This window comes from Diabrotica virgifera, chromosome 2 (genome assembly GCF_917563875.1).
Source record: "Diabrotica virgifera virgifera chromosome 2, PGI_DIABVI_V3a".
In the NCBI taxonomy this organism is placed as follows: Eukaryota; Metazoa; Arthropoda; class Insecta; order Coleoptera; family Chrysomelidae; genus Diabrotica; species Diabrotica virgifera.
Genome location: NC_065444.1, coordinates 204,520,357 through 205,097,072, shown reverse-complemented (window position 1 = coordinate 205,097,072; position 576,716 = coordinate 204,520,357). Strand labels below are relative to the sequence as shown.

Below are 576,716 nucleotides of genomic sequence, written 5' to 3'. Positions count from 1 at the left end.
TTGATTCGAATGATTAATTGCAAAGGATAAAATGTATTAATTAAAAGGACAACTATACAAATTAATTTAAAAACCACGATTAATAACCAATATACAGGGTGATCAACTTCTGTGACAAAATCCAATATGTATGTTATTATACAATATATGAAAAAAAGTTGTGAATAAAAGTTATAGGCACCTTTAATGTGCGCATTTTAAAATTAGTGAGAAATATACAGGTTCCTCCATAACAGGGTAAGTCAAAATGCAAATAAAAGATTATCTTCATATTTTTAAATGGAACACCCTGTATTTTATATCATCGAAAATTTCTATCAGTATACTTGCATATCTTTTAAATATTTCCTATACCTAAAGTTATTACTTTTCGAGATATTTTAGTTTTATTGTTGATAACAACATGTATTACTTTAGTTATTAATAACAATACTTTAATTTACTAACATTTATTAAGAAAATTAATTAAACAAAAAATTATCAACGTACTTCTTATGTTTCTTATAAAAGGTGTTCAAAGTGTCCTCCCATAACGTCTACACAAGCCTGGAGACGAGTTTCGAAAACCCTACTGACGTTTGTAAGCATTTGTTCTGAGACACTTTGAAAGGCGTTTTGAATCCTTATTTTCATATCGTCAACTATTGTTGGAGGTGTCCAATACACTAGGTCTTTAATATTACCCCAGAAGAAGAAGTCAACTTTGTTTAATTCTGGTGATTTTGGTGGCCAGTGAACTGGACCATCTCTTCCTATCTATCTTTCAAGAAATAGTTCATCGAGTTCACCGTTGACAAGTGCGTTGTGGTAAGCAGGGGCTCCATCATAAAGGTACCACATATGTTGGCGGATGTTTAATGGTACATTTTCAATTAGAATAGGTAAATGATTCACTAGAAAATTTAAATAAACCTCACCATTTAGCGAGTTCTCAAAGAAAAAAGGATCTATAACGTAATTGCCTATGATTCCACCCCAAAAATTTAAGGAATATCTCGTTTGACTATGTGTGTGAGCACAGTACAGATTGGTTATGGAATAATAATGAAAATTGTGTCTGTTTACACTACCATTTTTGTAGAATGTTGCCTGGTCTCCAAAAAAAAAACAAACTCAAAAAAATCCCTCTGTATAACTATTTGCTGTTTTGACCACTGACAAAATTGTACTTTTCGTTCGAAATCATCCCCAACAAGTTCCTGATATATTTGTATATGATACGGGTGCATGTTGTTTTTCTTGAGTATGTTTTGGATAGATCCATAACTTATATATTGCTTTCTTGTAATATTTCGAATACTTGTATGAGGATTTTCTGTAGCAGCCAGTAAAACATTTAATTCATATTCATCCGTAATAATGGTATTTGTTTTTTCCTTTACTTCATATAAAACAGAACCAGTACGAATAAACCTGTCTAATAAGTTGTCAAATGCTCTCTTATTTGGTTTTCGACGTTGTGGATACCGTTCCTTATAAATTTTTGTGGCAAGTAATGAGTTTTTGAAACACTCCTAAAATTCATATCATATCAATCTGTCATTTCCTCACGACTAAAATTCAGTGTTGAAAACAATTATAACAATATGACAAACAAGTATAATCTCAGAATAGCGAAAATAAAAACTTATCTTGTGTCAATTATTTCAAAGCCCCCTTAAACAAGAACTTGCAGCAAATTATAGTTCCCATTTCTTCGCGGAAAATTAATATCATATTGTTAGTACATATAAAATTGTCGTTATTGTATAGAATTTACCAGAAACCAGTCTAATTACAACTTGTTATAAGTATATCATGCCTATATACTTAAATTTAGACCGAAACCTTCATATAGGTATCTACATTATTAACTTCTATACATAATTTTTTAAGTTTTTATCGCAGTTCTTATACACAATAGGAAATTGTCTTTTTTTCAAAAATTCAAGTTCTATAAGCGACAAGAAATTAATTTGTTATCGTATTAATTTTCACAACCAGAGCATTTTCTTCTTAAAGTGCCCTCTTATCAATGAAGGTTGGCTACTACAATTGCAAATTCTTCTCTGTTTTCAGCTGTTTTTATTAACGGTTTAAAATTTAGCTCTGTCCATTGTCGGATGTTTCTTAGCCACGATACTCCTTTCCTTCTTAGTCCTCTCTTTTCCTCGATCTGGTATTAAGACCAACCAGACTAATTTGATATTAAAATGTATTGAGTTTCGATTGTTAATTGAATTAAAATGACTATGAGATGACACGTATTTTCTGTATTTTTATATTGAGTTGAAGCTTGGAAAGTTAAGGACGCAACTGAAAACAGAGGTCTTAAAGGCACACAAAGAAGAAGAAGAAGAAGAGGAAGAAGACGAAGAAGAAGAAGAAGAAGAAGAAGAAGAAGAAGAAGAAGAAGAGGAAGAATAAAATGATATTAACACTAGTGGATGCTGCAAGAGCCGTGGCTTTATTTCAAGATAGCCATATCCAATATCATGTCGGTCAGCTGCTATAAGGAGTAGGTATACAGAGTCGGTATTTTCTTATCGATCGTATGCGAATTTAATAAGAGCAACAAAGAGACATGTATTTATTATACATTTAAAACGGGTTAGAAGATGTGGGACGGTCGAACGTGGCGGAACTGGGAAGGTTCACCAAAAAATTTCGGGTCGTAGGTAATGGCTTTGTCAGACAGTGTTGCCAAAGTTGGAAATTATCAAAAGAAAATATTAAAATAGAAAAAATAATATATTTAACTTTTTGTAAACAGATATAATAAACATATTATTTAAAAGAAAAAGAAACTTAAGTAAAAAAATATTGTTTTCGCCAATTTTAAGAAATGTGAAAACGTTGAATTATATTTCAACGTTTATTTTTTTATTAGTTTTTTCTTTTAAATAATTTGGTTAGTACCTACACTATTTGTTAACAAACATTAATATAATATGTTTTCTACTTTAATTAATTAATTATGCAAGTTTTTCTGTCCCAGAGACTTTGTAAACAACTTTCCGTCATAAGATCAGACAGAAGGACAAAAATGAGGTGTAAGAGTGAAAGCTCTTAACCCAAGGATGTTATTAAAGTAAGAAACTTGATCGCACAAGTACTATTTTAAAGTCTCCGAAATAGTACAAGCGACATATTATTCGACGCGCCGTAGCAAGATGCTTCCGGTATTAGTCAAGTCAGTCCGTCCGACAAAAAAATAGAATGACAAATGATGTGTCGAATGAGAGCTTATAACCCAAAGATGGCATTAGAAGTAAGAAATTTGACCTCGGACTTCCGTTTATAGAGTTACAACCGGGAGTACGGTTTTAATGACGCCGAATTAATACAAGCAATGTATTATTTAACACGTTTTAGCAAGACGAAAACAAATGTATTGTACTATTTCGGTGATTTTAAAACAGTACTTCCGGTTGCAACTGATACCATCTTTGGGTTATAAGATCTAATTTGATACCTTGTCTGCGTATTGCTAAAGCGCATCGAATAATATGTCGCTTGTACTATTTCGGCGGCTTTAAAACACTACTTCCAGTTTCAACTCTGCAACCGGAAGTGTGAAGTCCAATTTCTCAGCTTTAATACCATCCTTAACTCGACACCTACTCACTACGTACTACGTGGCGTTACAACCCTTCGTGGGTTTTAGCCCACTCGACAGCATGCCTTCACTCTTCTCTGTCTTAGACAATCTCTGTCCAGTTCTCCACGCCCGTAGCTTTTAGGTCTCCTGCTATATTATCTTGCTACCGGAGTTGAGTGTTTTAATAAAGTAGGAGTTATATTCGATAGACAGACGGACGGACAGACTTGCACAAAGCCGGAAAAATATAATGGTTTTCGTCTTGCTAAAGCGCGTCCAATAATAAGTCGTTTATAATATTTATTGGGCGACTTTAAAATAGTACTTCAAGTTTCAACTCTAAAACTGGAAGTGCAAGGTCAAATTTCTCACCTTAATAAGATCGTTGGGTAATGAACTTTCATTCGACAGCTCATTTGTCCTGTCTTATCTAATGACGGAAAAGTTGTGTTTACAAAGTCTCTGAGAGAGACAGACATGCGTATCTAATTATCCATCAAAGTAGAAAAAAAATAATACAGTGATGAGCGCGCTAATAACCGGTTAAATAACGCAAAAGATGGAAAACTTAATACGCTGTGAAATAAAAAGAGATGAAACTAGTAGATGTGTAAAATTATCGATAGGAACCTATAAGTTTACATTACATCAGGTACCTACATAGTTTCCCTCCTTTAGACGTCTGTGACAGAAAACATTTAGAATTTTATAAAATTCTGCTGCTCAGATATGTCTAATGGTGCGAAACTATGTAATGTTATGTAAATTTATAGGTTCCTATCGATAATTTTACATCTCTATTAGTTTCATTTCTTTTTATTACACAACGTATTATGCTTTCCATCTTTTGCGTTATTTTGCCGGTTCTTAATAGCGCACTCATTACGGTACCTATATTATTTTTTGTGAACAAATAAGTACATCTACTAAACAAATTATTTAAAAGAAAAATATAAGTAAAAAAATAAACGTTGAATTATAATTCAACGTTTTCACATTTTTTTAAAATGGGTGAAAACAATATTTTGTTATTTTTAAATAATTTGTTTATTATATCTATCTGTTTACAAAAAGTTAACTATATTATTTTTTCTACTTTAATATTTTCTTTTGATAATTTCCAAATTCGGCAACGCTGTCTGACAAAGCCATACCTACAACGCCCAATCTTCGGCTACTTCGGCTGCCCAATATCTTCTAACCCGTTTTAAATGTATAATAAATGCATGTCTCTTTGTTGCTCTTATTAAAGACCCATACCATCGATAAGAAAATACCGACTCTGTATATTATAGGAGTATATATAGGATTAAGTGTCGTTTAAAGAGCCATTCAGCGGTTCAATCAAAATGGAAACTATAAAAGTGCAGTGGACAATATGAACTCTCCATCACTATATAAAAAAACAAGTTCTTAAAACTTAGTAGGCACTACAATGCAAGCGGATCGAAAAACACAAATAAGTACATTTCCATAAGGAACAATATCAAATATAATTCCGAAATAAAAGTTATAGTCAGAAAAGCTCGCGCTTACTTTATAAAAAATATAAATTCCTTGGTATTAGGAGATTTTTGACATAAATGATAAATGACTCTAAAAATGCCGATGTTAATCTGAATTCGCTCTATCGAGATTCACTTTGACACTGACGTTAGTAATTTTTTTTTTTGAAAAGTTCAGTTGTCAGAAGTGATTGGAAATTATTACAAAACCAACGCACCGGCTCATATCCAATATTATTAATAACAAACAGACATAAAAATAACATAAACCTTACGCCAATCAATAATTATTTATTTACACCATTATAATGTATTGATAACAAATGAGAAAATTATTTATTGTACAAAATAAAAATATTTTGTAGAAATAAACTTCACAAAATTGTATGAGATTAGTAGACACTCCCACTATTTCTAATAATTCTTCTTTTTTTAATGAAAGATTAAGTTGATTTGAGTTGATTTTAGCAGTTAATTGTGTGAGGTAGGAATTTTTCTGTTGTATGTTTCCTATTCCGAATGTGTCAAAAAAAATCTCGCGAGAGCGAATGTAGATACCATAGGCTATTATTGATTATGTACTTAAGGCTATGGGTACATAATTCGCAAATATTTTACGGCTATCCCTACTTTTTCTGTCTTTACACGGCAAACTACGTGTAGTAAAATTATCACTGGTATAGAAACTGCAGATGTAAACATTAGGTTGACAGTGACATTGTCATTAGAAAGGTAGAGATGGCTATTTCGGTTTCGTTCAGTTTTTGAATGTTCTTGGATAATCTTTACTTGTATAAATGATAGGATTATTTTTTCACTAATTATGTATTCAGTGGTTACCATTATTTATATACTATACAAATAGTCGAAAAATAAAAAAAGTTGTAAAGTTATTTTAATAATGTACTGTTACCATGGAAAGCTTAGATAAGGTTTGAGCATGTGAAGAACTGCGTTGTATAAATGTAGTATTACTCAATTAATTTATAAAGACTTTATTTATTTCTTTATTTGCGTAAATTAAAATATGGGACGTTGTTACAAGAAATGTGTTACTGAAAAGCGAAGAAATAGGCGAAGAATAGAAAAATGAACAATTGTTATTTGTTAATTTTCTTCACAATTATTAAATTTTATTTAATAAAAGAATGACCCCAAAAATTAAGAATCTTCTTCTTAGTTTGTAAATTTTTTTATGACACACATTCATAAATGATGCCATATTGTAACAAAAAAATACCTACGCCGAAGACGTCCACCCATCAACTTCACTTAAACTGAAGCAAAATACTACTAAACAAGCACATACTTCAAAGCATAGGCGTAACCAGGATAATCCTAAGGGGGGGTTACAACTACTGGAAAGGGCATGGTTACAACTACTGGAAGGTCTCCGAGGGGTATGGTGTTAAGCGTATAGAGCTCAAAGTACATCCCAATGGGGGGTTATAACCCCCAAAACCCCCCTGGTTACGCCTATGCTTCAAAGGCGTAGTACATTCTTCTATGTAGGCTGGTAAATAGTAGCAAATACTACGGAGAAAAGCAAATGCTTTTTAAGTGTAGTGAAATCTTCAAAAATGTAGTACGTACTTGAAGCAGTAGCATTTACTACATTTTATGCCATCATAGGCACTTTACTTTATAGCTAAACTCGTACCTATTTACGGTTATCGGAACAAACTCTTATAAAATAATATTTTTATTTGAACTTTAATGACTTGAAATACTTGGATTTTTCATAAATAATATGTAAACAATAAATAACTTTTTATTAATTGTACGCCTTAAATCAATTATTATTTTTCAAATACACTATCAATACTATTTAACAAACAACTCTTTGATTGATTTTATTATCATCGTAAAAGCGTTAAAAAGCAGTAGCAGAGTGAACTGCTATATCAAAATAGCGTGTCGGTGTCGGACACATCTCTACTTGTCACTGTCTTGAGTCTTGTCATAACATATTCGAATGAGTGCGTTGTATGCAGTGGCGGCTCGTACCACTTTAAGAAGGTAGTGCCACAACTCGGGCAGCCGCCAAAATTTTTAGTGACGGATTCACGATATTGTCAAAAAAAGGTATACTGACAACAAAAACTAAAAAAAATATGCGCGGATACTTTTATCTTATGTACATATCTTAAGTTTATTGATCTGAGGTGCCAAGCAATAGGGCTTTTCATCGATTGTCATTTGTTTCGAGCTACTGTCATGTGTCACATAATATTAATATATCTACGCCATACGTCTTGGGTTTGTATCATTGGTATATACCAATAACGTATGACGCAGATATATTAATATTATGTGACACATGACAGAAGCTCGAAACAAATGACTGTGAATGAAAAGTCCTATTGTCCAACATTGATCAAAACAGTTCCGTAAATTAATTAATAATAAAAACCTCTTAACCTACCACCAGCATTTACTGCTGATAGTGCTTGAAAATTGTTATTACGATTTAGTCTCTATTTACCAATTTATAAAAATAATACTATTTCATTATTCACACACATGCACAAATTTTTGTAATGTCACTTTTAAAGTTTACGATATATGAAGTTCATTCTTCTATTTTTTGGTTGCAAAGTTTTCAATGACTTTATAATTAAAATTATCAATACAATTTACAAAATGCTTTTCTGCAGATAGCATACCTAAAGCACTAGGTTTCGATGTAAACATCGAAAAACAGCGTTCTGCTTCAGATGTTGATATAGGAATGGTAACTAAAATACTTAAAAGTTTAATAGTTTCTTCAAATGTGCTTTTTGAACCTTCCCTCTACAATAAAACCGATAGCGAAACAGCCCCAGAGGTAGTACTTAATTCGTCTTGCTAATACAGTACCTACTTCTAATTCAGTTTTAAACCGAGTTTTGCTTAAAAATTAAAATTGTCTCCAGTCTCCATGGTTCATTAAGAAATGATTCGGAGAACTGATGCTTATAAGCAGAAAACTTCTCCGACATAAATAAATTAGAAGCAACTAAATGTCCGGAGAAGGTAGCCCTTTGAAAGATCTGGTACTTTGAATAATATGAACCTTTAAGTCGTTGTCTAATTCGGCGCTAAAATTGACCAGTTCCTTAAATATGCCTCTATTTTCTGAATTTTCTTTTTCGTCGTGACCTCTTAAAGCTAACTCGAAAGCTCCACAACACCTTATAACATTTGTAGTTTTTTTTCTAGCGAAAAACCACCAAAAAAATTTTTAAAATACTAATATTTATTGTCAATTAATAAATTAAACTTAAGAAATAATCAAAATATTATCAAAATACCCACGATCATGATGCACCAAAAGTTTAATTATAAATACAAAAACTTTTTAACAGAAAATATACATAATAAAAGCGACAAACCAGCACGTAAAGAAACTCAAAATAAATAGACCTGGCTTCATACCCTCGTGCCTGGCACAGAGATTCTAATGTTAAGGTATACTAATAGTCCAATATAGCTCTTTCTCTGTCACTTACATATAATGCTCGTAAAATCTTTCTCTCTTTACTCGTGCCAGTACTGACTTCGGCGCGAGGGAGATTCTCCTGTCGAATACTCTCCGCTGTCGGCAGGGATTGTATTGCGCCCATAGTTGCCATATTTTATATAATTTATGAAGATCAAAAGAAATACACACAAAAAAATTAATAGGTATTAAAAAGTTTTGAAGATAAAAAATATGTTTATGGATAGTTAGCAAGGTAGTGCCATGGCTCTATGGCACTACCTCACGGGCCGCCACTGGTTGTATGACTGTATGACAAAGATAGCGAATGTTCGATTTCCACGGACATGGTGTCCATTTTTTTCGAATCCTGAAAAAACTAATACATATTTTAAAAAAATTTAAACACAAAATGAAAGACTAAATTATTTTCGAGGGCCGAAAGTCCCTAGAATATATAAGAAGTTTCTTTCGAATGAGATATTTGAAGTTAAAAATCACACTAAATTTTCTCTTAGTTTTTCACCCCTGTAACTTATTAAAATAAACATTACAGAAGTTCTCAGGGACTTTCGGCCCTCGCTAATAACGTAATCTTTCATTGTGCGTTTAAATTTTTCAAAAATACTTATTAGTTTTCTCAGGATTCGAAAAAAATTAATCCCCATTTGAATAGCATTGCAGCCGAAAATACGTACCGATCCTCTTAAGAAAGGAACTACAACATTAACGGGGTTTTATTGTTTCATATGGTCAATGGACCTCTAAATATAAAAAAAACCGTGGAATGCTACCCTTTAAAGAGTGCGTTTTTGAGAAAGGGGTGAATTAGTCCCTAGGCACAGGGTGCATTAGGGTGAGTTCTATGCACTTTTGGTACCAACACGTCTAAAGAAAAATTGTTTCAGATTAAATTTACTATCGAAATATAACCTTTGAAAGTCAAAAATATTTTTTTTACAAAAATAAATTCAAAAATAGCATAAAAAGAACACGAAAGAAAGCAATTTTGTTTTTTGCCCCATAACTTTTTTCCACAGAGATTTAGGCATAAGTGATGCTGCATAGAAAAACAAACTTCCATCCTTTGTCTTTCAAATGACGTTTAGTAGAAGTCTCTAGGATTTATTGTTTTCGAAATATCATTTTTCAAATTTCGCCGCTTACAGCATTTTTGGGCTATTTTCCACATTATTTCGCAGACATTGCTGTGTAACTTTTTTCTACGCATTTGTAGGTATATGCAGTGGTACATTTAGTAGGAAGAGATGTCAGTTACCACTATAATGGCATTTTGTATAAGGTTGTAGGATATAGTCGTATTTTTAAGCAAGTAATGGTTTTTCAAAATTTTATACTTTTAAAGATTTTTGATTATTTTTTAAATTTCACATTATTTTTGTCTTGTACATTTAGGTATATATTGATATTGTAGAATAAAAAAGAAAGCTCATTTTCGTTACTTTAAAATATTGTACATATTGTAAAAAATTATTGGAATATTTTTAAACGAGATATTCCTAGGATAACCAAAGGTATCCGTAATTTAAGAAATAGTTTAATTTTTTTTTTCAATTAGAAGAATATAATTGTAACATAATTTTTAATTCAAAATAACTTTTCTTGATAAAACTTTTTCATATTGTGAAATATAAAAGTACTTTACTATGGAGCAAAATTAATATTTTTAACATACCTCGTATATTATGGATATAATTTGATATCTGATGATTGCATGTTAGGTCTTAGGCTATGCAGAGTATTTTATGAACAATAATTTTTTTTCATATAATAATAATAATTTTTTTTTATATTATTCCAACTTAGTGGGACATATTGCATGTGTATATATGTCACACTTTGAAAAAGCATATCTCGTTTAAAAATATTTCTAGAATTATTTATAAATACACCATTTTAAAGTAAAGAAAATAAGCTTTCTTTTGCATTTAGCAATGTATGTACCTAAATGTAGAAGAAAACTAGTTATAATGAGAAATTTATAAATAATCGTAAAACATATTAAAAATCATTAAAAGTTTAATCATTAAAAGTTTAATCATCAAAAATTTAATCATTAAAAATTTTGAAAAACCATATCTTGCTTAAAAATAATCATAAAATCTTCTGTAGTAACGCATTTTAAAGGAAAATGACTTCTCTTCCTACTAAATGTACCATTGCATATACCTAAAGCTGCGTAGAGAAAAGTTACAGAACAATGTTTACGAAATAATAGGGAAAATTACCCAAAAATGTTGTGAGTGGCGAATGTTCGTAAATTATAAATCCTAAGGACTTCTAGCAAACGTAATTTTAAAGAGGAAGGATGGAAGTCTTTCTTCCTGTGAGGCCATGCCTATACCTATATCCCCGTGGAAAAAAAATTGCTTTCTTTCGTGTTGTTTTTTGCTTTTTTTTAATACATTTTTGTAAAAATATATATTTTTGACTTGGAAAGCTGATATTTCGATAGTAAATTTAACCTGGAACAATTTTTCTGTAGACGTGTTTGAACCAAAAGTGCATAGAACTCATTCTAATGAACCGTGTGCCTACAGACTAATTGACCCCTTTTTAAAAACGCACCACTTTAAATGGTAGCACCTCGCGGTGTTTTCATATTTAGAGGTCCATTGACCATATGAAATAATAGAACCCCGTTAACGTTGTAGTTCCTTTTAGATCTCTTATTTTGAACATAATCAATAGGCTACTATATTTTGTTTTTTATTAGATAGTTGATAGTCCAGTGTATTACGGTAATAATATAAAAATACAAAATTTAAAATTAGCCTATCTTACTTTATATTACCTTTAAAATTTGCCCCATGCAGGCAGAAGAGTGCTTTTACGAGACTAAAAAAATGTTCTACTAGGATATTATGAACTAGGAGAGTTACGATACAATAAGATCAATTTCTATTTTTTCGTAGGAAAAAAAACATACTACCCCTGCTATTTCTGTCCTCATTGCACTTAGACGTTCACCTTACAGTTAAGGCAATTTTAAATAAATAATTAAAAAATATGGTTACATGAAAAAATTATTTTTAAATTTTTGAAAATACCACCAATTTTCATATATAATAATGTACAACAGTAGGTATCAAAGATATATGTAAAAAATTGCTATACAACAAAAAGTTAGGATTTGTAGCCTAATTTGATCAAAATTATTTATCTTTAAATTATTGATAGTCCATGTGGTGAGACCGCTCCCGTCTGAAAAAATTTCTGATTCGGTTTCCTTTGTGGATTCCTATTTAAAAATGTCCCCTTTAAAACAAATCTGAAGGGTGCCGGGCGGAATTTTTGGGCAGAAATTGTTTAAACAATATGTTCATCATCTTTTTTTGACCCGAAGAATATTTTTTTAGGTTTTTTGGGTGATTCTAAACAATAAAGGTATCTTGTGATTTTTCTCAAAAGTTAATAGTTTTCGAGATAGAGGCGATTTAAAATCTGAAAAACTTATATTTAAATTAGTATTTTTGAGGTTGCCAACTACTTGCATTGTAACTTAAACATTCATTTTCAAGATTCTGCAGACTGATCGGGTATTACTTCAATTTACACCTTTGATATTTAATTGTTAATTATGCGTGTCCACCCGATTTTTTTGCCGGTGCGGCGCGCACTTTTTCCAAAAATCTCCTATTTTCCTACGAAAAATATATTTTTTAAATTTTTTGGGACAATCTAAAAAAAAGGTTTCTTGTCATTTTTCTCAAAAGTTAATATAGTGCAGTCACTGAAGGTTTTCACCTCCGATTTCGTTGAACCTCCATCGATTTTCATGAAAATTGGTGAGTAATTAGAGGATACCTCAAGGAACAAAGGTGACAAGATTCCAACTTGCGCTTTTACCCTGGGGGTGGATGCCACCCCTTTTCGGTGGTGAAAATTTTTCTATTAAAAATAATCCCACAAATCAATACAGGCACAAATTCTAAGCAAAATTTGTTATATAAAGTTATTAAAATAAATCAACACTTTTTGAGTTATTTAAGACAAAAAATTTTATTTTTTCGTTAAAAAATGCATGTTTTAAATCGGGTTTTCACGTATAAATCAAAAACTATAAGCTTTTACAAAAAAGTTGGTATTACTGAAATTGAAGATAATAAAAAATTGAATGCATTCCTTACATAAAGAACTAAACTAATGTTAGTTCAAAGTGAGTTATTGGCAATTAAATGTGTTTTTTTCTCGACGATCACCCAAATCTAAGTATTCAAGCTTAAATAACGGGAAAACGATGCAATGTATAAAATATTCCTGCTAAAAATTTGTCAAATTACCTCGGAATACCTATCTAATGAGCTTCAGAACAAGGTAATAGCCTCAAAATTAAGCAAGTTATAATGAAAATAAAAGAACCGTTTCGATTTTTTTAAGAAGAAATGAAAAATAAAACATACGCCATTTCCACAAAAGTTAAAATTTATAGTAATCCTTACAACTTCTTTATATTAGCATAAGTAATGTTTTCTATAATTTTGACCGGTTTAGAATGCATATTTTTGAAAAAAAGATATAATTTAAAAAAATCATAATTTTTAAAATTATTGTAATTCTCATATTCTTTTGATAATAACTCCAAAAATACTTAATATACGTAAAAAATTATATAAAACCAAATTTTAGTTTTTCTGTGCCAAATATTTTACCTGTTTTACTATCTCCATAGGGTAAAAACTAACCGAGATAGAAACGTTTCAATCTTAAATTTTGCTGTGGGAACAATGCAACCGGGGTAATTTAACCTTTTATTTTTTAAAAAGTAAGGGGTTTAAAATTTTAGGTTCAACGTGCTTAAATAGTACTTGTAATTAACTTTTAAACAGTTTTTAGATGAACCTCATATTGTAAACAGGAACGGAGTTATTAAAAAAAAAACCATAACATTTTTTGAAAAAATTTTTAAAAGATAAATTTTGAAAAAATTTTGGACCATAAATTTTAACGCTGTCAACATGTTCGGGGGCTCATTTGATAGGTATTTTTAAGTACTTTGACAAATGTTTAATAAGTTTATGTTATAAAATGCATCAATTTCCCGTTATTTCAGCTTGAATACTTAGAGTTTTTTACTCGCCAAAAAAAATATACATTCAATTATCTATAACTCACTTTTAGTTAACATTAAAAGGTTTTTCTAGTAAGGGGTTTATTTCATTTTTATTAGCTTCAATTTTGATAATAATAAGTTTTTTGTAAAAACTTACACCTTTTGAGTTATTGATGAAAAATTGGTTAAAAACATGCACGTTTCTCAAGAAAAATTAAATTTTTTGATCTTTAATAACTCAAAAAGTTTTGATTTATTTTAATAACTTTCTATAACAAATTTTGCTTGAAATTTGTCCCTCTATCGAATTAGGGGGTTATTTTTAATAAAATAATTTTCACCCCCGAGAAGGGGTGGCATCCACCCCCAGGGTAAAAGCGCAAGTTGGCACCATGTCACCTTTGTTGCTTGAGATATCCTCTAACCACTCACCAATTTTCATGCAAATCGATGGAGGTTCAACAAAATCGGAGGCAATAGCTCATATCCATCTTCAGTGACTCCACTAATAGTTTTAAAGTTATAAGCGATTTAAAATCCGAAAATGCGTTTTAAATCGCTTATAACTTTAAAACTATTAAGTTTTGAGAAAAGTGACAAGAAACCTATTTTATTTAGAATGTCCCGAAAAATCTACAAAATATATTTTTCGGAGGAAAATAGGAGACTTTTGGAAATACTGCGCGCCGCACCGGCAAAAAAATTGGGTGGACACGCATAATTAACAATTAAATAACAACGGTGTAAATTTAAGTTAGACCCGATCAGTCTGCAGAATCTTGAAAATGAATGTTTGAACTACAATTCAAGTACTTGGCAACCTCAAGAATACTAATTTAAATATGAGTTTTTAAGCCTTGAAAATGCGTATTTCCGCATTTTTCAGATTTTAAATTGCCTATAACTCAAAAACTATCAATTTTTTAGAAAAATCAAAAGATACCTTTCTTGATTAAAATGACCCAAAAAACCTAAAAAAATATTCTCCTGGTCAAAAAAGGTGATCTTTTGTATTTGTTTAAAAAAAATTTCTAAACAATTTCTGCCCAAAAATTTCGCCCGGCACCCTTCAGATTTGTTTAAAGGAGATATTTTTGAATAGGAATCCACAAAGAAAAGGAATCAGAAATTTTTTTCAGACGGGAGCGGTCTCACCACATGGACTATAAAACGTTCAGACGTTATAGGTCTTATAATCTTCCGAAATGCAACGATATTTCAATTTTTTATGGAGATTTTAAACTATGGTTTCGAAACTACTTAACTTCATTTCATATTTTTGTTTTTTTTTTAAATTTGATGTTAAATCTACTGAACAAAATGGTCTCAAAGGCGCTAAAATTGAATATTTTCAGCGTTTAAAATGTTCTTTTTTTTGCATATTACACTAAGCATTTTACAAAAAACTCACAGGAATAAATTTCGTCTTATCATAATCCAAATTATTAAAAAAAGTGGTTTCGACTATTATCGTACGCAATACTTTTCTTGCACTAAAGAGTATTCTGACAAAATATCCTTACCCTCCAATGCTGGATTTCTGTCAATCTGTTAGCCACAACGCATCCCGCGCTTCCAGCACCAACAACAATAAAGTCGTACTCCTCTTGCTTAGGTTTGGCACTTTCGAAAGGGTTTGTAAAATCCCACGAAGCAAATCCCGAACTAAAGTCATAATCGTATCCGTATTTGTTCTTCGCGTCCGGTGAATACCCGAACAAATTCGCCACTAATTGCAAAAACAAGAATGTCGAAGGTTGACAGGTCGTTAAATTGTTGTGAACAGCACAAGGTTGTGATAGATCGGGTGGTGTCCATGTTTGTACCATTTCTTGACTTTGCACCTACGCTGACTAGATTAGAATAAGAAGTGAATGGGCTTATTTGTCGCGGAATGTCGTGAACTCAAAGGTAATTGTACGGTTTATTTAACAGGGGGGACATGCGACTGTTCAAATAAAAGTATTGGGTGAAATAAAAGTAGTGTATTTAGTTAGATATTTAATAATTCTTGAATAATAATTTTGTGATGAAATACAGTTAATGCACGGTTTTCAAGTATGTTTTCAATAGAAACTGTCGTTCCCTTTATTGTAATTTTTAATCAATATTGTCAATACATCTGTATTTCGAGTATTTCGGTTATATTAGGGTTTATTTAAAATATGACTTAAGATCTTACATACTATGTCTAATATTTGGATTATTTGATGTTTCTAGGGTTCAATCGGATTCTGCTGATTAATTTAGAAGATAATATTGGGGTATTATATGGGATGAAGCTTACAAAATACGATCATGCAGTCGATTTATAGATGCAAATTTAATATAATGTAGTGTATAATGTAAGAGTCAATGGTTTCTATCTCGCTGAAAATATGGACCCAAATATTTCGAATTTCTCTACTGTTGCATTGTATCTTAAACTTGTACAAGCGTCGCAGTGATTCAGCCGCGCGGCGCGTGTATCTTTGGTAAAATTTAAAACTATGTTTTTAGTAAAATAGACACCACTTGTCCTTGTCAAAATATTCTTACTTGTACCAGAAGTTTTAAAAATTATAAAGCTTTTTGTAGAATTGCAATTATTCATTTAGTGGTTTTTTTAGAAACAAAATCCCAAAACTCACTCATTAAGGCATTTTTTCAACACAAAATTGCAAATAACTCGAAAAGGAAGCATTTTTAGAACAACTACCAAGACAGAAAAAGTATCTATTTCGATGATATACACCTAAAAAATTCAGCCATTCAGTGGAACTGCTTTTTTGTATAAGTAATTCGCGGCCCAGTTAGAAAAATAAAAGGAAAATGTTTTTGTTCCGAATGGTTTGGAAACGATTAACTAAAATTAAAATAAATGTTAACACAAAAAGAATGTGTGGGTACTTTGTACGCACGTAAGAAGTTATACTTCTATTATATGATTCCAGCGAAATAAAATACTTTTGACAGTTTATTTTTATTTTATTAAATATTAAACTGATTTTAATAGTAACTTTTCAAGAATTTAACTTTTCAAAAATCCAAAATCCAAAAATTAAAAAAAAAAACGACAGTAATTGTCCGAATTTGAACCCAGGACCTCTCGATTCGTAGTCGAATGCTGTACCAATGAGGCTACGAAGGCATTGTTTTGACGGTTTCTCGGACATTATGACAAACCACGGTAGTAAATAGACGAAGTGAAGTATTAAATAAAAATGTTTTAATTATACGTACTACCTTACTCCCGAGGAAGCCAAATCCAAAGACACAAAAATTATAATAAATATATTTACTAAAAACACTAATATATTTTTACCACACCTTTTTTGGACTGATACATACATAACTTAAAAGATTTAACAACGAACAACATACTGTCTCTGTGCGCATGCGCGCAGAATAATAAAAATTCACTCCCTATTGCGCCTAAAGGAGTATAACTTCAACAAACTTTCAATAATAGATTTATTTTAATCGGTAAAAAGACGTGTTTTGCTTATATCTCGTAAGGGTGTGTTGTTGACCTATCCCGACGCCCGCTGGAGTGTGACTCCCGACGGGAGGTTGTGAATCAACTGCCGTGGCTGAAAAAACCACAAACGCTAATATGTTTGTGTTTCTACCATCTGGCCAGAAAGGGGATTATTCAGATCTGGCGTTTAAAAGTTGAAACATTTCTGCAGTTTTAAGAAACGTCTTCGAATGCATCTCCAAAGTGAGTTATTGACATAAGGTCTGATATGGTAATTAATTTATGGGGAATTCAGTTTGTTAAACTGAACACACCAAAAACATATGGTTAGGGATACATTTCGTTTCGTAAAACCGTGCCCTTCTTAGCATCTGGTTTTATATTAAATGTGAATTTTATATGCCCATATTATTTCGTTCTGAGAAAAGATATTAAAAATTAAAATTAGAAAAAACAGTAATTAAAGCGTGACGCCAAATTTTGACTAAGAAAAATATGTAAAATTGAATAAAAAAGATTTGGTGCATTATAGTAGGGATAGAATTGATCCAAAAGATGGCATAACGCAGACATCCAAAGTGAAAGTTATCCTCCAACACCAAATTGTTCTATATGGTCCACATAATGTTCAGAAAAAAGTCACACCATTTTGAGCGTCGAGTTTGGGGGGGAGAGGGGCGAGAAATCGGTACATTCTTAGTTTTTTTTTAAGTTTTTCGTCAATATTTCTAAATCTGTGCGGTTTAGCATGAACAACCTTCTATACAAAAATGTTCTACATTAAATTTGAAATAAAAAAGATCCCATGCATAATCCTTTTAAAATAAACAATTCCAAAGTTACGGAGGTAGTATAGTATAATTGGTCCAAAAAAGGCCTAACCCAGATATCCAAAATAAAAGTTTTCCTCCTACACCAAATTGTTCTATATGGTCCACATATGGTTCAGTAAAAAGTTACACCATTTTGAGCGTCCGGTTTGGGGGGGGGGGAGATGGGGGAGAAGTCGGTAAATTAGTAGTTTTTTTAAGTTTTTCGTCAATATTTCTAAAACTATACTTTAGCGTAAACAATGTTCTATACAGAAAGGTTCTAGATAAAATTTAAAACAAAAAAAGTCCTATACATAATTGTTATAAAATCAACGGTTCTAGAGTTACGGAGAGTGAAATGTGGAGGTTTTTGATACTTTTTATATTTTTTGGGCAATTGATGATTATTTTGGGTGGTGAGGTTGACGTTTCTTCAAGGGCTTATCACTAACATACCATCCAACCATCGGCCACTGAAATAGCAAATTTGATTTATAAAACACAATCCTGTTAAAGAAAATAGGTGGGAAATTGCCCAAAAAATATAAAAAGTATCGAAAACCTCCACTTTTCACCCTCCGTAACTCAAGAACTGTTGATTTTATAACAATTATATACACGACCATTTTGTTTTTCTTTAATTTTATGTAGAACATTTTTGTATAGAACACTGTTTACGCTAAAGCATAGTTTTAGAAATATTGACGAGAAACGTAAAAAAACTACTAATTTACCGAATTCTCCCCCATCTCCCCCCAAACCGAACGCTCAAAATGGTGTAAATTTTTACTGAACAATATGCAGACCATATAGAACAATTTAGTGTTGGAGGAAAACTTCTACTTTGGATGTTTAGGTAAGGCCTTTTTTGGACCAATTATACTATACTACCTCAGTAACTTTGAAACCGTTTATTTAGAAGGATTATGCATGGGGCCTATTTTATTTCAAATTTAATGTAGAACATTTGTGTATAGAAGGTTGTTTATGCTAAATCGTATAGTTTTAGAAGTATTTAGGAAAAACATAAAAAACTACGAATTTACCGAGTTCTTCCCCTCTCCCCCCCCAAACCCGACGCTCAAAATGGTGTGACTTTTTTCTGAACATTATGTGGACCATATAGAACAATTTGGTGTTGGAGGATAACTTTCACTTTGGATGTGTGGGTTTGGGTCTAGTTATACCATACTATTAGAAATTCAAAAAAAATTATCATGCTCTGCTTATAGGGGTAAACCACTCGCCTATTCTACATTGACAGAATGTAATCGGAGCATATTTCAGGGTTACTAATAAATATGGCTTAATTTGTACTTCCTTGGAAAAGGTTTTGTTTTTCAAAACTGGCAAAACAATTAAAAAAAAATTTAATTTTGTCAAAAATATATTTTATTTTTTTTCAGTTAATTGAATACTTCCAGCAAGGTTCTGAAAGTGTTTTCTTGTGTCATGTTTAATTTAGTCTTAAGTTTGTATGGGATTACCTACGGAAATTATGGATTATTATGGATCTTATTGATATTAATCCCATGTAAACATATTAAGTACATTATTTAAGTACATTATACAATTTTACTTACTTACATAAATTTATCTCTTGTCTTTCGAATAAGAAAATTGTGCTAACCATTATCTGTACCTGTAGAGTAGGGCGGGCGAGTCAAGTCTAGGGATCTAGGACAATTATTGTCCGAAAACAGTTTCTCGAAAGACAAATCCCCGAAAGCAATTCCCCGAATGGATAATTCCCCGAATGTACAATTCCCCGAAACACGAATGGACCGAATGGACAATTGCCCGAATAGACAATTGGCAGAATAACAATTGCCCGAAAAGAGAATTGACCGAAAAATATATTTACATAGTTATTGCTTTACATGTATTTCCTATATACTAATACAGTAACTTACGTGCTATTTAAATAGTTATTACTGCTTAGATTGTGTTCGACTTAGCTATCTCGTTAATTAATTTATTATTATGATTTTAGTATATGATATTATTATATAGGAAATACATACAAAGCAATAAATATTTAAAGATATTTTTCGGACAATTCTCTTTTCGGGCAATTGCTTCTCTGCCAATTGTCTATTTGGACAATTGTCTCCGCACGGCGTGCGTGAAAGTAAATTTTCCCGCACGGCGTACGGGAAAGTAAAATACCTCGTAATATGGCAATATAATATATTATAACACATGCAATACACTAATATTTACATATTATTTACTAATTTATTTCAAATTTATCTTATTGTGTTTATGTTTTAATGAAATTAGCGTGATAATTCGATGAAATAAAATTATTTTGACATAATATTTAAAAGTCAGATCAGTAGACAATTACAATGGTCTTGAATCGTCGTCATGGAAACCAATATCGTCGTCGTGGTAACCCATTATATTGAAAGTTTTGTTTTGACAACCTTGACAAAGAATTAATTTGTGTATTTTCACTTCTAAATAAAAATTGATATAACCCTATTTTTGTGGCGGTTTTCCAAAAGTACGGCCCTAGAAAAAATATTGTTCCTAACTCATGCGGAAAGTGTCTTCCTCGCTCTCGACTGCTTGCCCGAACTCCGCTATCGCGTCGTTCGTGTCAACGGCAGTCTCGTGCGTGAAAGTATCACTTCAATAGTTATTTTCCTAACTAGTGCGGAAAGTGATACTTTCACGCACGAGACTGCCGTTGACCCGAACGCCGCGATAGCGGAGTTCGGGCAAGCAGATAGCGGAGTTCGGGCAAGCAGTCGACTGCGGAAAGACACTTTCCGCATGAAATAGGAACAATATTTTTTCTAGGGCCGTACGTTTGGAAAAAAGCCACAAGAAATAGAGTTATATCAATTTTTATTTAGAAGTGAAAATACATAAATTAATTCTTTGACAAGGTTGTCAAAACCAAACCTTCAATATAATGGGTTACCACGAAGACAATATTGGTTTCCATGACGACGATTCAAAACCATTGTAATTGTCTACTGATCTGACTTTTAAATATTATGTCAAAATAATTTTATTTCATCAAATTACCGCGCTAATTTCATTAAAACATGAACACAATAAGATAAATTTGATATATATTGATAAATAATATCTAAATATTAGTTTATTGCATGTATTATAATATATTATTTTTTTATTTTTTATTTTTTTTTATTTATTTAAAACTTTACAAACACTATAAACTAATAGTAGTTACATGTAAAGTGAAGTATTAACTAAGAATATAAACCTAAAAATAATAAGCTAAGTAAATGAAAAAGGAAGGGAGTATTTGTGTTTATTATAATGCCATATTACAAGGTATTTTATTTTCCCGCACGCCGTGCGGGAAAAGTTACTTTCACGCGCGCCGTGCGGGAAAGAGCAACTTTCGGAAACGAAATGCGTGCGTTAAAGTGGCTATTCTGGCACGGCCGTAGAAAAAAAAAACTTTTTTTCATACTAAGGGACTCTCTGCTTTCGGTAAAAGTGTAATGTTTCATTCTGCGTTTAAATTTTTTAAAAAATATTTTTTAGTTTTATCAGGATTCAAAAAAAAACGAATGCATTTAAAAAGAATTGGTCCGAAGTTTTACGCCTACGCTCTTAAGTTCTAGCAGGCCAATTTTATTTTCAATGGAAAAATTCGAAGCGAAAGGTTTTGACTGTTTTGACTTATAGTAGGGGAGGAAAGTATGCTAAATATGCAGTCACTCGAGCGCTTTGGCGACCTATTGGGTTGTGAAGAGGAGGTCCTAAAACCAAAAAAAGTTAAGTAAAGTTTTCCATTTTATTGGGGACTTTCCATTTTTTAATTAAATTTTCCATTTCCAACAATCATTTTTTCGATTATAGCGTCGCGCCATCTATACCTAATTTAAAAAAAAATGTCTCAAACAAAAGTTACTTATTTTTACGTAAGGAATCCAAATATGTAATAAAAAATGGTGGCTCCCATTTAATATTTTAATATAACCCTCAACCCCACCTCCGTGGGGGTCATATTTAGTGCCATTCGATATATTTTTCAAAAATATTGATTAAGTGTTGTTTCAGTTTTTCGATCTGATGTTCATTTTGCAAAATATCGCGGGATTCGTGTTTAAAATTTTAAATTTACCCCCACCCCTCTCCGTGGAGAGTCGTGTTTGGTATCATTCGATAGAGTTTTGAAAAATAATGAGCACGTATTTTTTAGTTTTTTAATCTGTCGTTCATCTCGCGAAATGTTCGCTTTCTTCTTGTGAAACTTTGTGACTCACCCATTTTCTTACGCCCCGCTCAAATCATCAGATTTTTGAAATATACACTGTTTTGCATGTGCTTAATTTACCTTATCTTAATCTGACGATTTGGAGTTTTTCTAAGGATAGATATTTTTTTTGGGCCCCCTTAACGAACTGTATTGAGAGCCAATTTTATGGTAGAGGTACATTTACAGGGTACAAGGTCGAGTAACTGCAAAAATTCCTGCTTGGGCTCCCCTACTATTAAAAGAGCCGATCAATTAGCGCTAACCAAATTCGTAAATGTACACTCAGTAGTATAGCACCAAAGGCAAGTTTGGATAATGCAGGCCAAAAACATAGCCAAAATAGCTGAAAAACAGCTGAAAAATAGCTAGAAATTAGACCGCCTTTCGTGGGTCTTGCTTGCTAGAGGGTTGTGAATGTAGAGGGCATAGCTAAAAAAACATTTTGATAAGAAAACTAAATTTCTACGGAATTCGAGGTATTTCTTTAAATTGGTTCCAATCTTACTTGGATGATAGGAAACAACTGGTTAGAGCAAATGATACAGACTCCAGTCTCAAAAACATTGTATGTGGGGTACCTCAAGGTTCAGTATTGGGTCCTCTACTTTTCCTTATCTTTATTAATGACATCACTAGTTTAAAAATCGATGGAAAAGTCTTTCTTTTTGCTGATGATATTAGTATCACTTGGAGCAACTCAAATATTGCAACTCTTCAGGCTACTATAACTTCTGATCTACTTACAATAAAAACCTGGTCTGACTCTAATTTACTCTCGTTTAACGTAGATAAAACAGTAGCATTGTCTTATAAAGGAGTCCTTCAACCCTTACCTCTTAATAACAGCCAGATCAGTACCGTTGATTCTGTAAAATTTCTTGGTATTTTTTTAGACAGCAACCTTAAATGGTCCCACCATATCGATTTGTTAAGGAAGAAACTATCTTCAGCTTGCTATGCTATAAGATCTGTTTCGAATGAACTCAATTTAGCATCTTCCAAAATAACAAATTTTTTCTTTGTTCGAGTCACATCTTCGTTATGGTCTTCCTTTTTGGGGTTCTGGTACAGCTGCCCAATTCGATGTTATTTTAAAATTACAAAAAAGAGCAATTAGATATCTGTTTGGCCTCAGAAGAACAACACATTGCAGAAGTTACTTCAAAGATCACAGAATTTTAACCCTTCCCTCTTTGTATATTTTAGAAACCGTTTGCTTAATTCGTAAACATCTACATGTCTTTCCACCAAGACCTAATCATGACTACTTCACGAGAAATTCTACGTTTGACGTCTTTATGCCGACCCCGTCCTCTGAGTTAGTAAAGAAATCTATATTATATTCCGCAAAAAAACTTTACAATCATCTCCCTCTACAACTTAAATCTGCAGCATTTTTCCCCAAATTCCGTAAACTGACAAAAGCCTACCTATCTGAAAGACCATATTATTCAGTAGAAGATTTTCTTAATCAATAACTAAGAAATTACAGTACCCTTTGCACAAGTAGTATTTTTATTATCATTTTTTTGTCTATATTTGGGTGTCATGTGCAGCAGCTTAACTTTTAAACTTATTAATTACTAGGTAGACTATGCATTTGCAATTTACTTAAATTTTGCAATTGATTACTTCTGTTTAACTTCATTATTATTGTTATTATTGTAAATCTATTGACGATTTATGTAATTTTAGTAAATTGAATTGTTATTGTTTTGTTTTCTTGACTTTTTATAAGCTTTGTCGATAAAATTGTACAATTTTTCATGACAATAAAGCATAGTCCTATTCTATTCTAAAACAAGCAAAAAAAATTATAACGGTAAGTTTTTGCATAAAATTAATAAAATCAGTACAATTAATAATCATTAATGTGATACACTATACAGTAGCGATCAAGAGGTAGCAAAAACGCGTTTCAAGATTGCGGCTGTAATTTTGAATATTTTTTCGAGATATTTGGCACACTTATTCGTAATATAATAAAGAATGGCGGTACAGAGCCCAATTTGAAAAATATATTAATATGTGGAAATTACTCTGTAATTAAATACAATATTAAAAAAACGAGCCTGTACCGCCATTATGAAGAACAAAAAAATAAACTTTCCTCAAATAAACTTTTTTATCCGATGCCTAGATTTTGTGTCATTTTGGAACCACTAAAATTTTTTATTGCATTAGTAGTTCCAAAATGACACAAAATCTAGGCATCAGATAAAAAATTTATTTGAAGAAAGTGTATCTTTTTGTTCTTCTTAATGGCGGTACAGGCTCTTTTTTTAATATTGTACTTAATGACAGAGTAATTTCCACATATTAATATATTTTTCAAATTGGCCTCTGTACCGCCATTCTTTATTATATTACGAATAAGTGTGCCAAATATCTCGAAAAAATATTCAAAATTTCAGCCGCAATCGTTGAACGCGTTTTCGCTACCTGTTGATCGCTACTGTTTCCTCTTAACTTGATTTTTAAGTTTTTTTAACCATTGCTTTATTATTTTGCATTTATTTTTTATTATCTGTATACCTAGCAACAAGGTAGCGATACAACTGCTATTTAGACCGTCTGTATATATTTTTGCGGTTTATTATTAATAAATAAAAAGCAATAAGGTTTCTATTTCAAAAAATGTTAAACCGTGAAGTATGTAGGTAATTATTTCAAAATTCGTCCAAACTGTGGTCTCACCTTCGATTGGTAATCTCACTATTTGCGTATGGCTATTGGTTTAAAACACCACTTAATTTAATCGTTTTTCTATGCGTATTGTGTGCAACATGTAAAAAATCAGATAATTAAGAGTTAACTTACCGTGACTCTTATTAGAGGTTAAAATATTTGGATACACAGCATTAAAGAGAAGTTTGTCACTATGTTTTTCAAGCTTAAAAAATTTGAAAAATAAAAAAATGAATTTAAATTTTCAAAATATTGTAACATTATTAAAACATCGCCAAGCATATACCAAATAATCAACAGAAAAAAGTAAATCCACAATATTAAATATTTCATATATTTTTTTAATGATTTTAATTTCCAATCGTGTGGTAAGATTTTTCATCACGTGTTTGATTCTCTCCAATTTTCTTCTTCTTCAAGTGCCATCTCCGCGACGGAGGTCGGCAATCATCATAGCTATTTATATCTAAATATGAATTTATAGATCACCTGACTCTACCGTGCATTTATAGATCACCTGACTCTACCGCGGAAATATTTTTTCAGAACCTGCTAAATTTGTTAGATGACCTGCTTCATAAAAGCAGAAAAATTCATTGCGGTGACTTTAACATTAATTATGCTGCTGCTTGTGCTACCTAAGTGTCCCTGGTGAACATATTTGAATCGTATGGTCTCTCAATGCACGTTAATTCTCCTTCAAGGATTACAAAAACTACATCTACCATAATCGATTATATTATTGTCTCAGATTTCTCACCCCTTAATGTCTGCTCTACAGTTATTAATGCGAAATTATCTGATCATAAACCAGTGTATACGAAGTTTAAAATCTTCAGCAAACCCTCCTCAAAAACCGGACGTTTAGGTAGGATTTTTCCGCCCAGAATTTTCGTAAATTCCAAAATTTATGCTTAACTTCTGAGTGGCAGTTTCCTTCTATAGACGTGGACTATAATTTCAGTGTTTTTCTAGATAAGCTTCTCCGCATCTTCAATAAGGCATTTCCTTTAATTCCTATTAAGCCAAAACATCGGAAACCTTGGGTTACGAAAGGTATCCGCATACCAGCCAAGAATATGCGTTCACTTCTATACATCAAGAAATTTACTACCAATGTTTCTGTCACCGAATATATCACGAAGTACAGGACAACATATCTAAAACTTGTCAAATCAGCTAAAAAAGCATATTATCAAAATCGTCTGGGAAGCTCTAAAAGTGTTGCAAAAGAAACTTGGTATATAATAAACGATCTTCGAAATAAAACTCACACAGTTCAATCATTTTCTCTTCCAAATCCTGAAAGTCTAAACGACTACTTCGTTAATATGAGTAAAAATATAATATCAACAACTATTTTGCCGCAACAAAATCCCATTTCCTATCTCCCTAATTCAAGAAAGGTCTGGAATTCATACTTTTTAAAACCGGTCGATAACTCTGAACTGACCCAAACAATCAATAGTATCAAAAGTAAATCATCCTGTAGTACTGATGGACTATCTATAAAATTTTTCTCTGATCTCACAGAAAATGTGTTAGAAATCCTCGTCCCACTAATTAATGATTACTTCGAAAAAGGTAAATTTCCAGAGTGCCTAAAGACAGCCATTATTACTCCTCTTCATAAGGGTGGTGAAAAATCTAATGCCTGCAACTATAGGCCTATTGCCTTACTACCGGTACTCTCCAACATTATTGAGAGACTCATTAAAACTCGACTTATGTCCTTTATCGTTGATAACAACATTTTATCTCAAAATCAGTTCGGCTTTTTAACTAATAAATGTACAACTGATGCCATGTTTTTTGTACTACATGAGTTTTATCAAGCACTAAACAATAATCTTTATACTGCCACTGTTTTCTGTGACTATGCCAAAGCTTTTGATTGTGTATATCACGACATCTTGATTAAAAAACTAAATTTCTATGGAATAAGAAGTATTTCTTTGAATTGGTTCCAATCCTACTTGAATAATAGGAAACAACTAGTTAGAGCAAATGATACTGACTCTAGTCTCAAAAACATTGCATGTGGAGTACCGCAAGGTTCAGTATTGGGTCCTCTTCTGCTCCTTATCTTTATAAACGACATCACTAATTTAAAAATCGATGGGAAAATTTTTCTTTTTGCTGATGATACCAGTATCACTTGGAGCAACTCAACTATTGCATCTCTTCATGAAACTATAACTTCGGATCTACCGACGATAAAGACCTTGTCTGACTCTAATTTACTTTCTTTTAATATAGATAAAACAGTAGCATTATCCTATAAAGGAGCTCTTCAACCTTTGCCTCTTAATAACAGCTAGATCAGTACCGTTGATTCTGTAAAATTTCTTGGTATTTTTTTAGACAGCAACCTCAAATGGTCCCTTCATATCGATTCGTTAAGTAAGAAACTCGCCTCAGCTTGCTATGCAATAAGATCTGTCTCAAGAGAACTCAATTTAGAATCTTCTAAAATAACATATTTTCGTTGTTCGAGTCTCATCTTCGATGGTTCTAGTACAGCTGCTCAATTTGATGTTATTTTTAAATTGCAAAAAAGAGCAATAAGATATCTGTTTGGCCTCAGAAGATCTACACATTGCAGAAGTTACTTCAGAAATCATGGAATTTTAACACTTCCATCTTTATATATTCTAGAAACGGTTTGTTTAATTCGTAAACACCTTCATGTCTTTCCAGCAAGGCCCAATCATATTTACTCCACCAGAAATTCAATCTTTGATATTTATTTACCGATCCCATCCACTGATATAGTAAAGAAATCTGTATTATATTCCGCAAAAAACTTTACAAACATCTCCCTTTACAACTTAAATCTGCAACATCTCTCGCAAAGTTCCGTAAAATGACAAAAGCCTATCTATCTAAAAGACCATAATATTATTTAATAGAAGAATTTCTTAATGAATAACTAAGAAAATTGGGTTTCATACGCAGTAGCTTAAACTGTCAATTCCTAATGTTGTATTTTATTTGTTGTAAGTATGTTCAATTTGCAATTTATATAAATTTTGCAATTAATTGTTTTTGTCTTTGGTTTTATATCATATTTATAGTGGAGTCAATGAAGGTTTTCACCTCCGATTTCGTTGAACCTTCATCGATTTTCATGAAAATTGGTGAGTAGTTAGAAGATACTTCAAGGAACAAAGGTGACGTGATGCAAACTTGCGCTTTTACCCTGGGGGTAGATGCCACCCCTTCTCGGGAGCGAATTTTTTTTTATTAAAAATAATACCAGAAATCGATAGAGGGGCAACTTATAAGCAAAATTTCTTATATAAAGTTATTAACATAAATCAATACTTTTTGAGTTATTAAATATCAAAGATTTTATTTTTTCTTAAAAAAATGAATGTTTTAAAGCGGTTTTTCACGTATTACTCAAAAATTATAAGCTTTTGTAAAAAAGTTATTATTACCAAAATTAAAGATAATAAAAAAAATTTAATACACTTCGCACTTAAAGAACTAAACTAATGTTATGTCAAAGTAAGTTATGGGTAATTGAATGTATATTTTTTTCGACGAGTACTCAAATCTAAGTATTCAAGCTTACATAAGGGGAAAACGATGCATTTTATAGAATATACTTGTTTAACACTTGTCAAAGTACTTAAGAATACCTATCAAATAAGCTCCAGTATAAGTTAATAGCATCAAAATTAAGCAAGTTATGATGAAAATAAGAGAACCCTTTCGATTTTTTTAGGAAAAAGTGAAAAATTAAACAAACGCCATTTCCACAAAAATTAAAATTTGTAGTAATCCTCACAAGAATTTTTTTACGTAAACATAGTTAATGATTTTCACAATTTTGACCTGGTTTAGAATGCATATTTTTGAAAAAACAGATGTAATTTAAAAAAATCAGAGTTTTTAAAATTATCGTACTTTTCATTTTCTTTTGATAATAACTCCAAAAATACTCAAGATACGTAAAAAATGATATATAACTAAATTTTAGTTTTTTCTGCTCCAAATACTTTATTCATTTTACTATTTCCTTAAAGTAAAAAATAAACGAGATAGAAACGTTTAAAGTTTCAATTTTGCTGCGAGAACCATGTAACTGGGCCATTTAACCTTTTATTTTTAAAAAAGTAAGAGCTTTAAAATACTAAATTTGACTATTTTTAATAGCTCTTGAAATCAGCTTTTAATTAGTTTTAGGTAAACCTGATATTTTAAAAATTAACGGAGTTATTTACAAAAAACCAATTTTTTACCAAAAAACCAATTTACCAAAAAAAATTTTTAAAAGATAAATTTTGAAAAATTTTTGTTGCATAAATTTTAATGCTATCAACTTGTTCGAGAGCTTATTTGATAGATATTTCTAAGAACTTTGACAAATGTTTTATAAGTTTATGTTATAAAATGCTTCATTTTCCCGGTATCTAAGCTTGAATACTTAGATTTGAGTACTCGACGAAAGAAATATACATTCAATTACCTATTACTCACTTTTAGTTAACATTGAAATGTTTTTCTAATAAGGAGTTTATTTGATTTTTTGTTGGCTTCAATTTTGAAAATAATAACTTTTTTGTAAAAACTTATAGTTTTTGAGTTATTTATGAAAAATCGGTTAAAAACATGTATTTTTCTCACGAAAAATTAAAATCTTTGATCTTTAGTGACTCAAAAAGTTTTGATTTATTTTAATAACTTTATAAAACAAATTTTGCTTACGATTTGTCCCTCTATCGAATTGTGGGGTTATTTCTAATAAAATCATTTTCACCACCGAGGAATGGTGGCACCCACCCCCAGGGTAAAAGCGCAGGTGGGCAACATATCACCTTTGTTCCTTGAGATATCCTCTAACCACTCACCAATTTTCATGCAAATCGATGGAGGTTTAACGAAATCGGAGGTAATAGCTCATCACCTTCAGTGACTGCACTATTACTGTATATTGACGATTTATCAAATTTTAGTAAATTGTAGTTGTTATTTATGTTATTTGTTGTTGATATTATTTTTCTTTTGACTGTATGTAAGCTTTGTCCATAAAATTGTAAAAATTTTCAGTGACAATAAAACATATTTCTATTCTATTCTATTCTATTCTATTCTATTCGGACTTTGGAGACGGTTGGTCTGAAAAGTTCATTCTCTCCAGTTGCGCAGTCACGAGATTCTGCCTCTCACTATGCTCCTTTTTCCTTGAACCTTTCCCTGCATAACCAATTTGATCAAGGTGTATCTCTCTCCACGTGTAATATGTCCGAGATATTCCAATTTTCTGGTTTTGATTGTATTTAAGACTTCCATTTCTTTATTCACCTTTCTCAAAACCTCTTTGTTTGTGATGTGTTCTGTCCATGATATTTTCAGAATTCTTCTATACACCCACAACTCGAATGATTCCAGTTTTTTTATTGATGCCGCATTCAAGGTCCATGCTTTCATTTCGTAAAACAAATTCGAGAAAACGTAGCCCTTAGCCAACCTTATTCTTAGCTTTAACTTTAGATCTACAATTGCAATGGAATACAATACAATAGAATGCGATAGAAGTGCAATGCAATATAACAATATGGTACTACATACAAAGATCGCGTGTAGATTTTTTTGCCTTTTTTCTTATGTCATTGTGTAAGCGTAATAAAAAAATAGACGCCATACAGTATTCTACTAATCCTCATCTGGACCAAATCTGTTAATATTCAGTTTTGTTTTTCATATTTTCATCCAAATCAATAAAAATAGTAGGATTGGTAAACTTCACGATAAAATAATTTTCTTTTTTCTCTAATATTAGGTACGTTACGAAAGTAAACGTAATTATTACATAAATCAATTATAAATAAATAGAAAAGGATAATTGCTTGTAATTATTATCTTTTAAAAATGTTCTAAGGACATTTTTACAAAAAATGCGTCCAAGGTTTCTAGAGTTTAAGTTCAAACAGCAATTGTCACGATAAGCGAAAGCAATTATTATGCAAATTCTTCACGTTTTTGTATTTGATGATTTTCGAACCAATGGTTAACAATTGAGTTCTTATAGTCGGAGTCTGCCTATTTTTGATTATTTCCACGTTCGAAACTTATTTAAAAGAGGCATATTTTAATTCGTAGAAACAAATAATTTTGGTATTTATTGTACATATTAAAAGGAAATTGTTTAAACTAAATGACGGAGGAAATGTAAGATTAAATGAAAAAATTACGTGAACCTAAAACAAATATAGATACCTATGTATAAAATATGAATGAACTTATAATAGTAGGGGAGGAAAGTATGCTAAATTTGCAGTTACTCGAGTGTTATGAAGACCTATTGGGTTGTGAAGAGTAAGTCCTAAAACCAAAAAAAGTTAAGTTAAGTTTTTTATAAAGTGGGGAAATTTCCATTTTTTAATTTAATTTTTCATTTCCAACAATAGTTTTTTCCGAATATAGCGCCATCTATCCAGAATTCGAAAAAATGTCTCGAGTAATAATTGCTTATTTTTACATAAAGATTCCAAATATGTAATAAAAATTGGGGGCTCCTATTTAAAATTTTAAAGTAACACCCCAGCCCACTTCCGTGGGAGGTTGTGATTGGTGCCATTCGATAGAATTTTAAAAAATACGTATTAAATATGTGTATTTTGCCGTTTTTCGATCTGATGTTCATTTCGCGAAATATCTCGGGGTACGTATTTAAAATTTAAAATTTACCCCCCACTCCTCTCCGTGAGGCGTCGTGTTTGATATCATTTGATAGATTTTTGAAAAATATTGAAAACCTATTTTTAGTTTTTCCATTTGACGTTCATTTCGCGAAATATTCGCTTTTTGTGAAACTTTCTCACCCATTTCCTTACCCCAGCTCAAATCATCAGATTTTTTAAATATACACTCTTTTGCATGTACTTAGCTTACCTTATCTTAATCTGATGATTTCGAATAAGACTAAGGGTAGATTTTTTTCCTGACCCCCCTTAACGAACTCCCCTGTATTAAGAGCTAATAAATGATATTTACGGGTACATCTGCAGGGTACCAGGTTTCTCCCCATATGCTAATCTGACGCGCTCGAGTAACTGTAAAAATCCCCGCTTGTGCTCCCCTACCATAAAATACTAAATTAAGCAAGCGAACGAAGAATGCCTAAAAGAAAAATGCGCAGAAATAGAAGAATACTATAGAACAGACATGCCAGTTGTAAAACACACAGCAGAATTAAAAAATTAACTCAATTAGAATTAACAATAGAAAAATAAAACGGAGAATACAGAAAAATGGAAATGGGAAACTACTGTTGAATACTAACGAAAAATTAAAGAGATAGACAGGATACATCAATGAGTTGTTCAAAGACAATAGAACAGAACAAGATCGAAATAGGAGTAAAAGATTGTGTAATTTTAAAGATATTAAAAGAGCAAAAATTTCCACTTTTTGTGCTATCTCTAAAAATACAAATGCTAAAGTCTGCAGTGAATGCTGAAGAATTTCATTTATTAAGTCATGTTCTCATATTATTTTTAAATACCTAGGTAATAGGTACGTATGATCCTACCTACACGATCGAATAAATAAAAAACTGGAAGAAGGAATAGATCATTGTTAGTTTGGGTTCAGAAACGGACTAGGAAACAGAGAGTAGTTAATTGCCTTTTATATTATTATGTTAGCTCAAAGATGCATGGATATACATGTGGATGTGCAATAATGTGCATGTTTGTTACGTTGATTTTGAACAAGCATTTGAAGAGTACAGGGGAAAAAACGAGGAATGTCACTTTTTCATGAATTTTGGATTTTCTCGTCATGTGGTAGCAAAAACTGAGTACTATCGACTAGGCTATAGATTTAGAACAATAACCTGAAAAATCAGTTTATAATGTTTTAAGAATTTGTATCCATGCGAAGGACCAGGATTTTCTGCACGCCACTGGACAAAAATAAGGAACGTTAGCAGTTTTTGGTGGATTACTAAATTAATAAGGTAATATAGATTAATATTATATTAAGATTATATACTAATAATTGCTAGAATTCTGCTAAGGATATCCTAAGTAGTTTTTATATATCATAAGTATTAAACCTGTATTGGTGTTTATCTCAATATGTATGTATAAAACATGACATTCCTTGTTTTTCCCCTGTACTCTTCTTGACAAAGTAAGACATGAAAAAGTTTTTCCAAATGCTAAAAAAAGACAAAATCATAGACAAAAGAGACTTAAGAATAATAGACAAGGCGAAAACGGCGGGTTCGTTGGGAAAAATATTCCCATGAGATTTTTTTGCATAATTATATTCGTGAGACATCTCAGAATAAGGTTCAAGAAGTCGCCCACGTGAAAAGTGGGCCAAATTTTTTTTAACAATTTTTTTTTATCAAATTGCAAAAATTGATATGTTTGGCCCGGACAATTTTTTTGTAGGTTTTTTGGACCATTCTGGATAAAAACGTTTCCTATAATTTTTCTCTAAAGTTGATCGTTTTCGAGTTATAAGCAATTTAAAATTGAAAAAAACGAGAAATGGCGATTTTCAAGGCTTAATAACTCGGTTAAAATTATTATTATGAAAGTCAGAAAGCGACTAAATGAAAGTTTAATGCCCCCCCCCCCCCTACAAGAACCCGAAGAAATTTTTGTCATTATTTTATTACTAAGCTGTTATTTTTGAGTAATAATATTGAGCGCCATGCACATGGTAGGCGGCCGTAAATGTGAGTGCAAGTTAGATGCACAATTGGACTGCCGGAGTGGCATCTCTCTCGCACTCAGCATTTACGGTCGGCTATCACGTGCATGGCGCTCAATATTATTACTTAAAAATAACAGCTTAGTAATAAAATAATGACAAAAGTTTCTTCGGGATCTTGTAGGGGGGGCATTAAACTTTGATTTAGTCACTTTCTGACTTTCATAATAATAACTTTTAACCGAGTTATTAATCCTTGAAAATCGCCATTTTTCGTTTTGTTCAATTTTAAATTGCTTATAACTCAAAAACGATCAACTTTAGAGAAAAATTATAAGAGACCTTTTTTTTATCTAGAATGGTCCAAAAATCTTACAAAAAAATTGTCCGGGTCAAAAATATTTATTTTTGGAATTTGATTAAATTTTTTTTTTTTTTAATTTGGCCCACTTTTCACGTGGGCGACTTCTTGAACCTTATTCTGGGATGTCTCACGAATGTAATTAGGCAAAAAAATCTCATGGGAATATTTTTCCCAACGAACCGCCGTTTTCTCCTTGTCTATAATAATTAATAGGTAATATTTGGTTGCCTATACATTAAAATAATTATTAACCGTCCTACTTTTGTTTTTATTACTATAGTACCCAATTATGGTTACTTAAAAAATAGGCAAAACTACATAGATGGTATATACAGCAGCTTTGAATTGTCTGAATTAAAAGGTTTTTATTAGGATAAAAGAAGTTAATGTTATTTGTTTATTTAATGATCCGTTTCCAGAAATGTGGCTAACCCATAACAACAATTTGTATTACATGCTCATATTTAGTTTTTTAAGCAGTTTGTAACATAAAGTGGTAATACACGTATATAGGAAACATTTCAAGGAATAGATTGGATATCTACAAAACAAACCACAAGCGATTGGCCGACCTGAATACTTGCATAGGATCATAAACTAAAGTTTGAAGACCATAAATCGTTAACTTTTATTTTCACTTGTACCATTCGAGTTCATTTTAGTACAGGCACTGAAAATTGTAAAGCAATAAATGTTTTTGTGTAACGTATATAAGCCTTAAAATTATGTGCGTGTGTAACACATAAAAAATAAGAAGTATTAAATAGAAACTTCCAAATAATGATATAAGTAAATTTTAATATTCATAAATATTAATAATAAAAATAGTCAAACATATTCAAACAAAATTTTGTTGAAACTGTTAAATGAAAAAGGATGACTAAAAAAATAAAATTTCAATATTTTGCGATTGACAATGCCTACAATATTTTATAGAACACCATACTTACATTACTTACTCCATATTTTTTTTTTCATTCTAGATTCGATTTGATGACAACTTATAATAATTGGTGTAATGAGGGTGCTGATGTCTTCACGTTTCACAGCCATAGTAGCAATAAAGCTCTTACATTTTTGTTAAAGATTTTTAGTTTCGTTTTAGTTGGAGCTTTCTTAAATCTTTCCTGAACATCACGCTTTGTACCACCGTTACTGTCCATTATGCTGGGCAGGTAAACAATTTCCAGCACTCTCTCAGTTTCTCGGTTGTTGATTACAATAGGTTGGTTGTTTCTGGTACAAAATCGTCGCATTTGTTATGCTGATGTTTTCTCTAGACCACCCTCTTTTCATTATTCTTGCAATGTGTTTTTTCGGAAGTGCATGTCCTCTTTTGTATGTACTAAGAAGCATAGAATATCATCAGAGTAATCTAGATATTCCAGTCTATTAATTTCCACCAAATCCCTCTATTAGCGTTAATTTTTGCTAGTACGGAATCCAGCACAATGTTAAATAATAGGGGGATAAAACACGGCACCTTTTACTTCGTTTAACACAGAATTGAAGAAATTTATTTCATTCACACTCATGTTTCCTGTAGGGAAGAGTGGGTAGTTGAATTTATGCCACTGTTCTAAGATTAAACTAAATATGTTGATTTGGTCTGCGCCTGATCGGTGTGGTCTGAAACTGGCTTGTCCTTTCCAACATTAACATTGGTTTTACACTGCCCAGATAGCACAAGTACGTTTTATGGACATCCAATGGACGTACATCTGTGTACATTGGAACGTCCAATGGACGTCCCGCTGAGGTACAATGGACATCCGATGGACGTCCAACGAACGTCCAGAGTTCACAAAATTGGACGTCCATAGAACGTCCGCTACAAACGTACAGTGTACGTTGTTGAAGCTTTCAGTCTACATTTTATGTACATTCAATGTACATCTGATGTAAATTCAATGTACGTCTTATGGAAATTTTTGTAGGGCACTTCTCAGAAAGCAATCTATTAGTGCCCATAATTTTTTGAATACATACATAGCAAAAAGCCTTTAGGTATGGGAAATAGTTCCTATAATACTAAACTTATACTTTAAAATATTACACAAAATACCTTTTTTATTTCTTTTAATTATAACTTTATTATGTATACTTTATTATAGGAACTTCATTAATGCACGACTGCACTTGCACGATAAACAGCAAACACAAAGATATCACAGGTTGTATTATATTGTATGTAATAACTTAATAAAGACAAAATTCAGATAATGCATGCACATTAAAAGAGGTTTATTTCTGTTCTGTTCCTTCCAAACATTATTTCTTGAGAGTCAGTACGGTTGTAATTGCAAGTGGGTTTGCCATTCTGTGTATTATCATAAATAAATCCTCCTTCAGTATTCCACAACAATTAACAGCGATAATCCCATAAAAGTGCCTGCCTTTTACAACCGATAGCGTGAAGAGCGACAACGTTGTCAAGAAGATTCTCATTTAGTTTGGCGGGAAATTTAAGATTTACAAAATGCACATTTAAGATTTAAATTGGTAGTGTTTAATTATTGTAAGTTCTACAATTACCGATGCGCGATGTAGCTCCGTTATTCTGAAAAAGTTTACCATCGTTTTATCAGCATTTAATATTATATAGGTTTAATTAAAATAATTTTAGTGGTTCAGTGTTTTAATTCGATGATGAAAAAATATGTGACTACATTTATTAGAAGCTTCTTGTGTTCTACTAACTTGCTTTGATTAAAACAAGAAGCTATATATAATTACTATAATAATAGTCGCATTTTTTGTAAAATCTCCATGGACCACAAATGGATGTCTAATGTACGTTGAAATCAAACGTCCAATGGACGTCGCGTAATGGACGTACATAGTACGTCCAGTTTTGGTCCATGGACGTTTGGACTTCAAATTTACGTTATATGGACGTCCATCGGACGTTGTGTGCTATATGGGTGTTTGTCAATGGGTTGTTTGGAATTATTGCTGACAATTGAATTATAACATTCAGAGGTAAGATTTCTGTTAAGCTTTCCAGCTTTACTAATATATTTGTGTTCGGTTTTCCACTTTTTTTGATAACTTTTTCTCTTTCCAGGTTTTTTTTTCATCTTTAAAGAGGGGGGGGGGTCTGGAATCTTCAAAAGACATCTCAGTCCAGAACGCCGCCTGACTGATCTTAGTGCAGGATTCATTCTTCGTAGCCCCAGCGATAGTTCCCGAGGTACTTTAAAAAAAACGCTCTCTCGCCGCCGAGGCTACGCCGAATGCCTACCTGCTAAACCAGACCCTCCTCTGTCATCCAGCGCTCCGAAAGCGGAATGGCCGCGGCAAGGTCGACATCGCTTCCGAAGCACTTTACCTTCATTTATCCACAGACTGTAAGCAAGGATGCCCTTCCTTTTCCTCGTTTCCCCCTTTTTTGGTCCCAAAATTGGGTTTTTGTTTGTATGTTTTTTTTTCATTTTTTTTTATTAGAACTTCTTTACCAGAGTCTGTCTCATACAATCTAACTCATCTATTCGCCTCTCATCAAAACTTATTCCCTCTACCTTCTACTAACAATATATTTCCCTCTCACCCCTATCGTTGGTATAGCTGTTTTTCCTCCTCTTCTTTCTTCTTGATCACTGCACGGATATAGTTGTCTATACTAGTCCAACCAGATTTATTTTCAGTCATTCTCTCAATCATTTCTCGCACTGTCACAAAATTCACACCTGTTTCTATTTCCATTCTGTTCCTTTCTATTATCCATCTGTTGCACTCTAGCATCGTATGTGTAACGGTGTCCGGGTGTCCGCAGTACAGACATTTATCAGTGTCAGCGTTTTCAAACCTAGAGAGATAGGCTCTAAAACACCCGTGTCCTGTAAGCACCTGCGTCAGGAAATAATCCAGTCGTCTGTGACCACAGTCCATCTAATCTTTCAAGTTAGGTAGCAGAATCTTTGTCCACTATGCCACATGCTCCGTGTTATTCCATTCTTCCTGCCATCTTTCAATTGACCTTTCTTTTTCCTGTCTTTTCTCGGCCATAGTGAGCTCAACGTCTCTTCTCTCATATAGTTCTTTTCTTTCTACTACCAACACATGCAGTGGAACACATCCAGTGATAGCCCACAAGGCTGCGGCAGACACAGTCCTGTACGCGCATGCCACTCGCAGCAGACTTGTTATATCCACTCGTGCGATGAGCCCCTTGTAGGCCTGTATCTCTATCGCCTCACTCCAGACTGGTGCCTCGTAGAGGACGATCGACTGCACAACACCGTGCAAGGCCCTCCTTCTTTCGGATTTGGGTCCTCCAATGTTGGGCATCACCCTCCACAACGCAGCCGCACTGTTTTTAGCCCTCCGGGTCACCACCCGCACGTGCTCCCCCCACTTTCCATTCTGGTGCAACGTCACTCCCAGGTATACGTGTTTCTTGGGTATTAGACACGCCCCTGCACATTGTAGTTCCACACTTTGCCTATTCCTTTCCCCCTTCAGAATGATGGCTTCGGTCTTCTCTGCTGGTCATGCTTCCTTTCAGTCTGTGCTGTGTCATCCATTTCTTCACGACGCCGCCTGCGTTCCGTACCCGCTATTTAAGATCTGGCCCGTCCCGCGCCACTACCAGCACAGCGAGATCATCTGCGAACGCGAAAGGAGCTCCATATTCACTGTTCCTAATCCCGTCATATGCCAGGTTCCATAGCGTCGGGCCCAGGACAGATCCCTGGGTAACACCTGCCGTCACATCCACAATCGTGCCTTTCTCCACCATAATTCTTCTCTCAGACAGATATTCCGCTAACACGTTCATCAGGTATCCAGGACATTCTCTCTCCTCCATTGCCTTCATTACCTCGTTCCACTGCAGCGTATTGAATGCATTTCATCAAACATCAAACAAAAACAGGGCCGCCCAACGGTGTTCATCCCCTCTATTGCGCAATGCGTCGAATACACTCACGATTGCGTCAATCGTGCTTCTCCCTTTACAAAAACCAAATTGGCTCGGGGATAAGCCTCCCGACCTCTCAATCATGCCATCGATACGTCCCCGTAGCATTCATTCATACAGCTTACCGACGCACGGAAGAAGGCGGATGGGTCGATATTTTTCCCCAGCTTTGGGAAGCAGTACCAACTTCGATATCCTCCAAGGCTCAGGAAAGGACTGTGCTTCCAGCAGTGCATTCATGTGCTCCAGAAGCCACGCGGGCTCCGCCCGTCCCAGACACCTCACCGCCTCAGGTGATACCTGATCCAGACCGGGGGACCTGCGCGTCTTGAGTGCGCCCAACGGCTCGACGAGTTCATCCATGATAAAGGGTACAGCCTCTTTCCAGGCTAGTGGTTTGATTAGCTCTGTTGTTGTGCTTGTGCTAAATATGCTTTAAACAACTCTGCTGAAATATTGCCAAGGCTGCGCACTTTGTGCGCTTTCAATTTTTCCATGGCAATTTCTATTTCTTGACATTGTAGATTGTAATTTATATTATTTGCGTTTTATTATCGTATTAGCCCTGTAACTAGAGACTCACTGAAAGATTTATACCAGCTTTTGACTTGTTTCTGTGGCGATGTTATATCTTCACATATATTGCGCTTTACAATTATTATATTATTGATTGGTGGGTGGCATACCTTTTGTTTAGGGGTGGTCACAAGCTCGACCTTAGCTCAGCTTAGTTCCAAGCTAGGCTCGTTTGACAAGCCCAGCTTTGTACTCAAGCCGGTTTGTTTCTTGCGAGCCGAGTTTCGAGCCCAATTAACTTTTTTCAAGCCGAGTCGAGCTGAATTCTAACGGGGCCAGCTTTCCTTAACGAAGTTATGAATATTTTAGCTAATAATACTTTTTCTAATTTATTTATTTGATTTTCTATGATTGACAATATACAGTCTTTTCAATATACAGTGTGTCCGAATCAGTGGCGGATCCAGGGCATGATTTCGGGGGGGGGGCAAGGAGGATTATGTGGGGAACCTTCCGGGGGGTCTGGGTCTGGAAAAATGTAACTGAAAACTCGTGTTTTTAGACAATCTAGAGACTAAAACATGATCATATTTTGTAATTTAAATCTATAGTTTTTAATTGGATTTATTCATTAAAGCCTACTTGGTTAGGGAAATAAAAACACAAAACACTTTTTTGAAGATTCAAAGCATTACTTTATTATTTACATACTTTCTCCATAAAACTTAAACAATAAAGTCCAGCCTTCTTTTTCCTCCTTTAGCATAACGCTCAATTACGTTCTCAACATTCACCTCAATATCACGATGTATGTATAAAAGGCACAATCCATTCAACCTCTCTTCAACCATTCTTGTCCGTAGCCAGGATTTAACGAGCTTAAGGCTGCTGAATGACCTTTCAGCACTTGCAACACTTACTGGTAGTGTGATAAGTATTTGTAGAAGTGTTCGTACAGTTGGAAACATATCTCCATCGCAGCATTTGAGTACTTCTATGACACAGTTTGGAATTTTCATTCCTTCTTCTTTCTCCCTTGACCACTTCGCTCTCCAAATGCTTAACTCTCCTTCAAGTACCACTTCAGAATCACTGGGCAAAAGAGTTTTAAAGTTCTGGCAAACTTTCTGCAGCCTCACGTTCAACTCCAAGCATTTTTCGCTGACATTGGTGTTCAACATATTTGCAGGCATTAAAAGGTTGAGGTCAAAGCACAATAGGTTTTCTTCGGAGAACCTGGTTTGTAGATCAGTGATGACATTGTCGAGAAGTGGTATATACATGGACATCCTATAATATTCCATCACTGTCTCTGCTTCGTAGTTTTCTCTATGCCTTTGGCTTTTCACTACTCTGGGCATTTTGAGCTGCACGCCCAGCTTTTCAGAGGTAGTTAGAGCTTCCAAGTATAACTCTGTGAAATGATCATCACAATTTCGTCTCCTATCCTTCAGACATGTCAGTGTGTCTGTCACTGCATTGGAAGCCTTGTTCAAGTCTAAGTTTGGTTTTTGCAATAACTTGCTTAGGGGAAGGGTCCTTTTCAGAATATCTACCAGACAAACGCAAGAAAAAATGAATTCAGTGCTTGTTATTGAGTTGATATACAATACGGCCTTTTTGGCTGACTCGGACTCTTTCCATTCGCTTATCTCTGTAAATGAATCGACAATTTCTGGCAATGCACAAAAAAATAAAATTACTGCATCATGTCTATCTACCCACCTAGTTTCACAGAGGCTCACTAGGTCCTATACATATTTGTTATAAAATCAACGGTTCCAGAGTTACGGAGGGTGAAAAGTGGAAGTTTTCGATACTTTTTATATTTTTTGGGAAATTTATAATATTATTATTGATGAAAGAAATTTTCTTTAACAGGATTGTGTTTTGTAAATAAAATTTGCTATTTTAGTGGCATGTTAGTGATAAGCCCTCGAAGAAACGTCAACCTCACCACCCAAAATCATCATCAATTGCCCAAAAAATATAAAAAATATCGAAAACCTCCACTTTTCACTCTCCGTAACTCTGGAAGCGTTGATTATATTTATAACAATTATATAAAGGACCTTTTTTGTTTTAAATTTTATGTAGAACAATTTTGTATAGAACATTGTTTACGCTAAAGTATAGTTTTAGAAATATTGACGAAAAACGTATAAAAAATACTAACTTACCGATTTCTCCCCAATCTCCCCTCCAACCCGGACGCTCAAAATGGTGTAACTTTTTACTGCACAATATGTGGACCATATAGAACAATTTGGTGTTGGAGGAAGACTCTTTTTTTGGATGTTTGGGTTAGGCCTTTTTTTGACCAGTTATACTATACTACCTCCGTAACTTTGGAACCATTCATTTTAGAAGGATTATGCAATGGGCCTTTTTTTATTTCAAATTGAATGTAGAACATTTTTGTATAAAAGGTTGTTCATGCTAAATCGCATAGTTTTAAAAATATTGACGAAAAACGTAAAAAACTACGAATTTGCAGATTTCTCCCCCCTCTTCCCTTCAAACCCGACGCTCAAAATGGTGTGACTTTTTTCTGAACATTATGTCGACCATATAGAACAATTTGGTGTTGGATGATAACTTTCACTTTGGATGTCTGGTTTATGCCATTATTTGGATCAATTGTATCATATTATAAGACGCTATAAGCTTTCTTAGTAATTATTATCCTGGCGCGCTTATTGGGTTTTATTTGTCTGTCTGCGGTTTAAATATCATATCAGCCAATACATTTCTGTTTATTGAAATTTTTCAAAAAAAATGTTTTGGACCTTGTTGGGATTGGGGGATTTCCCCTACCCCTCCTCCACCCATTACTCCCCCCCCCCGTTGATCCGCCACTGAACAAATAAACACGTTGCGTAATATTCAAACTTTTCAAACTGTTTGAAGATGTTTGAATTCAAGTCAAACCTAAAGATATCGAAATCAAGTCAAATCAAACTTTTTTATACAAAAAGTTTGATTTTCAAGTCAAGTCAAGTTTGTTGAGTAAAATCAAACTAGTTTGACTTGATGCATCTCTAGGTGATTTGTAAGTTTTCAAAAAGTCTTTCCCCATTTCTACACAGGTTTTATGGTATAAACTTCTTTCATGGGTTTGCAAGTCGCCATCTTTTCCTGTTAAGTCTTTAAACCGTGTCAAAGGTTCAATTACAAGTCTCCCCAGCTTCACGCCCTTATTGTGACCTGCCTTTTCTTGGGCGAAAAGTGCACAGTATTTACAGAACAAACCTTTCTTCGACTCTGAAAGTACAAGCCATGTATGATTTTCTAGGTGGGTTTTAGACAAATATCTTTTAACGCCCTTTGAGTTTTCTGAATATGGATACACGTAGTTTGAGGGTGGCTTCCAATGTTCTTCCAAAAGAAGATATTTTGTGTAATCATCAGGCTTGTTATTTACATATAGCCCTATATCTTTGATGATATGATTTGAAGAGAGCTCTTTCACTTTACCTTCAGAGTTAATTGTAGGTCTGGATTCGCTTGAGGAGTTGGTAGGTCCACTGCTTTTTGAGTGTGAATCCAAGGCCAGAGGATCTCCTAAAAAAACACAACCTTGAAATAATTGATCGACTAGACCTATTAAGGCCGCGTCTCACCATCAAATAATTTGATCAAACAGTTTGAGCAAACTCCGCAAGTACGTCAAAGTGACGTCACAATTGCAGTTTTTTTTTTAAATTCTAAAAATCTGTGCCCTCACTAACAGTCTAGTTTAATCAAATGTTTTGTATTGTGTTGTCTAACTTGTTTGTACTTTATTTAAAATTAAAGTTTTTCATTATTATCCACAATGAACACTCAGGATGTGACGTCACTAACTGTCACTTTGTGTCACTAACTGTCAAGTTTGATCAAATTATTTGATGGTGGGACGCGGTCTTAAGACTTGAAATAGTTTGTTTAATTTAAAATGTAACTTGTATTAAAAGTTATCATCCACATTATTAAAACAATTTACTTGATTTTCGTACTCAACAAATCAACCCCTAAATAATTATTTTTCTAGGCAAATTGGGTATCATTTTAAAGCTCTTATCCTCTATATGTGCCTTTTGCAGGATTATATGTTGTTGCTCGCTATTACAAAAAAGGCTTACCGAAAACTTCCACTTCGAAGTTTGGGTTTTGTGACACAGCAAGCGAGCTTTGCTCATATTGTCCCACTTCCACTTCATCTCGAATTATTGTAAGTGATTCGGGTTTATCTTCATCGTCTCGTTTTGCACCCTCAGTCTCACCATTACTGCTATCTGAAATTGTTTTAAAGTGAAAATCAAACAAAATTAACATTTAATCAATTAAATTTGATTTTATCTGATTTCTTACATTAAAAAATGTATTTTACTTTAAAAGGGTAGACTAATTAAACACAAAAAAACGTTAAATATAAATAAAAAATAAAAGTAAAGTTAAACTAATTTTTAGTGAGTCCTAAATAATAGCCTAAACAGTAAACAAAAACGTAGCAAGCGTAAAAAATAACCATTAAACCTACTAACCTACTAGCTTTTATTACTATGGCTTATGAAATAGAGTAACCTTACCTGACGTTGTCTTCAACTTTTTGAAGAACGTTGTAATTTTGGCAGCTCGTTTCATAACATCAGCTCACAACAACAACAAAGCACAAATAAGCACCGACATCAAAATGGCATCTTATTTGTTGTTGTACATGCGCGCGTTCTAGCGTCAGAATAAGGAACTATGTCGAGCGCAATCTAATCTAATCGAAGTTCCGTTTCTAATTTCTAACGCTAGGGCGTGCGCACGGTTATAAGCTTTACAGCAAGCAAATTAAAATCTTTACGGAACTGTTTCAATGAATATTATTCGACGAGAGAGCACGGGAAATTTGCACGCGGAAACAAACTTTGAATAGGACAATCGCTAAATATATAAAGCTCTTTTCTGTGTGGCCAGTGGCACTCGTTATCCTCAATTTAGAAATAAATACACATTTTTTTTTGTCCTCAGATTCTCGGGGGGGGGGCAATTGCCCCCTCTGCCCCCCCCCTGGATCCGCGCCTGGTCCGAATGTTACATTTTACCTTCATTATTATGTTTTTCCGCTCGGTTCAGCTCGAATCAAATAGTTCGAGCCACGAGCTCAACCTGCAGCTCGAAGTTCAAGCTTAGCTTGGCTCGAAAGCTTGTCAAAAGCTCGGTTCGGCTCGGCTCAAGTCCATCTCTACTTTTGTTGGCTAGTTGTTTATATTATTATATTATTATATTATTATATTATTATATTATTATATTATTATATTATTATATTATTATATTATTATATTATTATATTATTATATTATTATATTATTATATTATTATATTATTATATTATTATATTATTATATTATTATTATTAGTGATAGTGTATAATCATCTTATGTTTTGATGTTCTTTAATAAACCGCATATCTTAAAGCAAGATTTTCTGTCCACTTTATTTTGTCTTTCTATGTTGCCTTCTTGACAACTTTATTCACCTCTCTACAACTTTCTTTTACGTCTTGCTTGTCTGCTTCTGTTGTGGAATAGGAGAAAAACAACTTAAAATAATCTGCTATGCTGACGACGCCAAAGTAAAAACTATTTGCAACGTATGATACACCAATTTAGTATATCCGCCAGAAAATTTAAGAAGTTACTTTCTTCCAAAACATAAAATGCATGGCTATAACAGCATATCGTGGGCTTACAACCAAATGGCACTAAGTCGAAATTTTAACTTTTGAGATAAATGGATAATTAAATGATTAATGACCTAATGCTCTTTATCAATAGTTTACCAGTGAAAATAAACAATTCTGACTTAGTTTTACTGTATAAAAGAGCATGAAGAACTGTATGACTTAAGGTAATAAAACCATTTTCTCCGATATTTGACTAGTGCGTTTTGGTTGTAAGCCCACGATATAAGATGTAAATAATTGGAGCTAAACGGTGAGATAATAGATAATAATGATGGAGTTTAAACATCTAGACATCACAAAATCTAGCTACAGAAAGCTGGAAACAAAACAGGAAGCTCATCAATCAATAGAGCCAACACAGCCACAGTATGCCTGGTCGGAACAACTATGGCCAGGTCGTCTACATGTAGGAAGTGTATTCAGTAGGCAAGGATAGGCTAAGCGTTGGTATAAATGTTGAAAAACATTGGTTAAAAAACACTCACGTGGTTTTTGCTTTCTTTAAATTTTTTAAAATTTCTTCATCATCTTTTTCCGTAGTTAGTCAGTTAGTGCATATAATTGTATGAAGTTTACGTTACCAATCATCATCATCAACCCGTATGCGTCCACTGCTGGACATAGGTCTTCCTCAGCTCTTTCCATTTATCTCTATTTTGTGCGGCTTGTATCCAGTTACCGATAACATGCTTCAAATCATCGGCACATCTAGTTTATGGGCGTCCTCTGCTCCGTAGTGCTTCTTCTCGCGGCCTCCACTCGACAATACGTTTTGTCCATCGGTTGTCTGGCAATCTGGCGACGTGTCCTGCCCAATTCTACTTAAGGGACGCGATTTTTTCGACAGCATCTGTTGTTTTTGGTCTACGGCGTATTTCTTCGTTTGGGATTCGGTCTCTCAGGGGGACACCCAATATCTGGCGCTCCATAGCCCTCTGAGTTACGCGAATCTTGTTCACTACTTTTTTTGTTAGTGTTAATGTTTCGGCTCCATAAGTGAGTACAGGCAACACACACTGGTCAAAGATTTTCGTTTTGAGGCATATGGGCAATTCCGATTTAAATACATAGTTCAGTTTACCAAACGCTGCCCAGGCTAATCCTATGCGACGTGGGAGTTCGCACGTCTGGTTATCTCGTCCCAACCGAATTTCATGTCCCAAGTACTTATAAGATGCAGTCTGCTCAATATCCATTCCATCAAACAACAATATTACGATTTAGCACCAGATTAGTCATTGTTTGCGTCTTGTTGATGTTAATCTTTAGTCCGACCTCTAAGGAAGCGTAATATAATTTTCAACATTATTATTGCATCATCCATACGATCGGCTATAAGGAAGATGTCATCTGCGAATATCAAATGACCGAGCTTCTCTCCATTTAAATTGATACCATATTCGTTTAGATCTGCCTTCTTAAATGTGTGTTCTAAATGGGTTGTGAATAGCTTTGGTGAGATGGTGTCTCCCTGCCGTACTCCTCGCTGTATACAGAATGTATTTTTGAAGATATTCTTCTTTAGCGGCGAATCGATTGAGGGTAAAATTGTACATGAACCACGCGCCTGCGCACACTGACAGTATGTAGTTCTGACAGCATATAGTTCATTGCTAATCTTTCAAGATAGGTATGTATGTATCTGTAACCGTGCAAATAAGTCATTAAAGGAATATATTAGTGGTTTTAGGAAATGTATAATTTATTATAATTCTTGTGTTTTTGGATTTGTGTTTCCCTGTAGTAAAATAATAAAATATGTAGGCATAACATTTTTACAGTTTGTCGCCGTGTTGTGTAATTATATCCGAAACTTACGTGTTAATTCAAGTGGCTCGATGGCGTAGTTGGCAGAGCGGTGGGACAGAGAACGGAAGCACACGAAAGGTCGCGGGTTCTAATCCTGGACGATTCATACTTTTTTTATTTTTCGTTATTTTAATAAAAAATTTTTGAAATTGGTAGATAAGAAAGTTAGTTTAATTTTTAAATAAAATACAAATAACCTGTTAAGTATATTTACTTCGTTTAAATTACCTATATAATAGAAGAATATCTTCTTACGTGCGTACAAAGTACACACACATTCTGTTTTTTGTTGTTTCTCCCTTTCTGTTTCTTTTAGTGCTTTCGTTATGACATTATTTGACAGTGCTTTCGTTATGACATCTTCATAGAGGTTGTTGTTTTCTGGGGGATCCATTTCGTCTTTCGTGTTTTGAAGATCATCTTGGTTCTTTCGAAATTGACATTCAATCGTATCTTTGCTCGGATTAATCTGTGGTCCCTTCCTACCGAAAATTTGTTAAGTATTTCAATGTCCTTAATTATTTCTTTTCTGTTTGTTATGATAAAATCTATCTCATTTTTAACACTGCCATCTGGGCTTATCCATGTCCATTTACGTTGAGGCTTTTTATCGAAAAAAGAGTTCATCATGAATAAATTTTCCTGGTGTAAGAAATTAAACAGCTTTTGTCTTCGTTCATTTCTGTCGCCATACCTATACTTGCCCATTGCTACTTCTGCATCGTCTTGTTTAAAGCCAATTTTCGCATTAAAGTCGCCCATAATTATTGTATAATATGCTGGTGTAAACCAGTTACCAATACATAAGTGTTACTAAACTTAATACAAGTTTTTCCTGTTATTAAACTATTTTCCAATTCGTCTTTCCTTTAATACTCTAAATATTAATGGATTCAAGTCATCCCTTATTTTATTCCCTTCTCTTTTATACATTTCCTTGTCGGTTACATAAAATCACTAACAATAATTTTATTTTTACTTTACACTGTACACATTTTTATTTTAGCTTTCTCAAATTTAATATATTTTCTCATTTAAACATGAAATGTATGTAGCACTAAGATGTGTTCATCTATAGTTATTCAAACGATTGATATCATTGCCACGTTAATATTCAAAGAAAGTGTTGTGTCTGTTACATAAATATAAATGGTTGCAGTTTCTTTTGAAACTTATTTTATGTAAGCAATCATAAAACTTCATTTAATAAAAAAAAACTGGTGGTATAGCAAATGCATTGGATCCGTTGTTTTTATGCAAGTACAACAATTGGAGCGACATGTGATACGGATTAGATTTTGTGCAGTTTTATATAACAACGATAGCCATTCAACCGTGAGAACGAAAAGAATAGCAGTGAACTGTAAATGTACAGACTGGTTAAGGTCTCCACAAGTATTTGTGTCGTACTATTAATGTCAATTCAAGTATGAAAACCGACTTGGAATAAACTTGGTATAATAGTAATAGTGTAGGAAACAGAGGTTGAACCTTGCAAAATGGACACAAGTCCGGTTTTATTTTTTTCTGGTATATCAAGAGGTGCTTATTATGAGACTAACTTTTTCTTAAAGAATTTCGCCCCGGAACCCCCCTTTTCACCCCTTTAAAGGGGGTAATTTTTGGTTTTTGCGGAACGTAGCCATTCCTGTACCTTTTGCAAAAAATTTCTTTTATAGAAATATGGAGAGGCCTATATTTTCTACGATTTATTTCTCAACAGCATATGTCTATCACCCACCGTTTAGTGGGGGCGGGGCCCTAAAGTTGACAAGTTTATGAAAAAGATGTTTTAAAAAATTATTTTTCACTAACTGTAATGGAAATTAAGAAGAAATTTTGCGGCAATTATTCACAAATACATAAGTGACTTATTTTTTGGTATAGGTTTCACTTAAGAGTAATTGCCCTTTTTTTAATTACAGGGTGTTACATTTTAAAAAACCCCTTTTTATACCATCTAAACCGTTTATGCTAGAGTAAAAAGACTTTCAGCGATTACCAGTGTTACACTGTTACAGTGTTACAGTGTTACAGTGTTACAGTGTTACCAGACTGGTGCTATTTACAAATTTGCATAATGCACACCCATTTTTCCCTTTATCTATTTTCTTTTTGGCTACAGGGGTTGCACTAGGAAATCGCTTTTGGTGTCCATGCATGGGTAATAATAACGTGCGCAAAATGATATATTATGAAGTATATTAATAAAGGGCATTGTGGTTGAGGGATTCCAAGAAAATCACTTTATTTATTAATTCTTCTTTTTTTTTTTTGGTGGTTTCGGGGAAAAATGGGTGTGTATTATACAAATTTGTAAATAGCACCAGTACATGGGTAATGGCTGAAAGTCTTTTTACTCTAGCGTAAACGGTTCAGATGGTATAAAAAGGGTTTTTTTTTTTAAATGTAACACCCTGCAATTAAAAAAGGGCAATTACCCTTAAGTGAAACCTACATCAAAAAATAAGTCACTTATTTGTGAATAATTTCCGCTGGATTTCTTCTTAATTTCCATTACAGTTAGGAAAAAATAATTTTTTTAAAAACATCTTTTTTTATAAACTTGTCAAATTTGGGGCCCCACCCCCACTAAACGGTGGGTGATAGACATGTGCTGTTGGGAAATAAATCGTAGAAAATATAGTCCTCTTCATATTTCTATACAACAAATTTTTTGCAAAAGGTACAGGAAGGGCTACGTTCCGCAAAAACCACAAATTACTCCCTTTAAAGGGGTGAAAAGGGCGGTTCCGGGGCGAAATTTTTAAGAAAAAGTTAGTCTCATAATAAGCACCCCTTGATATACCAGAAAAAAAATAAAGCCTGACTTGTGTCCATTTTGCAAAGTTCAACCTGTGTTTCCTACACTATAATAATTATTAGAGTTGAGATTTAAAAGCATGAGAAAATGCAAAAAATCTCATAAGAAGCATAAGAAGTAATGAGCAAAAGGCAGAGAGATTTGCCACATATTTAGAAAATACATTTAAACCCCATGATGACCAAAATAATGATCAAATATCGATAGAGCCTAATCAGACAGAGGAGAGAATCAGACCAACATCCCCGAAGGAAGTAGCTGATGAAATAAAAGACAATATAAATCCTAAGAAGGCACCAGGATATGATCTAATTACTGGAGAATTACTAAAAAACCTGCCTCGTAAAGCCATAGTCAAATTGACCAACATCATCAATGCTGCATTTAGATTGAGATATGTTCCAAATTTACGGAAAGTAGCTGAGGTTATAATGATACCAAAACCAGGAAAATCACCAAATGAAGTGTCTGCATATAGACCATTATCACTTTTACCAGTGATATCGAAGCTTTTTGAAAAACCTCTGCTAAAAAGAATAAAACCAATAATAGAAGAGAAAAAAATGATTCCAAACCACCAATTTGGCTTCAGAAATAAACATTCTACGATTGATCAGGTACACAGAATGACTAACATAATTGAGAAATCATTAGAAGAAAAGAAAGTCTGTTCTACAATCTTTTTAGACGTAGCTAAGGCCTTCGACAAAGTTTGTCATGAAGGTTTAGTCTACAAACTCAAAATTCTTATGCCTAAACAATATTCAGAAATTTTACAATCATATAATATATCTGACAGATATTTCAGAATTAAGCAAGAAGACGTGTACACTGATCTAAAAGAAATCAGAGCATGAGTCTCTCAAGGAAGCGTATTAGGTCCTGTTCTCTACCTGTTATACACATACGATATACCTGAAATGGAAAATGATACTATAGCCACATTTGCAGATGACACCGCTATCTTAGCAGTAGGTAATACCAGCGAAGAAGCAGCAGAAAAATTACAGTTGGCAATCAATAAAATACACAACTGGACTAAAAAATGGAAAATCAAATTAAATGAATCTAAATCTATTCATGTCAATCTTACAAATAAAAAAATCGAAAACATTCCAATTAGAATAAATGATGCCCAAATACCATATGCATCTTCTGCAAAATATTTAGGTATCACACTTGATGCAAGGCTTCGCTGGAAAGTCCACATTAAAAAGAAAATGGAAGAATTAGGTATCCGTTACAAAAAAATGTATTGGCTGATGGAAAGAAACTCTGCATTGTCCACATATAACAAAATACTTTTATACAAACAAATACTTAGACCAGTATGGATGTATGGTTGCCAACTCTGGGGCTGTGCCAATTCAAGTAATATTCAGATTATCCAGAGATTCCAGAATAAAGTATTACGGAACATCGTTGATGCTCCTTGGTATATCCGAAATGTCGACCTCCACAAGGATCTTGAGATGGAAGATGTAGACAAAGTTATCAAGAAGATGGCAGGTAGTCACGAACAACGGCTCCATAGTCATGTAAACATCGAGGCCATCCAGCTCCTCGATAATACTGGGCTAGAAAGAAGACTCAAACGAAGAAAACCATTTGAGTTAGTGTAAAGTGTTAGTGTAAAAGCAGAGCATAGTGTTGTATTGTGTGTTAGTTTTAGTTTTAAAATTTCATATTTGTTAAAAAAAATAAGAGGACACCATAGGGTTAAGATCTTAGATTATGTATCATTTAGTAATATAAGTTAAAGAAGAACTGATAAATAATTGGTCAACTGATGACCAGATTTCAGTAGTCTAAACACAGCATGTGTTTAATAAAAAAAAAAAAAATAAGAAGCATAAGAATTTAATACAAAAAATATTACACAAAAAAGGTACGAAAATAAGCACATAAATTTTGACAATCCTTTTTTTACAAAAAATTATAGATCTGGATCCCGCGTAACAAAACAGTTGATTAATAACAAGCTAAAAATTTTTTATTTGCTTAACGGTGTCTAGTAGGATAAACTTTGAGGCACGGGAACACTGAAACAGGTTACAGGTTTCGAACGTCAGACTACGAACACGTGTCATGTGTTTTGTCGGACACAACTTCCAATTGAGTTGTTACCCTTTCGTGAAACTTTCATGCAAAAATCAGACTGCTATTTATCACCAACATAATTTCTGTCATCTGAAATGTTCTATGTGTCGGACTTATTAAAGCGCCCAATATAGTTTGCTATTGAATAAACTTAAAAACAACCTGCTAGTTTTCACAATCATAAACTTGTCAGGATGAGACGTTCCACAATTAAAATCACGTTCCACAATTAAAACTTCCCCTGTTCCAGTGTTCCCATACATTAAAGTTTGTCCTACTAGACGCCGTTAAGCTGTTAACAAATTTTCAGCTTGTTATTAATCAAGTTTTTTTGGTACGCGGGATCCAGGCGTATTAGCCTAAAGGTCGGTAGGTATACGTGAAGCGTGTAAAAATAGCAAGCAAACTGGGCAGGTTGCCACAAGGTACTTGTCTCAAGAGTAAATGAAGCTTTAGATAAAGAAAAATTTATCATTTTCGTTTAGCAGGAAATAACTAAATACAGTGGAACCTCGTTAACTCGGACTCATCGAGACCGCGGCCGATCCGGGTTATCGAAAATCCGAGTTAGCCGGAGAAAATGGTAAAAATTAATAAAATACGGTATACTTACAAGTAAACTCCGTTAAAATTGAAATAACATGAAATATATATGCACAGTACACATCTAAATTACGTATCAATTACGCCTTTATCAATTCTACCTAATGCTTCTAGTTTCTCTTCCATTGTCACTACAACATTTTTACGTTTTGTTGCCATTACGTAAACAAAAAACACGCAAACACAAAATCTGAATAGATTTACGAACGATTACAGAACGAAGCGAACAATACGACTGTACTACACACAATACGGTCTCAATCGCAACGATGTTATGTTATTTATTAACAGTGAAGACTACGACCATTGTTTAAAAAATAATTGTTTAATAGTCTTTTAGTCTTTTTTAAACAATGCTAAGAAAGTTTGAAATAAATAAAGGATACTACAGGTGCCTGTTGTTTCCGATAACATGTCGTGATAAACAATGAACGTCGTGTGCCATGAGTCATTTTTACTATCGTGTATGTAGTTCAAATTACACAAATACGCATTATCTCTCAAATATTATATTACATATTTTTATTGTTGAAATGTTTGTCTGATAAAAATCGGTCCGAGTTAGCCGGACTTACGGGTTATCGGGAGCCGACTTATCGGGGTTCCACTGTACTCATTTATGCTGCATGGTAAAATTTCAGCCTGTTACTCAAAACATTTTTTTAAATCGAACAGCTTCTTTCCAAATCCTTGCTATTTCGTAATACATTTTTGAATTTTACTTGACTTATTACTATCTGACCAATTTTTCCAGGGATACTTTCCATTTTATTTTCAAAACTGTTGGTTTTTTTATCGACTCCACATTTTCTCCTTCTTCAAATATTTTATTGTTTCACTCACAAAGTAAAAGTGCTTTTGATAAAAATGCTTGGTTCAATATTTGGACATGTCCTAACCATCTAAGACTTTCTGCTCTTACTATTGCAATTATTATATTTTGCTCCTTAATATATGTATAATTATTCTATTTATTTTCTCTTAGAGTCTGCTGATTATTTATCATTTTTCCGCTAAATATCGTTGGAGTATTTGTATTTTCTATAAGTTGGAAAGTGTTATTTACACTATTTACAACAAATAAAAGTGAAAAGGAAGATTCATAATACAATAACAAGACCAGTAATAACCAATGCAAGTGAAAATTGAACAACACCGAAGAAACATGAGTCAAAAATGGAAGCCATGGATATGAAGCACTTGAAAGAACGCAGGAAAATCAAAATGGGATAGAATTAGAAATGAAAAAATAAGAAGAAGAACGAAAATAGAGCCAATATTATATCACATCTAAAATAAACAACTAGAATGGTATGTGCATATAAGAATGAAACCACAAAAGATTCCCAGGAAAATTCTGGAAATGGGGAACACTACAAAAAGGAGAAGAGGGCGTCCCCGAAAGAATTGGAGGGGTCAAATAGAGGACATAGGAAATGCACGAGGGAAAACGAAAGAAGAAATGAAACGCCTAGCCAAAAACAGAATAGAGTGGAAAAATGGGTGAAAGAAACAACCGATCATAATCCGACGCCGTAATAGGCATAAGGAAAAAAGACAAAAAGAAGAAGAAGTGTATTTTGTCTGTCAGCTACGCTCCTCTATATTTTAAAATTTCCGCTGTTATAAAATCATGTTCAGGATATTTGTTGTTTTTACATTCTTAACAATGATTTCAACTAGGCGGTGGTCTCCAATACACGCTGTACGCAGCCTACGGTGCGCGTCGTCTATTGGGGACAACCGGCTAAGTAGGTGGTCACTTCAATTCACCCCGTAATCTGATTATTTTAGATATACTCTTTTAGTCTAAGAGCTAGAGCCGAAAAATCATCGTATATAAGTAATATCGAGTTTGGCATGTGAAATGTGGCTTTTGTATACTTATAATTATGACCCCCTTCAGGCTGACACCTCACTGGATACAGGAAGGAGCAATAAGGGATGAAAGGGGAAGTTAGTGTAGTCTTTAAAGGTTTTCACCTCCTATTTTGTTAAACCTCCATCGATTTGCATGAAAATTGGTGACTAGTTAGAACATACCCCAAGAAATAAAAATGATACCATTCCTTCTCGGGGATGAAAACTATTTTTTTTAAAATAACCCCACAAATCGATAGAGGGACAAATTATAAGTAAAATTTGTTATAAATATCATGTTATTAAAACAAATCAATACTTTTTGAGTTATTAAAGATCAAAGATTTGTCTGTTTAAGAGCACATGCGTGAAGTTACGGATGATAAAAAGAACATAATATTAATCAATTGTACATATGTTACTAAAATATTATTTTTATATTATTTCGATATTATAAATTTAGCAAAAGTGTATCCGAAAATGTCAAATGTACCCATTATTGGACACCCCCAGTTTCTGGACATATTCAGTTTACACTGATAGAAAAAATTCAATTAAATACCGAAATAGGGTCTACCCCAAAATCCCGACAGCCAAAATCCCGACAGCCACAATCCCGACGGCCAAAATTCCGACACGCCAGAATCCCGACAGGCCAAAATCCCGACAGGCCAGAATCCCGACAAGTTTCGATTTAGCATATAATTACATTTATTTCTTGTGTTTTGTTTATGGTCATCTGTTTTTTTATTTTTTGTTACTAAACAAAAGTATTTACCATTTAATATGAACTAATTTTCTAAATAAAATTTCTAACATGAGTAAATGAATTGAATTATTTTTTTGCCAATATATAGTCCAATAATATTATGTATAATCCAATCCTAAATTCAAGTTTACTTTCATATATTATGTAGTAGATATTATCATGTCACTTACAACCTTTCATTTCAGTAAGTATAGCTTTTATATTATAAAATTAAGTATTTAATAATTTTTCTTTTAAAATAGATAATAATTGAGGCCATCCTCGGAAAAAGGGCCCATAAGCCTATGGGCCGTTTTTCCGCAGATCGTTTAAATCGATCCGCCATGATGTAAAGTTCATTTCGGCCAAGTTTGGCAACAATGTCTCAAACCTGTGTCATTCGATAAACAAAACATTTAACTACCATTTTAACAAAGTTGTGTCCGCGTCCTTTGTTCGTTTGCTTGTCGTTAAGCGAGCAATTTGATTTAACCCGACCTGTGGGATGTGTCCACCCTATCGAAAAAGTACATTCGGGTGTAACAATTCATTGGAGCGAGGTGTTTTGACCCGAGTATGAACAGGGATCACCCCACCTCGCTCCAATGCCCCAGGCCATCCCTTTCCCCCCCATAGCACGCTGATGCGCGATGGGGGCACAACTATCGTAGCCAAGTGCTCTTCACAATGGAATCCTGGGTAATAAGATTCCATGTGGTACCCTAATCGAATGCAAAAAAACTAGGCCAGCGTGAAGCGCTCTGTGCCTTTATCTTCTTACTTACTTATCCGCGGAAACTAAAATTGCTTGCTTGGGCCCCAAGTCATTGTACCGAGCCCCATTGAGCTCTGTCCAATGACTTGTTGCTCTAGTTTTTTTTGAGTGTTTTTTGGTTTTTTATATTTTTTTGGGGGCTTACGCCTTTTTTGTATTTTATATATTTTTTTGGGGGCTTACGCCCTTCTGTAATTTTCTATTACTGTCTTACCTTGAGGTGATCGTGGTATTGAACCTACGTGTGTTACGTTATCTTCGGCACTTGTTGTTTTCGAGCTACGAACCGTTCACTGTTTTCACTATTTTTCCCATTTCACAATATTTGCTGTTTTGGACGTTTGTGCTTCCATCGGTGGAACGCATCGTACCCTAGCATCTCTCGCAGTATGTGACTTGGGTGGTGCTCCAGTTCCGCGAATTTGACCCTTGCCTTGTCTGTCATCATTTCGGTGACTCTCACCTGTTGAAGTTCTCTGAACAGGAATCTTTCTGCTACGTATCTTGGGACTCTGGCTGCTTCTCTTAAGCTGCTGTTATGGACCGCTTGTATCTTCTTTTTGTGGGTGTTACATACTTGGCCCCATGCGAGAGATGCGTATGTTAATACCGGTAATATTATGCTGTTTATTAATCTTAACCTTGTTTTTAGTCTTAGTTTACTTTTTCTGCCTATGAGTCCTCTTAATGTTGCTCTCGCTATGTTGGCCTTCTGGACTGTGGCTTCTAAATGTTTTTGGAAGGTTAATCCTTTGTCCATGATGACACTTAGGTATTTAGCTTCATTTTTCCACTCGATGGGGGTGTTCTGCACTGTCAGCTGTTCTTCTGGCTGTTGTCTTCCCTTCTTGTCCGCTTGCGTCTTTTCTGAGTTGATGGCTATCTTCCATTTTATACTCCATTCCTCGATGTCTTCTAACGCTGTTTGCAGGTTGGTCACTGCTATTTCTACATTTCTGTGTTTGGCCGCTATCGCTGTATCATCGGCGTAGAGGCTCATTAGGGTCCCTGGTGTTCTAGGTACGTCAGCGGTGTATATTGTGTACAGCAGAGGTGACAGGACCGCTCCCTGTGGCACTCCAGCTTCCGGGCTTCCGAGCTCGGACAGGACTTGTCCTATCCGAATCCTGAAACTCCGGTCGCCCAAGTACGAAGAGATCAGTCTCGTCATCGCCCCGCTGTACCCATATCCTCGCATTTTATAAATGAGCCCCTTATTCCATACTCTGTCGAAAGCTTTGCTTACGTCCAGGAATGCCGCTCCAGTGTACTGCTTATCATTGAAACCAGCTGCTATGTACTCAGTTAGTCTGAGTACTTGTAGCTCACTGGAGTGCTCTGCTCTGAATCCAAATTGAGCTTCAGGGATTATCTCTAATCTATTTGTTTCCGCTTGCAGTCTGCTGAGGATGATTCTTTCCACTATCTTGCTGATAGCTGGGAGTAAGCTGATTGGCCTGTAGTTCTGCGGGAACGTGTGGTTTTTGCCAGGTTTTGGGATCATGATGACATGGGCCTCTTTCCATCTGTTTGGGAATCTTTTATATCTGAGTATAGCGTTCACTATGTTTGTAAAATACACTATAGCTTTTCTGGGAAGGTATTTCAGAGCTCTATTTGATATTTGGTCTAGACCAGGCGCTTTTCTCGGAGAACTGTTTCTTATATGTTCGTTAATTTCTTCCGGTGATGTTGGGGGAATAATGTCTTCCGGATCCTCTGGTACCTCTTCTTGCTCTTCTACTTCTTCCAAGAAGTCATCGTCTTCGTCTACATGGAAGTTTAGCCTGCATTCACTTTCGAGTGTGGACCTCATCGCCTCAGCTTTTTCTTCTATGGAGTATACTATGCCGTTTACTCCGTGTAATGGGGGGATGGGTTTTCTATCGCTTTTTAGCATTTTCTGAAGCTTCCAGACGTTTTTCATGTTTGAGTCTGTTTCTTCCATCTCTTGTACGTAGTTTTCCCATTTTTTGCTGCGGTGTAGTCGAAGAGCCGTCTTCACCTCTCTATTTAGTGTATTTGCCCAGGTTTTGTCTACTCTGTTTCTCGTTCTTCTGGCTATTTGCTTCGCCCTGTTCTTTTCCCTTATAAAATCTTTTATTTCTTGTGTTATGTCTTTGAACCTTCCCGTGTGGATCTCGACTTCTTCTTCCGTTGTGCTGTTTCTGATTGCTTCTTGTATGATGTTTTCTAATTCTAGGACTTTTTCTTCTATTTGTTCTGGGTCGGTTAGAATTGGTACTATATTTATTCTTTCACTAACTAGTCTTTTGTAATTTGTCCACTTTATTTTCTTTTTAGTTCTCTTCGGTTTGTTTGTTTCTTCCCATGTTCCTATTTCTAGTAGAATGGGGTTGTGATCTGTGGTTCCTTCATTTAGTGTGATTAATTCTGTTTGGAGTCCTAGGTTTTTAGCAACAACGATGTCTATGTGGGTGGGAAGTCCATTTCCTGGGAAGTGTGTTGGATCTTCTGGGCCCATTGCCACTGTATCTTCGTTGTTTTCTATGTAACTGTTTAATAATCTTCCGTTTCGGTTCGTAGCTCTATCATTCCAGTTGGGGGATCTTGCATTAAGGTCTCCTATTATTATTGATGGTTCTGGGATGTTTAGGAACGCCTCTAGATCTTCGTCCATTAATGGGTCTTGCGGTCTTACGTAGGCTGATGTTATTCTGACTGCGCCTTGCCTCATTTTCACTTCTACCGTTGTTGCCTCCATGTTTACTAGTGGTGGAGTCGTGAATCTTGTGTGTTTAATTCCCTTCTTGACTAGTATGGCCGTTCCTCCTGATCTTCTTGTGTGGTCGTTCCTGTAAACATCGTACCCAGGAAACTTTAGGTTGAAGTTGTTAGTGAGCTTGGTTTCCTGTATTGCTACGATGTCCATCTCGTATCTATTGACGAGTTCATCTAGGATGTTTTGGTTGGTTGAAATACCGCCTGGATTCCAGGAACCTATCCTCAAGTATCCCCTTTCTGTCACCATTACTTCTGTGCCTCCCTGGTGCCCAATATCACCTCTCTGACTACCCTAGTCACTATTCTGACTATGTAGTCTTCGTCTGGGATCGCTGTGGTGTTTTGCGCGTTTTGTGTGGCCTGGGCGTAGGAAACCCCGGCTGCTTGTGGTCGTCTTTGTTGTTGTGCTTGTTGGTGTTGTGGCCTCCTTGGCGGTGGTCTTCCCCATATTGGGCACCTAGGGCATCCTCTGTAGCTGGCTGGATGGCTGCCTTTGCAGTTTGCGCAAGTTGCTTTGACATCTCTGACACGTTTGCACTCTTTTGTTTGGTGGTCTTCACCGCACTTAACACACTTTGGGTCTTTGTGGCAAGCGTTTTGGGCGTGATGGAAGCCCTGGCAGTTAAAGCACTGCGTTGGTCCGTTTGCCTTTCGTAGGTCCTCTACCACGACCTTCATATGGCACAGGTTGGTTATCCGCTTTGCACCCTCAACGTCTTCGTGGTCCAGAGTCAGGACGAACATCGGAAGCTGTCTCTTGGGACCGGCTCTGGTGGACATGTTTTTCGCCGAATGGCAGACAATGTTATATTGTGCTGCCATTTCGTCTTTTATTGTCTCTTCTGTGGTGTTCGTTGGTAACCCTCTTAAAACCACTCTGGGTTTTCTATCCTCCTCTAACGGGAAGGCTATCCATTGTAGCCTTTTGGTTTTGTCTTTTGCGTCGTATGCTTTTGCATAGTCTTCCACTATCCTGACCATGCTTCTGTAATCTTCGGGGCTTTTTGCTTGAATGAGGGTTTCCCTACCGCTCCTGGAGATTTTGTTTATCGTGATTATTTTTTTCTTTTGGGCGATGCTGAGGATGGCCCCTGTCTCGCTCACGCTCTGTAATTTTATTACAGGCGGTTTTCGGTGATGTGTTACCTGTTGTTCAGGCAACACAGCGGTGTCTTCGTTTGTTTCCATCCGACTTTCTGACTCTGAGACACTGGGACGTCTCGGGGCAGGCGTGTCGCCACCTGCGCTCGTAGCTGGATGGATTGGGGAAACTGATCCTTGGGGCAGGTTGGGGGTGTCTTGCATCTAGGGAGACTTTGCCCTCATAGCGTTGCCTGCTTGGAGTTCCCATGCCGTCGCCTCTTCCTTTGAAATCGGTGATTTCAGCGCTGGGAAATCTTCTTTGTTTTTTGGTTTAGCTTCGTTTCGGATATTTTTTAATCTCTCTTCAGCAGTTGGTTTTTGCTTTTTATCTTCAGGGCTTGGCTGTGGCTTCTTCACTTCAGAGGCTGGCTGTGGCTTCGGTTTAATCTGCTGTAGCTGTTGTTGCATCTGTTCCATGAGTTTTCTTGTTTCTTTCTGTTCTGTCAACAGGTCGTCCAATCGGTTTGTCATCTTCCGGAGTTCAGCTCTTAGTCGCTCGTTTTCTTCTTCTTTCTTTGCCATTTGTTCTTCGGCATTTAGAAACCTGGCCCTCATCGTTTCTATTATTTCTTCTAGGATTGCTACTTTGTCTCTCGGTTCATCTTCGCTCTCGGATTTTGATGTCCGTGCTCTTTTGGTCGTAACTCTGGCTGCCTCATCGGGAACTTCTTCCTCCATGGCCTCTACTTCCGAGCTTTCCTTTTCTTTCTTGTCGCTCTCTTTCTTTTTCTCCTCTTTCTTTTTTTTTGACTTTTCCTTCTTTATCTCGCTCTTGGGGAGTTTAAAACCATCGGTTTTTGCGTTCTCGTCCACGGACGAGTATCCATCATTTTCTTCCGAACTTAATCTATGAAACACGTTGGAACCCACTTTACGTGTGTCCTCATAAGTTGGCGGGGTAGGCGCCATGGAACGGGGGGGGGGGGTGATCGAGATCTAGCTCGATTCATCTGGGGTTTGGGGACGGATTTATCTAATTTTGATGAAGCCTTTTTGTCTGCCGACTGGCCCGACACCACGTCGGCTTCAGGGTTGGCTCCCTGCACAAAGGTGCGGTTGTTCACGTACTCAGACAGAACTGAGTACGGGATCCTCTTGCTGTTCTCGTTCTACTGACCTAGGGGCCGGGGCTGCCCGATGTAGATTCCAAAGAACTACACCTTGCAGTGTCGATACCCTTACGGAGGCACAGTAGAAATCCCGTGACGGGCTCAAGTAGAGCCCGTCTTGCTTTTTCCGCTAACCGTTGTCTAGCTACGGCGTCTCAGAGAATCCAATAAAATCAAATTCCCTAAGTTTCACCTTGCTTGTCGTTAACGTAAGTGTGTTTAATGAGCTTTAAAAATGGATTCTGACGAAGAGGTAGTTAGACAAAAGCTGACAAGATGTAAGAAGATTAACGTGACGCGAGTAAAAATAAAAGTTAAAAACCAATCAGGGCCTGGATTCCGTGCACTGTAGATATCTACAGTCGCCTTCTATCGATGTCACGTGTCATGAAAATATTTGAATTTTTAGCTTTAATTGAATTATTTTCTAGTTTTGCTAGGTTATACTTTAATTGATGCTGAAGTGACACTTAGTAAAACAATAAAATATTTGAATTAAAACTAAAAATTAAAATATTTTCATGACAATTGCCATCGATAGATAGCGACTGTAGATATCTACAGTGCACGGAATCTAGGCCCAGATAAAATATATGTCACCTCGGCAAGTCGCGATGTTGCAGCTAAGTCATTTCAGTTAATCATAAAATGCTGCCTGGACAAATGTTTTACCCGTTTAAGTGTCGATGATCAAAAACATTTATTTCAACACTTTTATTTACAAGCAAAGCCTCAACAGGACTCTTTGTTGGCTCAGTGTATGAAAAAACTTAATGTGGACCGTAAACGACTCTAAGACTCCGAGAATAATCCAAAAGTTTTACGAGCGTATGGGAATACTTCGTGTATGGGAATACGAGGACATGGGAATATTTCGTGTCTCAAAAGGGTGACAGAATAAAAACATGTCGGACCACCAAAAACTTTTTCAAGTATCTGTGAAGCGCGCTCGTGTAGTACAAAACAAGGTAATTGAGGGGGATTCATTTACAGAAAAGCGAGGGACACATGTCAACAGACCCCACAAATTGGCTCCCAACATTCATGACTTGCTTAAAGAGCATTTGGAAACTATTCCGTTTAAGAAAAGTCATTATTCCCAACACAAATCCGAACTAAAATATTTTGAGAATCCCGAATTAAATATTAAAAAGCTGTATGAGCTTTTTGGACAATACTATAAAGAAAAGACATGCACAAATCTAAAGATGAAATACAAGACATACTTTCAGTATTTTAAGTCACTGCGTTCATACAGTTTCAACAATCCCAAAAGAGACGTATGTGATTTCTGCACAGAATGTAAACAAAAACTATCTATTAATCCTAACGATGCCTGTGCAATTTCCTATCGCCTTCACAATGTGAAAGTAAAGTGACATATAGCAATGAGAAGGAATCTGATAGAAAGAAGTAAAACTGACAATAGTTGACTTGTTATTGAATTTGACTATGGAAAAAATCTACCAGTTCCGAAACTCAATCTAACAGTGCAGTTTTATAAACGTCTACTTTGGTGTTATCTCTTTAATGTACATATTCACAATGATGGGTCGTCTTTTATGTATACATTTATGGAAGGACAAGAAAAAAAAAGTCGCCGAATCTGTTATTTCATTCGTCTATGATTATGACTGCTTGTGCAAAAAAATTAATGGCGATGTCCGATGCCAATGAAATCGTATTTTTGTCGGATGCGTGCGGAGGACAAAATAAGAACATTTCAATGGTAAAATTTGGAATGTGGCTTGCACACAAGTTTAACGTCAATATTTGACATATATTTTTGGTTTGTGGCCATTCCTTTAACCAGTGCGATCGCAATTTTGGGCTGGTAAAGTCATCTTTAAAAAAGAAGGAATACATAGGGACGGCAAAGCCATATTTGGAAGCAATAGTGCATTGTCGGAAAAATCCATCTCCTTTTAATGTTGTCATGGACAGAACGCTAATCAAAAATTGGACTGAAAGTTTGGAAGGACTTTTTCTCTAAATAAGCCAAAAACAAAGGGACTTGTTGTCAGCATTCAGGAGTATATACAAATGAAATACAAAAAAGACGGAACATTGGCTTGTTCTCAAACATACACGGAAAATTACATAACATTCACAATTTGGAAAGGAAGAAACATGAACACAAATATTGCTCTTCAAATTGTCCTGGAATAAAGCCGGCGAAGGGAAAAGACGTGAGAGATCTATTTTTGTTTTTGTCCCAAGAAGAGGAACAGTGGATATGCTGGATACTAGAAGAAGTTTCTGTATAACTTTCTTTGTATAATAATAACTTGTTTTAATGTTTATTTTTTACGTCAGTTGCCAAATAAAGATTTTCTTAAACTTATTTCATACTTTCGCAAATGATCTGTGGAAAAAGGGCCCATGACAAGCTAATGTAAAAAAATTATATTTACATAAAAATGTGTCTATATCTTTGAAACATCTTATTGTAACTTTAGTTTAAATACAATACTTTTATTTTAGCTCTCAATAAAGTTCAAAGTTTTAATCTTTGTTTTCAAAATACTTGTTAAATTTTCAATTGCGTTTTTCTCCAAAGCGCCATTTGGCATATGGGCCCTTTTTCCGGGATGGTCTCAATTAGTACCGGTACTTATTAGTAAGTAATTAATTTTTCAATTTCAACACTCTATAATATGATTTGGTATTGCATTTAAAAAGGAAAAAATAAATATTCAAAATGTAGTGGTCGGAATTTTTACTTATGCGAGGATGGTTGCATGTCGGGATTTTGGCCTGTCGGGATTCTGGCTTGTCGGGATTCTGGCGTGTCGGTGGTTTTGGCCGTCGGTATTTTGGCTGTCGGGATTTTGGGCGGCATCGATCGAAATAATATAAAAATAATATTTTACAAACATACAATTAATTAATAGATATGTTCTTTTTATCATCCGTAACTTCACGCACATGCTCTTAAATAGAAAAATCTTTGATCTTTAATAACTCAAAAAGTATTGATTTATTTTAATAATATGGTATAACAAATTTTACTTAAAATTTGTCCCTCTATCGATTTGTGGGGTTATTTTTAATAAAAAATTTTTCACCTGCGGGAAGGGGTTGTATTCACCACCAGGGTAAAAGTGCAAATTGGCACCAAATCAGTTTTATTTCTTGAGGTATGCTTTAACTAGTCACCAATTTTCATGCAAATCGATGGAGGATACAAAATAGGAGGTGAAAACCTTTAATGACTGCATTAACTTTCCCTTTTCATCCCTTATTGGTACTTCCTGTATCCACTGAGGTGTCAGCCTGAAAGGGGTCATAATTGTCATTATACAATGGACACATTTCACAGGAAAAGCTCCATATTACTTATGACGATGATTTTTCGGCTCTAGCCCTCCGTCTATTTTTTAACTATTTTCGGTTGTAAGATGGTTTTGTCCTTCAAACTTTATTAAAAGTAACGAAAATGAACAATTTTTCCACGGCGTGACGCTGTACGTAGCATACAGCAACTATTGGAGACCACAACTGGCTTAAAAATTTGGCGTTAAATCTTCCGTACAGTAGTTTTGGGCATTAATTGTCATGTCAGTGTATTTTTCATTATATCGGCCTACGCCTTCTTTATTTTAATTATCTGTATTTTGCTTATTGTCATTACTTACACCTTACACCTATACCTCCCATTTAACAACTTATCAAAAAGTTTCCATCATTATATTTCTTGGTTATTAAATATCATTATCTTTTTTATCTTTGTACTAAGCGGGGTGCGGTTTATATTCCCTTATTTTAATTTTTAATGCTTTGATATAAATTTCTAATTGGATTATTATTATAGTCCTCTTCTATATCTTTCAATTTATCTACATAAAATTTCCACTTTTTGTTTCGTAATGTGGCACTGGTTTTGTCCTCTGTAACGTGTTTTCGTTTTTTTGGCATTAAAATTCCCAATCGTATTTTACTGCGTTTCTCTATTGTTTATATTCAACCAGGCACGTAGCCAGGAAATGTGCTTGAGCTGGGTCCAAACCATAGATATAAAAAGAATAGGCAAGAAGTTTGTTCCAACACAACGAAAAACCGGCATAAAACGATCACGAAACTGCGCAGTAAACAAAATAACCCATGGAACGTATTATCTTGCTATCTGCGCGCAGTATCGTGATTGTTTCATGACGGTTTTCGTTGTGTTGAAACAAGCCTAAGATAAGCTGTGGGCCGCTCTGTGCATCGATGTGTAATGCCAATATGAAGGACGTCATTGGTCAATATCCATTTTGATTGGTCTAGCCATCATTGTCTGTCACAGGACATGTCTGTCACCATCGAGATCGCGATGTAAAGAAAGATAGATGACCATCTATGACAATCTCACCCTAGTAAGTTGTTTTTAATACCTAATTTCACCATTGTATCTTTAATATCATCTGAGCGTCCCTGATGATGTTAGTGACTTATAACGAAATAGAGGATTCCGTACAAAAGAGTAAGTACATCTGTTCCTCTATTCAGCTGTCTACCCAATAATTTTTGGTTACGTATTTGATATATATCTGGCTTTAATTCAACGTTACAGTGAAGAGGCCAAAGAGCCAATAAACTGAGTCTCTCATTTTTCATCTTGTTTCTAGGTAAAGTTTTTACTCGCTTTATTGTTGAGAACGAACCTTCTACAGTAGCAGTTGTGATAGGGATAGTTGCCAAAATTGTAAGGAATTTGTAAATTTTAGGAAAAAAATCATATTACAATGTTCCATTACGCGGAGAATTTCGGTATTTGGTTCCAAAGATGATCTTGTATTACAGTTACACGACAATCAGCTTTTATTGCTGTAAGGAAAGTGTCGTAGGAGAAATATTCAGACAAATTTTCTTGTCATTTTGCTTTTTCTGTAGAGGCAAATCCAGGTAAAATAATTTGAAATGCTGATAGAATACTTTCGTTTTTGGTAAATTTGTTTCTTAAATTAAATATAAGTTGATCCGTACACTGAGTAAAAACAGAAATAATCCTAGTAAAAAATAATAATAATTTCGTTCACTTTTCCAATAATAATAATAATAACTTCGGGATTAATTTGCTACCTTGGTACAAAAGCCGAGGCAACTTTAGGAGGGGTCCGGACCCCATGGACTCCTCCCTTGGCTACGTGCTTGCATTCAACGTTTATTAAGCGACATATGTAAATTTCGTGGTTAGACAAACGAAAATAATCTTTAACGAAACTAAAACACATAAATTTATTTAATTAAATTAATTAACATTTATTTGGCTTGGTGTCACATTTAATTCAGTACATTTTTAGAGTACAATACAAATATAACATTATAACAATTATTTAGGTACAATGAATATTTTAGGTAGGTACAATTTGCAACAAAAGTTTAAATATTAACATCTGTTTAACGATTTTAATTATAAAGCTAAGGTTAGGCACATATATACATTTATATAAAAAGTGACTGTATGTATTTGCGTTTGCTTAAATTATAAAAAATGCAGTTTATTATTGCCACTTAAAAGAAAAATGGCAATTATTATTTATCCTATTTATAAAAAAAATTTAAAAATCAAAAGTCCAAAATCGTTTTATGCAAAATAAAATATTATAAAATTTTAATTCAATTTAAGGGAGGGGGTATGGTTTGCAATCAACACCTCAAGTACTTTTTTGTAAATATTTTTGAAACTATGGTAGAATTATTCTATTTTTAAATTAAATATACATGTTTAGTACAATTCAAAGTACATTAAAAAAAATCATACAAAATATTGAAAAATAAGCCAACAGCGACAAATTTTTATGGACAGTTAAAAAAATGGAATTTGCGATGCACATCATAACTCGTCGTTAGATGAAATAAAAAATTTAAAAATATCTTATTAGCATATGCATATTATATGAGTTTCCCTAGGCACGCTCTCGAGTTTTTTAGTTCTACCGATTTTGAAGTTTTTGGTATCACTTCGAAATCAAAATAACGAATTTTTTTGTAAAAAAAGCGTGAAAATCAACATCTGCTTCTTCTTTTAATAGGGCTATGTCATGTTTCTTCTTTTACAGTCTCTGCTGCGATCCGGTGCTCCAGCTCTCGTACCATCGTTTTTTGGGTCTTCCTATGGGTGGCTTGGTGTTGGACGTCTGTGTCTTCGCCCATTTCGCCATACGTTCAGGGTCCATCCGATCTACGTGGTCTCTCCACGTGCGTCGTCGTGCTCTTGTCCATCTCACTACGTCTTGAACGCCTAGCTCTCTCAATGTGTATCCTATATCTGTGATACCTCTTATCTTACGGATCTTAGGGTTTTCATCTCTCAAAGAAAATCAATATATTTATTATTATTAACAAAAATAAGCAAAAAACAAAAAAATATCTCGACAACGTTACCTTACGAAATGTGTACAGAAAATATGTATGTGCAAAATTCGAGCTGGATTTACAAAATCTGCTTTTGAAAAAGCATTTAAAGTCTTGACAACTTTTATTTTCAGAATATTGTATTAAATCGTAAAGTGATGCAAACCGGAATATATTTTTGGATCACGGAGTGATTTACAAAAGAGAAGGGAAACAGCTGTTAAACGTTTCTCACTACGCACAAGCGCGCTGGCGCGATTCTACTGTAAAGGGAGTCGAAGTCGAAGGTAGGGATAGGTATATAAGGTAGAGATATGTTATTGTTGGTCTTTCCATATTTTAATTCATTTAAGGTTTTTTTCAATTTAGTGTCAATACAATATAATGTTATATTTTCTTATAATGTCTTCACTCTTATTTGGAGTTCTCAGCGTTTCCAGCAGTTGCCTTGTGGCTGTGTCGGGCCTTCTTTCTGATGCATATGCCATTATTGATCTTACACTGACTTTATAAAAATTATAAGAGTATTAAGGCTTCTGTTTAGTTTCTTTGCTTTCTGTACTTGATATCATAAATTTCGATTTCACATCTCATTCTTTGGTTATTACTATTGGTTTAGTTTTCCAAATTGAGATTGTCGTATTAAATTATTTTGCTTTCATATCAAATTTTTGCGCTAGTCTTTGCAGACTATCTTTATTTTGGGCCATCAGTACTGCGTTAACGGCATACCAGAGCGTGTTTCCCATTATGTATCCTCTTTATGGTTTGTTGATACTTTGGATGATTTCGTTCATGATCAAATTAAAAAGCATAGGGATCAATGAGTCCCCCTGTCGTATTCCCCTACCTATGTCTATAGGTTCTCTAAGTTGTTCATCTATTCTGACTTCCATTTTGCCGCTTTGGTACATTATTGCAATCGTTTTATGATATTTAGAACTTCTAGGATCATTTGTTCTTATACTACGCATAAAAGTTTTTTAGATAGTCAATCCATGTATCCTCTTCTATGTGTTCTAGTTATATTAGTTCCTTTACTTATGTTCTTTTGTCTTTTATGAAGCAACATATTTATTTTTGCAGACCATAAATGCAGGCGTTCTAATGATCATCTTCTATTCTTTTTACAAGTGCATGTATTTCGTTTCTCATCGTCCGGTAACCATTGAATGCCTCTTGTGTCTTGGTTGACATATAGTTCAGGTAAAGTTTTTTTTTTCTTTAAAATTTTCCTTCACTTCTGTACAAAACCAAAGAGTTCTTCGCCTTGGGAACGACTTATTTTTGTTTATATTTCTTTTACCAAGAACTTTCTTGATACAGCCTTGATAAGACTGAGACTTATCAAGACCTATTATGAGATATTAGACTTAATTTTTACCCAGCTTTCTTAGACTTCATCATTTTCTGTGACATTTGATTTATTTAATTTGTAACAAATAAACAATAACCGACATATACGCAGAGTGTCCCGGAAAATAGTGCGTTCCTTCAAGGTATGGGTTAAGTGCACCATTTAGAGCAAAAATGTCTAATACAATTTTTTGTAAAGTCAACCGTTTTCAAAAAAATAATTTATTAATTTTAATGCATTTGATTAATGTCCACAGAAAAACAAACAGAGCCGGCAACGCTGCGTTCCTTCTTCTGTGTTAATATAATTTTACTGTAACTCAACTAGAATGAATCATCGACCATTAGGCATAATACGTATTGATAAAATACTGATAACAGTGATAGAAAAACAGCATAATATTTGGGTTTATTAAGTATCTAATAAATAAGGTTTTTATGGTGTTTTAACTTTAAAACATGAAAAATTTTCATTACAATCAAGCTACGTCTTCAAGAAATCGATAGAACAGATTGCAAAAAATTTGAGTACCCGCACCTCTCCATTCAATCTTCTGGGAAGTTCGAATGGTTCAATCAAATGAATAATCCCAGCCCATAATTTCATACTTTTGGCAATTATGAAAGTTAAACACACCATTTCTGGTAAAACAAGCTTTATCTGCACACAACACTACACAAAAATTTTGTTTGAAATCGTCTACAAATACTTAATCTTCAAGGTAAATCGCCTTGGTGTAAATCTTGCACTAATTGTACACTATACTTAATTAACATGATACCCGCGATCGAAATCACGACAATACCAAATAATAAATAAAACAATACGATGTATTATTGGGTTACAGGTAATTATGATATGACTGTTTGTGTTTACAATTTTAAATATCTTCGCTATGTCAAAATAAATAAAACTGCCGGGTTGCCAAATGAAAATTTTAGTAAAATACATTATTTAATTTTTTTGAGGCAACAGATAACTTTAGAAAAATTTTTTATAATAAAGTTGTCTTTTAATTGGTGCATTCTACCCACACCTTTAAGGAACGCACTATTTTCCGGAACACCCTGTATAGATATACATATTATATGGATATATTTTTAATATAATTATTAGATATACTGCATTTTTAGTAGATATATGTATACATACAATCACTTCAAATGGAATGAATAACATACATGGTGTTTTATTTAGTTTATCCATTCCTGCTAATTTACTAGTTCATTATAAGAACCAAAATATAGAATACTTACTTTATATCACAATCTACACAGGTATCTAAGCTCATTTGGAATGTAGTATTTATTATCACAACATAGAACACCATGTATATTTTATTAAGTTACTAATATCGAGGTGATATTGTATTATTATATAATTTTAAAAAATATGTATCGAATAGTAGGGATACATGTAAGTATAAAATATCTATTAAAATATATTATAAACTAATAATGGGTTAATTTCATATTATCTTTTTATACGTTGATGGAGAAAAGTACTGATAAAATATTAATAATTAAGAAACCAAATGATACTAACTAAATATAAGTGGGTTAAAAATAAAAAATAAATAGAAAAGAGACCATTAGTATTCTAGCCACTTATCGAAAAAGCCACAGTTTTACCTTTAAATAAGTTTATTTTGATTTCCTTAGATTTTCATTTCGAAAATAGTTAAATCATAGTTTTGTGTTTTGAAAACGATTTCCGAAGTGGAAGCCAAACGTAAAAATAAACTGATTTTAAAGTAAAATTTTGGTATAATCCTGATAAAAATAGTAACTTGTATTAAGATGCCATAAAAAATAGTTTGAGGCGAATAAAATAAAAAAATTAAAATGATTATTTCATTCATAGGAGATTCTGACCAATAGAAAGCTACAGAAATAAAAATTAAAGTGATAATTTTTAGAGTTGAGACTTCTGAGCTTCACCGATGAGGCATAAGGATGCTGAAATAGCTATATGGAGATGGTGGTCCAACTCTGAATCAAATATAAACAAAACCTGCCTTGATCTTTTTTATCTTGATAATTTTTAATAATATCCCGTCGTCAAGTATATTACGTCAAATTCACTTCGTTGCTACGAGAAAATACATTCCGTGACATTAATGACAATTAATTTTTTAAAAATTATAAAAGTGATGACTTTCAACCGTCAAATATATATAACAACTGTGTATTTAATTGTACTAATTTGTACTTACTTAAATAAATTACAATAAAATTTTGGTTTTGAACAGATTTTTTCATGAAATAATCGCAGCAAATTGCACTCGATCTCTAAAATTATTATCGAATTTTTGCCCTCGTGACACTTTGACATAATTTCATTCCCCTTCGGGCCGTGAAATTAAAACTGTCAAAGTGTCACTCGGGAAAAATTCGATAATTTTAGAGCTCTTGTGCAATTACTACTGAAAATATTCAAATCAGAAACAAAGGAAAAGAAAAGAAGATGGAAAATATACCTATCAAACAAAACAACTGAAACGTATGAAAAATATAAAGAACAACGAAAAATAGTAAAAAATATGATAAAAGATGCAAAAAAAGAAAGTTGGAAACAATTCGGGGAAAAACTAGAATCACAACTAGAATAAAATACAGTTCAATTGACAATTAGAGACGAAACAGGAAATATGTTGACACAGGAAGAAGAAATAATGGAACGATGGAAAAGGTATTTTCAAGATCTATTATCAACCGAAAACGAAACACCACAGTATACAATTAGCGTGACAAATACCGGAGAAATCATAGAAGAAACTCAAGACACTGCAATAACATGGGAAGAATAATTTACACAAGGACTGGCAAAAATGAAAAATGGAAAGTCACCAGGGCATGATAAAATAACAACGAAGATGCTCAAATATATGGAAGTACAAGGACAACACATATTGTTACAATTAATAAACAAGATATGAAAAGCTGAAAGAATACCAGAAGAATGGAAGATCTCGTTGATACTAATCATATTTAAATCTGGAGATAAAAAGGAATGCAAAAACTATAGAGGCATAATGCTCGCGTGCTCGGCGATGAAACTGTACGAACAAATATTACAAGAAAAGCTGACAAAGATAGTCGATACAACATTAGAAGAATCTCAAAGCGGCTTTAGAAAAGGAAGAAGTATGCCTGATCACATCTTCACTATTAAACAGATCATTGAGGAAACGAAACTGAGAAGAGGAAAAGCATATTTTGCGTTTATCGACTTACAAAAAGCGTTTGATCTTGTTCCTCGGCAAAAAGTATGGTCGCTCCTGGAACAAAGAAGAATAACAACCAAACTAAAGAAGAATATCGAATGTGTACATGAAAATACGACGAATTGTGTTATAACTAGACACCTCAAGTCAGAAAATTTTATAACAAAAGATGGTCTAAGACAGGGAGGAGGACTAAGTCCAACATTGTTTACGTTGTTTATGGACAAAATAATTAAAAAATGTAGTCAGAGAACAAAACACCTATTTGTAGGATACAAAAATTTGCAACGGATCGAAATATCAGAATGTGCTTTTGCAGATGACATCGTTATAATGGCAGCAAAAGAAAAGGACCTACAAGAAAACTTACAGACGTGGAATGAAATATTAGAAGAAAATGGCACGAAACTAAACCTAACAAAAACAAAAGTAATTGTAGTAGCAGAAAATAAAGAAAACGTGAGTATTCAGATCACTGGTATACATATACAACAAGTTTAATGCTTCGAATACCTGGGTGTAAAAATTGAAGATTCAGGTCAACAAAGTTTAGAAATCGATAAACGTATAGAAAAAGCAATAAATTCATATTATGTAATGAGCACAATTTTATAGAAAAAAAGGAAATAGCGTAAAGTACAAAAATGAAAGTATTTAAGGCAATATATAGACCTATACTCACCTTCAGTTGCGAATCGTGGACATTAACAGAGAGGCAGAAGAGCAGAATACGGGCGACGGAAATGAAGTACCTAAGAAGAGCGAGAGGAATCGCAAGACTCGACAGGGTAAGAAATGAGCAGATAAGAGAGGATCTGGAGGTGGAATCAATCTTAGAATTCATAGAAAAAGACAAATCAACTGGTGGGGACATTTACAAAGACTAGACGATAGAAGACCGGTAAAAATGATTTGGGAAGCGAGAGTAAATATCAAGAGGAAAAGAGGAAGACCAAGAGAAACATGGGACCAAGCTATTGGAAAAGTTCTACAAAAGAGAGGCAAATCCTGGAAAGAAGCCAAAGTCTTGGCACAAAATAGAAGTCAGTGGCGTAAGGCTGAGCTGCTTAATTTTGCCGAAAATCGAGACACAAAACAAACGGAACTAAAATAGAGAGAATATAGTAATGAAACACAGACTTACTCACAATCATTTAATTATACTTTGACGACCGGTTTCGATCTCTACAATATACAGATCATCTTCAGGTCGGCGTTACAAGTAGTTAAATGCTACAATAAGAGAAAACTTGTGTTAGACCAGTGTCTGATTGAAGAGATGTTAATAGAAAGCCAAATTTAAAAAATTTTTTTATAAAATTTTTTGAAATAAAGGTTTGCAACTGTTGACATTTCAGAATATTGGTATATACAAAGTCAAACCTATGAGTAAAAATGCTCATAGGCATGTATGTGCAAATGGGTGCATACAGTTTGAATTTGTTGAGATTAAAATTTTTAACCATTAAAAAACAAAATAAACATAAACTGACTTAAATATGCTTCCAAATTCAAAGTAGTAATAATAAAAGAGATAGTAATATTGTTCTAATCTACTTACATGCCGTTACAAGGATTGCGTTGCAACTTAGTTGTTGTCATATTAGTACGTCCAAATTATGCTAATTGGTTTGTTGTTAAAACACAGTAAGATTTCGAATTTGGAATGGATCCTGAATGGATCCTTTCAGGATCCATTCCAAATTCGAAATCTTACTGTGTTTTAACCTACGTAACATGTCTGTTTACCCTATCACTATCCCAACAAACCAATTAGCATAATTTGGACGTACTAATATGACAACAACTAAGTTGCAACGCAATCCTTGTAACGGCATGTAAGTAGATTAGAACAATATTACTATCTCTTTTATTATTACTACTTTGAATTTGGAAGCATATTTAAGTCAGTTTATGTTTATTTTGTTTTTTAATGGTTAAAAATTTTAATCTCAACAAATTCAAACTGTATGCACCCATTTGCACATACATGCCTATGAGCATTTTTACTCATAGGTTTGACTTTGTATATACCAATATTCTGAAATGTCAACAGTTGCAAACCTTTATTTCAAAAAATTTTATAAAAATTTTTTTTAAATTTGGCTTTCTATTAACATCTCTTCAATCAGACACTGGTCTAACACAAGTTTTCTCTTATTGTAGCATTTAACTACTTGTAACGCCGACCTGAAGATGATCTGTATATTGTAGAGATCGAAACCGGTCGTCAAAGTATAATTAAATGATTGTGAGTAAGTCTGTGTTTCATTACTATATTTAATATGGACTCACATATGCAACCCATTCAATATTTAAAATAGAGAGGTTTTATTTTACGTTCGAATTTAGATATGATTTAAATAGGCAGCTAAAAGACAAGTCATATGGTATAGTCGGTTCGCTAAACTCAGACACAACTGGCTAGTGATTTTAGTAAGTAATTTTGCCAATTCGGTAAAATTGGCAAAAAAATAATTACTAAATAGTTAGTAATTTTGCCAATTTGGGCAAAACTGGCCAAAAACAAAAAAATTACCTACTAAAATCACTAGCCAGTTGTGTCTAAGTTTAGCGGACCGACTATAATATATGCATACCATATATTCGTTAAGAAATATCACGTCTTTTAGAATTGGTCAGCCGAAGTAATTTTCTCTATCAACATAAGTTATATTAAAATTTAATTTTTTAGTGCATTTCTAGTTCTAACTTTCTACATAAGTTTTACTTTTTTCTCGTTCCCATGTAATAAATTTTAAATTTTGAACACAGTATTTTAACATTTAAGGAAACATTAACTAAAATCATTTAAGGATATAATCATAAATATGTATACAACATTCAATTATCTAGTAATATACAATTTACAACCTATACATAATTTTATACAAACAAAAAACGGTTTATAAACCAAAATTCTTTACGCAGCAATACCCCGGAATAACAAATTATGGCGCACCAAATTTATAAAATAAAAAATGTATGGAACTCCGATAATGTGCTAGTGAAGTGGAAAAAGGGTCATATAATAAGAATATATAAAAAAGGACACCCAAGGGATACCAGTAACTGTAAAGGAATCATGATACTGAACACCACATACAAAATATTGCAAGAATCTTGAGAAACAGAAGGCTTAAGAAAAGGAAAATCGCCATGCACCTAATAACATGACTGATTGAAAAATGCTGCTGTCAGTACTGCTTTTTTGACTGTTTTGACAGCAGCAGCGTCCACTCTCGTAAACAAGAAAAAAGAGAGAAGAGGAGCATGGTTTGATGACGAGTGCAGACAAGCAATAGAGGAAAGAAATGAAGCACACAAAATGTACATAATAAGAAAAACACGGAAAAGACGAACATTATTTGAATTCGCAAGACGGAAAGCAGGCAAGATATGTAGAAAGAAAAAGAGAGCCTATGAAAATAGACAAATAGAAAAAATGGAAAAAAAATTCAAACACAACGAAATTAGAGGGGCATACGAATACCTAAAAAAGATAAGAAGTGGGTATAAACCTCAAACAAGTATATGTAAAGATGAAAGTGGGCAAATATACAATGACCAACAGAAAGTCACAGAAACCTGGAAGCATTATGTTCAGAGCCTACTTGGAACACAAGTAGACATGGAAGATGAAATGGGTATGAACTACGTGGAAGAGAATAAATTAGATAATGGAGTAGGAGCTCCAACTATAGAGGAAGTTCTCGAAGCTATTAAGGCCCAGAAAAACAATAAAGCTCCTGGAGTTGACGAAATACCAGCAGAACTGTAAAAGGTAGGTGGCGACGAACTAGTAAGTCACATTCACGCGCTCATCAAAGGCATATGACAAGAAGAGGAAATACCCGACGACTGGAAGAAAAGTATAGTATGCCCGATCTATAAAAAAGGAGACAAACTCCAGTGCAAAAACTACCGTGGAATCTCTCTACTATGTACAGTATATAAAGTCCTAACGTATACATATTATAAACCAGCAGCGGCTCCAACCACTAGCAGAAAATATTATTGGAGAGTATCAGACGGGCTTCCGACGGGGAAGATCGACACTGGATCAAATATTTACAGTCAAACAGGTCTTGAGCAAATTATGGGAACACGATATTGATGTTTACAACGTGTTTGTAGACTTCAAACAGGCATACGGCTCAGTCAAAAGGAACAAACTATACTATCTATTGGCTGAATTGGCAATACCATACAAGCTAATAAGACTCATTAAAGTCACAATGGATGAAACTCAGGCATGCGTACGAGTACAAAATCACCGGACAGACTTTTTCAAAATTTCGCAGGGACTAAAGCAGGGAGATGGGCTGGCCCCAACCGTGTTTAACCTGGCACTGGAGTATGCGGTTAGGCAAATGCAAACTGGACAAGGAAACCTACTGACCAACCGAACGGTTCAACTGGTCGCTTATGCCGATGATATTAATATTATAAGTACAACATCAACAGGAGTACAGGAAATATACGCAGGGTTAAAAACAAAAACACAAACGCTAGGTCTGGAAATTAACACAGAAAAAACAAAAATTATGACTCAGACGAGAAGAAATATAGTCCCACAAAACATTATACATGAAGATGACATTGAAACGGTTGGAAAGTTTACATACCTGGGAGTAGAAATATATGCCGACGGATCAGAAGATGGAGAAATACGGAAGAGAATAACGCAGGCAAACAGAGCTTATTTTGCCCTATCCCATATATTTCGGTCTAAAAGTGTCCACCGAAATAAAAAGATGAGAATCTATAAAACTTTAATTCGACCAATAACACGCTATGGCAGTGAAGCCTGGGTCCTGAAAGAAACATCCAAAAACAAACCCGACACATTCGAAAGGAAAGTACTGAGGAGAATACTAGGACCTGTGAGGGAAAACGGAATCTTCAGAAGTCGATACAACAACGCACTTTATCAACTTTATAAGGAAGCACCCCTGTAAGAAAGAGACCAGTTGGAAAGCCAAGAAAGCGCTGGGAAGACACAGTAAACAGCGACGCACAAGCATTTTTGGAGTTTGTGTATGGAGACGAGCAGCCACAGACAGGCAAGGGTGGAGGCAAAAAATAAAGGAGGCCAAGGGGTAATTTGGGCTGTAATGCCGTAGAAGAAGAAGATTGAAAAATGCTACGAACATGAAATAAATTTAAAACTATATATTGACTTCCAGTAAGCCTTTGACTTTGTAAATAAACTCCAATTCTTACTCAAATGCAAATCATAAAATATACCAGCAAAACTGATTATATTAGCGAAAATATCAATGGAAAACGCTGTAGCAGAAGCTATAACAGAAGAGGGAAATACATGTTTATCACATCAATATAGAGGTAAGAGTTCGTCAGCCTGTCTCAAACACTTTTCAACAAAGCACTGGACGAAGCGATTAACAAAACTGGAATCAATAACTCGATGATACAAATTATAGGATTAAAATTAATTTTTATAGGATTAGGTTTAAGAGCTTTTAAAAATATAAAAATATACAGGGTGTTCCATTAAAATAAAGCATATGAACGATGTTGGCCTTGCGTGAATCGCCCTGTACATTTAAATGTATGTTTAAAAAGCGCACATTTATCTATATTATACAAAAATCGACCGGTCTTCGCGATTTTTATAATTTTTTAAAACAAGGACAGAAATAATTTTATTCCATAAGGGCGTTCCAGACTGTCGATTTTATTATTATGTAAAGAATACTGTTGCATGAATCTTCATTTTTATATTAGTGTAGCTTATTTGACCAGTCAGACCATAATTTTGTAATATTGTAAGTGAACTGTTTAGATATATTTTCTATTGACAAAAATTTTATATTTTCATTGAGCAGTGAGGTATTTATAAAATCAAATGTCACTCGATTTTCTCATATACAATGACACCAGGGTATTGCTGTGTTATACCTATTATAGGTTTAAGTTTAAAAACAGATAAAATATCTCCAGAACTTTATATATATTTTAGCCTTTCCAACCTTTCAACAGAGTTTTCATGTTTAAAATATACTGCACGATAAAATCAAAAATACCTACTCTGTTGAGGGAAATTTGGAGAAAAGATATTAAAAGCAACAACAAAAATAGCCACAACTACTGTGTTATATGGATGTGAAATCTGGGCAATATCGCAAATAGGTCTATAGAGCCTAGAGAGTCCAGAATAGCGAAATGAGTTTTTTAAGAAAGTCTAGAGAAATAAACACGTAGGTAAAAGAAAAATTTATTATATTGTAACTCGATCGATGAGAAAATAAAAGAATACCAAACAAAATAAATATATTTGTGGTGAACATGTCATGAGAAGAACAGTGCTGCTAGAAAAACCTTAAATTTTATATTTGCTGCTAACACTACATTTAACGTAGCGAAACACCAAACTGTGAGTGAGACCAAAGTAAGCAAGACATTATTTTCAATTGGAAAACTAATATAGAGGCAAAAGCTATATTCACTGGATGTAACTAGCCGTGGAAATTTCATTTTACTGAATTTTCAAGGGGGTTACACTCCAGAATATAGAAAGCGAAGAAACGAGCGGGCCTTGTGCCCGTCGGGAGATAACTGTGCCTCCGCAGGGATGACACTGCAAGGGGTGGAATTTTAGAATTCACTTCGTGCAGACACGGCAACCTGGGCCAGTTATCTGAGAAATAGCAAGTGGAACCCTACCTATAGCAAATTAGGCAGTGACACATCCGCGTAGGTCCCTGGGACGGCACCCAGAACTTGGTTGGACAGCGGTCTAGCCAAGCGCAAAAAACAGATTCTTATAAATAGATAACTGTAAAATGTCGTCGGACAATCCTATGTCCACCGAGCATCCAGCTCACGATTTCATTGAATTATTCCCAGAGACAGAGTCAGTGTCTGATATGGGCACTACTCCAGTCCCTCCCCCTAGTCCACCCCAATCCTTGACAGATGATATCGTTATGGAAGAGATAAAAGCAGTCTTCTCTCATGATGAAGAAATAAAAGATTCAGAAGGCCCTCAGCCAGATGAATCAAGCATCAAAAATTGCAATAATAACCCCGGGTCCCTTCAGGAAAACCAAGTAGTTATGATTCAACAGATAGTTACCATTCCCCCTCAGGGAACAACAAACTCACTTGAGTTCACAAATGACCCACAACTAGAAGCTGACTACGACAGCCAACGATTCGAAGGCAAGAAGCCCACCAAAAGACCGTGTAATAGCCCAGACACAGAGAGAAATCAAAGTGACCTGGCAAACACGATACAACAACTGATGAAACAACTCGAACAGAGAGATAAAGAAAATAAGCGAGTACAACAAGAATTCAAGGAAATACTCGAAGAAAGAGACAGAGAAAATAAACGAGAACAACAAGAATTCAAAGATCTAATCGCCGAATTAAGATCAATAATTAGAACAAAAGACGACGAAGCAAGAAGGATGATGGATCAAATCATGAAATTGACCAAAACCGTCCAAGAAATGACAAACAAACGGACTGTCACAATAACAAAAATAGACGAAAGTCCAATGACCTGGGAACAGAGAGAAAATGAAAAACATGAAGAATCAGAAACAGAGACAACGGTATACAAAAACAAGTCATACCAAAAGTCAATCCTATCCAAAAGGAAAAAACGAGAGGTAATAGAAATAATAAAGCCTCCCAAAAAAGCAAAACAAAATGAAGACAACATAAGCTCAGCTGAAAAGCAGAGACGCATAGTTGAAAAGAGAAAAGAACAAGAAATGGACGACAACATAAGAGCAAGAGACATAAGGAAAGCTGAACAAGCAAAAGAAAATGAACCACAGACGGGAAAAAACACCCAAATGGACGAGGACGCCGATGAAGAAAAAGAAGGTTTCACGGAAGTAAACCGAAAAAAAGGAAACAAAAGAAAAAATAAAGAGAAAGCTGAAAAAGAAAATCCAGCCAAACAGGTAAAATCCAACTCAGAAAATGAGACAAAAACCAACAAAGACCAAAACAATGAAAAAACACCTGATAAAGCAAAACAAGAAGGAAAAGCGGCCACAGCCTCGACCAGCAAGACTGTGGAAACTACCCAAAACAAAAACAACAGAAAACCGCCACCAATAATACTGAAAACAATAGAGGCTGGCCAGGATATACTGAATACAAGTGCCAAACAAGGCATAATAACAGAAAATAAATTTGCAAAGTCAGGCAGAAGTATTATAATTCAAACTAGAAATAGAGAGGATTATCATGGCATGTTAAAAATACTAGAAAATAAAGGCAACCAAATTGAATACGTCGCATATCCCCTAGATGAGGATATAGATAAAACAAAAAGAACAGTCATACGCGGACTAACGAAATATACTAACGTAGACGAACTAGGAGATGAAATAGTCAACCTGAAAATAGAAATAGTAGACCTACATAGAATGATATCCAAAAAAGATGGCAGAGAATTGCCCCTTTATATGCTGACACATTATGAGAGCGACACAGAAAAAGTTAAAAATATAACAAACTTATGCCATATGAAAGTTGAAGTAGAAGAAGAAATAAAAAATAAAAAAGATGTGTTGCAGTGCTACAACTGCCAAAACTTCTTCCACGGCTCCAGAGCGTGCAGATGCTACTCCAGATGCGTGAAATGTGGTGAAAATCATGCCACTAGAAATTGCAATAAGGAAAGAGACACACCAGCCAAATGCGCAAACTGTGGTGAGGCTCACACAGCCAGCTACAGGGGCTGCAAAAAAGCGCCAAAAAAAAGGGTAAATACACAACTAGTACCCAGAAACATAAGCACACACAACATGCAAATAGCAACACCTAACATAAGTTATGCAGCAGCCACACAAGGCAAAAAAGACGCTCTGGCAGAGAATAATGAGATATTAACAGCAGTGCAACAACAAATGAAAATGTTCACAGGTATGTGTGAACAAATGACACAACTATTACATGCACTGGGGCTACCAAAAACCGTATAATGTCAGAACAGTTTCGGGATCTTCGAGTTGGGTCATGGAACTCTGGCGGTTTACGGCAGAAACTGAACATACTAGATGAGTTTATCAACAGACTCAATATAGATGTCATGGCACTGCAGGAAACAAAACTCACTGAAAAAGTGAAAACCAAATTTCCGGGCTATGACATCTATAGAAAAGACCATAGATCTCGCTCGGGTGGCACGGCCATCATGGTAAAAAAAGGAATAAAACATCAACATATCCCGACACCGGATGGTCTGGTCACCCTAGAAGCAACAATAGTTCGGATCTGTGCTACTGACGAAACGCTGAAAATAGCCTCAGTGTACGTCAGACCGCAGGACCCGATCTTCGAGGAAGATCTAAACCTAATACTGGATTCAGACGAGCCAACAGTCATCATAGGTGACCTAAACGCGAGATCGCCCAACTGGTTTGACAGAAGAACGAACCGAAATGGAAAACAACTTTGTGGCTATCTTGAGAAGAAAGAAAATACATATGCAATCGGACCAGTTGAACCAACACATTTCCAAGCAGAAATACCAACACACTTGGACATAGCAATTCTACATAATATTGGACAACAATATGAAATAACATCAGTAAACGAGGGCAATAGTAGTCACAATCCAATTATCCTGACCCTAGGTGCAATAGAACTTAATCACACACAACCTTACAAGAAAAAAAGGACAAACTGGCCTAACTTTAAAAGAGTCATCAGTGAGAACATCGGCGATATTCCGAACATCAATAATATAACGGATTTAGATGAAAGCGTGATTAAGTTAGAACAGACAATACAGAATGCTATTAAAGTCAGCACTAAAGAAGAAACAACAACAATTAAAAGAGGTAGGTTCAAAGATATATCAGAAGAACTAAAAGAATTAATCAGAGAAAAGAATAAAAGAAGGAGAAGAGCCTACAGAACAAGGGATCAGGAAGACAAAAGAATTGCAAATGAATTGGACAGAGAAGTCAAAAAACAACTGGAAGAACATAGAAATGAAAACTGGGACAAATATATCCAAGAACTAGATCCGAATAAATCCGGGTTCTGGAAAGTATCTAAAATATTAAGAAACGAAAGAAAACCAATACCAGCCCTACACGGAGCAAATGGAATAGTATACACAGAAAAAGAAAAGGCAGAAGTCATGAAAGATACCCTAGAACTAGGAAGCACAAAGAACTTTCATCAGGAAGAAGACCTAGACTTCACAATAGAAGTAGAAAACAACGCTAGAAGGTTAAGAAGAAGAAAGGGAAGAATAGCTCTAGAACACACGTCTCCTGAAGAAATTAAAGAACTACTAAAAATGGCAAACGCAAAAAAAGCGCCAGGGCCTGACAATATAACAAACAGGGCATTAAAAAACCTGCCAACAAAAATAATAGTTTACATCACGAACATTGTAAACAGTATACTAAGACTAAGATACTTCCCGGATAGATGGAAAGAGGCAAATGTTATTATGATAGGAAAACCGGGGAAAAATGGGAGCTTTCCACAAAATTACAGGCCAATAAGCTTACTACCAGCAATAAGCAAAATAGTGGAGAGAATAATTCTTAAAAGACTAAAACAAGAATCAGAAGCTCTAGGAATCATCCCAGAATCGCAGTTTGGTTTTAGATCAAGGCACTCATGTGAGCTACAAGTACTAAGACTAACGGAGTACATAACAAAAGGGTTCAATGAAAAGATGTACACAGCAGCAGCCTTCCTCGACGTAAGTAAGGCCTTTGACAAAGTATGGCACGAAGGTCTGCTGCATAAAATGAATGAGAATGGATACAGCGAAGCGATGACATGCCTCCTTGCGTCATACCTTACAAACCGAAGGTTTAGAGTTCGAATAGGGGCCACCCTGTCCGAAGTAGGAACATTGGAAGCGGGAGTGCCTCAAGGAGCGGTACTATCTCCTTATCTGTACACCATCTTTACGGCAGACACACCTACAGATCCACGAACCCTACTAAGCCTATATGCGGATGATACGGCAATAGTAGCAAGTAGTAGAGACCCTAACCTAGCCAGAAATCACCTACAAAGAGCCCTAAACCAACTGCAGGAATGGTGCATACAATGGAAAATAGCACTAAACCCCGAGAAAACACAGGCTGTAGTGTTCCAACACAGATATGGTAGACCAGAAAGAGAACTAAGAATGGAAAACACAAACATAGAATGGAGTAGACAAGCGAAATACCTAGGGGTTACGCTTGACAAAAGGCTCACGTACACAGAACACGTGAAACAAACGGTCCACAAAGCCAAAGCCTTAAGAAGTCAACTCTCCTCGCTGATAGGGAAGAGAAGCAAATTAAGATTCAAAACAAAAATTAGAATGGCTAATAGTATAATCATACCAACTCTCACATATGCATCTGCGGCATGGGGACAAACATGCAAAACTAACAGAAAGAAAATCCAGGTAATCCAGAATAACATAATAAGAGATGCCCTAAATGTACCCAAATACGTACCAGTCAGATACCTGTATAACAAAGACACGAAGCAGAAAAAGATCCTTAGAATGATGGATGAAAAAGCATATGAAATTTTTAATAACATAAGAGACCATCCAAACAGTAAACTGAGAGAGTTGACAGACTATGATGAAAACATACGTACTACACACAGAAGGCCTAAACATCAAATAACAGGATATAGGGAAGTCCCAGAATAATGACCTCAAGAAATTAAAGACAGTCGCACAGTCGTAGGAACATGTAAAATAGTTGTGAAAAAAAAAAATAATTAAAAAAAAAAAAAAAAACCGAGAAACTGCGTTGCTCTACGGAGTAGCGAAGTTGATCACTAAAAACAAGATACATGAAACCATCAGCTCAATAAATTTAGTACTGGTAAAATCAAGGTGTAAGTATGAAATGCAATAAAGACCCCTCTGGTCCTTTATACACAGCCACTTAGGCTGAAGGCCTTTCAGGCAGGTCAATGAGAGACCATAGCGCGTACCTGAGCATCGAGACCGTGTCCGGCAAGCACGAGCTTGATGGCCAGACCTTGCGGCTGCTCGGCTGACGAGGAGAGCAATACGCAAGTATTGTCAAATCGGCAGCTGAGTGACCGACACACACCAAAGTCCGAGCGGAGGGACACCAATCCAGGTTGGTGTCTCTCCGTTCGGAACACACATTTAGGGACTTCAGTCCAAAATCATGAAAAACATAAATAAACTCAGTAAAGTAATTAGGGAGAAAAGCTAAACAGCTACCCCTACAGATAGGTGGCCTAACCACAACCATGACAAGACGGAGGGTGTTACATTACCCAAATCACCCGAAGTAAAAGTTCAAAGCCTCCCCTTCGTACGTCACACGTTGGGGAGGGGTGGAGGAAAAAACCTGGGGGTCAGATAGGTACCGCTCCGGAATGATATTCTTCGGGAGCGAGACCGGTTTGATCTTCGGACATGTGGGTCCCGCTGACTAGCAGTGGTACACACATGTTCCTAGAGGTTGGGTTGAACGAGTGTGTGTGTGTGTGTGCACTACATTTAAAACAGCAAATAAGCAACAAATGAAAGATCTCTTGTAAAAAGTTGAGTTGGAAATCATTAACGTTAGTCCTAAAATTATTAAAGACAAAACGAAAATATTGGTAGTAAAAAGACTCAACATTATCCAACTGAGCAACGCAGGAATACCAGACATGACCAGAGTACCAAAATATATAGCAGATATACCAGAATGCCAGCTTAATCTATCTGGGATCTAAATATAACTAACAATGACAACTGTGAAGCAGAAATTTTGAGGTGTGTTGCTATAGTAAAAAATGCGATCAGTGGTCTACCTAGAGTTAGGAAAGAAATATCTATTTCTCAAAATATCAAGGTGTTGGATGGTAAATGAACTTGTACTCTCAATGTTTCGTAACTGACAGAAACTTGGACTATTCGCACATAAGACAGCAAAAAAAAAAACGCTAGCCTTAGAGATGTGGTGTTATCACCACAAATCACTGATTACATAAACAACATAAAAACGTATATTTATTTTACGTATGTTACTATTAAAATAATCATTTATTATTATGTATTAATACCTATAGATTCAAGTAAAATAATTTTAGTTAATAAAGTTATGGAAATATTGTATACAAGTCAAATTACATCAAATACCTTTTCTATAAATAAATAAACATTTGCATCTATTGATTCAATCTCCGAATTATTTAATTTTATATAAAAAAGCTACCTAGGTGAGTTGTGTTAAATCATCTTTTGGTTTCATTCAAGATTATTAGTTTCAACATTAGATATCATTGTAATTTATATCGGTAATATACATCGTTGCAAAGCTTATAATACAAATTTGATAAGTTTTTTAATATAGTTGTTTTTTTAGGTTCTTACTTATCCTTAGGATATATATTGATTACTTGGAATGGTATATTGTTTTAATAAAAGTATTACGAAATAAATGTTACAAATGGTGTAAAGAAGTGTTTCTCAACCTTTTTGAGTGATGTACCATAAAATACTTTTTATTTTTGTTTGTACCACTAACTGAAATATCTATCTAGCTAGGTAATCTAATTAACTATAATAGTGCAGATTTTGGCAAGCTGTTGCGTTTTGCGTACCACCGCAAATAATAATATGTACCACCAGTGGTCCATGTACCACAAATTAGAACCGCTGGTGTAAAGAACTTAGGTAAAATATTTTATGTATTAACAAGTATCTGATATAACAGATATAAGGAGTGAAGTAAAAATGTCTAAAAAATGAGATACTGCTATACAACAACCTTAAAAAATACGATGGACCGTGTTGTTTGAACATTAGTATTAAATATTTTCTATAAAATTTTCATCAAGGAAGACTGAAATCCGAAGTCACCTTGGGGGTTTATCTAATATCAAATGGAATAGATACACGAACAACTAAATCCGCAATCCAAAGACATTGAAAGAAACGCTCTGAGTATGACGCTATGCACCAGCTATATAGAGACATTAAAATAGCACATAACATAGTCCACAAAACTTTATCGCTTTTTCTGCTAAAACTGGGTACTTCTGGCGGCAAGACAGGCAAAAATCTGTCAGTGGTATTTTGTCAAATATGTCTTTCAGTGCCCTATCACACGGTCCAATTATTGACTCAACATCTAAATCAGAAAGTTCTGTCTTGGATTCTACTTCCATTGTAAATGAATTCCTTAATCCATGCTTTGTTGCTGTAGATGGGGGAAAATATTCCTTCAGAGTTCCATCTCCAGCCCTAGCAGATGTTCCTTGAAAGCCGCTGAAATCGCATCCGCCAATGAATTCACGTTATTCTCTTTTGTAGTTCTGTTAGCTTTGTCAAAGATTTGTAATTTCCTGCTTCCACGCCACGTGTTCACAAGTTAAGTTTGTTTTGTTGCAGCTTCCACCTTCTCTTGTACTTTAAATACATTGCTACCTTGTAATCTCATATTTAAATTAAAAGTAAAATTTAATAAAGAATTTTTGTCTTGGTAAAAGGTATATTAGTTTAAGAAGCCCCTATAGGGCTAAAAACATAGAAACAAAATGTTTTCGCTCTGTAACAAGAGCATCATCAGTGTTACAAGAACATGGTGAACCAACAAAAAAATGCAAAGGTCAAAGCCTTTCAGAAACAGACTAAAAGTCGTATATAGATGCAAACATGGAAAAATCCAAAGGATGGATATAATTCCTATGGCTGAGATCCTAGGTCAACATATGACTCCCACACGTGGTAAGTTGATTCCCACACGTGGTAAGTGGGTCAATAGGTTACCTATTGGTACAATAGGTTACCTATTGACCCACTTACCACGTGTGGGAGTCATATGTTGCCCTAGGGCCTTAGCCAAAATATGACTCCCACACGTGGTAAGTGGGTCAATAGGTAACCTATTGTACCAAGAGGTAACCTATTGACCCACTTACCACGTATGGTAGTCATATGTTGCCCTAGGGCCTTATCCATAGGAATTATATCCATCCATTGGATTTTTCCATGTTTGCATATATATGAGACTTTTATTCTGTTTTTGAAAGGGTTTGACATTTGTATTTTTTGGTTGGCCCACCATGTTCTTGTAACACTGATGATGCTCTTGTTACAGAGCGAAAACGTTTTGTTTCTATGTTTCTAGCCCTATAGGGGCTTTTTAAACTAATATACCTTTTACCAAGACAAACATTTTTTATTAAATTTTACTTGTAATTTAGGGTATACAGGAAATTCTTCCTTGCGGATATTTAAATTGTTCAAGAAGTTAAAAATATCACAAAGATAGCAGCGGTGTCAGCCAGAGCGCGGCCTTAAAATGCAAGATATGGAACGGCGAGGCGAGGCGACCCGATATTTGGCTTTCGTGGCCCGGTACCGGGTCGCAATTTTACAAATCATACCCGCTCTCAGCACAAGCTCCGCCTACTACGCATACGTCATTCAGAACTGTAAAGTATCCTTAACCGCTATCAACACATTTTACTAAATTTATCCAGAGAGGAAATCTCGGAGGAAATAATAAAATGCAGTTTTATGGTTTGATAAATTTTTTTAAACCTGCATTAAAACGTGCAATAAAACTGACAAATAAAAAATAATTTTAGTGGGTAGGCGTGAAATTTGCTTGTAATGCTCTTTAAATGTACTTACATTATTACCGAGGGTCGAAAGTACCTGAAAACTTCTATAATGTTTATTTTAATAAGTTACAAGGGTAGAAAAATATTGAGTGTACTTTTTAATTTTAAATATGTTATTCAAAAGAACATCTAATTACATTTTTGATATGTATTTACATGAAACGATGACCACCATCAAAATTACGACCATACTTAGGATTACTGCATAATAGTTTGTTAAAAGGTTCAAATGGCACCAAATGTGCTGAAGTGGGGTATATTTAGTAAGATGTGTTGATAGCTGGTAGGATTCTTAAGGCGGCTGCACAATTCACCGGGAACGGGAACGAGAACGGAAACTGAAAGCATCAGCAGATTCACAATTAAATGGTAAACAGCTGTTTTGTGTCACTGTCACTTGTGCTATTAATTATTTTTCTTCTCAAAATAAATTTTGTAGAACGATCTTTTTCTAATTTTATAAAAAGAACATGTCTGTTAACTCTAAAAATATGGATTTATTTGATGACGAGCTTTTATATTTTCGTTTTTTATAATCTTGGAACTAATTTACACAGTGTATGTGTGCAATCGCAAAGGTTTGTCAGCATAAAGATAAAAAGCATATCATTAAAATATTTCTATTATTATTGTATCTAATTACCATATAAGTACGTGTACTATGCTATAATCTACATCAATCATACGGATGAGGACATTTTTCCAATTAATAAATCAATCGTTCGTCATTTATTTTAATGGAAAATGTATAAAAATTGTCACTAAAACTTGATCACACACGATCACACACTTCTAATAACAAATTTTTATTGGGCATTTGACAGTATTTTTACTACTTCCTTCTGATTGGTTCCGGGAATACAACGGGAACGAGAAAGTTAAAACACGGTCAACTTTCCCGTTTCCGTTACCGGACAGCTTCTCGTTCTCGGTTATTGTGCATCTACAACATTAATTTACATAGAGGTTAACTTTTTTCCCGTTCCCGTTTCCGTTCTCGTTCCCGTTCCCGGGCAATTGTGCAGCCGCCTTTACAGTTCTGGATGGAGAATGCGTAGGAGGCGGAGCTTGTGTTGAGAGCGGGTATATTTTGTAAAATCACTACCGGGTCGGGACCCATCAATTGGGAAACGCTGTTGTAGACTATTATTTATAATGATACCTCAAATAAACATATAAACAGTTGTTGTTTGTATTGTAACTGTACATTATTTTCGGGGTCAAAAGACCTGTGTCTGGAAATATTTCTTGCTGACGTTTCTTATATAACTGTGGCAGCCATTATCATGAGCGATGCGGTAAAGTCTGCTTTCGGTAATATTTTGCAGATCAATCCGAGGAAGAAATTTTTTCAGACCAATGCCTAAAAGCCCCAATAGTAAAAAGTCTTCATAATTCCTGTTTACATTTTTGCAACGATGTCTCTTAGAGGTTACTTTTTTACATTATGTTTTTTTAAGTATTTTTAAAATTTGATTTCTAGGTACTTAAGTAATAGTTATGTGCAACTTGTCCTTAATTACAAGTTTTAATCGCAATATTAACAAAAATCATATACTTACAATAAACTTATATAGTATAAGTAGCCAATTTTCGAATGTTTGATAAAAATATTATGAAAAATTAAATTAAATATATAGGTAACTACTAATGTAAAAAATATTACAATGAACACAATTTGGGATTATTTTTATTAGTAAATATAATAAATATTTTAATAGGTTCATTATATATACAAAAAAAAATTTGTGGGTTTTGACTTCTCAACTTTTTATGGGAACTACACAAAATTAAAATTAATTTCTGGTATCATTGTATTTCAGGCCCATGGGGCCCATGTAATAATATCGGGTTGACCTAGTAAGAAAAAAGGTACCTTATTGATCTTAGATAAGTTAAAATATATCTTAGTATGAAAATCTCAGATGAAAAAATGGTGTTGGTGAAGATAAAGGTCGAGCTTTTACTTTAGGGCTGTAGTGCCAGTAACGTTCACAAGAAAGTAATATTAAAAAAACATTTAAATTGTTACGATAGTTGATACCAAATAATTCCATAAGTAATAATAATTAAAAGGATTAAAGAAGAGATATAATTATTAATACCTACAGAAAATGAAGTAAAAGATGTTTTGCTAAGTTTAATTTTAGAGCAATAAAATTAAGGTTCTTCTTCTTTTTCAAGTGCCCTATCCGTTGCGAACGTTGGCTATTATCATGGCAATTCTGATCTTGCTTGCAGCACTTCAAATTAAGTGGTTGCTTAACTTAAGCATAAATTAAGCAACCACGTAACTTCTTGCTTATTACTGCAAGTTAAATTAAGGTTGTTTTAAAAGAATGCAAGACTTTAGGAAACGAGGACAACTTGTTAGAAAAGTATACTTGCAGTAAAAACTTACCATATATGTATACTCAATATAACCTTAGAATTGACAAAATTTATACTGTATAATCTACAATAACTTTAACTTCCCTTTTTTAGTAAATCAAAACGGGAACTGGTGTATGTTTTTAAACACTGATAGTGTGTAAATAAATTTATTAAAATCAGCTAAGTACTTTCAGCATTTTTAATAGCATCATCAGAGCTATCGTCTTATAGTTGTAACTACCTCAAATGAAGAGAAAAATTTATTCAAAATTGTTCAATGCTGAAAGTACTTAGCTGATTTTAAAAAAATTATTTACACACTTACTTTTTTTTTACTTAGTCCTAAGCCTTTCTACCTTTAGGTGTAAGGCTGGTGGAGTTGAGTTTGGCATTGTAGTCTCCATGCTTTCCGATCTTGCGTTAGGTTTCTTGCACTTTCCAATATCAATCCCTTCTTCTCGACTTCTTTCCTGATTTCATCTACCCACATAACTCTTGGTCTTCCTCTTTTGTTTTCCCCCGCACTCTCGTTTAGAACACTCGTTTTGTTAGCCTCTCGTTCGACATTATACACACGTGCCCGAACCATCTAAGTTGTCCATCTACTATTTTTTCATTGATTGGTTCTAGTTTTAGGTTTTGTCTAATTGTTTCGTTTCATATTTTGTCTGTCCTCTTTCTGTTTGCTATTTTTCTAAGGAATCTCATTTCCATAGCATTGACTCTTGATTTTTGTCTCCCCGTCAATGTCCATGTCTCGCTGCCATACATGATTGCTGGTCTAACTACTGATTTAATGACGGCCGTTTTTACTTTCTCCGGTATCTCTTTTTTCCCCAAAAATGTTGTTTTCATAGCGTTAAATAAGCTTCCTGCTCGTCCCATTCTCTCGTTTATTTCCATGTCTTGTTTACAATTTGCTTCGATTATTACTCCTAGGTATTTAAAATATTCCACTTGCTCTAGTTGTTTCCCGTCTAATTCTATTGCGTGTGTCTTCCTCGTATTTGAAATTATCATTGTTTTTGTTTTCTCTGTATTAATTTTCATATTTATGTTTGATAGTTCTTCTTCTAGGATTTCAAGATTGTTCTGTAGGTCTTCTCTTTTTTTTGCTATCAATACCATATCGTCTACGAATAGTAGCTCCGATAGTTGAGTCCGTTTCATTTGCCAGTATCCTAATGTTAGTTTTCTCATTCTTCTCTTGGCTTTCTTTATCGCTTCATCCAGTACCACTGAAAATAGCAGTGGACTCAGCACGCATCTCTGTTTGATGCCTTGACTTGTAGTAAATTCTCTGGATTCCTCGTTATTGGTTCTTATTTTATTTGTATTATTTTTGTACATATCCTTTATTACTTCTATTATGTGTCTGTCGACTCCCCTTTCTTTTAGTGTCTTTCATACGTCCTTTCTTCGGATTCTGTCAAACGCCTTTTCCAGGTCAATGAAATATGTATCCCTCTATTCTTCTTGATTACCTTCTCACTTACTTGTCTTAATGTGAATATTAGGTCTTGCGTGCTTCTGTCCTTCCTGAATCCACACTGTGTGTCTTCCATAGTTGCTTCTATTTGGGTTATTATTCTTGTCTCCATTATTCTTGCGAATACCTTCCCAGGGATACTTGATTTGGTGATACCTCGGTAATTATTCCAGTTTCTCTTGTCTCCTTTTTTGTGTATTGGTAGTATAATGTCTTTCTTCCAGTCCTTTGGTAATTCTGCTCTATTTATGATATCATTCATTAGTTTTTTCATGCTATCCATTCCCTCTGTCCCCATGAATTTTATCATTTCCGGGGTGGTATGATCCTTGCCTGGTGCTTTGCCCAATATTACTCTTTCTATTGCTTTCTCTAATTCCTCTCTTGTTATGGATTCCACTTGTTGTTCTTCATTTCTTTCTTGTATCTCCCCGATGTTGTCCGTGTCTGCATGAGTTAGCTCTTTGAAATGTTCTCTCCATCTTTCCATTATTTGTTTTTCTTCTGTTATTACGTTTCCATTATTGTCTTTTATATTCGGCATCGTGTGATCTTTCTTTTGTCTGAGTTGTTTTAATGCGCCGTAGAAGAGTTTTTGGTTTTCCCTATAATTTTTTGTCATTTTTTGTCCAAATCTCCCCCATGACCTTTCATTTCCTGCTTTCACCGCTATTTTAACCTCTTTGTTTTTTTATTTATATGCTTCGTAATCTTCTGGGTGTTTTGTACTAAGGTATTACACACATTTACACACTATCAGTCTTTAAAAACATACACCAGTTCCCGTTTTGATTTATATAGAAATGTGTACAATTCAAACAGTCTGTGTCTATTTCTATTCTTTTTTTAGTGGTTAAGTAACTTTATTCTGAGATCTGAAAATGGACTGGAAATTGAGCACCAAAGTGGTGAAAACAGTCGTGCAGGATATAATAAAATCAAGAATAAGATTTTCTTCTCTTACATATTTAAAAAACGAATTAACATGTGCCAATAATTCATCATTAAGAGGAGAAAATGGGTTCAAGAATAATTGTGATTTTGGAATAAGCAGTAACCTAAAAAAAATCATTTAAAACTTTTTTCAAAATATTTGTTATATTTAAAAGAATAATACAACCTATTTTTTATCTTTTAAAATTTGTGTAGATTTTCAACATTCCGATAAAACTTAAACTAAAATTCAACATTCAGCAGAGATGTTAGAAAGAAGAAATATATTATTTAATATCACATTTGAATTAAACATTTTTCTTATCTGAATTTCATTTATATCTAATAAATATAATCTATTGTATATAAGTTTTGATAACTGACGTTGGTTAAATACGTTAGTATTGGATAAAAGTAGGTAAATGTAATATATGTTCTATGCTAATAGTTGGTGACTACCATAATAGATAATATATGATTGTTCGAATTTATATCATTTATCATGCACGTTAGGTACATTTTTTTCGTCAATTGTCAATATTGATTCGAATGTACTAAAACTATGCGTATTTTTGACGTTTTTTGAGAGTTTTGAGTTAAATTAATACAATACGATACAATATAATAAAAAATGAGATAAATATTGTGAGTTGGATAGTTTACTGGTTTATGTTTTATAATCTCATCCAAATAAGTATTAAATAAAATCCACTAGGGACGGACTCGTAAGTAAACTTTAAGGAAGATATTATACATAGGCTCTATTTGCTCAATTACATCATAGTCTGAAATTAATACAAGCTATGATTATAAACCGCTAAGCAATATTTGCAATAAAACTTAAAGAGCTGTAATAAAAAATACACACAGATAAATACAATTTACCCCCCTCCTCAAAAGATCGGACAACAAGAAAAATTAGGGAAAGTTTAAAAAAGTATTCATACATTCATGTGAAAAAACTGCATATTTAAGTGAAAAGAAGGAATAAGACAAAAGCACGTGAAACTCATGAATAAAAGTGTTCACAAAAATGGGGAGTAGGCGTTATCACTTTCAAAGGTACTTAAGTCTCTATATACACGAAAATAAAATCAGGAACATGAAAAATAGAGAGATAAGCAGTACCAAAATATTGTAATTTTATTCTTCATAAAGATCAGAAAAATAAGGGGTACGTATAACCCGTTAGACAAATAATAAAACATCCACAATAATTACAGACATAATAAAAAAACTGCTAAAAGCAATAAAAAAAGAAAAAAACAAGCTGACATGCACTAATCAAGGTACAACAGTAAAATTATTAGAAGAGAAAACAGTGGTCTATGTATATACTGTATACAGTACAATATTTACTTCTAAAGTTTCGCTGATAGCCCACGTTCACTGAATTGTCCAATACACCAAATAAAAATAATTCTAAGACGTCGGTTTAGTAAGCCATACCCTAAGTGAGTTATGATTGTTGTTTAAAATGTTTCTAAAAGTAATTATGGTAGGGAAGCCCAAGCGGCGATTTTTGCAGTTACTCGAGCGCGTCAGATTATCACATGGGGAGAAACATTGTACCCTCAAAATGTACCTCTAACATATTATGGCTCTTAATGCAGGGGAGTTCGTTAAGGGAGGGGGCCGAAAGAAAATCTATCCTTAGAAAACCTCGAAATCGTCAGATTAAGATAAGGTAAGTTGAGTACATGCAAAACAGTGTATATTTCAAAAATATGACGATTTGAGCGGGGCGTACGGAGTAAGGAATTGGGTGAGTCAAAAATTTTCACAAGAAAAAAGCGAATGTTTCGCGAAATGAATGACAGATCGAAAAAATAAAAAATACGTTCTCAATATTTTTCAAAAATCTATCGAATGCTACCAAACACTACCCCCCACGAAGAGGGTTGGGGAGTAAATTTAAAATTTTAAATACGAACCCCGTGATATTTCCCGAAATGAACATCAGATCGAAGAACTGAAAAATACACGTATTCAATATTTTTAAAAAATTTATCGAATGGTACCAAACACGACCCCCACGGAAGTGGGGTGGGAGGTTATTTTAAAATCTTAAATAGGAGCCTCCATTTTTTATTGCAGTTTGGATTCCTAGGAATAAGTAACTTTTATTCGAGATATTTTTTCGAATTATAGATAGATGACACTATAATCGGAAAAAACGATTGTTCGAAATGGAAAATTAAATTAAAAAATGGAAATTCCCCACTAAAATGGAAAACTTAACTTATTTTTTTTTTGTTTTAGGACCCAATCTTCACAACCCAATAGATTCCGATAACGCTCGAGTGACTGCATATTTAGCATACTTTACTCCTCTACTATTAGGTTGAGAATAAAAAAAGTTATTAGTTATCAACCTCGGAGATAGGTGAGTAATAAAAAAAATCATAGAAGTCAGGATACAGGAATATTAATACAAAAATCAAATAAATGAAATATAACACTAGGGGTAGATGGTACACTACGAGAATACATTTAACTACATGGAAAAAACAGAAAAGATAAAATTGAAGAACGAAGTTAGCCAAGAAGATTCTGTTTCATATAACTTTTTTTGCTTTGGACCCAGAAGATATGTTTTTAACTTTAAGAGAGAAAAAAAAAAGGAGTGATGACAGACGTCCAAAAACAGATCCTCGTGAGACTCGTAAATGATATTGCTCTTACAATAAAAAAAGGCAGAGAATAACTACAGGAAACAACAGGGTTGTACAACTTTTCGATATCCAGTTTAACACAATAATATACAAGAAACAAATGATAAATTCCCTTTTTAAAAACAACTTAACAACTTAAAGGCATTTGTAGCGCGTCACCAAAATTTTTTATTATATTCATAGGCGCGCTAAATGTTGACAAGACATTCAAGTTCGATTTCTTGTTATGGATAATCGATTTTTAGTACACAGTTCCAATATGATCCAAAATCTAGGCATGGGATACAAAAGTATATTTGAAGAAAGTGTGTTTTTTTGTCCTTCTTAATGGCGGTAGAGGCCCGTTTTTGCAATATTTTATTTAATGTTAGAGTAATTTCCACATAATAATATATTTCTCAAATTGGGCTCTGTACCGCCATTCTTTACTATATTACGAAAGAATATGTGTGCCAAATATCTCTAAGAAGTATTCAAAATTAAAGTTGCAATCTTGTAACGCGTTCTCTGCTCGCTAATGTTGACTCTTAAAATGTTTCCAACAATTAACCCACAGATCAAAATTAGCCAATAATCAGTGTGAATTTAACAGCTTGAAGAAGGCAAGGTAATTAATAAAGTACCCATGCGAAATACACGATTAACAATAATTAGCCATCACACAACTCTTAGAAACAACGTAAAGAATCAGTGAAACCACTGGATAGAAATAGATGAATAAAATAAGCCCTTGGTTGAATATAACAATGAAACGAGTTGAATGAACTATTTTTAACTGCATATTGTGAAACATATCTTTATATTCTCATATCATAAATTCCTATTTTTACCGGAATATTTCTTTGATATTTTGTTTTCTCATTAATGTTTTGACAGAAAGAAAATGGCTAAATTGTAAATTGTATATTGAAACTAAAAATTTAGCCAATCAAATTATTTAACCAACACCAATGTCAACAAATGAATACGAATAAATACTATTTTATATAGACAGTATTGAATATTCTGCTTTCATGAAGCATTACCAAAATTTTTCTTAATCTCGAGATGGTACTAAATGTTTGAAATCTTGTATATGAGCAACTGGTAAACGTTGAATTAAGAATATGAAATAGTAGATTTTATGATATTATTTTGTGGTCCAAAGTTGTCTGAGTTTTGGACTTTAAACAGGTATTACAAAAAAAAGTCCTCTTATGTTCCTTGGACAATTGTTTTTGTTGGCTAACATGTTTTGAAGTTATATAAAAAATGAAGTTTCATCGCTCCATTCTTCGTAGACAGGCCCAAAGGAATCGTTGAAAAATAGGTCAATTTCCTTGTACATGTGAAGTAAAGCTTTTTTACTAAAATTGTGCCCTTCATCCGGATATTCCTAAAAAAATTTAAGAATTAGACATACTTGTTATCAATTTTGTACAGTGATGAGTGCGCTAGTAACCGGCAAAATAACGCAAAAGATGGAAAATATAATACGTTGTGAAATATAAGGAGATGAAACTAGTAGAGGTGTAAAATTATCGATCGCTACCTATAAATTTATATTACATTACATACACCTCCCAAGAAACTAACGCACCGCCTTAAAAATTGGTCAAATGTCTCGAATTTCCTATACCTGTTGTCCGATTTAAGTGATATTTTTAACATGCTATTGCCTAATTCTTTAACAATATCGTTGTAATAATATTTTTGCTAGACAGGTAAAATGTCATTGTCACCCTATGGAATGGTCTACCACTTATAAAATACTGAAATTGAAACCAAGCTATAGCCAGATGTTCTCTTAACATTCTGTTTTTTGATTCCTTCGCTTTTGTTGGATAGTAAAAAAGTTAGGTACTTCAACAACTAGCCTTGTTTTTTGTTTATCTTTAAAGGCGGGTTGACATTACTAGTGAATAACGAACGTGGCTCACGCTTACGTATTTTGCCCGTGCTATTGTTAGATATTTTATTTTCTATTTTCTTCAAACTCGAGCAGTACATTTGTATTTGTATGCAATGCATAAATACAAATGTACTGCTCGAGTTTAAAAATAGATTATAAAATATCTAACAGTAGCACGGGCAAAATACGTGAGTGTGAGCCACGTTCGTTATTCAATAGTAATGTCAACCCGCCTTATCTTTCCGCGTTAAGGTTGCTAAAAGCATAACTTTGGTAAATTATTTTGCTACAATTGCCATATTAGCCCATGCTTTTTAGTATAGTTCAATCTTTTTACAAATCAGTCTGATAATGGGTAGATCCCGAAACGACGTACTGTCAACTGTTTTAGAGTAATTTACTTCTTCTTTCTAGCATGATCGATCATGCTAGTAGGTTACAGCATTGCCATCAAGTCTTCCCCAAACGATGAGGTCTAGCATTCTCGCTATCGTTTTCGTGGTCTACTCTGTGGTCTTTTACCTACTGGGTTATTCGTTTTTGCGCTTTTAACGAGTCTGCCGTCCCCCATTCTCTTTATTTGTTTATTCGAATACATATCTTCGTCTCCGTCTCTGTCTGACCCGCCTTCCTATGTCCTCTATTCCACAGTTTTGTCTGATGGCTTCACTTCTTATTCTGTCACGTAGGGTTTTGCCTTACATACATACTTCTTAGTGTTCTCATTTCAACTTTTCGCATCATGTATAACATTCTATTTGTGTCTGGTCTTGTTTCTGTCGCATATAGGGGAGTGCATATAGATTTTCACTTCGGAAAAAATCAAACAAGATAGAACTTTTTGTAATTTCATTAAGAAATGTTCAGTAAACAACATATCAAAAAGTTCTACTCGAGAAGTGGGTGCTTCATTTTTTATTAAACAAATGAACTGCGAAATTAGATGCTTTTTTTTAAATAATTACGAAAATATAAATTGTAGAAAAAAACTGACCGTTGAAAAATTCAGAAAATTTTACAAAAAAACTTTTCCAAAAAAAATTTACAAAAAAACAAAAAAATTTTTCTAAAATTAAATCTGTATAACTCTAAAGTCACACTTCTCACAAACATTGGCGAATTGTAAACTAGCGTACGGCGAAGTGCACGGTTGAGTTATTTTAATGTAATTCTTTAACTAATGGATCAAATAAAATTTTATAAATTGATCATGAAAGAAGAATAATTTAGGTATCTTATGGTTGTAATAAATTAAAATAAAATGTATGGGCATAAGTACGGTGTGGGCGGAAAGTGAGGCTCACATGAATTTGGTTTAAAAATGATTTTAAAAATGTGCAACTAATACATTTTTTCTTATAAAACTCTCAATTTTGCACAGCTTAACTTTCAGACATCTTAATAAACGATGTTTCTCTCAAAAAAATCTCAAAAATTTAATTCAAATGATACGACGTTTCAAAAATATAATTTTTGAAAATTTCGTAGTTTTACAGAATTACCACCATTTTAAGACGGTATTACTCAAGTTTGAACAGATTTATTACAGTTTTGTGGGTGCTTTTTTATTAAAGCTTAGGATGTAGTCTTTAAGATGCACTAAATTATTTTACTTTAGAAATGAAATAAACTATTTCTTTTTGAGAAAATTAAGAAAGATAACAAAAATGTAATACAAAACCCGAAAATTACCAGTTAAAAAAATGTTTATACAAAATGATCAAAATTTTTCTATAAAACTTACCTAAAATACATTTAATAATAAGCTTCAACAATAATAAATGTTCAACAAAAAAATTTTTTTAGCTCTTAAACAGTATGTCTGCGTAACTTGAGACCTATTGATAACTTTTTTATTATCAGTTTTACGAAAAAAAAAGATATTCTTTATAAAATACTCTGCATCGTATATAATTTAAGATGCAACCATCAAATGTCAAATTTGATTAATTTTATTAATTTTATACGAGGTATGTCAAAAAATATGAATTTCACTCAAGAGTAAAGTACCTTTATATTTCACAATATCGAAAATTGTTATTAAGTAAAGGTGTTTGGAATTAAAAAATATGTTTCAGTAGTCAATTACATTCTTCTAATTAAAATATTGTAAATAATAAAGGCACTTAACTCTTAAGGTGATACAGTAGCGATCAACAGGTAGCCAAAACGCGTTCCAAGATTGCGGCTGTAATTTTGAATATTTTTTCGAGATATTTGGCACACGTATTCGTAATATAATAAAGAATGGCGGTACAGAGCCCAATTTGAAAAATATATTAATATGTGGAAATTACTCTGTAATTAAATACAATATTAAAAAACGAGCCTGTACCGCTATTAAGAAGAACAAAAAAATACACTTTCTTCAAATAAACTTTTTTATCTGATGCCTAGATTTTGTGTCATTTTGGAACTACTAATGAAATAAAAAATTTCAGTTGTTCCAAAATGACACAAAATTTAGACATCGGATAAAAAAGTTTATTTGAAGAAAGTGTATTTTTTTGTTCTTCTTAATGGCGGTACAGGCTCGTTTTTTTAATATTGTATTTAATTACAGAGTAATTTCCACATATTAATATATTTTTCAAATTGGGCTCTGTATCGCCATTCTTTATTATATTACAAACACGTGTGCCAAATATCTCGAAAAAATATTCAAAACTACAGCCGCAATCTTGGAACGCGTTTTGGCTACCTGTTGATCGCTACTGTTTCCTCTTAAGTAAAATTTATATTTTTTACAGACCTCGTAAAATATTGCAAAAGTTTGATATCTGTTAGTTGTATCTTAGATTTTAGACCAGGCAGAGCATTTTATGAAGAATAACTTTTTTTCGTAAAATTGATAATAAACTAGTTCACTCTGTATAAGAGCTTCTGTATAAGAATTTTTAAATTGTAATGCCATATTCGGATTCAGCATAATCAAAAACAAAATAGAAACATATTTGATCAAAGTAAAATGATGAATTCAACGATATTTTTAAAATTATTTATACAAAACAGTTGTTATTGTTTAAACAATTAATAAACAATTAGCGACCAAACCTGCGAGTAGAACTTTTTACTTTAACATGTATATAAAATACCAAAAAAAGTTTTAGAAAAATATAAGCTTGTTTGAATTTTTCCGAAACAATGCATGTTTTCGTTTTAATTGCACTACCCTCATATGTTATATGGTGAAACATAATCCGTTAATAAAACTACTGAGAACAAAGAACATCGACACACGGGATATAAGAATAATAAATAATCTGTATTATGAACAAGAAGCTGTCATAAGAATAAATAATTTTAACACCAATAAAATAAAAATCAAAATAGTCGTTAGACAGGGCTGTGCCTTGTCGCCATCACTGTTTAATGCATACTCAGAAGAAATATTCAAAAAAGCATTAGAAGATGAAGTAGCAGGCATAAAAATAAGTGGTCTACCCATATGTGAAATTAGATACGCCGATGACACAATACTCATAGCAGAAACTATTACAGACCTACAAATAATTTTAAATAAGGTTGTTGCAACAAGTGAAGAATTTGGTCTGTCACTAAACATAAAGAAAACGAAATTCATGGTTATATCAAAGAAAAATATTAGAAACATCAATCTACACGTAAATAATAAGACGATAGAACGAGTTCAGAATTATAACTATTTAGGGACGATCATTGGTAAAACAAACGATTATACCAAAGAAATCCGAATTAGAATAGAAAAGGCTAGAAGTGCATTCACTAATATGAAACAAATATTGTGTAGTAGAGACCTCAGCCTAGATCTTAGAAAGCGAGTACTAAAATGTTATGTATATTCTGTTCTTTTGTATGGTGTGGAGACATGGACTCTCAATAAACACTGCCTCAATAGATTGGAAGCATTTAAGATGTGGACGTATCGAAGAATGCTGAGAATCTCCTGGACAGACAGAATAACCAATGAGGAAGTACTAAGGAGAATACAGAACAGCAGGGAGATACTGGATTCCATCAAAATAACAAAACTTCAATACTTGGGTCATATAACACGTGGTGACAGATATGAACTCCTAAAATTAATTATGCAGGGAAAGATTCAAGGAAGGCGCAGCATAGGTAGGAGAAAAATGTCCTGGCTGAGAAATCTCAGAGAATGGTTTGGATGCAGCTCAGCTGAACTCTTTCGGGCTGTAGTGTCGAAAGTAGGAATAGCAATGATGATTGCCAACCTTCGTCTCGGAGATGGCACGTAAAGAAGAAGAATATGTTAGAATAGTTCTTATTGTTGTGTTAAATATTTTGACTTTGCTTTCAGTATTTAAATATTTGTTCTTCCATACGATTTATTTCAGGAATCCCAAGATTCTAGCTGCTTTCATTGTTTGTTCTCGGACCTCTTTTAAAAGATTTCCGTAGCTTGTTATTTTCGTGCCAAGATATTTGAAGTGATTCACCTGTTCCACAGTTTTGGAGTCAGCTTCCAATTTGCATCTTATCGGTTCTGTGGAAGTTACTAGGGCACTAAGTCTTCTCGGTATTTAGTTCTTTAGCTTTAGTATTAAAATCATGCAGTAGCCCTTGGAGATTCTATTAAGAATCGGCGATAAGGACAGCATCGTCAGCGTAGCAAACGAGTCTAAAGAATGTGCTACCCATCTTAAATCCAGATGTCCTCGGAAGGTATTCTATCATTTTGCCCATTATTAAATCAAGTATAAAAGAGCTCAGTGAATCGCATTGGCGGATTGCTGTGCTTATACCTATGTCTTTGGTTATCAAACATCCTACTCTTATTTTTGTTTTACATTGTTTGTTAATATCGAGTCCTAGTTTAATTAGCCTGTAATTTCGCCCTATTTCTCCCATTATTTCTAATACGTCCTTTAATCGCACTCTGTCAAAAGCCTTGGTCATATCGACAAAACACATATATACAGGTTTATTAAATTCTATGGATTTTTCCGTTATATGTCCAATAACAAATATCGCATCAATAGTAGATATATTTTTCCGGAAACATTGTTGTTCTTCCTGTATGGTTACAGTTTTGGCGATTTCTTCCAGTAGAGTGTTCATGAATGCTTTGAGAGTGCTGTTAAGTAGTGTTATTCCGCTATAGTTTTCTGGAGGTGTTTTCTCTCCCTTCTTAAAAATGGGTATTGTTATGCTGATTTTCCATTCGCTCAGTATTCTCCGTTCTCCTATAATATTCGTAAATAAGGTAAGTGATTCGTTCTGCAATGTTTCCCTATGTGTTTAAATATATCATTGGTGATATCGTCTGGTCCAGGATTTTTTCTATTCTTAAGGGACTTTATGCGGTTATTTATCGTATCATTTTTTATCTCAATATTACTGTCCTCCTCAAATCCATTTTGTATCTGTTCTAGGTCTTCACTTTCCTTATATACAGTGATGTGTGCGCTAATAACCGGCAAAATAACTCAAAAGATGGAAAACGTATTAAGTTGTGAGATAAAAAGAAATGAACCTAGTAGAGAACCTAGTATAGAAAACCTATAAATTTACATTCTGTTCATTGTTTCCCACCTTTAGACGTATCGGACGAGTTAGGCAACTGTCATTGTGACAGTGACAGTTTTAGTTAACATACTCCTCTGATACGTCTGAAGATGGGAAACAATAAATGAAATGTAAATTTGTAGGTTTTTATCGCTAAATTTCACACCTCTACTAGTTTTATTTCTTTTTATCTCACAACTTATTACATTTTTCATCTTTTGCGTTATTTTGCCGGTTATTAGCGCGCTCATCATTGTAGGTATAGATTTTTAAAGTATGTTAACCAATTTTTAAAGTAATATACCAAACCAAAAGGAGTTGAGGCTGTCTATAGTTTTGAAAATTGTCAGAAAAGAAGAAAAAGATAGATAGAAGATTAATGAAGGGGAGAAGAGCGATAAGATCACCAAATTCAATATTGAAGGCAAAAAATATGTTAACAACAGCTAAACCGTAAGTTTACGAGACAGTAATCAGATCTACAGTGATTTATGCAGCGAAACATATGAATTATGAATTATGAACAATCTGAATTATGAATTGTGAATTATGAACAATCAGTGGGAAGAAAACTAATTAGAAATCTGGGAAAGAACCGTACTCAGAAGAATCTAAGGAGGAATACCGACATCACAGAATATTTGGGGAATAGAACAAACAAAAAAATAATATAGATGGAAAATCATAATAGACATGGAAAATCAATCAAAACAATTACGGCAAAAACACGAGCCCAAAGAACTAGATATCTTGGTCACATTATACGAATGCCAGAGACGGAAATGTTAAAACAATACTGAAGGAAAGTAATAAAAATTATTCTGGAATTCTCGAACTAGGTTTTCCAGTGCTCGGTTGAACAGCAGACACGATGACAGCTCATCTCTATGCCTTAGTACATTTTTACAGCGTAAAAGTAGGAAACCCATTATAGTCCTTGGGCCCACATATAAAATAATTATTTATGACCACAACGTCGAAACTGTTTGTACTTGTAATTTGGGTGGAGTCGGACAAATTTGGAGCCTGGCGCATTATGGTAGTGGAGCGTTTGTCTGTCAAGCTGTCACGAAGTTGTCAATTTTATCTTCTTCTAAAAGTGCCTATCTTCTGGAGATGTTGGCGACCACATTGACCCATCGTATTCTATTTACGGCAGCTCGAAATAGATCAGTTGACGTTAGACCAGTCCACTTCCTAAGATTGGCCAGCCAGGATATACGTCTACGTCCAGGGCCTCTCCTGCCCTCAATCTTGCCTTGTAGAATCAACTGCAGCAGTCGGTATTTTTCATTACGCATAATGTGGCCGAAGTAAGCCAATTTTCTGTTCTTTACTGTGTTAATTATTTCTTTGTCTTTTCCTAGCCTCTGGAGAATAGTTATATTAGTTGTGTGGTGTATATATGAGACCCTCAACATACGTCGGTAGCACCACATTTCAAACGCCTCTAACCGTTTTATGGCATCTTCTGTCAGGCTCCAACTTTCAACTCCGTATCTTCTTCTTCATGTGCCATCTCCTCTAAGAAGGTTGGCAACCATCACGGCAATTCGCACTTTCGATACCGCTGCTCTAAAGAGATCAGCAGAAGTGCAATTAAACCAAGCTCTCAAATTGTTTAACCAGGAGATGCGTCTTCTTCCGCGACTCCTTCTACCCTGTATTCTTCCTTGCATTATCAATTGTAACAAGTTATAACGCTCGCCCCTCATAACATGTCCCAGATATTGCAGTTTTCTGACTTTAATTGTATTTAAAACCTCTTTATCTTTTCCCATTCTTCTCAACACCTCGATATTCGTGACTCTATCCACCCAACTTATTCTTAATATTCTTCTGTAGGCCCATAACTCGAAGGCTTCTAATCTGTCCGAAACATCCTTCTTTAATGTCCAAGCCTCCAACCCATAGAATAATACGGAGAACACGTAGCATCTCAGAAGTCTTATCTTTAAAGAAATTGTAATGTCCATGCTACAGAGTACTTTTTTTAGTTGGTTGAAAGCATTTCTTGCCTGTCCTATTCTTGCTTTAATCTCTTCTGTGTACTCATTAGTTTCATTAATTATTGTACCCAAATATTTATATTTTTCAACCTTGTTAATTTGTTCTCCATGTATTGTTATGCTTTCTTGGCGCTGTTGAACTTTTGTCATTACCATAAATTGTGTCTTTTTTGTGTTTAGGGACAGTCCGTTTTCTTGGCTGACTTCTACCACTCTGTCAACCATTTGTTGTAAATCCTCAAGACATTCGGCTAATAAAATAGTGTCGTCGGCAAACCGTATATTATTGATTGGTCGACCATTTACTTTTATTCCCGTGGTTAGGTCTTCTAGTGCTTCCTGGATTATTTCCTCTGAATACAAATTGAACAAAGTAGGAGACAGGACACAGCCCTGTCTGACGCCCCTCTCAATACGTATTTCATTTGAAAAGGCGTTGTTCTCTTTTACCACAGCGATCTGATTATAATAGATAGCACTAATGATCCTGATGTCCCTCATATCTAAGTTTTTCTTTTCAAGTAATTCGATAAGGCGGTTATGTCTGACCTTATCGAAGGCTTTGTTGTAATCCAAGAAACACATATATACTGGCTGATTAACATCCATGCACCTTTGCACAAGTACATTTACAGCGAACAGGGCTTCCCTCGTTCCCATTGCATTTCTAAATCCAAATTGCGTGTCGCTTATGTCCTGCTCAAGTTTGTTATGTATTCTCCGGTGTATAATTTTTAAAAATATTTTGAGTGTGTGACTCATTAAACTTATTATCCGGTGGTCTTGGCATTCTTTTGCATTTGGTTTTTTTGGCAGTGTTATGAACGTTGACAGCAGCCAATCTCTGGGAATGATTCCTGTACTGTATATTGTATTAAATAAGTCGACCAATATTCCAATTTGCTGGTCCTCTATTAACCGTATTATGTCTACAGATATTTGGTCAGGACCTGTTGCCTTGTTGTTCTTTGTTCGCTTTATCGCCTCTAGTACCTCATCTTCTGTTATGTCTGCGCCGTTGTCGAACTTTTCCTGCTCTAGTACTATTTCAGTCCGTTCGTCTTTAAATAGCTCTTGAATATATTCCTGCCATCTTTTAAGCCTTTCACCGACGTCTATAATTATTTTTCCGTTTTTATCCAGCAGTATGTTTGATTTTTTCTTAATATTAGTGCCTGTTATTTCACTAATTTTCTTATGAAGGTTTAAGTTATCATGTTTCTCTACCAACTGTTCAATCTCTGCGCATCTGTCACTATACCATCTTTCCTTTGCCTCTCTGATCTTTCTCCTTATTTCTGTGTGTATAATATTATACATGTTTTTGTCTTTGGTTTTATAAGATCGCCTTGCTTCCATGAGATCTAGAATCTCCTCGGTCATCCATTCATTTTTATTCTTAATTAGTTTAGGTGTAAGTGTTGTCTCACATGTGCGGATAAGAGCATCTTTTAACATGTGCCATTTCCTGTTCGCATCTTCAGTAGGAATAATTTCTATTTTGGTGAGCTCTTCTTTAATTTTTAGTGTGACTTGCTCTTTTGTTGATGGATCTCTCAAACGAGATACTTGTATCGTCTCTACTTAATTTTAACCACAGGCTTCTTTAGATTAATTCTAAACCTTCCTACAACTGGGTTGTGATCTGATCTCACATCAGCTCCAGGGTATGATTTTACTGATTTTATGGAATTTCGGTATCGTTTGCAGATGAGAAGGTAGTCAATTTGGTTTCTGATGACGTTATGTTGGTTGTCTGCTGGTGATTTCCATGTATAGAGTCTCCTGGTCGGCAGATCATAATAAGTATTCGTGACAATAAAATCGGTCTCTTGGCAGAATTGAGCCAATCTTTCTCCTCTCTCGTTACGAGTGCCCAGTCCAAAGTTTCCAATAAAATCACCTTGACTTCCTCTACCGATTTTTGCATTTAGATCTCCCATTACTATTGTAACGTCTCTAGACTTGGTTACTTCTAAAGCTTGTTGCAATTCGTTATAAAACTGTTCGAGCTCTTCATCCGATTTATCTGCTGTGGGAGCATATACTTGAATTATATTGACTCTAGACTGGGCTGTTTTGAGTGTTACCATCATAACTCTATCCGAGATGGGTAAGAAGCCAGTTACAAATTTCTGGGTGGTTTTATCAACTAATATCGCTACCCCGTTCCAGTGATTTGGGTCATTGTCATTACCAGAGTAGTATATCTTTGTTTGGCCTACTAATATGTCACCTGAATTGGGCCATCTGGTCTCACTTAATCCTAATATTTTTATGTTAAGTCTTTCCATTTCCTGAATGACATTATGGACTTTACCTGCTTGGTATATTGACTTAACATTCCACGTGCCTACCTTCATGCACTTTTTGTCGATTTTAGTCTTCTTTTTGGACGATGTGTTACTGATGGGTATTTCACAGGGATTTCGTTTGATATCGACCTGAGAGGCCCTGTGGTCTATCTGTGATTTGCCTCCCCTGCCGGATCTTGGTCTCCGATATCCATGATCAGTAACAGAGTTACTTTTTTGTACAGCCATGACAATTGTACTAGGGATATCCGTATATGATCTTTAATGTAGTGGTTTCCCCTTGCCTTCTACATCCTTATGCCGTTGACCGTTTTTTTTTTTTTTTTTTGTTCATCCGCCTTCGAGGCCGATTTCTCAACCCCAGGACAAAAGAGTGCCCTACCACTTACTAACTCATCCGCCCGAAGCCGTTGGTCGGTAAGTGGGAGATTGCTTATACCGGCAATCACTCGGTGAAATTATCGCCATATCTGGCTACCCTCACTTAGTTTAGCCTGCAGACCAATGCAGTTGCCCGGGGTGTGGCACGTGGAGCCATAAGTGAGAGTTAGTTGTCTTATGAGGACCAGTTATCAAGAACCATCTCCCGTCTATGACGCTTGATGTGGTCGTTCCGATAAAAGGTGCTACCTCTATAACACAACCCTACAACCCCGTATAGGAGGACCCGCAACTCCGTATAGGAGGACACTAAAGACGTAACATCTAAGAATTCTTATGCGTATATATGTCATAATATATGCGTCAATTTTATGCAAGAAAGAAATATATAACCACATTGCTCATGTTATTTTAATCAATGGTTTTATCATATAAACAGCGAAAACAATTTTGTCGGACAAAAATATTGGGCCGTATGACGCATCGAACACGCTAACTATGTCAATTTTTATGAAAATAATGAATTTATTACCACACGGCTAATTTTAACAGAATCTACCATAAAACCTTTTTACAATAATGTGGTAACCTTGTCGGACAATTTTCACGGAGCTTGTGAGCAGTCGGATACGCCGAAGATGTCAATTTTCTGGAATTTTTTTATTTACAACCATTTTCCGACAAAATAGGAGGCTATAAGTAATTATATTCTAACTAAAAAAATCTAAGTGTCCGACAAAAATATTGGGGCAAAACGACAGTCGGACAAAAAATTTAATTTTTATTGGTAAACTATACTTTTAAACTATGCTGGGATCTACCATTTTTCCGACAAACGTAGTAGGTTACGAGTAATTATATTCTTAAACAAAAAATGTAATTGTCTGACAAAAATGTTGGGGCAAACGAACAGAAAATTTAATTGAAATCCTTAAGAGCAGGAATTGCCAAAACAATTTTTAAAACAGTTTTTCTCAGTTACTTTTGAATCGATTTAGCTGAAAATTGGTAGATACACTTAGTACAACATTTAAAAGGGCGTGAGGTAAAGGTGTACCCAAAATTTTCCAAAAAAATTCCGACAAGAGGGAAAAGTTAGAAAAAATTTTGATCTGAAAATTTGTGTACATACTCCCTGAACAATGACAAACATCGTTCTGTAGCTTGTTTTCTCAAATTTTCAAAAAAAAAATTCCGAGAGGAGGGAAAATTTCGGAATATTTTTTGTCCCATTATTTTTGTCCGACAAGTGATCCAATATGCATTACACATGTAAAAAACAGTACAAAATGAAAATGACATATATATCTTCGGCGCATCCAACTGCACATATGCCCCGTGAAAATTGTCCGACAAGGTTACCACATTATTGTAAAAAAGTTTTAAGGTAGATTCTGTTAAAATTAGCAATGTGGTAATAAATTTATTATTTTCATAAATTTGACATATTTAGCGTGTCCGAAGCTTACTTAATATAAAAACCATTGATTAAAATAAAATGACCAATGTAATTATAAATTTTTTTCTTGCATAAAATTGACAACTTCGTGACCGCTTGACAGACAAACGCCCCACTACCATAATGCGCCAAGCTCCAAATTTGTCCGACTCCACCCAAATAACAAGTACAAAAAGTTTCGACGGTGTAGTCATAAATAATAATTTTATATGTGGGTTCAAGGACTATTAAGCAGGAAACCCATTATGAACGCCCAGCTCGGCACAACCCGGCACGGCACAGGACAGGCCGGCACGTCCAAAAACCCATTTGTAACGGCCGGCACGGCACGGCATCGGAAAAATGATCATTTGCCATTGAGAGCTCGTCGGAAGAAGAGGTGATAATAGTAAGTGCAATTTATGCTGAGATTGAAACAGACGAAAATGAAAAATTAACGGAAGCACCGGTTTTGGGTGCACGAAATATTTAAAAAAAGAAGAGAGTATGGCGGGTTTCATCATCTTTTCCCGAATTTGTTAAAAGATTATGCAAATCTTTTCAAATATTTCCGAATTTTACCAACCAAATTTTGTATTTACATATTCCAAAACAAACAACACGCTTTCAATTAAGAAATCAACATACAGTGCGTCCATAAAGTAACGCATAAATTCATTATTTCGTAAACCGGCGATATTAAGGAAAAATCCCGAAACAGGTCGATTTTTATTTTTCAATTCCGATTTTTTGGCATATATATCATACTAGTGACGTCATCCATCTGGGCATGATGACGTAATCGATGATTTTTTTTAAGAGAATAGTGGTCATGTGATAGCTCATTTGAAAGGGTATTCAATTCTCTATTCACTAATATAAACAATAACATATTTTTTACAGGGTGTTCAAAAAAACATTTTTTTAATTAAAATAATTGAGACAAAAAGAAGAATGTATGTAATTTATTTAATTTAAAATACGTTTTACTGTTGTCAGAAAACAGGAGAAAAATGTTTATTTGACAAATAAATATTGTTTTTCGCTTAAATTCAATGTTAAAGCTGCCACCCACCTGTCTCTTGGCAGTTTGAACATTTCGTCTAAACGAAAATCAATGTTTATTTGTCAAATAAATTTTTTTTCTCTTTAGTGACAGTAGTAAAATGCATTTTGATTTAAAATAAATTACATATATTCTTCTTTTTGTCTCACTTATTTTAATTAAAAAAATTATTTTTTGAACAACCTGTATAAATAATTATGTTAATGTTTATATTATTGAATAGAGAATTAAATACCCTTTCAAATGAGCTATCACATGGCCCCTATACTCATTTAAAAAAATCATCGATTACGTCATCACGCCCAGATGGATGACGTCACGAGGATGATATATATGCCAAAAAAAATAATGGGGTTCCTGCTTTATAAACGCCCGGCCCGCACAGCCCGGCACGGCACATGACAGTCCAAATTCATTTGTATAGATTTAAATGCAACGTAACCCATTATGAGCGGTCAGCTCGGTTCGGCACAGTCCAGCACGCAAACGGAACGGCCGAAATTCTCCTAGGAGTATAAAATCCGTTGAAGTCGTTGAGCCAGTGCGTCATAATTGTTGGTAGTAACGTATAATCTGTCATAATTGTTGGTAGTAACGTATAATAAGCATACATATAAATGTTGATTTTTTAATTTTTTAATTGAAAGCTCGTTGTTTGTTTTGAAATACGGAAATATAAAATTTGGTTTGAGACATTCGAAGAAATTTTGGATCATCTTTATGCGGGAAAAGATGATGAAAATCGCCATATTCTCTTCTTTTTTTAATATTTTGTGAACCCAAAACCGATGTTTCCGCCGTAATTTTGCATTTTCGTCTGTTTCAATCTCAGCACAAATTTCACTTACTATTATAACCTCTTCTTTCGACGAGGTCTCCACGGCAAATGATCATTTTTCCGATGCCGTGCCGTGCCGGCCGTTACAAATGGGTTTTTGGACGTGCCGGCCTGTCTTGTGCCGTGCCCAGCTGTGCCGAGCCGGGCGTTCATAATGGGTTTCCTGCTTAAGGACCTGAAAATGTCGTTGTGGATTTTGATCCTGTTATATGTACCTATGAAAGTTAGTTCTATTAGTTGAATAAGCTACAGCGACTTTTTTAAAATCTCTGTTTACTAAATATATAAGCAGCTTTAAAGTTACCCATATAAAACTAAAATTAATCCATGCAGCGCAAGCGAGGAGATTATAGAATGACATTAATATTATCGCTATGATACATATTTTTAAGCTCTTCGTCCTGTAATCAGGGCCGCGTTTAGGTCAATTGACGACTTAGGCAATTCTCTAATAGCCGCCCTTCAAGCATGTACCATTTATGCCAAAAAAAAAATTGCAAGCAGATTTTTTTATTTAAATAAGAATACATAAAAATTGTCATACATCAGATTTCTTTCTTGATCTTTCTTTGGAAAAATCATATATAATATCGTCTTAATTTATCGCCTTTGTTACGTCACTTTCTGTGGACAAAATCGACAAATTGTTAAGAAGTTCTTGCGTCATACTTGATCTGAAATTATTTTCATGACTATTTTCATTTCTTGACATTTTCGAAAATGACCTTTCAGCGGACACGTTGGTTGGCAACTGGGAGTCACAAAAAAATGCGCAAAGCAATATCAAAATTAGGGAAAATATCTTTCAATCCCCTCTTCTTTAAATATTTAGATATGTCAATTATTGGTGATTGGTGATTTTATTGTGGTATCCAAATGACCCTTTAAGGAATGCATTCATGTATGAATGATGTAGGTATCTATTAGTGGAGTCAGTGAGGGTATTCGGATAGGCTCCGAATTCAATCCTACTGCATCAATTTACTTGATATTTTCACTGTAAGTAGGGAATAGCTCAAGAAACAAAGTCTACCCTATTTCCTATGGCGCTTTTAACTTAGGGGTGGTTCCCACCCGTTCTGCGGGGTGGAAATTTTTTTTGTCAAACTAACACCGGAAGTGACCAGAGAACCAAATTCTAAGCAAAAACTGTTTTATACATTTTTTTGAAAACTCGAGACTTTTTGAGTTATTCGTGGTTAAAAATTTGCCATTTTCATTGAAAAATGACACTTTTCGGAGACTGTTTTTTGGGAATACCATAAAAATTGTGCATCTAACGAAAAAAACTATATAAAACAGTTTTGTAGTCGAAAAATTAGAAAGATTCATTTTTTCATAAATCTTCTAGTTTTAATAAAAAAAAGAGATGGTAGGTGAAAAAAGATTTTTTTTGTGCATGCTCAAATCGGTGTATTCAACTTAAAATGACAGAAAAAATGGTCGATTTTAGGGGTATAATGCTACGAATATCTTTTGTAGAGCTTGAAAAGACTTTTAAAACGAGAACTATTAAATGTCGGTCACAAAGGAGATATGGTGCAAAAAAACTTATGACTAATGTATTTTAAGGAAAAATGAGTATAAAATAAGAAATAGTATACGTAAATATAGAAAGAAAAAAAGGTATATTTAACCCCTCATTTACCAGAATTTAAATGCATCGTTTTCCTTCTACAATACCTTCTACTATAGTATTATTTCTATATTCAAAAAGTTGGACGGGTTTAAAATGAATGGTTTTTGAAAAGAATAAGATCAAATTATAGAGCACATTTTTAAATTTCCTTAAAAATCTTCCTTTTTCTTTATGTAATTCGAAACTGATAAGAGATACGTAAAAAAATACCTTACAAAAATGTAGGTTTTCTTTTAGATAACAATTTTATTTTTCGTTCATTACTGTATCTCATTATCATTTTCGAGTCGAATATCAATATCATTTCGAAAAGGAAGATTTTTAAAAAAATTTTAAAATGCTCTCTATAATTTGATCTTATTTTTTTCAAAAACCATACATTTTAAACTTGTTGAACATAGAAATAACACTATAGTAAAAGGTATTGTAGAAGCAAAACGATAAACGATGCATTTAAATCTGGTGGATGAGGGGTTAAAATATACATACTTCGTATTTTATCTTAAAATAAATTAGTCATCCTTTTTTGTTGCACCATATCTCGCTTAGTTTGAATGTAATCGAAATTTAACATTGAGATCGTTTTAAAGGTCTTTTCAGGCAGTACTTACAAAAGATATTGATAACATTATACCCTTAAAATCGACCATTTCTCTGTTATTAAGTTGAACACACCGATTTTAGCATGCACAAAAAAAATGTCTTTTCACCTACCATATCTCTTTTTGTTATCACTAGAAGACTTATGAAGGAACGAATCTCTTTGATTTTTCATAAGCTACAAAAATGTTTTATATAGTTTTTTTCGTTAGATGCATAATTTGTGAGGTATTCGCAAAAAACCGTCCGAAAAGGCGACATTTTTCAATGAAAACGGCAAATTTTCAACCACGAATAACCCAAAAGGATCGAGTTTAAAAAAATTATAAAATAGTGCGCCCGCCGCCTTTGCGGTGCTGCCGACGGCCCAATAATCCCTAAATTTACAACTTCTGTCCTTTTTGAATGAAGAGTGTTAAGAAAATGCAATTTGTTTTCTAGAAATGAATGACCACTTATATTCCATTGATGGATGTACTATGTACTTAAATGTTATTCGATTTAAATTTTTATATACAAATATTTTTTGTACAGTACTTATTTTTGCCGCCCTCTCATAATTTGCCGCCTTCTCATAATTTGCCGCCTTAGGCAACTGCCTATATTGCCTAATGGATAAAGCAGCCCTGCCTGTAATTGTGTTGCGGAAAATACCAATGAATTACAAAATATTTATGTAAAAAAAGTGTATGCTTACCAGCTGTTGAAAGAGTATATTTTGATCTATAAGCGCTTTAGCTAGCATTAACGAATGTTGCAAAGTTATTTCGGTATCGGCAGTACCGTGTATAAGTAGAAAACGGCGTCCATTTAAATTTGCTGCTTTTAAGGTCAAATCGGCGTTGTCATATTCCTGTAAATGTCTCGAAGGGAAGCCCAAGTATTTTTCAGCATAATATGAATCTACAAAAAATACATACTTAATTAGAATACTGTTAAGAATTGAGATGAAAGTTAAAAATTACACAATTATTTTTCACTATATTGAAAAGTGTTATTATAAAAAGTTGTTTGGAGTTGAAAACTATGATCTAATATACCTATGCAATTACTTGTATGTACATCCTTCTAATGAAAAAAAAAATATTTGAAAATTTTTCTCAAATTACGGATACCAATATAATTTTCATTTATAACTCTTTTATTATTAATTTTACGAAGAAAAGTTATTCTTCATAAAAAGATCTGCCTGGTTAAAAATCTAAGATGCAAACATTATATATCAAATTTTATTAATTTTATTCGAGGTATGTAAAAAAATATGAATTTGGCTCGAAGTAGGGTACCTTTGTAGTTCACAATCTAAATACTAAACATAGTTTTTAATACCTAACAACTTTTCATAATAGAAATTTTCCATATTATGAATTTAAATACGTAAATAAACAAAGTTTTCGTTATGATAATGCTCGCATTTTCAGCTTGTTTTCTTATAAGATTACCTTTCGTTTGTAGCATTAGCTTCGATGATGACAAATCTTAATACCTAACAACTTTTCATAATAGAAATTTTCCATATTATGAATTTAAATACGTAAATAAACAAAGTTTTCGTTATGATAATGCTCGCATTTTCAGCTTGTTTTCTTATGAGATTACCTTTCGTTTGTAGCATTAGCTTCGATGATGACAAATTTTGTCGAAAACGCTTAGATAAGGAAATAAAATACTTTTACACACTTTAATATACAATTCTTTCACTTCCTTTATTTCTTCAAGTGTGTACAAAATGTATCAGTGTTTCAACTAGGTAAAATTTGAACATCTCGAACAGTTAATGTACAATTTCAAATGTTTTGTATAAATCTTTAAGAGTAGCTGATTTACAGCTAATTATTTATCAACTTTGAAGTTATGATCGCTTATAGTAATATTTTGCCTTATTAAATTGTTTATAGTTTATTGACTATAGTATAATATATAGTATACAGGGTGTCCCGAAAAGATTGGTCATAAATTATATAACTCATTCTGGGGTCAAAAATAGTTCGATTGAATCTAACTTACCTTAGTACAAATGTGCTCATAAAAAAAGTTACAGCCCATTGAAAATACAAAATGAAAATCGATTTTTTTTAATATATCGAAAACTATTAGAGATTTTTTATTGAAAATTGACATGTATTATTCTTATGGCAGGAACATCTTAAAACAACATTATAGTGAAGTTTGTCCACCCCATAAATATTTTATGGGGGTTTTGTTTCTTTAATCCCACCAAACTTTTGTGTACGTTCCAATTAATTCATTATTGTGGTACCACTAGTTAAACACAACGATTTTAAAACTTTTTGCCTCTTATTATTTTTTCGATAAGCCAGTTTTTATCGAGATGCGGCTTCTTTTTTAATACTTTTACATAAAAATTTTATGAGGATTTCGTTCCTTTAAACCCCTCAAATGTTTGTGTACGTTCCAATTAAACTATTATTGTGGTACCATTTGTTAAACACAGTGTTTTTAAAACTTTTTGCCTCCTAATCTTTTTTTGGCAAGTCACCTTTTATCGAGATGTGGATGTAAATTATAAATAAATTTTCAGATTATTAATAGGTCTCTATAATCGTACTTAACCATATACAAATATGTGGTGGATTCGACAAATATTCAAAATATGTTAAACACTGGATTATAGAATAGAATAGAAATATGCATTATTGTCACTGAAAATTATACAATTTTATGGACAAAACTTAACATAGAGTCACAAATAAAAATATATAACAATAGCAAATACAATTTTCTGAAATGAAGAGTAGTACATGGGAAAAACAAGGAATGTCACTTTTTCATGAATTTTGGCTTTTCTCGCCATGTGGTAGCAAAAACTGAGTACTATCGACTAGACTATCGATTCAGAATAATAACCAGAAATATCAGTCAATATAAATTTTTCAAGAATTTATATCCAGGCGAAGGACCAGGATTGTCCGCACGCCACTGGACAAAAATAAGGAATGTTAGCAGTTTTTTGGTGCATCATTAAATTAATAAGTTAATATAGATTAATATTATATTAGGATTATAGACTAGTATTTGCTAGACTTCTGCTAGAATCTCATAAGTAGTTTTTAGGTATCATAAGAATGAAATCTTTATTGGTGTTTATCTCAATATCTATAAAATGTGACATTCCTTGTTTTTCCCCTGTACTCTTCAAATTAGATAAATCGTCAATAAAAAAACAAGTTAAAAAGTGAAGCAAAAAACAAAACCAATATATTGCAAAATTAACTATAAATTGCAAAATTGAACATACAACATAACGTGTGATCCAAAATTATTGTCACCATAGGTGGCTCTGAACGACAGAGATAGCTATACAGTGCATGTCTATTCTTAATTCAGATATACTTTCCAGTTTACGTCAACTTTGAAGTGTAAGTCAACTTAACAAGAAAAGTAAGGTTATGTAGAGATCTTGTTTGCTTTGATTTATTATTGTTACTTATACTTTTGTTAATTCTTTTTATTTTTGATTAAAGTTCTGGTTTTGACTGATTTTTTATGTTTTATAATGTTAATCAAAATTAATTGATAAACCAATGATATAAATTCAGATTAAAACAAGACATACGTATAGTCCTGTCGCCAGGGGGGGTACAACGGCCTCCTGTATTCAGATGGACTTACCCAAGTTTTTTTTATGTATTTTGACCCGTAGAAGACGAATTTTTTGGGTAACAGTTGATCCGGATGTCGATAAGATTGTTATAAACAAAGAAGTTGAGGAATTACATAACAGCGATTTCTCGCAAAACAAAACATGTTTTTGTATTTTTTGGGCCATTCTAACCAAAAAGTGTTCCTACAAATTTTTTCGTAGGATGCATAGTTTTCGAGATAAACGCGGTGGAACTTTCAAAAAATCGAAAAAATGCAATTCTTGTACCCGAATAACTTTTGATTAAAAAATAAAATAGCAATTCTGCTTACCGCATTTTAAAGTTCAAGTCAAAGTATATCGGTTTTAGTTATTTGCATTGCTAAAAAGTTATTATTTTATTGTTAAACAAAAGTAGAAACACCTAGTGCTGGAGTGATGTTTTCAATGAATTCTCATTTAAAATCGAACGAGTAGGTAGAGTAGGTACAAGTGCAAGCGAGGCTATTTCTACGTAGCATGCATGTAAACGCATGTATTAGGCACGGGAAACACTATGTGTTTATAGCTTTTTTTAGCAATAAACACATAAATTTTTAGCAATGTATATATTCGAAACCGATAGAATTTGACTTGAACTTTCAAATGCGGTAAGCAGAATTGCTATTTTATTTTTTAATCAAAAGTTATTCGGGTTCAAAAATTGCAATTTTTCGATTTTTTGAAAGTTCAACCGCGTTTATCTCGAAAACTATGCATCCTACGAAAAAACTTGTAGGAACATTTTTTGGTTAGAATGGCCCAAAAAATACAAAAACATGTTTTGTTTTGCGAGAAATCGCTGTTATGTAATTCCTCAACTTCTTTGTTTATAACAATCTTATCGACATCCGGATCAACTGTTACCCAAAAAATTCGTGTTCTACGGGCCAAAATACATAATAAAAACTTGGGTAAGTCCATCTGAATACAGGAGGCCGTTGTACCCCCCCTGGCGACAGGACTAGTAATTTTTTGCACGGCTAGCTTTGATCCCAATAATTGTGGATCACTCGTTATAATAAAACACAAACTAAGGAACTAATAAGTTTAAACTACTGTATGTGATACATAATACATGTGTTTATCTAAAAAGTAGTAAGAGGCAAAAAAGTTTTAAAACATTGTGTTTAATTAATGGTGCAACAATAATAATATAATTGGAACGTACACAAAAGTTTGGGGGGTTTTATGGGGTGCACAAATTTCACTTTAGTTTTCTTTAAGATATTACTGCCATAAGAATGCCAAATGTCCATTTTTAATAAAAAAGCTCTAAGAGTTGTCGATATAATATGAAAAAAAATCGATTTTCATTTTGTAATTTCAAAGGGCTGTAACTTTTTTTGTGTGCACTATTGTATATAGGTAAGTGAGGTTCAATCAACCTACTTTTGACCCCAGAACCTGTGGTATAATTTATGACCAATCTTTTCGGGATAATTGTTTATAGTATATAGGGTGAGGCAGATAACTGGCCTATTAGAAATATCTCGAGTCTAAAGGCAACAGAATCATGAAAATTGGAATAAAGGGGTTTTGAGGGATGATCTATTAAATGAAAATATTTTCATCTCTTTGCAACTTCCGGTTATACCGGAAGTGGCTTATAACTTGGTTTTTTTAATGGGACACCCTGTATATTTTTACATTTTTGGATTCTCCTCAATATCTTCTTTCTTAAAATATGAGATTTTGTAATATTATACAGGGTATTTTAAAAGATATTTACGTTTTTTTATTAATTTCGTAGTAACATTCACACCCTGTAGAATTGTAATAGTTTGACATTAAAAACTCGACTTACGTTCAAGTGATTTTTAATATAGTCTATTATTGTTAAGAATCATTAGTATAGCTAATTTTGAAATCTTAGTATACAGGGTTGGTCGAAACTCAAAATGAATATTTTCTGAGTTTTCTTAAATAGAACACCCTGTATTTTAGTATTGTAGTGAAATGATATTTCATAGTACTTTTTTATTTTATTAGTATTCCCTATACCTAATTGCTTTAATTTGTGAGTTATTGGTGATTCAAGCTAAACATTAATTGCAACAAAAAATACGTAAAATTTTATTAGGTTGGCCTTGAAAATATTCAATCACAAATAATTTTTCAGAAATAAATACATATTAATCCAGACTGATCCTTAAAATTACCAATAATGGTTTAGCTATCAAAATACCTACGTAGTTAAAATTGTTGGTGCGACTAACAATTAAGCACAAATTAAAGCAGTTAGGTATAGGGAATGCTTAAGAAATAAAAAAGTACCATAAAATATCATTTCATTACAATACTAAAATACAGGGTGTTCCATTTAGGAAAACTCAGAAAATACTCATTCCGAGTTTCGAACAACCCTGTATACTAAAATTAAAAATTTAGCTATACTAATGATTCTTAACAATAGTAGACTATAATAAAAAATCATTTGAACGTAAGTAGAGTTTTGGTTGTCAAACTACTACAATTCTACAGGGTGTGAATATTGCTACGAAATTAATAAAAAAACGTAATTATCTTTTAAAATACCCTGTATAACATTACAAATCCTCATATTCTAAGAAAGAAGACATCGAAGAGAATCCAAAAATGTCAAAATATACAGGGTGTCCCATTTAAAAAAACGAAGTTATAAGCAACTTCCGGTATAACCGGAAGTTGCAAAGAGATGAAAATATTTTCATTTAATAGATCATCCTTCAAAACCCCTGTATTCCAATTTTCACGGTTCTGTTAACTTTAGTTCTCGAGATATTTCTTATAGGCCAGTTATCTGCCTCACCCTGTATATCCCTAACTTATGCCGCGCAGTATACTAATATCCTGCCTTAGTAGTGCGTACCTCGAACTCCTATTCACAAAATTCATTTGTTTAGTTTTTACCTTTTATCAACAGTCATGGAGTGTTTGCCAGTTCGATCGGAATAAATTAAGCAGTCACTACTTAAAGCCCCTTGAAAATTGCATCGACGGTACGATTCTAAAGTTAAATTAGTTTCCAATATTCCAATCAGGAATTGAGTACATAGTTAGACGGTTGTTTCGATTATCTAGTCTTACAGAATAATTGACATTATCGAAACCAGGATTATAAAACTTTAACAAGTTCTAGAACTTTTTTAAGCACTCGTCAAGTTCTCAATTTTAAACTTACAAGAATAAAATTTTCTAATTCCACCTTAACCTTGGCGAACAAATAATTTCGTCAAAGTTCCACTATAAAATTCAAGGACTTCCTTAGAAACATTGATTAACATAATATTCAAGATGTAGAAAGGTCTGTACTAAATTTACAATCAAGATGCAGTACAAATGAACAAACCAAGACACGTTAGAGTTATTTACAATGAATATAGAATGAGGCAGATAAAGGGCCTATTAGAAATATCTCGAGAACTAAAGGTAACTGAATTATGAAAATTGAAATTATGGGGTTTTAAAGACTGATCTATTTAATGAAAATATTTTCATCTACTTGTTACTTCGGGTTATACCGGAAGTTGCTTATAACTTCGTTTTTTTAAATGGGACACCCTGTATATTTTGACATTTTTGTATTCTCCTCGATTTCTTCTTTCTTAAAATATAATGTTTTGTAACATTATACAGGGTAGTTTAAAAGATAATTACGTTTTCTTATTAATTTTGTATCAATATTCACAACCTGTAGGATTGTAGTAATTTGACATAATAAACTCTATTTATGCTCAAATGATTTTTAATATAGTCTGTTATTGTTACCAATTATTAGTATAGCTAAATTTTTAATTTTAGTATACAGGGTGGGTCTAAACTCGGAATGAGTATTTTCTGAGTTTTCTTAAACGAAACACCCTATATCTTAGTATTGTAATAAAATGATGTTTTATAGTACTTTTTTATTTCTTAAGCATTCCCTATACCTAACTGCTTTAATTTGTGCTTAATTGTTAATCACACCAACAATCTTAACTTCGAGGGTATTTTGACAGTTCAACCATTATTGGCAATTTTAGGTATCAGTTTAGATTAATATGTATTTATTTCCAAAAAATTATTTGTGGTTGAATATTTTCACGGCCAACCTAATACAATTTCATATATTTTGTGTTGCAATTAATGTTTTGCTTGAATCACCAATAACTCACAAATTAATGCAGTTAGGTATAGGGAGTGCTTAAGTAATTAAAATGTACCATAAAACAACATTTCACTACAATACTAAAATACAGGGTGTTCTATTTAATAAAACTCAGAAAATACTCATTCCGAGTTTCGACCAACCATGTATACTAAAAGGAAAAATTTAACTATATCAATAATTCCTGACAATAGTAGACTACATTAAAAATCATTTAAACATAAATAGAGTTTATTATGTCAAACTGCTACAAGCCTACAGGGTGTGAATGTTGCTACGAAATTAATAAGAGAAAGATCTTTTAACCTACCCAGTATAATATTATAAAACCTTATATTTAAAGAAAGAAAAAGTCGATGAAAATCCAAAAATGTAAAAATATACAGGGTGTCCCATTTAAAAAAACGTTACAATCAACTTCCGGTATAACCGGAAGTAGCAAAGAGACCAAAATATTTTCATTAAATAGTTCACACCTCAAAACCCATGTATAACAATTTTCATGATTTTCTTACCTTTAGTTCTCGAGATATTTCTAATAGGCCCTTTATCTGCCTCACCCGTATACATTGTAAATCCTAAATCACGATTTCCAAAGTTAATACATTGTAAATTATGATTCGGGAATGCTCCTAGTAGCATTTAACGTGTCTTGGTTTGTTTATTTCTACTGCATCTTGATTGTAAATTTAGTAGAGTGTTGACATTTTCAAAATCCTCAGAAATATTTAGGATCTTTTTAAACGTTTAAAGAAATCTTTGATTATTTAGTTCTTCAAATATAATTCGTGTTTGCGATAATTTATTTAATGAATGGAAAATCCGATGTCGAGGCACATAGGCAACGATTATAAAAAACACTGTCTTACATACCTTACCGGTTTGGTTATATATAAAAGCAAACTGCTAATATTAAAGTGTATGACTAATTGATAGAGTGAGTCTCCATAGATAAAGGAGTGAGGCAAGGATGCATTCTGTCCCATGTGTTGTTTATTATACAGTGATGAGCGCGCTAATAACTGGCAAAATAATGCAAAAGTTGGAAAATATAATACATTGTGGAGTAAAAAAGATGAAACTATTAGTAGAGGTGGAAATTATCGATATAAACGTATAAATTAACATTAAATTACATAGTTTTCCACCATTAGACGTATCGGAGAACTAGGACAACTGCCACTGGGACAGGAGAATTTTATAAAATACTCCTGTCACAGACGTCTAAAGGTAGGAATTTGCTATTTTTTAAACAAAAAATTTGCACTATCTCGATTTCTAATGGACCGATTATCCTCTTTCAAAATTTTATTTGGCTTGTTTTTCTTTAAGAATCAAAATATGATGTAATAAAGGGTATGTATATCTTTATTAGGTTATTGGTTAAAAGTATTTAAACAACGAAATTATAAAATTGTGGAAATTAATAAATTCCCGCCCAAAAATTAGGCTTATCATGTTAAAGATTCGGATTAAGCGGATCAAAATAGATAAAAATAAGTTATAAAATCGCATAGATCTCAATCGGCCACAAAACACCTATTTTCCCGTAGACTATACCGTGATGAGCGCGCTAATAACCGGCAAAATAACGCAAAATATGGAAATAGTCCATGTGGTGAGACCGCTCCCGTCTGAAAAACATTTCTAATTCGGTTTCTCTGCGGATTCATATTCAAAATATCCCCTTTAAACAAATCTGAAGGCTGCTGGACGGAATTTTTGGGCAGAAATTGTTTAAACAATTTTTTTAAACAAATACATAAGATCACCTTCTATTGATACAAAAGATATATTTTTAGGTTTTTTGGGTCAATCTAAACAAGAAAGGTATCTTGTGATTTTTCTCAACATTGACAGTTTTCGAGTTATAGGCGATTTAAAATCTAAAAAATGCGAAAATATGCATTTTAGAGGCTTAAAAACTCATATTTAAATTAGTACTTTTAAGGGTGCCAAAAACTTGGATTAAAGTTTAAACATTCCTTTTCTAGATTCCGAAGAGTGATCGGGTCTAACTTCAATTTAGACAGTAGTTTTTTAATTGTTAATTATGCGTGTCCATCCGGTTTTTTGTCGGTGCGGCGCGCACTATTTTCAAAAATCTCCTATTTTCCTCCGAAAAATATTTTTTCTAGATTCTTTGGGACATTCTAAATAAAATAAATTTGACATTTTTCTCAAAAGTTACTAGTTTTAAAGGTATAATTGATTTAGAATCCGAAAAATGACAAAAAAAAACACATTCTCGCATTTTAAATCGCTTATAACTTTAAAACTAGTGACAATAGTCAAGTTTCTTGACATTTTTCTCAAAAGTGACTAGTTTTAAAGTTATAGGCGATTTAAAATCTTAAAATGCGAAAATACGCATTTTCGAGGCTTAAAAACTCATAATATTTAAATTATTATTTTTAAGGGTGCCAATAAGTTGGATTAAAGTTTAAACATTCCTTTTTAAGATTCCGAAGATTGATCGGGTCTAACTTCAATTTAGACCATAGTTTTTAATTGTTAATTATGCGTGTTAACTATGCGTGTCCATCCGGTTTTTTGACGGTGCGACGCGCACTATTTTGAAAAATCTCTTATTTTCCTCCGAAAAATATTTTTTCTAGATTCTCTGGGACATTCTAAATAAAATAAGTTTCTTGACATTTTTCTCAAAAGTTACTAGTTTTAAAGTTATAAGTGAACACATTCTCGCATTTTAAATGGCTTATAACTTTAAAACCAATAACTTTTGAGAAAAATGTTAAGAAACTTATTTTATTTAGAATGTCTCAAATAATCTAGAAAAAAATATTTTTCGGGGAAAATGAGAGATTTTTTAAATAGAGCGCGCCGCACCGGATAGAAAATCGGATGGACATGCATAATTAACAATTAAAAAACTACGGTCTAAATTGAAGTTAGACCCGATCACTCTTTGGAATCTTTAAAAGGAATGTTTATGTTTTAATTCAAGTTATTGGTACACTTAAAAATACTAATCTAAATATGAGTTTTTAAGCCTCGAAAATGCGTATTTTCGCATTTTTTAGATTTTAAATCGCCTATAACTCGAAAACTGTAAATTTTTGAGAAAAATTACAAGATACCTTTCTTGTTTAGAATGACCCAAAAAACCTAAAAATATATTTTTTGGAGCAGTGAAAGGTGATCTTATGTATTTGTTTAAAAAAATTGTTTAAACAATTTCTGCCCAAAAATTCCGTCCGGCACCCTTCAGATTTGTTTAAAGGGGACATTTTTGAATATGAATCCGCAGAGAAACCGAATTAAAAATGTTTTTCAGACGGAAGCGGTCTCACCACATGGACTAAAAACATATTGTGAAATAAAAAGAAATGAAACTAGTGGAGGTGGGAGATTTAGCGATAAAAACCTATAAACTTACATTCTATTTATTGTTTCCCACCTTTAGACGTATCAGAGGAGTATGTCTACTAAAACTGTCACTGTCACAGTGGCGGTTGCCAAACTGGTCCGATACGTCTAAAGGTGGGAAAAAATAAGTAGAATGCCAGTTTATTGGTTTTTATAGTTAACTCTCCCACCTCCTTTAGGTTCATTTTTTATCTCACAACTTAATGTGTTTTCGATCTTTTGCGTTATTCTGTCGGTTATTAGCGCGCCCATCACTGTATAGAAAATGAATAGTTAATAATATTTATAATAAATAATAATGTGGAAAAAAATTAAATACTTACTAAAATACCTCCAATTTGTAATAGGAGATATACTAATGGAACAATTTATAACTTGATGAAAATCTTGTAAAAGCATCATTGCAGCTGCGAAACCGCCATAACCTTTACCAATGATACAAATCTTGCTTTTATCAATAAACTTAAAAGTATCTCTTAAGTAAGTGAGCACTGCTAGCTGGTCCTGTACTTCAATGAGGCCTATTCTACGTTGTATTTCTCTTCTCATTTTTATGCCTTGAAAGCCAGAACCCCTGGCATCTATTTGAGCTACTACGTAGTTTCTAGTACTTGCTAAAAACCATGGCCATGATATTTCCCATTTGGAAGATACGGTTTGGGAAGACGGTGCGGCATCGCTGTAAAAATATTTACTTCAATAATCTTGTATTGCTTTACTTTTAATGTTATCTAATCTTAATTAATAATAGGGCATTAAAAAACTAAAATTTAAATTTAAAACTTAGCGACCTGGATCCCGCGTACCAAAAAAATTTGATCAATAACAAGCTGAAAATTTGTTAATAGCTTAACGGTGTCTAGTCGGACAAACTTTGATGTACGGGAACACTGTAACAGGGGAAGTTTTAATTGTGGAACCGTTTAGAAATTTGGAACGTCAGATTACGAAAACGTCCCATGTATTTAGTCGGACAGAACATCCAATTGATTTGCGACCCTTTCATGGAACTCTCATGCAAAAATCAGACTGCTATTACTAACCAACATGATTCCTATCATTTGACATGTTCTTCGTGTTCCACTCAATAAAATGCCCAGTTGGTGATAAACACCAGTCTGATTTTTTGCATGAGAGCTTAATGAAATGGTAACAAATCAAATGGAAGTTCTGTCCGACAAAATACATGGAACGTTTTCGTAGTATGACGTTCCAAACTTTTAACCTGTTCCACAATTAAAACTTCCCCTGTTCCAGTGTTCCCATACATCAAAGTTTGTCCGACTAGACATCGTTAAGCTATTAACAAAGTTTCAGTTTGCTATTAATCAACTTTTTTTTTGATACGCAGGATCCAGGTCTATTATTCAATCAATACTTTTTTTATTCTTTGTAGATTATAATAAGGCACAGATGAAACATGTTTAACTATTTTAGGTAAGAAAGCAAAATTTACTTCAAATTTTCGGTGGTACCATAGACAGTTTTACACTAGAGGCACATTGAAAAACAGACAGAGTCATGTCTATATAAAAAGAAGAAGAAGAAAAGAGAAGAATATACAGTATAATGCCAATTTATCGAATAGGTATATTCATTATTTCAGAAACAGACTACTTTTTAAAAATACTTATTTTGAACAACCGTCGGTTACTATGGATATTACGTTTTCACTATGGTGTAATGACGTAATCGACGATTTTTTTATTACAAACCGAGGTTTCGAGATACCTGATCTTCTAATCGGCTTTGCAATGATGCAATTAATTGAATACTTATTTCTACAGGTTTCACCAAAACGTTGGTTTATCAATACAATTAACTTATAATAAATATTTAATAAACACAACACTAAAATGCATTTACAAGAAATATTGAAATTGACGACCTTCAGCAATGATGAAATGAGAAAGGCTGGCAGTAAATTCCTTCCTAACGGTTTCGATGACTTCAGGAGTTATTTGTGCAATATCCGTTCTGATGATTTCCTTTAACTCTTCTAGATTATTCGGCCAATTTTGATACAACTTTCTCTCCAAATATCCCCTTAGAAAAGTCTATCGGGCTAAAATCTGGAGTCTTTGGTATCCATTCAATAGATCCTCTTCTATTTATCACCTAATTGGAAAAACGTTATTTAGGTAATTTCGTATCTCAACATCGCAGTGTGGGAGAGCCCCAGATTGTTGGAACTACAACCATTTGCATTTGAAAATAGATGATATAGTTGTAGCATCAGGTAATTCTGACGAAATTCTAGATAATAAGGAGCAGTTAACTCTTCCTCTAAAAATGTGTTCCTAACATGCACCTACTCAGCATATTCACCGCCTCAGGGTAATTGTGTTCTATATTCTTCAGCATGAAATTTTCACATGACCAGCATCAATATATCTGACGATTTAGGTGGCTGTGGAGCGGAAAAGCAGCTTCATTTAAAAAAAGTACCTTTTCCATGAAACTATGACCACTGTTACACCGTACCACAAGGGTTTTACAGATTTCGATTCTTCTATCAAAATCATCTTTTAACAGCTCCTGGAACAGATGTACCTACTTTGTACATATGTCATTTCTCCGTGTTTAGCAGTCCAACAACAGTTCATTCATAATCATTATTATCTAGTGCGACATACCTCGAATTAGCATGGGAATTTTCTTGAAACGCCAGTACATTCCAGTTTCATGTCTTAGAGTATTAATTTTGCACCACTTCTTGGGAGATTTTTAACATGGCCCGTGTCCCCAAGTGTTTTTTCAATGGTGCTAATTTTTAATTAGGAAATCAGTTCGAGAGTAGAGTATTTGGCATGAGTAAATTATGTACTTCTACTTGCGTCCTTACTCTATATCCATAACAAATAATGATTAAAATCTAAATTCGTTCTATTTCTCTAAGTTTCATTCTTAGTAATACTGTTAGTAACGTCGACAAAAAACTCGAACAGCAAAACTTTTATGGCTATTAGTTGACAGATTCAGAAATCATTGTGTAACGGTCACGTTACAAAATTAGCTCTTTAATTATTATTATAATTATTTTCCCTCGGTCTCCATTTAAATTCTCTAATTTCTCGTATAGGACTACTGGGGTGACGTCATACCTCGGTGATGGAACGTACTCCACCTATCGAGAATGATTTCGTTTTCTGAGAGAATTTGACGTTCACCTTGGCGGAGAAACGTCTCTCGTTCGTCACTTGGTTTGTGGCTGCTAATTAAGTGGGTTGGTTTGGTACTTGGTACTGGTACCATGAAATGGCGAATGAGTTCCATACACCTTATTTTATAACATCAATCCAGTTTTTTTTAAGTAAAAAGTTACCAGCAAGGGTTGTCTGGAGTTAGGGAGACGTGTGTGACAACTCCTGTTGGAGCCTAATAGGAATCATTCGGTGAGATTTATTTTTTTTGTAATAATTTTTTAATTAGCCATTGTCATGTGTTTTTTGTTGTGGAATATTTAAAATATTAGTCCCATTGTTAAACTTTCTTAGTCAATCTATTAAGGGCAGGGTGTAGATGATTTCGATCTTTATATTATCTTTATATCGATCTTTATATTAATGGGGTTTTTGGTTTTACATAACCAAACATTTTTGAAGTCCTCAAATTAATATTGGAAATAATTACCATTTCTCTGTAGGTTTTAAATTTATTGAACATCCAATATTTTATAAATTCAATATATTTTTACAGATATTTCCTCAAATAAATCATTTCAGTGTCATTTATTCATGTCTTCACACTTAAAATAGTTCAAGGTTACCTGAGATTTGTTTTTTTGTTCCATTTTTAATGGCCGGTTTTTCTATACTATTGCTTCTAAAAAGTATTTCTTCTTCCCTTTACTTTTTGCTCATGTTTAAAATGGGAAATAAAACTGGGAATGTTTTTAGCCATTTGGAAGAAACCCTAACATGAAACCGTAGCCCTTTGACCACCCAGGGAAACCACTGCAGCCACGGCCAAGTCACCATTGGGAGTATGTCGATTTGGGAGCAAGCTATGGGAGCGTTCCAGCTCAATTTTCGTCTTGGCACCTGGGCCTACAGGAGTCATGGGGTCGCACCATCCTGGTGCATCATTTTCTAGGATGTAACCGCAACCTCGTTTGGGAACATTTAGTGAGGTGTTTTAGTAACTATTGGTTTTTTTTATATTTCAGACTATCTGTTAAATACACTATGTTTTTTTTCCAGATTTAGGTTACCTCTGGTTTTTTTTTGACATATTTGTATATTAGATTATTTGGTTCCCAAACTTTGTATCTACGGTAACTTCTTGTGCACAGGAATAAGCCTAGAGAAAATTAGGTTTTTAATACTTTATTATTGGTTTATGTAATTCGGGTAAATTTATTTTTTAATATTACTAGCTTGTTTCCCAAATATTTTACTGTTATTCGCTTTATTCCATTTACTCGGTTAATTTAGGTCATAGTCGGTATTTATCTCAACTTCATTTCTACTTTAGTCAATTGTATATTTAACTTTATTTATTCATTATTGTATTTTCCCTTAGTGAGGCTTGGGCCTATTTATTTGTAGTATTTTCATCTTTGTCAGTTTCCTTTAGTTGTACGTAGCAGGCGTACTATAACCATTTGGTAGAAGACTTATGTAATTTTGTACCCTATATGTTAGTGAAAGGTACTTATACCTGTAATTTTGTAACAGGTAACATTGTTGTTATCTTAGGTTGAACATAACTTTTGCAAACTTTTGTCATGTTAGAGTCACATAATATGAACTTGTTTAACTCAGAGATTGTTAAAAATCTGGTAGTTCATTTTAATAAATGTTTATTTATTTTGTATATCATTTATTTTTATTACTCCTTTATGTTCATTATTACAGGTTTAATATATTTAATATTTGACAGCAGTGTAAGATACCTGGGAGAATGATCGAAGATCATTTTCATGGCGCCCATGATTAGTTAGTTTTATTTATTTTGTTCGTTTTTAGTCATTAGCCATCTCCATTCATTTTCAGTACATTATTCTTATTTTATTATTTCATCTTTTAGTCATCATTACTGTCTATATAGAGCTACTGTTCTTCGACAGGCATGCAAACGAGCCGTATCCATCCTTGAGTGTCAAGTTGCTCTCTTGCATCTATAGCTAGCCAACTCTATTCAGTTTGCCTCTGTCTCTTCCCACTTCTACTTCTATCCCTTCTAATTCCCCTTTCTTCAGTACTACTGCACTTTAGTAGTATTTTTTTTTATTATTTTTCCTATTGCGGCTTCTCAACGTAGAAGCCACTTCACCCTTTTCTTTACACTCACCCACTACATCTTCTTTTCAGCCACAACTATTTAGTTACTTAGTCTTTTTTTTTCTTACTTCTGTTGGAGTATATCTTTTTACTTTCACTCCAACAGAAGTTTTCTTCTTTTTGTTACAATTGACAATACCGAACAGTCGATTACAATAGTGCCTTAATGTTGTGAAAATAATAATATTTGATCATGACTGATACTACAATAATTGAATGCCAGATATACTAGTGATTTTACCCTTTAATTTTAGAATTAATAAACTTTCAAAAGAATTTAGAAAATCCCGCAGCGAAATCAAAAAGCGCTTGTAGTCTGTAAACAGTGACTCTTCTTCTTCGATGGAAACTGTCAAAAATTTGTTTAACAAGTTTCAACGTGATGGCACGTCGATTTTTGATAAGTCACTCCCAATTACCATGGAAACGGCTACCACTGATGATAACGTGAAATAAGTCCATGATCACGTAATGATAGACCGCGGACTGAAGGTGCGTGAGATAGCTGCTGAGGTCCCAGTTTTAGATCCCAGTAGGGCGAGTAAGGATCTAAAAGATCTCGTTGGTTATATCGTGCATGAAATTTTGGGCATAAAAAAGCTGTCGGCGCGATGGCTGCCGCATTTTCTAACTCCGAACAGAAAACGCAACCATGAGACCACTTTAAAGTAGTGTCTGATGCTATTTAAGCGTAATCCATAATATGAGTTTCTACGTTGTTTCATAACTGTCGACGAAACGTGGTTCCATTGGTATACACCAGAGACCAAGGAACAGTCGATACAGTGGACGTCACCCTTGTACAGGATTTATATTAGCATCCAAAAATAAGAGTCATCCATATCGATTAAATTTTTAAAAAGTCAAACAAATATTATTTACATAATGCAATAAAAAATGAAATGGGGGTTTACATTACGTAAATGGGTGACATTGGTTTTGCAATGTAGGTCACTCGTCTTGAAAACAATAAAGTCTTCAGTTATGTTACTATTAGGAATTCGTGGTCACATTCAGGTGAAGTCAATCATAACAGAACAATTACGATTTATTTATACATACGGAGAAAGTAAAGAAGAGATTATTCATTATTCAGACACCGACGTGGTTAGATCAGAGACGTTGTCCACCAACTAGTTACTGTCGTATTTAGTGTTCTAATTAAAAATATTCTGGTAAATAGTGTTTTAACAAATCAACCTCATCACGGGGGTAACAACCACCCCCAGGACCACCATATGGCGATCCTGCCAGGATATATTTAAAAAAAATCAGTTATCTCATTACTTCAAGACCACCATACCCTGCACACGTGCTCCGAGGAGGGCGAAGACTGTCCAATCGGCCGGAAAGGTGATAACCACCATTTTCTGGGATTCGCAAGACATGATCTACATCTAATTCCTGGAAAAGAGCAAAACAATCACAGGGCTTTACTATACCGCATTATTGGCCCGATTAGACGCCATATTTCAGAAAAAAACAGTCCCAATTGGAGAGGGAAAAAATACTCTTCCACCATGACAACGCTCCGGCTCACACCTCCGCCATCGCCATGGCCAAATTGGTCGAATTGGACTACAAACAGCTATTACATCCAACGTATTCTCCAGATTTGGGCCTGTACGACTTCTTTTTGTTTCCAATTGTAAGAAAGACACTCGCTGGCAGAAATTTCCCAAGTAGCAATTTTACGACCTGCAACCAATTTTGTCCTAATGGGACGTTAAATTTAAGGACAAAATTGGTTCACAATAAGACTTAACCAAGGACAACCTCTGTTTTTCCTATGGACCAACGTTGCTGCTAATAAGTAATATAATCTGATGACCAACTGACATCGGGATTAACGACGTCAATTATTAGGATAAGGTTTGACGTTAAGCTGACGTCGGTCTTAACCTATCTGAAGTATAAGTGCAATTAAGTGGCTTACATCAACGACTACCCAACGTCGGGAATTACAACGTATTTTTTAGGATAGATGCCAACGTTCAGAGGACGTTGGTGTTTTATCGAGTATGGTAGACGTATTTTTCGGGAAGACGAAAACGACAATCCAACGTTGAGAATACCAACGTTAATTATTAGGTTAAGGTTTAACGTTAAGCTGACGTCGGGTATAACCTCTATACTACAATGTAATTTACTGGAAGACATTTAACGACTGCTCAACGTCGGGGATTACAGAGTATTTATTAGTATCGAACCCAACGTTCAGGAGACGTCGGGTGTTTTCTCAGTAGGTATATGGTAGATTGCTGCGTGTACTTGCGGGAAGGTGAGAACGACAATACAACGTAGGTAATAACAACGTAGTACTTAAGTAAAGTTGTATATGTTAACCTGACGTCAAAGTTTTTTTTATAAGATACCTGTAATTTACTAAAAAACGTCGACGACTATCCAACGTCGTAAAGTAAATTTTCGACAATTGGTTGTTTAGTTTCCAACTAAAAAACGACGTAAAAATTTGCTGATTAGGGCCTATCTGACTTGACTCATCTTGACTTATATGACTATAATATGACAGATATTACATTGCATAACATAACCTTACTTTTTTTGCACTTGGTTTTTCTATAAACAGTATATTAACAATAACAATTTCTTGAATGAAAAACCTATATAGTTAAAAAAATATATAGTTGTTCTTTGAGAAAAACAGTGTCTCAAAATGAAGGTGAAATCCATAGAGTTATATATTAGCATAGAGAGAGTATCATTCAGAGCAAAAGTGACGACACCATCTTTTTTATTTGGATTAGTGCTGTTTCACTCTTACGCATAGTAAAGCTGCTACAGTTGTCCTCCTCTTCCGTGCCTATATTCACACTGAATGTCATCATAGATTTTCGATACAATGTGTTAGAAAGAGATGCAGCAAACCAGTCCATGAGATCTTGTCGTCAGGAAGCGCAGAAGGTAGGCTCCCTCTATGTTAATATATACCTCTATGGTGAAATCACAAAAGAAAATGCAAGTCACCCGTCAACTGTCAAATGTCAATCTCAAATCGTCCACCAGATTAAGGCGTGTTCACGACGACGACCGGTCGTCGGGAGTCTGTCGTCAAGACCAGGTTGTTTGCGCTTACTTTAGGACGTATTAGGTATACCAATAGGTAAATTCGAGGTGTGCAAGGTAAAAATAGGTTATACTAAAGGTCGGCAGGGGGTGTCCTTGTCCAAATCAGTTAAAATATAGTGCAATTTAGGTCGCGAGTCAAATCCGCCATTAATGAAAGATCGCCATGGTTCAGCCATTTTTTGAAACATAATGTTTGGCAATTTTTTTGCTAGATTTTAATGAATATTTGATTTTAATTAACGAATTTTGTTTATATATAAATCAAGGATAATTTTGTATGGGTCTAGACATAATAATATGTTTTTTTAATTACGATGGTTATTTCTATTTTTACCGTTTTGTTCGATTTAACCTGTAAATTTCTGAGGCGCTTTCAATTTTTAGCAATGTTTATATCTAGTTTAACAGTACACTTCCTTGCGTTTGTAAATTTTCGACCACATTATGCAATGAGGCAGATGATTAATAAAATATTTATACAAGGCACTTAGGTTATATTCTGAATAGAGTAGGAACCTACTTAAATAAGTATCAACAGCCATCTTAGTTTCTGATGATTTAATATCCTCCAAGATTATTAACCTATTTGGTACAAATGAAGTGTGTCGGCCGTACTTCTGTGGTAGAGAATTTTATACTATTACTTTACAAGACCAAAGTCCTAAAAACTAACGTAATTTGACGATAAAATATCTCGAGCTGAGAAGTCGAGAGGGAGACGTCGAGGCAACCCGTATTTCTATTCCCCACTTAGGTGCAAATAGCGGTTTTCTGACCATCGTCGCAACGTCGCGCGTCGCGTATTAACGTTGGGGCATTTAATCCAACGTTAAGACGTCCTAATATTACGTCCAATTGCTTCTTGGGTTATGTCGAATAACGAGTTCATCACCGCCACGGAAGCCTACTTTGCAGACCTCGAGAAAAGGCATTTTTCAGACGGGTGAAGAAGGTGGAGCATCGCTGGGTCAAGTGTAGGAGAGAGTCGGCTAATTGTGCTCGTCGGGTAATTGTGCGCATCAATGTTTCTAATCTCCTATTTAATAAAATTGCAAAAACTATATTGTCGGGCCATCTAATAGCAACTGCCATATCTATCCGACACAAACGAACGTCGGGAGATACTTTACCGGTTGGCAGTTATCGTTAAGATGTTTTCGCTTGGTATGATATTGTTTGTGTGTCTGAATAAATCAGCGATAACTTTTTTTCTTGACAGAAATATAGTTTAAATACTATGTACTTATATCCTTTATTTATTTACCATTTTAAACACTGATATAGATAGTTTTGCTTGATTCTTTTTTGTTTTTATCAAATTTTGTATTATGTGGTGAAGTGTAACGTCGTCTAATGATGCGCATTGCGCACCATTAGCCGGCAAGGTATATAAAGGCATTTTTTACGTTTTGTGACTGCGTCATTAAACGTAAACAAGCGTTAAACAACCGTCAAAGAAGAGAAAGGGGCAAAGAGAAAACCACGAAATTGAAAAAGGTACAAGAAAGAAAATTTTTGAACACGACAGCTCCGAAGTTATTTCAGAAAGTGAACTGTGCCATGATGATGAGTTGGACGATCTCGCGTCAGATCAAAATGACTTCTGTGTATTGCCGTGATGGTAGCAAAAAAGACGAGGTATGGTGCAAGTGTTCGATATATTGTCAATGGTCTCATGCAATGTGTATACGAAAGGATAGTTCAGAAGGATATATTTGTGACTTCTGCGATACTGATGTATGTATATATATTTTTTAAAATATTTGTAACTTTGTTTCTTTTCGTTTTCCGTATATTTGTTTGTCCCTTTAATATTTATGCTTAATAAGCTACATTTTAGAAGGTAATTTTTAAGTTCTATTATTGCGCACAGTTATTCGGCAAATGCGCACCATTAGCCGAATAGGTAGGGTAATTGTTCGCATTACACTCTTTGGAAATTTCGCCTCTCACTCTTCTACTGTTTAACCATTCATTAAATGAGGTCCCTACCAATATACCTAAGCCTTTAAAGTATATGTATCTTCAAAAAATTTGGAAACTGAGAGGTTTGCAGTTGGTGAAATATCCTGAATTAGCATTAGGTGCGCACCAATAGCCAACTCTCCCCTATCGAGCTAAAAGGAAACTACGTTCAGAAATAAATGCCCACTTTTCCAAAATTTTCGTTATTCTGTTGAAGGCTTAATAGCTTAGTACTTATCGGACTGCCCTAGTAACATTGAACTCAAAATTAATTTTGTACGTATCCTGTTAAAAATTACGGATCCAATTAAAATTCAAATGCACAGAAGACAAAGCGATAATAAAATTTTAAGTCTAGTTATTGCGTCTTGTAAATTTACTGCGGTATGCTGATCCAAAACATAATTCAGCACATTTGCTGTTTAATGAAAAATTCTGCTCGTGGATATATTGGATTATTGTTGAAATACAACCGATGAAAAAATTTGATATATTTGCACGAACCCCTGTCAGTCTGATTACCAACCCTTTGAAAAGGTTTATGGTATTTCATAAACTTTTGTTAAAAAAACACGTACATTCTCGTCGTAACAAACATTCTTCAATGTTTTTAATTTTAGACTGTATGCAATTATTGTAGAAAACATTTGTGAAAAGAAAACACTTTGATAAATATGTGTGCCATTTGTATTTAGTTAGAATTTACTACATATCGTTATTTACAAAAAAATAACTCGAAAGTATACAAAAAATGTTTTACCCATTAATCCTAATATATCAATAATTTAACACGTTGACGGACATTGCGTCAAATGTATAAGCAAGTGTTATATCGTGTTGGTACTTAAGGGACGGTAAAAATGGCCGACTCTCGAACTTAGGAAAAACACTGAATCTACAATATACTTCTATTTAAAGATACAACGTCCATAAGCGTAGGGCTTAAGGAGGTGTTGTTTTACGTGGTAGTCGTTGAGACACCCATCTCGAGCAATGCTATAACTATAATAATAATATCTACTTAACCCCCCTAGGACTTTTTATATCTTTCTTTATCTTGGACTTGGCCAACTTTTTGCTTTCTAAAAATTGAATTATTTGTCCTATGGTTGGTCCAAGGAATTCGTAGCATTAGTCTCCAACAGAACATTTGTGTCTATTTTCTTCTTTCCGAATTTCTCAGGTTCCAGGATTCACATCCGTAGGTCAGTATTGGGAATATTAAGCAGTTGATCAACCTCATCTTTAACGCTCTTGAAATTTGACAGGCCTTCCGTATTGTGGTCATTTTTGCTGTGGCAGCTTTTGCTAGATCACATTTACGTTTTATTTTTTCTTATAGTGACCCTGTGTTCGTGATTAATGATCCCAGATATAACTATGAGCTCACAACCTCAAACCGATCAATTGTGGTTATGTGTGGATGATTGTTATGTATAGTCTATCCACTATCATGATCTTTGTCTTTGATATGTTTAGTTGCAAAACAAATATTTGACTTTCAATGCTTTATTTGCAAGAAGGGCTGTGTCATATGCGAAACGAAGGTTGTTTATTTTATGATTATTTATTAACATGGCTTCTTCCCATCCTCTTCTATAAGTGCTCTTCTCATAATATGCTCCCCATTTAGTAATATTGAATAATTGTGAAGATAGTATAAATCCCTCTCTGACACCCCGTTCTGGATGAAATTCGTTTGAAAGTGTGTCACGCACTTTGACTGATCCAGTAATGTGTTCGTATAGTTCAGTTATAAGCGAAATAATGTGTTGTGGTACGCCTACTTCTTCTGAGTCTCTAGTCAAATAATACTAAAGATATAAAAAAAATAATACACTGCAACTAGACAATAAATAAACAAATACAAAAATAACAAGAACGTGGGGTAGCAGATCCTGGACCACACAATGACTTGCTATGACACAATGTAATCAAATACACAGACAATTTATATGTACTTCTTCTTCTAAAAGTGCCTATCTTCTGGAGATGTTGGCGACCACATTGACCCATCTTATTCTATTTACAGCAGCTCGAAATAAATCAGTTGAAGTTAGACCATTCCACTTCCTAAGATTGGCCAGCCAGGATATACGTCTACGTCCAGGGCCTCTTCTGCACTCAATCTTGCCTTGTAGAATCAACTGCAGCAGTCGGTATTTTTCATTACGCATAATGTGGTCGAAGTAAGCCAATTTTCTGTTCTTTACGGTGTTAATTATTTCTTTGTCTTTTCCTAGCCTCTGGAGAATAGTTATATTATATTATATTATATTATATTATATGTACTACTTTCTGAATACTCGTAAATATTAATAGTCCAGGGCGCATCTGTTTTGAGATGGACGTTGAGAGGTGACTCAATTTTTTTTGCAGAAATTTGTTGAAAATAACTTAGATAACAATAATTAAATTATCCTCCCACACAAAAAGGTCCGGAACATTGTTTAAGTAATCCAAATGTCAAAAAATTAAGGAAAAATTCGAATTTTTTCTTCGTTTTTTGATTGTAACTTTAAAAGTATTCATTTTCGAGAAAAATTGCACTGACAAAGTAGCGTAATTGAATTTACTATATTATCGGATTGGTTAAGAATTTTAAAAATTGTCACTCTTATTGCAAAATAGCAATAATTGCAAAAAAAGAATGTGTGTGTACTTTGTACGCACGTAAGAAGTTATACTTCTACTACATATTATGTGATTTTTAAGACAATACCAAAAATTTAAAAAAATAAAAGAATGAAACGCACACAAACACATTGAAAAATGCCACAAAGAAAAAATGATTTCTGAACGATAAAAATTGTTGGCAAAAATTTTAAATACGCATTTTCTGAAAAAAAAAAATTATATAACAAATATACTTACAATCATAAAATGCATAAAAAAAATAAAAACTTGCATCGGGAATCGAACCCGTGAATTTCGAGGCGCTTTGATTCGTAATCGAAGCCTAGACTCACTCGTCCAATTCCACATTATTTGTCATGTGGAAAAATAGGGTAACTGAACGTTTTACTGTTTGACAGTTGTTTTGAATATAATTAAATTATGTAGTTTAAATTTTGTGGAAGAAAATATTAAAATATAACAAAACAGTAAGAAACCAATATATTAGATGAAGATTGGTAGAACTTTTGTTGGTAATCAAATTAAGTATGTAAATCAAAGCATTACATACCTACTGGATAAATAAATCTACGCCAAAAAATCATAATTTAAAAATAAAAATCGGACCTAATTTGGGATTTCTCTCTAAAATCCCCATTCTTGAGAAAATAAATGTACAGTAGAGCGTCGATTATCCGAACGTCGGTCAACCGAACGACCGCTTATTCGAACTATCGACTCCCGCGTCCCGCACTCGAATACCGAGCAAGCGTTAGTAATTGACGCTTAAAATGTCTTCAATTTTCTTCAATATTGTATCCAAAAATAATTATGTTGTTGACTACACTTTTTTGTTTAGTTGCTAGTTGTCATTATCAAGGTATAAATAAATATGTAGGTATATAAATATGGCTTTTATTCACTTGTGGATAAATATTGTAGCGTGATTAGTGTAATTACTTCTAATTACAATAAAACTAGCGGTTCGTAATTTATATACGACTTTATTTATATAAGTTACAGACGAATTTATCTTATACACTAAACTTATTCACAAAATATGCCCGTATTTATACCCAGTTGTTATTCTGGAACAATCGACTCCCATCTCGAGCTATCGGCTTGTTCCGCCTACGTGACGTACCTTCCAGAATTCTCCGGCGAGGCCTAGCACATCCGATTACGTCATTCTCGAGGTGTTTACTGTTATACGGGGATCGGCCAAGATTTCTCTTCCGCTACACTGCTCCCCTCTTAAGATCTGAGCGTCTCGATCAGCAACTCTAAATGAAGGCCCAGGATGGCGGAATCTACACGACTCTCCAGCTCTGCATACACCCTTCAAGAAGAAATAACAGTCTACTGTCTTTGAAGGGTACGACATCTTCGGGTTCATGCAACACACAGTGATTTGTACACCAGTTCCTCTGAAGACCACTTCAAGCATGCTTCTCACAATCTTCCAATCCAGATTTTCTACTGCATGGCCTATTTTTGGTAAAGCCAAATTTTTGATGTCATAATTACACACGATTTTCTTCAAATTAGTTAGAACACGCCATATGTTCTCGTAGCTTGGCGTGTCCGTATAAGACTTTCTGGTCACCATATACAGCAAAGATCGAGGACCATCTTCCAATCGCAGTACTCTTCCAATTTTAGGCTGCTGATTTCTTAACTCGTCCAGGCGGCCGAACTTTCTATTGAATACGGACGATATTCCTTTAGTCATCTCGAGGTCTTGGGCAACACAGTGGGCCAGAGAGACGTTTTCTGGAACACCAAACAGATCTTGCTGAACTTCTGTGGTCACGCCGAATCTAGCACTCTTTCTCGCTGCGTAATTTGACATAAATTGATTAAAACTTGGCTGTGCGACATCTTTCATCTCCTGTTGGAGGACTCGTGCTTCTTCTGTTTCATTTGAGCCAGCATATGGTGCAAGACGATTTATGTGAATAACTTTTGGTTTACCGTTTGGCAACTTCTTAATTCTATATATTACGTCATTTATTTTCTTCTTAACTTCATATGGACCATCCCATTGTCTTTGCAGTTTAGGACATAAGCCTCGACGACGTTGCGGATTATAAAGCCAGACAAGATCACCTACTTCGAAGCTTTCATTCTTGCATCGAGAATCATATTGATCTTTCATTCTGTCACTGGCTATCTGGATGTGTTGTCGGGCAAGTTCATGAATGTTGTTCATTCGTAATTTCAGGCGGTCAACGTAGTCTTCGCCTGCAACATGTTCCTCGGAAGGTCCGCAGCCAAACTCTAGGTCGCAGGGCAACCGAACTTCACGACCCAACATCAGGCAGGTTGGTGTTTGACCTGTAGTTTCATTTACGGCCGAGCGGTAGGCCATCAGGAATAAATGAATGTGTTGGTCCCAATCTCGCTGATGTTCAGATACAACTTTGGACAAGTGTTTACCCATCGTTCGGTTCATCCTCTCGACCATCCCATCTGATTGAGGATGCAGGGGTGTTGTTCTGGTCTTATTGGCACCAATCAATTTACAAACGTTTTGGAAAAGAGCTGACTCAAAGTTTCGCCCTTGGTCGGAGTGGATCTCCAAGGGAACACCAAATCGGCTAAAGAATTCTTTAACAAGTACCTCGGCAACGGTAGCAGCTTCTTGATTTGGTAATGCATAGGCCTCAGTCCATTTTGTAAAATAATCCATGGCTACCAGGATGTATTTATTTCCAGCATCGGTTTCTGGAAATGGACCTGCAATGTCGATAGCTACTCTTTCCATAGGACTTCCAACATTGTACTGTCTCATGGGTGCTCTCTTTTTACCAACCGGACCATTACCGGATGCACACGGTTCACATTTTCGGCACCATCTTCTTACATCATCTTTACAGTTCACCCAATAGAACCGTTCTCGAACCTTTTGCAGAGTCTTCGTAATACCAAAGTGTCCACCTGATGTACCGTCATGCAACTGACGCAATACTTCTGACACTTTACTTTTAGGTACAATTAACTGAAGCTTAGATTCTGTACCATCATCGTTCTCAAAGGTTCTGTACAGAAGATCATCTTTTAGTACCAGGCAATTCCATTGGCTCCAGTAGGCCTTGACTTCTGGACTACATGCACTAATGTTCTGCCAACTAGGTCTCTCACCTTGCCGCATCCAATCCAATACTCTTTTTACACATGGATCATCTTCTTGGGCGTCTTGTAACTGTTGGGGCTGCCATTGCTCATTAATTACGGTGGTTCGTCTCACGGGGCAAAATCGTTCCTCTAATTTGGCACAGTGATTACAATTCGCACTGCATGGTCGTCTCGAAAGGGCATCAGCATTTGAGTGAACTCTTCCGGCCCTGTGTTCTATCTCGTAATCATATTCTTGTAATCGTTCTAACCATCTTGCTATCTGGCCCTCTGGATTACGGAATTGTATGAGCCATTTTAGAGCAGCGTGATCTGTTCGAAGAAGGAACTTTCTGCCGTACAAGTATTTATGGAAATGTTCGCAAGCCTTCACTACACCCAGCAGTTCTCTTCTGGTAACGCAATAGTTTCTTTCTGGTTTCGACAGGACTTTGCTGAAATAAGCGATGACTTTTTCCTGTCCATCCTGGATTTGTGAGAGAACAGCTCCTATGGCACTGTTGCTAGCATCGGTATCCAAAACAAATTTTCCTGCCTGTCCCGGGTAGCTTAATATCGGTGCACTGATCAGAGCCCTTTGTAGTTGTTCGAAAGCTTTTTGACACTCCTCACTCCATGTATTTTCTTTGCCCTCCTCCGTCAACTTTGTTAGGGGCTTGGAGATATTGGCAAATCCTTTGACAAATCGTCGGTAATATGTACATAGGCCAAGGAAACTTCTAATTTCATGTTTATCTTTTGGTACTGGCCAATCTTTAATTGCATCAATCTTTTCAGGATCAGCTGTTACACCATTACTCGATACAATATGTCCTAAGTACTTAACTTCTCGTCGAAACATGTGACATTTCTTCGGACTTAACTTCAAGTTCGCTGCCCTCAATCGTTGAAAGACGTCTATTAGATTCTTGGCATGTTCATCAAAGGACCTTCCAACCACAATTACATCATCCAAGTAAACCAGGCATGTTTTCCATGTTAGACCTCTTAAAACTGCCTCCATTAATCTTTCAAATGTGGCAGGGGCATTACATAAACCAAACGGCATAGCCGTAAACTGCCAAAGCCCTGATCCTATCGAAAATGCGGTTTTCTCCCGATCGGCTGGCTCCATGTCTACTTGCCAATATCCACTTTTTAAATCGAGTGTGGAAAACCAACGAGAACCGGAGAGAGTATCCAATGTATCGTCTATTCTGGGCAAAGGATAACTATCTTTTTTTGTTACCGCATTGAGCTGGCGGTAGTCGATACAAAAACGCGTTGAACCATCTTTCTTCTTTACCAGAACTACTGGTGATGTCCATGGACTGTTCGATGGTTCAATTACCCCTTGTTTGTCCATATCCTTGATAATCTCTTCGGCTTCATCTCTTTTCGCAAATGGAAGTCGTCTAGGCCGTTGTCTGATTGGCTGAGCGTCTCCGGTATTTATTTTATGCGTTACTATGCTTGTTTTGCCCTTATCCTTCTTATCAATAGCAAAAACATCTTGATACTCTATCAGCATAGACCTTACTTTTTCCGTTCGTTCATAGTCAAGGTCTTGGCATCTTTCAATGATCATCTCGACAAGGTCTTTTGGATATTTTGACTTTGATGATTTCTCATTGGTATTCATAGAGCAAATTGAAGCCACGGGAACACACTGTCCGATCAAAGCTCCTCTACTTAACTTAATAGCAGTTTCCCTTAAATTCATAACTCTTACAGGGATGACATCTCGAACTTTTACCAAAGTTTTCGCCGTTAGGAACTCGACATTTTCTACATCTTCGACCATCCTTAAACTTCCCTCTCGGCAGTGTCCATCAAGCATGGTCATCAGAATTTTCTCACTATTACCGGGTATGGTTACGTCGCATGTAGTTAGTAAGCGGATGACATCTTCTTTGTCGTCGTGAAAGGGCAACTCTTCACCGTTGATCCTGAGAACTCCATTTTGAACATCCAATATTGCCCCCACTTTCCTTAGTACGTCCATCCCCAATATGAATTCGTCGGAGATCTCGGCAATTAATACTTGATGTTCAACTGTGGTCTGGCCAATGGATACTGACATATTAGCCTCGCCATATGTATTAATTAGCTCACCAGTCGCTGTTCTAAGCTTTACTGTTGCAGGTGATAATTTATTATGGTCTCGTACTACATCTGGACGTGCGATAGTTCTCGTTGCACCTGTATCCACCAAAAATGATCTACATCTATTACTGATACGACCTTCGATGTATAAGTTGTGGATTCCACCGGAGGACGTAAGGTTGACAGTTACTATGGGGGCTCTAGTTCTCGAGGTCGGCAGTTGCCCCTTGGTGTCGACCCGCTCTAGTTTTCCGACGGCTGTACGATCTTCTTACAATTACGACGAATGTGGCCTACGTCTCCACAATTCCAACATCTAGGCTCGCGTCTCTTTGGCATCTGATTACTTAATACTCTCCGTATCATTTCCTCCAGACGTTCATCGTTGTGTTCGTCACTTTCTTCAATGGTTCTTACTCTATGGCCTCGTGAAGTTTGACTAGCCGTTTCGTGTTCCAATGCAATAGCAAGTGCTTCATCTAAAACTTTCGGTCTTGCTAGTCGTAAAGCTTTCTGTAGTTCATTATCTTTCAGCCCATTGAGGAAGGTATCTACTGCAATTTCTTCTAAAACGCTGTCTGGCACCTCTGGATAAGCCAACCGCACCACACGAGCCACATCTGCTTCAAATTCTTGCAGATTCTCACTTGCTCGTTGACTTCTACTTCGCAGTTGTGCTTTGTATACTTGTTGTAGATGGGCATCTCCATAGCGTTTTTCTAGACGAGTGAACAAGGTCTGGTAACAATTTTCTTGACCCTTGGGAATTGACCTTAATATATCTGCAGCATCACCTCGTAAAGCAGCAGTCAAGGAAACAGCCTTTTCTTGTTCGGTCCAATGATTGGCGGTCGCAATAGCTTCAAACTGTCTAAGATATATGGACCAAGAGGACTTTCCATCAAATGGTGGTAATTTGAATCTCATATTATGCGACGTTTCGTCTCTCGGTAGTTCATCTTTCACTAAAGGATCTAACGTTGCTGCATTAACTGATGGTTGTACTTTTGTATCGGTTATCCTGCTCTCTAGCTGTTTGATCTTTTCTTCTACGGTCTCTACACTTTTCTGCATCTTATCGAATGTTCTAGAAACTTCTTCAAATTTCTCATTGTTCTGTTTACAAACTTCTTCTAGTTTTTCGTTGTTTTGCCTACAGACCTCTTTAATTATTTGAGAAGTCTCATCGAATCTTTTAGCAACATTTTCGAATTTCTCGTCGCTTTTTCTACTAACTTCTTCAAGTTTCTCGTCGCTTCTTCTACTAACTTCTTCAAGTTTCTCGTCGCTTCTTCTAGAAGTTTCATCGATCTTTTGAGAAACACTTTCAAATTTCTCGTTGTTCTGTCTACTAACTTCTTCAAGTTTCTCGTCGCTTCTTCTAGAAGTTTCATCGATCGTTTCAGAAACAGTTTTTAATTTCGATAAGATTACTTGTTCTGCTGACTGGAAGTGGAACGTCTTTGGGTCTTCTCCGTTCTTCGTGAGGACATCCTCGAGTCGTGCTTGTAGGACTATCTTGAGCCCACTGCTGTCCAGATCCCGTTCCTCGAGCTGTTCACGGAGCTGTTTTACTGTAAGTTCTTGTAGCAACATCTTTGGTCGGCACACACGTACTTTCCAAAATGTCTTTTAACAGTCTTTCCGAATACCGAACAATCAACGCACTTTAACTATTCCCGACGAATAAAGTCCAAAAGTATTTTAAAGCCTTTCCGAATACCGAACAATTAACGCACTCCGGTTGTTCCCGACGAATAAAGTTCAAAAGTCTTTTAAAGTCTCTCTGTAATTCACTTATTTATATCGCACTAAGTTAACCGAACACCGACACCAACTGTAGCGTGATTAGTGTAATTACTTCTAATTACAATAAAACTAGCGGTTCGTAATTTATATACGACTTTATTTATATAAGTTACAGACGAATTTATCTTATACACTAAACTTATTCACAAAATATGCCCGTATTTATACCCAGTTGTTATTCTGGAACAATCGACTCCCATCTCGAGCTATCGGCTTGTTCCGCCTACGTGACGTACCTTCCAGAATTCTCCGGCGAGGCCTAGCACATCCGATTACGTCATTCTCGAGGTGTTTACTGTTATACGGGGATCGGCCAAGATTTCTCTTCCGCTACAATATGTATGACTATAAATATGTATCAATATATTGTAGTTCGATTATCCGAACAAATCGGTTTTCCGAACACCTATGTCCCCCAATTAGTTCGGATAATCGACGCTCTACTGTATTTCAACCTAATCCAAATGTATAATTACAATATGATTATAATAAAAACTACTTACCAAATTAGAATGAGTTTTCCTTGTCCAAAAGTCCAAAAATATAGGTATATGAAAACTATTTAAAAAGGCAGTATAACTATTAACTAACTTTTGTTTGTTGTTTCTTTTCACACAAATTTTAAAACGCAACAACCATAAATAATCTAACTACAGCTGTGCCACAGCCGCCATATTGAATAGTTTTTGACATGTCATTTGAACATCCAATCAGAACAAAGTTATAATGCGCATGCGCCGGGATCATAGGTTTTAACATAAAAATTCATCCTCATATCGCCGGTAAAGAAGTATAACTTTAAAAACCATCAAAAAACAAGTATTTGCATTTTACGTTTACCAACTCTTTGTGCTACACTTAGGACCTTCATATTTTACACAGAAAAACTATATGATAAAATAAAACAATGCTGTAAAGTTCATTAAGATCGGTTTAACAGATTTTGCAAAATTAATTTTGCACTCCAGGTTTAGCTAAAAAAATTTTTCAAAATGTTGCAGGACTGAAAATAAAGCAGATATCAAGTTGATTTTTTTTGCATATAGAAGAGTACCGTACCCTCCATTTGCAATTTACAGGATTATAATCGATTAACTACCACGGCGTGAGATTTTTTTTAAATAAGCATTAATTTTTGGTGCTACGCGCAGGACAGTTGTGTTCGATTCACACAAGTTGATTTCCAACAAAATTTCTTCCAATCTTTATCTAATATATTATTTTCTTACTCTACATTTTGTTATTTGTATTTTAATATTTAAATTCTACAAAAATCAAACTAATTTGATTATTGCTTGTGAAATATTGTTTAAACAATTGCATAGGTTTAAAAATAATAAACTTTTATTCTCTAAGTTAAAATATATGAACAAAGAAAAAAAAGCTAAACAATTGCTAAAAAAAGTGTAATTTCAAAGGACAGTGTACGTGTTCTTATCTTGCAATAAACAAATTTATTTATTTATGTTAAAAGGTACTAAAAATTTAAATGTATCAATCATTATCAAAGGTCATTGGAATGCCCAATCAGAGCAAACTATCCGCTGTCCTGTGCCTAGCACCATTTTAAAATTAAAATTAATGTTTATTTAAAAAATTTTTGACGCCGTGATGGTTAACCGATTTTAATTTTGAAAATTGTCAATCAAAGGTACAGTACTGTTCTATATGTAAAAAAATTCAACTTGCTGACTGCTTTATTTTCAGTCTTGTACCATTTTGAAAAAAATGAATTTTTTTTGCGCAAGCTGGATTGCAAAATTTATTTTACAAAATTTGTTGACCCGATCTTAATGGAATTTACAGTATTTTTTTATTATATCATAAAGTTTTTCTGGATAAGATATAAAAGTCCTAAGTGTATCATAAATGGTTGAAAAATGTAAAATGCGAATACTTGTTTTTTTATGTTATTTTCGAAATGATTGCTATTTTGCAACAAGGGTGATAATTTTTAAACATTTTAACCAATCCTATATTGTAGGAAATTTAATTCCACAACTTTTTTGTCAGTAAAACTTTTCTCAGAAATGAATACTTTTAAAGCTATGATCAAAAAACCAAGAAAGACATCGAATTTTTCCTTCATTTTTTGACATTTTGATTATTTAAACAATGTTCCGGGCTTTTTCGAATGGGAGGAAAACTCAAATATTATTATTTGAAATATTTTTAAGCAATTTCTGCAAAAAAATTTGAGTCACCTCTCAACGTCCAAATGTACTAATATTTTTACAGATGAGCCGTGGTCTATAAACCATTTTGAATATTACATTTAGGTATTAGTTTTGGACTAAAATATTGATTAAAGTTAAATAATTGAGTAATGTTAAAATCCCTATAAGATTACGTTTAAATTAATGGTTCAAATCTTCACAGTTACTAAATTAATTCAGCGCCTTAAATCCCATTTTATTCCGTGATCCTTAGTTTCATAAATCCCTAGATTATATAAATCAACATAGTTTAGATGTCATGGATTAAAACTTACACTAGAAGTACAATTGGAAAAGTAATATCCTCGTACTCCCGTAGAATACCAGGTAAATATAATCTCACTTGAGCCTTAAAGCCATATTCGATCTCAACAGAAATCGTTTTTGTTTGAGGCGGAGATAACTTTCGAACTTTTTTCCTAAGTTTGAAACTAGTGTCTAAAATAACTCTTCTTGTGTTAGTTGAAGTTTTAACTAAGAGGACGATCGGAATCTCTGGCCCCAAGCATTCTTGGATGTAATAATTGTAATTTTTGCTAAATATCACGTTGTTGTAATCGCAAGGATAATCCAGCCATAAACTGTTGTTGATTGTGGTTTCGTTCTGGGATTCGGAAAATGTTGAGTTCTGGTCAACTTCCGGCCGACAGGTCATGCAGAACCACTGAGGAGAACTTTGGTCTGTAATTCGGATTAAATGTCGGACGCCTGGCGAATTTTCTATTGTACCAATGGCGTATCTGTAACAAAAGAAAAATGTATGAAGTATATACTAGTAATATGTATAAGAGTAATATAACATATAATAGTATAGAAAAATGTGTGGCGTGTATAGTATAAAGACTAATTAATAAAAACATATTTTTAATTATCTTTATTCTATGAGACGCTTATACAGGGTTGGTCAGAAATAAAGATATGATACATATAATTTGCAATATGGCCGATATTCCATTAACACGTTGACGGACAGAACACGTCTATAGACGTCTAATTTCCATTGATGTAATGTGGCACAACGTCTATCGACGATATTTTTAAAATAACGAGTCCTGACAAAAAATCGGTGTCAAAAATTGTCACATTACATTTAGGTACAGGTGCATATTAAATGTGACGCGATGTCCATGGTCATCGTCCACATGTTTACAAAAAATGTTAAAACACTCATTGTTTCCATAAACTATAAGCGATAAAAGAAATTCAGCAATTTCCCTATTCTACTTTGCAAAATACATATAGTGTCACAACACTTGCTTATACTAAGTTTCCATTCTAATGGCATATAAAACAACATATTGCTATTCTACATCCCACCAGAATAAAAACAATGGGAACCTTCTCTGGTTACACCTCCGAGGCTTCTACAATTTGCAAGCCATACGGATGCTAAGACTAAGGAAGATGAGGGAATTCTACAATTTACAATTCACGTCCCATCTGCTCAGCGCGGTAAAGTTCCAACGAGAATGGTTCCCTTCGTACTCGTAATCAGAGTAAACGTAAATCAAAAATGAATAACCGTTTTCAATTTCGTTGCAAAATGAAAATACAGCCGAACCATATTCTAGTCCAATCAGAGAGTGCAGCAAGCATCTCTACCGGTTTCGAAACTTATTAGTCTCTCATCAGGAGGCACATATGCTGCTCTCTCCGATCCAACCAAAACATGTTTGCCGTTTCGTTCGTTGCAATCCGGGACTTCACGCTGGGGTTTGTTTTGGTTGGATCGGAGAGAGCAGCATATGTGCCTCCTGATGAGAGACTAATAAGTTTCGAAACCGGTAGAGGTGCTTGCTGCACTCTCTGATTGGACTAGAATATGGTTCGGCTGTATTTTCGTTTTGCAACGAAATTGAAAACGGTTATTCATTTTTGACTTGCTTATACATTGGACGCACTGTCCGTCAACGTGTTAAACGATCCAACATGATATTATTGTATGGTAATACGAAAAATGGACTATCGCCTTCGAATTTTATTGTAAATTGTGTTAAATAAAACAATAAATTAACTATAAAACTAACTTTAATATAAAAATAAATACATATTTCGCTATGTCACGCCAAAAATCAAGAACTACTAAACCGATTTCACTTATCTTTTTTTTAAAGTAGTCTAAGAACAGAAGGTTCTTATATAGCCCAATAAATGACCGTTTTGGAGTGTAATTTCCAGGGCAACTCCGAATTGCATGAAAATTTGGATTTAGGTTCTACTTACCCTCCACTTCAAAGTTGAATTTGTGCCGTTGGTTGCTTTTACTTAGAGGGTGACATTTAACCCTTCTCGGGGGGTCACAAACGGGTGTTTAAAATGAGGCCGGAAATGGATAAATTGATTTATTTTAAGCACCTTTTTTTTCTAAAGTTTTGTACGTAAGTCAATACTTTTTGAATTATTCGCGATTTAAAATGTTGATTTTTCGACAAAATTTTTTTCTGTTTTTCCCAAATAACTGAAAAAGTAAATATTTATCGAAAAAAATATTTTTAGCCAAAGTGTAGCCTATAAAAAACGAAAAAAATATGTACCAGTAAAGTCTACAAATTGAGTAGAAACAAAGTTGTAGCTCATGAAAAATACGTTCTTATTCGTCTAATTCCAAATCGAATAATTCAACGCGAAATCACCGAAGAAAGAAGCGTTTTTCGGGAAAACCTTATTAACATTTTTAAAGTATCGGAAAAAAGCTTATTACTTGTTTTTTACAAAAGTTTACGGAATCAAAAATAAACGAGTTACACTGAAAAAAAAGTTGGCCCCTTTTTTTGGTAAAAAAAAAATCGTGAAAACCTCCCTCTATTTAGTACCTTAAATGAAATTAATCGTTTGGCTTTACCATCTATTTTAACTGAACGTGTATTGTTTATATGGTCTGTAAGTTTGATTGGTTTGAAGTGCTTATTTTTGAAAACATTTGGTTTTATAGTAAAAAAATATTTTCTAAAAATTTTTGAAAAATTTCATTTTGTCAAAATAACTTAAAAAGTATTAGTGATAAAAAAAAACTTAAAGAGTAAAACAATGTGGGTTTTGCTATTATAAATATGCTAGCTTATTTTGTTTCTCCGTAAGACAAAAATTGGTTAATATATGGCTGTTCAAAATTTGCATACACTCATGATTAGTGACCCGCTCAAGCTTTCTCAATTATAACCCTTTCAAAAATAAACACTTTAAACTGGTGAGACTGACAGATCATATAAAAAATAAATAGGTAAGTAAATTGTTTGTAAAGCGGTAGCGATTAATTTCATTTGGGGAGCTAAATACGGCGAGATTTTCATGATTTTTTACAAAAAAAGAGGGTCAACTTTATTTTGAGCGTAACTCGCTTATTTTTAATGTTAAAACTTTTGTTAACAATTAAAACAAAGCTTTTTATAAACACTTTAAAAAAGTTTAAATTGGTTTTTCCCGAAAAGTGCTTAATTTTTCGGTGATTTCACCTTGAAATATTCGATTTGGAATTAGACGAATAAGGACGTATATTTCATGAGCTACAACTTTGTTTTTATTTAATTGATAGACTTTACTGATACACCATTTTTTTAGGTTTTTTATAAGCTACACTTTAGCTAGGGATATTTTTTTCGATAAAATATTTACTTTTTGAGTTATTTGCGAAAAACCGTCTGAAAACGTAGTTTCTTTGTCGAAAAATCAACATTTTCAATGGCAAATAACTCGAAAAGTATTGACTTACGTAAAAAACTCTATAGAACAAAACTTGCTTAAAATCAGTCAATTTATGCATTTCAGGTCTTATCTTGAACGTATGTTTTTTCACCCCCGCGAAGGGGTGACTGTCACCCCCCAAGTAAAAGCAACCAACGGCACAATTTCAACTTTGAAGTGGAGGGTAAGTAGAACCTAAATCCAAATTTTCATGCAATTCGGAGTTGCCCCAGAAAATTACACGGTATCGTCGAATTTCCCGTTCATTTACTGGGCTAATAGGAAGAAAATTTAAGGATATTGCACAGAACATTAAAAAAATGAGAAAACTTTAAGTACGAATATTTAAATTTCGCGCGTATGATTTGGCGTTTGACATTCCTCTAATTCAACAATTCAAAAGTCTTACGTCCATTGCGATGACAGAGTGTGTCCACTATCACGCAGTGAGCCGGGTTCAGTTACCCGCCGGGGAGAAACATATGATAAAATTTTAAGGAAAATAGTAAAAGCAACAATTTTATTTTCCCTTCCAAATAGTTATATATTTTACTCCCTTGGGATTGTCGCCACTAAAACAGTTGCTATTTTCACTTCTATTTACTTGTCCGGTTTTAGAGTGAGTTCGACTTGTTAAGATAAATAAATTTTATATCAGTCAATATTTTTGCTAACAACCACAATACACCACAACAGTATGAAATCTATAATAAAAAATATATTTATTTATTTACACACTGTGGCACAATAGCTATTTTTATAACAAAGGAGGAAAGTGCTACTTTTCCTCCCGAGAATGAAGTTTACTGCCCGTCGCGTAGCGGAGGGCAGTAATCATTCAAGGGAGGAAAAGGCACTTTACTCCCATGTTATACATATGGTTTTTCCACCTTCCTCAATTGAATCGCAAGTCCTTTTCTATTTTTACTTAATTTATTTATGTAACTAACAAAATTTATTAAATCTAAAACTAACAAGTAGGTACAATATAACTGTCAACTGTCAAATATAAGTCAAATTATTAATGTAAACATTGTTAAATCAAAATAAAAATTCAGTGTTTTTTACCATTCTGCAAAATACAGGGTGTTTTATAAATAAACGTTAAAATGTATAGATACGTTCTCAACCTTTTTTACTCAGCGACGCACTAACGTACTCCTTACAGATTCGCGACACCCTTATATGTACAAATTTTTGCTAGTGGTAGGTAAGTACAGATGAATATATTAAGCATATTATTTTTTATTTCGTAAGAACATAACAAGCAAAAAACAAAACAGAAAGAATACATAAAATTAGTGTGAAATTTGACCCTGATGACTTTTGAAAAGTATATCTATCCGAGGACAAATTGTAGACAGACACACTCTCAGCTCGCTGTCCATATCAAGAAGTCGAGACCGGTAGCTAGATTTTATATTTTTCATTGCAGAAAATGCAGACTCACATAAGTACGAGGTCGAAAACGGCAGTAAAAGGGATACTGCTTTCTTTGCTAATTCTGGATATTCATTCGTAACAGAAATCCAGAAAACATCCGGAGCTACTTCTCTAAATTTTGATTTTAAAACTGTGTCAGAATATACTTCAATAAGTTGTTCCTTTTCAGAACAGGTTAATTCTGCCTTGCTTAAGTTGTTCTCGTCAAGTGCAATCAACCATTCACAGTTAGCACTCAAGACAGAGGGAAAGTATTTAGTTATCCCTTCTTGCAACTTACATAAGTGATCTTTCATGCTCTCCTTTAGTATAGTCTGTTCTTCACGTCATGACCTACTTATTCCCAAAGTTTGGTTCATTATCTCGATCACGAACGTCACAAAAAATCCCTTATAATTTATATATTTACCCTTGCCCCACCACTTTTTCGGCCACGCAGCGTTTTACCCCTGGAGATTTTACTTAGTTACGTTATGACGTACTTATTTCCAAACTTTGGTGCACTATCTCAATCATGAGCATCACAAAAGAAAGTAATAAAAACGGCGATTTTGACCCCTTATAACTACCCTCGTCTACCACTCTGGTTTCCGACTCTGAGTATTTTACTTAGTTATATCATGGTCTACTTATTCCTAAATTTTGGTGCACTATCTCGATCACGAACGTCGCAAAACATTCCTTATAATTTTTATATTTACCCTTGCCCCGACCACTTTGTCGGCCACGCAGCGTGCCACCCCTGGAGATTTTACTTAGTTACGTTATGACCTACTTATTCCCAAATTTTGGTGAACTATCTCGATGATGAGCGTCACAAAAAAAAAATAATAAAAACCGCGAATTTGACCCCTTAAAACTACCCTCGTCCCCCACTCTGGTTATCGGTCGTTGGGGAAAGTCATGTAAATAAATAATTCAATATATCTCCTTATAATTTTTCCATATTACTTATCACGCACAAAATCCGCTTCTATCTCTCCGACTACATCCTTTTATTGCAGATTTGGATTCTTCATGAAAAATAAGCAATATTTATGGAAAGTTTTTGTCGAATTATTAATACATAAATGGCGCTATAGTTGAAAAAAATCAATATCTCCAAACAATTAAATTTTGAACTTGAACTGGGTCCAATTCCTTCCATGTTGTCTGAAGCGCCGCAGTAAGCTCAGACAAGTTGTTTGAGCGGGATAACTCAACTTGATTTCGTTTTCTCAATACAATCCATAGATGTTTGATTGGATTAAAGTTGGGAATAAAATCTGACCAATTCATACGGAAAATCCAGATGTTTCTAAGTATTCGACTTAGTACGACTTTAGCACTATATGGAGGTACGTTATCGCCTATAAAAATAAAATTAGGTCCTATGAATATCAGAAAAGGTACCTACCACATGCTTATGTAAAATAGTTGTTATCTATTTTGTTCCTGTCATAAAACCTACATCCACAAGAACTAAGTCAGTATGGGCAACCGAACTTATACCAGCCCAAACCCTAACAAAGCTTCGTCGATAGAATATATAATATATATTATATTATGCCGACAGAATATATTATACTCTGTCGGCAATATTGTATTGGGAAAATCATTCTCTACGTCTTGTTGCTCCCTTACGGCTTGATGCTGACGTTCTAGTGTAGTTGCCGTTTTGACTAAAACCTGAATGGCTATGTGAACAGCACAACGAATTACACTTTGCACCTGGGCGTCATAATATTATACTAAATTTACAACCATGATGCAGTAGAAATAAACAAACCAAGACACGTTAAATGCTACTAGGAGCACTCCAGAATCGTAATTTACAATGTCTATACATTGAAAAATTACGATTTGGGAGTGCTCCTAGTAGCATTTAACGTGCCTTGGTTTGTTTATTTCTATCAAAACTGCATCTGCGTGACCATCTTGCAGTAAAGCCACGGCTCTTAGCCAGTTAATGTCATTTTATTACATATAAAATTCCGAACTCAAAAAGTTTTAGTATCAAAATGGTCTATTTGTTACAATCAGTAGGTACTATAACAAATTAATTTTCCGCAAATCGCCATTCCTGTCAAAATTTCTTGAAGAAAAAGTCAGGACTTCCTTACTGTAAGGAAATGTCATTTCCTTACTGTAAGGAAATGATATTTCCGTACAGTTGTTAGTGTTAAATTTATAAACGTCAAGTTTGACAATTCAACCTCAATACGTTTCCATAGTAACCCAAGTAATTTTATTAGGAATTTCAAAGCACCATTTATTTGGGAATAAAATTATCGCGTTTTTTTTAAATCAATCCATATCTGTCGAATTTTAAACGATTTGCGGAAAAATAGTATGTTTACCTCTTAGGAAAAGCCACATTCCTGGACTCTGTGTTGCTAAGTCTCGGCTTGCGCCTCGACTTAGCAATCTTCACAGTCGTCCAGGAATGTTAAGCTTTTCCTACCCGGTAAACAATGTACTATTCTTGCCCTATTATTGAACTTTAATTTTTGACAATAACATAAATTCTCATTGTTTATTTAAAATTCCATACCTACTTACATTCAAATATACTGTATATAAACCAATAATTTTATTATTATTGTAATTATACGAGGGTTTGTAAATTTTTAAATTTTAAAACTCGAAATAAATGGAAAACATTTCATGGTAGTGTATACTGGGTGGTGAATCGTAAAACGGGCCATAGGAAACTCAATGTAAAATCCTAAACAGTTGAATTCCTGCTTCCCTAATTATTTGACATCAAAAGTCATGAGAACTTATTTGTAAAGGATTGAAATATGTATTAAAAACAAAAGTTATAATTGTTTTACGATTTAAACACATTCCAAAATTTTGAAAAATATAATGTATTTACCGCAGTAGGTATGTGTGGGCATGTTAGGCCACACATTACTATTTAACTGACAGAGTGCACACTATTGACTGAAGAAAATATCTTTATTATTAATACATTCTCCTTAACTGAGGGTATCTTATCAACTTTATTGTGTTTTAAACAATAAATGATAAAGGAAATAAAAAATTGACAGTTCAAATTGTTAATATAATAACTTCATTGTCACCAAATGCAACCTTATAGGTACACATTATTGCACTGTGTGTGGCATAACTTTGGCGTATTACTCTGAAAATTGTATTATATTTTTACAAAATTTTGAATAGTTATTGTTCGTAGAACAATTTTAACAGTTGTTTTCAATACAGATTTCAATCCTCTACAAATAGTTTCTTATGACTTTTGATGTAAAATAAATAGGGAAGTAGGAATTCAACAGTTTGGAATTTTACATTGAATTTCCTATGGCCCGTGTTCCAATTCACCACCCGGTATGTATGTAGGTATGTAAACTTTAATATTCCCTGTTATTCTCTTTTATAATATATCATACATATTTATTATATTATAAATTCCAACAGTAAGTAAAGTTAAAGTTTAGAGTTAACCAAGCGTATAATGCATAATTACCAACTAGAAATTGTATTACTTAGAAACTATGTATTTACTAATCATACTGCACTTTGAGAGTAACTTTGTGAGTACAGCATCCCATAGGAATGCATATGGTATGATGCCTTTTGTAAAAAGTTAGTTCAGAATAAAGGGCACATTGTGTAAGAAACTTTTAATAGGCAAATGATGCTAATGAAAAGTTTACTCTATCATATTTATATTATCTTACACAATAAGGACTTGGTTGAACGCCAAATGTTAACCTTAATTTGAGGTTTTTAAAATAAAAAATCTTGAAAAATTAAAACCACAAAATTTTGACTGCCATATTACATACAGGAAATATTTTCTGACACTTTCTTTTGCTATCTTTGCTTATTTTTGTGTATATTTACTCTTATTTCATCTCACTTTTTATTTTTTTAAAACTACATCAAATGTTACCCTCTTCTTTATGGAATTAACAATTCCTATTCCGTTCTTCTTCTTCTCTTTTTCTTCCATTTGTGTAAAAATGACTCTGACTGGTTTTCAATGTGCTTCCAGTAAGTTGTTGTTCCATTATTTCCGTGGTCTTCCCATTGATTGTCCTCTTGGGGAACTACGCTGGCTCTACTACACTATTTGTTTCATACCAGTCCACTTTTCTATTTCTTGCTCAGTCCTTTATGTTTCCCACCTTGCATTTCCGTCGTATATCTGTACTTCTAGCGCTGTCCCATATGATTTTTCTAAGGCTTTTCATCTCTGTTATTTCTAGCAATCTTTTCTGTGGCAATTCGTACTTCTGCCGCGTCTGTTATTATTGGTAGGTCTGATGCCTGTTTTGTAATTCTGTCTTTCTTTTATTTTCCGGTATTTTTATTTATCCGTGTTGTTTCACTCAGGCAAGCTGCGCCTTTGTTTGCTCTATTCACTTGGTTTTTCACTTTTGTTTCGAGCTTTTGATGCTACAATAACGAGTCCAGTATGTAGCTTACAAGGTCTGGCTAATGAACTCCGGTCTGGCTTTCATTTGATATAATGACGTAAAAGTTATATTCGCGGTCGGACGGACAGACCGTCAAATTTATCAGCTTTAGTACCAACCTTGGATTATAAGCTTTCATTTGACACCTTATTTGTCGTTCTACATGGTATAGTGACGGAGGAGTTATATTCGCGGTCAGACGGACAGACGGACAGACAGCGTATGTCAAATTTCTCACCTTTAGTACCATCCTTGGATTATAAGCTTTCATTTGGCACCTCATTTGTCACTCTATCTGGTATAGTGACGGAGGAGTTATATTCGCGGTCGGACGGACAGGCGGACAGACAGCCTATGTCAAATTTCTCACCTTTAGTACCATCCTGGGACTATAAGTTTTCATTTGACACCTCATGTGTCATTCTACCTGGTATAGTGACGGAGGAGTTATATTCTCGGTCAGACGGACAGACTGACAGACAACGTAGGTCTAATTTCTCACCTTTAGTACCACCCTTGGATTATAGGCTTTCTTTTGACACCCCATTTGTCATTATACCTGGTATAATGACGGAGAAGTACACGTTCTTATAAAATTATTCTATTATCCTTGTAGGTACATTTAACATTGATTGACATTTTGAAAGAAATAAAGAAAACAGTATGGCAACACTGTGACGCACAAACATAAGATTCAGCTCTGGGTTACATATAATGCACTAATATCCAAGCTGTCCCTCCCCTTAAGCTAACGAAGGCAACTCCTCTTACTAAATCACATTAGTAGAATTTCAGCAAAAAGTAACCTAGAACAAATGTATCTTCCAATCTTTACAAAAATACTGAAAGGCTGGCAAGCAATAAAATTAAAGAACAAAATATTGCCTGAATAAAAAATACCTTGGACTGATCACAAAGTAAACAAATAAGTTCACATCTACAGAGCATGGCCAACTACTTAAGATTACACTGTAACCAAACTCAAAGAATGCCTAGGTCAAATTGGAACCATACTCATCTTACCAAGTAATAGAAAAGGTCTCATATAAAAAAGACACCATCAGCGGACTTCGAATAGGACATACTCTAAGCACAAACATATTTGTAACAGGGGTTACTCCGATGTGTAACACTTAATACTCAGTGAAACATCTAATTGTAGAGTGCCCATTAGACCAGAACGGAAGGATCTCGTGTGCCTTTAGTGACAACTACTTAAAAAATGTGCTGATTTTAAATTGAATATCTTCATTAGATTATGTCAAAGTAACCCAATTATAAGGAGTGTAACAAAAAGGCAAGTCATAAATTAAATCACATATTCTGGGACCAATAATGATTCGATTTAACCTAACTTACCTTAGTACAAATTGATGTGCACATAAAACATTACAGCCCTTTGAAGTTACAAAATCAAAACCGATTTTATCCAATATATCGAAAACTATTAGAGATATTTTATTGAAAATGGACATGTCGCATTCTTAAAGCATGAACATCTTAAAAAGAAATAACGGTGAAATTTGTGCACCCCATAAAAATTTACAGGGGTTTGGTTCCCTCAAACCCACCAAACTTTTGTGTATGTTCTAATTAAATTATTATTGAGATACCACTAGCTAAACACAATGTTTTTAAAACATTTTTCCTCTCAGTACTTTTTGATAAGACAGTTTTTATTGAGATATTTTGAACATTTGTAAAAAACGCCAAATATTTGTAAATGGTTATAGGTCTGGATCCCGCGTATGAAAAAAAAGTTGAAATATAGCAAGCTGAAAATTTGTTAATACATTAAGGGTGTCTAATCGGATAAACTTTGATATATGGGAACACTGGAACAGGGGCAGTTTTAATTGTGGAACAGGTTAAAAATTTGGAACGGTCACACCACGAAAACGGCACATTTATTTTGTCCGACAGAACAGACTTAAACTCTTCGAACAGAGATTAAACTCTCAAATGGGCGTTTTAATGAGTGGAACATGTAGAATATGTCAAATGACAGGAACTATGACAGGTGATAAATAGCAGTCTGATTTTTGCATGAGAGTTTAATCTCTGTTCGGAGAGTTTATGTCTGTTCTGTCGGACAAAATAAATGTGCCGTTTTCGTGGTGTGACCGTTCCAAATTTTTAACCTGTTCCTCAATTAAAACTGCCCCTGTTCCAGTGTTCCCATATATCAAAGTTTATCCGACTAGACACCCTTAAGCTATTAACAAATTTTCAGCTTGCTATTAATCAACTTTTTTTTCATACGCGGGATCCAGACCTATTAAGATTATAGAGACCTGGTAATAATATTAAAATCTATAATAATTTACATTTTTTAGGTATATTTTAAACATATTAAACAAGAGGCTGCACCTCGATAAAAACTGCCTTATCGAAAAAATAGTAACAGGCAAAAAAGTTTTAAAAACATTATTGTGTTTATTAATGGTATCACAATAATAATTTAATTGGAACATACACAAACATTTGGGTGGTTTAAAGGAACAAAACCCCCATAAAAATTTGTAGTAAACATATTAAAAAAGAAGCCGTGTCTCGATAAAAACAGGCTTTCTCGACAAAGTACTAAGAGGCAAAAAAGATTTAATAACGTGATGATTAACTAATGGTACCACAATAATAATATATCCACATGATAAAAATGCCACATGCCCATTTCCAATAAAAAATCTCCAATAGTTTTCGATATATTGGAAAAAATCGATTTTTTTCATGTGCACATTTGTGCTAAGGTAAGTTAAGTTCAATCGAACTATTTTTGGTCTCAGAATATGTGATTTAATTATTGATGACCTGCCTTTTGATACACTCTGTATACCAAATTATAAAGTACCTATTATGTAACAATTCGAATCTTACTGTCTAATAACCCTTAGCGATTGATGCCGGTATATTTTTATAAATAAAAAAAATGGTGCACTACTTCTTTTAGTAATTGCAATTACTTATTTATTGTGCATTTTTTAATTAAACACAAAATTAATCTTTATTCGTATGTCTCTATTGATTATCGGGTAATAGTAACACAATATCATATCTTATTTAACACAGTGAAAGAGAAAATTGCACGGTATGCACACAATGACTACCATATCAAGGTTAATAGATCCGTACCTACTAAGGTGAATACTTTCACTCAGTAAACTCAACCGGTAAACTGACAATTTGCATTCGATTTTCTTACTGTAAGTTCAAAAACTAATTTATCTGAATCTGAATCACGTAACATTATTTGTTTCGTAGGTTGTTAAAATCTATTTAAGTTTTAATTGTATTGTAATTTGTTAAACGGGATCATTTGTAAGTAACTACTAGATTAGTAGTTGTTATTTGTAAAATCAAACTTTATGTAACAGGTATACAGTGATAATTGCGCTAATACATAACCGACAGAATAACGCAAAATATGAAAAACGTATTAAGTTGTGAGATAAAAAGAAATGAACCCAGTGGAGGTGGGAAATTTAGCGATAAAAACCTACAAATTCAAATTTTATTTATTGTTTTCCATCTTTAGACGTATCAGAGATAAAGGCAACTGTAAAAGGGCAACCTCGATTCCCAATCAGAAAATAGATCGTTTGCAGGAGAAATGTGAACTGCAAGTAGGCTAAAAATAAAAAATAAGTTTGAAAGAAACATTTCCTCTCGATATCGATTAAAACAAAAATATTACACCTATTGAAGAAACTTTAATAGAATTAACAAAAAAAAATAATTAATATAAAATTTAACAAAAATCAAAATTGTAGGTATAAATAAGTATTATATTATTTGGCCAACCCTCTAAAAATATTGACAGTGAAGTATAGTGTCGCTATTGAAATTTTGTAGTAAACGATAAAATATTTAGATTTTTCCAATGATCCGCCTTTATAATACCTATAGAAATATTTACCGTGCAGTGTTCAGACAATGAAGATTGTAAGAAATAATAATAATATGAATGTTTTATTTTGAGTCAAATAATTGACTCCTTTGTCTGTACTACAAACGACAACGTCACTTTTCTTGTGTGAAAATGATTTCAGTTAAATTGGCTGAAACTTTGCAAAGAGGTAACTTTGGTAATGCAGAAAAGAAATCAATTGTTTCTGAGAAGCTACAACAGAGGTTCATATTGCCGGTTTTTACTCGGCAGCTTTTATAATTCATATTTGTAAAATATATAGGGTGCTACTAAATTCAAAGAATCAAAGGGGCGATTCTGCATGAAAAAACTACACTTTGCCATATAAATTTTTGTCCGCAAATGCTTCGTTTTCCGAGAAACGGGGTGTTGAAATTCTTCTTAAAAACCGCTTGAAACTGCTTGAGATATGCAAATTAAATTAAGTGTATCGTTAAAGGTAGTCATTGAGCATTTTTGCTATACAATTGAGGATTTTATATTCATCATTGGAGCGCATGCGGGTGAATGTCTTTGTTTTTTTTTAATAAAGTGATACGCTACTGAGATAATTCTAATTAAAAGTAATTATTCTTAGTTCAATTTGCGACAAAACAGTTTTTCTTCTTTTTTTATATCAAGCGTTGTTACTATTAAAAATAAAACATCATAACGCACATTTTTCATTTCCTTAAGAAGTTCGCGTTCCCAAGATACACTAACATTAAACCAGAACAATAATAGCTTAAGAGCCGTGAGAGGTGAAATTTGCTAATCATTTGAGGCACGATAAGACTTTATAACTTAAATAGTAGAACCTAAAAGAAACCGTATTAACATTATGCCGCCTTTTTTACTGGCACATGCACCGACAGTGGCGCATCAAACTTTCCACTTATGAACGGGATAAATAAATTAAAGAGTACCCTCCCTCACTCCCAGAACTCTATTTTTTTTTCATTTTTTAGATTTATATGTGATTAAAAAATAAGACTCAGAGTTTTTATTGATAATTTTAACCCACTACAGTCTTCCCCCCTTCCGTCAGCATCAAAAATTTCATTTTTAGTTTCTCTTTTTTTTTAAGTGGGATGCAATCAATTTTTAAATTTCCAAAAATTCACACTCGTACCTTTTACAAAACGTGTCTATTTTTATAGTTTTAAAAATTTTTTCGGAAAAAGCAAATAACTTTATTTGAAGATGGCTGCATGTTTAATTCTTTTGTATTTTATATATTTTTTCAGTCTATATTTCTAATTCTTTTCAGATTTTCCCCTAAGGTTCGCCACTTTCAAAAATCCGAATAACTGTTTTTTAGGGGGTCTTTGGAGATTTCCCCCATTTTATAGACTTAAAACTAAATCAAGTCAATGCTTTTTTATCCTTTAGAACATTCGAAAATGGGTGAAATGCGTTTAAACCCCCAAAACAGTTTTTCGGATTTGTGAAGGTGGCAAACCTTACGGAAAAATCTGATAAAAATTAGAAATTCAGATACCTAGAAACCCACCACCCCTTTCCCCTTTTCCGACCATCAAAAATTTTATTTTTCGTTTTTATTTTTTAGGTAAGATGCAATCAATTTTAAAATTTCAAAAATTCACACGCATAGTTGAGACTTTTTCAAAATATGTCTATTTTATAGACCCGTAGTTTGAGTGTAGATGACTTTAAAATTTTTTTTTCGGAAAGCAGCAAAAATAACTTTTTTTTAAGATGGCTGCAGGCCTCATTCTCTTGTATTTTGTATATTTTTTCAGACTATATCTCTAATTCTTTTCAGATTTTTCCGTAAGGTTCTTTATTTTCAAAAATTCGAAAAACTATTTTTTAGGGGGTTTTTGGTGTTTTCCCCTATTTTATAGACTTTAAACTAGATCAAGTCAATGTTTCTTTCATACACAATCTGTAAATTGAAAGCTGAGTCCTTTAGAACATTCTAAAATGGGTGAAACGCGTTTAAACCCCCAAAACCCCTTATTCGGATTTTTGAAGGTGGCGAACCTTACGGAAAAATCTGAAAAAAATTAGAAATACAGTAGAACCCCGATTGTCCGTGCTCCTTGGAATCGGACGGTGGCACGGATAATTGAAAAGCCGATAAGCCGATAATTCGAACATTTATTTCTTATATATAATACATATGTACGTATATACGTACATATGTACCTACCATAAAAAGATAACAGAAAAAATAAACCTTTCATTATGAGTCTTCCTCTCGGCGCCGGCGTATAGAGTTTCGTACGAGTGATGTACGGTGATGCTATTTTGATAAAACCTCAAAAATGTAATTTGAGTAATAGAAGATCATAGCACGGATAATCCGCAGCCCGAATAATCCGCACAAGAATAATCGGGGTTCTACTGTATAGTGTTTGATAAAATACACAAAAAACAAGAAGAATTATTCCTGTAGTCACCTCTAAAAAAAGCTCTACGCTTTTTTACAAAAAAAAAATAAAATTTTCTTTTGAGGTTCTTTACGCTCAAGCTACGGGTCTATAAAAATAGACATATTTTGAAAAAGCCACAATTATGCGTGTCAATTTTTGAAATTTTAAAATTGATATTGCATTTCACCTAAAAAAATAAAAACAAAAATGAAGTTTTTGATGGTGACCAATGGGGGAGGGGATGGTGGGTAAAAATTACGCTAAGTCCTATTTTTTATTTACATAGAATTATAAAAAATGAAAACAATTATTCTAGGTGTGAGGGAGGGTACCCTTTAATTTATTTATCCCATCCATAATTGAACATTTTGATGCGCCAGTGTCGACGCATGTGCCACTAAAAAGTGACGGCACAGTGTTCATACGTTTTTTTTAGGTTCTACTATTTAAGGGGATGGGTACGAAGTTTCTGCTCCATTGCTATTCAAATGGGATTCATTTTTTTTCGAATTCTGAGAAAACTAATAAGTATTTTTGAAAAATTTAAACGCAGAATGAGAGATTACGTTATTAGCGAGGGCCGAAAGTCCCTGAGATTTTCTATAATGTTTATTTTAATAACTTACAGGGGTGAAAAATTAAATGAAAATTTAGTGTGATTTTCAATTTCAAATATCCCATTCAAAATAAACTTTTTATTTATTCTAGGGTACTTTCGGCACTCGGTAATAATTTAGTCTTTCATTCTACGTTTAAATTTTTCAAAAATATTTATTGGTTTTTTCAGGATTCGAAAAAAATTAACAAAATGTCCGTGGTAATATTTTCCAAATCTATGTTTGTCATATAACGCACTCAGTCGAATAGAATATTGTCAGCATATTGTCAGTCAGACAGTGACAATTTTAAATATTTGATATGGTATCGGGAATATTTTGAGTTGTTGAGTAAATAATATTGACAGTGTATTTGATAAATAATTGATTTAAGACGTGAACTTAATAAAAAGTTATTTATTGTTTATTATTTATGGAAGATCCAAAGCAGAGAATACACCAGGATATATTCAGTGATTCAAGTATTTTGTTGTTGAAGATGTTCAAAATTGTAAGCTTTTCGTAGTAACAATATATTATTAAATAATCACTTTATCACGTTTCCTCTTTTTTCATTGATTGTTAGTTTTTTTTGTACAGTAGATAAATTATTACAATCAGTGAATACATAGTTAGTGAAACAATTATCATATTAATTAAGGCAATTAATTTTAAAACTAACAGTTATCCAAGAACATTCAAAATCCATCTTTACAGTTAATGATGACACTGTCAAATAAAGTTTACATATCCATACCAGTGAGAATTTTACTACACGTAATTTGCCGTGTAAAGATATAAAAAGTAGGTATAGCCGTAAAATATTTGCGAATTATGTACCGATGGCCTTAAGTTATAGACTCGTATGGTGCCTAAAATGATTAACAAATTTCACTTATCCCGGCTCTTAGTGTATTACAGAAAGTACCACTAATAAAATTTTAAATATGCGCAAAGTTACAAAAAAATGTTCAAAATGACCTCGCTGAAACTTCACACAAGATTCAACTCTCAGCCTTATTCATTGTCCTATTCATATAACGGAAAAGCAGATTTATGACAGACACTATCAGAAAATATTTAGAAAATATGAAAGTAAAAAATCCCAAAAGTAAACTTACGTGACTTACAATATTAATTATCCTAGCAATCTCCTTATTCCCAACCTACCTCAAAGATTATTGATTTATTGGTTGGACTGGGTTAGAAGTCGGGTATTATTAGGAACAAGGTTAATAGTTAATCAACTTAAGTTTTAATCCTTAAACTGCTGAAGTAATATTGTTCAAATGGATCGTCAGGCTTATATGAGACGATGCGCTTATCGCGGAACGCCAGAATGTCGCAACTTTAGCTGGTGGTGTTAGACACAAAAACTAATTAAATAATGTTGTTCTTTTTATTTAAAAGAACGAATTTTACAGATTAATAACTTGTATGTATGTTCTAATTATGTAATTTGAGCTTTTGACAAAAAAGAAAAATAATTACATTTTGAATGCTAATAAACCAAAAATATCAAATGGTAAGAATTGACGTTTAGATTTTTCTAAAATTATCCACAAAAATAATCAGATATACAATTTCCTAATAGATTTGTTAGGTTCGTAAATAAATATACTGCACTTTTTGAGCTCTAGCTCTCTCTAACTCTAGAGCTAGAAGCTCTAGCTAGAGTATATTATTTATTATTATAAGGACCGTTGACTCTTGTTAGAGTATAGGTCGCTCAAATACTATGAGCTCTTTTAATCTATTTCACGCGGTGGATTAGTCCGCAGTTTTCTTTAGGTCATCGTTCATAGGTTGTGATTTTTTTTCCTTCTCTACTATTTTCTTCCACTCACTCCGGTCCTGAATCTTTTCTCTCCAGTTTGCAATTTCCATCTTTGATATATCATCTAGCAGTTGATCTTCCCATCTTATTTTTGGTCTTCCTCTTGGTCTATTTATTACTGGACTCCAGTTTATTATCTTCCTGATCAGTTCTTCTACCCCTCTTCTTTGTGTGTGCCCAAACCATCTGAGTCTTTGTGCTTTAATGAATTTTACTATATCTTCCCTTTCAGTTATATTTATTATTTCATGGTTCATCAGCTTTCTATATTCCCCTGTTTCTGTCTTCACTGGGCCATGTATTCTTCTCAAAATTTTTCTCTCAATTTTTTTTTAACTTTTCTTCGTCTTTTTTCGTAAGGCATATTACTTCTGCTCCATAGGCTGTCACTGGTCTAATTGCTGCTGTATATATTTTTGATTTTGTTTTTTTTTTGCTCAAGTTTTTGTCCTTGAGTAGTCGGTAATATTTCCAATATACTCTATTACCTGCTTTAATTCTTTCGTTTATCTCTATACTTCTTCCGTTTTTGCCGTCCACCATCACCCCAGGTATTTGAAGCAATCTACTCTCTGGAATGTATTTTCACCTATCTTTATTTCTGTTATTCTGTTTACATTGTCTCTTGTGCTTATAAGGTATTTTGTTTTATTCTGACTGATTATTAACCCTCTTGTCTTTGCTTCTCTTACAAGGGTTAAAAGTGCCTCTTCTAGTCTTTTTTTATCTCGTGCTCCCAGTCCTAGGTCATCCGCATATCCTATGATCTGTGTTGAGCTTTGAATAATTGTCTTTTTCAGGCCTGTGTCCCTAATTACTCCTTCTAGAGCGATATTAAATAGTGTCGTTGACAGACTGTCTCCTTGTCTTACCCCAAGTTCTATTTTGTTGTCGTTTGTATCTCCCTCATTTGTTTTAACTTTTGCTGTTGAGTCTTTCATTGTCATTCTAGTTAGTCTTATTAATTTTGCCAGTATTTTCTTTTTTTTTCATTTCCTTTAATAATGGTTGTCTGTATATGCTCTCGAAGGCCTGTTGGAAGTCGATGAATAGTATGTGTAGTTCTATGTCATGTACATAGCTTTTTTTAATTGTTTGTGTTAGGACGTGTATTGCATCTATTGTTGATCTTCCTTTTCTAAAGCCCTGTTGGTATGGTCCTATAATTTTTTCTATGTATTGATTTAGTCGGTTTCTTATAATTGTGGTCAATATCTTATACGTTGTATTTAGTAGCATAATTGCTCTGTAGTTGCAGCACTTATTTGGATCTCCTTTCTTAAAGATTGGTGCGGTATGTCCATTTTTCCATTCTATGGGCATGCTTTCGTCCTTCCAAATTGTAACCATTAACTTGTGCATTCGCTTCGTGAGCTCCTCTCCTCCGTTGATGATCAGTTCGTTGTTGATTCCATCTGGCCCTGGCGTTTTGTTTACTTTTAGTTGTTTTAGTACCTCCATGAATTCCTGATAAGTAGGTGTACCTTCCTCTTCATCTCTGTTATCTCTTATATCCTCATCCTCTGAATCTGCCCTATTGTTGTTTTTGTATAAGTTCGTGAAATGTTTTTCCCAATCTTTTTTGTTTATTTTTGTGACAGTTTTTTTGGTGTTGTATTGTTGTTTTATGTATTCGGACAATTTCTTGTTGTCTTTATTATTCGATCCTAATTCTTGCATTTGTTCAGAGATCCATGTGTTCTTCTTTCTTCTATAGAGTTTTAGTGCTTCTCGTTTTTATTTTCTATATTGGTCCAGTTGATTCCGTTCGGCACTCTGTAGCCATTTGTTTCTTGCGAGGTGCTTCAGTTGACTTTTTTGGTGACATTCGTCATCAAACCATTCTTTCGATTCTTTGTTGTTTTGGAAACCTATTATTTGTTCTGCTGTCTCTATTATGCTGTTCTTAATGTTTTTCCATTCCTCTTCTATTTCTATGTTCTCGTACCTACCCAGTTTCTGTTCCAGTTGTTCTGTATATTGTTGCTTTTTATCTTGCGTTTTCAGTTTGGCTATATTCCATTTCCTCCTTTTTCTTTCCTTATCATTATTTGCTTTAATTATTTTCATCTTAACTTTTGCTATCAACAATATGTGATCGGTGTCCGCATTTGCCCCTCTATATGACCTTACATCTTGTACTATTTGTGTCCACTTTTTCGAAATTAGAATATGATCTATTTGGTTTCCATCCATTGTTCCTGGTATCATCCAGGTTATTTTGTGTTCTTTTTTATGTTCATGATGTTTATGCCTAGTACTAACTATATATGTGTTTGCTGCTGCTGCTAGGTTGCAGATTTTTCCTCCATTACCGTTCGTAGTGTCATAAATGGTTTCTTTGCCCGCTACATTACGATTATAGTCCTCCTTTCCGATATTTGCATTGAAGTCACCCAATATTATTAATATATCATTCCTCGGAATATTTTCACAGGTTTCTTCCAGGATGTCGTAGAATTCTGCTTTATCTTCTTGGCTTGCTTCTTCCGTGGGTGCATAGCAATTGACTGTCGAGATGTTGGCTTGTTTATTTTCTATTCTTATGTAAGATATCCTTCCATTAACTGCTTTGAATTGTATCACCTTTTCACTCATTTTTTTGTTCACCATAAATGCCGTACCATTAGTTCCCTGTTTGTTTTCTCCCGCATAGTATATGCTAAAGTTTTTCTTCTCAATTTTTCCTTCTTTCTTCCATCGTATTGCCTGTAGGGCTAGGATTTCTAGTTCGTATTTTTTCATTTCAAGGGCTATTTCTTGCATCTTACCTGCATTACCATGGTTCTAATATTCTAAGATCCCATTCTAATTGGTTTCGTTCTTTTCTTCTTATTGAAATTCTTTCTTTCTTTTGTGTCCGTTATTTTGTTTTCGTTAACCGTTTGCATTGCCGAGTCTGTTTCCAGTGGTACTATCTTTTGATTTTCATCAGCTAGTTTTTTGAGAACGTTTCTACTTTACCGTCTTTTCTCCATCTCCATTTTTCATTACCATCCACGGTTAATCCATTGTAGTAGTCCCTTTTAACATTTCTCCCCATGTCTCTTAATTCCTTACACTTTGCTCCTCTTTCCTTCTGAATATGTCTTTCTAAGACTGTCATATCTTGGCTTATGAAAATCTTCTCGTCTTTGATATGTCTCAATTTACTTTTCTTCTTCATCATCTTATTTTTTTCTTCTATACTTTCCATTTTCAATAGACAGGTTCTGTCACCCAGTTTAACTGCTTTCTCTATTTTTGTGTTCTCTTCCAAGTGCTGTTTGATGAAGTTTGTCATTTTTTCTTTTAGTGCAGCTTCATCATTCGTATCTATTTTTAGACCCGTTATTACTAGGTTATTTTGCTTCATTTCTTTTTCACACCGTTCTACCCTAATTTCCAAAATATTTAGCTTTTTCTTTGTTTCCTCGAGTTCTGTCTTTACCTTATTGTTTTCTTTCTTTAATTCTAGTATTTCATCTCTAAAAACCTTGTTCTCTTCCCTCGTTTGTCTAATTTCATTCAAAACTTCTTTCAGTAGGCTATTTGTTGTTTCTTGTTTTGTGTCCATTGTTTTCTCCATGTCTTCCGTTTTTCCCTTTGCGATTTGCAGCTTTTTTGTTGGGTTTGGGGGAGATACTGATTCTCTGTCTTTTCTCTTGCGATATTCGATCAGAGGCTCGTCCCTATCCAGCTCCAGCTTTATTAATTTTTTTTACCTATGTAATATAATATACCTAGTTTAAATTACGTACTATTTCTTAAATACAATACAGTTTTTATAGCTACTAGTTTACCAAATAACCGCGAAAAGAGTTAATTTCGGACTATCTCCTCAGAAAATTAACCCCTATCGGTTTTCAGTATGTTTTTATATTTTTTTGTATTATCTATTCTCTAATTTGTTTTTTTATATACACACACCGGCAAAATTAGCCGAACACGTTAAAAATGGGACATGTTTGATGTCTCGTATTTCATAAACCAGTGGTCCGATTTGAGTGATTCTTTTAGTATGTTATAGCCTTATTATTTAAGAATATCGGTGTAATAATATTGTTGCTAGATAGGTAAATGTCATTTTATACCGGGTGTAACAAGCATACTGTGTTTTTTTCTTAAAGTTCGGAACACCCTGTGGAATATTCCAGCATATATAAAATATTAAAATTAAAACTCGATTGTAGAATTATGCTTTCTTAACATTTTTTTTTGATTTATTTGCTTATGTTGGAAAATAAAAAAGTTATGTGCTTTAACAACTAACCATGTTTTTTATCAATAAATCCTCATAGTAGGGGAGAAAAGTATGCTAAATTTGCAATTACTCGAGAGTTCTTGGGACCTGGACTGGATTGTGAAGAGTGGGTGCTACAACCAAAAAAAGTTAAGTTAGGTTTTCCATAAAGTGTGGGACTCTCCATTTTTCAATTTAATTTTCCATTTCCACCAATTGTTTTTTCCGATTTTAGCGCCATTTATCCATAATAGGAAAAAATGTGGCGAATAAAAGTTGCTTATTTTTACGTCAAGGATCCAAATCTGCAATAAAAATTGGGGGCTCCTATTTAATATTTTAATGTAACCCCCCACCCCACCTCGGTGGGGGGTCGTGTTTGGTGCCATTCGGTAGATTTTTGAAAAATATTGATTAGGTGTATTTTGCAGTTTTACGATATGATGTTCATTTCGCAAAATATCGCAGGTTTCGTATTTATAATTTTTAATTTACCCCCCACCCCTCTCCGTGGGGTGTCACGAGCCCCCACGGAGGTGGGGTGGGGGATTTAATTTAAAATCTTAAATAGGAGCCCCCAATTTTTATTGCAGATTTGGATATTTTACGTAAAAATAAGCAACTTTTATTCGACATATTTTTTCGGATTATGGATAGATAGCGCTATAATCGGAGAAAAATGATTGTTTTCAAATGGAAAATTAAATTAAAAAATGAAAAGTCCCCCACTTTATGGAAAACTTAACTTAACCTTTTTATGATTTTAGCACATACTCTTCACAATCCAATAGGTCCCCATAACGCTCGAGTAACTGCAAATTTAGTATACTTTCCTCCCCTACTATGAGGATTTATTGACGAAAAACATGGATAGTTGTTAACGCACATAACTTTTTTATTATCTCACATAAGTAAATGACTCGAAAAGGAAAATGTTAAGCAAGCCTAAGTCTACAATCGAGTATTAATTCTAATATTTTACATATGCTAGAATATTCCACAGGGTGTTTCAAACTTTAAGAAAAAAACACAGTATGATTAGTACACCCGGTATAAAATGGTATTTACCTGTCTAGCAACAATATTATCACAACGATATTCTTAAATAATAGGGCTATAACATACTAAAAGAATCACTCAAATCGGACCACCGGTTTATGAAATACGAGACATCAAACATGTCCCATTTTTAACGTGTTCGGCTAATTTTGCCGGTGTGTGTATATATTTCTCATGTATTCTTACAAAAAATTCTAATAATGTTTGAAATTTTACTAACCGTTCCTTTGGAGCGTTGAATCCCACCTTTATATCTCCGCCAACACTTACAACGTAAAGGTAGAATGTTTTGACACAAAAGTACTAAGTTTTATTACTATTCACTAATTACTAATTATGTGTGATGTTTTTTGCCGAACAAAAACACTTAAAAATACATAGATCTTTCTTAGGACGGTAACAGCAACTCTTGCACTTTCATAAACGTCCCATTTTCGTAAAATTGATAATATTAATAATAAATCTCACGTTTTTGAACGGATTCAAATAAAATAAATAAATGTTTTCTCGGATAGCTTGTTAATAGGTTTGTTTATCACTTTTATCACTTTTCACTTTTTCACTTTTTCGTAGAACCGTTCGCTTCGGCTGCTAATTGACGACGAGAGTATATTATGTGCTCAATATTCCATAAGCCCTTTTAATCCATTTAACACAGTGCGTTAGTGTGTTTGTATATCTTTTAGGCTATTTTTTAAAGACTATTATATTTTTTGCTTTGTATTGTATCTTTTTTCATTCTCCCCGGTCCTGAAACTTATAGGCCAGAAAATAAAGCTGAAAAAATGGCAAAATCTCACAATTTTTTCGTCCACCGTCGATTTGTACAAAAATTTGGGAATAGACTCACTTCACCCTCCAGTTCATTTGCTATATTGAGCCGTTGTACGCTTTTGATTTTTTAAGGGTGAAATCTGTCCCTAATTGTAAAAAAACTATAAAATAACATTTTAAACTTTATTACGGTCAACATTTGGTTTTTATTAGTTAAATAATGATTGTTTTATTTCAACCCCTAAAACCACCCTTGTTGAAACTATATATAAAAAATTATTTATCCTAAAATATTGATTTCAACTTGCATCGCTTTGCATAAAAGTTGGGGACTAGGATCATTTCACCATGTACTTCATATTGTATATAATGGTTAAGGGCGTTGTTTATTTTTAGGGCTGTAAACTACCCCTTATTGTCACAAAATGGGGTGTAACGCTAGTTCGCGTCCGCAGGTAATACTGCACGTGCACCCTGGGTAAACTAAAGAACTAGCACAAGAGGCGCCAGACAATTTTTCCAGAGATCTCCTGGCAGCAGTATATCGCAGTTTTTTTAGAATAATTAAATATTGCACAGTCAATGAATGGACTTTCCAAGGAACAAATTACAAAAGAAATTGGACCCAATGCAAGAGTTTGCCAATTAAGTAATAGAAGGTATAAGTAGAGCAAAATGTCAAATATACAGACCATTAAAAGATAACGATGTTGATCTGGTCGCAATGAATGAAACACTGGTGCCAATAGCCACGTTGAAGTATAGATGGGCAGGACACATAGCCAGAATTACAGATGAGCGATGGACAAAGGGGTTATTGGAATGGAGGCCAAGAGAAGCAAGAGAAGCGTTGGCCGAGCGCCTACAAGATGGACTGACGACTTAAGAAAGCTAAATAAAAACTGGACGAGAGCGGCGCAGGATAGACAGGGTTGGAAAAGAGTGGAGGAGGCCAATGTTCAGCAGTGGACTTTTGAGGCTGGATGATGAATAGTCGTGGTTGCATTATTGTATATAACGTTTGCGATCAGTTTGGAATATCGATCAATTGAATAAAATATTTATTTAATATACAATAATGTTATAAAATTGAATGAGTGGCAGATAAATTCAAAAGAAATCTATTATAACTTGTGTATAAAATGAATAATATATTCAACAACGTACAAACTACAAGGCCATAAAACTACTAATCCCCGGTATACACTACAGCGATTTACCGTGCAGTGCGTTTGTGCAATTTATCGAACGTCCATTGAATGTCCATACATCTACAAAATTTGCATCAATCATCGGCTCTCTGCAGAAGTTCAGACTATTGTTATCCGCGATAGAAGACGACGATTTTTTTTTTGTGCAAAAAGAGAAAAAAATCACGGAGTGTTGTGAAAAGCTTAGCTTCTCTAAAAAAAGGTACTTTCGAACGACCTCAGCAACTGGAAAGCTGAGTAGACGGTAACGTTTTGATATTTATTAAATTGCCTATTGCCACTGGATACAACCACTAAGCTGTGTTGTGCTTACATGAAGCCGCTGACGTCGTCCGAAGGCACCCATTGTCATACTCTCACCTAAATGTTTGGCATAATTATTTGGGGATGAATGAAAAGACACTATAATACACCTCTTCTCTTTAGACTTGTGAATGGGCTGAATAACTGGCCCAACTTCCGTCTACACACTACCAACACTACGATAAAACTGTGCAACCGCGATCGACAACGATTTCTTCTTCTTCGTAACGTGCCCTATTAAGTCCCCTTGGCGAAACTTTATCTATCTCGAGCTATTCTAAATAATTCCTCTGCGTCCTTGGATTTTACCCATCATAATAAGTTAAAGAATATTATATCGGTCTCCCCTTACTACGTGTCCAAAATAGGACATCTTTCTACATTTGATATCATCAAGCAGCTCGCGAGTAGCATTTGCTCCTTTAAGGACTGCCACATTTGTCAGCATAGCCGTCCATGGTATTTTTAATGTAAGTCTGTGCAGCCATATTTCAAAGGCTTCCAAACGATTAATGGTGGATATTTTTAATGTCCCTGGTTCGACACCGTATAAGAGGACTGACCAAATGTAACATTTAATCATACGCTTTCGAAGTTGAAGTTGCAAGTTATCAGTACAGAAGAATGAACTCATTTTTAAAAATATTATGCGGGCTATCTCGAGTCTACATCTCAACGACAACGATTTATCGAATAAAATTTGTTCCTGCCTGCCAATTGTCTGCACCAACCTAAAATTTGCGTAAGGTTTCGTACATACCATCAATAAAACTGCACGAACGAATCATCATTGTCGCAGTCAAATAGCTACGATATATCATTGTCGTGTTACGTGTAAACCGGGCATTAGTCACATCATAAAAATGCGATAGCGATTAATATACACTCACCGGCACAAAATTCCGCCACACAAAATTTTTGATTAGGTTTGACAATTTATAACTTTATTATTTCTGCTCCGATTTTCAAGATTCTTGCACCAGTTTGTAGGTACATGTCTGTATTAATATCATTTGGTATTATTCCGGTAACAAAAAAATTTGTTTGCATGGCTTTATACAGGGGTGAATGAAAGCGTTGTATTTTCTCTTAACTTTAAAAAATTCTGTGGAAAAATGGAATAGCTGATTTGGTTTCATAGTCCTGTCATATTATCCCGGAAACATGACTAAAATTATGTTTTTAGAATTATCCGAAAATCTCTTTTCTTGTAAGAGCTGTACCATTTTTTGTAAATAAAAACACTGATTGACTCATAAAATTGAGGTTAAATGGATAAGATTAGAATGGCCCGCATGCAGCCCAGATCACAATCCTATTGAGCATGAATTAAAAAAAGCTACTTGCCGTCATCATAGACCACCAGAAAATTTGGTACCGTTATGGCCCTGGTAGAGGAATATCGGACTATTCCCCAGGCAACGATAACCCATCTTTATTCGATGCTAAACAGATTGCGAGCAGTGGTTGCTGCAAGAGGTGGACGTACCCGCCATTGATTTTTTTTGTTTTGTTGTTAATTTTGTTTTGTTATGTTAACTTTAGTGCGTTTGATATTTTTAATTAAATAAACCTTCAAAGCAGTGTTTTTATTACAGCTCTTACAAGAAAAGAGATATTTGGATAATTCAAAAAACAAAACCTTAGTAATACCTTCTGGATAATACAAAAGAAGTATGAAACAAAATCAGTCCTTAAATTTTTCCACATAATTTTTTTAAATTAGGAGAAAAACAACGCTTCCATTCACCTCCGTATAATGCCATCTAAGCAAAAAATTTTTGTTACCGGATTAATAACAAACAACATCAATACATGTACCTACGAACTGATGCAAGAATCTTGAAAATCGGAGTTCAAATAATAAAGTTATAGATGGTCAAAATTAAACAAAAATTTTGGGTGGCGGAATTTTGTGCCTATGAGTGTACACAGGATCAACACTGAAAATCGAAATGTCTTCGATAAGATGTGTTGTTTAAATGATTCCCTATTTTTCTTAAACATCCTGTACGTATGCAACTTTATTATATTGCAGTGCCTCAGAATAGCAAATCAAACTATTGAACTTCGAAATAAATTTAAAATTGTAAAAGCTATCCAAATTCGGATGTTTTACTTTTGTTTGCTATAACAGATAACCCGAAGTAGGTATAGGAATTGTGTTTTCCGAGTTTTACATTAACCGAAGACGAGAGCGAGTTTCTGAAAAACAAACTTTATTTTGAAGAATCCTGCCATTTCCATTTACTTACAAAGTGAATTTGGCTCTTTTCTTTTAGAAGTTCAGGAAACAAATTTGATTTGGATAATAAACTTACACCGAGATAATTTAAAACTTCGTATATATTCGCCTATACCTACATATATATTATCTAACAAGGTTCGTTTAGCCGATAGTTTTTTGAAAGAAAAATTATTTCTGTAAATTTTTAGTTCTTCTTTTTATTCTTCGTCTTTTTCTGTAGCCTCCAGTAAGTTATCGTTGCTTTCGTAGTCTTCTTACTGATCTTCTTTCCATGGGGGAACCAGCTCTCGCCGTCTTCAATACTCTATTAATTTGTCGTCATTCGACTTATGTGGTCGTTAAAATCTACTCTTCTATTTCTTACCCAGTTCTCAGTATTCTCTACCTTGCATCCCCTACGTATATATAGTCAACCCCCTTTTATCCGCAAGCGAATAATCCGCGTTTCTGTAGAAGCTTTTTTAATACATTAATGAAAAACTATTTTGTAAACTAGATCTATGTATGTATACTTATGTTTACTAAGTCAAATTTGTACCAGAAGTCAAGAAATATTTAAAAGCAAACAATTTGCCACAAAAAGCGGTGTTGTTGATTGACAACACCCCACACATTATGAAATATGCTTAAGTCTGCTTACGGAAAAATATTTGCCAAATTTTTGCACACGATTGCGTTATTTCAGCCTGTGGCTCAAGGCGTCATTGTGCCGATGAAGAGAAACTCAGTATCTGTAGAGTGGGGAGGGTGAGTCAGGTTCCACAGCACTTAGGCCACAATTAACCCATTGTGCATCTTCCCAGGGGGTTGTCGTCCTTAGTTCATTATCCATCCTGCCATTTCCAGGAAGGCGGATAAATCACCAGGTGGCATCTCCCCTATGTCGGCAGGTGTAGGTCAAGGCTCGCCGAACGCATACTCTCGTATTGACGATAACTCCGGACATTCACATAGGACATAGGACATGCTCGATAGTTTCGTCATCTCGTTCACACCTCCTGCATAGAGGTGTGTCTCAGTGCCGGTTTATCCACTGGGCGCTTGGGGCGGGCGCCCAGGGGCCCGTTCCTTTTAATTATAAAAAAATAAGGTCGCTAAATAATTTACATATTCTCCGAAAAAATCTCATACGCAGATATGCCAATACACTGCAAACGCCTTTGTTCTTTTGTTACATCTCTTCACGTCTATATACACTGCCGTAGCCTAGCCCACAGGGGCCCCGTGTCAATGTTTGTGGCGGGGCCCTTTTCCAAAAACGACAGAAAGTTGTCAGATTTCGCCATGTCATTGATTAAAAACTGCCCAGGTAGTGGGTAAAAACTGTGTAGGTTATTAATCAATGGCCATGTCTCGAATAGTATCCAAAATAATCGCACAAACTGAGTTTATTTAGTTTCTAATAATTTCATTTTGAATGGGGCTTAAATAATAATTTTTCTCACTTTTCGGCTTTAAAATAAGTTGTTTTAAACCCCTCTATGGCTCAGTGGTAAGAGCGCCTACCTTTGGATCGAAAGGCTCGAATGATCGTGAGTTCAAATCTCACCAGGGTCAGAAATTTTTCGTTTATTATAAATTAATAAATGAAAATAGTTTCTGTACTTGTGGGATCGGTACTCACTGGAGGGACCGCAGACGTTCGGATACAGTTAGCATCTCTTTACAAAGACAATGACGTCGACTTTGCAAGACACTTACTTAACACACACACTAACTACACTTGACACTAGGTACCTAACTGCAAAAAAATCAAGGTACCTACCATGCCAATGGCCATTAGTTGTCAAAGCATTGGTTAAAAAAAAGTTGTTTTAAAATAGGAACAAAATAAGTCCTTTTAAAATAGTTAAACAAAAGACAAAAATAGATATAAATAAATCTAATTTATAGATAAAGAATAGATTATTCTCAAAAATGCCAATACCCAAACAATAGGTACACACTCTTTCAAACATTCAAAAGTAAAGCGATTACAAAATTTGCAATTTGGCATTATACAGTGGCCCCTAAGGCTAGCACTCCACTTGCGATTTGTAGTCGCAGCGACAAAAAAATCGCTGTCGCAGAAAATCTAGAGTCTATAAAAGTAGTCGCTGTTTTCACAATCGCGAATTGAATGCTACAAGGATGTAACATCAGCTTTTAGATGTTTTTTTAATTTAGAGATAAAGAAGAAGTCAATACGTTAATTAATACTTTATGCGAGAAACATAAAAACGATGTTGATGACACCAAAGAGAACTTGCATAATGAAATTACCCATTTTGTAACGTGATGCCAAACTTTGAATAAACATCATACAATTTATGAATAATCTGATTCTTCCAGGATGTAAAAGCAACTCTTCCCAATATTTTAAATTTACTGCGAATTTATTTGACGATACCAATTTCTAATGCATCAGGCGAGCGGTCTTTTTCGGCTTAAAAAAGAATAAAAACATATTTAAGGTCAAATTTGGGCCAAGAAAACCTAGACGCGTTATCACTATTGTATATAGAGAATGAAGAACTGGAAAAACTGAATTGTGATAATATTATATGGCAGCTATTGCTATTCTTCTTGCTTCTTTCAAAAATATATTTTATGGATTTTACAATAAACCTTTATAGTTAATGCATGTGTTTTCCTGTTAAAAAACTGACAACGAATAGCAATGAAGGGGGCCCCTAAACCTCTAGCGCCCAGGGCTCGAAGTTAGGTTAAACCGGCACTGGTGTGTCTACTAGCTCCAGTGTGTGGAGATGTTTTCTTAGTTGACAATGGACAGGTAAAAAACCAACTGTCAAGCGTAGGTTTTTCCTGGTCATTCTCAAGTACTTTTCTGATGCTGACTTCCCAAGGTTCCTTAGTGTTACCTTGGCAAGTCTACATCCTGACCCTTCTTCACATCTTTTCACGGTTTGCGTGTGGGAGCTACATTTGACAATTTCCGCGATTGTTGCAGTTGGCCAGCCAAAACGATCCTAAGAGTCTTAGGCCTGCTCCCTTCCTAGCTAGCTGGTCAGCAATGCGGTTGCCTTAATTTCCGTTGTGTCCTTGAACCCACCTCAGGATGATGTTGTTACCATCCGAAGCTTGGGCTAGTGATTCATGACACTCCTTAATATGACACGTGATCTGTTAATGGTTAGTAGTGCTTGTCTGCTGTCTGTGCAGATTATTATAGTTTTGCCGGCTATACCTTTCCGGATGAAGGGAAAGTGCAAAGTACAATTACTTTGCTCAAAAATTGAATGAGGATATGACTTTAAAAAGTTTTTGAAGTCAGTAACTATCCTGGACTCTATTTACGACATCGCATCTACGTGGGAGTCTGTAAAGCGTTCAACAATTGTGAAATCATGGATAAAACTGTTACCAAACATCAAAAATAATTATGTCGAACTAGCAGTTGGGGGAGATGAACTCGGTTCCTGGGGGAGAGAATGTGACCGCAGGAAACCTGGAAAAGTGCTTAGACTGAGACGCTACCTACCGGGGATTTGAGCAGGTAACAGATGGATGTATTCTAAGAGAATGCCGACGAGAGAACGACGAAAGTGAGGAAGAAGAAGATGATGGTCACGTGAATGAACTTCTAGAATATCTAAAGGACTAGGACGATGCGCTACTTGCTGAAAAGCTGATGCTGAGTAAAGCGTAAGGTAGAATAAAGAAACACGTTTTTCACTCCAAGAAGCAGAAGCAAGTGACAGATTACTTTCAAAAAATGTAAAGGTGTAACTACTATACATTGAAAATTGTAAATTAAATCTTTAGGTGAAACTATATTTTTATTTTTTGCAATTATGTATTAGAATTCCAGTTATGGCTTATACGGATTTTCATTATCCGCTACAACTGTGCCACTTAACCCCACGAATAAACGGAAGTTTACCATATTATATTCTTCTATCTCTGTACCATGGTATCTTACCATCGATTTTTCGAAGGGTTTTCATCTTTGCTCTTTCTAGAAATCTTCTTGTCCTCTCTGAGTGAGGTCGTATTTCTACCGCTTATGTCATTATTGGTTTGATTACTGTTTTGTAAATTCTGTCTTTCATTTCTTTGTCTCATTCAAGCAAATTGCGGCTCTGTGTTCTCTATTCACTTGATCTTTGACTTCTGTTTCGAACTTTTCATAGCTAGGTAGTGCGATGCGATGTCTATCACTGTAGCCCATCGATACACTAACATATCTACCAAAATGCCATGGCTAGCGTAAGACTATCTTAACGAGAAACAAATAAATTGGGTAAAATGACGTTAAAATAGATATTTTTTGAACCACATGCCCTATGCTATACTTGGTTATTATTATTCGATACACTCATTAACACAACAAAAGTCAACTCAATTTGTAAATGGTCATATTAACACAAAGGAAATATTCGGTATTGATATAAATCAAAAGTTATTTACTAATTAATGCCGAAACTTATGCCCGATTTCACCAACGATACCTAAATATTTAAGAATTACCTAAGTGGGTTTAGGTACTTCCTAACTCTAAAACGGATTTCACCATACGATAAGAATTGCCTTAACCGCTTAAGCATTACCTTACGTTAGGATACGGATTTCGATCTCCCTAAACTTTAGGTATTAGTTATCGTTGAGAGTCGGGTTATATTTTTACAATTTTGACTAATGTACTTGTGACGTTTGTCAATAATTTGCTTCTTACCTTAATTTTTCTGTTATTCTGTAATATTAGGTATATTATTAGTTGTAATTTTGTATTTTCTTTTACATTATTAATATAATATGTGTTGGAAAATATAGAAAATCTTTTGGAGATTTTTACAGGTCTGTTGACAAATATATGTAGTCTACCTACTACCTAACAAACTAGTGTTGTGTTTCAAAAACCCATTCATGATATAACTAAAAGTGTGTCATTAAAAAATTAATAATAAAAAGCAATTTTCAACATATTATATAATATTTTAAAATTATTTCAATAATGACAATTCAACTAACTTCAATTTTTCGTCAACTCTTTTCTTTTCTTCCATTTCACTGTACATATACAAATAACATACAAGACTATATTTATTATATACAAACTTAATGCACAAATACCTAACTACAGTGGAACCCCGATAAGTCGGCCCCCGATAACCCGGAACTCCGGCTAACCCGGACCGATTTTTATCAGACAAACATTTCAACAATAAAAATGTATTTATGTAATATAATATTTGAGATATAATGGGTATTTGTGTAATTTGAACTACATATACCATAGTAAAAATGACTCATGGCACACCACATTCATTGTCGTGTTATCGAAAACAACAGGCACCTGTATTATCCTTTATTTATTTGAAACTGTCTTAGCATTGTTTAGAAAAGACTATTAAAATTCTTTTTTAACAATGGTCTTAGTCATCACTGTTATTAAATAACATAACATCAGAGACGGTATTGTGTGTAGTAAAGTCGTATTGTTCGCTTCCGTTCTGTAATCGTTCGTAAATCTATTCAGATTTTGTGTGCGTGTTTTTTGTCTATAAGGGCAACAAAACGTAAAAATGTTGTAGTGACAATGGAAAAGAAACTAGAAGCATGAAGTAGAATTGATAAAGGTGAATCTTGCAGCATTATATGGTGTCGGTACATCTACAGTATCGGATTGGAAGAAAAATAGAACTAAAATCGAAGAATTTTTTTTCAAAATGATAACAAAAGACAGTTTGGACAATCGGTGCAAAGCTAATAAAGCTAAGAATGAGACTCTTGACGACGCTTTGTATGTGTGGTTTTGTGTGGAATGCGAACGTGGTTTACCAGTGTCTGTGTGACAATTATAACGGAGTTTATCTGTAAGCATACCATATTTTATTAATTTTTACCATTTTCTCCGGCTAACCCGGATTTTCGATAACCCGGATCGGCCTCGGTCCCGATTAATCCGAGTTAACGGGGTTCCACTGTACTAAATAAAATAAATATAACAGTACAAAACTGAATAAAACCAAATTGGCAAACAAACAATAATGACAAATAATCGAAAAAGTAAGGAAATGTCATCTTATTCTTCTTTTTATTTATCAAAAATAGTTCAAACGTACCCTAGGTAATACCTAGGAAAGCAGTTCCCAGATAAGCAATTCGTTTAGTTGTGATATGCTATTGTTCCTATGTATTGACTTAAGAAGTTCCTATCGATAAGAATTACTTAGGCCGATGCCACATTATGCGTTTTGACTGGATGCGTTTCCGCCGCATGCGGTGAAAACGCATAGTGTGGCAGATCGGTCCGGTTGTGTTGGAAACGGATGCGTTTTGAGTCATCGGTACGCGCTTACAAACTGCACCAGACTAAACGCATAGTGTGACAGGTCGGTCCGGTTGCGTTGGAAACGGATGCGTTTTCACCGCATCCGGTCAAAACGCATATGTAAACGCGGTGAAAACGCATCCGTTTCCAACGCAACCGGACCGACCTGTCACACTATGCGTTTAGTCTGGTGCAGTTTGTAAGCGCGTACCGATGACTCAAAACGCATCCGTTTCCAACACAACCGGACCGATCTGTCACACTATGCGTTTTCACCGAATGCGGCGGAAACGCATCCGGTCAAAACGCATAATGTGGCATCGGCCTAAGTAATTCTTATCGATAGGAACTTCTTAAGTCAATATTTAGGAACAACCGCATCACAACTAAACGAATTGCTTATCTGGGAAATGCTTTCCTAGGTATTACCTAGGGTACGTTTGAACTATTTTTGATAAATAAAAAGAAGAAATAAGGCAACTGTTTAGGTATCGTTGGTGAAATCGGGCATTAGAGACATAACACAAGAGATTTACAAACAACTTAACAAAAGAAATATTATGGGCACGGATTTTTAACAAATTTTAGTATTTTATTGTATTTTGAATATACTATGGTTTGTTTTTAAACCAGGGGGAGTAAACTAAAAAGACAGATTCACACACAAGAAAGGCACTAGAAAAATCATCAAATACGACTTCTTTTTGGGGTTGATCATATTGGCCTTCGACGGTAATCCATACATATTACATTATACTACATAATACGACGCTAAAATTTTTTTATAAAAGTAGACTAAAAATCTAAAAATTACAGTAATAATACAGAAAACACAAAAAATCGTCGATATAACTTAATTAACCTATAAAATGACAGTAGTGTCAAAATTTGATAAATGCCGTTCGTGTCAAAATTTCATAACAGTGGAGTAAACTTGCTTGAGGTTGGACCAATTACAAACAAGCATGGCTTTACCAGGCTTGGTAAATTTGACTTACTCCTCTTGGTTTAAAAGCAGACCATAGAATAATTTTAATTTACAAAAAATGTTCGTTTAAAAGTTAGTAAAAACCCTTTCATTTGCCGGTTTCTATATTTTTTCCTCGTTTCGTTAAATTTTGACATTTAATTGAAAATCATAAAATTTTCTAAATTTTCTTTTCGTTCTCCGTAACCTAAAAAATGCAACGTATCTTAGGCGGTTTTTCAAATTATTTCATCAAAAAGTTGACATTATAACAAGAAAAATGTCCCCTTGTGCGATAAAATCGGTCCAGTAGGCGCAGATATACAGGGTGGGCCAAAGAAAATAGTCCACCTCGATATTTGGCAGTAGTTATTAGATTTTAAGGAAATGCCGAAACAGGTCGATTTTTTTTCTAAGGGGGACACATTTTTGCAATACATACATCTGTCATTTGTCAACCCCCTCCTTTCCACGTTCCCAACACCTTAGTTTTAAATAGGGAATAGGGGTCGTGTGGTAGCTCATTTGAAAGAGTATTCAATTCTCTATTTAGTAATATTAACATTATCATAATTATTTATTCAGGGTGTCCAAAAACATTATTTTAATTACATTAATTGACAAAAAAAAGGAGAATGTATGTAATTTATTTTATTTGAAATACATTTTACTGTTGCCACAAATCAAAAATAAATGTTTACCTCACAAATAAACATTGCTTTTCGCTTAAATTCATAGACCAAACCAGCTCCCGCCATCCATCTGTCTTGAACATATAATTTAAGCGAAAAACAATGTTTATTTGCGAAATAAACATTTATTTCTGTTTTCTGGAAACAGTAAAATGTATTTTAAATAAAATTAATTACATACATTCTTCTTTTTTGTCAATTAATTTAATTTAAAATATATTTTGGGACACCCTGTATAAATAATTATGATAATGGGAAAGGAAAAGGCAGTTTCTGTTTAAAAATTATGATAACGTTTATGCTACTGAATAGAGAACTGAATATCCTTTCAAATGAGCTACCACACGACCCCTATTCCCTAAGGTGTTGACGACGTGGCAAGGAAGGGGTTGACAAATGCCAGATGTATGTATCGTAAAAATGTGTCCCCCTTAGAACAAAAATCGACCTGTTTCGGCATTTCCTTAAAATCTATTAACTACTGCCAAATATCGAGGTGGACTCTTTTCTTTGCCCCGCCCTGTATAGCTGTTCAAATATAGCGCTTGTTGTATATAGCTATTGTTGAGTTTTTGAGGGGCATATCTCAGGCCCAAGCACACCTAGAGGGCTACAAAGAAGCTAATGCTATTTTTTTTAAAGTACAATATAATAATAATATTTTGTATAAATCCGCGGCATCCCTCCTTGAAAAAGTGGCCGAGAAGTAAAAATATTGAGTTATTTTAACGTTGTGGTTAGTTTCAGGTATATCTACATTAATTACAAAATTAAATTGGTACAAGAAAGTATCTCCATAACTGGTTTTTATATTCAAAGCGAATTGGTGAATGTTTTTAGGGGACAAACAATAATTTGAACTTGTTTTATGTACTTAATCAAACTATTCAATTTAACATACTTCCTTGTTTGCGGTTTTAAGATTATATGCCCGTTACGTAACAATTTAACTAGCAAATGTATGCGAGATTACTCTTCACGCAACTAATAGACCGGTAAGCAAGTAAAAGCTTGAGACTAGGAAAGCAAATTTCTATAATTTGTTATTGAGTCAATCATTCCTAATTTTTTTGCATTTATCATTATGCGAGATGGACTTTTCTAATTGCATTCCTTCATAAAGGTCTATCTTGGGCCACCTTGGCAACTTTCAGTCAATATTTTGATAAAAATTTAAATATTTTTTGTAAGAAAAGCTAAAGATAATAAGAATAACTACAAAAAAATAAATAAGGACATTAAAAGGGCTATTAAAATAGCAAAAGAAAATTATTAAACTCGAAATGTACAGAGATAGAGTTTATTACAACAAAAACATGACTCGTTTAACCTCCATAGAAAGATCAAAGAAGCTGCAGGCTTATATAAACACAAGAACACTGGGTTTCTGACAGATAATCAGGGAAACGTAGTATTGGAAATAGAATAAAAAATGGATATTTGGATTAAATACGTGGAAAAAACTTTTCAAGACATACGAAATAACACTGGCATCACAACAAACACCAATTTCGAAAATGGACCTCCACTTACAGTTGAATAAGTAACGTATGCCATCAAAAGTACCAAAGATGGTAAAGCAGTAGGCACTGATCATTTTTATTCCGAATTCTTAAAACTTATGGACTACGACGGCATAAAATGGTTGACAAATATATTTAACAAAATATATGACACAGGCATAATTCCCCAAAAATGGCTAGAATCAACTTTTATAAATCTTCTAAAAAAACCCAGTGCGAGAAAGTGCGAAGACTATAGAATTATAAACCTTATAAGATATTTACTTAAAACATTTCTAAAAGTCATTCTCAACGAATATATACAAAGTGCGAGGAACAACTAACAAGAACACAATTCGGATTTCGTGATGCTCTGGGAACACGGGAGGCTCTTTTTGCTGTGCAAGTGCTATTTCAGAGATGCAGGGATGCAAATTGTGATATATACGTATGCTTTATAGATTACCAGAAAGCATTTGACAGAGTAAAACATGACAAATTATTAAATCTAATGCAAGAAATTTGAATTGACAACAAAGATCTAAGAATTATCAGAAACATTTATTACAATCAAACGGCAAAAATCAAAATAGAAGACCAGTTAACTGATAAAATTACAATAGAACGAGAAGTACGACAGGGCAGTATTTTATCTCCACTACTATTCATTATTTACTCTGAATGGATATTTAAGGAAGCTTTAGAGGGTTGTGCGAAGGGAGTATTAATAAATGGTTGAATAACATTAGATATGCAGATGACACCATAGTTTTCGCCGATAATCTGAATGATTTACAGATAATAACAAATCGTATAACAGATGTCAGCAACAGATATGGACTAGCTCTTAACATAAAGAAGACCAAATTTATGACAATTAGTAAAAAACCAATTTTAAACGCTCAACTTACAGTCAACCAACAGAATATCGAAAGAGTTGAGCAATCTACATATCTGGGTACGAATTTAAATAGCCAATGGGACCACTCGACAGAAATTAAACAGCGAATAATAAAAGCGAAAGCAGCATACGTTAGAATGAGACCCATTTTCAACAGTCGATACATATCATTAAAAACAAAATACCGTCTGTTGAAAAGCTACATATTCACAGTTCTGCTCTACGGAATGGAAGCGTGGACACTAACTGCTGCATCTATGAATCGGCTAGAAGCTTTCGAAATGTGGTGTTATAGGCGCATCTTACGTATATTATGGGTTGACCGAATTACTAATGTGGAAGTCCTGCGTAGAATGGGGAAAGAGTGTGAAATTCTCATAACCATCAAAACAAAAAAATTAGAATATCTAGGACATGTAATGAGAAATCAAGAACGTTACGGCCTTCTCCAACTGATTCTACAAGGGAAGGTAAGTAGTAAAAGGGGACCGGGAAGAAGACGCATTTCCTGGTTTCAAAATTTACGAAAGTGGTATAACACCACTACCACTGAACTGTTCCGCGCTGCGGTAAACAAAGTCAATATAGCCATGATGATCGCCAACATCCGGAACAGATAGGCACTTTAAGAAGAAGAACGAGAAGTAGTTTATTTGAAATTTTGGCCCCCCAAAACTTGCTTTGGTAGGACACATTCTGAAACTTTTAACACATTATTTTTTTTTTCAATATATGGAAATACATTTTTTTAGTAATCTATCAAGTTTGTCTGATTTATAATAATAATTTTTAAAAAATGTATCTTGGGTTTTTCTTCTTTTTTAACTGCCGTCTCCGTTACAGAGGTTGGTAATCATCATAGCTGCTCAACTTTAGAATTAACTGCTCCAAACTCATCTTTTAAGCTCCAATGATATCATTCTCTTACAGTTTTAACCAAAAGAATTCGTGTTCCCACGTTTTTGTGTACCATAGTTTGCATTACTAAAGCAACATACTGTACTTTACCCTAAGCATTATACGGGGTGTCACAAAAAGTCAGGTCATAAATTAAATCACATATTCTGAGAACAAAAATAGTCCGATTGAACCTAACCTACCTTCGTAGAAAAAATATGCACATAAAAGAGTTATAGCCCTTTGAAGTTCCAAATTAAAAATTGGTTTTTTCCAATATATCGAAAAGTATTGGAGATTTTTTATTGAAAATAGACATGTGACATTTTTATGGCAGGGACCAGGGACCACCTTTTATAGGATTTATGGCATAAATATTTTACGGGAGTTTTGTTCTCTAAAAGTCCCCCAAACTTTTGTGTACGTTTGTAACGGGTAGTTCTGCTCGGGCGCCAAATTTGTAACGGGTAGTTCTTTCAGGACGACAGACTCAGTAAAACACAGGTTGAAAACAAAGCAAATTTATTAACTCTAAATTATAACAATATAACGCAAAATAATAATTTGATATTTTATCCCGTTCCAGCGAAGTCTTCCTCCGGATGGGCGTCTGTAACAGAAGAACCAAAATTAACAGAGGTATTCAAATATATTATATCTATCGGGGCTCGCTCAATACGCTTGCCTCCGTTGAATTACGAGTCGCACATTACCTCACTTCGGTACACCGTGCGTCTCGTCTCGAGTTGGCCTGCCTGAGTTTACGAATCACCTCACGAACGGTGCACGTCGCGATTCAGGTTGGCCGGCCTCGCTCACTTCGCTTGGCTGGTTATGGAGCCCAGAACGGTCGTTCAGGACTGCCGGATCGTCGCTTACGATGCTCTTAAATATCCCTCTGGCGGCGTTGGTTCGGAGAGGTGGAACTTAGTGGGGGCACCTGCGCGATTTGAGAGAATCGCACGGTTCCGAGTGTCGATGTTTGGACGGAGCGTCAGCCTATCATTACACGTTTCAATTAAATTATTATTGTGGTACCACATTAGTTAAACACAATATTTTTAAAAGATTTTGTCTTTTTAAGGTATCTTTTAAAACATGTTAAAAAAGAAGCCACATCTCGATAAAAACTGGCTTATCTAAAAAATACTAGGAGGCAAAAAAGTTTTAAAAACAATGTGGTTAACTAATGGTATCACAATAATAATGTAATTGGAACATCCACAAACATTAAATTTGTGGGTTTAAGGGAACAAAACCCCCATAAATTTTTTATGCAAAAATATTAAAAAAGAAACCGCATCTTAATAAAAACTGGCTTATGGAAAAAATACTAAGAGGCAAAAAGTTTTAAAAATATTTTATTTAACTAGTGGTATCAAAATAATGATTTAATTGGAACGTACACAAAAGTTTGGGGAGATTTAAGAGAACAAAACCCCATAAAATTTTTATGAAGTGCACAAATTTCACTGTATTTTTTAAAGATGTTTCTGCCATAAGAATGCCGCGTGTCCATGGTCGTTAAAAAAAACTCTAATAGTTTTCGATATATTGGAAAGATTCGATTCCCATTTTGTAACTTCAAAGGGCTGTTACTTTTTGTATGTGCACATTTGTACTAGGGTAAGTTAGGTTCAATCGAATTATTTTAATTTAAGACCTGCCTTTTTGTTACACCCTGTATTATAAAGACCATTTTTCTAAAACCGTGTTAAAAATGCAATTTTTAGCACTCCATGCGAGCGTTAAAAATGCTACTTTAAGGCACTAGTGCTTCAAAATTTTTATGGCACTGCAATTTGTATTGACCGTATCGACAATTTTGATGTTATGTCGAAAAAATATAAGAATGGAATGTCAGTCAAGTTCAAGTAAAAGTTTTTGTAGATATTTTCCTGTAATTACATTTGTAGAAAAAATATTGTACGATATGCGTGTTAAAAAGTACATTTTTAAGGCACTCATGTGAATTGCAGAATTCGCTATCGCTCATTCTGCAAACTTTCACATGCGTGCCTTAAACGTGCACTTTAACACTTGTATCATAAATAACTATTAAAGCGATGATTTGAATGCATAATAAAATTATAATATTCATTTCAATGAAAAAAAAAATTGAATTTATTAGATGTACTGTGTAATGAAATATTACTTACATATAGGAATTCTCTTCGTCCCATGCTAGTATCCTGGTTAATTCAAACGCCCCGTGGGTGAGTGGCCTAACTCGATTATTTGAAATTTCACAAGCGTGCATAAAGTGCCCATTATCTCCATCCTTTACGGGTAATCTAACAATAACCTTAGTACCGTTGTTATTGAAAACAGGATGGAAGATGGGTTCCGTCCAACCTATATGTTCTCGTTCAATATGAAACTGAAACAAAGAAAATACACTCTAGACTCTACACTCTATTTGTAGATATCAAATAAACTATGGTATACACAAGTGAAGTACTTTCTATAATAATAAGGGTGAAGAATTTTTTTTAATCAATGTGTAAGGCAGCTAAGGCCACCTGCACAGGAACGGTTACAAAGAAATAAATATTAGATACAATAAATAATATGTTACAAAATACAAAATGTAAAGGTACATTAAAATTATATTCTATAATAGAATTGTATTTTTAAGACATTTTATAGATTGGGGGCCGTAATAGGTGAACTTTGCTACTCAGTTTAGGCAGGATAAGAATCTATAATGTATAATATATAATAAATATAATATAACTCTATAAAAGAAAACGTATGAACTGTGTGTATAAAACTGTGCCTTACCCGCTATACTGTCACTTTTTTAGTGGCATATGCGTCAACAGAGGCGCATCAAACTTTCCACTTATGGACGGGATAAATAAATTAAAAAGTACTCTCCCCCACTTCCAGAATTCAATATTTTCATTTTTTTTAAGTTCTATGTGATTAAGAAATAAGACTCAGCATAATTTTAACCCACCACCCCCTTCCCACTTCCCTCGCCATCAAAAAGTCCCATTTTTTTTTTTTATTTTTTTGGGTAAAATAAAATCAATTTTTAAATTTCAAAAAGTTCACAAGCATAATTGAGGCTTTTACAAAATACGTTTATGTTTTATAGATCCCTAGGTTGAGTCCTACATAGCCATACATTTTTTTTATATTTTTTTTGGAAAAATGCGTATAACATTTTTTTTAAGAAGTCTGCAGGTCTAATTTTTTTAATTTTCTGTATTTTTTCAAACACTATATTTTTGATTTTTCTTTCAGATTTTTCCGTAAGGTTCATCATCTTCACAAATTCAAAAACTGTTTTTTTTTCGGGGATTTTGAAGATTTCTCCTATTTTGTAGACTTCAAAATAGAGTAAATCAATGTTTTCTTTTTTTTTATATGTAAATTGAAGTAACTGTGTCCTTTGACACATTTAAAAATGGGGGAAACACGCTCAAAACCCCAAAAACTCTCTAAAAAAACAGTTTTCTTTCAATAAAAGATTTACAAAAAGTAAATGAAAATTCCTTATTTCCGAGAGGATTGCGTGTTAAATAAGTGACCACTACTTACATACTTTTAAAATAATATAACTTATAGATCCTTTAAAAACGAAGAATTCAAAATCTACTCAAACTCTTCCCTGCCCTTTAATAGTCTAGGCGCCAGAGGGGTCACCGTGTCATATTCAATTCTGATGGACAAACTCAACGGTTTCTTATGGATTTTTGGCTGTTGATTACGAATTTCGAGGGAGGATTTAGATCCGAGTGGTCAAAAAATTGTTATTAACAATTTAATTGTTTATAAATTGTTTATAAGGCTCTGGCTCATAAACTAAAAGAGATGAAAAAAAAATGTTTTAAATAAAATTTGTTCCTTAATAAAAAACCAAGAAAACACCGTCTACTAAACTTAAATCTAACGTGTATAACGTAATAACTCAAGATATTGTAAAATTAGTGCACAATGCAAATTGCAAATTGCAAAATAAGTATTTTTCGAAGCTTTGTCGATCTAACTCGGCTTCTGCGCATGCAAATGAGTCTTAGAAGGGGTTGTTTTAAAGCTTAATTAACAGGCTTCCAAACAAAGTTTGTTAAATTACTTGATCTTCATTTGTTTTAAAGTTATACCCGTTTGAATTTACAATTTTCTTAAAAATATTGGACAATCATTTGTTTATAGGGCTTTCAAGCAAATTTGAGCTATAAACATTTATACTTTAATAAACAATAATGATAGAAAAACTCAAAAGGAACAATTTGACGTTATGAAAATGTTCATAAGTTTATTTTTGGCCAAGATGTCGATATTTTAATAGCGCGCGCTATGAGGCGCAAGATCGGCTCACCGCTTAAAGGTTCACGCGCTAACTTCTCGATGCAAATTATAATTTCTATGTATACATACGTTATCTTCATTTTTCATTTTTGAAGATCCTAATAAAATTTTATCATATAATTCTTATAATTAAATCATCATACTGTACCTCGTATCACCTTTCATTCTATTTACTTTGTCTTCTATTTTTTGCACTAAATGAGAAAAAAAAACAATAAAAACTAATATTTCAGAAGTATAACTAAAAAGTAAGTTGATATTATTTAATTATTTCACATATCTAGCTACTGGCAAGTCAATCGCCACGTATTTCGTAGCTCCGAACAAATCGTTTGATTTTGTATAATATACTAATTATTAATTCATTAGACATAAACTATCCTATTAAGTGCAATAAACTCTACAAAAAGTGCTAATTAGTTAGTGTAAAATTTGCAATCTAAAGTGCCTTTTGGAACAGTTTTTGTGAGTACATTTTATCATATTCGTAAACCTTATCAGCATATTCACAGTAAAAACTTTACAACACAAACCATACATACTTATAGACGTTTCACGACCATGTTAATCTTTCGGATCGAATTAACGCCATCTCTTGATTGGAATGGGAACTAAATTGACAAATTTTAGTTACGTGAGAATTTCAAATTATAAATTTTGCGGGATTTTTGATGAAATTTTGCAGGAAATTAAAACAACAGAAAGACAATTCAATGTTTTATTCCATATTTTACTGAAAACTTCAAATATTCCAATTTGTTTTCAAAATGCTAAACACTACTGCTCAATGTGTCACGTGAAAGCACTGATGTGTATCGAGTTGAACGAAAATTTTTGAAAGAATCTTGTACATAGGATGATTGTTTAGATAAATATTACCTTATAATCTTTTACAAACTTCCAAAAATATATAGGTCCGAAATGTTGATGACACACTTGTCTATTGGAATAAACTGTTTCAGGATCTATTATATTGTTTTTTTAATGTGGAGAAACACAACACGGGATGATCAATGTAAACTAAAAATTCTACTCATAAAAATGGAGAGGAGGTTAATACACTTATTAAAATTGTGATTACATCTAATTAAAAACGTAACACCACTATAATAAAATAATTAAGCCACAAACTGTAAAATAGAAAGTAAATAACAAATTAATTTAATTGTCAACTGTCAGTTGTTAAATATGACAAGAGAATTGACTGACAGCGACATCTCTGGATTGGAATGGTAACTAATTTGCTGTCTTGACCTTGACAATTTACGTGAAACGTCTATGAGTATGTATGGTTTGTGCTTTACAATGCCTACGTCACCTAATTGTGGGAATTGTTTAAAACCGATACCTGCCAACGATCGAAAACTTCAGTGCGATGGATGTAAACGACAAATTCACATGGGCTGCTGCACAGAGGTTTCACTTGACGATCGGGTAACCAGACAGAAAGTTCGTGGTATTTGTATTCTGTGCAACTCTTGTAACACAAACGTTGCTAACATTTCTCAAATTAAGGATCTTTTATCTGATCTCAAATTAGATATTAACAGTAAAATGGATGCATTTGATAATAAACTGGCCGAATTAAATGAAAAATTAAAGCAGATTGACTCTCTTAAATCAGTAGAATTTGCGGATAATATAGCTAACGAAGCTGTTGATCGTATTACAAGAGCCAAAAATGTGTTAATCAGAGGCGTCCCCGAAGTGGGTTCTACATCTCAGGCTAAAAAAGATCATGACAATAATGTTATTACATCGGTATTGAGTTCTGTTGGGTGTCAAGAAACTCCGCTGAGTTTTTACAGGGTTGGCAAACCTAATCAACGTTTCCCTCGTATGTTAAAAGTCGTTATGTCTTCCGACTATTTTGCTAAACAAATTCTACGCAACAAATCCAAGCTTCTAGAAGATAAAGACACTGAATCCTTCTCCATAATTGACGACAAAACTCCAATTCAACAACAACGTCTGAAAGACCTTCAAAGCGAACTGGAAACTAGAAAAAACAATGGTGAACGGGACTTGACAATTAAGTACATCCAAGGCATTCCTAAAATTACTACATTTCGCCATTGACCCAAACTCCTCTATGTTCAACGATTGGCTACTTCTTTATACAAACATTGCTTCACTTAATGCTAAATTTACTGAATTTGTATGTAATATTCAATTAATAACACCTCATATTATCTGTATAGCTGAAAGTTGGTTGAATAATAATATTCCTGACTCTTTAATTGCCATACCTAGTTACACTATTTATCGTAAAGACCGACAAAATCGCGTAGGAGGTGGGGTCTGTATTTATCTTTCGGAGTTAATTACTAATAACTTTTCTATTTGTGCTAAAGATATTCAGACTGCCGGATTAGATATTCTTCACCTGACTATCACCAGAAATTCATTTACCATGAATCTAATTTGCTTGTATCGTCCCCCTGATACCCAACCAGGAACTGATAATCTTTTTATTGAATTACTTGAGGAAATATCACTTCTTGACAATCTTGTTATCGTAGGTGACTTTAACTTTCCCGATATCTCATGGCCAGCTATTTCGTTATCTGACGGTGTTAGCTCTCATAATTTATTTAAAAATTTTATTATAAATTCCAACCTGTCGCAACTTATCACCAAACCTACTAGATTTAGACTTAATAATCAACCATCAACGGTCGACCTGGTAATTACAAACGAAGAACAATTAATTTCAACGATAGACATATCTTCTCCAATTGGAAAATCCGATCATGCAGTGATAACTTTCCACATTCAGTTTAACTTATCGAAAAGTCTTAACAAAATGTATACAAAGACTATAACAGTTACAGATTTCTTTAAAGTTAATTCCGCTTTACATCAACTTAATTGGAATAACCTTTTTCCTAACTTAATCGATCCCTCGTCAATGTGGGACACTTTTCTTGACACTACAACTAGAACTATTTCAGTTCATACAACTGAACGTCAGCTGTTTAGAAATCAATTAAAACCTTGGATCAACCTTGCCGCTACACGCTTAATTCGACATAAACGGAAGCTTTGGCAATCTTATAAACGCACAGGTTCCCTTGATGATTTTCTTGTTCACCGTAGATTTTCCAATAGAGTAAAACAATATTTACTAAACCTAAGGAAAGATTTTGAAGAGTCTATCATTGCAAGTGATAATAGTAAGAAAATTTTCCGGTACATTCGCACATCTTTATCATCTAAAGTCTCCATACCATTGCTTCAAAAAGCCGACGGGTCTTTATGTTCTTCGAATAAAGAATCCTCTGATGCTTTATCGCTGTTTTTCACTCAGGTTTTTACAGATGAACCTAATGATGCCGTTCCTCAAATAATGTGTCCACGTTTGCATGCAACTCTTAATGACATCTCTTTCATACCGGAGGTAATTAAACAACATTTACGGAAACTACGCAACAATTCATCGCCTGGTTTGGACGGACTAACCTCCTTTTTCCTAAAACAATGCGCAGATTCTGTAGCAATCCCTCTATCCCTTATGATGAATACTTCCTTTAATCAGGGTTATCTCCCTTCATCGTGGAAATTGGCTTCGGTTACTCCTATTTTTAAGAAAGGCAATAAACTTGATTGCAATAATTATCGCCCAATCAGCCTAGTACCTATTGTCAGCAAGATCATGGAAGCCATTATTTCTGAAGCTATGTCTGAGTTTCTCCTTCACGAAAATGTGATTCCTCACCAACAACATGGTTTTATTAAAGGTCGTTCAGCAATCACGAATTTACTCCATTGTGTTAACGATTGGTCGTCATCTTTAAACGATCGGCATCCTGTTGACGTAGTCTACTTAGATTTCTCCAAAGCTTTCGACCGTGTTCCCAAGCGTCGACTACTAGCTAAATTGGATCACTTTGGTATCCGCGGAAAGTTAAACCTTTGGATTCAGAATTTCCTATCTGATAGGTATTTCCGAGTTCGTGTTGGGGAAGCATATTCATCAGATAAACCTGTCAAGAGCGGAGTTCCACAAGGATCGGTACTTGGACCACTTCTCTTCTGTGTCTAAACAAGCGATCTTCCACTCATTATATCTAGTAAGGTTTCCATTTACGCTGATGATACCAAGTTGTACGTTAATCCTATTGTTAACCAACATGTTCTTCAACATGATCTCGATACAATATTGAAGTGGTCCTTGGAATGGTTACTTCCTCTAAACATTGAGAAATGCGTTGTACTACACATTGGCAAGAACAACCCGTCACTACCGTACTTTATAAATGGACATTCCTTAAGCTCGGTAACCTCCCACAACGACCTCGGAGTGATAATTAACAGTGACTTAAATTGGTCGGAGCATATTGTGTCGGTGTGTAAACGTGCAAACTCGAAACTATTTCTGATACGTAAGTGTTTTACACGTATTTCTTTAAATTCCATGTGCAGACTTTATTCAATATACGTCAGACCTACTCTTGAGTTTGCAGGACCGGTTTGGAATCCAGATCTCGCTCGTGACAAGGTATTAATCGAAAATGTGCAGCGTAAAGCTACAAGACTCGCATTCGGCCGCGTAAGACCTTGTTATGAAGATAGACTCACCATGGCTCATCTAACGACTTTCGAGCGTCGACGTCTTCGAGGTGATCTAATTTTGTGCTTCCGAATTCTGAAATACAACTTTGGAAACCTAAATACCATGTTTACCATAAACCGAGATGATAGATTAAGAGGCCACCAATACAAATTACCACCAATACAGTTCTGCCAAGAAAACGATATGATTATTTCAAACACATTTTTTAAACTCCCCAAAAGAAGGCTTTATACGTGGACATCACCTCAACATAACGCACAGAAAATAGTTAGAAATCAAATAGACTTTGTGTTGATAAATGAAAGATACAAAAACGGCATAAAATCGGTTAAGGCGTACCCAGGCGCAGATGTTTCCTCGGACCACAATCCCTTGATAGCGCGTGTAAGCATTAAACTTAAGAAACCTTCACAAAGGGTAAAACCAGATTACATAGATACCAGCCGCTTACAGAACTCAAAAATCAAAGAAGAATTAAAGCAACAGATAAACGGTAACCTAAGAATGTTGTCTACAAAGGAACCAAACACGCACGTAGAAAACAAGTGGCAAGACTTAAAAGAAGCCCTAATAAAACCCGCTCAGAATATCCTTAGCAGAGGAAATACGACAAAAAGACAAGAATGGATGACAGAGAAAATTTTAAGTCTCATGGAGGAACGAAGACAGTTTAAGGGAAAATGCAAACAAAAATACAACGAGATGCACAAGCAAATTAGAGATGAAATAAGGTCAGCGAAAGAAAACTTTTACAAAAGAAAATGTGAAGAAATTGAAGAACTGCAATTAAAACATGACACGTTTAACCTACATAAAAAGGTAAAAGAATTGGCAGGTATACAAAAAAGGAAGCATCCCAATGTGCTATACAACGCAAATGGACAAATAATAACTGACCTACAAGAAAAGCTTACAACCTGGAAGAATTATATAGAAGAACTCTTTGCCGATGAAAGAGAGGATCATGATATTGGTAACATACAAGGTGAGGAAGGACCAAAAATCTCTAAAGAAGAAATACTATATGCTATAAAAACAATGAAAAATGGCAAATCACCGGGTCCAGATGGACTTCCATCGGAACTTCTTAAGCTTGTGGAAGATGAAACAGTAAATGTTTTGGTTGACCTCTTTAACTGCATTTATAAAACAGGAGAAATACCTAAGGAATGGCTTCTGTCAACTTTTGTAACTATTCCAAAGAAAACAAACGCAAAACTGTGCACCGACCATCGCACAATAAGCTTAATGGGACACACACTAAAAGTATTTCTTAAAGTGATACATACAAGAATTCACAAAAAACTAGACGCTGACATCAGTGATACTCAGTTCGGGTTTCGAAACGGGCTTGGAACAAGGGAAGCACTATTTGCACTTAATATCATGTGCCAAAGATGCCTGGATGTTAACCAGGATATATATATATGTGCTTTATTGACTACAACAAGGCGTTCGATAAAGTTCGCCACGAACACCTGATGAGACTGTTGGTAGAGAAAAACTTGGATAAAAGGGACGTCAGAATTATCTTCAATATTTACTATAACCAGAAGGCGAATATTAGAGTAGAACGGGAAACAACCGAGGAACTCGAGATCAAAAAAGGCGTAAGGCAGGGATGCATACTTTCACCAACCTTGTTTAACTTATATTCAGAAGATATTATAAACAGAGCCCTTGCTGACCAAGATATAGGGGTTAAAATAAATGGCACTTTAATAAACAATTTGAGATACGCTGATGACACAGTATTAATAGCAGACACCCCGGAAGATCTCCAAACACTGATAAACAGAATAGTAGAGTGCAGCGAAAAGTTCGGTTTATCACTTAACATCAAAAAAACAAAAATAATGATGGTGTCGAAATCTCCACAAAATTTTTCTGACATAACCGTACATGATCAAAGAATTGAGCGTGTTAGAAAATATAATTACCTGGGAACTGTTATTAATGAAAACAACGACAACTCTGAAGAAATCAAGATCAGAATAGAAAAAGCTAGAGCTACTTTTACCAAAATGAAAACAGTTTTATGCGGAAGAGAGCTAAGTTTAAATCTTAAAATTCGCCTCATGAGATGTTACGTGCTGTCAGTTCTTTTCTATGGAATGGAAGCTTGGACACTGAAAAAGATCGATACAAGGAAAATAGAAGCATTCGAGATGTGGACGTACCGCAGGATACTGAGAATATCGTGGACAGAGAGAATGACAAACATGGAAGTGTTGCGAAGGATGCAGAAAGAAAAAGAACTTGCGCTTACTATTAAAAAGCGCAAACTGCAATACTTGGGACATATAATGAGGGGACAAAAGTACCAGCTACTACAATTAATTATTCAGGGAAAAATAATAGGTAAAAGATCCATTGGCACAAGAAAACATTCATGGTTGAAGAATTTAAGAGATTGGTACAAGTGCAGCAGCTGCCAATTATTTAGATCTACGGTATCAAAAATACGCATAGCCTTGATGATAGCCAAACTTCGGAACGAGGACGGCACCTGAAGAAGAAGAATACAAATTAAAGAAGGAGCAGGCAATAGCACGGTCCAGAGTAAACTTCTTGCCTAACAGGATATTTAATATTTGGAATAATTTAGATCGAGACACCATATCAGCAACTACAGTGAATACGTTTAAAAACAGACTGGATGCGACAATATTTCATACATAAAAATTGCACGATGTTAAATTTTCTATGGATATTTTACTAATATCTCTTATTTTATGTAACTGTCAGTAGTTATTTTACATTGTTATTTTTCTTTGTTTTTGGGCATAATAGTAGCTCGCTCCTCTGCCCTTACTTGTTATGTAATAATAATAATAATAATAATAATATTTTTACAAACATTTTTTTATGCATCTGCAAATCTGCATAGAGATATAAAGGGAATATCAGTTTTTTTACATCTGCATAAGTTTTTTTTTATTTTAACAGTTACATGGTGGTACAAGTCTGTTCTTGTAGGCAGTAAAACTAAAACTTTTTGAGGCTTCAGAGTCTAATTGTCTCTATGATATCCATATAAAGTGGATATAGTTCTTTTGCAGCATCATCAAGGCCCGTCAATTTTGTGTATGCCGCCACATCATAAATGCTCGTTTTATATGCAATGATGATGCTGCAAAAGAACTCGTTCCATTTTTATATGGATATCACGTATTGGTTCATTTGCTTGCGTAGAAGCCGAGTTACGATCGATAAAGCGTCGGAGAATACATACTTACTTGACTGTGAGCCAATCTTGCGCCTCATAGCGCGCCATTAAAATATCGACATCTTAGCCAAAAATAAACTTACGAACATTTTCGTAAGCTCAAATGATTCCTTTTGAGTTTTTATCATTATTGTTAATTAAAGTATAAATGTTTATAGCTCAAGTTTGCTTGAAACCTTTATAAACAAATTAATGTACAATTTTTTTGAGAAAATTATAACTTCAAATGGGTATAACTTTGAAACAAATGAAGATCAAATAATTTAACAAACTTTGTTTGGAAGTCTCTTAATTAAGCTTTAAAATGACACTTTACAAGGCTCCATTGCATGCGTAGAAGCCGAGTTATGATTGATAAAGCTTCGAAAAATACTTATTTTGCAATTTGCATTGTGTTCTAATTTTACAATATCTTGAGTTCTGATTATCAGATTTAAGTTTAGTAAACGGTTATTTCTTCATTTTTTATTAAGGAACAAATTTTATTTAAAAATTTTTTTTCTATTTTTTTTAGTTTATGAGCCAGAGCTCTATAAACAATTTATAAACAATTGAATTGTTTATAACAATTTTTTGACCACTCGGATCGAAATCCTCCCTCGAAATTTGTAATCAGCAGCCAAAAATCCATAAGAAACCGTTGAGTTTGTCCATCAGAATTGAAAATGACACGGTGGCCTCTATTTGGCGCCTAGACTATTAAAGGATAAAATAGATTGACCCGTCCTTTTTCTATTTTGGAGCTACCAAAGGCATATTTAAATTTAGAATATTGGGATGTTTTCCTCCATTTATCCGCCAATTAGGCAACTTTCAAATCTAGTTTAAATTTTCTGTAAATTTATTCGATTATAGAGATTGTTTGACCTAATTTCAGAGTAATTTTGAAAATGTTAATTATAATGTAACTAGTTTGTAAGAGAATAAATTTAGAGAGTAAAATATAATTTACTAATTAAAAATACTAATTTCGAAGAACTAATTTACGATTTTATTTATTCAAAAATGTACCCAGGATCCAATACCGTGTTTGAGTAGTAGTTTGGAATGAGAATCATAATATAGTACAATGGATATAAATATTACTGTTTTCACCCATTATACAACATTCTTCTCTTTCTTGTGGTGCTGTCTCCTCTTGTGCTACGCATGGTTGGTACTGCTATATGGAGTAGAGGGCTGGACACGCAAAACGAGGAATATACACAAATTGGAAACCTTCGAAATGTGGCTTTATCGCCGTATCCTAAAGATACCATGGACGGCAAAAGTCACAAATGTAGATGTCCTTAAAAAAATCAACCAAGAATACAAACTTTTCAAAACCATCAAGAAAAGGAAGACGGCGTATCTGGGTCATACCATGCGAAACTAAAAATACCAGTTCCTTCAACTTATAATAGAGGGTAAAATTGAAGGCAAGAGAGGAATAGGACGCAAGAAAATGTCCTGGGTCCGAAACATAAGGCAATGGACAGGGATTAACGACATTTAATCTCTGATATATTTGCAAGACAAAGAGCGTTCATGGAAACTGTGATCGCTCTTTGTGGATTTGCTAACCGTGGATTTGAATCTAAAGAAGAAGCTGTCTCCTTTAGTGGAGATTAGCGACTACACTAGCAAATCTATTTCTGTCCAATACGACTCAAATCAAATATGTTGAATCAAGGCCGGTCCAGGCTCTGATATTTTTAAGCCATGAAATCATGCGCATACCGGGACACCGATTTTTTTCAATATTTCCCTGGATGACCAGTTGCGCGAGGCGGTATCTACTTTTCTTTTCTCATTATGTGTCCTATGTAGCTAACTTTTTAACTTTCATGATCCTTAGCAGCTCCCTACCTGCACCTATTCTCCGCAGGACATTTTTGTTTGTGAAATGGGTTTTACTAGGCATTCTCAAAATACTTCTATAAAGCCAGAGTCCAATGGCTTCTAACTTGTTCATCAGCGTTTTGTTAAGCGTCCAGGTCTACTTTCTATACCTTATTATTAACCATACATAGCAATGCAAAAAACCACATCTAATACTGATATTAATGCTACTTTTATAAAATTATCGCTCTTACTTCTTGTTTAATAAGTTGGTTGTTGAACCAGCAACACAGGTATTTGTATTTTTCTACGTATTCAAGCTGTTAGTGGTTCACATATTTGGAAGGGGCAATTTTTTGTTTTTGATATTTGCAGTTTAATTTTCATTTCTAACCACGTACTTTGTCCACATGATGAAAAATCCGTAGAAATACTACATGTAATTATCCAAGGAAAAAAACGTCCTGGCTTAGGAACCTCCGCCAGAGGTATGGAGTGAGCACCACGACACTATTTGGTCAGATGTGGACAAAGTAAAAATCATGCGAGTGACCACCAATTTTTTGGGAAGACAAGGTACTTAAAGAAAAAGATATTTTCATAACTTTCATTTTCGCAATATTGAGTTTTATCCCCATTTTTCACAACTCTCAGTGACCCTATTTAACAGTATCTGTAGACTATGGTCTGAATCAGTCAATAAAACAGAGTAACCTGCACAAAGGATGTTATTTACTCTTCATTCGTTTGTCCTGATACAATTCTAAAGCCGTAGCCGTTAAACAGTATCGGGGATAGCGCACAATCCTGTCTGTCACCTGGTTGTATTTCAGTTGGCCTTGACGTGTTACCATTTTTGTTTATGATGGCTGTCTGATAACCCGAGAATAGTGCTAAAGGTGAAAAATTTGATCACGGAAGCCAGGGTAGTTTTAATAACTTTCAATAATCTAAACATATTAGTAAAAATACGAATGGAGTAGAAGCAGCATTTATTTTCCAATAAGTACTCATAATAGACAATTGATCCAAATAATGGCATAACCCAGACATCCAAAGTGAAAGTTATCCACCAACACCAAATTGTTCTATATGGTCTACATAATGTTCAGAAAAAAGTCACAAAATTTGAGCGTCGGGTTGGGGTGGGGGGCGGGGAGAAAACGGTAAATTCGTAGTTTTTTAAACTTTTCGTCAATATTTCTAAAACTATGCGGTGTAGCATGAACAATTTTCTAAACAAAAATGTTCTACATTAAATTTGAAATAAAAAGGGCCCTATGCATAATCCTTCTAAAATGAACAGTTCCAAAGTTACAGAGGTAATATACTATAATTGGTCGAAAAAATGGCCTAACCCAGACATCTAAAGTAAAAGTTTTCCAAACACCAAATTGTTCTATAGAGTCCACATATTGTTCAATAAAAAGTTACACCATTTTGGGGGGAGATGGAGGAGAATTCAGTAAATTAGTAGTTTGTTTACGTTTCTCGTCAATATTTCTCAAACTGTGCTTTAGCATAAACAATGTTCTATAGAAAAATGTTCTACATAAAATTTAAAACAATAAAGATCTGATATATAATTGTTATAAAATCAACGGTTCCAGAGTTACGGAGGGAGAAAAGTGGAGGTTTTCGATACTTTTTATATCATTTGGGCAACTGATGATGATTTTGGGTGGTGAGGTTGACGTTTCTTCAAGGGCCTATCACTAACATACCGTCGGACATAGAAATAGCAAATTTTATTTACAAAACACAATAGGTCCTGTTAAAGAAAATTGAAGACCTATTTACAATAACAACATAACTTAGATTTCTGTAATTTTTTAGTGTAAAAATACAATTTCTATGACAGAATTGAAAATTTTAATGATATTATTTATAGATATAATTTATACATATTATATCTATAATATTTATAAATAATATCAATAAAATTTACAAATTCTTTTATATAGAAATTTGGTTTTTACACAAACAAATTACAGAAATCTTAAAAATACAGTTATGTTGTTTTTGTAAATAGGTCTTCAATTTCTATCATCAGTAATAATATTATAATTTGCCCGAAAAATATAAAAAGTATCGAAAACCTCCACATTTCACCCTCCGTAACTCTGGAACGGTTGAATTGATAACAATTATGTATACAACCTTTTCTGTTTTAAATTCTATGTAGAACATTGTTGTATAAAATATTGTTTACGCTAAAGCATAGTTTTAGAAATATTGACGAAAGACGCAAAAAAACTACTAATTTACCGACTTCTCCCCCATCTCCCCACCACAACTTTTACCTTGGATGTCTGGGTTAGGCTTTTTTGGACCAATTATACTATACTACCTCCATAATTTTGGAACCGTTCATTTTAGAATGATTATGCATAGCGAGGGTATCCCAACAGAATGCACTAAGTCAATTTTTTTAATTATTTAACTGTTATTGCAGTCGTATATAAAAAGGTATGCTCTATATACTGCACAAACACACTAAGTCGTATTTCCTAGTCCATTAGGAAAGGAAAAACCCTCACCCCTAGAATTTCATTTTTTTACATTCTATGTGATCAAAAAATAAGACAGTATAATTTTAATGCTCCCTACGTGCCAAGCTGGGAAAAGTTCTTGTACATACTTTACTTTGGAGAAACATATTTTATATACTTAATCAAACAACGCAAATATATGGTTTATTCTTTTATGTTTGATGTATTGAATAAACTTTTATTATTTTCCATATTTAAATACTTCCTTTTTATTTCATTATAAGCAATGTTTATTTGCTCATTTCTGAGAATGATATAGCAAGTGAATTTCTTTTGCTATTTTGTCTTTTTGTTTTGCAAATAGGAGGGTTCTTTATAATTTCAAATTATTTATTAATAATTGAATAAATTTAATTTTGCTTCACTCATATTTTGATTTAGTATGTGTATATTAGTTAGCATATAACAAAAGGTAATTCGATATTAAAATTTACCGTTTCGCATTTTTTGTTTTGCTCCTTCACAGAATAAAAGATTAATTATATTTCTGACTAACTACACTCACCGTCACGAAAAACGGTCACCCTTATAATTTCTGATAAAATTGCCTCGAACGTTTAATCAAAGAATACTCCATCCAAGAAGAAGCGAAAGCACCTGTCGGCTCCTTTGATATTCAGGGGACAGAAATATCGATCGGAGAATGGTAGGGGTAATACTTCACACTACACTAAGAAAAGTAATGAGGAATTCGTTCAAAACTGTAGGAAATTTGAGTTACACTGAGAAACAAAGTAATAATTATAACTATAGTGTTTTTAAGTTGATCCATTAATATGAATTGTATTTTTTTTCTGTAAAATTTAATATAACTCATATATCAATTTTGTACTGATGAGTAAAAAGGTTTTAAGTTAAAAATATCGATTTTGACTAAGTTTTGTAAACTTATGTAAACGTGATGGATTTTTAATGCTTAGTTGAATTTAATAGTTAATTTCAAAATAGAGGTTAAAGTTTCTATCGATTTCTATTACTTTTTTTCGTACTAAAAAACTTAAAAAATAGATATTTTTGACCTTTTTACTTAGTACAGAATTATACTTTCAAATTTTCTATTAACTTTGTCTTAGATTGATAATTTTTTTTGTTTCCTTCTGATAAATTTCTTTGAATGTCTATTGACCTCCAACACCACCATATTCTCGCTGCACGAGGAAACTCTGCGGCTGAGGCTAGAATGACTTTATTCACCTTCGATTTCTTTCTGTGCATCTGTGGTTTCTGGAAACTCTGGTTGTACTGTACCAAATTCAACTCGCCTGGATATATAACAATTATCCCATCACATCTAGCATCTAATACTTGGGAATTAATCTATCAGCTGACAACAATATCGAAGAAGAGGTAAAAGAACAAATAATTAAAGCCAGTAGAACGGCCGATGCCTAAACGGCACAATTTGGATAAACAAACACGTAAGAGTGCAAACAAAGGCCCGAATATATAAGTCAGTTATTAGGCCAGTTATGACTTATACGGCCGAAACAAGACCAGATTTGTACAAGCAAAACACAAAAACATCTGGAGACCAACCAAATGAAGATCTTAAGAAGGATTGCTGGAAAAGGACTACAGGACAGGGTAAGAAGTGAGGAAATCAGACGCATATGTGGGGTGGACAATGTAAATACCTGGGTAAAGAAGAGTGGACTCAACATATAAGCAGGATGTTCGAATCAAGGATAGTAAGGGACAAGTCACTGTTAGGCAGAAGAAGTATAGGACACCCAAGGAAAAGCTGTAATGACAATTTAGGGACAGAATGAAATGCACCGTTGAAGAAAAACAGGCAGTACTGCCTATATAAAAGAAAGAAGACATCAGATCTAGCATCTAGCCCCCTTAACCTGTTTCTTATTTTGTGTCCAATAGGATCCACACCCAATTTTTTCGTATATACTGATTCCTAACATTATCTTTTCTAGTTATTCGCTAGTTCTAGTTATTAATAACTACGGAATTAATACGGAACTTAACCTAACCCTAATGAAGCTCTGCTTTCACACAAAATTTTCCAGTTTCAGCTGCATTCGCTCTCTCTCTAATTGTTACCTTCTGATACATCTCTTATACCACTCTCACATATTCAGCCGGCACTCCTTTCCTACTTTAGTACCATTAGGTTTCTGGTAACTTTGCTATATGCCTTCCCAAGATTAATAAACAGTATGTGCAAGTCTTTCTCTTCCACTCATAAGTTTTTCCCTCAGCTGTCATAAAATAAAAATTGATGTTGTGGACCTGCCTTGCATAAATTCAAAATGACCTTTATTTCTAGAACCGTACACTAAATTTATACTATTGCAAATTAGATTAAACATTAAATAGCTATGTTTAAATTGTTTTTATGCTTTATTAAAAATCTGGGAATAAATAATTTCAATAGATAGGTACGTATATGGAATCACATAAATGTTTGAAAATGAATGAAAATGAATCACATAAATGTTTAAAAAGAACTTTCTCTCATTGCCCTACCCCTACGATCGTTTACCTGCTACGGTTTCTCGGTACTGAAAGGAGAATTATTTGTTCACGATCTAAATCTAGTGGGGCATACCAGTACGAACCACTCAAGAAAATCCACCTTTGCGTGGAACCATCACAATGAGAGTTTATTTTAACAATAGATATGTTTAATAGTATTATCCTTTTTTCTACAATTAGAAAAGATTAAACAACACAATAATTTTATAAATACATTCACATTATTTGTTAGGTTCAACAAACAGCTGTTAGGGTTTAGGTTTAGGTTGAGAAATAAGAAATAATACATGAAACATGGCGGATCGTACATGCGCAAAGAAATTTGGATCGTGAAATAGTCGATGCTTTCGCTTCTTGTTGGATGGAGTATTCTTTGGTTTAATTTTTGTTGGTTGTTCTTAGGAATTTGACAAACAATAAACACAGTTTAGCAGAAATCCCCAAATACAGTTTTTAAAGAGAAATGTTTTTTAAATTTAAAATTTTTCCAGATATTATCAAAAAATATTAACGACATTGAAGTCATCATCGTACCCTTCCTTCAGTGTTACAAGTAGGCTGTGCACTTTTAATTGTTTTGTATAAATTCTTGTGTTTGTATAAATTCTTGGCAATTTCAAGATATTTGTGTGTGCAGAAATTGTTGCAACTCTTGTTGCTCACATTCTTGACCGAACAAGTAGTTCAGAGAGACAAGGAAAAAAAAATATCCTGTTGGTGACACAACCCCCTCCAGGCCGAAACCAATTTTTTTGAATAGTATGGACATCTGTAATAATATCCTATGTATATGTTTCCTGCAGCCGATTTTGATGATATACATAGTTATAAACAAATGAAAATCAAAAAACGGTAAATTTTAGCTTTTTTCGTCTATAACCAAGAAAATAAGTATTTTAAACAAATTTTAGACTGCGAAACTCATAAATCGTATAAAAATATTCAATAAGGTGTTCGCTGAATATGTCTATCCTTATTGGTTGCTTAGAAAATTGCAAAATAAATCTTAAATTTTGAATTTTTATAAATATTCATAACTTATGTAAAAATAACTTAGAACGTTCTTATTACACGGAATGCTGAGACTTCTGGTGCTTAAATCATTCCCTGAATTTCAAAACAATTGGTCAAATAGTTTAAAAGGTATTTAATATGTTTAATCCCAAATTAATTCTTTTTGCAACGCTATAAGTCAGAAAATGATGAATTTACACTAATACTTTAAAATGTTTATAAAAGAAGAAGATTTATACTACTAATTAAAAAAAATACAAAAAATAATTCTAAATACTGCAAAATTATTTTGCAAAAACATATGAATTAAAAAAGGGTGGGGGGCTAACTTCGTCCCTAATTGTCCTAAAACAATTGTTTTTGTTTCTAAATGTGTACAAAAATTCAGTCTTTCCAAATATGAAAAAATAATTTTTCTACGGGCAACGGTTAAAAAATTATTCTAATTGTTTATAAGTAAGCAAAAAATCAACGTGTTTTTGCAAAATAATTTTACACTGTTTAAAATTACTTTTTGTCATTTTTTTTAATTAAGTCAATAGTTTCAATGTTCTTCTTACATAAACTGTCAGAAGTCTTATTGTAACCTCATAATTTTCTGGCTTTTAGTGTTGCAAAAAAAATTAATTTGGGAAATACAAATTAAATAACTTTGAAACTATATAATTTAACCTTCCGATGACCAACCTTTTTTTGTTACACGGATGACCAAGGAGGGGGGGGGGGGAATGACCCAGGTCAAAAATGTCAAAAATGACAATTAACAAAAAAATAGTTTTTTTAATTCTTTTAATTTTTTTAATTTTTTTAATTTTTCTTGGCATGGACTTTATGTCATTCAGCCAGTCACAACATGAGTATTAGTTTTAACTATTTAGAATGGGAAATAAGCCACAATATTATTAAAAAATGATTTTTATTAACGTTTCGACGCCCAAATCGGGTGCCGTTGTCAAAATACAAAATACTATTAATATAAACAAAAATGTTGTTGCTTAGTAAAAAAATTCTTCTAATAATTTATTTAATTTGACTCATTTATATCGGCAATTCAGATACATATGATACATTTTAAAGTAGAAGACTTTAAAATGATATTGCCAATATTTATGAGTTGCGTTCCTGGGACGACTTTACTGAAAGATAGTTCATTCGATTACATGAAATCAACCCAACTCAAGAATATCCGTCACAAAAAAATCATAGCATGTGATCTGTCTTTAAAAAGACAACCACATGCAACGGTGACATTAAAATTCTCGCGTTAGAGATCTCATAGTAAATCACGAGGGAAAACCAGGAAAAACCTCGTGATACTATCCCGACATCGTAAGTATTTGGTCTTACATTTAATTTACTCTCAAAATTAATACCAAATTCTGACTGTACTATAATTTTGTTTAAATTATAAATAATATCAATAATACATGGGTATATAAGTAATACTAAAATATAAAATATGTACTAACTCGACTATTGACTTACTAATTGTGGTATTTTCTTTCTATTGACTTCCTCTTTCAGTATGGGTATCCACATCCTACTGCATTCCACCGAGGAATTTGCGACACAATTGGTTTCGTTTAGCATAATTAGAGCCGCTTCTTTGATTTTTCTCTTTTTACTATCTGTTTCTTTCAGGACTATACTTGAATCTCTCCACTGAACTCTATGTTCATTATCCCATGCGTGTTGACATATTTGAGATCTATCAAATTCTCTATTTTTAATATGTGGAATGCAGTAGGATGTGGATACCCATACTGAAAGAGGAAGTCAATAGAAAGAAAATACCACAATTAGTAAGTCAATAGTCGAGTTAGTACATATTTTATATTTTAGTATTACTTATATACCCATGTATTATTGATATTATTTATAATTTAAACAAAATTATAGTACAGTCAGAATTTGGTATTAATTTTGAGAGTAAATTAAATGTAAGACCAAATACTTACGATGTCGGGATAGTATCACGAGGTTTTTCCTGGTTTTCCCTCGTGATTTACTATGAGATCTCTAACGCGAGAATTTTAATGTCACCGTTGCATGTGGTTGTCTTTTTAAAGACAGATCACATGCTATGATTTTTTTGTGACGGATATTCTTGAGTTGGGTTGATTTCATGTAATAGAATGAACTATCTTTCAGTAAAGTCGTCCCAGGAACGCAACTCATAAATATTGGCAATATCATTTTAAAGTCTTCTACTTTAAAATGTATCATATGTATCTGAATTGCCGATATAAATGAGTCAAATTAAATAAATTATTAGAAGAATTTTTTTACTAAGCAACAACATTTTTGTTTATATTAATAGTATTTTGTATTTTGACAACGGCACCCGATTTGGGCGTCGAAACGTTAATAAAAATCATTTTTTAATAATATTGTGGCTTATTTCCCATTCTAAATAGTTAAAATTGTAAAAATGCCACAAGAAAATAGCTTCAGAACAACATTAATGAGTATTAGTGTCATGTGTAGTGTGTATGTTGAGTAAGTGTCTTGTTACTTTGCAAAGTCGACGTCGTTAGCGTAAAACTACTTGGAATTACACATAATAGACTGTATTTTACTAAACATCAACTTCAGAATATATTTTTTATTCGTAAAATATAGGGATTTTTTTTTTATTTCAAAATACGAGGATATCTAGAATGATACTAAAGTCAGATAAAAAAATAATGAGTTAAAAATTGAAAATACTTTTGAATTTATTAAAGAAAAACATACGCTGGGGTCACAATTTCCCCCGCTTGGTCATCCGAAGGTTAAGCACCAGAAGTCTCAGCAATTCGTGTAATAAGAAGGTTCTAAGTTAATTTTTACATAAGTTATGAATATTTATTAAAACTCAAAATTTCTGATTTATTTTGCAATTTTCTAAGCAACCAAGAAGGACAGATATACTCAGCGAACGCCATATTAAAATTTTTTAGACGATTTATGAGTTTATTACTCTCAAATTTGTTTAAAATGCTTAACTTTTTGGGTGTAGACCAAAAAATCGAAAATTTACCGTTTTTTAATCTTCATTTGTTTATAACTATGTATATCATCAAAATCGGCTGCAGAAAACATAAAGGTTATTAATATAGATGTCCATACTACTCAAAAAATTTGGTTTCGGCCTGGAGGGGGATGTGTCACGAGAAAAATCTTATTTCTCTGGGTTTAAGTCAAGTTTACGTGGAACATCCATAAACTACGTCGTAAAAATTTTGGACTTTTTAATACCCTCCCCCCTTCCGTCGTATAGCGTCGTTTACAGTTGACCCTCCTCCTCATACCGACGTCGCAATTGCAACTCAAGACCCCCTTTTTAGTGATTTTTTTTAATTCCATGTTATTTCTGGATTTTTTAAAGTTAGCTATCAAAGTTTATTTACGAATGTATCCAAATCAGTATTACTATGTAGCTCATTAATAGCCACGTACTTTTTTCTCTCAAGTCACAATCTTCCTTAACTACATCATATAAATATTGATACCTATTTTGTTTTGATTTCAATACCATTTTTTAATTAAAAATAAATACAATGTACCAACTAAATAAAATAGAATATTTTATTTCTATTCATTCTTGTAGAATTGTTTCACACAGGGTATTCAGTAAATAAATGAACAGTTTAATATTTATTGCTTCCAGACGTTGTCCTGTACAGAAGCGTTTGTTTAAATACATAGAACAATGTTTTATTGTTTGTTGTTCTGTACAAAACTGCTAGCAATATTATTAAGGCTGTGAGTGACAAAAACGAAACAAAAAGTATGCGATAAAAGTAATATGCCTACTAATTCTTTTTAATTTTAAATAAGGTATATTTTTATAAATAAAATAAATTTCGATCAAGAGTCAGGATACTGTTAACCGAGATACGATAGTATCAAGCGGCGCCGCTAGGAGGAGCTTCTCCAACAATGCGTCTCAGAATACCTTAAGAACACTTGGTCATTTTGTACTCTAAACCGAGTAAAGCATGAAAAAGAAAAAGAAAATAATCGTTTTCGTTTTGATTCAATTCGAGTCTCTTGCCATCCTCTGACACAGTGTTTCTGGGTCTCTACCCTTTATCGAATATATTTTTATATTCGTGAACATCAAACGACGTTGGATGTGCACTCATGGCCCCCTCCCCGTCGTAATAAGCAAAGAAAGGCCCCCTCCCCCTTTTTAACGACGTAGTTTATGGATGTTCGCTTAACAGATACGGAGTTTCGCACAGTAAAGTGCTTGTTTCATAGAGACAGAAGTTTAAAATTTACGTCCTGAACAAGTCCTCATAGAAAATCTACTTATCGGGACGAACGTGTTATAGTGTCTTCAGGACTAAGAAATTGTTAACAGAGAGTCAACTAGATCCAGAATAAAGCAGGCCAGAGCAGCTATTAGAAGGATGTCCAAAGAATTGTGTAACAGAGATCTAAAATTTGCATAGCCTACTTAGATGGTACAGTTTCCTGGTCTTACTTTATGTTGTTGATTGTTGAGTCTTTCCTGTTGTAGAGGAAATTGAATTTGGACGTAAGGTGACACAGCGTATTAACGCCAGTTCCCTTTAGTACCTACTCCGAAGAGATATGCGGATGAGACTGTCATCTTAGCCGAAAATATTGAAGATTTTCAAAGACTGGTGAACAGAATAGCGATATAAATATAGCCAAGAATACGGTCTAACAATGAACATCAGGAAGACAAAATTTATGAGAATATCTAAAACTCAAAGACATAACTAGAATCTCCTCATAAACGGAACCAATGTCGAACGAGTAGACCAATATTCGTATCTTGGAACACTGATCAACTGCACAAATAATTACTTCCAGGAGATTAAAATTAGAATAGGCTAAAGCGAATTTTAACAAAATGAGCAAAGTGCTCTACACACGGGATTTAAAGTTAGAGCTAAGAGTAAGGTTGGCTAGATGATACGTTTTCTCGATTTTGTTTTACGGAATGAAAGCCTGGCCCTTGAGTGCGAAGTCAATGAAAAACCGGAATCATGTGAGTTATGGGTGTATAGAAGATTTCTGAAAATATCATGGACAGAACACGTCACAAACAAAGAGGTTCTGAGAAAGATGAATAAAGAAATGGAAGTCTTAAATACAATCAAAACCAGAAAATAGGAATATCTCGGACATATTACACGTGCAGAGAGATACAACTTGCTCCAACTCATTATGTAGTGAAAGATTCAAGGAAAAAGAAGCACAGGGAGACGCAGAATATCGTGGCTGCGCAACCTGAGAAACTGGTACGGATGTATATCAAACGAACATTTCAGAGCAGCCGTCTCCAAAGTCCGAATAGCTAAGGTAATTGCCGACTTCCTTCGCGAAAATGGCACTTGAATATGAAGAAGATTGTTGAGTCTTGGACTATTAAAAAAATTTATCTGAGTCGTACCCTTGTATCTTTTGAAATGTGATGCCATAGAAGAATTTTAAAAGTTTCTTGGGTGGAAAAGATTCGAAACTCCATAATACTAGAATATCTCAGCAAGACTACTGAGATTATAAAAAGCATTAAGAAAAGAAAGTCGTAGTATTTTGGACATGTAATGATAGGTTGCAAATATGGGTTGTTACAACATATTATGCATGGTAAAATAACAAAAAAATGCAGTTTAGGACGGAGAAAGATTAGGCCTTATTACAGTAATAAATGTTTTTTTAATTGTCCTTTATATTTTTTTTATTAGGTAGTTGCCAAATAAAAACATATAAAAATTACAGGGATAACAAAAAGTAATTACCTAATACCATAATTTCCACAAATATTTTTTTAACAAAAACGAATCACCTATTCTTTTTCGCATAGCTTTAATCATAGTTTGTTAAAAATTGGTGAGTACTTTTAAAATTGGTAAGTTAAAAAAATAATAGTCTGAGAGGTAGTGTCAAATTTTTACGGTGATTTTAACACAGATTCTATGACTTTATTTTGGTAGGTAGTATTTGTTTGATAAATAATGTGTCTGTCAGCTGGCGTGACTCAGGGGCATTTAGGCAAGAAAAGAATAAATATGAAAGTAGATGGAAAAGCCCTACAACTTATATGTCACATATTTATCTCCATGCCTTACATCCATAATGGCTTAGTGGTTAGAATACCTGGCTCCTGGCTTTCACCCAGACTAGCCGGGTTCGATTCCCGGCGTCGCAAATCCTTTCTGTTTTTAAAATTGACATTTCGATTTGAAAAATTTTCATAATACCACATTTGTATTATTTATACGACACAATAAAAAAAGTATTGTAAAACAATAATTTCTCTCAAAATGTCAATTTTAAAAACAAAAAACATATCCGACGCCGGAAATCGAACCCAACTCGCCTGAGTAAAAGCCAGGAGTCAGTTATCTTAACCACTAGGGCATTATGGATGTAAAGCACGGAGATAAATATTTGACATATGAGTTGTAGGATTTTTCCATCTACTTTCATATCTTCTTTCAAGCTTTGGAACAACTAACTATATAAAAAACAGCACTACTAAAATGCCCCGGTCAAACCTGACGCTACCTCCCGGACTATAAATAGTGTGGATAAAAAAAAAACAAAACTTCTCTGAGACGGTGTGATAGTGTAAACGTAAATAATTTAAGGGTGTTAGTAATTAAGGGTTAAATTCACTTACCTCAGTGCAATTGTAACCATTCTGCGACCGGCAAGTAACAATTACAAATTTGTTTTGCAATCTGTTTAACCAGACAATGCCGACATTGTTCTCTCCATGGAAACTGACGCTAGTCACGTAGCTATCAGATTCTACGCTGTTTGTTGGCTTTAATTCGAACGGAAATAAATATTTGACTGTGGTTAAATTGACAATCCATACGGAAACTTCGGGATTGGCAGTTTCAACCTGAAGCAAAATTGTATATTAATTCAGTTGAAAATAAAAATTGATAAATTGTCATTTGAGATTTTATCGGATAGTGACTCGGCAATAGGGTGGAACGAAAAATTCGAAGTCACTATTGTTTATGGGGCTAGTGCGAAAAAGTTGTGTTTTGATGTATAATAAAACTGTAAGAAATCTTTTTTGTATTGGACCCTATCTTCAGGTTCCATATCAAATTTAAAATTTTGGGAATGAAAAAAAAATTCAAAATTAATTTTTCTATTACTTATTTGAATGTAAATAATTGTTTTATAATACAATCTACATTTTATGATTTGTAGTCTGATTTTGTTTTAAAAAACGGTAAATATTTCTAGACTGCAACCTTGAACGAATAAAGCCATTTCTTGATTCTGGTCCACAAACAGCAGCTGATGCTTAAGTTACTAACTTAACATTTCTTTCCACGGAATGGATATGACAAGGGCAGTTTAAGACCTCTATGCTGTTGTAATTCCCAGAATCAATCATATCCCTTATGGTCTAAGAGCTAGCAACGTTTTCGAGCAACTATTTTAAGACGGCTGATTCTTTAATATAATATTCCCTATGCATCCTAGAACACCTTACCGGCCATCTGGCTACTGAGACAGGTTGCGTTCATTACTGCGCAGCGCACCTGTGCTGGTAAATATATCGAATTTAAAATTATTTTAAGACGAAAAATTTGTTTGCCATTACTTTTTAAACATTATTAGAAATATGAATTATAATTGCCAGACATTTCTGTGGTTGCTAAATACGTGCCAGACGCTATAGTCTAAATCGCTCTCAACGTTTTCGAGAAAGTATTTTAAGACAGCTGATTCTTTAATATATTATTCCCTATGAATCTTCGAACACCTTCCCGGCCATCTGGCTACTGAGACAGGTTGCGTTCATTACTACGCAGCGCACCTGTACAGGTAAATATATCGAATTTAAAATTATTTTAAGACGAAAAATTTTTTTGCCATTACTTTTTAAACATTATTAGAAATATAAATTATAACTGCCAGGCATTTCTGTGGTTGCTAACTATGCGCCAGACGCTATTTTTTATAAATAATAAATGAAAAATTTAAATCATTTTAGTATGTCTGAAATTTTAATATTATGTTATTTACACATAAATAAATGCAAAATTAATTTGCCAGACATTAACTCGGTTGCAGTAATCAGCCAGATGGATTTAAAATCATTTAAAATGATATATATTTTCATCAAAACGTACGCTGGCTGTGTTAAGAAATAAGACAAACAAAAGATTCAGGTAAATATATTTGAAATTAGTTTAAGACAACAAATTTTTTTGTCATTACTTCTCAAACATTATTAGAAACATGAATTATAATTGCCAGACATTTCTGTGGTTGCTAAATGCGCGCCAGACGCTATTTATTATAAATAATAATAGAAAAATGTAAATCATTTTAGTATGTCTGTAATTTTAATATTATATTATTAACACATAAATAAATGCAAAATTAATTTGCCAGACATTAACTCGGTTGCAGTAATCAGCCAGATGGATTTAAGATCATTTAAAATGATATATATTTTCATCAAAACGTACGCTGGCTGTGTTAAGAAATAAGACAAACAAAAGATTCAGGTAAAATATATTTGAAATTAGTTTAAGACAAAAAATTTTTTTGTCATTACTTCTCAAACATTATTAGAAACATGAATTATAATCGCCAGACATTTAAAAAATAGAAAAAAAAATAGAAAAAAAAAAAATGTGTACCATTTTTATTCGGCTGCAATACGAAGGAAAAACAATCTTACTCTTTAATTAGAATAAGGAGTGCAGCCAGTCCCTTTAACTGCAGTTTTCTGCTCTTATTGGAGCGTCATCAGAAGGAACGTAGGCACTGTTCTCCTTAATCCAATCAAATTGCATCGAAAGGTTTTCCCAAATATTGCAGCCAAAGTGATGGTAATGGGTGGCTAGCGCCATCTGGCCGTAAAAATACGAAGCAAGTTTTCAATCCTAATAGCAAATAATTAATATTGAAAAATATCAAAAATCACTAAAAGATTTTTAAATTGAAAACTTACTGGTACATCCCCATGTATACGCCTCCAAGACTTCTACAATTTGCAAGTCATATGGATGCTGCAGTAAAGACGATAGGGAAGGAATTCTAAACCTTGCAATTCAAATCCCCCGTCTGCAGCCGGCTAGGAACTGAAAGATGCACCATAGTTACTCTACTGAGTAATACGAAAATAAAATAATAAAAATGTGTACCATTTTTATTCGGCTGCAATACGAAGGAAAAACAATCTTACTCTTTAATTAGAATAAGGAGTGCAGCCAGTCCCTTTAACTGCAGTTTTCTGCTCTTATTGGAGCGTCATCAGAAGGAACGTAGGCACTGTTCTCCTTAATCCAATCAAATTGCATCGAAAGGTTTTCCCAAATATTGCAGCCAAAGTGATGGTAATGGGTGGCTAGCGCCATCTGGCCGTAAAAATCATTTTAGTATGTCTGTAATTTTAATATTATATTATTAACACATAAATAAATGCAAAATTAATTTTGTCAGACATTAACTCGGTTGCAGTAATCAGCCAGATGGATTTAAAATCATTTAAAATGATATATATTTTCATCAAAACGTACGCTGGCTGTGTTAAGAAATAAGACAAACAAAAGATTCAGGTAAATATATCTGAAATTAGTTTAAGACAAAAATTTTTTTTGTCATTACTTCTCAAACATTATTAGAAACATGAATTATAATTGCCAGACATTTCTGTGGTTGCTAAATGCGCGCCAGACGCTATTTATTATAAATAATAATAGAAAAATGTAAATCATTTTAGTATGTCTGTAATTTTAATATTATATTATTAACACATAAATAAATGCAAAATTAATTTGCCAGACATTAACTCGGTTGCAGTAATCAGCCAGATGGATTTAAAATCATTTAAAATGATATATATTTTCATCAAAACGTACGCTGGCTGTGTTAAAAAATAAGACAAACAAAAGATTCAGGTAAATATATTTGAAATTAGTTTAAGACAAAAAATTTTTTTGTCATTACTTCTCAAACATTATTAGAAACATGAATTATAATTGTCAGATATTTCTGTGGTTGCTAAATGGTAACTGTACATTATTATATTTTAAATTGTATTTCATAAGCGCACTCAAAACTTCTTTTTTTTTCATCCACAAAAGTTATTATATTCTCGTTTTTTTCCTTGCAAAACACACATTGTATTTTATTTGCCATTATATTGTATCACAATTACTTTTCACTAAATAGAAACTCGACAAGAATCGTTAACAAACTGTGAATTTATTGCGGCTGTGACTGACCATCTTAATAACATGTGCGGACAACATTCACACCCGAAATTGTCGTATCTTTTGTTTGTCTAGTTTCTTAACCCAAGCAGCGATCGTTTTGCTGAAAATACACATTATTTTTATGATTTTAAATCCATCTGGCTGATGAATGCAACCGAATTAATGCCTGGCAAATTAATTTTGCATTTATTTATGTGTAAATAATATCATATTAAAATTTCAGACATACTAAAACGATTTAATTTTTCAATTATTATTTATAAAAAATAGCGTCTGGCGCATATTTAGCAACCACAGAAATGCCTGGCAATTATAATTCATATTTCTAATAATGTTTAAAAAGTAATGGCAAAAAAATTTTTCGTCTTAAAATAATTTTAAATTCGATATATTTACCTATACAGGTGCGCTGCGCAGTAATGAACGCAACCTGTCTCAGCAGCCAGATGGGCGGTAAGGTGTTCAAGGAAGCATAGGAATAATATATTAAAAAACCAAGTGTCTTAAAATCACTGTTTTCCCGACGTTGCTAGCTCTTGGTCCATTACATTTTCATTGGAAATCTGTTTTAGCAAAGGAGGAGCCGTAACATTGAATTCAGAAATATAAATTAAGTCAATCTAATCTTCAGCACTAAAATTTAATGTTGGTATTTTGAATCTCCGGATCTTTTTTTCTTTCTGAATTTCTCTAGCTTTCGGTACTCTGCGTAATCCTAGATCTTATATATGTTTTCGTTCATCTTTCATCATACCGAGTAATATATTTTCGGGATGGGCAAAATACGCATTCCTTTAGATAACGGCATCGACAATTTTTCTTTGGTCAACTGGTAGAAATCGTGAATAATAAATCATTTGCCATAAATGTTTTGAACCATCTGAACAGCTAGGATACAGTTTTATATAAAACCAAACTGCTGCAACCACTTTTTTGATGAAACTTACTAACATAATTAATTGGGGGCTGGGACATTCAGTTTCAACATACAATCGAAGTAATCGATTAGCAACTGTCAGCCACATTGCGTGTGATATTTTCCCAGGTTTTTTAAGGCTCAAATCATTATGACATTTTCCCGCAGCAACTGCTTGACTTATTTGGTACATGTACTTCTGATCTCTACCAAGGTCTGTTGTTTCTAATAATATTGCTAGGTTGTTCTCTATTGCGACGAAATCGACGACAGCCTTCTCTTCACAGCGTTCCAGAAGTTTCCCTATTGGCCCTGAAAAACTAAGTGGTCCACTGGTGCGTCCATCTAACTGTTGAATTAAATAACGTGGAGGTAGCTCATTGCAATGAAATAAGAATACTAGCCATTGAAGCGAGCTGCCGCAGTATTCATTCAGTTTTCTTATAACGCCTACTTGAGGGCTGGTGTTCACTACCGTACCTTAACTTCGATATATCAATATTATTTTCTAGGATAGATTTTTGAATGCTATTCGCGATGTTTGCAGCCGTTCTGATAAAGAAGACACATTCCCTACATATCGAGAGCCTGGTTCTTCAATAATTGTTACGTGTTCTTCTGTAACTACTTTTCGATTAAACTTATTGACTTTTTTTGTTGCAAGACAGTCTTGCATTTGAAATCCGCATTTGTGACGTAGATGGTTGGAATGTAACTGTTGACAAAGGAGCAATGAATTCTTCTTCATGATCATCTGCATCAGAAGAATTTCAGTCAGACAAGCCGCTACTTATGGAACGATTAGGAGAATCAACGGTACATGCTTTAAGAACAATTTCGTCAGTATTATATTTTTGGGAACTTGCCTTTGCCTTCATGATTCTTTCCATTTTCTTCCTTATTGCTGCAGATGCTGCAATATCCACTGGTCCAATTGCCATTTTTCGACAGGATCGTTGATCTTGAAGAAAAATTCGCTCATTTTGTGGTACTTTCTCGATTTTATCACAGGTACACACACATACACAGTTCATCTTGCACTTGCAAGCCGCGATATTCAATAACTTTTCACACTCCTTTCGCTGGCAAATCTTTTCTTTGTATGAATCAGATGCTTGCTGAGTTTTTGTGTATCGCTTAAGATTTTGATACTCCGTATAAATATTTTTAATCATATCTTGAATGCGCTTATGCGATAATGTTGGAATACAAGCTTTTATCCATTTTTGTTCTACTTTCGTTGCAACGGCATTTGACACGTCGACGATAAAGTGATCTTTATTATTATTTGTCAATTGAAGTTCATTACGAATAAGGAGGAAGCACTTTAGAATGTCACATTTCGTTGGTAAAACACGATCATTGAAATTTGGTCACAGCCATATTGATTTTTTCGACAAAAATAATTTTTTTACCTCAAGATATTTTTTTATTTCAAAACGCTCTCGTACCGATTGTTTTCATCACCTGATACAACTTTTAAACGATAGCAACAATAATTTTTCTTATCTTTTATTTTTTTGACCTCTGTCGTTCCACCCTACTCGGCAAATACTCGTTTATTACCTATAGAATACTCAGTGGGAAAAACTAAGCTGTCCACAAAAAAATTATTTATAATGATGTTTGAGATTTTCTCTATATAATAAACTAAGCTCTTTATTTTTATTTGAAGCATTATTCTGATGTAATTTTAAAGGAAAACTTTTTTATATACACATAAGTCTGGTATTTGCGAAATTCTATTGAAACTTTAAAGTGTTCTTTTGTAGTGGAAAATCAATAACAGACCTTCTAAACGGTATATTCTCGCAAGAAAAATATGATTTCGTAGCACATAAAAGGGAACTAACATACTTTTGTCACTAGATTTATCGGCTTAAATTGACTAAAAGAAAAAAGTTGAAGGACTGGGTACCTCTTTGCCATATAGTCCTTATACGTTGCAAAACTTTTAATAAATGCGAATACTTTGCAGAAATATTTTTTTAACTTATTTGAGTACACAAAGTAGGTATTATGTATGCAGAGTGTTTCATTAAGAATTGTTCATATGGTAAGTGGAGAGACTTTAGAAGAAAATACGAAAATTTAACCCAAAACACTTAAATAAAATATTGTTCCTTACCGAGATACAGAGTGTTTTATTACAAATATTCTAAAATGATTTTAGCTCATTGTTTTCACACCTTTCAATATTTTTTGTTCAAACTCGATAAGCAGTTTAAACATGTTAGGGTACTCTAATTAGTGTTAAAACATAGTTTTCCTCTGTTACCAAAAGCGTGCTGTAGGGATATATACTTCATTTTCGCCTCTTTTTTTCCTCATAACCTACGTAATAATAATTTCAACATGTTTTTTTGATTCCGTGTTAGTTTTTACTTAAATATTATCCTTTTGTCTCATTGCGATAGTGTAAGTAGTTTTCAAGTTATTTGCGTTTAAAGATAATGGATTCCATAAGACTATGTATTTTAAACAACATTCAATAAGATTGTGTTTAAAATACATAATCTTATTGAATCCATTACATTAAAACGCAAATAACTTGAAAACTACTTACTCTATCGCATTGAGACAAAAGGATGATGTTTACGTAAAAAGTATCAAATAATCAAAAAAACATGTTTATTATTAAACAAAAATTATTATTACGATAGTGGCGTAGGTTATGAGGGGGGAAAGGGGCGAAAATTAAGTATATATCCCTACAACACGCCTCTGGTAACAGCAGTAAACTATCTTTTAACTCTATTTAAAATATCCTAACATGTGTAGACTGTGTCAAGTTTAAAATATTTTTTTTATTGGTAAATGGCTTTGCCATAAACCAATAATAATTAGCCAGACTTATTTTTTATTTATAAAATTACCAAAAGATATTAAATGGTGCTTTAACAATGGGCTAAAATCACTTAGAACATTTGTAATAAAACACTATGTATCTCGGTAAGGAAGAATATTTTATATAAGTGTTTTGGGTTAAATCTTCGTATTTTGTGCTAAGCTTTCTCCAGTTACGATATGGACATTTTTTAATGAAACACCCTGTGTATACAAGTCAGTATAAACTTTATAAAGTTACAAATTATATGCGATTTGATTATTATCTCATGGAAAATTTAACACATATTAAAAACTAGTGATTCTGCCGTCGCCATGAGAAGTACAAATGTTCAAATCGACCTTCTTTAGAGGTGATAGAATAATTTTATATTCTTCATTGGCGCGCGTACGGGTAAAGGTCTACATTTATTTTAAGAAAAAACTAGTACGCAACTAAAATATGTTAAATTAAAAATTATTTTTATATTGCGCAATATAAATATAAATGCGCAATAAATGCTTGTTAAAACCCACCAAATTTCTTTTTCATAGACCAAACGGTCTTAGAGCAGTAAATAAATTGGCAGTTTGAAATAAAAAATTCAACACCACGTATCTCGGAAATGAAGCATTTGCGGACATATATTTATACATAGCAAACTGTCATTATTTTTTCATGTAACCTTAACGTTTTTCATCTCTCTCTTCGATCCTGACCACACGGAGGGAGTGTAGTTGTCGACATGATGTCGTGTATTTTCCGTCTCCAAAGATTTCTGTCTCTGGTCATTTCTTTTAACTCATGCATACTGTTCTTACGATGTCAGTTGGACCACTATAAAAACAAAATTCGACACCGATTGTCGGCACCGTTTGTAAAACATAGGCGGCGCAATAGAAATTAATGAGTAAACTTTTATTTTTAAATTATGGTTCAATATTTGTTAAACAGTAATAATGTTGTTAACTGTTCACATTTCTTTATGAAATTGACACCAAAGATAATTAAAAATACATAATACAAATGAAATTTAACGTGCTTATTAATTTGAGAACTAAAGAAATAAGACTACACTTTGAATATACACACAAAAAACATGAAAACGAACAATTCCTCTTCCAGTCGAATTGTCTAATTCATGACTAATGAAGAGATCACTTTTACTACTGTATAGTATTTTTACTACAAAAGCGATATTACGTAGGTCAAAATTTTTGACGTAAGAGAACTGTCAAAACATTAGAATGTGACTCTTCATTATATCCATGTTTATAATAAACATGGCAATAATGAAAATTCACATTCTAATGTTTTGACAGTTCTCTTACGTCAAAAATTTTGACCTACGTAATATCGCTTTGGTAGTAAAAATACTATACATAGGACATATTTTTGACAAGTTGAAATATATCACTATCCGTGTGTTCAGAACTTGATTCGACACTTGTCGTGTTTATAACTACCACACCAATATTGGAAAAGAAGTGAAAGGCGCAATTTACACAACAGTTATCAGACCAATAATGACATAAATACGCGGCAGAAACACGACTTGATACAGAAAGGACAGAAAGAATGCTAGAAACAGCAGATATGAAAATACTTTGAAAAATCGATGGGATGTGGGAAGAGGTAGAAGTGCAGATATACGACAGATATGCAAGGTGGACAACATCAATAACTGGGTAAAAAGCAGAAGAGTATAATGGAACAACTACATGAGCCAAATGACAAAAAACAAAGTAGTAAGGACGGCGAGAGACGGTTCCCCAATAGGAAGACGATCAGTTAGGTCTGTATCCCGCGTATGAAAAAAAAAGTTGATTAATAGTAAGCTGAAAATTTGTTAATAGCTTAAACGGTGTCTAGTCGGATAAACTGTGATATACGAGAACACTGTAACAGGGGCAGTTTTAATTTTGGTTAAAAATTTGAAACGGTCAGACTTAAACTCTCCGAACAGAGATTAAACTCTCATGCAAAAATCAGACTGCTATTTATCAGCTGTCATAATTCCTGTCATTTGACATATTCTACATGTTCCACTCATTAAAACGCCCATTTGGTGATAAATAGTAGGCTGATTTTTGCATGAGAGTTTAATCTCTGTTCGGAGAGTTTAAGTCTGTTCTGTCGGACAAAACACATGTGCCGTTTTCGTGGTCTGGCCGTTCCAAATTTTTAATCTGTTCCACAATTAAAACTTTCCCTATTCCAGTGTTCCCATATATCAAAGTTTCTCCAACTACACACCCTTAAGCTATTAAAAAATTTTCAGCTTGCTATTAATCAACTTTTTTTTCATACGCGGGATCCAAAACTAAGTGGGAAGACCACGAAAACGATGGAATGACAACTTACTGGAGCCACATTGAAAAACAGACAGTCATGTCTACACAAGAAGAAGAAGAAGGAAAAGAAGAAGAAGACATTAATATTGGTGACAAAGCAAGATAATATTTTTATTTTACTTGAACTTGAGCTACACAATTTTTCCAAATGTCACTTTTGACTTGTAAGTATATATATTGTATTAAAACAGAAAATAGTGAAGAATTACCAAGAATGATGGAAGCACTAGATAGTGAATCGACAAAGATGGGACTGAACATCGCTTACAGTAAAACAAAAGCCATGACCAATCAACAAGGAGAACCAATAATTACAGTGGCACAAACAAGAATAAAGCAAGTAAAAGAGATATTCTAGGACAAATCATTAAATTAAATAAAAAAAATCAGACCGAAGAAATAAAAAAAAATAATAAGATTGGCCTGGGCATCACTCGGAAAACTGTCTTTTATTCTAAAGGAAAAAAAAATACCCCCAATACCTAAAATCAAGAGTCTTCAATCAATGTACACTCCCTCTCCTCATAGACATGGACACATACAAAGGAAAATATGGAAAAAATAAAAATATGAAACATGAAAAATTCCATTAATTACATTATCCAATCAGCGGACTGAGCAAATTGACGTCATTAAATCTCGCATAATATATGGGACATCCTGTATAAACAATACAGTTTCAGTATAATACAATACAATAAAATTTAAAATTGATCATTAAAAGTATATAATACTTACAAATGCAATTTAATGTGCTTATTCATTTTTTAAGTACTAAAGAAATGAGACAAAAAATGTATTATAAAAATAAAATAATTGTAAGTTATTACGACGACACTGTTTATTTAGTGTTTATATTGCTTGCCGCCTTTGAAACATGAGAAGGTATTTTGACCAGATAACGATATGATTTGAGCCTAAGCACTTCCGAACAATTTGACCAATTACTCTTCAGTATTGCCCAATAAGATACGTTAGAAAGTAGTAAGCCACACCCGCGTCCATGTGGACTAATACAAGGAGTGATCAATTTTGAAGCAAGCAAATGTTTATATGGTTTATCTTTATTTCTATGCTCTTCGTAGAATTATTGACCGGACCCCAAAAATGCTTCTGGTCCAACTGACATCGTAAGAACAGTAGGTCTTTTGCATATTCCTGTAATTTGATCGATCCGTCTTGTTGGGGACCTTCCTCGTGATCTTTGGCCTTCCACCTTTCCTTGTATAATGAGTCTTTCCATGTTTTCTATGTTTTTCATATTTAATTACTAACACCAGTATATGTAGTGAATGTCGTTTAGTACAGTATTAATAACTATTTAATATAAATATGTAGAAATAAATGTGCATAATGTAAATAGTTTTCCATATAATATAAAAATAACTTACTCTAGGATATCGGAAGGACTTGATTTTTGGATACAGTGTTTGCTGCGTGCTATGACTTCCATACCATGGATACTTATATTCTCCCACATTCGTATCATTAAAGGTAACATAAAGTAAATAAATCCCATCAGACGAAAACCATAATGCGTGAGAAGTCTTCAAAATGTAGTTTTCATAAAGCCAATCAGGAATCCCATTAAATATAATATCGGATTGGCCGGTATAAGTGATTCGACAGACCAAATCCTTCTCAACGGGTTTATAGTAGATATCGTTGTTATAAATGAAGGCAACTGCCGTCCCGTCTGGTGACCAAGTGGCATATTGGAGGAATGGCGCGTTTTCGTCGAGTTCGGTTGGAGATAATGGCCGTCGTAATCTGAAATAAAATGTCGTTTATCGGACAAAGTCAGTGTGATAGATAGTTGAATAAAAGTTTGATAGCTCAAGGTATGAGTGCAACTTTATTATATTTACAGTAAAATAAGTGCAAAAATTACATATTACGAATAATAACAATCGTAGCTTTTAGATTTCTTAAATAGTAATAATAACAGTATTTTTCTAATATCACTAAAAACAATATTTCTACAGACTCCACGTTCTTAGAATTATTACTAGGAATGATAACTTTATGATGAAAATAGTTCAAAAGTTGGGCTATGTTTTTATTAAACAGTATCTGAAAACCATAAGAAAAATTCAATTTTTTTCTCCTTTTCCTTGCTATATCTTAACAGCTATACCTACATTAATTCTAAAAAAAATTTTAAGGCAAAAAATTACAATTAAGTTTTTTATAAAAAAGAATTGATTACAACTTGGAAAAAGAATTATTTTATTCTTGTAAAACTCGCAAAAACCATTAAAAAAGTGTCAGAATTCAATGATTTTTCAATATTCTTCTTAGGGGAAAATATAAGCCACAGAGAACCTTCCATATTTACCAAAGAAATCTTTTGAATATAAAAAAGAACACTACACAAAATTTCAGCACAATCAATCAAGTAGTTTTTTTGAAAAAAACTTAACTAATTTTCAAAATTATGCAGAGTGAATAAAAAAGGTTTAAATAACTGATTTTTTTTTTAAGTACAAAATAGTATTATTAAGCTTTCTAATAAAATTCGAATAATTAAAATCAGTTTAATTTATAAAACTATATCGAAAATTCAGCGATAAACGGGTATTTAAACAAAAAAACATTAAGATTATTTCCGAAGTTATGATCGATCAAAGTTGACAAGCTGCATTTTGGTAAAAATGTTTAGTAATAATTTTTCCACCTAAACGACTAAACGTAATTATAGCCCCATCTTTAGATGAATAAATACTTAGTTCATCACCAAAAATATCCGAGAATTATTCTTATAAATATTTAATTTGTGGCCGTTTATCTTCATAGAAATTCTCTAAAATTGAAAATAAAAAAAATTAACATTCTTGTATATTTGAAATTAAATGATTTGCATCTAGAATTGCAGCTTAACATGCTAAACAATATTGACCAACATTAGATTTTATAAGATTTCAGTTATAAAGATTTATATCATTAAAGCCTACTAAATTATCTATGATTCAATAAAATTGTGTTTTGACTACGAAAGTTTTGGGGTAGTTCTAATTTCTTTTATTATAAATGGATTTTGGGCTGCTGAATCCGAATATGAGGTTTGCCGACAAAATTTCTTGCCGGAACATTGAAAAAATCGCGAAAAAAGCGAAAAATTTCAGCTCTTTTCCGCTTTTTTGCTCAAATCTCGAAAACTATTAACTTTTAGTAAATGGTCTGTCAACAGAAATTAAAGTAATTAAAATTATCTACAAACATCACTAATTACTTTTTTTTTCAGACGAACTGTTCGGTCTAAAGTACAAGTTGAACATAGCCAATTTTTAACCGTCTCGGCCAAACCTACTTTTTACATTCCAAAACTTTATTTTTTTATTAGAATTCTGTCATTTGATAAATCTCTCCTAGTTTTCTGTACCAATAATAAATGTTAGTTCATAGGTATGGTATGTCTCTTGTGACAGCTTCCATGAGTCCATTCCATCCTAAGAGGCCGGGAATGTCTCTGCTTTTCCCTTAGAGCCATAGAAGAACAGGCATATATGGAGTCACAGTTTCAGTTGGTGTGAACATTTCCTTTGGATCTGTTATCTTGATTTCTGATAAACCTTGAGGTTTTGTCCTTTTAAAATGAATTAGTTGAACAGCTCCCAGACTTCCATAAAACTCAGGAGCGGGTTTCTTTTTTATCCGAGGAATCGATTGCTTAGGAGCTACTGCATATTTTGGTGCAATAAAAAATGACACACATGACGTGAACAGTGTGGTATTCGTCGATTGTATGTACGTTAAAATCAGCGTTATCATACACCTGCTGTGTAAAGCATGGCAGGTTAATTTTCTGCTGATCGCCTGCGAATGCTGACACCTCCAGGCGAACAGCTTCTGTATAGGAGGAACAAAACCCAAAAGAGGAAACTACATCAACCTATTTTCTTGAGCCGTACTTTTTGTAGAGGAAACGGCCAACCCTGCAAGGAATGGTGAGACCATCTATCTGGGCCTTACTGCCGTTACAAGACTTTGAGCAAGCGCGTTGCTTATCTGAAAGTGTCAGCAATCGCAGGCGATCCGCAGAAAATTGACCAGCTGTGCTTTACACAAGAGGTGTACGAAAACGCTGATTTTAACCCTTTCTATACCAGGCCTTAATTTGCATGTTGATCCATCAACCCCAAAGGTTTTTTCATGCTTAGAGTTCCATTGCCTTATATATACGTCGCAGATAAATAAACAAATAAATAACCAAAACATGTTTTAGATGAGTTTTTTTAACCAACTTAAACATTTTCTTGTCAAAAGTACTCATCAGAGAGCAAAATCTTAAAAGTTTTCTTTTGTGTGGTACTCCTTAAAACATAACACTACGCACGCAAAGGCCGACTCCGCATCTTGCACACATGTATCTCGATTCGCTTGTTTTTCTGGTCTTTTCTGTGACTACAAACGCTTCACCGTCTAGCAGCTACCTATAAGCGTTGCCACCAGTGCTACAATATAGCATATATCTAAAATATGTGAACAAATATATACGGCAACGGGTTCGCATGACCTGTCTTAGGTGCCAACATTTTGAGGCTTTGGGAACAATAATCTAACATTTTAGGACATATTTCTACGGCATTGGGACACCAATGAGTCTAAAATTTTATTAGCAACGCATAGCTCCTAACCAATCCATTCCTCGGCTAAAAACTAAAACCGCGTCTGAGGTTTATGGAAGCCAGAGAGCTGTTCAACTAATACATTTTGAAAGGACAAAACCTCAAGGTTTATCAGAAATTAAGATCCGAAGGGAGTGTTCACACCAACTGAAACTGTGACTCCATCTGTGCCTGATATTCTGTGGTTCTACGGAAAAAGAAGAGACATTCTCGGCATTTTAGGATGGATTGGATTCATGGAAGCTGTGAGAAGAGACATAACATATTCATATTATGAACTGATATTTATTATTTGTACAGAAAACTAACAGAAATTATCTAATGACAGCATTCTAATAAAAACTGAAGTTTTGGAATATAAAAAGTGGGTTTTGCCGAAACCGTTAAAAATTGGCAATTTTCAACTTGCAACTTAGACCGAATGGTTCGTCTGAAAAAAAAAGTAAATAGTGATATTTGTAGATAATTTTAAGTACTTTAATTTCTGTTAACAGATCATCTAATAAAAGTTAATAGTTTTCGAGATTTGAGCAAAAAATCGGAAAAAAGCTGAAATTTTTCGATTTTCTCGCGATTTTTTTAGTGTTCCGGCAAGCAATTTTGTCCGCAAACCTCATATTCGGATTGAGCAGCCCAAAATCCATATATAATGAAAGACATCAGAACTACCCCAAAACTTTCCCACTAGGGAGCTCGTAGAGTACAAATTGACTAAATCACTACATGTAAGGTCGGGTAACCGTTCAAGTTTTGCAAATTGAAAATTGAAGTTGAAAGAAGCCTTGAAAATGTCTTAGATATTTTATATTTTTAGGAGCCGGTATAGGTGAAATTTTCTAATCATTTTAGGCACGATAAGACCCTACAACTTAAATAGTACAACCTAAAAGAAAACGTATGAACACTGTGCCGTCACTTTTTAGTGGCACATGCGTCAACAGTGGCGCATCAACCTTTCCACTTATGGATGGGATAAATAAATAAAAAGGTACCCTCCCTCGTTCAGAAAATTCAATTTTTTTCATTTTTTTATTTTTTCATTTTTGAAATTCTATGTGATTAGAAAATAAGACTTAGCGTAATTTTGATCCATGATTCACCCTTACCCAGCATCAAAAACTTCATTTTTCGTATTTTCTTTTTTTTAGGAGGGATGCAATCAATTTTAAAATTTCAAAAAATTCATAGGCATAGTTAAGGCTTTTACAAAACACGTCTACTTTTATAGATCCATAGGTTGAGTGTAAATATCTTAAAAATTTTTTTTTTTTAGACAAAAACGTATAACTTTTTTTGTCTGGAGTGTTGAAGTCAATTTTTGGAGATGGTTGGAGGTCTAATTTTTTTGGAGCACTACGTTTATAATTTTTTTCTGATTTTTACGTAAGGTCTGCCACCTTAAAAAATCCAAAAAACTGTTTTATATGGGGTTTTGAGAGTTTGGACCTGTTTCTCGCATTTTTTTAATGTTCTAAAGGAATAAATTACTTCAATTTACATAAAACCTATAAAAAAACATTGATTTGACATATTTTTAAGTCTATAAACTAGGTAAAATACCCAAAAACCTCAAAAAAAAATAGTTTTTTGTATTTTTGAAGGTGGCAACCCTTACGAAAAAATCTGAAAAAATTTAAAACACCGTGTTTGATAAAATACACAAAATAAAAAAAGCAGACATCTAGCCATCCCAAAAAAAAATAAAAAAAAAATAAAAAAAATAAAAAAAAGACACGCCTTTTTACAAAAAAAATATACCTACAGGAAAAATGGTACAAGAAAAATATTTTACGGAGTACGGCATAAAAATAGACACTTTCACCGATGTATCTTTCAAATTTGCAAGCAGATATTGATTTGACATATTTTAAAGTCTATAAACTAGGTAAAATACCCAAAAACCTAAAAAAAAACGTTTTTTGTATTTTTGAAGGTGGCAACCCTTACGAAAAAATCTGAAAAAATTTAAAACGCCGTGTTTGATAAAATACACAAAATAAAAAAAGCAGACATCTAGCCATCTCAAAAAAAAAATAAAAAAAAATACACGCCTTTTTACAAAAAAAATATACCTACAGGAGAAATGGTACAAGAAAAATATTTTACGGAGTACGGCATAAAAATAGACACTTTCACCGATGTATCTTTCAAATTTGCAAGCAGATATCCCTGATATCAAGCAGAGGCCGCTTCAAATTTTTCAGGAAAAAGGAAAACTCAGTTCAAAAGCATTATTCACCGAAAAACTATTAAAAATCATCCAAAGCTACGACCAGGAAACCCCCAATGGAACACAAAAAAAGTTTTTTCACCTTTGCGATTTGAACTTGCTTGGAGAGTCAATGACGCCGTAAACTGCAAGATTCACTTTTTCCAGAAGGAATTTGATGTTATGGAAGAATTTTCGGGCCGAATTGAATACAACAGCATTTTTTCCAAAACAATTCAAGGCGGTTCGAAAAGTTTGGCAAGCAACAAAAGGCTGGTATAAAATTCATCAAACGAAAATTTAAGCCCAGTTAGATTATTTTTGAAATTATTGAAAAAAATGGGACCACAAATTTTATCAGACAGACTCTGTATTACCATTCACCCCAACTGGAAGGATGGATCTTGGTTCAAAAACTGTCCACTTGAAATCAACACCTATCTAAGTGGACAAAAATGTCAGCTGAAAAAATTGGAATAGACACAAAAAAACATAAAATAACAAACCATCCTCATCGATCATTAGCTGTGTCAGCCTTGTTCAAGCAAGGGTTTCTGAACAGGAGTTAATTAAATTAACGGGCCACTCAAATGCAAGCTCTCTAAAATCACATCTGCAGCTTAATTCCAGTCACCACCAGAAGTTAATCGAAAATTTCAGAACAACAAATGAAGCTGGACCTTCTAGTTCCCAAATGCTACAGTTCATTAGTTCAATAATACACAAAATCATGCTTTGGTAGAAAAGAATTGGCAAACTAGTATAGCTTATAATAATTGTACATTTAATATTGTTAACAAATAAACAAAATTATGTTTCGTTGATATGGTGCATAAATTATTTACCGGCAAAATTTTCTTCTGGTTTTATTCAAGTCTGTTGCCTTTTGGCAATTTTCGCTTATCAAATTTTGACAAAATCACTTTACTGACATCTCGTGATTTACGTGTCAAAATTTAATTCGCGAAAGTTGCCAGGCAACAAACTTTTATACCAGTCGAAAATATTGCCGGCAAAATTTTATCTCTTACGAAAAATATTGATTTTTGACTAATTTTGAACGGTTTTTGCTAACTCTGCTACAATAATAATAATTGTTTTTTCAGTTTTGAATCAATTTTTTCTTGAATAAAATTGAATTTCAAAACTTTTTTGTCTTAAACCTTTTTCTTAAAAGCATGGTTGGCTAGAAGTAGCAACTAACAGAAAAAAAATTGAATTTTTCTATTTTTTTCCTATTTTAACTTATTTAATAAAAAAATTAGCCTACGTTTTGAAGTGTTCGCATAGTGAAATTGTAATTTTTAATCAAATTTATCAGAAATTATATTAAAAAATAGGATCATATCCAATTAACACAAATGAAGGTGTTTTAGAGCAGATACCATCTTGGCTATCAATTTTGGTGACTTCTCGGATTCAACCAAGCATATTAATAAAGGATTCTTTCTACTCGTATGATAGGAGGGTTTACACGTTGAACGTTTGACATCTCATAAAAATACTGAATTTAGGGAGTTTTGAGCTGCTCGATGGCGTATTTTAAACGAGGACTTCAATTTCAATTTCAATGTAGCTATTTTAATTCCCGCGCTAATCGCGCTATTAAAGAAAATATCTTAGTATGTTAATTAAGCGTCAAGACTAAATAATTTAAAGTGCAATATTTAAAATTGAGGCGCCTAGAACAACAGTGGCCTAATAGACGGAGAGGCAGCGCTGAAAAATCTCTTTAAATTTACTAAAGCTAGATTTTTCACAGTTGATTAATGTGAGTGTGTAGAGAAACATACTGCGGTCGGTTAAGCGAAACGTAGAACAGATGTTACTGAGAGGGTATCAAAGTTGCTTTCCTACGAAGGTAATTAAATCCATTTACTAAGGCTGAAAATCAGTACACACATTCTAAATTAAATACAAATAAAAGTTATGATAGTCGATCAGCTGTATGACGGGACAGAGCCGGTCGGTTGTCCCCAATAATCGATTGAGGAAATGAAGCATTTTGGTTCGCCATTTTTTCGTCCAGCATGGATTTACTTGAAATTTTCACAGAAGGTAGGGAATAGTCCAAAGATCATTTTCTATATCATGCCGCTATCAAACGCTAAAACTTTGGGGGTGGTTGCCACCCCATCTGTGGGGTGGGAATTTTTTCATTACATTTTAACCATGTAATTCGATGGAAAATGTGATTCTAAGAAAAAAATGTTTTTACATTTTCTTCGTAAAACTAATATTTTTCAAGTTATTCGCGCTTGAAAATAACAGTTTTTCGACGAAAAAATCGAATTTTAAGAGGGATTTTGAGAATACCGCAAAAAATATGCATTTAATCAAAAAAACTGTGAATATCAAAATTGTACCTTTTAGTAACACAAACCAAATTCTTTTCCAATAATATCTTTAAGAGCAATACAAACCGAGATAAGTCATGTTAAAAGTTAGCTTTTTTCGTCTTATCTCGGCAAGCAATAGCTTTTTTCGTCAAATGCATAATTTGAAATATTCAAACCAAATAATGGGAAAAATTTGCATTTTTCGAGAAAAACTTAAATAATCTTTTTTCAAGTATACAATTAGACCTTTAAAAAAATAATAGAAAGTTTCTAGCATGAAAATTAAGCAACTTATAATCAAAAAATTGTCGGTATCTGCTTTTGTCTACGAAAAACTCAGTGAAAACCACCCCCTAACTACCTTCCTAATTCAAAAATTGGTCTTCACCTTTCTGTAGTTCCTTTTATACAGTGAGCATGTAAAGGTTGGAATAAATTCATTTTCTCAAGAGCGGACGATTTTGGAAAAAAATCCCGAAACATGTCAATTTTTATTTTTAAATTACGACTTTTTGGTATATATATATCATACTAGTGGCGTCACCCGTCTGGGCGTGATGACGTCATCGATGATTTTTTTAAATGAGAATAGGGGTGGTATGATAGCTCATTTGAAAGGTAATTTAATTCTTTATTCAGTAATATAAACATTAACATAATTATTTATACAGGGTGCCTAAAAAAATTTTTTTTGAATTAAATTTATTGACATAAAAAGAAGAATGTGTGTAATTTATTTAATTCAAAATACATTTTACTGCTATCAGAAAACAGAAAAAAATGTTTTTTGGCAAATAAATGTTGTTTTTTGCTTAAATTCAATATTAAAGCAGCCACCCACCAGCCTCGTGACAATATGAACATTTAATTTAAGCCAATGTCAATGATTATTTTTCAAATATTCATTTTTTTCTGTTTTCTGAGAGCAGTAAAATGTATTTTGAATTAAATAAATTACATATATTCTTCTTTTTATGTCAATAAATTTAATCCAAAAAAAATTTTTTTGGACACCCTGTATAAATAATTATGTTAATGTTTATATTACTGAATAGAGAATTGAATTACCTTTCAAATGAGCTATCACACGACCACTATTCTCATTTAAAAAAATCATCGATGACGTCATCACGCCCAGATGGGTGACGTCACTAGTATGATATATGCCAAAAAGTCGTAATTTAAAAATAAAAATTGACCTGTTTTGGGATTTTTTTCCAAAATCGTCCATTCTCGAGAAAATGAATTTATTCCAACCTTTACGTGCTCACTGTATTTATATTATTAATATACTCAAGGAGTTTGAACTATTTAAAATGCCTAATTTTGGAAAATTGGACTTTAAAGAGAAATTGATTTTTTGCAATTTGGTATTTTTCACCTTTTACTTCAAAATATCTCCGAAAATACTGAAGATACGAAAAAAATTGTAAACTACTAAATTGTAGCATGTTTAATGACTAAAATTAATCTGTACATATATTTCCATGACAGTTAATAGTTAGCCAGATATAGCTGTTTAAATCCTCTATTTACCAGCATACACCACTTATTCGAGCCATTTAAACCCGCCCCAATGAAAAACTAAGGGATCTTACGGAATTTAATTTAAACAATCTTAAAGCTCATTAAAAATTCTAAAAAAATATTTTTGAAGAAACTTTTTATCGCCAAAAATATATAGAATATTTTTCGAGGTATTCTCAAAAAATCCTCTAAAAAGGTCGATTTTTTCGTCGAAAAACTGTTATTTTCAAGCGCGAGTAACTTGAAAAATACAAGTTTTACGAAGTTTATTTAAAAAATATTTTTTTTTTCTTAGAATCACTTTTTTCATCGAATTACATGGTTAAAATGTAATAAAATATTCCTACCCCCGAGATGAGGAAACAACCACCCCCAACGTTTTAGCGTATGATGGCGGCATGTTATAGAAAATGATCCTTGGACTATTCCCTATCTTCTACGAAAATTTCAAGTAAATCCATCCTGGAAGAAAAAATTGCGAGCCAAAATGCTTTATTTCCTCAATCGACTATTGGGGCCGACCGACCGGCTCTGTCCCCTCATACAGCTGACCGACTATAATTCCTTTTATTTATATTTAATTTAGAATATTGAAGGCTGATTTTCAGCCTTAGTAAATGGATTTAATTTCCTTCGTAGGAAAGCAACTTTGATACCCTCTCAGTATCCCCTGTTCTACGTTTCGCTTGACCGACCGCAGTATGTTTCTCTACACACTCACAGTAATTAACTGTGAAAAATCTAGCTTTAGTAAATTCAAAGAGATTTTTCAGCGCTGCCTCTTGGTCTATAACTCACAATCCGAAATTTCACCAAAACGCGTTTACTACATTAAAGTTATCAAGTATTTTCAGATGTACAGTGGCTCAATCAACCAACGCTTGGGCCACTCTGTATCGGAAATACTTCAATAAGGGATAACTTTAATGTAATAAAAGCGTTTTTATTATTAATATAAAATTAAATGTTAACGAATTATTGTTTTTGATTGGCTTAAGGTATTTATTTAACTAATCAATAACTATTCTCTGTTAAAGTTGAAAATATAATTTTACTTGTTTTATTTTGACCTCAAATATTTGAAATTTGAAAAGGTCTAATTCCTCCCACATCTGTAGAAAAAACTAATTATAAGAAGATAAATATAAAAATTCGTATAAAAGTTACGTAAAGAATTTCTTACCTCGTAGAAATTTCATATATGTGATATTTTGCCAACGTGGTATATTTAAAAACAGATTTAACTTCACTTATAAGTAATATGTACTTTAGGTCGCTTGATATCTTAAAATCGATTACTCCATACTGTACCTGTAACAAAGATTTAAAAATTATAAAAAAATCTAAAATAAAAAAACCAAATCATAAAAAATTTGCAAAAAATATTTAAATAGCTACCAATAAAAATAATAATTAGAAAATTATCATTATTTTACTATTTTAGAAGAGTATAAATAATCAGTGGTTATTTTTACTTATAACCGTTTGTCGTTTTTTGGAAGTTTTAACGCATACTGAACTAAAAGAAAGTATCTAGAGTCCCAAAAACTACAAACAACAACGATTATTAAATAAACGGGTAGATACTGAAACCGTCTACACACACCCAGACAACTTGACCACTGGCGGATCCAGAAAAATTTTTTGGAGGGGGGTCATGGATCTTGATGGTGATTACTTTTCTCTGATGCAAGGTCACTTTTAGTCTTACCACCGGTAGGATAAGTGGGTTTTCAAATATTTTTGAGGCGGGTCATGACCCTATGACCCCTCCCTCTGAATCCGGCAGTAAACTTGACAGCCTGACCTCTTGAGACGACAAAATTCCCCCACCATTTTTGTCGGCGTCCTGATAAAAGTATCTGACAAACTGTTAAATTATTATTTTACTTACATTTTGTCTAAACATAATAATGTGTATAAGCCGCATTTTTTAATTTCTAACGTCATAATTGGGAGTACAAAAAGTGCAATGTTTGAAAATATGCAGCTTCATGTAGTAAATTCTCATAGCTAACACATCTTTTGTGTTTAAATAGATCATTAACGAATACGAAAAGAATGAAAATAACAACGTGCTACGAAAATATACTTGAGTCCACTAATCTTTACCCGTGCGTCATTAATACCTGGTGAGATAAAACACATACTTTTTATCTAGCATAATTCTCTTCCACGCATGAAACTAATGACAAACCAGCTACCGCCTGTTATTAAGTAAAAACACATGTTATTTTTATGAACGATCTAGACTCAGTACATTGAAAAGAGATAGGTACAAAAAAAGACGATTGGGGATGTTTTCACATATTTTAACTACAATTTCTTACGTTTTGGTTTGTTTACTTTTGTGGCTGTCAGATTGTTGAATTTTTTGCTGTTATTTTGTCGAACTTTTGCATTTTGAAGTTTTTTGTAGTATACAAACAGTTGTTTTCACAACTAATTTTATATTGGAGTTTGAAATTTTATGGTAAGTTTATGTTATTTTACGATTAATTTTGACAACGTACAAAGCTAACCTCATTGACACAGTTAAGGAATGCTTATGTTTAATGTTCCGCCAAAGTGAATAAAATAACAAAAAGAAAATATGTTATTACACCTCTACCGAAACCGATAGAGATGCCTGCTGCACTCTCTGATTGAACTGTAATAATGATGCGGCTGTAGTTTCGTATTGCAAGGAAATTTAAAATGGTTATTAATTTTTGAAAAAGAAAACATGTTATTGAATTTTTTTATAATTTGTTTTTTTATTTGTTAATCTATAATAAAATAATTTATTAAGCTACTTCAAATGTAGCTGTAATTAAGCACCAAAATTGTAAAGCAAAACCTAAATTTGACATTCTATTTATTTGATAACGTCAAATTTTATACTAAAACCCGTGATCGGACTAATACCCACTTTCTGTCAATTGCTGTTGCGTTTAGTAAATTTCCGACTTATTTCGTATGCTTTAATTAAATGATGACGCACGGGTAAAGACCCGTGGACTCAACAAATGGTATATATATATATATATATATATATATATATATATATATATATATATATATATATATATATATGGATTCCGACTTTAGGAAGCCAAAAACGCTATATCGCACCGGTCATACGAAGCCCGACACCTCCTTACGAAGCCCGGTTTCGGGCTTCGTAATTCTTTAATGTTATTTCCCCAAAAAACGTACTTTACACCATCTCTCGATATTTTAACCAAGCCCAGAACATGTAAATACGCTTGGGCTTCATATATATTCGGAAAAATTTTAGAAATGTACCATAGGTAGCTCTGAAATCATGATTAACAATACGAAGCCCGGGCTTCTTATGCCTGGAATTATTATCAAAACATACACTCGTAGTTCATGGTATCTACCACCAGTTTGCGCTGCGAAAAAAAGCATATACTCTGTAGAAGTTCAGCAGCGTTAGGAAGCCCACATTGAGCTACCGATTATAAGAAGCCCTGAAGTTTGGCAACGTTTTTGCGTATTCCTCAAAGTATTATTAGGTTATAAACATTTTTATTATTACCTGGCAATGCACATTTTTCGTATTTTTGGGTCGTTCATCGTCATTTATCTTGTGTACTAAGACTCCCGAAAACAGATTATGGTAATTCTTAGCATTACCTGTACACAGTAAGATACCGACAGAAAAAAGATTTAAAAATTGAATCGCAAAAGAATTATTTATTTTAATTGATACAATTAATACAAATTAATACTTTGTATTACTAATTTACCATTTTAGTTTGTAATAAGCCACAAAATTTGCTACCAAATAGGAAATTAATATGACAAATTAAATTATTGTTTTTTTTTATTTAAAAAAGGTTAATGCCTCGACAACTAATGGCCATTGGCATGGTAGGTACGGTAATTTTTAACAGTTAGGTACCTAGTGTAATGTGTAGTGTGTGTGTGTGTGTGTGTGTGTGTGTGTGTGTGTTGAGTAAGGGTCTTGTTACTTTGCAAAGATGACGTCATTGTCTTTGCAAAGAGACGCTAACTGTATCCGAACGTCTGCGGTCCCTCCGGTGAGTACCGATCCCACAAGGACAGAAACTATTTTCATTTATTAATTTATAATAAATGAAACATTTCTGACCCTGGTGAGATTCGAACTCACAACCATTCGGATTTTTCGATCCAAAGGTAGGCGCTCTTACCACTCAGTCAAGGACGGGGTTAAAGTTATTATTATTAAATATTACTTTATAAAATTAAAAATAGTCATTCTTATGAATTATGCGTATTATTCTGATTCTGATACGATGAACACTTGTTTGTTGGGTCTGAGCCACACAATTGAGGGTTAAGCCACTGTTTCATTCGTATTTTTAGTATTTGTCAAGGCAACAATACATTATGTAGTGCCATCTTGCCAAATATAGAGCTAGATTGTGTAGACCACTGTTGAACCATATATCCAATGTTTCTGCTTTTATTGATGTATTAATCTAAAAATGCTCAATTTGTGGACTGCGCCACTGTTGCTCTGAGCGCCTCATTTAATACAAATACAAAATATTTAATACAAATGCATATAGATTTTCCCTTCGAAAAAAATCAAACAATATAGATGTTTTTTAATTTCATTAAGGGGATGGGTACGTAGTTTCTGCTGAAATGCTACTCAAATGGAATTCATTTTTTTTCGAATTCTGAGAAAACTAATAAGTATTTTTGAAAATTTTAAACTCAGAATAAGAGATTACGTTATTAACGAGGGCTGAAAGTCCCTGAGAAATTCTATAATGTTTATTTTAATAAGTTACAGGGCTAAAAAACTAAAAGAAAATTTAGTGTGACTTTTAATTTCAAAATATCTCATTCAAAATAAACTTTTTATTTATTGTAAGAGACTTTCGGCCCTCGGTAATAATTTAGTCTTTCATTTTGCGTTTAAATTTTTCAAAAATATTTATTGTTCTTTTTTTCAGGATGTGAAAAAATGAACACAATGTCCGTGGTAATATTTTCCAAATCTTTGTCAGTAGTAAATAGAATATTGCCAGCATATTGTCAGTCAGACAGTGACAATTTTAAATATTTGACCTAGCATCGGGAATATTTTCAGTTGTTGATTAAATAATATTGATAATGTGTTTGATAAATAATTGATTTAAGACGTGAACTTAATAAAAAGTTATTTATTGTTTATTATTTATGGAAGATCCAAAGCAGAGAATACACCAGGATATATTCAGTGATCCAAGTATTGTGTTGTTACAGATGTTCAAAATTGTAAGCGTTTCATAGTAACAATATATTATTAAAAAATCACTTTATCACTTTTCCTCTTTTCTCGATTGATTATTAGCTTTTGTTGTACAGTAGATAAATTATTACTGAATACATAGGTAGTGAAAAAATTATCAGTAGTAATTGCACAAGAGCTCTGAAATTATCGAATTTTTCCCGAGTGACACTTTGACAGTATTAATTTCACGACCCGAAGGGGAGTGAAATTACGTCAAGTCGCACGAGGGAAACAATTCGATAATAATTTCAGAGATCGAGCTGCAATTTGCTGCGATTATTTCATGAATAAAACTGTTTAAAACCAAAATTTTATTGTAATTTATTTATGTAAGTACAAATTAGTACAATTAAACACACAGTTGTTATAAATATTTGAAGATTGAAAGTCATCACTTTTATAAGTTTTAAAACAGTAATTGTCATTAATGTCACTGAATGTATTTTTTCACAGCAACGAAGGGCATCTAATGTAATATACTTGACGATGGGATATTATCAAAAATGATCAATTTAATTTGTATTTCTGTAGCTTTCTATTGGTCGGAAATATGAAATATTCATATTAATTAACTGAATTAACAATTAAGGCAATTAATTATACTAGTAAAAGTTATCCAAGAACATTCAAAAGCCATCTTTACAGTTAATGATGAAATTGTCAAGTAAAGTTTACATATCCATACCAGTGACAATTTTACTACACGTAATTTGTCGTGTAAAGACAGAAAAAGTAGGGATAGCCTTAAAATATTTGCGAATTATGTACCTATGGCCCTAAGAAATGTTTAATAAACAACATATTAAAAAGGTCTACTCTAGAAGTGGGCACTTAATTTTTTATTAAACAAATGAACTGCGAAATTAGATGTTTCTTTAAATAACCCCGAAAATATAAATTTAAAAAAAAAACTGACTTGACTATTGAAAAATTCAGACTATTGAAAAAAACCTTATAATTAAATATAAGATTAAATATAAGATTAAAATTTTTATAAAATTAAATCTGTAGCTTCTATAATTTTTTATTTATAACGCTAAAGTCACCCTTCTCACAAACATTGGCGCACTGTAAACTAGCGAAGTGCACGGCTGAGTTATTTCAGTGTATTTCTCTAATTAATGGATCAAATAAAATTTTACAAATTGGACAAAAAAAAAGGAAATTAAGAGAAGGAACAAGAAAGGATAGCTTAATTGGAAAGAAGAACAATTAACCCGGCACCTGCCACGTGGGGATCTACCAGCACCCCATAACATATTTTTATCAAATATTTGGTATTTCAAGTTTGGTAAGCGAGCTGTGCGTCATAGTAGCTTTCTATAATGTTATATAGTATATATGTGTTAATGTTTAAAGTGGTTATTTAGTGTCATTCTGAACTTATAGCTCTAAAGTCGAATTGGGGTGTCATCATCTGGCACTTTATGTTTTAAATTTTTTTTGTATTTTTGATATAAACAGGTCAAATTTACATTTTGTATTGAAATAACTGATTTAAATTATTAATATAGACTCTATACTCACTATATCTTAATTTTTTTAGATATTTTACTTGACTTAATTTATTATGGTTTGGTACTTGCTAATTTGCTTATAACACATTTTTCATTTTATTTTTCAACTTTTATAACATATTAGTGGCTAATAAGTTAATAAAACATGTTTATTTTAATTCTTGTGTTACTCAACACATTATTATGTTTTTTAAACAAGTGGATCACAGAAAACTGTTAAGGGGTGCTGTGAGATCCCCACGTGGCAGTTGGCGCCTTGCAAAGCCACGTGGCAGGTGCCGGGTTAAGCTATCTTATGGTTATAATAAAAAGAAATAAAATGTATGGGCATAAGTACGGTGTGGGCTGAATTTTGTTTAAACATTATTTAAAAATGTGTAACTAATAAAATTTTTCTTATAAAGCTCTCAAATTTGCACAACTTACCTTTCAAACATCTTACTAAACAATGTTTCATTCAAAAAAATGCCAAAAATTTAATTCAAATGATATGACGCAAAAATGCAATTTTTGAAAACTTTTAAGTAAGTTTTAAGTAAAAACGTAGTTTACAGAATTACCAGCACTTTAAAACGGTATTACTCAAGATTGAAAAGATTTTCTACAATTTTATAGGTGATTTTTTAAAGCATTTGATGTATTTTTTAAAATTTACTCAATAATTTTATTTTAGAAATGAAATAAACTATTCCTTTTTGACAGAAATTAAGAAAGATAACAAAAATGTAATACAAAAACCGAAAATTACCAACTAAAAAATTGTTTATAAAAAGTGATCAAAAATGTTTTCTCTAAAACTTACCTAAAATAAATTTAATAATAAGCTTGAACAATAATACATTTTCAACAATAGTACATTGTTTACCGGGTAGGAAAAGCTTAACATTCCTGGACGACTGTGAAGATTGCTAAGTCGAGGCGCAAGCCGAGACTAAGCAACACAGAGTCCAGGAATGTGGCTTTTCCTACGAGGTAAACATACTATTTTTCCGCAAATCGTTTAAAATTCGACAGATATTGATTGATTTAAAAAAAAACGCGATAATTTTATTCCCAAATAAATGGTGCTTTGAAATTCCTAATAAAATTACTTGGGTTACTATGGAAACGTATTGAGGTTTTTTGTAGTTTTTTCTATCATTTATGTAGAACACTAACAACTGTACGGACATATCATTTCCTTACAGTAAGGAAATGACATTTCCTTACAGTAAGGAAGTCCTGACTTTTTCTTCAAGAAATTTTGACAGGAATGTCAAAATTTCCTGGCGATTTGAGGAAAAAAAATATTTTTAGCTCTTAAACATTATGTCTGCGTAACTTCGAACCTATTAATAACTTTTTTATTACCAGTTTTACGAAAAAAGTTATTCTTTATAAAATACTCTGCATCGTATATGATCTCAGATGCAACCATCAAATATCAAATTTTATTAATTTTACATACGAGGTTTTACATACGATTTTACATTTTGACATACGAGGTATGTAAAAAAATATGAATTTCACTCAAGAGTAAAGTACCTTTAGATTTCACAATATCGAAAATTGTTATTAAAAAAAGTTGTTTGGAATTACAAAATATGTTTCACTGTTCAATTACATTCTTCTAAATGAGATATTGTGAACTATAAAGGTATGGTATGTTTAACAGTAAATGGTCGAGTTCAATTAGTTACCACTATAAACATCCTGGAATAACCGATAATAGTATAAAAGGTCCGGTTTGAGGTAAAATTTAAATATGTTTTCTGGTACAATTTCTTTGCTTTATTATGGGATTACCGTCTAGTCAGTGTTAATTGTCAAAAGACCAACTCTGTCTACCTCGGTTGCTTATCGCTCCGGGTGGGTCTTAACAATGGGCCAGGTCAGATAAATTTAATAATATTTACGACCGCACTAATTGAACTCAACCATTTACTGTTGAACAAACCATACTGAACTGTTAAGCAAAAGTCATATTTTTTACATACCTCGTATAAAATTGAAAAAGTTTGATATATTATGGTTGTTTTTTGGACTTTAGACCAGAATAGAGTATTTTATGAAGAATAACTTTTTTTTGGAAAATTAATAATAAAATAGTCGAAATAATTTAAATAAAATAATGATGATGGGTATCCGTAATTTGAGAGAACATTGAATTATTTTTTTTCAATTAGAATGATGTAATTATAATAAAACATAGTTTTTAATTCCCAACAACTTTTTATAATACCCATATTTTGATATTCTGGAATATAAAGGTACTTTACTCTTTAACAAAATTCGTATTTTTGACATACCTCGTATAAAATTGATAAAACTTGATATCTGATGATTGGGTTTTAGATTTTAGACTATGCAGAGCAATTTATGAAGAATAAACTTTTTTTCGTAAAATTTGTAATAAAAATGTTTCAAATATGGTTCCTTGCTACGCAGACATAGTGTAGAAGGGCTTCTTTATAAGCATTTTCAAATTGTAATGCCATATTCGGATTCAGCAAAATGAAAAACAAAATAGAAACAAAATTCAACGATATTTTTAAAATTATTTTAAATTATATAATTTTACATGATTGTTTGGAATTAAGAAGTATATTCTGATATGCAATTTCATCCTTCTAATGGAAAAAAAAAATTGAAAATTTTTCTAATCAACATTATTTTTAGTTGTTTATTTCAATTATGATACATATAGCTATTTGTATAACAAGGGAGGAAAGTGCTACTTTTCCTCCCGAGAATGAAGTTTACTGCCCGACGCGTAGCGGAGGGCAGTAATCATTCAAGGGAGGAAAAGGCACTTTACTCCCATGTTATACATATCGTTTTTCCACCTTCCTCAAATAACAAGTCATTTTTTCATTTTTACTTAATTTATTTATGTAACTAACCACCAAAATTTATTAAAACTAAAACTAATAAGTACGTACAATATAACTGTCAACTGTCAAATATAAGTCAAAATAAAAATGTAAACATTGTTAAATCAAAATAACAATTTACAGTTTTTTACCATTCTGCGAAATACAGAGTGTTTTATAAATAAACGTTAAAATGTATACAAACTTACGTAATAGAAAATATATATTGTACAGGGCGTCAATAAGTTATATTTTTATGAATGAAATACCATGATGTCACTTTTACTTTTCCTCCCTAGGGAGAAAAAGTACAACTTTGCTCCCTACAATCAGGTCTGGAAAAGTATACTTTCGGTAGAGGTAGGTGGAAAACTCTTTTATTATTCATTTTACGAAAAACAGTTATTCTTTATAAAATGTTCTACAGGGTCTAAAACCTAAAATACAACCGTCTTATATCAAATTTTGTCAATTTTATACCAGGTATATAAAAAAAATATGAATTTGCTTAAGAGTACTTAAATAATATACCCTTATTTTTCACAATATTGAAAATTGTGCTTATGTAAAGTTGTTTAGAACTAAAAACCATAATTAACCCGCCAGTGGTCGCTATATGAGATTTTCTCTCACGGTTTCAGAAAATTGCACAGAATTTTTTTCTGGGAAATTATACGATCTGTAGTTCCTTCTAGTCTCCTATCTATCCTCCCTCGACAATCTAATAGAATCGTCCGCTTAGATAGTGACTCAGTTGACCTAATATCACCCAATTGTTGAGTCAGCGCGCTTCAAGTGAGCCATTCTCTCATCAAGCGACCACCCGCGTTACGAACTGTACATAAAAAATAATTTTATTTTGGCACTTAACCTGGCTAAAACCAAATAATGTAAAAAAAATTGTAATTGTCATCAATCAATTTTTCCAGAGCATTCTTGTTATACTTGTGTGCTGTGCCGTAAATTATCAAGATACGGAGATTGATTAATATTGGTTTAATTCCGATTATTTCTTTTTATTTTATTATATTATTATCTATATTATGTTACATTCTTTTTTTCTTATTATTAGTTAATAAACAAAGGTTAAAAGCTGTTTTAAAAACTGTATTTTGTAAAAAAAGGTAAAATTTGGATATGTGAGAGAAAATCTCACACGCGACCACTCGCTTAACAATCTACCTAGCGACCAATGCCGGGTCGCTAGGTTGGGAATCTATCTGTGGTTGGGGAAATAAGCCACAATTAAATTGAAAAAATGATTTTATTCGCGTTTCGACGCCCAAATCGGATGTGGTTGTCAAAATATAAAATGTTACTAATATTTACTCGGTAATATTTTGTATTTTGACAAGGACATCCGATTTGGGCGTCGAAACGTTAATAAAATTATTTTTTCAATTTAATTGTGGCTTATTTCCCAATCAAAATAATTACAAAAATGCCACAAGAAAATAGCTTCAGAACAACACTAAAAACCATCTTCCAATATTCCATCCTTCTCATTGAAATATTCTGAACTATAAAGGTACTTTATTCTTGATCGAAATTTATCTTTTTTTACATACCTCGTATAAAATTAATCAAAATTTATATAAGGTGGTTGTATTTAAGGTCTTTGGCCATGCAGAACTTTTTACAAAGGATAACTTTTTTTCGTATAATTAATAATAAAAGAGTTATCATAATTGAAATAACTGAAAATAATGTTGTATATCCATAATTAAAAAAAATTCAACTTTTTTTTAATTAGAAAGATGAAATGGCATATTAGAATATAGTTCTTAATTCCAAACAACTTTTCATTATAACAATTTTCAATATTTTGAATAATAAAGCTTCTTTACTCTTGAGTAAAATTCATATTTTAGGACATAATATCTCGTATACGGCTTAAAAAAAATGAACTGATGGTTCTATTTTTAATTTAGACCATGCACAACTTTTCACGTTGACGAACAGAACGTCTATAGTCGTCTAATTTCCATTGATGTAATGTGACACAACGTCTATATACGTTGAATTTTTCCCTATTCTACTTTGCAAAATACATATAGTGTCACAACACTTGTTTATACATTTGATGCAGTGTCCGTCAACGTGTTAATTGGACACACTGTACAAAACAATTATTGTTATTGTTTAAACAAATAATAAACAATTAGCGGCAAAATCTGTGAGTAGAACTTTTTACTTTAACATGTATATAAACTAACAAAAAAAGTTTTAGAAAAAGATAATCTGGTTTGAATTGCTCCGAAACAATGCATCTTTTCTTTCTATCTTGACTCTTCTAAAATGCTTCGTATAGATTGCTGAATAGAATTGGGCTTCTTATAACAGGCAATATGACGACTTAAATACACATATAAGGATCTCGTAGAACAGTCGTATTATTTAAACGTAAATTAAAACATGGCAACATCGTCGGGCTTCGTATAATGCGTAATCCATATACACTGTGAACGCGTTTATACTAGTGGGCTTTGTAAGACTGTAGGAATAAGACAGTGCTACAATCCCCTTACCCCGTAAACCGCGGGCTTCCATTCATCTGCAGGTTGTAGCGGGCTTCCTATCATTTGTGAGCCATATATATATATATATATATATATATATATATATATATATATAAAACAAGGTTGTATTATTGGGGAATTCAGCAAATTTTATGTGAAAAGAAAACACTTTTTACTTGATCCAAGTAAAAAGTGTTTTCTTTTCACATAAAATTTGCTGAATTCCCCAATAATACAACCTTGTTTTCTAACATTGTCAGCAAAGACTTCCCTTCTGGTCTCTTTTATATATATATATATATATATATATATATATATATATATATATATATATATATATATATATATATATATATATATGGATTCCGACTTTAGGAAGCCAAAAACGCTATATCGCACCGGTCATACGAAGCCCGACACCTCCTTACGAAGCCCGGATTCGGGCTTCGTAATTCTTTAATGTTATTTCCCCAAAAAACGTACTTTACACCATCTCTCGATATTTTAACCAAGCTCAGAACATGTGGATACGCTTGGGCTTCATATATATTCGGACAAATTTTAGAAATGTACCATAGGTAGCTCTGAAATCATGATTAACAATACGAAGCCCGGGCTGCTTATGCCTGGAATTATTATCAAAACATACACTCGTAGTTCATGGTATCTACCACCAGTTTGCGCTGCGAAAAAAAGTATATACTCTGTAGAAGTTCAGCAGCGTTAGGAAGCCCACATTGAGCTACCGATTATAAGAAGCCCTGAAGTTTGGCAACGTTTTTGCGTATTCCTCAAAGTACTATTAGCTTGTAAACATTTTTATTATTACCTGGCAATGCACATTTTTCGTATTTTTGGGTCGTTCATCGTCATTAATCTTGTGTACTAAGACTCCCGAGAACAGATTATGGTAATTCTTAGCATTACCTGTACACAGTAAGATACCGACAGAAAAAAGATTTAAAAATTGAATCGCAAAAGAATTATTTATTTTAATTGATACAATTAATACAAATTAATACTTTGTATTACTAATTTACTATTTTAGTTTGTAATAAGCCACAAAATTTGCTACCAAATAGGAAATTAATATGACAAATTAAATTATTGTTTTTTTTTTATTTAAAAAAGGTTAATGCCTCGACAACTAATGGCCATTGGCATGGTAGGTACGGTAATTTTTAACAGTTAGGTACCTAGTGTAATGTGTAGTGTGTGTGTGTGTTGAGTAAGTGTCTTGTTACTTTGCAAAGTTGACGTCATTGTCTTTGCAAAGAGACGCTTACTGTATCCGAACGTCTGCGGTCCCTCCGGTGAGTACCGATCCCACAAGGACAGAAACTATTTTCATTTATTAATTTATAATAAATGAAACATTTCTGACCCTGGTGAGATTCGAACTCACAACCATTCGGATTTTTCGATCCAAAGGTAGGCGCTCTTACCACTCAGTCAAGGACGGGGTTAAAGTTATTATTATTAAATATTACTTTATAAAATTAAAAATAGTCATTCTTATGAATTATGCGTATTATTCTGATTCTGATACGATGAATACTTGTTTGATGGGTCTGAGCCACACAATTGAGGGTTAGGCCACTGTTTCATTCGTATTTTTAGTATTTGTCAAGGCAACAATACATTATGTAGTGCCATCTTGCCAAATATAGAGCTAGATTGTGTAGACCACTGTTGAACCATATATCCAATTTTTCTGCTTTTATTGATGTATTAATCTAAAAATGCTCAATTTGTGGACTGTGCCACTGTTGCTCTGAGCGCCTCATTTAATACAAATACAAAATATTTAATACAAATGCATATAGATTTTCCCTTCGGAAAAAATCAAACAATATATATGTTTTTTAATTTCATTAAGGGGATGGGTACGTAGTTTCTGCTGAAATGCTACTCAAATGGAATTAATGTTTTTTTTCGAATTCTGAGAAAACTAATAATTATTTTTGAAAATTTTAAACTCAGAATAAGAGATTACGTTATTAGCGAGGGCCGAAAGTCCCTGAGAACTTCTATAATGTTTATTTTAATAAGTTACAGGGCTAAAAAACTAAAAGAAAATTTAGTGTTACTTTTAATTTTAAAATATCTCATTCAAAATAAACTTTTTATTTATTGTAAGAGACTTTCGGCCCTCGGTAATAATTTAGTCTTTCATTTTGCGTTTAAATTTTTCAAAAATATTTATTGTTTTTTTTTTCAGGATTTGAAAAAAAATGAACACAATGTCCGTGGTAATATTTTCCAAATCTTTGTCAGTAGTAAATAGAATATTGCCAGCATATTGTCAGTCAGACAGTGACAATTTTAAATATTTGATCTGGCATTGAAAATATTTTCAGTTGTTGATTAAATAATATTGATAATGTGTTTAATAAATAATTGATTTAAGACGTGAACTTAATAAAAAGTTATTTATTGTTTATTATTTATGGAAGATCCAAAGCAGAGAATACACCAGGATATATTCAGTGATCCAAGTATTGTGTTGTTACAGATGTTCAAAATTGTAAGCGTTTCATAGTAACAATATAAGTATTAAAAAATCACTTTATCACTTTTCCTCTTTTCTCGATTGATTATTAGCTTTTGTTGTACAGTAGATAAATTATTACTGAATACATAAGTAGTGAAAAAATTATCAGTAGTAATTGCACTTTGACAGTATTAATTTCACGACCCGAAGGGGAGTGAAATTACGTCAAGTGGCACGAGGGAAACAATTCGATAATAATTTCGGAGATCGAGCTGCAATTTGCTGCGATTATTTCATGAATAAAACTGTTTAAAACCAAAATGTTATTGTAATTTATTTATGTAAGTACAAATTAGTACAAATAAACACACAGTTGTTATAAATATTTGACGATTGAAAGTCATCACTTTTATAAGTTTTAAAACAGTAATTGTCATTAATGTCACTGAATGTATTTTTTCACAGCAACGAAGGGCATCTGACGTAATATACTTGACGATGGGATATTATCAAAAATGATCAATTTAATTTGTATTTCTGTAGCTTTCTATTGGTCGGAAATATGAAATAATCATATTAATTAACTGAATTAACAATTAAGGCAATTAATTATACTAGTAAAAGTTATCCAAGAACATTCAAAAGCCATCTTTACAGTTAATGATGAAATTGTCAAGTAAAGTTTACATATCCATACCAGTGACAATTTTACTACACGTAATTTGCCGTGTAAAGACAGAAAAAGTAGGGATAGCCTTAAAATATTTGCGAATTATGTACCGATGGCCCTAAGAAATGTTTAATAAACAACATATTAAAAAGTTCTACTCTAGAAGTGGGCACTTAATTTTTTATTAAACAAATGAACTGCGAAATTAGATGTTTCTTTAAATAACCCCGAAAATATAAATTTTAGAAAAAAACTGACTTGACTATTGAAAAATTCAGACTATTGAAAAAAACCTAAATATAAGATTAAAATTTTTATAAAATTAAATCTGTAGCTTCTATAATTTTTTATTTATAACGCTAAAGTCACCCTTCTCACAAACATTGGCGCACTGTAAACTAGCGAAGTGCACGGCTGAGTTATTTCAGTGTATTTCTCTAATTAATGGATCAAATAAAATTTTACAAATTGGACAAGAAAGAAGAAAATTAAGAGAAGGAACAAGAAAGGATAGCTTAATTGGAAAGAAGAACAATTAAGCTATCTTATGGTTATAATAAAAAGAAATAAAATGTATGGGCATAAGTACGGTGTGGGCTGAATTTTGTTTAAACATTATTTAAAAATGTGTAACTAATAAAATTTTTCTTATAAAGCTCTCAAATTTGCACAACTTACCTTTCAAACATCTTACTAAACAATGTTTCATTCAAAAAAATGCCAAAAATTTAATTCAAATGATAGGACGCAAAAATGCAATTTTTGAAAACTTTTACGTAAGTTTTAAGTAAAAACGTAGTTTACAGAATTACCAGCACTTTAAAACGGTATTACTCAAGTTTGAAAATATATTTTACAATTTTATAGGTGATTTTTAAAAGCATTTGATGTATTTTTTAAAATTTACTCAATAATTTTATTTTAGAAATGAAACTATGAATGAAGCTATTCCTTTTTGACAAAAATTAAGAAAGATAACAAAAATGTACCTAATACAAAAACCGAAAATTACCAACTAAAAAATTGTTTATAAAAAGTGATCAAAAATGTTTTCTCTAAAACTTACCTAAAATAAATTTAATAATAAGCTTGAACAATAATAAATTTTCAACAAAAATATGTTTAGCTCTTAAACATTATGTCTGCGTAACTTCGAACCTATTAATAACTTTTTTATTACCAGTTTTACGAAAAAAGTTATTCTTGATAAAACTTGATATCTGATGATTGGGTTTTAGATTTTAGACTATGCAGAGCAATTTATGAAGAATAAACTTTTTTTCGTAAAATTTGTAATAAAAATGTTTCAAATATGGTTCGCAGGTTCTGGTACGCAGACATAGTGTAGAAGAGCTTCTTTATAAGCATTTTCAAATTGTAATGCCATATTCGGATTCAGCATAATCAAAAACAAAATAGAAACAAAATTCAACGATATTTTTAAAATTATTTTAAATTATATAATTTAACATGATTATTTGGAATTAAGAACTATATTCTGATATGCAATTTCATCCTTCTAATGGCAAAAAAAAATTTGAAAATTTTTCTAATCAACATTATTTTTAGTTGTTTATTTCAATTATGATACATATAGATATTTGTATAACAAGGGAGGAAAGTGCTTTTTTTCCTCCCGAGAATGAAGTTTACTGCCCGACGCGTAGCGGAGGTCAGTAATCATTCAAGGGAGGAAAAGGCACTTTACTCCCATGTTATACATATGGTTTTTCCACCTTCCTCAAATAACAAGTCATTTTTTCATGTTTACTTAATTTATTTATGTAACTAACCAACAAAATTTATTAGAACTAAAACTAATAGGGCTTTTCATCGATTGTCATTTGTTTCGAGCTTCTGTCATATGTTGTATAGTCTGTGTATAATATTAATATGCACGGATTATACGACATTTGACAGAAGCTCGAAACAAATGACTGTGAATGAAAAGCCCTATAAGTACATACAATATAACTGTCAACTGTCAAATATAAGTCAAAATAAAAATGTAAACATTGTTAAATCAAAATAACAGCTTACAGTTTTTTACCATTCTGTGAAATACAGAGTGTTTTATAAATAAACGTTAAAATGTATACAAACTTACGTAATAGAAAATAGATATTGTACAGGGCGTCAAAAAGTTATCTTTTTATGAATGAAATACCATGATGTCACTTTTACTTTTCTTCCCTAGGGAGGAAAAGTACAACTTTGCTCCCTACAATCAGGTCCGGAAAAGTATACTTTCGGTAGAGGTAGGTGGAAAACTCTTTTATTATTCATTTTACGAAAAACAGTTATTCTTTATAAAATGTTCTACAGGGTCTAAAACCTAAAATACAACCGTCTAATATCAAATTTTGTCAATTTTATACGAGGTATATAAAAAAAATATGAATTTTCCCAAGAGTACTTAAATAATATACCCTTATTTTTCACAATATTGAAAATTGTGCTTATGTAAAGTTGTTTAGAACTAAAAACCATCATTAACCCGCCAGTGGTCGCTATATGAGATTTTCTCTCACGGTTTCAGAAAATTGCACAGAATTTTTTTTCTGGGAAATTATAAGATCTGTAGTTCCTTCTAGTCTCCTAACTATCCTCCCTCGACAATCTAATAGAATCGTCCGCTTAGATAGTGACTCAGTTGACCTAATATCACCCAATTGTTGAGTCAGCGCGCTTCAAGTGAGACATTCTCTCATCAAGCGACCACCCGCGTTACGAACTGTACATAAAAATTAATTTTATTTTGGCACTTAAAACCTAAAATAATGTAAAAAAAATTGTAATTGTCATCAATCAATTTTTCCAGAGCATTCTTGTTATATTTGTGTGCTGTGCCGTAAATTATCAAGATACGGAGATTGATTAATATTGGTTTAATTCCGATTATTTCTTTTTATTTTATTATATTATTATCTATATTATGTTACATTCTTTTTTTCTTATTATTAGTTAATAAAAAAAGTTTAAAAACTGTTTTAAAAACTTTATTTTGTAAAAAAAGGTAAAATTTGGATATGTAAGAGAAAATCTCACGCGCGACCACTCGCGTAACAATCTACCTAGCGACCAATGCCGGGTCGCTAGGTTGGGAATCTATCTTTGGTTGGGAAATAAGCCACAATTAAATTGAAAAAATTATTTTATTCGCGTTTCGACGCCCAAATCGGATGTCGTTATCAAAATATAAAATATTACTAATATTTACTCGGTAATATTTTGTATTTTGACAAGGACATCCGATTTGGGCGTCGAAACGTTAATAAAATTATTTTTTCAATTTAATTGTGGCTTATTTCCCAATCAAAATAATTATAAAAATGCCACAAGAAAATAGCTTCAGAACAACACTAAAAACCATCTTCCAATATTCCATCCTTCTCATTGAAATATTCTGAACTATAAAGGTACTTTATTCTTGATCGAAATTTATCTTTTTTGACATACCTCGTATAAAATTAATCAAAATTGATATAAGATGGTTGTATTTAAGGTCTTTGGCCATGCAGAACTTTTTACAAAGGATAACTTTTTTTCGTATAATTAATAATAGAACAGTAAGGATCTGTTTTTAGATGGAGGTGAGAGGTGGCATTCAGATTTTTGCGGATAAAGTTAGGTGATAACTTCGTTAATAATAATTGATTAATGCTCCGTCTCAAATATGCCCGTAACATTAATAAAAATAATAAAATATTTAAAAATTTCAAAAAATTTCGTTTTTTTTCAACTTTTTTTGCTTATAACTTTAAAACGATTCATTTTGGAACAAAGTCGTATAGGAATAAAACAAAGGTAATTAAATTTTCTATCAGATGCGATTGTTTAAAAATCTCTTAATTAATCACCCTTGCTGCAAAATAGCAATAAATATAAAATAAGGGGGCAAAACAAGCCTGTTCTTATTCAATTATTTTCAATCACTTAGGTTACACTTGGAACCTTCCTAATTCGCTTAGAAAATTTTTGTAATGTGCTAAAACCGTACACCAATTTTCATTAAAATTGACTTACTAGATTTTGAATAATAATTTTGCAATCTAAACTTTTTTTAAAAAATTAAAATTTTTTAAAATCTTGCACAACAAAAACTAGTATATACAAAGATTTGTCAATTTTTTTACATATAAAGAGGCACTCCACCTATCTAATGCACTTTACAGAATTAAAATCGGATTGTTTAAGCAGCCTCAGCAATGTTTTAAAATTATAAACAATTTTTTGGCTTATAAACAAATTAGTCCTGTGGCCAGGAGCGGGTGCTGCGCGCTCCTTTATTTAGATGGACTTACCCAAGATTTTTATGTATTTTTTGACCCGTGGAACACGATTTTTTTGGGTAACAGTTGATCCGGATGTCAATAAAATTGTTATAAACAAAGAACTTGAGGAATTACATAACATCGATTTTTCGCAAAATAAAACATTTTTTTATATATCTTGGGTAAGTCTAAGCAAAAAATGTTCTTACAAGTTTTTTCGTAGGATGCATAGTTTTCGAGATAAACGCAGTGGAACTTTCAAAAAATCGAAAAAGTGCAATTTTTGAACGCGAATAATTTTGATTAAAAAATAAAATAGCAATTCTGCTGACATAATTTGAAAGTTTAAATCAAATTATACCGGTTTTAATTATTTGCATTGCTAAAAATTAATTGTTTATTATTAAACAAAGCTATTTGTTTATAAGCCAAAAAATTATTTATAACTTTAAAACATTGCTGAGGCCCCTTAAATAATCCGATTTTAATTCTGTAAACTGTATTAGATAGGTAAAGCACCTCTTTATATGTAAAAAAATTAGACAACTTCTAAATGGTCTACTTTTTGTTCAGAAAGATTTTAAAAAATTTGAACTTTTTTAAAAACATTTAAATTGCAAATTTATTATGCAAAATCTATTAGGTCGATTTTAATGAAATTTGGTACACGGTTTAAGTACGTTACAAAGAATTTCCTAAGTGAATTACTAAGGTTCTAAGTACCACCGAAGTGGTTAAAAACATTGAATAACAACAGGCATATTTTGCCCCCTTATTTTGTATTTATTGCTATATTGCAGAAAAAGTTATAAGTTAACATTTTTGACCAGTCCGATATCATACAAAATTCAATTATCTTTGTTTTATTTCTCTACGACTTTGTTCCAAAACGAATCGTTTTAAAGTTATAAGCAAAGAAACAGAAAAAAATCGACGTTTATCGACGAAAAAATTATTATTAACGAAGTTATCACCTTACTTTATCTGCAAAAATTCGAATGCCACCTTTCACATCCAAAAATAGACGTTTTTTCACAGATCCTTACTGGTCTATAATAAAAGAGTTATCATAATTGAAATAACTGAAAATAATGTTGTATATCCATAATTAAAAAAATTCAACTTTTTTTTAATTAGAAAGATGAAATGGCATATTAGAATATAGTTCTTAATTCCAAACAACTTTTCATTACAACAATTTTTAATATTTTGAATAATAAAGCTACTTTACTCTTGAGTAAAATTCATATTTTTTGACATAATATCTCGTATATGGCTTAAAAAAAATGAACTGATGGTTCTATTTTTAATTTAGACCATGCACAACTTTTCACGTTGACGAACAGAACGTCTATAGTCGTCTAATTTCCATTGATGTAATGTGACACAACGTCTATATACGTTGAATTTTTCCCTATTCTACTTTGCAAAATACATATAGTGTCACAACACTTGCTTATACATTTGACGCAGTGTCCGTCAACGTGTTAATTGGACACACTGTACAAAACAATTATTGTTATTGTTTAAACAAATAATAAACAATTAGCGGCAAAATCTGTGAGTAGAACTTTTTACTTTAACATGTATATAAACTAACAAAAAAAGTTTTAGAAAAAGATAATCTTGTTTGAATTGCTCCGAAACAATGCATCTTTTCGTTCTATCTTGACTCTTCTAAAATGCTTCGTATAGATTGCTGAATAGAATTGGGCTTCTTATAACAGGCAATATGACGACTTATATACACATATAAGGATCTCGTAGAACAGTCGTATTATTTAAACGTAAATTAAAACATGGCAACATCGTCGGGCTTCGTATAATGCGTAATCCATATACACTGTGAACGCGTTTATACGAGTGGGCTTCGTAAGACTGTAGGAATAAGACAGTGCTACAATCCCCTTACCCCGTAAACCGCGGGCTTCCATTCATCGGCAGGTTGTAGCGGGCTTCCTATCATTTGTGAGCCATATATATATATATATATATATATATATATATATATATATATATATATATATAAAGAGGTATATAATCTTTGCTGAACAGTTAGGAAACAAGGTTGAAATATTGGGGGTAGCAGCAATCTCAAAGAAAACTCTTTATAATAATTCCAAGCTTTCGATAATGTTTATTATCATCTTCAGGGAAACTACAAATATAAATATACAGTATTTAACAATTAGTTTAACTAAAATCAATAAAAATTGTTATCTTTGTGCCATCAAAAATCCAAAACACCATAGTTTTCTCTCACTAAACTAGGTGTCTAGGATCCCCAGAAACACAAAAATAACAAAATATTGCTCTGAGAAATGCAGAGCTAATACTCTCACTAGAAACACCGCATATCATAGAACAACCTTACTAAAAAATTATTTATATGTTTTGGTACTTACATTATTTGAGGATGTAGAGCCTAGTTGTTAAATGTTAAATACTGACATAACAATGAAATTTTGTCTTGGTAAATAGTAAATAATATAAATTAAAGTAAAAACTATATAAAAACTTATAAAAATCTGAGTATAAAGCGATAAAAGCTAAAATATTTTTTAAAAAATTATGTATGTCTAATTGGCATTTTACAAAATGTCTAACAAAATGTTATGGATGTTTATTCATTTTTCTTTTAATTCATACGGAAACGTCACAACCACTGAACCAATTACAATTTTTTTTTTTTTTTAATTTTTAATAAATTTTGAAATAGGAAAAGAGCGAAATGATAATATAAAAGTTTTAATAAATGCAAAATTGTTTCATAGTCCTTGTCTTTTATTATTATGTAGTATACTGAAAAAATCTATAAATTATGTATCAAATTAAAGAAGAATCTGAATTATTAAATTTAAATTGGTTATTTTTGTCTAAAGTGAGCAAATAAGAATAAATTTCACTGAGATGTCTTACATCTGATTTTTTGTTTATCGAATTTTCTTCTTGAAAGATAAAAGCCATTTCTAAAAAAAGTCTTTTTTTATATGAGTTCTCAGAAGCTAGTACTTTAGTATGTTGATATTGTTATATTATTATAAGTTTTTATATAGTTTTTACTTTAATTTATATTATTTACTATTTACCAAGACAAAATTTCATTGTTATGTCAGTATTTAACATTTAACAACTAGGCTCTACATCCTCAAATAATGTAAGTACCAAAACATATAAATAATTTTTTAGTAAGGTTGTTCTGTGATATGCGGTGTTTCTAGTGAGAGTATTAGCTCTGCATTTCTCAGAGCAATATTTTGTTATTTTTGTGTTTCTGGGGATCCTAGAAACCTAGTTTAGTGAGAGAAAACTATGGTGTTTTGGATTTTTGATGGCACAAAGATAACAATTTTTATTGATTTTAGTTAAACTAATTGTTAAATACTGTATATTTATATTTGTAGTTTCCCTGAAGATGATAATAAACATTATCGAAAGCTTGGAATTATTATAAAGAGTTTTCTTTGAGATTGCTGCTACCCCAATATTTCAACCTTGTTTTATATATATATATATATATATATATATATATATATATATAATAATAATATGTAAAATTATTATTTTACTTACATTTTTTCTAAACCTTATGTGTATAATAAGCCGTATTTTTAAATTTCTAACGTCATAATTGGAGTAAAAAAGTGTAACATATTAAAATAATCACCACCAGGTAGTAAATCTTGCCAGCAAAATAATTCACGCCTAGTTAATAACTCCAAATAATGGATAGAAATTGTATTGCTAATCATCTAACTGTGTTCCAAAAAACAACTATCTGCTATTTAAAATGCATACATAAATTACAAATCTTTGTATCAAATCTGTGATATTGTTAGTTACGGAGTTTTCACTCTGTAGGGTAATTTATCATACTTTAACCTAAAAGGTTACTAAAATAATATCTATCTTATATTTAGAGACTCCTTCTCCGAATTCGAGTTATATGTACTCTTTTAGTACAAAAAATATGTAATTTTATATAAACTAATTTTCAGTAGGTATCATTATTCTTGTTTATAGTACAAGCATGTTTGCTGGATATTTTATGGTATTTTTGATGACACATATACTTTGGCTGAAAATGTAATTTCCTGAAAGAGGTTTACGTAAATGATATATAACGTTGCATACTTTATGGCATGGCACAAAACTTCAAAATTTTATGTATTGACTTTTACATTTGCAGACATAATACTACATCTTCTAAATTGTACCTAGTCAAGACAATATTTCTAAATTTAATAATATACTTTGTCTTGTAATGTATTTTTTTGTTTAGTTTATTGTGTCTAAATTAGAAAAAAAGAAAGTACGCCCCTGGGAGGGATAAACATTCCACCAAAAAATCGCAAAAAATTTAGAAAGCTTAAGTCTAAACACACAAACCTCCCCGGTCAAAAACACCCGATTTACGTCCATCTGAATTTTTTTTTCAACTTTTTTACCCTTTTTTTCTCCAACCCGCAAGTTTGATAATTTTGTGTGACGCCCCTGTTCGAGCTAGCGCCACCGGGTCAAAAGTGACACTTATTCCCAACCCTTGGCTTTAAAACCCAATGAAATTTTTTCGCCTTAGACAATCTCACCCCCAACCCCTAATCAAAACTCGTACCCCTTAAAAAATCCGAAAGCACGCCCCTGACCAAATCCAAATCCCCACCAAAAATCATCGAAAAATTCAAAAAGCTTAACCCGAAAAGCTCAAATCTTCTCACCTCGCACTTCCGGAGCTACAAAAACGCCCACTTGTGAATTATGTATATAGATTACAAGGTTATTGACACTTGGCTAATTTTGTTACTATAGATTTTACATTAAATTTTAATTTGCAATAAAGGAAATAAAGAAAATAAAAAATAAATAAATAAAATAAAGTATTAAATTTTGTACTTCAAAATTGGTTTCTCGAAGTAAATCTACTAGCCAATTCCGGATTTAACACTAGGCCGACTAGGCCGCGGCCTAGGGCCGCAAGCAAAAGGGGGCCGCAGCGTTTTGTAAAAAAAAAAACGTTTTTGGTAAAAAATTTAATTTTTTATTCTCCAAAATTAATTAACAATATTACCTCTACTGTAAATCGAGTACATGATTGTACTTTTGTATATAAACAATACAATCTAATTAAAATAGCCAATGTTCATATTAAAAATAAATATTAACGCTTACCAGCGTATAGGAGGCTAGAGATTGCAGTGGCTGTATTTTTAATAAGTTTGTATTAAAATTCATTTGATACGACCCTGTAGTAAAATTAAAATAAACCTTACGCATTAATAATAAATGTGCCTTATGCTTTAATTACATAATCGTGAAGCTATCAGGGGCCGCTCGGAGTAATTTGGCCTTGGGCCGCAAGTACCCTAAATCCGGCACTACATTCTGAAGAAGTTCTTACTGTATAAGGTAGTTTTTTGTTCTCGCTAGTACTTGCCACACTGTGTAAGAATATGTTGAACAGTTAATGATTCACTACACTTTTCACAGACAGGGGATTTTTCTACGTATAGCCATGAGGTATCTCTGATTCATTTGTCGCTTCTGATTTACAGCGCAGGCGCAAAATTTCAGGCAAATGATTTTTAAATGCATAAATTTTTGTCGAATCCTGAGAAAACTAATAAGTATATTAGAAACATTTAAACGCAGAATGAAATATTACATTATTATCGCGAGCCCCTAGAGTCTCTGAAAACTTCTATATCGTTTATTGTAATAAAATACAGATGTGAAAAAAAAAAGAGAAAATTAAGTGTGATTTTTAACTTCAAATATCATATTCAAAAGGAACTTTTTGTTTATTCTAAACTTCGAAATTCCAATAAGCTTAATGCATTAAAAAGCATGGGGCCGAAATTTTGCGGCCCAATGCTTTGAGCATTGGACCTCTTAAGTCAGGTAGTTGAAAGGTTTATAAATATGGTAGGTTGTATTTTGTGTAGTTTCGAGGTTGATCTCATTCACTGTGTTTGTTTGGAGTTTTTAATTTGATACTTGAAATGCGGATTTAGATCTGAAGCTGGTTGAACGGATTTGACTAGATGCTAGCCTCAAAACTTCGTTTTTGGGATTAGGCCACTCTTGCTATGAGCGCCTCATTTTAAAACTGATGTTTGTTTTTAAGTCTAACTAGCTAGCTTCTTATTCTTATAGTAAAACTAGATATCTTTCACAAATGATAGCTTCCAGGAAATTAAAATTAGAATAAAAAAAGCTAGAACAAATTTTAACAAAATGAGAAGAGTGCTCTGCAGAAGAGATCTGAAGTTGGAGCTAAGAGTTAGGTTGGTTGAGTGCTACGTTTTTGAATTTGTTTTATGGAATGGAACTTGGACCTTGAATGCGTAGTCCTGTCATCAGGAGGGGTACAACGGCCTTCTTTATTCAGATGGACTTAACCAAGTTTTTTTTATGTATTTTGACCAGTAGAACATGAATTTTTTGGGTAACAGTTGATCCGGATGTCGATAAGATTGTTATAAACAAAGAACTTGAGGAATTACATAACAACGATTTTTCGCAAAACAAGACATTTTTGTGTATTTTTTGGGTCATTCTAAGCAAAAAATTTTCTTACAAGCTTTTTTGTAAGAAGCATAGTTTTCGAGATAAACGCGGTTGAACTTTCAAAAAATCGAAAAATTACAATTTTTGAACCCGAAAAACTTTTCATTAAAAAGAAAATAGCAATTCTGCTTGACGCATTTGAAAGTTCAAGTCAAATTATATCGGTTTTAACTATTTGCATTGCTAAAAATTTATTTTTTTATTGTTAAACAAAGCTATAAACACATAGTGTTTGAGTGATGTTTTCAATGATCTCCCATTTAAAATCGAACGAGTAGGTAGAGTAGGTACAAGTGCAAGCGAGTCAATTTCTACGTAGCATGCATTAAAACGCATGTATTATCCACGGGAAACAAAATGTGTTTATAGCTTTGTTTAACAATAAAAAAATAAATTTTTAGGAATGCAAATAATTAAACCGATATAATTTGACTTGAACTTTCAAATACGGTAAGCAGAATTGCTATTTTCTTTTTTAATCAAAAGTTATTCGGGTTCAAAAATTGCAATTTTTCGATTTTTTTAAAGTTAAGCTACGTTTATCTCGAAAACTATACTTCCTACGAAAAAATTTGTAAGAATATTTTTTGGTTAGAATGGCCCAAAAAAATACACAAACATGTTTTGTTTTGCGAAAAATCGCTGTTATGTAATTCCTCAAGTTCTTTGTTTATAACAATCCTATCGACATCCGGATCAACTGTTACCCAAAAAATTCGTGTTCTACGGGTCAAAATACATAAAAGGCCGTTGAACCCCCCTGGCGACAGGACTAGCGGCATCATTGATAAATCTGAAATCATTCGAGATGTCATGAAGAATTTTGAAAATATCTTGGAGAGAACAATCCAAGTCTTAAATACAATCAAGATAAGAAAATTGGAATATCTCGGACATATTATACTGGAAAAGTGATACAACTTACTCCAACTCATTTTGCAGGGAAAGATCTAAAGAAAAATAGGGAGACGTAGCCCAAGTAGCAATTTGTCGACGCGACAACGTTGTCTACCGCGTGGCAACGTTTTGTTACAACGTTGTTATTGCCTAGAAGACGACCCTATTCTGCACTAATTTGGTGGACGATTTTTGAGTTGTCTTGACGTTGATTAGGCAACCTCCTGTGAAGCAACATCGTTTTATAAGCGTTGCATAAGACAACTGAAGCGACTATAAAAAGAACCTGCGTGAAATGGTTGCTCAAGGAGTCAGACTGGTTATGTTTTTTTACCTATATTTTTAACACCTGTATGGTGAATGCGAAAACCAAAAAGTTAACTATTTTGACATCGTATTAGGTATTTAAAGTTATATAAATACATAAAGGACTTAAACAAAATTACCTGATGTGAAATTTATAAACGCATCTCAGATTACCGTCAAATATGGATATTTCACCTTAAAAAACACACGCGCTACTTTTTTATGACGTTTTTGACAAAAAATATGCAAATTTTAAAAAATCAAATTTTAATATAAAAGTCAAAATTTATGTTAAAGATGTCTAAGATGTATAAATTTAATGTATTGATGGTGCTTTTAAAGGTATCAGATAATGCCTGCATTTTTTATATTCTGTGTTTTCATTTTCTTTACATCCCAAAAATCTCAAGTAATACCAAAATGGTGCATTAAACAATATTACCAATATTACTAAAGAAATACCTTATTACCAACTCTAGACGGATATGACAACTTAGAAGTCCAATCGCCAACCAAACCCGGCCGCGCCGACTATCCCAACCATTTTAGAACGCACCCTCTTATTGGATGACAGAGGTCATGTGACCAGTGTCAAAAGTGTAGCATTCTCCTTAACAGCGTTGCCACATTTAGGAGATTTCTACTTTTTTGGTAGATTTTTGATATTTTTTAAAATATTCTAGTAGGCAATATTTTTTAGAAGATTTTTGGTATATCTCAATATTTTGTTATGACTAAAATAAAATTTGTTTTTTAATAGTATTTACCCCATTTCTAAATTAATTTTAAGACATTTGGTTACAATTTCCCAGAGAAATTTACAATTCCCATTTACAGAGAAATGAAACTGGAAACTAGATTCTTGTGGAACAAATTTTCAGATTTCAAGTAACAGTGCAAGCAGTATTTCAGGTGTTATTGAAGAGTTCTGGCATTCGGTGAGCCTATTAGAAGCTAACGATGGAAAACTAAAATATCTAAACATATGTAACTTTGCAAAACAAAAAATGTTGTGTTTACGTGTTTCTAATGTTAAATGCGAAACAATTGTTTGAAGAATTTGATCCAGACATGCAGATATTAAAATTAGTGGATGACAAAATATTCTAGTCATTAAATGTATGAATCATGAGGAAACTATAATAAGTATTTTTGAAAAATTTAAACGCAGAATGAAAGACTGCATTATTTAGAAAAACCAAAACGTTTTTTATTTATAAAAACCAAAAAAATTTTTTCTTTTTTTCACCCCTGTAACTTATTAAAATAAACATTATAAAAGTTTTCGGGGACTTTCGGTCCTCGGTAATAACGTAATCTTTCTTTCTGCGTTTAAATTTTTCAAAATACTTATTAGTTTTCTCAGGATTCGCAAAAACTGTAAACATTTAAAATACATTGAACATCTTAATAGGCGACATTTTGCGCCTATCTCCTTAAGTTAGCTATTATCCTTAAGTATATTTTAGTTTTTGATTTAGTAGATTTTAGCTAAAAAATCCTTAAGTATATTTTAGTTTTTGATTTAGTAGATTTTAGCTAAAAAATGGTAATTACAAGTTGGTGGTTTGGAATAATTAGGTTTCCAATTTTTGGAATTCCCCTTGGGACATTTAGGACGGATATGCATATTTATGTATAAGTATACTGTATTTACATGGCCTAAAAAGAATCTACTGATTTTGTGAAAGCAAAACTACTGAAAGAGTAAAAACTGACCTGGCAACCCCGTCTACCAAAGCTGATACAAAGATTGAAAGATTAAGGTTATCAAATCTAGAAATCTACTGATAAAACAATGGACAATGGAATGGAAACCAGCTATTATAAAAACAAATAAACAGGTTGTTAAATAAATCGAAAATTTCCAGCAAAATAAAACATATAATAATAAGAGAAAAATAAGGTTATAAAGTAAATTCTTTTTCTCCTTCTGAAGTTGCCGCAAAGGTGTCACCCACCTAGAACAACACCTAGGGTCGTGACAGACAACTTCAGAGTCGGCCAGGGCGTAAATTAGTTTAGCATTATAACGTTTTTAAGTCGTTGCGATTGTTGAAAAAACTGAACTGTGATACGTAGTTGTCACAATGGTAATAAATTAGTTGCCCATATAACTAAAGGTATTACTTAACGTTGTAACATCTTAAGGCTATGGGTACATAATTCGCAAATATTTTATGTGTATCCCTACTTTTTCTGTCTTTACACGGCGAATTACGTGTAGTAAAATTCACACTGGTATGGATATGTAAACATTACTAGAATGTCATTCTACTTGAAAATGTCATAATTAATTTAAAAAGATGGCTTTTGAATGTTCTTGCATAACTGTTATTTTTATAATTGCAAATTATTAATTCAGTTAATAAATGTGATAATTTTTTGACTAACTATGTTTTCAGTGATTGTAATAATTTATTTGTACAACAAAAACTAATAATCAATCGAGAAAAGAGGAAAAGTGTTAAAGTGATTTTTTAATAATATATTGTTATTATGGAACGCTTACAATTTTGAACATCTCTAACAACAAAATACTTGGATCACAGGATATATCTGATGTATTCTCTGCTTGGATCTTCCACAAATAATACACAATAAATAACTTTTTATTAAGTTCACGTCTTTAATCAATTATTTATCAAATACACTATATATCAATAATACAGAGTGTCCCAAAAGTAGTGGAACGGTCGAATATTTCGCGAACTAAACATCGGATCGAAAAACTGAAAAATACGTGTTCAATCATTTTTAAAAATCTATCCAATAACACCAAACACCAACCCCCACTACACCCCTTGGAGGTGGGGTGGGGGGTAACTTTAAAATCTCAAATGGAAACCCCTAGTTTTTCTTGCAGATTTGGATTCCTTACGTAAAAGTAAGTAACTTTTATTCAAGACATTTTTTCGAACTGTGGATAGATGGCGCATAATTGGGAAAAACGTTTTATCCTGATACCATAGGTAAATTATAGAAACGGTCTAATATCTCGAGAAATACACTTCCAAATGAGAAACCAAAAAAAAAGGTTTTTAATACTTTTCAAAAACCTATCGACTAACACTAAACATGACCCTCCAACCCACCCCCTGGAGATGGGGTGAGGGGTAACTTTAAAATCTTAAATAGCAACCCCCACTTTTTATTACAGATTCGGATTCGTCATGAAAAATTAAGCAATATTTATTCGAAACATTTTTTAGAATTGTTGATAGATGGCGCTTTAATTGGAAAAATACGATTTATTAGCGCCATCTATCAGCAATTTTAAAAAATGTTTCAAATAAATGTTGTTTAATTTTTCATGACGAATTCGAATCTGCAATAAAAAGTGGGGGTTGCTATTTAAGATTTTAAATTTATCCCCCACCCCATCTCCACGGGGTGGGTTAGAGGGTCATGTTTGGTGTTTGTCGATAGGTTTTCGAAAAATAGTAAAAACCTGTTTTTTGGTTTCTCATTTGGAAGTGTATTTCTCGAGATATTAGACCGTTTCTATAATTTACCTATGGTATCAGGATAAATCGTTTTCTCCAATTGTAGCGCCATCTATTCACAGTTCAAAAAAATGTCTTGGATAAAATTTGCCTACTTTTACGTAACGAATCCAAATCTGCAAGAAAAACTAGGGGTTTCCATTTGAGATTTTAAAGTTACCCCCCACCCCACCTCCAGGGGGTGTAGTGGGGGTTGGTGTTTGGTGTCATTGGATAGATTTTTGAAAATGATTGATCACGTATTTTTCAGTTTTTCGGTCCGATGTTTAATTCGCGAAATATTCGACCGTTCCACTACTTTTGGGACACCCTATATATAATCAATTTCTCAAAATATTCCCGATGCAATGTCAAATATTTAAAATTGTCACTGATTGTCAGTGTGACTGACAGCTGACAATATTATATTCGGCTGAGTGCGTTGTAAGACAAAGACAGATTTGGAAAATATTACCACGGCATTGTGTTAATTTTTTTCGAATCCTGAAAAAACCAATAAATATTTTTGAAAAATTTAAACGCAGAATGAAAGACTAAATTATTACCGAGGGCCGAAAGTCCCTTAGAATACATAAAAAGTTTATTTTGAATGAGATATTTGAAATTAAAAATCACACTAAATTTTCCCTTAGATTTTCACCCCTGTAACTTATTAAAATAAATATTACAGAAGTTCTCAGGGACTTTCGGCCCTCGCTAATAACGTAATCTTTCATTCTGCATTTAAATTTTTCAAAAATACTTATTAGTTTACTCAGGATTCGAAAAAAAGGAATCCCCGTTTGAATAGCATTGCAGCCGAAAATACGTACCGATCCTCTTAATGTCAGTCGCGATAGGGGACGTTGGCCGAAACAACTGAAAATGCTCTCGGGCAACGTTATATACAGTGCATTTGTTTGTACTGACAACCAATGCGTCGAAAAATTGCTACTTGGGAGACTATCATGGCTGCGCAACCTGAGAGAATGGTACGGATATACTTCTATATCAAATGAACTGTTCAGAGAAGCCGTCTCTAAAGTCAGAATAGCTATGATGATTGCCGACCTCCGTCGTGGAGATGGCACTTGAAGAAGAAGAAGAAGTTATCTTCCTATGCCCTACAGCATTTTTTCGCATTCTACAGAGAACTTATAAGTTTATTTTAACGGAAAACCCCTTCAAATACCTATTGAATATCCCGAGAGAATTTTATTTGGATGTAATAGGTACATATACAGGGTGTCCAGAAACTCTACCGACAAACGAACACAGGTGATTCCTCAGATAATTTTAAGACAATTTAACCCAATTCACCTAGTCCGAAAATGCTTTCTGAGGGAGCTAAAGCTATTTGAAGATGGCGTCTTGTAATCAGTTTTTTTTAAATACCTCCAGAATGCTTCTATTTAGAAAAACAAAAATTGGTACACATATTTATCGTCCAGAGATAAATCGATTCCATCCATTGCTAATTTCTAGTACCGGTCATAGGCGTCCGTTTTGGGTAGGGCAACGGGTATTTTGCCGCATTACTTTTTTGACTTTAATTTTTGAGCATTTTTTACTATGGACTATTAAATTGTCAGGTATTCTAGCACTAAAAAGTACTCTTGTTTTAAGTCGATAGGATACACTGTTTTCTAGAAAAATCGATTTAAAAATTTGTCACTTTTGAATTTCAAAAAAAATTTCGAAAAAAAAACTATTTAGAAAAACGAAAACTGGTACGTTTATTTATATTCCAGAGATTAATCGATTTCTACTAGCAATCATATGCGCCCGTTTTGGGTAGGTAAACGGTTATTTTATCGCATAACTTTTTTGTTTTTCAACTTTTAAGCATTTTTGACACTAGATTATTAAATTATGAGGTATTCTAGTACTAAAAGTTACTCTTGCTGTAAGTTGGTAAAATATACCGTTTTTTTTTGAAAATTGTTTTCATTTTTTTTTAATTCAAAAAACGAAAAAATTTCAATTAGATATTTCTAGAAAACGGTGTGTCCTACCGACTTCAAGCAAGAGTACCTTTTAGAACTAGAATACCCGAGAATACCTCACAATTAAATAATCCAGAGTCAAAAATGCTTAAAAGCTAAAGAGAAAAAAGTTGTGCGATAAAATAACCGTTGCCCAACCCGAAAGGGACTCCTATGACTGGTATTAGAAATTCGCAATGCATTAAATCGATTTATCTCTAGAAAATTATTATGCGTGCCAATTTTCGTTTTCCTAACTAGAAGCGTTCCAGGGCTATGTAAGAAAAATTAATTACAAGACGCCATCTTCAAAGAGCTCTAGCTCCCTTTGGAAGAATTTTTGGACTAGGTGAATTAGGTTAAATTGTCTTAAAATCGTCTGAGGAATCTTCTGTCTTCGTTTGTCGGTAGAGTTTCTGGACACCCTGTATAAGCTACAACGCTACAAGTAAAAACTGAGGAGACAAAGTAATTAATAAAAGAAAATAATGGAACTATTTGAATCAAAACAAATAATAGCTATTTGTATAACAAGGGAGGAAAGTGCTACTTTTCCTCCCGAGAATGAAGTTTACTGCCCTACGCGTAGCGGAGGGCAGTAATCATTCAAGGAGGAAAAGGCACTTTACTCCCATGTTATACATATGGTTTTTCCACCTTCCTCAAATAACAAGTCATTTTTTCATTTTTACTTAATTTATTTATGTAACTAACCAACAAAATTTATTAGAACTAAAACTAACAAGTAGGTACAATATAACTGTCAACTGTCAAATATAAGTCAAATTATTAATGTAAACATTGTTAAATCAGAATAACAATTTACTGTTTTTTACCATTCTGCAAAATACAGAGTGTTTTTAAATAAACGTTAAAATGTATAGATACTTACCTAATAGAAAATAGATATTGTACAGGGCGTCAATAAGTTTTATTTAATGAATGAAATACCATGACGTCACTTTTACTTTTCCTCCCTAGGGAGGAAAAGTACAACTTTGCTCCCTACAATCAGGTCCGGAAAAATATACTTTCGGTAGAGGTAGGTGGAAAAATAGATTTTCATACGCTCACAAACAAAACAAAAACACAAAAAATAGTAAACAATATATTCAGCCCCAAAATATATGCTCATGAATTGTTTTCTTCTTAGTTTACGTCATTAATTATTTTTTTAAAGACAAATATATCATTCCGTTGTAGGAAAGTCGGTCGACTTAGATCTATCTGCGTTCTTGTGATTGAAATGCTTCCAGAAAGTAATTTATAAAAGTTATCAAGTTTCCCTTTCAGATGTGATTTATTATTTGTACGGATTTTGTAATATATCAGGCAGGCTTTTAATATACTTAAAATGTCAATCTTAAATATTTATAACATCATATTAGATTATTCAAAAGGTTTTAAACCTAGATAGAGTTGGTAAGCATTTATGTATATGGAAGTTAAATATTCAATCAAAAGCGAAAATGAAATTAAAGGGAAGATTAATTATTAATTTACCCGTTATTGTTGTTTAAGGGCGTAGATGCAAAATTTCGGCTCCAATGCTTTTTGAATGAATTCATTTTTTTCAAACCCTAAGAAAACTAATAGCCCAGTAAATGAACGGGAAATACGGCGATACCGTCTAATTTTCAGGGGCAACTCCGAATGGCATCAAAATTTGGATTTAGGTTCTACTTACACTCCACTACAAAGTTGAAATTGTGCCGTTGGATTGATTTTCTTTGGGAGGTGACAGTCACCCCTTCTGGGGGGTGAAAAAAACATACGTTCAAGGTAAGACCGGAAATGGATAAATTGACTGATTTTAAGTAACTTTGTTCTATAGAGTTTTTTACTTAAGTCAATACTTTTCGAGTTATTTGCCATTGAAAATGTAGATTTTTCGACAAAAAAACTACGTTTTCAGACGGTTTTTCGCAAATAACTCAAAAAGTAAATATTTTTAAAAGTAGCTTAAAAAACCCAAAAAATGGTGTATCAGTAAAGTCTATCAATCAAATAAAAACAAAGTTGTAGCACGTGAAAAATACGTTCTTATTCGCCTAATTCCAAATCGAATATTTCAAGGTGAAATCACCGAAAAATTAAGCACTTTTCGGGAAAAACCCATTTAAACTTTTTTAAAGTGTTTATAAAAACCTTGTTTTAATTATTAACAAAAGTTTTAGCATTAAAAATAAGCGAGTTACGCTCAAAATAAAGTTGGCCCTCTTTTTTTTGTAAAAAATCATGGAAATCTCGCCGTGTTTAGTTCCCCAAATAAAATTAATCGCTACCGCTTTACAAACAATTTACTTACCTATCTACTTTTTATATGATCTGTCAGTTTCACTGGTTTAAAGTGTTTATTTTTGAAAGGGTTATAATTAAGAAAGCTTGAATGTGTCAATAATCACGAGTGTATGCAAATTTTGAACAGCCATATCTTAACCAATTTTTGTCTTACGGAGAAACAAAACAAAACTAGCATATTATAATAGCAAATCCTACATTTTTTTACTCTTTAGGATTTTTCTTATCACTAATACTTTTTAAGTTATTTGTTTAGAAAAATGTTTAGAAAATTTTTTAAAATATAAAACCAAATGTTTTTAAAAATAAGCACTTCATACCAATCAAACTTACAAATCATATAAACAATACACATACAGTTAAAATAAATGGTAAACGATTAATTTCATTTAGGGTGCTAAATAGAGGAAGGTTTTCACGATTTTTTTACCAAAAAAAAGGGGCCAACTTTTTTTTCAGTGTAACTCGTTTATTTTTGATGCTGTTAACTTTTGTAAAAAACAAATAATAAGCTTTTTTTTGATACTTTAAAAATGTTAATAAGGTTTTCCCGAAAAACGCTTCTATCTTCGGTGATTTCGCGTTGAATTATTCGATTTGGAATTAGACGAATAAGAACGTATTTTTCATGAGCTACAACTTTGCTCCTACTCAATTTGTAGACTTTACTGGTACACCATGTTTTTCGTTTTTATAGGCTACACTTTTGCTAAAAATATTTTTTTCGATAAAATATTTAATTTTTGACTAATTTGGGAAAAACCGTCTGAAAACGTAGTTTTTTTGTCGAAAAATCAACATTTTAAATCGCGAATAACTCGAAAAGTATTGACTTACGTAAAAAACTTTATAGAAGAAAAAGTGCTTAAAATAAGTCAATTTATCCATTTCCAGCCTTATTTTAAACACGTCTTTTCATCCCCCGGGAAGGGGTAAATGTCAACCCCCAATTAAAAGCAACCAACGGCGCAAATTCAACTTTGAAGTGGAGGGTAAGTAGAACCTAAATTTAAATTTTCATGCAATTCGGAGTTGCCCCTGGAAATTACACTCCAAAACTGTCATTTATTGGGCTATAATAAATATTTTAAAAATTTTTAAACGCAGAATACAAGACCATTACCAAAAAGACCATTAAATTATTACCGAGGGACGAACTCCCTTAGAATAAACAAAACGTTTCTTTTGAGAGATATTTGAAATTAAAAATGATACTAAATTTTATCTTTTATTTTCAAACCTGTAACTTATTAAAATAAACACTATAGAAGTTTTCAGGGTCTTTCGGTCCTTGGTAATAATGTAGTCTTTCATTCTGCTTTTAAATTTTTCAAAAATGCTTTGCGCGGAGGCAGCCAGCACCCCTTGCTGGTTATTCATAAATGAAAATGGTTATTCGTTTTTATTCGTATTAGTTTTACTCCTACTCAGTACGTGGGGATCCACCTTTCTTTGGAATTTTCTGCGCTGAATTGATGGGACGTGAATTGCAAATTTTAGAATTCCCTCATCTTCTTTAGTCTCTGCATCCGGTTTGGCTTGCATTTTTAGAAGCCTCGGAGGTGTAACTAGAAAGATGGTCCGAATATGCTTTAATCTGGTTGATCTGGTGGAATATAAAATAATATAAATTTTATTTTATATGCTATTAGATAAAAATTCCAACAGGTTTTTGGCTAAACATTTTAGTGTTTTTTTTTATTAAAGAAAAGTTACCGCATCCAACAACAGGTTATTAGCGGCATTACTAGATAAACAAAGGTTAACAATGATTTTCAACAAATAACAAATAGCTAGATTTGGTAAAAAATATTGATTTAGATTAGATAGTAAGTCTTTCACTGGGCAGTTTTCTCCTGATTAAGCTGGTAGGGTGTTTGGTAGATTGTTTATTGAACGTTCGCTTTGATATTTTGGACCCTCTAATGACCAATCACTTTTTGTAAAAAAAAAAAAAAAACGTTTTGAGATCATTACATACACACTTGCGCACTAATTCAGATTCCGCACTTGATTGCTGCTTTACGAGTACTTCTGTCTGCCTCTTCATTGCCGATAATTCCTATATGTGATGGGATCCATATAAATTTCGGAGTCGTGTTGGTTTCTTGTGCAATTTGTAGTCCAGTTTTTATTAGTTTCTCTAAAGGACTTTTAGGATACAGATGCTGTATTGCAAGGAGAGAGTTGGGCGAGTCGGTGAGAAACAGAAATATTTAAGAGGTTTGCATGTTTTAGGGCACGATACAGAGCAAATAGTTCGTTGAAAGTAAAAAGGAGAATATAACAATAGATAGAAACCAGCTGCTAATCTATGATGACTGTGATGCATCACTTTCTAATCCGGAGCTCACCTCTCCAAGATGAGCAAGTATTTTTTTATTCAAGTTGGTCAGCATTGTTTTTATTGATCTTTCTTTTAAGTAGGGACGGATTTTCTTTAACATGTCACTGAGACCTCTCAAATCAGAAGTGAAGTCATTGATTTTGATTATGGGGTTCGACAAGCCAGCTATGCTCTCTAGGAGGATGAATAATTGATCACAGTTCAGCGAAAATGGTGGTTCGTGATTATTGATAAAGGTTTTGGCTGGATGTAACATGCTAAAAATGGATACATTCGAATGCGTTGTTTCTTCAAGTTTAGATGTCTTTGGTTTCTTCCGAGTTGCTGTAGGTTTTGGTACTACAAATGGGTTTTTTTGAAGTGCAATATCGGTTTCTGAAGAGGCGACTTCACTTATAGAGCGTTTTAAATGAGTTTCTTTGTTTTCGGTCACTTCTGTATTTACATTTGGAAATTTTGACTCAGTATGTTGTGAAAAGGTACTCTGGTGTGATGATGTGGTTGGAGCTTAATTAGATTCAGACGTTTCAGGTTGGTTATTCGTACTGGTAAGGGTTTGCTTAGGAATTGATGCTGTTACTGTTTCTGCAGCCGAATCGGCTACAGTTGTAGTCTTTGAAGTTATAGAACTTTGTGGAATTTGTTGTATCGCAGATATATTTTTAGGTTCGGTGCAGGCTGCTGCCACGTGTCCTGGTTTTTTGCATTTGAAGCAGACGTTTCCATTTTGAGAAATTAATATTGTGTAGTTCGTGTTTTCGAATGCTATTGTTACGGCGCTTGGTATGGTTAAATTGTGAGGGTTAACATATACTTGCCGTCGAAAGCTTAGGATATGGCTATACTCAGGAAGATTTGCACCGATTTTTAGAAAGGTTATGGGAGATACAAGATGTAGACCGATTTTTTGCAGTTCTTTTTCAAGGACATAGTGTGGAATGGACGGGCATACTTGTGACATAACAATTCTTTCAGCAGGTGTTATAAGTCGTCTAGCCTTTAAAAGTTCTCCTCGGATAGTGATTTGGCCATGGTTATCTAAAAACTCATCTAGGATATTTTTGTTCGCAAGATAAATGCAAACCCGGTTGTTGGAAAGGCGGGGGGCGAAAATGATATTTTTAGGTTGAATAATATTACCAAGAGGGATTAGGTAGTCATGAAGTGGACTATTTTCGATTGAACTAAAGACTAGTGCTAGCTGTCTAGACGAAAATTTAAATTGATTTGTCACTGCTGAGTAGCTTTTCGGTGAAATTTGGTTTTGTTGAGATTGTTGATCCATGCTTGCTTTGGTGGATATCGTTTTAGAAGAACAGGTATCACCCGCAAGAATGAGTGCGGCCTTGTCCCCCTATTGGGAAAACCGACTCCAGTTTTGTCAGTATAAATCGCAATAAAATTGAGAATGTGTTTAAAATGTTACTGGTTTATACAATTATTGTATATTATAATACAATGAAATATTTATTATTTCAAAATTTACGTGAAAAGTCGATAATATGCCATATATCACTTACTGATTTTTGGTAAGTATCACTTTCACAAAAACTTAACTTGTATATAAATAAACTTTTATTTATATTTAATTGTTGAAACCATAAATTTTCTGTTAATTGCTTTTTGATAACTACCTAGCTCGTCTTCGATACTATGTTAACGGTACGAAGGTTCAAACTCTTGTTACATTTTAGTGTTGTTGTAGCATCATATTATTTCTATTAGAACAAGATTTAACTTGTGAGTAAAAAATACCCAAAGTATTAGGGACGTTAAAGTTCAGGCGTTCGACAAGGCTATAATCCGAAATGCAAAGGTATATCCATTTCTTTATGGATACCCCAGGCTGTGGGTGAAAAAACATGATATAATTCAGGAATTTTTGAAACCTATTAGGTGTTGTAAAGGACGATGCCAGGAATAACTTCTACTAAAATGTAACCAAAAATATTGTGCCCTTTTTTTTTAAATTGCGATTTTCATTTGTTAAATTTGCAATTTTTAAAGATTTTTAATTTTGCAGCTTAGGATATTGATATTAGAGAAAAACTTTTTAATGGAAAGTTGTAGTAAATTAAAAAGCCTACAATTTGAGCTATGGTAAGTTTAATTTTGTTTATTGTTTATTGCAAAACAGCCTGCGAAAAGTTCAAAATGGCCGTTCTTTACAATTGCATTATTTATTGTACAAATAATTTTTTTATTTTTTAAAGCTTTAAAATGAAGATCTTTCAATTCAAAACATAAAAAAAATTGTAAAGCCAGATTAACGAATTTGTTGCTTAGATATTATAAATTGTTTATCCCAAGAGGTCAAATGTCGAAGGCTAAAACTTTTTGAAAAAAAAAATCGTAGGGTTTTGGTGAAACATCCAATCTCCTTCTATAGAGTTATGTATTGATATTCTGATGTAGATAAATGCGTAAAACATTTTTCAACCTCTAATTTTTTGGTTTGAAAATGAGGGGGCAAATTTCGTTAAGAACATTTAGAACTGAAGCGGCCCTGTATATCCTATGAGTTTTTAACTTACAGATTATTGTTGCTGAAGACGTAACGAAGATTCATAAAGAAATAAAAAAATTTTACGACCAACTGAAGTCAAGATAATTTTTGGGTTTGGAAATAAGTGGGCAAATTTCGTTAAAAGCATTTAGAGTTGAAGCGGCCCTGTACATCCTATGAGTTTCTAACTTACAGATTATTGTTGCTGAAGACGAAACGAAGATTCATAAAAAAATTGAAATTTTCTACGACCAACTGAAGCCAAGATAATTGTTTTTTTTTTTTCTTAAATCGTAGTGCCTTTATTTATAACAATTAAGAAATTATTTTAAGTCATTGACTAAAGAAAGACTTAGATTATCTTAAAATAAAAATTACTATAGCATATAATTACATTTAATTATTAAAAATTATTTTTAAAATCGGTGCTTTTGCGAGCGGCCAATTTTGCAAACCGCGCGGCTCGTTTCAAATCCGCGCGCTCGGAAAATTATTACGTAACTTTTATTAAATTTTATATTACCATTATAATATACACTCTATTTACCACTGTATTTGTTTTTGTTGATAAACTTTTATGTGTGAAATCTCATTTCTGAAGAAATAATATTACAAAAATGATACATATATGAAATATGTAACTATATTTTTAAATTTTTTCATTGTTATATGAATATAATAATATTAACGTTACTTCTTATTATACAATATAAAACTTTTTCTTCTTGTAGTGACTATCCGTTTTGGATGTTGGCGACCATCATGGCAATCTGTACTTGCACACTAAATCGGTACTGCTGTTCTAAAAAGAAGCAGGAGGGCGAAGAATTGCCTTGCTAGAAAATTTACGTACGTCGTTCAACACAACTACAAATCTTTTTAGAGCAGCAGTACAGATTTAGTGTGCAAGTACAGATTGCCATGATGGTCGCCAACATCCAAAACGGATAGTCACTACAAGAAGAAAAAGTTTTGTATGGTATAATAAGAAGTAACATTATTATTGTATTTATATACCAATGAAAAAATTAAAAATATAGTTATATATTTCATATTATAATATGGATCATATTTGTAATATTATTTCTTCAGAAATGAGATTTCACATATAAAAGTTTATCAAGAAAAACAAATACAGTGGTAAATAGACTGGATATTATAATGGTAATATTATTAAATTGTTTTCTGTCAAAATTTAATACAAGTTACGTAAAAAGTTTCCGATCGCGCTTAATTTAAGCGAGCCGGGCGATTTGCAAAATTCGGCCGCTCGCAAAAGCACCGATTTTAAAAATAGTTTTTAATAATGAAATGTAATTATATGCTATAATAATTTTTATTTTAAGATAATATAAGTCTTTCTTTAGTCAATGACGTAATATAATTTCTTAATTGTTATAAATAAAGGCACTACGATTTAAGAAAAAAAAAAAACAATTATCTCGGCTTCAGTTGGTCGTAGAAAATTTTATTTTTTTTTATAAATCTTCGTTTCATCTTCAGCAACAATAATCTGTAAGTTAGAAACTCATAGGATGTACAGGGCCGCTTCAGCTCTAAATGTTTATAACGAAATTTGCCCCCTTTTTTTTCAAACCCAAAAATAATCTTGACTTCAGTTGGTCGTAGAAATTTTTTATTTCTTTATGAATCTTGGTTACGTCTTCAGCAACAATAATCTGTAAGTTAAAAACTCATAAGATGTACAGGGCCGCTTCAGTTCTAAATGTTTATAACGAAATTTGCCACCTAATTTTCAAACCCAAAAATTAGAGGTTTAAAAATGTTTTACACATTTATTTACATCAGAATATGAAAATATAACTCTTTAGAAGGAGATTGGATGTTTCACCAACCCTCTACGATTTTTTTTCAAAAAGCTATAGCCTTCGACATTTGACCACTTGGGATAAACAATTTATAATATCTAAGCAACAAATTCCTTAATCGGGCTTTACAATTTTTTTTATCTTTAGAATTGAAAGATCTTCATTTTAAAGCTTTAAAAAATAAAAAAAATATTTGTACAATAAATAATGCAATTGTAAAAACGGCCATTTTGGATCTTTCGCAGGCTGTTTTACAATAACCAAAAAACGAAATTAAACTTGCTATAGCTCAAATCGTAGGTTTTTAATTCACTACAACTTTCTATTAAAAAGTTTTTCTCTAAAATCAATATCCTTAACTGCAAAATTAAAAATCTTTAAAAATTGCAAATTTAACAAATGAAAATCACAATTAAAAAAAAGCGCACAATATTTTTGGTTACATTTTAGTAGAAGTTATTCCTGGCATCGTCCTTTACAACACCTGATAGGTTTCAAAAATTCCTGAATTATATCCTGAAATCGACCTATTTTTCACCCACAGCCTGGGGTAGGATTGTTTAAACTGACTTATGTGAGTTAAAGTAAAAAAAAGAAGTATGCATTTTTAAACTACTTGACTTACGCTTTCATCTCATATTCTTCGTTTTTTTAAATCGATGTTAAACTTATTGAAAAATAGCCTCAAAACACGAAATGGCTTTTTTCATGCATTTTTAATAATTGTATATTTGCATTTTATGTTTGAAGTAAGAATTTTGCGAAAAAATCACAAGAATAGCTTTTGTCTTAAGATAATCCAAGTAATTAAAAACAAGTTTAGTAATTTCAAAGCGAAGAAAGATTTTTTTTTATAATTTGTTGAAATATTTCTCAGTTTTTGTTGTTTACCAAGTTAAACAGTTTTTACAATAGTAATTATGCATATTATATTTAACTTAATTTAATTTTAAATGAAAAGCTGACACTTCATTGATGAACTGACAGAAGTTCAGTTCTTAATGTTTAAAAACAATTGCAATGAGTTAAAAAAAAAGACTTAAGAAGTTATACTTCTATTATTAAAATAATTATTAAACTAATTTTAATACTTACTAGTTTCCAAAAATTTTTATTAAAGCAATACGAAAAATTAAAAAAATAAAAGAATAAAAAAATATAAAATGTATAAAAAAAAATAAAAAAAATAAAAATTTCCATTAGGAATTGAACCTGCGTCTCACGTTTAGATTATTTTGAACTCACCCCACGCAGAATTCAACTACCGAGACATTGTGTATGACGTGGGAGGCTATACCTAGCAACTAAACGTTTTGAAATTTTTTTGACAGTTTGTTGCTTATTCTGTTACTTTCATCAAATAAGTTTGATTCTTGTGGAATTAAAATACGACAAAATATAGACTAAAACAGCAATATATTAGATGGACATTTTTGTTGGTAATCAAATTATGTATATCAAAGAACCTACTAGCTAGGTAGGTACATTTTCCAAATAGGTATTTACCTAATTTGTAATTATTTATTACAATACTGAAACATTTAAAATAAGATATGCACTGTTGCTTTTAAAAACTATTTAAAAAGTCACTACAATAATTATTATAAACTTGCTTTTTGTCTCTGTCCTCACAACAATAAAAACTAATATACACAACATTTTGTTTATCCAGAATCTCCATTTGAACAATAATTATTGACAGATGATTTTAACACCCAATCAGATCCCGTATAACGTTTCATACCTTACGTCAGTATGCGCGTGTGCCCAGTAAAAATAAAAATTTACCCTCGTGCCTAAAGAAGTATAACTTCAAAAATAAAAAATATCTCCAGTTCTATTAGTCATTAGACCAGGGCGGATCTGTTTTGAGGTGGATGTGAGAGGTGGCATTCGGATTTTTGCAATTAAAGTTAGGTGACAACTTCAATAATTATTATAATTGACTTATGCTCCTTCTCAAATATGTCCGGAACATTAAGAGGAAACAGTAGCGATCAACAGGTAGCAAAAACGCGTTTCAAGATTGCGGCTGTAATTTTGAATATTTTTTCGAGATATTTGGCACACGTATTCGTAATATAATGAAGAATGGCGGTACAGAGCCCAATTTGAAAAATATATTAATATGTGGAAATTACTCTGTAATTAAATACAATATTAAAAAACGAGCCTGTACTGCCATTAAGAAGAACAAAAAATACACTTTCTTCGAATAAACTTTTTTATCCGATGCCTAGATTTTGTGTCATTTTGGAGCTACTAAAAGTTTTTATTTCATTAGTAGTTCCAAAATGACACAAAATCTAGGCATCGGATAAAAAAGTTTATTTAAAGAAAATGTATTTTTTTGTTCTTCTTAATGGCGGTACAGTCTCGTTTTTTTTAATATTGTATTTAATTACAGAGTAATTTCCACATATTAATATATTTTTCAAATTGGGCTCTGTACCGCCATTCTTTATTATATTACGAATACGTGTGCCAAATATCTCGAAAAAATATTCAAAATTACAGCCGCAATCTTGGAACGCGTTTTCGCTACCTGTTGATAGATACTGTTTCCTCTTAATAAAAAATTGAAATATTTAAAAATTTCGAAAAATATCGAGTTTTTTCTAATTTCATTGCTTATAACTTTAAAACGATTCATTTCGGAACAAACTCGTAGGAAAAGAAAATAAAGATAATTGAATTTTGTATAATAAACGACTGGTTTAAAATGTCTTTAATTATTACCCTTTCTGCAAAATATAATTAAATAGAAAATAAGGAGGCAAAAAGACTGTTTTTATTCAATGTTTTTTAACCACTTTGATTTCACTTAGAACCTTCATAATTTGCTTAGAAAATTCTTACAGCGTATTTTAACCGTCCACCAAATTTCATTAAAATCGATTTAATAGATTTTGCATAATAATTTTGCAATCTACTTTTTTTAAAGTTCAAATTTTTTAAAAACTTTCTGAACAAAAAGTAGATCACTTAGAAGTTTGCTAATTTTTTTTACATATAAAGAGGTTCCTTACCTATCTAATACAGTTTACAGAATTAAAATCGGATTATCTAAGCGGCCTCAGCACTGTTTTAAATTTATAAACAATATTTTGGCAAATAAACAAATACAGTGAGGACGTTTGAGTTGGAATAAATCCATTTTCTTGAGAATGGGCGACTCTCGAGATAAATCACAAAACAGATCGTTTTTTATTTTTAAATTATAATTTTTTGGCATAAATATCTAGCAATATAAACATCTGGTAATTTTGTACTAGTGACGTCATCCCATCTGGGTGTGATGACGTAATCTAAATATTGGAATTAATTTAAGTCAAAAAAATTTTAATTCAAACCCTGTATAAATAATTATGTTAATGTTTATATTAGTGAATACAAAATTGAATAGCCTTCCGATTGAGCTATCACACGGCACCTATTTTCATTTAAAGAAATCATCGATTACGTCGTCACTCCCAGATGGATGACGTCACTAGTATGATATATATACCAAAACATTAGATGTTTTCTTAATGTTAAAATGAATGAGGTCCGGTGCACACCGGACAAAGCATTTCTTTACATGGACGATATAGTAGTAATAGAAGTATCCGAAAAACATCACCTAGACAAACTGAAAAAGACATTCGAGACATGTCGAAAATTCAATTTGAAACTTAACCCAGGAAAATGTCAATTTTTTAGAAGAGAAGTAACATATTTAGGACATGATCTTTCTCAGGAAGGAGTATCACCAGACAAAGCGAAATATGCAACGATTGAACAATACCCGACACCTAAGACAGCGGAAGAAACAAAAAGATTCGTAGCATTTTGTAACTATTATAGACGTTTTATTAAAAATTTTGCTGAAATATGCAGACCACTCAACAGATTATCAAGAAAAGGAGTAGAATTTTTTTGGTCAGAAGAATGTGAAAAAGCATTCAATAAGCTTAAATCATCTCTGATGAAGCCACCGATCCTAAAATATCCGGATTTCAATAAACAATTCATACTAACAACAGACGCATCCAACGAGAGTTGTTCAGCAATTTTAAGTCAAGATTATAACGGAATAGACCTACCAATAGCATACGCATCAAGAAGTTTCAATAAAGGAGAATGTAATAAACCTATCATCGTTAAGGAATTACTAGCGATTCATTGGGGAATTAATCATTTCAAATGTTATTTATATGGAGCACCAACATTTTTAGTCAAAACGGATCATAAACCACTAACACATTTGCAATGAAAGAACCAACTTCGAAACTTACAAGAATCAGATTAGATTTAGAAGAATACGATTTCGAAATAGAGTATATAACCGGGGAAAATAACTATGCAGATAGTCTTTCAAGAATAACATTACATCAACTAAAGAACCTATACATAGACAATACCCATATATTAGCTATAACACGAGCTCAAGCAAGAGAAAAGAAGAAGGAAGCAAGGCAAACGAAGGCAGAAAGTGAACTCGCACTACAGCCAGAAGCCCACAAACAGACAGTAAGAAAGGTACTAAATAATTTAGAGGCGCATAGACTACCAATTTTGTCTTTTGGAGCAGAACTAATCTCACCAAGACTGAGCATTAGAGTCAAAAACAAAATAAAGTGCAGCAAGAGCATAGCCACAGGATTAAATCATCTCGATTTAAACCAAATGTTGGCACAGCTTGATAAGCTGGCGGTAGAGAATGCAGTACGTAAAGTAAAAATATACGTAAACGATATTATTTTTAAAGTGTGCACAATTGAGGAATTTATTAAACAAGGAAACGAAATATTGAAGAATGTAGAAATATACATATGTGAAGTACCAGAAACAATAGAAGATGACAAAGAAAAACACAGGTTGTTTGAAGGTAATGCACTCCTACGTCGTTTGGTTCGTATTGGAGTACTAGATGAAAACAGAATGAAGCTCGATTACGTATTGGGTCTCAAGATTGAAAATTTCTTGGAAAGACGTCTGCAAACACAAGTCTTCAAATCTGGTCTAGCTAAGTCAATCCATCATGCTAGGGTATTGATCAGACAACGACACATTCGGGTCCGCAAACAAGTTGTGAACATTTCCTCATTCATCGTCCGTTTGGATTCACAAAAACACATCGACTTCTCTCTGAAATCACCTTTGGGAGGCGGTCGTCCAGGACGTGTTAAGAGGAAGAACCTCACCAAGAAGAGCGGTGGTGGAGGTGCAGCTGAAGAAGAGGAAGACTAAGAGATGCCGTGTATCCCAACACAATATCATGAAGCAGTATAAATTTTGTACTCACGAGAGGGTACACCTTGTCTATTGATTTCCCCTAGATATTCCAACTACAAAATAAAGTTCAGTAATTTTTTGTTTTTTCAAGTGCCTTTTCGACTTTATTTTCTGGGGTAAGTTTTATCTATTTATAAAGCTGTAAAGGTTATACAAATTTCACTAAATAAATTAAAGTTCAAATTTTTTGATCCCAAATGCTCACGTATAACAAAATATAGTAGAAACCCTTGTAGAATACCACTGATTTAAGAGCTTGTCTTATTGTCTATTTTTCCAATATTGCTTCGGCTAACTCTCGCTGTGAGCCTAATTAGGGTTCTAAGACTACATTTCTCCGTTCTTTGATAAACTTGAAATATCCATTATCGCTACATCCCTTTCCTGATCTTATCTTTGTTAATTATGTGCTACGACTTAAAGCCAAAGGTGCATTTACTTCAGTTTAAAATCAGATCATCAATGCTTTTTAAAATAATTTAAGGAACAATATTGCCATAATTATGTTCAAATGATATTTGATAGATTCGACCGTTATAGACCGGGAGATATTATACAGAAGTTCAGCCACGATTTTCTCAATCCTGCCTTTTGCAACACTGGAAGGGTAGACAAAGTACTTACAATCTGTGGAAACATCCAAAAATTTCCTGTGACATTTTCCTGTAAAAACTAGATTTACCCAAAAAATAAAAATAGGGTTTTGCGATAAATTTCTGAGTCCTGCCATATCCGTAGAATGACAGGATAATATCGATTTTATGAAGAAAATTTTTTGAGCAGGAGGCATGCAAACGGGCTAACGGAGTATATACAGTAGGAAAAATGAAAGAATACCCATGAACGATCATATAAAACACGCTGTATTTTCCTGTCACCGTGTCATACAAAAAATTGGCCAGCGCAAGTACATGTAATAATTATTATTACATGTACTTGCGCTGGGCAATTGTCTTTGTGACACGGTAACAGGAAAATACAGCGTGTTTTATAAACACAATAAACACAATCATTTTATAAAGACAATTGCCCAGCGCAAGTACATGTAATAATAATTATTACATGTACTTGCGCTGGCCAACTTTTTGTATGACATGGTGACAGGAAAATACAGCGTGTTTTATATGTTCGTTTACGGGTATTCTTTCATTTTTCTGACTGTATGTATACAAACATGTAAGGAAAATAATGAAGTTTTCATGATGTTCTGGGTCCTGCCAATTAAATAAATTAAACACATTTATTTCAAAATGATCAAAAAAATATTGGCATGACGTCTTCTAATGTTTAAGTATGCTTGTCGCTTGGAAAATTCTGCGGAAAATTTTCACCCTGATTCCGTGATTTTCTGAGTCCTGACTTTAAAAAGTTTTAATACTCAAATTCAATCAATACTTTTTCGGTACTTGGCAGGAAGGTTAAACGGTTCTAGTAAGACGGCAGGAGTCCTAGATTTGTAAGAAAATTCGTGAAAAATTCCACGAGTCATGCCATTTTGCGTATGTTTCAAGAATCTTAACATAAGTCTATTTACAAAGGGACAGGATGGTTTTACAGTTATTTCGTATACAGGGTGGGGCATTAGTGTGACAAAGTCCAATTACTCGTTTGTCGAAAAAGATACGAAAAAAGTTATTGGTTAAAACGTGGGGCAAAGATAGAATCATAATTTAAAAATATTTTCTAATATACAGGGCTATCCCTATTGACAGGATGACAAAAACTTTTGTTTTTTAAATGGAACACTCTTTATATAATTTTAAGATTCCTAAGATCATTTTAAGACAATTTTACACAATTCACCTAATTCAAAAATGTTTCCTAAGGGAGCTAGAGCTCTTTGAAGATGGTGCCGTGTAATTGGTTTTTTTATATCTCCATAACGCTTCAATTTCGATTCACAAAAACTGGTCCACCTTTTTATTTTCCAGAGATAAATCGATTCCATCAATTGCGAATCTCTAGTACCGGTCATAGGAGTCCGTTTTCGGTAGAGCAATGGTTATTTTATCGCCTTACTTTTTTATCTTTAACGTTTAAGCATTTATATTAATATATTGTTAAATTGTGAGGTATTCTAGTACTAAAAGGTACTCTTGCTTTAAGTCGGTAGGATGCACCGTTTTCTAGAAATAATCAATTTTAAAATTTTTCGTAAGTATTTTGAATTTAAGAAAAATTTGACTAAAAAAATTAAAAAAAAAAACGATGTATTTATCGACTTAAAGCAAGAGTAACTTTTAGTACTAGAATACCTCATAATTTAATACTCTACTGTCAAAAATGCTTAAAAATAAAAGCAAGTTATGAGATTTCGTTGATTTACCCAAGACGGACGCCTATGATCGATACTAGAAATTCACAATTGATAAAATGGATTCATCTCTGAAAGAGAAATTAACGTACCAGCTTTCGTTTTTCTAAATAGGTTTTTTTTATTTTTTTTTTAAATTCAAAAACCGCAAAATTTTTCAAATCGATTTTTCTAGAACTTGGCGTATCATACCGACTTAAATCAAGAGTACCTTTTAGTACAAGAATACCCCATAGTTTAATAATCCAGTGTCAAAATTACTTAAAAGTTAAACACAGAAAAGTTATGCGAAAAAATATGCGTTTTCCTACCCTAAACGGACGCCTATAACCGGTACTAAACATTGACAATTGATGGAATCGATTTATCTCTGAAAGATAAATAGGTACCATAGTATAGGTACCATAGCACAAATAGTAACAATTTTCATTTTTCTAGATAGAAGTGTTCTAGAGCTATTTTAAAAAAAATACCTAATGATAATATGCCATCTTTAAAGAGCTTTAGCTTCTTATGAAACATTTTCGGACTAGGTGAATTGAGTTAAATTTTCTTAAAGTTATGTGAGGAAGCTCCGGGATTCGTTTCTTAAAGGAGTTTCTAGACACCCTGTATAATAGGTACAATATCTACTATAACCAACTAATTGTAAAATTATTGATTTTCTTCCTATTACTTTTATTACGTTTACTTAGATACAAATATGATCTAATCGCTTAAAATAAAGATCTTACAGTTTGGTAATAGATTTTAAAAGTGTGTAAAAATCCGAGACATTACTCAGGAAAATAATATCTCACGTTGTAAACGGTTTTAGATTAGTGTTTTGTAAGCATACTTGACATGCTATGAGTCAGAAAATTGTGGTGATATGAATATGTTTGTATAACAACCAGCAATAATTTTACAGACTTAAAATTTTATTTTTATATACGAAATAACTACACAACCATCCTGCCTCTTTGTAAACAGCTTTTTATTAACATTCTTGAGATATTTGCAAAATGGCATGACAACATGGAATTTTCTTACACAGTTTTTAACTATGTATAGGAAAAAAGGTGTAACTAAACATCCTGCCATTTTAAATAATGTCTACTTAAATTATTTATTTTATAATAAAATTTATTATATGACGCAGAAAATCACGGAATCAGGGTGAAAATTTTCCACAGAATTTTAAAAGGGACAAATGCAGTTAAACATTAGGAGACGTCATGCCAACATTTTTTTCGATCATTTTCAAATAATTATATTTAATTGATTAAGTTGGCAGGACTCAGAAAATTTTGAAAATTTCATTACTTTAATTACATGTTTGTATATCTATAATATAACCAATGATGATGACTGGTCATCTAAAATGATGACCAATATAGTACCTAGCGGACCACTGACACTAAAAAACCGCCATATGGAAACAGTTCACAAATACATCTATCTGGGCCACGAAATACAAATAAGTAGAGACAACCAAACATGCGAATTATCTAGAAGAATAGCTTTAGGATGGGCAACGTATGGCAAACTAATAGACGTGTGCAAGGAAACATCCCAATAAAGCTAAAAGGAAAGGTATTTAACCAGTGCGTACTTCCGGTGCTTACTTATGGAGCTGAAACACTGACATTGACTAAAACATCAATAAGAAAATTACAAGTAGGACAACGAAAAATATAAAGATCCATGCTTGGCCTAACTTTGAGAGACATAATACGAAATGATGAGTTACGGCGAAGAACTGGAGTGGAAGACATCCTAAAGCGCATTACGAAGCTGAAGTGGAAATGGTCAGGATACGTCGCAAGACAGAGAGACAACAGATGGGCAAGGAAGATCTTAGAGTGGAGGCCAAGGGCGGACAAACGAAGTTGTGGAAGACCATCTACCAGATGGACCAACGATATTAAGAGAATAGCGACAAACTGGATTGCAGCTGCCCAGGACAGAGAAGGGTGGAGATATCTTGAGGAGGCCTATGTTCTACAGTGGACAAATTTGGCTGTGTGATGGTGATGATATCTATATACTCCCTTAGTCCTTTTGCAACCCTCCTGCCCAAAAAATTTTCTTCATAAAATTGATAGAATCTTGTCATTCTATGGATATGGCGGGACTAAGAAATTCATCGCAAATCCCCAGTTTATGCCTCATGAAAAATCTAATTTTCACAGGAAAATGTCACAGGAAACCTGTGGATTTTTCCATAAACTGTAAGTATTTTTTCTAACCTTCCAGTATTGCAAAGGGCAGGATTTAGAAAATTGTTGTTGAAGTTCTGTTAATATCTCCCAGTTTATTAATCGATAGAAATTCCTTTTATGTAACAATAAAACGCTGAAAACAACTTTTATTTTCACTATTTTCACAAAATTTAATAAAAATTACTACAGCTGTTTTGTAATTTTTAATGAAAGAAAATCCATAACTTGAGAAGGGCACTCTGCCGAAACAGGTGTAGTGGTAGTAATTGTTAACCTTTCGCTACCGAAGGGTCAAGTTGTTTTGTAGTTGACGGAGGGGGTACATTATGTACCCCATGCATTTTTATAGATTAAATATTAACATAATGCAATAATTTTAGTTAAAACATAATTAAAACAACAGGTAAAAGGGGGAGAAGTGTACTTTTGAAGTGTGTAAAATTAATAATTCTTAGCTGAGCGCTTTCGGCTTATAAAGCCATCTCCGGAGCTATGGTCAAAAAGGTCAAAATACCACTATGAAGAGAGATGGGTTCCATTTATGATATGAAATACTTCTGTTTCTTATGTAGTTTTTTATTGGTTGGAAAAAACCTTGTCTGTCTGTTTAAAAAATTGTTCAATTTGCCGCTGGTTGTTTTTGTATCCAGAAAAGTTAAACATCAAGAACGAGCACAAAGGACTTTCACACGAAAATTACATTATATATAAAACGAATATTTGATCATGGTAAGGTCAAAAAGACCTTACCATTTGAATACTGCGGTGTCAGATAGCCAAGAAGCTAAGAATTATTAATTTTACACACTTCAAAAGTACACTTCTCCCCCTTTTACCTGTTGTCATAAGTGTGTACAAAACTTTTTCAGTCTTTACATTTATAATTAAAACAAATGCAAGTATTTTTTATTGAATATAAGTAACAATAAAAAAATATATGGTGTCTTGAAAAAATTAATTATCGTTTTTTTTTATTAGCTTTACATTTTGTACATATTATTGTTTGAACTGTTGTGGTTGTTTGATGTTCAGCACAAACAAAGAATTTACAAGAATTGCACGTTTTTCTGCTTTTGCGGTCCTTCTTGCGTGGACAAAGTAAACATCGCCCTGAGGATTTCAAGATGGTGGCGTCGTTTTCGCGATTCTCCCTTGGTGGCGGTGGGCATAATTCGTACATCGCGTTTATAATTCGCTTATGGAATTTTTGTGGATTTTGTAGTCGCCTATCGACATGGGGCTTTATAAATTCTTGACCCAGGTTTAGTAAAAATTCTCTGCGTCTGTGAGAAGCTTCATACGCACGAATGGAATTCTTTGTCGTCCACAGTACGTATGCATTCAGACCTGCAATGTCTAGAAGATTTTGAAACCAAACAAATGGCCATCTCTTAGAGGCTCTTTTACAAGAATATTCATTTACCATCTTATCCATAGTATCTACGGCACCTTGTGTAGAATTGTAACGCAAGATTATGTCTGGCTTGTAGTCCGTCTCTTCTCCGCTAATTTTATCGTCGTTATGTTCTGTACTCAATAAAATTACTGCCTTATTCTTTTTAGGAACGTAAGACGCCAGTTTTATTTCCTCAGTGAAGGCAAAAACTGAGGACTTTTCTTGTCTAGAAATATTGGGTAGTAGGACTGGAGGGATATCCTGCTTATTTTTTCGAAGTGTTCCACATGATGTTATTTGTCGATCTAGGAGTTGTTTTGCCAAGGGAACACTGGTAAAGAAATTATCAGTAGTGATGCCATAACCAGTTTTTAGAAATGAGACCAAATCAAGTACTACTCTTTTGCCCTGGTCTTTTTCTGGTTTGTTACCATCTTTTCCAGTATAAATCTGAAGGTTAGCAGCATAGGTGATTGTTGCATCAACTAGAGCCCATATTTTGATGCCATACTTGGCTGGTTTTGATTTCATGTAGACTCTCAATGGACACTTACCTCTAAAACTTACAAGTTGTTTATCAACACTTAGATGAGAGTGGCACTTAAAACTTTCTTACAGTGTTCTACAAACTTTGTAAACACTTCCCTAAAAGCTGCTAGTTTTTCAGAACTTCTACGTTCTTCTCTAGTGTTCAAATCATCGAATCGCATAAGTGAAATTATATCTAGAAATCGGTCGCGTGACATGGCAGCCGGAAAAATAGATCGACTGTACAAAGGGTTTCGACACCACAAAAAGTGCACTGGTTCCCTATTGGCTTTTAGCGCACCCGCCGTAATCAAAAGTCCCAAGACCGCATAAATTTCCACTGAATCAGTGGGCAACCAGGTTCTTGTTTTATTAGGATTTTTCCCATTCCAATCCTGAATGTATTTCTCCGCTTTCTGGTTTGTACATTTGACGATGATCTCTACAATTTTCTAATCTACAAATAATTTGAAGCAATCACTAATTTTGGCGACATTTTTAGATTTTTCTGTAAGCCCTGGTTTTTTGAGCAAGTTTTTTGTGCGACATCTAGTTTTTCGTAAAGGACGATTTTTCCAAACTGTACCATTCTTGGAAATAAATGTGGAATCTACTGCCCCCAAAAGTGGTTTATCAGAATCAGTACTGTCGCTCTCAGATGGCTAAAATATAATAAACTCAAGATAGAAATATCGTACATAAAACAAAAATAAAAATTACCTGCAGAATTTCAGGCTCATATTCCGCTACTTCTAAATTATCATCTAATTCTGAATCATCCGATAAACTATCTCTTTCAGAAAGGTAATCATCATCACTTTCCTCTAACCACTGCACTGCAGTTTCACGATCCTGTTCTTTCCGAAGGTCTTTATTTTTTTCGACATATCGGTAAATCGTGTAATCACAAATGGATAAACTAAAACGGTATGTTAGCACTAAGTCATCCACAGAACTGATTTGTGTGTTATTGCAAACAACAGGTTTGGTGCCGTGCGCAAAACGTCTGGTTTAGTCAGTGGCGTCGACCGCAATGAACTGTACCGCCGTTGACGGAGGGGGTACAAGTTGTGCCCCAAGCACAGTGCTGCACTTTTCATAGGTAAAAATATGTCAAATTGAAAACAAATGGTTGGATATGCTTTTACACATCCCAATGAAGAAGTAACTAGAACAGTTAAACAAAATTCCAACATTTTTAAAAATTATTCATGAAAAATCGAATTTGGGGTACAATCTGTACCCCCCTCCGGTAGCGGAAGGTTAATACATTTTGTGGAAATAGTGACAAAAAAAAAGTTTTCCGCCTACCTCTACAGAAAGTATACTTTTACTGACCTGATTGTAGGGAGCAAAGTCGTACTTTTCCTCCCTAGGGAGTAAAAGTACTTTTACTCCATAGGGAGTAAAAGTAAAAGTGATGTCATGCTATGTCATCGATGAAATAAGTTATTGACGCTCTATACAATATTCTATTATCTATTACGTAAGTATCTATACATTTTAACCTTTATTTATAGAACACCCTGTATTGTGCAGAATGGTAAAAAACAATAAATTGTTATTTTGATTTAACAATGTTTACATTAATAATTTGACTTCTATTTGACAGTTGACAGTTATAATGTACCTGCTTGTTAGTTTTAGTTCTCTAATAAATTTTGTTAGTTATTTACATAAATAAATTATTTATAAATGAAAAAACAACTTGTTAGTTGAGGATGGTGGAAAATAATATTTTTATAACATGGTAGTAAAGTGTCTTTTCCTCCCTTGAATGATTCCTTCGTAAACTTCATTCTCGGGAAGAAAAGTAGCACTTTCCTCCCTTGTTATACAAATAGCTATTACCGCCAACCGTCACAAAAGTAATTCATTATTGTACTCATTTGCCCTTATTTGCGGCAGTAAAATTACACTTTATTGTACTGAAAGAAGAATTTTACTTCACCTGCCGCGATTATTAATCACATTAACCAAGATTGAATGTAAGTGGTCGATGGCAGTAATCGATTATTATTTATTTGGGTGTACATAACAGTATTTACTTTAATAATTAAAAATATTGTACAAAATTTATGATATTATTAATTTTTATATCAAAAAGTGAAATTCGTAATATTTTGTAATTATATTCATTTAAAATGAATCAAAACTTTACCGATTTAGTAATTATTCAATATTGATTGATAACTATCGATTAAAGACCGAATGCGGCCAAGTCATCTGTCATCACTGTCATGAAATTTTTATTACGTCAAAAATTTAAGACGTTCTTAAATTGTAAATTGCAAGTAAGTGTTAAAACTAATATCAAATTATGTTAATAATTTTGCGATAAAATTTTGTATGCACCACGGCAGTAAAAACTCTTTATCGAACTCGTCTGTTACTCGCCTAGCTCGCTACGCTCGCTCTGTTCGTAATATCAGACTCGTTCGATAAAGAGTCACTTTACTGACTTAATACATAAATAACTAAAAATGTATAAACATTCTCAATTTCTTTTCAAAACGAAAATGCAGCAGCTGCATAACACTTTGGTTAAATCGGAGAGTTCTTCCTGCACTCTCTATACCGGTTTCGGAGATATTTTTCCCCTCATCAGTAAACCCATATCCTCTTCTCTCCGCTTTAACCATTTACCATAGCTTGGGCCTTCCCGAATTGCAAAGAAAGAAATGTCACGGATGAACTAGGGCCATCTACCGAAAAACAAACTAACTTATCAATCGAAGTAGCACAGAAATCGACAATAAATATCGCCTCCGTACCACCAGATTGACAACAGGTGGAATACTTTCTTTGGTTACACCTCCTGAGATTTTCAAAATTTATAAATCATACAGGGTGCCGAGGAAATTAAGATGAGAGAATTTTAAATAATTCGCAACTCATCTACTCAGCGTGGTAAAGCTCCAACAAGAAAGATTCCTTAATACTCAAACAAAAGAGTAAATGAATTAAAAATGTATAAACATTCTCAATTTCTTTGCAAAACGAAAAAAAGTATTATGCAGCTGCTGCATTTTCGTTTTGCAAAGAAATTGAGAATGTGTATACATTTTTAATTCATTTACTCTTTTGTTGATTATTTTTGATCTCTAGCCGTGCGAGTAGGACGTGTTTGTATATGGTTCCGTATTATTACCCAATTTTGGGCTATTACGAACAATCTACAAATTTGTGAGTGAGCAGAGTGAATAGTATAATAGTAAGAATCTAAAGTGTGGATAAAAGCCGTGTTAGTACGATCGGTAAGTACGTTTAAACTTATTTAAAATCAGTAAACATAACCATAGAATCACGTTATCGGAATTGATTGGCGGATTGATAAGCGTTCGACGAGCTTTTGAACTTTTGAGGTGGGCTCGGCGCTTTTCGCGATCCGGAACCGTTCCACATGAACAGGGAAGTATAGTCAGTTAAATTTAAAAATATACATTATAGAATAAATTTAGAAGATAACTCAAGGTGAAAACAAGAATGGATGAATTAAAGGAATTAATGGAATTAGTAAAATCAGTAATGCTGGAGGTTAAAGAACTAAGGCAAGTCAATCAATACTACATAGAAAAATTCAAAGATATACAAACAGTAAACATAGAATTGAAAAAACAGTTGGTAGTTGTTCAAAACAGAATGGAAATTATAGAGAAAAAAGAAAAACAAAATAATTTAATATTCACAGGCTTAGATATAAACGAAACGGAGCCTGAAAAAGTTGTAGAAGAAACTGTAAACAACATTAAGAAATACTTAAAAGTTGAAGCTGAAATAAACCTAGTCACTAAGATAGGTAATAAGAGATATAAAGTAGAAATGGCAAATCTGAATAAAAAGAAGGAAATCTTAGCAATAAGAAAAAACTTAAAGATGTTCCAGGGGCCAGAATATCCATTGACGAAGATCTAACTTACCAGGAACGTCGTATCCAGAAAATAATAAGGGAACAAGCAAAACTAGAGCGAAATCAAGGTAAAAACGTCAAGGTGGCATAGAAGAAGATGATAGTAAATAACCAGGTATGGGTATGGAATAGGCAAAGCGAAACTTTAGAGGAGCAGCATGATCATAACAAAATCATGTACAATTCAAAAAACTGATAAGTGATCAAGTGGAATTACCAGTAACGAACAAGGCAACGAATCAAGGACATAATCTAGGTATTAGCGAAATAAACACTGTAGATATAGTAAACAAGGAAAATCAAATAACAAACAAAAGTAAAAAAATCAGCATTGGAACTTGGAATATTAGAAGTCTAGCTGGTAGAGAAATTGAACTTGTTATGGAGTTCAAGCAGACTAATCTGAAACTACTTGCACTAACTGAAGTAAAGAAAAAAGGGAAGGGAGAGATGATGATTAATGATTGTACGTTAATGTACAGTGGAGTCGACAGTTCAAGATGGGCACAAGCGGGAGTAGGATGCCTAGTTAACAACGATTTTGTTAATAATATAAAAAGTTGGGAAGCAATTAATGAACGATTAATGACAATAAGAACCGACCTTGACGGAGAGAATATTTGGACTATTATAATTGCTTATGGTCCTAATGAAAATGATAGTAAGAAAAATAAAGATGAGTTTTGGGGTAAACTGCAAGAATTATATGAAAACAGTGCTAGTCCAATCCTAATAGTAGGTGATTTAAATGCAAGGGTTGGTAAGGAAGCACAAAAAAGCAATGGCGTCTTAGGTAAATTTGGAGAGACTACAAAAAATATTAACGGTGATATACTAATGGATTTTTGCAGATTAAACTGTCTAGTTATAATGAATACTTTCTTTCAGCATAAAGATATACACAAATATACCCGAGTAGTTCCAAGCCGGAATGAAAAATCTATTATCGATTACATCATAATAGAGAAAATTCACAAAAATAAAATCCAAGATGTGAAAGTGACTAGAAATTCAGAATTAGGAAGCGACCATTTTCTAGTTGTTGGAAAAATAAAAGGAAAAGAGCAGAACACAAATAATACTAGAAATGCAAATATACAAGAAAAAAGATCTGTAAGAACACATAAATTAGCCAATATTGAAGTGAAAAACAAGTTCAACAAAACCACTGACGAAAATTTCAAAGAAAAATGGATACAAAGAAAAACCATTGAATAACAGTGGAAATTCTTCAAAGATACTATTTCCAATGCTGCTGGTGACATTTGCGGATATACAATTACTGGTGGGTCAAAAAAAGGACTAGTTGGTGGAGCGAAGAGATAAAAATAGCTGTGAAAGAAAAGAAAGTAGCATGGAGAGCCTATCTAGAAAATAACAGTTCACATATGTACCAGAAACACAAAGAAGCAAGAAAGCTTGTGAAAGAAAAAGTTAAAAAAGCTAAATCGGAAGAGTGGGAGCGATTTGGAGAAAAGATGGAGCAAGATAGTAGGACAAACCAAAAATTGTTCTATAAAGGTCTGAAAAAAATGAGAGGTAAATCAGGTAGTACTGTCGTGCAAATAAAAAATAAAAATGGTGAAATACTTACCCAACCACAAGATATAGTTAACAGATGGAGTGAATATTTCAAAGAGTTACTGGAAGCAGATGAAACAGATGATGAAGAAGAACAAGAAGAAGAGATCATATATAGGACTGCGAGAAACGAGAGTAATGAAATAACATTGGAAGAATTAACCGAAGCCATCGCAAAAATGAAACATGGTAAAGCGGCAGGAATAGATAATATCAAGGCAGAATGGTTGAAATATATGGGAGAATCTGCATTACACTACTTACACAAATTACTGATAGCAATTTGGAAACAGAAACGCATTCCAAAAGATTGGGCAACAGCAGTAATGGCTCCTTTATTTAAGAAGGGAGATAAAAAGGAATGTTCAAATTATCGATGTATCTCCATGCTAAGTGTCCCGGCTAAGGTTTATGAACGAATACTGGAGATGAGACTGAGAAAGAAAGTGGAACATCAACTACACCATGCACAAAGTGGTTTCCGACCGAGGCACAGTGTCCAAGATCATATCTTTACTATAAGACAAATAACAGAAAAATTCCTTAATTTTGACAAAGATATATACATGTGTTTCATAGACATGGAAAAAGCCTTTGACAAGGTACCCAGACAGCACATTTGGAAAGCACTTGAACAGTTCGATGTTGGAGTAGAAGTAATTGATGCAGTAAAATCTATGTACTGGAAGAGTTGGAACATTGTCCGAGCATTAAACTGTGAATCAAACACATTCACTACTACACAAGGAGTAAGGCAAGGTGGAGTTTTGAGCCCACTGCTATTCATTATATATATGAATGAAGTAATAGAAAAATGCAGTAGAGAGTCCCGAAAATTAGATTTAGGTTACCATCGATTAAAAAGTATAACGATAAGTGAATGTGTATTTGCAGATGACATTGCATTAATAGCAAGTTCAGAGAAATCTTAGCAAAACAACCTAAATTTATGGACGAGAGAACTTGCAGATAAAGGAATGAAAATAAATTTAGCAAAGACCAAAACTCTACTTATATCCAAGACACCCAGAGAAATCCATATAAACCTAGACGGAAATTTAGTAGAACAAGTGGAGGATTTTGAATATTTAGGAACTATAATAGATGGAAAAGGAAAAATGCAAAAAGAGCTGAACAACAGAATTGCTAAAACATCACGACTATATCACTCCCTGAATTCAGGTTTCATTAGCAAAAGAAAAATTAGCAAGAAGACAAAAGTGTCAGTATATAAGACAATATACCTCCCTACTTTGTTATATGGAAGTGAAACATGGACACTAACTGAACGGGAGAAGAGCAAGATACAATCTTCTGAAATGAAGTATTTAAGAAGAGTAGAAGGAGTTACGCTAATGGATAAAGTAAAAAATGAAACGATAAGAAACAACCTAGATGTTAAGAGTGCCAACAAAGCAATAGAAAGATCGCAACTAAGATGGTTCGGTCATTTAAATAGGTTAGATCCACAAAGCCAAGTCAAGGTAGTTTGGGAAGCAAAGGGAATTGGTACAAGGAGAAGAGGAAGACCGTGTCAACAATGGAACGATGCTGTGGGAAAATCATTACAAAGCAGAAACCTCACATGGGAGGAAGCCAAGAGAAGGACATCCAACAGAAAACTTTGGAGAGAGATGATTAGGAAGTAAAAGCAGATTTCTCGACACCTTACGGTAAAAGAGAACCGGATTATATATACTCTTTTGTTTGAGTATTAAGGAATCTTTCTTGTTGGAGCTTTACCACGCTGAGTAGATGAAGTTGTGAATTATTTAAAATTCTCTCATCTTAATTTCCTCGGCACCCTGTATGATTTATAAATTTTGAAAATCTCAGGAGGTGTAACCAAAGAAAATATTCCACCTGTTGTCAATCTGGTGGTACGGAGGCGATATTTATTGTCGTTTTCTGTGCTACTTCGATTGATAACTTAGTTCATAAATAACTATTTCAATGTTTTATTATTAGACAAATGAAATTATTTGTTTGGTATTGTTCCTATTTTTTAGCATATTATTATTTTACATATTTTTTGCATATTATTACAAATTTCAGTTAAGAACAATAATAATTTTAGTGGTATCTACGGCACCTTCACCAAATTATACACTATAAAAAATCTATCGCAAGGACGTCGCTAACATAAGGCGCATTAAATAAGCAACGCTTACGGGCTCGAGACTCCATACCAAATTAGATATTAAAATTATTAATAAATAAATTATATAGTGAGATTTAAATTTCCAATACACCACCGTCCTCAGCAGGTTCGACCACAATATATATATATATATATATGCCTATACAGGGCTTTTGGAAAAGAATGGGCCATACATAGGTTAACCCTTGATTGCTGAGGTTAAAATAGGTCGATTTAAGCTAACTTACCTTAGTACGAAAGTTGATAATAACCGAAATATAGGGTGTCAAATTTAAACTTTTATTTTATTTATTCTTGAATATTTCCTGACAGACATGGGATAATAACACGAAAATTGGTAAGCGGGGGTTTTTTGGGACAAGAAATCTAAATTCGCCACCAAAAATGATGTATTATCCAGACGCCAAAAATGATGTATTATACGCATTTCAGTGTTCATTTAATAGGTTCAATTTTTTTTATTATCTACTCTACATACTTTTGAATCAAAAATTTTCTTCTCTTAATATTTTTACTTAAAAAAGGTATACTACATTCTTCTCGCTAAACTCAACAGTTTTCGACTTTAAGTCTGCGAGGCAACATAACTTTTTCCATAATAATATCATTGCAGCTACACCAAAGAAATAACTTAAAACCATAAAAATCTCCAAAAATGTATAGCAAATGTCTTCAAAAGAAATTTGCGACGCAATGACATAAATATGAGAACTGGCACAATAATTATTGTGGTTTCAAGTTGATTTTTCGGGTGTAACTACAATGATATTATGCAAAAATTATGTTGGATCGCAGATTTCAAATGCGTTTATCTCGAAAACCGTTGAGTTTAGCGAGATGAATCTAGTATACCTTTTTTTTAACCCTGCTGTCCCGTTCGAGTCAACTACACAAATGTACTGTTCGGGTCAATATGACCCAACTATGGTTTACGCTCCTTAATCGAAATAAAATAAGCTAATGGTGATAAATAAAACTTTATTAACAAGAAATTATGGTTAATTAAACAAAAATTATATTGTTAATGTAAATTAAACCTTATTAACAAAAATAAAAGGTATATTTTTCTTTCAAAAAAGCCTAGTAACAAATATCTACAAAAATTTAATTCAGTTTACAACTGGGACAGTAATAAAAAGAATGGATTTTAGAAGTATATTTATGATATATATAACATAATAATTTGTCTTGTTATCGTTTTTAAGGTAACTTTACAGCGTGCTCGTTTAGCAGGCGGAGTTAGATTGTCCATAGACGGTTCACTAGCATTTCCATCTTGTCTACTTGTTTCTGCTCGTGTCCTTTTTACCATTTCGTGAGAGCTTTTAGTTATTGGTATATTTTTTCTGGAAATGATGGTTTCATTAGTTTTTTTCCCAATTCCTCAAGAAAAATTCGCCGTTTTGCCAATTTATTGGTATTCCATTGGATATTTATTGATGCCCATAACACGAACGCGTTGTAAGCAGAAATGTCCAGCAGATTATAAAAAACAATCATTAGCCAGCGATTTATCTCTTCTCACATGTATATGTACGTGCCAACAAGCTAATCTAGAGTATCCACTGCTCCCTTATTGGAATTATAACCTAAAATAATTCGGGGCTTTTTAATTTGATGAAAGTGATGCATGATGCATCGATTCATGATGCAAAGTACTCATAAGAACAACATTTTTATTATTTTTAGGTATATTGTCAACAACAGTGGTACCTTACGTGAAGCAAAAAAGACGAGCTATGAACTTCTTTATTCGCGATTTTTGCTGATAGCTTCGGTTTATTTTACTTATAGTCCCCGGCATTGTATCTACTTTGTTTTAGAAGAAATTGTCCTAAATTTTACGATGTAAAAAAGTTATTATACGTAATATTCTGGACTTCCAAATCACTACTGTAGTCAAACATCACACGTATTCCTGTATAGATCTGAAATTTTAGAGAATAAGAAGTTTTAGTGTTCATTACTATATAAAACCCAAACTTTTGTGCCATATTTCGCTGGCTTGCTTGGAATGTACCATTTGAAGGGAGAGCGGCCTCTAAAGGCAACTAGTTGCTTATCGACGGTAACATTTTCATCAGGGTTAAAAAATGTTGGTACATTTTCTACCTATGTTTCCTAAATTTCACGTATTGCAGCAACTTTATCAAAACCTGTCCTATCCTGTCTAGTAGTTTTGTTATCAAAACGTGTCACTTGCAAACTTTTTGAAAATATATCAACCGACATTGTTGATTGAAATATACCACGACTCATTTCTTCATTCCACAAACTTTTAGTTGATTTACCATGGGACTTATAAACTAGAGCTAAACATAAAAGACCAATGTATGCTTGGAAACCAACTTTATTCATGTATTTCTAGTTGGTTCCAAAGACATTCTGTCCGTCCATGTTGGTCATATTTATAATTTGGTTTGCAACATCGTCCAGCTATACTACAGTTTGTTTTACAAGTTCTAGCTTGCAGAAATCTGTTTTTATTTACAGACGTATTCGGCTGACAAACACACAGGTACTGCCAAATAGGCGGGTCATATTGACCCAAACGTACCCTAGGTAACAATTGCATTGTTATCAAAAAAATCAGGTAGTTGATTGTTTATTTCCTATGCAATTCAAAGCCCTCACATTAGGTAATAAAGTCACGAAACACCAAATCGTTACGCCGCGTAATAATTTGTAAAATAAGAAATAAATTATTTTTTGGGTCAAATAGACCCGAACAGGACAGCAGGGTTAAGTAATATTGGGTCTATTGAATAAAAAGAAGTATTTGCTTTTACTTCCTCCTATTTAAGTATTTACTTAATAGTAATGGAATAAGGGATTAAAGAAATGACTTTATTCAATTACTATTAAGTAAATACTTAACTTCGTATAAGTAAAAGCAAATACTTCTTTTTATTCAATAGACCCAATATTAAGAAAATAAAACTTTTGATTCAAAAAGTGTGTCGAGTGGGTAATAAAAAAAATTGAATCTATTAAATGAACACTGAAAGCCGTATGTGGCGCCCTCTGGACAATACATCATTTTTGGTAGCGAATTTAGTTTTCTTGTCCCAAAAAACCCCTGCTTACCAAATTTCGTGTTATTATCCCATGCCTGTTAGGAAATATTCAAGAATAAATTAAACAGAAGTTTAACTTTGACACCCTGTATTTCTGTTATTACAAGACGTCGGCCCTATGCAACTAATTGTCAATGATGAATCAATAACAAAAGTTAACCATTTTAAATACCTAGGATGTTGGATAAACGAGACACTAAATCCGGATGAAGAAATTAAAACTCGTATATAAATTGCAAGAGGAGCATTTATGAAACTTAGATCTATTCTGAGCAACTCTCAGCTGAACTTACAACTAAGAATCAAGTTCCTAAAATGTTATGTGTATCCTGTATTACTATATGGATGTGAAACCTGGATCATGAAGGTTAACATGATGAACAAATTAGAAGCCTTTGAGATGTGGTCGTATCGTAGAATGCTCAGAATATCTTGGGTTCAACGCATTTCAAACAGAGAAGTCTTAAACAGAGTAGGTCAAGGCGAAGGTGACTTAATGAAGATGATAAAAAAGAGAAAACTTGAATATCTGGGGCATATAATGAGAGGTAGCAGATACAGGATGCTGCAGTTAATACTCAATGGAAAGATCGACGGAAAAAGAGGAATTGGTCGAAAGAAATATTCATGGCTCCGAAACCTTCGCCAATGGACTGGCTTATCACATCAATTGTTACATGCCGCACAAGGTCGAGAACGATATCGGCAAATTGTTATGGAAGCTACCCACGCCTAAAAATTTGTGCACGGTACTTAAAGAAGAAGAAGATTTCTGTTATTGTCAACTTTCGTACTAAGGCAAGTTAGCTTAGATCGAGACCTATTTTAAGCTCAGGAATCTAAGGTTAAGCATTCTTTACCAAACACCCAGTGACCAGCGCACTAATAACCAGCAAAATAATGCAAAAGATGGAAAACGTAGTACCTTTTGAAATAAAACGAGATTTAACTTGTAGATGTGGGAAATTATCGGTATAAGCCTATAAATTAACATTATATTACGATATTTCCCACTTTTATACATTAGCTTCAGAACTAGGTGACATCAGTCATAATAATATTTGATGTCGAAAAATATTTAATTTTAATTTCCCATTTTAGCACAAATTACTAATGATTGAATAAATCAAGACAGATGATAGTAAAAAAACATTAATTGGTAGCCATTATAATTACAAATCAAACTAATAATAAAACTGACTCAACTAGAATATTTACTCAACGTCATACTAAACGTCATACGTATATTATTATGATCGAAGTCAACTAGAGCTAATGTCTAAAGGTAGGAAATATCGTAATAAAATGTAAGTTTATAGGTTTGTACTGATAGTTTTCCACGTCTATTAGTTTGATCTCTTTTTATTTCACAACGTATTTCGTTTTCCATCTTTTGCGTTATTTTGCTGGTTATTAGCGTGTTCATCACTGTAGAGAACAGCCTATATCACTTTGTATATTATATGCATGACACGACGAGCAGACAAGAGCTGCGACGGGTTACCGGTGATGGGTTCATGGGGATGTATTTCTAGTAGGGTTTGTAGTGATCATTTCAAATATTTCTGTAATATAGTTAAGTGAAAGACTGAAGACACACTAGACAGATAAAGAAACGAAATGAAGACAAAGTTAAAAATTTCAGAACATATGGAGTGCATTAGCTAAAATTCTGAAGCCGAAGATAACCAAATTAATCGCGACATAACTAATAAGTATAGATCATAGAATAAAAAGTCAGAATCCACAAAAAATATTTTAGTAACTTCGTTTTCTCTAGGTGCCGTCTCCTCTTCGAAGGTTGGCAATCAGCATAGCTATTTTTACTTTTGAGACCGCGGCTTTAAATATTTCGTTGTTACTACATCCAAACCATTCCCAAGGTTCTTCAGCCATGAGTCACGTCTCCTTCCTATGGATCTTTTTCCCTAGATTTTTCCTTGCATAATGACCTGGACTATTAGATCCTCTCATCACATGTCCCAAATATCTCAGTTTTTTCTCTTAATTTTTAGAAGTACTTCTCTTTCCTTATGTATACCCCATTACCTCTACGTTGGTTATTCTATCCACCCCTGAGATTTTCCATATCCAGATCTCGAATGCATATAGTCCCCTCACGTCAATTTTATTCAGTGTCCATGCTTCTATCCCGTAGTATAATACGGATAGCACATAGCACAGTCGTATTTTTAACTCAAGGTTTAAGTTCCGACAACACAGGAGCCTCTGCATTCTTGTAAATGTGCTTCTGGCCTGTTCGATTCTGATTTGTATTTCTTGACAGCCGTCATTGTTTTCATTAACCTTCCGATGACCAACCTTTTTTTGTTACACGGATGACCAAGGGGGGGGGGGGAAATGACCCCAGGTCAAAAATGTCAAAAATGACAATTAACAAAAAAATTAAGTTTTTTTTTCTTATTTTTTTTTTATTTCATAGACTTTATGTCATTCAGCCAGTCACAACATGAGTATTAGTGTCATGTGTAGTATGTATGTTGAGTAAGTGTCTTGTTACTTTGCAAAGTCGACGTCATTAGCGTAAAACTACTTGGAATTACACATAATATACGGTATTTTACTAAACATCAACTTCAGAATATATTTTTTATTCGTAAAATATAGGGAATTTTGATTAATTATTTATATCGGAAATAAGCCACAATTAAAATGAAAAAATAATTTTATTAACGTTTCGACGCCCAAATCGGGTGCCGTTGTCAAAATACAAAATATTACTAAAATAAACAAAAGTGTTGTTGCTAAGCAAAAAAATTCTTCTAATAATTTATTTAATCTCGCTCATTTATATTGGCAAATCAGACATATATTATACATTTTAAAGTAGAAGACTTTAAAATGATATTGCCAATATTTATGAGTTGCGTTCCTGGGACGACTTACTGAAAGATAGTTCATTCGATTACATGAAATCAACCCCAACTCAAGAATATCCGTCATAAAAAATTATAGCATGTGATCTGTCTTTAAAAAGACAACCAAATGCAACGACAGTAAAATTCTCGCGTTAGAGACTTCATAGTAAATCACAAGGGAAAACCAGGAAAAACCCTGTGATACTATTCCGACATCGTAAGTCTTTGGTCTGATATTAATTTACTCTCAAAATATAATACCAAATTCTGACTTGTAACATGTTTAAATTATAAATAATATTAATAATACTAGATATATATAAGTAATACTAAAATATAAAATATGTACTAGCTCGATATTATTGACTTACTAATCTTGGTATTTTCTTTCTATTGACTTCCTTTTTCATTATGGGTAACCACATCCTACTTCATTCTACCGAGGAATTTGCGACACAATTGGTTTCATTTAGCATAATTAGAGCCGCTTCTTTGATTTTTCTCTTTTTACTATCTGATTCTTTCAGGACTATACTTGAATCTCTCCACTGAACTCTATGTTCATTATCCCATGCGTGTTGACATATTTGAGATCTCTCAAATTCTTTATTTTTAATATAAGATTGATGTTCACTTATTCTAACGTCTAATGGTCTTGATGTCTCACCTAAATAAAATTGTTCGCATTCACAAGGTATTTTATAAATGCAATTCTTTGTTCTTTCTTGATCATTGTTAGGTTTAGTTTTAGATAGAATAGATCTCAATGTGTTTGTTGTTTTGAATGTTGTTGAAATGTTGAATTTATTTCCTATTATTTTAAGTTTCTCGGATATTCCTTTTATATATGGTATTGATATTTTCCTCTTATTATTTCTGGTGAATGTTGTAGGATCCCGTTCTAAGTTGTTCTGTTCCATTCGATCCAATCTTGACAATTCCTTATTTATAAACGATAAAGGATAATCATTTTTTAATAAAACAGACGTTAACAATTGTTTTTCTGCTAAAAGGGAATTTTCGCTAGAACAAGTAATTTTGGCTCTATCATATAAGGATTTAGTGATTCCCTTTTTAACGTTGATGTTGTGATTTGACTTGTAATTGAGATATCTGTTGGTGTGTGTTGCTTTTCTATACACTTGAGTCTCATATCCAATATCTTTCTTTGAGATCAAAACATCGAGGAAAGGTAGGCTGTTATTGTATTCCTTTTCCATTGTAAATTTTATTGTCTCTTCTTGATCGTTTATAATATTCAGGAACGTATCCAACAATTCTGATCTATGAGGCCATATTGAAAACACATCATCTATATATCTCTCGCTCTTATTTCCCATATAAATAATTAATCATAAAAATGCCACAATACTTTTGAATTTATTAAAGGAAAACATACGCTGGGGTCACAATTTCCCCCGCTTGGTCATCCGAAGGTTAATGGTTGTACCTACCTATTTGAATTCTTTTAGGGCCGGTTGTTCGAACGCTAATCAACAATGATCACTATCAAATATTTAATTACTGTCACCAACTGTCAATGTCAACTTTTATTGGGTGGATGAAAACATAATTAATTATAATTATGAGATTAGTTAATCAATTAATATAACAACTATTAACATAATTGATTAAGTAATTTCATAATTGTAATCCATAATTATGATTTCAGCAACCCAGTCAAAGTTGACATTGACAGTTGGTGACAGTAATTAAATATGTGATCATGATCATTGTTGATTAGCGTTCGAACAACCGGCCCTAACTCTTTCAATAGGTTGATTCTGTACATATTGTAACGTTGCAAACGTCACGTCTTTGCTATTTTATTTTTATATAATTATTTTATTCTATTTTCTTTAATATTTCATTAATAATTATCGTCTGTATTCGTTTTAACTTGTTTTCCCGATAAAAGCCTGTTTGGCGCCCGTTCTATAGGCAACTCTCTTTTCATCTACTTATTCAGTTACAATACGGAACATGCTTGCCATCTCCTACGTTGCCCTGTCGTTTCAATGACAGTGACAACTCCCATATTTCAGTCACAAGGGTGGTGGTAAATTAATAAAATTATAAAAGCCGATTGCAGGCGAATATTAGCTTTATTTCTTCATAAACACTTATTCTCTTGGGGTGAGTAGTTTGTAACATCACTCTACAAAATTTTCTAAACCTGTATTAATTTTTTTTATGATTTTTTTATACCTAACCTTCCATGTCAAAAAGCACATATTTCATATTTTACATTCTTTCTATTAATATGCTTTTAGTAATCAAATTATTTAACTAGTATCAATAATTCCACTTAATTTACCCCTTGCCATCTGCTACTTTTTGAATACTTTTTGGCAAGGCTCTTTTTCTTTTCTTCTTGATGTCAAACTTATACACGTTTTGTATTCTAGTTTTTGGATAGAAATCACTTTTCTCCCTTCGGAGCCACCTGCCTTCATCACCGGTGATGCACACATAAAGGCCAAGACAACAGGATGCATCGAACAGAAAGCAGCATCCGACATCTCTAGTTGCATCGACCTAGGGCTACAACACCTGACCAGGTCTACAAGTCTACAGCTGTACCATCCAATATCAAGAAGTTACCATCGAATACCAAAAGCCATAAGTATAATCTAGAAATTGTTAGTTTTTGGCAAGAATTTGAATATATTTCTTAATGCATTTAATAAGTCACAATTTCGTTATATCTTTATTGAACAATAAACATGATTGGTTAAAGTATTGTTTTGTTTGCTTCCATTCTGAATTTTCATAGATCATATCTAAGATTAGGACAAGACGAACACACACCTTAAAAGACTGAGCTGAGCTAAGGTGGACGATGACTACCTTGGTTGGTTGAAATATTATTTTAGTTAGAATGGTATTTCAATTAGCTGGGGTAGTCCATCGCCTTTTTGTTTCAATATATCTCACGAATATCCTGAGTTATCTTTGTTATTATAATATATTATTTCGTCTTGCTTATGTCGAGCCATGCCTTCAATTACCGCGGTCACTTTATTAAGCAGTATCTGTAGGTCTTTATGTGATTTAGCTAAAATAACTGTATCATCAGCGTATCTCAGGTTATTTTATGATCATGCCATTATTTCTAATGTCTACGTTTAGTTCATCTATTGATTTACTTATTACGTCTTCCGAGTATATATTAAATAATATTAATGAAAGTATACAACCTTGTCGAAAACCTATTTGTATTTCTATTTCTCCTGGTGTTATGTCTTCTATTCTCACTACTGCTTTTTGGCCTAGTATTGGCCTAGTTATCAGTTTTGAAATTATGCCTATATCTCTGAGGTCTAATCTTCTTTTTTACAATGTTTCAATAAGTTGGTCATGCGTAACCCTATGAAAAGCAGGTAGGAACCGAAGCTTTTCACCTTGCAATCTTTACAGAATGGATCGATTTACTTGAAAATTTGAGAATAAGTGGTTGATAGTGCAAGGATCACAATCTATATGATTTCGAAAGGCACCTTTACCATGGGGGTGGTTGCCACCCATGGGGGTGGTTTCCACCCCCATGGTTTACCATGGGGGTGGAAATTTATTATTGTATTCTGACCGCAAAATTTAATAAAAATATTTATTCTAAGCAAAAAATGTTCTATATATTTTTTTAATAAAATTAGTAGTTTTAGATTTATTCGCTATCGAAAGTGTTAGTTTTGTATAGAAAAAATCAATGTTTTTCGATATACTCATTTACGATTTACTCAATTTTTGCCGTAGAAAAAATTTTTTCACACCAAATTTTTGGGAATTAAATAACCAACAATTTCATATTTAAACATTTTTTCGTATCTCTGATGCTTATCTTTCTATTCTGAAGAAAATGGCATTTTTTACCAAACTACAAAAATTCGTTATTCGCTTTTAACTCCAGTTTTTTAAAACCTAATTATTCTAAGCCACTCAAACTTCTAGAATCTATTAATAATACACAAATAAATAAGAATGAATAAGGCCAATGACTAAGAACACCGCTAACTTACATTATTAAGCTTTCAATTGGATTTCTTCTTTTTATTTTCAAAAAAATATGTTGATTTTTTAACCGTAACTTTTTATTTTTTATCTTGGAAAGATTGGTAAAAAATAATTTTGTAGGTTTTTACAAGATATGTAAGACTATTAATATTAAATCTTTTTGAAATCCTTAGTTGCAAAAGAAGGTGACTTTTAAAGGGTTGGTAAAGGTGGTTTTTGCATGTTATTACAAGTTTTAATTGTCAATAGCTCACTAACTTTTTGCCGTAGAAAAAAATTTTGGCACACCTGGTTTTTGGGAATTAATTAAGCTACAATTTCGTATTTAAACAATTTCGTATCTCTGTTGTTAATATTGATATTCTGAAGAAAAGGCCATTTTTTTCTAAACTACAAAAATTCGTTGTTCAGTTTTAACTCCATTTTTTTTAAACCTTAGCATTCTAAGCCGGTCAAACTTCTAAAACCTATTAATAATACATAAATAAAAAAGACCAAATAAGGTCAATGACTAATTTTAATTAGGGTGGTGATTAGGGGTTGCTTGCGATCACTTTTTCGCTGAAAAAAATAGGGACTGACATTATTTTCATTATAAGTCACTTACTTTTTGAGCTGCAGACTTTTTTTATTTCTAGAGATAGATATTTTAAGTACTTTAAATTAGCTTAAACAAGTTGTCCTCGAAAAATGCATAGCTTTCCCGTTTTTTGACTTTGAAACTATAATATTTAGCATTGGACGAAGAAGAGCCAACATATAATAAATTATAGCTCGATTACTATTGGTCTTAAAGAAAATTAAAAAAACAGTTTTGTTTATTTTTTTAAAAGGTACATTTTTTTAAGTAAAGTTGTTTTGATAAAACGAAAACTTTTGGAGTAATTAGCAGAAAACTTATTAAAAACATTGATTTTTTCGACACAAAACTAATACTTTCGATAGCAAGTAAATCGAAAACTGTCAATTTTATCAAAAAAATATATAGAATGTTTTTTGCTTGGAATTAACGTTTTCACCAACTTTTGCTATTAAGATATAAGAAAAAATTTCCACGCCCGAGATGGGTTGGCAACCGCCCCCATGGTAAAAGCGCCTTTCGGCATGATGTAGATTTTTATCCTTGGACTATCCACTACTTATTATCAAATTTTCGAGCAAATCTATCCATTCTGGAAAAATTGCGAGGTTTGGACCCATTACAAGAATCAGTGCTTGGACTACATGTGCAGTTCTTGATTCATATCTAGATACCTTTGTCCATAAGTAGGTACTATTAAGAATACGATTGAAAATTAATATCTTTATGCACGACTGGGCGGTAATGTTAGAATAACCTGCAATAAATACTCAGTTAAAATACTAGTCGACAATATAAAAAAAAAATAGCAAGTAACTTACTTTTATCATAAGATATAAATTATCTGGAGCATTTACCAAAAACGATTCAATTTCTTCTCTAATTAGAATTTTAGATTTCTTTGGTTTATAACCATCTGATCTCCGTTTTAGGAATGTTATCAATCTTGGTAATTTAGCGATGTTTACATTATTGTGCAAATTTACAGTTGCCTTTAACATCGAATAATATGACCATAGAGACGACGGCTTACGGCATTTAGACTTCTCCAGAAAATACGCAAGAAATACATTTTCTGTATAATTACCGTCTTTAACATTCTGCAATTTGCACCAACTAACAAATTCATCGTAGACTTTATCGTGTATTTTCTTAGATTTAGCGGGTAGTAAACTTAATTTTGCATCTTCTGCTGCTTTAAAAATTTCCTGTGGTGTTCCAGAAAATGTCTCATCGTCACTAGTTTCCATTATAAAAGAACTTCTTAAAAAATGTGTTATGAAACTTTAAATACGATAAATAATGGCGACTAACTATTCTTGACTTATTTACTTTGTTGCTAGGGTAACGCGAACATAGCTATATTATTTTTTCCTACACATATTTATTTCTTTCAATATGACATTTTTTACTTACTAACCAATACAAATTATTCAATGAATTGTTATGCAGGATGAGTTTTAATAAATTAAGCTATAAAATTCATGCAACTTTTGAAACTGTATTATAATAAATTGCTCGCAAAAGGTGGAAAGAAAAAGAAGCATTAAAAAATAATCACTAAGACGATCGTGCAAGGAATTTTGTATCTTTATTAACAAATGATCATTAAAACAGTCCTGCATAAAATGTGTATGTATTTCGGGCGTAAACAGCGTTTATGGACCTGCCGTGTTAATAGTCCTCGCCTATCAGCTGGGGCTCTTACTTACACGTCGCGGTCCATAAACGCCTATTTTACGCCCTTGATACATAAATAATTATTTTATGTAATTACGCTGTGCTGTAATAATAACTTAAAAGGTACCCCCCGTTAAGATAGGCAAAATGCCCTCACTCTCAGAATTCCATTTTTTTAATTTTTTTACGTTCTGTGCAATTAAAAAATGAGATAACGCGGATTTTTAGCTCGCCACCCCTTACCCCTCCTCCACATCCAAAAACGTAGATTTTTAGATTTAATTTTTTTTAGTTAGGTTACAATTGATCTAAAAATTTCAAAAAATTCACACGTGTAGCTGAGGCTTTTACAAAACATATCCATTTTTTATGGACCCTTAGGTCGAGTGTACACAACCTCAAATTTTTTTTAACTTTTTTAAAACCTATAACTTTTTTTGGAAGGAGCTGCAGGTCCAATTTTTTTTGCACTGTGTGTACTTTATCAAAATCTATCTCTCTGATTTTTTTCAGATTTTTCCGTCAGGTGCGCCATCTTGAAAAATCCGGAAAACTATTTTTTAGGGGGTTTTTAGGGATTTTCTCCATTTTATAGACTGCAACATAGAACAACTCAAGGTTTTGTTAAATGACTATGTATAATTTGAAATAAATCAGTATTTTAGGATTATCAAAAATTGGGCAAAACACCTTTAAACCCCCCAAAAACCATGTGTTTTTTAAGTTATGTAAGGGTTTTTGCGGGCTTAATGATACTTTTTGAGATCGATGCAGCCTGAATATTTTTTTCATTTTTTTACGTTATATGTGATTAAAAAATAAGACTAATCGCAGTTTTAGGTCACCACCCCCTCCCCCTGCCACCACAAAAACGTAAATTTTTATATTTTTTTTTGTTTAAAATTGCAATTAATTTAAAATTTTTATAAGGCTTCTACAAAATATATCTATTTTTTATAGACCCGAGTAGGTCGAGTGTACAATACATATAACCTCAAAATTCCTTTTTTATTTTTTTAAAACGTATTTTTGACTTCAAATCGATATTTTTTTAAAACGTCCAATGAATATTGTACATCTCTCTCTCGCGAACGGCCGCTTCAATACAGGCTTAGCGCTCATTTTTAATTATTAAAAATAATAGTTAGTAATAAAATAATGACAAAAATTTCTTTAGACTATTACAGTGGGGGGCTTTAAACTTTGAGTTGGCCACTTTATGACTTTCATAATAATAATTTTTAATCGAGTTATTAAGCCTTGAAAATGGCCATTTTCGCGTTTTTCAAATTTGAAATTGCATGTAACTCGACAACAGCCAATTTTATAGAAAAATCCCAAAATACCTTTTTTGTTCAACTTGATCCAGAGAATCTAAAACAAGTTTGTCCGAAGTAAAAAAATTGATTTTTTGAATTCGTTTAAAAAAATAAATTTTCCGACCTCGGTCCTGCCTGGCACCTTGTGGATTTGTTATAAGGACCTGTTTTTGAGTAAGTTTGTGCAAAAAAATTAATCGGAATAATTTACCTAACGGGACAAGCATACAGCGTGGACTATTTGCATTATGAGCCAAACGTAGACGGTTTGTAAAATACATAAAACAAAAGTTTTATACGTATACGTATAAAAAAACAAAAAAAAATGAGGTTATAATATGTACACTCGACCTTCGGGTCCATAAAAATATATGTTCTGTAAAAGCCTCAGCTGTGCGTGTGAATTTTTTGTAATTTATAATTTAATAATTACTAACCATTCTAAATGCGAAATAAGCCACAATTTAACTAAAAAATGATTTTATTACCGTTTCGACGTCCACCACGGACGTCGTTGTCAAAATACAAAATATTAATAAATTAAACAAAAATGTTGCTTGGTAAAAAAATCTTCTAATAATAAAATTTAAACTGACTTATTTATATAAATCGTCCCAAACCATTTTTTCAGTGCGCCACAGATTATCGAATTCTCTCTATCGCAATACAGACGGAAAATAAAATCATTTTTTAGTTAAATTGTGGCTTATTTCCCATTTAGATTAGTTAATTAGAAAAATGCCACAAAGACATAGCTTCAGAACAACATTTATAATTTAATTGCAACCCAATTAAAAAAAAATAAAATCGCAAAATGGACATTTTTGGCTGTGGGGGAGGGGGAATAGGGGAAGTGGTCTAAAATTGCGGTGAGTCCTAATTTTTTAAAATCATATAGAACGTAAATAAATTAAAAAAAAAAATATTCAGGCTGTATCGACCTCAAAAAATATAATTAGCCATGCAAAAATCCTTACAAAACTTTAAACAAACATGGTTTTTGGGGGGTTTAAAGGTGTTTTGCCCAATTTTTGCTAATCCTAAAATACTCATGAATTTCAAATTATACATAATCTATTAACAAAACCTTGAGTTGACCTATGTTGTAGTCTATAAACTGGAGAAAATCCCTAAAAACCCCCTAAAAAAAACAGTTTTCCGGATTTTTCAAGGTGGCGCACCTGACGCAAAAATCTGAAAAAAATCAGAGAGATAGCTTTTGATAAAATACACAAAATCCAAAAAAAATTGGACCTGCAGCCTCCTCCAAAAAAAATTTATAGGTTTTAAAATGTTAAAAATTTATTTGAGGTTATGTACACTCGACTTAAGGGTCCATAAAAAATGGACATGTTTTGTAAAATCCTCAGCTACACGAGCGAATTTTTTGAAATTTTTAAATCAATTGCAACCCTACTAAAAAAAAATTAAATCTAAAAATCTACGTTTTTGGCTGTGGGGGAGGGGTAAGGGGGTGGCGAGCTAAAAATCCGCGGTATCTCATTTTTTAATTGTACAGACCGTAAAAAAATTAAAAAAATTGAATTCTGAGAGTGAGGGCATTTTGCCTATCTTAACGGGGGGGTACCCTTTTAGGCGAATTCTTTAAAATTGCTAATTCGTAAATAAACATTACATATTATATAAAACTGTTATACTTACAAAAGCTATATTTGTCATAACAACCGTCGACGTTAAGTTATCTGCGTCAAAAAGTGTAACGCTTCCATGTTCGTTCCTATAAATAAATTCGGTATCTGTAACAAAAGAAAATATATTAGAACATAAATCAGCTGACAAATTTATGGAATTATATCTCTGGACTAAAACGTGAAAAGGGCGTAATTTCCGTGGAACAGCGTCAGTGTAATTCAGAAAAATGCGAACGTATATCTCTGCCTAAGACGGCCGTTTACAGATTTTGTAAGGAACCGCACTAGGGTGAACTGATAACTGTGTTGCCTAACAATGAGTTTAACAAAAAGGTTTTCATACCTTCCGTAACAACGATTTAAATATCTAACCATTATAATAATCAAATTATCTTTATAATCAACTATTTTTAATGGGAGTAAGCCACAAAATTACCAAAAAAATGATTTTATTAACGTTTCGAAGCCCAAATCGGGTTTCGTTGTCAAAATACAAAATACTACTAAAATAAACAAAAATGTTGTTGCTAAGTAAAAAAATTCTTTTAATAGTTTATTTAATCTAACTCATTTATATTGGCAATTCAGACGTATATTATACATTTTAAAGTAGAAGACTTTAAAGTGATATCGCCAATATTTATGAGTTGCATTCCTGGGACGACTTTACTAAAAGATAGTTCATTCGATTACATGAAATCAATTCCAACTCAAGAATATCCGTCACAAAAAAATCATAGCATGTGATCTGTCTTTAAAAAGACAACCAAATGCAACGATGACAATAAAATTCTCGCGTTAGAGCTTCCATAGTAAATCATGAGGGAAATCCAGGAAAAAAAACCTCGTGATACTATCCTGACATCGTAAGTAACATTTAAGTAAGTCTTACATTTAATTTACTTTCAAAAAACTAATACCAAATTCTGACTTTAATATGGTTAAATTATAAATAATATTAATAATACATAGATATACAATAAGTAATACTAAAATATAAAATTTGTACTAACTCGATATGTTATTTACTTACTAATCGTGGTATTTCCTTTCTATTGACTTCCTCTTTTAGTATGGGTAACCAAATCCTACTGCATTCTACCGAGGAATTTGCGACACAATTGGTTCATTTAGCATAATTAGAGCCGCTTATTTGATTTAACTCTTTTTACTATCTGATTCTTTCAGGACTATACTTGAATCTCTCCACTTAACTTTATGTTCATTTCCCATGTGTGTTGACATATTTGAGATCTATCAAATTCTCTATTTTTGATATAAGACTGATGTTCACTTATATTCTAACGTTTAATGGTCTTGATGTTTCACCTAAATAAAATTGTTCGCATTCACAAGATATTTTCTAAATGCAATTCTTTGTTCTTTCTTGTTCATTGTTAGGTTTAGTTTTAGATAGAATAGATCTCAATGCGTTTGTTGTTTTGAATGATGTTGAAATGTTGAATTTATTTCTAATTGTTTTAAGTTTCTCATATGGTCCTTTTATATATGGTATTGATATTTTCCTCGTATTATTTCTTGTGAATGTTGTAGGATCCCGTTCTAAGTTGTTCTGTTCCATTCGATCCAATCTTCACAATTCCTTATTTATAAACGATATAAGATAATCATTTTTTATTAAAACATGTTAACAATTGTTTTTCTCCTAAAAATGAATTTTCGTTAGAACAAGTAATTTTGGCTCTATCATATATTTTTTTCCTGGTTTTCCCTCGTGATTTACTATGGAATCTCTAACGCGAGAATTTTACTGTCATCGTTGCATTTGGTTGTCTCTGTAAAGACAGATCACATGCTATGGTTTTTTTGTGACGGATATTCTTGAGTTGGGATTGATTTCATGTAATCGAATGAACTATCTTTTAGTAGTCGTCCCAGGAACGCAACTCATAAATATTGGCGATATCATTTTAAAGTAGAAGACTTAAAAATGATATACGTATAATATACGTCTGAATTGCCAATATAAATGTGTCAAATTAAATAAATTATTAAAAGATTTTTTTTTTACTTAGCAACAACATTTTTATTTATTTTAGTAGTATTTTGTATTTTGACAACGAAACCCGATTTGGGCTTCGAAACGTTAATAATATCATTTTTTTGGTAAAATTGTGGCTTATTCCTATTAAAAATAGTTGATTATAAAAACGCCACAAGAAAATAGCTTAATAACAACTTAACTTTATTAAATCTCCAAGCTCATTTTGCCATTCTGGATTAGCATAAAATTATACATATTAAGGCCATCACAATGACCTCCTATAAAATATATAAGTGTACACTCATCATACTTAGAATCTCGTTTTAGGTACACTGCAGCACATAGGCCTTCTCTGTTTGTATCCGGAGTGCACGGTTTTGTCCATTATGGATCCAATTTTTCGTATGGCCAGATAATCTTCGCAGCTTATCTGGCCATTTTGTAGGTCGTCTTCCTCTGTTTTGTTTATCTGTTCTTGGTCTACATTCGGTTAACTTGCATGCGCACCTTTTAGTCTTCATCCGTGCCACATGGCCATCCCATCTCCATTTCAATCTTCAAGCTTCCTCCACAACATTAGTAACTCTGCTTCTGTTTCGTAAGTCTTCATTTCTGATCTGCTTTTTATGATTACTCCTATCAATGAACGCTTCACAATTCTTTGTATTTTTCCTAGTTTTAAAGTATTGTTTCCTATTAGGGAAAATATTTAAGCACCGTTCGTAGGTCATCTACGGTAACTTTAATATTAATCGTATGTTACCGTCTTCAAATATGTTTTTAAGAGCTGCATATGCTGAAGTAGAGAAATCATTGGGAGAGGATCAACACTGATGGAATTTCCCCGTCCCATTCAAACAGTGAAGCGAGATTGCGGCCAACATACAAGAAAGAGGTCCTAGAGAGAGTCAGAGAATGCCCGGAAAAAATTTGCTACAACTACCGCCAGAGTTGCCAGATGTGATTTTATAAATCCCCCACTTAGAAACTGAAATTCCCTCAAATTGAAGCTCAAATCCCCAAATTTTAATTTTTGCCGCATTTTAATAAATTAGTAGTCAAATGTAAACCAAACTTATACTACCTTATCAACAGAGGGCCCTGGAAATAATTCATAGGTTCTACTGTCTTCGGTTATATGAGAGTATAATATACAGTTCTATTTATATTCGCAAATTTAATTTACCATGACTTCTTAAAATATTCCATAATTTTCCCCCCAAAAGTCCTCCAACCATTTCTGCTTAGGGAAATTCCCCTAGACGCTTTCAAATTGCCCCAAAATTGTGGAAAAGCACACCAATCTAGCAACCCTGACTACCACTATCAATTTTTTTGTTTACGAAAGATGGAGATTATCTTACATCCTTCCCTGACTACGCTATCTCATCCTGGCCGAATTAAATTCGTTTCATGCCCATTCCATCAGTATTGGCAGTTCGTTGGAGAGGATACCATTTTTTGAGCAGTATTTCTGGATATCGCCAAAGCATTTGAAAAAGTATGGCACGACGACTTGTTAATTAAGCTAAGGAAAATATTTTCTGTAGAACTGTTTGAAATATTACAGTCATACCTACTCCAGCAAATATTTAGAGTTATAATAGAAAACGACTACTCTGAGTTAAAGCCAATAAACGCAGGGGTCCCAAGATAGCGTTCTAAGACGAGTACTATACCTTTTGTATACATCTGACATTCCGGAGAGAGAAAACATTCAACTAGCCATATTTCCTGACGATACAGTAGTCCTAATAATAGGAGAAACTGTACAAAAATCTATGATAAACCTAAAAAATGCAATTAATGGCATACCGGGTGTCCATTTATCTTTTCCCCCATTTTAACTGCCTATAACTTCTAAACAAGTCAAGATAGAAATGTGCGGTTTTTGCTGAAATGTTTTGTTTTAATAAAAGTTTTGTCTGAATGGATTGAGTTTTTTATATCGCTTTCGTTTACGAAAAAAAAATTGGTGGATTCTTGAAAAAACTTTTTTGACTTTTTTTTAATGGAACACCCAGTATATTTTTTGTAAATTGAAAGAACGGTCATTCACCTATCCAGCGATATATAGTTTGTTAAAATCGGTTGTTAAATGACTGAGTAATTAACTTTTAAAAAGAGAGGTGCAACGTGGATATAACATAACTAAATAACAACTATAGTGCAGTCACTGAAGGTTTTCACCTCCGATTTCGTTGAACCTCCATCGATTTTCATGAAAATTGGTCCGTAATTAGAGGATACCTCAAGGAATAAAGGTGACATGATGCCAACTTACGCTTTTACCCTGGGGGTGGACGCCACCCCTTCTCGTGGGTGAAAATTATTTTATTAAAAATAATACCATAAGTCGATAGAGGGACAAATTATAAGCAAAATTTGTTATATAAAGTTATTAAAATAAATCAACACTTTGAGTTATTAAAGACCAAAGATTTTATTTTTTCGTAAAAAACGCATGTTTTAAATCGGTTCTCACGTATAAATCAAAAACTATATGCTCTTACACAAAAGCTTTCATTATTGAAATTGAAGATAACAAAAATTGAATACATTCCTCACATAAAGAACTAAACTAATGTTAGTTCAAAGTGAGTTATTAGCAATTGAATGTGTAGTGTATTTTTTTCGACGAGTTCTCAAATCAAGCTTAAATAACGGGAAAACGATGCAATGTATAAAATACTCCTGCTAAACATTTGCCAAAGTACTTCGGAATACCTATCAAATGAGCTTCAGAACAAGGTAATAGCGTCAAAATTAAGCAAGTTATAATGAAAATAAAAGAACCGTTTCGAATTTGTAGGAAAAAGTGAAAAATAAAATATACGCCATTTCCAAAAAATTAAAATTTATAGTAATCCTTAAAAGAACTTCTTTATATTAGTATAAGTAATGTGTTCGATAATTTTGACCGATTTAAAAGGCATATTTTTGAAAAAAAGATATAATTTAAGAAAATCATAATTTTTAAAATTATTGTAATTTTCATATTCTTTTGATAATAACTCCAAAAATACTCAATATACGTAAAAAATTATATATAACCAAATTTTAGTTTTTTCTGTGCCAAATATTTTACCTGTTTTACTATTTAGTGTAGGAAACAGAGGTTGAACCTTGCAAAATGGACACAAGTCCGGTTTTATTTTTTTTCTGGCATATCAAGGGGTGCTTATTATAAGACTAACTTTTTCTGAAAAAATTTCGCCCCGGAACCCCCTTTTTCACCCCTTTAAAGGGGGTAATTTGTGGTTTTTGCGGAACGTAGCCCTTCCTGTACCTTTTACAAAAAACATTTTTTATAGAAATATGAAGAGGACTATATTTTCTATGATTTATTTCCCGACAGCATATGTCTATCATCCACCGTTTAGCGGGGGTGGCGCCCCAAAGTTGACAAGTTTTTAAAAAAGATGTTTTTAAAAAATATATATTTTTCCCTAACTGTAACGGAAATTAGGAAGAAATCCTGCGACAATTATTCACAAATAAGTGACTGATTTTTTGGTATAGGTTTCACTTAAGGGTAATTGTCCTATTTTTAATTACAGGGCGTTACATTTTAAAAAACCCTTTTTTATACCATCTGAACCGTTTATGCTAGAGTAAAAAGACTTTCAGCAATTACCCACGTACTGGTGCTATTTAGAAATTGGTATAATTTACCCCCATCTTTTCCTCGGAACCACCCAAAAAAAAGAAGAATTAATAAATAAAGTAATTTTCTTGAAATCCTTCACACACAATGCCCTTTATTAATATGCTTCATATATCATTTTGTGCACGTTATTATTACCCATGCATGGACACCAAAAGCGATTTCCTAGTGCAACCCCTGTAGCCAAAAATAAATAAATAAAATGGGGGTTGAAACTTTTTTTTTGTTTTTTGCTTTTTGATCCATACGGGCATATGCTTCATCAATAGTGCTTTTCAAAAATATATATGGTTATTGCAACATTCCTGCGGAAACCACCCCTATCCTTGAAAATATACTGCAAAAACTACCCCTATCCCTTGGCGAGCATGTTTTTACGATTTCCTCATTACTTATGCATTCCTTTTAAACAAAACTTATACAAGATTAAAGACTACTATTTACTGTAAAAATTAGGTTCTATTCATTTTTTTCGTATAAGCAACCGTTACGGCACAGTGGCGCCGTAAACTTCGTGATATGCTTTGGCGGGCTCCAGTTTTTGTTTTTTATTTCGTCACTTGTTTGTTTTATTGATAAAGTACTTATGTAAAATAAAACAACACAGTGTAAGCTACAAATTATGACCTATACACATTTTACATTCTTTGCCCCCCAAAGCCACAGTGGTGGCCCAAAATCAATTTTTGCATATTTTCGCCACCTACACGCATTTTATTTCATTAATGCTACCTTAATAGCACAATATTCACCCTTAAGTGGTCGCTAAGCAGTGCCGAATCCAGGGAGGGGTGATTGGGGCGATCACCCCCTCAAACCAAAAGTGATATTATATTTAAAGATTATAAAAATATTCATTTATTTTTATAGAAATACTTATATTATTATTTTTATAATGATGGCCTACTTTTATGTTTTAGCGACAGTGGCGGATCCAGCATCGTTAAGGGGGGTGCCAATTGGCTAAATTTCTATAAAAATAAATGAATATTATTATAATCTTTAAATATAATATCACTTTTGGTGTGAGAGGGGGGGTGATCACCCCCATCACCCCTCCTTGGATCCGCCACTGCTTAGCGACCACTTAAGGGTGAATATTGTGCTATTAAGGTAGCATTAATGAAATAAAATACGTGTAGGTGGCGAAAATATGCAAAAATTGATTTTGGGCCACCACTGTGGCTTTGGGGGGCAAAGAATGTAAAATGTGTATAGGTCATAATTTGTAGCTTACACTGTGTTGTTTTATTTTACATAAGTACTTTATCAATAAAACAAACAAGTAACGAGATAAAAACCAAAAACTGGAGCCCGCCAAAGCATATCACGAGGTTTACGGCGCCACTGTGCCGTATCGGTTGCTTATACGAAAAAAATGAAAAGGACCTAATTTTTAGAGTTAATAGTGGTCTTTAACCTTATACAAGTTTTGTTTAAAAATAATGCATAGGTAATGAGAAAATCGTAAAAACATGCTCGCCAAGGGATAGGGGTAGTTTCTGCAGTAAATTTTCAAGGATAGGGGGTTTCCGCAGGAATGTTGCAATAACCATATATATTTTTGAAAAGCAGAATTGATGAAACATATGCCCATATGGATCAAAAAGCAAAAAACAGAAAAAAAGTTTCAACCCCCATTTTATTTATTTATTTTTGGCTACAGGGGTTGCACTAGGAAATCGCTTTTGGTGTCCATGCATGGGTAATAATAACGTGCACAAAATGATATATGAAGCATATTAATAAAGGGCATTGTGTGTGAAGGATTTCAAGAAAATCACTTTATTTATTAATTCTTCTTTTTTTGGGGTGGTTCCGAGGAAAAGATGGGGGTAAATTATACCAATTTCTAAATAGCACCAGTACGTAGGTAATTGCTGAAAGTCTTTTTACTCTAGCATAAACGGTTCAGATGGTATAAAAAGGGGTTTTTTAAAATGTAACACCCTGTAATTAAAAATAGGCCAATTACCCTTAAATGAAACCTATACCAAAAAATCAGTCACTTATTTGTGAATAATTGTCGCAGGATTTCTTCCTAATTTCCGTTACAGTTAGGGAAAAATATATATTTTTTAAAAACATCTTTTTTAAAAACTTGTCAACTTTGGGGCGCCACCCCCGCTAAACGGTGGATGATAGACATATGCTGTCGGGAAATAAATCATAGAAAATATAGTCCTCTTCATATTTCTATAAAAAATGTTTTTTGTAAAAGGTACAGGAAGGGCTACGTTCCGCAAAAACCACAAATTACCCCCTTTAAAGGGGTGAAAAAGGGGGTTCCGGGGCGAAATTTTTTCAGAAAAAGTTAGTCTTATAATAAGCACCCCTTGATCTACCAGAAAAAAAATAAAACCGGACTTGTGTCCATTTTGCAAGGTTCAACCTCTGTTTCCTACACTATATTTCTATAGGGTAAAAATAAACGAGATAGAAACGTTTAAATATAAAATTTTGCTGTGGGGACCATGCAATCGGGGTCACTTAACCTTTTATTTTTAAAAAAGTAAGGGGTTTAAAATATTAGGTTCAACGTGCTTAAATAGCACGTAGAATTAACTTTCAAACAGTTTTTAGATAAACCTGTTATCATTAGAATCATTAGAATACCTAGAAAAAGACAATAACATTTTTTGGAAAAATTAAAAAAAAATAAATTTTGAAAAAATTTTGGAGCATAAATTTTCACGCTATCAACATTTTCGGGGCTCATTTAATAGATATTTTTAAGTATTTTGACAAATGTTTAATAAGTTTATGTCATAAAATGCATCAATTTCCCGTTATTTCAGCTTGAATACTTAGAGTTTTTCACTCGCCGAAAAAAATATACATTCAATTACCTATAACCCACTTTTAGTTAAGATTAAAAGATCTTTGTAGTAAGGGGTTTATTTTATTTTTTATTAGCTTCAATTTTTGTAATAATAACTTTTTTGTAAAAACTTACACTTTTTGAGTTATTGATGAAAAATTGGTTAAAAACATGCATTTTTCTCAAGAAAAATTAAAATTTTTGACCTTCAATAACTCAAAAAGTTTTGATTTATTTTAATAACTTTATATAACAAATTTTGCTTGAAATTTGTCCCTCTATCGAATTATGGGGTTATTTTTAATAAAATAATTTTCACCCCCGAGAAGGGGTGGCATCCACCCCCAGGGTAAAAGCACAAGTTAACACCATGTCACCTTTGTTCCTTGAGATATTCTCGAACTACTCACCAATTTTCATGCAACTCGATGGAGGTTCAACGAAATCGGAGGTAATAGCTCCTATCCAGCTTCAGTGACTCCACTACTAAGGAAATTGATATTATGTTATATGATTTCCACATTGCATCTCTCATTTTAAAAATTAATCAGTACTAGTTCTCGACCAAAAATGCTACCTACGACCAACAAAAAGATATTTTTATATACTTTGTAGACTTCGAAAAAGCATTTGATAGAGTAAGATACGACCTAATATTAGAACGTTTGCAAGAAGTCCAAGCTTGCAGCTTTAACCCTTAAACGCCCAAACTTTTTTAGGTTCCATGTACGCCCAAGGGTGGGTAAAAAATGTCCACCTCGAAAATAGCTAATATATTTATTGAGAGTTGTTGAAAATGGATTAAACTTAAGAATCTTATGCTTAATAAACACAGTATCTTCTAAAATATTAATATAAACAATTTACAAACCTTACAACAAAATAAAAATGTACATCAAAATTAACATACCAGTAATTCAGATTTATCGATTTTCTCCATATTCTTTCTTTCAGCCTCCTCATTGGCGGATAATTATGTAGATTATGTAATTATACATCGATAATTATATGGATTATCTTCCTACCAACAAGAAATTATATAGAAACCTTTAGTAACAAGTTTTGCCAAGGGTGTACTTTTTATGCCCATCCATATTTAACTCAAGATGCTGCTTTTATATTCAAAAATATTGGCAGAACCAAATTAACATTCGATAACGGGTTATCTTTTTAACAATAAATAATTTAAAAAAAAAATTTAAACACGTAATAAATATGTTACAAGAGAATAAGCATTAGGTGGAAATTTCTTACCCACCCTTGGGGGTTTAAGGGTTAATTTTCAATATTTTGTCGAGATATTTGGCACACATATCCGTAATAGGCCTTGGGCCCGCATATACAATTATTATTTATGACCACACCGTTGAAACTTTTTGTACTTGTTATTTTTGTGGAGTCGGACAAATTTTGAGCTTGGAGCATTATGGTAGTGGGGCGTTTGTCTGTCAAGCGGTGACGAAATTGTCAATTTTATGCAAGAAAAAAATTTATTACCACATTGGTCATTCTATTTTAATCAATGGATTTTATCATATAAACAACGAAAACAATTTTGTCGGACAAAAATATTGGGGCATATGACGCGTCGGACACGCTAAATATGTCAAATTTATGAAAATAATAAATTTATTACCACATGGATAATTTTAACGATATCTACCATAAAACGTTTTTACAATAATGTGGTAACCTTGTCGGACAATTTTCACGGGGCATATGCGCAGTCGGACGCGCCGAAGATGTCAATTTCCTGAAATTTTTTTATTTACAACCATTTTTCCGACAACATTAGTAGGTTATAAGTAATTATATTCTTAATCAAAAAATCAAAGTGTCGGACAAAAATATTGGGGCAACTCGACAGTCGGACAAAAAATTTAATTTTTATTAGTAAAGTAGACTTTCAAATTATGCTGGGTTCGTGCATCCCTTATCTTTACAACCATTTTTCCGACAAAAGTAGTAGGTTACAAGTAATTATATTCTTAAACAAAAAATGTAATTGTCTGAGAAAAATGTTGGGGCAAACGAGCAGAAAACTTAATTCTTTTAGGCTATCGACGAGGAGGTATTACCAAAAAAAAATTTTAAAACAGTGTTTCTCGGTTACTTTTGAATCGATTTAGCTGAAAATTGGTAAACACACTAAGTAAAGCATTTAAAAAGGTATGACGTAGATCGGAACCCAAAATTTTCTTAAAAAATTTTCCGACAAGAGGGAAAATTTTAGAAAAATTGTGATCTGATAATTTGTGTATATACTCCTTGAACAACGACAAACATCGTTCTGTATTTTTTCTCGAATTAAAAAAAAAAATTTTCAGCACATGTATCAGGTTATAAGTAGTTATATTCCAAACCAAAAAATCTAAGCGCCCGACATAAATAGTGGGGCACATCCAAAGTCGGGCAAAAAATTTAATTTTTATTAATAAACTATAATTTTAAACTATTCTGGGTTCGTGCATCCCTTATCTTTACAACCATTTTTCCGACAAAAGTAGTAGGATACAAGTAATTATACTCCTAAACAAAAAATGAAATTCTCTGACAAAAATGTTGGGGTAAACGAACGGGAAACTTAATTCTTTTAGGCTATGGACGAGGAGGTATTATCCAAAAATATTTTAAAACAGCTTTTCTCGGTTATTTTTGAATCGATTTAGCTGAATATTGGTACACACACTAAGTAAAACATTTAAAAGGGTATGACGTAGAGCTGTACCCAAAATTTTCCCAAAAAAATTTCGGACAAGAGGGAAAATTTTAGAAAAATTGTGATCTGATATTTGCGTGCATACTCCTTGAACAACGACAAACATCGTTCTGTAGTTTTTTTCCAATTAAAAAAAATTTCCGACACAAGTATCAGGTTATAAGTAGTTATATTCTAAATCAAAAAATCTAAGTGTGCGACAAAAATATTGGGTCAAATCCAAAGTCGGACAAAAAATTTAATTTTTATTAATAAACTGTCTTTTAAACAATACTGGGTTCGTGCAACCCTTTCCTTCACAACCATTTTTCCGACAAGATTAGTAGATTATAAGTAATTGTATTCTTAATCAAAAAATCAAAGTGTCGGACAAAAATATTGGGCAACTCGACAGTCGGACAAAAAATTTAATTTTTATTAGTAAAGTATATTTTCAAATTATGCTGGGTTCGTGCATCCTTTATCTTTACAACCATTTTTCCGAAAAAACTAGTAGGTTACAAGTAATTATATTCTTAAACAAAAAATGTAATTGTCTGACAAAAATGTTGGGGCAAACGAACAGAAAACTTAATTCTTTTAGGCTATCGACGAGGAGGTATTATCAAAAAAAAAATTTAAAACAGTGTTTCTCGGATACTTTTGAATCGATTTAGCTGAAAATTGGTACACACGCTAAGTAAAACATTTAAAAGGGTATGACGTAGATCGGAACCCAAAATTTTCTTAAAAAATTTTCCGACAAGAGGGAAAATTTTAGAAAAATTGTGATCTGATAATTTGTGTACATACTCCTTGAACAACGACAAACATCGTTCTGTATTTTTTTCTCGAATTAAAAAAAAAATTTCAGCACATGTATCAGGTTATAAGTAGTCATATCCCAAATCAAAAAATCTAAGTGTCCGACAAAAATATTGGGGCAAATCCAAAATCAGACAAAAAATTTAATTTTTATTGGCAAACTATACTTTTAAATTATGCTGGGTTCGTGTATCCCTTATCTTTACAACCATTTTTCCGACAAAGGTAGTAAGTTACAAGTAAATTATATTCTTATTCTTAAACAAAAATGTAATTGTTTGACAAAAATCTTGGGGCAAACGAATAGAAAACTTAATCCTTTTAGGCTATCGACGAGAAAGTAATATCAAAAAATTTTAAAAGAGTTTTCTCGGTTATTTTTGAATCGATTTAGCTCAAAACTGGTACACACACTAAGTAAAATATTTAAAAGGGTATGACGTAGAGCTGTACCCAAAATTTTCTTAAAAAATTTTCCGACAACTGGGAAAATTTTAGAAAAATTTTGATGTGATATTTGCTTCCATACTCCTTGAACAACGACAAACATCGTTCTGTAGTTTTTTTTTTCCAATTAAAACAAATTTCCGACACAAGTATCAGGTTATAAGTAGTTATATTCTAAATCAAAAAATCTAAGTGTCCGACAAAAATATTGGGTCAAATCCAAAGTCGGACAAAAAATTTAATTTTTATTAATAAACTGTCTTTTAAAAAATACTGGGTTCGTGCAACCCTTACCTTTAAAACCATTTTTCCGACAACATTAGTAGGTTATAAGTAATTATATTCTTAATCAAAAAATCAAAGTGTCGGACAAAAATATTGGGGCAACTCGACAGTCGGACAAAAAATTTAATTTTTATTAGTAAGGTATATTTTCAAATTATGCTGGGTTCGTGCATCCCTTATCTTTACAACCATTTTTCCGACAAAAGTAGTAGATTACAAGCAATTATATTCTTAAAAAAAAATGTAATTGTCTGACAAAAATGTTGGGGCAAACGAACAGAAAACTTAATTCTTTTAGGCTATCGACGAGAAGGTATTATCAAAAAAAATGTTTCGAACAGTTTTTCGCGGTTATTTTTAAATCGATTTAGCTGAAAATTGTTACACACACTAAGTAAAACATTTAAAAGGGTATGACGTAGAGCTGTACCCAAAATTTTCCCAAAAAAATTTCCGACAAGAGGGAAAATTTTAGAAAAATTGTGATCTGATATTTGCTTACATACTCCTTGAACAACGACAAACATCGTTCTGTAGGTTTTTTTTCCAATTAAAAAAAATTTCCGACACAAGTATCAGGTTATAAGTAGTTATATTCTAAATAAAAAAAATCTAAGTGTCCGACAAAAATATTGGGTCAAATCCAAAGTCGGGCAAAAAATTTAATTTTTATTAATAAACTGTCTTTTAAACAATACTGGGTTCGTGCAACCCTTACCTTTAAAACCATTTTTCCGACAACATTAATAGGTTATAAGTAATTATGTTCTTAATCAAAAAATTAAAGTGTCGGACAAAAATATTGGGGCAACTCGACAGTCGGACAAAAATTTAATTTTTATTAGTAAGGTATACTTTCCAATTATGCTGGGTTCGTGAACCCCTTATCTTTACAACCATTTTTCCGACAAAAGTAGTAGGTTACAAGTAATTATATTCTTAAACAAAAAATGTAATTGTCTGACAAAAATGTTGGGGCAAACGAAAAGAAAACTTAATTCTTTTAGGCTATCGACGAGGAGGTAATATCAAAAAAAAATTTCAAACAGTGTTTCTGGGTTACTTTTGAATCTATTTAGCTGATAATTGGTACACACACTAAGTAAAACATTTAAAAGGGTATGACGTAGATCTGAACCCAAAATTTTCCTAAAAAATTTTCCGACAAGAAGGAAAATTTTAGAAAAATTTTGATCTGATAATTTGTGTACATACTCCTTGAACAACGACAAACATCGTTCTGTAGTTTTTTTTCTCGAATTAAAAAAAAATTCCGACACATGTATCAGGTTATAAGTTATAAGTAGTTATATTCCAAATCAAAAAATCTAAGTTTCCGACAAAAATATTGGGGCAAATCCAAAGTCGGACAAAAAATTTAATTTTTATTAATAAATTATACTTTTAAATTATGCTGGGTTCGTTTATCCCCTATCTATACAACCATTTTTCCGACAAAGGTAGCAAGTTACAAATAATTATATTCTTAAACAAAAAATCTAATTGTCTGACAAAAATGTTATGGCATACGAACAGAAAACTTAATTATTTTATGCTATCGACGAGGAGGTATTAAGAAAAAAAATTTTAAAACAGCTTTTCTCGGTTATTTTTAAATCGATATAGCTGAAAATTGGTACACACACTAAGTAAAACATTTAAAAGGGTATGACGTAGAGCTGTACTCAAAAATTTTCCCAAAAAATTTTCCGACAGTAGGGAAAATTTTAGAATTGTGATCTGATATTTGCGTACATACTCCTTGAAAACCGACAAACATCGTTCTGTAGTTTTTTTTTTCTCCAATTAAAAAAAAATTTCCGACACAAGTATCAGGTTATAAGTAGTTATATTCTAAATCAAAAAATATAAGTGTCCGACAAAAATATTGGGTCAAATCCAAAGTCGGACAAAAAATTTAATTTTTATTAATAAACTATACTTTTAAACTATGCTGGGTTCGTGCATCCCTTATCTTTAAACCATTCTTCCGACAAAGGCAGTAAGTTACAAGTAATTATATTCTTAAAAAAATCTAATTGTCTGACAAAAATGTTGGGGCAAACGAAGGGAAAACTTAATTCTTTTAGGCTATCGACGAGAAGGTATTATCAAAAAAAATTTAAAACAATTTTTCTCGGTTATTTTTGAATTGATTTAGCTGAAAATTGGTACACACACTAAGTAAAACATTTAACGGGATATGACGTAGAGCTGTACCCAAAATTTTCTTAAAAAATTTTCCGACAAGAGGGAAAATTTAGAAAAATTGTGATCTGATATTTGCCTACATACAGCTTGAACAACGACAAATATCGTTCTGTAGTTTTTTTTCTACAATTAAAGAAAAATTTCCGACACATGTGTCAGGTTATAAGTAGTTATATTCCAAATCAAAAAATCTTAGTGTCCGACAAAAATATTGGGGCAAATCCAAAGTCGGACAAAAAATTTAATTTTTATTGATAAACTATACTTTTAAATTATGCTGAGTTCGTGTATCCCTTATCTTTACAACCACTTTTCCGACAAAGATAGTAGGTTACAAGTAATTATATTCTTAAACAAAAAATGTAATTGTCTGACAAAAATGTTGGGGCAAACGAACAGAAAACTTAATTCTTTTAGGCTATCGACGAGAAGGTATTATCAAAAAAAATGTTTCGAACAGATTTTCTCGGTTATTTTTAAATCGATTTAGCTGAAAATTGGTACACACACTAAGTAAAACATTTAAAAGGGTATGACGTAGAGCTGTACCTAAAATTTTCCCAAAAAAATTTCCGACAAGAGGGAAAATTTTAGAAAAATTGTGATCTGATAATTTGTGTACATACTCTTTGAACAACGACAAACATCGTTCTGTAGTTTTTTTCTCAAATTAAAAAAAAATTCCAGCACATGTATCTGGTTATTAGTAGTTATATTCCAAATCAAAAAATATAAGTGTCCGACATAAATAGTGGGGCAAATCCTAAGTCGGACAAAAAATTTAATTTTTATTAATAAACTATACCTTTAAGTTATGCGGGTTTCGTGCATCCCTTGTCTTTAAAACAATTTTTCCGACAAAGGCAGTAAGTTACAAGTAATTATATTCTTAAACAAAAAATCTAATTCTCTGACGAAAATGTTGGGGACAACGAACAGAAAACATAATTATTTTAGGCTATCGACGAGGAGGTATTATCAAAAAAAAATTTAAAACAGTTTTTCTCGTTTATTTTTAAATCGATTTAGCTGAAAATTGGTACACACACTAAGTAAAACATTTAAAAGAGTATGACGTAGAGCTGTACCCAAAATTTTCCCAAAAAAATTTCCGACCAGAGGGAAAATTTTAGAAAAGTTGTGATCTGATAATTTGTGTACATACTCCTTGAAAAACGACAAATATCGTTCTGTAGTTTTTTTTCTCGAATTAAAAAAAAATTTCCGAAATATGTATCAGGTTATAAGTAGTTATATTCCAAATCAAAAAATTTAAGTGCCCGACAAAAATATTGGGGCAAACCCAAAGTCGGACAAAAAAATTTAATTTTTATTGATAAAGTATACTTTTAAACTATGCTGGGTTCGTGTATCCCTTATCTTTACAACCATTTTTCCGACAAAGGTAGTAAGTTACAAGTAATTATATTCTTAAACAAAAAATGTAATTGTCTGACAAAAATTTTGGGGCAAACGAACAGAAAACTTAATTCCTTTAGGCTATTGACGAGGAGGTATTATCAAAAAAAAATTTAAAACAGTTTTCTCGGTTATTTTTAAATCGATATAGCTGAAAATTGGTACACACACTAAGTAAAACATTTAAAAGGGTATGACGTAGAGCTGTACCCAAAATTTTCCCAAAAAAATTTCCGACAAGAGGGAAAATTTTAGAAAAATTGTGATCTGATATTTGCTTACATACTCCTTGAACAACGACAAACATCGTTCTGTAGGTTTTTTTTCCAATTAAAAAAAATTTCCGACACAAGTATCAGGTTATAAGTAGTTATATTCTAAATAAAAAAAATCTAAGTGTCCGACAAAAATATTGGGTCAAATCCAAAGTCGGGCAAAAAATTTAATTTTTATTAATAAACTGTCTTTTAAAAAATACTGGGTTCGTGCAACCCTTACCTTTAAAACCATTTTTCCGACAACATTAGTAGGTTATAAGTAATTATGCTCTTAATCAAAAAATCAAAGTGTCGGACAAAAATATTGGGGCAACTCGACAGTCGGACAAAAAATTTAATTTTTATTAGTAAGGTATACTTTCAAATTATGCTGGGTTCGTGAACCCCTTATCTTTACAACCATTTTTCCGACAAAAGTAGTAGGTTACAAGTAATTATATTCTTAAATAAAAAATGTAATTGTCTGACAAAAATGTTGGGGCAAACGAAAAGAAAACTTAATTCTTTTAGGCTATCGACGAGGAGGTAATATCAAAAAAAAATTTCAAACAGTGTTTCTGGGTTACTTTTGAATCTATTTAGCTGATAATTGGTACACACACTAAGTAAAACATTTAAAAGGGTATGACGTAGATCTGAACCCAAAATTTTCCCAAAAAAATTTCCGACAAGAGGGAAAATTTTAGAAAAGTTGTGATCTGATAATTTGTGTACATACTCCTTGAAAAACGACAAATATCGTTCTGTAGTTTTTTTTCTCGAATTAAAAAAAAATTTCCGAAACATGTATCAGGTTATAAGTAGTTATATTCCAAATCAAAAAATTTAAGTGCCCGACAAAAATATTGGGGCTAACCCAAAGTCGGACAAAAAATTTAATTTTTATTGATAAACTATACTTTTAAACTATGCTGGGTTCGTGTATCCCTTATCTTTACAACCATTTTTCCGACAAAGGTAGTAAGTTACAAGTAATTATATTCTTAAACAAAAAATGTAATTGTCTGACAAAAATTTTGGGGCAAACGAACAGAAAACTTAATTCCTTTAGGCTATTGACGAGGAGGTATTATCAAAAAAAAAATTTAAAACAGTTTTTCTCGGTTATTTTTAAATCGATATAGCTGAAAATTGGTACACACACTAAGTAAAACATTTAAAAGGGTATGACGTAGAACTGTACCCAAAATTTTCTTAAAAAATTTTCCGACAAGAGGGAAAATTTTAGAAAACTTGTGATCTGATAATTTGTTTACATACTCCTTGAACAACGACAAACATCTTTCTGTAGTTTTTTTTCTCAAATTAAAAAATTTTTCCGGTACATGTATCTGGTTATTATTAGTTATATTCCAAATCAAAAAATCTAATAGTCCGACAAAAATATTGGGTCAAATCCAAAGTCGGACAAAAAATTTAATTTTTATTATTAAATTATACTTTTAAACTCTGCTGGGTTCGTGCATCCCTTATCTTTAAAACCATTTTTCCGACAAAGGCAGTAAGTTACAAGTAATTACATTCTTGAACAAAAAATCTAATTGTCTGACAAAAATGTTGGGGCAAACGAACAGAAAGCTTAAGTCTTTTAGGCTATCGAGGAGGAGGTATTATCAAAAAAAATTTAAAAACAGTGTTTCTCGGTTTCTTTTGAATCGATTTAGCTATAAATTGGTACATACGCTATGTACAACACTTAAAATGGCATGACGGTGAGTTGTACCCGAAATTTTTCAAAAGATTTTCCGACAAGAGGGAAAATTTCGGAAAATTTTTCTGAAATTTTGCAATGTTCTCTACGTTACGTCCTTATAAACATTATTAGGAGTATTTCTACAAATTTTCAGTTTGATCTATATAGATCTAACCGAGAAAAATTGTTTATAGTTCGCTTTGGTCTCCTTGATGCTTATTATTTTTTTATATCTCAGAGAACGGCTGTTCCCGTACATGCGACACTATATTATACAAGAAATTTTCGATTTTCTAAATGTGACTGAAGTGAAAAAATTGGGCCAAATCCAATCTTAAAATATAGGAAAAGAGAAATATGTCAACCATCCATTTTGGTACAAGGGTGTGGATGTTACGGCCATTCCCATTTAGGGTCTGTTTTTCGTTCTCGTCCCCAAAACTCCCAAAAATTTCAAAAATTTAAGTCCGATTTTACGGCTTCTTATAGTACTGAATATTACCTTTCCAACGCATGTTTAATTTTGAAAATTCTTCTCTTCTTCTTCTTCTTTTTATATAGACATTGCTCTGTCTGTTTTTCAATGTGCCTCCAGTAAGTTGTCATTCCATCTTTTTCGTGGTCTTCCCACTGATCGTCTTCCTATTGGGGAACCGTCTCTGTCCGTTCTTACTACTCTATTTGTTGTCATTCGGCTTATGTGGTCGTTCCATTTTACTCTTCTGCTTTTCATCCAGTTATTAATGTTGTCCACCTTGCATCCCCTTCATATATCTACACTTCTAGCTCTATCCCACAGCGTCTTACCACTGATTTTGTCAATGTTTTCATCTCTGCTGTTTCTATAGCTTTTTTTTGTCCTTTCTGTATCAGGTTGTGTTTCTGCCGCGTACGTCATTATTGGTCTGATGACTCTTTTTTAAATTCTGCCTTTCACTTCTTTTCTGATGTTTTTATTTCTCCAGATTGTTTCATTCAGGCAACCTGCGGCTCTGTTTGCTTTATTCACCTGATCTTCCACTTTTGTTTCGAGCTTTCCGTAGTTGCATAGTGTGATGCCTAGATATTTAAACTCAATGAATTGTTCTATTATTTGACCCTCCAGCTCTAATTTACACCTTATTAGATCTACTGTTGTAACCATGCATTTAGTCTTTTTTGGGGAAATTAAAATGTTAAATTTTCTAGCGGTTATATTAAATTCGTGCAGCATACGTTGTAAATAATCTTCACTTTGAGAGATTAGTATTGCGTCGTCTGCATAGCAGATTATTTTAAGTGGTTTTTCTCCCATTTGGTATCCTTTTTTTGTTCTTACTTTTTTTATTATTTCGTCCATGATCAGGTTGAACAACAGAGGACTCAGGGAATCTCCCTGTCTTATCCCATTGCCATTTTGAAAATTGTATATACCATTCAAAAGTTACCGATCTCAGAAATTTTATTCAATTTCTATTTAAAAAGGGGAAAATGTTTTGTATGTTTGTGTGTATGTTTGTGGAAAAGTTATACCGATCTGAATTTTTTTTCTATGTTTTAAGAGGGGGTCAGGGTCGATTTAGAACCGGTATAGCTTGTGACTTTCGACCACCCATAAGCCAGCTATAGGACTTGGTAGGTACAAAACGGCATATTTTTTGGGGGTATATATCTTAGGTTCAAGGAGAGACAGGAAAACCGAAAGTACACCAGATTAATAGTGTTGAGTTAAGCTGTCAAATAGTGCCTAAGTGGTTAGGATCAGAGATACACACGGCTCAGTACAGCTGAAAAACCGAAAAACTAAACTTTGAAAATTTTGGTTTTTAGAAAATTACTCAAAATTTCAACCTACAAATTGGGCCAACAACTAAGGAGTACTCCAGTTGCGTCTATCGGTGCATACTTCTATTTGGGAAAATTTGAATTTTTAAGTTATAGCCTTCATAAGTGTGATCAAATCTATTTCCTATAGGAAAACCGGTTTTTCAAGCTCAATAGTCCTATAATACCTTCAGTTATCCTACTTGACCTTGGATGCATCAGACACTACTTCTCAATACGTTTCAAACTCATATTTAGTGATCAAAATCGGTAATACCGATTAGAAGGTATCTAGTTCCAAAAGTATAATCCATTTGACCATTATCGCCGAATTGGTTTATGTAGTTGTAGTGGTTGCGACGCTAAATTTAGATAGATTTATTTAAAAATAGAGCAATACGAGTTCATTTACCGGCCATTAAAATAATTTTTTATTCTATTTCGAATAGAAAAAAAAAAAACTCTAGTGTACATTCGATGGACACTAGATCATTTGAGAGATAATCATAGAAAGGCGACCATATATATCTTAACGTGGAGTCGAGAAACAATACATTCAATTTCATTTAATTTATATACAGGTAAAATTTGGTAAATAATGGGCCATAGCTTAACGTCAGGTTCCTGAGGTAAAAATAGACCGATTTAAGCTTAGTTAGTTAGCTTAGATTTAAACTTATCTTAGTACAAAGTTTATAATAACCGAGATACAGGATGTCACAGTTAAACTTTTTTTTATTTATTATTGAATATTTCCTGACAGGTATGAGATAACAACATGAAATTTGGTATGTGGGGGTTTTTTGATCGAGAAAACTAAATTCCCTACCAAAAATTATGTATTGCCCAGAGGGCGCCACATACGCCTTTCAGCACTCATTTATTACGTTTGATTTTTTTTATACCTCACTCTGTATAATTTTGACATTAAAATTTTTATTTTCCTATTAGTTTTACTTAAAAAAGGTATACTTCTTTGATCTCCCTAAACTCAACCGTTTTCGAGATAAACGCATTTTAAATCTGCGATACACCATCATTTTTAGCATAATATCATTGTAGTTACACCCGAAAAATAATTTAATACCATAATAATTGTGCCAGTTCTCAAATTTATGTCATTGCATCGCAAATTCCATTTGAAGAAATTTGCGATACATTTTTGGATAATTTTATTGTTTTAAGTTATTTTTCGGGTGTAACTACAATGATATTATGCTAAAAATGATGGTGTATCGCAGATTTAAAATGCGTTTATCTCGAAAACGGTTAAGTTTAGGGAGATGAAAGAAGTATACCTTTTTTAAGTAAAACTAATAGGAAAATAAAAGTTTTAATGTCAAAATTATACAGAGTGAGGGTTAAAAAAATTGAACGTAATAAATTAGTTCTGAAAGGCGTATGTGGCGCCCTCTGGGCAATGCATAATTTTTGGTAGGGAATTTAGTTTCCTCGACCCAAAAAACCCCCACATACCAAATTTCATGTTGTTATTTCATACCTGTCAGGAAATATTCAATAATAAATAAAAAAAAAGTTTAACTTTGACACCCTGTATCTCCAAAACGCCCCATTATTTTTGTCCGACAAGTGATCCAATATGCATTACACATGTAAAAGAACAGCACAAAATAAAAATGACATCTGTGGTAATAAATAAAAAATTTTCAGGAAATTGACATTTTCGGCGCGTCCGACTGCGCATATGCCCCGTGAAAATTGTCCGACAAGGTTACCACATTATTGTAAAAATGTTTTATGGTATATTCTGATAAAATTAGCAATGTGGTAATAAATTTATTATTTTCATAAATTTGACATATTTAGCGTGTCCGACGCGTCGTATGCCCCAATATTTTTGTCCGACAAAATTATTTTCGCTGTTTATATGATAAAAACCATTGATTAAAATAAAATGACCAATGTGGTTATAAATTTTTTTCTTGCATAAAATTGACAACTTCGTGACCGCTTGACAGACTAACGCCCCACTGCCATGAAGCGCTAAGCTCGAAATTTGTCCGACTTCACCCAAATAACAAGTACAAAAAGTTTCAACGGTGTGGTCATAAATATTAATTTTATATGGGGGCCTAAGAACTATAATATAGTAAAGAATGGCGGTACAGAGCCCAATTTGAAAAATATGTTAATATGTGGAAATTACTCCCTAATTATATAAAATATTGCAAAAACGAGCCTGCATCGCCATTAAAAAGAACAAAAAAAAAATACTAATACAAGAAACCGAACTTGACTGAATTGGCAACATTTAGCGCGCCTATAAGCATAGTAATAATTATTGTTTTTGATAGTACAGTGTCACTGTCTTATTGCAGACGCACTGTTGCCGCACTACTGAAAGTTCGCAGAAGTTTCGAAAAACAAAAATATTGATAATGCGCTGATGTTGCCTCTTAAATCCGGATCATGTCATTTTAATTATATCACTTTCAAAGACCCAAGATTTGTTTACATCTGTATAAAGATTGACAATATAATTTGTGGACCTCTTAGAACTTTTCCTGAAGTTATACCTTAATTATCTACTTTTTTTTAACAAAAATCTGTGTTCCCCAGAGTTTCACCATTATTTCATGGATTTAAGACATTTTGGAAATAAGCTTATCAATTCCCTTTATTCCCATTTAAATTTAAAATTAGCTCCAAAAAATGATTGATGATGTTAAAATAGGGATACGATCCTTCATAAAGCAAATAAGAATTTTTAAATATTTGTTCATTCGAAACCTGCGCGACATAGAAAACTCCAGAGTTATCTCAATCTGAAGACTATAATCAAATAGGATAGTTGCCGCATATTTTTATACCGCAGGTTTTATATCAGTTTGGTTATAAAAATTTTATTAAAAATCGTTATGTTCATTCATATCTATGGGCAGAATATTTTTCATTGAAAATAATTTTATCCTCATTTTAAAAACAATTATTATTTTAGGCATTCATAAATTGACGTTTCTATTAAAATAATATTTCACAGAAATGGTACAGAAAATATGCTATCTGGGCTGCAATATTAAGGATACTTGGAATCATAGCTACGAATTAAAAACTTGTATTGAAAAAGCCAGAAGCTCTTTGAAGTCTTAGGAAGAGTCTCTGCAACTTATCTGTAAGTATCAATGTACGCATCAGAATTCTTAGATGTTACTTCTTTAGTGTCCTCCTCTGCGGAGTAGAAAGCTGGAGTCATGCAGCAGATGCCATAAAACGATTAGTATCATTTGAAATGTGGTGCTACCGACGTATATTCAGGGTCTTACTGGTGTATATTATGCACCACACAACTAACATATTATCTATTTTCCAAAGACGAATAGACCGATCAAATAAAATTACAACACATGTAAATCAAAATGCAATTCCGTACAAGTTGGAATAAATTTTTTAACAAAGTTTAGGTCAAAACAAAAGATATTTTCAAGAAAGTATATGATTCATATGAGGGAATCATTGTATAAATAAATAAAAATGGGTATTTCTTGCTCAAAATTTCCTTTTTTAACTGCTGCGGTAATTCATGTTTTTATTAAGGTTTTTGCAATTTTTGTCTGCAAAGCTGAAGAAACAATATTTTATATAAGATTTTCTAAATTAAATTTGACCTTTAATTTATTTAAATAATTGTAAATCAAAATTGAATAACAAATTTCCAAAAAAATATTATTTGCATTATAAATAAGCACTAATATAAGGCATTTTGTTGACAGAATAAGTTGCGCTATGATACCAGTATAAAATGAAAAAAAAATTGGTTGTAAATATTGATTAGTTTATGATATATTTATTTTGTTTATAAAAAATTACCCTTTTCAATTGTTTGGCGGTAGAATATATAAGTTTTTAAGGTCTTATTTTTTTGCTTTTATGTATATTTTCGATAATTAAAAATTTCAATTAAACATTCCTCCAAAATGGCGTTTGAAAATCGGTAATATGTATTTCTTTAAAACTCGTTTTTTAATAACATTGCCGAGAATAAAAATTTTGAAATTATTGTTCGATATTTGTATTTTTGGTAGTTTTTGACACATGCACAAAAGAAAAAAAACCTAGAACCATTTTTTTCCGGGATAGCTTTAACAGTTGAAACTGAAAAAAAAATTGGTCGAGAAATATTAAGTAGTTTATGAGATATTTAATTTGTTTATAAAAAATTACCATTTTTTCAATTGCAAAAACGCGGTTGTTGCCGATAGAATATACAAGTTTTTAAGGTCTTTTTTTTGCTTTTATGTATATTTTTGATACTTCAAAATTTCAATTAAACATTCCTCCAAAATGGCGTTTGAAAATCGGTAATATATATTTCTTTAAAACTCGTTTCTTAATAACATTGCCGGGAATAAAAATTTTGAAATTATTGTTAGATATTTGTGTTTTTGGTAGTTTTTGACACATGCACAAAAAAAAATCTAGAACCATTTTTTTCCGAGAAAGCTTTTCCAAGTTTAAAAATTCATAATTTGTTTATTTATCAATATTAACATTTAAAAGTGCGTAAGTGCATCTATTAATTCTACTACTTAACAATGCCATTCATACACATAACAATTGTTGAATATTTTGAAAAATAATGATTTTTGTACCTACCACCTTAGCCTTTAACTATAGTATTTTTACTACAAAAGCGATATTACGTAGGTCAAAATTTTTGACGTAGGAGAACTGTCAAACCATTGGAATGTGACTTTTCATTATTGCCATGTTTATTATAAATCTTTTTTATAAAGCGGATCTGTTTATTTTTTTTTTTTGATAAAATACACTTAGTTGTTTGTTATAAACCTTATTCGGCATCAGTGAATACTTGGAGTTCCTTCTCAATAAGCCAATTGGGATTTATAACTGGAATCATGGAATAACTGGATTCCATGATAAATAAAATTACTAATATTTTTTTTTAAAATGTGATATTTTACAGGAGAAAAAGTATTGTTTATAAAGAACAATATATTTTGTGCCATAATGACTAAAAAACAATTGAAATATGTACTTATATTACGACTTATATTAATATAATCGTGGCGTATATTGTCCACCACCGGAAACAACAAATAATAAACTGTAAATAACGATCTTCCCAGAACGCCTATTATAATGAAACTAAAACCAAATTGTAAAGCACATTCCAGTGATAGGTTAGAGAGATACAAGGTCAAAAATTAAATTGTTAAATATACTTGCAGTAGAATTCTTATATCTGGCGTACAAAATACGCCAGCGCGTGTAGTTAAAGGTTAAATGAAAACGTTTTTCCTGAAAATTGGCGGAGGAGTAGTTTGCAATATCTCCGTTAATAATGGGCTAATTTTAATGTTTTTTTTTTTTAATTTGGGGTAGCATATAAGAGTAATAACATCTTCATGACCCTTTTTGCAATAAATATTCATTAATTTGTTATAAACAATATTTTTTCCAAAAATTTTATTTCTCTAATATTGTGATAAATAAAAATTGACACCAAAAATAACCACAAAACAGTATTAAAACAAATTTTTATTTTAAAAATTTAACAAAATAGTAAAATTTTGTTAAAGAAACATAAAAATTTCCTTTTGTACAAATTATTGGCAAAATCTCGCAAAGTTAATGTGAATACAAAAGAAAGCGTAAAAATGGAGGGCAACCACTATATAAATGATATATTATATGGTATATAAGTGAATAAAAATTAACAAATATATATCTACAAAATTTTTAGTGTACTACCTGTTATAAAAATTTTATTAATCACATCTAGAGAAAAAAAAATTGAAAAAAATTGTTTATAACAAATTGACGAATATTTATTTTAAAGACATAAAATCCTTTATAAAAGGTATATTTGTTAAAATCCCTATACAGGGTTACATCATAGACAGAACTAGTTTTCGATCGGTTGACCGATCATCATCAGTGCAATCTTAGAATCTACATGCAAGCCACCAAAGTAAAAATAACAGGGTAAAGAACCCTTTACAATTGATCCGCCATCGGAACATGAGAGCTCATTGGTACCTCGGGCGAAAAACATTGGATATCTTAATCATCCATGTTATAATTCACATCTTTGTCATATGTTCCGATGACGGATCAATTGTAAAGGGCTTTTACCCTGTTATTTTTACTTTGGTGGCTTGCATGTAGATTCTAAGATTGCACTGATGATGATCGGTCAACCGATCGAAAACTAGTTCTGTCTTTGATGTAGCCCTGTATAGGGATTTTAACAAATATACCTTTTATAAAGGATTTTATGTTTTTGTAATGGTATACAGCCAACTACAGGAAATTTTTCCTCGTGGATTTACTGTAAATAGTGTCATTTAGATATTATTATTTTTATATGCTCATTAAAATTGGTCCATTATTAACGAAGATATTGCAAGCTACTGTTGCTCCACTCTTCAAGCAAAAATTTTCATTTAAGGTTGCTACGAAAATCATTATTTTTTAAAATTTTAACTCTATGTATAAATGACATTGTTGAGTAATAGGGTTGTTAATATTGTTGTAAATGTTAATATTGATAAATAAACAAATTATGATTTTTTAAACTTGGAAAAGCTATTTCGGCAAAAAATGGATCTAGAAGATTTTTTTCTTTTGTAAGTATATCAAAAACTGCTCGGAATACGAATATCGAAAAATAATTTCAAAATTTTTAATCCCGGCTATGTTATAAAAAAAAGTTTTAAAACAATTTACACCAATTTTCCAACACCATTTTGGAGGGTTGTTTAATTTAAATTTTGATTTGTCAATACATTTGTCGAAAACATACATAAAAGCAAAAAATATAAGATCTTAAAAACTTGTATATTCTATCGGCAACAACCGCGTTTTTGCAATTGAAAAAATGGTAATTCTTTATAAACAAATTAAATATCCCATAAACTACTTAATATTTTTATCGACCATTTTTTTTTCAGTTTCTACTGTTACCATAGCGCAACTTTTTCTGCACAACAAAATTTTTTACAGTGCTTATTTACAATGCAAATAATATTTTTTTGGAAATGTGTTTTTCAATTTTGATTTACAATTGAAGGACTTAATGTGAAAGAATGACAAGCCACACATGAGTTCAAAGAGAGTTAGTGTTATTCTTGGTTAAAGTAATAGTTTAACAAGCCACTAACAAATTATCTCAGCACTTCGTTAATAGATAGCCCGATAAATTTATGGTCACACTATTGCATAGGCCTAGTTTGTTCTAGTATCTACTCGACATAATGACAAGCCACATCAAAATGGCGAACATGGGCGGAAGCGTTTCGGATAATTATTGAGTTCTGACGATTCTAGAAAGAAAAATAGCAAAGTTGACTTGACATTCGATGACAGTGACCGTGACCCTGACTATGTACACTCTAGAAGTGACACAAATAGTAAAAATCCAGCGATATCTAATTTTTTCCTAAATGTGGCTTGTCACATTATTACAATTCAAAATTAATGTAGTGGCTTATGATGTGGCTTGTTATATTATTGCATTTGTTTGTAGGATAATGAACAAAGTACGTTAATAAAAACAAAACACACCCGTCAAAAATTCCAACAAGTTGATGGAGACAAAGAAATAAACACTGTTTAACACCTATAAGGTTGAAACCACCCCGAACTCAGTCAATAATAGAAAATTCTGAATCTACATATATCTAAAATTTGGGTATTTATTATTAATGGAATAATGTTACAAGCCACATTTATTTTTAAATAAAAGCTGTTTTTCTCGAGTTTCAAGTAATCTGATTAATATTGTTTTCAACTATAGTGCCATAGGGCATGATGCATCGAAATATCTAAACTAAAACAATAAAAGTTGTTACAGAATTTTTTAATATTATTTGACATTGAAAGTCAAATACCTCACTTTTACCTTTTTGAGGCTTGTCAGTGTTTCACATTAAGCCCTTCAATTATTTAAATAAATTAAGGGTCAAATTTAATTTAGTGAGTCTTATATAAAATATTTTTTCTTCAGCTTTGCAGAAAAAAAATTGTAAAACCTTAATAAAAACATGAATTACCGCAGCAGTTAAAAAAGTAAATTTTTTGCAAACATTGTCCATTTTTAATTATTTAAACAACGATCCCCTCATATGAATCATATACTTTCTTGAAAATATCTTTTAATTGGACCTAAGCTTTGATAAAAAATTTATTCCAACCTATACATTTTGATTTTATTTTATTTTATTGGGCTATAAGAAGAATTAACACCGAAAGAACAGAAAATTGGCGTACTTCGGCCACATTATACGTAATAGTAAATACCGACTTCTACAGTTGATTCTACAAGGCAAAATTGAGGGCAAGAGAGGCCATGGACATAGACGTATATCCTGACTGGCCAATCTTAGGAAGTGGACTGGTCTATCGTCAACTGATCTATTGAGGAACCTTTAGAAGAAGATTATTTCAAAAAAGATGGGTATGGTTACCTAATGAGTCATAAGAAACATCCGAAAAGCATATCTAATAAAGACATTATAACTAACATATTATACAAATGTATAATAATGACGTTTAACATATAAAAGGTGTAACAATAATTACATAAAGATTTTGATCAGTTATTTCCAGAGTAGAACAAATTAGACTAAACATATATTTCGTTGAATGGTGATAGAAAATCTAGAGAAGAAAAATACTCAATACAACAGTTGGTAAGGTTGAAGAAGATTTATTTTCAATTTAGGGCACGTTTTTATCGACATATTTTGGATATTCTATTCGAAATATTTTGGATATTCTATGAGCACTTCTATAGCAGAAACTGGACACTGAAACACTGCACATTATATACTTATACAGACTTAGACATTATAGTTCTGGATCCGCGTATGAAAAAAAAGTTAATTAATAGCAAGCTAAAAATTTGTTAATAGCTTAAGGGTGTCTAGTCGGACAAACTTTGATATATGGGAACTGGAACAGGGGAAATTTTAATTGTGGAACAGGTTAAAAATTTGGAACGGACAGACCACGAAAACGTCACATGTATTTTGTCCGACAGAACTTCCAGTTGATTTGTTACATTTTCATTAAACTCTCATGCAAAAATCAAACTGCTATTTATCACCTGTCATAGTTCCTGTCATTTGATATCTTCTACGTGTTCCACTCATTATAATGGCCATTTGGTGACGAATAGCAGCCTGATTTTTGCATGAGAATTTAATGAAAGGGTGACAAATCAATTGAAAGTTCTGTCGGACAAAATACATGTGACGTTTTCGTGGTCTGACCGTTCCAAATTTTTAACCTGTTCCACAATTAAACATCCCCTGTTCCAGTGTTCCCATATATCAAAGTTTGTCCGACTAGACACCTTAAAGCTATTAACAAATTTCCAGTTTGCTATTAATCAACTTTATTTTTCATACGCCGGATCCAGACCTATTAGGTATTCATTAGGAAATTAAAAAAGAATACGAAATGTACATGGAAATATATAGAGACATTAACCAGTAAATAAAAGAACGTTTAAGGGTAAAAAACAGCGCCAGAAAAGAGCTAGAGGTACAAGAAATCGGGAAGACAAAAATAGGGCACACCGACTGAATCGAAAAATCAAATAGGCATTTAGAATATACGTATGTGCCAAAAGTAGCATAATTTCGTAAAAGACATGGAGAAAGGGGACAAAATCATGCAATCAATATCGATCATCATCATCATCATTCAATCTTCGCTTGTCCACTGCTCGACGTAGATCTCCCTCATACTTTTCCATCTATTTCGATTTTGTGCCTCTTGCATCCAATTCCTATGACAACGTTTTTAGATCATCGATCCAACGTGTAAGAAATATCGATACTTCAAAGGAAATTAAGAAACGATAAAAAACCCATTCCTCAATTACATAGAGAAAATGGAATAGTCTACTCTGTGGAAGAGAGACCAGGTGATGAGAAGGAGTCTTAAGAGAAAATGTCCACTGAATTATCACCAAGAAAAAACACAGACTTTATCAAAGAAGTCGGTGAAACAGAACTAGAAACGCATGAATAACAAAAAGATATAATAAATCCCACATCACCCAGAGAAATAGGTGAACTGATCAGATGAACTTTACCAAACAAAATAGCTGGTCCAGACGAAATCAATAACTGGGCTTTAAGTATCTTCCTTCAAAAACAATTCTATATTTAACAAACATAACAATAGCAATACTAAAAAACAGGTTCGTCCCAAATCGATGGAAGACAAAGCCTATGTAATCATAATACTGAAGCCAGGAAAGAGCAAAAAATTTCCGCAAAATTACAGGCTACTTAGCTTAATTTCACCAGTCAGCAAAATAGTAGAGCAATTCTTTTAAATCAGACTCCAGTTAGAGACATATGCCAGGATTAATCCCAGAAACACAGTTCAGATTCAGAGTCCAACATTCCAGTGAACTATAAGTACTCAGCCTTACAGAGTACCTACAAACCAGCTGGATTCAACGACAAGTAATATACAGTGGCAGTCTTTCTAAATATGTATGAGCAAAGCCTTTGGCAGCGAGCATTACGGATTGACATACAAAACTGGAAAATAGAGATACGGCGGCGATAGAGGACTAGACTCATCTTTCTGTAAAATGAAAGTAAATTAGCAATAAATTCACATTAATAATGATAAACAGCATCCTAATAGCGATAATAGTTACACACGTCATGCATGTCTTGCATAGATACACACTTCTTATTTTGGTGCCTATTCGTTTCGAATGTTGGCGATCATTCTGGCTATAGCTATTTTATCAACTTATAGTTAACTGATAGATACACATTTAATGCAAACAAAAAGGTGATACAAGCAGCACTCAATAGATGCGTAAGGGAAGCTGCAAATGTACCCAGATACATAGCTGAACGCTTGCTGTTTAGTGATCTGAACAAGAACGGGTATAAGGGTGACAAAAGAAAATAAAAGAAAAACCCGCTTAGCTTGAAGACCCGAACCGGATCCTGCGAGTGATATTAGAAAATCTCTCGTAAAGTTTAGATAATATTGTAGCTCTATTTACCGAATGTGATTTTAGAGGTGTATAATTGTACAAGTCTAAGAGGACAGGGTTCATTTCTATTGCCTACTTACTTGCAACAAACAATAGCATTTGGTTGCCGAGATGGAGCTCCACCTCACTAGATCCGTGAGGTTAGACAATAACTAGCTTATGTGTTTTCCAGAAGATGAATGATTGGAAGGCCTGGTTTTATTGAATGGGCACTGCAATCACTCGACATAATTTATATAGACAATTTTCTGTGAGATCACTTCAAAAACACTGTTTTTAACATAACGAAATACGCTTTAAGTATTTTATTCTTAGACTTAAATACATACCTGCTTCATTCACAGAATAGAGTGCTCAAAGGTTTGGTGCTATATACAGTGCGTCCATAAAGTAAGGCATACATTCTTTATTTCGTAAACCGGCGACTATGAGGAAAAATCGCAAAACAGGTCGATTTTTATTTTTAAATTACGATTTTTTGGCATGTATATCATAAGAGTGACGTCATAAATCTGGGCGTGATGACGTAGTCGATGATTTTTTTAATGAGAATAGGGGTCATGTGATAGCTCATTTGAAAGGGTTAGATTCTCTATTCACTAATATAAACATTAACATAATTAAAAAAAAAATAAAACGGGATAATACCCGAAGGTTGGCTGTATACCATCTAGTTAAATAAAATTAACATGAAGTAAAACTCCCTAGTGTAGTTGGTATATTTAATAAAAATTATAAAAATTTTTAAAAATCCAAACGGATAACGTTCAAAACGTTTTCGGACTTATCAGTCCTTCATCAGTGAACCTAAAAGTAAGTAATCTCACTTAGTAAAATTGAAAAGGGTGAAATTTTGAATGTTAAAAATTGAACAGTGTGCTTACGATTACTTACTCTCTGTCCTTGCTAAATAGCCACAATGCCAAACACTGGTCAAGATGTATGTTCTAACTACATGGTGAAATCTGATCTACAATTTGGCTTACATTGGATGCCAACGGATTAGTACTAGGAACATGATGCTCTACTCCATTAATTAAGAGATTTTTTTATTATTAGGTCTACATTGAACTACGTTTAGTCTGTCAATGATTTAGAAGGAAGTTGAAATACTTCAAATGTCAGTAACATTGACATCCAGGAAAGGGAATTTTTAAGGTATTAACCAAGGTCAAGATCCAATGTGGTTACGGAAATTTAAGTTTAAGACTGTGTTGGAATTTTAATTTTTAATATTAGAATTTAAAATTTACTATTTTTATAAAAATATTACAACCATTACCATAAACTTGATTATAAAATTAAATTTGATCGAACTTATTGTCATAATATGGTAATGAAAACAAAATGTAAGATAGAATTATTGATTAATGAAAGTTAATAATTTTTTTTTGGCCTAAAATAGCCTTGTGGGTTAAAGTTAAAACGTTGAAGTGATACAACAGTTGTTTAGTGTGTATAGAAATATAAATTTGTTAACTGTAATGTTGGTTGTATAAGTCTAGTAAGATATTGATTCTGTATGAAATTAACTAATTAAAAAAATTTGTTGAGAATTGAGGTAACTGATATAAGATTGTTAAGTGAAAAATATAAATAATTGACGGAATGTGAAAATGTGTTAGTTATAGTCAAAAATATAGGAAATATTATAACATTATGCATATAAAAGAAAATGGAATTATTTGATTGTTAAACTAAAACTAAGTTGATAAAATGTGTAAATGAACAAAAGATTCAAAAGAAGTGCGTCAACCGGATGCACAAGACACAAACTGTATTTGGAAAATAATTAAAAGTTAAAAATAGTAAAATAAGAATAAAGTTGTAAAGTTAGAGATTAGAGTGGCTAGAAAGTTAGATGCAACATATTAAAATTTTTGAATTGTTAAGAAAAAATGTTTTTAAAAATGAAAAATAAAAAGAAAAAGAAAGAGAAAAATAAAATAAAAAGGAAAAAGGACCTGTATGAAAAAGGAAGAACTAAATGAATAGCGTAGTAAAACATTTTGGAAAAGATCAACGAACGAAGTAAAGACCCAAGCGGCGAATAGACAAATAGATAAGGTCAATGATTTATGAAGGGAAAAGTAGGGTGAGAAAATGGCAAAGGGTGAATTAGTTGTGTTGGTGTTACTGGGGGTTGTAGAGTAAATGATTAGTATGAAAGGAGATTTTGGAAATAGAAGGAAGTGAAGTATGAAAAAGAATGAAAAAGAAGGTTAAGTTAAAGGTTTTATGGGTGAGGTCAGGAAAGTTGCTAAGAGTGAAGGATAAATTGAAAAAACAAGGAATTTAGGAAAAAAGTTGACAGTGAATGGGAGTAAAATTGCGATTAAGGGAGGTTTGTCTATTCACACAATTGGGACTGGACCTCAAGTCTCGGATAATCTCCAAATCCTCATACAAGTCTAATCGGAGTGTGTTTTTCTGCTGTATATTGTGCACCAACTGGACACCCTCAGGAATCTTAAGTTCATGTCTATTGACTTTAAGGTGATGTGAGAAAGAGGAAGTAGTATCTCCCTTACTATGTTCTAGGGATCTGGTGGCAAGAGATCTACAAGTTCTACCGATGTAGGTAGCATCACAATCTGAGCAAGAGAGGTTATATACACCACTACGGTTCATGAAGTTGATTGGATCCTTAGTATTGGTCAAACTCTTGTTAAGGGTGTTATTAACTTTAAAAGAAATTTTTATATTATCACAGGAGTTGGTAATAATGTATTTAACTCTTTCAGATAGATTAGGGTTATGGAAAGGCAAGGAAGCATAAATCGGAGTTGTTGTAGATGAAGTAGAAGAAAAAGCTGACTGTTGAAGTAATCTGAGCTCTCTTTTATGTTGGAGTTTATTGATGATATCAGGGTCATAACCATTGTTTATAGCAATCTGTTTAATGATGTTTAATTCTTTGTTAAATTCTGTTGATGAAAGAGGAATAGAACTTAATCTGTGGATAAAAATACGGAATGAAGAAAGTTTGTGGGAAAGAGGATGATTAGATGATGAATGAATTACCTGATCTGTTTGAGTGGGTTTACGGTAGATCCCAAAGCTGAAATGGTCATCTAGTCTGGTGATAGAAAGGTCTAAGGAATTAATGGAGTTAGAAGTTTCTAGTTCCATAGTGAAAGTGATTTTTGGATGAATTTGATTTATTTTATGAAGTAAATTCTGTGCTGAGTTGGAATCGCCTGAGATCAGAAGTAAACAATCATCTACAAAACGGAACCAGTGTAAAATCTCAGTATTTTTTATGATATAGTTGGATTCTAAATGATCCATAAAAACATCAGCTAGGAACGGGGATAAGCAACTACCCATTGCTAGACCATCAGGTTGTTGGTAAAAGTTGTTATTGAAAACAAAGTAATCTTGAGATAGACAAATTTTGAGAATGTTTATGATAGACGAAGCGGTATTAGGGGTGATAGAGTTATTTAAAAGAAGTGAGTTAACCAGACTAATAGATTTATGTTTGGGTACTGAGTTAAATAAATTGCTAACATCAAAGGAAAGCATAGTAATATTCGGATTAAGATTAATAAGTTGAAGTTTTTCAACTAATCGGCGAGAATTCAAAACTGTAAATTGGGGAGTGAAGTTTATGAAGTTCTTGATAATTTTTAGAATGAATTTAGATAAAATAGAAACTGGGGTGTTTATAAAACTGACGACGGGACGGATAGGAATGTCAACTTTGTGGATCTTTGGTAAACCGTATAACCTAGGGATCAATGGATTAGATGGAATTTTATTGTATGGTGCTTCATGTTCAGAGAAGAAATCAGAATATTGTTTTAAATTATTTTTCAATTTTGAAACAAAAGATTTAGATGGATCAACAGGAAGAAGGGTAAAATTATTGGTGTCAAGAAAGGAAGTGACTTTATCAATGTATAGTTGTTGTTCTAAAATAACAAGACAGTTGCCCTTATCTGCTTTACTAAAAACAAGTTGATGGTTTTTAATCTTATTTATTATTGACTTTAAGGTGGATAAAACAGAATTGGTTTTTTTAAGAGAAAAATTGGGAAATGAAGAAGTTGAAGAAATGTTGTTACTGTGGGCTGGATTAGGTGTAAGAGAAGAAGACGATGATGAATTGTTGTAATTAATAGAATGGTTATTGCTAGAAAGTTTATTTTTGAATTTATTGATGGTTTGGATACAAGAATTTCTGATAGAAGTTTTTTGTGTAAGAGAAATGGAAAGATTTTGAATGACTGTATCGGTCTCAATAGAAAGACTCTCAAGATCTTTGACAGACAAATTGGTGGGAATGGAGTGTTTGATGCCGAGATTCAATAGTTTTAATTCATCATCGGAAAATTGAACTTTGGAAAGATTTTTGTTTCTTGGATGGAATCGAAGATAGGAGAACTTATTCTTGTTTAAAGTTTTTTGTTGATCAGATCTAATCTTATTGTTAACCAAACGTTGTAATTTATTATTGACTGTATTGAATTTAACTGTGCGAGAGTGATCAACCTTGTCCTGAATGTCTGACATTAAAAAATTGATGTTAATATAACCTAAAGTATCAAGTAGAGAATCATATGTTACCTTAAGTTTACAATTGATGTAATTAAGCTTACTGTAGTGCTTACAAATTTCTTTCCTCAAAATTTTATTCTGAATGGAGATCCTGGTATTGGGATGTACATTATTGGATGTCTTAACTCTACAAAAGGTTGGAAAACCTTTATTGTGTAAACATCTTGAGATGAACCATATGTCCAGTTGAACATTGCTCCGCTGTGTGGCTAGTCGCAAGTACTCTAAAGCCAAATTGACCATACTGTCATATACAAAAATAAAACGGGATAATACCCGAAGGTTGGCTGTATACCATCTAGTTAAATAAAATTAACATGAAGTAAAACTCCCTAGTGTAGTTGGTATATTTAATAAAAATTATAAAATTTTTAAAAATCCAAACGGATTACGTTTAAAACGTTTTCGGACTTATCAGTCCATCATCAGTGAACCTAAAAGTAAGTAATCTCACTTAGTAAAATTGAAAAGGGTGAAATTTTGAATGTTAAAAATTGAAAAGTGTGGTTACGATTACTTACTCTCTGTCCTTGCTAAATAGCCACAATGCCAAACACTGGTCAATATGTATGTTCTAACTACATGGTGAAATCTGATCTACAATTTGGCTTACATTGGATGCCAACGGATTAGTACTAGGAACATGATGCTCTACTCCATTAATTAAGAGATTTTTTTATTATTAGGTCTAGATTGAACTACGTTTAGTCTGTCAATGATTTAGAAGGAAGTTGAAATACTTCAAATGTCAGTAACATTGACATGCAGGAAAGGGAATTTTTAAGGTATTAACCAAGGTCAAGATCCAATGTGGTTACGGAAATTTAAGTTTAAGACTGTGTTGGAATTTTAATTTTTAATATTAGAATTTAAAATTTACTATTTTTATAAAAATATTACAACCATTACCATAAACTTGACTATAAAATTAAATTTGATCGAACTTATTGTCATAATATGGTAATGAAAACAAAATGTAAGATAGAATTATTGGTTAATGAAAGTTAATAATTTTTTTTGGCCTAAAATAGCCTTGTGGGTGAAAGTTAAAACGTTGAAGTGATACAACAGTTGTTTAGTGTTTATAGAAATATAAATTTGTTAACTGTAATGTTGGTTGTATAAGTCTAGTAAGATATTGATTCTGTATGAAATTAACTAATTAAAAAAATTTGGTGAGAATTGAGGTAACTGATATAAGATTGTTAAGTGAAAAATATAAATAATTGACGCAATGTGAAAATGTGTTAGTTATAGTCAAAAATATAGGAAGTATTATAACATTATGCATATAAAAGGAAATGGAATTATTTGATTGTTAAATTAAAACTAAGTTCATAAAATGTGTAAATGAACAAAAGATTAAAAGAAGTGCGTCAACCGGATGCACAAGACACAAACTGTATTTGGAAAATAATTAAAAGTTAAAAATAGTAAAATAAGAATAAAGTTGTAAAGTTAGAGATTAGAGTGGCTAGAAAGTTAGATGCAACATATTAAAATTTTTGAATTGTTAAGAAAAAATGTTTTTAAAAATGAAAAATAAAAAGAAAAAGAAAGAGAAAAATAAAATAAAAAGGAAAAAGGACCTGTATGAAAAAGGAAGAATTAAATGAATAGCGTAGTAAAACATTTTGGAAAAAATCAACGAACGAAGTAAAGACCCAAGCGGCGAATAGACAAATAGATAAGGTCAATGATTTATGAAGGGAAAAGTAGGGTGAGAAAATGGCAAAGGGTGAATTAGTTGTGTTGGTGTTACTGGGGGTTGTAGAGTAAATGATTAGTATGAAAGGAGATTTTGGAAATAGAAGGAAGTGAAGTATGAAAAAGAATGAAAAAGAAGGTTAAGTTAAAGGTTTTATGGGTGAGGTCAGGAAAGTTGCTAAGAGTGAAGGATAAATTGAAAAAACAAGGAATTTAGGAAAAAAGTTGACGGTGAATGGGAGTAAAATTGCGATTAAGGGAGGTTTGTCTATTCACACAATTGGGACTGGACCTCAAGTCTCGGATAATCTCCAAATCCTCATACAAGTCTAATCGGAGTGTGTTTTTCTGCTGTATATTGTGCACCAACTGGACACCCTCAGGAATCTTAAGTTCATGTCTATTGACTTTAATGTGATGTGAGGAAGAGGAAGTAGTATCTCTCTTACTATATTCTAGGGATCTGGTGGCAAGGGATCTACAAGTTCTACCGATGTAGGTAGCATCACAATCTGAGCAAGGGAGTTTATATACACCACTACGGTTCATGTAGTTGATTGGATCCTTAGTATTGGTCAAACTCTTGTTAAGGGTGTTATTAACTTTAAAAGAAATTTTTATATTATCACAGGAGTTGGTAATAATGTATTTAACTCTTTCAGATAGATTAGGGTTATGGAAAGGCAATGAAGCATAAATCGGAGTTGTTGTAGATGAAGTAGAAGAAAAAGCTGACTGTTGAAGTAATCTGAGCTCTCTTTTATGTTGGAGTTTATTGATGATATCAGGGTCATAACCATTGTTTATAGCAATCTGTTTAAAGATGTTTAATTCTTTGTTAAATTCTGTTGATGAAAGAGGAATAGAATTTAATCTGTGGATAAAACTACGGAATGAAGAAAGTTTGTGGGAAAGAGGATGATTAGATGATGAATGAATTACCTGATCTGTTTGAGTGGGTTTACGGTAGATCCCAAAGCTGAAATGGTCATCTAGTCTGGTGATAGAAAGGTCTAAGAAATTAATGGAGTTAGAAGTTTCTAGTTCCATAGTGAAAGTGATTTTTGGATGAATTTGATTTATTTTATGAAGTAAATTCTGTGCTGAGTTGGAATCGCCTGAGATCAGAAGTAAACAATCATCTACAAAACGGAACCAGTGTAAAATCTCAGTATTTTTTATGATATAGTTGGATTCTAAATGATCCGTAAAAACATCAGCTAGGAACGGGGATAAGCAACTACCCATTGCTAGACCATCAGGTTGTTGGTAAAAGTTGTTATTGAAAACAAAGTAATCTTGAGATAGACAAATTTTGAGAATGTCTATGATAGACGAAGTGGTATTAGGGGTGATAGAGTTATTTAAAAGAAGTGAGTTAACCAGACTGATAGATTCATGTTTGGGTACTGAGTTAAATAAATTGCTAACATCAAAGGAAAGCATAGTAATATTCGGATTAAGATTAATAAGTTGAAGTTTTTCAACTAATTGGCGAGAATTCAAAACTGTAAATTGGGGAGTGAAGTTTATGAAGTTCTTGATGATTTTTAGAATGAATTTAGATAAAATAGAAACTGGGGTGTTTATAAAACTGACGACGGGACGGATAGGAATGTCAACTTTGTGGATCTTTGGTAAACCGTATAACCTAGGGATCAATGGATTAGATGGAATTTTATTGTATGGTGCTTCATGTTCAGAGAAGAAATCAGAATATTGTTTTAAATTATTTTTCAATTTTGAAACAAAAGATTTAGATGGATCAACAGGAAGAAGGGTAAAATTATTGGTGTCAAGAAAGGAAGTGACTTTATCAATGTATAGTTGTTGTTCTAAAATAACAAGACAGTTGCCCTTATCTGCTTTACTAAAAACAAGTTAATGGTTTTTAATCTTATTTATTATTGACTTTAAGGTGGATAAAACAGAATTGGTTTTTTTAAGAGAAAAATTGGGAAATGAAGAAGTTGAAGAAATGTTGTTACTGTGGGCTGGATTAGGTGTAAGAGAAGAAGACGATGATGAATTGTTGTAATTAATAGAATGGTTATTGCTAGAAAGTTTATTTTTGAATTTATTGATGGTTTGGATACAAGAATTTCTGATAGAAGTTTTTTGTGTAAGAGAAATGGAAAGATTTTGAATGACTGTATCGGTCTCAATAGAAAGACTCTCAAGATCTTTGACAGACAAATTGGTGGGAATGGAGTGTTTGATGCCGAGATTCAATAGTTTTAATTCATCATCGGAAAATTGAACTTTGGAAAGATTTTTGATTCTTGGATGGAATCGAAGATTGGAGAACTTATTCTTGTTTAAAGTTTTTTGTTGATCAGATCTAATCTTATTGTTAACCAAACGTTGTAATTTATTATTGACTGTATTGAATTTAACTGTGCGAGAGTGATCAACCTTATCCTGAATGTCTGACATTAAAAAATTGATGTTAATATAACCTAAAGTATCAAGTAGAGAATCATATGTTACCTTAAGTTTACAATTGATGTAATTAAGCTTACTGTAGTGCTTACAAATTTCTTTCCTCAAAATTTTATTCTGAATGGAGATCCTGGTATTGGGATGTACATTATTGGATGTCTTAACTCTACAAAAGGTTGGAAAAACTTTATTGTGTAAACATCTTGAGATGAACCATATGTCCAGTTGAACATTGCTCCGCTGTGTGGCTAGTCGCAAGTACTCTAAAGCCAAATTGACCATACTGTCATATACAAAAATAAAACGGGATAATACCCGAAGGTTGGCTGTACACCATCTAGTTAAATAAAATTAACATGAAGTAAAACTCCCTAGTGTAGTTGGTATATTTAATAAAAATTATAAAAATTTTTAAAAATCCAAACGGATTACGTTCAAAACGTTTTCGGACTTATCAGTCCATCATCAGTGAACCTAAAAGTAAGTAATCTCACTTAGTAAAATTGAAAAGGGTGAAATTTTGAATGTTAAAAATTGAAAAGTGTGGTTACGATTACTTACTCTCTGTCCTTGCTAAATAGCCACAATGCCAAACACTGGTCAATATGTATGTTCTAACTACATGGTGAAATCTGATCTACAATTTGGCTTACATTGTATGCCAACGGATTAGTACTAGGAACATGATGCTCTACTCCATTAATTAAGAGATTTTTTTATTATTAGGTCTACATTGAACTACGTTTAGTCTGTCAATGATTTAGAAGGAAGTTGAAATACTTCAAATGTTAGTAACATTGACATCCAGGAAAGGGAATTTTTAAGGTATTAACCAAGGTCAAGATCCAATGTGGTTACGGAAATTTAAGTTTAAGACTGTGTTGGAATTTTAATTTTTAATATTAGAATTTAAAATTTACTATTTTTATAAAAATATTACAACCATTACCATAAACTTTACTATAAAATTAAATTTGATCAAACTTATTGTCATAATATGGTAATGAAAACAAAATGTAGGATAGAATTATTGGTTAATGAAAGTTAATAATTTTTTTTGGCCTAAAATAGCCTTGTGGGTGAAAGTTAAAACGTTGAAGTGATACAACAGTTGTTTAGTGTGTATAGAAATATAAATTTGTTAACTGTAATGTTGGTTGTATAAGTCTAGTAAGATATTGATTCTGTATGAAATTAACTAATTAAAAAAATTTGGTGAGAATTGAGGTAACTGATATAAGATTGTTAAGTGAAAAATATAAATAATTGACGCAATGTGAAAATGTGTTAGTTATAGTCAAAAATATAGGAAGTATTATAACATTATGCATATAAAAGAAAATGGAATTATTTGATTGTTAAATTAAAACTAAGTTCATAAAATGTGTAAATGAACAAAAGATTTAAAAGAAGTGCGTCAACCGGATGCACAAGACACAAACTGTATTTGGAAAATAATTAAAAGTTAAAAATAGTAAAATAAGAATAAAGATGTAAAGTTAGAGATTAGAGTGGCTAGAAAGTTAGATGCAACATATTAAAATTTTTGAATTTTTAAGAAAAAATGTTTTTAAAAATGAAAAATAAAAAGAAGAAGAAAGAGAAAAATAAAATAAAAAGGAAAAAGGACCTGTATGAAAAAGGAAGAATTAAATGAATAGCGTAGTAAAACATTTTGGAAAAGATCAACGAACGAAGTAAATACCCAAGAGGCGAATAGGCAAATAGATAAGGTCAATGATTTATGAAGGGAAAAGTAGGGTGAGAAAATGGCAAAGGGTGAATTAGTTGTGTTGGTGTTACTGGGGGTTGTAGAGTAAATGATTAGTATGAAAGGAGATTTTGGAAATAGAAGGAAGTGAAGTATGAAAAAGAATGAAAAAGAAGGTTAAGTTAAAGGTTTTATGGGTGAGGTCAGGAAAGTTGCTAAGAGTGAAGGATAAATTGAAAAAACAAGGAATTTAGGAAAAAAGTTGACGGTGAATGGGAGTAAAATTGCGATTAAGGGAGGTTTGTCTATTCACACAATTGGGACTGGACCTCAAGTCTCGGATAATCTCCAAATCCTCATACAAGTCCAATCGGAGTGTGTTTTTCTGCTGTATATTGTGCACCAACTGGACACCCTCAGGAATCTTAAGTTCATGTCTATTGACTTTAAGGTGATGTGAGAAAGAGGAAGTAGTATCTCTCTTACTATGTTCTAGGGATCTGGTGGCAAGAGATCTACAAGTTCTACCGATGTAGGTAGCATCACAATCTGAGCAAGAGAGTTTATATACACCACTACGGTTCATGTAGTTGATTGGATCCTTAGTATTGGTCAAACTCTTGTTAAGAGTGTTATTAACTTTAAAAGAAATTTTTATATTATCACAGGAGTTGGTAATAATGTATTTAACTCTTTCAGATAGATTAGGGTTATGGAAAGGCAATGAAGCATAAATCGGAGTTGTTGTAGATGAAGTAGAAGAAAAAGCTGACTGTTGAAGTAATCTGAGCTCTCTTTTATGTTGGAGTTTATTGATGATATCAGGGTCATAACCATTGTTTATAGCAATCTGTTTAAAGATGTTTAATTCTTTGTTAAATTCTGTTGATGAAAGAGGAATAGAATTTAATCTGTGGATAAAACTACGGAATGAAGAAAGTTTGTGGGAAAGAGGATGATTAGATGATGAATGAATTACCTGATCTGTTTGAGTGGGTTTACGGTAGATCCCAAAGCAGAAATGGTCATCTAGTCTGGTGATAGAAAGGTCTAAGAAATTAATGGAGTTAGAAGATTCTAGTTCCATAGTGAAAGTGATTTTTGGATGAATTTGATTTATTTTATGAAGTAAATTCTGTGCTGAGTTGGAATCGCCTGAGATCAGAAGTAAACAATCATCTACAAAACGGAACCAGTGTAAAATCTCAGTATTTTTTATGATATAGTTGGATTCTAAATGGTCCATAAAAACATCAGCTAGGAACGGGGATAAGCAACTACCCATTGCTAGACCATCAGGTTGTTGGTAAAAGTTGTTATTGAAAACAAAGTAATCTTGAGATAGACAAATTTTGAGAATGTTTATGATAGACGAAGTGGTATTAGGGGTGATAGAGTTATTTAAAAGAAGTGAGTTAACCAGACTAATAGATTCATGTTTGGGTACTGAGGTAAATAAATTGCTAACATCAAAGGAAAGCATAGTAATATTCGGATTAAGATTAATAAGTTGAAGTTTTTCAACTAATTGGCGAGAATTCAAAACTGTAAATTGGGGAGTGAAGTTTATGAAGTTCTTGATAATTTTTAGAATGAATTTAGATAAAATAGAAACTGGGGTGTTTATAAAACTGACGACGGGACGGATAGGAATGTCAACTTTGAGGATCTTTGGTAAACCGTATAACCTAGGGATCAATGGATTAGATGGAATTTTATTGTATGGTGCTTCATGTTCAGAGAAGAAATCAGAATATTGTTTTAAATTATTTTTCAATTTTGCAACAAAAGATTTAGATGGATCAACAGGAAGAAGGGTAAAATTATTGGTGTCAAGAAAGGAAGTGACTTTATCAATGTATAGTTGTTGTTCTAAAATAACAAGACAGTTGCCCTTATCTGCTTTACTAAAAACAAGTTGATGGTTTTTAATCTTGTTTTTTATTGACTTTAAGGTGGATAAAATAGAATTGGTTTTTTTAAGAGAAAAATTGGGAAATGAAGAAGTTGAAGAAATGTTGTTACTGTGGGCTGGATTAGCTGTAAGAGAAGAAGACGATGATGAATTGTTGTAATTAATAGAATGGTTATTGTTAGACAGTTTATTTTTGAATTTATTGATGGTTTGGATACAAGAATTTCTGATAGAAGTTTTTTGTGTAAGAGAAATGGAAAGATTTTGAATGACTGTATCGGTCTCAATAGAAAGACTCTCAAGATCTTTGACAGACAAATTGGTGGGAATGGAGTGTTTGAGGCCGAGATTCAATTCATCATCGGAAAATTGAACTTTGGAAAGATTTTTGATTCTTGGATGGAATCGAAGATTGGAGAACTTATTCTTGTTTAAAGTTTTTTGTTGATCAGATCTAATCTTATTGTTAACCAAACGTTGTAGTTTATTATTGACTGTATTGAATTTAACTGTGCGAGAGTGATCAACCTTGTCCTGAATGTCTGACATTAAAAAATTGATGTTAATATAACCTAAAGTATCAAGTAGAGAATCATATGTTACCTTAAGTTTACAATTGATGTAATTAAGCTTACCGTAGTACTTACAAATTTCTTTCCTCAAAATTTTATTCTGAATGGAGATCCTGGTATTGGGATGTACATTATTGGATGTCTTAATTCTACAAAAGGTTGGAAAAACTTTATTGTGTAAACATCTTGAGATGAACCATATGTCCAGTTGAACATTGCTCCGCTGTGTGGCTAGTCGCAAGTACTCTAAAGCCAAATTGACCATACTGTCATATACAAAAATAAAACGGGATAATACCCGAAGGTTGGCTGTATACCATCTAGTTAAATAAAATTAACATGAAGTATAACTCCCTAGTGTAGTTGGTATATTTAATAAAAATTATAAAAATTTTTAAAAATCCAAACGGATTACGTTCAAAACGTTTTCGGACTTATCAGTCCATCATCAGTGAACCTAAAAGTAAGTAATCTCACTTAGTAAAATTGAAAAGGGTGAAATTTTGAATGTTAAAAATTGAAAAGTGTGGTTACGATTACTTACTCTCTGTCCTTGCTAAATAGCTACAATGCCAAACACTGGTCAAGATGTATGTTCTAATTACATGGTGAAATCTGATCTACAATTTGGCTTACATTGGATGCCAACGGATTAGTACTAGGAACATGATGCTCTACTCCATTAATTAAGAAATTTTTTTTATTATTAGGTCTACATTGAACTACGTTTAGTCTGTCAATGATTTAGAAGGAAGTTGAAATACTTCAAATGTCAGTAACATTGACATCCAGGAAAGGGAATTTTTAAGGTATTAACCAAGGTCAAGATCCAATGTGGTTACGGAAATTTAAGTTTAAGACTGTGTTGGAATTTTAATTTTTAATATTAGAATTTAAAATTTATTTCTTTTTATTTTTCATTTTTAAAAACATTTTTTCTTAAAAATTCAAAAATTTTAATATGTTGCATCTAACTTTCTAGCCACTCTAATCTCTAACTTTACGACTTTATTCTTATTTTACTATTTTTAACTTTTAATTATTTTCCAAATACAGTTTGTGCCTTGTGCATCCGGCTGACGCACTTCTTTTGAATCTTTTGTTCATTTACACATTTTATCAACTTAGTTTTAATTTAACAATCAAATAATTCCATTTTCTTTTATATGCATAATGTTATAATACTTCCGATATTTTTGACTATAACTAACACATTTTCACATTCCGTCAATTATTTATATTTTTCACTTAACAATATTATATCAGTTACCTCAATTCTCACCAAATTTTTAATTAGTTAATTTCATACAGAATCAATATCTTACTAGACTTATACAACCAACATTACAGTTAACAAATTTATATTTCTATACACACTAAACAACTGTTGTATCACTTCAACGTTTTAACTTTCACCCACAAGGCTATTTTAGGCCAAAAAAAAATTATTAACTTTCATTAACCAATAATTCTATCTTATATTTTGTTTTCATTACCATATTATGACAATAAGTTCGATCAAATTTAATTTTATAGTCAAGTTTATGGTAATGGTTGTAATATTTTTATAAAAATAGTAAATTTTAAATTCCAATATTAAAAATTAAAATTCCAACACAGTCTTAAACTTAAATTTCCGTAACCACATTGGATCTTGGCCTTGGTTAATACCTTAAAAATTCCCTTTCCTGGATGTCAATGTTACTGACATTTGAAGTATTTCAACTTCCTTCTAAATCACTGACAGACTAAACGTAGTTCAATGTAGACCTAATAATAAAAAAATCTCTTAATTAATGGAGTAGAGCATCATGTTCCTAGTACTAATCCGTTGGCATCCAATGTAAGCCAAATTGTAGATCAGATTTCACCATGTAGTTAGAACATACATCTTGACCAGTGTTTGGCATTGTGGCTATTTAGCAAGGACAGAGAGTAAGTAATCGTAACCACACTTTTCAATTTTTATCATTCAAAATTTCACCCTTTTCAATTTTACTAAGTGAGATTACTTACTTTTAGGTTCACTGATGATGGACTGATAAGTCCGAAAACGTTTTGAACGTAATCCGTTTGGATTTTTAAAAATTTTTATAATTTTTATTAAATATACCAACTACACTAGGGAGTTTTACTTCATGTTAATTTTATTTAACTAGATGGTATACAGCCAACCTTCGGGTATTATCCCGTTTTATTTTTGTATATGACAGTATGGTCAATTTGGCTTTAGAGTACTTGCGACTAGCCACACAGCGGAGCAATGTTCAACTGGACATATGGTTCATCTCAAGATGTTTACACAATAAAGTTTTTCCAACCTTTTGTAGAGTTAAGACATCCAATAATGTACATCCCAATACCAGGATCTCCATTCAGAATAAAATTTTGAGGAAAGAAATTTGTAAGCACTACAGTAAGCTTAATTACATCAATTGTAAACTTAAGGTAACATATGATTCTCTACTTGATACTTTAGGTTATATTAACATCAATTTTTTAATGTCAGATATTCAGGATAAGGTTGATCACTCTCGCACAGTTAAATTCAATACAGTCAATAATAAATTACAACGTTTGGTTAACAATAAGAGTAGATCAGATCAACAAAAAACTTTAAACAAGAATAAGTTCTCCAATCTTCGATTCCATCCAAGAATCAAAAATCTTTCCAAAGTTCAATTTTCCGATGATGAATTGAATCTCGGCCTCAAACACTCCATTCCCACCAATTTGTCTGTCAAAGATCTTGAGAGTCTTTCTATTGAGACCGATACAGTCATTCAAAATCTTTCCATTTCTCTTACACAAAAAACTTCTATCAGAAATTCTTGTATCCAAACCATCAATAAATTCAAAAATAAACTTTCTAACAATAACCATTCTATTAATTACAACAATTCATCATCGTCTTCTTCTCTTACACCTAATCCAGCCCACAGTAACAACATTTCTTCAACTTCTTCATTTCCCAATTTTTCTCTCAAAAAAACCAATTCTCTTTTATCCACCTTAAAGTCAATAAAAAATAAGATTAAAAACCATCAACTTGTTTTTAGTAAAGCAGATAAGGGCAACTGTCTTGTTATTTTAGAACAACAACTATACATTGATAAAGTCACTTCCTTTCTTGACACCAATAATTTTACCCTTCTTCCTGTTGATCCATCTAAATCTTTTGTTTCAAAATTGAAAAATAATTTAAAACAATATTCTGATTTCTTCTCTGAACATGAAGCACCATACAATAAAATTCCATCTAATCCATTGATCCCTAGGTTATACGGTTTACCAAAGATCCACAAAGTTGACATTCCTATCCGTCCCGTCGTCAGTTTTATAAACACCCCAGTCTCTATTTTATCTAAATTCATTCTAAAAATTATCAAGGACTTCATAAACTTCACTCCCCAATTTACAGTTTTGAATTCTCGCCAATTAGTTGAAAAACTTCAACTTATTAATCTTAATCCGAGTATTACTATGCTTTCCTTTGATGTTAGCAATTTATTTACCTCAGTACCCAAACATGAATCTATTAGTCTGGTTAACTCACTTCTTTTAAATAACTCTATCACCCCTAATACCACTTCGTCTATCATAAACATTCTCAAAATTTGTCTATCTCAAGATTACTTTGTTTTCAATAACAACTTTTACCAACAACCTGATGGTCTAGCAATGGGTAGTTGCTTATCCCCGTTCCTAGCTGATGTTTTTATGGATCATTTAGAATCCAACTATATCATAAAAAATACTGAGATTTTACACTGGTTCCGTTTTGTAGATGATTGTTTACTTCTGATCTCAGGCGATTCCAACTCAGCACAGAATTTACTTCATAAAATAAATCAAATTCATCCAAAAATCACTTTCACTATGGAACTAGAAACTTCTAACTCCATTAATTTCTTAGACCTTTCTATCACCAGACTAGATGACCATTTCAGCTTTGGGATCTACCGTAAACCCACTCAAACAGATCAGGTAATTCATTCATCATCTAATCATCCTCTTTCCCACAAACTTTCTTCATTCCGTATTTTTATCCACAGATTAAATTCTATTCCTCTTTCATCAACAGAATTTAACAAAGAATTAAACATCATTAAACAGATTGCTATAAACAATGGTTATGACCCTGATATCATCAATAAACTCCAACATAAAAGAGAGCTCAGATTACTTCAACAGTCAGCTTTTTCTTCTACTTCATCTACAACAACTCCGATTTATGCTTCATTGCCTTTCCATAACCCTAATCTATCTGAAAGAGTTAAATACATTATTACCAACTCCTGTGATAATATAAAAATTTCTTTTAAAGTTAATAACACCCTTAACAAGAATTTGACCAATACTAAGGATCCAATCAACTACATGAACCGTAGTGGTGTATATAAACTCTCTTGCTCAGATTGTGATGCTACCTACATCGGTAGAACTTGTAGATTTCTTGCCACCAGATCCCTAGAACATAGTAAGAGAGATACTACTTCCTCTTTCTCACATCACCTTAAAGTCAATAGACATGAACTTAAGATTCCTGAGGGTGTCCAGTTGGTGCACAATATACAGCAGAAAAACACACTCCGATTGGACTTGTATGAGGATTTGGAGATTATCCGAGACTTGAGGTCCAGTCCCAATTGTGTGAATAGACAAACCTCCCTTAATCGCAATTTTACTCCCATTCACCGTCAACTTTTTTCCTAAATTCCTTGTTTTTTCAATTTATCCTTCACTCTTAGCAACTTTCCTGACCTCACCCATAAAACCTTTAACTTAACCTTCTTTTTCATTCTTTTTCATACTTCACTTCCTTCTATTTCCAAAATCTCCTTTCATACTAATCATTTACTCTACAACCCCCAGTAACACCAACACAACTAATTCACCCTTTGCCATTTTCTCACCCTACTTTTCCCTTCATAAATCATTGACCTTATCTATTTGTCTATTCGCCTCTTGGGTCTTTACTTCGTTCGTTGATCTTTTCCAAAATGTTTTACTACGCTATTCATTTAATTCTTCCTTTTTCATACAGGTCCTTTTTCCTTTTTATTTTATTTTTCTCTTTCTTTTTCTTTTTATTTTTCATTTTTAAAAACATTTTTTCTTAAAAATTCAAAAATTTTAATATGTTGCATCTAACTTTCTAGCCACTCTAATCTCTAACTTTACAACTTTATTCTTATTTTACTATTTTTAACTTTTAATTATTTTCCAAACACAGTTTGTGTCTTGTGCATCCGGTTGACGCACTTCTTTTGAATCTTTTGTTCATTTACACATTTTATCAACTTAGTTTTAATTTAACAATCAAATAATTCCATTTTCTTTTATATGCATAATGTTATAATACTTCCTATATTTTTGACTATAACTAACACATTTTCACATTCCGTCAATTATTTATATTTTTCACTTAACAATCTTATATCAGTTACCTCAATTCTCACCAAATTTTTTTAATTAGTTAATTTCATACAGCATCAATATCTTACTAGACTTATACAACCAACATTACAGTTAACAAATTTATATTTCTATACACACTAAACAACTGTTGTATCACTTCAACGTTTTAACTTTCACCCACAAGGCTATTTTAGGCCAAAAAAAAATTATTAACTTTCATTAACCAATAATTCTATCTTACATTTTGTTTTCATTACCATATTATGACAATAAGTTCGATCAAATTTAATTTTATAGTCAAGTTTATGGTAATGGTTGTAATATTTTTATAAAAATAGTAAATTTTAAATTCTAATATTAAAAATTAAAATTCCAACACAGTCTTAAACTTAAATTTCCGTAACCACATTGGATCTTGACCTTGGTTAATACCTTAAAAATTCCCTTTCCTGGATGTCAATGTTACTGACATTTGAAGTATTTCAACTTCCTTCTAAATCATTGACAGACTAAACGTAGTTCAATGTAGACCTAATAATAAAAAAATCTCTTAATTAATGGAGTAGAGCATCATGTTCCTAGTACTAATCCGTTGGCATCCAATGTAAGCCAAATTGTAGATCAGATTTCACCATGTAGTTAGAACATACATCTTGACCAGTGTTTGGCATTGTGGCTATTTAGCAAGGACAGAGAGTAAGTAATCGTAACCACACTTTTCAATTTTTAACATTCAAAATTTCACCCTTTTCAATTTTACTAAGTGAGATTACTTACTTTTAGGTTCACTGATGATGGACTGATAAGTCCGAAAACGTTTTGAACGTAATCCGTTTGGATTTTTAAAAATTTTTATAATTTTTATTAAATATACCAACTACACTAGGGAGTTTTACTTCATGTTAATTTTAATTAACATAATTATTTATACAGGGTGTACAAAAAAATTGTTTTAATTAAATTTATGCAATTGTATCTATGCAGTTTATTTAATTCTAAATATATTTTACTGCTGTCATAAAACAGAGAAATTTTTATTTGGAAAATAAACATTGATTTTCGCTTAAACGAAATGTTCACACTGCCAAGGGGCAAAAACAATATTTATGGGTCTAAGAAACATTTTTCCCTGTTTTCTGACAACAGTAATAACGTATTTTGATTTAAATAAATTACATACATTCTTCTTTTTGTCTCAATTAATTTTTGAACACCCTGTATAAATAAGTATGTTATTGTTTATATTATTGCATAGAGAATTGAATACCCTTTCAAATGAGCTATCACGTGGCCCCTATTCTCATTTAAAAAAATCATCAATTACGTAATCACGTCCAGATGGATGACGTCCCTAGTATGATATATATGCCAGAAAATCTAAATTTAAAAATAGAAATCGACCCATTTTGGGATTTTTTCTTAAAGTCGCCGGTTTACGCAATAATGAATTTATGCGTTACTTTATGGACGCACTGTATGAATATGACAAATTTTAGGCAATGTGGTTTGCGGAGATGTCCATCATATCCGTAGTCCGGTTTTTGTCTAATTAAAACCAATTTTATAATTTGTCAATGTGGCTTGTACAATTTAATTTTGAATTATCCTATGATATATTTTATGGAAAAATTTTATAATACAAGAGATGTAAGGTGAGTCTAACATTATAACATTGTGTATAAGCTCTATGTCCACATGACGGTAGAAAATTTTAAATATTCTAAATTTTCATAAAAAATTAATTTACGTTATTGTTTTAAATCCCTGAACATAAAAAATACGACGAAAAAATCAAGTTCGCGCCTATACTGAATCGTTGTGTATAGTGAATGAATAATTTTATCGTTCAAACAGTTGCAAGTTTTCTTTCTGATAGAATAAACGAATATAGAAAGTGAAAATATCAAGGAGCCTTTTTGTTGCCCTAGTAACGCACCGTTCAAATTACATTCATAGTTGATTCTCAAGAGTACGTGGCGGGAATTTGTGAGCAGAAAGGTTACATGCAAATATCTTTTTTCTAACAAAAACAGAAAAAGCAGAGCACGAAGTCTGGATGCGATACATGAAATACAACTTTGGTTGTGACTCGTTGTAAATTCACGGAGGGACACAGACGTAAAGAGATAAAAAATATTTTGTTAGGAAAACAAACGTAGTTCCTTTTAGCTCTCTTATTTTAAACATAATAAATAGCCTATAACTTAAGACCATTTCTCGAATGCTCATAGAGGTACAATAAAAACAAAACGTTAGGCTTAATTTTCTATCTAAATATTATTTTATTCATACAATTTATTATGATTTTAATATTCCTATCCTATTATTAATCTATTTTTGACCTTTCTACCCAAAATGCAAAATTCTTCAGAAGAGAAAAAAAAAACGATTTTTAAATGGCGTTTGTTTTTTGACAACGATGGCTTTTATTTTCATCGATATTGGTTCGAATTTCATTATCTTAATTTAATCCCCTCATTTTCAACCCTATCTACAGTTGCGTCAATATGCATTTGAAACAAGGTCTAACATAGCGCGTATTTCAGTAACGACGCAACTACCCTATAGTGGCTTAGGACATTTTTAGAGTTCGGTCTTGTTGTATCATCTTTACATAGTATATTAGCAGTTAATTGCGCAATAAAGAGAAATTGACAAAATTTGCAGTTACGTCATTTTTCTTCCGTACCGGACTGAGTATCTGCCTGCTATTACTTTTATTATTATAAGTTATTCTAGGTGGCACAGCAGTCGGTCCCCCTCTACTTAACTTATTCTTACAGTTGTGCCACCTATTTGGCCACGTACAGTCGTTGTGATGGTACACGACAACCCTCACGGAATTTTCCTAATTTATTTGTTATAAGAATAAGGTCAATATTATAGTTGCAATTTGTATAATTTATTACGACAGTAGCAAAGTTCAAAGTATTCAACTCATTCGCAAGTCTGCAAACAAAGCACACGTCATTATTGAAATACGTCTAGCATAACCATATATGGTAATACATATGGGCATTGTTTTTAATATAATAGATATAAGTGGGAAGGTCGAGTACCTGAGATATCGTTGTTGGATCAGTGTGTTCGCTGAACTCTGCTGGCGCGTAGTCAGGGGATATAGTTACCGAGATATGGGTCACCTTGACCTATCCTAACGATAATGTCGGTCGACGTAGTTGTAATTGTACCTTTAACCTTGTAAGAATAAAGTTATGTAAAAAGTTTAAGTTTGTTTGTTCGGGATAGTGTCTTCGTCCAGCAACTCCCAACATCACATGGCGACCCGTGCCTTAAGTTAAAGAATGGAGTTTTCTGGTTCGCATATAGATTGTGGTATGCAGCTCTACACGTAAGATGGGAAACAACCAGAATAAAGAAAAAGAGGAACAGATCTTCATAAGCCAAGCAGGCAACAGCGGAGGTGTGACAGCTGAAACCGGCGAAAACGAGCAGCTATCAATCCCTGGAGTTTTGGGAATTGTATCGTTCAGCCTGGCCATAATCATCGTCGGATGGCTACTGTATCGACGATGGAAGAAGCAGCTTCGACGCCACATCCGACAGGAAGTATCTAAATCAATGGAGATGCTGAGGTTAGACGCCCAGAATCCAGGACCAAATGCATAGACACATGAACCCATATTCGTGAGTAATTTTTCTTTTTAATACAATACAGTTTAACTGCTTATGAAGTAAGTTTGATGACTATTTTTTTTTAATTTTCATATTGACATTTTTATTTTTTTTTTATTATATAATTACTCACTTACTTATTTACTGACACTTTAAATATTGACGGTTTTCCAATATTATTGATCCTTTTATTTTACTTACATTTATGTTTTATTATAATATTTTATATGTTATATTTTGTTATATTTGATAAACTTAACGGCAATGATAAGCTTTACGAAGTAATTGAGACTTCGAGACACTAGGCCATATACTATTGAGTAACGTAGTCAGGCCAAGCCGAATTTATGTTCGAGGAAAGATTTCAACGTATTCTGGAAGATATAACTATATTAAATAGGAATCTCACAAAAGATACTATAGAACGAAGGAAAAATAAGCTAATCACAGATAAATGTGTGGAAAAACTCAGGACTATCACGGAACAGTTTAGGACGGTGCATAAAATATACAAAGGTGACAGCTGTAAGGCAGCAGAAGACAAATTCATTGCAGATATTATTGCAAAAATTGGAGAAAAAATCGAAAAAGTCCAAACAGAACTACGGAAAAGACAAGTTGAACATAACAACGACAAGATGGGAGAGAAATTCGAACTGAAAACAGCAGGGAACCTGATCCCTCACATAGGAAACACCGAAGAATCAATTAGAGCATTCATAGACGCAATTGAACTGTACGATGAATTTTTAGATAATGAGGGAAAACCGCAACTCACAAAGTACCTGTTGAAGGTGAAACTAACGCAAAATTACGACTGAAGACTACTTACGACTCAAACGCGGCACTAATAACCGATATTAAAGAAAAGTTTCTAGTAAAACAATCTATCCCTGTTCTGCCAGCGGAGATCAACTCAGCGACACAAGAGAATAGGTCAATAGAAAAATTTGGAAGAAGTTTAGAGGAGCTCATGGCTAAATTAACAATAGCACAAGCAGAGGGAAACAGAGATGCAGAAGAAGTGCTGGCCAAAGTAAACGAAAAAATTGCAATAAGCGTGTTTACTAACGGTTTAAAAAATGACAAGATAAAGACAATTTTGAAAGCCAAGAACTTTAGCACTTTAGCGGAAGCGATAACAAGCGCAAAGAACGAAGAATCGCTAACTCGAACGGAAACTGCAGGAATGTACCACATGAATAAAACATATAGAGGCGGAAGAAGAAATACAACAAACGGATACAAAAATAGTTTTGACAGGAGAAAAGAAGGTAACAAGACATATAATAATAGAAATACAAATGGAAACGAAGTAAGACTAAATAAAAAGACGAATTAAAAATTGTGAAAAGTATTTTGAGTTTTATAGATAATACTATTAAGAGTCTTGTGGGTAAAATTTATATTTCTGTGATTAGATAAGCATTTTGTGCTTTTCGTAAAAGAGCATCATGAGTGGTGGATATTTTATTTGTAAGAAACCTCTAGGGAAAATTATTTGTCAGTGGGAAAGTCGAACCATCTTTACTCACTGTAGTCGCGAACGTTTTTCGTCTCTTTATATGTCGGAAATAAACAAGATTCTCTGGAAACCCTGAGATACAAACTATTTGCTAAAACAGTGACAAAAAATGCATTTAATCTCTTCTCACTTCCTCCAACACAAGATGTAGTCCGTTTCCATAGACTTCGAGTGTATCATCATTCAGTTATGGCTCGGTAAACATTTTGATCCAGAAAATTGGGGCTGGAAAAAGAATGGCAAATTTTGGATATCAATCCAGACTTCCAAGCCTCCAGTACGCCCGAGCTTATAAAATTCATCTTTAGCAGATGCAATGGAAAGTGAAAGTGCATGCAAAAAGCAGACCTCAAATGTTCAGCAGTGTTCCTCTATTGTGGTGGTGAAAGTTGCAGCAACATCGTGGACATATCAACATTAATTATTGAAGAAAATTAATTGGTAGATGAATTTTGGGTAGGCCTACTGGGTATACCACACAAAAGACGCGCCTCCAGACTCTACCTCATAGGTGGCCGGGAAAAGGGTCAAAAATAGCTGAATAATAACGTGTGATCCAAAATTATTGTCACCATATTTGGATCTGAACGACAGGATACAGTGCATATCTATTCTTAATTCAGATGTACTTTCCAGTTTACGTCAACTTTGCAGTGTACGTCAACTTAACAAGAAAAGTTAGGTTATGTAGAGATGTTGGTGGTAGACATATACAGCATCTTGTTTGATTTTATTTATTATTGTTACTTACAATTTTGTTAATTCTTTTTATTTTTGATTAAAGTTCTGTGTTAAAGGTTTTGACAGATTTTTTATGTTTTATAATGTTAATAAAAATTAATTGATAAACCAATGATATAAATTCAGATCAAAACAAGACATATGTAATTTTTTACACGGCTAGCTTTGATCCCAATAATTGTGGATCGCTCGTTAGCATAGGAATGTTATAATCATAATAAATAAATATATAGATAGAAAAGTAAGTTCAAGGTTTTGTTTTTATTGTATTCCTATGAGAATTCGAGAATCTGGTAAAGTTTGGAGAGCTGTTAAACCTAGATGAATAAATAAAATTAAACAATTTTATAGTGGAAATGGTTCGTTAAAAAGTTCTCTATAAAATCGCTTTATTGTTATTTTATCGTAAAATGAACGGAAACAAGTTATAACCTCCAAAAGGAAATTTCTTACAAAATTTTCTCTTATTTTTGTTAATAATTTTTTGTTGGTCACTTGCCGATAAAAAGTAATAGATATAAAATTGTATAAAATTTAATTTTATACATTTTATGTGTAATTAAATTTTCTGTATGGTCGCTAGTTTAGGAAACACAGCGCGAAAGCCCTTTGCACCCCTTTTTCCAAGATGGCGGCCGGGGGACAAGGGCGGCGACCCCAAAAACTTGAACTTAAGCTTCTACTGAAGCCCCCCACAAATTAAAAAAAAAATAAAATTGACTCGTCTAAAAAATGCAACCCTAAATGTAACATTTTAATGGACTGTAATATTTGCCACATATTGTTAATATTGTCAATAACCAAAAGTTTTTAATACATTATTTATTACGGCAATCAACGTACCATTTTTGTATAGTATACAATTTTGTCCATGAACCAACATAATATATACCATTTTGTCGATCTTAACACGGAATCGATCGCACCTTAGAAAAAATCTAACATTTCATCCTTTTTTGCGATAACTTGATAAAATATTGAGCAACATAAGTTTCGACTCGTAAGTTCCTCAAGGAAGAGTGTAATAATGCACATGTCCAAGGGTACCGGACAACATAATTAAATATGAGTAGAATTGACTTTTGTTAGATAAAATCTAATGATGCGACTGATAACGCAGGTCAATATTTTCAAGTATAATTTTCCAGTATTGTGTCTAAGGGTCTTTTTATACTCAGATATCTCTACATTATATAAGCGATCTCTATATTAACCATAAATTAACAATTTCAGGCATTTTGCGAAAAAAATTAGCCCGACGTACCAGCGGAATTACATCACTGTGGTTTAATTTATATTTGGTCCGTCTCTTTATACAGGGTGTCCAGAAACTCTACCGACAAACGAAGACAGGAGATTCTTCAGATAATTTTAAAACAATTTAGCTCAATTCACCTAGTCCGAAAATGCTTCCTAAGGGAGCTAGAGCTCTTTGAAGATGGCGTCTTGTAATTAGTTTTTCTTAAATACTTCTAGAACGCTTTAATGTAAAAGAACGAAAATCGGTACCTATATTTATCTTCCAGAGAAAAATCGATTCCATTCATTACCAATTTCTAGAAAGAATCATAGGCGTTCCTTTTGGGTAGGGCAACGGATACTTAATCACATAACTTTTTTGTCTTTAACTTTTAAGCATTTTTGACACTGAAGTATTAAATTGTGAAGAATTCTAGTACTAAAAGGTGCTCTTGGTTTAAGTCGGTAGGACACACGGTTTTCTAAAAAAATCGATTTGAAAATTTTTTTTATGAATTTGAATAAAAACTAAAATAAATTTTCAAAAAAAACGGTGTATTTACCAACTTAAAGCAAGAGTAACTTTTAGTACTGGAATACCTCATAACTTAATAATCTAGACTCAAAAATGCTTAAAAATTAAAGACAAAAATGTTATGCAATAAAATAACCGTTGACCTACCCAAAACGGACGCATATGACCCGTACTAGAAATTCGTAATTAATGAAATATCTCTGAAATATAAATAAACATACCAGTTTTCGGATTCCTAAATAGTTTTTTTTGTGAAATTTTTTTTGGAAATTCAAAAAAAGAAAAATTTTTAAATCTATTTTTCTAGAAAACGGTGTATCCTATCGACCTAAAACAAGAGTACCTTTTAGTTGTAGAATACCTCACAATTTAATAATCCAGAGTCAAAAATGCTTAAAGATAAAAGATAAAGAAGTTATGCGATAAAATAGCTGTTGCCCTACCCAAAACGGACGCCTATGACCGGTACTAGAAATTCGCAATGCATGGAGTCGTTTTATCTCTAGAAGATAAATATGTGTACACATTTTCGTTTTTCTCAATAGAAGCTTTCTGGAGTTATTTAAGAAAAACTAATTACAAGACGCCATCTTCAAATAGTTCTAGCTCCCTTAGGAAGCACTTTCGGACTAGGTGAATTGGGTTAAAACATCTTAAAGTTATCCGAGGAGTCTCCTATCTTTGTTTGTCGGTAGAGTTTCTGGATACCCTGTATTCGTTATCTTCAATTTTAGCGTTTGTTCCGGTTTCATGTATCCCTCATATTAGAAATAGATAGTTTTAAAATAACAAGTAAATAAAAATACTATAAAATTAAAATTTCTTTTAAATTCGTTGTGTTAGATAAAATCTAACGCGCGACCGATCGTGTGACAGAAAAGAGCGCGATTGTTCCTGAGTTTAGTTAGCCATTAAAAATGAAGAACATGATTTTAAGTTGACAGATTTGGCAACAACTTTGGATAACAATAATTTAGCGGTTGTACACACCCTATCAACAAATTATTGTTCTTAATATCCTTTGACAATGATTTCCGAGAGGAAACAGAAGCGATCAACAGGAAGCGAAAACGCGTTCCAAGATTGCGGCTATAATTTTGAATATTTTTTCGAGATATTTGGCACACGTATTCGTAATATAATAAAAAATGGCGATACAGAGCCCAATTTGAAAAATATATTAATATGTGGAAATTACTCTGTAATTAAATACAATATTAAAAAAACGAGTCTGTACCGCCATTGAGAAGAACAAAAAAATACACTTTCTTCAAATAAACTTTTTTATCCGATGCGTAGATTTTGTGTCATTTTGGAACTACTAATCAAATAAAAAATTTTAGTAGTTCCAAAATGATACAAAATCTAGGCATCGGATAAAAAAGTTTATTTGAAAAAAGTGTATTTTTCCGTTCTTCCTAATGGCTGTACAGGCTCGTTTTTTTAATATTGTAATTAATTACAGAGTAATTTCCACATATTAATATATTTTTCAAATTGGGCTCTGTACCGCCATTCTTTATTATATTACGAATATGTGTGCCAAATATCTCGAAAAAATATTCAAAATTACAGCCGCAATCTTGGAACGCGTTTTTGCTACCTGTTGATCGCTACTAACCTTATAATTACCCTAGTCTAGAATAAGAGTTTATTTTTATTTGTATTATTATTTTTAATAAATTCCGTGACACATATCACTGGCACTTCATCTTCCCAAAACCACCTTATACAGTGATGAGTGCTAATAACCGGTAAAATAATGTAAAAGTAGAAAACATAATACGTTGTGCAATAAAAAGAGATGGCACTAGTGGAGGGGGGAATTGTCAATAGAAGCCTATATATTTATATTATATTGAACTATTTTAAATGGGAAATAAGCCACAATTTTACCAAAAAAATGAATTTATTAACGTTTCCACGCCCAAGACGGGTGTCGTTGTCAAAATACAAAAATACTAAATAAACAAAAATGTTGTTGTTTGTAAAAAATTCTTCTAATAATTTATTTAATCTGACTCATTTATATCGGCAATTCAGGCATGTATTATACATTCTAAAGTAGAAGACTTTAAAATGATATTGCCAATATTGATGAGTTGCGTTCCTGGGACGACTTTACTAAAAGATAGTTCATTCGATTACATGAAATCAACCCCAACTCAAGAATATCCGCCACAAAAAATCATAGCATGTGATCGGTCTTTAAAAAGACAACAAATGCAACGATGGCAGTAAAATTTTGACCTTAGAGATTCCATAGTAAATCACGAGGGAAAACCAGGAAAAACCTCGTGATACTATCCCGACATCATAAGTATTTGGGATTACATTTAGTTTACTCTCAAAACTAATACCAAATTCTGACTTTAATGTATGTATACTATTTTAAATTATAAATAATATTAATAATACGTAAATATTATATAAATAAAACCAAAATATAAAATATGTACTAATTCGATATGTTAATGACTTACCAATCGTGGTATGTTCTTTCTATTGACTTTCTCTTTTAGTATGGGTAACCACATCCTACTGCATTCTACCGAGGAATTTGCGACACAATTGTTTTCATTTAGCATAATTAGAGCCGCTTCTTTGATTTTTCTCTTTTTACTATCTGTTTCTTTCAGGACTATACTTGAATCTGTCCACTGAACTCTATGTTCATTACCCCATGCGTGGTGACATATTTGAGGCCTACTACATTCTCTATTTTTAATATACGACTGATGTTCACTTATTCTAACGTCTAGTGGTCTTGATGTTTCACCTAAATAAAATTGTTCGCCTTCACAAGGTATTTTATAAACAAAATTCTTTCTTCTTTCTTGTTCATTGTTAGGTTTAGTTTTAGATAGAATAGATCTCAATGTGTTTGTTGTTTTGAATGTTGTTGAAATGTTGAATTTATTTCCTATTATTTTAAGCTTCTCGGATAGTCCTTTGATATATGGTATTTATATTTTCCTCGTATTATTTCTTGTGGATGTTATAGGATCCCGTTCTACGTTGTTCTGTTCCATTCGATCGAATCTACGTTGTTCTTCCCATTTAAAATAGTTCATTATAAAAATTCCACAAGGAAATAGCTTCAGAACAACATAAATTTACATTAAATTTATAGTTTCCCACCTTTGGACGTATCGGAGTCAAACTGTCACAAAAGATTTTTATAAAATTCTTCTGTTACAGTGGCAGTGGCCAAACTCCTCCGATACATCAAAAGGTGGGAAACCATAACTATAATTTAAATTTATAGCTCTCTATTAATTATAATATTATAAACGAATACTTTAGTGAGACAAATGAAAAGGGAACACTGCCAGAGCTTCTCAAAACAGATGGAATACAACTTCTACGGAACACAAAAAGAAGTATGGAGAATGCTAAGAGAACAGAGAAAAGATACGAACGAATTAATAAAAATAAAACACATGCAGAAGAAAACATGGACAGGCTACTTCCGATCTCTATTTGCTAAATGCGACGATAAAGAACCACCAACGCGTGAAGTTACGACAAACGAATAAATAAACATCGAGGAGGGAGATATAAATGAAGCATTAAGAAAACTAAAATATATAAAATATCCAGGAGAGGAGAGAATATCTCACGAACTATATAATAGAACAAAACAAAATACACAGTACCTCTCTTCAAAAAAGGAGACAAATCGGGCCCGGAAAATTACAGAGGAATTCATTTATTAAACACAACACTAAAATTAACAATCATAATGACAACAAACAAACTGAATGAAATTATAACATAAGCAGAAGAACAACAAGGTTTTAGGTCGGGAATATGCACTGACGCTATATTTACAATGAGGTAAATTCAAGAGAAATCGATCGAATACAACAAACCAGCATATTTACGTTTCATGGACCTCAAGAAAGAATTTGACAGGAACAAATTAAAGGACGTTATCCATTTGTTATACTTAAGAGAAGTACCTCAAGAGTAACTAAAACGATCGAAAACATCTACCAGAACAACACAATAACAGTAAAAGTAAAAGATGAACTAACTGACCCAATTGAAGCTTCTTCTTCTTCAAGTGCCATCTTCGTTCCGAAGGTGTGCGATCATCAGGGCTATACGTATTTTCGAAACTGCTGACCGAAAAAATTCGTTGTTGCTACAGCTATACCATTCCCGTAGATTCTTTAGCCAGGAGTTTCGTCTTCTTCCTATGGATTTTTTCCTGCTATTTTCCCCTGCATAATTACTCGAAGCAGTTCATATCTTTCGCCTCTTATAATGTGTCCCAAGTATTGCAGTTTTCGTTTTTTGATCGTAAATACGACTTCCTTTTCTTTATTCATTCTTCTCAAGACCTCGACGTTTGTGACTCTCTCCGTCCATGATATTCTCAATATTCTGCGATACATCCACAGTTCAAATGCCTCCAATTTTTTGATATCAATCTTTTTCAGCATCCATGACTCCGTTCCGTACAACAGCACAGAAAGTACGTAACATCTCATCAGGCGAAGTTTCATTTCAAGGCTCAAATCTCTTCCACATAACACTCTCTTCATTTTAGTGAATATGGATCTGGCTTTTTCTATTCTTTTCTTCAATTGAAGCTAACATAGGGATAAGTCCTGAAGTCCCTTATTGTTCAACCTGAAAGTGAATCAAATAATAAAAAAAGTAAGAACTAAAAAAGAATACCAATTGTGAGAAAAACAACTTGAAATAATCGGATATGCAGACGATGCAATACTAGCCTCTCAAGTGAACATGATTTACAACGTACCTATGCTGCACCAATTTAACATAACCACCAGAAAATATAACATGTTAATTTCCCCAAAAAAGACAAAATTCATAGTTATAACAGCAAACCCAATAAGATGTAAATTGGAGCTGGAAGATCAGATAATAAAACAAGTGATATAGTTTAAATACCTAGGCATTACACTATCTAGCTACGCAAGGCTAGAAACAGAAATGGAAGATCACGTGAATAGAGGAAACAGAGCCGCAGGTTGCCTGAGTGACACAATATGGAGAAATAAAAATATCTGAAAGAAATGAAAGGCAGAATTTACAAAACAGTCATCAGACCAATAATGACATACACGGCAGAAACACGACCTGACACAGAGAGGACAAAGAGATTGCTCGGAATTCTAAAAATCGATAGTAAGGGAAAGTTGCAAGGTGGACAACATTAATAACTGGGTAAGAAACAGAAGAATAGAATAGAATGACCACATTAATCTTTATGCGGTTTGTTGATCCAAAACAAAATAAAAACAATGATAACACTGCTTTATCAAACTAACAATACTGAGATTTTAGACAGTTTATACAAAAAGTTTAATAAATAAACGCAAACAAATTATCACGCTGAGGAAAAAAGATCAAGATTTCTAGAAAAAATAAAATTTGTCCTTAACGCTTCTGGTTTTATAGTTATTTTTCTACAATTACTTGATAATAAAGACTTTTTCGCTTGTCAATGGCAACGAAAAGTTGACGTTTACTGACTACCTACCGTCACTTTAAATAATAAATGTACCACAGATGCCATGTTTTCTGTACTGCATGAGGTTTATCAAGCATTAAACAATAATCTGCACACTGCTACTGTTTTTTGTGATTATGCCAAAGCTTTTGATTGTGTGAATCACGATATTTTGATAAAAAAACTAGATTTCTACGGAATTCGAGGTATTTCTTCGAACTGGTTTCAATCTTACTTGGATAATAGGAAACAACTGGTTAGAGCAAATGATACAGACTCTAGTCTCAAAAATGTTGTATGTGGGGTACCACAAGGTTCAGTATTGGGTCCTCTACTTTTCCTTATCTTTATTAATGACATTACTAGCTTAAAAATCGATGGAAAAGTTTTTCTTTTTGCTGATGACACCAGTATCACTTGGAGCAACTCAAATATCGCAACTCTTCATGCTACTATAACTTCTGATCTACTTACAATAAAATCTTGGTCCGATTCAAATTTACTCTATTTTAACGTAGATAAAACAGTGGCATTGTCCTATAAAGGAGCTCTTCAACCCTTACCTCTTCATAACAGCCAGATCAGTATCGTTGATTCTGTAAAGTTTCTTGGTATTTTTTTAGATAGCAATCTGAAATGGTCCCTTCATATTGATGTGTTAAGCAAGAAACTGTCCTCAGCTTGCTTTGCAATAAGATCTGTTTCGAAGGAAATGGATTTAGCCTCTTCCAAAATAACATATTTTTCTTTGTTCGAGTCACATCTTCGATATGGTCTCCCTTTTTGGGGTTCTGGTACGGCTGCCCAAACTGATGTTATTTTTAAATTACAAAAAAGAGCAATAAGATATCTGTTTGGCCTCAGAAGAACAACACATTGCAGAAGCTACTTCAAAGATCACAGGATTCTAACACTACCTTCTTTATATATTTTAGAAACTGTTTGCTTAATTCGTAAACATCTACATGTCTTTCCAGCAAGACCTAGACATGACTATTCCACCAGAAATTCTACCTTTGACATCTATTTACCGATCCCGTCCAGTGAGTTAGTAAAGAAATCTATATTATATTCTGCAAAAAAACTTTACAACCATCTCCCTCTACAACTTAAATCTGCAACATCTTTCCCCAAGTTCCGTAAAATGACTAAAGCCTATTTATCTGAAAGACCATATTATTCAACAGCAGAGTTTCTTAACCAATAACTAAGAAAGTACAGTATTCTTATTTATAAGTATAATCTTAATCTATATTTGAGTGTCATATGCAGCAGCTTAACTTAACTTAATAAATTTCTTAAGGTAGAATATGCAATCTGCAAATTTTTTTTTTAAATTTTGCAATAGATTGTTACTGTTTTTTTTTTGTTTCTCTTTATTATTTTTATTTATATAGACGATTTATATCATTTTAGTAAATTGTATTTGTTATTTGTTATTGTTCTTATTTATGATTCTTGTAAGCTTTGTCTATAAAATTGTTAAATTTTTCATGACAATAAAGCATATTTCTATTCTATTCTATTCTATTTTATCGCTCTAGCGCGTAAAGTTGGAATTTACGCCCGTGGTCCGTAGCAACCGTAGAACCATACAATACAAACACATTGACCATTCAAACTAAAAGGTATTAAAGTTAATATTATGACATTATAATGACAGATATAAAATAGCTACAATAAAGTTAATGATTTAATGTCCGGCTGGTATATTATTTGAAAAATAATGGCAATAATGGCATGATTTCGAAGTCAGTTAAATATGATATAATGCCCTAGAGCGTTATTTTAAAAAATAACGCATTAAATTTAAATAACTAGTTAAATACTGCCAAGCTGACAAATAACAACCTAACTCACACTATGCTTACCACAATTAGGTTACGACTATTGCAGGTCAATGTACTTATTTGAAAATTAATTAATTCAAAATTCATTCAAATTTTCCGCATATAAATAATAATTTAGTCGGACATTAAACGTTGAAGGCACCACGGGTATTATAGATAATAACGCTTTCGGTCAACGTATATCCCTCGGGCCAAAGGCCCTCGGTATATACACCATTGACCTCAAGCGTTATTATCAGTAGTAATTGCACAAGAGCTCTGAAATTATTGAATTTTTCCCGAGTGACACTTTGACAGTTTTAATTTCACGAGCCGAAGGCGAGTGAAATTATGTCAAAGTGTCACGAGAGCAAAAATTCTATATTAATTTCAGAGGTCGAGTGCAATTTGTTGCGATTATTTCATGAATAAAACTGTTCAAAACCAAAATTTTATTGTAATTTATTTATGTAAGTACCATTAAACACACAGTTTTTATAAATATTTGACGATTGAAAGTCATCATTTTTATAATTTTTAAAACATTAATTGTCATTAATGTCACTAAATGTATTTTTTCGTAGCAACGAAGGGCATCTGACGTAATATATTTAACGACGGGAGATTATCAAAAATTATCGATTTAATTCAGATTTATGTAGCTTTGTATTGGTCAGAATCTCCTATGAATGAAATAATCATTATAATACCCTTGGTACCCTAATAACTATAAAAATGGTTTCATTTTATTAAGTGATTGTAGAAAAAATGTTGTATGTATTACAAGCGCAAAGTGACATTAATGCTTTCGAGTAATGACCGCTCTCGTTACTCTCAAGCAATATTAAGTGGGTTCGCGGGTGCCTGTCGGCGACTAGTCGGCGACAAATTAGCAGCAAAACGCATGCGCACTTTAAAATGATATAAATAATATCGCTAATAGATAAATATACAAGGTATATTTACCTATTATAATTTAATAATTAGTTATTAATATTAATTAAAAGTAAATATACCTTAGACTAAGTTTTCACTCTAATGGCATATAGCATATCCCACCAAATGAAAATGGTTATTCATTCAAATGAATGAAAATGGTTATTCATTTTTAAATATACCTTGTTTATTTATCTTAAATGAGGTTAGAAATTGTCGGCCACAATTTGTCAACTGTACCCGCGAACGCACCTAATGTATCACTTTTCGCTCTTAATACATAAATAGCTATTATAGTTGATGTTATATTACAATTTTAGATTATATTCCTCTTAGTTTCAATGACCGGATTCTATGGGTGACATTATTTTCTAGAAAAATAGCCCCTTGCATCGGTGAGATAATAATTTCCAGTAACAAAGCAGACTCGAAAGACATTATTTTTTATTTCTCCTGGCATAAGAAAGATGAGCGTGAAATCTATTTACAGTCAACCTAAGCCTAAGCGAATGGTGAAGTACAGAGTAGGATAATAATACCAAATATTTTTATATTGCGATTTTTCTATCCTAAATAAGTAATGGGTTCTTTGTTTGATGATTTTGAAATTATTTGGTTACCATAATATGATTTAGTATTAGTACACATATATTGATGTACTTACTTATATGTATAGTGGGGCAAAGCCAAATGGAAAAAATTCATTGTTTCGCGAATAAGAGTAGGGGTCGGTTGCTAGCTCATTTGAAAGGTATGTAATTTAATTGATGGATTCGACCGTTACTTGATGGAAGTTCATTTTATCTAACAATAAAACACTGAAAACGTTTGTTTTCTATACTTCCACAAAATTTATTATATCTAAGTGACTACAGCTGTTTCGGCGGAGTGCCTTTCTCAAGTAATATAGTTTACAATGTGTTTGCCTTTTTAATCTTCAACTGAAGAGGTTGAGGAGTGGGGAGCTGTTTGTCTCGAGTTGGTCATTCAGAATTATATCTGTATTTTTCAGTTTATTAATTTCCATAGATTCTAAAAAAGTTAGCTTAAGGCCTTTATTTTGAATATGTAGAATTTGAAACTCTTCATTGAAAGAATGATTATGATCTAGAAGGTGAAGTGCGTATGTAGAAGTGTCTGTTTTTCTATTGTTGAATGCCCTTTTGTGTTCTGCTATCCGTTTGTCAAAAGTTGTGCCAGTTTGACCGATGTACGTTTTCGGACAGTCACCACAAGTTAGTTTGTACACACCACTCTGTAGTTGCTTTCTCTTTCGGCTTTTATTGTTCTTAATATATTTGCTTAGAATTAACGGAGAATGTATCAATAACATAAGATACGCAGACGACACTGTGGTATTCGCTGACAGTTCTGAAGCCCTACAGGAGTTAATGAGCAGAATCGCAGAAGTCAGTCAGAGATACGGACTTTCACTAAACACTAAGAAAACCAAATGTATGATGATTTCTAAGAATGAACAGCAATTTGGACGAATCAGTGTGAATGGTCAACAAATAGAAAGAGTAAAAACATACACCTACCTTGGTACGAACGTCAATGAAAATTGGGACCATTCTATAGAAATCAAATGTAGGATAGAGAAAGCAAGATCTGCATTTCAAAAAATGGCAAAGTTGTTCAAATGTCATGATTTGTCGATACCCATAAAAGTCAGATTACTACGATGTTATATATTTCCTATACTGTTGTACGGAGTTGAGTCGTGGACTCTCACAGACGCCACCTGCAAGAAAATTGAGGCTTTTGAGATGTGGCTTTATCGTCGAATCCTGAAGATATCTTATACCGACCACATTACTAATGAGGGTGTTTTGCTGAGAATGAAAAAAGAAAAAGAGCTGTTAATCAAAATAAAAACAGCCAAAATCGAATACCTCGGTCACATCATGAGGAACAGTGAGAGATATGGACTGCTGCAACTGGTCTTGCAGGGAAAAGTAGAGGGAAAGCGAGGACCAGGAAGGCGAAGGATTTCCTGGCTGAAAAATCTACGAACGTGGTTCAACACAACCACTACAAATCTTTTCAGAGCAGCAGTGTGCAAAGTGCAGATCGCCATGATGGTCGCCAACATCCGAAACGGATAGGCACTACAAGAAGAAGAATATATTTGCTTAAGTTGTTGTTAGTTCTGAAAGCTGGTGTTATTCCTTTCTTTTTTATGTATCTGGCTATTGTTGTTGTTATCTTGCCAGTATATGTGAGAGAGCAGAAGGTACTGGGTTCTTTCTGTGGTGGTGGATACACTAATATCAGGGCTTTCTTATGGAGTTTTTGGTTTAAAATTTTGTTAACCGTTATAGCCGTTGTTTACTGCTATTTGATTAATGATGTTTAGTTCTATTTCGAAGTTATTTTTTGTCATGGGAATTTCTGTCAGTCTATGTATCATGCTATGGTAGGCTGCTAATTTGTGTTGTGTAGGATGGGATGATGAATTGTGTATAGTTGCGTCAGTATGGGTAGGTTTATGATATACGGAGAATTCATGTTTGTTGTGTAGTCTGGAAATCGTTACATCTAGAAAGTTTATAGAGTTATTCTGTTCTGTTTCTACTGTAAACTCAATATTATTATGAAGTGAATTAATATATGATAGAAATTGGTCAAGTTGTCTGTTAGTTGTCAAGTTGTCAAATTCACCGTAAAAAATACACTAGAACTAGTTAATAAAATACAACATTTTCAATTGCCCAAAAACTCCAGACTAATTTCATTTGACGTAAAAAATCTTTTTCCTAGTGTTCCTCCTACAGAAACTTTTGTTTTAGTTAAGAATCTTTTAGACCATAATAGTACAAATCCGATCGTTGCATCTGAAATTTTACACCTTCTTGAAATTTGCATAAATCAAGACTATTTTGAATTCAATAATCAAATATACAAAAACAACAGTGCAGAACTTATTATGGGTAATCCTCTAAGCCCATTGCTGTCAGATATATTTATGAACCAACTTGAAACAACAATTTCTAAACATCCCGTATTTAAACAGTTCTTATATTGGTGGAGATACGTGGATGATATACTAGTATGCTTTACAGGAACTAACAGACAACTTGACCAATTTCTATCATATATTAATTCACTTCATAATAATATTGAGTTTACAGTAGAAACAGAACAGAATAACTCTATAAACTTTCTAGATGTAACGATTTCCAGACTACACAACAAACATGAGTTCTCCGTATATCATAAACCTACCCATACTGACACAACTATACACAATTCATCATCCCATCCTACACAACACAAATTAGCAGCCTACCATAGCATGATACATAGACTGACAGAAATTCCCATGACAAAAAATAACTTCGAAATAGAACTAAACATCATTAAACAAATAGCAGTAAACAACGGCTATAACGAACAAACAGTTAACAAAATTTTAAACCAAAAACTCCATAAGAAAGCCCTGAAATTAGTGTATCCACCACCACAGAAAGAACCCAGTACCTTCTGCTCTCTCACATATACTGGTAAGATAACAACAACAATAGCCAGATACATAAAAAAGAAAGGAATAACACCAGCTTTCAGAACTAACAACAACTTAAGCAAATATATTAAGAACAATAAAAGCCGAAAGAGAAAGCAACTACAGAGTGGTGTGTACAAACTAACTTGTGGTGACTGTCCGAAAACGTACATCGGTCAAACTGGCAGAACTTTTGACAAACGGATAGCAGAACACAAAAGGGCATTCAACAATAGAAAAACAGACACTTCTACATACGCACTTCACCTTCTAGATCATAATCATTCTTTCAATGAAGAGTTTCAAATTCTACATATTCAAAATAAAGGCCTTAAGCTAACTTTTTTAGAATCTATGGAAATTAATAAACTGAAAAATACAGATATAATTCTGAATGACCAACTCGAGACAAACAGCTCCCCACTCCTCAACCTCTTCAGTTGAAGATTAAAAAGGCAAACACATTGTAAACTATATTACTTGAGAAAGGCACTCCTCCGAAACAGCTGTAGTCACTTAGATATAATAAATTTTGTGGAAGTATAGAAAACAAACGTTTTCAGTGTTTTATTGTTGTATGTAATTTAGCTATCTATTCAGTAATACAGTCGAACCCACTTATTAGAATGCCGGTTAAAGGAATATCCCGGTTTAAGGAATAGAAATTTGAGGTCCAGAAACGTTTCTACTAGCCATCAGTGATCGGTTATTAGAATATCCCGGTTAAAAGAATACTTTTGCTTGTCACGAAGGCTATTCCAATAAGCGGGTTCGACTGTATAAACATTAACATAATTATTTATACAAGGTGTCCAAAAATAATTTTTTTTTCATTAAAATAATTGATACAAAAAGAAGATTGTGTGTAATTTATTTAAATCAAAATAAAATCTATTTAGCTGAAACAAAAATCAGAAAACAGGAAAAAATGTTTATTTGACAAATAAACATTGCTTTTCGCTTATATTAAATGTTCAAGCTGCCACCCCTTGAACTATTTCTGTTTTATGACGCAGTAAAATGTATTTGGAATTAAACAAATTACGCATATTCTTCTTTTTGTGTCCATTAATTTAATTAAAAAATATTTTTGGACACCCTGTATCAATATTTATGTTAAAGTTTTTATTACTTTTTATTTCTTTTCAAATGAGTTAGCACGCGACACATTCTCATTTAAAAAAAATATCGATTACGTCATCACGCTGATATAGATGACCTCAGTAGGATATATTAAATTTATGCCAAAAGATCATGGTTTAAAAATGAAAATCGACCTGTTTCGAGATTTATTTCCAAAATACCCCATTCACAAAATCATGAATTTATTCCATTTGGCTATGCTAAACTGTATACAGTGACTGGAATAATAATGTCATATGGGTAGCAGTAATTAGTGTCATAATAATCCCAAATCATTTTACAAAATTGTGTATGCGCTTCATTTTTAATGATTACACAGGCCAACAAAAGAAAAAAAATGTGATATAAAGGAAAAGATTCCTCTCATTGGCTGTATACCATAATAAAAATCTTACTAAGGAAGTCAAACTTCACTTGTAGGTAGATGGTATATAAATTTAAATACCATCTACTTACAAGTGAAGTTTTATTTCCTTAGTAAAAAAAATGTGAGTCTGTTATTTAGTGAATATTTTCTATTTGTATACATCGTAAATTAAACAAAAACTCCATAAATAATAAATAATAAAGTTGGCTATTGTAAAGCCTCACTGCATGAGAGTCATAGCAATCGAAATGAAAGCATTTCGGCACGATAATAATGATTAGCAATTAAGATTAAGTAATAAATTTCGAATTTCAATTCCATGACAAATTTTGCATGACAAAAAAGTGTGAGTTTTTTCAAAAATCGTGGAAGAAATGAAATGAGCTAAGGATGTGGGAATCATGTTGTAATATTATTGTTACAACTTCGTGAAAGTAACTTTATTCAAACTCAAATACAATATAAACTTTAACAAACTGACAACTGTCGACTACTAAATCTGAATTACAACTGAACTATAGAATGTCAAACACATAATGTTTATATAGTTTTCTGACGTTCTAGATGTCACCAGACATTTCTGGGTTATTCCATGACATCCAGAATATTCTCGTACGTGACTACTTCTTCTTTCACGTCGAGGGACTCTTTCTATGTAGGAACAATCTACGGAACTGTCATAACACTGCTCCCTCCTTTATAGTTATTCGCCTCGAATAACTGGTCTATCAGGGTCTGGTTGAAGCCAACAGGGTGGATCAGTTCCATGATATGGGGCTAATCTCTCAATGTGAACTACCTTGGGTTTACTTCTCGCTGAAAACTGGATGCGGTAGACCAGATCATTTATTTTCTTTAAGACGGTGTACGGGCCTTCCCAGTTTCGTTGAAGTTTCGGACAAAGTCCTTTCTTGCGTGTGGGATTGTATAGCCATACTGGATCACCTCTTTCGAAAGTTGTCCCTGTAGCTTGCACATCGAACCTGGACTTGCCTTTATCACTTTGAAGCTTCAAACTTTTACGAGCAAATTCGTGGACTTTTTCCAGTTTTTCTCTTAAGCTTTCTAGGTACGTCAGGGATGAAGGTTCTTCTTCACAGGTAGGCAATTTTCCGAAAATAAGATCTTGAGGAAGCTTCATTTCTCTTCCGGTGATCATCATTGATGGAGAATAACCGGTTGCTTCATGTTCAGAACTTCTGTAGGCTAACAGGAATAGAGGTATTAGGGTATCCCAATCTTTTTGATTATCAGCAACAAACATTGAGAGGTATTGACAAATAGTTCTATTATGTCTTTCGATCATTCCGTCTGATTGTGGGTGGAGAGGCGTAGTTCGAGTTTTCTTAATACCCAAGATTTTCATTAATTCTTGCCATAATTCGGATTCAAAATTTCGTCCCTGATCAGAATGCAACTCTAAAGGAACTCCATGTCTTGATACGACGTGTGTTATGAATGCTTCTGCTACAGTCGTCGCTTCTTGATTAGGAAGAGGTGCAATTTCAGGCCATTTTGAAAAATAATCCATTGCAACCATTAAGTACTTGTTACCTCTCTCTGTCGTTGGAAGTGGACCGAGAATATCAACTGCAAGTCGTTCAAAAGGCTCTCCGGAAAGATATTGTGCCATTTTACCACGACTTCTTGTTCTAGGGCCTTTTCTTCCGTTACATAAATCGCATTTCTTACACCATTCTTCTACATCTCGACGACAATTGATCCAATAAAATCTGTCTCGAACTCTGGCCAGTGTTCTTTTTACTCCAAAATGTCCTCCAGACAGGCTGCTATGAAGATCTTCCAACACACTTTTAATGTGTGATTTTGGCAGTACCACCTGTTGAACTATACGTACTCCATCGGAACTTTCCCACTTCCGATATAACAAACCATTCGAAAGATGCAAGGATTCCCATTGAGCCCAGTACGCCTTTATAGTTCGACTGTATTTAGATATTTCCTGCCAAAGAGGTCTTACTCCATTTTTAAGCCAATCTCGTATAACTCTTAATTCGTTATCTTTCTTTTGACTCTTCTTAATGTTTTCCAGAGAAATCTGGTCATTATCTTCTTGCTGTTCAACTGTGGTCATCCGCAGACTAACTTCTTCGGTTACATTCTCTTTTTGTGCTAGCTGACGTTGGCTTTGAACTTGTAATTCATTTAATGCATTTTGGTATTCTTGCAATTGTTTATTTAACACATTCTTCTCTTTCATCAGTTTTTGACATTCGTTTTCTACATTGGACTGTGTAGTTTTTGCATTATTTTGAATTACCTTACACTCTTCTTGCAATATTGTCACCTGTTCTCTTAATCTATCTATTTTATTTTTACTAATCACTAGTTGTTCCTTCAAATGGCTAACTTCAAATTCCAGTGTATTTTCTTCCTTTCTATGGTCAGTTGTAGGAAATCTGTTTCTTAGTGACCATCTACCATCATTTCTAGTGAGACTTTGCGACAGGCTTCTGGATGTCGAACTAGGCGACCTTCTGATCTCATTCTTGTATTCTTCTTTTCGTGCTTGGGATCGGCTTCTGCAATTGGATTTTAGATGTCCCATTCTTCCGCAGTTAAAACATCTTCTGTTTTCATTTCGAGGTTTTTGTTGGATATTTTGTAGTAAGCTTAATATCTGGGATAAAACTAGTTGTTCATTATCTGTGGTAGTGACTTGCTTATTTTCTGTAAATCTTATTTCTTTTAATTGTGGAAGAGATCTAGAAATATTTTTCGCCGCTTCGTACTCCTGAGCTGAGATTAGTGCTTTATCTAGCATTTTGTGGTGTTGTAATCGCAGAGCCTGTTGCATTTCGATATCATGCAGTCCATCTATAAAAGCCTGTATACCGATTTGTTCCAGAAAATCTCTTGGTGGCTGAGGATATGCCAAATGTAATAATCTTTTAATATCGGCTTCAAATTCTTGCAGGCTCTCATTATGTTTTTGATATCGAACTTTCAGCTGACTTTGAAAAACCTGCTTCAGATGTTGTTGGCCATATCTTGTTTCTAAAGCTTGAACAAGTGAGTCATAACTAGGTGAATCCTGAGGAAGAAATTGAAGGACGGTTGCTGCCTGACCTCGAAGCGACACCACCAAGGAAGCTGCCATTTCTCTTTCAGTCCAGCCATTTGCTTTAGCTGCAGCTTCAAATTGGAAACGATAAGTTTCCCACGCTGTTTGGCCATCAAACGTGGGTGGTTTTAAAATTTTGCTACTTCTAATTATGCCTGGATCAACGATGGAAGAGGAAAGGGCTGTTTGTTCGGATTCGATATTAGTAACTGAAACAATATGAGATAAAGAAGCTTGGGTATTAATTTTGTTTGCTAACTCTACTATTTGTTTTTCTAAACTATATTTCAAATCGTTTTGTTGCTGCTTTAAATCGTTTTGTTGCTGTTCTATTTTATTTTCTAAATGATTTTGTTGTTGGTCTATTTTGTTTTCTAAATAATTTTGTTGTTGTTCTATTTTATTATCTAAACAGGTTTGTTTTTCTTCTAATATATCTATTTTATTAGTAATTCGACTTACCTCTAACTGAAAATGCTCGTGAATTTGGGACAAACTATTCATAATTTCTACCTCTGCTTGTCTACGCCTCTCCTCCTCTTCTTTTCTAAGTTTTTTATCTTCCTCTTTCTCTTCTTGCCTACGTTTCTCTTCATTTTCTTTCTCTTCTTGCCTACGCTTCTCTTCATTTTCTTTCTCTTCTTGCCTACGCTTCTCTTCATTTTCTTTCTCTTCTTGCCTACGTTTCTCTTCATTTTCTTTCTCTTCTTGCCTACGTTTCTCTTCATTTTCTTTCATTTTTAAAAACCATGCTGGTGGTCCGGATGTATCCATTTCCTTCTCATCTTTAGATGATCTGGTATTTACCATAAACAATTCTCAATATCTTCTTCAATATCTCTTAAATCCCACCGCTGTCACCAATGTTACAACTTCGTGAAAGTAACTTTATTCAAACTCAAATACAATATAAACTTTAACAAACTGACAACTGTCGACTACTAAATCTGAATTACAACTGAACTATAGAATGTCAAACACATAATGTTTATATAGTTTTCTGACGTTCTAGATGTCACCAGACATTTCTGGGTTATTCCATGACATCCAGAATATTCTCGTACGTGACTACTTCTTCTTTCACGTCGAGGGACTCTTTCTATGTAGGAACAATCTACGGAACTGTCATAACATTATGTAACTCTCATGCAGTGATTCTGAAAATCATTTGAGTCGATTGCATCCACGGGAAAACTTTTAGTAGGGAACTATTCGGCAGCCAATATTTCTTGTAGTGCAGACGATATGTGAAACAATTGTGCATTTCATGATAGAAGTATATAATTTGGACCACATATACTACACATATTAAGGTTCGAACTTAGATGGGAGGCCATCTCAGATTTTGCCTTTTACAACAATGGCGGGGATTCAAAATGGCGACTATACAAATTTGGTATATAGATTCTTTTTTGACGTATACCATCGAAGTCTTGAATTGGAAGAATCGGTTTACCAGAAGTTCACCCTGTATGTATTAATTTTTCAAAAAGTTAATACTACCATTGAAAAGAGCGTAAAAATATTTTTTCGGAAATATTTTTAACTTTTTAGTTATGTTAATTACCATTTAATAAATGCAAAATGTATCTTACATGTACCTATATGCGGCAGATTCGTGCATATATTATAAGAATTATTGTGCATTTAATGGTAGAAGCATATAATTCGGACCACATATACTACACATATAAGGGTTCAAATTTAGAAAGGAGGCCATCTCAGTTTTTCTTCCTTTTACAAAAATGGCGGGCATTCAAAATGGCGACTATACATATGTGACTAATAGCACGATAACTTTTGAACGAGATGACAGATTTCAACCTTTGGTATATAAATTCTTTTTTGATGAATAATAACGAGGTCTTGAACCGGAAGAATCGGTTTGCCAGAATTTGTGTTTTTACTGTTTTTTAATGTAAAAATATGTTGTTTCTTTTTCAATTCTTTCACCCTGTATATATAAATTTTTCAAAAAGGTGATATGGCCGTTGATTAGAGTGTAAATATATTTTTTAGGAAATATCTTAAACTTTTCAGTTGTTACAATTTATTAAATGCATAACGTATGTTTACATGTACATATGGGCGGCAGATTCATTTTGAATTCCCACCACTTTTGTAAAAGACTAAATCTGAGATGGCCTCATATCTAAATTTGAATCTTTGTATGTGTAGTATGTGTGGTCCAAATTATATGCTTTTACCATTAAATACACAATAATTTTTATATTATTATTTGCACGAATCTGCCGCACATAGGTACATAGGCACATAGGTACATAGGCACATAGGTACGAACATGTAAAGATACGTTATGCATTTTTTACATGGTAATTAATATAACTAAAGAGTTCAAAATATTTCCTAAAAAATATTTTTACGCTCTTTTCAACGCCGGTATTACCTTTTTGAAAAATTAATATATACAGGGTGAAAGAATTGAAAAAAAACAACATATTTTTACATAAAAAACAGTAAAAACACAAATTCTGGTAAATAAACTCTTCCGGTTCAAGACCTCGATATTATTTATCAAAAAAAGCACCTATATGCCAAATTTGGTTGAAATCTGACATCTCGTTCAAAAGTTATCGTGCTATTAGTCACATATGTATAGTCGCCATTTTGAATGCCCGCCATTTTTGTAAAAGGAATAAAAACTGATATGGCCTCTTATCTTAATTTGAACCTTTATATGTGTAGTATATGTGGTCCAAATTATATGCTTCTACCATTAAATGCACAATAATTCTTATAATATTTGCACGAATCTGCCGCATATAGGTACATGTGAAGATAGGTTACGCACTTATTAAATGGATATTAACATAACTAAAAAGTTACAGATATTTCCTAAGAAATATTTTTACGCTCTTTTAATGGCCGTATTACCTTTTTGAAAAATTAATACATACAGGGTGAAAGAATTGAAAAAAAAAACAACATCTCTTTACATAAAAACCAGGAAGAACACAACATCTGGGCAAAATCTGAGAAGGCCTCCCATCTAAATTTGAACCTTTATGTATATGTGGTCCAAATTATATGCTTCTATCATTAAATGCACAATTCTTATAATATTTGCACGAATCTGCCGCACTATTGAAGATTTTTTGTCCGGCTTGGATTTTTGGTGGGGATTCTTTGTCCGGGGATTATTTGTCCGGGGATTATTTGTCCGGGGATTATTCGTCCCGGGATTATTTGTCTGGGGATTTTTTGTCCAGGGGTAATTTGAGGGGATTTTTTGTCCGGGATTATCTGTCCGGGGATTATTTATCCTAGCTTCGGCCGGAATGGTGCATCTCTTTCGCACTCACCATTGACGACCGCCTAATACGCGCTTAGCGCTCATTTTCAATAAATAAAAATAACCGGTTAGTAATACAATAATGACACAAATTTCTTCAGTATCTTGTATTTTTAATCGAGTTATTAAGCCTTGAAAATGGCTATCTTCGCGTTTTTTCAATTATAGATCGCGTATAACTCGACAACAATCAATTTAAAAAAAAAATCACAAGAGACCTTTTTTGCTCAGAATGACTTAAAGGAGATCTAAAAAAATGTTAAAGTGAAAAAATTATTTTTGTGAACTTGTTCCAAAAAATTATTTAAACAATTTTTCGACCACGGTACCGCTTGGCAACCTGTGGATTTATTACAAGGACCTCTTTTTGAGTAAGTTTGTGCAAAAAAATCGAATTTGAATAATTTACAGCCTGGACTAAAAGTAATAACGGAAATAATAATAATAAAGGAATATCAAATTACGAAGTGACTCTAATTTTATGCTCGGCTGTATATTATAAGACCCAGATAAATTATATTGCAGACAATATCATGACTTAAATCTAAATAAGGAAACATTTTATACTTTTAATAAAATATACCAGAGATATTTCTAACTTTCCTCTCACCTCTGTACACTTAATACTTTTGACTTGATCTTACACAGTAGCGATCAACAGGTAGCAACAAACGCGGTCCAAGATTGCGAAAGTTCTGCGATCTTTCAAAAGTGAGGCAACAGTGCATCGGTAATTCGACACTGACAGTGACGTTTATAATACCAAAAACCACGGGTATTAGACTTTATTACGGTTGTCTTGTCCGACGGTGGTGGGGAGACTTATATTTTTGACTTTACGTCACAAGAGTTTACATTCCCATATTTTTAAAGTATTTTCGATCATTGAATGTGTGTTATTGTGTATATATGTGTACTATTTGTGTTATTATGAAATAATATGACAAATAGTACACATTTTATCTTATACCGGGTGGTGAATCGTAAAAAGGGCCATAGGAAACTCAATGTAAAGTTCTGAATTGTTGAATTCCTGCTTCCCTAATTATTCTACATCAAAAGTCATGAGAGAATACTTGTAGAGAATTAAAATCTGTATTAAAATCAAAAGTTAAAATTGTTCTACGATTTAAATGCATTCAAAAATTTTGAAAAATATGATACATTTGCCACAATAGGTATGCGTGTAAAAGTAAGGCCACACGTTACTATTTAACTGACAGTGCTCACACCATTGACTGAATAAAAAAATCTTTATCATTAATCCCTTCTCCGCAACTGAGGGTGTCTTATCATGCCCCGCGCACTCTAATAAAAAATATGTAATCGTATTTATTTTCCTTCCATTTTGTCAGAGGCGCTGATGTCGGCATTGTGATTGGTGGAACATGACTTTTGACAAATCCTGCGCTATCTGTGAATCTGTGTTCAGTGTTCGTGTTCGTTCGTTCGTTGTCGTTCAGTGGTTCAGTTATTTGTTATTTTATATGGTCGGTTATGTGATGTGTTTGTGTCACCATAAAAAGTTGATATTCAGTCGTGTTTTTTGATATTTTTGTTATTTTGTAATCGAGTACCTTTTTAAAGGTAAGTTTTTCTGATTGTTGGTACTCTTTATCCAACAGTTTTAAAATACACACTTTATTTCGCGTTTTGTTGTTAAGTCTAATGGCTCCGTTCAACTGTTGTGTGCAGACGGTGAAAAAATTCAACAAGTAAACATTTATTTAATCCAAATTAAATACTCATATTTCTATGTAAAATGTCACATTATTGTATAAATAAATAATTAAGCAACAAAAGTTGTTTGTGTTTACCTTTATTGTCCACTTGAATAAAATAATATTAAATATTGGAAGTACCGTATGGAGGCTATGATGTACCTAGCATGGAGGCAAGATTACGCTACCTTTCCTATCCAATCAACAACAAGAACGTTTAAAATTTCACACCTATCATGTCGAAGCTACAGACCACTTATGTGGAGGCCAGATTTGTAATATCCTTCCAATTAACCAGGTGCTGAAATACGTGACATATTTTTGCAAGGGTAAGATCGCATTCTACCCAATCACACAACACTTTTTTCTATGTATCTTATCAACTGTATTGTTTTTAAACAATAGATGATAAAATAAAAATATTGAGAGTCCAAAAATGTGAACATTATTGCATTGTGTGTGGCCTAAGTTTGGGCTGAAAACTAAAATGTCTTACATTTTTAGAAAATTTTGGAATATGTTTAATTACGTAGACCAATTTTAACAGTTATTTCCAATACATATTTCAATCCTCTTCAAATAGTTTCTAATGTCTTTTGATGATGAAATAATTATTAGGGAAGCTGGAATTAAGAGTTCAGAATTTTGCATTGAGCAAAACTTTGACGCATGTCAAAATTCTCAATGTGTTTTAATTGTATTCATTTTTTTCGAATCCTGAGAAAACTAATAATAATTTTTGAAAAATTTAAACTCAGAATGAAAGACTACATCATTACCGAGGGATGAAAGTCCCTGAAAACTTCTATAATGTTTATTTTAATAAGTTACAGGGCTGAAAATAAAAGAGAAGTGTGATATTTAATTTCAAATATTTCATTCAATAGAATCTGCTTGTTTATTCTAAGGGGCTTTCCGCCCTAGGTAATAATGTAATCTTGCATCCTGCGTTTAAATTTTTCTAAAATACTTGGTTTTCTCAGGATTCGAAAAAAATCATATTACGTTTCAAATGACAGTAAACTCTCGTGACGTAATCTCACCCTTAATGTTCATTGGCTAGTCGATTTAGGCAACCGTAGTAATGTCTAAGAACCGTGACCAAAAACAATAATTTTTATACACATAGGCGCGAAATGTTGCCAAGTCCGTGACGTTCGATTTATTGTTATAAAAAAATCGATTTTTAGTAGTTCCAATATGACACAAAATCTAGGCACGGGATAAAAAAGTTTATTTGAAGAAAGTGTATTTTTTTGTCTTTCTTAATTGCGGTACAGACTCCTTTTTTCAATATTTTATTTAGTTATAGAGTAATTTCCACATACTAACATATTTCTGATATTGGGCTCTGTACCGTCATTCTTTATTATATTACGGATATGTGTGCCAAATATCTCGACAAAATATTCAAAATTAGAGCCGCAATCTTGGAACGCGTTTGTTGCTACCTGTTGATCGCTACTGTTTGCTCTTAATAGGGAGCTTGCATATTTTTGTTTTATTACACCAGGTGTGCACTTATATTTTCCCCCATTTTAACTGCCTATAACTTCTAAACGGCTCAAGACAAAAATATGCGGTTTTCGCTGAAATGTTTTATTTTAGTAAAAGTTTTGTCTGAATAGATGGAATTTTTTATATCGCTTTTAAAAAAAATGGCGAATTTTTGAAAAAATAACGTTGTTGACCTTTTTTTAATGAAACACCCAGTATATTTTTTGTAAATTGGAAGAACAGGCATTCACCTATCCAGCTGTATAAAGTTTTTTAAAATCGGTTGTCAAATGACTGAGTAATTAATTTTTAAAATGAGAGATGCAAAGTGGAAACCGCATAACAGAATATCAATTTGCTTAGTTATTTTAATCATGTTATTTAGTTATGCAATTTCCACGTTGCATCTCTCACTTTAAAAATTAATTACTTGGTCATTTGAAAACTGATTTTAAAAATATTTATATCGCTGGATAGGTGAATGGCCGTTCTTTAAATTTACAAAAAAATATATTGCGTGTTACTGCGTGCATTAAAAAAAAGTCAACGTTTTTTTTCAAAAATCCGGCATTTTTCACGTAATTGAAAGCGATATAAAAAATTCAATCCATTCAAATAAAACTTTTACTAAAATAAAATATTGCAGTGAAAACCGCATATCTCTATCTTGAGCCGTTTAGAAGTTATAGGCAGTTAAAATGGAGGAAAATATAAGTGGACACCTGGTATAATATTGTTCAGTTTCATTTAAAAATATGATTTACAAAATATCACGCTTCAAAATCTCAGAATAATTCGAAGTACAAACTTAAAATCTTTTGTGTATTTAAATCATTTCAAACGATCGAAAAAGCGCGCGATCACTTGTGACGTCATATCGTAATATTTTGTGACGACATAATTTCTCCTGTCTCATATAAAATAGAAATATACCATTATTTTTATATTGATACAGCTTTGAAAAAATAGTATTGAATTGTGTGTGTTTAGTATGGAAAATAAAACTAAGTACGATAAGTGTTTTAAGTACATACCATTGGGTTTAAATACAACCTATAAAACTACCAGTAAAATATTTCTAGTCGATAATAAACAGCGTTTAATAAACCAGTTACATGCATGTTGATATATATATATATATATATATATATATATATATATATATATATATATATATATATATATATATATATATATATATATATTGATACATGTATCCATGTAACTTCCAAAATAGATTCTCGTAATACGTTGTCACTTCATATATACCGTTATGACTTCCGATTTCGGAAGTCACAACGTTTTGCCTAAATTTTTACGAATTTGGCTACTAGATGGTATTAGAAGGCTTATATCAAAAATTTCACTAGAAGTCACATCGTATCTAATATACTCATAAGATCAGATTTTAGTACGACGGTATATCATCAGCGCTAGTGTCGCTCCCGTACGAGAATACACGTTATATACACAACGCGTAGGGACTTCCGTATACCACACCGCTCGTTGTGACTTCCGTTATTTGGCAACGCTGTCTAAACGTTCCCAGACGCCAGACATGTAATTGTTATAGATTTGCGGTCGTAGTATTTTGTGCAGCTGTTATTTAAATATGAGTAATAGCAGATCTGCTTTACTTTCATAGTTAGCGTTAAATTAAATATATTATCTCTATAATTAGTATATTATACATGTACAAAATTCATAGTGTCCATTAAATAATCTAAATTATTTTTTAAAAACCTTATTAAAAAATAAATTTAGGTAAATATTATTTTCATTTCACGAAATTGCCGAAAATCGCGTATAGGTATTTTGGACCTAGGCTGAAAAGTCACTTTTAGTGATTGTTACTTCGGAAGTAATAAAAGTATAAAAACACACATAAAAATTGAAACAATGAATCAAAAGTGATAGGTGGTTCTAATAAAGTAATAAATTCTAGTAATAATATGAAATACAGTAAACTCTCTCTTAACGGACACCTCCCTTTGCCGGGCACCTCCTCTATATGGACGGTTTTTCAAACAAAAATAATTCGGCGATATATGAACCTGTACCCTTCAACTGACAACTGACACTCAACACCGGACGTTGACAGTAAAAATGATGTGTAAATGCGGATCTTCTTCTTCTTCTTATGCCGTCTTCTAACCAAGGTTGGCGATCACCTTTTTAAACGCTTCTCTGTCTTTTGCAAAGTGAAATATCTGTTCAACACTGAGGTTAGTCCAATCTCTGATATTCCTCAGCCAAGATTTCTTCTTTCTTCCCAAACCTTTTTCCCCTCTACTCTTCCTTGCATGATGACGTGTAGCAGAGAGTATTTATAGTTACGAAGTATGTGGCCCAGATACGATGTTTTTCTTATTTTGTGTTCATAAGCTTCCTGCCATGTCCAATTCTTCTTAACACTTCTTCGTTTGAGACTTTTGCAGTCCAAGGAATTTTCAGAATACGCCTATACAGCCACATCTCGAATGCCTCCAATTTTTTTACGGATTGTGCTTTTAGAGTCCAAGTTTCTACCCCATATAGTAGTTGCGACCAAACATAACATTCGACGAACCTCAATCTAATGTCCATACTCAATTTCTTATTTGTAAACATTAACTTGAATTTTATAAATCCTTTTTGAGCTATTTCTATTCTCACCTTTATTTCCTCATCTTGATCTAATTGTGAGTTTATAATTGCTCCTAGGTATTTATACCTCTCGACTCTTTCTATCGGTTTACCTCCAATGTCAGATGTATGTTGTCAACAGGGTTTTTTGAGATCACCATTAATGTGGTTTTATTTATATTCATTGTTAGTCCCATCTTTTTGCTTTCTCTGTTAATGATATCTAGGAGAATTTGTAAATTGTCTATATTCTCTGCCATGATTGCGGTATCGTCTGCAAATCTTATGTTATTAATGATGCTCCCTCCAATCCTTACACCTTCAATTCTTTCCCATAGTGCCTCCTGAAATATTAGTTGGGAGTACACATTGAATAATTGTGGCGACAGCACCCATCCGTGCACGACAGCACGTATCCGCAAATGTGGATAGCAAATATAAAATAAAGAACTTTTTCCAAACATTTTACGATATAGAACTACATTTTTTATTATTTATTAAGCTCAATATTCCTTGTTGGCCTAGGAATAAAACGTTTACATTTCTGATTATATTTTATTTTAGTCTTAGAAATTTTATATAATTCCAATTCAGTCCATTTATACAAACTTTCACCACCTACTTCCCTCTCCTTCAGTTCAATGCTAGTTGTTTCCATCTCTCAATGTTACTTTTCTTCAGGTCTTCGTACACACTGTCCTCCCATCTTTCTCTTGGCCTGCCTTTCCTTCTCTTTTGTTATGGTCTACGTAAGAGTACCATTTTGGCATTCTTTTACTTCTCATTCTTTCGATTTGCCCCAAATATTATTCTCTGTGCTTTGATCGTCATCGTTATCGTTGGCTCTTTATACAGTTCTTCCAATTCTTTATTGGTTCTTCTTCTCCACTGATCTATTTTCGCACCTCCATATTATATTGCTCTTAGCATTTTTCTCTTCAATCTTTCTAAAAGGTCTGTTTCTGACTTTTCAGCACCCATGTTTCGCATGCTTTGCGTATGATACTGTAGGTCATTTTTTATCGTTTCAAATTGATACATAGCCCGATCAAAGAATAATCTGACCCAAAAAAAATAAAGGAAGGATGAAAATTTGGGAAAAGGTAGTTGAAATTGTCTATTATTATATAAGAAAAAGTTGACTACTCTACACACCCTTCATTTTACAAAAATTGAGGGGAATACCCCTTCTCGGGGGTGAAAAATATAGAGTTATTTGCGAGTGAATATATTCATTTTTAACAACAAAAAACATGTTTTTAGACGGTTTTTCGCAAATAACTCAAAAAGTAAGTATTTTATCGAAGAAGATATTCTTAGTAAAAATATAGCTTATAAATAGTGAAAAGAATGGAGTACGCATGAAATCTGTATACCCAGTAGAAGCGGAGTTGTAACTAATGAAAAGTAGGTCCTTATTCGTCCAATTCCAAATCGAATATTTCAAAGTGAAATAACCAAAAAACGGAGCACTTTCCGGGGAAAACTTATTAAAAATTTTTTTAAAGTGTTTAAAAACAGGTTTATTTTTGTTTTTTTTTTTAACTTCTTACATTAAAAATAAGTGAGTTACGCTCAAAATATTTTTGCTCCCTTTTATATTTTGGTAAAAACAATCGCGAAAATCACCCCCTAATTAGCATCCCAAATAAAATGGATCGTTACTGCTTCACAAGGTATTTTGTTTATGTATTCTTTATAATGATCTATCTATAAGTTTTATTGGTTCAAACTGTTCAATTTTGAAAAAAATTGGTTTTAAAATAAAAAATTTTTTTCTGATTTTGAAAAAATTCCTTTTTTTTTTCAAAATAACTGAAAAATTATTAGTAATACCAAAAATCTCAAACAGTAATAAAATGTACGTTTTGCTTTTCTGATTATTTTGGATTTTTTGTTTTCCTGGTAGACAATAATTGGTTATGCTAAGACTGTTCAAAATTTTCATACACTCGTGATTAGTGACTTGTTCAAGCCATTTTAACTAAAGCCATTTCAAAAAGAAGCACTTTGAACCGATGAAACTTACAGATCATATAAAGAATACATAAGAAAAGTAAAGTGTGAAGCGGTAACGATTAAATTTATTTGAGATGCTAATTAGGGGGTGATTTTCGCGATCTTTATACCAAAAAATAAAAAGGGTTGAGCCCTTTTATTTGCGTAACAATATTTTGAGCGTAACTCACTTACTTTTAACGTTAAAAGTTCTTTTAAAAAACAAATATAAACCTTTTTTTAAACACTTTAAAAAAGTTGTAATTAATTTTCCCTGAAAAGTGCTCCGTTTTTTGGTTATTTCACGTCGAAACATTTGATTTGAAATTTGACGAAGAAGGACCTACTCCTCATTAGCTACAACTCTGCTTCTACTGGGTCAACAGACTTCATGTGTACACCATTTGTTTCACTTTTTTATGTTATATTTTTGCCAAGAATACATTTTTCGATAAAATACTTACTTTTTGAGTTATTTGCGAAAAACCGTTCATAAGCATAAAAATGAACAAATTCACTTGCAAATAACTCGAAAAGTATTGACTTAGTGAAAAAAAAATAGAACAAAAGTTGCTTAAAATTAGTTATTTTATCCAATTCCGGACTTATTTTGAATGTATATTTTCAACCCCAAGAAGGGTGTATTCCCGTCAATTTTTGTAAAATGGAGGTGATGTAGAATTGTAAACATTTTCTTATATAATAATAGACAATTTCAACTACCTATTCCCAAATTTTCATCCCTAATTTATTTTTTGGAGGTTTTCGATCATTTTTGTATTCCTTGATCGGGCTAACAGATCTTTTACACGAGTGATATTTGATATTAGGTATGAATACTGTTTACGCTATATTAATAATTATGTAATACAAATCTGTTCACAACTTTTAACTGTTAGCAACGCAAGCAAAATTTTAATGTGTATGTCGATCCATGAAAGAATTGCTGACCCCATTATTACTCTGGTAATAAATACCTCCATAAATTTTTGTGTTTTGACTGAAATATGAATCTTAACTTAATTGTCGAATGAAGATATTTGGGTTCAATAGACGTCATTGTATTAATTTGTAGGTCTTAGCGTTTTGTACATATAATTAAAGTAACTGAAATAATTTTAGTTATTAAAGTTATTAAAAATTTTAAATTAACATATTCATTGTTGTTCTGAAGCTATTTCCTTGTGGCATTTTTATATTTGTCGTTCTGAAGCTATTTTCTTGTGGCATTTTTACAATTTTAACTATTTATAATGGGAAATAAGCCACAGTTATTAAAAAATGATTTTTATTAACGTTTCGACGCCCAAATCGGGTGCCGTTGTCAAAATACAAAATACTATTAACATAAACAAAAATGTTGTTGCTTAGTAAAAAAATTCTTCTAATAATTTATTTAATTTGACTCATTTATATCGGCAATTCAGATACATATGATAGGTACATTTTAAAGTAGAAGACTTTAAAATGATATTGCCAATATTTATGAGTTGCGTTCCTGGGACGACTTTACTGAAAGATAGTTCATTCGATTACATGAAATCAAACCCAACTCAAGAATATCCGTCACAAAAAAATCATAGCATGTGATCTGTCTTTAAAAAGACAACCACATGCAACGGTGACATTAAAATTCTCGCGTTAGAGATCTCATAGTAAATCACGAGGGAAAACCAGGAAAAACCTCGTGATACTATCCCGACATCGTAAGTATTTGGTCTTACATTTAAGTTACTCTCACAATTAATACCAAATTCTGACTTTACTATAATTTTGTTTAAATTATAAATAATATCAATAATACATGGATATATAAGTAATACTAAAATATAAAGTATGTACTAACTCGGCTATTGACTTACTAATTGTGGTATTTTCTTTCTATTGACTTCCTCTTTCAGTATTGGTATCCACATCCTACTGCATTCCACCGAGGAATTTGCGACACAGTTGTGTTTCGTTTAGCATAATTAGAGCCGCTTCTTTGATTTTTCTCTTTTTACTATCTGTTTTTTTCAGGACTATACTTGAATCTCTCCACTGAAATGTGAATGTTGTAAAAATATGTTATAAAAATAAAATATGTTCAGTTCATATGTTAAAATACGTCTTTTAATTTGACTCTGTCAAATTCCTTTTTAAAATCGACGAAACATAAGTATGCCGGCTTGTTGTATTCTACTGATTTCTCTTGAATCTGCCTCATTATAAATATAGCGTCGGTACATGATCTTCCCGACCTAAAACCTTGTTCTTCTGCTAATCTTATAATTGTATTCAGTGTGTTTGTTATCACTTAGTGTTGTGTTTAATAAATTAATTCCTCTGTAATTCTCCGGGGGTCCGAATTACAGACTCATATTCATTCACAGAATTATGTTCATTAATAGCTGTAATTGACTAATGCATAGTTTTAATTACTGTAACAATTATTATTACAGTTAAACTATATAATATTAATGATATTTTATATATAGAATTAAGCCGTTTAACCAATTAACCAATTAAGCCAATTAACCAATTTCGATTTCCAATGCGAAAATGACATGTAATGAGAAATCAAGAACGTTACCGCCTTCTCCAACGGATTTTTCAAGGGAAGGTAAGTGGTAAAAGAGGACGTGGTAAAAGTGGTAAACTTTACGAACGTGGTATAACATGACTACCACTGAACTGTCCCGCGCTGCGGTAAACAAAGCCAAGATAGCCATGATGATCGCCAACATCCGGAACGGGTAGGCACTTTAAAAAGAAGACATTATTATTGGAACGCTAGATACCAATGAATTCCACTGCCCAGTGTGAGACTCTAAGATAACAGATCACGCTCAAACTACGAGGTAAATTTGGCAGAAGAGACGTTGTGACTTCCAAAAACATGACAACATCGCTGGAAGTGACAACGCGACTTGAACTACCCTATTTACAGAAGCCACAACGTATTATGTCCGCTTCCGTATATACCTATATATATACAACATTTATTATGGTAAATCCTTTCCCCTCAATATGTAGATCTATCGTAGCACCCCCCTCTTATCAAATATACAATTTTTAAAAAATAATCCCAAGTAGAAAAGGTGGAAGCCAGACAGCCTCTTCTGTATACCGGAAGTCACAACTTAACGTGCATCAATATATATATATATATATATATATATATATATATATATATATATATATATATATATATATATATATATATATATATATATATATACATCCTACTATCAATTTGGCATCGATACATTATGCATTTACCATCGATTTGGCATCGTCTTGCAAAGTGGCATCTGTATATCGATGCCACTTTACACTACCTTAATAACTTTATTCCTGTACTTGCTACCAGAAGTCTAATCAGCTCGGTAGTTAGAGATTTGATTACTTGATGTTACTTTAATATATCAGCTTTCCTTGTTTACCTCTTACTAAGTTATATAAGTTTATTCCATAAAATGTTTGAGTCCAAAATGATCGTACAGTGAAAATATTATATACATTTAGTTCAGTGTTTTACCGTTTTGTCGCTGCCGTTATATACATGAAAACGTATATCCCACTTTCATTATCAATCATTTTGGCATCAGAAATTTGGCATCACTGTTGAATACAATATTATTCACAACGAAAAATAGACAATTTGAGAATGTATATATTATTTTCATAAAGAAATCAGTCTGGCATCATGTTTTATTGTTTTCACCCAATTTTGAAAAAATGTGAAAACTTTGTATTATCCACGTCCGTCTGTCCGTCTGTCTGTAACCACAACTCCTCCGTCAATATACCAGCTAGAATGACAAATGAGGTATCAAATGAAAGCTGATAATCCAAGGATGGTACTAAAGGTGAGATATTTGACCTTGGCGGTCTGTCCGTCGGTCTTTACGACCGCGAATATAACTCCTCCATCATTATACCAGGTAGAATGACAAATGAGGTGTCAAATGAAAGCATATAATCCAAGGATGGTACTAACGGTGAGATATTTGACTTAGGCTGTCTTTCCGTCGGTCCCTCCGACCGCAAATATAACTCCTCCGTCATTATACCAGGTAGAATGACAAATGAGGTGTCAAAAGAAAGCTTATAATACAAGGATGGTACTAAAGGTGAGATATTTGACTTAGGCGGTCTGTGACTCGGTCCCTCCGACCGCGAATATAACTTGTCCGTCATTATACCAGGTAGAATGACAAATGAGGTGTCAAATGAAAGCTGATAATCCTAGGATGGTACTAAAGGTGAGATATTTGACCTAGGCTGTCTTTCCGTCGGTCCCTCCGACCGCGAATATAACTCCTCCGTCATTATACCAGGTAGAATGACAAATGAGGTGTCAAAAGAAAGCTTATAATACAAGGATGGTACTAAAGGTGAGATATTTAACTTAAGCGATCTGTGCGCCGGTCCCTCCGACCGCCAATATAACTCCTCCATCATTATACCAGGTAGAATGACAAATGAGGTGTCAAATGAAAGCTTATATTCCAAGGATGGTAATAAAGGTGAGATATTTGACCTAGGCTGTCTTTCCGACGGTCCGTACGAACGGGAATATAACTCCTCCGTCATTATACCATGTAGAATGAGAAATGAGGTGTCAAATGAAGGCTGATATTCCAAGGATGGTACTAAAGGAGAGATATTTGACCTACATGGTCTGTCCGTCGGTCCGTCCGACCGCGAGTATAACTCCTCAATCATTATACCAGGTAGAATGATAAATGAGGTGTCAAATGAAAGCTTATAATCCAAGGATGGTACTAAAGGTGAGATATTTGGCCTAGGCAATCTTTCTGTCGGTCCGTACGACCGCGAATATAACTTCTCCGTTATTATACCAGGTAGAATGACAAATGAGGTGTCAAATGAAAGCTTATATTCCAAGGATGGTACTAAAGGTGAGATATTTGACCTAGGCTGTCTTTCCGCCGGTCCGTACGACCGCGACTATAACTTCTTCGTCTTTATACCAAGTAGAATGACAAATGAGGTGTCAAATGAAAGCTGATAATCAAATGATAGTACTACAGGTGAGCGATTTGACCTAGGCTGTCTTTCCGCCGGTCCGTACGACCGCGACTATAACTTCTGCGTCTTTATACCAAGTAGAATGACAAATGAGGTGTCAAATGAAAGCTGATAATCCAATGATGGTACTACAGGTGAGCGATTTGACCTAAGCTGTCTTTCCGCCGGTCCGTACGACCGTGACTATAACTTCTGCGTCTTTATACCAAGTAGAATGATAAATAAGGTGTCAAATGAAAGCTTATAATCCAAGGATGGTACTAAAAGTGAGATATTTGGCCTAGACAATCTTTCTGTCGGTCCGTACGACCGCGAATATAACTTCTCCGTCATTATACCAGGTAGAATGACAAATAAGGTGTCAAATGTAAGCTGGTAATACAAGGATGGTACTAAAGGTGAGATAGTTGACCTAGGCGGTCTGTCGGTGGGTCCGTCCGACCGCGAATGTAACTCCTCTATCATTATACCAGCTATAATAATAAATGAGGTGTCAAATGAAAGCTTATAATCCAAGGATGGTACTAAAGGTGAGATATTTGAGCTGGGTACTCTTTCTGTCGGTCCGTACGACCGCCAATATAACTCCTCCGCCATTATACCGGGTAGAATGACAAATGAGGTGTCAAATAAAAGCTTGTGGGTGAAAACCTAGGACTTACGAAGTCCAATTTAAAAATAGGGCATATCAGAGATATGCCTTAGACATCATAGAAGACAATGACACAGAAAAATCAAACAAGCAATATGTCAAAAGGGCCTTAGTTATGTATCTTCGGTCCTGTTGGTCCAATCGTGATGTATAGCACCTCAAATGATAGGATTTGACAAACAGAATACAATGAGAGAAAAATCAAATACAACCTCATGTCAAAAGGGCCTTAGTCGCGTATCTTCGGTCCTATAAGACCAATCGTGACGTACGGCATTTCAAATAATAGGACTTGACAAATAAAATACAATGACACAGAAAAATCAAATACAGCAACAAGTCAAAAGGGCCCTAGTTATGTATATCTAGTCCTATTGGTCCAATTGTGACGTACAGCAGCTCAAATGGTAGGGTTTAATGAACAGAATACAATGACACAGAAAAATCAAATACAGCAATATGTCAAAAGGGCCTTATTTACGTATCTTCGCTCCTATTGGTCCAATCGTGGCGTACAGCACCTAAAATAACTGGATTTGACTAATATAATACAATGACGTATGAAAATCAATTACAGCATCATGTCAAAAGGGCCTTAGTCTTGTATCTACGGTTCTATTGGTTCAATCGTGACGTACAGCGTCTGAAATGATGGGATTTAACTGGCAGAATAAGATGGTGTAGACAAATGAAAATGACGGCATGTAATAACACTTTAAAATTGTAGAAATAAAATGGATTAACACACATGGTATGACATATTAGGTGAGAGTATTTAACAAATAGAATACGATTACATACGTCCAGTTTTTGACAAGCGACTTCTCTACATATGATAAACGCGAAAGGGCCCCAACGTTCACTGCTCGACATAGGCCTCCCGTTCACTGCATATACCCACTGCTTTCTGACGCTGTGACTTGAGAGGATAGGATTTAACGAATAGAACGACAAAGAAGACTAAACAAGGCAGCTCACGGGAAAAACACAACTGTCCGTTTTATACTCTACAGGGAAGCATCAAATATTCAACGTAAGAATATATTAGAGTATAACGGTATGATAAATCTTTTTCTTCTTTTTTTCATTTAGTGCATTCCGTACGTTTTTTAAACATAATCAGGAGAAGTTGTTGAATTTCTGAAGTCTATAAAAGAATTTCTTAACAAACCTTTTTTTAATTGTGTTATGGATTATTTTTAAGAATGTGTTTAAAAGGCAGTTCGCAGGCTTATTGTTCAATGGTCTTATCGCTTTCAAGCGCCTGTCTTTTTTGTAGGACTATTAATTGTTACTTGTGATTTCAACCATTCTAGCGGGGCAATGCCTTTTCTATAACTGAAATGAATATTGTTATCCATTTAATTTTTTTCCTCAATTAATTGAATGCCTCCTACTGGTGTTTGGTCTAAGCTTACCGCTTTTCCCCATTTAAGCTAAACTGCTCGTCAAAAGTTAGGGATATAGAAAATTATGCTCATTTTCATAGCTAATTTTTTCGAGAACAGATTAACGGATTCCACTATTTTTTTTTAATATTTTAGATTTTTCTTTAGTATTTACACAGTTGTGCAAAGGTTTACACAAACTTCTTTTTTGTACTTATACCGAGTGGTAGGTATAAGTACAGAAAAGAAGTTTGAGTAAACCTCTTGATAGGTATTAGTTACGTATCTTCACTCCCATTGGTCCCAATGTGTCGTACGGCGGCTCAAATCATTGGAATCAGCCAACAGAATACAATGACTAGGGAGCGGATTTATATGCGATCAATTTTGATGAAATATTCGCATATATATGCGGTAAAAAATTACGAAATATGCGCAAGATATGCACAAAAATTCAAAAAATGCGCATTTCGGGAAACCACAAATTTTCTGTCTTATTTAGTAATCTTATTTATTATTTTTCAAATAAAATCATTTTTTATATATGCAATTTATTCACAGTTTTTACAAAAACTGCTACCAATAGTTACCTATTTAAAATAAAACAACAATATCACTATAAATATATCTTCGATTATAATTCACTACAATGTGTTTTTCCAAATTCTTTACGAGGAAACATATTCTTTGATCAGACAAAGTATTTTTATAACTTGAAAAACTCCTTTCAACATCGATAATTGGTGCGTATTTAAAATAACTTGTTAATTTCCGTTAGAAAATCGTAAAACTTTGGCTAAAGGTGTAAATTCTCTTAACAATAGAGGATTTAAAAAATCACCAGAATTATAGGTAGGTACCTACCCTAATAGCACAAGGACGTCCAATGGACGTCCTTCACGGACTTTAGGGACGTCCATTGGACGTCCGTTTTCGTCCGAGGAACGTCCTTTATACGTCCTATTTTGGTCCAAATGTCGCGCTACCGAACGTCCATTGGACGTCCATCTAATGTCCGAGGGGACATATATTGGATCTTAATCGGACGTAAATTGGACCTTAATCGGACGTCCTAGGGGACGTAAATTGGACCCTAATCGGACGTAAATTGGACCTTAATCGGACGTAAATTGAACCTTAATCGGACGTAAATTGGACCTTAATCGGACGTAAATTGAACCTTAATCGGACGTAAAATGGACTTTAATCGGACGTAAATTGGACCTTAATCGGACGTAAATGGGACCTTAATTGGACGTAAATTGGACCTTAATCGGAGTAAATTGGATCTTAATCGGACGTCTTAGGGGACGTGAATTGGACCTTAACAGGACGTCCAATTTTGGTCCAAATTCCACGTTGCCAAACGCCCAATGGAGGTCCACCTAACGTCCTAAGGGACGTTCGGTGGACGTCAATTGGGCCTTCATAGGACGTCCCAGTTTGGTCCAATGTATGGCTGCCGATCATCCATCTAACGTCCTGGGAGGACGTTCGGTGGACGTCTAGAGACGATATTTATACCTGTGGAGAATGTATTGTGGGAAATAAAAAATATATTTTTTAAGGAACTTATATTACATCTTATATTAATTTACAATTATTGGATATTAGATTATTTACATTAAATTATAATTACATTTCTCCAAGAAATTAACGCACCACCTTAAAAATTGGCCATTTTTGATGTCTCGAATTTCCTAAAGCCATTGTCCCATCTAAGTGATTTTTTTAATAATATTATAGCCTAGGCTATATGGGCTACCTCCATAAGCTTGTCATGCACGGGGAGCTATACTGTAATAATATTATATCACATCGCTGAGGGAACTCTACATTACATATACTTTTCGAATCAAAACTTTTATTCTCTTAATATTATTACTTAAAAAATATATACTACATTCGTCTCGCTAAACTCGAAAAATAACTTATAAACCATAAAAATCTCCAAAAATATAAATGACATAAATGAGAATTGGCACAATTATTATTATGGTTTTAAGTTGATTTTTCGGATTTAACTACAATATTATGCAAAAAATTATGTTATATCGCAGATTTAAAATGGGTTTATCTCGAAAACAGTTATATTAAGTTTAGCGAGATGATTGTAGTACACTTTTTTTAAGTAAAAATATTAAGAGAATAAAAGTAGACTGGTACGCAGTCTGATTTTTGCATAAGAGTTTAATGAAATGGTAACAAATCAATTGGAAGTTCTGTCCGACAAAATACATGGAACGTTTTCGGTAGTCTGATGTTCCAAGTTTTTAACCTGTTCCACAATTAAAACTTCCCCGGTTCCAGTATTCCCGTACATCAAAGTTTGTCCGACTAGACACCGTGAAGCTATTAACAAATTTTCAGCTTGCTGTTAATCAACTTTTTTTATTACGCGGGATCCAGGTCTATAAATGAATACAATAAATAAGTAGGTAGGTACATATTATACACTTATTTATACGAGTACAATTAATAGTAGAGCTGGTTTTTGGGATGTTACAAGCAGCATTTGCATTTCCACAGAGATACTTATGACAGAAATAATAAAATACCGAGACGGACTATTATTATAATAATTTACAATAGGACCCGACGGCCGACGCTATAGGGACAGGTAAAATTTATGACTGAACAATGCACCGAGCATCGATACAAGCAATATGTACCGGTCGAAGGTTATTTTTTATTGTGCCAAATGGACGTATATAGTACCTACCTTTAAAAATCGAATACACAAATTAAAAGATATTTAACAACCATAAAGATTTGTCAAACTCTATCACCGACTTCATGAAAACAAGTATTACTACATTCTTTGATGGTTTTTGCTGTAAATTTTAAAGGATTGACATGAAATTTGGCATACGCATAGCTAACATGCCAAAGAAAAAAAGTGATATTGTGCCAATGTGTGCTATTGCCCTGGGGTGTGTTTCACTCTTTCTCTGGGGTGAAAAACGTTCAAAATAAGTCCGGACTTCGATAAACTGATTAATATTAAGCATCCTTTATTCCATACTTACAAAGTATGTGTACTTACAAATTAGTATGTGAATTTGGGGGGTGAGTTTCACCCCGAGGAGGGGTGATATACAAAATATAGATAGATACACAAAAGATATACAAAAATGTTTCAAAACATCGAAAAAATGTGGTAAAATGCAAATATACATATCATATTATGATAAAATTGCGATTTTGGCGATTTGCCTTTTTGGATAGAATGATGATGATGTTGATTAGGATAAAACTGCGAAGAATTTTTTTATCGAAATATAGTAAAAAATATGAAAAATATACCAAAAAGCTTGAAAAAATATGTAAGTATGTAAGGAAAAACATAAATAATTAAATAAACTTTTGACAACACAACACAAAAGTTTGAAATACTCACTATTTGGATTGGTTGTCCTGGCTTGTGATTTTCTTCTTTGCAGATGACGCTCACGGATCGATGTCAATGTCCAACGGACGTCCGAGCACGGACGTCCAATGGACGTCCAAAGGACGTTCATATTTATTCAACACGTAAGTACGTCCAACGTCGGACGTCCGAAGGACGTTCATTTATAGTCCATCCGCATTAGGACTAAAACTGGACCTATTTTGGGCACACGTACGCTCAACTTCAAAAAGATGCTCTAAATATTCATCTGTAGTAAGGATACATTGATAAAAATTATATTTTTGCTTATTAGAATTAACCACCAAACTTCTATCATCTTGGTAACGGGAATAATAAAACATTATAAAGTCCACTTTACATCAACAATAATTGAACAAGAAATTGACGACAAGTTATTCAAGGTCAAATTTGGCTTATACAAAACACAATTCTACTTCCAATTTTGCCGTGAATAAACAGAAAATAAAGAAATTTGACAAAATAAAACATATCCAATTGTTCTATTTCATCAAATTCGTTCATTTTCTTTTACAAATCATACATTTTGTACTCGTCAAATTTGGCCTTGAATAACTTAGTCAATTTCTTGTTCAATTTATTGTTGATGTAGAGTGGACATAACGAATAATTTACCGATCAGATTTTCACACTTTACATAAAAACAAAAACATGTATTAGATATTAAACTACATATACAGTTTTGAATTAAATATGATTTATAATCTTTTCCATTTAAACTATTTTATTAACATAATTAAGTTAATATTTTATTAAATAATTTTGCTGTTTAATCCTCTTATTGGTAGAATATGTCCAATATGGACGATTGGAAAAGGTCCGTATTTCGTCCGAGTACGGACGTCCAAAGGACGTTCATATTTATTCCACCCGAAGGACGTCCAACACCGGACGTCCGAAGGACGTACATATTTAGTCCACCCGAAGGACGTCCAACGCCGGACGTCCAAAGGACGTACATATTTAGTCCACCTGAAGGACGTCCAACGCCGGACGTCCAAAGGACGTACATATTTAGTACACCCGAAGTACGTCCAGCGTCGGACGTCCAAAGGACGTCCGTTTATGGTCCATGGACGTTAGGACCAAAAATTGACCTATTTTGGACGTCCAAAGGACGTCGTGTGCTATTAGGGTATTAAATATAACAAAAGTATATAAAATTCGGATTTCCGGGTAAAACATCCTTCGTCATTTTAACATCCTACAATCATTTCATAACGGCGGCGTATTATCCTATAAGTACTTTGTGTAGAGATCGTTTATTTTCTAAGAAAAAATGAAAGGCGGTTAATGAGCTGTCTCTCTTGGTTCTCGAATTAATACAGACCACAGCCTGTGCGTGGAAATATTTTGTCGAATTAAAAAATTTAAATTTTGTTTTGGACTAATGAAATAAAACATTTTAGTAGTTCCAAAATGACACAAAATCTAGGCATCGGATAAAAAAGTTTATTTGAAGAAAGTGTATTTTTTGTTCTTCTTAATGGCGGTACAGGCTCGTTTTTTTAATATTGTATTTAATTACAGAATAATTTTCAAATATTACCTAATATATTTTTCAAATTGGGCTCTGTACCGCCATTCTTTATTATATTACGGATACGTGTGCCAAATATCTTGAAAAAATATTCAAAATTACAGCCGCAATCTTGGAACGGGTTTTGGCTACCTGTTGATCGCTACTGTATCACCTTAAACAATTTTTTAAACAAATTCACAAAAATAATTTTTTCATTACGAACGATTTTTTAGATAAGTTGGGTTATTCTGAGCAAAAAAGGTATCTTGAGATTTTTCTCTAAAATTGATTTTTGTCGAGTTATATGGCCATTTTCGCATTTTTCAGGTTTTAAATCGCGTATAACTCGACAACAATCAATTTTAGAGAAAATTGACAAGAGACCTTTTTTGTTCAGAATGTCCAAAATTATCTAAAAAAAATTGTTCAAAGTGAAAAAATTATTTTTGTGGATTTGTTTAAAAAATTGTTTAAACAATTTTTCGACCACGGCACCTTGTGAATATGTTATAAGAACCTCTTTTTGAGTAAGTTTGTGCAAAAAAATCGAATCGGAATAATTTCACTAACAGGGGCGACGATAAATCCGGGACTATAACGCTAATTATTAATAATTAAAAATAACAGCTTTGTAATAAAATAATGACAAAAATCTCTTAAGGACCTTGAAGCAAGGGTCTGAAACTTGATCTGCTCACTTTTTAATTTCATAATAATAACTTTTAATCGAGTTATTAAGACTTAAAAATGGCCATTTTCGCATTTTTCAAATTCTTAATCGCATATAACTCGACAACAATCAATTTTAAACAAAAATGGCAAGACACCTTTTTTGCCCAGAATGACACAAGTTATCTAAAAAAAATTGTTCGAAACGAAAAAATTGTTTTTGTGAATTTGTTTCAAAAAAATTTTTTAAACAATTTTTCGACCAATGCGCCGCCCGGCACCCTTTGGATATGTTATAAGGACCTCTTTTTGAGTAAGTTTGTGCAAAAAAATCGAATCGGAATAATTTCGCTAGCGGGGGCGACGATACTGCCCGGTCTACTTTTGATGCTGATGGTGATAGAATAGATACTTTTTATATAACAAAAATAAAACTTTTTTTAAACTCTTTAAAAAATTTGTGGCGGGTTTTCCCCGAAAAGTGCGTTATTTTTTGGACATTTTACGTTGAACTAGTCGATTTGGAATTTGACGAATAAGAACCAACTTTTGATTAGCTCCAACTCTGTTTTTATTGTGTGTCCAGACTTCATACATACATCATTTTTTTTACTGTTTTATAAGCTTTATATTTGCTAGGAATAGTTTTTCGATCAAATACTTACTTTTTGATTTATTTGCGAAAAACCATCTAAAAACAAAAGTTACAAGGAATTTAATTAGTTTATCCACTTACGGACTTATTTGGACCTATATTTTTTCACACTCGAGAAGGGGGTGGTACTCATCCCCAGAAAAAAAGCACACACTGGCACTCTGATGTTTATTTCGCGAAATATCGCAGGGTTCGTATTTAAAATTTTTAATTTACTCCTCACCCCTTTCCGTGGGGGTTCGTTTTTGGTATCATTCGATAGACTTTTGAAAAATATTGAACACGCATTTTTTAGTTTTTCGATCTGACGTTCATTTCGCGAAATATTCGCTTTTTTGTGAAACTTTGTGACTCGCCCATCATTTCTTCAGATTTGGGAACACTTAATAATCGGAGGGGGCCAAGTCAGGAGAGTAAGCCGCATGAGAAAGTAATTAGAACCCCAACTCGAATTTTTGCTACTGTCACAACGCTCTTGTGAGTCGATGTATTGTCTTAGGTCTTGAGAACACTTTTTTCTTCTGCTTATGGAGTCGTTTTTCATTCATCACATACCGGAACTCACCACATAAATTTTGAAGACCCTGACATCAAAACTGTATTAAATTATATGTGATCTAAGTAAGTTAATGAAAAGTCAGAATAGATAGAGTAGAACACTTATAAAAAAAATTGTAACAAGCAATTGGAAATCGTAAGTTCTAATTTTTCACAAAAAGTGACCGGAAGTTGAACCGGCAGTCGATATTTGAACCCTTCGTGTAACTTTTTGTCAGCTGATATGACGGATGAATTTTGTTCACCTACAGATATGGACGAACAGACAGGCATGAAACCGGAAGTATGTATTTGTTCTGGTCTTTCTTAGTCGTGTTGACCAATAGTTTGTACTATTTCGACGAATTTAAAACAGTACTTTCGGTTGCAACTCTGGAACAGGCAGTCCGAGGTCAAACTTCTCACATGTAATATCATATTTTGGTTATAGGCTTTCATTTGACACCTTATTTGTCATTCTTTCTGTCCTACTAATAGACGAGTTGTGTTTATTGACAGACAGACATGGATAATTCTAGGTTTTCACATTTAATGATAAAAACAATAATTATACAATTCAGTTAACCTGACTATATCATTGTGATAATGACTTCTTATCTAAAAGTGACAACGGCAATAATTGCCGTTGTAATAATTATTATTCCATTCACTCACGATAAAATATCGCAAAACCTCCAGATTTTAAAGAACCGCTTGGATTGACATAAAATTTGGCACACACGTAGCTAAAATGCCAAAGAAAAAAGTGAGATTATGCCGATATGTTCTCTTGTCCTGGATGTGACTTTCACCCCTTCTTGGAGGTGAAAAAACATACGTGCAAAATAAGTCCGGAAGTGGATAAACTGACTAATTCTAATTCTAAGCAAATTTTGTTCTATAAAAGTTTTAGGTCAATACTTTTCGAGGTATGTGCGAGTGAATATGTTTATTTTTCATAGAAAAACACGTTTTGGACGGATTTTCGCAAATAACTCAAAAAGTAAGTATGTACATATTTTATCGAAGAAAATATTCCTAGCAATAATATAGCTTATGAAAAAGAGGTGTCAGTATAAGGTCTGTAGACCCAGTAGAAGCAGGGTTGCAGCTAATGAAAAATAGGTTCTTATTCGTCAAATACCAAATCGAATATTTCAACGTAAAATAACCAAAAAAATAAAGCACTTTTCGGGAAACACTCATCATAACTCTTTTAAAGTGTTTAAAAAAAATTTTTTTTGGTGTTTTTAAAACAGTTTCTAGCGTGAAAAGTAAGCAAGTTACGCTGAAAATAAAATCGTTCCCTTTTTTTTGGCAAAAGAAAGTCATGAAAATTAATTGTTACCGCTTCACACGTTACTTTAGATAAATGTATTGTTTATACAGGGTGTCTCCGAAAATAGTGCGTTCCTTTAAGGTGTGGATATAATACACAATTTAGAACAAAAAGGTGTTGTAACATTTTTTCCTAAAGTTAACCGTTTCAACAAAAAATACGTTGTTCTCCATAAGAGTAAATTTTTATTTTCATAAATTTATATGACCTGGCAACATGGCGTAGAAGAACCTGTGACTGTGAAATTTAATCTAATGGGACCCCTTGTTTATTTACTAATTGAGTATCAATTTGCATATCAAAATGTATTTTCGTTTTTTGGTCAAACGGCTGAATTTAGAATAAAATGTTATAAGACTTTTTTGCTCTACATTGTGCTTTCTATCTATACCTTTAAGGAACGCACTATTTTCGGGGAAACCCTGTATATGATCTGTAAGTTGCATTGGTTCAAAATGCTTATTTTTGAAAGGGGTTTTGTTGAAAGGCCTCGAACGAATCACTAGTCACGAGTATGTATATGCAAATTTTGAACAGCCATATCTTAACCAATTTTTGTCTTCCAGAAAATCAAAAAATTCCAAATATTTAAAAAAGCAACACCTACATTTTTTACTCTTTAAGATATTTGGTATCACTAATAATTTTTAAGTTATTTTGACAAAAGTCTTTTTTTCAAAATTAAAGATTTAAAAAAATTTACTTTAAAACCAAATTTTTCCACAAATAAGCACTTTGAACTGATGAAACTTACAAACACAAACAATACATAAAGTTACTTGTGAAGTGGTAACGATTAATTCCATTTGGGCTGTTAATTAGAGGGAGTTTTTAGAATATTTTTAACCAAAAAAAAAGGAACATCTGTATTTTGAGCGTAACCTGCTAACTCTTGCTGCTGGAAACTTAAAAAAAAATAAAAATAAACGCTTTCTTAAACACTTTAAGAAAGTTGTAATAAGTTTTCCCAGAAAAGTGTTTCATTTTTTTTATTTCACGTTAAAATATTCGATTTGGAATTTGAGATATAAGAGCTTATTTTTCACTATAGTCTGTTTTTAAACAAGAGGAGTCATTCAAATTTCCCGCGCCGTAAACCTTGTTTGTAATTGGTACAACCTCAGGCAATTTTACTCATATCAAATTTTGACACTATTGGCATTTCATAGGTTAGTTTATTTATTTTATCAGCAATTTTTGTATTTTCTGCGTTCTTCCTTTTATTTTTAGATTTTTAGTCAAGATTACCGTCAAAGGCCGATATGATCAACCAAAAAAGAAGATTTATCTGATGATATTTCTAGTGACTTTCTTGGGTGTGAATCTGCCATTTAGTTTACCTACTCCTCTTGGTTTTAAAACAAAGCTTAGCAATAACTCTGCTTCTACTGGGTCTACAGACCTGACACATATACCATTTTTTCACTTTTTTATAAGCTATATTTACTATTTGCTAATTTTTTTTCAATAAAGTACCTACTTTTTGAGTTATTTGCGAAAAACCGTATAAAAACGTTTTTTTTTTTGTTGAAAAATGAACATATTCACTCGCAAATATCTCTAAAAGTATTGACTTAGTGAAAAACGCTATAAAATAGAAGTTGCTTAGAATTAGTCAGTTTATCCAATTCCGGACTTATTTGAACGTATTTGTTTTCATACCCTATAACCGACGAAACTCAACTCCAGATCAAAAGCACATATCGGCACAATATCACTTTTTTCTTTAACATATTAGCTATAGGTACGTGTCCCAAATTTTATGTCAAACCAAGCGTTTCTTCAAAATTCTGACCAAAAACCCTAAGTAAATTAAACGAAAATATAAAATGAATTTTTCAAACAAATATTTTAAGTCGGTATGAGAAATTTTAATTTAACAGATGAAATCAAATAAACACAATTCAACTCGTAAAATATTTAGACCCTTGCTTGGTAATCCAGCTGAACAGGTAAGGCCGATGCCACATTATGCGTTTTGACCGGATGCGTTTCCGCCGCATCCGGTGAAAACGCATAGTGTGACAGATCGGTCCGGTTGCGTTGGAAGCGGATGCGTTTTGAGTCATCGGTACGCGCTTACTACCTGCACCAGACTAAACGCATAGTGTGACAGGTCGGTCCGGTTGCGTTGGAAACGGATGCGTTTTCACCGCATCCGTTCAAAACGCATAATGTGGCATCGGCCTAAAGAACCTACCTTTTATGTAGTTTATAATCTGAGAGGATGGAATATTTTACCAAAATATTCCATCCTCTAAGTTTACAATAGACCTTTTCTACCTGTCCTCAAAAGATCGGTATTTTTAACTCGTGGCAACGTCGAAAAGCGGCAAAATGATGGGAAATACACATTTTTATGTGGTGGAAGTCAAAATGGTTATGAAGTGTAAAAATTTTTGTATATAATTTAAATTTTTAAAATTAAAATTTTAGAAAACTGAGAACGATACAGGGCGTTAAAAAATGCGCTCAACAAACATACACGAACTAAAATTCGAAAATGATAGTATTTCTTGGTGATGCCAAATGACTGCAACATGGAAAGATGACATAATGATAGCGGGATGTATATATATATATATATATATATATATATATATATATATATATATATATATATATACTAAGGATTTCCACAGTTTACACTGTATTCCTTCACTCAACTGTTCTCTCCAGCTCTTTCTGTCTTGCCAGTCCCCTTCCTGTAGATTTGTTCTCTCCATTGCTTCGTCTACTTCATCTCTGAATGATCTTCGGGGTCTGCCTCTCTTCCTTTTTCCTATCGGGCTCCACTCTGTTATTCGGTTAATCCACCGATTTTGGTCTGCTCTTCTGACATGTCCGTACCAGGTTAATCTCATCTGTTAGATGAAGTCTATTATGTCTGAGTTCACTCCCATTCTTCTCTTAATCTCTATGTTATTTATTCTATCTCTCCTCGCTACTCTGCAGCTTCTCCTTAGGAATTCCACCTCTGTTGCTCTTATTTTATTTTTGGTTTTCTTATTTATTGTCCAATTTTCACACCCATAAGTGAGGATACTTCTTGTCATGGTATTATATATTTTTCTTCTTGTCTGTATGCTGATGTTCTTATCCCACAGTGTTCAATTTTCGTATGCAGTCTCTTGTTTGTCCTAGTCTATCTTTTATATCTTCCTCAGTTGTTCCTTTGTTTGATATTATAAAACCTAAATACTTGTACTTATCTGTTCCTCGGATTTGTTTACTTTCGTCCATTTCCAGTTGTTTTATCTCTGTATTCTCCGTTGTTAGGTATTCGGTTTTCTTTAGGTTTATTTCCATCCCATTCTTTGTATATTCCTGTTCCAGTTTCCTCATCATAAAACTGAAGTCATCTTCGTCTTGTGCGATCACTATTTGGTCGTCAGCAAAACTTACAGGTCGTCAGGTATATAGATACTCATTCCTTACTGGTATACCCATTCCTTCGCACTTTCTTTTCCATGGTTTCAGGGTCTTTCCAGGAATATTTTGAATAGGGTAGGGGATGTGGAGCAGCCCTGTAGCAGTCCCTTTGTCGTATTAAATGGACTGCATATTCGATTGCCCATTTTGCCCATTTTGATAGCTACTGTGTTATTTTTGTAGAGTTCTTTTACTGCTTTTATTAATCTTCGTGGGACTTCGATGTTTTCCATTGCTTCCCATAGCTTGGTTCTAGGTATCGAGTCATACGCCTTCTTAAGATCTACAAATGCTAGATGGACGGATCTATTTCTGGGCATTCGTTTTTCTATTAGTTGTTCGACCGTGTAGATGTGATCCAAGCATGCTTTCCCCGCTGTGAATCCTGCCTGGCCTTCTCCAATTTTATCCTGTATATATATATTTCTAATTTTTGCTTTATGCTCTTTCCATACAGTCTGCCTATAGATGATATTATGCTGATTCCTCGATACTTTTCGCAGTTTTTGCTATTTCCTTTCTTATATATTGATATCATATATGCTTGAGTCCATTCTGCCGGTAAGTCTTCTATATTCAGTGCTCTCTCAAACATTTTGTGTATCATGCGGAATAGCTTTTCCGATCCGTTCTTTATCAATTCATTTTGTATTTCGCCGGGTGTAACAAAAAGAAGAAAACTTCTGTTGGAGTGAAAGTAAAAAGAAAGATATACTCCAACAGAAGTAAGGAAAAAGAATAAAGAAAAGAACTGGTATAAAAATGAAGAGAATGTGGGGTGTGTAAAGAAAAGGGTGTAGTGGCTTCTACGTTGAGAAGCCGCAATAGGAAAAATACTACTAAAGTGCAGTAGTACTTAAGAAAGGGGGATTAGAAGGGATAGAAGTAAAGTGGGAAGAGACAGAGGCAAACTGAATAGAGTTGGCTAGCTATAGATGCAAGAGAGCAACTTGACACTCAAGGATGGATACGGCTCGTTTGCATGCCTGTCGAAGAACAGTAGCTCTATATAGATAGTAATGATGACTAGAAGATGAAATAATAAAATAAGAATAATGTACTGAAAATGAATGGAGATGAATAATGACTAAAAACGAACAAAATAAATAAAACTAACTAATCATGGGCGCCATGAAAATGATCTTCGATCATTTTCCCAGGTATCTTATACTGCTGTCAAATATTAAATATATCAAACCTGTAATAATGAACATAAAGGAGTAATAAAAATAAATGATATACAAAATAAGTAAATATTTATTAAAATAACTACTAGATTTTTAACAATCTCAGAGTTAGACAAGCATATATCATGTAACTCTAAAATGACATAAGTTATACAAGAAGCTATATATATTTTAAAGGTAACAACAATAATGTTATCTGTTACAAACTTAAATACCTCTTACATATATATAGGGTACAACTCACATGAGTCTTCTACCAAATGGTTATAGTACGCCTGCTACGTACAACTAAAGGAAACTGACAAAGATGAAAATACTACAAATAAATAGGCCCAAGCCTCACTAAGGGAAAATACAGTAATGAATAAATAAAGTTAAATATACAATTGACTAAAGTAGAAATGAAGTTGAGATAAATACCGACGATGACCTAAATTAACCGAACAAATGGAATAAAGCGAATAACAGTAAAATATTTGGGAAACAAGCTAGTAATATTAAAAAAATAAATTTACCCGAATTACATAAATCAATATCAAAGCAATAATAAAGTATTAAAAACCTAATTTTCTCTAGGCTTATTCCTGTGCACAAGAAGTTACCGTAGATACAAAGTTTGGGAACCAAATAATCTAATATACAAATATGTCAAAAAAAACCAGAGGTAACCTAAATCTGGAAAAAAAACATAGTGTATTTAACAGATAGTCTGAAATATAAAAAAAACCAATAGTTACTAAAACACCTCACTAAATGTTCCCAAACGAGGTTGCGGTTGCATCCTAGAAAATGATGCACCAGGATGGTGCGACCCCATGGCTCCTGTAGGCCCAGGTGCCAAGACGAAAATTGAGCTGGAACGCTCCCATAGCTTGCTCCCAAATCGACATATTCCCAAGGTGACTTGACTGTGGCTGTAGTGGTTTCCCTAGGTGTCAAAGGGCTATGAGTTCACCATGTGGTTACTCCAAAATGGCTAAAAAAATATTCCCAGTTTTATTTCTCATTTCAAACATGAGCAAAAAGTAAAGGGAAGAAGAAATAATTGAGGAACTTTTTAGAAGCAACAGTATAGAAAAACCGACCATTAAAAATGTAACAAAAACCAATCTCAAGTAACCTTGAACTATTTTGAGTGTGAATACATGAACAAATGACATGGAATTTGTAATTTGAATATGATTAATTTAAGGAAATATCTGTAAGAATATATTGAATTTATAAAATATTGGATGTTGAATAATTTAAAACCTACAGAGAAATGGTAATTATTTTCAATATTAATTTGAGGACTTCAAAAATGTTTGGTTATGTAAAACCAAAAACCACATTAATATAAAAGATCGATATAAAGATAATATAAAGATCGAAATAATCTACATCCTTCCCTTAATAGATTGACTAAGAAAGTTTAACAATGGGACTAATATTTTAATATTCAAGGCTAACAAAAAAAATTATTATAAAAAGGTTTTATTACCGGTGATTTCTATTCCGATTCCAAGAGGGGTTGTTCTACCCACATGCCACCCTACTGTAGAAAACCATTTGTGGTAATTTTTTTCTCCTTTTCACTGATGTTATAAAATAAAAAACCAACCGCCATTCTAATATTCTATGGTAGCAACCAACTTCACCTACAGCCACAGGTCAAGTGATGAACATTCGTCTCTCCTTCCAAGAGTACGACGTCAAACTCACCGAACGCGAAATAATTCTCGATAGGTGGAGTATGTTCCATCACCGAGGTATGACGTCACGTCAGTGGTCCTATACGAGGAATTAGAGAATTTAAATGGGAGAGCGAAGGAAAATAATTATAAAAATAATTAAAGAGTTAAGTTAGTAACGTGACCGTTACAATCCCCTTCTACTTGGGAAAAAAAAATTTTATCCATAAAATTTTTTTTCTAAACTTCAAAATATTAACAACTAAATTTACAATAGTCTAACAATCCACGTTGATTCGCAAGATTACCAATAAGCATAAACTAATGTTCAAGGAGAAATAAATAAATACATGACTCAAACTCATACTAAAATGTTACTATGTTACTCTCTGCTACCAAATATTGACATAATATTGATTAAAAGTCAAAACAGAACTAAATATTGCACTAAAGTTCATAATAATGCTAAGTGTCGAACTGGGCACCAAAACCAAAATTGAGCTATCCATGGACATCAGATTTATAAAGGATATATCCAAGGACGGAACAACCAGGAAAAGGTGTGAGCCAATTCGAACCATATCACAAGTAAATGTATCAAAGTGATTAAAAAAAAATCAGTAACTAAAATAAGTAAAGAATTGAACACTTAATCCAAAATTGAACTAACAATGGACACCAGATTCATAATAGTATATCCAGAGAAGAACAATCAGGAAGATTTATGGAACAACTCTCACTAATGCCAAATAATACCAATAATAAACATACCAAAGGAATCCAAAACTCAATAACCAAAATAAATGTGGAATCGGACACTTAATCCAAAGTCGGACTATCAGTGGACACCAGATTCATAAAAGGCATATCCAAAGAAGAACGACCAGGCAAATTTATGGACCAATTCGCACCAATACTAATCCACATAAACAGATCAGGTCTACGTACACCCACATCCGGTAATACGAACCTATCCAACCAAATACACAAAATAAATGAAGAATCGGACACTTATCCAGAATCGGACTATCAATGGACACCAGATTTATATAGGAGTATATCCAAAGAAGAACGATCAGGCAAATTTATGGACCAATTCTTACTAATACTAAATAAACTAAATTATTGGATCCAATGGTAACTAATACTGAACAAAATAAATAAATTAGGTCTACATACACCCTCGTCCGGTAATATGAACCTATCCAAACTAAGTAATCAAAATAAGTCACAAAAAAAAATTACCAACAGACTAAGTAACAGAGATGTAACCAAACTAAATCAAAAGTAAGATAAATACCTAAGGTATATTGACTAAAATATTCTAGAAACTACATAAACTAATTCATGCTGGTATTCGCGAACTATAGCATGTTGCTACAACAGATGTATGAGAATAACCAGACACAGATAAAGTACCAATAACGTAAGAGTAAGTAAGAAAGAAAACAGAATGAATGGTGAACTTACAAGTTCTATGGCACTATGATAAATAATAGAAGTGATAGGAAAAAAATGTCGAGAACAAGCAACCAATTTTAATTAAAACTGCAAATTCATGCGTTCTCACATACGTGGAATTATTCAGGAAATATTCCAGAATCTGCATAGCAAGACTAATGCCTAAGGAAAGAAGTGGGAATATACTCAAATGAACAACTCATCTGTCTAAACACTCCAAATACTGACTTAATGAACCTACTATGTATAGGGATGGCGTAAGCATTGATTTATAAACAAGTGCGCAAGATATTTATCCATGTTTATCCATCAACTATCAAAGTACAAACATACTATGAAGTAAAAGACCTAATATGAACTAAATACTTCCCTATCTAATGATAAAAATGTAATTGGAATAATTGGACTAATTACAGAAGAATGGTTAGGAAATGTGGCCAACATTTCCTGACCAGAAATATTATGATGAAAAAAACATCTGCGTACTCAGCCATGAAAGACATAGATCACGAAGTCAATCGAACAGCAGTGATCAGTTGCTGAGCAACAACCTCGAACCCACGCATTCACAAATCAGAGTATCAACAGAGTAATGACAAACTAGTCCAAAAGAAGAAATTAATACGTACATCATCCATACATACCTATATCATTCATACATACATACATTATCCATACCTACATACATCATCCATACATACATACATTATGCATACAACCACATACCATGCATACATTCAGACTTAGAGACTTAGAATCCGTACATACCTCAAACTTCCAAACTAATTCCAGAATCATAGTGTGTAGGATATAAGGATATAAATTATTATAAAGTGTTTAAGATATTGGAGACAAATGTTAATAGAGTAACCCAATAACAAATTATAAACCACAACATCTTTCCACTATGGCAAATCCAAGAAAAAGATACAGAAATAATATAAAAAAAATAGTAAGTAATCAAATATTCAACATAATATAACGCATAACCTGAGATATGGTAGTGTAACATAGTTCCATCATAATATCCATATTAAACAAGAGTACTTGTATGAGCTTTCCTATCCAACTATATAAATACATAATAAGTTAACAACCCTACTAACTTAGGGGTTAGGTGTGCAAAACTAAACAAAAATACAAGTGAAGTTATTATTAACTGTGTAATCCTACTGACAGGATCAGCAATCAACAATATTGACTCATACTAATAATTAAAATGCATCATGTATAATACCAAAAAAAAATAAACTCATACATAAAGTACTACATAATATTTAAACCAATAAGTAATAAATTCATAAATAAAGTCATCAACAACAAAGCCAAAGATGAAATCAAGCAATGTATGTAGGTACCTGCATTATCAGATGGAAAAAAAATTAGACTAAAATTTCTAACCATACTAAAGATTGAGTTAAGCTAAAGACAAACAGAAGAAGAGATTAGCTTGAACAACACTGTTAAGGTAATCTTCTTCTGAAGATTGTTCTATAACTTAATAGAAAAATAGAATCAATGTTTCCTAACTAATAAAGAATTTATATTTGAATCTCAACCTAAAGTATCTGATTCATATAAGCATTATATTATGGTACCCACACTGGTATAATATTACCAACATTAACAAAACTAGAAACTGAGATGGATAATGGAACTACTTTATCATACAATAATTATAATTGTTATGTTTAACACTACCAATTAAAGAAAAATAATTTGGATGACCATCTGTAATCATCCGAACCATGCGAATTCAACGTATCATGTTTAGAAGCTAATGTTCTGGACTGATATTGCTTTGTGGTGTGTGCCTGTCTTACCAAACAACCCAAATATCAAAAATAACAAATATAAACTAAAGTTTGTAAGACAAATATACATATGGAGAAAATATTAGCGACACACCAACAAATCAAAAATGCCAGCAAAATATATAAATAATCAAATCAATATAGTAAATAAAGTACCTAAATCCTGAAAATAATTTCTAGTTAGGTGTAAAATATAACCATACTAGAAAAAAAATATATGCATATAGTCAACGATTAATTGTACGTGCAAACATCCTACCATTGGTAGAAGAAATAAAAATTTAGACTAATAGAACATAATGTCAGTTATGTATACTCAGTTTAAATACACAAATAAGTTTCCAATAAAAATACAAAATCCAAACTAAGATATGAGCTGTACCACTACAACCAAAAATGAGGTATCGAAAATAAACTAATCGAAAACAAAGAAAAGCAGTATAAGTCTACCTGTTTAGTATTAATAAAATTTAAGACAAAAATAAATCAGAAGTAACATGTATACAAAGATATTAAAAAGGTAATAATACAAAAAATTCCAATAAAATAAAAATGAACTAAAAGAACTACTGTCTTAAAACCATAAACGGTTGGCACCACGCATTGGGCAGCCAGTGTAACAAAATGAAGAAAACTTCTGTTGGAGTGAAAGTAAAAAGAAAGATATACTCCAACAGAAGTAAGGAAAAAAAATAAATAACTAATGGGACATAGATGTAGAGAGAGACTTGTAAATAAATCCTTCTGCTTTTTTGTTCTTTAGTGTTTTGATCGTTCTTTTTACCTTTGCTAGGCTTAATTCGATTTCGTCATGTGTATAGATTTCTATTCCGTCTCTTTCTACTTCTTTGAATTGGGGACGACTTTCGCTTAGCAATTTTTTATAGTATTCTTGCCACTCGTACTCGTTTTCTTTGATTTGACCGATCTTGACCTTCTCTGTCTTATTTCTTTGGAGTGACTTTAAGATAAGCCATGACTCTGAATTTCTCGTTCCTCCTATGTGTTGTTTTATTTCTGTGCATGTTTTTCCCATCTTTAATTTTTTTCTTTTGCTATTTTTCTTTTTACTTCTTTATTTTTTCCCTGTAGAGTTCCAAGTCCTCATAGTTTTTTGTGTTCAGGTATTTTATATGGAGTTCCTTCTTCTCTTTTATGCATTTCAGTGGGTCTTCGTTTAATTTTGTATTTTGGTGGGTGTATTTTGGGTTTTTATCCAAGAGCTTTTAAGGCTGCTGTCTTTATGCAGGTTTTTATGTATTCGTAAGTCTGTTCTAATGATTCATACCTTAACTCTTCTAGCTTTTGGTCCAATCTTCGGTTATTTAAGTCTTTTATGGAGTCTTCTTCTAATAAGCTAATGTTAGCTTTCTTTTCTTTTATTGAGCACACATTGACAGGTATTGCCGGAGTCGTAGATTCGTCAGTATGTCCCAAGGTCGGTTTCTGTTGGGTCCATATAAAGGGGAATTCCTTCCGAGCGATTACTAGTTTGTGATCTGTGCTGCATTCTGCGCCTCGTTTTACTCTCACATACTTTATTTTTATAGAGCTTTCTTGGTTTACTATAACATAATCAATAATAGACCTCAATTTTCTTGTTTCTTGTATCCATGTGTATTTGTGTATGTCTTTATGTTTATAGAATCCGTTTGTGATCTTTAGATGGTTTATTTCGCATAGTTCAATCATTCTCTCTCCGTTATCGTTTATTACATCTTCTCCAAATCTACCTACTGTTCTGTCGTTTTCTTTTCTTTCCGTTCTTCCATTCAGGTCACCGGAAATAATTATTTCTTGATTCTTCTTTCTCTTTTCGATTTCTTCTTGCAGTTGTTCTAGGAGTTGTTCTTTTTTTGGAATTGAGCTCTCTTCTGTTGGACCGTATACCGCTAGTAAGATAATTTGTCTTCCGTATATTTTTAGGTTAAGTTTGGCAATCCTTTCATTTATTGGTTCCCAGTTTTCGATGGCATGTTCCCATTCCTTTTTTAGTATAATTGCAACTCCTGATTTTGCCTTTTCTTGCTTGACTATTCCGCTCCAACATTGAATGACTTCTCCTATTTTTTGGTACCGTTTCCTTTCTTTTTCGTCTCGGTCGGTATTATTATATCCAGATTCATTATTTATTCGCCATCTCTGTACGTTCCATGTGCCTAGTGCGAGTTTCCTCTGGCTTTTTTTTCTTGTTGTTTGGTTGAGTTTTGAAGCTGGGCTTCTATCGCCTAAAGCAAAACACCCCCCCGTATCCGATGAGGTGTGGATTACCACCCGGAGATTAATCTTTGTTTTTTTCATTTTGCCCTTTGTTTTTTTCAGTCCTTCAGGTTTTTATATGTGTGCCCGGTTGCTAACGCCTGACGCCACAACCCTCTTTTGGAGGACCTAATATTCAGCCGCCCACTCTGGGTCAGACGCTGTTCGTAGCCGTCCACTCTGGATCCGTCGCTACCATCTGGGATCTGGAACCGCTTTCTCGGTACCAGCCATATCTGGGAGGCATTTCCCTATCCGCCACCTGATACGCGTCTGGAAGGAGACTAGCAACCCTGCCAGGATGCATGTTGAAAGGATATTAAACACATTTTAGTTCATTCTCAAAGGCTTCATGCATGTGAAGATAATTTTATTGAAAGTATCATTTAATATCTGTTGTCTCCTCAATAGTTTTTTTTAATAAAAGAAAATAAAATTTTGATATATTTTGGTAGATGTACATTATAGACTGAATGCTATTAACCTCAAAATATTTTTTGGGAACTGTTTTTACCGTAAAGTTAAAATAAGCTAATCATAATAATACAGTTTATGTCCATAATGGGTAAATTATCAGACTTCCCTTTAGAAAAACCCTCTTCGATCATTATAAAATCAAACTTAATGAATTAATGGCGTGGACCTTGATCATTTTTAACATTATGACGTCCCGACCAATGAGAGCGCTTTTTGAACTGGCTGCGGTAATTTGAATTTTCTCTCAATTTTAATCGTTTTTAGGACCAAAAGAAAGAAAAAAACAACTTTTTTTCTATGATATATTATATTATTATGTATTATATTAAATTATGTTATGTTTTATAGTATTTTTTCGAATTTAAAATTTTATACAAATTCTCTATTAGGATATTGACGCAAAACTATTTTAACATTCAAGAATATCGTATAGTCCTCAAATGTAATATCGTTGCATCTTAAATATTTGCAAAGGAGATAATTTGAAAACCAAACGTAAAGTTCCGATGGAATCTCAAATCGATACTCGTCGTCGTAGCAACTGAAACTGTGTGTACAATATAAAGTAAGAAGATGCTAAATGAATAAGAGGTCCTTGCCTCTGAGTATTATTACCATGCTCAAAAAATGAGTATAACATTTATTTTAAACTAATTTAAGATATTATTATTTTAGCTAAACTAAAATAATATCGTTATATCTGTTGTATTAAAACCGTGTATCCCAGTTTATGTTATAGTTATAACGAATATGTATCGGTTTCACGTAAAGTCTTATATATTAAGTATTTAAAGGTTCTTAAAGGGGTATGAGGGATACCTAATGACAAGTCCCTGAAGAAGTACAGCTCATTTTGCTTCGATTTTTTAACAATTATAAAAAGTGAAAATTCTTTTTTTTTTTTAATTAAACGTTTTTTATACAGTGTGGACAAATGGTTCAAATAAGTTGTAGATCTTAAAAAAAATTTTCTCTAAATTAAAATAAATAACTAACTAACCAAGATAAATGCAAAAAACAGTTACTATTGCAGTAATTTGTAAATGTTGATAACTTTGTTTTGTGAATAATGGCATTAGGGCAATCAATGAGAGCAAGAATAGGTTATTACCTCCGAATTATATCCTACTGCATGGATTTTAATAAAATTTTAGGAATAGCCTGAAATTATCTCCTTATTGAAAGTCTACTTTATGCCGATGTGTACTTTTGTCTTGGGGGCGGTTCCCACCCCTTCTTGGGGATGGAAAATTTTTTTTTGGTTAAACAACTAGGGAAGTCGCTAGATAGCCTAATTCTAAGCAACAACTGTTCTATAATTTTTTTTTTCGAAAACTCAATACTTTTTGAGTTATTCTTGGTTGAAAATTGGCCATTTTCATTGAAATATAACACCTTTTCAAACGTTTCTTTGCGAATACCTTAAAAACAATGCATCTAACTAAAAAAATTATATAAAAATTTTTGTAGCTCATAAAAAACAAAGAGATTCGTTCCTTCTTCAATTTTCTAGTCATAACACAAAAAGAGATATGGTATGTAAAAAGAGTTTGTTTTTTTGGTGCATGCTCAAATCAGTGTATTCAACTTGAAATAACAGAGAAACGATCGATTTTAGGTGTATAATGCTACGAATACCTTTTATTGTGCTTGAAAAGTCCTTTCAAATAAGCAATATTAAATGTCGATTACATTCAAACTAAGCGAGATATGCTGCAAAAAATTGATGACTAACAAATTTTAAGAAAAAAATTGAGAAGTGTATTTAACCCCTCATCCACAAGAATTTAAATGCATCGTTTTCCTTCTACAATACATTTAACTACAGTGTTATTTTTATGTTAAAAAAGTTAAGCGGGTTTAAAATGAATGGTTTTTGAAAAAAAAAGATAAGATCAAATTATAGAGCGCATATTTAAGTTTTCTTAAATATCTTCCTTTTTCTCCATGTAACTTGAAAATGATAAAAGATACTGTTATATGAATAAGATAAAAGATAAAATCAAAATGTTTATCTAGGAGAAACCTACATTTTTGTATGGCATCTTTTTTGGCATCTCTTATTATTTTCGAGTTACATGGAGAAATAGAAAGATTTTTAAGTAAATTTAAAAATGCGCTCAATAATTTGATCTTATTTTTTTCAAAAACCATTCATTTCAAACCCGCCCAACTTTTTGAACATAAAAAGAACACTATAGTAAAATGTATTGTAGAAGGAAAACGATGCATTTAAATTCTTGTGGATGAGGGGTTAAATATACTTCTCATTTTTTTCTTAAAATACATTAGTCATCAAATTTCTTACAGTTTATCTCGCATAGTTTGAATGTCATCGACATTTGATATTGCTTATTTTAAAGGTCTTTTCAAGCACAACAAAAGTTATTTGTAGCATTATACACCTGAAATCAACTGTTTCTCTGCTATTTCAAGTTAAATACACTGATTTGAGCATGCACCAAGAAAACAAGTTTTTTCACTTACCATATCTCTTTTTGTGCTATAACTAGAAGATTCATAAGGGAAAGAATCTCTTTGTTATTTTATAAGCTACAAAAAGTTTTATATGTTTTTTTTAGTTAGATGCATAGTTTTTAAGGTATTCGCAAAAAACCGTTTGAAAAGGTATTATGTTTCAATAAAAATGGCCAATTTTCAACCAGGAATAACTCAAAAAGTATTAAGTTTTCGAAAAAAAAAATTATAGAACAGTTTTTGCTTAGTATTAGGTTCTCTAGCAACTTCCGTAGTTATTTAAGCAAAAAATGTTCCACCCCCGAGAAGGGGTGAAAACCGCCCCCAAGACAAAAGCACACATCGGCATAGGGTAGACTTTGTTTCTTGGACTATTCCCTACTTACTGTGAAAATATCACGTAAATCGATATAGTAGGATGGAATTAGGAACCACATACCCTCATTGACTGCCCTAACATGTAATATAACAACTTGAAATTAGGAACATTAATGAGTTAGTCAAGTGTGCTCAATCTCAGCTAGATCGACCAAATAGTTTGCAAGTTATTCAATTTGTTTATCCCGTAGAGCGATTATTTAAACAACTACTGTACTTGCCCAAACGGTGACTAAAGAGGTATTTTAGCAGATGGCAATCAGTTCTATAATATTTCAGTTTTAAAATGTACTAATAGTCCACAGTACATCGTCTTTTTTTGAAAATTATTACAAAAGTCTTAAAAATGGTTTTAACTGCATCGTTTGAGCGAGTTTACCACTTTTTGAAAAATTTTAGAGTGCAAGTTGGACGCGTTTCTGTACGCCCCACGCCTAAACCTGTAGCTCTGGCGCGGTTATGTTTTGTTACTGAAAAACTATTATCTTTAATTTTAATCAAAATATTATACGTTAAAATAAAATAAATTATTTTTATCGGACAAAAAAGAGGGGATCGTCGAGTTAGACACTAGACACCCGCAAGATATCATTCTAGCGCAGTATAGTTTTGTTATTACAAAACTCTTAAATTTTAATTTAAAGTGCTTAAAATTAGTTACTAAAGATTGTCCATCTCTTATCCGACAAATTTGCAGCCTCGTTTCGTTGGTCCGACAACGTAAATATGATTAATTATTTAGATGTGAAATAAGCGAAAATTAAATTGAAAAAATAATTTTATTAACGTTTTGAAGTCCAAATCTGGTTTCGTTGTCAAAATACAAAATACTACTAAATTAAACAAAAATGTTGTTGCTAAGTAAAAAAATTATTCTAATAATTTATTTAATCTGACTCATTTATATTGGTAATTCAGACGTATATTTTACATTTTAAAGTAGAAAACTTTAAAATGATATCGCCAATATTTATGAGTTGCGTTTATTTTTATTTATATTGGCGATATCATTTTAAAGTTTTCTACATTAAAATGTATAATATACGTCCGAATTGTCAATATAAATGAGTCAGATTAAATAAAATATTAGAAGAATTTTTTTACTTAGCAACAATATTTTTGTTTAATTTAGTAGTATTTTGTATTTTGGCAACGACACCCGATATTTATAATATTTATAATTTCTTGTATCTCTGTATTTTTGGTAATTGTTTGGTGTTTTATTAGTGCAGTATTGTAGGTATGCTTTCCTCTTCTCATACGCTAGATCTCCTATTTCAATATCGAACCAGGGCTTTGATATTTTTGTTGAATTCAGGTTAATTTTTCTGACTCCTATGCTTTCCTTTGCGGCTTGTAATATATTATTATATTCTATTTTTGCCCATGTCTCATTTACTCTTTAACCTGTTGTTACTGGATTTATCCCAAATCTTTGATCTAAACGTCTTTTATACAGTCATTTTTTGTTTTGGTTTTCTAGAGACTCCATGTTTAGTTCTTCGAAGTTTGGTGGTTTTTTCCTGTTCTGTGGTATTTTGAGCAAAAATATTCCAAGCATTATTTTGTTGTCTGATCCGGTATTGGGTGATGTTAAAGCTTTTACATCCAGTATTTGTTTGGGTATTATTTATTTATTTGTAATAATGTAGTCTATTGTTGATTGTTGGCCTTGGGTGTTTTGCCACGTGTTTGTGTGTTGAGGTTTGTGTGGAAAAAACATGTTGTTTATTCTCAACAAATTTTGGGTACAGAATTTAACAAGGTATTCTCCATTTCGGTTCAATGTATCTTAGTTGGTGGTAGCGGGTAGACACTTTTCTACGATCCCGGTAGAGAATAGGTCTACTTCAGGGAAGCAATCTTGCTCACGCGAGCCATGCTTTGCTCTTAACGCCTTACTGAGAAAAAGCATGTCCCATCCCTTTATCCTTTCAAAATCTATTTACCTATTTCCTATTCCTCTCTGATGAAGGGCAGCAGCGATCATCAGTACCAGCTCAAGGCGCAGAGGAAATGATCTTGGACTGGCTTGAAACTGGACTATCACAAGCATGACTGGAGCAGTTTGAATGTTTGTGATACTGCGATGGGGAAGGCAACGGAAAACCACCTCATTAGGTTTTTCCTAGTAAAATTATCATGGCAAAGAATTGTAACGAAATGATCAATACTAATCACGGACTCCGGAAACCGAGATCAGGCAGGGGAGGACAGACGAATTTAAACTGTAGGGCCTCCCAGTTCGATAGCAGGCGAAATCCCTAAAAAATTAATAAGAAGACTATTTCAACATTTCAAAAGATCGGTACATGGAATGTACAAAGTATATACGAGGCTAGCAAGACGCATAATGTCATAAAAGGGATGAAGAGACTTAATATAGATGTAATGGGACTCAGTGAAACCCGATGGCCCAACTCTGGAGACTGCATTGTTCTTAATTACACAGTTTGCTACTCTGGCAATGACAGCCCTCAACATCGAAATGGAGTAGGAATTATAGTTGCACCACATATTGGGGCAGCAGTCAAATCCTTCACTCCTTTCTATGACAGAATGATGCTGCTTCAACTACACGGGAACCGGATTGATCTAAATATAATACAAATATACGCCCCAACTGCGGATAAGGATGAGGACATTATCGAGGAATTCTATGAACAGCTGAAAAGTTTAATCAAAATGACCAACAAACATGAGATAACAATCATAATGGGCGACTTCAACGCAAAGGTGGGCCAATATAAAATTGAGAATATAGTTGGAAACTACGGGCTAGGAGAAAGAAATGACCGAGGAGACCGTTTTACTAACTTCTGTCTTCTGTCAAGAACACAAAATGATACTGAGTAACACCCTATTTAAGCTTCCTTTCCGCAGAATCTATACGTGGAAATCACCAGCAGATACCTTGGAGAACATCGTAATAAATCAAATAGATTTCATCGCTATACCAATAAGATATAGAATCGCAATCAAATCTGCAAAAACATATCCAGGAGCAGATGTGTCAACAGACCATAATCCAGTTGTATGCAAGCTTCAAGTAAAGCTGAAGCGTGTCAAGAAAAAAGCTTTAAGTGATAGAACAGACATTAAGAAACTCTCTAATCCTAATATTAGAGGAAAAGTGCAAGAATCCCTACACAAAGAATTAAACAGGATAAATGAGGATATATCTGAAGTAAGTGAAAAGGGGATGAAATTGAGCATGCTATAGGTACAGACAACATGTGCGCAGCTATTGAAACAAAAAAAAGTGAAGAAAAAGGAATAGATGGCTGAGGATATCCTTGACATGATGGAAGAACGACGGAAGTACAAAAACAAAAACGAACCAAAGTATCGAGAAATACACAAAAAAAATAAGAATAAAAATCAGAGAAGCTAAACAGGAATGGCAGTCAGAAAAATGCAAAGAAATTGAACAATATGAAAAGAAATACCAGAACATGCACAAGAAGATAAAAGAGATGACAAATAAAAGAAAATACAATAGCTCAGCAACGGACATACTTGACACCAACGGAATTTTGATCTCAGAACCAACAAATGTGAGAAATCACCAACTAATTGAAATTCTGCAAAGCATAGGAATGGATGATAAGGATATCCTAATTGTGACAAGTCTCTACTGGAATTAGAAAGCCAGGGTAAAAGTCGGCAATGCGTCCACAGTGAGCATTGATATCACAAAAGGTGTGCGACAGGGATGTGTTCTCTCCCCCCTCCTTTATAATATTTACTCCAAACATATTTTTAAAAAAGCACTGGATGAAGCAAACGAAGGCATAAAAATCAATGGAGAATTGACAAATAACATCCCATATGCGGACGATAGAGTCGTACTTGCCAGTAGTATCGATGAACTTCAGTATCTTATGGACAGGGTACAAAGAGCGAGTGAAGAAAGAGGACTTAGCCTCAATATAAATAAAACAAAATGGATGCTGGTCAGCAAAACTCAAAGACCTGCCAGAAAATTGAAAATAAAAAACCAACTAATGGAACACGTTGACTCGTATATATACCTTGGAACAGTCGTCAACTCAAAATGGGATCAAACAACCGAAATACGATCTAGAATTGAAAAGGCCAGAACAACATTTAACAACATGAAAAATATATTTACCCAACATTCCGACATATCTCTCCCACTAAAAATACGGCTGCTAAAGTGCTATGTATCTGTAGTCTTGCTGTATGGCGCAGAGGCATGGACACTGACGGAAACATTAATGAGAAAGCTGGAGGCATTCGAAATGTGGGTGTATCGACGTATCCTCAAAATATCCTGGACGACTCACACCACCAACGTAGAGGTACTGAGCCGAATGGGAAAACAAAAAGAAATCTCTTTCACAATAATTAAGAAACGGAAACTTGAATACCTCGGTCATATTTTGAGACATGATAAATATCATATATTCCAACTGATAATACAGGGTAAAATAGAAAGCAAACGCGGATCCGGAAGAAGAAGACACTCATGGCTTCAAAACAAAGAAGAAGAAGAAGAAGTATCTTCGTTGAGTCGTTGTTTGCTATTATCTATGCTGTCGTTTCCTATTCTTGCATTGAGGTCTCCAAGAATAATTATTTTTTCGTTCTTCTCTATCTTGTCGGTTACATCCTGTAGTTTATTATTACCCCAGGCTGTGGGTGGAAAAACGTGATATAATTCAGAAATTTTTGAAACCTGTCAGGTGTTGTAAAGGACGATGCCAGGAATAACTTCTACTAAAATATAACCAAAAATATTGTGCGCTTTTTTTTTTAATTACGATTTTCATTTGTTAAATTTGCAATTTTTATGGATTTTTAATTTTGTAGCTTAGGATATTGATTTTAGAGAAAAACTTTTTAACAGAAAGTTGTAGTAAATTAAAAAACCTACAATTTGAGCTATGGTAAATTTAATTTCGTTAATTGGTTATTGCAAAACAGCCTGCGAAAGGTCCAAAATGGCCGTTTTTTACAATTGCATTATTTATTGTACAAATAATGTTTTTTTTTTATTTTTTAAAGCTTTAAAATGAAGATCCTTCAATTCAAAATATAAAAAAAATTGTAAAGCCAGATTAACGAATTTGTTGCTTAGATATTATAAATTATTTATCCTAAGAGGTCAAATGTCGAAGGCTATAACTTTTTGAAAAAAAATGGTAGAAAGTTGGTGAAACATCCAATCTCCTTCGAAAGAGTTATATTTTTATATTCTGATGTAAATAAATGTGTAAGACAGTTTTAAACCTCTAATTTTTGGATTTGAAAATAAGGGGGCAAATTTCGTTAAAAACATTTAGAGCTGAAGCGGCCCTGTACATCCTATGAGTTTTTAACTTACATATTATTGTTGCTGAAGATGAAACGAACATTTATAAAAAAATAAAAAATTTCTACGACCAACTGAAGCCGAGATAATTTTCGGGTTTTAAAATAAGGGGGCAAATATCGTTATAAACATTTAGAGCTGAAGCGGCCCTGTATATCCTATCAGTTTCTAACTTACAGATTATTGTTGCTAAAGACGAAACGAAGATTTATAAAAAAATTAAAATTTTCTACAACCAACTGAAGCCGAGATAATTGTTTTTTTTCTTAAATCATAGTGCCTTTATTTATAAAAATTAAGAAATTATTTTACAGTCATTGACTAAAGAAATACTTATATTATCTTAAAATAAAATTTATTATAAGATATAATTACATTTAATTATTAAAAATTATTTTTTAAATCGGTGCTTTTGCAAGCGGCCGAATTTTGCAAATCGCCCGGCTCGCTTCAAATCCGCGCGCTCGGAAAATTTTTACGTAACTTGTATTAAATTTTGACAGAAAACAATTTAATAATATTACCATTATAATATACAGTCTATTTACCACTGTATTTGTTTTTCTTGATAAACTTTTATATGTGAAATCCAAAAAGAATAGTCACTAAAAGAAGAAAAAGTTTTATATTGTATATTATAGTAAGAAGTAACATTATTATTATTATATTTATATAACAATGAAAAAATTAAAAATTTAGTTATATATTTCATATATATGTATCATTTTTGTAATATTATTTCTTCAGAAATGAAATTTCACATATAAAAGTTTATCAAGAAAAACAAATACAGTGGTAAATAGACTGTATATTATAATAGTAATATTATTAAATTGTTTTCTGACAAAATTTAATACAAGTTACGTAAAAATTTTCCGACCGCGCGGATTTGAAGCGAGCCGGGCGATTTGCAAAATTTGGCCGCTCGCAAAAGCACCGATTTTAAAAATAATTTTGTATGTGATGTAATTATATTTTATACTAATTTTTATTTTAAGATAATATAAGTCTCTCTTTAGTCAATGACTGCAAAATAATTTCTTAATTGTTATAAATAAAGGTACTACGACTTAAGAAAAAAAAAAAAAACAATTATCTCGGCTTCAGTTGGTTATAGAAAATTTTTATTTTTTTATAAATCTTCGTTTTATCTTCAGCAACAATAATCTGTAGGTTAGAAACTCATAGAATGTATGGTTTGTTCAACAGTAAATGATTGAATTCAATTAGTGCTGTCGTAAATATTATTAAATTTATCTGACCTGGCCCATTGTTAAGACCCACCCGGAGCGATAAGCCACCGAGGTAGACAGGGTTGGTCTTTTGCAATTAACACTGACTAGACGGTACTCCCATAATAAAGCCTGAAATAAATTTTACCTGAAACCGGGCCTTTTATACTATTATCGGTTAATCCAGGATGTTTATAGTGGTAACTAATTGAACTCAAACCATTTACTGTTAAACATACCATACAGGGCCGCTTCAGCTCTGAATGTTTATAACGAAATTTGCCTCCTTATTTTCAAACCAAAAATTTTCTCGGCTTCAGTTGGTCATAGAAATCTTTTATTTTTTTATAAATCTTTGTTTCATCTTTAGCAACAATAATCTGTAAATTAAAAACTCATAGGATGTACAGGGCCGCTTCAGCTCTAAATGTTTATAACGAAATTTGCCCCCTTATTTTCAAACCCAAAAATTAAAGAATTGAAAGTGTTTTACGCATTTATTTACATCAGAATATGAAAATATAACCCTTTCGAAGGATATTGGATGTTTCACCAACTTTCTACGATTATTTTTCAAAAAGTTATAGCCTTCGACATTTGACCTCTTGGGATAAATAATTTATAATATCTAAGCAACAAATTCGTTAATCTGGCTATACAATTTTTTTTTATGTTTGTAATTGAAGGGTCTTCATTTTAAAGCTTTAAAAAATAAAAAAATTTATTTGTACAATAAATAATGCAATTGTAATAAATGGCCATTTTGGACTTTTCGCAGGCTGTTTTTCAATAGCCAATTAACCAAATTAAACTTACCGTACCTCAAATTGTAGGTTTTCTAATTTACTACAACTTTCTATTAAAAAGTTTGTCTCCAAAATCAATATCCTAAGCTGCAAAATTAAAAATCATTAAAAATTGCAAATTTAACAAATGAAAATCGCAATAATAAAAAAAGCGCACAATATTTTTGGTTACATTTTAGTAGAAGTTATTCCTGGCATCGTCCTTTACAACACCTGATAGGTTTCAAAAATTCCTGAATTATATCCTGAAATCGACCTATTTTTCACCCACAGCCTGGGGTATATAGAAGTCTTCGGTCTGCCCTACGGGTTTACTTATATCTGGTGCGTAGACTGATATAATGTGGAGTGTTTTGTTTTCCATATTCAATGTCGTCATCAGGATTCTAGGGTTGATATATTCGATATTTTCTATACACTTTTCAAATTTCCTGTAAGTCCCACTCCTGAGCTATCATAGTCCCCCTTGTTTTTTCGCTGTATTTGAGTAGGAAATCTTGGTATTTTGATATTGTACATTAATAAATAAAATTGATTTTAATACTTTTAAAACTAATCTGATTTATGACCTTCACTTATAGGTAATCTGTTTAATTTACAGCTCTTAGTTTTAAACAGTGGAAATATGTTTATAAGGTAAAAAATTGTCATCTTGGTTCCTAGTGGTCATAGAGGTCATAGAGAAAATGAGCAGAGAGACGACCATGGTCGCGGGGTTTGTGTCTATTTAAATTGTTGTTAATGACACCAATCAGCATACTGAAAGCTGACCGAGATAGCTTCTAGACAACTTGCTGCTATCCATGTCACTTTTATACAAGAGCCTTGAGTATTTCAATATCCATCAGGTGTTGGTGATGTGTTTTATATAAAGCAGGGCTTTTATAAAATACTCGAGGGCGAATAAAAAGTTAATCAAAGAAGACACAAAAATGCCAGTTGGCTGTAGTATAAACGGTGTATAACTGACAGGTCTCAAGTACAAAGCAAGAAAAAATAGTACTATACGAAAAAAAAATCTATCTATATTTATTAGCGAGGTTCCTACAGCCTCTGCTGTTTCTCGTATTTCGACCGCTATCATTTTCTCTCCAACCATCCGTCTTCTATGGCTCTATCTCTCATGATTTTTTCAGTACATTTTCTTCTCCAGTACCGTATATTTCTTCCCATTCAACTGAAGGCCTTACGCTCCTTCTTCTTTGTTGTGATATATAATTTAAACCTTTTGTTGGTCATCTATCTTCATTCATTCGTTGCACGTAACCATTCAACACGAGTTGTCTCGTTTCCATTCTATCTATGTACACTAGAATATAGAGTATTTTCGTACTCGTTTTAATCTCTTCATTATTGATGTGATCTTTTTTGGATATACCATACGCTCTCCTTAGATAATCCATTTTTACTACTTATACTCTTTTTCGATATTCTTTCGTGATCTGCCAAACTTCTGCCCCATGAGTCATAGTAGGCTCTACCAGGATAAGATAGATTAATTATCTTCTTCTTAACGTGCCCTATCAAGTCCCCTTGACGTTGGCGATTAACATGGCGAAACTGTCTCTGTCTCGAGCTATTCTAAATAGGTGTTCTGCTTTCTTTATTCCTGTCCACTCCCGGATATTCTTCAACCAAGAGGCCTGCTTTCTACCAATTCCTCTGCGTCCTTCGATTTTACCCATCATAATAAGTTGAAGAATATTATACCGGTCTCCCCTTACTACGTGTCCAAAATAGGCCATCTTTCTATATTTGATGTTATCAAGCAGCTCGCGATTAGCATTTGCTCTCTTAAGGACTGCCACATTTGTCAGCATAGCCGTCCATGGTATTTTTAGAATACGTCTGTGCAGCCACATTTCAAAGGCCTCCAAACGGTTAATGGTGGATATTTTTAATGTCCATGCTTCGACACCATACAAGAGGACTGACCAAATGCAGCATTTAATCATGCGCTTTCGAAGTTGAACTTGCAAGGTATCATTACAGAAGAATGACCTCATTTTTAAAAATGTCGTGCGGGCTATCTCGATTCTACATTTTATCTCTTTATCTGGATCTAGTTGTTCAGTAATATGGCAACCAAGATATTTAAAACTGGGTACTCTTTGAATCATATGACCATCAACATATAACCGTGAATCTTGATGGGCCAAACGGCTAAATACCATGTACTTTGTTTTTGAACAGTTTATATTTAGGCCAAACTCTCTTCCCACTCTGTCAATGGCATTTAAAAGGTGTTGTAATCCATTCATATCATCACTTAAAATAACTGTATAGTCTGCATATCTGATTGTATTTATCAGAATTCCATTAAATTTCACACCCCATTCCAAATTATGCAGCGCTTCCTTAAATATTCTATCTGAATACAAATTGAACAACAGTGGGGACAGTATACAACCCTGTCTGACGCCTCTTTGTATTTTGCATATTTCTGTTGATTTTCCATTTATGCAAGCTGTCGCTGTTTGACGCTAGTATAATTTTTCTATGATTCGTACATCTTGACTATCAACTCCTTTATCCTTTAGTATTTTAATTAATTTGTGATGTTGTACTCGATCAAAGGCCTTCTCATAGTCAATAAATACAGCAAAGACGTCTTTCCTTTGATCTCGGCATTTCTGCAATAACACATTTAGTGCAAAGAGTGCGTCCCGGGTTCCCAGTCCATTTCTGAAGCCAAATTGTGTTTCATCCTGGTCTTCTTCACATTTATCTCTGATTCTACTGTGGATGATACGTAGAAAGATTTTCAAGGTGTGGCTCATAAGGCTTATCATTCTATAGTCGCTACAGTTTTTCGGACGTTGTTTTTTTGGTAGGGTTATGAATTCGGACTTTAACCAATCTTCAGGGATATCGCCAGTCGAATAAACATCATTGAAAAGTTTAACTAGTATTCCAATGTTTTCCTCATTTATGAGCTTCAACATTTCTGTAGGTATGTTGTCGGGACCAACGGCTTTCTTGTTTTTTTGCCAATTTTATAGCATGTTGTATTTCTGATTTTAGTATTTCTGGTCCTTCACCTTCATCTAAAGTGTCCAGTTCTTCGGGTCTATCATCATTATACAGTTCATTTATATAATTATACCAGGTAGTTCGGATTTCGTGTTCGTCTATTATCATTTTTCCCGACGAATCGGTTATAGTATGTGGAGTTTTCTTATAATAAAGACCAGCTACTTCTCTAACTTTTTAAACATATTAAACGTATCATGTTTTTCATTCAACTTTTCTAATTCCTTGCATTTATCCTCCATCCATTTTTCTTTAGCTACCTTTATTTTTTGTTTAATTAGTTTTTGTTTTTCTTTGTATTCTGTTTTGTTATCTTTCAGTTTTCTTCTCTGCTCCATCAATTCCAGGATTTCATCAGTCATCCATTGTTGTTTTTTGTGCCTCTGCATCGCTGTCGTATATTTTTCCATTACTTTCCAGGTAAGATCTTTAAACGTGTTCCATATTTCTGTATTGTTTTCATTTGTTGAATTCTTTAGCTGATTATTCAGGTCATCTCCTATTAGCGTTTTGTTGGATGCTGATATATGTAATTTTGGTATTTTGGGGTTTTCTTCGACTTTTTTGAGCTTCACTTGGATGTCAGCTATTAGAGGGTTACGGTCTGAACCGATATCTGCACCAGGATATGTCGTTGATCTCTTGACACCATTCTTAAATCTCTTGTTTACTAGAATATAATCTATCTGATTTCTAATTATATGAAGCGAGTTATCTCCTGGTCCCTTCCATGTATATAATCTTCTTTTGTGTAATTTGAACCATGTATTTGCGATTATCATGTCATGTTCTTGACAGAACTGGTATAATCTATCGCCTCTTTCATTGCTCTCCCCTAGTCCATATCCACCTATCAGGTCAGATCTTCGTCCTTGACCAATTTTCGCGTTAAAATCTCCAATAATATATGTGATTTCGTTCCTTTTTAGATTGTTAAGTGTCTGTTTTAATTGACTATAGAATGATTCAACATCATTGTCATATTTCTTTTCTGAAGTAGGGGCATATATCTGGATAACATTGACATTAAATGGTTTACTATTTAATTGGAGTATCGCTAGTCTGTCATTTACAGGCACAAAATTTTTTACATATTTCTTGAATTTAGATGTTATAAATATGCCAACTCCATTCCTATGATGTACGTCATCTTCTACACTTCCAGAATAGTATAGTGTGCCTTCATTTTGTTCACATGTTCCCGCTCCAGGCCAGCGGAGCTCACTGATGCCCATTATATCAATTTTTAAGCGTTTAACCTCTTGAACTAAGTTACTGAGCTTGCCTGCTGCATAGAGGCTTTTAACATTCCATGTGCCTAATCTGATTGTACTGCTAGACATTTTTAAAGTTGTCGTACTTTTTAAATTGTAGGGGTTTCGTGTGGTGACGACCGGGAAGGCCCTACAGTCTGGTGCGCACCCTTCCCTGCCGGATCTTGGTTTCCGAGATCCATGATCAGTAATACTCTGATTATGTTTGGATTGCGCCATGTTAACTTTACTCGGGAGAAATAATTGGAGTGGTTTCCCGTTGCCTTCCCCAATGATTTTTGTGGTGCATTAGGTTTACTCCTGTGGGTTGGATAATCGGAAAGGATTTTTGGATATTTGGTAGGAAACTTGGATCGGGACATGACCTCCCCTATTTGGGTTTGGGGGATAGCCATGGCTTGCGTGAGCAGGGTCGCGTCTCTGAAATAGATCTGACTTACACCGGGGTCGTATAAGTGTATCTATCCGCTACTACAAGATTAATTATACGAAGAAGATATAATTCTAAAAATATTTTGTTTTTTTATATAGCACCGAGCTAAATGGTTATCTAATACCGCTTAAAAATATTAATACTTTTATCTAATCAGTGCGCTGTTTGGCCTTCTGTGGATAAGGTCCAACATCCCAATGGGGCATGTCCCAACGGTTGAGAACTCCTTCATAGTGGATAATCATTGCAAACACTTTTGAGCTTTAGTTTGGGATGTAGTGGTGTAGTACCTGTCAAGTTATTTGAGAAAACCGTAAGCTTAAGCTTATTACAAAGTCATTTGTATTTTAATTGTGTGGTTAAGTTTCCGGTACAGGTAGAAGGTAATATATTATTAATATATTGTTGTTTTAATTATACCTGCTATTCAGTGTCTTTACCTCTCGAAATTTAACGATACTTCTCAAACACAAATGACTTTGTAATAGGATTAAGATAAGGTTTTATCAAGTATACTTTCTGGGAATTATTAATGGTAGCTGAACATATAATTAATTAATCAGGGGCGATTGTTATGAAATTGTATAGCTGGAGGATACAACTATCCATTTTTTTTCAATTTATTTGCATGTTACTTTTACCTAGAAAATGTAGCTCATTAAAAAGTTTTTTCTAATGTTCTGGAGCACTGTAATAGAAACGAGATTTTCCAATAAATTCCAGTGACGATTCAATTTGCATAACGAACTACTCAAAACTAATTACAAACGAATCAAAGATGTTTCTAGTCGTTTTGTGAATTCGGAATGAGAATGAGTCAAACTCTAGAAGTTTCAAGTTAAATAGGCAGCGAAGTAGTAATTTTCTGGTCTTTAATTATTAGAGGAAAGAAAAGAAAATTGGAAAATTGCGACAGAAGGAAATTTGATTAATTGACGTCCAGAGAATATTGAAAAATCAGCTTAAATCTTTGAATCAAAATTGACAAATATAAATTTTTGATGTTTGCTCGAAGTTCCCAAGGCTCTTTATCATTTAGTTAGATTTAAACAACTAGGATATTCTAAACATAGGAGATTCAGAAATAATTACAAACACAATATTAACTCCCCTAGTGCCTATTTAAAAACGCAATAAACCTAGGCCAATAATATTGGTATACCCCTTCTCAGAGGCATCTTTAAGTGCGTCACAGTTTTTCGATTTATTTCTAAAGCATTAAATTGGAAGTGACAGAAAAAGAAGTACGTCCGTGATTAAAATCATTTATGTATTCTAGTTGTTGATAGATGGCGCTATAATCGAACAAAAAATGATTTATGTATTATCTCTAGGTACGATTATTATCTGTACAATTTATAAGACTATACAAATCAAAGAAAATACCTTTTTATAAATGAAATAAAAACAATTGATTTGTTTTTATACCAAATTACGATTTTGGCAACTGTCAGATTTAACTAGTGTCATGCTATGATTCTCTACATCCTTAAAATCATACATTACATAATTAATGACACACTGGAAGACTGAGAAGAACTTTAAATTATAATCGTATTGATATGCAATAGACAAATAATGGATAAATACCTAAATCTTTCTTTTCCGATTATAGCGCCATCTATCAACAACTGGAATATATGCGTTATAAATGCGTATGTATCACGTACGTACCTTTTTCAACAAAAATAGCCAGATACATAAAAAAGAAAGGAATAACACCAGCTTTCAAAACTAACAACAACTTAAGCAAATATATTAAGAACAATAAAAGCCGAAAGAGAAAGCAACTACAGAGTGGTGTGTACAAACTAACGTGTGCTGACTGTCCGAAAACGTACATCGGTCAAACTGGCAGAACTTTTGACAAACGGATAGCAGAACACAAAAGGGCATTCGACAATAGAAAAACAGACACTTCTACATACGCACTTCACCTTCTAGATCATAATCATTCTTTCAATGAAGAGTTTCAAATTCTGCATATTCAAAATAAAGGCCTTAAGCTATCTTTTTTAGAATCTATGGAAATTAATAAACTGAAAAATACAGATATAATTCTGAATGACCAACTCGAGACAAACAGCTCCCCACTCCTCAACCTCTTCAGTTGAAGACTTAAAAAGGCAAACACATTGTAAACTATATCACTTGAGAAAGGCACTCTGCCGAAACAGCTGTAGTCACTTAGTTATAATAAATTCTGTGGAAGTATAGAAAACAAACGTTTTCAGTGTTTTATTATTAGACATTGATTTGTCAGATATTATCGATAAGGACAAATTATATGATATAAAATTAAGTTTAATTCCACCACCAGAAAACCAGCTGCACCTTGGGACATGTATTTGCTGGAAATCAGAAAAGAACAACGTTTAAAGAATTTTATAAAAACATTATTCAGTGCGCACCATTTACCATTCCGTGCGCATGATTATCCCTATGGATGGGAAATTGTGCGAAAAGGCACTTCTCTTCGTTTTTAAAAATATTTTGCTTTAGTACTTTGTATTTCTCTAAAACCTATTTTAAATATTCAAAGTAGAATAATTAGAGCTTACTGTGCCGTACTAGCCATTATAATAGATTTAAAGAATTTTCAATAGAATCGATGTATGCTTAAGTGTGCACCATTCCCCCACTTTCCCTTACCTATTTCTTTCACCAAATTAAACAAAAAAGATGTCAGTGTTAACGCATTAAAAATACCTTTTAGAACTGATGAACAAAAACACTAATATACCACAAGGAACGAGAACCTAAAATATTTAAAAATCTAAAAGGTTTCTTAAGTCAAAAATAAAATCTGATTTTAGCCTTTACCCCATCCTTCTATAATTTTCAAGGAAAAAAGCGACAAATGATTATAGGTCTGGATCCCGCGTATGAAAAAAAAGTTGACTAATAGCAAGCTGAAAATTTGTTAATAGCTTAAGGGTGTCTAGTCGGACAAACTTTGATATATGGAAACACTGGAACAGTGGAAGTTTTAATTGTGGAACAAGTTAAAAATTTGGAACGGTCAGACCACGAAAACGGCACATGTATTTTGTCCGACAGAACAGACTTAAACTCTCCGAACAGAGATTAAACTCTCATGCAAAAATCAGAAAACACATTTTTGCTAACAATATTCTTTTCGATAGAATACTTACTCTGTGAACTATTTGCGAAAAATCGCTTAAAAACGTGTTTTTTTTTTGTTGAACAATAAACATTTTTACTCATAAATAACTCCAAAAGTCTTGAGTTGATCACTTCGGTGGTGACACTGAAAATTACACGGTACATATCGTCATATTTTACGTTGATTTACTGGGCTGTAACACATATAGGTATTTGTGACACATGTCGCATTTAGTAATTTTTTAAAGGAGGCCCCATTTCCAATTCTGCGGGGGGGGGGCGACGGAGTTTGTTACGCCACTGACTGTCAGCAACACTATTTAACCTTACAGTAGATTTTGTGTTAAGAAAAATCGACAAGGGAAACCTAAGAGCATCAGGTTACCAACTAATCACCTATGCAGATGATATAGCGATAGTAACAAAAACACGAAAAATCATGAAAAAATTATTAATGGAGATAGAAGAAGAGGGAAAGAAGATGGGACTAAGAATTAATAAAAAGAAAACAAAATTAATGAGACTCGGAAAAGCAGAACAAAACAGAGAGATGAGGATAGGAAATAAAAAATTCGAGGAAGTACAGAAATTTAAATACCTGGGCGTTATGATAAACAACAAAGGGGAAAGAAAAACGGAGATCGAAGAAAGAATAACTGCGACAAACCGGGTATACCAAGCAAATAGAAAACTACTAAAGAGTAAAATATTGACCAAACAAACAAAAATGAATATATATAAAACAATAATAAGGCCAATAACGATGTATGCAGCAGAAACCATGACTATGACAAAAAAAGAAGAAGAGAAATTAAGAAATTGAAATTAATTTAAATGAACGAAAGAAAATAAGGACAATACTGGGTCCAGTGAGAATCGAAGAACAAGACTATAGAAGGAGAACGAATAAAGAAATTTTAGAAGAATTAAATGGTGAAGATATAGTAAAGAAAATAAAAGTACAAAGAACCAAATGGCTAGGTCACATATGGAGACAAGGACCAGAATCAGTATCAAAAGCTATGATATTGTGGCAACCAGGAGGAAAAAGGAGACGTGGTCGACCCAGACCGAAATGGTTAAATGAAGTAGAAGAGGACCTAAGAGAAGCAGGAATTACAAAATGGAAAGAGAGGCAATAGACCGGAAGAAATGAAGACATATTAGTGAACAAATAAAATGATCATGGGACTAATCCACCCCGTAAAGTGGATCTAGAAAGCGAAAGCGGCGAAACCCCACATGGGGTGTTAAGCCATATACTATACTATACTACTGGCTGTCCTGCGAGAAAAATAACACGCTAATTTATCTAGCCCGTGATGTGCTCTGAATCAAAAACACATACAACTCTCATGTATGCAATTTAATAAGAAATAACTTGCAAATGGACGCAATTGCGACATCTTTTAAAAGTAACGAGAAACCTAAAAGATTTTAAAATCTAAAAGATTTCTTCAGTCGGAAACAAATTCTGATTTTTACCTTTACCCGATCCTTCTACAATTTATGTACAAGGACAAAGGGCGATAAATGAACAGACGTGTACGTTTCACTTAAGGTTTTGATTTAACTTGTTTGCAAATGAATCATTACGCTTGTGCAAAGATCCGTTGGAACAACTGGAGCAGATCTTGTCTACTAAGACAATAAATGATTAGAATTTTAATCATATTATTACAGATTTTAATCATAACATAATTGTTTATGTTTCATTTTATATTTATTATTAAACGCTTTTCTTTACTTCAATAGTTTGCATCAAATCTAAGACGTTAATTTGACTGACTTTTTTTCAATGCAAATGAACGGAAATTTGCAGACATATGCATTTGCGGGAACAATACATGAATAGTCATTAAAATTTTTTTTTATGTTTAATTGTTTAAATACAAAAAAAACCGATTTTAATGGAAAATCCTTAAATTCTCTTGTTTTTTACAATGTAGAAACTTGAAGCTTTTACGGATTGTAGCTAATGATATGAACTATACATAATTTCACTTAAACTTTTTACGTCAATTGTTTATGTTATGCTTCATAAATAAACAATAAAGTTTCAAATTTTGAACGCTCATATATTTGTTTATACAGGGTGGTGAATTGGAAAACGGGCCATAGGAAACTCAATGTAAAATTCTAAACTGTTGAATTGCTGCTTCCCTAATTATTCTACACCAAAAGACATGAGAAACTATTTGTAGAGGATTGAAATCTTTATTGAAAACAATTGTTAAAATTGTTCTACGAATTAAACACATTCCAAAATGTTGTAAAATATAATAAATTTTATCAAAGTATTTGCCAAATTTAGGCCAGACACAGTGCAGGAATGTGTATAAGGTTGCCTTCGGTCACAATGAAATTATTACATTAACAATATTTTGAACTGTCAGTATTTTTATCTTATCAATATTATTGTTTAAAAAACAATAAAGTCGAAAAGATGTCCTCAGTAGAGGAGAAAGTAGTAATAATAAAGATGTTTTATTCACTCAATAGTTTGCGTACTGTCAGAAATAGTAACGTGTGGCTTACTTTTACGCACTTAGGTATGGCAATTGTATTTTATTTTTCAAAATTTTGGACTCTGTTTAAATCGTGGAACAATTTTATGTTCTGTTTTTAATACAGATTTTAATCCTCTACAAATAGTTTCTCATGACTTTTGATATAAAATAATTAGGAAAGCAGGAATTCAAGAATTTAGACTTTTACATTGAATTTCCTATGGCCCGTTTTCCAATTCACCACCCGGTATATAAATCGGCATTTATTGGTGTCAAATTTCAATACGATACGAAACAAAACTTCAACCAAAACTCGAATTCAAAAAATTCGTGTTTTTATCGTAGTCTTAGAAAAACCACGAGTAGATACGTTTTGTGCTACAATTAACATTAGAATTCGTTTTGTCGTATTAATTAATTAAACGCTTTTCTTTAGTTCAGTCGTTTGGGTCAAATTTTTGGACGTTAATTTGACTGCCTTTTCTTCAATGCAAATGAATAAAAATTTGCAGACATGTGCATTCGCGGGAACAATACACGAATAGTCAATAAATTTTTATTTATTAATTGTTTATTAATTGTTTAAATAAAAAAACGATTTTAACAGAAAATGCTTAAATTCTCTTGTTCTTTACAATGAAGAAATTTGAAACTTTTACAGATTGTAGCTAATTATATGAACTATACATAATTTCACTTTTTACGTTAATTGTTTACGTTATGCTTCATAAATAAACAATAAAGTTTCAAATTTTTTGCCGATTCCGACTACTTTTCATGTTTGTACCTCATATGTTTTATACATATTTTAATAAATATGACGATATATTTTAATGTGTGAAAAGTGTAAGATTAAAAAGTAAGAAATAAAAAAATACGAAAAAAATATTTTTAAGAAACGATTTTCTTTAGTTACGAGTGACGAAAATTAAACATATAAAAAATGGCCTAAAAAGCAAAAAATAAAAATAATTGAAAAAATCTAACACATTCGTTAAATAAAAGCGTGCTGCGAAAACCGTTTATTCGATGAAGACGCGCCACGCTTTTCTTTGGCGAATCTGTTAGATTTTTTAAATTTTTTTATTTTTTGCTTTTTAGTTGGTTTTTTTATAATATGTTTAATTTTAGTCACTCGTAACTAAAGAAAAGCGTTTCTTAAAAATATTTTTTTCATATTTTTTATTTTTTTTTTATAAATTTGATAGCCACTACAAAATTCAACTTTTAGGTTTTTTTAGTTCTTGGTTTTTTTAAAAGTTATTTACAATGCGTAGGTTATGAAGACCCGCAAATTTCCATCAACCTAACAAGTTTGATAGGGGACTGATTGATGGCCTAAGGGAAGCCGGACATTTCGGGATATTGCGAAAAGGGTTGACACAAAAGTTTAGATACTGTATTAAGATGTTATCGGACATGGCGTCTAAAAGGCGGAACCTGAGGGTGCATTGCCCACCGATGTGCATCCAATACGTTGTTAGTTGTACCGTTTATTTTGCTATCTTCCATAACTGTATAAAATATTTTGTTGTTATTCATTTTGTACAACGGATCTTTACATGTGTATAAAATTATTCACGAATTACTTTTTATACTAGGTCTCTTTTTTACTCACAGAAACTAGTACATATCGAAAAATTAAGCCGCTTGTCCATAGAAACCACAATATGTCAAAGAACGACAAGCTATACGGCATGTAATACCCGACAAACAATCTCCTAAATAGTGAAAAACAAACATTTGAATAAAATAGCTTTATGAAATACGTCCATCAGGATAATAGCCATTTCCTAATAATTACGTTGTAACGTTGCAAACGTCACATCTTTCATATTTTATTTTTAAATAAATATTTCACTTTATTTTCTTTAATATTTCATTAACAATAATTTTCCTCCATTTGTTTTACCAGTTTTCTTCGTTAAAAACTCATTGGCGCCCTCTTTTAATATCCTCTTTTATTATCTTCTATTTAATGTATCTCTTTTCATCTAAAATCTAAATCATCAACTGAACATACTGAACGTACCCCGTATATTCTTACTCTATAAGTATCTGTCTTTTAATACGGAACATGGTTGCGCACCTCCTCATACTTTTCGCTGTTATGTCAATGAGGATGACAATTAGTAATGGAGAGGAAAAATTAAGAATCTTATAAAAGGAAATTCCAGAGCTGATAACAGCTATATATTTCCAGACTAATTATTCTCTTGGGGTAAGAACACATATTATCATATTTTAATTACATTCCTACATGCATACCTAGCTTCTTATAATAATTTTTTCTAATATTTTTTTATATCTAACCTAACCTCCAATGTCAAAGCATGTATTCTGATATTTTAGTTTTAAATATATCTTTTTAATTTACATATATGCAAGTTTAGTAATCAAGTTTTAACTATTCTCATCTTAATTCCATTTAATTTTCCCCTTGCTATCTGCTACTGTTTGAATACTTTTTGGCAAAGGGTACCTTTTCTTCTTGATGTCAAAACTTATACACGTATTATTCTTCTACTTTTTTGGGAATAAATCACTTTACTCCCTACTGGAGACACCAGTATCCTCACCGGTGATGGAACTAAGGCTGATACAAATGAAGACCAGGACATCTAGACTGCAACAACTACCATCTTCAATTGAAGGGGCCTGGGGCCAAACATCCGCCCAGGCCTACAAGAAGTCTATAGCAGTACCATTCGACATCAAGAAGTTACCGTCAAATACCAGCTAGCAAAAGCCATAAGCATAATTTACAAATTGTTAGTTTTTGGCAAGAATTTGAATATATTTGTTAATGCACAGAATAAGTCACATTTTTATTATATTCTTTGTGAACAATAAACATGATTTGTTAAAATATTGTTTTGTTTGCTTTCACTTCGAATTTTCATAGTTCATTTCTAAGATTAGGTCAAGACGAACACAAACCTGAGTGACTGAGCTAAGCTAAGGGTGTAGCGATGGCTATCCTGGATGATTGAGGTAATATTTTCGAATATTATTTAAATTAGCTGGGGTAGTCTATCGCCTACTTGTTTCTACATTAAGGGGAACGGAGCAAAATGCAAAATTTTGATGCATGTCAAAATTTTTTAATGTGTTTTAAATGTATTTATTTTATCGAATCCTGAGAAAAGTATTTTTGAAAAATTTAAACTCACAATGAAAGACTACTTTATTACCGGGGGCCTAAAGTTCCTGAGAATAAATAAAAAAATTATTTTGAATTAAATATTTACAATTAAATATCACACTAAATTTTCTCTTAGTTTTTCACTCCTGTAACTTATTAAAATAAACATTATAAAAGTTTTCAGTGACTTTTGGCTTTCAGCCCTCGGTAATAATCTAACCTTTCATTATGCGTTTTATTTTTAAAAAATATTTATTAGTTTTCCCATGATTTAAAAAACAATTAATACATTTAAACATTTTTTCATTTTGCTCAGTTCTCCTTAACCCGGCACTTGCCAGGTGGCTTTGCAAGGCATCAACTGTCACGTGGGGTGCTCACAGCAACGAATAAAAATTTTCTGTGATCTACTTGTTTATAAACAAAATAATGTGTTGAGTTACACAAGAATATAAAAAATATGTTTTATTAACTAATTAGCTACTAATATATTATAAAAGTTAAAAAGTAAAATTAAAAAGATGTTATTAGCAAATTTAATTAGCAAGTACCAACCCATAAAAAATGAAGTGAAGTAAAATAGCTAAGAAAATTTAGATTTATTGCGTATAGAGACTATATAAATAATTTAAATCAAGTTTAATCGTTCAATCATTTAATTGTTCATATAGTAACTGGAGAAACCTTAGCACAAAATACGAAGATTTAACCTAAAACACTTAAATAAAGTGTGATTCCTTACTGAGTTAGAGGGCGTTTCATCTAAAAATTTAAAAATTATTGTTGCTCAACATTTTAAAACTATTCGACGTGTTATTTTCAACTCGGCAGGAAATATAGGTATTGTACAAACTACTAAACTATGTTAAACAAAGGTTTCTGGCTATTACCAGAGGTGTACGACTGGGGTAAATGAATGGCTGACTCTTTCTAAATTCTACGCCACTGACGGAATTTATATTTTAGTTCAATTTTTGGATTCTCCAGTACTTTCTATGTAAATAATATGTTCTTCATTCGTAACGATATAGTCATTAGTTTTCAAGATTTTTGAAGTTAAAAATGAAACGACACTGTTACTTTGAATTGTATCGCTTCATTTTTAATTTTAAATATCTCGAAGACTAATCATTTTATCGTTACGAATGAAGAGTATATTACTTACATAAAAAGTATTGGAAAATCAAAAAATTTCACTAAAATAGCAATTTCGTCAGTGGCGTAGAATTTGTGAAGGGTCAACCAGCCACTATCCCCTGTCGTAAGCCTCTGGTAGCAGCTAAAAACGTTTATTTATCTTAATTTAGTAGGGTGTACAGTACCTACACTTTCTGCCAAGCATGATAAAGATACGCCAAATAGTTTTAAAGTACTGGGTACAAATAATTTTTAAATTTTAATCATATGAATCATACCATAAATTAATCAAAATAACTGTGCCGTTTCATATTTAACTTCAAATATCTCGAAAACTAATAACTTTATCGTTACCAATGAGCAGTATATTATTTATGTAAAATTTATTGGAGAATCTAAAAATGGCACTAAAATAGTAATTCTTCCAGTGGCGTAGAATTTGAGGAGGATCAACCTTTCATTATCCCATGTCGTACGCCTCTGGTAGTAGCTAGAAAGGTTTGTTTATTATAATTTAGTAGAGTGTATAGTAGTCGCACTTTCTGCCAAGTATGAAAAGGATACGTCGAATAGTTTTAAAATTCTGAGCAAAAATAGATAAAAGATTCTAGATAAAACACCCTGTAACTCAGTAAGGAAAAACTTTTTATTTAGGCGTTTTAGGTTAAATCTTCGTAATTTGTGCTAAGGTTTCTTCAGTTACTACATTTACCGGCACAAAATATCGCTACCCAAAATGTTTGATAAAGTTTGGCAATTTATAACTTTATTATTTGTATTCCGATTTTCAATATTCTTGCACCAGTTCGTAGGTACATGTATTTACATCGTTTGGTATTATTTCGGTAACACAAAAATTTTGTTTGCATGGCATTATACGGGGGTTAATGGAAGCGTTGTATTTTCTGCTAATTTTAAAACGTTCTGTGGAAAAAATGGAAGAGCGGATTTTATTTATATAGTCCTGTCATATTATCCCGGAGGCATCACTAAAATTTTGTTTTTTAAATTATCCGAATATCTCTTTTCTTGTAAGAGCTGTACCATTTTTTTTTTAATAAAAACACTGATTGGCTCATAAAACAGAGGTTGGATTGATAAGATTAGAGTGGCCCGCATGCAGACTAGATCTCAATCCTATTGAGTATTTATGGGATGAATTAAAAAAAAAGCTATTCGCCGGCATCCTAGGCCTCCAGAAAATTTGGTACAGTTATGGCTCTGGTAGAAGAATATCCGGCTATTTCCCAGGCAAGGATAACACATCTTTATTCGATTCCAAACAGATTGCGAGCAGTCGTTGCTGCAAAAAATGGATATACCAGATATTGAATTATTTAGTTTTGTTATTAATTTTATTTCGTTTTGTTAATTTTAGCGCATTTGATATTTTTAATTAAAAAAACCTTCAAAGCAGTGTTCTTATTTACAGCTCTTACAAGAAAAAAATTATTCGGATAATTTAAAAAACAAAACCTTAGTGATACCTCAAGGATAATACAAAAAAAATATGAGACAAAATCAGCTCCCCAATTTTTCCACAGAATTTTTTAAAGTTAGTAGAAAATACACCGCTTTCATTCACCCCCGTATAATTCCATCTAAGCAAAAAATTTTTGTTACCGGAATAATAAAAAACGACATTTATACATGTACCCACAAACTGATGCAAGAATCTTGAAAATCGGAGTACAAATAATAAAGTTATAGATCGTCAAACTTAATCAAAAATTTTGGGTGGCGGAATTTTGTGCCGGTGAGTGTATATGGACAATTATTAATGAAACACCCTGTATATGTATGTCAAATTAATAACTTGCCAAAATATTCAAAATTAAAGATGCAATCTTGAAATTCGCTTTTCATTTTGATGACGAGCTGATGTAGTCTCTTAGGCCCTCCGCACATGGGTCGATCGAAGACACGTCTTGATGTTCGCGCGTCTTGTTCGTCTTTACGAGCCCTGCGGCGCAAGCGATTATTCTCCGCACACTAGTCGATTCTCCGCTCACATCTTCCAACGAGGAAGAACGCATTTTTTATATATCAACCAAAACGATTATTTTGATCTGTGAAAAGTACGGTATTGTTACATTTATAGTATAATTTGACTACAATTAAATGAGCATTATAATGAGGACATTTTTCTACTTCCCAACGAATTTAATATTAAACACCTAGAAACAGAAGTTCAATATTATCAGAATTTTATATTACAAACAATATATTTCCACAAAGCTAGTAGTTTGTACTACAATCAACGAATCTTTAAATAAAACTAAAGTTTAATTAAGCGCAAAAAACAACAAAAAACGAAGGAAACAAATAAAATAAACTACCTATAAGACTGGAAACGTGCGTCTCAGTCGAACTTTTCCGTGCACTACGGATCGCAAGCAACGAGAGTTGTACAAGACGAGGAGATTTGCAATCCTAAATGCTCCGTGTACGGAGCTCAATACCACAACGAAGGAACATGACTGGCTGGGAGAGACCTCTACGCGACTGCAATCGAGTCGAGTAGTTCGAGCGTCGCCCCATGTGCGGAAGGTCTTATTGTTTTGATATATCTTTTTTGCAAATCCTCAGTACGTTTAGTCTAGGCGCCAGAGGGGTCACCGTGTCATATTTAATTCTGATGGACAAATTCAACGGTTTCTTATGGATTTTTGGCTGGTGATTACGAATTTTGAGGGGGGATTTCGATCCGAGTGGTCAAGAAATTGTTATAAACAATTTAATTGTTTATAAATTGTTTATAAGGTTCTGGCTCATAAACTAAAAGAGATGAAAAAAAAAAATGTTTCAAATAAAATTTGTTCCTTAATAAAAAACCAAGAAAAAACCGTTTACTAAACTTAAATCTAACAATTATAACTCAAGATATTGTAAAATTAGTGCACAATGCAAATTGCAAATTGCAAAATAAGTATTTTTCGAAGCTTTATCGATCGTAACTCGGCTTCTGCGCATGCAAATGAGTCTTAGAAGGTGTCGCTTTAAAGCTTAATTAACAGGCTTCCAAACAAAGTTTGTTAAATTACTTGATCTTCATTTTTTTTTAAGTTATACCCGTTTGAAATTACAATTTTCTTAAAAAAATTGTACATTCATTTGTTTATAAGGGTTTCAAGCAAATTTGAGCTATAAAAATTTATACTTTAATGAACAATAATGATAGAAAAACTCAAAAGGAACAATTTGAGGTAATGAAAATGTTCATAAGTTTATTTTTGGCCAAGATGTCGATATTTTAATGACGCGCGCTATGAGGCGCAAGATCGGCTCACCGCGTAAAGGTTCACGCGCTAACTTCTCGATGCAAATTATAATTTCTATGTATACATACGTTATCTTCATTTTTCATTTTTGAAGATCCTAATAAAATTTTGTCATATAATTCTTATTATTAAATCATCATACTGTACCTCGTAACACCTTTCATTCTATTTCTTTGTCTTCTATTTTTTGCACTAAATGAGAAAAAAACATTAAAAAGTAATATTTCAGAAGTATAACTAAAAAGTAGGTTGATATTATTTATTAGTACCATTTTTACAAACATTTTTTCATGCATCTGCAAATCTGCATAGAGATATACAGGGAATATCAGCTTTTTTACATCTGAAGTTCTTAGCCAAATTTTAACAGTTACATGGTGGTACAAGTCTGTTCCTGTAGGCAGTGAAACTAAAACTTTTTGAGGCTTCAGAGTCTAACTATCTCTATGATATCCATATAAAGTGGATCTAGTTCTTTTGCAGCATCACCAAGGCCCGTCAATTGTGTGTATGCCGCCACATCATAAATTCTCGTTTTATATGCAATGATGATGCTGCAAAAAAACTCGATCAATTTTTATATGGATATCATATATTGGCTCATTTGCTTGCGTAGAAGCCGAGTTACGATCGATAAAGCGTCGAAGAATACATACTTACTTGACTGTGAGCCAATTTTGCGCCTCATAGCGCGCCATTAAAATATTGACATCTTAGCCAAAAATAAACTAACGAACATTTTCGTAAGCTCAAATTGTTCCATTTCAGTTGTTTTATCATTATTGTTAATTAAAGTATAAACGTTTATAGCTCAAGGTTGCTTGAAATCTTTATAAACAAATTAATGTACAATTTTTTTGAGGAAATTATAACTTCAAACGGGTATAACTTTAAAACAAATGAAGGTCAGATAATTTAATAAACTTTGTTTGGAAGCTTCTTAATTAAGCTTTAAAAAGACACCTTACAGGGCTCATTTGCATGCAGAGAAGCCGAGTTACGATCGATAAAGCTTCGAAAAATACTTATTTTGCAATTTGAAATTTGCATTGTGCACTAATTTTACAAAATTATGAGTTCTGATTGTCAGATTTAAGTTTAGTAAACGGTTCTTTCTTCGCTTTTTATTATGGAACAAATTTAATTTGAAACATTTTTTTTATTTCTTTTAGTTTATGAGCCGGAGCATTATAAACAATTTATAAAAAATTAAATTGTTTATAACAATTTTTTGACCGCTCGGATCGAAATCCCCATCGAAATTCGTAATCAGCAGCCAAAAATCCATAAGAAACCGTTGAGTTTGTCCATCAGAATTGAAAATGACACGGTGACCTCTATTTGGCGCCTAGACTAGTTTGGCAAATATCCTTACTATAGTTAGTTTTTAAAAAATAAATAATCTTTTTACATACGATAACATTCACTTCAAAGTTTGGATTATCACAGACGCAAAATAAGCATTGCGTCTTGAAGGCAACAAAAAACGAGAAAAAGGCGGCATAAAATCAGTGAAAAAAATTTATTGTAATTTTATTTAAATTTTTGGAATCTAAAAACGATGAGTGGCTGAAAAAAATTGGCATATATATAACTGCAAATTTAAGGAGAAAAAATAAAAAAATAAGTAGTAAATTATATAGTATAGTATAGTTGATCCAAAAGATGGCATAACCCAGACATCCAAAGTGAAAGTTATCCTTCAATACCAAATTGTTCTATATGGTCCACACAATGTCCAGAAAAAAGTCACACCATTTTGAGCGTCGGGTTTGGGGGGGAGAGGGGGGAGAAATCGGTAAATTCGTAGTTTTTTAAGTTTTTCGCCAATATTTCTAAAACTATGCGGTTTAGCATGAACAACCCTCTATACAAAATTGTTCTACATTAAATTTGAAATAAAAAAGGTTCTATGCATAATCTTTCTAAAATGAATGGTTCCAAAATTACGGAGGTAGTATAGTATAACTGGTCCAAAAAAAGGCCTAACTCAAACATCCAAAGTTAAAGTTTTCCTCCAACACCAAAATGTTCTGTATGGTCCACATATTGTTCAGTAAAAAGTTACACCATTTTGAGCGTCCGGTTTGGGAGGGAGATGCGAGAGAAACCGGTAAATTAGCAGTTTTTTAAGATTTTCGTCAATATTTCTAAAACTATGCTTTAGCATAAAACAATGTTATATACAAAAATGTTCTAGATGAAATTTAGTACAAAAAATGTTGTATACATAATTGTTATAAAATCAACGGTTCCAGAGTTACGGAGGGTGAAAAGTCTAGGTTTTCGATACTTTTTATATTTTTTGGGCAATATTTATGATATAACTATACCAAAAACCCAGACATCCAAAGTGAAAGTGATCCTCCAACACCAAATTGTTCTATATGGTTCACATAATGTTCAAAAAAAAGTCACACCATTTTGAGCGTCGGGTTTGGGGGGAAGAGGGGGGAGAATTCGGTATATATAAAAAGTATCGAAAACCTCCAATTTTCACCCTCCGTAACTCTGGAACTGTTGATTTTATAACAATTATGTATATAACCTTTTTTGTTTTAAATTTTATGTAGAACATTTTTCTATAGAACATTCCTTACGCTAAAGCATAGTTTTAGAAATATTGACGAAAAACTTTAAAAAACTACTAATTTACCGACTTCTCCCCCATCTCCCCCCCAAACCGGACGCTCAAAATGGTGTAACTTTTTACTGAACAATATGTGGACCATATAGAACAATTTGGTGTTGAAGGAAAACTTTTACTTTGGATGTCTAGGTTAGGCCTTTTTTTGGACCAGTTATACTATACTACCTCCGTAACTTTGGAACCGTTCATTTTAGAAGGGTTATGCGTAGGGCCTTTTTTATTTCAAATTTAATGTAGAACAATTTTGTATAGAGGGTTGTTCATGCTAAACCGCTTAGTTTTAGAAATATTGACGAAAAACCTAAAAAACTACGAATTTGCAGATTTCTCCCCCCTCTCCCCCCCAAACCCGACGCTCAGAAGGGTGTGACTTTTTTCTGAACATTATGTGGACCATATAGAACAATCTGGTGTTGGAGGATAACTTTCATTTTGGATGTCTGGGTTTGGGTCTAACTATACCATACTAATATTCGTATTCCCAACACTTGCAAAAACAGTGAATAGTAAATTAAAATTACATACAGTGTGACTGCTACATTAAACCCATGTATTAAACTCTAAAATCTACAGCTACATTAGGTATATCGTTTTAATTCATTTTCATTACTCAATGTATGTTGGGTCTCTAAATTTGTGACCATCGGGATTTACTAGTCTCTGTTTTAGGAGCTACGATCTATTTTATCTACACAAGAAAGTAAAAGAAATGCCTGGGTTAAGAAAACAAAATCTCACTGGTGCACTTCTGGATAGACACGGGATTACTATAACACAGACCAAGGAGAAAGTACAACGCTGGGCAGAATACATAGACGAACTGTTCGATGATGAAAGAGGAGACCTGGAAAACATAGAACTTACTTCAGAAGAAATATGTCCAGGAATCACAAGAGAATTAACTGGTTTTGATGGGAAATAAGCCACAATTTTACTAAAAAAATTTATTTTTCAGTAAATAAATTACATACATTCTTCTTTTTTTTTGTCAAATAATTTATAATTAACTATTTAGATGGGAAATAAGCCACAATTAAATTTAAAAAATAATTTTATTAACGTTTCGACGCCCAAATCGGGTGTCGTTCTTAAAATACAAAATACTACTAAATTAAACAAAAATGTTGTTGCTAAGTAAAAAATTCTTCTAATAATTTATTTAATCTGACTCATTTATATTGGCAGTTCAGACGTATATTATACATTTTAAAGTAGACGACTTTAAAATGAGATCGCCAATATTTATGAGTTGCGTTTCTGGGACGACTTTAGTAAAAGATAGTTCATTCGATTACATGAAATCAATCCCAACTCAAGAATATCCATCACAAAAAAATCATAGCATGTGATCTGTCTTTAAAAAGACAAACAAATGCAACGATGACAGTAAAATTCTCTAGTAAATCACGATTGAAATCCAGGAAAAAACCTCGTGATACTATCCCGACATCGTAAGTATTTGGTCTTACATTTAATTTACTTTCAAAAATTGAGTCTGAATTGCCAATATAAATGAGTAAGACTAAATAAATTAATAAAAGAATTTTTTACTTAGCAGTAATATTTTTGCTTAATTTAGTACTAATTTAGTACTAATTTAGTATAATACAAAATATTACTAAATTAAACAAAAATGTTATTGCTAAGTAAAAAAATTCTTTTATTAATTTATTTAGTCTGACTCATTCATATTGGCAATTTAGACTCATTTTTTGAAAGTAAATTAAATGTAAGACCAAATACTTACGATGTCGGGATAGTATCACGAGGTTTTTCCTGGTTTTCAATCGTGATTTACTAGAGAATTTTACTGTCATCGTTGCATTTGGTTGTCTTTTTAAAGACAGATCACATGCTATGATTTTTTGTGACGGATATTCTTGAGTTGGGATTGATTTCATGTAATCGAATGAACTATCTTTTAGTAAAGTCGTCCCAGGAACGCAACTCATAAGTATTGGCGATCTCACTTTAAAGTCTTCTACTTTAAAATGTATATTATACGTCTGAATTGCCAATATAAATGAGTCAGATTAAATAAAATATTAGAAGAATTTTTTACTTAGCAACAACATTTTTGTTTAATTTAGTAGTATTTTGTATTTTAAGAACGACACCCGATTTGGGCGTCGAAACGTTAATAAAATTATTTTTTCAATTTAATTGTGGCTTATTTCCCACCTAAATAGTTAATCATAAAAATGCCACAGGGAAATAGCTTCAGAACAACATCAAATAATTTAATTAAAATTTTTTTTGGACTCCCTTTAAAAATAATTATGTAAATCTTTATATTATTAAATAGACAATTAAATGACCTCTCAAATCAGCTAAAACACGACCCCTATTCCAATTTAAAAAAATCATGGATTACGTCATCACGCACAAATGGATGACGTCACTAGTATGACATATATGCTAAAATATCATAATTTAAAAATGAAAATCGACCTATTTCGGGATTTTTCATTAAAGTCGCCGGTTTACGAAATAACGAATTTATTCCTTTCATTTGCACAATACTGTATATAAAGTAGGAAGAAAATATTTTTGATTAAATTGTATATAAGTAGAATCTTTGAACTTAACCAAGCGACATTTAATTAAGTGGCTATACACCGTGAAATGACACGTAATTAACAACGGGCCAGCCACTGAAGCCCTAAGCTAAGCTTCCCGAAATAGGTGTAAATTTTATCTTCATTTCATACATTCCAAAACAGCATCAAGGGATATCGTGGCTTTCTAAAACTCCATAATTAACCTATTAGGTCATTGTGAATCCGTGTCTTTCCCCAGGAAGTTTCCGCTTGAACCAGGAGTTTCACCGCTTTTAATCCAAATAAATGATCTTCCCAGCTCTTCTCTTATACACTCAAATTGATTGTTTGGATTATTATAATGAAACGCCTGACACTTGCTTAAAATAAATGAACAATTAAGGAAGTCTGAAATAAGGAAAATGAGGAAAATCATTTTCTTTGAAAATTGGAGTTTCGTTTCTAAGTTGGTAGTAAGTAAGTAAATGAGTATGTATGCTGTATTCATAATTTTAGAATAGGGAGAATAAAATTAGGAAAGCCATATTCACTTATATAAACCAGTAAGGATCTGTTAAAAAACTCTATTTGTGGATGTGAAAGGTGGCATTCGGATTTTTGCAGATAAAGTTAGGTGACATCTTCAGTAATAATAATTGACTTATGATCCTTCTCAAATATGCCCGGAACATTAATAAAAAATTAAAATATTTAAAAATTTCGAAAAACGTCGATTTTTTCTGTTTTCTTTGCTTATAACTTTAAAACAATTCGTTTTGGAACAAAGTGGTACAGAAATAAAATACAGATAATTAAATTTTGTATGATATGCGACCGGTCAAAAATGTCTTAACGTATTACCTTTTCTGATATATAGCAATAAATACAAAATAAGGGAGCAAAATACGCCTGTTGTTATTCAATGTTTTTAACCACTTTCGTCGCACTTAGAACCTTAGTATTTCGCTTAGAAAAATTCTTTGTAATATACTTAAACCGTGTACCAAATTTAATTAAAATTAACTTAATAGATTTTGCATAATAAATTTGCAATCTAAATGTTTTTAAAAAAGTTCAAATTTTTTAAAATCTTTCTGAACAAAAAGTAGACCATTTACAAGTTCTCCAATTTTTTTACATATAAAGAGGTGCTCTACCTATCTAATACACTTTACAGAATTAAAATCGGATTATTTAAGGGGCCTCAGCAATGTTTTAAACTTATAAACAATTTTTTGCCATATAAAAAATAGCTTTGTTTAATAATAGAAAAATTAATTGTTAGCAATGCAAATAATTAAAACCGGTATAATTTGACTTAAACTTTCAAATGCTGTCAGCAGAATTGCTATTTTATATTTTAATCAAAATTTATTCGCGTTCAAAAATTCCAATTTTTCGAATTTTTGAAAGTTCCACTGCGTTTATCTCGAAAACTATGCATCCTACGAAAAAACTTTTAAGAACATTTTTTGCTTAAAATTACCCAAGAAATATAAAAAAATGTTTTTGAGGAAAATCGATGTCACGTAATTCCTCAAGTTCTTTGTATAACAATCTTATCGATATCCGGATCAACTGTTACCCAAAAAAATCGTGTTCTACGGGTCAAAAAATACATAAATATCTTGGGTAAGTCCATCTAAATAAAGGAGCCCGTAGCACCCCCTCCTGTCCACAGGACTAATTTGTTTTTAAGCCAAAAAATTGTTTATAATTTTAAAACATTGCTGAGGCTGCTTAAACAATCCGATTTCAATTCTGTAAAGTGCATTAGATAGGTGGAGTACTTCTTGATATGTAAAAAAATTGACAAATCTTTGTATATTCTAGTTTTTGTTGTGCAAGATTTTAAAAATTTTTAATTTTTTAAAAAAAGTTTAGGTTGCAAAATTATTATTAAAAATCTAGTAAGTCAATTTTAGTGAAATTTGGTGTACTGGTTTAGCACAATACAAAAATTTTCTAAGCGAATTAGAAATGTTTCAAGTGTAACCTAAGTGATGGAAAATCATTGAATGGCTTGAATGGAAAAGCATTGAATTGACAGGCTTGTTTTGCCCCCTTATTTTATATTTATTGCTATTTTGCAGCAAGGGTCATAAATTACGGCATTTTTAACCAATCGCCTCTGATAGAAAATTTAATTATCTTTGTTTTATTCCTATACGACTTTGTTCCAAAATTGTTCCAAAATTAAAGTTATAAGCAAAAAAACTAGAAAAAAAAACGAAATTTTTTGAAATTTTTAAATATTTTATTTTTTTTTATTAATGTTCCGGGCATATTTGAGAAGGAGCATGAATCAATTATTATTAACGAAGTTATCACCTAACTTTATCCGCAAAAATCTGAATGCCACCTCTCACATCCACCTAAAAACAGATACATAGTAATAATAAGTATACAGGTAAAGGTAATGAAAATAAAGATCTTTCAAGAAATAAAACAGGCTAAAATTTGTAAAAATGAATAATATCTTAATGAAGATACTCCAAGATTCTATTTTTTTTTTAAAGAATAAATTAAAATGTAAGAAATAAAAGAATTAAAATATAGACAAATTAATGAAAAAGCAAGAAACACATAAAATTCAATATCAAAGAAATACATTAAAGATATGGTTCGAAGTGGTGCTCATCTTGTTCTACATATAATTAAATCCGTTTTATCTTTAAAATATTCACTAACTACTCTATGAAATCTCTTGGCGTCAAGCCCGGAGATATTGGAAGCTATTTATCTAAACCCCCTCCTCAGATCCATTTATTACCAAAAGGCGGTTTAATTATTGCCGTCCTAGAAGTTGAAAATGTGCAGAGGCTCCCTCCAACTGCATTCATATTTTCTGCCTAATACGCAGAGGTAGATCATCGAGAAGGCCAGTGGCCAGATAATTTTCTGGCCTTTTGATGATGTACCCCTTTGAACATTTTGTTCCAATTTGTATAATTCATGTCGTGTGCACGTTCACATGATTGCAAAAATGCAAGCCACATATGTTAGTAAAAATTTTTTAACCTGAGCTTCTGCGATAAATTACTTCATTTCAGGAAAGACAGCATTAGATTAAATTCGATTCAGGGTCATCACCATCGGCTGACCAAGGTTTCTGCTTTTCATCGCCTTCAGATGGGCCTGTAGTGTATCCCAAAGCAAACTTAATCCAAGCTCTGGAACTATGCATAAAATATTAAATGCTTACGAACGCGTTAGAGACATCGATCTAAAGACAGAGAAAATTCTCTATAGGTCATAGTAGAGAATCCTTGATAACTATCTGTCGCCTGAGCTTTTTACAAACTTATAAAGACACAGGCCGATAAATAGCGGACATGGGAGAATCTACAATATATATCCATCACCTTCCCGCTATTCTAGATAAAATTCCAATAGAATTCTATATCTTCTTCTTCTTTGCGTGCCATCTCCGCGACGAAGGTTGGCAATCATCACTGCTATTCTCACTTTTGATACCACTGCCCGAAAGAGTTCAGTTGAGCTGCATATAAACCATTATCTGAGATTTCTCAGCCAGGACATTTTTCTCCTACCTATGCTGCGCCTTCCTTGAATCTTTCCCTGCATAATTAAATTTAGGAGTTCATATCTGTCACCACGTGTTATATGACCCAAGTATTGAAGTTTTCTTATTTTGATGGAATCCAGTATCTCCCTGCTGTTCTGTATTCTCCTTAGTACTTCCTCATTGGTTATTCTGTCTTTCCAGAAGATTCTCAGCACTCTTCGATACGTCCACATCTCAAATGCTTCCAATCTATTGAGGCATTGTTTATTGAGAGTCCATGTCTTCACAAAAGTCCATGTCTACAAAAGAACAAAAAATACATAAAATTTTAGTACTCGCTTTATAAGATTAAGGCTGAGGTCTCTACTACATAATATTTGTTTCATATTAGTGAATTCACTTCTAGCCTTTTCTATTCTAATTCGGATTTCTTTAGTATAATCGTTTGGTTCACTAATGTTTGTCCCTAAATAGTTATAATTCTGAACTCGTTCTATCGTCTTATTATTTACGTGTAGATTTATGTTTCTAATATTTTTCTTTGATATAACCATGAATTTTTTTTTATGTTTAGTGACAGACCAATTTTTCACTCGTTGCAACAACCTTATCTAAAATTCTTTGTAGATCTGTAATAGTTTCTGCTATTAGTATTGTATCATCGGAGTATCGAATTTCACATACGGGTAGGCAATTTATTTTTATGCCTGCTACTTCATCTTCTAATGCTTTTTTGAATATTTCTTCTGAGTATGCATAAAACAGTGATGGCGACAAGACACAGCCCTGTCTAACGCCTCTTTTGATTTTTATTTTATTGGTGTTTAAATTATTTATTCTTATGATAACTTCTTGTTCATAATACAGATCATTTATTATTCTTGTATCCTGTGTGTCGATGTTCTTTGTTCTCAGTAGTTTTGTTAACAGATTATGTTTCACCGTATCGAATGCCTTGTTATAATCTAGGAAGCAGGAGGTTTACATCTAAACATCTCTGTATTAGCACATTTACTGCAAATAATGCTTCTCTGGTTCCTTGAGCATTTCTAAATCCGAACTGAGTTTGTTAAATGTCTTGTTCTAACTTTTTGTATATTCTACGATGAATAATCTTTAGAAATACTTTGAGTATGTGGCACATTAGACTGATGGTACGGTGTTCGCAATGTTGTCTGGCGTTTCTCTTTTTCGGTATAGTCAGGAATGTTGATAGAAGCCATTATTTAGGTAATATACCTGTTCTGTATATGATATTAAATAATTCGACAATTACATGTATATTGCAGTCGGCTATAAGTTGCAATATTTCTGTCGGTATTTCGTCCGGTCCTACAGCTTTCCCAGTTTTCAGTTCTTTAATGGTGTGTTTTACTTCACTTTCTGTTATTTCTGGTCCAGTCTCTTCACCGAAATATTCGTTATGTATTGTGTCTCGGTGGTCGTTTAACAGCTGTTCTATATCTTCTTCTTCTTCTTGTAGTGCCTATCCGTTTCGGATGTTTGCAACCATCATGGCAATCTGTACTTTGCACAATGCTGCTCTAAAAAGACTTGTGGTTGTTGTGTTGAACCATGTGCGTACATTCTTCAGCCAGGAAATCCTTCGCCTTCCTGGTCCTCGTTTCCCCTCCACTTTTCCTTGCAAGATTAGTTGCAGTAGTCCATATTTTCGCTGTTTCTCGTGATGTGACCGAGGTATTCAATTTTGGCTGCTTTTATTGTGGTTAACAGCTCTTTTTCTTTTTACATTCTCAACAAAACACCGTCGTTAGTAAGTGGTCGGTATAAGATACCTTCAGGATTCGACGATAAAGCCACATCTCAAACGCCTCAATTTTCTTGCAAGTGGCGTCTGTGAGAGTCCACGACTCAACTCCGTACAACAGTATAGGAAAGATATAACATCGTCAGATTTATCCTGACTTTTATGGGCAATGATAAATCATGACATTTAAATAACTTAGCCATTTTTTGAAATGCAGACGTCTGTTCTACATAATTTGTCCATACCATCAATTTGTTTTCTGTAACCATTACTATGTTTCCTTTTTATCAACTAGTATATTTTGTTTGTATTCTGGTTTTCTAGTTAATTATGTTATTTTCCTGTGTACATTAAAGCTGTCATGTTTATGTTGTAGCGTTTCTATTTCATCACATTTTTCTTTTAGCCAATTTTCTTTTGCTATGCGAATTCTACATCCTCAGCAGTCAAATATGAGTAAAATGAAATAAGGAAAGACAGCATTAGATTAAATTCGATTCGAGGCCACCACCATCGGCTGACCAAGGTTTCTGCTTTTCATCGCCTTCAGAGCCGCCTCTGGTATATCCCGAAGTGAACTGAATTCAAACTGTCCAAGCATATTTGAGTACAAAGGATGCAGAATTCGTTGTTTGAATTTTATCTAGATAAGCGGGCAGGTGATGGATGCATATTGCAGATTCTCCCATGTACGCTATTAATCTGCATGTCATCATCATTTTCTTTGCCTTATCCCTATGCAAGGTCGGCTTCCCTAAGTGTATTTCTCCATACAATTCTATCTTTCGTCATATCAATATTAATCCCCTTTACCAACATATCCTGCCTAATCGTCTCCCCCACGTCTTCTTTGGTCTTCCTCATCTACTCCTTTCAGGAATCTACACTTTAGCAATTCCTCGTATTGGGTGGTTAGCGTCTCGACGTTAAACATGACCAAACTATCTCAACCTATGCTCTCTCATTTTGGCATTAATTGGTGCCACACCTAGACTTCCCCTAATATACTCATTTTTAATATTATCTTTTTTTGTTACTCAACTCATCCATCTAAGCATTATCATTTCTGCCAGATGCATTCGTTGTTCCTCTTTCTTTTTCACTGCCCAACATTCAGTTCCGTACATCGTAGTCGGTCTTATGACTGTTTATAGAATTTTCCCTTCAACTTCATTGGAATTTTCCTGTCACACAGCACACCACTCGCTTCCTTCCACTTCATCCATCCAGCCCTAATTATACTGCATACATCTCCATATATTTCTTCATTACTCTGTAATACCGATCCCAGGTACTTAAAACTATTGCTTTTTACAATCAGTTCACTATCCAAAGATACCATTTTATTTGTAGTAACTCCATCTTTAAATGAACGTTGCAATACTCTCTCTGTCTTTGTCCTACTAAGTTTTGAACCTTTTTCCTCCAGAGCTTGTTTCCACTGTTCCAGTTTTTGTTCTAAACCTTTCACTATTTCCTACTAACACGACATCATCAGCATACATTAAGCACCATGGAGTGTTACCCTGCAGTTTCGCTGTTATCTGGTCCAAAACTAATGAGAATAAATACGGACTAAGCAGCGAGCCTTGGTGCAATCCTACTTTCACATGAAATTTATCAGTCTCTCCCACACCTGTTGTAACACTAGTCGTTACTCCCTCATACGTATCACTCATAATCTAAACATATGCACCAGGGTCTCCTTTCTTATTTGGTGCCCACCACAGAATCTCTCGAGGAACTCTATCATATGCTTTCTCAAGATCAACGAATAACATATGAGCGTATGTTTCTTTACTACTGTATTTTTCCATCAACTGCCTTATAATGAAAATTGCATCTGTTTTTGATCTGCCCTGCATAAAGCCAAATTGATTCTCGGATATTTCGGTCTCTTCACGTATCCGTCTATCAATTACTCTTTCCCATATTTTCATGGTGTGGCTAAGTAGTTTTATAGCCCTGTAGTTTGTACATTGTTGTATATCTCCCTTGTTTTTGTAGACAGGCATTAGTTAACTGCTTCTCCATTCGTCTGGCATTTGTCCAACTTCCATAATTCTGACTTAGTTGATAAAGAGAAAAAAAACATTTGGTAAGTACAGCAAAATTTATATGTTACTGATAACAATAATTAATACTGCTAAGTATATTATAATAAACTTTTTTTTTACATAGTTGCAATTAACGTTGAGTATAGAGGGTGCTCCATCAATTTGTGTGAATATAAAAATATATAAATCGTGTCTTTTTGCGTTCATAGGATGGACCCAATGAATTCGGTTCCTCTTATTTCTCTTTCTTCGACGATATAGTAACCACAACGCTATAATTTTATTTCGCTCCATTTAGTATAACTATATCTTTTATTCTACGAAATTATATTTAGTTTTATAGTGTAAACGACTCAGTGAAAACTGGAATAGGGCGGCCGTCACGTCTTGTGTGAAATTATCTAAAAACAACATTTAAAACGAGGGGGAACAACATTTAAAAACGAGTGGATGACAGACGGTCTTTTAAATTCTGTACATGAAAAACATAGATTGTAATGTTGTTCTAAAGCTATTTCCTCGTGACATTTTTGTAATAAACTATTCTAAATGGGAAATAAGCCACAATTTAACTAAAAAATGATTTTATTAACGTTTCGACGTCCAAATCGGGTGTCGAAACGATAATAAAATCATTTTTTTAGTTAAGTTGTGGCTTATTTCCCATTTAGAATAGTTTATTACATAATATATTGTATGAGCTTAAATATGCATTACAGTACATTAGGACAAAAGTATGGACAATTAATACCCATTTGTAATGATACATCGTAATGATACATATCAGACATCGTATCATGTACCAACCTCAGCCACAAAGTGTAAACAAAAATAATATACCAAACAACACAGCAAAATATTTTCGTGCGACTCAATTCTTATTTTATGAAAAGAACAAGAAGTGCGTCAAAACAACCGCACGAGAAAACCCTCACACGTTCAAAATTCTTATATTGTGAAACAACCCTAAGAGTAGAAAAAAATTTATAAAATAGCATTTTTATAAAAATAGTTCTATTTACCGATAGATATAAACTAATCCCCAAGTGATCTACCCTTAACAAACAATCTAAACTTTTCAGTTTCTGTTCGCAGTTGTGGTGCTCAGAAGTGACCCCAAATTGGGCCAAACACTATTGACCTACTTTATCAATAGTTGATGGGGGATTACATTTGTGAAAGGAGTCATTTTTTGGGAATCTTTTTATCATTTAAACTTTCGTATATATGACGAAGTTTGAAATTTCAGACAAAAATGATATAAAAGGAAGAAATCTCTTTGAACAGACGTTTTTGGCGAGTGTGACGCACATACAACGTCAAAAGCAGATACGAGCGGTATTAGAAATAGTTTTATACAAAAGAGTGTATTAGGTATATATATGGCAGTCAGTATTACTTCCTCGTCAGGAGATCTGAACTAATCTGAAAAGTTCTATTTTTCACATGTGATATCAGGTTTATATAGATTCTCTGGATATTTTTTTTAATAATGAGTTGTCAGCTTGTACAATTTTTGGCTCTGAGATCTTTTGGAAAATATCTCATTATGTAATAATTACCGGGATCTTTTTGAATTGCTATTTTATGCTATTTTAAGGCCATCGGTACATAATTCGCAAATATTTTACGGCTATCCCTACTTTTTCTCTCTTTACACGGCAAATTACGTGTAGTAAAATTCACACTGTTATGTATATGTAAATATTACTAATTAGAATGTCATTCTACTTGACAATGTTATCATTAACTTTATAGAGATGGCTTTTGAATGTTCCTGAATAACTGTTATTTGTATAATTGCAAATTATTAATTCAGTTAATAAATGTGATAATTTTTTCACTAACTATGTATTCAGTGATTGTAATAATTTATATGTAAAACAAAAACTAACACTCAATCGAGAAAAGAGGAAAAGTGACAAAGTGATTTTTTAATAATATATTGTTACTATGAAACGCTTAAAATTTTGAACATCTTTAACAACAAAATACTTGGCTCACAGAATATATCCTGGTCAATTCTCTGATCGTCCATAAATAACGAATAATTAACTTTTTATTAAGTTCACGTCTTAAATCAATTATTTATCAAATTCACTATCAATTAAATCAATTTAATCAACAACTAAAAATATTCCCGACGTCATGTTAAATATTTAAAGCTGTCACTGTCTCGTCATTATATTCTATTTGACTCAGTGCGTTATATGACAAAGATAGCTAATGTTCGATTTGTAAAATATCGCCACGGACATGGTGTCCATTTTTTTCGAATCCTGAGAAAACTAATAAATATTAAAAAAAAAATTAAACGCAGAATGAAAGAATAAATTATTATCGAGGGCCGAAAGTCCCTTAGAATATATAAAAAGGTTCTTTTGAATGAGATATTTGAAATAAAAAATCACACTAGATTTTCTCTTAGTTTTTCACCCATGCAGCTTATTAAAATAAACATTATAGAAGTTTTCAGGGACGTTTTGCCCTCGGTGGGAACGTAATCTTTCATTATGCGTTTAAATTTTTCAAAAATACTTATTAGTTTTCTCAGGATTCGAAAAAAATGAATCCCCATTTAAATACCATTGCAGCCGAAAATACGTACCAATCCCCTTAACTAACAAACTAGAAATTGATCTCGAATTTTACCGGAAGTAAAAACTACTTAATGCTAGTTAAATATAGATGATATGTTAGTAGGTATGAAATAAAATAAAAAAAATAATGTGTGTATGTACTTTGTACGCACGTAAGAAGATATTCCTCTATTATATAATAGGTAATTTAAACGAAGTAAATATACTTAAAAGGTTATTTGTACTTATTTTATTTAAAAATCAAACTAACTTTCTTATCTACCACTTTCAAAAAAGAAGAATATCTTCAAAAATTATATAATAATATACTTACAATCATAAAATCTATAAAAAAATAAAAAAATAATAACTTGCTTGGGGCTTGAACCCACTTCACGTCTACCGCGCCGTACGAAAGTTGACGCCATTTCAAACTGCACCAAACACTCGTATATACGTCATGTGGAAATATACACAAACTAAACGTTTTACACCATAAAATGAATTTAATAAAATTATTAGTTTGATTTTTGTCGAAATAAAATACAACAAAATATAGAGTAAGAAAACGATATATGAGATGAAGATTTGTAGAAAGTTTGTTCGTAATCAGATTATGTAAATTAAAGCATTGCCTACTAATAGGTAACTAAATTATTTTGTTTAAATTTTCCAAATAGATAGGTATTGAAACTATTAGGTATTTCCAACTGAAACATTTAGAATTACGTACCTGCGGCTTTTCAAAACTATTTAAAAAGTCAATATAATTATAAATTTGATTTTGTTTCTGTCCACACATCAATAAAAACTAATATTATACAATATTTTTGTTTACCGATAACCTCCATATTGAACAATTATTGACAGATCATTTCAAAATTTCAACATCCAATCAGAGCCCGTATAACAACTAATACCATACTGTCGGTGTGCGCATGCGCGCGGATCAATCAAATTTTACCCTCAATCGATTCGCCGCTAAAGAAGAATATCTTCAAAAATATTTCGTACACATATTAAATCAAGTACTTAGAAAAGACCTTAGAAATTTAGACTTAGGCCCTCAGTAAAATTTTTCACTTTCTCTTAAGCTTCTTACATTCAATTTTTGGTAATGCGCTTTATATAATCCCTCCATCTAGTTGGTGGTCGTCCTCAGCTTCGCTGTGCCACTTGTCTTGGTCGTCATTCTACAATATTTCTGGTTCATCTGGTCCATCATCCGTCAATTTAGCAACATGTCCGGCCCAAGCTCTTGGTCATAATATCTTCTACCCATTTCATAAAGGGTGGTGCTTCAATACACACATCGGCAGTGTAGCAGTATTGTTCCATAAAAGAGTCAAAATATCTAGCCACACAATCTGCTTCAATCTCTGAGAGGGTCTTTGGCATCGTTCTTAAACTATCAGAACGGTACAGGATCCAAATAAGTCAAGTATACTAGTGATGTTCAAAAAGTTACTATTCGTTACAAAGTACTCGTTACTTACGAATATCGAAAGTAACGATTACTATACAGAGAGGCAAATCGTTACTTTAATTACTCTGATTACTTCGCTACTTCGTCAAATCTTATCAGAGCTAGTAACGACTAGGTATTGTATCTACTTTGATTACTTTGATTACTCTAATTACTTCGTTACTTCATACCAATCGTATTAGAGCGAGTAACGACTATTGTATCTACTTTGATTACTTTGATTACTCTGATTACTTCGTTACTTCGTACCAATCGTATCAGAGCGAGTAACGACTATTATATCTACTTTAATGACTTTGATTACTCTGATTACTTCGTACCTCTTGAAGGTCGTTATTATATCGGAACACCCATACAAAATACCTACCTACTGAGAAATACGATTCTCGATATGATTACCTGTACTTAAATACAAAAGTAACGACAGTAATCATAGTAATCAGAGTAACGAATACTGTAAATGATTACTTTATACAAAAGTAACGATTTGTAACGAATACTCGAAAGTAACTATAATCAACATCACTAAAGGATACGCTACCACTGGCCAATCAACAGAGGAAGAAAGAGAGAAATTATATGAAGATATTGCTAAGCCAATGAGAGAAAGAGCTTATTTCAAAATAAGCATGGGAGACTTTAACACAAAATAAATGTAGGGAGCACAACATTTTCAATATACCAAATAGAGGAATAATATGGTCTAGGAATTACGAAAGAAAGATGAGAACGGTTACTAATATTCCCACGGGAGCAAAACCTATTTTGTATGAATACATTTTTTTAGTAAACCAGATAATAGGTGATGGACCTGAATAAGTCCAGATGGGAAAACGAAAAATAAAATTGATTGCATATTAGCCAACCACAAATATACATATAGAAACAGCAGTGACCATAGAATAATAAGAGCAAAAATAGTAGTCAATAAAAAATAAGAAATAAACAAACTAATTTTGCAAAACAGAACCATTACTATAGAACAACCAATTACAAAAATATCTCTATGCTAACCGAAAATTAATAGAACAATTAAATTACTTTATAATCACTGCGATAAAAAAGCATATTTATTATGAAGACGAAACCGAAAAATAATAAATTAAAGACAGAAACACAACTAGAGCTCCATTTCCCGGTCCCATTTGATTTCCCGGGAATCGGGAGTCGGTAATTTGGATTTCCCGGATATTCCCGGGAATTTTGAAATTTAAAAATAAAAAGAAGAAATTGTTTTTGTTTTAATTTTTTAATGCAATTAGTATAAAAACGTATAAATTTGATTACGATTTAAAAAGGTTTGGAAAAATTCAAAAATTTAAAAGAAAATTCAAAATTTTAAAGAAAATTTTAAAAATAAAAAAATTATAAATTTGTGTACCCATAATCTATTCGAATTTTCGTTGTTTTATTATTGAAATATGTTTTAAAAAAACATAAATTGTTGCGTATTTCATCTTTCAGGCTGGCTTTTTTTTATAAAGTTTGCTGTAAAAACAAAACGGATTTTCTGTTGATGTAGAACTGATGCTTTCTAGTGCAGGTATTTTTTTTAAACGTCGGGTCAGCTGATTTGCACCAATATAATAACGCATTGAAATTCCTATATACATACTAATTCTTCATAAACATAATTTGAATTCAAAATAAATATTTGTGTTAAGGTAGGGGAGCCCAAGCGGGGATTTTTGCAGTTACTCGAGCGCGTCAGATTATCATATGGGGAGAAACCTGATACCCTGCAGATGAACCTCTACCATATATTGCCTCTTAACACAGGGAAGTTCGTTAAGGGGGGTCCGAAAAAAATCTATCCTTAAAAATACTCAAAATTGTCAGATTAAGATAAGGAAAGTTAAGTACATGCAAAAGAGTGTATATTTCAGAAATCTGACGATTTGAGCGGGGCGTAAGGAAATGGGTGACTAAAAAATTTCACAAAAAAAGCGAATATATCGCTAAATGAACGTCAGATCGAAAAACTAAAAAATACGTCTTCAATATTTTTAAAAAATCTATTGAATGGTACTAAACATGACCATTTAAAATTTTAAATACAAACTCCGCGAATCATCAGATCGAAAAACTGCAAAATACACTTTCAAAATGTTTTTGAAAAATCTATCAAATGGTACTAAACACGATACCCCACGAGGGTGGGGTGGGGGGTTACTTTAAAATCTTAAATGGGACCCCTAAACTTTTATTGCAGATTTGGATTCTTTAGTTTTTTAGAAAAAAATTTATTTGAAAAAACCCAAGAACCATTTTTTTCGTTTCCTCAAAACCAGGAAATTTGACTTGTTACCTTTTGCACTGAGGCCGTCCATTTGATTTAAAAAACTATGCAAAAAGGCAAAACATTGATATTTGCCCTTTTATAACCAAGCCACCTAACTTATTCTTCGACATTATTAAATATTTTTATTATAACATTATTATAAATACGTAACCTGCACCACAGATTAAAAAATATTATTATCGCTTGAAATGACTTACCTGAGATCCAAGTCCCATTGAATTTGGCAGGAGGCGGAAGCTTAATAAAAATATCTTCAAGCGAAGGCTTGATTCCCTTTGTCCTAGGTCCCTCTTCAGGAGGAGAAACTAGCACGATACTGAAGACTATTAGGCCTAACACAGCGACAATCACTAATAAGGCTATAAATATTCCTCTCCAATTCCTTTCGTTCGGAGAGCTGGCTACAAGTTCCTGTAACAAACAGATGGTAATTTAGATCACTGTGGTATATAAAGAAGACAATATTAAGTATTAAAATATATGCACCATTATCTTTGATAATTATTTTAGAGAATATTGTGTTGTTATTTTAGCAAATTTAGCTGGCTGCAAAATAAACTATAACATAATATAGTATACATAGTAGACGAATATTTAAAATTAGAACTACACAGAAAATACTCTGAAAATTTTATCGAGAAACCTCTGTCTTGTGTGTCTCTATCTCTATACTTTAGTTAACTATTATACTAACCAAGTTTTGGCGTTTTGGTAACAAAAATAGTTTTTTTAAGATCACTTGCAGCCATTCGGAATAGTCCGATTGTAGGCATATTTACGCACTCCAGTTTTGAAGAAAAGGCAATCTTCTTCTCCCTGGTATTTTCTTTTCAAATACCTGGCCCCAAAGAACGAGTTGCAAAAAGCCATATATCTTGATCCATATAAAAAAAGTTGAGTAAAATTTTCCATTTTAGTAGGGACTTTCCAATTTTTAATTTAATCTTCCATTTCCAACAATCGTTTTTTCAGATTATAGCGCCGTGTGTCCATAATTTAAAAAAACGTCTCGAATAAAACTTGATTATTTTTACTTAAAGAATCCAAATCTGCAATAAAAATTTGGGGTCCCTTTTAAGTTTTTAAAGTAACTCCACGCCACCCCACCTCAGTGTGGGTCGTGTTTGGTACCCACTCCTCTCCGTGGGGGGTCATGTTTAATACTAGTCGATAGATTTTTGAAAAATATTGAAGACGTATTTTTTAGTTTTTTAATCTGGCGTTCATTTCGTGAAATATTCGCTTCATTTTGTGAAACTTTTTGACTCGCCCATTTCCTTACGCCCGGCTCAAATCGTCGGATTTTTGAAATATACATAGTCCAGAAAGCCACTGCGCATGCGCTAGGAAAAATATTCTAATTCGGGTTTTTTGCACAATCTTACTCAAAATTGACTCCTTTTAACAAATTTGCATGTTGCCAGGACCAAAAGGTGGTCAAACATTTTTTAAACGTTTTTTTTTGCTTTTTTTCCTAAAATAATTTTTTTGCATGGAAAAAAGTTTTTTTTTTAGGTTTTTTGGATCATTCCAAACAGAAAAGGTCTTTAGTGACTTTTCTCTAAAAATGATAGTTTTTGACATATAAGCGATTAAAAATTGAGAAATTGCGAAATCGGCCATTTTTAACCCTCAAAAACTATGTGAAAAACTGAAAACTTGAATGTTGCCAAGGTAGATAGATATTCTTTAAACATCGATTGATGAAATCCCGAAGAGTTTTTTGCAATATAATATTCAAAACTCCTTTGGTTTTAATTGCTAATCAAGCGTGCGCGACAATATTTTCCACCGACAATATGGTGCAAATGAAAGGAATAAATTCGTTATTTCGTAAACCGGCGACTTTAAGGAAAAATCCCGAAACTGGTCGATTTTTATTTTTAAGTTATGATATTGTGGCATATATGGTATACTAGTGACGTCATCCATCTGGACGTGATGACGTAATCGATGATTTTTTTAAATGAGAATAGGGGTTGCGTGCTAGCTCATTTGAAAGGTTCTTCAATTCTCTATTCAGTAATATAAACATTTACATAATTATTTATACAGGGCGTCCAAAAAATTTTTATTAAATTAAATTATTTGAAAAAAAAAAGAAGGAGAAGGACACCCTGTATAAATAATTATGTAAATGTTTACATTACTGAATAGAGAATTGAAGAACCTTTCAAATGAGCTACCGCACGATCCCTATTCTCATTTAAAAAAATCATCGATTACGTCATCACGCCCAGACGGATGACGTCACTAGTATATCATATATGCCACAATATCATAACTTAAAAATAAAAATCGACTTGTTTCGGGATTTTTCCTTAAAGCCGCAGGTTTACGAAATAACGAATTTATTCCTTTCATTTGCACCATACTGTCGGTGGAAAATAGTGTCGTGCACGCTTTATTAGTAATTAAAAAACAAAGGAGTTTTGAATATTGTATTGCAAAAACCTCTTCGGGATTTCATCAATCGATGTTTAAAGAATATCCACCTACCTTGGCAACATTCAAATTTTGAGTTTTTCACATAGTTTTTGAGGGTTAAAAATGGCCGATTTCGCAATTTTTCAATTTTTAATCGCTTATATGTCAAAAACTATCATTTTTAGAGAAAAGTCAGTAAAGACCTTTTCTGTTTGGAATGATCCAAAAAATCTAAAAAAACTTTTTTCCATGCAAAAAAAATAATTTTAGGAAAAAAACAAAAAAAAAACGTTTAAAAAATTTTTGACCACCTTTTGGTCCTGGCAACATGCAAATTTGTTAAAAGGAGTCCTTTTTGAGTAAGATTGTGCAAAAAATCCGAATTAGAATATTTTTCCTAGCGGATGCGCAGTGGCTTTCTGGACTAACACTCTTTTGCATGTACTTAACTTGCCTTATCTTAATCTGACAATTTTGCGTTTTTTAAAAGAAAGATTTTTATTCGGACCCCCCTTAACGAGCTTTCCTGTATTAAGAGCCAATATTATGGTAGAGGTGCATTCACACTTTTACAGGGTACAAGGTTTCTCCCCATGTGATAATCTGACGCGCTCAAGTAACTGCAAAAATCCCCGCTTTGACTCCCCTACCATAATTATTTAGGTCACAATACTTAGAACCGCAATTAAGTAAAAATGATAGGGACAGGTAAGTGTAATTTTTGCAACCATTAATAACGTTCAGTAACGTGAAAGAAGTTATTAAAACTGTATCTGCAGCAACGTACTGGGCGGCAGGTACTTTGAAGGCTCTTAAAAGAATAATAGGTATATAATAATAGTCGTATTCATCGATCTCTAAAGCCTCCCGACTAACATAATTATTGGACTTATTTTTATCAATATCCATTGAGTTTCACTTCTTTACTACATTTTTCTAATGCATTTTTCAATTCTCCACGATCAGATACCTTTAGAAAGTTTGTAGAGATTATCACGAACCGAATGCACAAACCGCATTCAAATCCATCTTATTTTACGTAAAATCGATAGTGCAATTCTTCATTTCCTCGACTACGTACATTTTCAAAAGAGAAGTCAGTCTTCTTTTATTGTTGCCAATTCCTAAACCGAGTATAATATATTTACATATTGATTTCTCCATTTCTGGGGCAAGGGGTTTACTACTTTACATACTTTTGGATAATTTATAAATTCAATTAGAGTGTTATCAAATTCCGCATTTGACTCACTTAATTTTTCACTGACAGTTTTGAAATTAACGGCTGTATGTATATGTGCTTCGTTTAGCGTAATTCTGAAATATGAATTCCTACACTTATTCTAGAATGACCATACATGTAAAACGCATAAAAAGAAAGAACTTCAGAGTAAATAAGCTATTCTCCAAATAAGATTTTTAATATCTATGTTTGATTACCTACAAATAATTTATTAAAAAGTTAAAGGCCACATAAAAATAAATATAATAAGGGATAAATACCTACTTAATGAGCTATTGGCTATCAAATAACTATTTAAATTAATGAAACAACACGTTTTTAGGATCTAAGTGGAAAAATGCTCAAAAAACTAAATTAGATTTCACAAAGAAATAGAGATACAGGGTATATTACGACTATGAGGATGGAGAGAATACTTGCATGAGCTTCTAAATGAAATACCCACAACAGAATATAAAGAACAAGAATATCTGAACAATAATACCGATCAAGCAAAAACTGCGGAAAGACCGCATAATAAAACATAAATAAAATAAAAAATAGAGAAACTAAAGAAAAATATGAGCCCAGGAAAGGATCAAGTAATAGCTCAAATATTTGGGTCTACCCCAAAATCCCGACAGTCAAAATCCCGACAGCCACAATCCCGACGGCCAAAATCCCGACACGCCAGAATTCCGACAGGCCAAAATCCCGACAGGCCAGAATCTCGACAGGTTTGATAAGTTTCTTTTTAGCATTATAATTACATTTATTTCTTGTTTTTTGTTTATGGTCATCTGTTTTTTATTTTTTGTTACTAAACAAAAGTATTTACCTTTTAATACGAACTAATTTTCACAATAAAATTTCTAACATGGGTAGATGAATTAAATTTTTTTTTGCCAATATGTAGTCCAATAATATATGTATAATCAAATCCTGAATTCAAGTTTACTTTTATATGATAGATATTATCATGTCACTTACAACATTCCAATTCAGTAAGTATAGCTTTTATATGTAAAATGGAGTGTTTAATAATTTTTTCTTTTAAAATACATAATAATAATTAGTACCCGTACTTATTAGTCAATAACTAATTTTTCAAGTTCAATACTCTATAATATGATTTGGTATTGCATTTGAAAAGGAAACAATAAATATTCAAAATGTAGTGGTCGGAATTTTTACTTATGCGAGGATTGTTTCATGTCGGGATTTTGGCCTGTCGGGATTCTGGCGTGTCGGTATTCTGGCGTGTCGGTGTTTTGGCCGTCGGGATTTTGTCTTTTGGGATTTTGGTTGTCGGGATTTTGGGCGCCTCCGGAAATATTTATATATGGAGGTCCAATCCAAAAAATGGACAGAAGCGGCACTGTGTCCAATTCACAAACAAGGCGGCAAAAGTTTATTGAATAGAGCTACTGAGCTAATTGCAGTACATATATAAATAAAAAATTTTTACAAAAATAGATAACGGCATACAAAAGTATATCAATGTGGATTTAGAGGAGGACTTATCACAATAGATCAAATTTTCCTGCTGTGTGAAAAAGAAGAAAAATCTAGGAATATGGGTAAGATACATTTACCCATGTATTGACTTAAAATAAGATTTTAATAGAGTTAAATAGCAAAAAATATACAAAGCAATACATGAAATGGGAAATAGTAAAAAATTAGTAAGAATATCAAAAGGTACATTTAGAAAAAGAGAAACCAGGATTAAAATAAATAAAAAAGGAAGAGAGAAGTTTGAAATCCGTGAGGGAGTGCTACAAGAGGACCGACTATCACTACTGTGGTTTGGTGTGCTACTTGAAATTGTCGTCAAGGAAGCCAAAATCAAAAGGACAAAACATATAGACAACGAAAACACCAATGCCCAGCATTCGATGATGACAATAGGTACTACTGACCAGAAGTAAACAAGAATTAAAAGAAATACTAAAAAGACTAGAAGGTTAGTCACCGGAGAAAAATATGAAATAACAAATTGAAGCGAGAATTATGACAGTTAATCATTGTATATTATGTACAGACCTATACAAGACCCATGGCATTATATGACAGTAAAACGTGGACGATGAACAAATCCAAAGCAGCCATGCTCCAAGTGTGAGAAAGAAAAGTCATCAAGAAAATATTTGGAGGAAATCTGCGAAACTGCGTATTTATAAAAAGACAAAATATAGAACTAGAAAAGATTTATAGAGAAATGAATACCTATCGTAGGCATCATAAAATCACAAAGACTGATATGGCTTGGACATAAATGTCTAATAGATGCCAAATACGAGACTACCTAAAAGAATAATAACAGAAGAAATAGGAAGAAACAATGAGAGGGTAGGCAAAAACTTAAAATCCCAAACTAAAACCAAACTATCACGACGTAATAGTGCGGCAGATTCGTGCAAATATTATAAGAATTGTGAATTTATCGATAGAAGCCAATAATTTGGACCACAGTATATTATACTACACATACAAAGCTTCAAAATTAGATACGAGGCCATATAAGACTTTACCTTTTACAAAAATGGCAGGCATTCAAAATGGCGACGATACATATGTGACTAATAGTACGATAACTTTTAATCGAAAAGTCTGACTTTAACCAAATTTGGTATATGGGTTCCTTTTTTATGTATAAGATGAAGGTCTTGAACCGAAAGAATCGGTTTACCAGAAGTTGTGTTTTTCCTGATCTTATATGTAAAAATATGCTGTATTCTTTCAATTCTTTCACCCTGTATATATTAATTTTTCAAAAAGCTGATACGGGCATTGAAAAGAGCGTGAACTTTTTAATTATGTTAATATAGCCCAGTAAATGACCGATTTGGCGTGTAATTTTCAGGGGCAAGACGGATTTGCTTGAAAATTTGGATTTAGGTTCTACTTATCCTATATTTCAAAGCTGAAATTGCGCCATTGGTTGCTTTTACTTGGGGGGTGAAATTTACCCCTTCTCGGGGGTGAAAAAACATATGTTTAAAATAAGTCTGAAAATGGATAAATTGACTAATTCTAAGCAACTTTTGTTCTATAAGGTTTTTTAACTGCTTTAATACTTTTCGAGTTATTTGAGAGTGAAAATGTGCATTTTTCAATAAAAAAAAACACGTTTTCCGGCAGTGTTTCGCAAATAACTAAAAAACTAAGTACTTTATCGAAAAAAATATTCTTATAAAAAATGTAGCCTGTAAAAAAAGCAACAAATTGGTGTATTCACTTGGACTATAAACCCAGAAGAAGCAAAGTTGTATATCATGAAAAATACGTTCTTACTCGTAAAATTCCGAATCGAATGTTTCAAGCTGAAGTAACCAAAAAATGAAGCACTTTTCGCAGAAAACTCATAAATACTCTTTTAAAGCGTCTAAAAATATATTTATTTTTATTTTTCATAAAAGTTTGTAGCATCAAAATTATGCGAGTTGCGCTCAAAATAAAGTTGGCCCGTTTTTTTTTTATATATAATAAGTCGTGAAAATCTCCCCCTATTTAACATGCCAAATGAAATTAATCGTTACTGCTTTACCATTTACTTTATATATGTATTGCTAATATGATCTGTAAGTTTGACTGGTTTGAAGTGCTTATTTTTGGAAAAATTTGGTTTTATATTAAAAAAACTTTTTTTTTTAATTTTGGAAAAATTACACACTTTTCAAAATAACTTCAAAAGTATTAGTGTTACGAAAAATCTCAAACAGTAAAAAAATATAGTTTTTACTCGCATAAACACTTCGCTTTTTTTAAATTTTATGTAAGATAAAAATTGGATAAGATATGGCTCTTCAAAATTTGCATACACTGGTGATTAGTAACTCGTTCAAGCCCTTTAACTCAAACTCTTTTAAAAAATAAGGGATTAAAAAAATATATTTACTTACTCTTATTGCCCTTAGAAAAACCTACAAATTGTTTTTTTTTAGCACTTTATAGCTTAAAAAGTAACCTAGTTATGAGTAAAAAACCAACAACATACAGGATGGGGCATTAGTGCGAGGAAGTCCAATTACTCGTTTGTAGTAAGAGATACGAAAAACGTTATTTAGATAAAGTCGGGACACAGATAGGACCATACCCTAAATATATTTTCAAATATACAAGGCAACTCGTATTGACAGGGTGACACAAACCTATGTTTTTTTAAATGGAATACTCTGTATATTTTTGTATTTTTGGATTCTCCTTGATGTCTTTTCTCTTAAAATAAAGGATTTTGTACTATTATATGAGATAGTTTAAAAGATATTTATCTATGGTTTTTGTAATTTCGTTGTAAATCCATAACATATTAGGATACATTTATATTTTAAAATAACTTACATATACAATCAGAGTTTGTAGTGAATTTTGAGAGTAAACTAAATGTAAGGCCAAATACTTACCATGCCGGGTTAGTATAATAAGGTTTATTTTCCTAGTTTTTCCCTCGTGACTTATTATGAGATCACTAACACGAGAATTTTGATCAAATACTACAATTTTTACTACAAAAGTTAAAGTTGATTTACAGAGGAAAGGACTATCTTCCAATAAAGCTGTCGAAGCAACGCAACTCAAAAATATTGGCAGTATCATTTTAGTCATCGAATTTATAATGTATAATTCAAGCAATTGAACTCCGTAATTATGTTAATGTTTACATTACTGAATGGAGAGTTGAATAAACTTTCAAATGCGCTACCACACGAGTCCTATTCCCTATGTAAAGATAAGGGGTGGGGGAAGTGGAAGGGAGGGGGTTGACAAATGACAGATGTATGTACCGTAAAAATGTGTCCCCATTAGATCAAAAATCAACCTGTTTCTTCATTTCGTTAAAATCTAATAAATACTGCCAAATATCGAGGTGGACTGTTTTCTTTGGCCCACACTGTATGCACAATGTAACTATTCGAATTTCTTCTCAAGGGGTCATTTTTATAACGGTAGAAATTATGTGGCAAAAAATTTAATCAGTAAAGGAATCTAAGCTTAATGTGACCGTATAATTAGATAATTCCAAATTGCTTGAATTTACAATTATATGATTTTTTTATCATAGGAGTAGTTTTCACCCCTAAAAAATTAAAATCAAATAACGGCAGTATTCACATTTTGAAATAAAAGGTAAATATAACCTAAATCCAAATTTTAATGCAAATCAGTAACGACATGGTATTCAATTACATTGTTTGTTTGAATTGTAACTATTCTAGGGGGTGAAATTTAAGGGTTAAATTGTGACAAAATCTTAAACTATGTTATTTCATGTTAATTGACATTCCTTAATTTTATTAAAATATGATTTAAATCAATTACCCGCTTTAATTTACAATTATACGATTTTTTTATAATAGGGGTTGTTTCCGCCCCTAAAAAATAAAAAGCAACCGACGACACAAATTCAACTTTGAAGTGGAGGGTCAGTAGAGCCTAAATCCTAATTTTCATGCAATTCGGTGCTGCCCCTTAAAATTACACGGTATCGCCGTATTTCCCGTTCATTTACTGGGCTAATAACCTTGTTATAATAAATACATAACTTATCTTCACATGTACCTATGTACGGCAGATTGGTGCAAATATTAAAATAATTATTGTGCGTTTAATGCAAGAAGCATATAATTTTGACCGCATATACTACGCACACAATGGTTTAAATTTAGATATGAGGCCATCTCTAATTTTGCCTTTTAAACAAATGGCGGGCCTTCAAAATGGCGACTATACATATGTGACTAATAGCGCGATAACTTTTGAACGAGAAGTCAGATTTCAACCAAATTTGGTATATAGGTTCTTTTTTTAATGTATAAGATCGAGCTCTTGAACTCAAAGAATCGGTTTTCCAGAAGTTGTGTTTTTGCTGATTTTTTATGTAAAAGTATGTTGTTTATTTTTTCAATTATTCTTTCATCCTGTATATATTAATTTTTCAAAAAGGTAATACCGGCGTTGAAAAGAGCGTAAAAATATTTTTTAGGAAATATTTTAAATTTTTTCATTATAGTCACTCGAGCGCTTTGGGGACCTATTGGGTTGTGAAGAGTAGGTCCTAAAACCAAAAAAAGTTACGTAAAGTTTTCCATTTTAGTGGGCGCTTGCCATTTTTTAATTTAATTTTTCATTTCCAACAATGGTTTTTCCGATTATAACGCCATCTATCCATAATTCGAATAACTGTTTCGAATAAAAGTTACTTATTTTTGCATAAGCAATCCTTACTTACTTACTTACTTACTAGCCAACGCCCACCCTTGGCATGTTAGCCATTTGGCTGCGCGCTGACCAGTATAGACGAGCCGTTTCTCGTAGGCGATCCTTATCCTCCTCGGGTGGGTCTGTTATCAGGGCTGGGCACTCTGGGAGGTGAGCAGCATCCATCTGGGGCTGATTACATAGTGGACAGTTGTCATTTTCACGGACGCCGATGCGATGTAGATGGGAGGCCAGGTAGTCATGCCCCGTAGTTGTTCTGAACGCGGCTACACTGATGGGTCTCGGCAAGTTGTGAGGGATTGGTGACTCTATTAGGTGGGCCCAAGATTTTCCAGCACCGGCTTGTATTTGCTGGTCTTTTATCTTCGCTTTGATTCCTCTTTTAATGGTGGACTTTGCTGCTGTGTACGATTGGAAGCTAGGGGGCTGTGGAAGAGTAGTGCCTTCTTTTGAAAGTTCATCCGCCGCTTCATTTCCTTCAACACCGACATGACTAGGGATCCATTGTAAAGTAATCAGCCACCCTTTTTCCAGCAAGTTCGATAGTTGGACGCGGCAAGATATTGTTTGGGCACAGTCGGTATACCGATTTGTCGACAGGGCGAGGATTGCGGCTTGGCAGTCGATGAAGAAGGCAACTTTTTGAGGGTGTTGGAGATTCTCGAGACTTTTAGCGGCTTCGTGTATAGCAGCAATTTCGCCATCATAGTTGGTGAGAGGGGCACCCACAGCTATGGAGCCTTTGGAGAACGTTGAGACATATCCTGCTCCTGTTCTTCCCGAGTCCGGCATCGAGGAGCCATCGCAGTAGATGTGGAGCCACTCATGCGCTGGGTAATTGGTGTGTATCGTCTCTAGGGCGGCTTTCCTTAGGACAGTGTCTGACGATAAGTGCTTCGGGTCGTTATGGTTTTCAAGACGCAATTCTGTGTTTGGTAGACAGCGGGCGAGTGTAGTTTGCGCTGGGAAGGGGGCGGCTTTCGACAGGTCAATGTGGTATTTTTCCATGATTTGATTTGCTACTGTAAGCGGAGTGGTTTGTGTTTTAAGACGTGAGGCTGCTTGTCTATATTCGTCCCATTTTTGTGGAAGTATTCGTCTTTGCCTTTCCCAGAAGGTTAACGCGTGTTGCTCTCTGCGGCATTGTATTGGTTCAATACCGGTCTGGGCTTCCATTGATGTAATCGCATAAAATTGCATAAGGATTGCATTTGGATTGCATAAGCAATCCAAATCTGCACTAAAAAATGGAAGCTCCTATTTAAGATTTTAAAGTAACCCCCCACCCCACCTTCGTGGGGGGTCGTGTTTAGTACCATTCGATAGATTTTTCAAAAATATTAAATAAGTGTATTTTACAGTTTTTCGATCTGATGTTCATTTCGCGAAATATCGCGGGATTCGTATTTAAAATATTAAATTTACTCCCACCCCTCTCCGTGGGAAGTCTTGTTTGGTATCATTCGATAGATTTTTAAAAAATATTGAGCACATATTTTTTAGTATTTCGATCTGTCATTCATTTCGCGAAATATTCGCTTTTTCCTTGTGAAACTTTGGGACTCACCCATTTCCTTACGCCCGGATCAAATCATCAGATTTTTGAAATATACACTCTTTTGCATGTACTTAACTTACCTTATCTTAATCTGACAATTTCGAGTTTTTTTAAGGATAGATTTTGTTTTTCGGGCCCCCCTTAACGAACTACCCTGTGTTAAGAGCCAATATATGGTAGAGGTACATCTGCAGGGTACCAGGTTTCCCCCATATGCTAATCTGACGCGCTCGAGTAACTGCAAAAATCCCCGCTTGGGCTCCCCTACCATTATATTAATTACCATTTAATAAATTCATAACGTATCTTCACATGTAGGTACTTATGTGCGGAAGGTTCGTGCAAATAATAATAATATAAGAATTATTGTGCATTTAATGGTAGAAGCATATAAATTAAATCACACATACTACACATACAAAGATTCAAATTTAAATATGAGACCATCTCAGATTTTGTCTTTTACAAAAATGCCGGACATTCAAAATGAATCTGCCGTCCATAGGTACAGTTACGATCACTGAATAGTTTACACCTTAATTTTTATATTGCAATACACTAAATTTGAAGTGTCGTACGGATGTGATAAATATCAAAGTCAAAAAATTTCAAAAAGTTAATGCTTGTCAAAAATTTCGCGAGTGTTGAAAAATAAAATATCGATATCAAACAATCAAACTCCTCCAAAATGGTTACAATACATTTGAATGATGCGCAAAAGCAAGAGCAATTGCCAAACTCGAAGAAGGTTGGTTTTTAAGACAAGTTGCTGCATATTTGGACGTGAGCCATATACGTGCATAAAATATGAAAAATCAAATAAGGATTGGATAATTTGTGATATGTATAAAATAAAATCGGTATTTTTAAACCAGAATTCCTTGTTTTCATTAGTAAGACCATAGTCCATTCCAGGGTTGAAAAAAACATGTTTTTTTTTTATTTTAAATCATTGGCATGGTGGCGTTCTAAGAAAAATATAAATACTATAGCATTGAAACTTACTCAACAGCTTCACAGAGCTATTGCATCGTCAGCCAACATAGAAAGACTCTTCTCATTATACGGTTTATCATTCCAGACTACGTAATCGGCTAGGCCCACTAGGCAATGTCAAAGCTTCTAAGTTGGTTTCAATTTTTAAAGAACTTAATTCCATCAGTGATGACGAGATTGATCAGATTGATGATTTAGATTAAAATGTTACTATGAGACTGAAACAGTTTTGAGAAATTGATTAACTCTTGTATGCAAAATGTTTTAAATTTTCCAATTTTTTTTTCTGTGTTCCGATTATTAATAAATAAATAATATGTATGTTAAAAAATTATATAATGTATTTAATAACTTTTTTTATGTTCATTATACATATTAATAAAAAAAATGAAAAAAAAAACACTTGTTTAATTTAAGTGTTTTAATAGTTATTGGTGATATAAGTGTTAAAAGTACACGTTCAAGGCACGCATATGAAAGTTTGCAAAATGAGCGATAGCGAGTTTTTAAATTCACATGAGTGCCTTAAAAATGTACTTTTCAACACGCATATCATACAATATTTTTTCTACAAACGTAATTACAGGACAATATCTACAAAAACTTTTACTTGAACTTGACTGACATTCCATTTTTATATTTTTTTTGACATTACATCAAAATTGCCTATACGGTCAATAGGAACTGCAGTGCCTTAAAAATTTTAAAGCACTAGTGCTTTAAAGTAGCATTTTTAACGCTCGTATGAAGTGCTAAAAATTGCATTTTTAACACGGTTGTAGAAAAACATGTTTTAAACTGTTTTAAACATAAACAAATGTTTAAAACATGTTTAAAACAGTTAATTAAAACAAAATATTTAAAACGAAACAACCCTGATCCATTCTATTCAAAAAACTTCTTTTTATACTTTCCACTTTGTTAAACTTTGTAAAATATACCTGCATATTTATATTATTTTTATTTTTTTATTTTGATCAACCTATTCTAGGCACACCACGTAACGTCACTTTGACGTTATGCATTTATTAAATGGTAATTAACATAACTAAAAAGTTCAAAATATTTCCTAAAAAATATTTTTACACTCTTTTCAAATTACCTTTTTGAAAAATTAATATATATATATATATATATATATATATATATATATATATATATATATATATATATATATATATATATATATATGCCCAAAAATCCTAATTTAAGAACAAAAATAGACCTGTCTGAGGGTTTCCCTTTATATTTGCCCTTTCTCGAAATAATGAATTTATGCAAACTCAAACGTCCTCACTTATACTACAGTGCTCTCGCCCGCTTGATTAGCAATTAAAAAACAAAGGGGTTTTCGATATTGTATTGCAAAAAACTCTTCGGGATTTCATCAATCAATGTTTAAAGAATATCTACCTACCTTGGTAACATTGAAATTTTTAGTTAAATGTCCGATTTAGGGTTAAAAAGGCCGATTTCGCAATTTTCAAAATTTTTAATCGCTTCTATAACAAAAACTATTAACTTAAGACAAAAATCATCAAAGACCTTTTCTGTTTGGAATGATTCAAAAAACCTAAAAAAACTTTGTTCGATTAAAAAAAAATAATTTTAGGAAAAATCCATAATCTTTCCCCTCGCCTGGCAAGGTCTTAAGCTCTTCAGAATCACCTGTCATTGTACACATTTCGTCTAAATGACTTATTCAAACACATACTTAAATTTAAACTTCACAGGAGAAAGTTTATTTTAACCCCTAAATTTGCACTTTTCGATTCACCTGGTAGATACACGTGCACGGCTGCTGCCTGCCAGGTCATGGTTTTTAGCCTTGGTGTGCTAAGAATTATCACTAGATAAATTTCCAGCCTTACAGGACGACCGTTAGTCGGAGGATTCACTAGGTCTTAGACTAATTCGCGGGAACAATACACGAATAGTCGATAAAAAAAATTTTTTATTACTGTTTAAATAAAAAAAAAACGATTTTATTGGAAAATGCGTAAATTCTCTTTGTTTTTACAATGTAGAAACTTGAAACTTTTACGGATTGTAGCTAATGATATGAACTATACCTACATAATTTCACTTTTTACGTTAAATTGTTTACGTTATGCTTCATAAATAAACAATAAAGTTTCAAATTCTAAACGCTCATATATTTGTTAATATATAAATCGGCGTTTATTCGTGTCAAATGTCATTACGATACGAAACAAAATTTCAACCAAAACTCGAATTCAAAAAATTCGTGTTTTTATCGTAGTCTTAGAAAAACCACGAGTAGATACGTTTTGTGCTACAATTAACATTAGAATTCGTTTTGTCGTATTAATTAATTAAACGCTTTTCTTTAGTTCAATCGTTTGGGTCAAGTCTTTGGACGTTAATTTGACTGCCTTTTCTTCAATGAAAATGACTAAAACGTATGCATATTATATATTTCTTAAATAATTCATATTGTTAATTGAAACTGTCAAATTGACGTATATTTTATACCTACCGTCATTGTCATAGAACAAAACGGGAATTAGCAAATGATGTGTTTTAAATTGTGAAAATTATTTGTTGCTCCATATTATTGATATGCTAGCAATTATTAAAGTGAATTTAATCGATGGAATTTTGCTTGCAGTACAATGTTTACCTTATAATAACATAACCTCAATCTTACTTTTTCTTGTTATTTTTTGGGCTATGTCCTTGAAAATTATACAGTAACCAGGACTAATATAGTTGGACAATATAATTAAAAGTGCTAAAAATCTTGCTGAGCTATGAAACCAGGCGTCGCTCTTCCTCTTCCGAACTTGTACGGTCCAAATACCGTGGATCGCGGAGTTTCTATATTTATAATAATTAATGAATACTCATCCGCCTAAAAATCGTCGTCAGTCAATGATGTTAGGTACGTCGTTTGTATCTTAGTCCTTTTTCGCTTTAATGTATTGGCTAATTTTATTATCCCTAACTAATTGACAGGTCAAAATATTACGGTGTAGTCAAGTATGAACCTACTAGAAAATGTATCCTTTAATGTTAGGTTATTTTTTATATACTGTTATATTTACGGACGAGTCGACTTAGTAATTAACCAAAAAATAATGTAATATATTTTATCTATTCTTCGTCATATTGTGTGTAAGTTTTTAGTTTGTGAAAACTGTCATTATAGATAGCAGTGCGTGAAGTGTTTAAAGTGTGCGTGAAGTGACAATGTATTTTAAATGGGACTTACTTTTTCGCACTGTTTTTAACATACTTTCATATAATCAAATATCCTTAACTTTCGTGTTGTCATGGTGCTGACATAATGAGCAATAAATTACGACAGAAGTTTTGACAGTTTTGTGGTTTGAAAGAAGTTAGAATTTTTAAATGTCAAAGTTCTAAAAATTGTAGAATAGAAATGAATTCCAGTGACGAAGAGTTACAGTTTTTTTATTTGTTTGTGATAGAGTAGATAAAATATTGTATGAAACTGTGCTTGAAGTACTTTATGCGAACTTACTCGATGTATATCACTCGCTCCGCTGTCGCTCGTGCTCTAAATATCGCTTGCGTTCGCAAAAACGAACTGTTTCATAATGGTAGGGGAGCAAAGTATGCTAAATGTGCAATCACTCGAGCGCTTTGGGGACCTATTGGGTTGTGATTATTAGGTCATGAAACCAAAAACAGTTAAGTAAAATTTTCCATTTTAGTGGGCTCTTTCCATTTTTTAATTCAATTTTCCATTTTCAACAATCGTTTTTTCCGATTATAGCGCTATCTATCCATAATTCTAAAAAATATTTTGAATAAAAGTTGCTTATTTTTACGCAAAGAATCCAAATCTGCAATAAAAAACGGGGGCTCCCATTTAAGATTTTAAAGTAACCCCCCACCCACCTCCGTGGGGGGTCGTATTTGGTACCATTCAATAGATTTTTCAAAAATATTGAATACGTGTATTTTGCAGTTTTTCGATCTGATGTTTATTTTGCGAAATATCGCGGGATTTGTGTTTAAATTTTAAATTTACCCTCTACCCCTCTCCGTGGGGATCATGTTTGGTATCTTTCGATAGATTTTTGAAAAATATTGAACACGTAGTTTTTAGTTTGTCGATCTGGCGTTCATTTCGCGAAATATTCGCTTTTTTTGTGAAAGTATTTGACTCACCCATTTTCGTACGCCCCGCTCAAATCGACAGATTTTTTAAATATACATACACTCTTTTGCATGTACTTAACTTACCTTATCTTAATCTGACAATTTCGAGTATTTTTAAGGATAGATGTTTTTTTCGGGTCCCCCTGAACGAACTCCCCTGTGCTAAGAGCCAATATATGGTAGAGGTACATCTACAGGGTACCACGTTTCTCCCCATATGATAATCTGACGCGCTCGAGTAACTGCAAAAATCCCCGCTTGGGCTCCCCTACCATAAATAACTATTTTGACATTGGACAATTCACAGAAATCATAAGAAACATAATATTTTCGTGATTGACCTCCCATGTTAATTATCTCTATTGTATCTGCAAAAATTCTTGTTTATTTTCCTTAAAAAGATGTTTTACATTTCTACCTCTTCAAGTTTATTTCCACATCTTTATTGAGAATATGCGATTTACTTGCAAAGAGAAGAGTATTTGTGCCTCTTTATAGACTTTTTAGCATTTTGGATTTCTAGGATTTCCTTATTAAACGCTTTTTTTTTTATTTAAAGGTGAGACTGAAATAGATGTCTTAGGCAATCTTTTAATATTATTTAAATTTATGTTCTCAAATTAATGAATAATCAATAAAAGGGAGACTTGAGTGGAATTTCTTTCTCCATCACCCTTATGTTTGTAATAGACCTAGGTATATTTTACTTGTGGTTGCAATTGAAAGAAGAGAAGACTACGTTCCTTCGGGGTAGTGAAGGTGGTACTCTTTTTTTTTATTATTATTATTTTGGCTTAGACTTACCGTCATACTGCCAGACACATAAGGAATACAAGTTATCAAGTTATACAAAACAGGTTTAAAACAAAGATAACAACTAAAAGGTATTAAGTAACACTAAGCTTAACAGCTAAAACTACTAACTACCAAAGGTATTAATTAAAAATGTTTAAGGGAATTATAATGATAATTTGCTGTCTTTTAAAAAGTTAATTAAAGAGTTGTATACATCTACAGAACCAAGTGATAATAAATATAGTATATTCCAAGGAGTTGCTACTTTACATTTTAATAAATCATTTATTAATTTAGATGAGTAAATTGTATTTTTAGAACAACCAAAAAATATATGATCTAAATCACTTTCCTCTTCACAATGCTCACATTTATCATTATCCAAAACCTGTATTTTAAATAAATGCTTTGAATAACATGCGTGCCCGAATCGTACTCTAATAATAGAAGTTATGTACTTTCTAGAAGCTCTACAAGACTTGTACCAAGGAAATTTGGGAATATCGGGCTGAATTAACGAGTATCTATTTTGATTCACAAAAGAGTATTCCTTCCACTGGTAGCTCCACTCCCGATGCAGTGTTGACTTGAAAGAGATTATACTATCAGTCAGTGTTATTTTATGTAGAATACTGGTATCGGATGAAACGCTTTCTTTGGCTAATAAGTCGACATACTCATTATGTTCAAATCCTGCGTGTGCTTTAATCCAGATAAAATGTACATTGATTCCTTTGGTTAAAAGATTTTGTTTAATATGTTTAATTTTATAAATGTATGGGCAGTCTTGGATGTTTGGGGGTCCATATTTACCAAGAGATTTCAATACTGCTAAGGAGTCAGACAAAATTATAATATGGGCGAAATCAAATTCAGCTACATATAGTAAAGCTTCATATATTGCAATAGCCTCTGCTGTATAAATCGAAGTCTCCGGTTTCAGTTTGAATTTCTTTTCTATATGTCCCGATGGTATAAAAAAGGCGCATCCAGTTCCATCTGCAGATTTAGACGCATCTGTATATAGAGCTATTGACTCATTGTAACTATTCGTTATGGATAAAAGAATATTTTTATTTAAATATATGTTTTCACTATAATTTGTTACAATAATATCTGTAGGAGAAAAGAAAGAAGAGTACGCGTAGTATTTGAATAAGTCGTTCGTTTTATCTATATTTTTTAAGAGTACTATATTTTGATTATAAGCTTCACACAGTAAGGGAGATTTCTTTTTTTGCCAATATTTATTGGTTAGATCATGGCAACTTAAAGTCACTATTTTTTGGTATAGAAGAGGGTTAATTAAGTATACTTTCATTAAATATTTTTTGGACAAAAAACTTCGTCTTAGATTTAAAGGAGGTTCCAAGGCTTCCAAATATAAAGCTTGTACTGGAGTGGATCTCATAGCTCCTAGACATATTCGTAAGGCTGAATTCTGTAAAACGTTGATTTTGTTTAGTAGTGCATTACTTGCTGATCCATACAAAACACTGCCGTAATCGAAAATAGATCGTATGTAAGCTTTATAAAATAATAAACTTACTTCAACATCCGATCCCCACCAAGTTCTATTAATTGATTTAAGAAAGTTTATTCCCTTATTACACCTGTTCAACATGTCGTCAATATGTAACTTCCAGGTCAATTTTTGGTCGAGTATCATTCCAAGATATTTAATTTTATTTTTAAAAGAAAATTTATGCCCACCTAAGGTGATTGTGCTAATATTAGGAAAGTTATGTCTGGTAAATAAACAAACTTGTGATTTACTGCATGATAATTCAAAGCCATTTTCAATAAACCATTTTTTATGGAGACCATAGACACTATTCAAGTTTTCAATGGATTGCTGATATTTCTTGTGTTATGTGTACAAACAGAAATCGTCAGCATATTGTACAACATTAAATGCAATATTGTTAATAGTGATGTTGTGTAGATCTGCTGTGTAAATGTTAAATAAAATAGGGCTCAAAACGGAGCCCTGAGGTAATCCTTTATTATTAAGTCTAGGGCCTATAAAAGTATGATTATTTTTTAAATAAATTATTCTATTTTTATACAGGTTTACAATGTTAGAAGCAAACTGTGATGGAATATTAAAAAATGTAATCATTTTTTCTTGGACAATTGAAAGAGAGACAGAGTCATAAGCACCTTCGATGTCTAAAAATAAAGCGGGCACATAACTGTTCCTGGAAAAACTATTCTGAATGTCTACAACAAGAGTTGTTAAGGAATCTAAAGTTCCATAACCTTTTTTGAAACCATGTTGGTTGGTGGGTAAAGGATTTTGATCCCTTAGCCACCAATCCAACCTAATCTTAACCATCCGTTCGAGAGTCTTCAATATACATGATAATAATGATATCGGTCGGTAAGCTTCAGCTAATTTAGGGTCTTTCCCCGGTTTGGGAATAGGAACGACTATAATACGCTTAAAATCTATTATGCTGTTGCCTTCAATAATTATCTGGTCAAATATATTTAAAAGTAATTGTTTTGCGTTATTTGGTAAATGTTGTATCATAGGATATTTGATTGCATCGTATCCTGGTGAGGTACTAACGCGATTATCAAGGGCAAATTCTAATTCAGTTCTCGAAAAAGGTGTAAGGAGAAAATGATTCTGATCAGATGGAAGCGTTTTAGAATTAATAACATCTAACTGGTTATTTACGTAAGGTGGAGCTATTTTATCGAAGAAATCGTCTACCCATGAATTACTTAGAAGTAATGAAAAATTAACTTTTTTCCTATTCATTTTTCTTGCTTGATTCCAAATAAGACTAGATGGAGTTTGTTTATTTAATTTTGAACACCATGCAACCCAACTTTGTTTGGCCTTTAATTTCAGGAATTTTTTGACACGGGCATTTACTTCTTTGCATTTACAAAAATTTTCAGGAGAAGAATTGTTTTTATAGTTTATTAATGCCTTCTTTCTTTCTGCAACGGATTGATCACATTCCGAATCCCACCACGGAGGGGGAGTCCGTTTGCATTTAAATGGTTTATATTCAGAAATAGATTGTTTAGAAGCTTCATTAATACAGTCAATAAGGAAATTATATTTTTCTTGGGTATTTAAGGATGTGTGAGGTTTTTCGTTTAATAAGGTATCAACAAGCTGAGAGTATAATGACCAATTTGCTTTTTTAATGTTCCACTTAGTACTGGGATAAATGGTATTAGCATTAGTTCCCAAGACATCGATCACAACCTTTATAACGAAATGATTTGATCCCAAGGTATCAAGATCTACAGACCACGAAGTTTTATCAAAAAGGGATGGTGAGCAAAACGTGACATCAATCATGGAATCTGAGTTTCCTGGACTCGTTTGGCAAGTTGGTTGTCCATTATTCATTACTACATAATCTAAATTCTGAATTGTCTCCACAATTTGATGGCCTATATTATCATTTTTATATGAGCCCCACAAAGAATTATGTGCATTCATATCTCCTCCAATGATACAAGGGTGTTTTAGTTGAGAAAATAACTTATCCCAATCTTCGGTTTTGGTTTTAGTTTTTGGGCACCTATATACAGAGAGTAAACTTAAATAACTTTGTTTATAGTTGATTTTAATACCACAAGCAAGCAAGTCTTGAATATAATTTTTTTTAATTGTTATGCGCTCAAAAGGAATACCAGTTTTAATTAAAATAGCAACTCCAGAATAGCCGTCATCGCGATCTTCGCGTATCACATTATAACCTCTATAAATATATACAACATCCCGTTTAAACCAAGTTTCACTTATTAAAGCTATGTCAATATCTTCGGTTATTAAAAAGTTAATAAGGCTGTTTTTGTTAGCAACAGCTGATCGAGCATTCCATTGTATTATTTTGAGTTTAGATTTGTTCGTCATTAGATGAGTTATTTTTTAAAATATTATCTAGAACATTATTAATACATTTCGCTAACAAATTCATGTCAAGTGATTTTGCCTCTTCTAAACAATTAATATTTTGAATAAAACTTGAGAAAAGAAGTACTAAGGAATCTACTAACTTATTTTTATCATTGTCTGTATTAGGAAAACTTTCCTTATTTAAGGGAGGTAAAGGTTGAGACGGTCCAAATCTGAAAGGGATTAGATATGGTGTAGGATCTTCGGAAGTTGGAGATGATACTTTTCTTTTTTTATTTGCACTATACTCAGTGCTTGATGTACTACAGCTTGGTTGGCTAAAACTTTTGGGTTTCTGTAGGTGAGGCCTCAATGGCTTGAAATAAGGAGATGTACTAACTTCAGAGGAGTTAGTTAATTTTGGAAATTCTTTGTCTGAATTTGACAATATTTCAAATCTGTTATTAGAAATAAGACCAGAAAATGATGAGTCACTCAAATTTTTTGCCTCCAAATATGAGATTTTATGTTCAATCATGATATTTTTTATTTTTTTTTGATGTTCGAAAAAAGGACAGTTTTTAGAGATCGATATATGCTTATCAGTTTTACAGTGTATGCAATACTTTTTTGTTTCATCACATGTATGTATGTCATTTTTAATTTGTCCACATTGTATACAGTATTCCTGTGTACCTTTACACTGTCTAGAAATATGTCCATATTTGAGGCATTTATAACATTGCGTCACTTTACCCAACAATTTTTCCACTTGGAAAAATACATAATTTATCACAACATAGTTTGGCAAACAATTGCCTTCAAAAGTAATTATAACATTACGTCTAGGGACGTATTCTGTATTTCCGTCCTTTTCTACTTTCCTGTGCATTCTTTTAATATCAATAATTGGTGAACTAGAGCTCATATATTTTTTCAAATAGTCAATATTATATTTGGTATCAACATCGCGTATCAGTCCTTTGATTTCCAAGAGGTGATTTGGAATGTACGCTTTTAAATTATCGTCCTTTAAGTGACTATTATTGACTAAATTGTTTGCATCCAAAATAGATTTGAGGATTACTTTAACACGGTTTCTTCCTATACTTTTAATTTGCTTAATATTATTAATCTTTAATTTTTGATGTAAAATATCTGCAACAACCATTGGATGCAAACGGGAAATATTCTGATCATTGGTCTTCTCAACATAAACACAACAATTTTGAAAGTCGTAACTATTACAATTAATATTAAAAAGTTTTACCTCCCTTGTAGCAGAAGGATTTGTGGTGATAGTTCCTGTATCCATGTCTTGATTACTATCACTAATAACTTCAGCAGTATTTAGTTCGCACACTGGCGTCTTTTTTATATTCTCCCCCATCTGGGGAGAATATTTTCACTTTTGTATCACTATTCTACAATATGTAAATGTTTTTACCCACGATGAAATTTAAATGTTTTAATTGTCACAAAAACTGCGAGCTGAATGTCAATATTTAGGTACGTTTAACCATGGCCAAATTTTAAACTGTTCACACAAAAGTTAAACACCGTGAAAAGAAGCCTAGGCTGTTTAACCCATAGGACTGAAACTTCTTATCAATGATAATTAAAACCACTATAAAATTAATTTAAGTTAAACTACTAAAAAATTAATTTTTTCTGGAGCTATTTTAGATGCAACCGTATTTGACGTTTATTAATGTCAAAGTGAAGGTGGTACTCAAAAACATAAAGTTTTACGCCATTTTTTATTAGAAATCACGTCAATATGAGCAATCATTACTTTTCATTTCAACCAATTTGGTTTTATGTATATGCTTCTTTTCATGAGCATTTTTTGCGTCACAAATGATAGGAAAAAAGGTAAGTCCGTGATCATATACATTTTAGTGACATGACATTTTAGTTAAATCTGACAGTTGTCACATTTTATTTGCAATTTGGAATAAAAACAAATCAATTGTGTTTATTGCATTTATAAAATGGTATTTTCTTTGATTTGTGTAGTCTTATAAATTGTACAGATTATATTCGTAGATATATTATATAATTCGTAAATAATTTTTTTTCGATTAATCGTCATCTATTGACAACTAGAATAAATGTTATAAATGTCACCGACGAAATGTAATCAGAGACGTGCTTTTTTTCTGTCACATGCAATTTAATGCGTTAGAAAGAAATCAAAAACTGTGACGCACTGAAAGATGCTCATGAGAAAAAGATTACCTTGTTTTATTTGGTAGATAAGATAAGAGTTTCAATTTCACTTTATCCTTATTTTGTTTTTCCAAGATAAGGATACTGAGGCTCCCTGTATCAAACCTCTATCGAATTTCAAACCTATTGGAGATGTCTCCTTCTTCACGTGCCATCTCCGCGACGGAGGGCGGCAATCATTATGGCTATTCTATAAGAGTTTCAATTTCACTTTATCCTTATTTTGTTTTTCCAAGATAAGGTTACTGAGGCTCCCTGTATCAAACCTCTATCGAATTTCAAACCTATTGGAGATGTCTACTTCTTCACGTGCCATCTCCGCGACGGAGGGCGGCAATCATTATGGCTATTCTATAAGAGTTTCAATTTCACTTTATCCTTATTTTGTTTTTCCAAGATAAGGATACTGAGGCTCCCTGTATCAAACCTCTATCGAATTTCAAACCTATTGGAGATGTCTCCTTCTTCACGTGCCATCTCCGCGACGGAGGGCGGCAATCATTATGGCTATTCTGATCTTAGATGCTGTTGCTCTGAATATTTTGGTTGATGTGCATCCGTACCATTCCCTCAAGTTACGTTACGCAACCGCGAGATTCGTCTCCTTCCTACACTTCTCCTGTCCTGGATTTTCCCCTGTATAATCAACTGAAATATGTTGTATCTCTTATTACGCATAACATGCCCCAGGTACTGCAGCTTTCGTGTCTTGATGGTTTCCAATATTTCCATCTTTTGTTGACTCTTCTTATGACTTCGTTGTTTGTTATATGCTCGGTGCATGATATTTTCAGGATTCCTCTATACACCCACAGTTCAAATGCTTCCAACTTTTTAGTAGTCGATGCGTTAGGTGTCCATGCTTCTATCCCGTAAAGCAGAGTCCAGAAAATATAGCACCTTGCCAGCCTAACTCTCAAGTCTAATTTCAGTTCTCTTGCACAAAGTACCTTTCTCATTTTATTGAAGTTTGTTCTTGCTTTCTCTATTCGAACTTTGGAGTAGTCGTTTGTGTGATTAACTATTGTGCCAAGATAGTTGTAGTTTTCTACTTGTTCTAAATTTTTACCTTTAATTGTCAGGCTTTCATGAATATTTTGGGTTTTTGATATCCTCATAAATTTAGTTTTCTTGATGTTTATTGATAATCCATATTCTTCTCCACACTCAACTATCTTGTTCATTAGCTTTTGGAGGTCTTTAAGGTTGTCTGCTATTATGATAGTATCGTCCGCATATCTAATGTTGTTATTTGGCGTTCCATTTATCTTTGTTCCTGCTGTTTCTCCCTCAAGAGCTCTTTTCATAATTTCTTCAGAGTATGCATTGAATAGTAGTGGTGACAATACACACCCCTGTCGCACTCCTCTTTTAATTTCGAACTCTTCTGATGTGTGTTTGTTAATGCGTATGTGTGCTTGCTGTTTATAATATAGATTTGTTATAAATATAATGATTGGAGATGTACCCCTCTATTATCACTTAACCCAGCATCCGGGAAATTTTGCATGTAGTGGAACTAGTGGCTAGAAAGCTTTCTATTGTATATTCATCTATGCAATGACACATAGTTTTTAGTCGTCTATTTAGTTTCAGCAAGTTCATTTGGATTAAAAATGGTCACACCCCACGGTAGTCTAGTCGCAACATCGGGAGTCCCGTGGGAAATTCTAGCTCGCCGTGATTTGATGGTGGTATTATAGGTTTTTTGGGTCGCTGAATCCAATGGAAGTGGTCTGGAAGCCCCAATATGGTGCGTTTAATTGTTATTAAGAAATTATGGTAAAATTAGGTATTTTCAGGTACTATTAGAAGCCCTGTAAAAAAATTGATAGTGTTAAGGTCTTTTCTGGTGTATTCTTGGTCGCTGAGTCGAATGCGGCAGGTTCGAACGCGATTACTCAAAATATGTTCTTATTTTGTTAATAACAAAATAATTGTTTATTCGCCGAAAAGCTCGAAATAATGCGCTATCTACAGCAAGTTTGTAGTCTTTTTCGTAGTATTTTTATACGCTAAATTGATTGCCACTAGTAGTGATAGCTTAAACCACGTTCCGACTTTGTTATTAATAAATTATTGCAAAAATAACGGTTTATAGTACGGTTGCTCACGGTTTTTGCTCTAAATTAAAAAAAACTACTTGGATTTTTTTTTATTAAATTAACTTTGATTAAATTTGACAAATAGAAGAACAATTTTTTTTGTACACCCTGTATATATGATTATGTTAATGTTTATATTACTGAATAGAGAAGTAAATAACCTTTTAAACGAGCTATCACACAACCCCTACTCTCATTTAAAAATCATCGATTACGTCATCACGCTCAGATGGATGAAATCACTAGTATTATATAAATATGCCAAAAAGTCCTAATTTAAAAATAAAAATCGACCTGTCTGAAGATTTCTCTTGAAATTTGCCCATTCTCGAGATAATGAATTTATGCCAACTCAAATGTCCTCACTTATACTACAGTGTCGCGCCCGCTTGATTAGCAATTAAAAAACAAAGGGGTTTCCCATATTGTGTTGCAAAAAACTCTTTGGGATTTCATCAATCAATGTTTAAAGAATATCTACCTACCTTGGCAACTTTGAAATTTTTAGATAAATGTCCGATTTAGGGTTAAAAATGGCCGATTTCGTAATTTTCAAAATTTTCAATCACTTATACCGGGTGTCCACTTATATTTTCCCCCATTTTAACTGCCTATAACTTCTAAACGGCTCAAGATAGAAATATGCGGTTTTCGCTGAAATGTTTTATTTTAGTAAATGTTTTGTCTATATGGATTGAATTTTTTATATCGCTTTCAAATACGAAAATAAAAATGGCGGATTTTTGAAAAAAATGGTTGTTGACTTTTTTTTAAAGGAACACCCAGTATATTTTTTTGTAAATTGAAAGAAATGTCATTCACCTGTCCAGCGATATAAAGCTCTTCAAAATCGGTTGTCAAATGAATGTGTAATTAATTTTTAAAATGATAGGTGCAACGTGGATATTACCTACTTAAATACCATAACGAAGCAAATTGATATTATTATGTTATGCGATTTCCACATTGCATCTCTCATTTTAAAAATTAATTACTCAGTCATTTTACAACTGATTTTAAAAATTATTATATCGTTGGACAGGAAAATGACCGTTTTTTCAAGTTTTTAGGTAAATGACCATTTTTTATATCGCTGTAATATGAAAAACGACGGATTTAAAAAGTCGCTGTTGCCTTTTCTTTATTAAAACACCCAGTGTATTTTTTTGTAACTTGAAAAAAAAACGGTCATTTACCTATCCAGCGATACAAAATTTTTTAAAATCGGTTGTCGAATGACTGAGCAATTAATTTTTAAAATGAGAGATGCAATGTAGAAATCACATAACATAATATCAATTTGCTTCGTTATGGTATTTAGGTATGTGATATCCACGTTGCACCTCCCATTTTAAAAATTAATTACTCAGTGATTTCACAACCGATTTTAAAAAACTTTATATTGCTGAATAGGTGAATGACAGTTCTTTCAATTTGCAAAAAAATATACTGGGTGTTCCATTAAAAAAAATCAACAACGTTTTTTTCAAAAATCCGCTATTTTTATTTTCGTATTTGAAAGTGTTATAAAAAATTCAATACATTCAGACAAAACTTTTGCTAAAGTAAAATATTTCAGCGAAAACCGCATATTTCTATCTTGAGCCGTTTAGAAGTTATAGGCAGTTAAAATGGGGGAAAATGTAAGTGGCCACCCGGTACCTATAACAAAAACTATTAACTTAAGGGAAAAATCACTAAAGACCTTTTCTGTTTTGAATGACCTAAAAAAAATTTGTTCGATGCAAAAAAAAAATTTAAGGAAAAACCCCTAATTTTTCCCTTCGCCTGGCAAGGTCATATTTATGCTCTTCAGAATCGCCTGTCATTGTACACATTTCTTCTAAATGACGTACTCAAACACATACTTAAATTTAAACCTTACAGGAGAAAGTTTATTTTACCCCTAAACTAAGCACTTTTCGATTCACCTGGTAGATACACGTGCACGGCTGATGCCTGCCAGGTCATGGTTTTAGCCTTTGTGTCCTATGAATTATCACTAGACAAATTTCTAGCCTTACAGGACGACCGTTAGTCGGAGGGTTTACTAGCTCTTAGACTAAAAAGAAACCTTTAAAATAAGTCCGAAAGTGGATAAATTGATTAATTCTAAGCAACTTTCGTTCTATACAGTTTTTTCACTAAGTCAATACTTTTCGTGTTATTTGCGAGTGAATATGTTCATTTTTCAACATAAAAACCACGTTTCTTGTGGTTTTATAAGCACTTTCGAACTGATGAAACTTACAGATCATACATATATAAAAATGCAACCTAAGTAGAACAACTTGTGAAGCGGTAGCGATTAATTTGATTTGAGATGCTTATTAAGGAGTGATTTTTTTTTTACCAAAAAAATGGACCAGAGTGGAAACAGAGTGGGACAGAGATCCAAAGTGGAGAACATCAAGCACTGAGTAAGATAAAGCAGAGTAGATTACATATTAAAAGCCTAATGGCAACAAAATAATATAATAAAAGTGGTAAGAGACGGTTTCAACAGAATTGGAGAAACATTGAAAAGCAGCAAGATAGGCAACACATATTACACATGTCCATAGACGTAGTAACAAACGGAATGAGAGAGATAGTAAATGAAATGAAAGAAATGAGAACTGAGCGTAAAGAATGAATAAAAATTGTCAAAGATTTGACAAGTGAATGAAAGCAGAGTTTGGAAGAAGTAAAAGAGATTAGGAGAGAAAATGAAGTAATGAAAAATAAATCAGGGTGCTAGAATATAAACTTGAAACTATGGAAAAGAAAGAACGTCGAAATAACATTATTATCACCGGATTTAAAACTTCAGGAGATACTATAGAGCTAAAAGAAGATATAGAGAATCAGTTGCAAACTTTTCTTGGAACAAAGTGTGAGCTAAAAGAGATAACGAAACTGAATAAGAGAATGTGCAAGTTAGAATTGAGTGCATATGGTGATAAAGCAGACATAATGAAAAATAAGGACAAGTTAAGACATATTAAAGGAAGAAATCTTTTATTGATGATGACTATACGATCCAAGAAAGATAGATTCAAAAACAACTCAGAGAATATGCAAATGAACAGAGACAAAAAGGTAATGTTGTAAAACTTAAATACCAGAAGATCATTATAAATGATGAAATATGGAAATGGAATATGGAAACTGGCACAATTGAAAAAGAGAGCAACAGAGCTAATCCAAAAAACTAATAAAAGCAGAGGCGGACAAAATGATGACAAATTCGGCAATGAAAACGGAAAAAGAAATGGAACTGAAAGTTATAGATAAGAAAGGAGAGGTATGGAGAACAGCGACATGGAATGTTAGAGGAATAAGTGGAAAAGAGTTAGAATTAGTAGAAACCCTTAGCAACACAAACTATGCTGCAATAGCCATCACTGAGACAAAAAAAAGGGAGCTGGGACACAAATAATAGGAGATGGAAATCTATTAATATACAGTGGTGTAAAGGAAACTGAATGGGCCAGAGCAGGAGTAGCCTGTTTGATACCCAAAGATAAAGTAAAAGGTATAAGAAATTGGGAGTTCATCAATGAGAGACTATTGAAAGTATCAATGAATTGTAGTAAAAGCGATATTATAACTTTGATTGTAATATACGCACCTGAAGAAAGTGACAAAGCAAACGACAAAAATCAATTTGGGAACAACTACAGCAGACAGTAGAAGATTATGAGGGAACACTTATAATATTGGGAGACTTCAATGCTAGAGTGGGAAACGAAAACATGAAATGGCAAGGAGCTATAGGTAGGCACGGAGAACACACAATTAATAAAAACGGGAAAAGATTGCCAGAGTTTTGTATAGATAATAATTTAGTTACAGCCAACACTTTTTTGAACACAAAGAAATACACAAGATAACAAGAGCAATGCCCCAGCGAAATTAAAAATCAATAATGGACTTCATAATTGTTCCTCGAGAAACAAGGAGTAAAGTTAAAGATGTCAGAGTGAAAAGAAGCTATGATATAGGTAGTGACCATTATCTACTAGAAGGAGTATTCAAGAATAACAACAAAGTCGAGGACCGAAAACAGATACAAAACAAAAACTATAGCGGAAGAATAAGAACCTATAAGCTGAGAAACTTGCAAACAAGAAATGAGTATATAGAAAAAACAGAAAAACAGTTTGCAAGGATTGAAAAGAGAAGACAAAGTAGAAATATGGAAGAAAAGTGGATCAGATTTAAGGCAATAGAGGAAAGGATGCAAATATGGGCTACCCATTTTATTTTTCTTTCTAAAAAAAGAATAAAAATTCTATTTTATTTCCAAAGGTATGCAAGAATACCTACATTTAGTTACTTATAATTTGCCCAAAGTGCAAATCGATTAAAAAATATACAGCTGTTTTAAATGTATAAATAATGAAAAATTGTACTTTTGCGCCGTTTGAATAATGATCCTAAATATGGGCTACCCCGAAAAATGTGTCTTAAATTTGTGTGAAATGAGATAAATGCGTGACAAATATATTTTAATATCTAAAATACAAAAAATACATTAAATAACTCATAGGCTAAAACTATTTGCAAAAGTCACACACATATTCTTCTTTTTCGGCCCCAGCGCACTCGTTATGTGCCCACAAATGGAACAGAAGCACTTGACCCATATTTCACCAAGATTATCCTCTGAAAAAAGTACTTCGCAAAACATACACGTTACGTCAGCTGCGTCTTGTGGAGGCTGTGTGGAAGGAAACTCATTGTAATCGCTTTCATCATCTGAAGGCACATATTCCTCCCTATCCTCGCTACTAGAAACCGATTTCTTTTTGGTTCTTTGTAACTTTGGTAAGCTGCTTACGTTTTCCTTTTTTATTTCTTTTCCTTTTTTTTTTCTTTGCCTTTTCCTACTTCGTTTTGCCTACATTGCTACATTGTTCTAAATATGGGCCACTAGCCCATAATGAGAACAGAGGCATAGCCCATATTGTAAACACGCTTGCTTTGCACAACAAAAGAAGTTATGTCTAAAAGCAGACAATTTGAAGAAAACTCATTAGCATATATCAAAGACTAATAATAGAGCTTCAACGTGACACAGACTTTTTTTTGAAATTCGTGTTTATTTTTAAATACTGGAATTTATCAACTTACCCGAAAAAGTTTTGACACTCGCACCAACCGACAAACAATTATTATAAACTGGGAAATATCTACCACAGTGGTGCCATCGCTACGGTGATAATTTAACTTCGTCAAATACCATTTGAAATAGTCAAAATGTAGAGATCTGCAACGAATAGCTGTGAAACCCACCTAGCCCATATTACAAGACCAGCCCATATTTACAGCCTTTCCTCTACTATTAGAAACAGCAGGGCAAGTTTGCGGGTATACCAGAAAAAATAATCATAAAAAGCAGACAAGCTGGTGGAACAACGATAAAAAAAAGGAGTCATAGAAAAGAAAAGGCTATGGAAAATGTACATACAAAAAAGAAATCAAGAGGCATACGATAAATACAAGGAACAGCGCAACAAAGTTAAAGTAAGGATAAAACAAGAAAAGCAGAACGCCTGGGAAGAATTTGGAAGAACTATGGAAGAAAATAGTACCCAAAATACAAAATTATTTTATAGAGTATTAAAGAATATGAGAAGTAAAACGAAAATTAAACTACAGCAGATAAAAGATAGAAACGGAAATATAATAACTGAGGATGAGCCCATTATATAAAGGCGGAGAGAATATTTCAAGGAACTTTTAAACAATGAAAATACAACAGCAGAGAATCGCACACAGATAACAGATGAAACACCTGAAAGAGAGCAAGAAGACGTTTATGAAACTAAAATAAAGATGGAAGAAGTTGAAGATGCACTAGAAAAACTAAAAGTTGGTAAAGCAGCAGGGATCGACGGAATAGATGCTGAATTATTGAAATATCTTGGACAACAGGGTAAACAAGAATTACATGACCTACTAAATTTAGCGTGGACAAACAAAAAAATCCCAGAGGATTGGAACATTTCAATAATACTGCCTATACACAAAAAGGGAGACACAAAAGAGTGCAGTAATTATAGGGGTGTATCACTTCTCTGCTCAGCGTTGAAAATCTACGAAATTATCCTAGAAAAGAAACTACGAGAAATAGTTGAGCCTCGACTGGCGGATATACAAAGTGGATTTAGACCATCACACAGTGTACAAGATCATATATTCACACTACAGCAAATTACTGAAAAAACACTGTTAAAAAACTTTACACTGTACCTGGCGTTTTTAGATTTGAAAAGGCGTTTGACACGGTCAATAGAGAAGGAATATGGCAAAGCCTGATAAACAAGGAAGTAGATGAAGAACTTGCAAGTGTAATAAAGAGTTTGTATGTCAACACAAAAAACCAGGTCGGTACAAGTAACTTCATCTCCGGCGAATTTTCTAATAACGACGGGGTTAGACAAGGTGGAGTGTTGAGCCCACTGTTATTTATTTCCGTTATGGATGAAGTTATTAAAAAGTGTTGGAAAAAAACTAAAAAATGAGCTATAGGGTATAGAAATTTGCGACAAATAAAAATTGAAGCCTGTGCATTTGTTGATGACATTGTATTAGTTGCAAGAACTGAAAAGGCTCTCGCAGATAACATTAGAATCTGGGCTGAAGAACTAAAAAACTACAACTTAATAATAAATATGGAGAAAACTAAAGTAATGACAATAGCCAACAAAGAAGCAACTGTAAATACTGAAATCGAAGGGCAAAAAATCGAGCAAGTAGACCTCTATAAGTATTTGGGAATAATGTTAAACAACAAAGGTACACAAGAAGATGAAATTGGAAACAGAATAAAATTGGCAACGAGAACTTATTATTCACTGTATACAAATTTCCTAAACAAAAAAGAAATATCGAGGAAAACCAAAATGACAGTACTTATTTAAAACTGTATATATGCCAATTACAATATATGGGGCAGAAAACTGGGTACTTAATGACAGAAAAAGAAAAAGATTACAAGCTACAGAAATGAGATACTTAAGAAAAGTGGTGGGAGCAAGAAGATTAGACAAAAGGAGAAACGAAGATATAAGACATAAATTACAGGAAAAATCGCTCAACGAAAAAGTTGAAGAAAAGAAGTTAAAATGGGCTGGACACATGATAAGAATGAGTGGTGAGAGACAAGTTAAAATGACATGGGAGGCCAAAGCAGTGGGTAAAAGCACGAGGGGCAGACCAAGGAAAAGCTGGAACACTAGTGTAAACGAAATACTCAAGAAAAGAGGAACATCGTGGCAAGAAGCAAAAGTTTTAGCAGCAGATAGGAAGAAGTGGCGTAAAGCAGTGAGTATTATATAAAGGAGGAATCCTCGACACCTAACGGTAAAAAAAGCAACCGATTATGTATGTATGTATGTATAAAAAGCAGTCAGTCATATCTACACAAAAACAAGAAGAATATATACCTGAAACATATCGACTAGGAGCAATAAAAATTCTTATTGAAAACAGGTTGATTTGAAAGTCCTGAAGTAATATTCGCACCATCTAGCTTATCTGTCCGCCTTGGCATTACATGCTAAATACTGTGATTTATGTGGATAAATAAACAAATTCATTTGTTTAGTGTAGGGAAAAACTGAAAAATAGACTGATTAAAATTGAAATTCTACGAAATTTTCAGTCATAATTCATACATTTTTTACACACCCTTTTTTAAAAACTTCACGACACAATCGTACGATAATTTTAGAATATATGAGTGTCGATCTACCTTATGTCAAATGCTTTTTATGAGGGATATATTCAACATTTCTTTTAAAATTTCAACGTATTACTGCCAATTTCCTTGCCGACTTTGGCCTGCGGCCAAATGCCCTAAATTTGTCATGTTTTATGCGAGATACAATTCTCATAAAAAGCTTTTATGACGTCATCTTCCACGTCTAAGGAATGATCTTGAGACCTTCAACAATAAATTTATTATTTTAATGTTCACCCCTGCGAACGAATAAAAAATAAGTTTTTACCGGATTTTAATGAGCAATCTTTTAATTTTCAATTGGTAACTGAATGGATTATTCATTCTCTCTTTATTTTTTAACTGATCTGTTAATTTTTTTTTAAATGTTACCCCAGTTTCTGGCAGTTTACCAGTTCTGCCCGATACTCGCAGTCCTTCAAGAAATGTGCCACTGCATATGACATGCATTTTGCACATTGTTTAAATTTGTAGCCGTATTTTAGTTGAAGAATGTTCTTCAACTAATCGAACATTCTGCAAATATTAGGTTAATTCCCCATTGTTTGTATCCCATCATGTTCCTTATCAAATCAGTAATAGGAAATACTGCCATCTTATCATTAAAGCAAAATATAAAATGTTTGATTCACATTTTGAAGAATTTGTACCTCTTCTTCTTATAGTGTTTTTTTCCTTAATGGAGGCTAACAACTACAATTGCAAACTCTGTTGTGTCTTTAGCTGTTCTTATTATTATATTCGGATGTTTCTGAGCCACGATAGTATTTTCCTTCCTAGTCGTTTATTTCCCTCGATCTTTGCTTTCACTATATACTCCGGGGTAAGAAGCTAGGAATAGACCATGTTCGGGACACTTAAAGATCCAGGTAGCTGACTACTTTTTTAGTTATTTTAGACCTATAAGAAGAAAACCTACATGTTTCCTGCATAGTGTTCGCGTCCGTTTTTTAATTATTAACAATTTAGTGCAAAAATCGCGATTTTTTCGATTTTTTGCACCCTATTTAAAAGCTAAATAGTTGACATAAAATTACAAAATTTAATTTTTAGAACATTAAGAAACCTTCAAAATGCCGATTTTTGAAATTTAAAAAGTTAATTTGTTGCTACACAAACTGCAAAATAAGTGAAAATTGTTCTTTCTTAATAACCTTTACTAAAACTACCTTCAGTGTAGGAAACAGAGGTTGAACCTTGCAAAATGGACACAAGTCCGGTTTTATTTTTTTTCTGGCATATCAAGGGGTGCTTATTATAAGACTAACTTTTTCTGAAAAAATTTCGCCCCGGAACCCCCCTTTTCACCCCTTTAAAAGGGGTAATTTATGGTTTTTGCAGAACGTAGCCCTTCCTGTACCTTCTACAAAAAAAATCTTTTATAGAAATATGATGCGGACTATATTTTCTACGATTTATTTCCGACAGCATCTCTCTATCATTCACCGATTAGCAAGGGTGGCGCCCCAAAGTTGACAAGTTTTTAAAAAAGATGTTTTTAAAAAATATATATTTTTCCCTAACTGTAACGGAAATTAAAAAGAAATGCTGCGGAGATTATTCACAAATAGATGATTGATTTTTTGGTGTAGGTTTCACTTACGGGTAATTGCCCTTTTTTTAATTACAGGGTGTTACATTTTAAAAAACCCCTTTTTATACCATCTGAACCGTTTATGCTAGAGTAAAAAGACTTTCAGCGATTACCCATGTACTGGTGTTATTTACAAATTTGTATAATGCACCCCCATTTTTTCCCCGGAACCACCCAAAAAAAAAGAAGAATTAATAAATAAAGTAATTTTCTTGGAATCCTTCACACACAATGCCCTTCATTAATATGCTTCATATATCGTTTTGTGCAAGTTATTATTACCCATGCATGGACACTAAAAGCGATTTCCTAGTGCAACCCCTGTAGCCAAAAACAATAAATAAAATGGGGGGAAGAAATTTTTTTTTTGTTTTTTGCTTTTTGATCCATATGGGCATATTATGCTTCATCAATAGTGCTTTTCAAAAATATATATGGTTATTGCAACATCCCTGCGCAAACCACCCCTATCCTTGAAAATAGACTGCAGAAACTACCCCTATACCTTATCCAGCATGTTTTTACGATTTTCTCATTACCTATTCATTTTTTTTAAACAAAACTTATACAAGGTTAAAGACCACTATTTACTCTAAAAATTAGGTCCTATTCATTTTTTTCGTTTAAGCAACCGTTACGGCACAGTGGCGCCGTAAACCTCATATATGCTTTGACGGGCTCCAGTTTTTGTTTATTTTCTCGTCATCTGTTTGTTTTATTGATAAAGTACTTATGTAAAATAAAACAACACAGTGTAACCTACAAATCATGACCTATGCACATTTTACATTCTTTGTTCCCCAAAGCTACAGTGGTGGCCCAAAATAAATTTTTTCATATTTTCGCCACCTACACGGATTTTATTGCGTTAATGCTACCTTAATAGCACAATATTCACCCCTAAGTGGTCGCTAAGCAGTGGCGGATCCAGGGAGGGGTGATGGGGGCGATCACCCCCACCCCTCTCAAACCAAGTGATATTATATTTGAAGATTATAAAAATATTCATTTATTTATATAGAAATACTTATATTATACTAATATTATTTTTATAAGAATGACTTTTTATGCTTTAGCGACAGTGGCGGATCCAGCATCGTTAAGAGGGGGTGCCAATTGGTTAAATTTCTATAAAAATAAATGAATATTTTTATAATCTTTGCATATAATATCACTTGGTTTGAGAGGGGGGGAGGTGATCACCCCCGTCACCCCTCCCTGGATCCGCCACTGCGTAGCGACCACCTAAGGGTAAATATTGTGCTGTTAAGGTAGCATTAATGCAATAAAATGCATGTAGGTGGCGAAAATATGCAAAAATTTAGTTTGGGCCACCACTGTGGCTTTGGGGAGCAAAGAATGTAAAATGTGCATAAGTCGTAATTTGTAGGTTACACTGTGTTATTTTATTTTGCATAAGTACTTTATCAATAAAACGAATAGATGACGAAAAAAAAAATAAAAACTGGAGCCCGCCAAAGCATATATGAGGTTTACGGCGCCACTGTGCCGTAACGGTTGCTTATACGAAAAAATGAATAGGACATAATTTTTAGAGTAAATAGTGGTCTTTAACCTTGTATAAGTTTTGTTTAAAAATAATACATAGGTAATGAGAAAATCGTAAAAACATGCTCGCCAAGGGATAGGGGTAGTTTCTGCAGTATATTTTCAAGGATAGGGGTGGTTTTCGCAGAGATGTTGCAATAACCATATGTATTTTTGAAAAGCACTATTGATGAAGCATATGCCCATATGGATCAAAAAGCAAAAAACAAAAAAAAATTTTCAACCCCCCAGTTTATTTATTTTTTTTTGCTACAGGAGTTGCACTAGGAAATTGCTTCTGGTGTCCATGCATGGGTAATAATAACGTCCACAAAATGATATATGAAGCATATTAATAAAGGGCATTGTGTGTGAAGGATTGCAAGAAAATCAATTTATTTATTAATTTCTCTTTTTTTTTGGGGGTGGTTCCGGGGAAAAAATGGGGGTGCATTATACAAATTTATAAAAAGTACCAGTACATGGGTAATCGCTAAAAGTCTTTTTACTCTAGCATAAACGGTTCAGATGGTTTAAAAAGAGGTTTTTTAAAATGTAACACCCTGTAATTAAAGAAAGGGCAATTACCCTTAAGTGAAACCTATACCAAAAAATCAGTCAATTATTTGTGAATAATTGCCGCAGGATTTCTTCTTAATTTCCGTTACAGTTAGGGAAAAATATATTTCTTTTAAAAACATCTTTTTTAAAAACTTGTCAAATTTAGGGCGCCACCCCTGCTAAACGGTGGATGATAGAGAGATGGTGTTGGAAAAGAATCGTAGAAAATATAGTCCTCTTCACATTTCTATAAAAAAAATTTTTTGTAAAAGTTACAGGAAGGGCTACGTTCCGCAAAAACCACAAATTACCCCCTTTAAAGGGGTGAAAAGGGAGGTTCCGGGGCGAAATTTTTTCAGAAAAAGTTAGTCTTATAATAAGCACCCCTTGATATACCAGAAAAAAAAATAAAACCGGACTTGTGTCCATTTTGCAAGGTTCAACCTTTGTTTCCTACACTACTTAGAACTTTAGTGTTTCACCCAAAGTTAAGTATTGGGACGCTTAATAAACCCTCAAAATTTGAGACAGATCCATTAATTAGTTTAAGAGTTATTCTAATTGTTTATCTCAGAGACCTTTATGTTGCAATAACATAAGACAGAAAATAATGAAGATAGGGCAATTCTGCGTATGTCAAATGAAAGTAGAAAACTGATGCTATCAAAATATACTAAAAAAGATAAAAAAATTATCTAATATAATCAAAAATCCTAATGACAAATTTGTCAAATTTTGTAGTTTATGAACATTTAGAATAACTTTAAAAATATTATCCGTAGAAAAAATCATTTTACATATTAGAAAAGCTTGCATTTTACACGAATTTTTAAAAATGTAGTTCAATTGGTGACTAGTCGTGGTAAGTGAATGGAGAGCTGGGAGCCGACCAATGCACGAGTTCAAAAACTAAAAATGGCAATTTAAATCTACTATCATTTTCTATATCTCAGGATCTACTGAATATATTTTGATCGTTCTTGTTTTAATATGTATGTAATTTATCTGTACATTACAAATATGCAATTTGTCTAGACATTTATTAATTAACAGTCCAATTTGTTTAAACAAGTTTTGAAAAAATAATTTGTTCCCAAAAATCCATGATTTTAATCATACTATCGTTATTAATCATAGAAAAAGTTAAGGTATACTTTAATAAATAAATTATCTTCAATAAATAATTATCTAATAAAAATCATTTATTTATTAAAGTGTACTTTCACTTTTTCTATGATCATTAATCACTCAACTTTGGATGAAACACTAAAGTTCTAAGGTAGTTTTAGGAAAAGTTATTAACAAATAACGATTTTCACTTATTTTGCAGTTTGCGTAGCAACAAATTAGCTTTTTAACTTACAAAAAAAATCAAAAAACTCGCAATTTTTGCACTATATTGTTAATAATTAAAAAACGGACGCGAACTATGGGCAGAAAACAGGTAGGTTTTCTTCCTGTGGGTCTACAATAACTAAAAAAGTAGTCAGCTACCTGCATCTGTGAGTGTCCCGATAAAATCCTTATTACTCTGGACTACTAATAAGTTGAGCATATTGGTACGTATTATTTTTCAGTAGGTTGCTAGGCATGATGTTTTACTAATTTTCACTGTGTTGAAAAGTTTTCTTTCCTTGCTTATTCTATATATAATTTCTTTATTTCAGGTATGCGATGTCCATAAAGTTTTGAGGATCCTCTGGTATGAATGTATCCGGTATGCTTGATGTTTTAAGGGTCCATGTCTCCACTGCATAAAGAAGAGTCAACCAGACGTAGCATTTTGATAAAAGTAGTCGAATTTAGAGTTTTATGCCTGAATCACAAATCAGTTTTTTTTTATTTTTTCGAAAGATTTTCGGGTTTGTTTTATTCTCGATCTTATTTCTACATCAGGATTTAGGCTGCTGTGGATCCAACATCCCAGTTACTTAAATTAATTGACCTCTCCTAAAACGTACCCATTTATTATGAGGTATGTTTTGGTTTTTTCGGATTGACATCACTTTGGTTTTTTTAATGTTTATTTTCATATCAAATTACTCGGAGGTCGAGTTGGTCTTGTCGATGGGTCGTTGTAGACCCAAGTCGAAATCCGCAATCAACACCGTATCATCGGCGTATCTGATGCTGTTGATATTTACGCCATTCAACTTGACTACATCATTGGAGTCCTCCAGTGTCTCTTTAAATAGAAACTCGGACTATATATTAAACAGCAGGGACGACAGAACACATCCTTGTCTAACTTCCCTCCTAATTTCTACTTCGGCGAATGTGGAACCTTCGATCCTTACTCTGGCGTTTTGGTTCCAGTACAAGTCTTTTAGTAACTTGATGAATTTTCCATCTAAAAAAGAGACTTCTTGCAAACTTTCTGATAGTAGGTCGTGTCTTAGTGTATATTAAATACTGTTTCGAAGTCTTTACAGTAGATAAATATATCTTTCTGTTGGTTGTAGCATTTTTGGGCGAGAACTAGTAAGCTTCTCTCATTCCCATGCCGGCTCTGAACTCAAACTGATCGTCCCCGATGATTGTTTCGCACTTTCTATATATTCAATTATGTACGACTTTTAATAGAACTTTTACTATATGACTCATAAGGCTTATCAGACGGAACTCGTTGCAGTGTTGTGGGTTTGGCTTTTTTGGTAGTGTGATGAATGTTGACTCTAGCCAGTCTTGTGGTATTTTTTCTGGTATCATAAATGCGGTTGAATAATAGGACAAATATTTCGATATTTTTTTCGCTGAATAATTTTAACGTTTCTGGATATATATTCCATCTTGACCTGAGCTTTTATATATTTTTAGTTAATCAACTGCATTTATAACTTCATATTTCAGAATGGCTGGTCCTTCGTTTTTATTTTCCAATCTTCTTGGTTGGTCTTTTATGCCGCTAAAAAGAATGCTGATATAGTTTTCCCAGTCTTTCAGTTTATCTTCCGTTGATTCTAGCATTTTTCAATCCGTGGTCAGCATGGAATCAAGAGTTTTTCTCTTGGTAATCATTGTAAACTCTTTTACCTTTTTACGCAACCTTTAACTACACGCGCTGGCGTATTTTGTACGCCAGATATAGGAATTCTATTGCAAGTATATTTAGAAATTTAATTTTTGGTCTTTTTTATGTATCTAACTTATCACTGGAATGTGCTTTACAATTGGTTCTAGTTTCGTTATAATCGGCGTTTTGGGAAGAACGTAATTTACAGTTTATTATTTGTTGTTTTCGATGGTGGACAATATACGCCACGATTATAGTAATATGAGTATTAATATAAGTACATATTTCAATTGTTTTTAGTTATTATGGCACAAAATATATTTTTTCTACGGCTGTGCTAAAAGAGCCACTTTCACACACGCATTTCGTTTCCGAAAGTTGTACTTTCCCGCACGGCGTGCGTGAAAGTAAATTTTTCCCGCACAGCGCGAGGAGAAGTAAAATGCCTTGTAATATGGCATTATAATATATTATAATACATGCAATAAACTAATATTTAGATATTATTGTGTTCATTGTTTTAATGAAATTAGCGCGATTATTTCATTCATAGGAGATTCTGACCAATAGAAAGCTACAGAAATCTAAATTAAACTGATCATTTTTGATAATTTCTCGTCTCAAGTATATTACGTCAGATGCTCTTCGTTGCTATGAAAAAATACATTCAGTGACATTAATGACAATTAATGTTTTAAAAATTATAAAAGTGATGACTTTCAGCCGTAAAATATTTATAACAACTGTGTGTTTAATTGTACTAATTTGTACTTACATAAATAAATTACAATAAAATTTTGGTTTTGAACAGTTTTATTCATGAAATAATCGCAACAAATTGCACTCGATCTATAAAATTAATACAGAATTTTCCCCCGTGACACTTTGACATAAAACTGTCAAAGTGCCACTCGGGAAAAATTCAATAATTTTAGAGCTCTTGTGCAATTACTACTGATAATTCGATGAAATAAAATTATTTTGACACAATATTTAAAAGTCAGATCAATAGACAATTACAATGGTTTTGAATCGTCGTCATGGAAACCAATATCGTCGTCGTGGTAACCCATTATATTGAAAGTTTGGTTTTGACAACCTTGTCAAAGAATTAATTTGTGTATTTTCACTTTTAAATAAAAATTGATATCTCTATTTTTTGTGGATTTTTTTAAAATGTACGGCCCTAGAAAAAATATTGTTCCTAACTCATGCGGAAAGTGTCTTCCCCGCACCCAACTGCTTGCCCGAACTCCGCTATCGCGTCGTTCGGGTCAACGGCAGTCTCGTGCGTGAAGGTATCACTTTACGTAGTAGTTAGGAAAATAACTATTTCTTTATAAACAATAGATACTTTTTCTCATGTGTCACATTTCAAAAAAATTTTATTAGTAATTTTATTTATCATGAAACCAGATTCCAGTTATAAATCCCAATTGGGTTACTGAGAAGGAACTCCAAGTATTCGCTGATGCGAATAAGGTTTCTAACAAACAACTAAGTGTATTTCTTAAAAAATAAATAAACAAATCCGCTGTTTTTAAGTGTATTTTCTTGTGGCGTATAAAGTACGCTACGCGTGTAGATTATGTTATAACTTGATGCGCGGGTAGTTAAAGGTTAAAGAAATCGTGCTTTTCTTCCCTTTTGCTTCGGTTATTATCTTTTTTTTTGAGTTTTTCTATTTAGTTGTTTCTATTCTCCATCGTCGTGATCTTTTAAAAAAGTTGTACAATATTTAAGATATTTGAAACTTAAAAAAATTGCAAATTCGTACAGGAGCTGTCATAATTTAATGAAAATATTCACCAAAATTGATTTGTTTTGGTGAATATCAACCACTATTTCATTATAATCTAGTAATCTGGTAATTTAATAATAGTTATAATCTAATAAAACTTACGAAATATTTTTTATATTATCATTTTTATTATGCTTACATTTGTATAACAGACTCCCCTTGTAGCGTGAATTGACTCTTCCATATATTTCACGTATCGTAACTATTTTTTTCTACGACCGTTTAATAACATGCTCATTATTAGCTATTTTTTAATAGATAATAGCACCCATTACTTTACCCGTGAGTAATAGTTCATTACTCACTGGCTGAAGTTACTCACTGGTCATTACTCACGGGATCAAGTTAGATTCAAGTGGCGCATGCCACTTTTAATATTAATCGTATATGTATAAACTGCAAATGAAAGTACTTAAACTTATTTATTTAATACAATAATTATTATTATTGTCATTTATATATAAGCTTTTTTTCGATACTTTAAAATGGTTAAAAAGGTTTTCCGGAAAAACGCTTCTTTCTTCGGTGATTTTGCGTTGAATTATTCGATTTGGAATTAGACGAATAAGAACGTATTTTTCATGAGCTACAACTTCGCTTCTACTCAATTTGTAGACTTTACTGGTACACCATTTTTTTCGTTTTTTTATAGGCTACACTTTTGCTAAAAATATTTTTTTCGATCAAATATTTACTTTTTCAGTTATTTGGAAAAAACGGTCTGAAAACGTAGTTTTTTTTATCACAAAATCAACATTTTAAACCGCGAATAACTCAAAAAGTATTGACTTACATAAAAAATTTTATAGAACAAAAAGTGCTTAAAATAAGTAAATTTATCCATTTCCGGCCTTATTTTAAACACGCGTTTTTCACCCCCGAGAAGGGGTGACAGTCACCCCCCAAGTAAAAGCAACCAACGGCACAATTTCAACTTTGAAGTGGAGGGTAAGTAGAACCTAAATCCAAATTTTCATGCAATTCAGAGTTCAGAGTTGCCCCTGAAAATTACACGGTATCGCCGAATTTCCCGTTCATTTACTGGGCTAGATGTTGAATAATCGAGTACAAATGTAAATATAAATTAGCAAACTTATTGGCTAATACCCGTAAAGTGAATGTGAATTTAAATGGAAATATATAAAATGATGACCATTCATATACACTACACTGATGAGGTCCAATTAGGCAGAAACACGTGTATATAGTTGCCCAGAAATGAATGAAATGATGACCCTTCATCATTTTATATATTTCCATTTAAAGTCACATTCACTTTACGAGTATTAGCCAATAAGTTTGCTTATTTATATTTACATTTGTACTCGATTATTCAACATCATTTTATTTAATATTGTTATTGCTTTTCATTTCCTCATTTAGCCTTACCTCCTTGGCAGTGTTAGTTGTAGCCTTGCGATATGCTGGTCTTCTAACAATATGACCAAAAATGGTAACATTGCTCCTGTAGTGATCCTTTTACAAGTTTACATACAACTTTTTTAACTTGCTACACTATACTGATGAGGTTCAATTAAGCCGAAACACATGTATTCATATAGTTGCCCAGAAATGTATGGAATGATGACCCTTCATCATTTTATATATTTCCATTTAAATTCACATTTACTTTACGAGTATTAGCCAATAAGTTTGCTAATTTATAGTTATATTATGTATTATATTATATACAGGTTGTTTCATTGGAAAACGAAAATACTTTAATGGTGAATAGAGGTCACCGAGCCGGTTCTAGATTATAGTAGTTTTTTTGCCATACCAACTTTTATAACTGAGTTACAGGGTGTTTTATCGATTTTGCCCATTTCTTTCCTAAGCCATAACTTTAGAACCATCCTGTATATTTTTGTGATATTTGGTATACTTATGTACTTTCAACACAAAAGAATATATCAAGGAACATGGAGATCACCAGATGGAAAAACCATAAATCAAATAGATCATGTGCTCATCGAAAAAGACATGGAAAAATGTATAAAGAACATAAGAACATATAGAGGACCGGATGCAGACACAGATCACTTTATAGTCGGAATACAACTTAAACAGGTTATACCAGTTCTTAGAAATCAACAGAAAAAAAGGTACAAAGTAACTAAACCTATTAGACTACTGTCAGAAGAAGAACAAAGTAAATATGAAAGACTAGTCACTAGAGAACTGGAAAATATTGCAGAAAATGAAAACATCGAACAAAAATGGACGCAAATAAAAGTATGTATGACCAAAGCAGCGCAAGTCAGTAATAGAAATATAAAAGATGGATTCAAAGAATGGTTTGATGAAGAATGTAAAATAGAACTGGATGAAAGAAATAAGTTAAGACTCAAAATGATGCAAGTGAAAACACCAGAGATGGAGATACAATACAACGAACAAAGAAAACGAACTAAAAGAATCATAAGAGTAAAGAAAAGAAAGTACAACGAAGATAAATTGAAATGCATAGAAGAAAACTATAAAAATGGAGAAGTCAGGAACTTATATCAAGGAGTAAAAAATGAGAAAAAGGGGTTCCAAAGAAAACCTGTACACTACAAAAGCAAAAATGGAAGGAATTTAGTAAGCGACGAAGAAATACTGAGCAGATGGAGAGAATACTTCGAAGAGCTTCTAAATGAAATTCCCACAACAGAATATGCAGAAGAAGAAGAAGAAGGACCGAATGAAAATATTGATCAAGAAGAAATGCAGGAAAGACCGCCTAATGAAAAAGAAATAAAAGAAATAATAGAAAAACTAAAGAAAAACAAGAGCCCAGGTAAGGATGAAATAACAGCTGAAATGTTTAAATATGGAGGACCAGTACTAATTAAGCATTTGGAAAAGCTGATAAAAGAAATTTGGGAACAAGAACACATACCAAAAGAATGGACTGAAGCCACACTGTGTCCAATTCACAAAAAAGGCGACAAAAGTTTATGCCATAATTACAGGGGAGTAGCCCTACTAAACGTTGCATATAAAATACTTGCAGTACATATAAAAGACAAGATAACACAAAAGATAGATAATGACATAGGAGAATATCAATGTGGATTCAGAAGAGGACGCAGCACGGTGGATCAAATTTTCCTGCTGCGTGAGATACAAGCGGAAAGCTACGAATACGGAAAATCTACAATGGCCCTATTCATTGACTTTAAACAAGCTTTTGACAGAGTTAAGCGAAAAGAAATATACAAAGCACTATGTGAAATTGGAATTAGTAAAAAATTAATAAAGATGGTAAAAGTTACACTCAGAGAAACAGAGAACAGGGTTAAAATAAATGGAAAGGAAACAGATAAGTTTAGGGTCGGTGAAGGGGTACGACAAGGAGACCCACTGTCATCACTGTTGTTTAGTATCCTTCTTGAAATAGTCATCAGAGAAGCCGAAATTAACAGGACAGGACTTGTATACCAACGAAAACACCAATGCTTGGCATTCGCTGATGACATAGTAATGATAGCCAGAAGCAAACAAGAATTACAAGAAATACTAAAAAGACTAGAGGCGATAGGAAGAAAGAAAGGGATATACATAAACGAAGAAAAGACTAAATATATGGAATGGACAAAACGAGAATACACACAAGGACAATACCTGACAATAAACACAGAGGCAAAAATATATAAATTCGAGGAAGTAGAGAGATTCCAATATCTAGGAGCGACATTCACTAGGAGACCAAATATAAAAGAAGAAATCCAAGCGAGAATTATGGCTGGTAATCGTTGTATCTTTGCTCTAAACAACTTATTGAGAAATAAGAACCTATCTAGAGGGGCTAAGATAAGAATATACAAGACAGTGATAAGACCTATAGTCTTGTATGCCAGTGAAACATGGACGATGAACAAATCCGAGCAAGTCATGCTTAAAGTATGGGAAAGAAAAGTCCTAAGAAAAATATTTGGCGGAAAGATATGGAATGGAATGTGGATAAGAAGACCAAATGTGGAATTGGAGAGGATGTATGGTGAACCAAACATAGTAGGGATCGTAAAATCACAAAGACTGAGATGGTTGGGACATATCCAAAGGATGCCAAACACGAGACTTCCCAAAAAAATACTAACGGGAGGAATAGGAGGAAAGAAGAAGAAAGGTAGACCGAAAACCAGATGGAAGAAAGATGTTGAAAAAGACATAGAAGAACTGAAAATCACAAATTGGAAAAATAAAGCAGCAAATAGGAGAGATTGGAAAGGAATAGTAAACCAAGCCATGGGCCTTCTAGGCCTGGAGAGCTAAACTATATATATATACTTATGTCTCATTAAAAACCCAAACGACCGACTTACTAAACATAAGAAAAATCCAGGTCCGGATTAACAAAAAATTATAAAATAATTGTGGACTTAAAACAACACCCTGTATATTGAAATTTTGAAAATCTGCATATTTGAAAACAGCACAAAAAAGTAAGTTTAATGGTTCGCTTCAATTTTTCGGCCAAACAATTTTATGACTTTAATTTTGATACTATAGTGATTTTTTTAAGAACTTTGACATTAAAAAGCAGATATTATTAACTTTAGTTATATATTATTAAAGTTAATGAATAAATACTCATTTTAAAAATAATCAATACTTATTTACCACATTGCAACGACCCACTTACTAATGACAAGGAAAATCCAGGTCCGGATGAAAAAAAAATACAAAGTAATTGTGACCTTGAACCAACACCCTCTATATTGAAATTTGAAAAATTTGTCTGCGCATTTTAAAAGAGCATGAAAACTGATTAAAGGCTTATTTTAATTTTTTCGCCGTTGCTTTAGTTACATCAATTTGAAATTATATTAAAATTTTAAAGAACTCTGAGATTAAAAACCAGGTATTGTTAACTTTTAATAATAATTTAATGTTAATGAATCAATACTTATTTTAAAAATACTTAACCTTTAACTACCCGCGCATCAAGTTATAACATAACTACACGCGTGGCGTACTTTATACGCCACAAGAAAATACACTTAAAAACAGCAGATTTGTTTTTTTTTTTTGAAAAAATACAATTGTCCTTCACATAACATTTCGAACATTTGTACTTATGGTAGTGGTCTTTTCGGGCCGCTGATCACAGTTTAAAGAAGCAGAAGAAGAAAAAGAAGATTATTAAGCTTCTTGACAAGTGACGTCCGCTCATCACTGTTTTTTTTCTGTGCCTGTACTGATCACAAGTGGTTTCCAAATAGTTTTATAAAAATTATTAGAAAGTGTTTAAAATACAACAAAAGTCATCAGAGAATAATTATGTATCCCGAAAGAGGCGGAAATATGAAAATTTGCAACAGAAACTGGTAGAGTTAAGGTATTTATATGATATTTTTGGGTTTTATCCCAAAAGACCAAGTTATTTATAAGATATTTTTGAATTATTTTATGTTAGATAAATTAAATTATGTGTGAATAGATCGAACTATAAATATTTAATATTTACGAAATGACAATTTTAATCAAATTCAAACTTGGGGTCCTATTTTGTTGTTATCAATATATTTTCTCTGTTGTCATAGTTACTATATCTCGCCTTCTTCCCTATTCGAAATACTCAAAACGTCAATAGTATTTGTCAAAACACACAGAGATGTAACAGGCGCTATGTTGCCACACTGCTCTGATTTTCCTATTAATGTTTATTTTGTAGCAAAATGTCCGACAGACATGATATTATGCAAAAATTTATATTGTTTGTGTCAATAAGGATAACTTAAGGTAGCCCAAAGTAATACAGACTAAATTATTAGGGGTTTAACAATAAAATTATAGCCCAAAGGTTTAAAATAGAACAAAATAAAGGGTTTACCAATAAAATTAGAGCAGGGGTGTTTTTAAGCAGCCCAAAAAATCTTTATGATTATTTGACCTGCCTCTATTTTTCAGAGGTACTCTACAGTAGTCCAGAAGTTTAGAATAGAACAAAATATATTAGTTTAACTGCTTTTGTAAATTTTACTTCGATTTCACGTTACAAGCAAGTTTACTTGCACTAAATTATTTGTTTGGTTTTGTGTTCAAACAATAAAACTAGAGCAGAGGTATTTTTTAGTAGCCTAGACGATCTTTATGATCATTTTATCTGCTTCTATTTCTCAGAGGTATTTTTACAGTAGCCCAGCAGTTTGGAATACAATATAATTATATTTATTTCACTACTTTTGTAAATTCTACTTCGATTTAAGATTACAAGCAAGTTTAATTACACCAAGTTTATTGTTTGGTTTGTCTTCAAACAATAAAATTACAGCAGAGGGTACTTTTTAGCAGCCCAGACAATCTTTATGATTATTTTATCTGCTTCTATTTCTCCGAGGTACTCTAATGTAGCCCAGAAGTTTAGAATACAATAAAATGTATTTATTCAACTACTTTGTGCACATTTTGGCTAGATTTCATATTACGAGGGTAGTAAGTTTACTGCTTTCATTAAATGTTTGTTTGGTTTGTCCTCAAACAATAAAACTAGAAGAGGGTACTTTTTTTTAGTAGCCCAGAAAATCTTTATTTTGAGCTACTCCTATTTCGCAGAGTTACTTATAGTAGCCCAGAAGTTTAGAATAGAATAAAATATATTTAACTACTTTTTGCACATTCTGCATTGATTTTTATCGTCTACCTTGATATTACAAAGTTAGTAAGTGTACTTACAATAAATTTTTGTTTGGTTTTGTCAAAAATATTAAACAAAGATACAAAATCAGCTTTATTAAGTCATCTCGAAGTCATTACGAAGCCACAAAAGACCACTGTTTATCCAAAAACTGTACCACAATGCCAAGCTGCTGTTTCCACTCAGCATCCATCAAGAGTTCTTTCAGAATCTAGCAACTTTAATCAGCAGCGTTTAAACTTCAATCCAACCTTGAGCAGACCAAGATTTGGACAAAGTCAGTACTCAAATGACCCTCTACTAGCATCGAGATACAAACAATCGAACAGACAGCAGTACCAAAAGCAAATGAGAACAACCAGGATGTCATACTAAAGGTCAATAAAAATTAATAGGGTAATATTGCTAACTGTATTAAAATATGGAAAGGGATTACTTCAGATAAGAAAGTTTTAAGTTGGGTCTAAGGTTTTAATATTTTATTTAAAACAACGCCCTCTGAAGAGAGAGCACCAAAAGTTCTCATAGACCCAAACTGGTCGTATGACCAAAAAAAAAAAAAAAAAAAAAAAATACTTGAAAAGTAATTAAAAATTATTATTTCTCCTTCTTCACATACAAAAGGACAATTTATTTTTCGTAGTTTTTTGTGCCCAAAAAGAACGGAAATCAGAGATTTTGTTTTGAATTTAAAACAATTGAATTGCTTTATAGAAGCCACATATTTTAAGCTGGAAGACTATAATAGGTCAGTCCTCAAGCTCATTTTCAAGGGTTATGGCAAAAATAGATTTAAAAGTTGTCTATTTTGCTATTCCTGTTCATTAAAATTCTAAAAAATATTTAAAATTTAAGTACAGAACTTTTTTATATTAATTAAACTGTTTACCGTTTGGTTTGAATAATATCTCGGCTTTTATATTTACAAAAACTTTAAAACCAGCCCTAAATAATCTAATAACAGGAGGCTTTACTTTTGTCAATTTTTTAGAGGACCATTTACCAATTTCAAAATCATATTTAAAATGTAAAGAAAATATTGTTTAAACATTTTCTATGTTTTTCTGCTTGGGATTTACTATAAATAAAAAAAAAAAAGGAAAAGTATACTTTCACCCACACAAAATATAACTTTTCTTGGTTTTACGTTTGATTCGAACCTGATATATTTTGCACCTGCTGACAAAAAAAAAAAAAAAAAAAAATATCTAATAGTATTCAGAACATCAAAAATAAAAGTACATGTAAAATATGATCATTTGCAGCCTTAATCGGTCAGTTTGTAACAGTTAGTCCATTTATGGAAGTTAAATATGGAAAATTATACTAAAAAAAATATATATACATATATAAATAAATAAAAAAGAAAAGTAGCCTCTTTCTTAAACTAATAGTTATAACACTGAAATGACCATACCTAAATACTTAAAAACGATTACAATTGGTGGTTAAATAACAAACCAATTAGTGAGCAAAATATAAAATAATCCAATTATGTACTTGAAATATTTTGCGATGCATATATCTTTTAGCATGGCGGGTATGCTGCATTGATAACAAAACTCATGGTTTTTGGAGTCATGAACAACAACTACATATAAATGTACTTCAGTTACTAGCAGCATATAGTGGCTTGAAATTCTTTTTGAACGAATATAGGAATTGTAACATTTTGCTAGGAATAAATAACGCAACAGCTGTGTCTTGCAATAACAAGATGGGTAGTGTACAGTACTCAACATTTGCAGATAAGTTTAATAATTCTGTGAAAATAGGAATTTAAAAATTATTTTTGCATCTATAACAGTAAAAAAAAAATGCTTTTGCCTGACTCGGAATCAAGATCTTTAAAAATTGAAACAGAGTAGGTATTCTTTAAGTGATAATTGTGTTACTATAATTTTTGAGCAGCTTCTTATTCCAGAAATCGATATGTCTGCCACATATCCTAAAAAAAAAAAAAAAAAATGTGCAAGGTATGTAATTTTGAACCCTGACCCCGGATCAGAGAAAGCCAATGCCTTAACTCTAGATTGGCATGGATTTAAATTTTATGTTTTTCAGCCTTGGTACACAACCTTTGACAACCACACCTTACACAACCAAAAAGATAATTATGGACCTGATAAAAATTTAATCTAGAATTTTTATTTGGGCTTTTATATCCAGGACATCCTTTGGGTTTCCATATTCTTGTCAGGCAAGCTTTTTAAGAAAAGGCATTCCTGAGGATTCGATCCCAACTATTACAACAAATCACTAAATCTGTATGATACAGTTTTCAAGAGATGGCGACGGTTTAGTATAAAATAGTAACCATTTTACTTATGAATTATCAAATTTTAATTTTATTAAATCTATCGTAGAACAGGATTATAATTATAGCTCGTATAAACATTCACAGTGCTGCATTGGCGTTGATAGAAGATATCCTAGAATATTATAAAAACATTTTTAAATTTTTTTTACAAATGTATATATAACCTCAAACCTTAATTGCCCAAATATTAATTAACTTGGGACCCTCTACCAGTATTACTTTATTTAGAAACATTATTTCGTCTCACAAGTCTTTCCCTGAAAGATCTTACTTACAAACTTGTAATGTTGATTGCACTCACTTCAGTTCAGAGGTTGCAAATCCTGTACCTAATAAAAATTCAGAATATTTTCATGGATCAAGATAAAATTGACATTTTGATATAACATAGGATAAAGACTTCCCCAAAAATAATAATAATAATAAATAAACAAATAGCAACCTATTTAAAACAAAAAACACAGTTGAGAGTGTTTAGAGATTTCTAAAACATTCGTCCTCAATCGGAAGACAATTTGTTTATAACTAAAAACAAAAAAAAAGAGACGTAGAAAGCAACATCTACCCAGGCGTTGAGTAGATGGATATAACATTTTTTTAAATTAAAAATATAGACACTAATATTTTTGAAGTGTATAGTGTCAGACATGCATCTACCTCAGCGGGAGTTAGAACTGGATTATAGAAGATATTAGAGAGACGGCGAGATGGACAGAAAATTCTCAAGTATTCAATATTTTTTATAATAAACCTCTAGCAAAAGATTACGGACTCTTTGCAAAACCGTATTGTCTGGTGAGTCCATGTAATTGTATGTAATTGTAATTATATTACATGTGTAGGTTACTAATATTAGTAAGAACATTAATTTTCTTATTATGTTTATTTGTACCTGGTTGAAGGTACACATCTCATATAATTAAAATATAAACATGAATCTTAATTAATAATTGCTCTAATATGTTAGTTAGGTATACATATGTATATATTTTGTGTAAAGTTTCTAAAAAAAAAAAAAAAAAAAAAAAAAATTACTAAGTACTATTCATTTTTGGATTGCAATGTACTTTTGTTTATTTATCGCACAATATTGTTTAATCTTTCAACAGCCTACCATAAGTACAAATGTTCGAAATGTTATGTGAAGGACAATTAATTGATTGGTTGACTTACCTGTTAAGGAGGGACAATCATAATTGTCCTATCTTACATTTCGAACATTTGTACGCTCCCCCCCATTGATCCTTTTGAACCCACCCATGTCTTGTGCGATAAAAATATAAAAAAAAAAAAAAAAAAAACAGTGATGAGCGGACGTCACTTGTCAAGAAGCTTAATAATCTTCTTTTTCTTCTTCTGCTTCTTTAAACTGTGATCAGCGGCCCGAAAAGACCACTACCATAAGTACAAATGTTCGAAATGTAAGATAGGACAATTATGATTGTCCCTCCTTAACAGGTAAGTCAACCAATCAATTAATTAGTTGTTTGTTAAAAACCTTATTCGGGATTAGTGAATACTTGGAGTTCCTTCTCAGTAAGCCAATTGGGATTTATAACTGGAATTATGGAATAACTGGATTCCATGACAAATAAAATTACTAATAAAAAATTTTTTGAAATGTGATTTTTTACAGAAGAAAAAGTATTGTTTACAGGAGAAATATGTACTTATATTACTACTTATATTAATATAATCATGGCGTATAATGTCCACCACTGGAAACATCAAATAATAAACTGTAAATTACGATCTTCCCAGAACGCCGATTATAACAAAACTAAAACCAAATTGTAAAGCACATTCCAGTGATAAGTTAGAGAGATAAACAAGGTGAAAAATTAAATTTTTAAATATATTTGCAGTAGAATTCATATATCTGGCGTACAAAATACGCCAGCGCGTGTAGTTAAAGGTTAATAATTATTTACTACGCTGGCTTCATATATTCTCTGGATTTGTAGTTATATGCACATTTGCACATAATTAAAAATTATAATTGCGAGAGTAGGAATGTTCACTAATTTTTAAATATAGTTAAATTCAATAGATTACAAGGTATATAAAAACGTAACAATCATAAAACTGTTTAAAAATGTATATTTTTTAAGATAAATGAGTTCATAATGTTGATTTTCTTGGAGGCTAGAAAAACGGTACCCTGCAGCGAGGCTACGGTCTGTGACGTCAGTAGTCGTAACGTCTTTGATCGACGACTATTTTTGTATACTTATTTACTCAGTGTATTTGAATGTGCGCAGTTTTTTACGTATTTAATTATTAAAAATAAAGCCAAATAAGTGGTGTTTTGTTCCTGGGTGTGTAAATACATCAAAAAACAGTTCTGGCAAGATTTTTATTACCATTCCAGCCAATTTAAAACAGAAAAATAAATGGTTTGTTGCAGCTAGAACTTAAAATAACTAACTTAAAGAACAAACTTAATAAAATAAACATTATAGAAGTTTTCCAGAGACTTTCGGCCCTTGGTAATAATATAATTGTTCTTTCTGCATTTACATTTTTCAAAAATACTTATTAGTTTTCTCAGGATTCGAAAAAATGAATGAATTTAAATAGCATTGGACCAAGATTTTGCTCCTACCCCCTTAAAGTGTCAATGAAAAAGTTTCGGGACCTCAAATTTGTATTCCATAAACTGGGAGATTCCTAAAAACGGGATTCTAATAATACATACAGTAAAAGTAAACCTTGAAATAACTACATGTGGATGTAGGTATGACTTTATATTATATTAAAATCATTAATAATTTAGTGAAAAGATTGGTTGAAATGAAAATGTATAATACCCAAGTTCAAAAATATTTTTTACTTTGGAACAGTTGTCAACTCGAAATACGAAACAACCGAAATAAGATCTAGAGTTGAAAAGGACATAGCAACATTTAACAACATGCATGAGAAATATTGTCACCCATTGCGACATAATATCTCTCCCACTAAAAATGCGGCTGCTAAAATGTTATTATTTGCGGTCTTGCTATATGGCGCAGGGACCTGGAAAATAATGGAAACATTAATGAAAAAGCTAGAGGCATTCGAGATGTGGGTGTAGCCACGTATCCTCAAAATATCCTGGGCGACCCACACCAACGTACAGGTATTGCCTCGAATGGGAAAACAAAAAGAAATCTCTTTTACAATTAAGAAACGGAATCTTAAATATTTCGGTCATATCATGAGGCATGATAAATATCGTATACTCCAACTGATAACGCAAGGTAAAATAGAGAGCAAACGCGGACCCGGAAGAAAAGACACTCATGACTTAAAAACTTACGCCAATGATTTGGACAAAAATCGATCGAGTTATTCAGAAACGCCTCAAATGAAATTAAAATTGCCATGATGATAGCCAACGTCCACAACGGACAAGGCACATGAAGAAGAATAAAAATATTTTTAATACGCCTAACCAAGGTAAAGTAATAACCAGCGAATGTATGTATACAATACGCATGCGTACAATGCATGCATATAGTATTTTTACTACAAAAGCGATATTACGTAGGTCAAAATTTTTGACGCAAGAGAACGCATTTTTTTGAGAACTGTCAAAACATTAGATTGTGACTTTTCATTATTGCCATGTTTATAATAAACATGGCAATAATGAAAAGTCACATTCTAATGTTTTGACAGTTCTCTTGCGTCAAAAATTTTGACCTACGTAATATCGCTTTTGTAGTAAAAATACTATACAACTTTCTCTATTTTTTTTTGTGGAGTATTAAGCATTTATTTTTTTAGCTTAAAGAAGACATGGGAAATTATATGGAATATACACTAAGTAAAGCTCTGGTAGGTTTATTTTTTTACAAGATGCCAATAAATCATTCACCATTGTTACATCTACACTACAGTCGGTAGTTTATACGAATCGGCTTTCTGAAAACCTTCTTCCATTTTATTTGTTTATTTTTGTAAAACCCAAAATATGTCCTTACAAACAGTCTATCCACTTTAAACTAAACAAATTCACTATAAAACTCCACTTTAACCCTGATAAAACAAGAAGAAAACAAAATAAAGTGATCTGAAACGTCAAACAGGTAAACAGTAACACTATGAGAATGGCGCGCGCTTGGGGTATGCAACTAGTGACGTCAGGCCAATAGAGAAGCGTTCTTGAAATTTAAAATAATGCTAGATTTCTAATAAAGATTTTTTATAGAAAGGCTCTTTCAATTTTGTTGAAATTTTGGACAATTATTCCTAGGGTGTTTCTTATCGTTTTACATGTTTGAAATAACTTTTTAATTACAATTCAACAATTTAACATAAATTAAAAATATTTGAACTATAAAGGTTGCTCAAAATGTCCGCCATTTTGTTCGATGCATTTCCTTGCTCGTTTTAAAATATTTCGAATCGATTTTCTAAGTGCATTGGGATTGTTCTTCATTTTTCTGGTAGCTTCTTGTGACCTTGACAGAATTAATCAATATGATTTCAAAATTGCCGTAATTAAAATATCTGCGCAGAAATTTGACATGCACATTTGAACGGAGTTTTATGCTCTTTTAAAATAAGCAAATAAATTTTCAAAATTTCAATGTACAGGGTGTTGTTTCAAGGTCACAATTACTTTATATTTTTTTCTTAATCCGGACCTGGATTTTTCTTGTCATTAGTAATTGGGTCGTTCCAATGTGGTAAATAAGTACTGCTTATTTTTAGAATGAGTATTTATTCATTAACTTTAATAATTTATAACTGAAAGTTAATAATATTTGCTTTTTAATGTCAAAGTTCTTAAAAAATTCAATATAATTTCAAAATGAAAGTCAGAAAATTGTCTGGCCGAAGAACCATTAAACTTACTTTTTTGTGCTGTTTTCAAATATGCAAACAGATTTTCCAAATTTCAATAAACAGGGTGTTGTTTTAGGGTCACAATTACTTTATAATTTTTTGTTAATCCGGACCTGGATTTTTCTTATGGTTAGTATGTCGGTCGTTTGGGTTTTTAATAAGACATATGTGTACCAAATATCAAAAAAATATACAGGGTGGTTCTATAGTTATGGGTTAGGAAATAAATGGGCAAAATCTATAAAACACCCTGTAACTCGGTCATAAAAGTCGGTAGGGCAAAAAATGTGCTATATCTAGAACCAGCTCGGTGACCTCTATTAACCATTAAAGTATTTCCGTTTCCCAATGAAACACCCTGTATAGTTAAATGTAAATATACATAAAACTTTATGAATGAAATACGTCCGCCGATAATAGCTATTTCCTATTTATTAGATTCATTGACAGTAGGTACAAATTGATGAATATAAGTTTTCGGAAACGAATAGAACTTGGATTTACTATTTCTTGTTGTATTGTTACAATACATAAGAATGTGGTAAAAGTAGGCAACCAATTATTCAGCAACGTACTAGGGGTAAACTACATTTAGGTATTTTTATAAATTATTATAATTTAAGTCTCGAGTAGTTGATAATTATATTTTTTACTAATTAAAATAAAAAAACAGAATGTGTGTGTGTACTTTGTACGCACGTAAGAAGTTATACTTCTATTATTATGATTTCAACGAAATTAATATACTTAACAGGTTATTTGTATTTTATTTAACCTTCCGATGAATAACCTTTTTTTGTTACACGGATGACCAAGGGGGGGAAATGACCCCAGGTCAAGAATATCAAAAATGACATTTAACAAAAAAATTAAGTTTTTTTTTTAATTTTTTTTATGGCATGGACTTTCATTCAGCCAGTCACAACATGAGTATTAGTGTCATGTGTAGTGTGTATGTTGAGTAGGTGTCTTGTTACTTTGCAAAGTCGACGTCATTAGCGTAAAACTACTTGGAATTACACATTATAGACGGTATTTTACTAAACATCAACTTCAGAATATATTTTTTATTTGTAAAATATAGGGAATTTTTTTTTATTTCAAAATATGAGGATATCTAGAATGATATTAAAGTCAAATAAAAAAATAATGGGTTAAAAATTGAAAATACTTTTGAATTTATTAAAGAAAAACATACGCTGGGATCACAGTTTCCCCCGCTTGGTCATCCGAAGGTTAAATATGAAACTAACTTTCTTTACCTACCACTTTTAAAAAAATTTTATTAAAACGATACCAAAAATATAAAAAAGAAAAAGAATAGAATCGTCTGGGATTAGAACCCGGGACCTCTTGATCTCCGGTCACACGCTCTACCACTGAGCTATATCCCTTTTGCTTTGACAGGTTACAAGATTTCTCATACATACTGACAAACTTAATAGACCAAGTGAATATACAAAAATACTTTAAATATATTTACTATTATTATAAAATATATTATTCCCGAGGAAGACAAATCCAAAGACACAAAAATTATAATAAATAATACATTTACTAAGAACACTAATATATCCTTTTATATGATATAATATGACTTATTTGCGCTGATTTATGCATATCTTGAAAGATTAGCAACGAAATACATAGTGTCTGTGTGCGCATGCGCCCGGCATTATAAAATTTCACTCTCGATCGTAAAGAAGTATAACTTCAAAAAGGTCGTTGAAAAAGTATAGTATTCTACTCGCATGTAACGGCTATTACTCACTCTGATGAATTAAGACACTCGCCTACGGCTCGTGTCGCAAACTTCATCATCGTGAGTAATAGCCATCATTACATGCTTGTTGAATAATAATAATAATATTTATTTAGGAATAACAATAAAGATTTACAAAAAATAAAAAGCATAATGATCACTACCTAAATAAACATAAATAACTCACTGAAGTTGAGCTACCTTGTATATATATTATTAATATACATACAAAAGTAGCACCCCTTGTGCGTGAGACTTAAAAATATAATATATTAACTTACAATATAAACAAAAACAAAAAATATTTAACAATTGTATAAATGTATACAGTTATATGGGAATTTATAAAAATACTAAAAACTCTAATATTAAATAAGAAAAAAATAAAAATATAATAATTTTACTATATGTAATTTGTGATATAAATGTGTCCATCAATTCAAGGAATGTTGCAGTTGATAATAAAAATCTCTATAGATGTAAACTTTATTTTCGATATTTATTTCATACTTAAGTTTATTTATTAGAATTGTCCATTAATAAGTTCTTCGCAAAATTTTGTTGATTTGCTCCCAATCCATTGTTTAATTTCATATTTATACCTATGTTTTTTATAATTTTTAAATTGTTTTAAATTATCCGGTAGTAAATTGTACAATTTGGGCCCTATGTAACCAACATATCTTTGGAGGATGGATTTATTACATTTTGGTAGAATTGCATTATGTTTTATATATCTAGTTTGATGGGCATGACTGTTAAAATTTAATATTATCTTTTTTTCATGTATATGTATAAGGGCTTTATAGCAGAATAATTTACGTACAGTTAAAAATTTACTTTCGTTATATAACAGCTCACTAGAATATCTTAAATTTTTCCCGTATATAATTCTAATTATCCATTTCTGAATAATATTTATAGAATGTAAGTAATTATTGCGTATTCCACCCCATCCTAAAAGACCATATGTGAGTTGAGATTGTATAAGTGCATAATAAATAATTCGTAAATGAGTTATTCCTAAAAATTGTTTTAAAAATTTAAATCTTGATAAGAGTCCTCTTAATTTATTTACTATATTATTTGCTTGGGTGTTCCATCGTAAATGCTTATCAATTATTATACCTAGATATTTAATTTCGTATGTATGTGGAATTTCATTTTTTGCATCAATTTTTAACGGGCCAAGATTTGGAAGGTTATTAGCATATGATGTAAATGGCATATATTTTGTTTTTTCTACATTTAAGGTAAGTTTATTAAACTGAAACCACTTTTGAATTGTAGCAAAATCTGTTTCAGCTTTTTGTTTTAAGTCATTCCATGTATTTGCGTCATAGAAAATAGCTGTGTCATCTGCAAAACTTATTATCTTACCTGTGATATTCAGTCTAAATAGATCATTAATATAAATATTGAAGAGAATTGGCCCCAAGACTGTTCCCTCTGGTACTCCGTAAGATATAATTCTTCCTTTACCGATTTCTCCATCTATAGAAACATGTTGTTGTCTATTTAGCAGATAACTTTCTAGGATGTTATATGCAAGTCTTCTTATACCATATTTTTGAAGTTTATTCAGCAGTATTTTATGTGAAACCGTATCAAATGCCTTTGCTAAATCGACAAATATACAAAGAGATGGTTTTGCATTATCAAGAGCTTTGTAGATGTTAGCTGTTAGAGTACAGATTGCATCTTCCGTTGATTTTCCCTCTTGAAACCCATATTGACATTCAGATAGTATATTAAATTTTTTAAAAAAATTTGTAAGTCTTATTTTAATTATTTTTTCAAATAATTTGCCTATATTTGAGATCAGTGTTATAGGCCTATAATTTTGACAATATATTTCTTCGCCAGATTTGAATAGTGGTTTAATAGTTCCAATTTTTAATATATCTGGAAAAATTCCTAAATTAAGACATGAATTTATTATGTATGTTAAGGGATTTGAAATCTGTTTTGTTATTTCTTTTAAAGTTTCAGATCTAATATTGTCGTGCCCTGGTGACTTTTTATTTTTTAAAGATTTTATAATTTCTTCAATTTTATTTTCAGTTGTTTGAGACAGGTACATACTATTTTTTATTTCCAGTATGTTTTCTCGAAATTCAGTTGGTTCAGGGATCATTTCTGCATATCGTTTTCCTAAATCGGTATAGTAGTCAACAAATTCATTTGATATGTCTGTTTTGTTAGTTAGTATTTCATTATTTTGTGTTTTTATCAGTTTTATTTTTGTTTTTGAAACTGTTTTTCCACATAGTTTATTTATGCATCTGCATAAATTTTTAGACATATTTTTGTTAGTATTTATTAACCCTTCTGCATAAGTTTTTTTTGCTTGTTGAATACGTTTTGATAAATTATTTTTACTTACTTTGTAACTGTTCTGTAAATTTTTATCATCGGGATGAGTTTTTAATGATTTGTATAAATTATTTTTTTCATTTATTAATCTAAGTAACGATGGTGTTATCCATGGTTTTTTGTATCTTTCTTTGTGTTTAATTTTTATTTTCTTAGTATTAATGTTTATATAATTTTGTAGTTTTTTAATAAAACATTCCATGCACTTATTAACATCTGTTTCAGAGTAAACTAAAAACCAATTTTCTTTTTCTAAATCTAATTTTAGTTATTCGTAATTGATACAATATTTAAACATTTTTGATTGCAGGAATAATTTACTATAATAATATACTATTTGTCATTTCAAGATAGAGAAAAATTAACACACCGTCAATATAAATGCTTCGCTTCGAAACAGAAATAGTTATAGGTACCATATTATTTTTGAAAATGGTCGAAAATTTAATAAAAAGATATTTCTACACCACCTTTGTTTTAAAATTTGGCCCATCTTTATGAGTTTTGCATATTCGCGTCAAAGTATATTCAAAACGTTAAATAACGCCATCAGTTTTTAAGAGAACATTAAAATAAAAACACCTACGCGTAAAACACAAAAATTAATTACAGAAAATTTATGAATCTTTTATTTTCTAAATTTAGAATACATATAACTAAAAATTCCTGCAAAACAAAAGCTTTTATACACACCACGCCTGACAAAAGGACTTGTTTTTGAGGGGATCTATAACAGAGTAATGAAGTACGGGTCTACAGTGCTTCACATTGAAAGTTTAATCAATGAAATTAGGTCAAGAAGTGTATCTTTAGATCATTTATTCACTGTATTTGTAGATTCCTGGGATTAAGAAAACCTTTTAGACGGAGATCTTTCTTTCAAGTTATCAAGTTTCCGCATGAAATGCTTTGAGAATAACATGATGAGATGGTTCAATCTTGATTATTGTGTCGTTAAAAAATGGTTTTTTAAGTTTAAAGACATGCTAAATAGGGGAGTGCATATAGATTTTCACTTCGGAAAAATCAAACAAGATAGAACTTTTTGTAATTTGATTAAGAAATGTTTAATAAACAACATATCAAAAAGTTCTACTCGAGAAGTGGGTGCTTCAGTTTTTATTAAACAAATGAACTGCGAAATTAGATGTTTTTTTAAGTAACTCCGAAAATATAAACTCTAGTAAAAAACTGACTTGACCATTGAAAAATTCAGAAAATTTTACCAAAAAACCTTTTATAAAGATTTTTCTAAAATTAAATTTGTAGCTTCTATAATTTTTTATTTATAACGCTAAAGTCACCCTTCTCACAAACATTGGTGCACTGTAAACTAGCGTTCGGAAAAGTGCAGGTTGAGTTATTTTAATGTGATTCTATAACTAATGGATCAAATGAAATTTTACAAATTAGAAATGAAAGAAGAATAATTAGTCTATCGTATGGTTATAATAAAAAGAAATAAAATGTATGAGCATAAGTACGGTGTGGGCGGAAATTGAGACTTACATGAATTTTGTTTAAAAATGATTAAAAATGTGTAACTAATACAATTTTTCTTATAACGCTCTCAATTTTGCACAACTTACCTTTTAAACATCTTGCTAAACGATGTTTTATTCAAAAAAAATTTAAAAATTTAATTCAAATGATATGACGTCTCAAATAATGTAATTTTTAAAAACTTCGTAGTTTTACAGAATTACCACGAATTTAAGACGGTCTTACTCAAGTTTGACCAGAATTATTTCAATTTTATAGGTACTTTTTAAAGCTTAGGATGTAGTCTTTAAAACTAACTAAATTATTTTACTTTAGAAGTGAAATAAACTATTTCTTTTTGAGAAAATTAAGAAAGATAACAAAAATGTAATACAAAAACCGAAAATTACCAGCTAAAAAAATGTTTACACAAAGTGATCAAAACTTTTTTCTGTAAAACTTACCTAAAATACATTTAATAATAAGCTTCAACAATAATAAATGTTAAACAAACAAAAAATATTTTACTCTTATATAGTTTGTCTGCGTAACTTGGAACCTATTAATAACTTCTTTATTATTAGTTTTACGAAAAAAAAGTTATTCCTTATAAAATACTCTGCAAGGTATATAATCTAAGATGCAACCAACAAATATCAAATTTTATTAATTTTATACGAGGTATGTCAAAAATTATGAATTTCACTCAAGAGTAAAGTACCTTTATATTTCACAATATCGAAAATTGTTATTAAGGAAAGTTGTTTCTAATTAAAAATATGTTTCAGTGCTCAATTACATCATTCCAATTAAAATATTGTAAATATTAAAGGCACTTCACTCCTAAGAAAAATTCAAATTTTTTACATACCTCGTATAAAATTGAAAAAGTTTGATATCTGATGGTTGTATCTTAGATTTTAGACGAGGTAGAGCATTTTATGAAGCATAATTTTTTTCGTAAAATTGATAATAAAATAGTTATCATACCTACATATATAATAAAATGATAATTGATGTCCGTAATTTGAGAAAAAACTTAATTTTTTTTTTTTTCGATTAGAATGATGTAATTGTATATTAAAACATAGTTTTTAATTTCAAACAACTTTTTCTAACAGCATTTTTTGATATTCGTGAAAATAAAGGTATTTTACTCTTTAACGGAATTCATATTTTTGATATAACTCGTACAAAATTGATAAAATTTGATCTTTGATTGTTGAGTTTTATATTTTTGACTATCCAGAGCATTTTATGAAGAATAACTTTTTTTCGTAAAATTGATAATAAAAAAGTTTTCCATGTGGTTCCTAGCTACGCAAACATACTGTATAAGAGCTTCTGTATAAGAATTTTTAAATTGTAATGCTATATTGGGATTCAGCATATTCAAAAGCAAAATAGAAATATATTTGATCAAAGTAAAATGATAAATTCAACTATATTTTTAAAATTATTTATACAAAATAATTGTTATTGTTTAAAAAATTAATAAGCAATTAGCGGCCAAATCTGCGAGTAGAACCTTTTACTTTAACATGTATATAAACTAACAAAAAAGTTTTAGAAAAATATAAGCTTGTTTGAATTATTCCGAAACAATGCATATTTTCGTTCTAATTGCACTCCCCTCAAATGAGCACATTAAATATATATTTTACTACGTTATTATAAATGTTTAATAGTATAGGTGTAATTTACTGTTTTCTTTGGGAAATAAAGCCACAATTATTCTAGTTCGAAATTAATATATTGACGTCTTGATTTCATTAACAGTTTCCATGTCCAAACGTCAATAAATTAATTTCAAACTAGAATTGTGGATTTATTAACGAAAAAACAGTAACTTACATAATTATGCCACAAGAAAATAGCTTCAGAACAATATTGGAATAGGTTGGTTTCAAAAATACCTTTTTTAACGTTTGAAATTAATTTATTGACTAAATCAAATTCACTTGCAAGAAGTTCTTAATACTCTGATTATGCCGTGAGAATACAAGCAACGTGTACAATATTTAGATAAAATATTGCCAAATCGTGTGCTATCTTTATTTCTTTTGAAAAAGAAAGCAGACATTGTTTGCTAAATGAAACGGCTTACATACAGTTATATTATTGGTTTTGTCAAGTTGATTTGCAGGTTCTGCAACGGTTCTTTCTGATCATCATCTTTTGCAAAGTATGAAATGCACCATGTGCAGTTGAGTCAGTTCTTTATCCGTGCGTCATTAATACCTGGCGAGATAAAACACATACTTATTATGCATCTATATTAATAATACATTAAAATGTATTCATCTTTATGCACTTGGCATATATTCCGCTCTCTACATATCATATTTTCTCTTTACTTTGAAATAATTTAGTCATCGCCGACATTTTTTTACTCAAAGATATTCCTCAAAATAATACACGGAAGACTATACAAAAAAATATAAGAAGATATAGATGACACCCAGTTCGAATTCAGAGGAGGACTAGGAACGAGAGAGGCTGTGTTCGCTTTTAGCGTTCTCGCACAAAGGCGACTAGATATGAACCAGGATATCTATGTCTGCTTTAGAGATTATCAAAATGCTTGTGATAGAGTACATCAGAAACTCGTAGAACTTTTAAAAGAAAAGGATGTGGATCAGTGGCACAGCTAGGGTGGGGGACTAGGGACACTAGAACTTCTCTGAGAAAAATTGGAAGTAACATCGTAAAAAGAAGTAAAGAAGTAAGAAGTAAAAAGCGCATGGCGACCGCGCAAGTTTCCCAGTCGCTAGACCGCTAGAGTACCACTCGCATTGCTGGTCGCGTAGAAACGTACAGTTTAACTGCCGGTAGTACTTCCTGAGATCAAAGTGCCTACATAGAAGAAATTTTACTGTTCCTCTTTATACTGTGACGAAACCGAGAGAAGTCGAGGTCAAAGAAGCATTTCTTGGATTTTTTTCGTTAAAAGGAAAAAAGCAGTTAATCTAAGTAACGAAATTCTCAAGAAGCTTGAAATTGATGGTGTAGAAATATTATGAAGTACCGTTCACAGGGATACGATAATGCAGCTGTTATGAGCGGCGTACATGGAGGAATACAAACTATTATTAAATCAAAAATCAAAAAGGCCATTTTCCTCGGATCTATTGATCATTTAATTAATTTATGTGGCCAGCACTCGTTTGCATAAAACACATCTTGTGTAACATTTTCCAGAACTGAAGAAGCAATTTTAAAGTTTTTTTATGTGTTTCCATTAGCTTCTAGGAAGTGCTTATTAAACACAGCAAAACATTTGTTAAGCGACTTTCCACAACGCGTTGGAGTTCTCAGCCACTGCGCACTATGCTGGCTGCAGTTAAAGTATTGGCAGAACATTTTTATAGTGTTGTTCCTTCAATTTACAAAATTCTCACATCAACAAGAAAATTTATACACCAGAGGTGCTGCTCATAACCTTATGCCCGCTTTGTATAATTAAAGGCATTGATCAATCATCGACCAAAATAGGGGCACTTCGTCTTTATATTGAAGAAAAAGGTAATCATATTATAAAATAAAGTAATACATAGATTTTGCAACGACAAAATATGAGGACGACGACATTTCCACCTAAAAACTAATTCGACGTAGAAAACGAATGGATGGTGAGTTAGCTACCTATATAGGAATTACACTTCGAGCCGAACTTCAAAAAGATAATATTATGTTGAAATGTTTTGACATTTAATGTTAAACTCGAAACCAGATCAGTCCATTCATATGGCTTCATTGTTCGAGGCTGTGCAGACACACACTTTGCTTTTCCATGAACAGTGAACAGTTGAAATTAGCTGTTTCAACATTTTGTGACATTTACCATGAACAGGTATTAGAAGAAGACCTCCTGCTAGAAATACCAAGTCTCAGAAGACTTTTACAAGCGGCCAATATTACAGCATCTAAATGGTTAGCTGTAGACTTTTTAAAATTAATTGTGGAATGGGATTTTATGGAATCTCTCCCAAACTTGGTCGTCTTAAAATTGTTTATGACCATTTTTGCATCGGTTGCTTCATGCGAGAGAAGTTTTGGGAAGCTAAAATCAATCAAGAATTACTTGCGAGGAACAATGACGTCAACAAGGCTAAATAACCTCGGTTTATTAGCTATCGAACGGAGCGGATAATGTTAGGAGAATAGAGCGGTCAATGTTAGGAATAAAAATGCGAGACAAAATCAAAAACGAAGAAATCAGGAGAAGAACAAAGGTGACTGACGTCATCGAACGGATAGCCAGGTTGAAGTGGAGATTGGCAGGACACATAGCCAGAACGACAGATGGGCGATGGACGAAGAGGTTACTGGAATGGAGGTCAAGAGAAGACAAGAGAAGCGTCGTTCGACCGCCTACAAGATGGACTGACGACTTAAGAAAGCTAAAAAAAAACTGGATCAGAGCGGCGCAGGTTAGATGGGGTTGGAAACGAAGGGAGGAGGCCTATGTTCAGCAGTGGACTTTTGAGGCTGGATGATGATGATTAACTATCGAACATGAAGCATAATATAGAAAACATAAATATAGAAAATGTGATTTCAGAACTGTTCGCTCAGTCTTATTCGTACCTTCGAATCGATCGCAGGCTATCGTTTACAGTGAGAACCGGATTTATAAATTTTTGTTGAATTATTAAAAACTCGTTAAGAATTTAATACTCGTTAAAAATAAAATTTTATAGTCCAGTGAATTTTTAAATAAACAAATTAAATTAGTTCCCCCATTATGGGGGAACAAAGTTCATTAGGGACGTCCACTCAGACGAAAGATATAGATAGTGTAGTGGAAAATAATAGTTTTCAACCTAGTGCTACTTTGCCGATAGAAAAACACAAGGATATCAAATATTTCAACTTGGTCTCAGATAAGTACAATTTAGATAATATTTGGGTTTATATTGAAAAAATTGGGAATGAAAGTGGTCTGTCTAGATTGCATCCTATGGCGATAGGTCACTTACTATTTAAGACCCTGAAACTTATACATATTAAAGAGATAAAAAGCATTGGCCGTAATCGTATAAAAGTTTTGCTGTCATCACGTTTAGAAGCTAATAATCTTGTCAAAAATAAATTATTAGACACTCAAAATTTGAGAGCTTACATTCCAAATCACTTGTTGGAGGTTAAAGGGCTTGTAAGGGATGTAGACACCCAATTTGATATTAATTATCTTATGGAAAACATTGAATCTACCTCCAAAGTTTTAAATATTTATAGGACCAAGCGTAGAATCCAAAAAGAAGAAAAGATTGAATACGTAGATAAAAAAACTATAGTTGTCACCTTTGAGGGTAATATTTTACCCAACTATATAGGTTTAATAGAGTCTATTTTCCGGTAGAAAAATTTATTGGTAGGGTCGTTCAATGCTATCGATGTTTGAAATTTGGTCATGTGTCAGTGCAGTGTGAAAGCTCCCAGGAATGTTGTATTCAATGTGGGCAAACTAAAACTACTAACCATACTTGCGATAAAGCTATATATTGTATACATTGTAAAAGTAATGAGCATGTTACGATATCAAAAAGGTGTCCCTTTTATGAAAAACAAAAGAAGATTAAAAGTATAATGATCGAACAAAAGACTACTTTTTTAGAGGCAAAACATTTGTGTGAACAATCATTTTCTGGTGTTATGAATCAAAATTATTTTTCTTTGCTTGAAAATAATGAACAAGAATTTCCTTCGCTTCCAAAAATTAATAAAAATTCTGTCTCCACTCAGCTAGGCCCACAGACCAATAAAGCGCGCTCTCTATTATCTTCTCAATTGAACAATAATTCACATGCATCTGTAGGAAAGAAAAGGAAACCAAACTCTCCTATCATACAATCTCCTATTCATAAACCTATCTTTCCCTTTACATTTGGACCTGCCCAGCCTTTACCGGCTAATCCACATAAACCCAATTATAACAAAGTTGAAAATAAAAATCAGTTGACAAAAACTATAACAAATTTTATAATGAACCTCTTAGAGCATATTCGTTCAATTGAAGATATAAAAACGTTAGACGATAAGACTATAATTAATTAATTAGAACAGGTTTTAAATACTGTAAACAATAATAGCTTCTAATGGCTGTACAAAATATTTTAAAAATTGGTCAATGGAATGCTAGATCTATTATGTCAAACAAAAACAGTTTAATGCAATACGTAAACAATAAAAAAATTGATATTTTGCTAATTAGCGAAACATGGTTTAAAAAAGATTCCCATTACAGTTTTAATGGTTATAACCTAATAAGAAGAGATAGGAAGGAAGACAGGTTTGGTGGCGTTGCGATTCTTATCCGTAACACAGTAACCTTCAGTGAACTAAAACTAAATTATAACTTTAATTCTGATATTGAAGTTTGTGGCATCAAAACAAACTTTAAAAATATAGAACTCAATATATTATCTATATACAAACCTCCTAAATGTAAAAGTACAGTATGTGATTGGGAAAATATATTTTCACAGGTCACTGGTTCAGTAGTTATAGGTGGAGATTTCAATGCGCATCATACGATTTGGGGATCTAATTATAATGATGCAACTGGCATACAACTTATTAAAACTGCAGATGACTTAAATTTTACAGCAATTAATAATGAAGAACCTACCATTTTAACTAAACCAGATCAAAATAAATCAGCTATTGATGTTACTTTCGTTACAGCTGATCTAGTCAATAAAATTAATTGGTCTATACATACAGACACCTTGGGATCGAATCATTTTATGATCTATATGGAAATTACCGACATTCATTTACCTGAAGAAATTATTCCTAAAAGTAAATGGAATACAAGAAAGGCTAATTGGTCCATGTACCTACGAAATTTCAGCAGAGAAATTTTTCAATAACTATTACCAAATGGAAAATACGTCGGACAAAAATAATTTTTTAATTGATTGTATAAATTATGCAGCTCAACTATCAATTCCACAATATAAAGCTTATAAAAACAAAATCAGAAATTCTCCGCCGTGGTGGAATACAAATTGTGATAACATTATCAAGGAAAGAAAAGAAGCACTTTCAAATTATAAGCAAAACCGTAACTTTGAAAATTACTTAAAATGCCAAGAGAGCATGGCTAAAAGTAAAAAAAATTAAAGGAAATAGCTAAAGAAAGTTGGAAAAACTTTGTCTCAAACTTAAACAAAAACACTCCTTCCTCAGCATTATGGAATCAAGCTAGAAAGATCAATAGGCAACCAATTACTAATCCAACATGTCTTAATGATACATTAGTCGATGAAATTTTTGATCAAGTTGCTCCTCCATCAGTCCAATTACTAAAAAGCTCCAGCTATGCTTCAAATGAACAAAACCATTTTTTGCTAGAACCGTTCAACATTACAGAATTAGAATATGCTTTTAAAAATCGGAATAACACAAGTCCAGGTTTGGATAATATTAAATATCCCATGATACAACACCTTCCAAAAATAACTAAACTCTTGCTGTTGGAAATATTCAATGAGATGGTCAAAAATGGGAGTTTAGTTCCTCAATTTCAAGATGTCATTATAATACCAATACTGAAACCAGGTAAAAATCGAAACGTGGCACAATCATATAGACCTATATCTCTTATGTCATACCTTCTTAAAACAGTCGAACGAATGATAAAACAGAGATTGGAATGGTGGTTAGAAAAAAATAAATTACTTCCCAACCTTCAATTTGGGTACAGAAAAGGAAGAAGTACTTTAGACGCCCTTTCAACATTAGTGGTAGATATACAAGATACATTTACAGACAACAATTATTTACCTGCAATATGTATGGACATAGAGGGTGCATATGATAGAGTCTGTCTAGATATTTTAGTTGAAAAATTAGTCAAAAATTTCCAAATACCTGCCCAACTAGCAGGAACAATATATAATTTTTACTCATGTAGAAAGATATATCTCAGAGCACATAACAGTAGTCTCATAGGTCCACGATACAATAACTTGGGGCTGCCCCAAGGATCAGTATTGAGCCCTTTGTTGTTTAATTTGTACACTGCTGATCTACATAATAGCCAAATTGAAAACTGCACTTTGAAGATTATACAATATGCTGACGATTTCCTTGTATACTCTTTTTCAAAAAAATATGATAATTGTATACAAACATTAGGTAAAATGCACAACCTGTCAAACATTGGTTCCAACAAAATGGATTTGAAATTTCCACAAACAAATCTAGTGTTTGCATTTTCACACGACACAACTTACCAAATATTGATAAATTACAATTAATCAATCATGAGTATAGTTTCCAAACTTCTATCAAATATTTGGGGATGATACTTGACCGAAAACTAACATGGAAAACACATATTGAGTTGATGCTAAACAAATGTAATCAAGGAATAAATTTTTTAAAAGCAATTTCAAAAACGTGGTGGGGAGCAGATGTTGAAACATCATTACTTTTCTACAAAGCTTATATACGATCAATCATAGATTATGGTTGTGTACTCTATGGCTCTGCATCTGATCGGGTCCTAAGCAGAATCGACGTAACACAAAATACAGTTCTGAGGATTTGTTTAGGTGCTATGAAATCAACTCCAATTAATGCGTTACATGTCGAAGCTTTAGAGATGCCACTGAAATATAGAAGAGAATATCTAAGTAAAAAATTTATTATGAAATTACAACATAAAGATCCTTCCCTTCATATAAAAATAAGCAAATTGAATGAAGCTGATTTGACGAATAAATATTGGAAACACAAGAATTCACCTCCACTTTGTGAAGCTTTTCGCAGTATGACAAACTTTGATGTTACTTCAAATCCAGACGAAATCTTAGACTTTGAAGATTTTCCTTCTTTATTACATTTGCTAAAAGTAATTAAGCCAAGTTATCATGAAAATGCAGCTATCAGTCATAACATCTTAAGAAGTATCTTGGACGTTCTTTCGGAGTCTATAATTATCTACACAGATGCGTCGAAGTCAACGTTTGGCACTGAATGTGCCTTTTATGTCCCATAAAACAATACAGAAAAAATGTATAAAATAAATAATGCTTTCTTAATATTCAGCGCTGAAGCAATTGCAATTTATGAAGCTTTATTATATTTTATGAATACAGAAAATATGTCTACAGTAATTGTTTCTGACTCACTTTCCGTACTGACAGCTATTCAGACAATAATATTTCCAAGTCATAATTTAAACAACTATATTTTCCAAATTAAAAAAATACTTTATGAAATCTATAAAAAACGAAGAGAAGTGCATTTCCTATGGGTTAAAGCACACATATGTATCACCTGTAATGAACACGTTGATTTATTAGCAAAAAAAGCCATCAAGCATGAATCGTTAACCGGACATAAACCTTCTAATCCAGATATATGTGCAATTGTTAAAAATGAAGTTAACGAACAATGGAGACGAACATGGAACGAATCTAGCAAACATAGTTCCTCACAATATGCGATGATTCAACCTAAAGTGCCTACTGAGTACTGGTTTAAAAAGTATTGCGTTTCCCGCAGATATATAACTTCCATTATTAGAATAAAATTTTGGCACGCCTGTTATCGTTTTCATTTGGCAAAAACTAACATTTTATCTTCAAATCTATGTCTAGGCTGTCAAAAAGAGGGAGACTTAAATCATATATTTTTTGAGTGCTCAAAGTATACTCAACAAACTAATAAACTAATTGAAAATTTATTAAAATATAATATATTTCCACCTTATAATTTATGTTACCTACTTTCTCTAAATAAGAAAAAAATATATGACTGTATAATGGAATTTATTTGTAAAAGTAAAATTAACCTTTAAGCATTATCCACACATGATTATTTACCTTTGTTTTATCCCATATGTATTTACCTCCTATCCGCGACCTAGTCTAGTTATGTCTAAACGAAATGTCTTGAAGGGTCCCTAGACGAGAAGAAGCAAGTCTTATTCCTACCTTAACTCCTGAATACAACAATTGCAATATTAACAACCACCTTTACGGTAACGTTTCCTTTCTTATTTTTGTTTTGTTTTTTTATATTTTTGAAATGTTTTTAGATTTTAAAATATACTTATTGTGACTGGCTGAGTGGCGACAGCCCATGCCAAAAAAAAGAACTGTTCGCTAGTAAAGCTAAAAAAATATTTTAATTCATTCACATAGTGTAAACCAATAAAGTAAATAAACAGGATAGGGAGACATGGAGAAACTTAAAAGAGGCCTATGTTCAGAAGTGGACGATAGTGGTTAGACGATGATGATGATGATGATGATGATATACTATTTACTGCAGTTTCGTTAACTATAATCCTTAATTTTTTCATTATTCAAAACATACGGTTATCGGATTTTCGTTGATTTTAACAATCTTTATTTTTAGGATTTGGGGTGACACCATCGATTACCGCCCCGGGTGTCACCCACGCTAGCTACGCCACTGATGTGGACAATCGAGATATACGGATTATTGTCAATCTGTACTGGAACCAAAAGCAAAGTTTAGAATCGAAAATGTCAAAACGGAAGCCATTGACATCAAAAGAGGTGTTAGATAGGGTTGCGTGTTGTCTCCATTGTTATTCAATCTGTACAGCCAAGCTATTTTTGAGCAGGCAATATCAGAGGAAGAACAGGTTATATCAATAAACGGAAAAATCTTAAACAACATAAGATTTGCAGAGGACACCGATATTTTTGCAGACAGTCTAGAAGCACTGCAACGATTAGTAAATAGATTACATCAAGTCAGTATAAAATATGAACTACAAATGAACGTTAAGGAAGCCAACTTCATGATTATTTCTAAGCAACACACAGTAGGAAGGCTAGAAATCGAGGGAAAACAAGTAGAAAGAGTGAATAACTACAAATATCGGGGAACCTGAGTAACAGAAAACAACGACCAAGGTATAGATATCAGGACACGCATCGACATTGCAAGGAAAGCATTTATAATACTTTGTTATATGGATTGGAAAGCTGGACACTAAAAGTAGACAACGTAAAGAAGTTTGCATTTGAGATGTGGTGCTATAGAAGGATTCTGAAAATACCATGGATCCAACGAGTTACGGATGCAGAAGTGTTAAGAAGGCTAAAAAAGGATTGCGACGTGATAAAGAACATCATAACAAGAATGCTCTCAATATTTGGCCCACATTACTAGATGTGCGAAATATGAGATATTAAGGCTCATAATGAAGGCAAAATTAAGGGAAAAAGATCCATAGATAGAAGAACAATTTCCTGGCTGAGAAACTTAAGAGAGTGATATAGTTGCAGCTCAGTCAGGTATGGATAGCTGTGAAGATAGCCAACTTCTGAAAGCAGAAGGATCTACAAGAAGAAGAAGCCATTTTTATTTCGAACACTTAATCTATGACGTATAATATACATACACACATACGTGATACGGCATTGGAATATTATGTAATTTGGATATTCTTCTTCTTATGGTGCCTATCCGTTACGGATGTTGGACACTAACATGACTATTCTGACTTTGTTGACTGCTGCCCTGAAAAGTCCGGTAGTGGTTAAGTTAAACCATTTTTGCAGGTAATGCAGCCAGGATATTCTTCTTCGTCCTGGACCTCTTTTCCCATGCACTTTACCTTGAAGTATGGTCCGAAGTAGGTCATATCGTTGATCATTGCGCTTTATATGGCCCAGGTATTCCAGTTTGCGACGTTTTATGGTTACGACTAGTTCGCGCTCTTTACCCATTCTATATAGAACTTCTACGTTGGTAACTCTGTCTATCCAGGATATCCTCAACATGCTTCTATAGCACCAGTGATGCTTCAATTAAGGTCCATGACTCCACTTCATCTAAGAGAACGGAGAATACGTAGCATTTTAGTAAACGAAATTTGGATATACCAATGTATGTATATTTGTATATGCAGTGATAAATGCACTAAAAACCGACAAAATAACGCAAAAGACAGAAAACAAATTACGTTGTGAAATATAAAGACATAAAACTAACAGAGGGGGGAAATTACCAATCTTTTACTTTAAGTGCCATCTCCGCGACGGAGGTCGCTAATCATCATAGCTATTAGAATTTTAGACACGGCTGCTCTGAAAAGTTAATTTGATGTACATCCGTACCATTCTCTCAGGTTGCTCATCTACGATATTCTGCGTCTTTCTATGCTTCTTTTTCCTTGAATATTTCCCTGTATAATCAATTGTAGCAAGTTGTATCTCTCTCCACGTGTAATATGTCCGAGATATTCCAATTTTCTTGTTTTGGTGGTATATCTTTAAGTGTCCATTTCCTTATTCATCTTTCTCAGAACTTCTTTGTTTATGACGTGTTCTGTCCACGATATTTTCAGAATCTTCTGTACAGCCACAGCTCGAATGATTCTAGTTTTTTCATTGATGCAGCATTTAAGGTCTAAGCTTCCATTCCATAAAACAAGGTCGAGAGAACCTAGCACCTAGCCGACCTAACTCTTAGCTCCAACTTCAAATCTCTTGTGCAGAGCACTTTTCTCATTTTGTTAACATTTGCTCTAGCCTTGTCTATTCTGATTTTGATTTCCTATAAGTAATCTCCTGTGAAGTTGATCATTGTTCCAAAGTATGCATATTGGTCGACTCGATCGATATTGGATCTGTTTATAAAGAGATTCTCGTTATTTCCTTGAGGTTTTGATGTTTTCATAAACTTTGTCTTCTTGACGTTCATTGTTAGACCGTGTTCTTGTCCAAACTCTGTTATTCTGGTCACGAGCCTCTGAAGATCCCCAATATTTTCAGCTAAAATGACAGAGAAACCTAATTTTACATTATATCGATAGTTTCTCATCTTTAGACGCATCGGAAGAGTTTGGCAACTGCCACTGTGAGTGTATTTTATAAAATTCTCCTGTACCTGTTTGACTCCGATACGTCTAAAGCTGGGAAACTATTAATATAATGTAAGTTTATAGGACTTCTTTTAATAATTTTCCGCCTCTACTAGTTTCATCATTTTTTTATTACACAACGTATTATATTTTTCCGTTGATCGAATACACGAAATTCGTGTATTCGATCAACGATTTTCCGTCTTTTCCGTTATATTGCTAGTTATTTAGCGCACACATCACTGTACATTATTACCAGAGAACGGCAGTTCTCGCCAGTGGTGCACACCAACACCCCCCTACACGCGACACTATATATACACGAAATTTTCGATTTTCTAAATCTGACTGATTTGAAAGATGGGCCAAGTCCCATCTTAAAGTTCAGAAAAAGACTCACCCATTCATATGACAACCATCTATTTTGGTCCAAGGGTGTGGATTTTACGGCCCTTTCTATTTAGGGTCTGTTTTTCGTTCTCGTCCCCAAAACTCTCAAAATCTTCAAAAATTTAAGTCTGACCTTTGCGGCTTCTAATAGTACTGATTATTACCTTTCCAACGCATGTCTAATTTTTAAAATCGGTTATATCATTCAAAAGTTACCGAGCTCAGAAATATGACTCAATTTTTATTTAAAAAAGGGAAAATGTTTGTGGATATGTATGTATGTGTGTTTAAAAGTTAAACCGATTTGAATTGTTTTCTGTCTTTGAAGAGGGGCCTGGGCAGATTTAGAACCGGTGTAGTTTGTGACTTTTGACCACCCATAAGCCAGCTAGAGGACTTGGTAGGTACAAAACGGCACATTTTTTGGGGGTATATATCTTTGGATCAAGAAGAGACAGGAGAACCGCAAATACACCAAATCAATAGTGTTGAGTTAAGCTTTCAAATGGTGTCTAAGCCGTTAGGATCAGACATACACACGGCTCAGTATAGCCCAAAAACTGAAAAACTAGACTTTGAAAATTTTGGTTTTCCGACAATTACCCAAAATTTCAACCTACGAATTGTGCCAGTAACTGAGCGTTTGTAGAAGGACTCTAGACGAATCTAACGGTGTATACGTTATATCCAGGAAAATTCTAATTTTTAAGTTATAGGCTTCATAATTATGAACAAATCTATTTCCTACGAGAAAAACGGTTCCTCAAGCTCAATAAGTCCTGTAATAGCTTCAGTTATCATAACTTGACCTTAGATCCATCAGATACTACTGGTAAATACGTTTCAAACTCATGTTTACTGATCAAAATCGGTTAAGACTTTTAGAAGTTATTAAGCTACAAAAGTATAATCCAATTAACGATTATTCCCGAAATGGTTTATGTAGTTGTAGTGATTACGACGCTAAATTTGATCTGGCAACTGGCAATCCGACTTAATTTACCGGTTATCTCAATATTTTTTTTCAATCTATTTCGAATAGAAAAAAATCTAGTGTACATTCGATGGACACTAGATCATTTGGGAGATAATGCAACAAAGGTGACCATCTATAAAGCTTAACGAGTAATAGAGGAACATTGCATTCAACTTCATACATTTAATTTATAATAACTTTGAAAAACTCCTGATACAAGAATAAAAAACCGCTAAACGCCTTAAAAGTCAGTAGCATACAATATTCTGCTACAAAAGATCTGATATGAATATTACGTGGCGCAAAAGTGTATTTTCATTTTGATGTAAAACAAAATTCTAGTTTTATTTTAAAAGATTTTTCCATAATATTTGCTAAATTTGAAGAAAACGCGCCACAAAAGAGTTTCAAAATTCAAACTGTATCAACGATACTCTATTGTGGCGCGTTTACTTCAAATTTAGCAAATATTATGGAAAAATCTTTTAAAACAAAACTAGAATTTTGTTTTACATCAAAAATAAAATACATTTTCGCGCCACGTAATATTCATATCAGATCTATTGTAGCTGGAATATTGTATGCGCCACTTATTTTTAAGGCGTTTAGCGGTTTTTTATTCTTGTACATTATAAATCAAATGTTCGAAAAAAAATGACGGTGACTAAGAGCCCTATTACTTTTGTTTTTTTTTTTAGTTTAAGCATATTCCAACTGCCTAGTGTAAACCAAAAAAGTAGTCAAATATTAACGTTTCTATAAATTACATAGAAAAAATTTTATTAAAATTAATGAATAAATCAAAATGTGATATCCATATTATTTCTAACAAAGAACATTCTTTAAAAAAATCAGGAAAAATGGGATTTTCCTTATTTCTAGATCGTTCCACTTTAGTAAGCTAGAAGGATATTTTATTGTGGATTTTTCCTGTCTGTGGAATCCCTTTATATAGGTCATTTTACGACGGGATGTATTCACAAAAATGCACATACCAATGAGGAGACAGATGTGGAGACAAAATTGAATTAGGACCGAAGGAGTAACATATTTTTATTTAATTGCTTCATTTGTGCAACTTTATTTTGCACACGTTTATTTTTAATTAAATTTGAGCATACTAAATGAGGAAAAATGTATCATTGCATTTTAACAAATAATAAATTACCTATGTATAGTCCAAGTAATGAAGCTTAAAATAGGACAAAACCTCGCAATTTTTACAGAATAGATCGATTTGCTTGAACATTTGAGAATAAGTAGTAGATAATCCAAGGATCAAAATCTATATGAGGCTGAAAGGCGCTTTTACCACGGGAGTGGTTGCCATCCCATCTCGGGAGTGGAAATTTTTTATTTTATTTTGACCAAAAAAGTTGGTAAAAACGTTCATTCTAAGCAAAAAAGTTCTATACATTTGTTTGATAAAACTAAGAGCTTTCGATTTATTCGCTATCGAATGTGTTAGTTTTATATCGAAAAAATCAATGTTTATCAGTTTTCTGCTAATAACTCAAAAAGTTTTCGATTTGTCAAAACAACTTTGTTTAACAAAAATGTACCTTTTGAAACAATAAACAAAATCATTTTTTTTATTTTCTTTAAGACCAATAATAATCGAGCTATACTTTATTATATGTTAGCTCTTCTTCGTTAAATGCTAAATATTGTAGCTTCAAACTCAAAAGACGCGAAAACTGTGCATTTTTTGAGGATAACTTGTTCAAACTAATTTAAAGTATTTTATCTACTCTATGTCATATTACGTATAAGTTTTTAGTTTCTGAAAACTATCATTATAGATAGCAGTGGGTGAAGGGTTTAAAGTGTGCGTGAAGTAACAATATATTTTAAATGGGATTTACTTTTTTGCTCTGTTTTTGACACACTTTCATATTATCAAAAATATCCTTAACGTTCGCGTTGTCATGGTGATGACATAATGAGCAATAAATTACAACAAATGTTTTGACAGTTTTATGGTTTGAAAGAAGTTAGGATTTTTAAATGTCAAAGTTCTAAAAATTGTAGAATAGAAATGAATTCCAGTGACGAACTGTTACAGTGTTTTTATTTATATATCGTAGATAAAATATTGTATGAAACTGTGCGTGAAGTACTTTTTGAGAACTTACGCGATATATAGAATAGAATAGAAATATGCTTTATTGTCATGAAAAATTTAACAATTTTATAGACAAAGCTTACAAGAATCATAAATAAAAACAATAACAAATACAATTTACTAAAATTATACAAATCGTCAATATAAATAAAACATAATAAAGTCAAATAAAAATCAGTAACAATCTATTGCAAAATTTAAAAAAATTGCAAATTGCGTAATCTACCTTAAGAAATTTAATAAGTGATTTAATAAGTTATGCTGCTGCATATAACACTCAAATATAGATTAAGATTCTACTTATACATAAGAATACTGCAATTTCTTAGTTATTGGTTAAGAAACTCTGCTATTGAATAATATGGTCTTTCAGATAAATAGGCTTTTGTCATTTTACGGAACTTGGGGAAAGATGTTGCAGATTTAAGTTGTAGAGAGAGATGGTTGTATAGTTTTTTTGCAGAATATAATATAGATTTCTTTACTAACTCACTGGACGGGATCGGTAAATAGATGTCCAAAGTAGAATTTCTGGTGGAATAGTCATGTCTAGGTCTTTCTGGAAAGACATGTAGATGTTTACGAATTAAGCAAACAGTTTCTAAAATATATAAAGAAGGTAATGTTAGAATTCTGTGATCTTTAAAGTAGCTTCTGCAATGTGTTGTTCTTCTGAGGCCAAACAGATATCTGATTGCTCTTTTTTGCAATTTAAAAATAACATCGGATTGGGCAGCTGTACCAAAACCCCAAAAAGGCAGACCATATCGAAGATGGGACTCGAACAATGAAAAGTATGTTATTTTGGAAGAGGCTAAATCCATTTCCTTCGAGACAGATCTTATTGCAAAGCAAGCTGAGGATAGTTTCTTGCTTAACACATCGATATGAAGGGACCATTTAAGGTTGCTATCTAAAAAAATACCAAGAAACTTTACAGAATCAACGATACTGATCTGGCTGTTATGAAGAGGTAAAGGTTGAAGAGTTCCTTTATAGGGTAATGCGACTGTTTTATCTACGTTAAAAGAGAGTAAATTAGAATCTGACCAGGATTTTATTGTGAGTAGATCAGAAGTTATAGTAGCATGAAGAGTTGCGATATTTGAGTTGCTCTAAGTGATACTGGTATCGTCAGCAAAAATAAAAACTTTTCCATCGATTTTTAAACTAGTGATGTCATTTATAAAGATAAGGAAAAGTAAAGGACCCAATACTGAACCTTGTGGTACCCCACATACAACATTTCTGAGACTAGAGTCTGTATCATTTGCTCTAACCAGTTGTTTCCTATTTTCCAAGTAAGATTGAAACCAGTTCAAAGAAATACCTCGAATTCCATAGAAATCTAGTTTTTTTATCAAAATGTCGTGATTTACACAATCAAAAGCTTTGGCATAATCACAAAAAACAGTGGAATTGTGGAGATTATTGTTTAATGCTTGATAAACCTCATGTAGTACAGAAAACATGGCATCGGTGGTACATTTATTATTTAAAAAGCCGAACTGATTTTGTGATAAAATCTTGTTATCAACGAGAAAGGACATAAGTCGGGCTTTTATGAGTCTTTCAATAATTTTGGAGAGTACCGGTAGTAATGCAATAGGTCTATAATTGCAGGCAATAGATTTTTCACCACCCTTATGAAGAGGAATAATGATGGCCGTCTTTAGGCACTCTGGAAATTTACCTTTCTCAAAAGAATCATTTATTAGAGAGATGAGGACTCCCAACACATTATCTGGGAGATTTGAGAAAATTTTTATGGATAGTCCATCGGTACTACAGGAAGATTTGCTTTTGATACTCTTGATTGTTTGGATCAGTTCAGATTTACCAATCGGTCTTATAAAGAATGGATTCGAAACCTTTCTTGAATTAGGGAGATAGGAAATGGGATCTTGTTGTGACACAATAGTTGATGTTATATTTTTACTCACATTAACAAAGTATTCATTTAGATTTTCTGGGTCTGGAAGGGAAAATGTTTGAGCTGTGTGAGTTTTACTTCGAAGATCGTTTATTATGGACCAAGTTTCTTTTGCAACACTTTTGGAGCTTCTGAGACGATTTTGATAATACAATTTTTTAGCCGATTTTATAAGTTTTAAATAGATTGCCCTGTACTTGGTGATATATTCAATAACAGAGACGTTGGTAGTAAATTTCTTGATATACAGTAGTGAACGCATGTTTTTGGCTGATATGCGGACACCTTTGGTAGTCCAGGGTTTGCGATGTTTTTGCTTAATTGTGATTAAAGGAAATGCTTTATTGAAGATACAGACCAGCTTATTCAAAAAATCACTGAAATTATGATCGACGTCCAAGGAAGGAAAGTGCCACTCAGAGGTTAAGCATAAATTTTGGAATTTACGAAAGTTCCGACCGGAAAAAATCCTGCCTAAACGTCGAGTTTTCGAGGAGGACTTGCTAAAGATGTTAAACTTCGTATAAACCGCTTCATGATCAGATAGTCCCGCATTAACAGTTGTAGCACAGACATCAAGGGGTGAGAAATCTGAGACAATATAATCAATTATGGTAGATGAAGTCTTTGAAATCCTTGTAGGAGAATCAATGTGCATTGATAGACCATATGATTCAAATATGTTGACCAGGGATATTTGTGTAGCACAAGCAGCAGCATAATTAATGTTGAAGTCCCCGCATAAAATTTTTCTGCTTTTATGTGGCAGGTCATCTAACAAATTAAGCAGGTTCTGAAAAAATAGTTCCACGGAAGAGTCAGGTGATCTATAAATGCAAATAATATAAAGATTGAGGTTCTTACTGTAAACTAAGGAAAACTCAAAGAATGCTTCACTTAATAGAAAGTCATATTTTGTTACTAGAGAAAAATCATTATTTGTAGAAAGAATTAGGGTGCCTCCATGAGCTGAACTTGGACGGTCATACCTAGCAATATTGGAATATTTTTCTACAAAAAAAGGCTCGTTGACTTCAAGCCAGTGCTCAGTAACCGCAACTATCGGTGGAAACCCTAATTCCTATAGAAACAGAAATAATTCATCAGTTTTATATCTTATAGAACGAATATTAATCAGAACCATGCTAAAGTTGTTATCACTAAAATAATTTGAGGATTCTAGTCCCTCAGAACACGTCGTGATGTTTAAAAATTTCGTCTTGGAGAGGCAGCGGAATAGAAGTTTCGGTGGCATTCCCTTGATTTTTGTAGGTGAATAATTCTTTCCGAAGTTAGAAAAGACCTAAAAGCAGCAAGATCAGCGTCTACCTCATCTGCACCAATTCCATAAGCATCATTAAAATCTAGAAGAATTTTTCGTAGATCTTCACTCTTTGTAGGAAGTCCTTCGGAAGCCAGAAACAATTTAACACTTGTGTTGGTATACCCATCATAAAATACTGATGCAGGTTGGTCGTGTAAATAAGCAAGATGAAGTTTAATGGCCTTTAAGATATCCGGTTCCCTTAATCTGGCTAAAAGATATCGACTATTAGAGTTATTGGTTAATCTAACTCTTGGTGGGGTCAATGGATCCAGATTAGTCGATGGTTCTAAAGTATCTTTCTTAATGAAATTAATTTGGGTATGGAACGGATTCTTAGTTTTGCAAATTGCGATGGCCTGTTTGTCTGTTTTTATGTTTGTGCTCTGAACTTCATCTTTGTTGTTGCATAAACTGCTATTTGAATTTTCCAGGCTAATAGGACTTCTGATATTCTTCGGATTCTTATGTGACTCAGATGAAAGCGTTGGTTCGGAATATGAAGATTCGATAGACCATTTAATGTTTACACCAGGTGGCCAAATGCCCTTATTAAATAATAGGTTAATAGATGTTCTAGATTTTATACCTATTTTGATATATAGCATTATATAGGTATATAGCACTCGCTCCGCTATCGCTCGTCCTCTAAACATCGCGTGCGTTCGCAAAAAGCATACTTCACCAACTGTTTTATAAATAACTATTTTCTACAACCGTGTTAAAAATGCAATTTTTAGCACTCCATAGTAGCGTTAAAAATGCTACTTTAAGGCACTAGTGCTTTAAAAATTTTAATGCATTGCAGTTAAAAGTGAATTGTCAAATTGTGAAACGTCAAACTATTTATATTTCATTTATTAATATTAATATTAATAGTAGAACTTGCGCAATTTGAAAAAGGTGGTTTAAAAGGTTTTTTAAAATTTAATTTAAACTGTATTATTGCATTTTTGACACGTTTGTAGAAAAAACTATTAAAATTTGTTAGAATATACAACAATAAAAGTAGATGATACTCTATAGATGTTATGATTTACGTATTGACAGTATAGGCAGTTTTGATATAGTGTCAAGAAAAATATAAAAATGGAATGTCAGTCAAGTTCAAGTAAAAGTTTTTGTAGATATTGTCCTGTAATTGAGAATGAATTAATTATAATTGTTGATATATAAGACGTTTGGAAAAAATATTGTATGATATACGTGTTAAAAAGTACATTTTTAAGGCACTCATCTGAATTCGCTTCGCTCATTCTGCAAACTTTCACATGCGTGCCTTAAAATTGTACTTTTAACACTTATATCATAAATTACTATAAATATATCTATCTGCAGAGATAAAAAAGTGTCTAGCTCTAAAATTAAGTGACATATTATGAAAAGAATGTCAGTCCCTATTTTTTTCAGCGAAAAAATAATCGGGAATTTCCCCCTACTTACCACCCTAATTAAAATTAATCATTGACCTTATTTGGTCTTTTATACTTGTATTATTAATAGGTTTTAGAAGTTTTAGCAGCTTAGAATAATTAGTTTTAAAAAAAATGGAGTTAAAAGCGAATAACGAATATTTGTAGTTTGGTAAAAAATGTCCTTTTCTTCAGAATAGAAAATGAGTATCAGAGATACGAAAAAGTATGACAATCTAAAACTGTAGCTTATTTAGTTCCCAAGAACGGGGTTAGTAATATTTTTTTCTATGGCAAAAACTGAGTGAGCTATTGACAACTGTAATAACATGCAAAAACCACCTTTACCAACCCTTTTACACTATCGCAAACCTCTGTTTGCGACTTAGGATTTTAAAAGGACTTAATATTAATAACCTTATAGATCTTGTAGAGGCCTACAAAATTCTTTTTTACCAAACTTTCTAGGGTAAAAAATAAAAAAGTGACGGTTAAAAAATCAATCAAGGTATATTAAAAAAAAGGAGAAATCCAATTATTGGAAGCTTAATAATGTAAGTTAGCGGTGTTTTTAGTCGTTTTCTTTATTCATGTTTCTTTATTTATGTATTCGTAATACATTACAGAAGTTTGACTGGCTTAAAATGATTAGTTTTAAAAGAACTGGAGTTAAAAGCGAATAACGAATTTTTGTAGTTTGGTAAAAAATACCATTTTAGATTAGTGTCAGACATACGAAAAATGTTTAAATATGAAATTGTAGGTTATTTAACTCCCAAGAAGTTGATTTGAAAAAAAATTTTTCTACGGCAAAATTGAGTGAATCGTAAATGAGTATAATATCGAAAAACATTAATTTTTTCGATATAAAACTAACACTTTCGATAGCGAATAAATCGAAAAATATTAATTTTATAAAAAAAATGTATAAAACATTTTTTGCTTAAAATGAATGTTTTTATCAACTTTTGCGGTCAAAATGTAATAAAAAATTTCCACCACCAAGGTGGGGTGGCAACCACCCCATGGTAAAAGCGCCTTTCGGCATCATATAAATTTTGATCCCTGGACTATCCACTACATATTATTTTCAAATTTTCAAGCAGATCGATCCATTCTGTAAAAATTGCGAGCTGAAAAGCTTCGGTTCCTTGACTAGTAATGAAATAGCTTAAACCCTTAAAATAAAAATATGTGGAAGGATAAAAGTATTTGACCGCCTAATATAATCCGACCTAATAAAAGACATGAAAACCCTAGATATCCCAATAAAACTCCTAAAGCTTACGAAAATGATAATGGAAGGATCAACGGTAGCAATAATAACTGATAGCGGCATCTTCAAAAATATAGAAATATCAAATGGAGCTAAAAGCGAAGGAACGCTAAGTTCTCCTCCAACCATTCTTGTCCATTGCCTTTATTCTCCAATTTGTGACGTTGAGTCTTTTTAGATCCTCTCCTACATCCATTTTCCACCTTGTTTTGGGTCGACCTCTTCTCTAACATCCTCCCATTATTGTACTTGACAGTAGAATTTTCGGTAGTCTCCCCTTTGCTATTCTCTGTATGATGTGGCCTAGCCATCTTAGTCGTAGGGTAGCTACCGAAATAATAGGTATAATTATCTGCATCGCAACTAGTCGCGTACGCTGAAAACGAGCAATGATTATAAAGAACCTAAAGAATGTAAAGGAAGTATTTGCTAAGTTTTATAAGAAAGCATCCAAGAGAAGTTTGGCAACAAACCAAAATAAAATAAAATACCTCATATATTCAAGAAAAAATACAGCTAATGTCACAAGGTTATATTTTGGCGAATATAAGTTTGAAAATCTTGAACACTTTAAATAACTTGGGGTCTCAGTTAACGGAACTAATGATGAAAGCATAGTAATCAATGAAAGAATCCTGGCCGGAAACAGAAACTATTGGAAATAAAACAACTTCCTCAAAAATAAGAAGCCGACTCAGAACTCTATAGTGAAAATTACAGAGCAGCATTGATACCAGTTATCAAATATGGTGCTAAAATAATGTGCCTGATACAGAAAGATGAAGAAAGATTGAGGACCATAAGGGGGAAAATCATTCGGAATATAGCAGGTCTAGTTAATAATGAATTTAGAAAACGTATGAACTACGAAGCAAGAGACCTTTTAAAGGGGGAAGATATCGTCAGATTTATTAAGGCGCAGGGGCTCAGATGGATAGGACATATAGAAAGGAAAATCCAGCAACAGTTATCACGAAAATCATCAAATAGAGACCAGTATCAGACGGAATATGAGGAAGACCGAAAACTAGTTGAGAGAACAAAATAATTGCGGTCCTCATGAAGATACAGAAGATTACAGAATGGATAAACATAAGCAAGAACAAAAATGAATAGATAAATATTTAAGAAGATGCCAAGTAACACAACCAATTGTAAAACCAAAATGTTAATTCGCACTGATTCCCTGCGACAAATGAATCTGAAAAGTCCAAGAAGAGCGGAAATCACTCCGCTAGGAGTGTAGATGAGTTGATGATGATGGCGATTATGAATTTTTACACTACCAAAGAGGTCCCGTTACATATTCTAGATGGTTCAGATTTCTGATTATGATGACGACCGAGTCAAACTTTAGTTGTGAACAAGAACAAGTCTTTGTTTGCTACCAGTCGATAGATTTGGTGAAACGCAGTGAACTAACGTTTTGATTTTGAATGATTAAGTTACGTTATTTATGTCCTTGTTCTAAAATTGTTCACTCACCTAATCAGTTGCGATTTTTGTGGTTGGTGAGGTTTGGAATCACTCTATGAGTTAGTCCGTCCTTCGTTAAGTCGAAATGTCAAAATTTCGGCAGAATTAACGTTAGAAAATTTCATTATACTATCTATCTTTTTTTATTGTTTGTTCAACACTTGTACATGTGCTTAAACTAATTGGTTGAATGCATCCTGATCATATTTAGTTTTACATTCCAGGTCTTCATTAAAATTATCGTTCTATTAATCAATTGGCGTTGACAATCATAACTTGACTAATAAATTGCCGTACGTGACGTAATACATGTCTTTGATCAAAAGCGAAGCCTGATTATGTATCTCCTTATTTACTTGTAGATTGGGACTCCTCAAGCTGATACGCATGCGATGTAACATGTCGATTTGTACGTTATCCTTGTACTTGTTACACAGTGCATGTGGATTCAATGGGAAATATACCAAAATAATGATCGTAAATTGACCTTAACATGAAGAAATAATTGACTCATCAATTGTCATATCCCAATATTTATTGTTTTCAAGCAAAATATTCTGTTTTAAATATAACTTATAATAATAATTATAAACATACTGCACTACATGATGGGCATACTACATTTTTGAAAGTTAATTGCAATGATATCAACCCACGAACCTTCACCACTAATAACCAAAACCTAATAAAGCACTAAATGCTTCTTGTGTAAATTTATTCTGCTAAATTTATCCGATAAGTGGCAAATTTTGACAAACTTTGTTATTGATAGGTGTTGCAATATTACCAATTTTTAAAAAATACCTCTATGATCAAATATTTGTTTCGTAAACGTTTAAGATATTTTATTGGCTACTCTACTATTAGGAATTGAGACAAAACCAAAACACCAAATATCGTTAAAGTCGGTACAGCGGTAAAGTGGGTAAAGTCGGTAAAGGTAACGATGAAGATGAGTACGATACATCAGAACTTTTGGCAGAGGTGTCAGTTAAGGAAGCAAAATCCTCATTCGTTACCTTACAAACCTTCTGTCTACAAAACGAAGGTGATGAGAAAGCATTTCAGGCACTTTTTCTCTTAAAAAAAATTATTGAGCAGTCTGAGCAGCAGCAATGTGCTTTGAAGCAAACCAGTATTCACATTATGAATACATACATGTCTGTATACAGGGTGTTTCATTAATAATTGTCCATACAGTAACTGGAGAAACCTTAGCACAAAATACGAAGATTTAACCTAAACACTTAAATAAAATGTGGATCCTTACTGATTTACAGGGTGTTTTATCTAAAAATTTAAAAATTATTTTTGCTGAGCATTTTAAAACTGTTTGACATATCCTTTTCATACTTAGCACAAGGTGCAACTATTAGACACCCTACTAAATTATGATCAACAAATGTTTCTAGCTACTACCAGAGGCGTACGACAGGGGATGGTGAATGGTTGACCCTTCTCAAATTCTACGCCACTGGTGGAATTACTATTTAAGTACCATTTTTAGATTCTCCAATACTTTCTACGTAAATACTGTACTCTTTTTTGGTAACGATAAAGTCATTAGTTTTCGAGATATTTGAAGTTAAATATGAAGCGGCACAGTTATTTTGATTAATTTATGATATGATTCATATGATTAAAATTTAAAAATTATTTGTACCCAGTACTTTAAAACTATTTGGTGTATCCTTATCATGCTTGGCAGAAAGTGTAGGTGCTGTACACCCTACTAAATCAAGATAAATAAACCTTTCTAGCTACTACCAGAGGCGTACTATAGGGGATAGTGGCTGGTTGACCTTTCCCAAATTCTACGCCACTGAAGAAATTGCTATTTTAGTGTAATTTTTTGATTTTGCAATACTTTTTATATAAATAATATACTCCTCATTCGTAACGATAAAATGATTAGTTTTCGAGATATTTGAAATTAAAAATGAAGCGACACAATACATTAATCAAAATAACCGTGTCGTTTAATTTTTAACTTCAAAGATCTCGAAAACTAATGACTTTATCGCTACAAATGAAGAGTATATTATTTTCATAAAAAGTATTGGAGAATCCAAAAATTGAACTAAAATAGCCGTTTCGCCAGTGGCGTAGAATTTCGAAAGGGTCAGCCATTATCTTTCCCCCTCGTACGCCTCTGGTAATAGCCAGAAACGTTTGTTTAACACAGTTTAGTAGTTTGTATAGTACCTATACTTCCTGCCAAGTATGAAAAGGATACGTAGAATAGTTTTAAAATGCTGAGCAAAAATAATTTTTAAATTTTTAGATAAAACACCCTGTAACTCAGTAAGGAACCACATTTTATTTAAGTGTTTTAGGTTAAATCTTCGTATTTTGTGCTAAGGTTTCCCCAGTTACTATATGGACAATTATTAATGAAACACCCTGTATACACGAATGTACCTCTAAACTTTTGTCATTGTTATAGAACAGCAGTTAATAAATAATAATTGATCAACACTTAATAATTCGAAGTTTTACTTATTTTCTCTCGCCAATTTCGAACCATTTGATATTTCAAACACTCAATAATTCGTAATATATTAAGGGTCCCTCGAGTTTCGAATTAACAAGAGTCGACTGTACCTTATAGACTATCAAACTATGCATTTGATCGTATGATGATCTTAATGAAAGTTATTGTACATTAACCCGGGAAGGTTTCTTAGTTGGTACGATCAACCTTAGTGAAAAGGGGGGTTTGCCCCCCCCCCCGAAATTATTTTTAATTTTTTTGGACAAACTGTTTTTTCTTAATTTTATACGATGTAGAACCAAAATCTGCATTCAACCCTAAATTATTTTCCTGGTGCCCTGCAGATGTACCTCTACCATATATTGGCTCTTAACGCAGGGGAGTTCGTTAAGGGGGACCCGAAAAAAAATATATCCTTAAAAATACTCGACATTGTCAGATTAAGATAAGGTAAGTTAAGTACATGCAAAAGAGTGTATAGTCCATCTAATTTACTTACCGTTGCACGTCATCCGCGTCATAGCCCGTGACGTCACATGATACCAACACGAAATATTTAGGCGGTAGGTGTGTTCGTTTTTAGAATCACTTTGCCGAGTATACTGGCATTACAGCCACTAGACATATTTTATTATATACGCGTATAAATAATATTTAAAGGTTTCTTTTAATGTTAACTTAAAGAAATACACAATAATATGTGTCATTTAATTTGTATAAATGGATTATAAAGCGTTTTTATGAAGCACATTTGTTCGGAATACACTGTAAATGTAATCAGGTGATATTTTGGCGTAAATTGGTAACATTTATTTGACAGTTCCGGTGATGACACTTCATATTTGTTTATATTCTTTACTATAAGTATTTGTTTCATTATATTTATTGTTTTTATTATGTACCGGGTGTCCCAATAAGAATGGCTCTCGGCCATATCTCAGGAACCGTTTATAGTAGAGCTTTGAAATAAAAAATTTTATAACAAAAGTTGCCCCAGGAAAAGCCTGGAAATTATTTTCATAATTGTGGGTCCACCGCTAGAGGGCGTAATTGAATATCAAAAATAAAAAAATCTAAATTTTACAAAATTTTCCCAATGAAGGGGCACTGGAAATCCGATTATTGTATTCTTCATCAAATTCTGCGCATATTTGATTTAACAAGTTTAACTCTACCTTTGCAAATAAGAGGTGGGGGTGAGTGGGAACCTTGTTATAAAAAAATGGCTGTAAGTCCGGTTCTGCTAAATCAAATTTTGAAAACTGGGTCTTTTTGAAGACAGATCTTTTTCTTCAATGTAAGCGTGATAATTTTGAACCATCCTAATAAGTAATAAGCCAGCTGGGAGGCGTTATTTAATTTTTTTCAGAAATCTAGTTTTCTTTGGAAAATATTAAATACAAGTATGCATTTTTAATCATACTTTATAAAATTAGATTAAATTAGCAATAGAATAGCGAAAACCGCATGTCGATATCTTTTTTCTATCTCAAGATATCTCGAGAAACGTGTAAATTTTATACATAACTGTTACTATCACCGGTAAACTAAGTTAATGAAAAGTAGTGTGCTGTGGAAAAAAACAAAATAACATTTTCCAGATGTCAACGTATAAAAATATAATTAATTAAAACAACAATATAAAGAGAAACAATACTATTAAAATTAAATATAACACAGGACAAAAAGAACTACTTAGTGACGACCTAAATATTCAAATTGTTGCCCATCATAAACTACTCTAGAATACATTATCCAGAGAATACTAAACGCCATTCAAAGCATATCGAGCGCAGAAATTGAGACTGCTGTTCAATCTACTCTTGAAAGAGTAAATGTTTGCAACGAAAATGATGGGCAAAAATTTGGACGTTTATGTCATCACTAAATAGTTGTTTTTATTTCTTTGTAATAGGGCTTTTCAACGCTTCTCATTTGTTTCGAGCCTCTGTCATATGCCGTATAATCCGTGTATAATATTAATATACGAGATATTAACGAGGCTCGAAACAAATGAGAAGCGTTGAAAAGACCTAATATACGTTGACAGCTATAAAATGGTTCTTTGTTGTTTCCATAGCACACTATTTTTAATGAATTTCGTTTACCGGTGACAGTAACAGTTATGTTTTTAAATTTACACGTTTTGTAAGATATCTCGAGATAGAAAAAAGGTATTAACATGCGGTTTTCGCTATTCTGTTGCTAATTTTGTCTGATTTTGTAATATGGTATTATAAATGCATGTTTGTATTTAATATTTTCCAAGCAACACTAGATTTCCGAAAAAATTAAATAAAGCCTTCTAGCTAGCATATTACTCAGTAAGTTGGTTCGAAATCATAACTTTTACATTGACGAAAAAGATCTGTCTTCAACAAGACCAAGTTTGCAAAATTTGATTAAGCAGAACCGGACTCACAGCCAGTTTTTCATAACAAGGTTCCCACTCACCCCCACCTCTTATTTCCAAAGGTAGACCTAAACTTGTCAAATCAAATATGCGTAGAATTTTATGAAGAATACGACGATCGGATTTCCAGTGCCCCTTCATTAGGAAAATATTCTAAAATTTAGATTTTTTAAATTTTGATATTCAATTACGCCCTCTAGCGGTGGTCCCACAACTTTGAAAATAATTTCCAGGCTTTTTCTGAGGCAACTTTTGTTATAAAATTTTTTATTTCAAAGCTCTACTATAAACGGTTCCTGAGATATGGCCGAGAGCCATTCTTATTGGGACACCCGGTACTTAACTTAAAATTATAACTTAATTCTTGTTTTCTATTTCTAAAGTTTTTATTTATTTACATTGAATATTAATTTGTTTTGCTGTATAATCCATTTCCGCAAAAATTATGTGATGCATTTGATTTAAAATGAATTTAAGAATTTTTTGTAATTGGGCAACAATTTCAACTTAGATCTCTAACGTAGAGAATGACGTGCAACGGTAAGTAAATTAGACGGACTGTATATTTAAAAAATCTGACGATTTGAGCGGGGCATAAGGGAATGGGTGAGTTCAAAAGTTTCACAAAAAAAAGCGAATAATTCGCGAAATGAACGTTAGATCGAAAAACTAAAGAATACTTGTTCAATATTTTTCAAAAATCTATCGAATGATACCAAACATGACACCCCACGGAGAGTGGTGGGGGGTAAATTTAAAATTTTAAATACAAATCCCGCGATATTTCGCAAAATAAACATTAGATCGAAAAACTGCAATATACTTAATCAATATTTTTAAAAAATCTATCGAATGGAACCAAACACGACTCCCACGGAGATGGGGTGGGGGGTTACTTTAAAAGCTTAAATAGGAGCCCCAAATTTTAATTCCAGATTTGGATTCTTTAGGTAAAAATAAGCAACTTTTATTCGAAATATTTTTTCGAACTATGGATAGATGGCGCTATAATCGGAAAAAACGATTGTTGGAAATGGAAAATTAAATTAAAAAATGGCAAGCGCCCACTAAAATGGAAAACTTGACTTAACTTTTTTTGATTTTAGCACCTACTCTTCACAACCCAATAGGTACACAAAGCGCTCGAGTGACTGCACATTTAGCATACTTTGCTCCCCTACCAATATTCATGCGTAACCATATACACAAATGTGGTCGATTTGACAATTATTAAAAATATCTCGATAAAAACTGGCTTTACAAAAAAACACTAAGAAGCAAAAAAGTTTTAAAAACATTGTGTTTAACTAATGGTATCACAATATTAATTTAATTGGAACGTACGCAAAAGTTCGGGGGGTTTGAATTTTTATGGGGTGCACAAATTTTAATATAATTTTTTTTAAAGATTTTCCTGCCATAAGAATACCACATGTATATTTTGAATAAAAATCTCAAAATAGTTTTTGATATATTGGAAGAAATCGATTTTCATTTTGTAATTTCAAAGAGCTGTAACTTTTTTTGTGTGCACATTTTTACTAAGGTAAGTTAGGTTTAATGGAACTATTTTTGGTCCTAAAATATGTGGTATAATTTATGACCTGTATTTTTGTTACGCCCTGTATAAATATATTTTCAAATTATTGCATAATTAGAATAAAAATATGTATACGCACTTGCCAAAACTCAATTTATCTTTTTTATTCTAATATAGTCAGGTTTGAATTTTTTACTAAATTATAAAAGTTAAAGGCTGTAAAATCTGTAAAGCGGGAGAAAGTTTTAATGAACTTGATTAAAAAAGAGATATGAAACAATTCGTTTCTGAGTGTCGTCCAACTGAGAGTTACGGAATCTAAATTAGGAAAGAGTCGAGCATCCTTTTATTCGGAATTATTGTTCTGGAATAATCGGGATTTCCTTTTGCCTTTAAATAATTGGTCTGAGGTTTTTATATTTTTAAAGCTTTATCGGCTTAGATATGCAAGCGCAATATTTTCGAGCTTAAATTGGATTAATAAAATTTATGTAATAAATACGAATGCGCGAATGAGGATCTCTAGAGGATAAGAATACTGAACTGTTTAATTTTATTTTTATATGCTTTTAAACACGCTTTATATTAGCGACGATTGTATGCACCCAGGGTCATTTTTAATAATTACGCTTATCAGGATTGACCTGTTATAATGCAGCCGATATGTGAAGCAATTGTGAATTTAATGATAGAACTATATAATTTAGACCACATATACTACACATATAAAGGTTCAAATTTAGATACGAGCTATCTCAGAATTTGCCTTTTACAAAAATGGCGGGCATTCAAAGTGGCGACTATTGGGACCGTGCAAGTTCGGAAAAGCGACACCTATTTCTACGCTCTGAACTTTTATTCGCACTTTTAATTATATTGGCCAATCATATGGTCCTGGTTACTGGAAAATTGTCAAGGCCATAGTCCAAAAAAATAATAAGAAGAAAAAATAAGATTTAGGTTGTGTTATTCAAACATAAACAATTGTATGTAGTAAATAAAATTAGTTATTAAAATGCAGTATTGCAAGCAAAATACAATTAATTAAATTTACCTTTATATAATAATAGCATATCATATCAGTATTGTGAAGCAATATATATTTTTTCTTCCTAAATGACAATAGGTATGAAATGTACGTCAATTTGACAATTTCAGTTGACAATATGAATTATTTAAGAAAGTTGCAATATTTCTCCGCTATTCGCGCACGATCGTTTCGCGTATCCCTTCCAAGTACTTGCACACCGCGAATACATATGTGACTAATAGCACGATAACTTTTGAACGAAACGTCAACTTTCAAGCAAATTTGGTATATAGGTTCCTTTTTTGATTTATAAGATCGATGTCTTGAACGGAAAGATTCGGTTTACCAAAAGTTGTGTGTTTTCCTGGTTTTTTAGTAAAAATATCCTTGTTTTTTAATTCTTTCACACTGTATGTATTAATTAAAAAAATAATAACGCCATTGACTAGAGCGTGAAAATATTTTTTAAGAAATATTTTTAACTTTTTAGTTATATTAATTGCCATTTAATGAATGCATAACGTATCTTCACATGTACCTATGTGCGGCAGATTCGTGCGAATATTCTAATAATTATTGTGCATTTCATGGTAGAAGCGTATACTTTGGATCACATATACTACACATATAAAGGTTCAAATTTATATATGAGTCCATCTCAGTTTTTGTTCCTTTTACAAAAATGACGGGCATTTAAAATGGCGACTATACATATTTGACTAATAGCACAATAACTTTTGAACGATAAGTCCGATTTCAGACAAATTTGGCATCAAGGTTCTTTTTTTGATAAATAAGATCGAGGTCTTGAACCGGAAGAATCAGTTCACCAAAAGTTGTGTTTTTACTGTTTTTATTTTTTTTTTTTTGAAAAACATGTTTATTTTTCAATTCTTTCACCCTATATATATATATATATATATATATATATATATATATATATATATATATATATATATATATATATATATATATATATATATATATATATATATATATATATATATATATATATGGATTCCGACTTTAGGAAGCCAAGAACGCTATATCGCACCGGTCATACGAAGCCCGACACCTCCTTACGAAGCCCGGATTCGGGCTTCGTAATTCTTTAATGTTATTTCCCCAAAAAACGTACTTTACACCATCTCTCGATATTTTAACCAAGCTCAGAACATGTAAATACGCTTGGGCTTCATATATATTCGGACAAATTTTAGAAATGTACCATAGGTAGCTCTGAAATCATGATTAACAATACGAAGCCCGGGCTGCTTATGCCTGGAATTATTATCAAAACATACACTCGTAGTTCATGGTATCTACCACCAGTTTGCGCTGCGAAAAAAAGTATATACTCTGTAGAAGTTCAGCAGCGTTAGGAAGCCCACATTGAGCTACCGATTATAAGAAGCCCTGAAGTTTGGCAACGTTTTTGCGTATTCCTCAAAGTACGATTAGGTTGTAAACATTTTTATTATTACCTGGCAATGCACATTTTTCGTATTTTTGGGTCGTTCATCGTCATTAGTCTTGTGTACTAAGACTCCCGAGAACAGATTATGGTAATTCTTAGCATTACCTGTACACAGTAAGATACCGACAGAAAAAAGATTTAAAAATTGAATCGCAAAAGAATTATTTATTTTAATTGATACAATTAATACAAATTAATACTTTGTATTACTAATTTACTATTTTAGTTTGTAATAAGCCACAAAATTTGCTACCAAATAGGAAATTAATATCACAAATTAAATTATTGTTTTTTTTTTATTTAAAAAAGGTTACTGCCTCGACAACTAATGGCCATTGGCATGGTAGGTACGGTAATTTTTAACAGTTAGGTACCTAGTGTAATGTGTAGTGTGTGTGTGTTGAGTAAGTGTCTTGTCACTTTGCAAAGTTGACGTCATTGTCTTTGCAAAGAGACGCTAACTGTATCCGAACGTCTGCGGTCCCTCCGGTGAATACCGATCCCACAAGGACAGAAACTATTTTCATTTATTAATTTATAATAAATGAATCATTTCTGACCCTGGTGAGATTCGAACTCACAACCATTCGGATTTTTCTATCCAAAGGTAGGCGCTCTTACCACTCAGTCAAGGACGGGGTTAAAGTTATTATTATTAAATATTACTTTATAAAATTAAAAATAGTCATTCTTATGAATTATGCGTATTATTCTGATTCTGATACGATAAACACTTATTTGATGGGTCTGAGCCACACAATTGAGGGTTAGGTCACTGTTTCATTCGTATTTTTAGTATTTGTCAAGGCAACAATACATTATGTAGTGCCATCTTGCCAAATATAGAGCTAGATTGTGTAGACCACTGTTGAACCATATATCCAATATTTCTGCTTTTATTGATGTATTAATCTACAAATGCTCAATTTGTGGACTGTGCCACTGTTGCTCTGAGCGCCTCATTTAATACAAATACAAAATATTTAATACAAATGCATATAGATTTTCCCTTCGGAAAAAATCAAACAATATAGATGTTTTTTAATTTCATTAAGGGGATGGGTACGTAGTTTCTGCTGAAATGCTACTCAAATGGAATTCATTTTTTTTCGAATTCTGAGAAAACTAATAAGTATTTTTGAAAATTTTAAACTCAGAATAAGAGATTACGTTATTAGCGAGGGCCGAAAGTCCCTGAGAACTTCTATAATGTTTATGTTAATAAGTTACAGGGCTAAAAAACTAAAAGAAAATTTAGTGTGACTTTTAATTACAAAATATCTCATTCAATATAAACTTTTTATTTATTGTAAGAGACTTTCGGCCCTCGGTAATAATTTAGTCTTTCATTTTGCGTTTGAATTTTTCAAAAATATTTATTGTTTTTTTTTCAGGATTTGAAAAAAAATGAACACAATGTCCGTGGTAATATTTTCCAAATCTTTGTCAGTAGTAAATAGAATATTGCCAGCATATTGTCAGTCAGACAGTGACAATTTTAAATATTTGACCTGGCATTGGGAATATTTTCAGTTGTTGATTAAATAATATTGATAATGTGTTTGATAAATAATTGATTTAAGACGTGAACTTAATAAAAAGTTATTTATTGTTTATTATTTATGGAAGATCCAAAGCAGAGAATACACCAGGATATATTCAGTGATCCTAGTATTGTGTTGTTACAGATGTTCAAAATTGTAAGCGTTTCATAGTAACAATATATTATTAAAAAATCACTTTATCACTTTTCCTCTTTTCTCGATTGATTATTAGCTTTTGTTGTACAGTAGATAAATTATTACTGAATACATAGGTAGCGAAAAAATTATCAGTAGTAATTACACAAGAGCTCTGAAATTATCGAATTTTTCCCGAGTGACACTTTGACAGTATTAATTTCACGACCCGAAGGGGAGTGAAATTACGTCAAGTGACACGAGGGAAACAATTCAATAATAATTTCAGAGATCGAGCTGCAATTTGCTGCGATTATTTCATGAATAAAACTGTTTAAAACCAAAATTTTATTGTAATTTATTTATGTAAGTACAAATTAGTACAATTAAACACACAGTTGTTATAAATATTTGACGATTGAAAGTCATCACTTTTATAAGTTTTAAAACAGTAATTGTCATTAATGTCACTGAATGTATTTTTTCACAGCAACGAAGGGCATCTGACGTAATATACTTGACGATGGGATATTATCAAAAATGATCAATTTAATTTGTATTTCTGTAGCTTTCTATTGGTCGGAAATATGAAATAATCATATTAATTAACTGAATTAACAATTAAGGCAATTAATTATACTAGTAAAAGTTATCCAAGAACATTCAAAAGCCATCTTTACAGTTAATGATGAAATTGTCAAGTAAAGTTTACATACCCATACCAGTGACAATTTTACTACACGTAATTTGACGTGTAAAGACAGAAAAAGTAGGGATAGCCTTAAAATATTTGCGAATTATGTACGGATGGCCCTAAGAAATGTTTAATAAACAACATATTAAAAAGTTCTACTCTAGAAGTGGGCACTTAATTTTTTATTAAACAAATGAACTGCGAAATTAGATGTTTCTTTAAATAACCCCGAAAATATAAATTTTAGAAAAAAACTGACTTGACTATTAAAAAATTCAGACTGTTGAAAAAACCCTAAATATAAGATTAAAATTTTTATAAAATTAAATCTGTAGCTTCTATAATTTTTTATTTATAACGCTAAAGTCACCCTTCTCACAAACATTGGCGCACTGTAAACTAGCGAAGTGCACGGCTGAGTTATTTCAGTGTATTTCTCTAATTAATGGATCAAATAAAATTTTACAAATTGGACAAGAAAGAAGGAAATTAAGAGAAGGAACAAGAAACGATAGCTTAATTGTAAAGAAGATCAATTAAGCTCTCTTAATCTTATGGTTATAATAAAAAGAAATTAAATGTATGGGCATAAGTACGGTGTGGGCTGAATTTTGTTTAAACATTATTTAAAAATGTGTAACTAATAAAATTTTTCTTATAAAGCTCTCAAATTTGCACAACTTACCTTTCAAACATCTTACTAAACAGTGTTTCATTAAAAAAAAATGCCAAAAATTTAATTCAAATGATATGACGCAAAAATGCAATTTTTGAAAACTTTTACGTAAGTTTTAAGTAAAAACGTAGTTTACAGAATTACCAGCACTTTAAAACGGTATTACTCAAGTTTGAAAAGATTTTTTACAATTTTGTAGGTGATTTTTTAAAGCATTTGATGTATTTTTTAAAATTTACTCAATAATTTTATTTTAGAAATGAAACTATGAAACTATGAATGAAACTATTCCTTTTTGACAAAAATTAAGAAAGATAACAAAAATGTACCTAATAAAAAAACCGAAAATTACCAACTAAAAAATTGTTTATAAAAAGTGATCAAAAATGTTTTCTCTAAAACTTACCTAAAATAAATTTAATAATAAGCTTGAACAATACATTTTCAACAAAAAAATATTTTTAGCTCTTAAACATTATGTCTGCGTAACTTCGAACCTATTAATAACTTTTTTATTACCAGTTTTACGAAAAAAGTTATTCTTTATAAAATACTCTGCATCGTATATGATCTCAGATGCAACCATCAAATATCAAATTTTATTAATTTTACATACGAGGTTTTACATACGATTTTACATTTTGACATACGAGGTATGTAAAAAAATATGAATTTCACTCAAGAGTAAAGTACCTTTAGATTTCACAATATCGAAAATTGTTATTAAAAAAAGTTGTTTGGAATTACAAAATATGTTTCACTGTTCAATTACATTCTTCTAAATGAGATATTGTGAACTATAAAGGTATGGTATGTTTAACAGTAAATGGTCAAGTTCAATTAGTTACCACTATAAACATCCTGGAATAACCGATAATAGTATAAAAGGTCCGGTTTCAGGTAAAATTTAAATATGTTTTCTGGTACAATTTCTTTGCTTTATTATGGGATTACCGTCTAGTCAGTGTTAATTGTCAAAAGACCAACTCTGTCTACCTCGGTTGCTTATCGCTCCGGGTGGGTCTTAACAATGGGCCAGGTCAGATAAATTTAATAATATTTACGACCGCACTAATTGAACTCAACCATTTACTGTTGAACAAACCATACTGAACTGTTAAGCAAAAGTCATATTTTTTACATACCTCGTATAAAATTGAAAAAGTTTGATATCTGATGGTTGTTTTTTGGACTTTAGACCAGAATAGAGTATTTTATGAAGAATAACTTTTTTTCGTAAGATTAATAATAAAATAGTTGAAATAATTGAAATAAAATAATGATGATGGGTATCCGTAATTTGAGAAAACATTGAATTTTTTTTTTTCAATTATAATGATGTAATTATAATAAAACATAGTTTTTAATTCCCAACAACTTTTTATAATACCCATATTTTGATATTCTGGAATATAAAGGTACTGTACTCTTTAACAAAATTCGTATTTTTGACATACCTCGTATAAAATTGATAAAACTTGATATCTGATGATTGGGTTTTAGATTTTAGACTATGCAGAGCAATTTATGAAGAATAAACTTTTTTTCGTAAAATTTGTAATAGAAATGTTTCAAATATGGTTCCTTGCTACGCAGACATAGTGTAGAAGAGCTTCTTTATAAGCATTTTCAAATTGTAATGCCATATTCGGATTCAGCATAATCAAAAACAAAACATTTAGAAACAAAATTCAACGATATTTTTAAAATTATTTTAAATTATATAATTTAACATGATTGTTTGGAATTAAGAACTATATTCTGATATGCAATTTCATCCTTCTAATGTAAAAAAAAAATTGAAAATTTTTCTAATCAACAATATTTTTAGTTGTTTATTTCAATTATGATACATATAGCTATTTGTATAACAATGGAGGAAAGTGCTACTTTTCCTCCCGAGAATGAAGTTTACTGCTCGACGCGTAGCGGAGGGCAGTAATCATTCAAGGGAGGAAAAGGCACTTTACTCCCATGTTATACATATGGTTTTTCCACCTTCCTCAAATAACAAGTCATTTTTTCATTTTTACTTAATTTATTTATGAACTAACCAACAAAATTTATTAGAACTAAAACTAATAAGTACGTACAATATAACTGTCAACTGTCAAATATAAGTCAAAATAAAAATGTAAACATTGTTAAATCAAAATAACAATTTACAGTTTTTTACCATTCTGTGAAATACAGAGTGTTTTATAAATAAACGTTAAAATGTATACAAACTTACGTAATAGAAAATAGATATTGTACAGGGCGTCAATAAGTTATATTTTTATGAATGAAATACCATAATATCACTTTTACTTTTCCTCCCTAGGGAGGTAAAGTACAACTTTGCTCCCTACAATCAGGTCCGGAAAAGTATACTTTCGGTAGAGGTAGGTGGAAAACTGTTTTATTATTCATTTTACGAAAAACAGTTATTCTTTATAAAATGTTCTACAGGGTCTAAAACCTAAAATACAACCGTCTAATATCAAATTTTGTCAATTTTATACGAGGTATATAAAAAAAATATGAATTTGCTCAAGAGTACTTAAATAATATACCCTTATTTTTCACAATATTGAAAATTGTGCTTATGTAAAGTTGTTTAGAACTAAAAACCATAATTAACCCGCCAGTGGTCGCTATATGAGATTTTCTCTCACGGTTTCAGAAAACTGCACAGAATTTTTTTTCTGGGAAATTATAAGATCTGCAGTTCCTTCTAGTCTCCTAACTATCCTCCCTCGACAATCTAATAGAATCGTCCGCTTAGATAGTGACTCAGTTGACCTAATATCACCCAATTGTTGAGTCAGCGCGCTTCAAGTGAGACATTCTCTCATCAAGCGACCACCCGCGTTACGAACTGTACATAAAAATTAATTTTATTTTGGCACTTAAATACTGAAATAATGTAAAAAAAATTGTAATTGTCATCAATCAATTTTTCCAGAGCATTCTTGTTATATTTGTGTGCTGTGCCGTAAATTATCAAGATACGGAGATTGATTAATATTGGTTTAATTCCGATTATTTTTTTTTATTTTATTTTATTATTATCTATATTATGTTACATTCTTTTTTCTTATTATTAGTTAATAAAAAAAGTTTAAAAACTGTTTTAAAAACTTTATTTTGTAAAGAAAGGTAAAATTTGGATATGTGAGAGAAAATCTTACGCGCGACCACTCGCGTAACAAACTACCTAGCGACCAATGCCGGGTCGCTAGGTTGGGAATCTATCTTTGGTTGGGAAATAAGCCACAATTAAATTGAAAAAATAATTTTATTCGCGTTTCGACGCCCAAATCGGATGTCGTTGTCAAAATATAAAATATTACTAATATTTTACTCGGTAATATTTTGTATCTTGACAAGGACATTCGATTTGGGCGTCGAAACGTTAATAAAATTATTTTTTCAATTTAATTGTGGCTTATTTCCCAATCAAAATAATTATAAAAATGCCACAAGAAAGTAGCTTCAGAACAACACTAAAAACCATCTTCCAATATTCCATCCTTCTCATTGAAATATTCTGAACTATAAAGGTACTTTATTCTTGATCGAAATTTATCTTTTTTGACATACCTCGTATAAAATTAATCAAAATTGATATAATGTGGTTGTATTTAAGGTCTTTGGCCATGCAGAACTTTTTACAAAGGATAACTTTTTTCGTATAATTAATAATAGACCAGTAAGGATCTGTTTTTAGATGGATGTGAGAGGTGGCACTCAGATTTTTGCGGATAAAGTTAGGTGATAACTTCGTTAATAATAATTGATTAATGCTCCGTCTCAAATATGCCCGGAAAATTAATAAAAAAAATAAAATACTTAAAAATTTCAAAAAATTTCGTTTTTTTTCTACTTTTTTTGCTTATAACTTTAAAACGATTCATTTTGGAACAAAGTCGTATAGGAATAAAACAAAAGTAATTAAATTTTCTATCAGATGCGATTAATTAAAAATCTCTTAATTAATCACCCTTGCTGCAAAATAGCAATAAATATACAATAAGGGGGCAAAACAAGCCTGTTCTTATTCAATGATTTTCCATCACTTAGGTTACACTTGGAACCTTCCTAATTCGCTTATGTGCTAAAACCGTACACCAAATTTCATTAAAATTGACTTACTAGATTTTGAATAATAATTTTGCAATCTAAACTTTTTTTAAAAAATTAAATTTTTTTAAAAACTTGCACAACAAAAACTAGTATATACAAAGATTTGTAAATTTTTTTACATATAAAGAAGCACTTTACCTATCTAATGCACTTTACAGAATTAAAATCGGATTATTTAAGCAGACTCAGCAATGTTTTAAAGTTATAAACAATTTTTTGGCTTATAAACAAATTAGTCCTGTGGCCAGGAGGGGGTGCTGCGGGCTCCTTTACTTAGATGGACTTACCCAAGATTTTTATGTATTTTTTGACCCGTGGAACACGATTTTTTTAGGTAACAGTTGATCCGGATGTCAATAAAATTGTTATAAACAAAGAACTTGAGGAATTACATAACATCGATTTTTCGCAAAATAAAACATTTTTTTATATTTCTTGGGTAAGTCTAAGCAAAAAATGTTCTTACAAGTTTTTTCGTAGGATGCATAGTTTTCGAGATAAACGCAGTGGAACTTTCAAAAAATCGAAAAAGTGCAATTTTTGAACGCGAATAACTTTTGATTAAAAAATAAAATAGCAATTCTGCTGACAGCATTTGAAAGTTTAAATCAAATTATACCGGTTTTAATTATTTGCATTGCTAAAAATTAATTTTTTATTATTAAACAAAGCTATTTGTTTATAAGCCAAAAAATTGTTTATAAGTTTAAAACATTGCTGAGGCCCCTTAAATAATCCGATTTTAATTCTGTAAAGTGTATTAGATAGGTAAAGCACCTATTTATATGTAAAAAAATTAGACAACTTCTAAATGGTCTACTTTTTGTTCAGAAAGGTTTTAAAAAATGTGAACTTTTTTAAAAGCATTTAAATTGCAAATTTATTATGCAAAATCTATTAGGTCGATTTTAATGAAATTTGGTACACGGTTTAAGTATGTTACAAAGAATTTCCTAAGCGAATTACTAAGGTTCTAAGTACCACCGAAGTGGTTAAAAACATTGAATAACAACAGGCATATTTTGCCCCCTTATTTTGTTTTTATTGTTATATTGCAGAAAAGGTAATAAGTTAAGACATTTTTGACCAGTCGGATATCATACAAAATTCAATTATCTTTATTTTATTTCTCTACGACTTTGTTCCACAACGAATCGTTTTAAAGTTATAAGCAAAGAAAGCAGAAAAAAATCGACGTTTTTCGAAATTTTTAAATATTTTATTTTTTTTATTAATGTTCCGGGCATATTTGAGAAGGAGCATAAGTAAATTATTATTAACGAAGTTATCACCTTACTTTATCTGCAAAAATTCGAATGCCACCTTTCACATCCAAAAATAGACGTTTTTTCACAGATCCTTACTGGTCTATAATAAAAGAGTTATCATAATTGAAATAACTGAAAATAATTATATCCATAATTAAAAAAAATTCAACTTTTTTTTAATTAGAAAGATGAAATGGCATATTAGAATATAGTTCTTAATTCCAAACAACTTTTCATTATAACAATTTTCAATATTTTGAATAATAAAGCTACTTTACTCTTGAGTAAAATTCATATTTTTTGACATAATATCTCGTATACGGCTTAAAAAAATGAACTGATGGTTGGTTCTATTTTTAATTTAGACCATGCACAACTTTTCACGTTGACGAACAGAACGTCCATAGTCGTCTAATTTCCATTGATGTAATGTGACACAACGTCTATATACGTTGAATTTTTCCCTATTCTACTTTGCAAAATACATATAGTGTCACAACACTTGCTTATATATTTGACGCAGTGTCCGTCAACGTGTTAATTGGACACCCTGTACAAAACAATTATTGTTATTGTTTAAACAAATAATAAACAATTAGCTGCAAAATCTGTGAGTAGAACTTTTTACTTTAACATGTATATAAACTAACAAAAAAAGTTTTAAAAAAAGATAATCTTGTTTGAATTGCTCCGAAACAATGCATCTTTTCGTTCTATCTTGACTTTTCTAAAATGCTTCGTATAGATTGCTGAATATAATTGGGCTTCTTATAACAGGCAATATGACGACTTATATACACATATAAGGATCTCGTAGAACAGTCGTATTTTTTAAACGTAAATTAAAACATGGCAACATCGTCGGGCTTCGTATAATGCGTAATCCATATACACTGTGAACGCATTTATACGAGTAGGCTTCGTAAGACTGTAGGAATAAGACAGTGCTACAATCCCCTTACCCCGGAAACCGCGGGCTTCCATTCATCTGCAGGTTGTAGCGGGCTTCCTATCATTTGTGAGCCATATATATATATATATATATATATATATATATATATATATATATATATATATATATATATATATATATGGCTCACAAATGATAGGAAGCCCGCTACAACTTGCCGATGAATGGAAGCCCGCGGTTTACGGGGTAAGGGGATTGTAGCACTGTCTTATTCCTACAGTCTTACGAAGCCCACTCGTATAAACGCGTTCACAGTGTATATGGATTACGCATTATACGAAGCCCGACGATGTTGCCATGTTTTAATTTACGTTTAAATAATACGACTGTTCTACGAGATCCTTATATGTGTATATAAGTCGTCATATTGCCTGTTATAAGAAGCCCAATTCTATTCAGCAATCTATACGAAGCATTTTAGAAGAGTCAAGATAGAACGAAAAGATGCATTGTTTCGGAGCAATTCAAACAAGATTATCTTTTTCTAAAACTTTTTTTGTTAGTTTATATACATGTTAAAGTAAAAAAGTTCTACTCACAGATTTTGCCGCTAATTGATTATTATTTGTTTAAACAATAACAATAATTGTTTTGTACAGTGTGTCCAATTAACACGTTGTCGGACACTGCGTCAAATGTATAAGCAAGTGTTGTGACACTATATGTATTTTGCAAAGTAGAATAGGGAAAAATTCAACGTATATAGACGTTGTGTCACATTACATCAATGGAAATTAGACGACTATAGACGTTCTGTTCGTCAACGTGAAAAGTTGTGCATGGTCTAAATTAAAAATAGAACCATCAGTTCATTTTTTTTAAGCCGTATACGAGATATTATGTCAAAAAATATGAATTTTACTCAAGAGTAAAGTAGCTTTATTATTCAAAATATTAAAAATTGTTGTAATGAAAAGTTGTTTGGAATTAAGAACTATATTCTAATGTTCCACTTCATCTTTCTAATTAAAAAAAAAGTTGAATTTTTTTAATTATGGATATACAACATTATTTTCAGTTATTTCAATTATGATAACTATTTTATTATAGACCAGTAAGGATTTGTGAAAAAACGTCTATTTTTGGATGTGAAAGGTGGCATTCGAATTTTTGCAGATAAAGTAAGGTGATAACTTCGTTAATAATAATTTACTTATGCTCCTTCTCAAATATGGCCGGAACATTAATAAAAAAAATAAAATATTTAAAAATTCGAAAAACGTCGATTTTTTTCTGTTTCTTTGCTTATAACTTTAAAACGATTCGTTTTGGAACAAAGTCGTAGAGAAATAAAATAAAGATAATTGAATTTTGTATGATATTCGACTGGTCAAAAATGTCTTAACTTATTACCTTTTCTGCAATATAGCAATAAATACAAAATAAGGGGTCAAACTATGCCTGTTGTTATTCAATGTTTTTAACAACTTCGGTGGTACTTAGAACCTTAGTAATTCGCTTAGGAAATTCTTTGTAACATACTTAAACTGTGTACCAAATTTCATTAAAATCGACCTAATAGATTTTGCATAATAAATTTGCAATTTAAATGTTTTTAAAAAAGTTCAAATTTTTTAAAATCTTTCTGAACAAAAAGTAGACCATTTAGAAGTTATCTAATTTTTTTACATATAAAGAGGTGCTTTACCTATCTAATACACTTTACAGAATTAAAATCGGATTATTTAAGGGGCCTCAGCAATGTTTTAAACTTATAAATAATTTTTTGGCTTATAAACAAATAGCTTTGTTTAATAATAAAAAATTAATTTTTAGCAATGCAAATAATTAAAACCGGTATAATTTGATTTATACTTTCAAATTCTGTCAGCAGAATTGCTATTTTATTTTTGAATCAAAAGTTATTCGCGTTCAAAAATTGCACTTTTTCGATTTTTTGAAAGCTCCACTGCGTTTATCTCGAAAACTATGCATCCTACGAAAAAATTTGTAAGAACATTTTTTGCTTAGACTTACCCAAGAAATATAAAAAAGTGTTTTATTTTGCGAAAAATCGATGTTATGTAATTCCTCAAGTTGTTTGTTTATAACAATTTTATTGATATCCGGATCAACTGTTACCCAAAAAAATCGTGTACACGGGTCAAAAAATACATAAAAATCTTGGGTAAGTGCATCTAAATAAAGGAGCCCGCAGCACCCCCTCCTGGCCACAGGACTAATTTGTTTATAAGCCAAAAAATTGTTTATAACTTTAAAACATTGCTGAGGCTGCTTAAACAATCCGATTTTAATTCTGTAAAGTGCATTAGATAGGTGGAGTGCTTCTTTATATGTAAAAAAATTGACAAATCTTTGTATACACTAGTTTTTGTTGTGCAAGATTTTAAAAAAGTTTAATTTTTTAAAAAAAGTTTAGATTGCAAAATTATTATTCAAAATCTAGTAAGTCAATTTTGATGAAATTTGGTGTACGGTTTTAGCACATTACAAAAATTTTCTAAGCGAATTAGGAAGGTTCCAAGTGTAACCTAAGTGATGGAAAATAATTGAATAATAACAGGCTTGTTTTGCCCCCTTATTTTATATTTATTGCTATTTTGCAGCAAGGGTGATTAATTAAGAGACTTTTAACCAATCGCATCTGATAGAAAATTTAATTACCTTTGTTTTATTCCTATACGACTTTGTTCCAGAATGAATCGTTTTAAAGTTATAAGCAAAAGAATTAGAAAAAAAAAACGAAATTTTTTGAAATTTTTAAATATTTTATTTTTTTTATTAATGTTCCGGGCATATTTGAGACGGAGCATTAATCACTTATTAATAACGAAGTTATCACTAGAGACTGGAAAATATGCACTAAAAAATGTCTAAAATATGCATGCAATATGCATTTTAAAACAAGCTGAATATGCACAATTAACATGCAAATATGCATTTATATATGCACTTATTTTTATATGAATAATTTTATGGTTTACGTTAAATACATAAATAAATAAAAAATAATAAAAATAAATAAATAGGTTTGAATTTAAACCAAATTGTATTATTATTTCTTAATATATTTTTTTAACTTCAGGTTTTGTGACAAATAAAACGGCAAAATATTTTATTTTGACCACAAGATAAATAAGAGTACAATAAAATAAATGTACATATTTTTATTGTTACAATATTGATTCATATTTTCTAAACTAATATTATAAAAAGAGTACAATAAAACAAATTTACATATTTTTATTGTTACAATAAATAATCATATATTGATTCATATTTTCTAAACTAATATTATGTCTTCTATCTGTTAATATTTGTTTATAGGCAGAAAAAGATCTCTCAACGTCACAAGATGTAATTGGGGCATATTTAAACTTTGCTATTAGAGACGGATCCATATTAATATTTTCATCGAAGTTTCCAAAATTGATTATATTATTTATTGAACGCAATAAAGTGAAACCCTCATTTTTGTTTAAAACGTCATCAAGTTTATCTTTAATTTTTACTCCAATTTCCCCATTCAGATTTGTTATTTTCTGTTTAACCGAATCAACAATAGACATACTATTGTGAAGACATAAATTTTGAGCCTCTAATTTTGTAATTGAACTTTCAATGATATCGAAATTCGATTTTATATACAACAATTGATTTTTAATAGACTTTTCTTTAAAAATATTTTGACAGTTATCAATAGCGGTACAAGTCGGATCAAAACTTGAAATAACGCTTTTGATGTCGTCGTAGTGTTCAGATAAAAATATAGCACTTTTAAGCCAAGTTCCCCATCTGGTTAATACTGGTTCTGGTGGTAAAGGAATATCGGGAAGCATCTCCCTATATACCTGTACACGTAGTGGTGCTTTCAGAAATACTTTTTTTACATTATTTATTAAGGTGTTTACATTGGGAAATTCAATTCTAACTTTCTCTGCAACTCTGTTTAGGCCGTGCGCCAAACATGTACAGTGAATTAAATTAGGGAAAAAGATTTTAAGATTGGATGCAGCTTTCATCATATATGAGGCGGCATCACTAAGCATTAATAATATTTTTTCAAATGGTACTTGATCAGGTAAAAAAAAATTTGTTAGGGATTCGTTAACAAATCTAGCTATTGTAGCATAGTTTGTTTTTTCCAAACATTTTACACTAATTAAGTATGAGTTTTTAAAATCGCCAGAGTCGTTAAGAACTCCAACAATTAGATTCGCAATTTGTCGACCCTTTGTATCCGTTGTTTCGTCGACGGAAATCCAAAGATAATCGGCTTTTAACTGATTTTTAATACTCGTCATCACATCTTTGTAACATGCACTGACATATTTTTTCCGAAGAGTTGAAGAACTTGGTATTTGAGCTGGTTTATCTTTAATCTTGCAATAAGTTTTTAAAAAGTTTTGACACGATTTATGTTCTAACTTGTGCAGAGGGATATTGCAGTTCAAAAAAAAATGGCATAAATCCTTTGCAAAGGTTTCTTGCCCAACTGACGTATTCTGAATCTGCAAACTGTTCTGTAGAATCTGCTGGCGAGGTTTATTATCATTTTTTGATAGCTTAGTTTGGTGAAGTGAAGTTTTTATGTGTTGAACTACTTGGAATTTCTTTTGACATGGAATCTGGAATATAATGATAATGATGTTTTAGATGTTTTCGTAAATAGATACCTACATTAAAATGATCAAACTTTTTAAACCTCCCCCAATTTTTTTTTATTTCTCAAAGTGAAATTGAAATCGTCAAACAATAAAGTACAGTCAGTGTACCGTAGTATACAGGGTGGGCCACTCTCAACACCTCGCTCTGTATAAGCCAAACCGTTGCGAACTTTAAAAAACAGTTTTTGAAGAAATGGGACGGTTTGTCATTTTAGAATAGACAGACACATAGATGTGCAAAGAAGTTTGATAAGTTTAAAAATCTATTGAAGTGGAGAACTTACCTTTTTATCACAAATGGTGCAAAACATACTTTCACTGTCGATAACTTTTAGATGATTGTTACTTCCAATCCAACTTCTGAGAAGACTTGATTTTTCCCTTGCTACTTTAGGCATTTTCACAATAATAATAAAATGATTTTTTTACACAGTATAGTCAATAACTTGCAATCACAAAAGTTGAATAATCGGCGATTGATTTAAGACTAACCATTCATAAAATAAAATAATCTATCCTACCCTTAAAACAGTGTTGCCAACTCGACCAATATAGTATTTGCCAAACCTCACAAGAATGATGGAATGATCAGTTCAACAGTAGGTATTCCATTATCAACTAATAAAAAATCCCTATAGCAAGCATAACCCAGTACAGATAAATTATTTGTTTTAAAAAATGCTGAAACATGATCCTGTAGTTAATAGTAATCTCATGGTCCACAGACATAAGTACTAATATAAACATTATTGAAGGCGAAGGGATTTGCTGATGTAGGTGTGTATGTGTGAATGGTTAAACATTTTTTGTTAGGAATCAGATTTGACTCACTGATATCAGTTTCAAGTTCCTGTGAGAG

General features: G+C 32.7%; 4 protein-coding genes and 1 long non-coding RNA gene across 5 annotated transcripts in view; 3 read left to right on the top strand and 2 right to left on the bottom strand.

Moving 5' to 3' along the window:
- Window positions 1–15,461, bottom strand: part of LOC126879768 (glucose dehydrogenase [FAD, quinone]-like) — a 129,680-nt gene extending 114,219 nt beyond the window's left edge. The window contains exon 1 of the mRNA XM_050643018.1: window positions 15,143–15,461. Within this exon, the coding sequence (XP_050498975.1) occupies window positions 15,143–15,448 (306 nt within the window). The 5' untranslated portion in view covers window positions 15,449–15,461. The remainder of the gene's footprint in view (window positions 1–15,142) is intronic.
- Window positions 15,462–78,468: 63,007 nt separating this feature from the next.
- LOC126880902 (uncharacterized) lies at window positions 78,469–85,035 on the top strand. The gene is made up of 2 exons (XM_050644977.1): window positions 78,469–79,302; window positions 85,018–85,035. The coding sequence occupies exons 1-2, from the start codon at window positions 78,469–78,471 to the stop codon at window positions 85,033–85,035; spliced, it is 852 nt and encodes a 283-aa protein (XP_050500934.1).
- A 7,315-nt stretch (window positions 85,036–92,350) lies between these two features.
- LOC126880901 (inactive dipeptidyl peptidase 10-like) lies at window positions 92,351–471,195 on the bottom strand. The gene is made up of 11 exons (XM_050644976.1): window positions 471,088–471,195; window positions 468,057–468,270; window positions 308,576–308,670; window positions 233,353–233,480; window positions 222,858–223,236; window positions 211,793–212,020; window positions 187,304–187,524; window positions 146,080–146,544; window positions 123,924–124,279; window positions 113,136–113,341; window positions 92,351–96,128 (listed from the first exon to the last, which is right to left on the bottom strand). Exons 1-11 carry the CDS (start codon window positions 471,193–471,195, stop codon window positions 95,994–95,996), a joined length of 2,535 nt encoding a protein of 844 aa, XP_050500933.1. The 3' UTR covers window positions 92,351–95,993.
- Window positions 126,647–128,418, top strand: LOC126879767 (uncharacterized). Its single transcript, XR_007696254.1, has 2 exons — window positions 126,647–126,995; window positions 127,500–128,418. It is a non-coding gene; the product is annotated as an uncharacterized LOC126879767 (long non-coding RNA).
- On the top strand, window positions 278,830–279,225 carry LOC126879766 (40S ribosomal protein S9-like; the record flags this gene model as incomplete). The annotated part of the gene is made up of 1 exon (XM_050643017.1): window positions 278,830–279,225. A coding segment is annotated over one exon (396 nt), but the record flags the coding sequence as incomplete, so codon positions are not given.
- Window positions 471,196–576,716: the final 105,521 nt, after the last annotated feature.

What these genes read in the sequence shown, in the direction of transcription:
- LOC126880902 (XM_050644977.1), top strand. Translation starts at nt 78,469, where the DNA reads ATGTCGTCGGACAATCCTATGTCCACCGAGCATCCAGCTCACGATTTC.
- LOC126880901 (XM_050644976.1), bottom strand. Translation starts at nt 471,195, where the DNA reads ATGGATATTGATAAAAATAAGTCCAATAATTATGTTAGTCGGGAGGCT. An exon ending in AGTCCTTCCGATATCCTAGA is followed by an intron (nt 212,021 to 222,857) that starts GTAAGTTATTTT and finishes ATTTTGCTTCAG; the next exon opens with GTTGAAACTGCCAATCCCGA. An exon ending in TACAAATTGGAGGTATTTTA is followed by an intron (nt 113,342 to 123,923) that starts GTAAGTATTTAA and finishes TATTTTTTGTAG; the next exon opens with ATTCATATTATGCTGAAAAA.